Raw genomic sequence first — 576,716 nt, 5'->3', positions numbered from 1 at the left:
AAAAGAATTCAAGACAAAAAATTCATGGAACACAATCTTTCTACAATTCTGGAAGCATCTAGAGAAAATATCTTGTTTTTCTAATTTTCTGCAATCTAGGAAGATGTCCAACAGGAGATGAAAAAAGTTAGGACTTGAACTGGCATTTTCTCCTACCATACTGGCTATCTGCTTGAGTCCTTAATGGTTAAATTTATGGGACTACCTTTTTGACTACTTCCCCACAATGAAGTCTTAGATAATATAATAAGATTCAATCAACTATTGTCATCATTCATTTAACAAATATTGTTTAAGTAAATTAACTTGGGAACCTCAAAATGAATCAGATAGGAATTTGCCAACAAGGAGATAAAACTGAACAAAAATGATAAATCACAGTATAAAAATAATGAATAGGCTGGGCATGGTGGCTCATGCCTGTAATGCCAGCACTTTGGGAGGCCAAGGCAGGTGGATTACTTACACCCAGGAGCTCAAGACCAGCCTGGGCAATATGGCAAAACCCAGTCTCTACAAAAAAAAAAAATACAAAAAATTAACCAGGCGTGGTGGCATGCATCTGTAGTCCCAGCTACTTGGTAAGCTGAAGTGGGTGAATCACCTGAGCCCAAAGGGTCAAGGCTGCAGTGAGCTGTGATCATGCCACTGCACTCTAGCCTGGATGACAGAGTGAGACCCTATCTCAAAAAACAAATTAATATATTAGGTATAATAGAATAAGTGACAAGCAAAATTTAAATTTTCATATATAAAAATATGGTGAAATAGATTTGTAGAAAAATCTAGTACAGAACATAAAAATAATGGATAAAATATAATAAACATTTCTCAAAGTCATGGTTAACTGTGACATAAAATAAAGGGAAAATATTGCCCCAAAGTGACATGAAATTGAGATTAGAGAATATGTCAAGGCTAGGGCTGACATATTCTTTGAGAGTACCTGCACATTTGAGTGGGGCTACAGGCTGTATTCAGAAGATATGGGTGAAGAGAGAATTAGTAAACTGAAAGACAGATATGAGCTATAACCCAGAGGTCAGCTACACACAAAGAGATGGAAACTATACAAGTAAGAGACATGGCAACTAGAGTAGAAGAGTCAACAATCACATAATGAGAATTTTAGAAGGAGAAAAGAGAAAAAATGGGGGAAAGACAGCATTCAAAGACATAATGACTGTATTAGTCTGTTCACACACTGCTCTAAAAAATACCTGAGACTGGGTAATTTATAAAGAAAAGAGGTTTAATTGGCTCACAGTTCCACAGGCTATGAGGAAGCATGATGCTGGCATCTGCTCACCTTCTGGGAAGACCTCAGGAAACTTTCAATCATGGCAGAAGGCAAAGGGGGAAGAAGGTATGTCTTACATGGCTGGTGCAAGAGAGTGGGACAAGGAAGGTGCTACACACTTTTAAACAATCAAATCTTGGGAGAACTCTATCATGAGAACAGCACTGGGGGAATGGTATTAAACCATTAGAAACCACCTTCATGATCCAATCACCTCCCACCATGCCCCATCTCCAACATTGAGGATTACAATTAAATATGAGATTTGAGTGGGAAGACAGATCCAAACCATATCATTTTACCCCTTACCCCTTCTCCTCACATTGCAAAATACAATAATGCCTTCCCAACAGTCCCCCAAAGTCTTAACTCATTTCAGTATTAGCTCAAAAGTCCAAATTCCAAAGTCTCATCTGAGACAAGGCTAGTCCCTTCTGCCTATGAGCCTGTAAAATCAACAACAAGTTGTTTACTTCCAAGATACAGTGGGGATATAGACATTGGGTAAATACTCCCATTCCAAGAGAGAGACACCAGCCAAAAGAAAGGGGCTACAGGTCCCATGCAAGTCAGAAACCCAGCAGGGAAGTCATTAAATCTTAAAGCTCCAAAGTGATCTCCTTTGATTTCATGTCTCACATCCAGGGCACACCAGAACAAGGGGTGGGCTCCTGAAGCCTTGGGAAGCTCTGCCCCTGAAGCTTTGCAGGGTACAGCACCCACAGCTGCTTTCACAGGCTGGCCTTGAGTGACTGCAGCTTTTCCAGACACATGGTACAAGCCATTGGTGGATCTACCATTCCTGAACCTGGGGAATGTTGGCCGTCTTCCCACAGCTCCACTACACAGTGTCCCTGTGGGGACTCTGTGTGGGGGCTCCAACCCTACATTTCCCCTGCACACTGCCCTAGAAGAGGTTCTCCATGAGGGCTCTGCCCCTGCAGCAGGGTTCTACCTGGATATCCAGGCTTTTCCATATATCCTCTGAAATCTAGGCAGAGGCTATCAAGCCTCAACTCTTACACTCTGTGCACTCACAAGCTTAACACCACGTGAAAGTCACCAAAGTTTATGGCTTGCATTCTCTGAAGCAGTGGCCCAAACTGTATCTGGGCCTCTTTGAGCCACAACTGGAGTTGGAGTGGCTGGGATGCAAGCAATAGTGTCCTGAGGTTGTACAGGCAGCAGCACCCTGGCCCTGGACCATAAAAACCATTCTTTCCTCCTAGGTCTCTAGGCCTGTGATGGGAGGGGCTGCTATGAAAGTTTCTAAAGTGGTTTAGAGGCCTTTTCCCTATTGTCTTGGCTATTAAGATTTGGCTCCTCTTTATTTATGCAAATTTCCATAGCCAGCTTGAATTCATTCCCAGAAAATGGGTTTTTCTATTCTACCTCATGACTAGACTGCAAATTTCCCAAACTTTTATGTTCTACTTCTCTTTTAAATATATGTTTCAATTTCAGGTCATTTCTTTGCTCATACATATGATTATAGGATGTTCAAAGCAGCCAGGCCACATCTTGAGTGCTTTGCTGCTTAGAAATTTACTCTGCCAGCTTTCTGATGGGCAGTTGGCTTCATCCCTGGGATGCAAGGCTGGTTCAACATATGCAAATTAATAAATGTAATCCATCGTATAAACAGAACCAAAGACAAAAACCATATGATTATCTCAATAGATGCAGAAAAGGCCTTCAACAAAATTCAACAGCCCTTCATGCTAAAAACTCAATAAATTAGGTTTTGATGGGACGTGTCTCAAATAATAAGAGCTATATATGACAAACCCACAGCCAATATCATACTGAATGGGCAAAAACTGGAAGCATTCCCTTTGAAATCTGGCACAAGACAGGGATGCCCTCTCTCACCACTCCTATACAACATAGTGTTGGAAGTTCTGGCCAGGGCAATCAGGCAGGAGAAAGAAATAAAGAGTACCAATTAGGAAAAGAGGAAGTCAAATTGTCCCTGTTTGCAGATGACATGATTGTATATTTAGAGAACCCCATCATCTCAGCCCAAAATCTCCTTAAACTGATAAACAACTTCAGCAAAGTCTCAGGATACAAAATCAATGTGCAAAAATCACAAGCATTCCTATACATCAATAACAGACAGAGAGCCAAATCATGAGTGAACTTCCATTCACAATTGCTTCAAAGAGAATAAAATACCTAGGATTCCAACTTACAAGGGATGTGAAGGACCTCTTCAAGGAGAATTACAAACCACTGCTCAATGAAATAAAAGACAACACAAACAAAATGGAAGAACATTCCATGCTCATGGATAGGAAGAATCAATATTGTGAAAATGGCCATACTGCCCAAGGTAATTTATAGATTCAATGCCATCCCCATCAAGCTACCAATGACCTTCACAGAATTGGAAAAAAACTACTTTAAAGTTCACATGAACCAAAAAAGAGCCCACATTGCCAAGACAATCCTAAGCCTAAAGAACAAAGCTGGAGGCATCACACTACCTGACTTCAAACTATACTACAAGGCTACAGTAACCAAAACAGCATGGTACTGGTACCAAAACAGAGATATAGACCAATGGAACAGAACAGAGGCCTCAGAAATAGCACCACACATCTACAACCATCTGATCTTTGACAAACCTGACAAAAATAAGAAATGGGGAAAGGATTCCCTATTTAATAAATGGTGCTGGGAAAACTGGCTAGCCATATGTAGAAAGCTAAAGCTGGATCCCTTCCCTACACCTTACACAAAAACTAATTCAAGATGGATTAAAGACTTAAATGTTAGACCCCAAACCACAAAAACTCTAGAAGAAAACCTAGGCAATACCATTCAGGACATAGGCATGGGCAAGGACTTCATGTCTAAAACACCAAAAGCAATGGCAAGAAAAGCCAAAATTGACAAATGGGATCTAATTAAACTAAAGAGCTTCTGCACAGCAAAAGAAACTACCATCAGAGTGAACAGGCAGCCTACAGAATGAAGAAAATTTTTGTAGTCTACCCATCTGACAAAGGTCTAATATCCAGAATCTACAAAGAACTTAAACAAATTTACAAGAAAAAATCAAACAACCCCATCAAAAAGTGGGCAAAGGGTATGAACAGACAATTCTCAAAAGAAGACATTTACGGCCGGGCACGGTGGCTCAAGCTTGTAATCCCAGCACTTTGGGAGGCCGAGACGGGCAGATCACGAGGTCAGGAGATCGAGACCATCCTGGCTAACACGGTGAAACCCCGTCTCTACTAAAAAAAATACAAAAAACTAGCTGGGCAAGGTGGCGGGCACCTATAGTCCCAGCTACACGGGAGGCTGAGGCAGGAGAATGGCGTAAACCTGGGAGGCGGAGCTTGCAGTGAGCTGAGATGCGGCCACTGCACTCCAGCCCGGGGGGCCGAGCCAGACTCCGTCTCAAAAAAAAAAAAGATGACATTTATGCAGCCAACAGACACATGAAATAATGTTCATCATCACTGGCCATCAGAGAAATGCAAATCAAAACCTCAATGAGCTACCATCTCACACCAGTTAGAATGTCAGTCATTAAAAAGTCAGGAAACAACAGGTGCTGGAGAGGATGTGGAGAAATAGGAACACTTTTACACTGTTGGTGGGACTGTAAACTAGTTCAACCATTGTGGAGGACAGTGTGGCAGTTCCTCAAGGATCTAGAACTAGAAATACCATTTGACCCAGCCATCCCATTACTGGGTATATACCCAAAGGATATAAATCATGCTGCTATAAAGACACATGCACATGTATGTTTATCACGGCACTATTCACGATAGCAAAGACTTGGAACCAACCCAAATGTCCATCAATGATAGACTGGATTAAGAAAATGTGGCACATATATACCATGGAATACTATGCAGCCATAAAAAAGGATGAGTTCATGTCCTTCGTAGGGACATGGAAGAAGCTGGAAACCACCATTCTGAGCAAACTGTCACAAGGACAGAAAAACCAAACACCACATGTTCTCATTCAAAGGTGGGAACTGAACAATGAGAACACTTGGACACAGGATGGGGAACATCTCACACTGGGGCTTGTTGTGGGGTAGGGGGAGGGGGTAGGGATAGCATTAGGAGATATACCTAATGTAAATGATGAGTTAATGGGTGCAGCACACCAACGTGGCACATGTATACATATGTAACAAACCTGCACGTTGTGCATATGTACCCTAGAACTTAAAGTATAATAATAATAAAAAAGGAGGCCGGGCACGGTGGCTTAAGCCTGTAATCCCAGCACTCTGGGAGGCCGAGACGGGTGGATCACGATGTCAGGAGATCGAGACCATCCTGGCTAACACGGCGAAACCCCATCTCTACTAAAAAAAAAAATACAAAAAACTAGCTAGGCGAGGTGGCGGGCGCCTGTAGTCCCAGCTACTTGCGAGGCTGAGGCAGGAGAATGGCATAAACCCCGGAGGCGGAGCTTGCAGTGAGCTGAGATCCGGCCACTGCACTCCAGCCTGGGCGACAAAGTGAGACTCTGTCTCAAAAAATAATAATAATAATAAAGGAAAAAACATTTTAAAAAAGAAATTTATTCTGCCAGATACACTAAATCATCACTCTCAAGTTCAAAATTCCAGATTCCTAGAACAGGGGCACAAAGCAGTCAACCTCTTTGCTAGCACATAATAAAAATGAGCTTTGCCCCAATTCCCAGTAAGTTCCTCATTTCCATTTGAGAACTCCTCAGCCTGGACTTCATTGTCCATATCACTATCAGCAGTTTGGCCAAAACAATTTATCAAGTTTTTAGGAAGCTCCAAATTTTCCCTTATCTTCCTGTCTTCTTCTGAGCCCTCCACACTCTTTTAACCTCTGCCCATTACCCAGTTCCAAAATCGCTTCCACATTTTCAGATATCTTTATATCAGTGTCCCACTCCTCAGTACCAGTTATCTGCATTAGTCCATTCTCACACTGCTATAAAGAAATACCCGAGACTAGGTAATTTATAAAGAGGTTTAATTGGCTCCCAGTTCTGCAGGTTGTTAGGAAGCATAATGCTGGCATCTGCTCAACTCCTGGGGAGGCCTCAGGAAACTTGATTATGGTGGAAGGCAGGCACATCTTTCATGGCCAGAGCAGGAGAGGCAGTGGGGAAGGTGCTACACACTTTTAAACAACCAGATCTCACTCATGAGAACTCTATCATGAGAACAGCACTAGGGGGATGGTGCTAAACTATTAGAAACCACCTTCATGATCCAATCACCTCCCACCAGGCCTCACCTCCATCATTGGGAATTACAGTTGAACATGGGACTTGAGTAGGACACAGATCTAAACCATATCAATGACTAGAAACTTTTGAGACTCAATGAAAGATACCTATGCTTAGGTTCAGGAAACCTAATGGATACATATATTCAGATTTACAATTTATTATGTTTTTTAAACCTTGGAATTGGTATCTTTCATCAGATCTGGAAAATTGTGTGTGTGTGTGTGTGTGTGTGTGTGTGTGTGTGTATGTTAAAAGGTTTTCAAAGAAGGCAGAGAGAAAGAGGGCAGGAAGAGGGAGAGAGAGATTAATTACCAAGGAAGTACAATTAGACTGTCAGCTGACTTCTCAACAATAAAGTCAAATGACAATAAAAATATATTCAAAATGCTGAGAAAAAAATAAAATTAAAAAATAACTGTTGACCTTGAAATGTTATCCAGTAAGAGATACTTTTAAAACAATAGAAAATAAAGACATTTTCAATAAACAAAAAGTGAGTTAAAATACCAATAGCACTTTACGAAAGGAATGACTAAAAGATGTGCCTTAGAAAGGAGGGAAGGCTCTGAGAAGATCTAATGTGACAAAAAGGAATACTGAGCAAGTAAAATGGCAAACTTGTGGTAAACAAATGTTAACTGTATAAAATGGAAATAATAAAGTATAATTTGAGAGTGAAAAATGATCCAGATAGAGTTAAATTCTAGATACCAAAAGCATATAAATTAGAAGGACTACAATTGAAGTTAATATATTCTAAGGCAGACATTCTCATACTCTAATATGCATACAAGTTACCAGGGGATCTTGATAAAATGTAGATCCTGAGTCAGTAGGGCTACGGTGGAAACTGTCTATCTCTATAAACTTCCCAGATACATATGACTCAAATTTTGACTATCAAGGTACTAAGATCCTTGTATTAGTGAAGAGTAGAGTTACAAGATTGTTAAATTCATACTTTGTTAGCATATATGTATGTTAAAATAAACACAATAAACACTAAAAGATTAAAATACTATACAGTCCCAAACTAATGGAGAAAAAAATAATGCATTTAAAAAAAAACACAAAGATCTCAATCGATCCAAAACAAAGAAGAAGACAGGGAGTCAGGAAGGAAAGGAGGAAGGAAAGGAGGAAGGAAAGGAGAAGAGAAAAAAGAAAACAAAGAGGAAAATGGGGGAAGGAAGGAAGAGGGAGGGAGAACAGAAATAAGAAAAGGAAGGAATGGCCAGATAAATAGAAAACAAAATTAGGTGGTAGAAAAATTCTAAACATACCAGCAAAAACCGTCAATGCACATGAAATAAACTTTCTCTTGAAGGGTAGAGATTTTTAGGACAATAAAACAATCCAAGAATAGTTTTTTTTTTTAATATTACTTTTTGACAAGATATACACTTGAAATAAAAACATTGAAAATAGAAAGAGGGGAACTATATGCCAGGCAGCTATGGAGCTCCCCAAATGGCAAAGGGATCTATTAATAACAAACAAAATGGATTTAAAGCAAGAACATTTTGAAACGCAAAGATGATCACTATACGATTCTCCCTGAAAGTTGTAGAATTTTAACTTGCAGCAACTCAATAATATCGTTTTACACTATATGAAGAAAAAAGTAATAATATATAAGAATATCATGATGATTCCATCATCATGATATGGAGATTTAAACCCCTTTTCTCAGTAGTCAATAGATGAAGCGAACACAATAAATCAGAAAGTGTGGTAGTCACTTGTGTTATTCACAAAAATTACTCCTTCATAGTACATGACAGGAAAATACTTTTCTCCCTCTTGAAGTCAGATGGGGCTTTTGTGGCCATACGATTTGCTTTGGCCAATGAAATATGAGCAGAAAGTATATGTGCTACTTCCAGAGAAAAGCATGTAGTGACTGGGGTGAGATTGCAGAAGTCTTTTCCCTGTTGAAAGCAAAGAATGGGATCCTCTGTCAGGCTGGTTCCTCAATAAAGACAATATTGAACAGGAGCCAAAAATAAACTTTAATTGTGAGTTTGTGTGTTACTGCTGCATAACCTAACCCATTCTCACTATTACAGTAAGGAGAGAGATTAACTGACACAACTAAAAAGATAAATCTAGTGAATATAGTATTTAGGACACCACATTCAACAACTGGAAAACAGACATGCTACATAAGTAGACATAAACCATTTTTAAAAATTAAATATATTCTAGATCACAAAGCAATCCCAAAATTTTGCAGTTTCAGTATTGTACAGCCCACATATATACATGATAAAATTAGAAATCAACAAGATAATTCTATTTTGAAAAAAATGTCTTAACACATCATATGTCAAAGAATATGTAATGAAATTTGGGGGATGGGAAGCATAGAACTAAATTATAATAAAAATACTCCTTAATAAAACCCTTTGGATGCAGCTAAAATGATACCTAGAAAAGCTCATTTTAAAATTATATTTAAATATGTAAAAAAGAAGACACAGTTAAAATTAGTGAGATAAGAATGGGGGAGGGGAAGCACAAAACTAAATTATAATAAAAATACTCCTTAACCCTTTGGATGCAGCTAAAATGATATTTAGAAAACCTCATTATTTTAAAAGTATCTTTATGCAGAAAATACACAGTTAAAATTAATGAGACAAAAAATGGCAATAGAATAAACCTAAAGAAAGTAGAAAGAAAAATATAACAAACAGAATTTAATGTAATAGAAACTATACAGCAAAGAAAGTCAAAAGTTGGCTTTTTAAAAGACTAATAAAAATAGGCAAACTTAACAAAACTGATCTTTTCAAATAAATGGCAGAAATAAAATGGAAACAACCACTGATACTGCATTGAATAAAAAAATACTTTGAACAGCTGTACACACACAAATTTGAAAACTTAGTGAGCAAAAATATACATTATCAAAAAGAAGATAAAGAAGAAAAAGTCAGAATAATTCCATAGCCATTAAAGAAATTTGTGAGTTCTCAAAACATCTTGACTTATGCAAACTATATAATTTCATTAATGTCAAGTTTATAAACAGGCAAAACTAAAAATATCTGGTGTTCAAACTCAGGTTACTTCAAACTATGAGTGAGGAAGGACTGACTGTAAGAGGGTATGGCACGGCAATTCTCTGGTGCTGGCAGCATTTGGATTCTCCATCTGGGTGCTAAAGGGGTGTGTTCAATTTATAATAATTCACTGAATGCTAAACTTTTCTGGATATATGTGATACTTCAGTAAAATGAGCAAAAGCAAAATCTTTACAAAAATAAAGAATCAGGCCCACATTATTTTAGAGGAGAATCCTACCAATACTCAAGAAGCCGAAAAATACCAAGGCAGGAGAATGGCGTGAACCCGGTAGTTTTTTTTTTTTTTGATACGGAGTCTCGCTCTGTTGCCCAGGTTGGAGTGCAATGGCTGGATCTCGGCTCACTGCAAGCTCTGCCTCCCAGGTTCACGCCATTCTCCTGCCTCAGCCTCCCGAGCAGCTGGAACTACAGGCGACCGCCAGCACGCCCGGCTAATTTTTTTGCATTTTTAGTAGAGACAGGGTTTCACCATGTTAGCCAGGATGGTCTTGATCTCCTGACCTGGTGATCCGCCCACCTCCCAAAGTGCTGGAATTACAGATGTGAGCCACTGGGTGTGGCCGATAATTTCCATCTCATACCAGCTTTTCAGTGAGTAGGAAATGGCCTACTCTCCTAAAATATTTTGTGTGGTGAGGAAAGCCTTAATACCAACACGAGACAGAACAGTACAAAAAAGAAAAATTACATGGTGATCTGACCTGCGAAAATAAAGTAAAAATATCCTCAACGAAAACATTAGAAAAACTGATTGTTGAATTTAAAAAGAGAAAATGAATCATGACTAGGTGGGGGTGTATTCTAAGAATGCAAAGTTGAGTCAACATTAGAAAATGTATTAAAGTAATTCAACCTATTAATGGACTAAAGGTGGGGGAAAACCTTGAATAATTATCTCAAAACGAGCAGAAGTAACCATTGATGAAATTCAACCACAGAAGATAAATTTCTTCGCTAACTAGGAATAGCAGGGAACTTTCTTAAACTGCTCAAGACTAGCTAAAAACAGAGAGAGAACAAGAGAAGAAAAGATAACAAAAATCCCTGCCACAAATATATTTCTCAATGATGAAATGTTGAAAACATCAGTGCCTTTAAAATCAGGAACAAGGCAAAGGTTCACTATTACTACATTTATGCTACTTTTATGCAACTTAGTGCCCCAGTAAGTAGTAAAGCAAAATATGCACACACACATACACACTGTAAAAGGGTTAGAAAGAAAACAATTATTTACAGATGATGTAATTGTTTGCACAGAAAATTCAAAATAATCTATAAGATATTATTGGAATAAAAGAATTTATGTTGGTTGCCACACATAAGATTAATTCAGAAATCGATTTCATTTTCATATACAGATACCAGCAGTTAGAAATTGCAACTATAAAAGTAAAGATACTATTTATAGTAACAACAAAAATATAAGAAATTCAGAAAAATCCAACAGAAATTTTGGAAGGAGTATATGTAGAAAAATATAAAACTGTATGAAAAGACATTAAAGAACTCCTAAATAGAGCCGTACTATCCTCATTAATTGGGAAGTTCAACATTTTTAGAGTTGATGTATATTCACAAATTGAACTAAAGATTCAATGCATTCTTTTTTTTTTTTTTTTTTTTTGAGACGGAGTCTTGCTCTGTCACCCAGGCTGGAGTGCTGTGGCCGGATCTCAGCTCACTGCAAGCTCCGCCTCCCGGGTTCCCGCCATTCTCCTGCCTCAGCCTCCGGAGTAGCTGGGACTACAGGCGCCCGCCACCTCGCCCGGCTAGTTTTTTTGTATTTTTTAGTAGAGACGGGGTTTCACCGTGTTCGCCAGGATGGTCTCGATCTCCTGACCTCGTGATCCGCCCGTCTCGGCCTCCCAAAGTGCTGGGATTACAGGCTTGAGCCACCGCGCCCGGCCCCACAATGCATTTTTTTAATCAGAATTCTAGCAACACTTTTCACGGTACCTGACTAGCTAATTGTTAAGCCATTGAAGTGCAAGATGTGACTGGGCATGCTGACTCATGCCTGTAATCCCAACATTTTGGGAGGCTGAGGTGGGAGGATCACTTCAGGCCAGTTCAAGACCAGCCTGGTCAACAAAGCGAAACCTCATTTTCACAAAAAAAATTTAAAAATTAACCAGATGTGGTGGTGCATGCCTGTAATCTCAGCTATTTGGGAGGTTGAGGCAGGAGGATTACTGGAGCCCAGAAATTCAAGTCTGCAGTAAGCTATGACTGTACCACTGTACCCCAGCCTAGGTGACAGAGCGAGACCCAGTCTCTGAAAAAAGAAAAAGAAAAGAAATGCAAGGTGTTCTTGGAGAAAAACTAAGTAGTTGGATTTGCTCTATCATGGGTCAGGGCTGATTATAATCCATAACTTATACTGAGTAAAATAATGAAGCACTAGCTCTTGGATAAGCAAATTGATCAATAGAATAGATAGTTTAGAAAGACACATGCATTTATCTAAAACAAATACATACACAAAGTTGGCATGGTAGCTTGGCAAGGAAAAGATAGGTTAATTAGTAAACAGTTAACAGTTGTTAATTCATAAAGAAAATAAGTGAAAACAGAGACCTACTTCAGACCACTAATGGATTAAGTACCTAAATGTGTAAGGTAAAAGTCTGACTTTTAGAGTCTGACTTTTAGAAGAAAGTGTGGAAGAATCTCTTTTGAACTTTGGATATGGAAAGATTTCTCAAACAGGATACAAAAAAAAAAGAAAGCCACAAACACTAACAGAACAAAAAACCATTCAGTTACTTAAAATTTACAATTTCTGTTAAAGTACCTCCTCATGAAAATAAAAAGCCAAAATGTAGAAAAGGAAGACAGTTCCGCCATACATAATGAACAAACAATTAGTATCCAGGACACACAAAGAATTACCACAAATCAGTAAGAAGACAATTCAGTAGGAAAAAAATAGCAGAAGACCATGAACAGGCATTTCACAGAAGAAAAAAGTATTGGTAGCCTTTAAACATACAAAAAGATGCTCAATCCCATTACTAATCAAACGAACACAAATTAAAATTATACCATCTCACACCTATCAAAACACCAATAATTAAAAAGTCAAATAATACAAGTTTTGGTAAAGACGTGGAGCAACGGGAATACTCATCAAGAACTGGTGGGAGCATAAATCAGAACAACCACTTGGGAAAAGCAATTTGAATTCACTTAGTAAAATTCAATAACCCCATCCCCTAGGACCTGAAAATCCAACTTTTACTTACATAACTGTTAGCCATAGCTCTCAACTCCGGCAACACCAAAGACTCACAGCACCCCATCCTGCAAGATCATGACGTAATTGTCTTGGGTAGGGCTCAAACCCTAGGTTTGGTTAAAATCTCTCCAGGTGATTCTAATGTGCATCATGATCACCTGGAGAGCTTATTAAAACCCAGATCCCGGGTCCCATCCACAGAGATTCTGACTCAGTAATCTAATGGAGGTTAAGCTCCTTGTCAAGGACTACAAATGAAGAACCAATACCCTAAGAGAAATCATTGCACGTGTGCATGAGGAGACATGAGTAAAAACGTTTATCAGTATAAATAGGAAATGTTCATCAAAAGAAGAATAGATCAATAAATTGTGTAATATCCAAGCAATAAAATATAGTAGAAAAATTTACACAAGTGTTCATGACATATAATAAGTGCTCCATAAATGTTAGCCCTTTCAACAGTTTACTCCCGCTTCTGTAGTACCTTGCACTGTTTCTGATGCTAGTGCCCTACTCAATTACGGGTAAATGAAAGCATATTTTAGTGAGCTGATAATACCTTGTGCATTACAATGGCAGTCAGAAGTAAGTTCAGTCTTATATCATCGTGAATTCATGGGAAAAACTTGAGATGTCTGCCACCATCAGCAAGGGCTTTGATTCAAATATCACAATCTAATCCAAACCAGTCAGCCATTAGTGGGGTTACCATCATTTGTCTGCCTTTTTATAAACACATTCATGTAACAAATAACCATTGAAACTTACTCTGTGTTCATCACTGTTTGAGGCCCTGTGGATACAGCAGAAAACAAGGTAGACTGCATTCCAAAAGTGGATCCAGTAACAAACAAGAAAAATACAGGACTGTGAAAAGTACTACATAGATAATGAAATGGAATGATTTGGTGGAGTGATACTGCTTGGCTTCTTTAAAGGGAGTGGACAAGGAAGGCCTATCAGTAGAGGTGATTTTCAAATTCACAACACCTTTTAAAGGTCATCATCGTTCTAATGCCAAAACCTGGCGAAGACACAATAAATAAAGAAAACTTCAGACCAATATCCCTGATGAACATAGATGCAAAAATCCTCAACAAAATACTAGCAACTGGAATCCGGCAGCACATCAAAAAGTTAATCCACCAGGTTCAAATTTCTGAGATGCAAGATTGGTTCAACAGATACAAATCAATAAACATGATTCATCACATAACAGAACTAAAAACAAACACCACGTGATCATCTCACCAGATGCAGAACAGGCTTCTGATAAAATTGAACACCCCCCTTCATGTTAAAAACCCTCAACAAACTAGGCATCAAAAGTACATACCTCAAAATACTAACAGCCATCTATGACAAACCCACAGCCAACATTACACTGAATGGACAAAACCTAGAAGCATTCCCCTTGAAAACCAGAAAAAATCAAGGATGTCCACTCTCACCACTCTTATTTAACATAGTACTGGAAGTCCTAGCCAGAGCAATCAGGCAAGAGAAAGAAATAAAAGGCATCCAAATAGGAAAACTATCTCTCTTCACAGATGATATAACATTATACCTAGAAAACCCCACAGTATCTGACCAAATGTTCCAAGATCTCATAACCAACTTCAGCAAAGTTTTAAGACACAGAATCAATGTACAAAAATCAGTAGCATTTCTATACACCAATAATGTCCAAGTTGAGAGCCAAATCAAGAATGCAATCCTATTCACAATAGCCACAAAAAGAATAAAATATTTAAGAATACAGCTAACCAGGGAGGTGAAAGATCTCTACAATGAGAATTGTAAAACACTGCTAAAAGAAATCAGAGACGACACAAACAAATGGGAAAATATTCCATGCTCGTGGATAGGAAGAATCAATATTGTAAAAAATGGTCATACTACCCAGAGCTATTTACAGATTCAATACTATTTTCATCAAACTAATGATGAAATTTTTCACAGAATTAGGAAGAAAATATATAAAATTCATTTGGAAGCAAAAAGGAGCCCAACTAGCCAAAGCCATCCTAAGCAGAAAGAACAAAGCTGGAGGCATCATATTACCTGACTCCAAACGGTACTACAATGCTACAGTAACTAAAACAGCATGGTGCTGGTACAAAAACAGACACATAGACCAATGGAGCAGAATAGAGAACACAGAAATTATGCTGTACACTATAACCATCTGATTTTTGACAAAGCTGACAGAAACAAGCAAAGGGAAAAGGACTCTCCATTCAATAAATGCTGCTGGAATAACTGGCTAGACATATGCAGAAGACTGAAACTGTACCCCTTCCTTTTACCATATACAAAAATCAACACAAGATGAATTAAAGGCTTAAATGTAAAACCTAAAACTATGAAGATCCTAGAAGAAAATGTGGGAAATACCATTCTGGACATTGTCCCAGGCAAAAACTTCATGACAAAGACTCCAAAAGTAATAGCAACAAAAATAAAAATTGACTAGTGGGACCTAATTAAACTAAAGAGCTTCTGCACAGCAAAAGTAGCTATCAACAGAGTAAACAGACAACCTACAGAATGGGAGAATGTATTTGCAAATTGTGCCTCTGACAAAGGACTAATATCTGGAATTTGTAAGAAACTCAAATCAACAAGCAAAAAAAAAAACAAAAAACAAAAAAACCCATTTAAAAAGAGGGTACAAAGGACATGAACATACTTCTCAAAAAAAGACATACACACAGCCAACAAGCATATGAAGAAATGCTCAGTATCAGTAAGCATTAGGGAAATGCAAATCAAAACCACAATGAAAAACCATCTCACACCAGCCACAATGGCTATTACCCAAAAGTCAAAAAATAACAGAGGTTGATGAGGTTGCAGAGAAAAGGAAACACGTAACACTGCTAGGGGGAATGTAAATCAGTTCAGCCACTGTGGCAAACCATCTGAAGATTTCTCAAAGAACTTAAAACAGAACTACCATTTGACCTAGCAATCCCATTACTGGGTACATACCTGAAGAAATATAAATGGTTCCACCACAAAGACACATGCATGCGTATGTTCGTCCTGGCACTATTCACAATAGAAAAGTCATAGAATTAATCTAAATGCCCACTAACAGTAGACTGGATCAAGAAAATGTGGTACATATACACCACGGAATACTAGGCAGCTATAGAAAATGAGATCATGTCCTTTGTAGCAACATGGATGCAGCTGGAGGCCATTGTCCTAAGCGAATTAATGCAGGAACAGAAAACCAAATAGCACATGTTCTCACTGAGAAGTGGGAGCTAACCATTGAGTATACATGGACACAAAGAGAACAATAGACACTGGGGCCTGTCTGAAGGTGGAGGGTGGCAGGAGGGTGAGGATTGTAAAACTACCCATCGGGTACTATGCTGATTACCTATAGGTGATGAATAATCTGTACACCAAACTCCCACAATGAACAATGTACCCATGTAACAAACCTGTACATGTACCCCTTGAACCTAAAATAAAAATTGGAAAGAAAAAAATAATCAAGACTGTCTGTTCTAAGGAACTATTTTCAAGAGTGACTGAGGTATGACCACCATGCCTGTGCTCTTAAAATGTCCCCACTGAGTTAAATTTTTTCTAATATTTATCTGATCTTTACTTGCAAAGCTATAATCCAAGATAGCACACTTACACTTGTAGTGTGTATTGCGGCAAACACTGTGATATTAAATTGCATGTCTCACATCTGGCAGCAGCAGTAAAAATATGTTATTATATCAAACTCATATGTAGCATTGAAATTCACGAGGCTCTGTTCTAACTGCTTCACATATGAGACCTCTGTTAATCTTCTCTAACCCTATGGCATAAGTATCATTATTCCCAGTTTATATATATGGAAAACTGAGGCATGGAGAAGTGACCTGTTTGACAGAGACAGAAAGATACCAACCGATGACTTTTCAGAGGTTATATCTGAGTGAACAAATTTCAAAGACACAATTATTATTCCTTATATATTGAAAGAACTCTAATTCCAAGGAACGAAAGTTCTGTTAATAAAGTGTTCACACAATCCTCACGATATCCCCAGTAAAGACCGAGGGAGTGGGGAAGGGGAGAAAGGGGGTCAAGAGGCTTATGTTAGAGGGAACAAAACAGGTTAAGCAAGTGGCTTCCTCATTGTGAACAGTAAATCAGAACTAAAAAGGCAGATACAGTTTTTGGTATTATATTCTGCAAGCAAAAGGCAATACTTTGAGAAACATGGGTATCTTAGCTCAGGTTGTTCTAACAAAATACCATAGACTTTGTGTCTTATCAACGAAAGAAATGTATTTTTCATCGTTCTAGAAAAGAGACATCCTACATCAGGGTGCCAGCATGATCATGTTCTGGAGGGTCCTCTTCCGAGTTGCAGACTGTTGACTTCTCTTGTATCCTCACGTGGCAGAAAGAGGGTGAGAAAGCTTTCTGGAGTCTCTTTCATCAAGACACTAATCCCATTATGAGGGTTTCACCTTCATGACCTAATTACCTCCCAAGAAACCCCACTTCCTAATATCCTCATACTTGGAATTAGAATTTCAAAATGTGGATTTTGGACGGGGGGGACCCTAACATTCAGTCCATTGTAGTGGGTAAGGTGGGAAAAGGGGAGACATGAAAATGTAAGTGGATCATGGACCCTGCATTTCATGTGTCTTGCTCCAAGCCTTGAACCATGTTTGGTGGTATGTCTTAGTGATACATGTTGCCAGCACCATGTTGTTTTATATAAAATAATTTAAAATTAGTAGCATAGTGCCAAGCATACAGCAAACATTCGATAAATGTTAACTGCCCTTCATGCCCTCACCATCAAATGAAACTGTAACTATTTCCCTTCTAATATCATTGGGATGCTTTAAGTATTATTGCCACATTCAGGGCCATGCTGTATTCTGAGTCTAGCCCTGAGTCAAAAGACACAATGAATTATGACAAAGGTGGGTGTATTCCAGAGATGTGAGATAAGAAAATAATATGAAAATAATATTATTCTAACCTTACTCTATTATTCAGCCCCAATTCCCCCACACTTTGTGAACCTTTTTGTGAGTACAATCCTAAGGCAGTTAAAATGCAACTATATACAAGTTCATCAATTCCAGATGTAAAGTCAACAGCAATTCAAGTGATGACCACAGCAGTAACCTAGAGAACTACAGTCTCGAGGTATCAGGTAAAGGTGGCTTGCAACATTTTCACTAAATTGAAGGGTTGGGAAGGAACTAAATGGCGGCTCGGCTCTTTGGGAAACTGCCCTTGGATTGGATTCAAGGTTGCCTCTAGATTTATTTTCCAAAAAGAAAGCTCTGTTTCTCTTTTGAAAGGAACATGGGGAGGGGCTAAGAATTGGGGAGGGCAGCAGGAGAGATAAGTCCAGCTTGATAATGCAGGTTTTTATCCCCATGTTCTGTTCTCTGTGGCCCCTGCAATGCCAAAACACAGGCTTAAAAACACTCTCGTGAAATGTCAAAGTTTTATTATTGTACAAATCCATCTGAGAATTTGAGACCGCTTCTAAGTTTCTATTGTCCTATCGGAATTGACTAATGCATGGCCAGCTTGGTAGGCGTTTTACAGCTCCCACTCAGCAAGCCTTGGCAAGTTCTTGGAAGAAGAAGGGAAAATGAGGAGGAGGGGATGTCCTGTTGGTTTCTGAGGTACTGGGTTTCTTGCTGTGTGAACTTTCTTAAGTTATCTTACTTCTCTGAATCTGTTTTCTCATCTGTGAAAGAAGGATAATGATACCTTGAATAGGACTTTGAAGTATGTGTGAGGATTAGAGATATTCACTGTAAAAATGTATCTAGTTCTCAGCAGGGAAGTTGGAGTTCTATAAATGGTAGCTGCAATAATAATTGTTATTAATATTTTAAATAAGCAATCTAGCACTGAACCTGATGACTGCTAAGGTTCAACATACATTAACCCTTAACCTTTCCATCAACCAGGCTACATTTGAGAATCCAAGGACTTTAATATATGCCTGAAATACAACCATAAACTGTTTAGATTCTATTCATTTTTATGCAAAAATTTATATCATTCACAAATAATGGCTTTTTGTTCTTTATTCCTAATCCTTATAATACCTTTTATTATTTTTTTCTTGCTTTAGAATTTGCATAAAGGCAGTGATATCCGGCATTTTTGTCTTATTCTGTATCCTAAACAGTATTTTTTAACATTTTGCCATTAAGTATCATGTTTGCTGATGGTCTTTTTTAGCTGCTCTCAAACAGGCTCAGGAAATTTGGATTCTTAGGTAGCTACAAATCTTTATCATGAATGGTTGTTAGACTTTATAGGTACTTTTCCTGTATTTATCAAGATAACCATACTTTTGTTCACATTAAGATAGTGAATGACACTAATATATTTTCTAACATTAACTCACCTTGCATTTTGGAAAATATCCAACTTGATCATAATTTATATTTTGTTAATATATTGTGGATTCACTTTGCTAACATTTTCATTTAGCGTTTTTATATTTGTCCATAAGCAAAACAAACTGCTATGTAATTTCCTTTTTTGTCTGTCCTAATCTGGTTTTGACAGCAAATTTTTACCCACATCATGAAATAAGGTGGGAGTATTTCCTCTTTTTTATTACCTGAAAGTTTGAAATTACCTGTCCCTTAAATGGTTGGTAGAGCTCACCTCTAAGACTAGTGGGGTTGATGTTTTCACTGTAGGAAGACTTTAAATAATTAGTTCAATTCCTTTAAAAGTTACAGTATTATTCAGACTTTTTCTCTCTTCTTTAGTCAGTTTTAGTATCATATTTTAAAAATCTATGTGTATATATTTCATCCAGTTTTTTCCTAATTTGATGGTATATAGGTATACAAAGTATTATTTTAATAAATGCAGAATGTGTGGTTATAGTTCCTTTTCATTTCATTTACTCCCTCTATTCTCCCTTCATCATTTCTTTCAAAAAGTTTTTCAATTCCATTAAACGTTTTGAAAGGTACAGTCTTTGTCTCCTGCACTAGCAGAAACACATTTGTTCATCATGGTATCCCCAGCACCTAGAAATATGCTTGGCGTGTTGTAGACACTCAGTACGTGCTTTTTGGACTTAAAAGGCAGGGGAGATGGAGGCGGTCTTTAGCCACATAAGAAAGAAGTAGCTAAAGACCAAGCATTAACTAATGTCCATAGCAAAAATACACATGTCTACTAAATGCATAGTTCTTTCCAGAAGAAAAAGTAAATAATAGCTTAAGATAGGATATCCTTTGTTTATAACAATATTCAATATTTGCCTACTTCTGATTCCCTAGAAGGAAATACAGATCTTGAAAGATTTCACACATAATAATTTCCTTACAATTTCTAGTGGTTTTCATAAAGTGAACTTTATTTTCAACAACACATGATAGGCTCTGGCATTAGAAACAAGGGAGATCATAGATTTGCCAACTTTTCTTCGCTACTGTAGACTTCAGTCAATATTTGATCTTATGACATCGAGTGCTGATCCATCACTATTGTTTGTATTCTAATCTGATGTTGCTGATATGCTGGAAATAAAGGGGCCTTAGAAATGCAGAGCAACAGAGGAAATGTTGAAAGGACAATGAGCCTTGCTCATGTTGCTTCATGTAGTCCTTCGGATACTGGGTTGTGAAATAGAGAAGTGTGGGCCACTCTTTTTGTTTTCAGGAAGAACTCTCTAGTGATCAGCAATTCCAATCTCTGCTCTCAAATCAAATTTAAGAAGGAGGAAGAGAAGAGAACTGCAGTTTTCTGCACTTATCCCTCTGCACACTTTATATATTCAGTAGGAGTTTTTGGGTGCCATTTGAGCTAGCTGAGAATCAGATTGCTGCCTGGCTCCGTAACTGTAAACAGGGACACTTTGAAGATTAGATTGGGTATGTTGGCCCAAGCACGTACTTTGTAAATTCTAACAAAATCCTTGTATCCGATCACAACTTAAAAATATCTCCCAAAGTGAAACGCCAAGTACAAATCCCAGGTAAATGACGGTCCTAAGGAACAGATGTCAGGACATCAGATGTGAACTTAAAGGATCCATCTAAAGACTACCCCTGGCGACCCAAGGGAGCCACGGTGAGGCAGCCAAACGTGAGCATTGAGATGAGGGAAATAGGCCCGAAGCAGCCTGCTGGTGCTCTGAGCCTGGAGGAGGAGGGTGACCGCAATCCCTGGGGGAAGCCCTGACTTCATGCAGCTCAGGTCAGATGTGGAGTGCAAGGAAAACATGCGTGGGTTGTGGGTGGTAGAAGGACACACTAGAGGAGAAAGTATAATGTCCTGAAAAGATCTGAAGATTGAGTATGTGTTTCAGTATACTAGAAAAGATCGTTTTAAAAATCACAAGTGCTAAATTACAAGCACTTGTTTCAATTTGGTGCTAAATTACAAGCACTTGCTTAAATTTGGCATGGGATACATGAGCGTTTGCATATTTATTAGCACAACTACACAACAGTGCCCAGTGTATAATAGGTGCTCAATTAGTATGTTTATTTTTTATTTATGTTTTTGAGATGGAATCTTGCTCTATCACCTGGGCTGGAGTGCAGTGGCCGATCTTGGCTTACTGCAACCTCCACCTCCCAGGTTCAAGTGATTCTCCTGCTTCAGCCTCCAAGTAGCTGGGATTACAGGTGCGCACCATAATGCCCAGCTAATTTTTGTATTTTTAGCAGAGATGGGGTTTCACCATGTTGGCCAGGCTGGTCTCAAACTCCTGACCTCAAGTGATCCACCTGCCTCGGCCTCCCAAAGTGCTAGGATTACAGGCGTGAACCACCATGCCTGGCTTCAGTTAGTATTTTTAGAAGGATGTATAGTATAAAGAGCACTGGCTTGAGAGTCAGGAGACCTGGATTCTAATACTGACTCTATCATTAACTGTGTAACCTCAGGAAAAACACTGACATTCTTTAGGTCTCAAAGTTTTCCTCTATAAAGCAGAAGATAAATTGAATGGTCGTAAGATCACTTCCTATGTGCCTATGTCTATATCTCTATCAGTGCTACAAGAAGGCCAGGTCCCTGCACTACAGTAAGAATATTCTCCTGAGAAATCACTGAGCAGAATCACAAAGGCAGGGAAGTCATGTGACTTTCAGTGATTGGCAACTACAGGTAGTCTGATGTGGCTGGAGAACCAGGTTATGGAAAGATCATACAGGTGAGGACAATGGCAGGCCTGAAAATAATCACTGAAGGGGTAAGGAGTGAACACCAGATTCATCAAATCACCAAAATAATTTGAGTCCATCTAAGACAAATGACGTCTGTAATTTGTCAATGGGGATATCATCATATATTTTTATAGAGCAGTGGATTTTGAACTTTATTCCACATCAGAATCACTTGGGTAAATTTTTTTTTAGTAACGGTGTCTGGGTCCCATCACCAGAGACTCTAATTCAGTAGAACTGGAGGAGAACGTTTGTATGGTGCTTCACAGGTTATGAACATTTCAACGATACCCTTTGATCCTTACAGCTAACAGAAAGGGGTCAGAGTGCAATTATCACCATTTCACATACAAGAAAACTGAGGCTCAAAGAAATGGCATCCATCCAAAAGGTAGGTGGCAGAAATGAGACTGCACCAACGTTCTGAGCCCAGGTCCAGTGCTTTTCCACCATGGCTCACTTAGGCTCGACTATGCCTAAACCAAAAACAGGGGTTTGAGGTGAAAACAATTTATTGCCCAACTCAAACAATAGAACAGAGAAGCACCATTTAAGGTTAGCAAAAGGACAAATTGAAGCACAATGAAAAAGCACTTCTTGGAATATAGTTAAGACATTCATGGACCTATTAACCCAAAGATGTAGTAGATGATCATCCATGGTTCAAATGAGGTTTCAGTAAATTCATAGATGAAGGATCCATTCTCTTTACTATTTGAGAACACCACCATGTCATCTCATGCATGTGTCTGAGACCAGATACCAGACTGCATATATTATGTTGCTAATTGTCTACAAGTTATGGTCAGGTATACTCAGAGCTTATAGTCTCACCTTCCTCATCCTTCTAGTGAAAATTTAGTTATCTGTGCCCTCAGAAAAGAGAAACAGCACAGACAAGTGAAACAACTAAACCAGCTACAAAATATGGAGATGTGGTGATGGTGCCGTTACTGCAAAGACTCTGGACCCCTTGTGTGACATCAGACAAGCTAGTTATTACGTGGTTAATATCGGGAAGGAAACTTATACTTATCAGATGCCTACAGTGTGGTAGCCCCATCATGTGCAGGGCACTTTATATACAGCACCACATTTAGTTCCCATGGGAATTTCCGAAGGCCAGTGTGGTAATTACCTCCTTTTCACAGGTGAGGAAAATCAGGTTCACAGAGGTTAAAATGCCCAAAACTATAGAGCTCCGCATAGTACAATGAAGATATGTCTGTCTCCAAAGTTTCCACTATTTAATGTTTCTTATAGCCTACCACAAGGTGTGAAAACCTGGTGCAATGTAATAATGTAATAAATGACTAAGTGAAAAGACTTTGCCATTATGAGATGGCCTCTGTATCTGGAGAGCTGCATATCAGCGGCTTCAGCAGCAGCTTCTGGGAGCAGAACTGTGAAGCTCATATCATTAGCAGCAGCATCTGGCACACAATCAAGAAGACAGGGCACCTGACCTACAGGACTGGGATGCCTCTGATCCTTTGGCTGGCATGTTCCCCACGAGCTGGAGTGTTTCCCCTAATGTGAGAAACCCTGCCTCACTTAGTCACCCTGATATTGCACAACAGATATGGCATTTCCAAAGCATGGCACGCTAACTGTCAAAAATAAATAAATAAATAACAAGAGCAAGAATGGGTGCAGCCAGAAGGTTGTTAACTAATCAAATCTTCACTGCCTTTTACAAAAGCCAGAGCTCATAGAAGCTGCTGCCTTCAATTTTACAGGATTCTAAGCCCTAAGGAAACAGCATTACACATACCGTCCTTAAATACACACCCAATTGAGACATACAAAGTTGGTGTGGAGGACTGGGTGCCCTCACTTTAACACTGAGAAACTGCCAGGAGATGTACAGCTTAGCTAGTACCAATTAGGGCTGATCCAACACCCCAAATACAGTAGGCATTTAAAGCATTAAATCACACAGAAACTACCACCTCATCTCCAGCTTAGACTGTTGAAGTAGCCCCATTCCTGCTATCCCTTCATTCTTTACCACCTTTCAACCCACTTTCCACCAGCAGCCAGCCCTTCTTTTTGAAACACAGGTCTATGTTGTGCCACAACTCAAAAACATCTGTGGTTTCCTGATGTTCTAATAATAAAGTTAAAACTCATGACCAGCTGCCCCCATCAGCCTCATCTCACTCCACTCTCCTTTGCACCTACTAAGCTCTACTTTGTCCTTCTTTTAGGTCCCTCACCTAAAACCTGTGTGCATCGGGACCCTATCACATGTCATGTCCTTGCCAGAATAACAATATTCCTCCCCATCCCCACCCCGCCATCTTAGCTCATTTCTTTTCACTCACCATATTTCTGTCTAAATGTCAGTTTTGCAGAATTATGAAATGCTGTGAATACATTGTCTCCTATTATATTTTCTCATGGGACTCACTGTTTCACCTTTAAGACAATTGCAATTAAAATGTAATAAGTATTCAGATCTCTGTTAATGTCTGTTTTTCCTACTAGAATGTAAAAAATGACCATCTTATTCATTGCTCTATTCCTGTTTTGTACATTAAATTGTTCAGTCAATACTCGTTGAGCAAATAAGAATGGATAAACATGGTTAACCTTTCTCTGAAAAACGTTTTTTAAAATTCTAAAAATCTAGAGAGAATTCAAAATAAGTTTCCTGCTGGACTGACAGCTTATCCCTACATGTCAAATTTTCACTCCCAGGCACAGAACGACCTGTTGCAATGAGTAGATACTCCCGTCTGCTATCAGATGCCAGCCTAGTGTCACAGTATCTTATCTGCAAGATGACTCACATCTCATCTGCAAGATAACCTACAATCTGGGTTATATGTATCTGCAGCACCTCATCTGCAGGATAACCCACAATCTGGATTATAAGGACAGAACTCATCTCCTCAGGAAAAGATACCAAATAATAAGAAATAAATTGCTTGCCTTGCATAAAAAGAGGCATTCAATAAATGTTGTATTATAATCTGAGAATTGAACAAGGCCTATGAAAAAGTCCTGCATTTACGCCTAAAAGTTTAGTTCATGACTTCAAATATTGAAACCCACTTTTTACAAAGTAGTGTATGTCTTTGACTTTTAAAAAGTACATTTTACATGTTGGTTGAGAAACTATAATGATCTTAGTTAGAATCTACCTCTAACCTCCCAAATCAAAACCAAACCAAACCAAAATAAAACAGCACTCTGAGAGGTTTAAGCTGTATATAATGAAGCAAAAGTTTCTGTCTGTGCTCCAGGAATCTGGAGTCCCAGAGAAGGTGTGGACATTGTTGGAAATTGGCTTCTAGCCCACAGATCTCTGCTCTGTCCATGTACCAGTGATAACCACAGCCATAGTCTGCAGATACACCATTGTAGTGCAATGATAGAGGGATAGCACTTAAAAATGAAAACGGCAATTAAGAGCATATTTACCATTTTCTTAATATATATCCCACAAGTGTGCAGAAGAGTTTGCCAGATGCTAAAACAACAACATAAAATGATAGCGGGGAAATGCAAATAAAGGACAAGCCCCGAAAAGCATTGAGACAGTAAGGAAGCTGAGTAAATAAGAAACACCAGTGTCTGTATTTTTATTATTTTCTAATACCTAGTAATGTGAAGTGCAGATGAGATATGGAAAAATAAGCTTAGTGTTGTGGCAGTTTTAGGGACAGAATATACACAAGAAATTACTTAAAATATTAAGGGAAAGAAAGATAAAATGCACACACACATATGCACATGCCACAGAGAACAAACAGGCAAGTCAGTGATAGCTCACACCTGTATATAAACCCTTTCCTGCTCAAGCCACATCAGACTCCCTCATCCTACCCACAGAGCAACCAATCCTGAGTGTCCACTGCTCCAGAGGTATGGTTGGGAACCCGCTTTGTGAGTTTTCACAGACGCATCATCCTTGCATGGCACCAGCTGACTTGGTGTCTGATGCAGCTGTCAGCGACCCACCAAAATGACAATATAATACCTCAATGTTAAGGACCAGAGGAGTACTGATCAAAAATGACTTGACTTTTCTCTCTCTCTTTCTCTAAGGATACACACATCGGAAAACCTGAAGAGTCCCTGTGCTTTTCCTGGAATTATATAACCAACTACAGTTTCAGAATACATCAAAGCAAGTTCTTATCAAATACCTTATCTCCGGGTTTGTCTTCCACATAAAATATGAGTCACAATCAGGATCAAACGATTGAAGTAAACTTTGTCCACACTGCAGTTTGCTCCTGCAGGACTGTGCTTCATATCTCCTCTAAGTCCAAATCCAAGTAGGTCTCTTGGGTTAGGCCATGGACAGTCCTGAGTTTACTTTGGAGGTCACCCCACAGTACCTGTGTACATCCAGAAAGACGTGGAAAAAGAGAATCAAGAGTGGAAACTGGGATCATCGTCATCCCCCTGGAGGTTAGTAAGAAATCAGGTAATTGGAGAAACTTGGATCTTATTATTAGGAAAGCCTGTGTTATCACTCCACTATACTAGCAGCTGGTTGCTGCCCAAATTACTGATGGAATCACCTGTCATTCTATTTCCACCATTAGGGTTTAACACTTTTGAGTTTTAATGTTTTTTTCAGTCTTAAAGATACCCATAAAAATGCATTTTGTCCTAGGAGGGACCACACCTCATAGCTTCATTCAATGTTTAACTGAAACCTGGAAAGGTCTGATACTGAGATAAGGAGATGAAGAAACAAATTGTGTTTACTTCTAATTTTTTCTCATAGTTGTGGTCAAAATTATGCCACTATTCATTGTGAGACCTTGGGTGGATTGCTTAATTGCATCAAGCTCAATCTGGCTGTCTTTCAAAAACAGAGATTTCAATCTCTTGCCAATATCACAAGATCATAAAATCTGCTCACTGTGTACATATAGCTACCAGATGTAATTAAAGAAAATATAAAACATGGTATTTCCCTTAATGTTTGAAAGTAATTTAGCAAGGGGCATGGTCAGCATCTAGGTGCCATAAAAAATGTAATGAAAGGCAGCTGCTTATATTTACAGCAGAAGAGATGAGTGTGAGTTGGAGAAGAAAATGCTCTTCATATATCATTTTAATTATTTCAATGTTACAAGGTAACAAATGAATGTATTCTTATAAACATCAAGCATATGAGACAATGCAGCATGGTTAATATGTGCAGAGTCAGGCAGTCTTGTAGTCAAATTTCAGCACCAATCCCTGGGCCATGGGACCTGGGGCAAGCTGGTTGGCTCTGCAGCTCAGCGTCTGTACCTGTCAAATGGGGAATACAGCAGCTTTTGGCATAGGTGCCCCACAATTAGCAGAAACGCCACTAAAAATGGAATGTGTTGATCTTCTGAGAGTGTAACAATGGCAGCTGAAAGAGGAAGGAAACGGTCTCAAATGCAGCTCCTATATGGACCCGTTCTTTCAGCCTCTATTCAGTCACTCCCTATGTGAGAGGAATCAAGCTAGAGTCCGAGAGCTCATCTTTAAGGAAAGGAGCAAGACTTGCATACAGAATAGCTTGTGATGAGTTCAAAGCCAGGGAAGAAGGTGTCAAGGCTACTTCTCAGAAGGCATGGACCAACAGTTGAGCCTTGAGTGGTGGACAAAAGTTGACCAGGGAGTCACAGAGACGAAATCCATTCTAAGCACAGGGAAGGGCCGGTACAAAGGAAATGTGAACGGAGTGTGGCAGCTGGCATGTCTTCTCACTTCTGAGTCTAGGACTGAGTGCATTACCTGAAACACTCAGATCTGGTGCTCAGTAATGTGTGTGATTGAGAGGAAGGAGAGGAAAGCTGTTCCAGGTGTCAGAGTGAGAAGAAGGATCACAGAATGAAGAAGCCTGAGATGAATACATAAGGAGCAGAGGCATGAGATGAGGAAAATAATCGAGACCAGCACTGGCCATGGCATAGCAGGTTGCATGGAGGAAGTCCAGAGACTCTTCCACGATCCTTTAGCCACTAGCTGCTAGCATGGCCTTCAGTAAGTCATCTTGATATTTCTTAATTCCAGTGCTCTCTTCTCTAAAATACGAAAGCTAAACCTGTAGAGCTCTGAGATCTCTTTCAGTTCTGTTCAGTTTTAAAAGCATTTGCTAACTTTCTACTCAGTGCTGGGCACCATGCTAGACACCAGGGATCCAAAGACAAGTAATATATTGTCCTGGTTATTCTCCGCTTGCTGCTCCCACATGTCAAATCCATTCTCATCCCTTCTCCAGGAGCCCAAGTGCCCTGTATCAGCCAGGCATTCTTGCCTTTTGGTCATCTATTCCACTCATGCAATGGGAGGCAACTGTGAGAAGCTGGAAATAGCAACAGAGAGAGGTTGGGGCATTTCCCTTCCTATTTCCTCCTTACTCCATCTCCGAGGCTGGCTATGATGATCACAGCCTCTTTCCACAGGTACTGCTCCTGCCCAGCAGCCCATTTTCTGTGGCTCCAGGCCTCTCTGAGATTCAGTAACACCATTTTCCCCACTTACTCCTCCAGACCCACATGTGCCAATGACTGCTCACTTTGCTAGTGTCTGACTACCTCAACTTCCTTTAAACCTGCACTAAAGCATTCTGCATAGTCTTCATTAAAATTTCTTCTGTTCAACCATGTGAGCAAATTCTATTTGTGGCAGGCCCCTAATTGATTCAGAGTTTAAAGTGCGATAGGTGGGAAGGCAGAACTATCAATATTGCATTTTTCCAATATAAAATATCATAAGAAAACCAAGAAGGGAGCAACGCTGGAAGGCTGAAGAAGAGAGGTTCCACAGGGAGTGTCTGTGGAAAGAGAGTTCGAAGATAGGGGTGGAAGAATTGATGATGGACACAGGGATGAAAGAATGGAACCAGAGAGAGTTTATTGTTATTGTTGCTACTGCAGCTATTACTGTTACATTAAAAACAATTTTCAAGATGTACAACCCAAAGAGAAATAAAATCTGTTATACCAGAATAAAGAGTAGCACGTAATTGTGTATGAATGATGGGACAATAAGCATAATTTGAGAAGAGGTATAATTTCAGCTGTGAATGTGAACATGGGTTGACTTTTGCTGTTTTAAGTAGATTGATCATTTTCAGTGTTATCAACTAAGTGTGCAAATTCAGCAATTGAAAATGCATGCAAGCTCTGTACAAAAGACAAATTCTTTACATATAATAAAAAGTCAACTGGGAAGCCAAAATTGACAAAATCAGCAACTTCTATATCAAAATCAATGAAATTCGTTCTTAACCTCTCTAATACTTAACATTGTGATTCCACAGGCTGGGGCAGCTCCTAGCTTTCTCCGCTGCCACTTGTGCTGTCATCGAGAACATGATAGCTTCCTTTGTGGTCTTTGAAGGGCAGATGTTTCACTCCCCTCCCTTGATATCACCCAAATTATGAGCAGAGTAAGAAGATGGACATTGCGTCACAGAACCAATGATAGCAATCTAACACGCAAGGAGAGCCAGCAATGTGGAAGTTCAGGCCGTTAGTTTGCGTCATATTGGAGTGTTCAGTTCCAAGACCTGGAGGCCCTATGACCTTTTCTCATAGGACAGAATAGAGAATCATTATCATAAATCCAGTCACGAAAGCAAAATCACAAGTCAATGAAGAATAGAGACATCAAAACCCTCTGATTTTAGATCTTACACAGTTATCTCATCACTCTGACCCTCAGCTTCTTCATCCATAAACCAAGGTTAATAATACTTCATGAGCTTATTGAGAGGATTCAATGAAATCATGTAGGTACAAGGCCTTAGTCTGGGGTGTGCCATGCAATTGGCCTGCAATATGGAGACCATAGCTCTGCTGGTATCACTCCAATGTACTGGGCTCAGACAAGCTCTTCGAGGCCTACATTAGGTTAGGCCCAAGGGTTTTGAGATGGTCCAACATTATCCTCGTCTTTTTCAATCCAGAAAACCTTCAGGTATCTTCAGCTCTCAGAGGGCTTCAAGCAGTATTTTCAGGGCACCATAAAGTCACAACTGCTCCAGAAGCACCTCCTAACCAGCCGGGCAAGTAAACAACCTCCTCCCTTTTTTAACTCGAAAGTTCCATTATTTGAGTCATTCCATTGTTTGAGCTCCATTATTTGAGGCTCCCACAGCTGGATAAGTAACGGCCAGGCATCTTACACCTTTTCTGTTCTCTAGCTATCTCTCTCTCTCTCTCTCTCTCTCTCTCTCTCACACACACACACACACACACACACACACACACACATGCACAAGCATGTGCTCAGAAACCTGGACACACACATACACAAGCCAGCTACCTGTTTGTACCAGAAATGACCAAATTGTACTGACTCAACCACAAATTCCATTTTCTGCAGCCACGGTTGGGCCCTTGATGTTGCTAACCCCTTCACCCCAACCTGGTCTCGGCACCTGACTAAGCAGCTAACTCACTGCTAGCAGATGGTCACAATTCTCACCACAACGCTGTGACCAAATCCACACGGGGTACTGTCTCAATTCTCTCCTCCTCCACTTCGAGTTCGGGGAGCCCCCACCCCTGCCTAGAGCTTTTTTGTGCCCTTGCCTAGCAGAAAGTAGGCACCTAGGAGAAGGAGAGCCACAGGGCAGGGAGAAGAAAAAGAAAACTTCTCCAGGCTCAGAAAGGAAAGTTCTAGAGCATTAACAGGAAGTTAAACTGAGGAACTGACATTTTAATAGTTACGTTAAACTTAACTTATAATCGTTTCAAGTTAAACTTGAACTGCCATTGTAATAAGCTTAATGAATTGGTCACTCAAAGATATCTGCAGATTTAAAATCTTTGTTGCCCAAAACAGAAATGGAAAAAGTACTGAGAACTTGAGAAATCTAAGGGAGTCACTTTTGGGAATAGGATCTTTTATCAGTGACATCCATCCTCTTCCCATTATGGGGTTACCTCCCCATGAGGTTGACCTTACCATATGAAGAGTATTCGTAGAGGGGGTTTTAAAATCCATCATCTTCTAGCTGATGTTAAAAATTATAAAATTACCTGATTGAAATTTAAAAGCCATGTATATTATAGCCACAATTCTTTGAGTCTAACACCATCTTTGAGTCATTTATTTGTTCTTAACAGCAGCAATGGCCTGGCATATGATAGGTACTCAAGATACGTTCCTTAAATAAATGAGTGATCTGGCAGAGGAAAAGCTAAGCCATGCCCAGGTGCTTGGAGACCCTCAGCCTCCTCCCTTGAGCTATGTTTGCCATGAAGATCCAGTAACCTCTAAGCAAACAATTCTAAATGAGCACATGTAAGCTGTGTCTTGTGCTAGATAGGGAATCATACCCTTCCCAAAGTTGCCTAGGAAAAAGCAGAGACTCCAAGCAAGGTGTGAGGTCCCAGGCTGCTGAACTAAGCCTACTATTCTCATGATGATAAGGGCAGCTGAGGTTTCTCTGCTGTGGGGAATAGCAAACTCTCTGAAATATCTAATATCAAAACCATATGCCTTTAAGGTGAATAGTCATGGACACATTCTCCTCTGGAAGAAAAAAGAAAAAAGTTGTACTAAAACTAAAGTCCCAGCTGATTTCCGAGACACTCAGCAATGAACAAATTATTACCAGGCCAGCCTTCCAGGCTAGAGGTTCTGACTCTACTCCCTCAGGACCCTCTCCCAAATGGAAACTAACTTATTTTAAAATGTCTGTGTTCCCAGTCAATTCAGGCAGACATTTTAAGGAGACTTTAGACACTATGCATTATGATATGAATAAAAAGTTAACCACATCTGCATGCAAAGCGGTAAGAGATATTAACTCCAATAGGGCGAATGTGTGCTTTTCCCCACTTCTTTCAACTCCAAGAATCTGAAAAAACAGAAAAGGTTATTCTGATCTTTTGTCTTCAGAGATTAACAATAGGACAACAGGAATAATATTATTCTCTTATGATAAAAGCAGAAGCTTGTTGGCAACTTCTTTTGAATTCTTACTGCCAACCACAGCACTGGTGTTAAATTTAAAAAATGGCTCATGACACTTGTGTCAAAGAACACAATTTCAACAAATTGAGTTTTAAAGATCGAATTGGCTTTTACTAGTGATTCATGAACTAGGCAGCATCCAGTCTATGAAATAGACAGGGCTCCATCGGAGGTGGCAGAACTGTCAGTTTTTGTAAGGTAGCTTGAGCAGGTACAAGGCAACAGCCTAATGCAAAAACTTGGTTAACATCAGGTTACCTCAGGTTACTTTCCTTTATTTTTCTATAGGTTACTTTCCTTTATGGGTTAAAGCAGTGGAGACTGCCTTATCACGCTGGCTTAGGTTGACTGGGCTCCTTTTGATTGGTTGCTGTGAATCTCTTATTTTTTCAGAAAACTTTCCTGCTCAGGGATTTGGTTATAATCTCTCCTGATTTCTCCAAACAAGTGAACAGCTTAGGTTTCAGTTTAGTGACATGGAACCTTAGCTTGAGTGACTCCATTTTAATTGGTCTCCTGGAGCCTGGTTTAGGACCTCAGTCCAATCAATGGCCTCCCACGCATTTAACACTTGTTAAAGATGGTAATGCAAGCTTTATTCAAGGGGCAGGGGGCATGACTACAAGTATAGAAACCACCACAGTGGGGTCTTGCAGTAGGGGAAAGAGGCTGGCTCAACTCTGACTCCAACAAATATACGAGAGGATTTATCACCAAGGAGCAGGGTGGGCAGGGGGCAGTGGATAGAATTACGAACAGAAAATATCAAGGATAAGGGGGTTCTGGCTAAATCAACTTGATAGGATTATGGCCGAAGGCAGGTCAGGGTGATAAGACATCAAGGGATTCCAAGGGTGGATAATTTTTTCTAACCTGACTTAGGAGGATTGTTGCTCAAATGGGATTCTGTAAGGACAGAGGCGGAGTTCAAGGTCAATCAGAGGACTCAGAGGAGTCTGACTGAAGTTTTGGTCAAGTGAAAGTCTTTGTCACTGGTAATGTAGTAGATACCCAATAAATAATTGTTGATTGAACAAATCAACAATCTTCCCCAGATCCGCCGAACTAATTACTTCTCAAAACAACTTTGTGTGGCAGCACCTATCTATGGCAATGGTTAAATTCTCCCTCCCTTGGAGCTCATCCTGTATTCTATCAAGTCATTTCCTCACAGAATTCTTTCCATCACTGGTGTACTTTCTTAAAAGAGTGAGGAAATTAAAACTGGGAGAGAAGGTTCAAGGCCATGAGTCAGTCCAAAGGCAGAGTAGGGAATTCCACTAAGAACTTAAAGCACAAATCTACCTTCCTTTGCCATGAGGATGAGTCTGAAAGTGCTGGCTTGTTACTCCAGCTGCGACCCACACATTGCTACATAGTCATCCCTGTTATCGCAGCTCTTGGGAGTGGGAAGCCAACCGAGCAGTGGCAATGACAGTGACTCAGAGAACACATGAGTTCGGGTAGGCTCAAGGACCTCAAGAAACAAAATACTCAAAATCAATGTAATATGTAACACAGTAACCATTTTAACACCTTCCTAATCTCCTAGGGCCAAACTGGAGAATACTGACATTTGGGATTAGAAAAAGACACTGGATAGCTAATTTTAAGGACAATTCAAGCCCATAACTTCACAAGCATTCCTCAATGCTCAGGAAAAGAAAACATGACAAAGAAAAATTTTAAGTAGATATTTTCCAGTCCACTAAATTTTCTATTGCAAAATTGAACGTCCTTTTTAAGTCTTCCAGTAGCCTTTTAAATATTCGATGACAGGGATGTTGTCTTCAATTTTTTGTTTTTTGGTATCTCTCCTTGGCAACTAATACAGTTAGTGCCTCTTAAATTTTTCTGAGTGATTTCTCTAAAACTTAAAAGCTATTTTTAAACAGCAATATTCTTCCTCTACTTATGAATTTATTGAATATTTTTTGGCACCTACACTATGCAAATCATGGAACCAGGCACCATGGCACATGTATAAGAATAAGACAGCATCTGGTATGAAAATTAGAAGGGGAGTGCATTCATCATCGTCTATCCTAGAAAAGCAGAAACCATTTGTATTTCAAAATAAAAGAAACGTAATATATGGGAATTGATTACACATGTGTTACAAGAACAAGGAGCCCAGAAATAAACAAGAACAGGCACCACTGTCATCTCTAGGCAGGAAAACAGGAGACTGTGCTCCCAGAACCCAAGGGCAGGGACCACCATTAGAGGCTGGAACTGTCAGGTGCACGGTGGAGTCTCAAAAGAGATTCAGCTCCATTGACACAGCTTCCAAAAGGCAGAGGGGAGTGGGAGAAGACCCTGGTTTCTCATGCTAGCACCTGCCACTGTTACCACCCAGTACGAAACCAGTTGACACAAAAGTCTGGGCAGCTTAGCCCTAGGGTAGGCCCCTGTCATACAGAGCAAAGCAGGGAAAGGCCAGGGTTTGAGAGCAAGCAGGCCATACATAGAGAGCTTTGACAACTGTATAACAGCCAAATTCAAATTAGTGCTATCACAGTGAAAGTAAAATAAATATTCAATAACCTTATAATATTGCCTTAACTGAATTACAAACAACAACAACAACAAAATAATAATAACCTCATGACATTTGGAAAAAAGATATATCAATTACACTTAGAATGGCTGATGCTTTATGAAAGAGGCAGTGCTCTGGAAATTTGGAGAAAAATAATAGAATTTCAAAACCTAGAGGAGGAATAGAAAGGATTCTACTTGCAAAAGCAAAAACATGTAGACATTCTGGCATCATCTGATGGAACCATATTGAAGATGCACTGAAGTATGAAGTTAAGGAATGCACATTTTTCCTGGTGGATCACGAGTCACTGAAGATTTAGGACCCAAAATCTTCAGTGACAAAATCACAGCTGTGATTTAAGGATTCATCTGGCAGCAGCATATAAAATCCTTCGGGAATAAAGATGCCAGGTAAAAGGTAATAAAGTATTGAACCAAGGACGCATCCACGGAACTACATGGAGCGTTCTCGAATTGATTTAGTGTCATCCAGTTGGAGGCACTGTGCAAAGAACTAGAAATGGGAACCCTCCCATGACAGCTTGGAAAAGATGCCTCTGTTGTCTGCATACTTTGGGGTACCATATGAAAAGTGATGAAAGTTTAAAGCCTGGACATGGATAACATTACGCAGAGAGAAAGCCAGAAAAGAAATGTGTTTCAGCAAAGGCATGACCACAAAAGGAGAGGTGCTTAAGAAGAGAATAGGCGTGGTAGAGAAGGGAAAGACCCAGCAGAATATTGCATTTCAGTAGAGTTTCCAAAAAAAAAAAAAGTGAACAAGCAATTTTGTAAAAAGCAGAAAAGTCAAGGAGAATGAATATTGAAAAGGGGCGGTAAGACTTTTAACTATAGAGAAAATTTCAGGAAGCATCCAGAACTGAATTTGGAATCAAAACATCTGGGCTCAAGAGACATAAAATAATTTCTCCCTACACATTATCTCTCCTCCCTCATAACTTCACTACATATGTAGTTTGTTGCATCCTCTTTGGCTCGTCTCTTCAGCATAATCTTTCAGTTTCTACATCCACTGCTAATGCTTCCATACTCTTGATATTTCAAAAGCAAGTACATTGTCACGTCACGATGCCCACCAGAAGCCAGAGAGAGAGTAGGGTCACACCATATACAACTGGGCTAAAGACTTGTCCATTAGCATACATTTAGAAGGGACTATGGGCATCACAAGCATAGACTGACTTGTCAAGTTAGAGCTAAAATATAACTTCTATAGTTAAATACTCAGTAAAATTTAGTGAGCATTTGGTAATAGGCTCGATTAGCATAGTTTCAATTTTTTTCTAGCAACTGTATACCAAGCACTGAAAAAGAGAAAATGCAAAGAAGAATGTATAGAATAGCACATTTATAGACTAGTGTGTTGGCCTCTTCAGAAATCCAGCATTGTAGAGAAGATATCATCCACAATACTAAGTTTGAACCACTTAGGCTGTAATTCAAAACCCTACACAATTTGATAACAGCCTACTTCTCTAACATTATCTCTCTCTAGCCATTCAGTCAATAACTCAAATTCGTATAATTCAACAAACAAGCACTTACTCCATTCCAGGCATTGTGCCAATCATTACACTAAGCACCCACAAGCCAGGCTGCTCCCATCTAAACGTTACTACCCCTACTCCTTTACTGACCAGTCTCTTCTCAGCAGGAAAGCCTTTGCTCTTCTCTGTGCATATTGAAATTCCTCAATTATTGACAGCGTATTTGGGAGACAGGAGCAAGGCTGTGCAACCTGACTGCTTTGGATTTAAATCTAGCTCCACCATTAACCAGCTGTGTGACCTTGGGCAAGTTACTTAAGCGCTTCAATCTCCTATTCTGTCTTCCTTCGAGGAATGTGATGATTAAACACATATATAAAGCACTCAGAAGACTGTGTCAATGTATTTAAAACCATACCAGGAATGTAGTAACTGTTTAATAAATGTTAAAAAGTAGTAGTAGTTGTTGTTGTTGTAGTACTGTGATGCCCAGCTAAAGATGCACCTCCTTCATAATACCCCACACTCATAACTCTAACTCATGGTCCATACTCGCACGGTGCTTATCATATGCGTCTTTGCAGATGTTTTATATCTAATACATTTTTTGGAGGCAGACTATTATGCATTTTTTATTCTCTCAGCACACATAGCCATATGCACCACAGTGCGTAACGGTAATAGTAAACTGTGTGTGTGTTTGTGCATGCATGTGTACGTTAATTCAGTGGACCCTAAGGAAAACTCTATGGAAGATGGACAGTCATGGTTCTTCCATCACCAAGAAACATCAAAGTTTGGGGTCACCAAAATGAAGGAAAGTAGCTACAGAATCTTCTTTGCAATAGGCCTTTAATACTATGTATCTATTCTTCTTACCAGTCTGGATTCGTTTAGATTCATTTCTACTAGAGGGCAGGGAATGAACTAAGTAATTTGTAATTCTACCAGTTCATCCCTTCAGAACACCTCCAGATCATCACAACCCCCAATTTTGCTTTGTTAAATGCAGACTAGCTGGGAGCCAGCCCAGGACCCTGTATCACTGAAGTTAACCCACATGCATATTGCTGGGACCAGCTGGGACTGGCCTGTTTCTGGTGAGACAAAGAGCCAATAGACATGCCAAGAAGTGAACATAGCTGCTTCAGAGGTCATCGGTAAAGAATGTCAGGAGGAAATGTTTCAAGGCAGCAGAAATGCTTTTGCCCTCTTAGATGGTAGTTTCACAAGCCAATAGACAAATGACGAGCTGGAAATAGCACAAGACTAGTATTAGTGATAGTACTGGGAAATGGTTTTAGCCTGAAGCGGGACCACGTATCTTCCACCCCTTGCTGAGAGGAACCACTGCCTAAAACAGATAAGTTTCCCAACATGACTAACTTGAGTGACTATCTTTTTGCCGCTTTTCCCCTCATGCTGACCAGAAATGAGGCATCAATGAAAGTACACACTTAAGAAAGACCTGCTGTTCTGAGGTGCATTCTCCCTGGGACAAATTCTCTGGGGCAGAAGTAGACGCTACCCTCAGCTCAGTGGGCTCACCATTCTCTTCAGCCCCTTCTCCAGTCAGAACCAAGGGAACAGAACCAACACTCTGTTCACTCCTGAAATCTATGTTAACTCCAGTGCTGGATTATCAATAAAAATTAAAGTATAGAATTTGAGGAATTACATACTTTGCTTTTATAAATTGAACTGTGGCAAGATTTGCCCTGCAACATCATTGCATTCACTCATTTTCCTGTCTATATGTCACTGTTTCCCAAGTTTTATTCTACAGAATAGTTCCATAAATTATTAACAGAGAATCCCTGAAAAAAAAAAAAAGTTTCCAGGTAAAAAAAGTTTGGGAAACATGGTCATATGCTTCCTTGAATGGGAGAGAAAGGAGGAAAATGGCAACTGCAGTCCAGTCATTGCAGGAGCCCTGGGTTCACATAAGGTGGACACCACACACAGGCTAAGACCATCAGTGAAATGTGTCAGCAACCTTGAAGAAGGATGCTTCTTTTTGGTGACTTTGGGAGGCCTACAGGAACAACCCCAGCATTCCATATTAAAACGCATTTCCAATGTCATATGAAACAAGTCTAAAGACTCCCAATAAATTCTTAAAACTCTTATTTTCCAGGAAAATTCCAGAAATATGGATCTCTCTTAAAGACAATCTTGAAAGAAGGTTAAAAGTTGCCTGCAAGAGTCTTACAAAAAGCAGGAGCATATACACTGTGGATGATTCCAGACCGCCACCTACCTTCCTGTGGTTCTAACATATTAGCTCTATAAGCAAAAAGTCAGTCATTAAATCCACAGAGAATGTCCCTTTATTGATTCCAGAAGGGAACCTGAAATACAGGTTGAGTAATAACCTGAAGTACAAAGAATTTATTATCCAGAGCAAGTGCTGACTCTTCTGGATCATATTGGAACGTACTCCCTTCCTGCTTCCTCTTTAATTATCAGTTTTAATAAAAATCCAGTAGTTGGCCAAACTTCTCTGCTCAGGCAGGCCCAGAAATGCACAGAGGGGTAGAAGGAGAAGACAACTTTCACCCAAAGGGAACAATGCTCCATCACTCTGCTTCTTCTTCATACAGGAACATGATCTAATTTAACATCACAACTAAAATTCACCTCGATATTTATGTCCCTATGTGGTATCTGTGAGGCTAGCGGAAGGGCAGAGACTTTTAGGCCACAGACAGGAGACTATTGAGGGGGTTGTAGCTATCATGTCTGCAGACCTGCATTAATTCACTTTGTTAATTTAACCAGGTAACTGGGGCTGTGACTCAGAAGAGCCAAGTTAGAATCCTGGCTCTTCTACTAATCAGCTGTAACGAAGGGTGATTTCCTTCCCATCTTGGTGCTTCCATTTTCTAATATGTAAAATGAGGTGGCTTTTACAAGATGATCTTGTGGTCTCTTGTGGCTACACTTCTAGCCCCTAGACCGTGGCTCTATGCAAAGAGGAACCACATCTTTCTTGTTCTCTTGTAAGTCTAGCACCAAGTACAATTTCTAGAATACAACAGGCACTGAAATGGGTATTTTTAAGTGTAAGAACACTCAAATAAATAAAATGCTGAGTTCAACCCAAAATTTGCAGCTAGTTCATATAATGTAGGACAATGTCCCTCTTTTCCCCCATTTTTGTCTCCACTTCCTAGATGATACTCCAAATTGTCCCCTTACCAGATTTACTTAGCTGGTGCTTTAAGTTCTATTGTCACCTATCAGAGATAATACAAGTCATCTAACAGGACCTTTAGAAAAAACATATGAATAATACAATGTGTCAGACATACTCACTGATGACAACAGAAATCACTGTTGGAGAAGAGCATCAGGATAGATGGTGACTTGTGATTAGAGGTTCTGAAGGTGAAGAAACATTCTACAAAAAAAACTGGGTTGCTACACAGAGGTTCTCACCAAGATAAAAATAGGTAGTACTAGCCCAAAGAACATCGCAAAGGTCAGGCATTTGTTTCTATATCTCCAAAGTTCTCTTTCCAGTCTCCTTCCCAAATTCAACAAAAGACTCATCATTTACCATATTTGCATGTGTAAGTCTTTAATCTTGTATTGTGCAATTAAAGACATATGTCTAAGGAATTTCAGACAATAGAAAACAGATGGGGAGATTTCTGGCAGGAGAGTTCAGTGAAAGGCAGATAAATCTTCATACCCTTAACACCTCACTACACCTAAAACTGGTTTTAAACCAAAACTTCCTATACAAACTTTTCCTGTGCTTTGTGGTCTAGGGGTTGGAGTGCCGCAACAAGTGACAGAATGCTTACCTGAAAGGAACAAGGAGGTGCCTGGTCTATTTCTATCTTCCTCCTACTGCATGGCCAGGCTCAGGGTGCAGGGCTTGCTCTGACTGAGCCCTTTACCTTTCCTGGGCCACTATCCCAGAATAGGACAACCCAATTCCCTCAAAAAGGGTCATGGGCTTTCCTTGCAACATTATTCCTTAGGGAAGCTCAGCTTCTAAGGTTCCTAATCACCTAGCTCTCTAGGACTAAACCCAGTCTAGCATGGTGACTCTAGTTTTCTGCACGAGATCCATGGCCAACCCATAATCTAAAAAAACTGAAAGAATGTTTGAAATTATGCCTGCATCGTAATATTGGGCACGCTCCAACTGAGTAGAAGACCAGGCAGCTTGAAGCATTAGGGTGGAGTCCAAAAAGCCCAGCCCTGCTCAAGGAAAAGAAAGTCAAGATCAAGGACAAGAGAACCTTACTGGGAGTAAGATCTAGAATCTGAGTGTGATCCTACACGTGGTGATGATAACAAAGAAAAAGAACACAGCATTAGGGAAAGTTATTCATGATGAGACAAGTTATTAGTACCAGTGGACTAAATGACGGGAGAAAAATAGTTCTATTTTTTCCATAAAAGTAATACTAAATGTAACCATTGCAATACAAAATATAACCATACACCCATCAATGTATGGCCAAGCAAATACAACAGAAGTAATGTATAATTTAATGTGACCAAATTGTTAGTTTTATTAAATGACAATGCTAAGATGAACTGCTTATTCTTCTTAGCTTGTAATTTGTAGTTGTCAATTTGTTCCTAAAGTAATAGAAGACAACATTATTGAAAAATCTTGATATTATTTGGTTTGTTACTTCTCTCCAACCCCACATCCTTATCTCTAGGTATTATATGAAATATGTTATTCTAAATCCCTATTATTTTGTGACTTAAGATTACATTGCTATTTTGAACTGTTTGAGAGGTTTTGAGGGTTTTATAATTTCCACCGATATGGGCAGTACTGTATTTAAGAAAACGAGATTGTTGCCAGGTAAACTTGAGTATGAATATCACTTAAATATTCAAACTTGTGCTGTGAGGTATTACTTTACCTCTTTACATCTCAGTGTGCCTTTCTATAAAATGGGTATAATAATTGCTATGACTGAATATACCAACCAATGGTACTACATGAGGGTTGAGGCTCCCAGAGTCTCACAGTTGGGCAGCCCTTAGATTATCCAAGTGACCATCTAATCATGGTTGTAGAGATCATCTTTTCTTATGTAAAATTTTAAAAAATTAAATACCTTGGATGACAATGCTAAAAAAGAACAAATATATAACTGGGATATCGGATATGAGGACTGTTTAGAAGGAAAAAAATGTTTAAATCACTGAACCTACACTGGTCCAAACAAATGGAGATAAGTCCTATTTCTGAAGAACCTAGTCTACCTAGGAGTTCTTTGAATTTATACAAAGTTAAGCAGTGAGCTTATTGATGTAGACATGCTGTATCTTAAAGTTACTTTCTATTTTTTTCCAGCTCTATTTATTATCATAGCTAATGATTCCAATTCTTTCGGCAAAATTTAAGCCGAATAAACAAATCGTAAAGCGTCGATAGATCGTCATCGATCATCGGAAAAATGCAATCATCATCGGTATAATCAAATGGAATCAATCGTCGGTCGATATTGAAAAAATGCGGTCGTCGATCGATCAATTGATAGTGTCGATCTGTCGATCGTCAATCGTCAGTGATAAATTCGAAGAATCAATCGTCGATGAAGATCGTGTCGATCGTCGGAAAAATCGTCGATCGATCAATCATCCGTCGATCAATCCAGAAGTAAATCGATCGATCATCGTCAATCGAAAAATCGTCGTCGATCGTCGTCAGTAAAACAATCGTCGATCGATCAATCGTCCGTCCGGAAAAATGATAGATCGATCGTCGTCGATGAAAAATCCCGATAGTCGATCGATGTCGATCAATAGTCGAAAAACTGAATCGATCAATCGATCGATCAATCCCGGCGAAAAATCAATCGTCGATCGATCAATCGATCGATCGTCGATCATCAATCCCGTCGATCGATCGATCGATCGATCGATCAAATCCGTCGATCCGTCGATCAATCAAAAATCCCGTCGATCATCGATCAATCTAATCAATCGTCAATCGTCAATCAATCAATCGAATCGTCAATCCATCAATCGATGTCAATCGATCAATCCATCCGAAAAATCGATCAATAAATGCGATCGAAATGGAATCAATCACGTCAGTAAAGAAAAAGTAAAATAAATGCGTCGTCAATGCGATCGATCGTCGATCAGTGATCGATCAATCGTCAATGCGTCGTCGCCGTCAATCCGAAATGCATCGTCAATGCGATCAGTAAAGCAGAAATCCCATCGATCAATGGAAATCAGTAAAGAAAAAATGAAAAATGTCAATCGTCAATGCGATCACGTCAATGGTGACCAATGCGATCAATGCGATCATCCGAAAAATTAAATGTCGATCAGTAAATCAATCAGAAATCCAGAAAATCAATCGTCGATCAGTAAACAATGCGGCTCAATTGGATAGGATGCATAAGGTGGGAGGGTGGGTGGATAAGTAGGTAGGTACGTAGGTAGGTAGGTAGATAGAATGATATAAATATAGATAAAATGATATAAATATACACAAAATCTCAGGTAGTTTTAAGAACAACCTTTAACATGGTTACTATTAATTTTCCCTCATTTTGCATATGAAAATTAGGTTTCAAGAAGCTAAGAAATATGCCCCAAATCACAAAGCAAGTAAGATATTTCAAACAACAACAAACAAATACATTGTTACTTTTGCAAGACAGTGGGATGATAGTATCATGTATGTATGGACTATTATCCCTATAAATAAAACTTGAATCATTAATTCTCCTTTGAAACAAAACTAGGAATCTACTAACCTATCCCATGGCATAGGATATTCAGTAACATACCTGGAAGGAAAATAAAGAAAAGATCACTACAAGCAATAAAAACGCTAAATAATACTAGTAGGAATCATAATAACAACAATGATGATAGAAGAGTAATTAAGGGAAATAAAGAAGAGCCAGGATTTCCTTACATATTTGCAAGTGACGTTATGGAATCTCGAGATTTTTCCAGAAAAGATAGGTAAATGTGAAATAGAGATACTCAACTCCAATGAATGTTATCTAGAATACCTTAGTGAGATCTCACAGCCTACGCAAATGGAAAAGCCATGTTCTCTAATGTGTTTCTCAATTTTGGCAAGTATATGGATGTTTTATGGATATGGCCATCAAAAAGTCATTGTTAATATGAGCCTAGAATCCTGTGACTACAACAACTCTAGCAACAAATCTCCTTCAGAATAATCTCTCTCACTGGTTTATGGCAAGTGATTAGTTTATGACTGCTAAGTCCATCCTGATATGAGCTTAGAAGATGTTTTCCATATTGGTCTTGAAGAAACTCATACTTTCATCAGCAGGGGCTGGGCTAGGACCTGAAGCACCTCCAAGATTTTCCCAGTTTCACCAGATTCCAAGGTCTAATGACTCAATTACAACATGCTCAATAAATATTGACTACGTGCACATGATTTTCCTGTTGCTGTGTTCTCTGCAATGAGGAATGGCAATAAATGAAGACACAGTCCCCATCTGGAAGGAAATGGAATATCATGGATTTGGAGCCACGTGTTAATTATTGCTAAACTTCTCTGGAGTCCCTAGGTCAAGAGGACACTCCAAAGCCTCACAGTGTCCTGGAGCTGATATCACAGACAGTAACTACGATTCTCAAGCATCTTTTAGGCCCCAGTGCTCCAACCCCAATCACACAATCCATTTGCATTGGCTCCCATTCCAGTAGGTGCAGAGCTACCTCATTCAAGTTTTTCCCTGCAGATTTCTCTTTTCAAGATGGTTGATTTATCCAGAAGTACAATCTAGCTTTTCCTAGTAAACTATAGGGCAACTAGCATTGTTGCGCACTTCTGACTTGAAAGTGATAAAAGCGGAAAGGTACAACAGAATAACTGAATACCTCTTCTTGTATCCCAGCACCACTGGGTCTTCCTCAGCCTATTTCTGGACAGTTTAAATCTCAAGCAAAGGCTGTCTGTGCTCTGTGATACTCCAGGCTCACTTCTTCTCACAATCTTTAACTTGCTGCTCCCCTGCGCCTGGGGTGCTCCCCCCAAAAACGGCTGTGGCATTCCTTTCTGTACTGCATTCAGATGGCTGCTTAAATACCACCTTTTCAGAAATGCTCCTCTTGGCCACCCTATCTAAAAGATTAACATCTCACCATCACCCTGACTCCTCTATCTTATTTTTTTATCTTTCTAATCACCTGAAAAAAAATCTTTCTCTATTTTTGGTCTCCTCCCAGGTTACACTTGAATGTAACCTCCCTGGCAAGAGGAACTTTGTTTTCTGCAATTGCCCAGTTCCCCAGACCTAGGAAGCACTTCATCAAAACATATTTCGAGTTAAAACAAAAAAAGAAAAAAATGTGTGAGACAGACTTATTCGCTTTTGATTGCAGAGATCAATTGTCTGAGCAGGGAGGCAAACTTATCTTTAAGAGCTGACTCTACCTACCAGATTATTCAGGTGGTGTTTTCTTTTTGCCCTGGCATATTGTACCTTTCTACTCACTTCCAGGGCATATTTAGCCCAGAGCCTCAGGAAGGATTTGGAGAGGGCTTATTACAGGCTAAGATTTGGACCTATGCACATACCCAGACTCAAGATCAGACTTGTGTTAAAACCACAGACAGACACGGAGCAGCCATTGACTCTACCACAATCAAAGTTTGATCATAACATAGAAATGGGAGATTAACTAAGAGGAAACCAATTAGCCAGGACACTCAACCTCTTGGACCACAACTGATTTTGAAAGTTAAATGTTTGATGGAATCTTGCTTCCTCATTCTCAATGACCTAAAGCAGAGGCACAGGGAGGTGAAATGGTTTGCCCAACATCCCACAGTGTATCAGCAAAAGCGATGGGTTTGGAAACCACTAGGTTCCCATTTCCTGCCTATAACTACACTAAGAGTGAGAATCCTCAAGAGGCATGCAGAGTAAGCTCAAGCCCTGATGGTAAGGTAGGAGGAAGGAATCACACATGCGAACTCACACTTTCTCATTCTCTTTCTCTCTTTCTCTCACTCTCTCACACACACACACAAACGCACACACCCCACATACTACTGAAAAATGTGGGCATCATTAAGTTGCCCTTCCCAAGTTGTCTATAAAAGTGCATAAATACACAGTCTTCCCCTTGAAAATTTCCTGGATGAATGTGCTCTTTCCTCTATAAACTTGCTGAAGGTTTAGTTATTCCTCTTATCTTTGAGCATATCATTTCAGTTCTTGCCAGCCTGAAACTATCTCAAGGGAGCACTGAAAGGAGCTAAACCTCTTGCATTTCAACTTTCCATAATCCAAAGTCAACCCAGATTATTACAAGTTTCCTCACATCCTTCACTTCCCTCAGAGAGAACTATCTTTTGAGGAACTTAATTCACCTATGACAAATAAATGATCTGAAGTTTTATAACACTGTGTATCACCCCTCAAAGAGCAAGTTTAGGCTTTGAGCACTTCAACAATCAGAAAAATAACACAAACTAACAATAGATGGAAGAGACCTGGAAACAAGTGGCAAAGTCAGATTAATAATACAATTTCTACTATCTTCTTTTTGTCCTTTCTCTCACTAATCTCTTATTACTAGTTCTCCCTCAAAAATCTCCCCTCACCCTTTCAATATCTTCAAACTCCAATCTGATGCACAAAGCTAACAGCGTAACCTTTCAGCTGTTACTGGTGGACTCTGGACATCCAGTTAAAATCAGTACTCCTCACTGTGCTAGTTAAAGATCCTCACAATCTGGTCACACTCTACTGTGGTGGTCCCTAAGAGGAAGGAGAGGTGCATTGTGCCTGCATCCAGAGTACATTTTTGTCATGACTCCAGGTATGCTAGTGGTATTAGTGGTATCTAATGAATAAAGAGCAGAGATGCTGCTAAATATCCTACAATGCACGAGACATCCCCCTGCCACAAAGAATTGTTGAATCCAGCGTATCAGTACTGCTGAGGCTAAAGAATCCTGTTCTGCAGACTTCTCTCCACTGCTTTGTGGTTTCCGTTTTTTTCTTTTTCAATTGACTCTTTAATAGATGATTTGCAATGCCCTATACCTAGACATGGTTTATGTGTTCAAACCCTAGGACATCCTCCTTGACCCCCTTCACCTGGAAGCCTTAGACTTCTTTAGCTGTCTGACCCCTGCCTTTACTTTAAGGCCCATCTTCTCCTTGAAAGCTTCCTGGATGGATGTGTTCCTTGCTCCTTCTAGATTTACAGAATGCTTTGCTATTCCTCTCTTATGACATTTATCACCATTATCTGGAATTATGTACCATAGGCTCTAAGAAAGTAAAACTCTTGTTTGCTCAAGGCTATAGGAGTGGAATATAGCAAGTGCTAATGAATACTTGTTGATCAAATGAGGGTTTATCTATGCTGCAAACTCACCACTCTCCTATCAAAGTTCTCTAGAACTGGAAACATCTTTAGCTCTTCTCTGAATCTTGTATCACTTCTGCCTAGAAGGTGCTTAATGAACACTGCTTATATGTCTAAATATTTAAATGAATACACATAGAGTATAATAGAAATGTTAAATAAATATGTAAATACAAAAATAAATATATTACATATTATATAAATACACAAATAAGGCTTGGCCTGTAGGAATTCAAGTCCTGGGCAACAGTTCAGCCATCTCAATTTTCAATTACTTCTAAGAATCATGTCACAAGTATGTTCCAATGTCTGACAGTTCCTCATTTTTTAAAAAGAATGCCAAAATGAGCATTTAAATGTTAATTGCTCATCTGGAGAGCACATGAAACAGAAAACATGCAAAGACAGGATGTTTTGCTAGTTTTGCCTGAGTAGAAACAAATACACTGCCCTGAAACACTGATTTCAGCTTCTAGTGACACATCACAAACCTGTTGCAACACAAAGTGCAGGCTAAACATGACCAAATTATAATGACAATATTTAAGAATAGAGAGAGTTGAATGGGAGACAATGGTAAACTTGGGGCCCTAGTGGAAATTCAACTTTACAGCTAATTTTTATCTAATGTGCTGCAGTTTGTCAACATTTTCTTGTACCTATATTCAGTGAAGATGGGGCAGAGCCCCAATTGTGAGGAATAAGTCTATATATTTTAGGATAGCATTTCACAGTCCCTCATCTTTTTTACCAGACACACTGATTCCTTCCCTTTTATCTTTTCTCATAGGTTTTATTTTCTACTTTATTTTCATCCTTCCATATAATCCCTAATGTTTTCACCAATTGTATACATAAACAAACAGCATTTTAATTAGCACTCATCTTGCTAAGCCCATTACATGCATTATCTCATTTAATTCTTAGGAGAGCCCTAAAAGACTGGTATGATTATTATCCCATTTTCACATTAGGAAATTGAGGCTTGGAAAATTTAAGGAACTTGCCCCACGTCACACAGCTTAAATGACTCAGAAGTTTTGCAAGTTGTGAGTAGCCTCTGTGACAATTTTAAAATGTCTTTCAATTCATCAAGCTTCTAGTAAATATTTATTGGGCACCAGTAATGACTCAGGCTTTGTGATGGCTTTGGAGAGAAAGTAGAAAGCAATAAGGTATGTGGTCCTTCCTCTCAGGAAGCTGACAGCTACTGGACAAGGTAGATGTTAATCAAATTCTCATAATGACCATAAACGTACAAGCTGTTCCTTGATGCACAAGAAACAGAGGCTCTGAAAGTATTAGGAAAGGGTTGGGGGTGGTTGGGAATTAATGATTAATGCAGAATTGAGGGGACAGAAGATGGGAAACATCTCAAAGAATGAGCAGCGCCTGCAGAGGCCATGGCAGGAAGGAGCATGGCACAGTCAACAAACACAGAGGGACCTCGAGAGGGAGAACAGCGCAGGATGACGGCAGATGGGGCCAGATTGAGTTGGGTTCCCTAGACACAGACTCTGAGACAAGCATTGGATTCAAGTATAGTTTAATTAGCAGATGATTTCAGAGAACTCAGTGGGGGAGGAGGAAAGTGAGAGAAGAGAGGAGGACAGTAACAGTGGATTTCCACCCGAGCAACTGGGCCTCAATCCCTCTAGGACTTCTGAGATCCCATGTAAAACATACTTCAGAGTTGTCTCACTGAGGGACAAGAAAGGTGGGCCACTCATCCCCAAGCCCCAGGCTCAGGGGTGCTCCTGGAGACCTCAGTGTGCCTCCTGGGAGACAGCATGCCAGGGCAGGAGCTCTCTGCATGTGGGGGAACTGCCACACACATCGTGAGGCTGGCGCATGGTCAGCCTGTGCTACAGGCCTTAGGCAACTCCACCCTAAGAGTGATGGGGAGCTATGCAGCAACCCTACCTGGGGTGAGGCTGTATTCTGATCAGATATAGGTTTGGAACATTGCAATGTGGACAACAGATTGGAGGGAGGGAAGGGCGGATGTCAAGAGGCAGCTAAAAGTTACCACAGGCAAGACCAGCTGCATCATGTGTAAAGACCAGTGCAAAGCAAGATGAAAGCCCTGTTGTTCACAAAGCAGGAAAAAAAGTGCTTTTAAAGGTAGGAAAACATTAAGTTTTTTCCTTTCTCCTGTGCTAATGGGTCCTGTTGTTTTTAAATTGCTACTTAGTATTATGCTCTCTTGGGTACAGGAATACTCCTGGGGTGAGTGCAGATTCTCACTGGCACCCAGGAGGGAGTACCACCCTGTGACACGGCCCAGCTGCTCCAGGGCCAGCCACCAGCTTGAAGTCCCATGCCCCAGCTGGAAGTGGGGAAGTTGAGCCAGGTGTCTCCCCTTCCCGTGGGCCTGCCTCCCCAACCCACAGGAGAGGTGAACTCACAAAGAACTGTAACCTCCACATTAGAACATATATCTGGGATGTGCAAGAAGCACACCTCCGCTGAGTTATCTGCCAAATGTGCCATGGCATTGCCAGTCCCTGGCGGGGATGGTCATCACCATGTTCTGCCCCAAGAACCCACACCCAACTCCTCACACCTGTGGCCAGGTACCTGTCAGAGGCAGGAGGCGGCAGCAGCCATGGAGGTGGGCAAGAGGAGGTTAGATGTAGCCTGGGGCACCAGGAACCAGGGAGTGGGTAGCCAAGAACCCTCAAGGGAAGTGGAGAGACAGCAGGAGATGGAACAGTGTATGAGCCAAGGTACATGGTCCCATCACCCACCTCTTACAAAATATAAATTCAGAGATAAAATTGGCATTAAGCAGTGCAAGACAGCTCATGCAGAGCATAAGACCCCAAGTGGAGGGTCCTTTGGAGTAAGGGTCCCTGTACAACTGCACTGGTCACATGCTTATCACGTTGGTCATGGGTCCAGGACAGAGAGGATAGTAACTTGGTCTAGAGTCTAAGATATGAAGAAATAAACCAACTTGAAAAATGTTTTGGAGCTAAAACAACTTCGTATCATGGATTTGATAAGAATGGGTATGATGGAGCAAGATGGGGAAATACGGAAGGATGCCTGCGTGTGCATGGAGGCATGCTGCCAGGTGTCCCTTCAAGAAAGAGCTTGCTATTCGGCTGCAAGAAGTGCAGTTAGCTGATAAGCTCCAGCCATTAGCACCTTCAGGATCTGCTTCAGCTTTTGTGCTGAAGCTACACGTTCCCCAGGCAGCTCTTAGCCAATGACTGCACACAGCCGAGATATTAGGGCCCATTCCTTTCTATCTAAGGCGGGACTCCTGTCATCATTTTCTCTGGAGCTCCCTTTTGGGTTTCCCTAGATGTTGTCAGATCTGCATTATAGTTTGAGACTCCCGATTATTAGTCCGACTTCCTCCCCTTTTCCTTCCACAGGTATAATATTCACATGGATCTCTGAAGACATCCCCTGACCAATCCGGTGTTCTTCCCCTTTTATAGGCATATGCCTCCACTCCATAAACCTATAACTCCATCTCAGCATTTTCTTCCCAGGGAATCCAGCTGACACAGTGTCAAAGACATGTCCGAGTTATGTTTGGTGCATCTGCATGGACTCACTGGGGATACTAAGAAACAGCAGGTTTATTGTGCCTCAATTATATCACCTAGCATCTTCTTTGCAAAGCACTATGCTTGCTTCATTGGAGAATGTAGATTAAGATCACTGATCCTCAAGAAAGCTATAGTCTTGATGGGAAGATAAGGCTCAAGACAAATGAACAGATGGCTTTTCCAAAGACCTGAAGAGAATTCTTGGCAAGAGATAAAAACCTCCAGATGTCGAGGCAGACCACACCTCAAAGATGACACAGCAAGTTTTCTCTGCCAACCTAGACGTACCTTCTAGATTGTGTGTGTGTGTCTGTGTCTGTGCGTGTGTCTGATGAATTTGTGTAACTTCACAACTCTATGAAATGTTAACATTTCATAAACCACCAATAAACCTACCTTGACTTCCAGAAGAGTCTAAAACAGCCCTAACATTATGTCCAAGAGGTTGCTAAATCCGTATTTTCAATAGGTCCCCAGAGAGTGGGTATGAATTGGGCTTTGGTGTGGGCCTGCAAAACAAGGCTAGCTATCCTCCCTAAAGGCCCAAATGCCCTGCTCCACCAAGCCTGGCTGGGCTAATTTGGAAAGTTACTCATGAGGACTTGCCTGTGTGATCCAAGGATGACATCAAAGGATTGATGCTCCATCTGTCAGCTCTCACTTTTATCTATTTGCTCTTTATTTAAAGCAGCCATTTATAAACAGAGGCTTATGGAATTAATAAACTCCAAAAAAGATGATCATTCACTATATCTCTGCCAGGTGTTACAATAGAACAAAGAGAAGTGTTGAATCAAATGCCAAGCTTCGTAATACTTAAGTCAGAAAGCAGAGTTTTCCTGGAATGACCCCCACTTTGGACAGAACCCCTACTACACACTCATCCTATCACTGGCAATTCAGCAACAATGCATTTTCCATCTCATGGAGAGCCAGAATACTGCTGGAGAAGTGGGATGTACACTCAGCCTTTCTGCACATGGGGACCTGATCCAACCATCCGCACGTGACCACAGGTTCTCTGAGGAGTCATTCTGCATTGGCATTGAAACATTTCAAACATTTCAAACATTTCAGATCATGGGCGCTTCTTGGCAATGGTCCTTAGTAGTCAAAATAGGCAGATTAAAGAACTAGATAGCAGCAAATTGCCTTGCAGATTTTGTATAAACTACTCATAACAAAAGTGTTGGAGGGAAGAAATTTTCTTTACTTCTCTCCCCGGTGAATTGAGGGAGGTTCAGGGAGAAGCAAAGCTGCCTGTCCCTGGGTCTTCACTCTCACTTGTGTTTCCATCTGACAAACGAAGGCAAGTAGAGCAGACATGAAGGAGGGGTGCATGGGGTGGATGGATCCACGCCTAGAGAAATCTGAACCACAGGTGGACTAAAATGGACATATTATCAGAAGGCTATGAACCACGATCACACACAGAATTCTAGGGAATCTAAGTCTGTAGGATTGTATCTTTTTTCTCTCTTTCTTTGGCATGGCGTTGGAGTGTGCATTTATTTTATTTTTATTTATACTTTTTATTTTTCTGTAAGTTATTGGGGTACAGGTGATATTTGGTTACGTAAGTTGTTTAGTGGTGATTTGTAATACTTTGGTGCACCCATCACCTGAACAGTATACACAGCACCCCATTTGTAGTCTTTTATCCTTCGCCCCCTCCTACCCTTTACCCCAAATCCCCAAAGTCCATTGTATCATTCTTATGCCTTTGCGTCCTCATAGCTTGGCTCCCATGTATGTATCAGTGAGAAGATACGATGCTTGGTTTTCCATTCCTGAGTTACTTCACTTAGAATAGTCTCCAGTCTCACCCAGGTCACTGCAAATGCTGTTAATTCATAGCTTTTTATGGCTGTGTAGCATACCATTGTATGTATGTGAGTATATATATATACATATACCACCACAGCTATTCATATACACGTGTGTGTGTGTATATATATATATATATACACACACACCCCACAGTTTCTTTACTCATTGATTGATGGGCATTTGTTCCATGATTTTGCAATTATGAACTGTGCTACTATAAACATGTGTGTGCAAGTATCTTTTTCAAACATTGACTTCTTTTCTGGGTAGATATCCAGTAATGGGATTGTTGGATCAAATGGTAATTCTACTTTTCATTCTTTAAGGAATCTCCACACCATTTTCCATAGTGGCTGTACTAGTTTACACTCCCATCAGCAGTGTAGAAGTGTTCCCTTATGACCACATCCACGCCAACATCTACTGTTTTTTTAATTTTTTGATTATAGCCATTCTTGAAGGAGTAAAGAGTAAAGTGGTATCACATTGCGGTTTTGATTTGCATTTCCCTGATCATTAGTGATGTTGAGCTTTTTTTCATATGTTTGTTGGCCATTTGTAAATCTTTTGAGAATTGTCTATTTATGTCCTTAGCCCACTTTCTGATAGGATTTTTTTTTCACTGATTTCTGTTTGTTGTAGATTCTGAATATTAGTCCTTTGTCAGATGTATAGATTGTGAAGATTTTCTCCCACTTTATGGGTCATCTGTTGACTCTGCTGACTGTTCCTTTTGCTGTGCAAAAGCTCTTAGTTCAGTTAGGTCCCAGTTATTGATCTTTGCTTTTATTGCATTTGCTTTTGGGTTCTTGGTCATGAAATCCTTACCTAAGTCAATGTCTAGAAGGGTTTTTCCAATGTTATCTTCTAGAATTTTTATAGTTTCAAGTCATAGGTTTAAGTCCTTAATCCATCTTGAGTTGATTTTTCTATAAGGTAAGAGATGGGTTGTATCATTTTAAATCCCATTAGACTTTTTTCTCCAAACTTAACAAAAGGAAATAGGCATGTGGATTCAAAGTCTCTGCCTTGCTGTTTCTACCTTGCTGTGGTAGGTTAGTCTGATTCATGCAGGCATGACAGGCCCAGTCAGATGCTGCATATACAAATTCTACAGCTGAAAGGGGACAGCCCTGAGAATTCCAAAACTTCTTTTGCTAAGTGACAGCAAGGGCAAATCGTGCTGTGTAAGTCCCCGTTCCTCCTCCACAGATCCTCTCCCAACAGTAGGCCTGCATTCATAAACTTAGCCCTTTTCCATGAGACACAAGAGGAAAAGAATCAAGTCATTTGCTAGATAATTCTAAAAGTCACCGCAGCTATTCATAGGAAATCATCATGCCAAGAGGTGTAGGCAGACACTCATATGAGGTGAGGTGGAGTGTTGAGTGGGAAGATGGCACACTCAATAGTTCAGCTAAAAAACACCATCATGATCATCAACCCCATGCCTTCCTTATAGAGATGAATATATTGAACCCCATAGATGTGATGGGACCTGCCCAACGTTAGTGGCAGGGCCCCTGCCAGGGCCTGGGTGTCCTAATCCCAGTCCTGCTGTTTCCATTTCTGGTGCTGATGGTCCTGTGACAGCTGCTGCTGGACTCTGACTGACAGGAGACACGGTGGGAATGGCTGCTTTAAGGACCACATCACGGAGTCCTTATTTTCATCATCCTCCATGACTAGTGTCAAATAATTCTTCTTTGGAAATCACTTTCTAATACCAAACTCAGGGGCATCCTGGACAAAAAGCCAACTCAGTGCACTATGGCAACACACAGCAGGAGAAGAGGAGAAACACTTACCTGTTAAGACACGCAATGCCTAGCAGTGACAGCAGAAGAGAACTGAAAAAAGTTTCTTTCTTCAGTTCAGCAAATATTTACCAAGTGCCAAAATGCCCAAAGTGGTGCACTAGGCACTGTATGTGTGGGATGGGATGGGCTGGGGAGACATCGCCAATGAATTCATAAGGGTCTCATCCTCAGGGAACTCACCGTCTGATATGGGGCACAGACATTCTCTCCAATGACTAGGACAATCATGGCGTGGAAGGTACTCAAATTGAATCAAAAAAGACCAAAGCAACCCAGAGCTCACTTTTATGTCTTACACCAGCCAGCCCACAAGAGGAAGTGAATTCCAAACACAAAGATATGTATAAATGGTATGGCATGGGAATTGCTGGTGTTCTTTGTTTTCCCTGACTGTTTGGCATAGAATTGGGTTTCTTTGAGTTTGTTCATTCCTGACTGTAAATAGCATCTGTCAACCACATGCCTTTTAGGATCATCAGTGACAGACCTCTAGCATCAGGCTCGAGTGCGTGTGGCTGTGGCAGCATCTTCCAGTCCTCTGGGCTCCACCTCTCTGCTCTGCCCATTCTAGTCACTCTCTATGGCTGGTGCCAAATGGTTCCCGTCGCTTGGCAACAGGCAGCCTGCAGAGATCCGGGTTTCATGTGTGAGGCTGAACTAGGGACCACCCTGAATCATCTAGGGAGAGAACACAAGCAGGGAGGTACTGCCCCTCACCCCAGCTTTCCTGTGGTTAACCAAACCCCTAGCTGTGTTTCAGCAACTAGCAACACCCGCTGCATATGTCATCACAGCTGCACACGTGCCGCCGCCTTTACAAAGGCACGGAATCTGCAGCATACTTTCTGGGAAATGCTGTCTGAAGGTCCTGAACCACTGACGCTTGCCCTCCAACTCGAATTGTGTAAGAAGTATTAGGCATTTTAGAAGCTCATGCAGAGACTCTGGGCTTTCTCATAAGCAACCACAAGCAGAAAATCTACCTGCTCAGGATCTCTTCTAAGTCAAGGATGCCATAATTCCAACCAATTTCTGCTTTGGCCAAAGAGTATCTCAACTGCATGCTGGCAAGAGCCTCAGCACAGCTACCCATCTTCATTTTCAAAACGTAGGTGCATCAGCTCAGAAGAATAGGGTCCTGGAGACCCAGGAGAGAAAAGACAGATCCTCTGAATGTCAGAATAGGACCTCCTTTTTCCCTGTCCTTGTGCTGTTAGCCTGACTCTCTGAGCCCCAGCTCCAAGAGCAGCCCTGGGGTTGTAGAGGTGCAGGGCTTCTAGATAAGGAGCCAGAACAGGCAGTAGTCCCCTCTGTGTCATCTGTCATTACAGAATGTCCTAACCTAGCACCTCTAGGGGGGCAGCCCAGCAGAGCCAGCAACAGCCCAAGACTGCTGCCTCTTTCTGGGCCACTCATGGTTTCAAGGTGTCCCAGATTTTAAGAGGCTGAATTTTCTTTATGCTTCCTGAGTGCTTCTATCTCTCCATATGCATTTACTGCAGTAATATTTATTCAACAAATATTTATTCATATCTACCATGTTCTGGGCACTAGAACAATGCCTGGAACTGTTGCTGGAACTGTTACAGTGCCTGGAACTTATTACTTTGAATATTATTTATTCAACAAATATTATATAACTCCTTCTAGGGCTTACATTCTAATGGGGTGCACACGATAAACAAATAATAAGTGATAGTAAAATAAAACAAATAATCACATATGAAGAGGTCCTCTGTGCAGGATGTGAGGACCAACAATGTTTGAGCACCAGCTCTGACATAGAGTGTGTAGAACCCTTATTCGCTCATGCAGTCCTCGGAGAAATCCTCTTAGGAGGTACTATTAAGCTTCACCCGACAAACAGGAAAACTGAAGTTCAGGCCACACACCAAAAAAATGGTAGAACGCAAATTTGAACCTGGGTCTGACCCCAAGATCCATTATCCTTCCACTTCACTATCTCTCCCCCTGCAGTAAGAAGTCAAGAGACAAGGAGATGGGAGACCAGGACTTTCAGCCTTTCAACCTCATGCAAGAGTGTCCTCTGAGCCTCGACTGCTCAGCTGGAGCACATGTTCTTAAACATTCAGGAGTGCGCCCAGTTGAGAAAGGTGTTGTAGGATGTTAGGTCTCGGCACAAGGAACCCAAACCTTCAGGGGCTCTCCTCTACATTATGCTCCCATTTTTCTCCCAAAATATGGATCTCCACCCACCCTAGACATAGAACTGGAGATAAGTTCCAGTCTCATCCCTTTGCAGATCTTAGGGGTACCTATCAAATTCCCACCACTGGGTGAAAATCAGGAGCTTCTTTATAGGACCTGAGTTGCCCTCCTACAGGATCCTTCCTAGAGGGGGAAAAAAAAAAAAATCTTGTCCTTCTAATACTGCTGTCTTCCAAAATATGTGAGGATACCATGGTGCATCATACCTGACACCCTGCATTGGTTGGGTTATTATTTATCCTAGAAGCTTGGGTTCTCAGAGCCCTGGCTTATTTAAGCAACAAAGTCCCTCACAGCCCACAGGTGAGGAAGTGAGTGTAACAAACAGCTCATTGGACCTAAAATCAAAACACCTGTCAAATCCCAGTTCTGCCACTTACCAGTTATACGATCCTGAGCCAGAGACTTAATTTCTTTGAGCCTCAAATTCCTTTCTGTAAAATAAACAGCTGTGTGACTTACCTCACAAGGATCATTGTAAAACAAAAGAAGACCTACATACGATTCTGTGTTGAAAGAACTCAGTACATAATCATGTATTTTAAAAATTAGATGTGGCTTTAATTTTTAAAATTTTCTCATTAAATTTGACAGCAAAATATGTATGTTACTTAGCTACTAATTTAAACCTTGCTTATGTCTCTTATTTCCGGGAAGAAACAAAAAACACCAGCAAGGTTATCCCACTGCTGATTCCTGAGGGGAGGCCCCTCAAGGGCACATAAGGTGACAACTTGTCCACCGTGGACAACAGCCACCCAGAGATGCCAGGGAAGAATAGACGGAACTCTCCTCTTTAATGTCCAACTTTCCACATAATTTGTAATCTGTTGTTTAAACTCTCAATCCTCATGGTGATACCATAGGCTCAACTTTCCAACATACTGAGGTTGAAAGAGTTAAAAAAAAAAAAAAAAAAAAAAACTACAACCAGGAAAGTTAGCTTTAATAATCTCCATTCCAGACATTTTATTCCACTTGAAAGGGATAATATTTACCCCCCAAAACCTAAAGGGTGACTGTTTTGTGCATGAGGTGTGGGGTATAGAGATTAGTGTGAGAGGGAGGAAAGTGTTAAAATAGAAAGAGGCAGAGAGGAAATGAAATAACCTTCCTACTGCTTATCCTTGAGTGCTTTCAAGAGCCTGTCTGGGGCCAGCAGCCCCAGGAAACACCAAGGCTGTTTCTTGCCTTCACCTTTGGGCTGTTTTTTATTGCTGTTCATTAAGAAAATCTTTTCCATCAGCCTTATCATCCTTTTCTTGGCTCTTGGTCAGATTGAGTCAGACCTGGAACATTTACTTTCACAAAGACTAACCAGTCTTTTGTCTAGACACAGATGTCTTCCACCAAAGCTTGCTGATCAGGGTCATGGAAAAGGCTGGTAAACACGTAGACCCTTTTGTGTGACTGAACACTGTGGGCAGAGGAATGAGGATGAGGGAAATGAAGAAAATGGGGGGAGCTAGGAATATGTGGACAGCATATGAAGGTGGGCAACTGAAAGCACTGTGAACTCTCTTTGTTTGAAAAGTGTAAGAGGACTAGTTTGTAGTATCCCTAAAAAGGTTTGCAAATCAAGAGTGGAACTGGGTTTCAAAGGCCCCAGGACCTTTGCTTGTCCTGTTGCCTCTGCCTGGACCACTTTCTGTCCTTCCTCTCTACTTCCTCTTCCCGGGCCAACTTTGATTCCCTCTCCAAGTCTTTTGCTAACAGCCACTTCCTCAGGAAAGCTTTCCCCAACCCCTGCGGCTAGGGCAGGTTGCCCCATTATCCACTCTCATCACACCCTGCACTTTGCCAGCACAGCTCTCATCAGTGCTATAATTAAATGATGATGTGTGCACGGCTATTTGGACAATGACTACCCATATTCATTAGTCGTTGGGCATTTTGTAAATTATCTTATAATTGAGCTAATTGTAATCTTTAAGCAGTAATATTACACAACAAAAATAATGTGTATAATTATTATTAAACTAATAACGTCTCTCTGGCTAGATATTAAACTCCTTGAGGTCAGGGACTGCTTGGACCTGTATGTAATTGGGTGCCCAGTGCCTGATACTGTGCCTAACACATAGGTGGAGGTCAAAATATATGCTGAATAAGTCAATGCATGATTTTGTCCATAAGGGCAATAAAGGGGAAAATGTAAGGGGAAAAGCATCCAGAGAATAGTTCCCACTGGTTTAGGCTGGACAAGCAATGTACCAATGTCTCAGGTTGCCCCAGAGTCCCTAGTATGAAGTTATTCCGTACATCATTCGCCATCCTGAGCACACAGACCCTCTGAAGTCTTATTCCACTGTTGCCTTTAAGAGCAAAGAAAAAAGAAACTTGGAAGCCAGCTCCCTGGATGTACTATATATTTATCTTTTGAAAACAAAAAGTAGTCTTTGGTCATTTCAGAGAAATTTTAAATTCATGGTAATTTGAAAAAGAATTTATTGTTTAAGAAAAATATTTTGGCCAGGCACAGTGGCTCATGCCTATAATTCCAGCACTTTAGGAGGCCAAGGCATGAGGATCATTTGAGACCAGGAGTTCAACACTAGCCTGGACAACATAGTGAGACCCCCATTTCTACAAAAAAGAAGAAGAAAATTATCTAGACATGGTGGTACATGCCTGAGGATTGCTTGAGCCCAGGTTGAGGTTGCAGTGAGTTGAGGAAAACAAACATCTCATTCCTCATTCTAAAACCACAGGGACACTTTACTACAAAAGTATGATTGCACCACTGCACTCCAGCCTGGGCCACAGGAAAAAGAAAAAGAAAAGAAAAAAGAATATTTTCAAGTAGCGAATTAGACTATGTTTTGGAAGTCTGATTCATCCTTCATGCTTCATGTAGTGTATGTTATGTTGCACTAGCCATCTTTCCAGGAAGTTCCATCACTAAATAAATGAAATTGAGCATGTCTCTGCGTAGGTTTGGTCCTTCAGAGGTATTGTGGATTCTACAAAAGTAGAGACAGTCTCATGCCTATCTTTTGTAAGTCCAGGACACCATGGTGTCTTGGGCACAGAATAAACACTGATGAGATAAATAGGTGCACCAAGTCAAGAGGTCCTTGAAAGATCTCCCATTAAACCTGTGGTATCCCCCTATTAGTCTACCTCACAGAACATGATTCTTAGGGGAAAGTTTCACAAAATGACTCTCAGGGTCTCCCTCTCTGTAGACTCCTAACTTATTGCAGCCTGGTTTCTCCTGGCCTTCATCCCGTGATGTGTACCAGCTCAGTGTGTCTCCTTCCTGCTCTCTCCTGCTCAGCCCTCTCCCAATCCTCCCTCTATCTTTTTTATCTTCAAAGGAGTCACACAAGGAGCACATCTCCCTCCAGGCAGTATTCTCTGCCAGTCTTTTCAGATGACTGTATTTTCCCGGTCACAAAACGTCCCCAATGTCCAACATCTTCTTGAGTAGGCATCTACATAAAGAAAGCAAGTCATTTCATGTGTACATTTCCATTAATAGATTGTCAGGATCAGCACTCCGGGGATCTTTTACAAGCTCGGTGGAAGTATTTGATAGCATCCTACATTAAAATATACTTTTTTTAAAAGTCTGTTAATTTAGTCAACATTCTTAGCCTATACATCAATGTCAAAGCAATGGAACAGCCAAGATCCTTGAGCACTGGTGGCCTTAATGTGCTGCTAGTGTGATGGTGATATTCTTAAATTTGTAATATGTCTTCACTCAATGGTAGCTTGATTTCTTTTGAATGAGCTTATTTATTTTAAGACCTGGGTCTGTGGTCTGCACTGTTAATTTTGCTTTCATGTATAAAAAGAAAGCTGAGACAGCACAGGCCAGTGTCTATAATCATTTGAAGTTATAGTCCAAAGGTCAAGAATTATGGAAGGAATTTTAAAGAAAATCCATAAATTTGGGCAAATAGGGGCCAGATACAATGAATAAAGTTCTCTCAGAATACCACTGTTGCTTTTTTGAGCAAACATAAGTACACCTACCTCAGAAAACTGGCTTCTTGTGAATTAAGCTAGCAAGTCATCGGCCACTCAACACAGTGGCCGATGACTTGCTAGCTACAACACTGTGCTCCGAAAGACTGAGAACGAAGATGAAAAGAAAGCATGCCACTCTGTTAATAGTGTATGGTAAGAGGAGCTGTCAGCATTGCAGCATTAGGAAGAGGGATTAGTCTTTCCATTATTCAACACAACTCATCTTTTTCATGCCAACAATGTGTTCAGTACTGTGGAAAACACCCAAAGAGTCTGTCCTCAAGTATGATCACGTTGAATGTTCAAAGGGAACTGGCAAAGTTCCTAAAACCTGGCCTCTTGCCTCTAGAGGACATTGTGTGTGGTATCGTTTCTCACACCCTACAAGTAAGGAAGGTCAAAAGAGAACAGGTGGGCCTCTTACATAGCTGACCTTCAAGGTCCATTCTGTAGGCCTCACCTCATCATCAGGAGTAGGTACTGTCCTTCACTCTTGTTCTGTGTCCAGCAGCCAGGCACCACCCAGCTAAACCCGACCACATGCTCAGTTTCTCCATCAGCTCAGTCTCCCAACTGATTCCTAGGATGAATGAATGTACAGATGAAAGGTCTAAAGAGCCTGGTGCATGAGAGGTCTCAGCAAAGGTGAATTTGCCTTCCCTGCCTTCAGTACTTCCAGGAGGCAGTCTCTCTGCCCTCCCTCAGCTGGACATGCAGCCTCAGATGCTGAGTCTTGACTTCCCTTCCTCAGGGGAGCTGCTATAGAGCGATAGGCTAGCTTGCCTTTCTTCTGCATCCCACACAAGCAGAGGAGCCAATAGACAGGCATGGAGGAAGTTGGGGAAGAGCAGGAAACATCACTTGTGCACTTTCACCAGACACTGGCATGGCCGTTTTGTAGATATTAATGCATTTAATCTTCAGAAGGATCAGAAGCAGGGTGTTCTGCACATGAAGAGACTGAGATTTAGAGAAATCAAATAAGGTTTTAAAGTTCACACAGCCAGAATGTAAGGGAGGATTTTAGCCTAAGACTTTCTGATTTCAAGGTCTTTGTTTTCACCCATGAAATTTCCTGAGAAAATAATACTAAGGCTCAGAAGACTTCTAACCTGGCTTCCAAACTCAAGAGACCTGGAAAAGAACCAAATTGGAAGAACACCATGGTTGTTGATTCAAAATTTCTCCCAGGCATTCTGACTGGCCACCAACATGTCACCACAAACGTCGAGGCTCCAGAAACTAATTTGATATTCCAAAAGAAAACATTGCCTTAAAAATATGCTAGTGACACAAAGACAAAATAAAAATAAATCTATTTTTCTGTGCATATTTTAAGTAAAGCCTCTTTTCCTTTAGCATTCAGTGTATATGCCCGTGTGTGTATGAAAGGGAGAATGAGAGCAAGAGAGAGAGTTGAGAGGGACTTTAAAATGTCAACATTCTTGGTAGTGTTGGGAACCCAAACACAACAGTCTTAGGTCAGTGCCTGAGAACTAGTAAGGCAAACCAACTAGACAATAACCATAAACATGGTCCCTTTTAAAATTGATGTTGCTCGTGTCTCTGGGAGAATAGAAAACAAAGTCAAACAAAAACTATGGCTTGGCAACACTTCCAACTTTCAAGAGGGTTAAACAAACAAGAGTTTGGGTCAGAGAAAGCAATGGTCATTTTCAGAGATTTGGGATCAGCAAGACACATTTTGAAATATTTTGACAGAGCTCGGGAAGGACTGGTAGCTTCCAAATAAAGTAGTAAAAGATCATTTACCTTGCCCCAGTTAATTCTGTAGGAACAGAAACATTAAAAAAAAAAATTCTTCTTCTTTATTGGTTAACAAAAAAGCCAACTATCAGAGGTAAGCAGCTAGAGTTTGAAGTAAGAGTCTTGTGCCTCTGCTCAAAAGATGCCACTGATTAGCCTCCCGTGTCGATAGGGCGGGTCCCTGCTGAGTGGGCTGATCCCCCAAGATCAGATCAGAGAGCATCGTCTTACCAGGGCCTGAGACTCAGGGCCACAGAGGGGCCATTGAGAAGCTGTCCAAAGGCAACTTATGTTCCCTCATGGACTTGGCAAGCTCCAAAGGTCACATCTCAGCTTGACCTAAGACTACAGCTTCCTCCATGAACTTTAATTCCCCTTTCCTTGACTCCCTCCCACCACAGACTGCAAACAGCCCAGTTCAGTCTCCCACATCAAAGAATTCCTTTTATTAAAGCAGCAAGGCTATTCCTTTGGGTCCCTCTACCATATATGGCTTAGGAGAGGAAAGGCGGGAAGGAAAGTGCCTCGAATATTTGCTGTGTTAACTTTCAAAGGGCACCCTGTTTGCAGAGGGGTTATCTTGTGTCCACACGCTTTGTTTTCCCTGGGCCTGAAACAGGAGTTTGATGAAGTGAGCCTGGATCCCTTTGACTACCATAGAGATGCTTTTCTGAGGGCACCTGTGACAAATTAATTTTTTTAAGAAAAAACCATGTGCTTCCAGGTCACATGTGAAAGAAAGAGGATACCTGGAAAAGTCTTAACCGTTTTGGATGGAATGAGGGACCAAAGTTGCATATGTTCTTTTTAGCTACTGATAAATAACAGCGGAGGAAACCACCGGGGTTATTCTACATTGGGATGCTGATCTATGCAAACGATTTCAAACCAAAAACAGGAGCCTCCTTTCTCTAAGGAAGCTCTTGGATTTCCCATTCTTTTTCCTCTCCAGTCTATATGGCATGAGCACATAGAAAGTATTCAATGAAGACTTGTTGAATTTAAAGGAATTAAAATCAAAGCATGGGCACAGGTTTCCAAGAGGAAAATAAACATCTCGTTCCTCATTCCAAAACCACAGGGACACTTTACTACAAAAGTACCTCAGAAGCACGTACATAAATCCTCCATTACATGGCATGGTTGTCTGTTTTGCTAAATTGTTCATGGGTGTGCCTCTTTCCTGTCAGGATTTCCTACATGTAAAAGAAAGCACAAAAATTCCCAATCATCTCTGGTTCTTCCCTTGTGAGGAAAAGGTCCTAGAAATAATCCTTGATTTCCCACTTTGGAAGGCGTATACTAAAATTTTAACTATGAAAGCAAAGAAGACACACACAAATCACTGAACCCTTTTCTATCCTCAGTATCTTCTGGGTGACTCTTGGAAGTAACATTAAAGATAAAAAACATCTAGATCTGAAAATTCATGTTTGTTGTCTTCAGTCAATCTACTTTCCTCCAAAATATTTCCAAAACATCTAGGAGCCTAGACGCCTGACCCAAGTTTCTGCCTTTCCCTTGCTGGTTTATCAACGAGTGTTTATATCATGCCGTCAGTGTGAGGAGTTGGGCTGTCAGAGACAGCTCTTCTAATTTGCAAATAGTAAGACAGTCGCTGTCCAAGCAAAGAGCCAAACAAAATGCTCACATATTTTAAAGAAGATTATTGATGCAATTGTCAAAATACTTCTGACTCAAGACAAGCAGAGTATTTTTTTCAAAACCATTTAAATTACCTTGTATACAACTTCCTTAAAAAGTGAATAATTTAAAAGGGCCCTAAATCAGGGGTCAGCAAACTACGGTCCACAGGCCAAATCCAGTCTGCTACCTGTTTTTGTAAACAAAGTTTCACTAGGATATAGTCTATGACGGCTTTCACTCTACAATGGCAGAACTGAATATTTGCAACAGAGACTATACTGCCCATACAAGGCCTAAAGCATTGACTAGCTGGCTGTTGAGTTTCCCAACCCCTGCCCTAAATTATTTCACAGGCTTATTTTCAAACAAGTGGTCTCTAATTGTTTATCTCTACCTAATACATCTCATCCCAGGAAAGTATCCAAAATCGCAATTTCTCTTTATAGAAACAGAGAGAACACTTGATCTTCATACTCAAGGAAAATAGTTTCTTGCCAATTCTAAAATCAACACACAGAACATAGTTTTTCTTTAAGTTCTGGGATAACAAAACGTGCAGTTTTGCTACATAGGTATACATGTGCCATGGTGGTTTGCTGCATCTATCAACCCGTCATCTAGGTTTTAAGCCCCGTATGTATTAGGTATTTGTCATAATGCTCACCTTCCCCTTGCCTCCCATCCCAACAGGCCCCAGTGTGTGATGTTCCCCTGTGTCCATGTATTCCCATTGTTCAATTCCCACTTATAAGTGAGAACATGTTATGTCTGGCATTCTGTTCCTGTGTTAGTTTGCTGAGAATGATGGCTTCCAGCTTCATCAATGTCTCTGAAAAGGACATTATCTCATTCTTTTTTATGGCTGCATAGTTTTCCATGGTGTATATGTGCCACATTTTCTTTAGTCTATTGTTGAGCGTTTGGGTTGGTTCCAAGTATTTGCTATTGTAAATAGTGCTGCAGTAAACATATGTATGCATGTGTCTTTATAGCAGAATGATTTATAGTCCTTTGGGTATATACCCAGTAATGAGATTGCTTGGTCAAATGGTACTTCTGGTACTGCGGGTCAAATGGTATTTCTGGTTCTAGGTCCTTGAGGAATCGCCACACTGTCTTCCACAATGGTTGAACTAGTTTACACTCCCACCAACAGTGTAAAAGTGTACAGAACACAGTTTTAAAGGACAGCTATATTTCTCAAAATGTTTGCTCAGAAAGGAGAGTGAGCTTTCTCCTGCTAATATATGCTATGTTGGATAAGACTTGGAGGGAGCTCAGAATCAGAAAACTTACAAGGAAAGTCTATCAATGTAAAGTGTGAAAGGGGTCACTGGACACAGGTGTGCTTAGGTGACAAAGTGTCTGAAGCAGCAGAGTGAAGCCAGACAACTGCCTTCACTGATTCCCTTTGGCAGAACAGGAGCTGCTGCACCACTCATACGTCACATCTCATAGGCACTTTCATCAGGATCAAGATGAACTCTGGAACAGATCCCAAACCCCAGAGATTAAGCATAAACAGGGCTGATATGGAAGCCCTCCGTGGCAAGACCCAGGCCCCTTCCATCTTATTGTTCTGGCATCTTTAGTTTGTTGCCCTCTTTCACATGGCCCAAGAAGGCCCCAGCATGTCTGCACTCAGTTCAGAGGGACAGGAGGGGTGGGGCAGGGAAGAGGCAGCACAGGCCAGAACTGAGTCACTTGGGGATGAGGAGCTGCAAGAGAGGCTGACAAATGTCGTCTTTTATTGTAGGAAGCCGTGGGCCCAGATAAAATTCAAGCATCTGGTGCTTGAAGGACTGGTACCAGGAGACAACTAGCATCCTCTACTACAATGAAGAAATATTGCCTCAGGATGAATGAGTCTAACGTATCATTTCTTGAGAAAAGATGTGAACTGGGAGAAGAAATAACGAATTCTCTAAGGGGAAAATGAAGGCACCATCATCTTTGGAGAAAATATCCAAAAAAGAGGTGAATGAGCCAGCAACAGACTTCCCCAAACTTCTCCTGGGACCAACACTACCTGATACAGTTTTGGGTTTGTTTGTTTTGTTTTGTTTTTTCCAAAATTCATATAGTCCCTAGTCTGGTTCCAGATCAAAGTGCATGACGTTCCTACTAAACTTCAGATTGTGTCTGGCATGGGCTACCAGCCACCATGTGATGTCCTGCTGTGCATCTGTGACACAGAAGTGCCAGCGCAAGGCAGAATAACCAGGAAGCTCACTTCCAAAGCCATTCACACGGGGTGAGAGCACAGTGCTGCCTCAGCCAAAGCTCGGACAGCTCTACCCAGTCTGCAAATCAGAAACGACAGGAAAGAGGTGGGCAGACCTGTTCCCCCCACACCCAGGATTCACCAAACCTGTGCCAGATGAAACAAAAACAAAAGGAAAAATGAATTCAGACACCTGTGGCAAAGAAAAAGGTACAGGCTGACCCCACATTCCATTTATTTCAGGCTTCCTCCAAGCCACTGCTTGTCATTTTGAAGGTTTACTTGTCAAACTGCACATAGTCCATTTCTCAGCCATACCAAAAAGAGAAAAGAAAAAAAACAGGACCCAAAAATGAAATCCATCTTTGCCAAAGGGAGTTGCACCGTCCTGTGTAGCAGCAGGCACAGGTGCTGCTGGTCCAATCCAAGTATGGGAGAGAAAGAAATTTGTTATCCAGCTTTTCCACATTGTGCCACTGACGGGGAGACCCTTTTCATATTTCCTGTGAGGAGATCCCTCAAGTGGGGAAAGAAGGAAGGTGCGGTTAAGTTTTCCTCTGCCCAGGTGACAAACGCACCTGGCCCTGTCACGCTGGCTTCCCGAGTGGGTGCTGCACATTCTGAGAAGGAGAGATGTGACTACATGAATCTCAATGCCCCCTGCAGCTCTCCAAGCTGCTAAGCCCAGAGAGATGGTCGAGGAGGAGAACTGCACCTATCACCCAGCACCTGTGGAGTAGCCAGAACCAAGGCCAGCCCTTGATGAAATCTTGGAGTTTTCTTTTAATTGTCTCAAGTTTACTTTCAGTGTCCTTTGCCCTCCGTTTTGCACCCTTCTCTGAGGAATCCCAGACTGCTTATCCACCACCTCGCCCACGCAACTCTTATCAGTACTGTCTGAGTCTAGACTTCCCTCAACATCCTCCGTTATGAAAATGCACGTGCTGTGCCTTTCATGTTACTGAAGAAAAACGGTCTGTGTTAGAAAGATGATGATAAAAACACTTCCCTGAATAACTCTTGAGTCACAGAGGAAATCAAATTTGCAGTTTAAGAGTTTTTAGAGGGGGAAAAAAAGGGACATTTACGAAACTGTATATCAAAATGCATAGTCTGCAACCAAAATTTATTTAGAAAAAAGTTGCGATTTTATACGTGCCTTAAATATTGAACTAAAAAGAATTGAAATAAGCTGAGCAGAAAAATAGAAGAAAAATATTAATGAATAACTTTGAGAAAGAGAAGATACATAACTATAACTAAAAAATTAATATTACAAGGCAATAATGCATATAATTCTACGTTATTTAAATTCTACACATTTTAAAGTATTAGAAAATTTTCTAGAACATTTAAATGGACAAAATGACTGACTGAGATAGAAACATTAATATTTTAAATGAAATTGGAGGAAAAAAAGTTTAAAATAATATGATAAATAATTACCAGGCTAGATGGTATGTAATTCCTACGCTTTTGAGATTATTTCAGAGAATTTGGAAAGATGGCAAGGTTTTTATTAATCTTAAAAAGTTAGAAGAAGCCTGATATTCAAAACTTGGCAAAGTCAACACACACATACACATCACATCACACAGACAGGCCACCTACTATACACACCATTAATATAATGTATAATATATAGAGATCATAAATATGTCTTTCAATGTGATCAATCTAAGTATTAAAAGAATAATTCAAAATGGTTAAGTAAGTTTTACTCCAAGGATACACAGATCTTTCAGTGTTAGGAATTCTATTTGTATAATTCATTAGTAGGTCAAAGGAAAACAGATGACCAGCTCAACAAATGCCTAACGGACATTTCACAAAACATAACTTTCATTTCTCCATTTTAAAAAATTAGGCTGGGCATGGTGGCTCACTCCTGTAATCCCAGGACTTTGGGAGGCCGAGGTGGGTGGATCACTTGAGGTCAGGAGTTCCACACCAGCCTGGCCAACATGGTGAAATCCTGTCTCTACTAAAAATACAAAAAAAAAAAAAAAAAAAAAAAGAGCTGGGTGTGGTGGTGTACACCTGTAATCCCAGCTGCCCAGGAGGCTGAGGCAGGAGAATTCCTTGAACCCCACCGGCGGAGGTTGCAGTGAGCCAAGATCATGCCTCTGCACTCCAACCTGGGTGATGGAGTGAGGCTCTGTCTTAAAAAAAAAAAAAAAAATTATAGTGAAGTTGGAAAAAGACATTTCTTAAAATGATAGTCTATCTACTGAAAACCAACAAGCTAAAATAGTTGAGGCACTCCCATCAAAGTCTCACATTAGACAATGATGCCTGCCACCACACCTATTATCATACATTGTTTCAGAAGCTCTATTATATATTGCTAGAAAATAAAAATTGTCAAATGAGATATTAATATTGGAAAGAAGATAAAAGTAACATTCTCCGCAGAAGATTGGATTATTCATCTGGAAAATTTATGAGAATCAACTAAAAGACCATTAGAATGAATACAATTTCGTGACAGAGGCCGGTTAGAAAATAAAACGCAATATCTCCTCAACACACTTGCAATAACAAATTTAAAAATCAGACAGAAAAATCCATTTAAAAAGTAATAAAGAGAAGCTAGCTAAGAATAAACTCAACAAGAAATGTAAAATACCTATTTTTTATTAAAAAAGAAACTGTAAATAACTGAAGGAAATAAAAGAAGAATTGAACTCATGCATAAACGCTCAATACTCAAGATGAAAAAATACCGAAAGCATGCCATTATTAATAAACTGAACAATAAATATTACACAAGTCCATCCAAACCCCAACAAGCTGCTGTTTTTGTTACTGTTTCAGTTTTGTTTCGGTTTGGTTTTTTCAGATGGAGTTTCGCTCTTGTTGCCCAGGCTGGAGTGCAATGGTGCTGTCTCTGCTCACTGCAACCTCCGCCTCCTGGGTTCAAGCGATTCTTCTGCATCAGCCTCTCTAGTATTTGGGATTACAGGCACCTGCCACCATGCCCAGCTAATTTTTGTATTTTTAGTACAGATGGGGTTTCACCGTGCTGGTCAGGCTGGTCTCAAACTCCTGACTTTAGGTGATCTGCCCGCCTCAGCCTGCCAAAGTGCTGGGATTACAGGCATGAGCCACCACGCCCCACCTATTGTTTTGAATTGTTCTTTGCTGTGGCTATTAAATTTTTAAAAATGAATATGATATTCATAGTGAAAAATATATATGAAGTAACCATAAAAATTATGAAAAAAGACATATAATGAGGGAGGACTTACACATGCCACGACCTATAATTGGAATGTTAAAACGATGTGTTGCTGGTGCAGGCTGTAAGGCATATACAATTGTTTATGATATTTTTATTCCCAAGTAAGTCCCATTCTTTTAAGGGAAATAGATATAAAAATGAAAAAGCTTGATAAAGTACATATTAGTTATAATATTAAATAAAAATATGAACATGAAGTGCTGTAGGGTTGCAGGAAGGGGCTCCCCACTCTGCCTGTGAAACACATAAGCTGGTATATGAAGCCAGAGTGGGGCTCTCTGGGGGAGAAAGGTGGCAGGGCTCATCCAAGCTTAGGGAGGGTCTGAGGATGTGTGGCTTTCAAGAGAGAGCCATGGGACTGTTGAGTTTGGCACCCATTGGGGAACCCTGCAGGCTAGGAAGCTGGCATGGGAATCTGCTGCCAGACTGGGGAGGGATTTGAATGTCTTTGGAATGCAGTCACCCAGGGATCTAAAAGATTTCTTTCTGAGCAAATTTAGGTGCCCAGGAGCCATGTTCAGAAGTTGTGATTTGCTTCACCATTGGTTTAGGGTCACAGTCAGGGTTGAAAGCCACTGTTGTAGGTTATGGGGAGCTTCTGAAGCAAAGAGTTTATGTGATTTAGGCTACTCTGGCAGCTGCATGGAACTATCCTGGGGGAAAGGACCATTGAAACAATGGAGGAAATTAAGACCCAGAGAGAAGAATACACCTGCCTAGGCTGGCACCATGACCCACCTGTAGCATGGGTCTCCGAACTCCCAACTCAGTGTCCTTCACTCTGCTGGATGGAATTTCTAAATGCTAGCAGGCTGTGGGCTAAGGTATGTGAGACCCAGCCAGCAACAATTACATGCTGACCTGACAGGACAGACTCTGACCACCTCTCACTGCAAAATAATCTTCAGGAATTAAGGGTGAGCCCTTTTTATGAGGACAAATGTTGAAGAATACAGAGAAGGTTAGCATGAAGGCACTGCAGATCCTACTCAGAAATCACATATTTACAAAGCAGCAGGAGGAACGATTCCTCAAAGTGACATGAAGACTTTATCTATTTTCATAGCATGAATGGGCAAGATGGATATGAATCTCTAAATCTGCTTTCTTCTTCCCTTTCCCAAAAGGCCTGGGTCACTGAAGTAAAGAGTACGTGTGTGTGTGTGTGTGTGTGTGTGTGTGTGTGTGAGAGAGAATTCTGTGTACCTTTGAGATTCCTTATGAGATTAGAAAAGAAGTCCTTCAGAAATCCAGAAGCCTCAGTTATCCTGCGTCTCCAACCTATACCCACAAATGACAAAGGAGTTGTGACCACCAAAATCTATCCTATTCAGTATTTGATTTCATACTAACTATGCAGGACCTGAGGAAGATTTCACAATATTCAGAACATGGTATTTTGTCACTTGCTCTTAAATTTCTATCAGATGAGTCAGAAATATTTTCCTAAAAATTATTTCATTGCTGATAAACTTGACATCATTCCCCTTATCTAAACCCCACATTATAGCATTAACTATAGGGAAGCCGTAACTAATATCATTGTTTTGGAAGGGCAGGAAAAAAAGAAAGGACAAGAATGGAGAGAGGAAGGAAGGAAGAATGCAGGAAGCAGGAAGGAGAAAACAGGCTGCCTCTTGACATTTTCCCCTTAATGTGCAATATTTGAGAACTAAGTATTTTCCAAAATGATATTGATGACAATAGACAAGGCCAGAGTAGATAGGAAGCCAGTAATCCCAAGGTGATCCTAGATCTAGATGCAAATTCTGTCTTCTAGGATCAGACTCTCATCTCAGAGTGGTGATCAATAATCCCACCATGAGGATACGTGGTTGGTGCTAACCTGGATCTGGAAAAAAAAATGAAACATCAACTATCCCTTGAATTCTCTTATCTGGGAGTCTAGAACTATACTATCATGACAACAGCATGTCCATAATAACTTTAAAGCCTAAAAGTACAGGGTACAAAGGGTTCTAAATATTCAACAACATGGGAAGTGTAGGATAAAATCAAACTCAACCAAGGCTCTGTTACCCCTACCTACCCTAGTGGGAGTCCCCAGTTTCCCTCACTCCCTTCCCCGGTGCTCTCCAAGGCCTGAAATTATCACTTATTCTTCTACACATGGCCAGCCACAGATGGGATGCAACCAAGACAATCTTTAGGGCAATTAATACAATTGAAGGAAACTTACTGAGTAATGTCCTCCTGTTTTTTAAAATCACTTCAAAAGGCAGAACACTCATCATGCCTGTGCACATTTTTCACATTCCCCCATATTTAGAGTCACCCTGACTGCCCCACATTGCTGCCTGCTCTTCAATGTGGCTTTTAATGATACAGTGTTATGTTCATGAGCACGAAGAAACATCTGGGTGCCAATTCTGCCTTCACCACTTGCTAGTGTGCAATCTAGAATAAGTTAAACTTTCTGCACATCGTTTCTCATTTAGACAATGAGAATTCTTACCACATACGATGATTTTCAACGATTAAATAAGATCATACACGTGATACACCTTAGCACCTGGCATCTGGTGCCTGTTATGAATATATGTCAATGGTTTTCAAATTCCAGTTGACATAAGAATCACCTATAGTTTGATGAAATACAAATTCCCAGGTCTCAAGCCCTCTGATTCATTTGATACAAGACTCTTCTTGCATCTTCCAGGAATATTCATTTACAGAAACAATGACATATGTCCAGGTGGTCTGGAGATTACCTTCTGAAAAACCCTCCTACCAGTGCTGCTACCTATACAAATACTTCTCTGATGGCCTGGAGTGGCAACAGGTGGGCATGTCAGCCCCTCAAAAGCCCTAGGAGAACTCTTAATCTGAAAGTATTCCTATTAAGGAAGTCCAGATTCCAATTTTCAGAAGAGGTGAAAAGGTAAGAGCCCAGCAACTTTTGAGATCTTTTCCCCAAGGCCGTCAGTGACAGCCAGGGAAAGGGTGCCAGTTTCATCCTCTTATCTCCATTTATTTAGTGAAGTTATTTTGCTCCGTTGCTACCAGGAGCCCAGCTTAATCCCAATCTGCCCATTATGTTGACATTTCACATCTCAGTGGAGAGGACGTTTACTGCTTTCCCAGTGGACACTGGGAAACAGAGCACTGTTTCCAGCTCCGGACACGCATTCCAACAGGAGCGTCAGACTCTATTTTACAGAGCCTGCTGCTGGGGGAGATGGCAGAGCATGTGCATTTCATCGTTGAGATTTGGTTTTTCTCACACTCTCTCTCAAGAATTACAGAGCTGCACAGTGCTTTCTGCTTGGAATGCTCCCAATTGCAAAGTCCTTACCAAAAGGGAACGAGAAAAAGATCTGGTAAAAAGAATCCAGGAACAAACATTCATAATGATGATACAGAAAAGTAGATTCCAACAAGCTGGGACCCAGGGAAAAGTAGCATTACCTGGGATGGGAGAGCCTGTAAACAGCTTCTTCGTGTACTGAAAAGTCCCTAAGCTGTGGTCCCTTAGACTCCTCAGCAGACTGGAAAAATGCTGCCTCCCTGGGGCTCTCTGAGGGATGGAATTGATTCAAATTCCTGCTGTTTTCTGGTCTTAGCTGTGGTAGAAATGGCCCCAAACCCAGCTTCCTGGCAGAATTTTATTTGTCTTATCTAATTTCCTCAGTAGTTGAACAACCAAGAAATCCTGTCCTGGCATCACCTGCAAGGGTGACTTTAGTGATGATCCTTCATGTCCTCACATTGGCCTTTGGTTAATCCATCTATCAACCAAGCAAATCATGAAGTAGCTCACCAAAGCACATTAGAACTCAAACACTCACAAAATTATGCAGAGAGAGAGTAGAACTGAAGATTTTTAAAAATCGTGTTCTTCTTTCGTTAGTCCATATTTTCATATTTATAGACCTGATAATGTTTTGCTTAATATTTTAAAATTTTAAAAATTACTTTAAATGAGGTAGCATTAAAAATAAAAATTTTAATTAAAAACTTTAACTTAAGATTCTGTAATAACAAACTAAAGATTAAATTTTTCTTTTTAAAAAATGAGGTAGCATGGCACAAAGATTAAAAACATAACACACTTTAGAAGTATGGGTTCAGTTACACCTGTTTCTGCTGCGACTAGCTGAGCATTTTGGAACAAGTTATTTAATCACTTTAAACTACCCTTTCCTCATCTATAAAATGAAGATAATATTAGTACCTATGTAATATGGTTTTTGTGAGGAATAATGCAATCAGTGTGAAGTACTTATACAGATGCTCAATAAATTGCACACTGGTTTTATTATTGGTAACATGGCCTCTATGTATAGATACACCACCTGTCAAGTAAACACTTAACTTGTAGTCCCAAAAGTAGAATGATTTATCTGGCATACCCATGTCACAACACACATACTCATGCATTCTCACTGAGTCCCCTTGCTATGACAGCACACATCTGTAAGAAGGTTAAAGAGGTGGGACATGAGATCTACGGAGGTAGTTGTATCTCATGAGCCTATGCAAGAATTGAACCCATAACCCTGTGCTCATTAGCACCTCTTGCCATCGGGCAGGAGTCAGACAGACATTATGAGCACTAGTTATCTGAAATCTGTGACTGTGGAGATGGGTTCTATGACTTTGCATCCCTGGAAATCTGGATTTAGGAAGGATCTCAGACACTTTAAGCAATTAGCAACTTTATCAATGACAGAGATTACGCACACACACCAGAAAGTTTAATAGAAGTATTGCAGGGACTCTCTTGATCACATACATCTCACTAGAGAGTTGGCTGCACTCTCACCTAAGGAGGAATTCTCCCATCACTCTTCAATGGGCAACAATTGACAATCGTTGTCATGGTGAGCAACTGTAACTGATGACAGTATGTTACAGTAGAAAAATATGATTATCTTGATCTAAATAAAACCAGTAAGAAAATCAAATCTTATTTTGTTTCTAGCGCGTGCACACACACACACACACATACACACACACACACACACAGGGCTCTACAGACCTTTGCATCACACCAGCATCTTTGATGCCCTCTCCCCAAGAATAACAAGGGGTCTCAGGCTTACAAGATGCAACTGTCTCAAAAGATCTCATGGCCAATTTCTGTAACCTTCTTACAGATGGGTGCTGTCATAGCAAGGGGTTCAATGAAAATGTGTGAGTATGTGTGTTGGGGGATGAGTATGCCAGATAAATCATTTTACTTTTGGGACTACAAGCTTTTGAATGTTTACTTGACAGATTTTGTGTCTTTATACATAAAGAGGGCAGATTACCACTTTTTCTGATCACAAGTCAGGTCTTCTGCCATGTGGTATCTCCTACTTTTCTTCCACTTCTCTCATACCCAGCCTCTACCTGCATGGTTCCTGAATATCACTTTCTCCTCTGTGGTTTCTATTGAGCACTGCAGCCACCTCCTTGGAGGACCACCTATGCAGGGACCAATATATTGAAATTCTCAAGTTTTCCAACCAGTATCCTCTGGTGTCCTCAGTCCACAAAAGCCACACCGTGTTCCACACAGACATGAGATCCACACCTCTTTTGTGGACAATCCTTGCCCAGCTGAAGACTAACACAATACCGTTGTGTAAGGTTGGCTTACAGAGAGTTGAATGAAAGACTCCATTTTCACCATCTGTCTCATTCTCCTGGGGCTAAGGCAGTACTCCATGAAAGGTTGGGCAAGAAAAAAAGCCAAGTACTATACAGTGTAAACAATTCAAAAGCCTTCTCCTCCCCTCTGAAAGCCAAAGATGCATGCTCTTTCACTAGATCAAGCATATCTGATTTCCTCTCCCCTTAGGATGAGTTGTCTCCTAGCAGCCTCATCAAGCATTCACGCAAATACATTCCTTGCAGACTTTGTCTCACCAGGAGTCCTCACCTGTCTTCCAGAAATGAACACTGCTTAAAATCAAACTGGGACCTCCCCATGCACAAACATACAAATAAACTTTTCCAGCTCCTTTGCTTCCCAACTGATTTCTCAAACTCTGAATATGAACACCATAAATGAAAAGAACAGATATTCACTATCCCCAAAGCCCATCATTTTAAAGGTGTAAACTAGTAAATAAAGGGCTGGGGATTTAGAATATGGTTTCTCAATGAAGTGTTGAATATAAAGCTGCTATGATACAAAACTGTGCCTTACTACTCACCCTGCCTTTGGCAGGGGCACTGCCCTGACCTCCGTGTCTTAACCCAGCAGTGGCCTGGCCCTCAACACCTTTCAAAACATACCTTAGATTCAACTCCCACAGGCCCCAAACTCCTAAACTAGCCAGTTCCTCTCTCATTGTGAGAGGGAACTGATGAAATAATCCTCTCAGCTTCCATTGTTACCTTTAAACAGAGTACTCTAGAGTAACAACTTAACCTAAAGATCCTTTGGATGAGGTTCCATGCAGGGGATGGTGCAAGGCTAGATCAGGGAGGGATGGCTTTTCCCAGAGGCCCACCAACCTCCACATTATGACGGCAGAGCCCTGTCCTATTATTTTGATTTCTTCCTTCTTACGCCCAGCAGCCTTTTAAGAGAAAGTGAACAAAAAAATCACCAAAACAAGCATTCGGTTGTTTGGTTTTACTTTTGGTGGTTTTAATTTCAACTGGTACTCTTATGTATCCCATGTTCCTGGCCCTTGTCATTTTTCCTATGCCAGGCACAACTTGAATAATTCTGATATTTGAATGAACTCTCCAGCAAGTCCAGAGCTGTGGAGCTTTGGCCCTTCTTTCTCTCCTGCATCCAGTACTTTCACTCGGATGGTCATTATATAAATAGGAAAATATTTAGCTCTGGTTTCCTGGAATCTTCGTGTAACCAGATCTGCAGGTGTGTGGAAGATCAAGGCCTTTGTGTGAGTCCACATAAACATATGCTCCAAAGAAAGAAACTAAACCTCCCTCTCATTGACCCTAGAGCCAGGACTTTTTTCCCTTCACTAGGCAAAACCCTTCACACTTGTCACAAAAGGTTTCCTGAACCTTGCAGAGGGAGTCTCACACCAGCATGTGCTGACCCACCACTGAGCCAAGCATCACGGCTGAAGAGAATGCTCATCTTTGAGATAACTTACAAAGACCAAAAAAGTACTGATTTTATAAGAAGATAATCCTCATTAATGTATTTTTTCTTTTTCTTTTTCAACAGCCAAGTGTACATGTATAGTATCTAATAGCAATTCTCAGCCAGTCTCCCCCCCAACACACACAGAGCTTTCTGGAATATTTTAATCATATAACCAGAAAATGTGTACTTCCATTTCACTGACCTTTGTCAAGAATTCATGTAAAAATGGTACTTAACTTCTGTGAAACAATAACTCGATTCAGTGTGGGGTTAGAGGTATAGATTTCTAAGCTTCTGGGCTATTGTGAGGTTTAGATGACTCTAAGTCTTCTAATCATTTGTTTCATCAAATTATTTTCTCAAAGTCTACAAGGGTCATACTAGACCAAACCTAAAAGTTTCTTCTAAATTTCTAAACAAGACTTGAGAGGAAATTTGAACTCACAGCTCCAGCCAATACCTTCCTTCTGCCCTTCAGTCTTCATTGCATTCTTCTAACATAGTAGCTCAGATTCCATTTGTCTGTGAATGGCAGAAAACCAAAAATAGCAGTGTCTAAAATAATATAAAAGTTGACTTATGTCTCTGTGTAAGAGGTTCAAGACTGGCCTGGTTCTTCACAAAACCAGAGCTCTAGGTCCCTTTTAGCTCACTGCCCCACAGCCTTGGCTTCATGATCCAAGATGGCAGCTGTTACACTTCAGGCAACAGGTGAGAGACAAAGGGCATCTCATGTTGTCTCTTAAGAATTTCACCAGGACCGTTCATGTGACATTGCTGCTTAAAATCCCAGTGAACAAAACTTTGTTCCCTGGCCAAACCTAGATATGAGAGAGTCTAGGAAATGGTATCACCATTCTGGAGATTATAGGTCCAGTCAAAAGTCAGAGGCTCTCTCATCATGGAAAAAGGAGAGAATAGATATTAGAGGATTTCTGGCAATCTCTTTCACATGACCAGCTATTCTCATACATTTTCAAATCACAGTGAATTTTGAATTAAGAGATGAGGCTGGCTGAAAGGCCAGCAGTAGATCAGAGCAGCAGGTGGCAGACTGTGCTGAGAAAGAGAATGAGCTGAAAGAGAAAAACAAACAGAGCTGAATGCAAGGGCATGAGTGAAGAAAAGAAGCTGATAGTGAATTTAAGAATTATTGAGAACCTAACGAGACATCAAACCCTAAATCCACAGTATTAAAATGTTGATAACAATTCAGAAAATGCCAAATAAATCAATGGAACAGAACAGAACCCAGGAATAGTACCAGGTCTATGTATGAAGAAGGATGGCTTATCTAACAATAGTTTGATGACAAATGGCTATCCATGTGGAAAGAAATAGATTTGGATCACTTTCTGTCTTAGCTTGGGTATTTTAGAAACAGTACCTGAAGCAAGGCTTAAGTGCTAGTATTTGTTACAAGGTGCAACTCCAGGAAAGGGTAAGGGAAGAGAGGTGAGATAAGGAAGGATGAAAGGCCAACATGAGGCAATGGATACTGAGACGGCCACTGCTTTATGAAGAGACACAGCTGGTCACACAGCCAGGCAGGACATCCACAAACCCACTACATAAAAAACAGTGCCTCTGATCAGCCCATTGGAAGAACACATGGAGGGAGAGTTTATCTTCTGACTTCCTCCTCTCTGCTCTTACCCATGGGAGTTAACCCTCCTCGCTTCTGGGTTGTGTCCCCGGCCAAGCCTACAACTTCTGGGGATACCAGTTATACTCCTTTCCTAGTCTGGGAGTGAAGGAGAAGCCAGAGACTCAGGCTCCAAATGCGAGCCTCGAAGACGGTACAAACACTGCCATGACAGCTGAGGTGGGGAGTGGCTGGGGTCCCAGAGACTGGTGAGGCTGAGAGAATACGCGAAGCCCAGGAGCTACATTCAATACACCGCCTCACATTTTACACAGAAACAAATATCAAATGAATTCAATATACAAATATAAAAACAGTAAGAGCCAAGTAAAAGTAGGAAAAAATGTTTATAGATAATCTTGTGAAGAAATAGGCTTTCCTAAGTATAACTCAAATCTGAGATCATTTGGGATAATAAAAAAGGCAAGCTTGGCAGATTTGACTAAAACTGGAAAAAGGGACCTACATACACATAAAAGTAAAATATCAAATGGACAACATAGGTATTTGCAGCACAAAGAAACAGATAAAATATAAATATCAGTAAGCTCTAAGGAACTTCTACAAATCAATAAGAAAAACTAAGTGGAAAAGTAATGTGCCTAGACAGCAGACAGTTACCCCAAGATGACAACAGTCTAACCATCTAGTTTAAATAGATCCACAAGATAATCCTTTTCATAGTGGCCAAACTCCTAAAGGAAACTCAGATGGAAGAAATGCAAGCAAGCAAAGAGAAATAGTGTAAATACTCCACTGGATTTGATTACTTTATAGCGTGAGAACCAGATTTCCAAAGTTCCACTGAATGAACTGAAAAATTGCCCCGCAAGGTTTCATTTCTGCAGCCTTCACATAAGCTAAAATCCCAGAAGGTTACATCTATTCCAAGATAACTAGGCTTCATTGAATGTGTCTGTGTATAGCAAACTCCACCCAGATTGAATTCTGACACATTCATAGCAACAGCCATTTTGCCTGGGCACCCTGACTTCACATAATTCTGTACTGTTGATTTATATTGCTTCCCATAAAAAAATGTAGTTTTTTTCCACCATAATAGGACAACATTAAGCTATAGCAAAATAATGCCTTACATTTTATTGGCACTTTCTCAAAGCATTATCTATTACTTAATGTGATCATCACAAGAACATTAATAGGAGAGTAGGATTTTTTTTAAATATTCATTTGGCAGAGGAGGTTTTTAAAACACAGATTATGTAAAGGACACACCGCACATCAAAGAGTCAATTACTGGCAAATCCAGAACTAAATTCTAGGTGCCCACTAGCTTCCAATCTTCGGTGTCTTACATCAGATTTCACAGTGTCTACTGAGCAAGGTGTAAGTAACACGATTCTACAAGCAGGGCAATGGGTTGTTTTCAAAATATATACCTTTAAGTATTCATAATGGAGTTTGGCAGCTTCAGAAAAACTAAGTTGTTTATATTCAGCTGTCTCTTAATAGCAAGAGCTAACTGTCCACATGCAGTCAGAGACGTTAGAATTTTTATTGAATGCCAAAGAACCCATCCCTTATTTAAATATCTTGAAATTGAGCCAGTAAATGTCTTCTGGTTATTAATTTCCATAGTCATATTCCCTTTAGTCCAGAAACTGGGGAAGGAAGAGGAGGAAAAATCCCTTTTCTCCTCCCAGGGCAGGATTACTAGTATCCACTATTGAGAAATCCATCTTCAGAACAGAAATATCCATCATTCAATGCTGATTGAGCAACAAAGTGTGAAGGGCCTTTTGCCAAGCCCCAGGCACCAGACACTGTAGAATCTCTTAGTGAGATTCTAAATTCACCCGGGGTAGATATGATTGTCTTCCAATTTTGGCCATGATTGATAAAAGGGAAAAATCAGTGGAAAAGTCAGAAACGTGAAGAGAATTTGACACTTCTGAAAGCTATTAGTTTGGGTTTGGTTTCTATTGGAAGTAAAAGTCAAAATCTCAAGTAAAATTTTACTTGGCTTATATCTTATCTATATTTTAGTTGGTCTACACCCAATAGTTTCTAGATCAAATTAATGATGACCAAGAAAATTTCCATTTAGGTTTTCACTCAACTATAAAGGGAACTAAAACAGAGCAGGGATTTTTGTCTGGTTTCTTGACTGAATTTTCCCAAGTGCCTTGAACACTGCCTGCCATGCAAGTGTTCAACAAAAAGTTTAATAAGTAAGGAAAATCTGTGGCAGGATATTTCTTTCTAATGTCACTTGGACCTTGAGTGAACAAAAGACTGAACCTCCAGTATGCTCGCATTTTTTCAGAATGTAGTTACACTTTTGTGAATTTGGGGTTATTGCCTGAGCAAAACTCTCCATTTGGAGAAAGAGGATGAAATCTCTTGAACTGAGCCAGATGTCTCTGATATTTTCTTGACCTTTGATTTGTTAAGATTTTGAAACAGGCCGGGCGCGGTGGCTCACACCTGTAATCCCAGCACTTTGGGAGGCTGAGGTGGGCGGATCACGAGGTCAGGAGATCGAGACCATCCTGGCTAACACAGTGAAACCCCGTCTCTACTAAAAATACAAAAAAAGGCTTTGAAACATCTCATGCTTATTATTTTATATGAAAGTTTTAAGGTTTGCCTTCACTTTTTAACTAGGTCCAGTTTAAGAACAAAACACAGGTTACTTTTATTTTTGAGATGGAGTCTCGCTTTTGTCTCCCGGGCTGGAGTGCAGTAGCACAATATCGGATCACTGCAACCTCCGCCTCCTGGGTTCTAGCAATTCTCCTGCCTCAGCCTCCCAAGATGGGAAAATAAAAATAGAAATCTATTGGAAGAACACAAGATAGCCTAGAAAATTTAAGGGAAAATTGAAGAATGGATTCAGAAGGAAAGGAAATTAAGGTATTTCTGGGGATCTAGGGAACAAAAGCAATGGATAGCATTGCAGGGTACATCTGCTTGGGAAAAAGCCACAGTGGTCAATCTGTTCAGTATTGGAATTCCAGACAGAAAGGCTAAGGAAGTGTGAGGAACTTGGACAGAATCCCACCAGTACTGTAAACAATGGAGAAACATTGTGTACTTTGCAAACAGAGTGAGGCAGACAGGGAATAACACATATCCCAAAGTGGGTGACTATTACCAGCCTATTGGAAAATGGACCCTGAACAGGCAAGAACAGGTGTCCCTTACAACAGTGACTCCACAAGTACATGACCTGCAATTAGAAAAGCAAATTCCATCCTGGACAGAACATATAGCTGCCCTTCATGAAGGTGAGCACTGGTAACAGATCCAAATAGCAACTGGGAAAGTCTTTAGGAAACCAAATTAAAACAGTCCATTCAGCAGAATGTATACACAATTTGTTAAAATTGGTGTTGCATCAGGGACATGTCCCCTGCTCTGTGAAATGCAAGAGCTCTGAAATGTAAAGGCAAGGCACCCTATGTAAACAGAGACTTCATTTTACAAACGAAATTGTCAACAGAAGCAGATTCATATATTTCCCCATTACGGGCTTTTACTGGTACTTCATGTCTTTGGTGTTAATCAAAATACAGGAAGTCCCTGCTTTGCACGACAGCACAGGCCATAGAAATGACTGTGCAAGATGAAACCACGTAAAGTGATCTGAATAATCAATGAGGAAAATTATAATTATTCCACAGCCTTTAAAAAATGTCGTCAAAGCATAAAAAACCACTCCTGTTGGTTATATATATGTAAATGAAAACATAAAATATTTATTTAGTACACTACTTAAATATTAGAAATAATGAGAATTGAAATATTTTATTTCTTTGTAAAAAAATGTTACCAACAGTAGTTTGAACAGGACTTGCCTTCTTTTTCTCATAGTACAATTAAGGAGTGAGCATCACTTCTATGCCTTGGCAAAGTGTCATGCTTCTTTCTAAATTTGGGTTAGTTTCCAACATTTTATCCTTTGTGCTTTCAATGTTGTGAAATATCTCCAAGAGTTCCTTTAATGTGAAGTGATTTCTTTTGACCATCACTTCCTCTGGGACATTTTCATCTTTTGCGTCACAGCCACTCTCCTCCTTTACGTGCCTAAGTCCATCTTTACTAAGTTTGTGAGTGTCTTGTTTAGAGTGTCAGCAGCGAGGTCACCAATTCCACAGTCAGCTATTTCTTCTAATTCCATTGACAGTTGATTCAAATTTTACATTCATCATTATCAAATTTTGTTCTTTGCTTTATTTTTATCTTTAGTGGCCAACTCCTATTTTCTAACATTCATTTTTATAAAATGTCACATGAATTTATTACTAGTGGCAAGGAGTTAACAGATTGGTGACGGATCATGAAGGGCATCTGTCATTGAGGTAGTGATTTCTGTTCTGCAGAGGCAGCAGCAAAGTCGTCTTCACGCAATCACTCATGGTTAATATACCATGGTAACCGAAATTTGAACCATGCTCTTAGGGACTGGCGTTATTGAAGCAAATTGTGGTAACTGAAATTCACACATATCAGAACTGTGCAAAGTGAGAGCTGCCTGTACCATGAAATATTCTGCTAGAAGCCTTTTAATGGGCCCTGACACCTCTTATGACTTCTTTATTGCCCTATTTTTGGGAAATTCTTAGATAGGAACACAAACATGTCTTATCAATATTTGCTTATAACTGTAACAGAGAGTAGCTGATATTTGATCACTGACTGCCTTGGAACTATCGAATAAATCTCATGTTTTACCCTCTGCCAAACAAGTTAGATTTTGGGACATCAATTTATTCTATCTGCAATGAAGCAAGATCATCTTTAGCTTCTGTCTATAAGGTTAGAACCAGTGAAACACTCCTCACCATTCGAGACCCAACTCAAATGTCACCTTCTCAATGAGCCTTTCCTACACCCATCAGTTAGCCACACATCTTGAACAAAGATTCTTCTTGTTCACCTTTATGTCCTTTGTACCCAGCACAGTGCCTAGTCCATAGGAGATGCACAAATATTTCTTGAGTAATGATAAATAATTTATCTCAAACTTTTGTAAAAAGTGTCTTTTTCTGGTCAATAATGGGATGCTTCCCGGCATGAGATTGTAACTAAAAGGCCCAAAAGGAATAGTAGCCAAGAGACCCAGTTTGATGGCCTAGCATTTACATCCAAGAGTACAAGAATCTAGTTCCAAATTCTGGAGGGCCATCTTGGGTGTGATGGTCAGGACAGACTGGGGAAAGCCCCACTGAGTGGGTGTACGATCTGCATATAAATTTTGCTGACTCACGCTGGCTTCGGGGTTTGCAGTCCTCTCAATCCGTAATGGATAACACATAGGGGAAGAGAGTTATGAAAAAACAGTCATATGGTTCAGTGTATAGATCTGAGGAAAATACCTTTTAAATGAAATTGAGCCAAACATCTGTCTCTGTTTGCAAAGTGCACAATGTACTGTATGGACTAATCGAACTTTATAGCTCTCCTGTGTGATCTTGTACATTCCTAAAAACATGTTCCTCCCAGAGCTGTCACTTGTTGGAAATGTGTCACTGACCAGTCAGTGTTTTCTATACCACACATAATGAAATGTAAGTATCACACAAAGTCCATTTGGCCGAGCTCACAGGAAAGCATGAAACATACATTCCACATTATGCCTTTCTCTCACAAACACCTACACACATGTACCACACAAAAATCAGAAACAAAGGCAAGAAGGTATTTGGCTCATTAGGCAAGTTACACAACACTCATTCCATTAAATTAATTCTTTTATCTGCAAATTCCCACAAATACTTAGTAAACTTCACCTGATGAAGGGGATTATTGTCATTTTACAGAAAACAAAGAAGTAAGGGTTTGTCCAATTGCACAATGGAAATCAGAAAAACCCAGCCCTCCTGAACCAGAAGTTCACACAGTTGTAAAAGCTATACAAGAGGACCGTAAGAGGCTGCATTACATCTTTGTATGTGTTGTCACCACATAGTCAAGCTCCCCAGAGTCAGGAGTCATGTGGATGTGTGTGTGTATACATTCAGGCACGTGCATGAAGATGTAAGACGAGGTAGACACTCCCACATGGAGATTATAGCTTCAGCAAAGCATGAAGAAGGTATTGCGTGCATAATGAGTGTGAGAGGCAGATATAGTCAGCAAGCCAAAGTGTGACATGATGGGAGAGTGGCAGAATTTAAATCCCGGCAAAGTCAACTACTATTTGTGAAGAGTTTCAAATGTTTCATCTCAAGAATAAAGTCTAGAGATAATCGGACCTACATCTCCAGATTTTGAAGGTGAAGTTATGTGAAGGCATTGCTTCTTATTTGAAGAAGCACTGTTCTGTTGTAATAGAGCAAGCATGCACTCTGGAGTTTTGTTGGTGGTGGTGGCGGTGGCAGTGGTGGGAGTGGTTTGGTTTTTTGGTTTTTTCTGGCAGAGACTATAGTTCTGATCTGGCAGGCCCAGTGAGAACTTTGCAATACGTATGGCAACAAGAATTCTTACCTAATCATGTTTTGAATATTATAAATCAGTAGTCCTTAAGGGCTTAATATATTCTTAGTAAAGCAGCCCTGAGACAAAGAGTTCTTGGTGTGTAACACTTGACAGTAAGTTCAGAAAAAAGGATTTGCATCTATGTATTAACCATCAGGAAGATTGGCTCACACTTGGACTCTACTTCAAGCTACAGAGGCAAGGGCTCCATCAACAGACTCCCAGAAACCACCCAACAGGACTTCCATCCTCACAGCTCTGAAGATATGAGAGTGGTGGTGACCAGCTGTCCACGCAGGGACTTGAGGCCCAGCTGAGAAGAGAAGGCCTTGACCTGGCCACTGGACACTCAGTTTACATTTCATCCTGTTTGCCCAGAGCCTGATCACATTCTGCCTCATATCCATGTTGCACTCTTCACGGTTTACCTCTAGAATCTTTCAGAAGGGATGGACTGTGCCCCACAAGCTCACTGCTCTGCACACACCAGGCACAAAGTGGGTGTGTGAATAGAAGGAAAGCCACCGAGAATCTTTTCTTTGTAAGAAGTAAGAATTGTAATGCTCAGTGTGCCTTAAGAAACAAACTGAGGTCTTTCTATGAATGGGAGGAAACAACGCTCCTCAGAATTTTTTACATGTTTTGATATACATCTACATAGTGAAATCATTACTATTGTGAAATGAATTAACATGCCTATTGTCCCATATAGTTACCTTTTTTGTGATACCTAAAATCTATTCTCTTAGCAAATTTCCAGTGCTAACTATACTATACAATACTAACTATAGCCCTCGTGCTGTACTTTAGCTCTCTAGACTTCTTTATCCTACATAACTGCAGCTTCATATACTGTAACCTACATCTCCCCATCCCCCTCCCTGCTGCCCATGGTAACCACTATTCTACTTTTTCTATACATTCAGCTTTTCTGGGGTCTCATCTGTAAGTGCAGTCACACAGTATTTTTATATCTGTTTCTGGCCAATTTCACTTGGCATAATGTCCTCCAGGTTCATCCATGTTGTTCCAAATGACAGAATCTCCTTATTTTTTAAGGCTGAATAATATTTGTGTGTTTGTGTATGTGTGTGTATAATCACAATTTTTTTAACTTTTATTTTAGGTTCAGGGGTACATGTTCAGGTCTGTTGTATAGGTAAATTGTAAGTCACAAGGGTTTGATGTACAGATTATTTTGACCCCAGGTAATAAGCATAGCACGTGTCAGGCAGTTTATTGATTCTCATCCTCCTCCCTTCATGCACCCTCAAGTAGGCCCTGGTGTCTGCTGTTCCCCTCTTTGTGTCCTGGTGTACTCAATGTTTAGGTTCACTTATAAGTGAAAACACATGATATTTGGTTTTCTGTTCCAGTGTCAGTTTGCTTAGGATTAAGACCTCCAACTCCACCCACATTTGTTCAGAGGACATGTTCTCATTCCTTTTTATGGCTGCATAGTGTTCCACAGTATGTATGTGCCATGTTTTCTTTATTCGGTCTACTGTTGATGGGCAGCAAGATTCCACATTTTTGCTGTTGTGAATAGTGCTGCAATGAACACACACATGCATTTGTCTTTATGGTAGAATGATTTCTATTCCTTTGGGTATATGCCCAATAATGGAATTGCTGGGTCCAATGGTATTCTGCGTTGAGTTCTTTGAGAAATTACCAAACTGCTTTCCACAGTGGCTAAAACTAGTTTACATTTCCACCAGCAGTGTATACGTGTTCCCTTTTTCCCCACAACCTCACCAGCATATTTTTTGACTTTTTAATAATAGGGAACCTGACTGGTGTGAGATGCTACCTCATTGTGGTTTTGCTTTGAATTTCTCTAATGATTAATGATACTGAACATTTTCTCATGCGCTTGTTGGCCATGTGTATATCTTCTTTTGAAAAGCATCTGTTCATGTCCTTTGCCCACTTTCTAATGGGGTTGTTTTTGGCTTAAGTTCCTTATAGTCTCTGGATATTACACCTCGCATTCTGTAGGTTGTCTGTTTACTCTACTGATAGTTCCTTTTGCTCTGCAGAAACTCTTTAGTTTAATTAGGTCGCATTTGACAATTTTTGTTTTCACTGCAATTGTTTTTGGCTTCTTTGTTATGACATTTTTGTCAGGTCCTATATCCAGAACAGTATTTCCTAGGTTATCTTCCAGGATTTTTACTTTTACATTTTACATTTAAACCTTTAATCCATATTCAGTTGATTTTTCTATATTTTTGTATAAACCAGTTTTAATCCTCTGCACATGGCTAGCGAGTTATCCCAGCACCATTTATTGAATAGGGAGTTCTTTCCCTGTTGCTTGTTGTTGTCAACTTTGTAGAAGATCAAATAGTTGTGGGAGTGCAGCGTTATTTCTAGGCTCTCAATCCTGTTCCATTGATCTATGTGTCTGTTTTTGTACCAGTACCATGCTGTTTTGGTTAACTGTAGCCTTTTATTACAGTATAAACTTGGGTAACATGATACTTCTGGCGTTGTTCTTTTTGCTTAGGACTGCGTTGCCTATTCAAGGTCTCTGGCTCCATACAAATTTTAAAATAGCTTTTTTCTAATTCTGTAAAGAATGTCACTGGTAGTTTGATAGGAAGAGTATTGAATCTATAAATTTCTTACAGCCGTATGGCCATTTTAACAATATTGATTCCTCCTATCCATGAGCATGGGACGTTTTTCCATTTGTTTTTGTCATCTCTGATTTCTTTCAGCAGTGTTTTATAATTCTTGTAGAGATCTTTCACCTCCCTGGTTAGCTGTATTCGTAGATATTTTATTCTATTTTATTACTAATTATTACAGTTGAATGTGGAATTATTATGTCATCTAACTGTTTTAGTCTGTTCAGGTTGTCATAACAGAATAACACAGACAGGATGGCTTATAAACAACAGAAATTTATTTCTTACAGTCTGAAATCTGGGAGGTCCAAGGTCAAGACACTGGCAGATTAGGTGTCTGGTAAGGACTCACTTTCTGGTTCATATAGGGCCATCTGCTCACTGTGTCCTCACGTGACCAAAGGATTGAGGGATCTCTCTAAGATCTCTTTGCTAATCCCATTCATGAGGGCTCCACCCTCACAACCTAATCATCTCCCAAAGGCCCCATCTCCAAATACTATCACACTGGGGATTAGGATTTCAACATATGAATTTGGGTGGGGAGGAATGTAAACCCTCAGTCCATAGCACTAATTGCCAATATCAAACAAGCTCTCATTTTATTCAGCTTGTTTTTGAGTCAATTCATTTTAATGAAAAGTTCATCTGTATTGTCAAAAACTCACCAAAGTGCAATTTGTTATGCTATAGCCATGGAGACAACCCGAAAATAATACAGGGAGTAAAGGCCACATCACTGCCTCTCTGAAGTACAGAGCTAATGATGACTACAGTGGCCATACTGACCCTAATAGCACTGATGATGTGCTGGGCACCCTTCTAAGCCACGAATTATTGCTACATCCATCTCATTGGCTTCAAAGCCAAAGGAGGTTCCTTGATAACCTGTGAATACCTGTCTTAGAATTTTGCGGCTTCTCATGTGGGGGAAGGGGTGGCTGCGGGTGCACTGTGTATAGGATGGTGATCCAAGCATAGGCTCTGGGTCCAAATGGCCTAGGTTTCACCATGTGACCAAAGCCAAGGCACTTAGCACCATCTCTAAAAAGTACCAAGCTGGGGTTCATGTGAGGATTAAATCCAAATTTAAATGATTAAAGAGCTTAAAACAAGCCCTGGCACGTAGTAAGTGTTCAGTAAACCTTAACTATGATGATCATGATGAGTACATCAATGTTCAGGTCCCTTTCACTAGGTACTTCTGCCTAATTAATCTTCCTCAGACCCAGCACACCATGGAACTGTGATGGAAGTGTGGAAACAGAGATGAAGGATCACTCATACCCCTATGCTGAGCAAGTCATTGTAAAAGAAACGTCCTTTTTTCTGGCTTGTTAGTTCCCTTATAACACACAAAGGAAAGAGAGCTTGAAGACAGATGCAGAGGTTAAAAACACTCAGGCCTACAAAGGGTGTCTCTCTCTCTCTCTCACACACACACACACACCCTGTCTCTTCCTCTCATAAACCACCACTAGTTCACTCCCTCATTCCTACATCCATATCCAGAGAGCCTGCAGCCCTCCATACAAGACAGGGATTTCCAGACTCTAGTCCTTAAGCTTGGTCAGGAAACAAATTGAGGTCCTGCCTCTGCCCAAATTTTGCCAAACCCAAAATCGAATGAGTAGACGCAGCTCCTAAGAATAAAGGGATAACAGGGGCTCTCATTATCGTCCAACGCTCTGCTGGAAAGAGCTACAGTGATCTCACTAGTTACCTTAAGAAGCATGCCGCTGCACTATGGTGGACATTGCATTTTCTGGAGACGCCACTTACCCCTGTGTTGGCCCTATGTAAGGAACGGCTATTCCTCTTGTGAGTGTGGCTTTGCTCTCAACCTGTTCCCAATGCACACTGGCTGAGGATGACTCTCCTGACATCTCAGATGTTTGCACAGTGTTGGGGGGAGGAATGCGTTCATTCTCAGTTCATTCTACCTCATCTCTGATTCTCACAAAAACTGTATGTCCCTGAGGAGGAAACAAAGGCATAGAGAAGGTAAGTGACCCCATTAAGGTTACACAGCCTGTTGTAACCCAGATAAGCTAAACCTTTTGTTCTCTCCACCATGTTTACTGCCTGCCTGATATTGAGGATAAAAGCAGAATTCATCAACTCTTACATAAATGCATAAAGACTGCTGCTATAAAGCCTGGTTGCTCCAAAGAGTTGGCTTCCCTTGACGGATACAGCCTTTACTTACTGAATTGCTAGCAGAGAAGACAGACATGAAGAGTCCAAGCTTTAGAAGTCATCCAGCAGCTGTTTGGATCTCTTGGCCAAATACCAAGAAGCCTGGCCTGCATAATTCTCTCTCAAAGAGGCAACACCAAAATACTTGTCCCCAACTTCATTCTGAAGACTAATTTGTCAACTTCAACACAACAGCTCTTTCCCAAGACTTATCCCTAATTCCTGGTTTCATGAGTCAAAACTTTGGGCTCCTGCACCCTGAAGAGAGCCTTGTTCTTCCCACTGTCTTCCCACGGGTTGGGCTAAGGCCAGTGGAACATGCAGTAGCCAGTGGAACATCCCTAGTGACCTTGAGCTCCTTGTCTTGGCTCTGAAATAAACTCTGCTCTACTTTCTTCTTTCCTGTTTGATTTCTTTAGAATTTATTTTTAAAATATACATGCAGCAAAATTAGCTCTTTTTAGTGTACAGTTGTGTTTTGGAAAATGCCTAGAGACAGGTAGCCACCACCACAATCAGGATACGGAACATTCCCTTCACCCCTAAAAAGCTCCCTCATGATTCCCCCTTGTAGTCAAACCCTCCCCTCACTCTGAAGCCCTGCCAACCACCAGTTCTCTGTTTCCACAATTTTGCCTGCTCTAGAATGTCATGTACATGGAATTGTACAGTATGAAGTTTGAGTCCGGTTGCTTTCATGTGACACAAAGCAGTAGAGATTCATCCAAGCCATTTTGCATATGACTAGTTCATCTTTTTTATTGCAGAATAGTATGCTATGTATGACAGTACCACAGTTTCTTTATCCATTCTCAAGTTATAGAACATGTGGGTGGTTTTGCATCTGGAGGTGATTATTAAAAAAGCTTCTGTAAACATTTGCATACAAGTATAATGTAAATCTGTTTTTATTTCTTTTGGACAAACAGGATTGGGATTGATAGGTCATATAGTCGGTATACATTTAATTTTATAAGAAACCACCTGTTTTTTCAAAGTGGCTGCATAATTTTGCATTTCTACCAGGAATATATGAGAGTTCTGGTTGCTCCACATCCTCACCACTTCTTGGTATTGTCAGAAATTTTTTTCTCTTTTGTCTTCTAGCCTTTCCCTGAGACGAGCCACAATCATGAAGCTGCCTATCCAAAGATACTCCTGTGGAAGGGGTGGGACTCCATAGACCCACAGGAAGGCTGTAGGCTTGGCAAGCTCATGGCAGATCAGAGGGTCAGGAACATTAGAGCTGTCTGTCTAGCCTCAGCCAAAAAGAGCCATGACCCACCATGAGTCATGAAAGAAAATGTCTAGGTTTGAAACTTTCTAAAAATACGAAGTTAGGAATATTACCTTATACATCCTTATATTTCCCTATGCCTAATCCCATGTCTACACTTACAGCTGAAAGAATGCCTTCACTTTGTTCTCTTGGATTTCATATATTTTCCAGATCATGAGGAAAGCCCCACATCTAGGAAATGCATAAATTGACTATTTCAACTGCAGGGATGGTCCCTAGTGCCAAGGTATATTCTATGTGCAGCTGGAGCCAAGGTTGAAAGGCCCAGAATGATAAGACACAGTCTAAAATAGCAACTCTAAACTTTTGGAAAAGTCATTAACCCCTTTGAGAATCTTGAAGAAGCCCTGGACTCTCTCGCCAGAAAAAAAAAAAATAAGAAATAATATACCAAAAAAAAAAAAAAGTTACATTCATCCATAGACCACTACTAGTACCCAGAAGGAGCCATGCTTATAATAGGCAGGTGGTCATTTCTGTGAATATCTTGCTCTTTCATGGGGAGGAGAGGGACCTGGGGACTGCTTCTAGTGAGACCAAGGAGATACTTGTACCAGTACGCTAAGACTGTCATAACAAAGTACCACAGCCTAGGTGGCTTAAACAACAGAAATTTATTTTCTCACAATTCTGGAGGCTAGACGTCCAAGATGAAGGTATTATAGTTTGTTTTGTCTGAGGCCTCTCTCCTTGGCTTGTAGATGCCATCTTCCTCCAGTATCTACACACTGTCTCCCCTCTGTGTGTCTCTGGGTCCCAATTTCCTCTTCCTACAAGAACATCGGTCCTATTGAATAAGGGCCTACTCATATGACCTCATTTTACTGTAATTACCTCTCCCAGCCCTCATCTCCAAATACAGTTACATTCTGAGGTACTGGAGGTTAAGACTTTTAGGATTCCAACATGTGAATCTGATGCAGGAGGGCAGGCACAAGTCAGCCCATAATATCAATCCTTGCAGTTTCTTAGAAGACTAAAGCTGTAGAACTCAAGACTTCAAAAATTCTAACAATCCCACCACTGAATATATATCCAAAGGAAACGAAGTTAGTATGTCAGAGATATCTATACTTCCATGTTCATTGTAGCACTATTCACAATAGCTAAGACATGGAATCAACCCAAGCGCCCATCAGCAGATGAATGGATAAAGAAAATGTGCAACAGGTACAGACTGGAATACTATTTAGCCTTAAAAAGGAAGGAAATCCTGTCATATCATAGATTCACCTGCAGAACATTAAGTAGTGAAATAAGTCAAGCACAGAAAGACAAATATCACAGATCTCACCTAAATGTGGAATCTTAAAAAAAAAAAAAAAAAAAAAAGGTCAAATTCACAGAAAAGGAGAGAAAAGTTGTGGTTACCACAAGATTGGTTTCAGGGGATTAAGAGATGCTGGCCAACGGATATAAAATTTTTGTTAGACAGGAGAAAGTTCAAGAGATCTGTTGTACATCAATGTTGACAACAGCTAATAACTTATTGTGTACTTGAAAATTGCTTAGATTTTCAGTGCTCTCACCACAAAAAGAAAGGATAAGTATGTAAGGTGAGGCATATGTAAAATAGCTTGATTTAGCCATTCTACCATGTGTACATAGATCAAAACATCATGTTGTACACCATAAATATATACAACTTTTACTTGTCAATTTGAAAAGTTAAACTAGAAGATGTGTGAAGTTTGTCTAATAAACACAGATAGTGTTTATAATGTATAGGCACTCTTCTTAGGCGCTTTATAATAACCCTTTAATTCTCATTTTTTAAAAACTATGAATTAGGCACTATTATTTTCCCCCTTTTAAAGATGACAAAACAGAGTAAGGGGGCCAAGATTAGGACCCGAGCTCCCTGCCCCCAAGAGCTCATCTTCATATTCAGTACTCTGAACTGCCTCTCCCTAAGCAGTATGTTCTTCTATGCTGCCTTTCTTGACAAGGAAAAGGGAAGAACTAAACAACCATCCAAGCTATCTATTCAATGCAGATTCAAAAAACATCACTAGGAGATTCGAACATAGTTTTTCAGTGCAATTTTTTTCCTTTCCAACTACTTGTAACCTTGCTAATTGCTTAACCTTCCTAAAATGTCTTACTCAAAACCAGTGTCTCCCTATAGATCAAATCTAAACCCTGCAGGCTGGTTTTCAGGCTTCTACCTTACCTTCCTTCCCTTTCACTATCTGTATCAGACATCTATTGCTGTGTAACAAATTATCCCCAAAATTTGGCAGCCTAAAAAACAAACATTTATTTTCTCCCAGTTTTTCTGAGATTCAGCAATCAGGGAGCAGCTTAGCTGGACGGTTCTGAGGGCTGCAGTCATCTGAAGGCTTGACTGAGGCTGGAGGATCTGCTTCCAAAATGACTCACTCAAATGGATAATGGCAAGAGGTCTCTATCCCTTCCCTCATGGCCCCCTTTATAGGCTGCTTAAGTATCCTCACAATGTGATAGCTGAAGCTCACTTCTCTAGAAGCTTACTTCTCTAGATCAGAGAGAGAGAGAACAAGAGAGAGAGAAAGCAAACGGGACCAAAGACACAACACCTTTTTATGACCTAGTCTCTGAATCATATATTATCTCTTCCATCCTACTCACTAGAAGTAAATCATTATGTCAGCCCTCATTTAAAGAGAAAGGAACTAAGCTCCACCTCTTGAAAGGAGCAGTATTGAAGAACTTGTGGATATGGCTCTTTTTAAAACCACCACACCATCTAACCTCATTTCCCACAAGTACCCCAATATGCACAGCAGCAAAACCATGTTGACATAGAAATGAGCACCGGTTCAGGAGACCTGATTCTATGCCTGTGACCTTGGGGACTGCACTGCACCTACCTGGTGTTTAGTCTTCTCCTGGAGGGTGAGGGGTTGGTTTGGAGGGTCTAGAAGCTTTTCCCTCTGACTCCTGTGGTCTGTAGCTCTAAGAGGGCTGGGAACTGGTTTGTTTTGGCCTCTCCTCATTGGCTACACCCAAAACTCCCTTCTAGCTGTGGCTTGGAGGGCCTACTCCAACTGTTTCTTCTTTCACTCATCTCTTTCTCTTCAAAATCCCAACCAACTCAGGTCATGTGAACCTCGAGTCAACAAATCCTTGTTTGTAAGTGTTAAACAGCCTTGCCTTCCTTTTCCCCGTGGCTAACCTGTGCAGATTTTGTCTCCTCATGAGCCGCACAAAGACACTGCAGGCTGGAGCTACTTTTCCCAACTCTTTTATGCCTGCCCATGTTTTCAGTGAACAGAATCCAGAGAAATTATTTGCTAAATGATATTAGGGTCAACTACTCTGTCCATCAGGGTTCCTCTGAACAGAGGAACTCGAACCCTCAGCTCTGTGTCCATGCAGTCAGCATTCTCAAGGGAAGAGATCATCTTCACTTAACTGCCAATGACAAGGGGCTTAGTTTCTAATTTTTAATCTTTTCCAAATGTCTTGTTAAAATCAAACCATAAACTAAAGAAATCCCTCCCCAGATTAGGAAACCAAATGGCAAATGTAGCCATTTGGCATGAAACTATCAAACATTTTCAGCACATGTACATCCCAACCCACTGAATGAGACAGCCTGTGTCACAGGCCAAGAGGCCGCAGTCCCACACATATCTCTGCAACTGCATTCGGAAGCCCTGACCTTGGGCCACTGCTCAGGCCTCCATCCTCACAGACGCTCTGAAGCGGCAGCTGGAAGGGTCAGGCCCAGTCATGCTCTGGATGGGCCATGTCTCTGCAATGCAGCTTTCAGAGCCACCTCCAGGCCTGGCTCAGTTTTAGGGCCACAGGAGCCTCGTTCTCTCTGCTCCAGAATCTGTCTTCAGAGTAAAGCCTGAACTTTAAACTGGGCTTTGTTAGGGAAGCAGCAGAAATAAACCTCGAATGAAAGAAGAAACAGGTCCTCTGAGGAGAATCTCAAATCATTAATCCTGGGGAAATGAGGCTAGAAAATGATTCCAGGAATATTAAGAATCCTAGGCTTATTCAAAAGTTCTTTATTTCATAGTAGAAAAAGATGCTGTTCAGGCGAAATTCTAAACTCTCTACTTTCCTTCCCTCATCTGATTCTCGTCTCCTTCCCTGGGCCTGGGCCTCTGTGTGTCCTGGTCCCAGGTCCTCGCTTCCCATCTGCTCTTTCCTACCTTCTTTGGAAGGACTAAAGGGCCTGGCCTACATAGAAACACTGAATTCAAATGGTGACCCTAAAGCTAAGATCCTTCATAACCTGAAGGATTGAATGACAACAGTGGCATTTCCAACACCAAAACAGGGTGTTGGAAACACCTGTTTCCAACAGGCCAGACATTTGGTTCAGAAAGCCACCTTTACTCCTAACTCTACCCTCCTGTTCCTGCTCCCAGAGCCCCCCTGCTGGGGGATGTGACCCACAACAGCCCCCTCCCCAGCCTGGTCCCTAAGAAATGCACATGGCACAGGTCAGCAGGCCAACTGGCCATCCCAATCAGGGAGCAAACCAGAGGCTTAAACTAGAGCAGGGATTTCTAACCTGGAGTGCCAGACCTCATGGGATCCATGGATGGAATTGAGGAGGGCTACAAACCTGGTTGAAAAAAATATCTAGGCCTGGTGCGATGGCTCATGCCTGTAATCCCAGCACTTTGGGAGGCCGAGGTGGGCGCATCACCTGAGGTCAGGAATTCAACACCAGCTTGGCCTACATGGTGAAACCCCGTCTCTACTAAAAATACAAAAATTAGCCAGGCGTGGTGGTGTGTACCTGTAGTCCTAGCTACTTGGGAGGCAGAGGCAGGAAAATCACTTGAACCTAGGAGGCTGAGGCAGGAGAATCGCTTGAAGCTAGAAGGCGGAGGCTGCAGTTAGCCGAGGTCACACCACTGCACTCCAGCCTAGGCAACAGAGTGAGACTCTGTCTCAAAATAATAATATCTATTACACCTTTTTCCTCACTAATGTCTACCTGAAATTTAACATTTCTCTTTCCATGATGAGCGTAGGCAGTGCACCCTAGTAGTATTAATAGTCCTTGTGACTTTATCACCAATGAAAATCATAGGTATTTTCACATTACATTACAGTTGCCACAGAAATTTCCAGACATCATGTTTCTGTATCATTATTTTGAAGTTAGAACAGTTACAAGATGCACTGAAAGATCTTGCTATTTTATACATTAATGAAGAGGTACTTATATTACCATATTACAATTTTTAATTTCAACAACTGTATTTCAATAAAATTATCCTTTGCAATGCTATGTATGTTACTTTAATGTTTTTAAAAATCTTTCTAAGTAGGGCACTATAGACCTCTCCAACATCAGAGAGTCCACAGCACAAAGAAGATTAAGAACCTTTCAATTACAGGTATATATGGATTTACTTATCTCCTGACCTTCACCACTGGACCACTTAATCCCCACTGGTAGAGTCAAATCTACCTTAAACATGTACCAAAGGAAAGAAGAGAAGTTCAAGAGTTCATCAGTGCAGCACAAGTTGATCTTGTTGCAAGTTCCGTTTTTGCCTTGAATTATGGATTTCCTGTAACTGGATTGCTGCCTGCTCCCACAGTTCCTCTGTGACTCAGACCTTGCCTTGTACCCCAGCCACTAGGCCCCTTCTCTGAGAAACCTAAAAGTCCTCCCATAAGTTCACATTGCCAAGGTTTCTAGCTCAATGAATTGGGAGATGTTTGTGTTGACCCTGTTTTCTTCTACAGAAAGCCCTAATGTTGAATGGCTGCCAGGAGACAGTTCATGAGACACTACAGGTTGAATTATACATAAAATGAGAGCAGTCCCTTCCTGTGCAAAACCCCAATCTCCATTCCATCAGGAAGAATTTTCAAGTTGATCATATTTGCAGGAGCACTGGTCTTCACCACATTTAGTCCAAGGCTCCCAAAGGCACTGGAGTTGTGTGCAGTAGAGGAGCTAATGAGCTGCCATGTCTTCTTTCTCTAAGTTTGCTTGAGAAATGGATTACTGTAAATCCTACAGGGCAAGACTAGAAGAGCTGTAAAATGACCTCATTCTTTTTTAAATGTGAATGTGGCCCTGAATGATGAAGGCTGAGAAAATTACAAAATCAACCATAAGCATACCACAGAAGAAAAGGAAACTAAATAACTCCGTGACCAGATAAACAATCTGGAACTTAAAACAACAAAAAGAGTTGTCCACCAAGGAAAAGCTCTTGCTTTCCATATATGAAGATTTTCTTCTGAGGAACCACCAGTTTGGAAGAGCTTATCTATAAAAATACTAAGGTTTCTTCTCACCACCATTTTATTAAAGCTGTGAAGAGCCTTGAAGAAATATGGGGCCTGGATGAAGGCAAAGGGAGACTATTCAAGCATAATGCTTATCACAAGACCTATTCAAGTCACAAAGAAGGCTTCTCAGACCTTAAGTCCTCCCTGATTCCCTCTCCAGATGCCGCACTGTCACCAGATGAATGTATTCTGGTATTGAGTATTGAGAAATAAGAAAGTATGCATTAGTTTTATTTACTTCACTGTTTAAGAAAAAAACAAAAAAAAAAAAAAAAAGGCTCACATCACTTTATAATAGAAATGGCTCTCAGTTCTTTCCTATAGAGCCCATACAGATTTTAAGACTTCAAGCCATGCTAACATTTGAAACCTGGGAGTTACTACAGAGTTACTTGATTCATTTCCATGGGCATGCTAAAATAAGGCAATATAGAATTAGAACACACCGTTCTAGATATTTTGGACTTACATGAGGTCCCTCCTTAGCTCCCAGTTCCTCAGTCATGCTGATCCTACAAAGAAACCATTTCTAAATTCATCTTTAAACAACATGCTTTCATATACTATTGAAATGAGGTTTGGACTCCTCAGAGTAGTATATTTCCTTGGTTTCCATCTTCTCCACAGGGGATACTTACATGGAAACCAAATTGTTTCCCCCAGAGATAGCCCCTTTTCTTTTGTCTAAGTGCCACACTGTTGAATATGGCTGGGGTAGCAAACACTAATTGTAGTGAACCATAGTAATGAATTAACCCTTTATCCTCAAGAGTTTCCAGGAAATAAACATGAATTCAGCCATGAAAAAAAAGAAATATAAAAGTCAATTAAATTTCAATAGCTTCCAAATAATAAAATATATGTTTAAGAACTCACAGACATCTCAAGCTCAGCATGTCCAGAGTGAATTTACTCTTTCCCCTAAGCCTGCTCCTCTCCTTGTACCTAACATGATGACTCACACCTGTAATCCCAGTGACTCAAGAGGCTGAGGTAAGAGGATACCTTGGGTTCTCCTGAATTTAGAAAATAAATAGATTAAGGAAAAGAAGGAAATAACTCTAAATCTGCTCTCCCGTGTGACCTTATAGCTCCTGCCCTATCTTTTCACCCTCACAAGCTCATCTACTGGTTCACCTCCCACTCACTCATCAGCCCACTGGCATCTGACCTCTATCACTACTACTTCACCTAAAGCACCACTGCCAAGATGCATATGGCCCCCTTATGTAGGGTCCACAGGAGACTTCAGTCAGTGTCCTACTGGATCTCTATCCTGCATTACACACACGTCCTTGAAACCCTGTCTTCTCCGCTATCCAGCACTCCACATCTCCCCATTCTTCTCCTCCTTCTCTGGTTGTTTCTTCTGTCTCCTCCAGCTGTTTCTCTCCCCTTGCCCAGCTTTGAGGTGCTGCATTCCTCAGAGATCTTGTTCCACTTCTCACTCATCTCTTGGTGGGTGAATCACATGATGTAAATTACCAACTCTATGTTGGTAACTTGCAAATCTATATTTACAGGTTTGGCATTTCTGCAGTTTCAAGTCTGAATATCCAACTATGTAGTCAACCTCTCTACTTGATTTCACAGACATCTCAAGCTCAGCATGTCCAGAGTGAATTTATTCTTTCCCCTAAGCCTGCTCCTCTCCTTGTACTGCCTGTCCTTCTATGCTCCTCAGTAAATGGCACCACCATATAACCAGTTGGTCAAAATAGAAAAATTGACACCATCCTTGTCTTCTTTCTGTTCTTCAGTCTATCTAGCCAATATATTACCAGGTCCTACTGATTCTATCTGTTAAATAATATTTTTGATCCGTCACTTCTTTCTATTCCCCTGCCAAAGTGAGACCACCACCATCTCCACTGATTCATGGCAATGAACTCCAAATCTCCTCCCAGTGTCCAGACTTAAGGCCCTCCAACCATTCTCTACATTGCCACCAGACTGATCTTTCAGAAATGAATTGCTGACCTTCCCCTACATAAACACACTCTAAACCCTTCATATATAGCCAAGGACAATGGCCCAAAGCTGTAATCCCAGCACTTGGAGAGGCTGAGATAGAAGGATTGCTTGAGGCCAGGAGTTCAAGACAAGCCTAGGCAACATAGCAAGACCCCATCTTGACCAGAAAAAAATATTTTAATTAGGCAGGCATGGCAGTGTACACCTATAGTCTTAGCTTTGAGAGGCCAAGACAGGAGGATCCCTTGAATCCAGCAGGTTGAGGCTCCAGTAAGCTATGATCATGTCACTGCCTTCCAGCCTGAGTGGCAGAGCAAGATCCTGTCTTAAAAAAAAAAAAAATCTTTCATATCTTCCCCATTGCTAGAAGCTCAACACATCAATAGCTAAAAGAAGTTACAAGGCAAATTTACAAAGTTTGTGCCAGGTGGGATTTGTTTGTTTTTGTTTTCAACATATTGCTTGGGTTCCATTTTATGATTATGAGACATCAAGCCTTTTACTAATGTGCTAAGAAGCTGGTGACCAATGTTTTGTCATAGATCTTTTTTAAGGGAAAGGACAATATATTTTCTCACTACGCCAAAGAAAATCTGTCATAAACTCTATTCAGAAACAACATGAATACTACAGTAATAGGGAAATAGTCCAAGAGTTGGAGGAAAAGTATTTCTCTCCCAGACCTCTAAAACTAAGATTCAGAATTATTTCTGTCTTCAGATCTTAGACATTAGTGAGAGTAAGAAGCAATGTCTCTTAACTGTGCATGCTGCCAGCTGATGGCTGAAAAGGAAAAGCTTTAGGACTGTCCCTGTGGGTATCATCAGAGAACTCAATTCAGACATTCCCAGACAGCGTGCAAGCATGGAGGTTTGAGGACTAGCTCACACGCATGTGGTCTTGGACCAACCTCAGAAGCAAATTATTTATCAAAGTAAAGCACATTAGGATGACTATAGTTAACAATAATTTACTGTATATTTCAAAAGAACTGAAAGAATTAGAATGTTTCCAACACAAAGAAATGATGTTTGATGTGAAGGATATCCCAATGACCTTGACTTGATCATTACATGTTGTATGCTTGTATCAAAATATCACATGTACCCCATAAATATGTACAACTATTACGTATCCATAATGACTACAAATTAAAAAAAAAAATCTAAAGAAAGGAATCTTCAGCTATCTCAAAATCAAGGAACAAAAAGAAAAGCCGAGGTTTTCAAGAATGTATGCACACATGAGGTGTGTATGCGCCTGTGTGTGATTTATTGAGGGCTAAAAAGAGAGCTGGTATTCCCTCCATATACAATAAACTTATAACCACTCTCACCTCTAAACTAGGAACAACACTACACAACACACACACACCACTCATATATTCCTACAAAATGTACTGAGTCCATCTATTTACTTAACACTTAGCTTACATTAATGATATCTAATCCTCACAACTACATTGCAAGGTACACACTATTTTCTCTACCTTACAGAAGATGAAACTGAGTCCCTGAAGGCCTAAGGTCCTGCAACATGTAAGAAAAGGAAGCTAGAATTGGAACCCTGGTGTGTTCAATTCTGAAACCAGCCCTTCTTCCACTACACCTTCCTCAAAAGGCCTTCTAAGCCATCACTCTCCTAGTACTGGTTACAAGAAATGTCAGTGGGAGTGGTTGTTTTACGATAAACCACTCTGATAAAAAAAGGCTCCAACGATTATTTTTGAGATGTCAGAGCTGAAAATGTACAGATTTCACAGGACGAGGAACCTGCCAAGTGGTGATTGCACAACCAAAGCACTGCAAGGAACCGAGGAAGCCAAATGTGTGTTGGAAAAATCACAGATGTCATCTGGGAATGTTCAGAGCCTTGGGCTTTCATGCTGAGACAGACTCGCTTCCACCGGAACCTCAGCCTTTTAAGGCTAAATCGAGGCCATGACTTCCTCAGCTGAATCAACCTGACACTGTTCCCTGAGCTCACTGGGATCCTATTGGCAGAGCGTCAGCCCCGTCATGGAAAGAATGTCCCCGCCAGGGAGGACTGGGTTAGTCCCCATCCTGAACTGGATCATAAACACCTACCTTGTCATAAAGCTGCTGTGAGTCTTGCAATGGGAAGATGGGGGAGGCAGCACACTGGGGTCAGGAGCGGAGATACTTAGGCTCCCCAGAGAAATTAGTCACAAGTCTTATCCCTTCATCTCCATTTACAGCCATTTATTTGGGAGCAACATGCTTTAAATGAGTGATAAACAGTGTCTCCGCACAGCCCCCACCCCAGCATGTGTTCTGAAGTTCACAGGAAGGCTTCTCCTCCTTTGCTTTGGGGCCTGCAGGCTGCCTGCTAACAGCTGGGTCTTCCCATGAACAAATTAGACAGTCAATGTTGCAGGATGAAGAGGACTTCAGGGAACAGAATCTGCCGTTTATTTGACTTGCTTCGTTAGACACAGCACCGTCATACCAAAAAAGAAGGAACTCAGCGGACATCAGCTACACAAGAAGAACCTTTTGGTTCTGAGAATTCACATTCACCAGGGATTAAGAAATATTAAAAAGGCATGAACCTGTGAAGTTGAACACACAAGAATGCTTTCGAAAATGGAATGTTCACACAGTTGCCAAGTGACGTTCCTTCTAAGTATTGATTACTCTCTACAGATTATGGAAAATATTTGTCTGAGCTGTTATTTCAACTGCTCCATTCTCAGCTAGCGAGGAGAGTAAGCTGTAGCGAGGCGTGTGTTCAGAACTTTCTCCCAGAGGTAAATGACTCATGCATGACTTTTAAGGTGCTAGGAGAGGTAAGGAAACTTTTATAAAGATCCCAGTGGCCTTCTGAGAGGAACGAGATGGCAAGTGTTTAGTGGAAAGTCATCAGGATACATTTAGGTGACCCCAACCAGGGCCCAAGACAAGAAGGAACTACTGGCTTCTTTAAAACAACAATAACAACCATAGCATCATGGGTAGAAAGAGACTGGACTAGTGGGCAGGCCCGTACACCAAGACGGACCTCTGAGAATGAGTAGTAAGTGGTTCTGATTCTCTGAGGCCATAACTATCAGGACTGGTACTGACCCAGCCCTACTGGACACAAGCTTGTTCCCTAGAGAAGGGAGATGTAGGGGAACCAAATGCAACACAGACCAACTTTTGAAAGCTGCATTCTTGGGTCAGGAAATAGGGAAGAGCTACTGTGGCTAGGGGGCTGCTGAGAAAAGGTGCTCTACTAACCCTCCCCCTCCGTTGCCATGAAAGGTTAACCCATTTAATTTGCATTTTCCTGAGTAAGAGGCTTGACACCAGCTCTCCCACTTGGCAGTCTGGTACTGCATTGTAAAGCAACCAGCTTCAGGGATGCTTTTGGCATCTTCTAGTTTCATGGAGTATGGTAGCCATGAAAATATGCCACACAGACCTCCTCCTATAGAAGGTAGAATTGATCCAGGGTCCAACTGCTGTATTTTAAGTCTGTTGCTGTGTTTGTAACTTGACCTCATTTTCCAAGGGCTGCTGCTGGCCAATGATGTGGTATTGTGAGGGGACCCCCTCCTCTGAGAAGCAGGGCTCCTTTGTTAGCTGACTTTGGCACATGGACTCCCTAGTGGCTTTGCTGGAGCTTCCTTCCACTGAGGGGCAGTCTAGTGTTCTAGGCTTCCACCCAGTCTTCTTTCAGTCCCCCTTCACTCAGGATCAGGATCACACTGTCATCTGACTGCTAGCCTGGCCTTCTCCACCCCTCTTGCCGTGTCATTCCACACAGGCATTTGCCCTAATAAACTCCTGGAACATTTACTATTATCTCGGTATCTGCTTTGGAGGACCCTAACATAAGGAGGAATGGTTGAACTATGTCTGCTGGGGCAAAGTGGAAGAGGCTCAGATTATTCCCTAGATTTCTTAAGATTATCATAAGTGTGGAAGCCAGAGAGCACTGTAGAGGAGTTCAAGTTGATTAATTGCATCTGTGAGATATATATATATATATATTCATTCCACTATACAGGTCTAGGCCAGAAAGGAGATACCAAGTGAAAGGCCTACTCCCATAGCAGGAGGAAAAATGGGAGCAGATAACACATGCCTGGAAACAGGCTAATGTTGTCTTGGCCATGGTGACCTCCTAGATGCAATGGGCATCCATTCACAGTATCCCCTGTGTGACCTACAAGCACTGCTTGATTTCTGTATGTGGTGAGAGTTGAGGAATTTCCTCCAGATCCCGTTGGCTGGACCCTACACTTCCAGAGGCCTGAAAAGTTCTCTAGATGCTGCTGCATTGACCACTAGTCCTTGGGCCTTGCACATTCTGCCTGGCTCAACGAGGAGTAGAATGAGATCGTTCTTCTAGAGAGAAAGGCAATCTCAGAGATTTTCACTTTCCACCCAGTGCCCCATTTACATATAACTGATAACATAAATTTTAATCCATCAAGTATTCATCATGGGCAAAGCATTTTACATTCATTCATTTCATTCATCCGTTTACTCATTCAACTCATTTATTGAGCTTCTACTACATGCCAGCACTCCCCGAGGAGCTATACACAGAGCAGCAAACAAGGCTAAAACACACTAGCTCTTATGAAGTTCATATTCTAGTGGGGAAGAGAAAGAGAAAAAAAAAGCACATAGATATATAAGTTTTGGGTAATAATATAAACTGTAAAGAAAACTAAAGCAGCAGAGTAAGGTGCTAGGAAGTTATAGGCAAACAGGGAGAGTCTATTTTATGAAGAGTAGGCAGAGAAAGCCCTTCTGAGGAAGCGTACTAGCAGAGATCTAAAGGGATTGAGGAGTTCACTGTGTAATAGTCGAAGCTGTCAACAGTGCATTTAATCTCCTTTAATCCACATAACAAACCCATGAAGAAGAAGGCATCGTCCTGCTATTATGGAAGAACTTGAAAATCAGAAAGTTTAGATATTCAACTGGATCTCAAGCAGAAACTCATGTTGTTAACCATTATGCCTTTGCCATCATGGTGGATTCCACAATTTTCCCACCTTCTAAAATCAAAGAGAAAACCTGGGTTCTGTTTTTGCTGACACCCTTTGTGGCCTTTCCAATTTAATTGTTGGGGTGTAGAGGAGCCACCTAACAGGTGACAAAGAGCTAGCTGTGCTAGAAAAGCTCTTTTCCCCCTTTCCCACCCACAACACACACCTACACCTAAGACTGCCTGACCTCCACCAACGCCTACGGGCTTCCTCTGAAGCAATGCAAGCCCCTCTGCCTCTCCTCTTCAGGAGGCTGGCACTGCCTGGGGGCCTTAATTCCTGAGTAGTGTATGCTGGGACCAAGACCTTGAAGAGGTCCTGTTTCTTCCAAGGGTATTCGCTGTATAAACGGGCAAGAAAATGTTCAGGCAGAACAAATAGTGTAGTCTTGCTTGGGCTTATCCACGGAAACTTATGAAGCTGTCAGCAATATGTGTGAAAATAACAACCTGATTAAAGCTTATAATGGAAAGTAGCTTCCACGATTATGGAACATGAACTCAAAAATAACTGCTGAGTGCTCTTAGTTTTACAAAGTTTTTAAACAGCCCTTGACACACAGTAAGCCCTCAAAATGAAAGCAATTATTATTGCAATCATCAATAATAATTATCACTATCATAACTCCCTTTCCTATCCCAAAATACTGGTGGTTAGGGTAAGAGGGTGACAATAGGGACCTCAGGAAGTTGTATATTTCCCTGTAATGGTTAACTAGCCTGGACAGAGGTCCCGGCGGGGAAGCTCTAAAACCAGCCTTCAGCAAGAAAATGTATGACTCACTAAGCCCATAGATATTTATGTTGTTCCTGCTGCAAAAATGTCCATTTCTCCTGGGTAATAACTAAGTCCCATAAATAGATTCTAAGCTTCTACCAGTTCACCAAAAATAAACTAGTAGGACATGCAGACATGACACTAGCTCTATTGCATCATATGATTTTTGTCTTCTTCCCATCACCTGCTTTATTTGAGGCCCAGGCAATATTAAAAGATCCAAGCCTCTGCACCCATGGTTTCCGGAGCCCTGAGTCCTCTTACTCTGTTACCGATAACGTTGGGGATTGATTTTTTGTTTGTTTTTTTTCTGAGCAGACATTTTGTTTCACTAGTATCATTTCTGCCATGTGATTTAAATGTGTTTCACTGAATTTGGTGATAACTGTATGGTTGTCTTCAGGATGGCAAACATTTTTGCATAACAGTCATCTAAACTAAGAGCTCACATAACTCCCTGAGGACAGAGATATTCCTGATTAAATCAGTCCCTAGAGAATTCCAACAGCAATAGGGTTTGGAAATCATATTTCTACTCATTTTTCCATTCAACCCATGGGGCAATTTTTTATATACAAGTTGGAATTTACATCTGATAAGGATTTGATATACCTTCCTTTTCTTCCCTATTCCCCAGCGCTGATAGTCCACTACATGATCAAGTTCAAAGCCTAAGAAATATTGAACATTTCCATACACGAATGTGGGTACTATGTTTAATTTGAGAATGGCCAGCTGTCCTTGAAGTCTCAATCTCTTTGGAGTCTATCAGCTCTGAGAGAAGTTTGAGGAGGCGCAACACCCTCCCCTGCAAATCAGTCTACTCCTCCCGCTTCTATCCTGATGGGTTTGTATTGACCAAGTCTTCTCAGGTATATATTATGTGCTTGATAAGGGATTACGGAAGAGCCAGGCATTGATCAAAAATCCTCCTAGAGTTTAAAAGATGGGATATATATATAGCAGGCAAAATAGTGGTTTATCAGGCAGCTACAATAAACTGTTATATTTTCAGATTGTGCTTTGTTTGTTGGACTGCACTGTATTTTCCCTCTTTTGTGAAAAGGTAAATAACCTAGACATGCAGGAATTAACTTGTTAACAAGGAACAAGAGAAGAAATCCACACAAAGCAACCAGGTCAGAGACCTCAAGACCCTTTCCTCTTCATGTTCTCCCACCATTCTCATTAACCCGAACTGCAGTGTTTTCCTTTCTCCTGGCCCTAAGGTCCAGTGTTTCTGACCTTGTCTTAGAAATCCCTTCTCAGCCCACAACCTCAGTTAAGAGTCATAATCTCTCATGGTTGGCAGGGAGAGTAAAGGTGATGTAGTTCAAGTCCTCACCTCCCAGTACCAGAAGTCGCTCTTCAGTATCTTTGACCAAAGTCATGTACATCTTTCCAAGTCCTTCTATGATAGAAGTGCTGAGCACCACCAATTAATAGGAACGCCCTCCTTGGTTGAGTCAAATCTCCCTCTCAGAAAGTTTCATCCATTTGCCATCATCCTGCCTTCTCTTCTCCTTTCTGCACTTCTTGCTTCCACTACCTGAACTCACGCACTGCATTCCCACCAAACTCCCACTGTTCAGTGTAGAGACTACAGATGTGTGATGCATTAGCATCTTGGTTTGTACCCTCTGGAGGCTCTCTGAGTTCTCAATATCTGTCTTATGTGATGCCTATGGCTGGGGACAAGATTCTGGATATGGTCTTTCAGTGCAGAGTACAATGGGACTATTTTCTATCATGATCGGGACAATACCACTTGTCTATATCTATAGCCCAGGAAAAGATTAATGTTTACTAGCTTATTTGCAAGGCTAACAGATGTTGGGATAATGGCCATTTTTCACAAGAATTCTTAACAAGAAAACTCTCCCCATGTATTGATGGCTGTTTACTCACAATGGTTTATGTTTCCATGACAGTGTTATACCTTTTAAGGGAACAATTAAGAGTTAAAAAAAAAAAAAAAAAAAAAAAAAAAAAAAAAAAAACTATAATAAGACTCTATAATGACAAAGTTCACTGTGTATTTTTTATCATTTCTGCTACATGTAATAGTATGTAGTATTTGTTCTTAGGAGCTTTCTAAAACATGGCCTTAACTTTTGGTTTTGGTTTCCACTCCCAGGTATAGTTCTTGGCTGTATGAGGATCTGTAAGGCACCAGATGTGAAAGGAAGAAAGATGGATGTGGAAGGAAGTCACTGCCCAGAGAATCAGGAGACCTGGATTCTAATCTCAGCTCTGCCATTAACTAGCGGTGAGACTCAAGGATAACTAGTTAATCATTTTGATAACTCATTTTTTACTTTTTAAAATGAGGAACCAAGTTTAGACAATGAGCTCAGCTCTTCACCAATGATAAAGTGTCTGGGACATGTTTCCATTCAAGCAATGCTCTTCCTTCTTGGTGAGCCAGTGAGAACCCCATGATGGAGCCAGTGTAGTAGTGCCCAGTAGGCAGGGAGATGAAGAGCCCTGGAATCCCCTTTAATCAATGGCCCTTAGCTCAGAGAGCATTTCTGCACCAGGCTGGAGGGAAGAAGCCCTTCTCTCAGGTGCTTGCTGAAGCCTGCTATTTAAAACAGATGGCGCACACAGGCAGTCCATTCCCACAACCCTTCCACTTTCTAAGCACTTTGCATATATTAAAACCTTTTCTTACCTCTCAGTTCCAATTTGGTACTCAAGTCCATGTGAACACTAGAGCCATTAACCCAAAACTTTTCATTGCTGCTGCTTCTCGTACTAAAAAACAATCTTTATTTTTCTTATCACTTAAGAGTATACACATTAATTGTTAATACATATACATAAAAAATGAAGATATGCTGTTAACACCCCATTCAGACATAATGAGATTTTGGTGTCTATTATTTCAGAATTGTGTGTGTGTGTGTGCACACGTGCATGTAACACATGCATGTACATTGTTAAAATTAAGCCACATTGTGATGTTTTGTGGTCTGCTTTTTCAGTTAGTAATATGTCATGACCACTTTGCCATCCTATTACATAGTCAATTCTATGAATCATCCATGATGGTTTTAACTGGGCCTGTGTTGTTGGACATTGCAGCTGCTTTTCTAGAGGCTGCTCTTGGATTGGTCACTGCACCTCTTTGTTTGCCTTACAGATTCTGACAGGTTTGCACATTATGATCACAGAAGCCCAATGTTAGAACTGAAAGAGGGTCTACCTTACAGATCACCTTGTTGAAATCCTCCTTTTTCTCTTTTTCAGTCTATACTTTATCCAAGAAAAAATAAATCCTTTCCAAACATTTTCAAAGGTAATAGAAATGCAAAGACCATTGTTTGCTTGATAGAAATGAAAAATATTTTTTGAAGTGTTTACTCAGAGAGACCATAAGATTTGATGAAAATGCTACTGAACAAGAGAACCTGAATCAGTAATTTGAGAGCAACGTATGCTTCTAAACTATTGGCGTGACATATATACTATTGATTAATGCACAATTATTTGGCCAGTTCTAACTACCGTCATCCTCAAAACCTAAACCAATATGCCCCCATCCTTGCTTTTCTTCTCCTTTCTTTCCTTTGGTTTGCTTTGCTTTGCTTTCTTAGTTCAACTGAATTACCCTATTCCCTTATTTCTAGAGCTAGAGATTTGGGCATGTGAATTAATTATTTAAGTTGTTTGAATACAGTATTTTACTTCCATTAACATAACTCTACAAAAATAAAAACAAAGGAAGTACTTAAAAATTTTTAAATAGACTTTATACTTATTAAACAATTCTATGTTTCTGTTAATAAACATTGCACAGTGGTTACAAGGTAGGTACAGGAATTACAAAATGTACAAAATCCTGCAACCCCTCTTTTTGCACAGATGAAACTATGGCTCAAAAGGGAATAAGAGATCAAGGCAAGGATGTACATCTCGTAGGTGGATGTGCAGACTAGAACCTGTATCACAGTCAATCATATCCAGTGCTTTCCCCGCTACTTTTACATACACGTATCCTTAAATTTGATCCTCTTCTAGTTTAGTCTAAACTCTTTACTTTGTAACTTCCAAACCTAAAAGGCAAAGCAGACATTGACAATCTTAATCCCTTTGTCAGGTCATTTGGTTTCTTGGTTTCGTAACAGACTGTCCTCTTTCCTGCCCTGCTAATGGGGAGACTTTTTTTGTTTTTTGTTTTTGTTTTCTGTTTTTCTTAATAAGTGAGGCCAAGTGCTGTGTGTAACTGTGAGGTGGGCAAAATTAGGATTCCTGAATCACTTCACTTTTGTCGCTTTTCTCTTGGGAGGACGGTTAACATTGCAGATGAGCATAGTTAAAATTGCTTTTACTAGCCTTTAAGGCGTTTCATAAATGAATTCATACTTAGATGTCATTGATCAACATAAATAGTATATCAGAGATGAAAGGCATCCGAGAGATGACCAAATCAAGTTCTCCACTACTCAAAGGAGAAAAGCATCCAGAAAAGGGATGAGACATATTCAACTAGTGATGGAAATAGAAGAGGGTAGTATATTTTCTGCCTCTTAATTCCTCATTTTTTACACTAAACCTAACTACTAGGTATATGACTAGGAAGATATGTGAGGTAAGGAGCAGAGGGCTTGGGGGAATAAGGACACTCCAAACTCATCATGTAGTCATCCTCCTCCAAGCTCTGAGAGCTTCTCTCACATGTTAATTCAAAGGCAGTAACAGAAGAACTAATGCTCCTGAAGATTTCTCAATTTGATCATCTGCAAAGTGGAGTGAACCTTTGCAGAGTCCTTCTGAAGAAGGCTGATCTGGGACTACACTAGGTTATATTCATTTGCTGTCGCTCAGCAATAAAAAGTAAGTGCAACAATATAAATGAATCTTAAAAACATAATATGGAAAGAAAGCAGATAGACACAAAAGAATACCTCCTGTATGGTTTCATTATTATAAAACCTAGAACAGACAAATGAATATACTATGATTTTAAAAAGATCATTATGATCAGAAAGCAGTTACCTGTTACAGGAAGGAGATAGGGATTGACTGGAAAGGGACATGAGAAAACTGTATGAAATATCATATATGGTTTATATCTTGTTTTGGGGGGTGAATACATAGCTGTGTATAATTGTCAATAGTCCCTGAACTGAGCACTTAAAATCTCTGCATTTTATTGTATGTAAATTTAATTTTTAAAATTATTAAGAGAAAAGTAAAAGAATAGAAAAAGATATACCATGAAAACAGCAATCATACAGAGTTGGGGCAGCTGTAGTAATATTAGATAAAATAGACTGTAAGACAAAAACTTACCAGAGATGAAGAGGGACATTTTGAAGTGATGACAATTTATTCCATAAGGAAGATGTAAAAGTGTAACAAGTATATATGCACCTAATAACAAAATCCTAAAATACATAAAGCAACAACTGACAAAATTGAAGGGACAGATAGACAATTCAACAATAATAGTTGAGGACGGGAACACCCCACTTCCAATAATAAATAGAAAAACTGGCAGAAAACCAACAGATACAGAGACTTGAAAAACATTGTAAACCAAGTAGAACCAACACATGTCTATAGAAAATTCCACCCAACAACAGCAGAAAATACATTCTTCTGAAGTGCAAATGGAACATTCTACAGAAATAGATGATGTGCGAGGCCATAAAATAAGCCACAATAGATTTTAAAAGACTAAAATCATGTAAATTAGGCTCTATGCCCACAGAGTTAGAAATCAATGACTAAAAGAAATGTGGGGAATATGCAGATATGTGGACATTAAGCAACACATTCATAAATAACAAACAGGTCAAGGGAAACAACAGCACAAGGAAAGTTAGAAGGAACTTGAGATGAATGAAAATAAAAATACAGCATACTAAAAACCATGGAACGAAGTTAAAGCAGCATTAGAACTAAATTTATAGCAATAAATGCTTATTTCTTTAAAAAAAATCTCAAGAATCTAACCTTTCAATTTATGAAACTAGAAAAGAACAAATGAAACTGAAAGCAACCAAAAAGGAGAAAATAAACATTTCAGTAGGAATAAATGAAATAAAGAATAAAAATACATAAAACGAAAGTTGGTTCTTGAACAAAACTGACAAATCTTTAGTGAAACTTTAGCGAAAAAGAGGGAGGATTCAAATTACTAACATCAGGCAAGAAAGAAGGAACTTGACTATGGACTTTAAAGAAAAAAAGAGGTCAAGGCGGATAAAATGTAAAAAAAAAAAAAAAAAAACACTATTGCTAACAAATTAAATAAACTGTATGATATGGACAAATCCCTAGAAAGACACAAATTATTGAAACTAACTCAAGAAATAGAAAATCTAAATAGGCCTATAACGGGTAAAAAGATTGAGTTAGTAAATAAAAACTTCCCACAAAAATTCAGGCCTAGATGGCTTCCACTGGTAAATTCTGCCAAATATTTAAAGAATAATTAATACCAATTGTTTATAAACGCTTTTAGAAAATAGAACCAAGGGGAACTCATTCTATGAGTCCACTATTACCCTGATACCAAAGCCAGACAAAAGCATCATGAGAAAAAGAAAACTGCACACATTTATGCATCCCTATCCTTTATGAATATACATGCAAAACTCCAAGATGAATCCTGAAACAAATAAAAAAGTATACCACAACTAAGAAAGATTTCTTCCAAGTATTCAAGATTGGATAAACTCCAACACTCTTTCATGATTAAACAAAAAAAGAAAGAAGAAGAAAACACTTAACAAACTAGGAACAAAAAGTAACTTCCTCAACCTATCAGAAACTTACAACTAAGATCATACTAAATTGTAAAGAATCAAATGGTCTTCCTTCATTCTCAGACGTCAAAATATTCTATGTAGAAAATTCCAAGGTATCAACAACAACAACAACAAAAAGCTATTACAACTAATAAATGGGTTCATCAAGTTTGCTGGATACAAGATCAGTATAGAAAAATCAATTGTATTTCTATATACTAACAATGAAAAACCAAAATAAAATTAAGAAAACTATTTATAGTTAACATCAAAAGGAATAAAATTTTTAGGAATAAACTTAACAATATAAGTATAAAATGTATATGCTAAAAACTACAAAACACTGTTGAGTGATATTGAAAATTGAAATAATGGAAAAATACACCATGTTTATTAATTGGAGGATTTAATATCATTAAGATGGTAATACTTCCCATATTAATGTACAAACAATGCAATTCTTAACAAAAATCTGCTGGTATTTTCACAGAAATTCACAAGGTGACCCTAACATGCATATAAAAATGCAAGGGATCCAGAATCACTATAACAATCTTGAAGAAGAATAAAGTTGATGGATTCACACTTCCCAATTCCACAACGTACTACAAAGCGACAGTGATCATAACGGTATGGTACTGGTATAAGGATAAACATATTAATCAACAGAATAGAATTAAGAGTCCAGTAAATCCTCACATTTATGTTCAATTGATTTTCAGTAAATAGGCAAGACAATTCAATAGGTAAAGAATAATCTTTAATAAATAGTGCTGGACAACTGAATACCACATGCAAAAGAATGAATTTCCACCCCGACTTCACAATATCACAAATTAACTCAAAGTGTATTATAGATCTAAATGTAAGGGCTAAATTACAAAACTCATCTCAAAAAAACTACAAAATTCAATCTTTATGATCTTGGATTAGGGAATGACTCTGCAGATTAGATACCTAAAGCACAGGTGATAAAAGATGACTAGGTTGGACTTCATCAAAATTAAAAATTTTTCTGCTTCAGAGGATATTAAGTAAAAAGATAACTTACAGATTGAGAGAAAAATTTTGAAAATTGTATATTTAATAAGGAACTTACACACAAAATATATACAGAATTCTTACAACTCAATAAAGACAAACAGCCCATTTTTTTCCATGAGCAAATGACTTAAATAGAAATTTCTCCAAAGACGACATATGAATGGCCAATCAATAAGCACTTGAAAAGATGTCAATATCAATAGCTATCAGGGAAATGCAAATCAAAATCACAAAGAAACCAAGGCAGAGTGCCAGATGCTCCATACCTTGAGCAGGTTGGAGGAAACTTGAAAGATCAGATGGCATTTTTAATGTAATCTACAAGTCATTCTTCAAACGATTTGATGATTACCTGAATATATACAATAAAAGTTGGAAATATTCATGGATAATATAAAATTGATATAAAAAGGCCTAGAGAGAATGCAATGTCAAGATATATGTCATCAATTCCTGTACACTACAGTTAAATTTTGTTCTGAGTTTTCTGGTGCCAAGAAAATAGGAAGGGAGTGGGCAATACAGTAAGATACAAAGAAAGTTTTTATTTCATGACACTTAATTCTAAAAGAATAGTCAGATGATATGAAGTCAATTTCTACAGATGTGGTCTCTGTCCTCCAAGAGCTCATAACTCAGAGAAAAACAAATATGCAAATGATTAAAATCAGTGAGGTAATTGCTATGAAGGACATATGTACAAGCTATACTGGAGGCATAAAAGAGAGAGTTGCCATTCAGATGTGGTGGAGTCATGCCCTGATGTGGTAACATATGAGATAGGTTGGGTAGGAAGGTAAGGCCAGTAGAGGGTGGGAGAATATTCCATGCTTCTGCAGAGATTAAAATTACCTAAGATGTTTGATAAACTGTAAGTGGTCTGATATGGCTGTGGTACTGGGTGTGAAGCTAAAATTAATGATAGCTGAGGGTGGCAGAAAAGCTGGGATCCTGCCATGTATAGCCTTTCATGTCATGCCAAGGACTTTGGACTTTAACCTGTAGGCAAGGGGAACCATTGATTGGCAAGCCCTGAGTAGAGAGTCTAGGCCTTATAATAGGAAGTTAGTTTCCAGAGATAACCTAAAGAATTCCTGCCTTTGGGTTTAATTCCAAAGGGTAGTAATCCACAATCTAGCAATTCATAACAGTGATTTGTATTGGAATTACTCTCCATATTGGAAGATACGGTTAATCCGGGATTATAGGATGTGTAAGCTCAAAGTAATTTCTATTGTAACTAGTATAGCTTTCTATTCAGCCCATGACATTCCTACCTGGTTCCAGTTCTTGCAATTCAAAGAGATCAAGTCAATGTCAGTGTTAACGTGTGGGTATGAAAATGTCAAGTACCCACGTATGAATTGGAACTGGGCTCACTGAAGAGAACATGTAATTGGACTGGGAATAAATGCATCCAACTATTATACTTGTGTGTGTACACATACACATTAGATATACTGATATAGATAGATGCCAGGTGTGCTGGTCACTTTGCAAATCTCATCACACTTTATCTTCATGACAATTCAGAAAGGTAAGTATTAATCCCACTTCACAGATCAAGGCTATTTTTACTTACAGAAGTTAACAGTGCTCTCTCACTGGCTGGATTGGCATGGATGCCTATTTTTCATATTATTTCTAATCCTCACCACTGAAAGCATTGGAATGACACTCCATGTATTTTTATCAGAGAAATAAGACAGACTATTCTCCTTAAATGGCAGATGTGATATCTCAAGCACAAAAGCTCGGGTGACTCACTCAACAAGTCCATAACAACTGTAGGACAGGAGCATTTCCTGACACTTGACCCTGTATTCCTTCTACTTAGTCATTTTTTTCTCATGTAAATACAAAGTCATACATTTGTGGGGGATCATATTGGCTTTGTTCCTTTTCCCATCTAGTTACCACAATAGACCCTTTCACTCTCCCCAGTGACACCATTCAACCTCTACATAACCCTACAACAAATACCCACTTCACTACCAAAGCACATGGCCAGACCTGTGGTCTTTTCCTTTAAGGTTATATAGAATAATATTATTTCTCCATCAATTAACTCTGATTGGAATCATGATTATCACTAGTTTTATTCTTCAGGCTTGATAGAGTGCCAGCTGTGTCCAACAAATTTAACAACAGTGGCTTCCAGCCAAGTGCAACTGAGGTTTTTATAAGAATAGATACTTCGTGTATTCTAATGACAAAAGCACATAAATGAGGACAAATATTCTGTCTGTGGCAGAGAGAAAATACTCTTGACTTTGAAGAGGTTCAAAGGCTCACACACAGACAAAACTGAGTGCTCTGTCATGCTATCTGGACAAGGGACTTCCCCAGGGGGCTGGCATCCTGGCCTTAGAAAGATGTCTGGGCCGTCATCACTGAGGCCTTTGAAACCTTGCACAAGAAACCCCCAGGGGTGTCTCTCCAGCCCGCTCCCCTGGAACTTCTCAGGTACCCATGACACAGCCAGATAACCAGCCAGTTGTCACCTACCATCTAGGACAGTCTCTTACTCCTACCTGTCTACGCATGCTCACTAAACTTGCCTTGCAGCAGAAGTATCAATGACTCTTTATTAAAATAGACAGGAAAAACAATAGTGTCTCATCTCACACCCACACTAGGAAAATGTCCTCTGTCTTCCTCTCTCCCTTCTGGGCCCAGTCCCTCGAAGTCATCTCAGAGCTGCTGCCAGCAGCGTGTAAAATGCGAATCTGACTTTTTGACCCACCTGATTAAAAACTGAAGTTGGAGCACCTCTGGCAGCAGATTGAAGTCCAAACCCCTTCTAACAGCATTCAAGGGCCTTCACAACCTGATTTCAACAATATCCTGAACAGTTTTCCCACACACTGGAGCCCTGGCCTTTCCGGGTAACTCACTGCCCCCTGAAGATGGTGCACATTTTCATTATATGTGATTTGTGTTACTATTCAATTTATCTAGAATACATCCCCTACCTCACCTCACTCACCTGACAAACTCCCAATCATTCTTTGAGAACCAGCTAAAATGTTCTCACCCCTCTAATGCTTTCCCTGACCATCCCAGGCCAAATTAACCAGTTCCTTCCTCTGTGACTGTCTATTGCACTTATACTGATTTTCCCAGCTCAACAGATGACAGAGCCAAGACTCAAACCCTGGTCTTCTGACTCCAAAGTCTTTACTTAACCCCTTGCCTACTATGCAATATTACCAATGGAATCATGCTTCAATTCTGAATCCCGAGTGGCAGGCCAGTTGTGGGTAGTCAGTAAACATACAGTGAACGAATGAATGAACGACAACCTGAAGAAACCTTCTACTATCCCCACCCCCTGCACGAGAGACAGAGACAGACAGAGAGAGAGAGACAGACAGACAGACAGACAGACAGACAGAATTTATTCTTCAAACTGGAATTTGTAAAGGCAGCCTTGTTTCCCAGATGCATCCAACTCATCAGGTACTATATGAATTCTGTAACCATGCCCCAATTTTGGTATACTGCAACTATGCATCATGTAATCATGTAGGTGCTCCAGTGATGCTTATCATGCTCATTTGGCCATGGATAAAGGAGAAAAGAGAGAGAAGTTCCCTTTCAGCTCCTAACACACCTCTTAATACAGCCTCTAAGCCTTTGAGTCCTCCAGGAGCTAGCAGCCAAGTCCAAACTGAAAGCATCACATGTTGTTTTGGAGAAAGAAGCCAGGGTGTCCACAGTAATATAAATACAGAGACAGATAGGACAAGCAGGCCCTATGGAGAGAGGCCAAGCCTGAGAAAGTCAAAGGGCTTTGAGCTCTGAATCTACGCTCTGTCACAGAAAAAAAAAAAGAAGATAAAAGAGAAAGAAAAAATAAACTTCATTTTTCCTTTTCACAAAAAAGTCTCTTCTAGAAGCAGCAAATAAAATCTCCCCAACTCACTGGGTGCTGAGTAGAGTGTTAAGACACTAGCCCCTGAAGGAAGAATGAATAAGCAATTCAAAGTGGGCTTTTCTGCCCTAGGCTGAATCTGAAATCATCCATTTTGCCAGCAGTATTCTGTCTGCCAACCTACCTGCAAAGAAAGGGGCCATTTAAACTTCACATCCACCCGAGATGGCTGTTGTACAAAACACACACTCACGGGCTCCCCTCAAAGCCTGGTAAGGAAGAAGGAAGAAGGAAAAAGCAAAGGAAATATTCTGGCAGCTTCTAGACTTCAGGAATTCCATAAGCAAAGCCACTGCCAACATCTATTTGACAGGATGTATAGAGAGTTCATAAAGTAAGTGTTTACAGAAATTCCAAAATGTTTTCAACTATCTCATGGTTTTTGAAGGTCACTGGAATCTAGTCTACTGGAGAATGCTATTGTAGAGTCTTTGGCTATTGTTACTCATACCTTCATGTATGAAATGACCACTCCTAAAAACCACGAATTAGAAGGCTGATTTGTTTAAAGCAATACTGTTGTCCACGATGGAAGAAGGATGCTAACCCACAGAGAGAATGATGCTGCCTGTGGAACAGTCAGAGCTGGCTTTTATGGAACCTATTGTCACTTCGATTATACACTGTCTAGGACAGGACTGAGGTCCACATAACACCAAGCATACCACAAATACGTAAGTTCGCTGTTGAGTTTGTTTCTTTTCATTGTTTAAGAAAAAAGAATGCTGGTGCTTGACTTGTTCTTTCACACGCAGAACACACTACACATCAGAGATGTGCTGACAACTTTTTTTTTTTTAATGTAACAAGAAAAAGTGGCATACAGGGAAACAGAGGTCAAATGAATCATTAAGGTAGCCTAAAGGAAAATTGTGTCCACTGCTCTAGTATCACAACCCCAATAAGAACTGCAGACATTTGCCCTCTTGAGTTTCTCAGGTTGGTAGGCAGAAATTACATTATTTTCCTGAATATTCCTACTGTAAACTAGTCATGGTACTTCCTGCTGGGGGTGCAAAGATGAATAAGAAATGCCACCAGGCGCGGTGGCTCAAGCCTGTAATCCCTGCACTTTGGGAGGCCGAGACGGGCAGATCACGAGGTCAGGAGATCGAGACCATCCTGGCTAACACAGTGAAACCCCATCTCTACTAAAAAATACAAAAAACTAGCCGGGCGTGGTGGTGGGCGCCTGTAGTCCTAGCTACTCAGGAGGCTGAGGCAAGAGAATAGCATAAACCAGGGAGGTGGAGCTTGCAGTGAGCTGAGATCCAGTCACTGCACTCCAGCCTGGGCAACAGAGTGAGACTCCATCTCAAAAAAAAAAAAAAAAGAAATGCCTTCTAATCTTAAGGGATTCGTTAGGTAAAGTTCATCCAGGTGACCAGCTACTCCCCTCATTTTGGCCCCAAGGATTCCTGCCTTCTGTGCATTTTTCTCCACCCTTACATGACTTGATCTGGCATCACCTTGTTAATGCTTCCTTGGATCTATAAACCTGACCTCTCCCAAGAGGGTTTGCATAAATCCAAACACCTACAGAGGTAGATGTCTTTCCATTGCTTCAAGCATGAACTGAGTCAGGCACCTTCCTTTGTCCGACTTCCACCCATCCAAATGGGCTTCCTTCCCAGCAGCTCCCTCCCTGCCATACCAGCTCCACTCTTCCAGTCTCCTACTTTTTACTCCTACTTCTCCTTCAGCCTTTTATTTCTATCCTGTTGCCAAGTCCTAGCATCTGTCCCGTCAGCGATTTTTAGGTCTATTTCAACCTAAATCAATGCCTTATTAATTCAAAAAGAAGAAATTGGCCTCTTTGCCCCTTCCAACTCCTTTTTGCATAACTTTGCAAACTATGATTTTCTAAAAGCATTCATCATTATTTTCCTATTTATGAAACTTGATGGATCTCTCTTTTGTCTGTCTTGTCAAACATACACTCTTTCAAAATCCTCTATGGCCTAACCTTTCTCTGGCTATACAATGGTATTTCAACCAATCCCTATCATCCCAGTCTATTCCAGTAAGGCTCTTACCATCTCAATGCCTTTGTTCAAACTGTCCTCCACCTCACCAAATCACAGACATTGTCCAGGAACATGATTCATTTAGTCAAGTATTCAGCAAGCATCCACGGGATAAGAATAAGATACACTATTCTGGACAGCAGGACACAACAGAGAGCACGACAGGCCCATTTCTTGCCCTCAGGAGGCTTACATCTAGTGCTGCAACAATTAGATCACCTCCCAAGAAAAACTTTGATCCTTTCCTCATGCTTTATATTTTGAAAACCTTGGTAGATGAAAAGTTTCTTTTAAAAAAAGAAAAACATTTTTAACAAGCAAAAGCAATTAAAGTAATGTATTTAAATTTAATGTAAAGTATGTAAATTGAATGAATATTTATGTAAATATGCATGTAAATTTAAAACATTTTCTAATCTGGTTGGAAAAGGATTTCCAAAAATAGGTAACATAAAAGAAACAATAGAATGTTAAACTTCCTTATAGCATCATCACCCCTCCCCCAGGAAGCTTTATAAAACAAAATTATTTTTAAAATTCACCCATTACGGAATTTTCCCTCTTTGAATATCCATGGTCCTTTGTCCAGTGCTTAGTTACCCTCTTGTTTTGTGTATGATCGCTTATTGCCCTGTGGACACATAGGCTCTAAATAGAGACACACAGCTTGACTCTGTGCTTCTTGTGTAGCCCTGACAATAATAAAGCAGCGAGTGAGCTTCACAAATATGTCACAGTGGATATTATGCTCACACTTAAAAACAGACCTGTATAATTTAAAACTCAACCTCAGTACTCCAAAAACCCAGTATGGCAGGCTTGAACTTCAACATCCATCAACATTTTCAACTAGAAGAAAATCAGATGCTGTTGAGCCCTCTCTTCAGCCTTTCCTGCCTACAGCCAAGAGGACAGGCAAAAAGAACGCGGTAAAAAAGCAAAGGGCAATTCACATATGAAGTAGATTACAGAGTCCTTTGTTTCTACCTCTAATTTTTATCATGCGGGCCTCAAATAAACTTGTCACCAGACGTCATGTGGACTCTTGGACCTAAAACCTCCAGAAGTTTTTGACATGACTCTTAGTTTCTGACACAACTATTTTTAGTGAAATAACATTGCTTCTGCTTCTGTGACATTTCCCAGAACAACAGTTAATCTGAAATCAGACAGAGGGAATTTTATTTTGATCTAAACTTTCGCTCAATGAGAGAGTCAGGGAAAGCCATATCCTGTGTGTTCAAGTCCCATAATAAAAGCTGTGTGATTTAAATGGAGTCAGGTCACACTCTGTTCTTCTTTGGGACGGCAGCTCACCTAGATTGGAAAATAGGGACCAAAAAAGATAAACTGGCTTGGTCCCTAACTGCTAATGTGATCTCTAGGAACTGAAAAACCACATGACCCACCCTAACTGAAGCAGAAGATTACAAAAAGTAGGTCTCACCTTAACCATTGCCTCCGTTTCTGATCCTTTCCCAAAGCTACCGAGTGCATTCTGGAAGGGCCACTTAAACCCTCTAAGCGAAAGTCAAAATAGAATGGAAAATTCTGGGAACTCTGACTACGCAACACCTTGTTGTCATTCAAATTCTCTTTTAAAAAAAAAAAAATGTATTGCTGCTGTTTAGTCATTTGTATACCTGTACTGTTACAACTAGCATGTCTGTCCACTGTTGAATAAGCCATAGCGCAAACAGTCTCAAACACCTCACCGACAGTCCAAAATGTTCATCGTGTGGCTTAACACATGTTAACTACAACCTGGAGATATAGTTCCAATATCAGTATAATTAAATAGTAAAATAATTATGCTGTCTTTCCCCAGTCACGTCTGCACTGTTGTTTCTAAATGTATCCACAGGTTGCCAGTAATGATGTCTCTGGTGATCTGGCTCAGAAGGCTGAGCTGAGCTGATGAGTGATCACTTAGAAATACTGAATCAGGCAATGGAAACTCTGAATCGGTGGGCTCTGGAGAAGGAACTGAGGGTGAGGTGACTCAGGGCCAGCGGGCTATTACGGACTATGGACAAGCTGAAGGCATGGGAAGCCTGACCAGTAGAAACAGGAAAATGAACTTGGTGCACAGAGAAAAGCAGGGACGTCATGAATGAAAGACCACGGACCCTCTGTTCTAGTCCATGGGGCCAGGCTGTATTCCACTGCCTACTCCTGGATTACCCAAACAATGCTTTGTGTCCTTATTACAAATCCACCTTTCCATGGACAACAATAAGTGTGTCTCTGTCTTCAAACCTGAGAACTAAAACCAAAAAACGTCACTTATGATGCTGTGGAAGAGACTTCTACCCCTTTGTACGCATGGAGATGTTTCCCAAATCTACACGATGACAGAAGTAACTTGCTGCGTTAAAACATACAGATTGCCAGGCTCCTTCTCTGTAGATTGAGTCCAAAGTTCTGACTTAGGCCCCGAGAAGATATTTGTATTCTTACATTCAGGCAAGTTTGGGCCACACTCATTGAAGTGAATTCTGAGATCCTTTCAATTGCAGAGTCAACAAATACAAACTAATCATTCCTCCACACATAGCAGTAGTTTAAGTGCACAGATGTAGAATCAAAGACATAGTTCTTGTCCTCAAAAAATAAAAGAAAGCTTTTTTCTGGAATACACTAGACTAGGCCAATCAATGTGTTTAGAAACTGAGGAACAAAGCTGAAATATGTGTGCATGTGTGTGCGTGTTGATCTAATTTTAGAGATTAGCACTCAAAAAACATTTGAACTATGTCTGCGTTATGTATCATTGAATCCTTATAACCTGTAAACATATGGGCTCTACCTCCCCAATATACAGAGCTGAACATTACATAGTTCATGTTATAGGGAGGGGTATAGTCTATTTGAAAAAGACCAAGAAAACATTGCAAATATGATCAGAAAAAGCATTTGAAAGTGAAGATTCCATGACAGTAGTGCAGAGCTTAATTAATTAGCTAATTAATTAATGTGAACTCTGCAAAGTTGCTATGAAAATACTAAATTTGAATTTCAGAGACAGTGTGACCCAAATTTACAAGAAATGCCTTATGGGATTTTGGAGGAATAGACATAAGTCTCAGGTTGATTGCTTTGCCTCAGCTTCTAGTTCTCATAAAAACTATAAATAATTCCATGATTTCTCCTTAGAGAGCTCTTTCTCTCTTCTGACACTAACTTAACCTCCTACTTAGAAGATAAACCTTCAGCCCCCAGAAACCCAGAGACAGACGATGCTCCAACACAAGTAAGAGCTTACTACTTGAGTCAGAGAGATATAGGCTTAAATCCATCAGTTCTTTAGTCCTATTAATTGTGTGACTGACCTTGGTGGGCAAGGTCCATTTCCTCTGAGTGTCAGTTTTTTAATCTATAAAATGAGATTAAAACCAGCTACCTCTTAGAAGTACTGTGAGAATCAAATCGGATAATATATGGACAGCACTTAACACAGCATCTGGCACATAATCAAACCTTAATAAATGGTGTCTATATGCACATTTAGAAGATTGTTCTGGAAGGGCCCGTGGTGATCAATCAACCCAACCCTTGCATTGTGCAGATGAAGCAGCTGAGGCACTAGGACAATCAATTGCCAACTACACAGATGGGCAGGATCTGGGAAAGAGCCCAGTCTTGGGCTGTCCAGTGAGTGTTCTAAAACAACCATTCAATTATATTTGTTTGATACCACCTTAACTCCAACAGAAAGTGAATTATAATTACATTCTTTTAAGGTATTCCCTGGAAATTGATTAAAGGTTGTCACATTTTTGCAGGAACCGTTTTCCAGAGTATTCTCAGCTTTACATGTTGGGAATAGGACTGCAGATAAGTTCTCTGTGAAAACCTTTGCTTTTGGTAAATTAAATCTGCTTTTAAAAACCAGGCTAAAAATAACATTTAAATTCAGGTGACAGGAGAGAGAATTGACTTGGTGGTGGGGTTGGTAGTTACTTGAGTCAATGTGGTCAGAGGAGAGCTTACTAGAAAAGTGACGCTTGGGCTGAGGTCTTCATGGTGTGAAGGAAGCAGCCAAGCAAACACATGGGTTGACGGAAGTGTGAGCGCAAAGTCTCTGAGGTTAGAAGAGCATGGTGTACTCCACGAATTGGAAAGTATTTCAATATGACCAGATGATACCAGAAAACAGAGCAAAGTGGTTGGCAGGTGTGGTCCAATGCCACTATAATGTATGAAAACAGTTTGACATAGTGGCCACACGTATCTATGTTGAATAAACAACAGCTATCATTAAGTATACCTTTGGAGGGCTAAGCCAGTGTTTCTAAATCAGACACTACTCCCAGCAGACAATAGGCCCTCAATAAAGGGTAGTTGTTACTAGACAATAAAAGTAATTAGTGTAAAAATTTTAACACAGTGCTTGGCACATAGTAAGCATTCAAAAGCACTTTTTTTAAAAGGCAAAGTATCATTATTAATATAATTATGTAAGACATTAATGTAGCAAAGGTTTAACAGATATTTATACATTCGTTCAATGGAAAAGCAAACACTCAACATAGTATCCAGCAGACGGAGCAGCGGAAAATCTAAGCATTATCTGGCCTATCTCTAACAATTATTGAGTGTTTCTATAGTGGTAAGAAGATTTTTTTTTTGTAAAAACAGCAGCTACTATCTAATGAGGAATTATGAGCAGTAAGACCAGAATATGACCTGAATATAGTGTGAATGAAGTTTGTGCTTTTTATTTCATGCTAATGGCCAAATCTAACATTTCTCTTTTTTTAATTTTTAGAATTTTCATTGAGAGTTTTTTGATACGAATTTATGGGATACATGCGAAATTGTTACATGTATATAATGTGTAGTGATCAAGACAGGGTATTTAGGGCATTCATCTCCCAAGTACAACACATTTTTGTTTAACTATAGTAGTCACCCTACTCTGTTATTAAACATCTAATTTATTCCTTCTATCTCGCCATATGTTTATACCCTTCAACCCACTTCTCTTCATCCTCCCCCAACCCCTCACACCCACCCTTCCTGGTATCTGTTCTCTATCTTTCCACTCTCAACCCCCAGGTGACCAGAATTTTTACTAAGAATGTGATGTTTTTCTTTTTGCTCCTGGCTTATTCCACTTAATGACCTCCAGTTCCATCCAAGTTGATGAAAATAACATGGTTTCATTAGTCATCCACCCTTCATTTTTTATTAATTGGGAAACATTGCTGGCAAATCACTACACTGAACCCCATTCGTCAAGACACGCCTCAGCTAAGCTCAGACAAAGAGGAACACGGGGAGGGAAACTATGGCTAGTGAAATAGCCACGAAGTGCTACCCCATGATCCCTGCCACCTCTCTTAATGTTCGCAACTTTTGAAGGCAGGTATTATTGCCACGTGTTATACCTGAGGAAGCCAGCACCCAAAGACATGAAATAACTTGCCTGGAATCACACGATTAGTAGGTGACAGGGCAAGAATTTGAGACTGAGCCTTTTGTCTGCTCCAGGTCAGCACCCTGAAAGCCAATCACAGGCTGTGGCACACAGAGGCTTCTAAGGCACCAGCCTCCTATTTCTCACCCAGGAGCCCGGCTGCCAGAGACAACACAGCAAGAGAGAAAGCTTGCTCCTTCTGGTGCCATCAAAAGACAAATCCAGCACATTTTCAAATTCCATGCTGCATGGTGACAACATTTTCATGACCTTAGCCCTATAGTATTTCAAGGACTCCCCTTCCTCTGCAGAAAACAGATACTGAACTTCCAAATGCCTCCCTCAAGAGGAAAATAAACCTCTTGCTCTCGTTTCTTCCAAAAGAAGCTCCATTTCTTTTGGGAGAAAAGAATCAATCTCTTCCATCAAAAGAATGGATTTAACCCATATCCTTTGTCTTTTTCAGGTTTTCTTTTGCTTAGACTTTCTCCCAAGCAAAAGCCACAGAACATGCTCTCCCCAAGGTACTCTCAAGGTGTCCTAAACACTACTTCTTCTCCAGCTGGGCTGGAGGTAGCTCCATCCAGCAGACCCTGCCCCGGCAGAGGTAAGCCAGAGATCTCTCACCTAATGAAAGGATAATCCAGCAGCTCCTACAACATCACTTGAGTCTGGATGGAGAGAAGACAGGAAACACAGGATTCCAAAATTATAGCATGAGGCTTTTATTCCAAAGTCCCCCTCACAGGCATGGATGCCTATTTGGGTAGACATGGTGGTCATCAGAGAAGAGTCAGAAAGCTCAGACCCCTTGGGGGCGGGAAAAGCAAAGAGACACAATAAGCCTGGCAAGACCTTGTGTCTCAGCCTAGAATATTTTCTTTTCACTCGGTCTCATGAACAGATTTAGAAACACCATTTGCAGCTCTCCTGCAAGGTTTCTCAAAGGTCCTTGGAGTTGTCTGGGGACAAAAATGCCAATTTTATATATAAAGAAACTGAAGCCAATAAGAAGGTGACTAGCTGAGGGATTTTTGGAAATGTCTTTGGGAAACTGGGAAAGAACCTATATTGGTCTCCACATCATTTTCCCTGAAGTCAGGAACTTGGATGAGCAGCTCAGGACTGCCACCTAAGCTTCAGTTTACTCACCTGTAAAATAAAGCTACTGATAATACCTACCTCACAAGGATATTGTTAGGATTAAATGAGACGACCTTGGTAAAAGGGTGTGGCAGTCAGGATCCCATCTGGAGACAGAAAGCACACAGCAATATGAACTCAAAAGGTTTATCACAAAGAACTATTAATGGGAAGTTAGCTAAGAAAAGGGAATTTAAAAAGAGCTCTAAAGAATACCCTAGATCTGAGGGAAAGAACCCAAGAAACAAATTTGGAAGGGGAGACCCTGCTCCCTAGGCTGGGATTCAGACCTCCTGGAAGAGGGCATGACTGCAGCACATGGATGGCAGGGAAACTGTCGGCCAGAACGGGTCAGCAGGCAGCAGGGCAGCAAAGCACAAGAAGGAAACCTCGCCTCCTGCTGAGAGGCTGCCTGTCAGGGAACCACACACCTGCACTGGCAAGCTGGGATGAGCACCAGCGGGGGTCCATGCATTGCTGGCCACTGCACGCCTCGGGAGCAAGCCAAAAGCAGCACATCAGAACCAGAGAGACGGTGCCCCAGGGTCTCTCCAATGCTCTGCCAGCTGGCAGTGGAGAAATGTTCCAATATGACAAGCAAGGCCACGAACACTGGATTTGGAGCTGAGCAGTAATAAGCTGATAACTGGCACACTGGCCTCATTATCACACATCCCCTATAGAGTCATATTGCCAGAGGATGTGGGCAGTGGGGATGCAGCGTGAGTGCAACTGCTATCTACCTAAACTCTGAATTGGGCTTATCTTCCAAACTTGCAGATGGGCACACACAGTTCGGGAAACAGCATTGAGTGCTACTAGAAAGCTGTGACCTCCTGCTCTACACTCCAGGATCTGTGAGGCTCTCTCTCTGCTAAGCTGTACACTCAGGGAAAGCCTCCACAACCATTTGAGTCACTAGTTGTTCTTTCATAGGACCCACCCAAATCCAGAGCTGTGTAAGTAACATTGATCATAGACACGGGAGAGCACTGGCAAAAACAAAAATAAAAATAAAATAAATCAGCTAGAATGCAATCTACTTCTGACCCCCATCTTCCTACCCAAGAGTCTCTTGTAGCCACTGTGGATAGCACAGGAAGAGGAGGAGGGGCAACTTGGCACCATCATTCCTGAACACAAGGCAATAGACACTGACTTGCCTTGCAACTAGGGGGATTTGAATCAGTCCTAAAGAAAAATGTCCACAATTGGGTGAGAATCACACTGGGTTTGGTAACACCTGCAAAAAGCTGCAAAGCCTTCTTTTTAAAAGAAGATGCTTTCTGATGACCCCAGCCTCATCCAGCTTGTGAGTAGGAGTTTGGCTGGGATCACTGCTTGAGGTACTTTCCTGCTGCCAGCTCCTACGAGGAGGTCACAATGTGTGCCATAGCTCAGGATAAAACAGAAAGAGGGGCTGTGGAGGGAAGACCTCTGAGGGCCTCATTTCCCTTCCCGGCATGTGCCAAGGACAGTCCCCCCCCCCCTCCCCCCACCGCAGCAGCCCCAGGGGTCCTTAGCGGGAAGCTGTTTCAGGCCACACGGGAGACAGCAATAACCCACCATTGTTGGATAAACAGTCCAGGACAAAATAACTGAGAAATGATGACATTCTGAAATAAAGCAGCAGTTCTTGTGTCCAGGAATTTCTCTTTGAGGAAGAAAACAAGGGGCCTCCTACTTGGCTGTGTGACTGGCAGGGGAGAAAGAGCATATTTCAGCTCAGTATGTATAGCTGTGCTCCAGGCTGAGCTGGGCTGCAACAGTTTTTCCATCTACATTTTTGAGGAGCTTCCAATTTCTTCTGAATAAACATTTTCCAAATAATCCTGCCTGAAAACTGTCCCTCATCAACTTAGGACATGCTTTTCTTTCTCAAGGTGATGCTACCAGGGAGCTGCCAAGACCCGTAGTACCCAACTAGCCTGGAAGAACTTGTCTGAGAACTTTGGTGGAGCTTTTCAGAATCACAAGGCTCTAGAACAAGGTGGGGTGGATCTCCCAGAGCTTGTACCTTGTACTTAAAAAATGAACGCTCCAACCGGCTTATTTTCCAAACGAGGCATCCAGGGCTCAACATGGTAATGAACTTGTCTGAGAACACACTGTCAGCTAACAGTAAGTAGTGAATGTGACATTTCTCTCTCCCTTACCTTGCCCTGGGACTTCCTCCAACCCCATATTCCAGATACCTTAAAGTATCCAGAGATGAGTGTCCAGATAATCTTAGTTTTTTTGTATGTCTGTTCTGAGTCCAACCAGTCATGAAAAATGACTTCAGTTGAATAGGACCCCGCAGGAGTAGCAGTTAAGGCTATGGCTAGATTTAGGGCAAGGGCTAGGGTTTGAGCTAGGATGGCGTTTAGGAGAATAATCCAAAAATAAAGTAGCATCCTCCCTAAATGTATCTCAGTTTCCATTTTCATCTGATCTGTCCTAGGTTCTTGGATATTAATAATATGAACCAAATTAGCAGATAGACACATAAACTGACCAGTTTTAGAAGCGAAAGTATATAGTTTGGTTACTCTACAGTATCATGGTACTAAAACCACTGTGTATCTATTATCAATTACTATGTAACGAACTACCCCCAACGTGCTTAAAATGCAACCATTTTATTGCATAAACGTCTTGAAGGTTAGGAATTTGGGCCACGCTCAACAGGAACAGCTCATCTGTGTTGCACATGGTGTTGGCTGAGGCAACTCAGCTGGGGCTGAAGAATCTAAGAAGGTCTCACTCGCACGCCTGGGCCTTGGCGCTGGCTGTTAACTGAGCGCCTCTCTCTCCACGTGGCCTCCGCCTCCAGCAGAATTGCCTGGACTTCTGTACATGATGGTCGGGATCCAAGAGGGAAAGTGGAGGATGCAAGGCCTCTTTAAGGTCTGGGCATGGAAGCCCCAGAACCTCACTTCCATCACATTCTATTGGACAAATCAAGTCCCAAGACCAGCTGGAATCAATGTGGGGAGAGAGGCTCTACCACTTAACAGGAGAACAGCAAAGTTATGTTGCAAGGGTTATGGACACAGAGAGGGAAAACTTTGGAGCAGACCAGGGAAGACTTTGGAGTGGACCAATTTTTATCATTGTCTCCATAATGCTTGTCAAAGGGAAGGATAGTCTGATATAACAGGGAAAGAAGAGGAACCTGGTGTGGTGAGAGATCTGGGTCTACTCCCTGCCCTTTGCTATCAAGCCTCAGGCAAGTCACCTCCGGAGCTCCCTATAATAGCATAGGAACTTTCTTCTAATATAGGGATATGGTGGCTTAGCTGGAAAGAACAAATAAGATACATAAAATAAAAGCACATTGAAAACTGTGGGCTTTAGTGCAATTCTAAAAATGTTTAATCTATATATTAACACTATTACCGTATTTATACCTTTCCTCTAACAAGCATTCAAGGCAAATGGTGGCTGGCTGGCAGAGGGGCATTAGATAGTCTTGAAAAGAGCTGTCCTGTCCCCAATCTGAGGCTACAAACCCAGCTTCACACTTTCTAACATGGTGAATCCCTCACCTTTCCTGACTTTCAGTGTCTTCATCGGTAAAATTACATTTTTGTGAGGAATAGCGTATTTGTAACTTTGATTTTTATAAAGATTATCCCAACATTCCCCCACACAATCAATACTAAAATTATTTTAATCACCACTGTTGTTCAAACGTTCAGATTGTGACTGAAAAATCTGAAACTCACAACTTGAACAGTCGAAATTCCTAGAAAAGTACCAGTTTAACCTCTGCAAGAACGGCTCTTTAGACTTAGATTTTATTTGTGAAACAAAACCAAAACTAGAACCTTTTGTGATTGGCAGTGTGAGAAGTTCCATCTCAAGCAGTTGCCACCTCCCTTTGGCCTTGGGCTGCAGGGTCACCACTGCGGCCAGGGAGTTGTCCTCTTTGGGCCTACGAGTTGGGCAGGGACACAGACACCATGCTTTATAGAACTTATCCCACCCCAGGAGCTGGTCTTCCCGCCAGCGCCCAGCACTCACAGGGGCCACAGAATCATATCTAGGTATTTAAGCCCAGGTCTGGCAACTCAGGAAAGATGAAATGGAGAATTCTGCCCCCACCCACCACTCCACAAATGCTTGACCTGGGTGTAGCTGCTCTGCTGTGCTTTGGTGCAGTTTGCTGATATTCAGTCAGGTTGAAGCAGTCTTCCCAGTTCACACTGTGCTCAAATCCCGCCCCTCCTCCAGCCCCGTTCTCTCTTGCCACTGCTTGGACCTGGCCTCAGGGCTCATGACCAGCACTGGACTTGGCTGCTCACACAAATTGGTGTGGACAGCCCTGAGGATCGGGGTCCTGGGAAAGGGAAAGAGGGCGAGGAGATGACTAATGAAAAAGGAGGGCTCCTGATATGCTTGGCGTCCTCCAGCCAAGCACAGCCTAATCCTGAACGGAACTGAGGGGATGGACTCTTGAGACAAAGCAGGCCCCAGATGTAGGCAGTTTTTCTCCTGATCTATACTTGAGGATTCTTTAGAAAGCTCACTTTGAAGTTGAGCAGTAGAAAGCCAGAAACTATCACAGTTTCTGAAAAGAGCAATAGGAGCGTGTAATTGATACTTTCATTTAAGCTGTGATGAGTTAATGTTAAGTTATCCAGCCTGGGCGTACAATCACCTGGGGAGTTTTTTTGTTTAACTTCATGCCTAGACTTAATCAGTTTAATTGGTCTGGAGTGTTAAGTACTGCAGGTGACTCTGATAGGCATCAGGACTGCGAGTTCTAAGAGAGAGTGAGCCTAGAGCCAAGAGTCTCAAATCTCAGCATGCCTTAGAATCACGTGCAGGAGCTGGCTGGAGCACAGATCGCTGAGCCCTACCCTCTGAATTTCTGATTCAGTAGATTTGTGGTAGTGCCGAGAATCTGTGTTTCTGACAAGTTCCCAGGTGATGCTGATTGATGCTGATCAGAACCCACACGAGAGCCAGAAAACAACTTCATGCTGCCAGGTGGAGGCTTTGAGTTCTGGCCTGGGGGTTATAGCAGTGCTAATGAGGGCAGCAGATATATCTGAGGCATTTTAGAGGCAGGACACGTGGCTCTCCAGGTATTGGTTTGCACGGTTAGTCAGCAATGGCAGCTGGTGTGAGAATAGGCTTGCTGATGTGGCTTTGAGCCTCATCTGCACAGAGACAGAACATTTTGGAGATGGTGTATGTCTCTGTTTTGATTTCATACAGCTAGAGGTCAGATTTCTTTGCCTTGCATTCCAAACTACTATTGAGTAGAATTCTTAATATAAATCAATGCCATCCAAATGGTGAACTCAATTTACAATGCTTTGGGAACATTTGCCACTCTTTTCTAAAAACACATTCTGAGTTTTTCCAGATCTGGGTGAAACTTGCCTCCCATTTGCAAACTTTCATCCTATGTTATTCAGCCCGCTTAAGTTTCTCTTGCCAGTGTCCAAACTCAAAAGGAGACTACAGAGTATCATCTCTGAAAGAAACAGGTCAGCATCAAGGTACCTTTTCATGTGAATTGTGAAGAATTCCAGTAAAAGCACACAGTAGGAGAAGCTGGCTCATGTCCTCACAAGTATACGGTTCTTGCTGAGATAAGCCATGACTAGGGAATTCCTATTTGGGAAAAAGAATGTTCCTTTGAGGCAATTTAGCTACTCCTTCCTCAGAGAAAGTCTAAGTTAAGTAACCACCCTCGAGAAGGTAATATAAATAAGATAGTAAAAGCATTAGCTTTATCCAGTACAGGGCCCTTACAAGTCCAATCCAGTTAGCACATGTTTAAGGCAAGCAAAAATTTTCAATAATGAGTCATGATGATTTAACAAGATAGAGTGTCATTCAGCCAGCCATTTGGGTCACACAGTGACACCAGATAGGTGATAGAGGGGTGGGGAAAGACAGCTCTGGAGCCTACCTGGCAAAAAATCCACACAGATAAGAGGCTGTATTAGTCCGTTCTCACACTACTATAAAGAACTGCCCAAGACCGGGCAATTTATAAGGCAAAAAGGTTTAACCGACTCACAGTTCCGCATGGCTGGGGAGTTCTCAGGATACTTACAATCATGGTAGAAGGCAAAGGGGAAGCAAGACACCTTCTTCACAAGGCAGCAGGAGCAAGTAATGCAAGCAGGGGAAATGCCAGATACTTGAAAAACCATGAGATCTCGTGAGAACTCCCTCATTATCACGAGAACAGCACAGGGGAAACTGCTCCCATGATCACTTCCCTCCCTCAACAGGTGGGGATTATAATTCGAGATGAGATTTGAGTGGGGACACAGAGCCAAGCCATTATCAGAGAGAAATGGGGCACATTCCCCAGGCTGGCCTACTCGACTGCTTTCAAACATACTGGCAATGAGCTGAGAAAGCCCTGAGCATAGGACCTTAAGAATATGTCTCTCATTGTCAACATTCTTGCTTCGTGGGGTCCAAATGGCAAGCAGGCGTGGCTCCCCAAAAGAGCCAGGTTTGGGGTGCTCTGATTGTGGGTGCTTTCATTCATTCACTCATTAGTTCATTCTACAGACATCACTTTACTGCCCATTACATGCCAGGCCCTGTCTAGGCAGGGGTGTGACAGAGACAAGTTAAATGTCAGTGGTTCTTGTCCTCAGGGAAGTCAGAGTCCAGAAACCAGAAGAGATGACTGACCATTTGGTGGGCCTGCAATAAAGGCAGATCGTCTGCATTAACAGCTGAAAAAGTGCCACTAGGTTTATCAAAACGGAAGTTTAAAAATAAATACATAAAAGGTTGGCCCCTCGGTCTGGGGAGTAGACATCAACCTATTGTCAGCAGGCAAGAATGAAGAAAAATCAGCTAATTTTGCTTTTTGATTGCCCAAATTAAATATAAGTGGGAAAAAAAACTTGCCACAAAAGCATCTAAAAATCTTGCATTCAAAAAATAGTCTGTAATTAATTAGACCACGGTCCCCCCAGAAATTGATTGTACTAAATAACGAAACATGGCTGTCATGGTCTCAATTCAGAAAAGTAGGCCTGGTGCAGGAGAAAACTGTGAGCTCAGGGAAGTGGGCAGAGAACTTCAAGTAATCAGTAATTGCTAATATTTCCTGGGGGTTTACTATGTACCTGGTACTATTCTAAGCAGTATTCTACATCGTAACTCATTAATCTTCACAACTACCATATAAAATGGTACTGCTACCAGCCTCATTTTACAGAGGAAGAAACAGGCACAGAATGGCTAAGTAACATGCTGATGGTCACACAGTTCATGGCAGAGCTGTGGACTGAACTGAGTCTGTGCAAAGGGCCCTGGTAGCCTGGCTTTCCCTGTAGCTCCAAAGGGGGACGTCTGTGATTTTGGCAGCATAAACTGGTGATGTAGCAGGAATTTTAGACCAGAAAGCCTGAACTTGGATCCTGATCCTACCACTCAGTGGTGTGTGATTTTGGTAAGTTATTTAACTTCTCGAGTCACTGTGTCCTCATTTGTCAAAAAGTACTAGCAATCACTTTTAAGATTGTCGTGAGGATTAAATGAGATAAAAATGAAATCTACATGGAATTCCTTGCCTCAGAGAGAGCAGTTTTCCCTGACTATGATGTTCATTCCATACCTGTGAGTTTCAATTACAGTTCATCCAAGAAGTCACACGTTATCCAGAGATGCTTCAAAGCTGTGACGATTCGCAAATTAGCATGTCTGATTCATCTGCATCCCATGGTAAAAGCCAGTTTCCTAATTTTCCAGACCTTCTGTTCAACTCAGAATGATTTACTTTAAAATACCAGAAAGTGTAGTCATTAATTTAACCAAGGAGATTAGCAGCTGGTATCACTACAATTCTAGAGAAATTTGAAGAGCTCTGGATTGTATAAGATGACTGAGCCCTCTTATTAGCAACAGAAGTCTCATCCTAGTCCAAACAATGACCAAATACCATGGAAGTGAAAAAGGGTTCACGAGGAACTGATATTGTATGCATAGGTGCATTCACAGTAGAAAAAGGTGTTAGCATTTTCACAGAACTTTAGGACTGGGAACAACTACACAGAAGTCCTAAAAATCACCTAATGCAAATACCCTCCTAATGTTTGCAGTGGTTAGATGAAATGTGAGCTGAGAATTCTTCAACTTAATATTCTATGATTCTTTAATAAAAGCATATTGATTTCTTGTAAACATCTTCAGTGCTCATTTCTACACCCTGCTGTATGCTTGGTGCTCAGTCAGTATCAAACTGATGAATTCTGAGACTTTCCTAACAGACTACAGGTAATTAAGTTGGTTCTATATAGTTCAAAGTATTAAGACTCTACAATAATACTCAAAATCAATGTGTGCCTTTTACTGGAGAGAAGGTATACAATTTTCATTGCCTCCCCATGGGGTCTGTAAACAGACCCCCAAAAATACATATATTAAAAACCAGGTTTCTATAGATAGACTGGCCAAACTGCGAGTGCAGGCCCCCTTTTAGAATCAGCATATAATGCTTATGTGGAAAATAAACTCCAATGTATTTGCAAATAATAAACTTCACCTGCCTAGTGCAGAAAAATTTGGAGCTTACTACTGAGTTGGGAACACAAATGAGCAGCATACACACACCAACATGAAATACAAGGTTCGGCTACATATCTCTTGGCTCTTGTATTTCTAACATGAATATTCATAGCTTATTCTTTGATTGCTCTTCCATTTATTCAGAGCACACTATTTTATACCTAACTACAGGGATATTAAATATCAGAAAAACAATATAATAAAGAGATAACGGATTTTGTGTCAGACACACCTGGGATCAAATTCGAATTCACATATTATTACCTATATGCCTTGGACAAGTCATTTAGCATCCCTGAGCTTCAGCGTCCTCACCTGGAAAGTACAGGTATTAATGCCAACCACATAGGGTTTCTCTGAGGACAAATGAAATAATGTACAGAACATACCTAAAACATTGCCAAGGAGGTAGTAGACACTCTATAAATACTTGTTGAAATGAAGCTAGGAAAGAATGTTCCTATCTTATGGAAAACCACTGAAAGCAGATTAAGGCCTACAAAGATTATTCAGCAACAACTACAATGATATTTTTGTCTTGAAGTCTGCGGGGAAGGATTTCAACAGATACCACAGTCTCATGGGTGATACAGACATCCATTCATTCATTCAAAGCTATTCACTGAATGTCACTATAGGCCAGCAATACGATGAGGAATAGACAAACATTAATGACCGTATAAATAAATGTAAGAATGAAACTGACAAGGGCTCAAAAGAAAGATTCTTGACACAAGAGTCTATAATATGGAGGAGTCACAGGGGCATGGAGATAGGGACACTTGGCCTGAGACCTGAATGACGAGTTAGTGGATTCCAGTAAGAAAAGTGGGGAGGAAGAGAATTCCTGGCTGGTGATTTCAGTCATGATGGAGAGGAGATAAGGCAGTGGCTAGAGATAAGCAGTCAAGTTCGAGTATTAGCATTATTGTTACTGGAAGTTTTGAATGAAATACCAAAGCAACAGATAGAACATTCCAAACAGAAGGCAAATGATCAAAGGAGGTGTTCTTAAACCAGTTGCATAACCTTTTTATAATTCTTCACCTGTCGTCAGACTCTAAACAGGTCAGGGGTTATTGGAGATGTGGTGTTTTGGAGAGAGCTGTTGGTATGCTATGCGCCCTACCCCACTCTATGGGAGAAAGTATGGGAGGCTTCCTTTCTGTAGGTTTGTTCATCACCTCAAACCTACAGAAAGGAGTTTCCCAAAGAAACTTGAAAAGCTTCATCTGAGTCCCCCTAGTGTTCAGGGAATAGTGAGGACTGGTGTTTAACCCAGCTGGGTTGTTTGACCAGATGCTCTGATTGGACAGCGAATGTATGGTTGTTGCTGCAGTGAGGTCAGCCTCTGCTCAAGAGAAGATCCGGAGAGGCAGAGTCCAGACTAGACTAGGGCTCCAATATTGAGCCACCTCTCTCAGAAGGAAGCTGAAGACACCAACTGAGCCCCCTCGGATTGCAGAAGCCTTACTAGCCACTCTAGCCTCGAGTGACCATCCATTCTGCACTTCTCTCTAGAATCAGAAAAGGGCAAAAAACAACAGCATTTCATCAATACCATCTAAAGCCACTTTGAACATTCATGAGGTTAAAATTGCGGCAAAACAGTTACCCAAGGGCAAAAAGATAGGACTATGATGGTATGGATAGAGATATTAGAGATATTTAAAGTTCTCATTTTTGCTGTTTTTTTTTTTTTTTTTTGTAATGTTGTGGCGGCTGTTTTTGTTTGTTTGCTTTTTGAACAGCTACCAGGACAAGGAGTTTTGTTTATTAGCACAGTTTATTTGTACATAGGATGAAGCCAAAGGGAATTACAATGGCAGGAGACAGGGAATACTCCACAGCAGGGAAAACCCAAAAATTACCCTTGCTTTTGTGACTTGAAGTTGCATACCACCTATGTCATTGGGAAATTATGTCTGCATCTCAAGAACAGCTCATATGTGATCTCCTCACCGTTATGATGATGATGTAGCATTAATTCAGCATTTACCATGTGCCAATCATCGTATGAGGCCTTGGTATATGGCTTCTTAAAAATCGTTGTCAGGTCAAGGACAACTCTTCTCCTTCCTACCTTTCTTCTCAGCACCACTTTTGTTTGATGCCACACTTGTGACGTTTGGAACTAACAGAGGTCCTGCCTTCAAAGAAAAAGCTCTCCCGGCTCCTCTTCAGAGAAGGCCATTCTCACACAGGGCTCACCTGTGAGGCTGCGGGACCAAGAGCTCCCTGAGTCCACAAACCAGACCTGCCTCTGCGGCCACTCCTGTTGGGGTTGTGGGTTACTTGTTGCGCTGTGTTTTGGTGCAGATTTGAAGGCATATTTTTATATAAACATTTTCTCAAAAGTCCAAATTTGGTATCAGGTTTTATATATAGGTCACCATAATTTGTATTATGTCCCCTCATTCAAGGAAGGTGTCTGTGAAACTTGTTAATAAAACCAGAAAGAAATGTTTTTTAAAAAGTGCTGTGGTTGTTGTCATTGCAAAGCAGTACCAGTATTCAAAGGCCAGATTTGCCAGATTTTACAGTTCATGCTCTTAAACACAAGACCATTTAGGTTCCAGAGTCATATTCCTGAACAGTTTACACATTGGGTTAAAATTTATGAGCAAGTTTCCCCCCAAAAGCCCTTCATTCACACACACACACACACACACACACACACACACACACAGCACTACACACCACTGACCCTCACTCTTTCTCCCTACCCAGGGAGACAATTCAACGCCATCATCACATTGCTCAGAGAGCCCAGCCTGGCTCTAACAGTGGGATGCTTCCTACTGCCCTCTGACGTCTCCTGTCTCTTTCACAGACTCCTCCCTTTGTCCAGCCCATGAGTGTGTTCGGTTCTTGGAATTCCATCTCTGGCCCAGTCTTCTTCCTACCCTACATGCTTTCCTCCCTACCCTTAGCTTCCACCCACACGCAACTCTTTGCTCAAACCACCCCCATCCAAGACTCCCGGCAAGATCTTTCTCCTGATCTCAGGTTCTGTAACTACAGCTGCTTCCTTCCGTGTGACCACCTCAGCCTATCCACTGGATTGTGAGGTCCTCAAAGATGAGAACCACACCTCACTCAGCTTTATGCATCCTGTATTTCATACATTTTTAAATATAATATATAAATATGTAAGTGAATGAATAAGTGGGTTCAATTACTGTGTTTCATGAAAAACAAATTAAGGTAAAAAGAGAAAGAAAAACTTGAAAAGGAGAAGCCATATGTAGCTTTGTCTTCTCACTTGAGACAGGATGTGCTAGAAAATAACCAAAAAAACAGTGGATTCCACGAGATAGAACAGGTGTGCTAGACAGTGGCGTGGGCAAGTATGCTTGCCAAATACTAGATTTTAAAAATAATTAAGCAGGACATTTTGATCCTCTAATATACATTACTACAATTCAAATATTTTATAATATATATATAAAAAATCTGGCATCACTTAACAACAGGGATACCTTCTGAGAAATGTGTCATTAGGTGATTTTGTCCTGTGTGAACATCAGATTGTACTTACACAAACCTAGATGATAGAGCCTACTACACACCTAGGCTAGATGGTGTAGCCTATTGCTCCTAGACTACAGACCTGCTCTGCATGTTACTGTATTGAATACCGTAGGCAACTGTAGCACAATGGTAAGCATTTGTGTATCTAAACATATCTAAACATAGAGAAACTACAGTAAAAATAAGATATCATAATCTTATGGGACCACTGTGGCATATACAGCCCATCATTGATGAAAATGTAGTTATGGGCCATGTGACTATATTTTACATTTTTCAGCACTTGTTAAATGTATTTGATTACATTTCTGTTTGGGTTTGTTTGTTTGTTTAGTACACATTAATTGTTCTGCAGACTGAGATTCTATAGTTAACCAATTGGGAGAAATAGACCCTAGAATACAGGATCCTTGATTAGTCACTGCTCATAAGAAAATAACTTTTAAAACAACAACAACAACAAAAATCCTTCAAGATGGACACAATGGTTGTATTTGGAGCTTTTAACCTTTTCTAAGAACAAATCAGTGGATCTATGCAGACACAAAAGAGTCTGAGGCTTGGCCTCCTGTGAACCACACCCCAAAGGGTGGAGGATCTGGACATGGCCACACTTCAGGTCACTTGGGTTTTTTATCCCTCAGGCTACCACCGGCAACTCACTTGCTGTGATGAATACCGCTTTCTTCCTGCAGCCACAAGTCAGTGACATTTCGGTCATGAAACCCACATGCACTGGCTCTAAACTGCAGCGCCTCTCTGGGGTCTGGGGGTGGAGGGCGACTCCTCATTCTCCAGCAGCTGCAGGAAGCGCTGGGTGACATCACCTCCCCTTAAGCCAAGAAGGTCAGGCCCAGAGCAGCCATCTTTGGATAGAAAACACACAAATAATCCACCTCTTTCCACCCCGGAGAATGAGCTCACAACTGCGGGGGGTCCAGCTCTATGTGCGTGCCAGGTGATGTCAGGGTGAATGTCCTGGCATTCTGACACTCTGCAGGTGCTTCATTCATGGACACCCCCTAGTTCACACCAGATGGCAGCGTGGGAGAGGGACATCAGCTCTAGACCTTCCCTCACTTCAAGTTATAAGCCTTTGGGGGACTGACTCGCCCATTTTCTTGGACTGTGTTACACGAAAGTGGGTCCAATCATAATGGGATAGATACTGGGGTAGGGTGGGGATGGAGAAGGGCTTCTCTAGAGGTTTCTGTACAAATAAAATTCCTGGCAATAGGCTCTTACTTCTATCATCAACTGCTATTCTCTGGGTCATGGAAAATCCTGCATTGTTGGTCACACAGGGGGATGGAGTGGAAAAGTGGAAAGAGAACTGATTGGCTCTCGGCAAGGTGAACAGAGTTATAATAGAATGGGAGAAGCCCACACAACAAGTTGGACAACCCGACACCTAACATGGGCTTCCCTATTCCGGACTTTGCTTTGTCCAAAGCCAAGTGGCAGAGAGAGTTCAAAATTACCCTGCATTTTGATTCCATGAAAAACAAAATTTTTTGTTGTTGTTCAATTGCTGATACACTTGGCCTGACTATACCCTGCTTTCTCATCACAAATAGGAAATGGGCTTGAATGTAAGTAGTGTGTTTCTTTGAATCCCTCAAAAGAAAAGGTTCTAGTTTGACACCCACATTTAAATTGCCTGTAACTTCCTCATTGGAATCTTTGAAGGCCAAGGTATTTCTGTGTCAGGAGGTGACTGTTGATCTGCCTGACAGATGACGTGTCAGGGACACTCACATGGTTACCCTAGAAAGATGTACCCTTAAAAGGAAGAAGTCCCGTCAAGCATTGACTCTAGCATTTAATCTAATGCCAGAAGCAGACTGAGGTGGCTGTTTAAGGAAGGAAAGGAGACAAGGAAGACAGGAGGGAGGGAAAGCAGGAGAAACGGAAAGAAGAAATGGAGAGATGGTATGGGGAAAGGGAAAAGAAAGGAAGGGAAGCAGGGAGAGAGGAAGAGATGGAAGGAAGGAGGAAAGAGGGGAAGAAAACTTGAGCTAGTGAGGAGCCCATTGGATTCCGTAAATAAATCACAGAAACAATGAAGTCTGGTTCTTCTGAAAAGGGTTCCCACTTTCCCCAACTTCATCCTGGTTCAACCAGCCTCAAGACTGAGGAGAATCAGGCAGCCGGCAGGGGCTTCAGCCTGCAGTCCCAATGGGCGGTGAGTCATGGGCTGCGCTGCAAGTGGGCTGCTCTGAGGGAGCCCTGGAGGGCCGGCCGTGGGCGTTCAGACCATTCCTGCTGCTGGTCAGGAATGTTCAGGAAGTTGGTTCACTCCAAGGTCATTCTCTTTAGGATTTAATGAACAAGCCTCACAAAAATGAAGGGGACCCAAGGTTTGAATCCTGAAGCCCCAAACAATATGCCAGTCAGTTTATTTTTCCTCTTGGGACTTAGCTCGTCCTTCAGGAAACTGCAGAGAAGAGTGACCTCGTCGTGAAGGTTCCTGCCCGTAAGAGACACAGTCCTTTCATGGCACACAGATGCCTCTGGCAAGGCAGAGGAAAATGCTTCAACTTCAACAAAAGAGGCATCTCTACCTTCTGTCAACAGCTGGCTCCTAGCAGAACTGGGAAGGTCCAGGGACAAGAATCTGAATCCCTCGTCCTCAGCCTACTGAGACCAACAGCGCCTTTGCCTGTCAGCACCCATCAATCACAGCCCTCCAGAAGCTCATCCTCGATGCAGTTGTCCCTAAGCAGTTCAGCCCCATGGCCTTTTCTTGGGAGGACTCCAGGCTTTCCCTACACTTCTGTCATTACCAAGCTAAACAAAACAGCTCCACTCCTGGAATTCATCCAGCTGCCGACTTGTGAGGGCGCATGAGCAGCTGTTGTTCCAGTGGAGACAGGAGGGCATGGGCTTTAGAGTCAGACAGCCAGGGCTCAAATTCCAGTTCTGCAATTACTTGCTGGTGACCTTGGGAAAGTAACTTAACCTCTCCGAGACTCAACTTTCCTATGCTAGAAGTCATTATAATAATAGTAGGGTCGTTATAAGGATTGCATGTGTCATCTCACTGAGAGCAGAGAAACTATCTTATTTACTAGTGTTTAACCCACAGAAAGCATGGAGTAAATATTTATTGAATACATGCAAAATGCTTCACACAGTGTTTAGCACATAGACGACTGCAATGAATGGATAGTATTATCTTCCTTCTCTTTATTTTCTGCCTCTCTCAATGCTTCCCATGGAGGAGCTTATTTTGACCCTTGTGTCAGTCAGGGTCCCAGCAGGAAACAGATGTTGTGTTCCAAATGGGGAGATCTTCATGAAGGAGCCATCTGCAGGGGTGACTGAGGGAACCAATAGGGAGAGTTAAGCAGTCCAGAAGTAGCCACAGCAGAAAGGTGCCAACTGTCCTCTCCCTGGAGGGTCAAGCAGGGAGCTGCTACCAGAGCCCTAAGTGAGAGAGCTATAGCTGAGAGGCCAGCTGCAGAGGATCCAAACCCTTTAGGGAACAGCAGAGCAGGGAGGGAGAAGGGGGAATTAACACCCCAGCCTTCCTCTCCTCCCACTCTATGATCTCTTGCTGGTGCCTCCCAATGGCCAAGCCCAATATCCGCTGATGAGACCCTTGTAAATCAGCTTCCACAGAGCAGCCTGGAGAAGGGTAGGCTGGATCTAGCGGTGCAAATGGAGAAAATCTAGCACAGCCATTAAATCTCCAAGGATTTATGTGAATAGTCTTCTTTCCTCATCTACATAGGTTCTTCAGCAGATTTACACTAAGAAAGACAGTATCTTCTCAAAAAAGCTGAGATCACCAGGAGACTTTAGATTCAAAGATGATGTGAACTGAAATTTCACCTTGTATTTCTTCCTGTTGGGGGAATCTAAACAACTGGAGCACAGCTGTTCTATGGAGCTGGTTCCACAGCTGTATCACACCCTTGCTGCCCTTTCTCATACTACAAATTTCTACATGGAAAATCTAGAAATTGATATATTTCCATGCCTTGAAAACAATAAAAGGTGAATCCAGGCATGAATAACCTATAGGTAACTTTTTATGTTTGCAATATGTGGGTATTTTTAAATACATAATAATTAAAATCTACTGACATTTTCCTAACATCTTTGTGTTGCGTATTGTGTTTGTAACAAGAGATTCTAGGCTTGAAGAGCTAAATAAGTTCACTGCTAAAGTGCTGGCATATCTGTGGCAGGGGATAAGTTGGATAGCAATCGGAAGCCAGCTCTGCAGATGCCCCCCCGGTCTTTGAAGGGTGGCATTCACTTTCCCAACACTGCGCAGGTTGGGTGGACATCCTGCTAACTGGCATTCAGCCCCACTGCTCAACAGCTGCCAAGAGGCCCAATGCCTTCACTGGATGTGGAACTCAGTGCTGGTATCTGAACACTAGCCCTCTAGAGGGTCAGTTTCATCTGTTAAGTATACGCAAAAATGCATAAAGCAAGATGATAACCATGTTAAAATGAAAGCATACTCACAGTGAGGCATGGTTAGTTCTTTGTGGACTCTGCTTCAATCTAGTTACCTGGCCCTAAGAAAACAGCAGTATTTAGAAATGGATAGAAGCAATGAAGGTGATGATGAGGACAGCCAAGAATTTTGCAGCATTTCTTTTGTTCTAGACACTACACTAACTGACTCACATAGGTTAATTCAACCCCATGGCCCCCCTACCCTGCCTCGCAAATAAGCATATGTTGTAGATTTTCCTTTAGAGATGAGGAGCACAAAACCAAGTGATATTAAGTTACTTGCCTAAGATAACAAAGCTGATGAGTGGAAGAGCTGGGATTGAAAATCAAGCAATCTAACTCCAGATTGTACTTTTAACCACCAGATGATTCTGCCTCTGATTATGTTCCTTAAATATTCAGAGAGAGAGAAAAAAAAATTGGAAGAACATGTATTTTTCAACTTAAAAGCAGCTTGCTTCAGACAGTGACATAACACATGAATGTTTCTCTCTACTTTCTACTTTTTTGCTCTTTATTTTATTTAGGAGTCAATATATTAATTTCGTAAAGGAAAATGTAAACCTCATGTCAAAAACCTATTGGAGGAATCTGGTTCTGTTATGAAAGTATGAGTCCCCTGTAGCCTAGCCCTCTTGCAGATGACAAATGCGAACCCTATACAGAATAGAAGCCAAGAATAGGCCAACATGTATATAGGCAATCGATTTTCAATGAAGGTGCCAAGGCAATTTAATGAGGAAAGACTAGCCTTTCCAACAAATGCTACCAAATCAATTACCTATCCATAAATGAATAAATGAATAGTGACCCCCAACTCTCATCATATACAAAAAGTAATTTGAAATGGATCACACACTTCCATGCAAAATATAAAATTACAAAACTTCTAAAAAAGTTAAAGGAGAACCATTTTGTAAACTTGGAGTGGGCAAACTTTTCTTAGGAAGAAAATAAAAATAATGGAGCATTTATTAGAAATGTTGTTTGCTCAATGCTACTTCATCACAAACACTTTCATTCTCTGAAAAATACCATTAAGAAAACATACAGGCAAGTCACTGCCTAGGAGAAAACATCCAAAGGACTTGTAACCAAAATGTATACAGAACTCTTACAACTCAATAATTACTTACAATTATTGAACTAGACAAACTCTTACAATTCAATACTTACTTACAATTATTGAATTAGACAAACAACCTATCTTCTTTAATGGGCAATGAAAGGTGAATAGACACTTCAAAAGAGTATCTATCAAGGGCTAAAATCATATATAAAGACGTTTGAAATCATGGGTCATCAGGGAAATGTAAGTGAAAACCACAGTGAAATGTCACTCCACATCTACCAGAAAGATTTAAATTAAAAAGACCGACCATCCTGAGCATTGGCAATGATGCAGAGCAAACAGAACTCTCATACACTACTGGTGGAAAGAGCAAATGATACAAATTTTTTGGAAAAGAGTTTTGCAGATTCTAGAGCTAAACATAAACCTACCATGCAATGTTTGGAATGACCCAGGAATTCTACACCAAGTAAATAAAAACATATGTTCACATAAAGACTCATACATGAATATTCATAGCCGCTTTACCTGTAATAGACAAAAACTGGAAACAACCTAAGTGTCCATCAACAGGTGATTAGATAAACAAATTGTGATATATCTGTACAATAGTACTCAGAAACAAAACAGAGCAAACTGGTGATACAGTATGGATGAATCTCAAAATCATTATTTTGAGTAAATGAAGACAAAAATCCCCCTCAAAATAGAATACATATTGTATTATTCCATTTATGTATGTATATAAAATTCTAAAAAATGCAAACTAGTATATGGTGGCAAAGAGTAGATCATTTGTTGCCTGGAAATGAAGGTGGAGGGAAAGATGGATTACAAAGAGGCATGAGGGATCTTTTCAGAAAAATGGAAACATTTGTTATATTGGTTATAGTGATGGTTTCATGAGCATATACATTCATCATAGCTCATCAAATTGAATGCTTTGAATATATGAAGTTTGTTGTATATCTTCAAAGTTGCTTTCAAAAATATCTTTTCTGCTGAGATCCTTGTCCTAGGAACTAGACAGCAGCTGTAGCCTCAGCACCCAGCACCCTAGTTTGCTCTTCCCCATAAAGCAACCATTGGGTTTATCATGGCCGTTCTGACTCACCATTCTGGGAAGACCCCTTTTCCTTCTTTGTCTTACAACCCTTCGACTTTCATCTGTATAGCCCTTTGATTGTTTTTCAAAGCTTTTACTGCACTGTAGTCATATGAATGCATTTAACTTACAAGAATTCAAGTATACACACACAAGGCAATGAAGAAAAGCAATTATAGCATGTACAAGAAAGAGAATCAATGTACACAGTGTGGGTGGTTCCACCTGCCATTTCATCCCAAGAGTTTGAGAAGGGTGATGTGACTGCCTTTCCTCCAGCTGGTTCCACTGTTCCTATGTCTCCTATGTCATTTTAGGAGAATCTCATCACGTGAAGTAAAATTCTACTGGTCGTTTGTTTGTTTATTTGTTTGTTTTGAGACAGGGTGTCACTCTGTTACCCAGGCTGGAGAGTAGTAGCACAATCATATCTCACTGTAACCTCACACTCCTGGGCTCAAGTAATCCTCCCACCTGAGCCTCCCTAGTAGCTAGGACTATAGGTGCACACCATCAAACCTGGTTTCTACTGTTTAAAAGACATCTTTTTTGGTACAACAGAGCCTCTAAATGCAAACCGAGGGCTTCATCTGTTGTTGTGGTTGTTGTTCACTTTTTGGATTTTTTTTCTTACCTTTGCTGATAATTGCATTTCATAATCACATCAACTTTAAGTTGTGTTGAATTTGTGTTGCTCTCAGTTACATTAAATCCTACTTTTTGATAAACCATTTTATTTATTAAGTTTGTTGCATGAGTGATGAAACAATGAACACAGGAGCAAGAAAAGAAAGCAACATGGGTGAAACTTAGGTTCAGTTTTATTTCCAGTTTAACCATGCTTTCTTAAATGGAAATGCTAATATATCCCGTTTTCAAATTTTAGGTTCAGGGGTACAGGTGCAGGTTTGCTCTATAGGTAATTGTGTGTCAAAAGGATTTTAGTGTACACACTATTTCATTACCCAGGTAATAAGCATAGCACCCAGTAGTTTTCCAGTGCTTCATTTTATACTCAACTGAAGAAACTATGATCTGTCCAGAAATGGAAAAATGTTGATTGTATTGGACTTATTAGGAAAAAGAATATTCGTCTCCTACGTGGAATCTTACAATTCATGAGGATAATTTTACTATACTTGATTTGCATCATAGGTGATGATTTTAGAACCCCCATGTAAGATCAAATTTACTGTATCTTTTGGGGTTTTCAGAATAGCCCCATAAAGTGGCCGGGGAAAATATTATCCACACTTGACAGAAGAGGAAACAGGGCCTCAGGGAGATTGTGACTTGCTAGTTACACAGCTAATAAGGGACATCCTCCTTTCCAGAACCCAGGTCTTCAGACCGCAAGTCTAGTATTCCGTGAATCATATCACCACCTCCACATGTTGCCATTTTGCTTATCAGACAAAGGCATTACTATGGCCTGGATTTGCCCTGAGTCCCAAGGAGGATTCTCACAGTGAAGATAACTTATTTTCACAATGGAAGCCGAAACTGCTGCTAATAATTTTTGGCTCTTTCTTCTCTAAAAAGGAAAATATGTTAAACCAAATGTGGCAGTCTTGTGACTCTTACCCACTAATCATAATCAAAATTTACTTTAATTGACAACCAAGCTGTCAGTTATCCAAGCTTTCAGAAGAACGGATACAGATAAGGCTAAATTATGAAGATATATTCCACAAACTCAGAGGAGCCAGCATCCCAGAGAGAGTCTCCATTCAGCCCAGAGGCAAGGGAGTACACATCTAAACCACCATGAGCTAGGCACTCCCCAGCCATCTGTATACACTCTGTCATCTTTACAACTGCAGCCTTTAACAAGGGCTGGGAGATTTCAACTAAAACAGACAGAATGAACTTTCTTCTAGGGATCTTAGAACATTTTGCATGGATAGGTGGAGGATTTGAAGAAAATGACCTCTAAGGATAACTACTGCCTTTCTAAAGGTCTAAAACCAAACTGTCCCCAGTTCATTAACCAACATGTTTGTTGCCACTAGAAATCATTTTTCAAAGAGTGGTAAAGATGACAGGGACTCTAGTCACTGCCCAAAACCCGACGGACAGGGTCTCAGCACTAAACCAATTAAAACTTAACAAGTGTCACTGTCCCAGGTATGACAGCTAGGATAGAAGTCATTCTATGTCTGGCCCAGACAGGAGGCTAAGGGACTGGTTACTGTGGGCAGTTAGGAGGCATACACTTGAGGGAAGAGGAAGTTATGCTTTCTATAGGGACATATTTCCTATCCTTAATGAGTTTCCCTCCTATAAGAAGACACACAAGTTTAGGATGACAAATTTACACATATAACTTTACAAATTTGGTAGCAATCTCCATTACCCTGGCTGAGGCGGAAGGGTCAACCTAAGCTGCCATGTTTCGGGTACCAATGTTTGTGCTCACTCTTTCTCTCACTAAACTCAGTTGCAGCATAGAGGAAGGCTCCAAGAATCAGGGAAGATCAGGGATCCTGAGCTCTCATAGGGCCGTCAGAAATGTGATGAGTGACTGTTAAGAGGGATGCACAGCACAGATGCTAATGTCTTTTGTTTGGTTGTATATGCATTTCAGAGTGAGAAGTGAAGCCCAGTCACATTATAATCTGGGCAGTTTAGGTTCTTGTTTACAACCCTCATCCAATAGGCACCAGCTGGGGGCTTGGTATGTGGATTTTGTTTAGTTGCATTGTTATCTTTTTATATCAGAGGAATCCTTCTGCCTATTACCCCAATTTCCTCCCTTCTGGTCCAGTAGCAAACCAGGACCATAACAGACAGGTTCCTAATGCTCTGCAGATGAAGAAATGTCAGGAAAATAAACACATTTGCTCCCTTCTGTTGCATTCCTTTCCTTAAGGGAGGAAACTAAGAGAAGATGACTTAAAACTAAACACAGAGATTTTCCAACAACACTTATCTTGCCAGCTCCTGCCGAGATCACTAGCTTTAAAAGTGCTCTTCGGGCCTGAGTTCAGGATGGCGCTTAAGCAACTCTGCCTCTGCACAGAGCTGCCATTGCATTTCTTCAGCTATTTTCCACTTGCCTGAAAGAAGCACCCACTTGCCTGGGCCAGGAAGGAGGAGCACAGAGAAACATAGAGTAGAACTGTTTCTTCCTCAAAATACCTTCCCCAGAGCATAGTCTACTTGTCTACTTGATGTCTCACGGAGCAACGGAGGCAGAAGTTTGGGGATGATTCTCTGAACAGGGGTGATTTGTACCAGGTTTGAATCACTGGAAGCCATACCCTTAGAAAGGGTAATCAAAGAAGGTTCAACACCAAGAACTGCAGACACTGGCAGAAGTCATTCAGGGCAGAGTCATGTTGACAAACACATTGTTTTCTCCAAAGTGTAAAGCACTCAGTATATAGATGGAGAAGGTGAGGCACAAATACAGCCCAGTGACTTTCCAAGGTGTTCATGATGGTGTCGGTCCTAGAGCCAAGACAAGACTATGTGCCTTCTATACTACCAGAACACACTAACTCTTGAGCATCATGTCCCAGAAACAAATCGAGTGGGGGAAATATTCTATTCTGGAATACCAGGGTATCTTGGTATTCCAGAGGAAAACTATTTATGATCCACTTTCATGATCTGTTTTTAGGGATTTGTCATTTACTAAGGCAGGAATTTTAATCCTTTTCCCTGCTCGGGGGGGGGGGAATATCAGAATGAAGCTCTAGATAGAGAATGAGTCTATCCTACCAATAGCAGTTTCAACCCAACACAGCTTTTTCAGTCTCCATTTGTCCTCACCTGGAAAATCAGCTGGTGAATGTGGCAGTCAGGGCCTCCCGGGTATAGAAGAGTTGCTGGGTCAAATACTTCCATCATGCTTCATTATACCCTAGTTAAGAGTTGACTTCTTCCACTTGTCTGGGTCTGAACTAGACTGACTTGCGACTGATGGAGGATGAGAGCCAGGCAGGGGTCTCTCTGCAGCACCTCCTACCAGCCACCCAGCAGCAGGGTTCCTACCCAGGTGTCCACCTGTCACCACTGGGCAGGGGTGATGAGCACACAGTTGCCCCTTCCATGGCAGCATTGTTCTTGGTCTAACTTTCATCTCTCTGCTATCTCACAATGCTCTTCTAAAATAAGGTGTATTGGGCAGCATTATCAAATAAAGGCTGGCAACAAAACTCACGCATTGTCAATGTGTGCTTCTTCAATTTAATTTAGATCTCTAATGTCTTGAGGTTTTAAAAAAGATATTTTAATTTTTTTGTGACTCAAGTTGCATTTGGATTGTGAAGACACTCTTTTCAAGTTCGTACCAGAAGTAAGTTATTTCTGAGTCCCTAAATAGATGCACAAGAGCCCCCAAATACCTGGGGACTGTGGTCTCCCTTGAAAAACTCACTGTAGCATGGCCTGAGTGCTTAGAATTTGTCTCATAAGAAAATTCCTTCATTTGATGAAATGATTTAAATGTGACTATGGTCTCAATGGTCTGGGGGAAAGGCCACTTACAAATTCTCTTTATGAGAGACGTGAGTTTACTATTCTACCTGTGAAGGAACAGCCTCTCTTGATGGGTTTAAGAATAGTTTTTTAGCAAAATATCTTCTGTTCCAAAGTCAAAATCATTTAAATGGGTTCAAAATTCAGCTCTACATCTGTTTCTAATGCCTGAATGAAAAGATGTTTTTTTAGTTCACGGGTCAGTGGGTGTACAGCTTGAATGCTAAGTCAGGAAGTAAGAAACTTGATTATTAGAGAGATGGATATCCAAATATTTAATATTTTTAATCAACACTTACACATGATTGGAAGTAAGATATGGACTTGCAGTCTCATTTCAGAGCCAACGCATCTAACCATCCCCTGCTCATACACTCATCGCACATTAGGTTTCACTGTAAAAGTTAGTACCCATCCCTGTTTACTCTTCTTTTTTTTATTTTATTTTTATTTATTTATTTATTTTTTTGAGACAGTCTTACCCTGTCGCCCAGGCTGGAGTGCAATAGGACAATATTGGCTCACTGCAACCTCCGCCTCCCAGGTTCAAGCAATTTGCCTGCCTCAGCCTCCCGAGTATCTGGGATTACAGGCATGCACCACCATGCCCGGCTAATTTTTTGTATTTTTACTACAGAGTTTCACCGTGTTGGCCAGGCTGGTCTCAAACACCTGACCTCAGCTGATTCACCCACTCTGGCCTGTTTACTCTTTCTTATCGAAGAGACTAGTATTTCAGAATCTTTATCAACAATAAGAAAGTGTTGTGCTCTGATATTTACAGACCTGTGCTAGACTCTGGGAGGCTGAAAGACACAGGCTTGAGGGCGGAAAGAGGTGAAGAGACACAGCCCTAAGGGTCTTAGTTTATAGAACAGCTACCCAAACACACGACATGCAATGTAGGGCAACCAGAGCCAAGAGCACACAAGAGGCTCAGGCAGAGCTCCTCTGCAGAGGGCCGAGACTCCTGGCCCGTTTGCTGGAGGATACCTGCATCCTTAAAGAAGGGAGAGGCAGGGACACAGGACAGCATTGCAGAGAAGACGCACGGTGGGCTGGTAGTTTGATGGTTTGAACAAAGGCAGTGGTTGGCAAGTGCACACAGGATTGAGGAAATAAGCACTTCACTTAAGGAGGATGAGAGAATTCGTAAAGGACAGACTGGGAGGTGAAGGCAAAGAAGCAAGTGAAGGCACAGATGGCAGAGGTCATAAAGCCAGGCTTGTGTGCGCCAAGTGTCAACCCGGTGCCCCTTTATTAAACTTCCATCTACCTTCTGTCAGTGTTAACTTAGGAAATCCCGGTGCAGTGTTTCATTTCTTTTTTTTGTTGTTTTTGGTTTTAGGGGGCTGGATTTTTACTCCCGACAGGCTGTACCTTCAGGTCTACACCATTTGAACTTGATACGATCAGCAATTAGGAAAAATAGGGGAGATGAGAGGAATTCCATGGCCTTAATCACATGATAAAGCAGCAACATAATTCCCGAACAGGTAAATTTAAGAATAGTAATTGAACACTTTTCTCGACCACCTGAAACACAGATTCCTTTCTGGCTGTATTTTAAGTTGGTGTTTTTAATGATTCGATTTTTAACCAATTGCTTCATTCTGATTCTGAGAGAAATACCTAATGGACAAGGCCGCTGCCTTTTCAGTGTAAAAAATAACTTGCTTCTATTCCCATAGCACTTGCTAATTCGCAAAATGCCTCACTGTGTGTCCCATTTGATCAGCACTACCATCTCCCAGGGCAGGTAGGGACAGAAGTATTATCATTATCCCCATTTTACGGGTGAGATAGTTGAGCTTCAGATAGATCCTGTGACTTGCCCCAGGTCACCTGGCTTGAGTCAGACTTGGGTCCCAACCCTCCGTACCTATGAGGACTGCGTAAGGTCTTCATCAAGATCCCACTTTTTCTCTACCTAGCTGATTGCTTAAGATTTTTTCTCAAATTTCTTCAAACTTTAAAGAGCTTTTTGATCTTCTGCAAACCACTTTTTAGACCATATCTACCCTAAGGAAGAAAACTTTACACCTTATTCTCTGTGGCTACCAACTGATCAGAGGTAATGTTACTACTCAAAGCATTGCTTTTTAATCTTCCATAACACCCCTAGAATATAGGAATTGATGTCCAGATTTCACAGGTGTGAAATGAGGTGCATTGTTGGTCAGGGTTCTCTAAAGGGACAGAACTAATAGGAGATATATATATATATATACACACACACACACACACACACACACACTCTACTATATATATACTATAGTATATATATAGTAGTTTATTAAATATTAACTCACATGGTCACAAGTCCCACAATAGGCCATCTGCAAGCTGAGTAGCAAGGAGAGCCAGTTCGAGTCCCAAACCTGAAGAACTTGGAGTCAGATGTTCGAGGGCTGGAAGGATCCAGGATGGGAGAAAGATGTAGGCTGGGAGGCTAGGCCAGTCTAGCTTTTTCATGTTTCTCTACTGGCTTTATATTCTAGCCAGGTGTGCCGGCCGCTGATTAGAAGGTGCCCACCCAGATTAAGGGTGGGTCTGCCTTCCCCAGCCCAATGACTCAAATGTTAATTTCCTTTGGCACCACCCTCACAGACACGCCCAGGATCAATACTTTGCATCCTTCAATCCAATCAAGTTGACACTCAAGATTAACCATCACAGGTATAGAGCAATAAAGTGATTTGATTTGACCAAGCTCACTTAGCTCATACTTGACAGAGTAGAAATCCCAAAGCCCTCAACCACACTAGCAGAAAAATGCCCAAACGGAGGTGGGAAGTTGTAAAGCAGTGATTCTCCGGCAGGATTTCTGGCTCCCCTGCATCAGAATCACAGAGGACTCCCGTTAAACTTCAGATTCCTTTTCCGAAATGTGTCAAGCTGAAACACACACCAGAGAATCTCCACTTTTTCAGATCCTCAGAAGATTTTTACCAACACCAAAAGCTAGGAAATACTGACAGGAGGCATGGCCAAGAGAATGGTATAGCTCAACCCCAGCAATACAGGGCAAATATAATGGAAGGAGGGAAGGATGGAGGGAGGGAGGGCCAGGTGGTGGAGGACACTGAATGAGGTTGGATTGGAGATAACAGGAAAGGGACTAGAGGAAAGGACTTGAGGTGTCCCAGAAGCCAGAGTATTTTCATGTATTAGGAAGGGACTAGCTTTGGTAGAAGAAAAAGATCACTAAATTAAGAAGATACTGGCCTTTCAATCAACAAACCCAGCTGCCTCATCATATTTCTCCTGGAAAGGAAGGAGGCCTGACTTGGGAGGCAGATCTAGATCTGTTTCCAACTCTGCCTCTAACTCCTCTGTGACTCTGAGCTAATCACTTGACATCTTGGAACCTCAGTTCAAGTTCAGCATCAGTAAAATCTCGCCCTGGCTGGGGAAGGTTGGGTGGGGGAGCAGAACGATTGCTAATATGTCATGCAACGCCAAATTTTCAGGAGTTTCCACCCTCTCCTTCTTTAAGCTCATCTCTATCCAACGTCTTTAGTGTTGCCTTCTCCAGCAAGACTCGGCAGGAAGGTTTGGAAGGCTCTGAAGCCACAGAAGTGTTGTGAACAGAAGCAACTTAAGCCCAGGCCACAGTGGAAGGAGCCAGGCTCCAGCAGAATGATGGTCAGGTGTGGCTGCACAGTTGCGACCTCTGAGGGCACCCAGCATCTGGCAGTCATCCTCAGGGAGAGATTTCCAAAGTCTTTATTCGTTTTGTTGTTTGTTCGTTTGTTTGTTTGTTTAAGACAAGGCCTCTCTCTGTCACCCAGGCTGGGATACAGTGGCATGATCATAGCTCACTGTGGCCTCAAACTCTTGGGCTCAAGAAATCCTCCCACCTCAGCCTCCCAAGCAGAAATCCACCCACCACCTTGGCCTCCCAAAGTGCTGAGATTACAGGTGTGAACCACCACACCCATCTGCCAAAGTCCATATTTGAAAGCTGTCCAGCCCAGGATTTCTGTTAAGAGACACGTTCTGAGCTCCAGGAACGGCGGATGTGCTCTTTGGACTTAACAGTGGCCAACTGGAAGCATTCCGACTTTGAGAAAAACTTAAGCACCTGTTATAAAAGTCTAGTGTATGTCACACTATCACAATATCCTTTCTGTGGGCTATGGAAAGCTGGAGGAGCATTGTTTCAGACACGGGGGCAAACAGAGGACTGGGGCTTGTGGTTCTGCCATCCCGGTTTGGAAATGGGAGAGGTCTAATCTGATCAAGGCAGAATCTGGATTAAGTAGAAATATATTCAGAGCCAAGACAACAATCAATAATATTCTTTATGGAGAGACCTGGAACTACATCCTCCATGAAATGGAAGAGTAATGCTCCTTCCAGCCCTCCTAAATTATTTGTTTAACATATAGGAAAGGTATTAATCTCTAGCCACTCACACCCCTCAAAACTTCTAGGGGTAGGTTTTATTATACAGTATTGAGAACACCCAGTTCTGCTAGGAGAGCTGAATATTAGAATTTGGAGGATGACTTTACTCAGGGTTTAAAAGAAAAAAAGCAGGGACAATTCCTCCTACACAGTTGACCCTCAAACAACAGGGGTTTGAACCATGCAGGTCCACTTACACATGGATGTTTTCTCAATGAAAGTTACACCGAGTCTGCCTGCCTCTCCTGCCTCCCCTTCCACTTCCTCTACCTTGTCCTCCTCTGCCAACCCTGAGACAGCAGATCAACCTCGCCCCCTTTCTCCTGTTCCTCGTTCTACTCACTGTGAGGACAAGATGAAGACCTAATGAATAGTAAACATATTTTCTCTTCTTTATAATTTTCCTAATAATATTTTCCTTTCTCTGGCTTACTTTATTATAACAATACAGTATGTATTACATATAACATACAAAATACGTGCTAATCAGCTATTTATAGTAGGATATTAGTAGTTAAGTTTTGGGAGAGTCAAAAGTTATACTCAGGTTTTTTACTGAGCTGGGGGTCAGCACCCCAACACCTATGTTGGAGGGTCAAGGGTCAACTGTATTAGTTCACTAGAGCTGTCATAATAAAGTACCACAATTTGGGTAGTTTAAGCAACAGAAATTAGTTGTCTCAGTTCAGGAGGCAAAAAGTCCAAAATCAAGGTATCCAGAGAGTTGAATTTTTTCTGAGGACTGTGAGGAAAGGATCCATTGTAGACCATTCTCCTTGGCTAGCAGATGGTTGTCTTCTTCCTGCATCTTCATGTCATCTTTCTTTCTTTCTTTTTCTTTTTTTTTTTTTTTTTTTTTTTTGTTGTTGTTGTTGTTGTTGTTGTTGTTGTTGTTGAGACAGAGTCCTGCTCTGTTGCCCAGGCTGGAGAGAAATGGCAAGATTTTGGCTCGCTGCAGCCTCTACCTCCCAGGTTCAAGTGATTCTCCTGCCTCATCCTCCTGAGTAGCTGGGATTACAGGTGCATGCCACCATGCCCAGCTAATTTTTGTATTTTTAGTAGAGATGGGGTTTCACCATGTTGGCCAGGCTGGTCTCAAACTCCTGAGTCATCTTTCTTGTATGTGTGTCTCTGCATCTGAAATTTCTCCCTTTTATCCCTTTTTATAAGGACACCAGTCACAGTGAATTATAACCCATTCCAAGAGTTTCATTTTAATTTGGTTGCCACTGTGAATACCCTACCTCCAAATAGGGTCACATTCTGAGGTACCAGAGGTTAGGACTCCAACATATCTTTTTTGAGGAGAATGCAATTAAACCTGTAACATCTCCCTTTCCACAAAATCTAGTTCCATGGTTCTAAAGGAGGGAAAGAGCATCAGAATTAATACCTTCTCATGAATAAGGCACACTGGGGGCACTAGGAGAAGGGATTCAGTCAGAGAGACAGGCTCTAGAAATCCAGCCAAGAAGAAGGTCCTGTGTAACTTTTACATTTTCTTTGCACATCCAATTAGAAATGAGAAAATGGGAAGACTCTGAGTTCTTCAGCAAATGGCCAGATTATGAGTCCATTGACTGGGTAATTTATAAAGAATGAGATTTATTTCTCACACTTTCAGAGGCTAGAAAGTCCAAGATCAAGGTGCCAGTAGGTCTGGGGTATGGTAAGAGCCCAGTCTCTGCTTCCAAGGTGGGGCCTTGAATGTTGCAATCTCCAGAGAGGAAGAACTCTTTCCTCACATGGCAGAACGGCAGAAGAGGGCAAACCCACTTTTCCAAGCCCTTTTTATAGAATCGTTAATCCATTCATGAGATGGAGCCCTCATGACCTAAACACTTCACATTCGGCCCCACCTCTCAACACACTTGCATTGGAGATGAGGTTTTAACCTGTGAATCTTGGAGAGAACACAGACATTCACACCATATCGTAGATTAATGGACTTATCCATAGATGGCCCTCAAATGCTAGAAGGGCTCTGCATAGAAACCCAGGGACCAGACCCATCTATGGTCTGGCTACAGAGAACAGAAAGAACACAGGGGTCAATACAAGCCTGCTTGCATCCATCTGTGGCCCCTCCCCACCCAAATAAGGCCCTACAACCACCTTTTGGAGAGGAGAAAAAACAGAGATAGGAGCCTGAAATGTTGAGAATTTACCCCAAGGAGATGTTTCCACAAAGGTAACTATTTTAAACTGAAAGACACTTTCAAACCAAAAGAGTGAGTCTAAGATGCTTTAATCGGCAAGTTGAAAAACTAGAAACATGTTTTCTTTTCTACCCATCTGGGGGAGGGTACTGGAGCAAGATTAGCTCCATTATGGAAAATAAAATTTACATTTTCTTTGCACATCCAATTAGTAATATAAAATTGTCAGCCCTTGTTCCCACTACACAGGGAAATGGAGTTACAGAGACCAAGTGAGAGGACATTTTGGGGAACATTTAAAAATCTAAACCCTGAACAGAGGTAGATATGAAATCAAGAATGAGGTGAACACTAATGGGAACATCTGCACAGATGTTAGACTGGGTTTCAATATACCTGAGTAGATACCTTTACTCTGACCCAAACCTACCTTACATAAAATCTCAACTATGTGGCCATGACCATACTGGCCATTTTCCCTACCTCATCTGTATTAGTCAGGGTACTCTACAGGGACAGAACTGATAGGATAGATGTATATATAAAGTGGAGTTTATTAAGGAGTATTGACTCACATGATCACAAGGTGAAGTCCCACAACAGTCCATCTGCAAGCTAAGAAGCAAGGAAGCCAGTCCAAGTCCCAAAACCTCAAAAGTAGGGAAGCCAACAGTGCAGTCTTCAGTTTGTGGCCAAAGGCCCAAGAGTCCCTGGCAAGCCACTGGTGTAAATTCAAGAGTACAAAAGCTGAAGAACTTGGAGTACGATATTTGAGGGCAGCAAGCATCCAGCACGGGAGAAAGTTGAAGGCCGGAAGACTCAGTAAGTCTACTCTTCCATTTTTCTTCTGCCTCCCTTATTCTAGCTGTTCTGGCAGCTAATTAGATGGTACTCACCCAGACTGAAGGTGGGTCGGCCACTCCCAGTCCACTGACTCAAATCTTCATCTCCTTTGGCAACACCCTCACAGACACACTTAGGAATAATACTTTGCATCCTTCAATCCAATCAAGTTGACACTCAGTATTAACCATCACATCATCCCTTTCACAAGTGCTTTCCTGTGAAACCCCAAGCCCATCTTGCTCTTCCTCCTGTACTCTCCTCCTGCCTCCCAACCTGCCTCTGGATTTTAACCATTCTCCAATGTCTTAGTTCATTTTGTGTTGCTATAAAGGAATACCTTAGGCTGGATAAATTATAAAGAAAAAAGGTTCATTTGGCTCAAGATTTAGAGGACTGAAAAGTTCAAGCTTGGGTGTCTGCATCTGGCGAGAGTCTCAGGCCGCTTCCACTTGTGGTGGAGGGTGAAGGGGAGCTAGCATGTGCAGGGGTCACATGGCGAGAGAGGAGGACAGAGGGAGGGAGGAGGTGCCAGGCTCTTTTTAACAACCAGCACTCATCGAAACTAATGGTGAGAATTTACTCACCTTCAGGGAAGACGCCAATCTAATCATCTGCCGCCATAACCCCAATACCTCCCATTACCCCACCTCAACACTGGGGATCAAATTTCAATATGAGGCTTGATGGGGACAAACAAATCAAACCATAGTACCCCTTAATCTGTGCACTCCCTCTTTTACAGCACAAGCCTAATGCATGCAAAACAACCACATATCAAAAGCATTCTCCAAATGACCCTCTTTCATCGTGAAAGGGAGCTTGCTGTTAGCACAAGAGCCAAGCAAGCAACAGCTTTTGGGGAAGTGATAACATCAGGATCTGATAGTGGAGCCCAAGCCAAATCTCAGCAGAGAGCCCCAGGACCTGCAAGGACTGTGCATGAGACTTGGCACTGGTATCCTCAAGCCACAGAACCATTTCTGGAAAAGCAAATGGAAGGGCAAGGGAGCCAGAACAGCAGTGAGGCAGTGAGGACCCTGAGCTTAGCCCACAAGAGCACTCCCCTCCAAGGCAGCACAACAAGTAAGCACAGGCTTTCCACCTCCTTCAGGCCAAATGTTTCTCTCCCCATTCTAGCTGAGGGCTGAAATATCCCTTAACTAGTTCGGTGAGTGTGTTGTTGGTTACAGCTTCTCTCTATATTTCTACAGCCCCTACCTCTCATATCCACCTGCTCCAGGGCACACAGCCCCTTCCCTGCAGACTGAGGTCCTGCTGCTGGGCTCTGAGTGGAAAAGACTTTAGCATTTTTAGCAACCTGCTACTCAAATCTCAAATTGTGGGCCCTACACCAGCAGCTTCAGCATCACCTGGTTGCTTGTTAGAAATACAGGCTCCATTGCAGACCCACTGAATCCAAATCTGCATTTCAACAAGACCCCAGACAATTGTGAGACAGAGTCAAGTTTGAGATACACTTCGTTTTCAAACTGGGTGTAAATGGAATCACCTGGGGAGTTTTTAAAAATATTGATGCTTACCTCCCACCTCCCAAAATTCTGATCTAACTGACACAGGGTGAGATCAAAGGATTACGGGTTTTAAAAGCTCCTCAGATGATTCAACTGGGGAGCATAGCTTGAGAACCAATGCTTCACTTCTCTACCACTTGGATCTTCTATCTGTTCATTGATTCTCTTTCCAGTTATTGAACAAAGCAAATTATAAGCTTTCTTTTTCTACTTAATTTTATTTTTAACTTTTATTTTAGATTTAGGGGGTACATGTTTGTTACCTGGATATACTGCATAACGTTGAGGTTTGGGGTATTAATGATCCCATCACCCAGGTAATGCGCATAGTACCCAATAGTTTTTCAACCCTTGCCCCCGGCCTTCTTCCCCACTCTAGTAGTCCCCAGTGTTCCCCTAATTGCGTCCGTGTGTACTCAATGTTTAGCTCCCACTTAGAACATGAGGTATTTGGTTTTCTGTTCTTGTGTTTATTTGCTTAGGATAATGGCCTCCAGCTGCATCCATGTTGCTGGAAAGGACGTGATTGTGTTCTTTTTTATGGCCTTGTAGTGGTTCATGGTGTATATGCACCACATTTTCTTCATCCATTGCATCGTTGATGGACATCTAGGTTGATTCCACATCTTTGTTATTGTGAAGAGTGTTGCAATGAACATATGAGTGCATGTGTCTTTTCAATAGAACTTTCTTTACCTTTTGGATATACACCCAGTAATAAGATTGCTGGGTCGAATGGTTAACATTCTGTTCTTAATAAACCAAGTTATAAAAAGATTTTAAATCAAAGCTTGGTGCTGCTAATTCTAATGAGTCCAGAGCTTATATTTTTTATCTTCCATGGAGGTAGGAGGTCTGTAGAAAGTGGTGGCAGACACAGGCCCAGCCCAGGAACTGACAGCTTTTCAACCACATCCTGGTTTCCCCTCCGAGGGTAGAGCAAGGGCTTGTCCTTTAGTATCTGGACAGAAGGAGAATTCTAGGGGCAGAGCAGGCAGTTGACTAGCCTGAAGGGTGTATTGGGCTCCTGGTTAAAAATCGATAACTCCCCAATGGAGGAGCTAAGCTCCGTCCCTTTTTTTAGGTCAAGCCTAGTAGTGATGAACTTCAGATGAACATCCTCAACACCAGCAAGCTCTAGTTACCTGAGCATTAGCCCAACCTGGTCCCCCTCCAAGAATGACAGTACCAACTGGCAAGAGGCTGGGATCCCAAGGAAGCTGGCAAAAGGGGCTCTGCTTACATCAAAATAAAGTCCTGCCAGTCACAGTGGCTCAAGCCTGTAATCCCAGCACTTTGGGAGGCCAAGGCAGGCGGATCACCTGAGGTTGGAAGTTCAAGACCAGCCTGACCAACATGGAGAAACCCCGTCTCTACTAAAAACACAAAAAAAGTAGCCGGATGTGGTGGTGGGCACCTATAATCCCAGCTACTCAGGAGGCTGAGGCAAGAGAATCACTTGAACCTGGGAGGTGGAGGTTGCGATGAGCTGAGATCGTGCCATTGCGCTCCAGCCTCGGCAACAACAGGGAAACTCCGTCTCAAAAAAAAAAAAAAAAGTCCAAGAAGGAGGGTGGGAAGCCTCAGTCCAGAGTCTTTGCTGAACGTGAGCCCTTTATTGGGCCACAGGGTACCTCTCATTTCTCAAAGAATAGGCTGCCTGTCTAGGGCCTTCCCAGATTTTTGGACCCAAGTAGGCTTAATCTTCTATATGGAAAATTGGCTTATATTATAATCTGAGTAGTTTTATTTATTTATTGTAAAGAAAATTTGCCCCAAAATGGGTGTCTGAAGGAAATGAAGGAAATAGGAGATCTGTCCCCCAGCAATCTTTTTTAAAAGAACAGGTTCTCATCCACCAGGTACACTTGGGAGGAAGAAAGGGGGCAATGCCTCAGAGCGGTTGTATGACCTTCAGTGAGTCATCTCCCAGATCTGAGCCTCAGCTTCCCAATATGTAAAATAGGGGGACTCAGTTTCAATTATCTGTAAGGGGCACCTTCCTATTTAAACCGTGTGTGGTCCTACCTAAAGGCTGAGGCTTTAATTTTAGACACTTGCAATAACCGTTACAATCCCAAAATTTGGTGACATAGTTCCTCCTGATTGGAACTTGGTCCATATGTCCATCAACTAAGGCATGTGTAGAAAATTCCCAAGAGGATGTTAGGGGAGATAATACAGGCAGGACGGGGTATCATCAGCCCTGACTGGAGGTTGCTGATGCTCCTGTTTTGTTCCACTTCATGGAGCCACAGAGACGAATGAATCTTTAGAGCCCAGGCCAATCAAGCTTTCACCACCACCTCTCCACCAAAATATGCCCTTCCCAAGGTCACCAACAACTTCACATTGTTAAAAAAGTGGCAGAGCTTACCCTTAGCTGACTACATCTCTCAGCAACATTCCTCACTGTTGACCCCTCCAGCGTCCTTGAAATATTATCTTCCTCTGGCTTCCAGGACACCCCACATGCCTCATTTTGCACCTACTTCTCTGACCACTCCTTCCTGGTCTCCTTTGTTCGTTTCTTCCCACCTCCCCAAATACTTAGTGTTACAGTGCCCCTGGTCTTTAGACCTCTTCTCTTTTCTCTCTGTATCTACTCCCCCTGGTGATCTCACCCATCTCATGGCTTTAAAACCACTAATGATTTCCAACATTACATCTCCAGCCCTGACCTCTCCCTGCTACAGCACGTCAAGTGAGCCTCAACTGACCAGAGATGTTTGAGATAAAGGAGCTTGTATTCCCAGGGCAAGAGAGGGAAAAATCACCTTGAGGCTAGTCAGTTTTTATAGCTTCCTTTGTAGAGGAGAGTGAGTACTTACTGCTTACTAGACAAGCAGCATGTTTTTCAAAAGTCAAAAGGAAGCTTATGAGGAACAAGGTAATACTCTCTAGATGGCTGGTCTTGTCTTAGGCACATTCATTAATTCATTTTGTGCACAGAAATAATATGTCCATGAACCTGGGGGAACCACTCTTTTGAGAGACCTTGTCCTCGGAGTTCCTCTGACTCAATATTAGGAGCAAGATAGAGTAAGACACCTATTCTTTCATGTATGCCATATGTATGAATGAATGAAACAAAGGCATAGTTCTGCATTGGTTAAAAAAAACAAAAAGCCCACTAAAAGGCAATGGTATATATTCAGGAATCATATTTTGAAGACCAACTATATCCAAGACTCACAGCAGGTTTTGCATGCCACTGATGCATCTGCATGACCTTCCCAAGGCTATTTGTCACAGCGGCCCCAAAATCCTGGCCTCTATGGGCCTAAGTGTTCTGGAGTAAATAGGCCAGGCCAGCACCCCTGAGAAGCAGGGGCTCACCCCATCCTAAGCCACCTTCCCAGTCTCTGAGCAACCTCAGCATCAGTGGCCCTCTGACCCCATCAGCCTGTGTGTCCCTACTTGTCTGAACACATACAATTTTCTTTCTTTTAATTGGCAGATTTTGGAAAACAAGTACATAAGTGAACACAGAGCAAAGTGTTTAGTCTGGGAGCTATTTCTCGGAAGTCTCTTTTGAGAAAGAGTTTCTAGCCCTTCCCCACTTTCATGAGATTAGAGAGATAGGAACAGGTACATGGACGGAGGGGTCCACACACTGGAAAACTTTTTTGGATCTGATAACCACCCTAATGAAGCCCCAAAGCTATCACCTTTGGATGGGTTTCTCAAACATGGAATTCTACCAGGATTTCTGTCAACAGGCCTCCTAATCCCCTCTCGCCTGCCAAGCCACATGCTACACAAAAGTGAAGAACAAGAAAGGCATTGAGACACGTGTTCTATCCAGCCAGGGGATGCGCAACGTCTGCCCACGCAGGCTGCATTATTATCAGCAGGAACTGACAGAGGGGTCTGTTCTCCCCTCTCCAGGCAGTGGAGGTGCGCTTCCCGCCTCTGACCTGTGGCTCAGCCCGGTCTCAGCAGAAATCCCAGGGGAGGTTCCGGCCTTGCTCGCATCCTGCTTCCTGTGCTAAGATCTGGTCGGAATGAAAGATGGTAAAAGGTCTTTTATATTGAGAAGGCCTTTACAAAGCTTGCCTTTACTATTTTATAATCTCTACATTTTATTGTCCTTTTAAAATCACAGAAGTAAGTAGAAACGTGACGAGGCGCTGCTTTATTTATTTGCTCTCCCATTCAACAACTGGGCTGCTGCATTACCAGTTCCCCCTACTCTTTGATTCAGAAGTGGACGCTAGAAATTCTTCCCACCTGTGATTGAAGCTGCAAAAACTTCAACCTGTTTTCAGTTACCCTGTTGTACCTCACAAGATTCCATCCTCTTTTCAGTGGAAAGAAAGCCATGGCCGAGGCAGTGCAGGTCTAGTGTGGTTCTCAGACTCTCTGGGAGCAGCTGGCACACATTCAAGAACAGGGAGTTCCTGAAGGGTGGCTGAGGACAGATCATGGGACCGGAGGTGAGAGGCGCCCCAAAGGGTTGGAGCCCTCCTTACAGGCATGAGCAGTGGGGTCTGATGCACCACGGTGAGGGCATTCAGCAGCCAGGTCCTGAGTAGCTGAAACACAGGATACACAGAGGGCAATGTCTTAGAGCCACACCAACTGGGTAGGACTAAACAGATGGTCATTCAAGCCTTTAGGGTGTATCAGCAATCCATCAGAAAACTTGTTAAAAGGCAGATTCTAGGCTCAGCCCTAGATTCGGATCCAGCAGGCCTGGATGAAGACCAGGCAGGAATCTGCATTTTTCCAGTTTTTCCAGCTGATTCTAATGTAGATGGACTCCGGATTGCCATTTGAGAGACACTGATGTAGAACAAGGTCAGTTAGACTGGAGATATTAGCCAAGGTAATTTCGAAAAAGAATGTACTTGCCCAAAGTCCTGAGGACAAATTTAAGGTCAGAGGCTAGAGAAATGAATATGAACACACTCACAGCTTAAAGGTTAGGTTGGGAGGCCCAAAGGAAGCACAGATTCAAAGGCACGAGGGAGTCATTGTGGTGAACAAGGCTCAGAGAAGCTTCTGGAAGCCCATGATCTGGCAGATGACACACACGATAGTATGGCAGATGGCACATACCAGGTAAACCCTAAATGCATAAGGTTTGTATTACTTATAGGAAAACAAGACATGAGCCTAAGCAAGAGGCCTGGCCCCTCCAAATCTACAGTTAACGGGCAGAGTCCTTTAGAAGCATGGGTCCATTAGGGAATTTTACCTTGCCTCAACAGAAACTATGGTAAGCGTAGGTGTTGCAAGGAAGCCATAGTTCAATTGCTCTACATCTATTATCCCAGCAAGGATAATGCTAGTTCTACACAGCTCTATTGTCAAAGAGCTTATGCTATAATCATAAAGCACTTTAGAAAAATTGTCTAGTTAAGTAAGCCCAAATACTGGATAATATTGAAGCAGTTGACTGCAATCTACAGTACAAAGTGGGTCCTGTGCAGCCAGAAGAAAGCTCATAGAGTAGGCAGAGGGTTGGGACTAAGTGATTTAAAGCCCTCATGATTCTTTCTGCATGGCCCCTTTTTCCAGCAGGCCTGACCATGTTCTATGCAATTCACACCATCTGAAAATACACTGCAGCTCCCCGTTCCCCTCCCAGTGTTAGTTCTCACCTTGCAGCTTTTGGGACCCACATTCAGCTTCTTGCCCTGTTCCTATTCTCATCTTCTGATATGCCATCTTCCCTGGTAAGGTTTTGCCATGCCCTTGAACATGACATTAGATACGACTCCAGTTTTGACTCTTACTACACTCTCTCTCCCCACTCATGGCACAGTGATGATTTGCAAACTCCCTCCAGCCACCTTGGATATATCACGCTCCCTGATCCAACCTGGCCCCTGACCCTTGCATCCTTGTACCTTGGTATGGCCTCCACGGGCAGCAGCTCCATGGGAATTTTCCAGTCCCAGAGAATTCATGCACTCATGAAGGGAAAGAACAAATGGGGTGAGTATGAAGGCAGAAAGGAGAGATGGAAGATAAGGAGCAACAGTCAGACAGGAGAACCCACATTTTGAGATCAACGGTAATGTCTTCCCTCTCAATCAAGATACTTCCTAATCTCAAGTACTCTATTTGGAAGGGAGAGATCCGTAGTTTCTGGGCTCAAATAAAGGTAATCTTTGGCTTGAAGCACTAGGCAAGCACAGCCTTCTACATCTTGATGGAAACTCATGGGAAGGTGGAGGCTGAAGCACAAATGACATGTAAAGGAAAGTCTGGTGAGATTGAGCATTAGTGGAAGAACTTCGGTGGTCTGATCTTCATCTGAGCCAGGTTCCTGGAGGCATGTTCTTGCTAAGCTTCATCTGTGGCCCCAAAGCCTTTGGGGATTCAGAATCAATGAATACTCTGCAGTCTGGTCTCCACATGACCCCCAACTTGCTTAGGCTCATCACATGTTACATGGAACATGATTCCTTTGAGTCATTGCGGTGAACAAAAGGACCAAAAGGAATCATGTTCCATGTAAGAACCCATCTTCTGAACACCCCACTGCACTCTCACTGGTAGAAGACAAATCTGATGCGCTAGGGAGTTACACAGTTTATTTCTTCTCATTTCAAGCTCTCTATTTCTCAGACACACATGCACAGGTGCACACACACACAAGTGCTTGTGCACACACATACACACAGAGAGGACTTTGAACTGCCTAAGGGCAAGAATAATTCCATATTCATGTTCCACAATGCCTGGAGAAAGCTTTTCACACATAGGTCTTCAAAAAATCCCACTAACGAGCAGGATTCATAATAGTAAAGTAAATGATGCTGCTACAGATCTGAGCTGTGGGAGGATCCACGAAGACTGCCAGGTATGAATATCTTCAGGGTCTGTCTCATAGGGATGCAGTCCCACAGATGTCCATAAGCCCCTTACCTCACAGCCTCAAATTAATCAAGCAAAGAGACTAACAGAAACTTGTCAAGTCTTGTATCTCCCTAATTTTACCTTATGCTAAGTTTCTGTAATAGAGAGAAGCTATGGCTGGTCAGCAGTCACCAGCCATAATCCAGCCCTTGGAGGCTTGGAGATCTATAGCCTAGATTGAAGAGTGTGGCAATGGCTAGGAAAGTAAGGATAGGTAAGAATTATCTATTGTATCTACTCTATAAAATTGTAGAAAAGCCACTCTTCACTTTCCCAAGAACCTCTCATTGATAAAGATTTGCAGAAAGTGTCTGTGTGGGGTCCCCGTTGTTTCTTTTATGTTTCCTGAGTCGCCCACAGCTGTTTCCCTCCTTATAATCATCTCATTATCATTGGATGGCAGCAGAGACTTCATGAGAAAGCTGATGGGGCTATGGCCCTGCCTCCTTTGCACGAGAATGAGAGGTTTCAGGAGACCTTTTTCATAAGGGCTTGTCCAGGATTTGGGCCAGTCCCACAGGATTCCAGATTCTTGAAGTTTGGCTGAAAACCTTGTGGGAAGAGAAAACCCTCTAAGCAGGAGAAAGCCAACATATATTAAAATGTTCTTGTCTTCCCAGATAGGTTGTGTTTTGTGAATAGGGCGACATGTTATTTCTCCCAGGAAAAGAAAAAACAAAACTGATTCAAAATGTGCTGAGGTAAAAAGAGTTGTAGAAGCAAATTAATCTTCAGATTTCCTAACTTTTTGTGTCCCATAAATAATCTGTGGCCTTGTCCCAGAGAGAAAAGTGTCTGCTATTTTGGCAAACTAGGTATCTCAGAGAGAGAGAACAGAATTGCCCTGTCTTGAGGAAAGACCACAAGGGCAAACATAAATGAAAAGAACAAAGACTCTGTATTGTTGAGCTGAATGGCCACCCAAATATCCCAAAGAATGAACTTTAACTTTCTCAACAGAAAGGCAACCACAAGAAGTCTGGCGGCTTATGGAGAAAGTTCCTTTGTGAATATGTGGCCTTTACAGTGCTTCATCTTTACACAGAATTAACTCCGGGCCTGAAAGATGTGTGCCTTTTCCTGGTTTGTTTTAATGGCAGACTCAGAACACCGGGTACAGTTTTGCTTCTGTCTTTAAAGTTGTCCTTGCTTTGCCCTCCAAGGCCTGTAGCCAGTCAAGCATTTTTGGCGAGACAGAAACACTCTCTAATCCCAAGAATGCCCAGGAACCAACAGACATAGGTGGTTCCTAAGCTTATTTCCTGTGTTCAGATTCAAGAGTGGAATCCCAGTTTGGCCTGGCTACAGAGGCTGGAAGGTAGAAAAGGTGAAAAATTCTCTAAAATGTTTCCAGGTTTTCTATTTACTGGATAGGCAACAAACCAATAGCTGTTTGGAGGAGCTAGCTGGCTGGCAGCAATTTTCCAAGAATTTCCAAATAGCAGTACGTGGCCTAAGAAAGGGAGGTACCAGGAAAGGAGAAAGAAGGGAGCAAAGTAAAAAATGATTTATTGGTGCCCTTAGCAATATAAAGTTGAAGTGGACAGCGCAGCCAAAAGTATCTTGCTACTGCAGTAGGGAAATTAGCCAAGGGTGGTGTCAATTAGACATACAAGGGGTGGTAATTTCATTTGAGAAGCCAACTCTAGGCAAAGGGTATGGGTGCTGAGCAATTGCCCCAGCAGCCTGCCAAGGTATGTGCTATTTGTTTTCATCAGGACTGTGGATAGGGGTGTGTGTGCGTGAGAGAGAGAGAGACAGATAAAGTAGGTCATCCTATCGAAAGAGAAGGTGAAAGGGTTGAGGAAGGCCTCTCTTCTCTCTGATTTATTGTAGAGCAGGAAGAGTCACTGTCTGCAATATACAAAATAAGGAAAACAGGAAGTCAAACTTTCAAGAAGGCAAAGGGAAATCAAAACCAGAGATAGGACAAGGATGAATGAAAACACCTGGCATAGAAGTGAAATGAGAAAAAAGGAAATTTTGCTTTCTCAGAAATACACAATTGGTCTGAGCCTCATTCTTTGGAAGTTAAGTCCAGTCCTTCTGAAAAAGATGTGTAAACCACTGAAGAGGAACCATGATGATAATTCACCCCTTGCAGGCTGTGGGAGAGGAGGTTTGGAAGACAGGTGGGAAGTTGGCTCTCTGAATGCTGTAGACAATGAGGAGGTACATTGTCCTTTGAGAGGTGATAAGGAGGCAGCCATCATTTAGTAAAGTACTATTGTCCCCTAATGATAGATGTGCTTAGGTATTTCTATACCAATGGTTGTAACGAAAAGAGTATAAACTTAAGTCAAACAGACACAACTTTTCTTTGTGTATACAACAGGAATAGTACTTATTACCTCAATCTTGGCTACAGAGTTAGAATGAAATGGCACCTGGAACATAACAGATGTTCTTTAGATTTAATTTATTCTCTTTTCCTCTTCATGCCGAGATAAAAGAGTACCAGAAGAAGAAGTTTGAGACACATTCTCTAGAGACAAAAAATGTAAATGGCATAAGATAATCAGTGGCTTTACCCACTGATTCTTGCAATGAAAAGTTGGGTGTAATGGAAAAGAAAGGAAGGGATGAGAAACAAAGGACAGTGGACAAATGGAATTCAAAACCAGTTGTGTATTTCTGGTTCTGGATCTCAGACACTAAATGTACAGCCTCTAGTTAAGAGTGGACCATCTCTCACAATGCCTGGAGACCAAATGAACTAATCCAGAAGTTTTAACTAATGTGAAGGAAATACCAGATAAAACAATGAAGAGAAGCTATAAAGAATAAGAGATGTGGCAAGAAATATAAAGTTGGAAAGGTGATCAGTGAACCACATGAAGAAATAACTAAAAATCAGGCACAAACAATATTAATTAACTCAGATCTCTATGTTCCAATGTCAGAGCATGGACAACAAAAAACAAGATTCCAACACTGAATGGAAAATCTGATCTCAAAAGCTTCACCAGTGGCCAGGTGCAGTGACTCACACCTGTAATCCCAACACTTTAGGAGGCCGGGACTGGCAGATCTGGCCTGAGGTCAGATGTTCCAGACTAGCCTGGCCAGCATGCTGAAACCCCATCTCTGCTAAAAATACAAAAATTAGCCAGACGTGGTGGTCCACACCTGTAGTCCCAGCTACTCGGGAGGTTGAGGCACAAGAATTACTTGAACCTGAGTGGTGGGGCTGCAGTGAGCTGAGATCATGCCACTGTACTCCAGCCTGGCCAACTGAGTAAGACTGTCTCAAAAATAAATAAATAAATAACCAGAACTTCTTGGAATGGAGCTCAACATTGAAATACTGCAAACATGCTGAGAAGGGAAGACAAAGTAGTTATAGACCTAAATAATGCTCTGTGTTGCTGATGGCATTACTCACAAACTGTAGGCACAGATATAAAATGGTACACATTTCATGGAGGGTAATTGAAAATATGTAGTGAGTGTTGTGAGGTGCCATCAGACTCTTCCTTCAGAATCAAGGAGCCATTCTCCTAGTTGCAAGAGGATAGCCTGCTGCATTGGTTTCTGATAGCTACTGTTACAAATAGTACCACAAATTTCATGGCTTATGTTTTAGGCAAATGCTAAAACTGTTTTAAACAAATGTACTATCTTATAGTTCTAGGCATCAGAAGTCTGAAACGGGTCTTGTGTGACTAGAATCAAGATGTTGGTAGGGCTGCATTCCTTTCTGGAGGTTCTTGGGAAGAATCTACTTTGTTTCTGTTGGAGTTTTCTGGGATTTTTTTTTTACCTTCTTTTTCTTTTGTCTTTTCCAGTCTTTAGAGGCTGCCTGCCTTCCTTGGCTCATGGCCCCATTCCATCTTCAAAGTTGAGTCTTTCTTATATTACATTATTGACACCCTCTCCCTTCTGCTTTCCTTTTTATAAGGATCCTTGTAATTACACTGGACCTACCTGGATAATCCAGTATAATATCTACATCTTAATTTCATCTGCAACCTTCATTATTCTTTGCCATGTAATCTAACATATTCATAGATTCAGGAATTAGGATATAGACATCTTTGAGGGCTGTTATTCTACCCACCATGTCTGACAGCCACTCACAGCTGAGTCTCTCCCCAGGAGTTATCTTCGGTTGAAAGCAGCTGCCTCAGGCAAGGTTATGCTCCACAGGAAAAACTGGCATCCAATGACTGGCTGATTGAAGACCCAAAGGCCCAGCCCCTCCAATGCCTCAGTATGGAACATTCCTCACTAGCCATCCCAGCTCCAGGGTCCCCTTGAATCAACTGAAGCCATTGCTGCAATGTATTCCAAAATTCAGCTTTTTTTCATGACTAGCCTTGTTTTTTTAGGTCTCACCAAGTTGTTGTTCTCAAGAGCTCTCTCCAGTATCTTCCAGGTAACAAATCTCTGTCTCAAAGTGTTTCATGGGAAACCCAACCTAAGGCAGTGGATGTCAGGAATGGTCAGAGGAAGCCGACTCTAAAATAGAACTTAGGAGATGGGCACCTGCCAGCCCATTAACAATGAGGACCCCATCACTAGTGAAAACTGAAGTATGTATGGCCCTCATATGTTATACTGCTATGTTAAAATATTCCTTGATACAAGTGGAAGGAAATGCACCAAAAGATGCAATATCTTTGACATTTGAGCCATTCTGGGGAAACTGGGATTGCAGATGCTGAGTATTATCTATATACTGGGAAAAAAGAAGGGAAATCTGGGAAAGGTGAGTTGATCAATTGTCTATTGAAATCAAATTGTGATAGCCAGAGGACTTCCTTGTCAGCACTAAAACGTGACTCTCATCTTGTCTAGTTTGAAAGCAGAAAAATCTGAGAATCAAGTCAAGGACTTAATTATAAGTGTAGTACAACTCAAAAAAAGGTAGAATTCTCAATCCTAGCAAATCTTGAAACTCCAGATCCCCTCAGAACCATTTGCTCCTATAGAAGTGATGCACTCCTCTTCAAGTAAAGACCCCTTAGTTGAAGACAACACAGGGTTCTCTGCCTGTAAAACAATATGTCTTCCCTTGGGATTTAGCTCACATCTACCCTCCTGCCCACTAGAGTCAGCTGCAATAGAAGCTGGCCAGGAAAGTGCTGAGTCAGCTAGGAAAAGAAAGCGCCCATACCCCAAAGGGGCTGTAGGTCCCAGCCAAAATGTGCCAGCAGAGGTAAGTAAACTGTAAACGGGACTAAAGTCTGAGAAGCCTGGATCAAGGGTAGTAGAATACAAATTTGAATAAGGGAGAGATTGTTGCTGTGAAGATACTCTCCTACAATACAGGGTTCAACTCTGGTAGACACCCAGGCAGATGGTGGTTAACGTTCTGCTAGCACAGCCCTTGGAAACTACCATATTCTACCATAATAAATTATAAAAGAAGAAACCAAAAGGCTCGAAGGGGTGGGCATAAAATGTAGAGATAAAATGGAAGCTGGAAAACCTACCAGCAGATGATGTTCTAAGACATATCAGAAAGACATTGTGCTCACCAGAATGATGAGAGATGTAACGGGAGCACAGCAGCAACAGCATCAAGAAACTCAGTGGTGCCTGTCCTCTGTAGGCCAAGCTGATTATAAAAATTAAAAAGTGGTAATCCCTTACCCAGTTTCCAGGACTAAACCAGTTTTCAGATCTTCCAGTGTTTGACTGAAGGAGAGACCAGGTACCCAGAAAGAACAGCTCTGCAGTGCCACAGCAAGGGTGTAAGGTAATGACTGCCTCAGTTTTTGCCTAAAGGACCTATAGCCATTTACTCAAGTAACTCTAAACTGAGGAAAAGGGAATATCCTGACACTTTGAGGTTGATGGAGGCTGGGTCAAGAATAACATGGATATCTAGGGAACTGAAGCATCATCATCCTTCCCTTGTTAGAGGGCATAAAGGGGGCAGATAATAGAGCTGAGCAAGTTGGACCAATGAATCTTACAGTTGTTTTTTTCAAAAGACAAACAAAATTGACAAAACTTTGGTTATATTAACCAAGGAAAAAAGAAAGGACTCAAAAAAAATAAAATTACAAATGAAAAGAGGTATAAGAGGTATTAAAACTGATACCACAGAAGTACAAAGGATCACAACAGACTACGATGAACAATTACACACCAGCAAATTGGATAATCAAGAAAAAATGAATACATTCCTGGAAATATACAACCTGCAAAGACTGACTCAAGAAGAAATAGAAAATCTAAACAGACCAATAACAAGTAAGGAGATTGAATCGATAATCGAAAACCTCCCAACAAAGAAAATCCTAGAACCAGATGGCATTAATGGTGAACCCAACCAAGCATTTAAGTAATTAACATCAATCCTTCTCAAATTCTTCCAAAAACATGAAGAGAAGGAAACACTTCCAAATTCATTTTAATGAGGTCAGCATTATACCAATATCAAAGCCAGTTAAGGACACTACAGCAAGATAAAATTACAGGTCGATATTCCTAATGAGCGTAGACACAAAAATTCTCAACACTAGCAAACCAAATTCGATAGCACACTAAAAGGATTTTATGCCATAACCAAGTGGGATAATTCCTGGAATGCAAGGATGGTTTAACATATGCAAATCAGTAAGTGGGATACACTACATTAACAGGATGAAGATTTATGACCATCTCAATAGATGTTTTAAAAAAAGCATTCAACAAAACTCAACATTGTTTTATAATAAGAACTCTAAACGAGTTGGGTACAGAAGAAATATACCTCATCATAATAAAGCTATATATATCAAGCCCACAGTTAATATTATACTCAATGATGAATAATCAGGAGCAAGATAAGGGCACCCACTCCCACCACTGCCAATATTATTGAAACTTATAGCCAAAGCAATTAGGCAAGAAAAAAAAATAAATTGTCTCTGTTTGCAGATGATGTAATCTTACACATTTGGCCAGAAAAACATTAGAACTAATAAGCAAATTCAGTAAAGTTGCAGAAAACAAAATCAGCGCATAAAAATCAGTGTGTTTCTATATAACAACAAAGTATCAGAAAAAGAAATAAAGAAAAAATGCTATTTACAATAGTGTCAAAAACAATAAAGTACTTATGAATAAATTTAATTAAGGAGAGATAAAAGATTTGTACACTGTACATAAACTGTAAGGAATTGATGAAACAAACGAAAGAAGACATAAATAAATAGGAAGGTATCCCGTGTTCATGGATTTTTTAAAATTAATATTATTAAAATGTCTATACTACCCAAAATAATCTACTGATTCAATGCCATTCCAATCCAAATTCTTAGGGCATTACTCAAAGAAATAGGAAAAACAATCCTGAAATTTGTATGGAACCACAAACGACCCCCAAAAGCCAAAGCACTCTTGAGAAAGAACAAAGCTGGAGGCATTACATGTCCTGATTTCTAATCATATTACAAAGCTATAGTAATCAAAAGAGTATAGAACTAACATTAAAACAGACACATAGACAAATGAAACAGGATAGAGAGCCCAGAAATAAACCCACACATATAGGGTAAACTAATACTTGACAAGGGTACCAAGATGCACAATGGGGAAAGAATAATCATTTTCATACACAGTGTTGGAAAAACTGGATATCCACATGCAAAAGAATGAAACTGGACCTCTGTCTTATAGCACTAAAAAACAAACAAACAAAAAATCCCTCAAAATCAAAAACACAAATATAAGATCTGAAACCATAAACTCCTACAGGAAAACATAGAAAAAACTTCCTTGACATTGGCTTCACAATTACTTTTTTGATATGACACCAAAAACACAGGAAACAAAAGCAAAAACAAATAAATAGGACTACATCAAGCTAAAAAGTTTCTGCATGACAAAAGAATCAGCAAAATGAAAAGACACCTGTAGAATGGGATAAATATTGGCAAACCATGTATCTGTTAGGGTGTTCACTTCCAAAATATATAAGGAACTCATACAACTCAATAACAAATAATTATTATTATTTAACTAAAATTAAATTAAATTTCACTTTATTAAATTAATAACCCAAGTAATTTTAATTTATTAAATTAATAGCCTAATTAAAATAGTCAAAAGACCTGAACACTTTTCTAAATTCATAAAAATGTCCAACAGGTTCATAGACAGGTGTTCAACATTGCTAACCATCAGGCAAATGCAAATCAAAACTACAATAAGATATCACCATATACCTGTTTGTAGGACTATTATCAATAAGACAAGAGATAAGTGTTGGTAAGGATGTAGAGAAAAGAGAAAAGTTGTGTACCCTTGGTAGAATGTAAATTGGCACAGACATTATGGAAAACAGTATGGTGTTGCCTCAAAAAATTAAAAAAAGAACTACTATATGACCCACCAATCCCACTTCTGTGTCTATATATCCAAAGGAAATAATATCAATTTCTCAAAGAGATATCTGCACTCTTGTGTTCACTGCAGCGTTATTCATAATGGCCAAGACATGGAAACAACTTAACTGCCTGTCAACAAATGAATAAAGAAAATGTGGTGTACGTGTAGGGAAATATTATTCAGTCATAAAATTGGAGAACATCTTACTATTTGTGACAACATGGATGAACTGGGAGGGCATTATGCTAACTGAAATAAGCTAGAAAAATGAAGACAAATACTGTATTATCTCACATATGGAATCTAAAAAAGTCACACTCACCGAAACAGAAAGTTGAATGATGGTTGCCAGGGGCTGGAGGTTAGGGGAAATAATAGTATGTTGGTCAAAGGATACAAACTTTCAAATACAAGATGAATAAGCTCTGAGAATCTAATGTACAGCATGGTGGCTGTATTTAATAATACTGTATTGTGTATTTGCAATTTGCTAAGAATAGACTTTGTGTTCTCACCACAAAAACAAAAGTGGTAACTCTCTGAGGTGAAGGATATGTTAACTAATGTAATTGTGATCATCCTTCCTTTACAATAAATACTTATATCAAATAATCATGTTGTACATCTTAAATAGATACAATTTTATTTGGCAATTATATGTCAATACAAGTGGTGGGGGAAAAACAAAAAAAATTGCATGAGCTAATGACCCAAGTCCTCATGTCATTTACCACTGTTGCACCAGCTATGGCTATATGGGGACCACTTATTTCAGTTGATAGAGGAGGGGAAAAGCCAAGCTTTGTTCAAAACAGATGGGCCAGTTTGATATAGGAATACAAACCAGAAGAAAGTCTTTAGTGTTCTCAGTCCCACTCATGAGTGACCCTAAAAGACAGCAGTGAGGGGACATCCTCCCAATGGACTTTAGGTGATGCACCTGGCCACCCACTTTGTGTAGAAAGTGGCTCAAGGTAAAATATATCTAAACTCATGGGCAATTGTAAATGGGTTGGCTGGTTGCTCAGTGGCCTGGAAGGAGAAAGACTGAAAGATGAGGAATAAGGAGGTCTGGGGAAGAGGAATACGGAAGTGGACATGGAGTGCAAAGAGCTTCATGAAGATCTTTGTATACCATGTTAACGCCCACCATGGAAGAGGCACTTTCTATCAAATGGACAGACTGATTTGGCCAGGTGATGTCAGACAGCCTTTCTCATTAATCACCCCAGTGCTGGCACAGCAGGCATATGAACAGAGTAATCATGGTGGCAGGCATGGAAGCTGTGCAAGGCAGCTTTCAAAATAGCTGATCTAGTTTCTGCTGCTGCTGAATGTCCAGACTACCAGGAACACAGATTACTGCCAAGCCCCTGACAAAGAACAATTCTTCAAAGAGTCCAATAGGCCGCATGGTGGCACAGCAATTACATTAAACCTCTTTCTCCATGGAAGGGTCAGCAATTCATCTTGAAGGAAATCAACACATACTTAGGATACAGGTTTGCCCTTCCTGCCCATAGATCCTCAGCCAGCACCATTATCTAAGGACTTGCTTCATGCACAATTCACTAACACAGGAGCCCACAGAATGTCGTGTTGTACCCAGAAACTCACTTTAGAACAAAAGAGGTACAACAAGGAGCACAGGGCCATGGTGTCCACTGGTCCTGTCACTTTCTGTCCCATCCAGAAGCTGCTGACTTTATAGGGTAAATGAACACCCTTTTGAAGGTATTGCTCAAGTACCACATTCAAGATAATGCTTAAGGTGGAGTGCTTAAGCATCCTGCATTCTCCAGGATGCAGTGTCCACTCTTAAAAATAAGTGACTATTATACGCTACTGTGTATAGATTACATGGTTCAGGGTGGAAATAGGGCTAGTCCCTCTTACCATCTCACTTAATAACCTACCCGAGGAATTCATCTCTTCCATCCCCACAACTCTGAGCTCTGCAGCTCTAGAGAGTCTGGTCCCAAGAACAGAAACACTTATACCGGGGACACTACAAGAATCTCATTAAACTTTAAGGTATTGCTCTTGGCACTTCATGTTTCTTGTGCCAAAATGTCAACAGGCAAAAAAAAGGCATCACAATTTTGCCAGTGGTAATTGATCAGGAGAAGGTTGAGCTATTGTTACACAAGGGTGAGAGAAAAGACCATCTGGCTCCCAGAAGGACCTCTTGGGCATCTCTTGTTAATGCCCTAGCCAATTGTAATGGTAAGTGGATAAAAGTAGCAGTCATGGCTTGAGAAGGGCATGATGACTCAGATCCTTCATGTATGAAGGTTTGGGTCACCTACCAGGTAAGCCACCTGGAGCAGAGCTTTCAGCCAAGGGGGAGGAAACTGTACACTGGGTAGTAAAGAAGAGATTTGATGAGTGTCAGTTCTGTCCCCAAGAATAGCTACATTGTTGAGAGCTACAGTTTGTCCCATTAAGCTCCCTCTTTTACATTTCCCTAGGAAAAGAAACAAACCAGAGTTCTAGAGGAGCTCTTCCCAGATAGGGTGATTTTTAAAAATAAGAAATATGTGGTCCAAGAGTTGAAAAGGGTAACTGAAATAGACACTTTGATGCACCACAAGCTTCCCCCCTTCAGTTCTGAGGACTCATTCCCCCAGCTGCCAGATGTGTTATCTGCTGACAGCTAGCTGTTGAGTCTTTCTTTTGGAATTGCCCTTGGCCAAAGGGAGATGCCTCACCCAAGGTCATGACCTCTCCCTGGAGACAACCTGCATCCAATGAGAGGTCAATGCCAGAGCACAAAAGCTCAGCCCCCTTGCCTCAGCTTGGGACAACTCACAAGAGACCTCCAAACTCCAGAGCTCCTCAGGATCAGCTGAGGCCATTGTTGCAATACATCATAGTTCATCTTCTTCCTTTGCCCAGTCCTTTTCCTCACTCTCTCAAGGGAGTTGAGGGCACTCCTTTAAAAAATTCCCACACAGAGACTCTCTGTCTCTGAGTCTATTTCCTTGGAACATGATCTAAGACATAGTATATATCAAAAATCCCTGAAAATATTCATCCACTTTAGCCCTATACACTCATACCTAAGATAGTATAAAGAAATGAGAGATTAAATCACAGTTTTGAGTTTGCTGTTGTAACATTATATTTTTAAAACCATAAAGAACCTAAATGTTCAAAAAGAAAGAAATTGCTAACATAATGGCATAGAATTCTTTACAGCCATTACAATTCATATTTTTGAAGAATACAGTGACATAGGAAAATGTTCACAATATAATTTTAAGTGAAAACAGCAGGATACAGAACTACAATATTATAAATGGTTTGCAAACATATTACTGAAAGAACTACCACCTTAAAGAGAAATTCAAAGACCCCAGTAGTAAATATATTTTTAAAATCTAAGGAGATCGTCAAATTTTGTTTAAGTGAGTAAAATTTGATCTCATAGCCAGACCTAGTTTTAGGTAAAATAAAGATAGTAAATTCTCTAGCACTAGATATTTGAAGAAGAGCTAAATGACACTTGGCTAGCTATAGAGTGGAATTAAGCATGAATTTAAAATGTTTAAGGTACCATTTTGCCCTCTGGAATTCCATTCTGCAGTGGGTGTCTTAGAGATGTGTGGTTTTGGTCGGCTTGCCTCTGCTTTCCCTTGGCTGGCTTGGCTTTGGTTGATTTTTCTTAGTTAACAACTTAACTCTTGAAGACATCTGACTTCTTTGGCTAACTTTGACAATTTGGTGAGAAAGAATTTGTTTGATCATCTCCACCTCAAAACCCTTTATCACAAGCATAGAGGAAAAGAATTCAAAAAAAAGAAACTCATGTAAGATGATACTACCAAGTATCTCTAGGCAATAGGAAGGAGTAACCCAGACCCACCACTAAGGGAAGGGGAGTGCTTTTAGAAAATAAGATTGTGGCCGGGCGCAGTGGCTCACACCTGTTATCCCAGCACTTTGGGAGGCCGAGGCACGCGGATCACGAGGTCAGGAGATGGATAACATCCTGGCGAACACAGTGAAATCCCGTCTCTACTAAAAATACAAAAAAATTAGCTGGGGGAGGTGGCGGGCGCCTGTAGTCCCAGCTTCTCGGGAGGTTGAGGCAGGAGAATGGTGTGAACCCGGGAGGCGGTGGAGCTTGCAGTGAGCTGAGATCGCGCCACTGCACTTCAGCCTGGGCCACAGAGCAAGACTCTGTCTCAAAAAGAAAAAAAAACAAGAAAGAAAAGAAAAGAAAAGAAGATTGTATACTGAGACAAACTAATTGTGATGTTGTTATGTCACATCTTTAAATAATCCCAGGTGCACGTTCTCTCACTTTCATCAGAGTCCAACCACACCAAAGCAGGTCAAAGAATCTCACTCCTTTCCACCAACCAAGCCGCTTAACATTTTCTAGACCTGAATACAAACCAAACACTCTCATTTTCCCAATTTATTACTCCCACCCAAGATATTTCAAACACCTGAAATTGATTATTTGAAGGCTTAAAGGAGTGAAATTTAGGATTAAAGACATTCCTTCCCCAACCACTGCTCCACACTCACATGGCAACTTGGCCCATGCTATAGACAGTGGAGATGACATTTAAGCTCATGCAGAGATGAGCCCTGTCTTTGTGTTCTTTGTGGCCTTTCCTTCAATGAAGAGTGTCAGTCCCTGTCTGTCCCTGCCCTGCCCCTTCTAACCACAGATGTCCTAGCCTGGCCATGGATGTGGAGTTCCTCGGAGCAAATGGAGCCCATGATTTTGTGTTCTCAGGAGGTCATCAAGGTGTGCTGATAGCTTTGTTTTCCCTTTTCACCTCGTTTTTCTCTAATATGTGATTAAAATGCAGGGCTATCCCAAGAGGAGTTGGCTAGAGAATTAAAAAACGAACAAACAAACAAAACAAAGAGACCCTAAAATGACTTCATGGTTAAAAGAAAAACCTAACAGTGAAAAAATAAAGGCATTATAATGAACTCTTCTCCATACTGTCTAGAGCACTGGGGAAATCTCTTTGATGTAGAACCACTGATTGAAGAAAAGCTCATGTGAAACCAGAGCACTTGGGTTTATCCAACAAATATTTTTAAAGCACTTGCTATGTATCAGGCACTGTACTAGATGCTGAATATACGTAGACCTAGACACTGCCCTCATGGAAATTATACTCCAGCAGCTCAGATTTATCAGAAGATTGTCCCACAACACTGGATAGACTGCACAACAATATCAGGCACAGTAGTGACATATGCTTACCCATCCCTTACATGTTCCCAGGAGTACTAAAAAAGGGAAATACCAGCCAGAAATATCCTGTGAAAAGATTACCTGGAACAACTCAAGAAAATCTGCCCAGGTGCATCTGTTTACCTCTCCTCCTCTGCCAAGCGGGAGAACAACATTGAATTGGAGAACACATATGTCAATAACTCCGAAGAGGGGCTAGTATCTCAGCTTTAGCACCAGCACCCTGGGTGCTACTACAGTTCTGGGCAAAACTGCAAAGCAGCCAAAGTTGGTCTTGCAACCATCCCAACTTTAGCCCATTATCAATCTCCCAGACATCACATGCACATAGCCTACCCTAAATCTGCCCCAAATCCTTCAATCTGCCTAGACATGCCTCTAGACTAGTGTCTGGTTTAAAATGTAAATGAGGTTCAACCTTACCAGGGATGCCTCAACATCCCCTGGCAGACCATCTACCCAGACAGGAAGAGGTGCTGTAATGGAGCAAGCATGGGTTTGGGGCCAGAAAGACCTGGTTTTCTACCCCAGTTTCACTACTTACTATTTTGTGACCACAGGCAAGTTACTTAACCTTGATTAAGCCTCAATGTTCTTGGCCACAAAATGCAGATAATAATGCCTGCGCAAATATATTTCGGGAAAATTAAATACAAACAAGTTCTTCATTGCTTATCCTATCCTTCCTCATCTCGTAAGGGGAACCAATAAAGCTCAGCAAAAACACAATAAAGACATTGATTTTATTTATTTATAGGCATTGGCAGAAACCCCATCATGAATAGGGAGCACCTTCGGTAGTCTGCTGCAATTGATTGCCTTCACTGGGAGATGTGAGGAGCTTCCTGGTGCAATGTGAAGAAATCCAGGGGATCGCCTGGGCAGGACCCAGGCCTCTAGGCAAAATGTGTGGAACAAGCCATGGGTTCTATAATCCTCCTAAGAAAGAGCATGAAGAGCAAAGTGCATTCTTAATTATTTCAAAGAGCTCTGGGTTCTAAATAATCTGTCTTGGAAATAATGAAGAGAAGAAAGACAAAACTTGGCTTTATTTACAGAGGTGACGTTACGGGGATTCACCATCTATTATTACCTGGCAATACCTTAGGGCTGGCCTCCACCACTGCTTTTTATGCAAAGTACATGTAAAGTCTGTCATTCAAGGCCCTAACCCACATCTAACCTGGACTCCCCCCACTCTCTCTCAGGCATTCTGGGCTAAGTTAGAACTCAGCTGTGTCTTCCCTATACTAGCAACAGCCTTCTGCTTCCCTGCTCTTCTCTCCACCTACCAAGCACTCCTTTCATGTTTTCCCATCAACCTTCTCCACATAGCCAAGCTCCTGCTCAAATGGACCGTCTCCATCAGGCAGAGGTAACAGAAGCTAGAACCCAGGCTCAGGGTCCATAGACCAGGCCCCGGGACCTGCTGGGGCCAGTCAGGATGGTGGTCTGGATACCACAGACCTGGGACTCAGTCCATAATGTGGCTGTCAACCAGGGTGCCCTTAAAATTAACTCAGGAGCTTTTAGAAACACATAGACACTCATATTGCCACCCTAAACCTTCTAAATCAGTTTTCTTTAGGGGGTGAGAGAGGGACCTGGGCATCTGAATTTTTTAAAGACTCCACCCTGATTCTAATGCGTGGCCTTAGCTGAAAACCATGGCTCACAGGTAGGAACTCTTCTATAAAAAGGAAACTAGATACTATGGCATGACTTCAAAGACTCTATAAATAGAGCTGATGGAAAAGGATACAAAAAGCAGTAGTTGGACAACCTGAACATTCACAAATCAAAGGGGCCAGGTAATAAGTAGTTCGGGGTATTCAAAGATCTGAGTAAGAAACCAGTGAAAAGTTTCATTATTTCTCACAACTTACTGGGGAGCAGATGGGTAGAGGGGAGTGGAAACTGAAAATGTCTAGACATTTGTTCTGAAACTAACCAGCACCTGTAAATCTGTAATTAGCAAAGTAAGGATAGTTGTGGCTAAAAATGTAGTTTGTAAATGTATCAAGGACATTGGAATGTCTCAAGCAATAAGCAAAAAGGCTTTCTTAAGGACAAAAAAATCCAAAATAACATGATATCTTGTTTTGGAAAGGGTAAACACATGAGAAGACAAAAGAAACACAGCAGATGCTGTGTTTGGGGCTTGAGTTGCAGCATTTCATACAACAGCTCATGAAATTTTAATTGCTAACATTTAAAGGTTCAAATTGGCAGGGAGAGCAAGTCACATGGGTTGAACACTAACAAAAGATTACGAAGGAAAGGTGAGGCTCTGTGGCACATCTCCAGCAAGAAGAGGTGCTTAGCAGGGTGCCCTGAGGTCAGCGCTTGCTCACTCCAGATTGGATTCTGCATTCTAATTAACCATGTGCAAGAGAGAACAAAAGACCCCTGAAAGATGCCAGAAGAAGGCTTGCAAAGGGGGATGAGGGCAACCCCCAGAGAGAAGAGCAAAATGAGACAGGTGAGCCCACAAGGCTTAATCTATAGGCAAAAACAGCAGATAGCTGAGACTACTTATAAAAAGGCAAACTAGCTAATTGGAGGAAAATCCACAAGAACCCCTTATATTTTAGAAACAAAAGGACACAGACCACAAAAATGTCTCAACTATCAACATAGGTAAGAGTGGCCAGCACCCTGGCGAGGAGGTCAGGCTGTACAGGAAGCAGCCAACCCACCTTCAGATCAGGATCAGCAGAGGCATCGCCAAGACAAAGCACATTCAGAATACTCATTAATAGCTATCGATGGTTTCTCTCTAGAAAAAAACAAAATGAAATGCTATAGGGAAGGTCTATTAACCAAATAATCTACTTGAAGGTCTTTTTACCCAACTGCTATCATGATTTGGTTTCTCTTTCTAATTTCAGGTAAAGTTCACACTGCTGTCATAATTTGATCAGCATGTGCAAACAGCCAAAACCAGAAACACATCCATACCTCTACAGCAGCCTAATCTAAGAAGAAAAAGGGGAGGTTGGGTTGGTGGCAAAGGGAGAAAGGAATTTTCATTCCCTGTATCTGCCCCTGGGCTAATAACAGCCACCATGAGCTGAGTGCCCGATATGGGTCTAGCCCTGTATGAGACGCATCATTCATATTGCTCGCTTTAACTGCAATGGCAGAGTTGTGAGGCAGTTGTTAGACTTATGACTTGGAGAAACTGAGCAACTTCCATCCACATCTAGCCAGTGCAATTGCCTGGATTTGAACTTGTGTCCCTCGGACTTCTCAGTCTATGCTATTTCCCTGCATTGCTCAATCACCCCCTGTTCTCTTTAAGAGGGTTTTCTCCCCAGTTCCCCCAGCTCCCCACTGCCCTCTACTCTGCTTCTGTGCCTCGACAGCCTTGAGAGCATCATTGGACAGCCTTGGCATACAGACCCTTTCACTGGGGCCTGGCCAATAAGCAAGCTTTTCTTTTATACAGAAATGTTCGTGGCAGTCTCCACCTATCTCACTGTCCCTCTAGCTCCCTGTGGAGTCAGGAAGGGCAAAGATCCCCTTCTTCTGGGAGTGATCCTACTCCTTGGAAATGCTTCACATAGAATTCTGTGGTTTCCAACTACTGGTGAGTCAATCTCTGGCCCCCTGGATTAAGAATCAGGTAGAAGGAATTGAAAAGGAGCTCTATGGCCAGCAGACATTTAAAAGGCCATAGAGAAAAACTCAGGACCCCTTGAAAAGGGCAGATAGCAGAGCAGCTAGGAGTGCCCCTGCTAGAGCTAGAGTGTGATGAGGGTGTAAATCCTGGCCCCAGCATGTTCTATGTGCACTTGGGCAACCCGCCTAACCTCGCCCAGCCTTCGTTTTCACATCAGCAAAATAGTGAGCAACAGGGTAAAGCACTTAGTAATGCTCAGTGGATGGTAGAGAAACCGAACCAGAGCAGAGGCAAAGATTCCAGGAGCCTCAGGATGCACTTTCAAATCTCTAGATGAAGAACTTTCATATACTTAATCTCCCTTGTTCACTTATCCAGGGACTAGTCCTTGCTTCTCTTGTCTTGTGTAGACTAAGGTACCTCTGAAGTTGTTCTTGCAACCATTTCCCCTAAGTAGATGAGAGATAACAAACAATCTAAACATGCACTGAAGCTGGGTGGCTGCAAGCAATGGACTTCTTTGAGTGGGAACAAAAAGGGAAGGAGCTGTGGGGTGGGGAAGAAGGAGAAATGACCATAAAATTGGATTCCAAAGCATTCAATATGAACATTTCCAGCAATAACAGATGCTTTTTGGCTACTTTAGATAAGACTTCTATGATTTAGACCTCTGGGCAAACTGAGAAGCTGTTGGATGTTGAAAAATTAAATCTAAACACCGAATGCCTGAACCCAAGCAGAAAAACAAGCCCAAACAAGCCTGCCGGCCCCACTACCCATCACATCTCCCCATGCCTCGAACACCCACTACTTAGGCCAGCTGCCACTGCTGCTGCTGCCAAAACACAAGGTGGGTGGGACCTGAGCAGTGTTCGACCATCAAGGAAAGAACTGGATGAGGGTCCTGCTTACTCAGTGGGCAGGTTCCACGTGGAAGGGTTTCCTGCCACACATAGGCTCAAGCATGAGAAGTGGCAAAGGCAGGGAACAATTCAGGGGTTTCCAAGGGAGAGAATACAGTCACAGGTTCTTAGTTGCTGTTTCTGGTTGGGCCAGTAAAGCCCCTTCCTCGTCCCTCTTTTCCATTTATCACTAGAGAGAGAAACTAAAAACCACGGCTTCACGCTGCTAAAAGCCTAAAACAAAATAAAAAGAACAACAAAATAAGGTGGGTTGGACAAGCCAACTAAATGATTGTATACACTATTTTGCTATAGTTACTGCCCCCAAAGGCAGCTCTGGATGCCATTTTTGGATTTCTCACGATTTTTCAATATGTAGAACATAGTAGATTCTCACACAATATCTGCAGAATGAAAAAGTAAAAGTGTGCATTCAAAGGGATGACTGGGTCACTGTAGTCTACCCCAGAGAAGACAGGGAAAATGCATTTTGCTGAGGCACACAGTGATGAGAGGCATCCCACAAGGTAGAAAGAGAACCAGACTCGGCATCCAGCCTCTAAATGAGTATGTAAAAGAATTTCCCAAGGCTCTTGTTAAAAACACAGATCCTGGTCAGGTGTGGTGGCTCATGCCTGTAATTCCAGCACTTTGGGAGGCCGAGGCGGGCGGATCATCTGAGGTCAGGAGTTTGAGACTAGCCTGGCCAACATGATGAAATCCTGTCTGTACTAAAAATACAAAATTAGCCAGGCATGGTGGCGCGTGCCTATAATCCCAGCCACTAGGGAGGCTGAGGCAGGGGAATCACTTGAACCCGGGAGGCGGAGCTTGCAGTGAGCCGAGATGGCGCCATTACACTCCAGCCTGGGTAACAAGAGTGAAACTCCATCTCAAAAAAACAAAACAAAGCAAAACAAAACAACGCAGATCCTAAGGCCTCCCTCTCCAGGAACTGAAATTCTGGAGTGGGGCCCAGGAATTTGCTTTCCTAACAAGCTCCTGGGATGGTTTTGATCCAGGTGGCCTGTGGTTAACGTTTTCAGGAACAACTGTTCTAAGTCCCACTTAATGGTTGCCTTACCTTGAGCTTCAAAGATGATCAACATGCTGGCCATATTTTCCCCCAAGGGGGTCTCTTTAGCCTCTTAAATACTAATGGATACCAGCAGCCTCCAAGACCTACGTGCCATGTTATGTTCTGGAGGAGATGACAGGCAAACCCACTCATCAACAACGGGCTTATTTGTAAGAGAAGTTCCCAGTGGGGCCAGTGGTAAGAAAGGGGGAGTAGCAATGTCTGAACCAGTCTATGCCCCACTAAAATTTCTATCACATGAAGTAAGAGCCTTCTGCATAAAAGCATGTGTCCCTTGGAGAGAACATTCCTGGAAAACATAGAGGTTTTCACTGCTTAGTTTTAGAAAGGGGACAGGGTCAATCCCCCCATTACTATGAAATATGGGTAAACTGAGAGCATAGTATGCTGCAAAGCATCATAAAAATAATTTTACATTGTTACCGACTTGATTCTAATGGTGAGTTTTTAGGAGGAACAAAATAATAAAAGACATTTTTCTGAGTGCTCCAACAGAAGGAGAGAGAACTGTCTTCAGAGTTGAGAGGCATCCACCGCAAAGCTGACTGATCCCAACAGGGGTGCATTCTTGGAAGCCCAAGTCCAAGACACACAAAACTCTGAGTTCCGGAAACAGCCCCTCTCTGGAGAAGGAACCAGGTGTGTGAGTGAAGAAACTAAACACAGGACTGAGGAGGGACTATTAATAGCAAGCTTAGCTCCCAACCTAAAGCCAATGAAGTGGAATGCAATCTGCACCCTGTATCTAGACCAAGGAACCAGGAAGACAGTGCCATGCCCTCACCCATGCTGGACGCAGTCTGTCAGCCTCAGGCTCAGCCCTCTGCAGCAAGCTGATGCCCAGCCTTCTTCCAAACCAAGACTCTCTTCTATTTTGTTCTACAAGTGTTTGTTGAGTGCCTACTGTATACTCTTGGAAGTGTGAAGAAATGATCCTACCTGCCTAGCAGTGTGTATTCCTGTCATTCCAGACCAGTTTCCAATCTCGTTTGAGATCATAAGACACCCGTCAAGTCGCCTGCAGAATGTTAAACAACAATAAATGATGAGAAATTCAAATTACAAGATCTAGAAGCACAAGATACGCATAAATGGGTTGTAGCTCAAAACTTTCCTTTTAAATTCATAGTTTAGAGCTCAGAACACATTTTCCAAAGGGACAGTGCTGTAAATAGTCATCAGGTGTGTAGTCAAAACCTAATAAATTCACAATATAGCTAAAATTATACACATGTGCCATAAAAACAAGGAAAACATTTCTGCTACATTATTATAATTACATTTAAAATAACTCAAAAATATTTTTGAGCAGTTATCCTTAGTGATGACATCCTTGGGAAATAATGTTTAATTAGAATTTAATGAAAGATTTCTGGAGAAAGTATGAGGAAACTGGACTCACAGGGACTTTAGATTTTTATCTCACATTCTTTAAAAATCTTTTCTCTTTGTAAACATATTACATGCTTTTGTGGAAATTTTGGCAAATACATTAAAATTTTAAATACAGATATAAAAAATAAAATTTAATATGAAATAAAAAATTAAAAGTTAATATGTATTTCTGTCCAAGATTTTTTAATTCTAAATATATATGCATGCATTTTTTACTTGAAAAATAATTTACAAATATTTTTGTAATCTACTTTTTCACTTTTCTATTATCAAATTATTTTATCACAGTCTTCTCAATATTAAATATTAGCTTTCTTCTTAATCCTTGCCAAATTGCTCAATTAAAAATTATCTCTCGTTTAATTTTTATTTATTTGATTACTATTGAAATTGGTCTTTACTCTTCTCCAATTTAATGACTACTTGTATTTTATCTATACGTAATCATAATTAATTATCTTTTGCGTCTTTTACCTACTTTTCTGCTGGGCTGCTTATAGTTTTCTTGAGTTGAAAAGATTGTGAATATATAATAATATCTCCTTGATTATTTACACATTGTAAATATTTTCATCGTTGGTCATTTAATTTTTATCTGGTTCATGGTGTTAACACGCAGAAATTTTAAGCTTTATACAGTCAAATCTATCCAGTTTTTCCCTTTTAGTTTATCCCTATGTTTTTAAATACTGAAATTATTTCCCCGGATGATCCAAGTTTATTTGTGCTTACATGATGAAAAGGTCAAATCTATACAGATAGAAATACATCGACAGGCCTTGCCTCTACCCCTACCGTCTGCACCTCATTTGTCCTCATCCCCTGTAGGGAACCAATTTGATTTGTGTCCCACTGATCCTTCTAATGCATCTTTTTGCAAACTTTAAACCAATTATCTAGTTGATCTTTCTGGAATTGGTACATGGTATTGCATTTTGAAAAAGTTGTTTTTTCCATTAGATTTTCTAATTGTTTTCAGTTGATATCAAAGAAAACTGTTGATTTCTGAACCTTTATTTTGCCTACATTCATCTTGTTGATCTAGTAATTTTTTAGTTGATTGTCTCGGGTTTTTAGATGGACAATGATATCATTTTTATGATTCACGTTGATAATTTTGTCTTCTACTTCCAAATAATATGTTATTATTAGAGTTCTTGTTTTATTTCATCTAAATAAGCCACCATTTTACTTTGTGATGGCTTTATAATTAGCACTATTTATAATTTTTAATCATAATTGTTATCTATCTTTTCTAGTTCTTAAAGGGCATGGCCGTGCCACATCTGCAGTTGCTGTTATCATTTATGTTAGTTAGGATGGGCTAAACTATGTTGCCTTTAGTAAAACAACCCTAAAATTTCAAAAGCTTGGGACAATGAAAACTTATTTATCACTTAAGCTACAAGTTAATTACGGGCCCTGGAAAGGTCAGGTCAGGTCACCTAGATTCAGGCCCATTCCACCAGAGCTTATACAATCAAAGGCTGTCATTTACTGTGACTGAAGCTAGAGGAAGGAAAGCTGGAAAACTTTGCCCTGGCTTTTACAGGTTTCTGTCCGGAAGTGACACTCAACATCTCCAATCACATTTTACTGGCCAAATCAAGTCACTTAGCCGTGTTCCAAAAAGGCACAGAAATTCATTCCTATCACTTGCCTAAAAGAACAACTGGGAAATACGGGTGGACAGAGCTAATAAGTTACCGTATCACTAAAGCACACACATTCGTTATGTACAGACGAGATTCCTTCACTGTTGGTGATAGGTTTTCAATATGTCTTGGATTTTTGGAGGGGACAGAGTGATCTAAACTAGTTGCACAGATTCACTAGATGATTGTTAAATGTACTCTCATCCAATAATACTCACCTTTTGTAAAGATTAGAGTCAACTCAAAGATTAAATTTTTTAAATGCATGAGTTGTTAAGAGCTTTTACTTAATTCTTCTCTTCCCCTTGGAAAGCATAAATTAACTAAATTTTAGTGTGATTACTAGTGGCTGAATTCCAGATTTAGATTTATAATCACGTACAGCATAGCTAATAATTTAATTGTAAGTGTAAACAAGTCCTAAGAGGCCAATGGTTCATCGTCAAATCTTACCCATTTCACAAAATTTGGGTAATCTATGGTCTAGAAAAGACACTGTTCTTTATAACATTGAATAATAACAAAATGGCCATATATTCAATAAATAGTAAGTAATTACTAAATAATTCAACCTGGTAAATCATTTTCAAAGGTGTCAACAGTCAAAGGTATCATTCAATCTTTCCTCATGTGAGATGTATTGCATTTCTTATATGTGATGGTTAATTTTAGGTGTTAACCTGACCGGATTAATGGATAATCAGGTGCCTGGTAAAATCGTATTTCTGAGTATGTCTGCGAGGGTGTTTCTGAGAGATTAGCATTTGAATCAGAGGACTGAGTGAGGAAGATCACCCTCACCAAGATGGGTGAGCATCATCCAATCCATCAAAGGCCAAAGTAGAACAAAAAGGCACAGGAAGGGTGAATTTGCTGTCCTGGATCTGGGACATCCACCTTCTTCTGCCCGCAGACATCAGAACTCTGGGCTCTGGGGCTTTTGGACTGAGGGACTTACACCAGTGTCCCCCACCCTGCAGATTCTTAAGCTGTTAACCTCGGACTGAGAATTATACCATCATCTCCCCCGGTTTTCAGGCCTTTAGACTCGGACTGAATTATACCTTTAGCTTCCCTGGTTCTCCAGCTTCCAGCTGGAATATCATGGAACTTCCCTGCCTCCAGAATAACGTGAGTCAAAGCTCCCATACACCCCTCAGAGAGAAAGAGAAATTCTATTGGTTCTGCTTCTCTGGAGAACCCTGTTTAATACATTACACAAGGCAACTCTTTACTGTGAAGAAAATAGAGTCGTTCGATCCTCACCAGCCCAAACAGAACAGGCTCTTCTGCCATGGTCTCCATCAGACCCTTGTTGGCAGGCCTGGGGCATGAAATCACATAAAGTGGACTCTGGATAGAGAAGGTTGGGAACCAGTGCACTGGTCTGCAGTGTGCAATAAGCTCACTCATGTGCCCCTATATCTCCATTTTCTACCTCTCTGTAATGAGAACATGAGGAATTGCTTTTAATACACAGATTAGCATTTGGGCCATTCATAGAAACACACAACAATCCCGTCAACAGTATTATACTTGGTGTGCTATAGTTGTACCTCCTCTAAACCTACAAATAAGCAATAGATCATCTTAGCCAGGGGCTTGGTCTGTGTGCTTTTTCTAAATGTATCAAAATAAAGAAGTTGTTTCTTCTTTTCTCTGCTCCATAATCAATATACAACACCAAGCTTCATTCATGTATTGTTTGAGCTAGGCCATAGTATGGCCACGTCCTAGAACTTACTTTCTGGCTTCCGATATCCATAGTAAATAGCCAAAATATGTACTCAATACATCAATTTTTTAAACCAGTCAATTTAAGATAAGAAATATCCCAAATGGGTTTTTGGCATTTTGAGATAAAAATCAATTGATTGAGGCCGGGCACAGTGGCTCACATCTGTAATCCCAGCACTATGGGGGACCGACAGGGGCGGATCACAAGGTCAGGAGATCGAGACCATCCTGGCTAACGTGGTAAAGCCCCATCTCTACTACAAAATACAAAAAATTAGCCGGGCATGGTGGCGGGTGCCTGTAGGACCAGCTACTCGGGAGGCTGAGGCAGGGGAATGGTGTGAACCCGGCAAGCAGAGCTTGCAGTGAGCTGAGATCGCGCCACCGCACTCCAGCCTGGGCAACAGAGCAAGACTCCATCTCGAAAAATAAAATAAAATAAATTGATTGAAAGTCTTGTTCTTTAAGATTGAATTATTTTACATTACAGAGCTCTGAGTAAACACTAAATAAATTCATAATTGGTTTGATTGACATCATTTATCCACAGTCCATAAACCAAAGTTATCCATCCTCATTGATGAATAGCATTTGAAAACTATCATCAATTTAGTTGCTTAGAAATGCCAAGATGCCACCTTAGACGAGGAAGGCCTCTGGCAAAAGACATTCATATGCTGCTTAATGACTTTGGCCAACCATGGACTCATAAGATTATAATACTGTATTTTATTGTATCTTTTCTAAGATTAGGTATATTTAGCTACAAAAATACTTACCATTGTGTTACAGTTTCCTACAATATTCAGTACAGTAACATGCTGTACTGGTTTGTAGCTGAGGAACAACAGGCTATCCCATATAGCCTAGGCATGTAATAGCCTATACCATCTAGGTTCGTGTAAGTTCACTCTGTGATGTTCACACAAAGATGAAATCGCCTAAGGACGCATTTCTCAAAACATATCTGGACTGTAGGAGAACAACAATCTGATTATCAGATCTTCAAAACATGGGCAGCCTGACAAGATTCAGCGTTTAACTGATAAGCATGTAATTTGCAATTTCCTAACCCTGGAAGTTGTCGAGATAATGTTAGAATAGTCCCTTATAGAACTAATAGACTCTTCCAAGAAGTAGATATCGCTTTGCGAATTCAGTCCTATCATGAGACTTCTGAGTTGGGATCTTGGAATCTTGTTAGCCTCAGAATCCTAAATTTATAATAAAGATGCATAGATGCATAGTGAGTAGCATTTGGAAGATGCCCTTAATTCTGAGTTCTCCAGTTTATCTTAATCTTTTTAAATGAACTCCTCTAATCTTCAACCTGGCTTCTGCCTGTGCAAAAGTCAATATATGAGTTAGTTACTATTCCCCGGTGAAAGACGGTAACATTTTAGGAGTGATACTTTATGTATATTTAGCATTTGTCATCCCTAAACTTCAGTTATAGAAATTCTCTCATGAATCCCCAAAACATGTCAGTGAACTATGAGTCTGTAAACATACAATCATAGCACTTAATATCTTATTAGCTACACAGAAAAATAAGGTATATTATATCACTTGCTCCTTAAGAGATTTAACTACCGACATTAAAATCTCCAGCGGAAATTCTCCTTGGAATTGAGGATATATAGTAGTAGTGGTAAAAAAAAAAAAAAAAATTAATATCTGTTGAGAACTCACCATAGCCCTGGCATTCTGCTAAATATTGGATATCCTTTTCTCATTTAAACCTCACTGCTATCCTATGAAGTAGAAATTATTATTACCCCTATCTTACCAGAAGCAAATTGAGTCAAGAGAGTAGCTGTTTTACCCAAAATCATCAGCAGGAATGTTGCCACACAATGGCCTCACTGCCCAAGGTACACAGAAGTCAGTACTATGGCACCAGCTTTTGAGAAAAGAAAGGGCTTTATTGCAAGTCAACTGGCAAGGAGACAGGAGCCAACACTTAAATCTGTCTTCCTGAACTGGGGTTTGAGAGCAGGTTTTCCAGGCAAACAGCAACAATGCAAGGGACAGGAAAATGAAACAAGGCACGATCTGATTGGATCATGCAAAGAAGTGACGCCAGGTCTTTGGCTAAGTCCATACTGCAGCAAAACAGGGTACCCCTTGCTTCTTAATTTGGCCCTTGTTCCTTGGTCTGAGCACTTGGGTTCCACACATGGTTGACTTTTTTATTCCAGCTGGCTCCAGGGTCCTGAATCAGGCACCCTTAGTTCATTTAGGTAAGCTCAGGTAATGTGACCGGCAACCTGGGGGTCCATTGCACTGAAGAACAGCTAATCATTTTGTTACTGACAATGTTGAATTGGTTCTGCCATTACGGAATGACAAATTAGGAACTGCAGTGATCTACATGAGGTGTTGGTATTTTGGGCTAGGTCATAACAGTGGAAATAGAAATGAGTGGATCTGGGGTCACTTTGCAGGCAACAGCAGCTGCTGATAGACTGAGTGTAGCGGGTGGAGAAGCAGCAGTAATCAGGGTGGCTACTAGGATTCTGCTTGAGTAGCTGCCCTGATGGCATTTATGTATATGAGAAAAGTAGGCTGATGTGTGTTCCCAAGAGGAGAATAAAACACATTGTGGTCACGATCTACAAATTAAACATATAATTATACACACAGACACATGTATCTACACATATTTAAAACATGGTCCTAGAGGAGGCTGTTTTTTCTCTTGCTGTTTTTCATACTGTCCTGTCATGGGAGACCCACAATTAGGACTTTGAAGTCAGCTGTTTGCTTGGGGTTTTGCTAATGCTTCGGTGTATCAAAGTAAGGCACACACTGCTGAGAAATCTGGCATGGAAACATGGTTAAATGCCACCCTACCCCCCATGGTTTATATAAGCCTTAGCTACAGCACTGTCTAGAAACGGCTATTCTTTGTCTTTCCTTTGGAACACATTTCTCACTTGAAATGCAACCACTCTTTGCCAGCTCAGGATTTTCCTAACACTAACTGGGTGCCCATCTTCAAGGACAATTCCAAAGGCGTGCCCATGTCTTTGGAACAATGAAGAGGGTTTCCTTCATTGTTTTTCTTGTCTTGTCTGCATCCAGAAATTTCTGGTTTGTGCCATTTTAATTTTATATACTTTTACTTTATTTCATTTGAATTTTAGAAAATAATGAGTATTTAAGAGAATAAGTATTTGAATTTAAACAACTAGGAGTAGGATTACTGCATGTAGAGCCTGGGATTGCCATTTGAAATCATTAAGCAGCCTGAAACCAACCTTTCCAGCATGCCTGCAGGGACGTCTTCCCGGGTTCTGATATATCACACATTGTGTGACTCCCAAGCAAACTCTTGGCCACTCAAAGAAAAACCACCGAATCAAAGGAGATGGTATATGTATGAGTCATTTCACCAATTACATATTTCACATAGATTTAACACTATGTCTTGCTGAGCTCAATTTGACTGCATGTTTGAATAGTGAAAGATATTGCGTGAAGAAAAAAAGGAGCAAATCTAATCACAGGCACAAATACCCTTCTAGAACCACGCTTTAGATAAGAGTGACCCATAGAACAACAGTTCCTTGGGATACTAACAGGTATTCTCTCTTTTTTTTTTTTGAAAATTTTATTTCTTTTTTAAAAATTGTTATGGGCACATAGTAGGTGTATATATTTATGGAGTACATGAGATGTTTTGAAACAGGTATGCAATATGAAATAAGCACGCCATGGCAACTGGGTTATCCATCCCCTCAAGCATTTATCCTTTGAGTTGCAAACAATTCAATTACACTCCTTACGTTATTTAAAAATGTACAGTTAAGTTATTGACTATATTCACCCTATTCATTCTTTCTATTTTGTGTACCCATTAACCATTTCCACCCATTCCCAGCCCCCAACTTAGCAGTGTATTCTGAAAGGGGAAAAAAAATGATCTGTGGTCATGTGGGTAATGCTAGATTAAGTAAATTTGAACAGGCTCCTTTACTATAGACTTCTCTAGATCTTTTTGTTGTTGATGTTGTTTTTGGTTTTTTGTCTGTCTTTTGTTTTGTTTTTGTTGTCCTTCTTGTTGTTGTTGTTTTGAGATGGAGTCTTGCTCTGTTACCCAGGCTGGAGTGCAGTGGTGCAATCTCGGCTCACTGCAACTTCCACCTCCCAGGTTCAAGTGATTCTCCTGCCTCAGCCTCCCGAGTAGCTGGGATTACAGGTGCACACCACCATGCCTGGCTAATTTTTGTATTCTCAGTAGAGGTGGCGTTTCACCATGTTGGCCAGGCTGTTCTCAAACTCCTCAGGTGATTCACCTGCTTTGGCCTTCCAAAGTGCTGGGATAACAGGAATGAGCTACCGTGCCCAGCCGACTTCTCTAGATATTTAACGTGATGCTAATAGGCTCTGTATCTCCAAGAAAGGAGAGAGGGCATTTAACTGTTTCCCAAATTCCTTTAATCACAGAAACCTATTTTTGAGAATGTTTTGTGGCACATATTTTGAGAATCTCAATTCCAAAGGAAAGAAAAAAATAAGGGCTTAATTGAAAGGACAACCTCATTTAAAAGTTGACATAGAGGCCATTATTTGGGTCACAGAAAACTAAGGCCTGAGATTTGTCATGGAGTTCATGTCCCCATTTGGTCACTAATATAGAGACTTGTCATTGTAACGGCTGCTCAGCACCTGTGAACACCTGCCATGAACTGACCCAAACCAGTGTGGCCACACATGAGGCGAGGCATGCCTGTTATCGCACTACCAAAGAAGGAAACCAAGTCTTAAACCAATTTTTTGCTCCATACACAGACATTTACTTTACAATCGCTCATTAATATTTCATACAACATGTTCAGTAAGCTCAAAGAAGTCCCATTTTCTGTCCTTTTAGGGGCTCTCAGCACCACCTTGACTGAAACATTTCCTCAAGGCAGACATGGCAACATGCCTGAGGCAGGATTCTGGAAGGTTCCTAGGCCATGCTGGACAATTTGGAATTCTCCAGCTAAGTGGGTGGACATAGGGCCAGTTAGCAATCAAGTCTCAGGCACTATCCCTAAGAAAAAGGCTGCAGTCCTTGCTGGAACCTTATACCCTCTTCATTAAAAACAGGGAAGGGCTCTAATCTTTTAGCCAATCAAGGTAGCTGTATTAGTTTGTGAAGGACCGCAGGCTGGGTAACTTAAACAATAGAAATTTATTTTCCCAGAGTGCTGGAGGCTGGAATGCCAAGATCCAGATGTTGGCAGGGTTGGTTTCTCCTGAGGCCTCTCCCCTTGTTTTGCAGATGCTCATCTTCTCACTGTGTCCTCACATGGCCTTTTCTCTGTACATGCACATCCCTGGTGTCCCTGAGTGTCCAAATCCCCTCATCTTATAAGGACTTCAGTCAGATTGGATTAGGGCCACAAGAACGGCCTCATTTTAAGATAATCACCTCTTCAAAGATCCTGTCTTTAAATATAGTCACATTCTGAGGTACTGGGGCTTAGGGCTTAAACATATGAATCGGTAGGAGGGACACAATTCAGTGCATACCAGTATCCTAAATATTGATTTTTTTTATCAAAATGATATCCCATATCTAATGTTCATTTTCCTAATTATGTCACTAGTTTCCACAGTGAAGACTCCTTTCAGATATTCACTATGCTAACTAGCAAAGTCTCATACACTTCTCTTTTTTTTCAATATAATTTCAACTTTCCTTTTAGATGTGGGGGTTCATGTGCAGGTTTGTTACATGGGTATATTGTGTGACACTGAGGTTTGGGGTATGAATGAATCCATCACTGAGATACGGGAGCATAGTACCCAATAGGTAGTTTTTCGGCCCCTTACTCCCCTCCTTCTCTTCCCCCTCTAGTAGTACTCAGTGCCTATTGTTGCCGTCTCTATGCCCATGTATACCAAATGTTTAGCTCCCATTTATAAGTGAGAATATGTGGTATTTGGCTTTCTGTTCCTGCATTAATTCACTTAGAATATCAGCCTCCAGCTGCATTCATGTTGCTGTGAAGGACATGATTTTGTTCTTTTTTATGGCTGCATAGTATTCTATGGTATATGTGTGCCACATGTTCTTTATCCAGTCCACCACTGATGGGCACCTAGATTGGTTCCATGTCCTTGCTATTGTCTCACTCACTTCCTTACATCACTAGCTCCATAATCAGTCAGGTGCAAGGGCATCTGATTGACTGAGCCTAATAGCAAGGGAGGCTGGTGAAGTACGTTTTTGGCTTTTACCCTGGGAGGAAAGGACTCATATAATTGGGCTCTATTTTGCAGTATCTGTATTTCTTTGCATGTTTCAGCACAGACAGTGTGATAGTATCTGTATGCCAGCTTCAACACTAAGGGCAGCCAAATGTCTTAATAGAGAATGTATATTAGAGGGTTGCTTATGTAGCAACACTCAGAAGATTTCAATAAATGTTCCATTTATACCTGTAAACTGAGTAGTGTCCTCATAGGAGCAGCCTTGGGTGGGGTTTGGCCATATGTCATTATTTCAACTGGTTCTCTGTCTGCTGGAGATTCTGTGTTACCTCACAGATAATTATTGTAATAAATCCCTTTTCTGCTTAAACTAGCCAGAATTCATTTCTTTGCAGCCAACACACCTGATACAGTTACCAATCCTTAGATTTTCAGAAAGCATGTACAAGATATGTTATGGTATAGTGATCTCCTCTCTCATAAAACCAGGGAATCACAGGTTGACCAGTTGACCTGCCTAATTTAGACATCTCTATACCTACAGCAGGAGAATTACAGTCATATCATGTTGGAACTAGAAGGGACGGTAGCAATCATCTAATACAGATGAAGAAATAGTCCTAGAGAGAAAAGATTGCTCCAGACCACATCCATTTTTATCCCTACCCCGAAAAGGATGTTTTAAAATAACCCCTGGAACAATTCTCAGCCTGGGGACTATTTTTATTTAGGTTTAATAACTAAACCCATTAATGTCAGCCTGGAAGATGAATACAATAGGTGGTCCTAGTTGTTGGGGTTGTAATTCAGGAGAGAACAATTTTCCATTTCTGTTTAAACCCATAACCCAAGATGGCAGAGACGATGTCAGGAAAAAGCAGCACGGCCAGGTCTTCATCACAGACACGCTGGAGCCCAGGTGGCCTCGCAGAGCGACCTATCTATCCCCCAGCCTCGGCAATGAGTCACGACAGGCTCAGTTCCGCATGTTTTTCTCTGTTGCAGACTATACAGTTCAGCTAGGCTTTAGGTCGGCATCTTTTTTTTTTTTTTTTTTTTTTTTGAGACGGAGTCTCGCTCTGTGGCCCAGGCTGGAGTGCAGTGGCCCGATCTCAGCTCACTACAAGCTCCACCTCCTGGGTTCACGCCATTCTCCGGCCTCAGCCTCCCAAGTAGCTGTGACTACAGGTGCCCGCCACCACACCCAGCTAGTTTTTTGTATTTTTTAGTAGAGACGGGGTTTCACCGTGTTAGCCAGGATGGTCTCGATCTCCTGACCTCGTGATCCGCCCGTCTCGGCCTCCCAAAGTACCGGGATTACAGGCTTGAGCCACCGCGCCCGGCCTACGTCGGCATCTTTTTAGGGTGCTGCAGCAGCCTCTCTGGTTGGGGTATGGAGAGGGCAACCAGATCTCCCAGCCTAACCAGACCAGGCTAGACAGGAGAGAGGCACTGCTGTTTGGTTGTGGGTGACATCCGGGGTAATTCACTGTTCTGTGTTTGCCAGCCGGTCATATCTATGGTTGTAGGTTTGTTGTGTTGTTGTTATTGTTGTTTTCCTGTGAGTTTTGTGTGTGTGTTCAAACCTAAACTGTTCGAAGAAAATGCATGTTGTTCTCGTCCCTCGACCAAGCATGGTTTCTCGATTAGATGCATTTTCACAGAGAATTAGTCTTAAAACCCCTGTGAGCTTAAAAATAGATTAAGAACTATTTCTTAAGCTCCCTTTCTTTGGAATTTAAAGTGTTTTTTGAGTGGAGTATTTTTGGGTGGTGGAGGAGAGGAAGTTTAGCATAATTAAGCAGATCAAGAAAAAAAGAAAATCATTTAACTATTTCTTATATGATCCTCAGGCTTTGAGGTTTACTCATGTAAATAAAGCTCATCATGCATATTCATTCATTCATTCCTATACTCCTTCATTCACAAAAGACTGTGTATCTATCAGGTTCAAGGCACTGTGCTAAAAGAAATATACAGGAAGAAGCCTGGAGCATTTAAGAGCGGGATGTTGACAAACACACACATTGAAGGTACCATGATTTGAGCTTCTGACATTTGGACTAATTAAAGCTGAGGAAATTGGCATCTATTTGGCAAAACAGCCAACAAGGAAGACACCAGGCAGAACAACCCACAGAAAATTTCATCGGCCAGGAAATCACAATTCATGCTCCCCTTCCAAACAGAAAGTTAATTACTGGCTTTGGTGGATTGCATTCCTGGCTCTGCAGTATTATCTTAACACAGAAGGCAAGAGAAGGCAAGAAGGGGCTGAAAGAGCCATCCTTCCAAAATATACTTGGGAGAATTAAAACACAGATGTTCTTCTCCAGGGCCCTTGTGACTGGTCAGATCCTCTTGCCCAGATCCTAAGAGGGCTTAGCAGAAACAAAAATGGTGGTTGTGAATGTGAACATTATTAATTGGTCTTTCTTCTGTATCCAAAAGTCTAAGCCTTTCTGAATGGAGTCTTTCAAGACTCAGCTCAGACACTACCTTTTCAAGGAAACCTTTTGTGACCTCTCTGCCCCCAACCCCACACACACAATCACTCCAGCTAGACCATAGATCTTGCTTAGCATTCCCACACATCTGCATTACCTCTCATGGTCCAGCCTCATTATCAGCATCCCTCATGAGCCTGGTGGACACTTGGGGTATCTTTGGCACATTATAGGCCCTTCATAAATGATTTCTGAAGGACTGTAATACATAGTTTATACAATTTTCAGCATATGAATTTAAGGGAAAACATAAAAGAAAAATACCCACAGTGTACATTTAAATAATAATAATACATAAAGGAAAGTTCACATATTTAAACAGAAAAAGACTGACTTACACTAGAAGAGAAATAATGACCTATCCCACATGCTATATGTAACACCATACATTTTCCAAATTGCTAAAAGAGATATAGTTTGCCTAAAGTTAACTCCCAACTCTACCCACTAAAGGTGGGGGGTCCGTTTATTTTTAACAGTGAGGAGCATTTCAGAATAGAATGTTCTCACACACACACACACACACACTGAAGGCACACAATTTGAGCTACTGAAACCTTGAACTCGTTAAAGCTTTAGTTGTTGGAATGCATACTCCTAACTTTGCAAGATTATTATACTTAGAGAACATCTGAGATTGCAGTCAAACAAAACTTAGGTTCATCTGAAAAATTAATTAGTGTACATAATTATTCTGCCACATAATAACAAGGCATCAGATGTAAGCAATTCATGTATATTATTTTAATAATTCGCACAACTAAGTTACTTTCCTTTTCCACCTCTGGCTTAATTTATTCTCTAATATGTGTACAAGTGCCTGGTCTACTGTGTTCCCCACACCATGGATTATTAATGCCAACCACACACACGCACATAAGCACAGACAGCAAAAGATTAAAATCCTGTGCACCCTGTTTCGCCTGCCTCTTCACACCCCTGCCTCTGCTATGGCCCCGGGCGGTGCTCCCCAGTACTCCCACGCTCTCTGCCTCTTCATTCTCTCTCTTTTCCCCTACCTCCAGGGGAGGACTCACATTGGATGGGACTGAAACATATACCATTTAGGGTTTCTTATTTTCAAAAAAAATATTAAATTATTAATTCTACTGGGCGCGGTGGCCCACACCTGTAATCCCAGCACTTTGGGAGGCCAAGGCAGGTGGATCATAAGGTCAGGAGTTCAAGATCAGCCTGGACAACATGGTGAAACCCCGTCTCTACTAAAAATACAAAAAAAATAGCCAAGTATGGTGGCACATGCCTGTAATCCCAGCTACTCAGGAGGCTGGGGCAGGAGAATTCCTTGAACCCGGGAGGCGGAGGTTGCAGTAAGCTGAGATTGCACCACTGCACTCCAGCCTGGGTGACAAAGCAAGACTCCATCTCAAAAAAAAAAATTAAAAATTAGGTAGAAATAAATATTTATTTAAAATGAGAAGTCTCATCAAACTAAAATACAAAGTAACAAATATCACAAAATCTAAGGGAAAAACAAATCTCGAAATAAACGTATTAGATAGTTCTTTCTGTAGCACTGGTCCACGGACTGACTGCCTTCTGACTATGCCATGTATATTTCAACCTTTGTCTCTCCTCCATGACCCACATGCATCCAGGGGCACCCACTGCCGGTTAACATGACCATCATGATACGACCTCTAGCACTGCATCTTCAGGTCAGGACAGCACGTGGGCAACAGGAAGATGAATGGAAGCCATTCCAACACAAGGAGGGCTAGCCATTACCTCACACAGTGACTGCGAACCACACAGATATATCTTCACACCCTGCCCCCTCAGCTAGATCCAAAAATCGCCTGTAGTCACTCTAACTCTCTAACAGAGCAGTGTGACTGAGGCAAGTTAACATGGAAAAGTCAGAGGACGTAAGTAGTTGTAGCTAACACGTCTTACTTGTGCAAATGTTGCCAAACATGACCACACGAACGCATCACTAGGGCTTCTCTGGGGCCTGGGAAGGAACCCAGGCATGTAAGGGACCCTGACACCTAAGCCTCATCAGCTTCTTGGTAATCCCACCTCTGCCTTCCTCCCACACATCTTCCCATGGATTCCGGTCCCCAGGCTTCTACGTCCAGCAAGGCAATGAGGCTCAAGGCACTGAGCACCATGCCTTAGGGCAGGATGGACAAACTGGCAAAGGCACCAGGAAGAATAAATCACACAGATGCCCTCTGCCTTCAAGTCTTGGGACAAAGAGGGATGGAGGGAGGGGTTAGAGTTCTGAGCAAAGCCGGGACTTTGAACTCAAGCAAGTGGACACCAGCTCATTGAATAACCATGAGCTAAGTGCTTCACATGGATTACTGCTTCATCCTCACTACCACCCTAAGGAAAAGGAGAGAGGGAAGGAGAAAAGAAAGAAAAAGAGGACGGAGAAAGGTGAGAGAAAGGGTGATGATGAGAAGGAGGAGGAGGAAGGAGAATATGGAGAAGAAGAATGTGAAAAAGAAGAAGGAAGAGAGGAAGAAGAGGGGCAGGAGGAGGAGAATAAGAACGGGAAGGAAGAGACACAGAGGAAGAAGAGAAAGAAGAGAAAGCGATCAAGTGAAAGAGAAAAAGGGAAGGGGAAGGAAAAGAGCTAAGAAGAAAAGGTAAGCTGACAGAGAGAGATAAAAGAAAAAAGAGAAAGTTGACCCGTGAACTCCTCTTCCCTAGGAAGCAGGAGGGTTTATCTTTGGTGTTATAATAAAATTAAAAGCTTTTTTTCAGACTATACACTCATCCTCTTAAATTAGAAAGAGTGACAATTTCTTTTGGCTCAGTTCTGCAAAATGCAAGTTGTCATGATCTCACTCTTAAAAAAAGGAAAAAGGGAAAAAGCAACCGCCCAAGAGATGGCTATCACTTCAAGCGAATGCCCCGTGGGCCAGCCATTTGGTTGCTGTCCATGTTTTCCAGTGGCATGTGAGCCTTTCACCCAGACTGCAATCCGATGCCAAGCTCCATGTCATGTTCAATCTTCAAAATCTTTTGTACAATTCTAACACTTTCCAGGAAGAGCTGATTTTCTTTATGTTTGCTTGTCTTTTAACTGACTGACACTCATAATTTTCTTCCAAGGAAAAAGGAATAGCAGAAAACTTGAAAATATCACTTAATCTGTACTGCACATGTTAAGACTATTTAGAAAAGTTGAAAAATTATAATTCACAAATGGGTGACTTGAAGCACCAGTTGAACCTCAGAAAAATTAAATTCTTTAGGAGGAATGCCTTTAATTAGAATCAGAGGCAGACTCTTCGTCATGGAAGTCCTGGAAACTCCATTATTTCACAGATTTGCAGACTCATAGACTTCCTTATTTATTGTCAGAAACTTCTGGAGGTCTCTCAATGAATCTCCAAGTTACTGGGTGAGACCACACCTAGCCCAGGATTCCAGATGAGCTGCCTAGTCCATATTACTGGTGAAGACACCCAGGGAACATTTCACAACCTATCTCAGCAGCATTCCAATGTGTTATAATCCTTGCTTTTAGGAAATCCTTCATTATTTCCAAAGATACTGCTACTGCTCTACAGCCTTTGTGAAAACAAGATCAAAACCTTTACAATTTAAAAAAAAAAAAAAAAGAAAGAAAAGAATTAAGGAACATTCTCTCTCTCTCTTTTTTTTTTTTTTTTTTTTTTTTTGAGATGGAGTCCCACTCTGTAGCCCGGACTGGAATGCAATGGCATGATCTCAGCTCTCTGCAGCCTCCGCCTTCCAGGTTCAAGTGATTCTTATACTCAGCCTCCTGAGTAGCTGGGATTACAGGCACCCACCATCATGCCTGGCTAGTTTTTGTATTTTTAGTAGAGACAGGGTTTCACCATGTTGGCCAGCCTAGTCTCAAACTCCTGACTTCAAGTGATCCTCCTGCCTTGGCCTCCCAAAGTGCTGGGATTACAGGTGTGAGCCATTGCGCCCAGCCCACATTCTCTTCTTCTGCAAACTAACATGTCTATATCTTTTTCAGTCCTTTAATGATGTGTGTGGACCCTGTACATAACAACATGCACTCTGGGCCCCTCCGTTGTGGGCCAAACAACTAAACACCTCACTCTGGTTGGTGCCAGCCAGATGAAGTATTATTCCACAGTGCCTAGAAACCTGGGAGGCCAGATTGCTTCCAGTTCTATAAAACCTGTTTGAGAATTAAAACAGATGCTCCATCATGTCCTAGGCTGGGTAAATGTGAAGGAACAGTGTAATTCTATGGCAACTGACAACCCCAATGGTAAGCTGAACACAGCACTGCCCCCAGGAGCAACAGCAAGTGTTTGAGGAGGCTCAAAAGAGAGTTGGGGAACTAGGGGGGTTAGGGCTGCATGTGATGGGGGAGAAGAGGGTGTGGGATAACATGGGTTGGCCTTGGTTGATAGGCGATGTCCAGTTTCTGCTGCCTCTGTCTCTCCTTCCGCCTCCTTACCTCACTCTTGAGCCCCCCACCTTTCTCTCTCTCACTATCTGAAACACGTACCCTGCTCTTAATTGGGAAACTAGTAAACATTTCTGCTGATTTTTAATCCTGAAACATCGTTGAGACCTTATGGAATGAGTCTCAAGGAGCAGAACCATATGAAGGGAAGGACTGTGGGTTGGCATTCGGCACACCTGTGCTGTCTTCTGGACTCCCACCACCAACAGTCTCCAGGACCTGTTTCAAGTTGCTTCACCTCTTTGAACCGACTTCATCTATTAACTGAGTGGTTGAACCAGATGGCTCTTTTTAGCTTAAAAATTCTGTGATTTCATTTGTGGAGGAATTTCAAGCACTGGTAGACAGAGAAGAAACTGAGAGGCAAGAGGTATGGTTTAGACTCATCAAATTAAATCAAAGGTGACTTTCCAGTCCCCCCCAACCCCGATCTGTAAGGCTGCCTTTGGGCGTGTGGCCTTCCTGAAAGATGGCAAACACTTGAAAAAGTTGCCACACTGAAACCCAAACCAGAGCATATATAGGATGTCCGATAAGGTGGCATTTTTTACTAAGATGATAAAGGATAAACATTGGCGGAGTCAGAGAGGCTGCTCCCAAATACAGACCTCCCCACTAGCAACACTGCATTAGCCTGCACCTATCTTCCAAAGTATGAAAAACACTTTTGCCAAAGATGGCTTGTGGGGGTTTATCATTATTACATGCTAAGAGCCTGTTCTCCATGTCCTCACTTTCCTACCTTGCTCTTCTTCCCCATTTCCATCTTTCAGCCCAGTGTGAGACCTTACCATCTCCTTTTCCCATCTTCTTTCCTCCATACCCTTGGCTTCCTAGCAGGTCAATGTCCCTGCCCCTTCACTAGAATCCATCCATCCTGGTTATTATTTTCTTTGTGAACCTGCTGGACTACATCTGAAAGTTACCCAAAAGAAGGATACAAAGACACAACAAAATCAGAAATAATGCTCACCCTCACCAGCCTGCAGTGAAGAGTGTGTGGAACTAGGGTGGCTGCAGGCAAAGAGACAGGGAGAACGGCTGCCTCATGCCATGGGCAGGACAGTAAACAGTGCAAATTTTCTGGAAAGCATCTTAGTAATATAGGTGAAGAGCCTTTACAATGTGTTTATCCTATGATCTATCCTTATTTCTTTTATTCTAAAGAAATAAGAAGAGGTTTAAGCAAAGTATGAGTGAAAAGGCAATCCAAACAGAGGAAAAGGGGCTGTTACGATGTCTATGGTTCTCAGAAATAGAAAACAACAACTCGGCTTAAATAATAAGCACATAACCAGAGAAATCTAGAAGTAGGATGCCCTTAAGGGTTGAGAGATTCAGCAGCTCAAAAATGTGACCTGACATACGAGTTCTTTCCATGCTTTTGCTCTTCCTTCTCCAGCTGGTTTCACACTAAACTTAGCTCCCCAGTGGCCAGTAGCACCAAACAGCACTTATCGGCATTCTTGTTGGTATCCAAAAGAGATGGAGAAAGCCTGATTTCACATGGCTCTTCCTTAAAAGCAACAAAGGACTTTTCCCAGAAGCCTTCCACAAACCTCTGATTGGCCAGAACTGGATCACGTGCCAATTCCTAAATCAGTCACTGGCAGGGAAGTGGGGAGAAGGGGAGGAGGTGTTTACCCTTAACCAATATGCCTACTCCTGCCCACTGAGATCAATTCCATAAAAGTATTGCTTCAGTTCTTTGAAGACGGGTACAATGTTTGTGAGTCACTCACCACCTTTACCCCAAGAGCTAAAGGATAACTGAGTAAAATGGTAGAGCTGGTTAGGGAAATGGTGAGTAGTCCCATCCTTCTGTGACATAATTGACTTGTACCTAAAGAGATTTGGAAATTTAAACATAAGAACTCTCTCTTCCAAAGCCCAAGGCTTTGGGCACTTCAAATCTAGTCCTTGCCCAGGCGTGGTGGCTCACACCTGTAATCTCAGCAATTTGGGAAGCCAAGGAGGGTGGATCACCTGAGGTCATGAGTTTGAGACCAGCCTGGCCAACATGGCGAAACTCCATCTCTACTAAAAAAATACAAAAACTAGCTGGGGGTGGTGGCACATGCCTGTAATCCCAGCTACTCAGGAGGCTGAGGCAGGAAAATCGCTTGAACCCAGGAGGCAGAGGTTGCAGTGAGCTGAGATTGCACCACTGCACTCCAGCCTGGGAGACAGAGCAAGACTCCATCACAAAAAAAAAAGAAAAAAGAAAAAAAAAATCTGCTCATTACAAGTAAAAAGATAAAAGCTGATTTTTAAAAACTAAATAATAAGGAGTGTGAGGTGATAAGTTATATGATAGAGATAATGTATGCTTTAAAACTTTACAGAAAGAAGAAACCACATAGCATAAAGCAGATGGAAAACACCTCATGGAGAAGGGAGAGCTTGAATTGGTGTTTGACTGAAGGACAAGAAAAAGCTGTTGTAACTTCCCTCGGGCTCTGACCTCAGACGCAGTTACAGTAAAGCAACTTAGAACCATGATCTAGGGAACATATTCAGAGAGAAATGAATTTATGATGCCTTCAATTTGAAGATGCTATGATTTTAGACTATTCTAGAATACAATGATTTTTGGTTGCTTCGCACTTGTAAGAAATGTTCCACTACTGAAAACTGGCAATGCTTAAAAAATTCCTACACAAAAATCACAGCCCACCTTGCTGGTCTTTGCTAAATAAACGAAATATTTTTTTCTCAATTATGTTGCTCTCCTTAATTACATGCAATTTTAAAACTAGCTGTAACTGACAGTCCTTTCCTCATATTTACTGGCAATGTATTTAGGTCAATCCCACCTCCAATTAGAGAAACCTAGAAAAAGGAAATCCTACGGTGAAATGCCATATGCCTTACAATTTTCAGTAATCCTCAAGGATGACAACTTGGCAAAAAAGAGAACTGGACCAGCTCCCTGAAAGGTCCATCACTTCAGCCCATGTTAATTGATTGCCTTAAAATCACAGGGCTTCCAGGTTGTAGAGACACACTCAAAACAGACTACTGCCCTCACATTAAAGGGGATAGGTTTTCTTTTCCTTTTTCCCATCCCTGCTTCTCTCAAAGCTGCACAGAGGCATATGAGGTTTCTGGGGAGTATTTGCAGCACATGTTGGCTGGCAAGAATTTGGGTGAATTCCTGTTAAGGTGCACAGACACCCCCTCTTCTATGACCTTTCCTTTCCACCCAGAACAACTGGAGTATTATGAAAAGACGAAGGGCTTTGTGTTTGAGATAAGCAGCTCCTATACCTGTCAGCTTTCTCTAATAAGAGAGCTCTTTCCTGCCACCATATAGGTCTTATTGGTAAAGCATGATGAAGTTTGGAAACTGTTTTCCTTGTTTTGTTGAAAGAAGCCAAGTTCCAAGAAATCTCCAGAGGCATTCCTCCAACCCCTCAGCCATGGCCATGGCAGCATGAATCCTGAAGGGGCAGTGAGTGCTGGCTTCTACTCTCTCCGCACAGCTAAGCCTAGGGGAGATAATCTTTTCATACAAGATGCATCCTGCTTTTGTGGGCCTCTTGCAGCCCTCAAGCCCTCATCTGATCTGTACACAATGATCAAGTGGGCCAGAGGAACCCAAAGCCATCAGCTGCCCATCCCTCCAAGAACTGTCTCTGTCCAATATCATGGAGCAAGTGGAAAGAAGAAGAAAAAAAACGCAATCACTTTTCAAAGAGCAAGGTGAATGCTGTAGAAGGAGAAGGAAGGCGAGAGAGAGGGATGGGTGCCAACTCCAGAATCTTTAGATCTGCTTGGATGAATCATTACCTATGATTTGCGGGACAAGAATCCAATTTTACTCATCAACCAACAGAAACTTTTCTTACGGCCTCCCAACATCTAAAATCCAACAAACAAACATGTGCCTTAGCAACACACCGGTCATCTTTTAAAGGCTCTTGATATGCATGTTGAGTAATTAGCAAACACTCTTTCCGTAATACACACACACACACACACACACACACACACACACACACACACACACCATCTTGTCATACAACACTCCCACGCAAGAAAAGCGAAATTGCTCTTTGATGAATGTAAACCCTTGGCTGTTTGCAGCAGTCGGGAGTTCTGCCAGGTTTAACTGCTAAGATGGGAGGTGAACCCCAGGGGTTTCCCCTGGCTGTGCTGAGATCCTTATTTGGTCAAGCTTCTACCTATGCCCTGGCCCCGGAGCCAGCCCGATAGCGCTGGACCACGGCACAGGGAGCGAGGCTGCTGACGTCCCATCCCGAAGACATGAATGGAATTCCAGGCAGCTGGAGTCATGCTGGCTTGGGACAGTGGCTTGGAGACCAGACTTCAATGACAGAAGCACTAGGCAGCGGCACTCATGGCAAGGCGTGCACCCACAGAAATGTAACCCACACCTCGGTTTCAGGAGCCGAAAAATGAAAAGAACGTTTAGGGAGGAAAGAGGGAAATACAATAATAGGCAGAGAGTAATTTATTACTCTATGGGTCTGTTCTGTAAATAGTTGAAGACTCTGGAGCCAGATGGTTCTGCAAATTCTCCAAACAGGAGTCACGTTAAGAGGCACGAGTGGGCACAAAAACTGTTTTTCAAGACACAATTTCAATTTGGCTTGAGGAAACTGGATACGAGTAAGGTTCCTTAAAATTCGAGTAGAAAGCAGCTGTCCTCCCCGGGCCCCTTGATGAGAATACGCACACCGCCCCCAAGCGGCCGGCCGAGGGAGCGCCGCGGCAGCGGGAGAGGCGCCTCTGTGGGCCCCCGGCAGCCGCCGCAGGAAAGCGCCCGAAGGCAGCGAAGGCGAGCGCCGCGCAACAACCCGCCGGCCCCGCCGACGCCGCGCTCACCTCCCGCGGGGGCGGGCGTGGGGCCAACTCAGGACAGGCGCTAGGGGGACGCGTGTCCTCACCCCACCGGGACGGTGGAAGAAGGTCAGCGAGGGCCCGAGGGGCAGCTATTTTAACGAATGGCTCTCTTGGGGTCCCCTGCGCCCCGTCGGCCCATTTTTCTTTTTACAAATCGGGCCCAGTCTCTAGTGTTCACCTTTCAGCCATCACCCAGGCATTCCGGGAGACCGGCTCGCCCGAAAGCCCCTGCCCCACCCCGCGGGCCCTCCTGGGTGGTCGCCCCAGCCCAGTCCCTGCTCGGGATGCTCGCTGATCACCCCGAGCCCGCGTGGCGCAAGAGCGCTAGCGCCTAACCCGTGCGCGCCAAGGCTGCGTGGGCGGGCAGCGACTTTTCTGAGAAGTTCCAGTGCTCCCAAGCCCCGACCCCCGCCCCCTTCACTTTCTAGCTGGAAAGTTGCGCGCCAGGCAGCGGGGGGCGGAGAGAGGAGCCCAGACTGGCCCCCCTCCCGCTTCCTGCCCGGCCGCCGCCCATTGGCCGGAGGAATCCCCAGGAATGCGAGCGCCCCTTTAAAAGCGCGCGGCTCCTCCGCCTTGCCAGCCACTGCGCCCGAGCTGGCCTGCGAGTTCAGGGCTCCTGCCTCTCTCCCGGCGCAACCTCTACTTCGGACGCACAGGCGGTCCCCGCGTCCCTCCAGCCCTCGCCGCCCTCTCCACCGCTCCCGGCCGCCGCGCTCCGGTCCACACAGGTAAGTCGCCCCCGGCGGCCGCCGAGGACCAAAGCTGCCGGGGACATCCACCTGGAGCGCTGAGGCTTCAGTCCCTCTGGTGGACCCCGGAACCTACACTCTCCCCGCTCTCCTGCCCCAGCCCGCCCCTCTCGGCCGCTGGAGGACTCTTCGGGACAAGGCTCCAGAGCCATCCTCTCCAGCCTTGGGGTTCACAAACCAACTGATCAGGACACCCCAAGATTTCTTTACTCTCTGAAGTCCTCCTTAAGCCTTTGTATCAGCACTCCAGGGAAGAGTCTGTACTTCCCCGTGCCCTCCCTGCAACTCCAAACTACACTCCTGAACTTGTTCACCTTCGACTTCCCAAAAGCCCCCAAATTGTTGGTCTTGCGCCCCCCACACTTTAAAACCAGCATCTTTTTCCTCCACGTCTCTCTTTCCCTCTCTCTCTCTCACTCTCTCTCTCTCTCTCATGCTCTCTAGAAAGTAATCCTGTTGTCCTTCATTTCAGCAAACGCGGGGTCAAAGAGGAATGGTCCCGGCCCTGTCCCCATGCCCAGCCCGGTTTCTGCCCACCCTCCCTGCCTAACTGATCTCTGACCTTGGGCTCTTGTGCTTCCTGCTGTAGGATCCCTGCTGGGCACCAACAGCTCCACCATGGGGCTGGCCTGGGGACTAGGCGTCCTGTTCCTGTTGCATGTGTGTGGCACCAACCGCATTCCAGGTGAGTTTGTGTGGCACCTTTAGGGGAAGGAGGGACGAAGAAGAGGGGCTGGCTACCCCAGGTGTGCCCCTTCACATGCTGTCCTCTCCCAGCTCCTTTGCTCTTGAGCCTGACTGGACATCAGGACGCAGCTTCACTCTGATCCCGGTGTTTATTCAGCTCTTTCAGTGGCTGCCAGGAGTTTTCACCCCAGCCCTTTGTCTCCACCCCTAAGGACTCAGCCCCCTACCGCTGGTCCCAGCCTCCAAAGCTCACCATGTGTTCTCTCCTGCCTAACAGAGTCTGGGGGAGACAACAGCGTGTTTGACATCTTTGAACTCACCGGGGCTGCCCGCAAGGGGTCTGGGCGCCGACTGGTGAAGGGTCCTGACCCTTCCAGCCCAGCTTTCCGCATCGAGGATGCCAACCTGATCCCCCCTGTGCCTGATGACAAGTTCCAAGACCTGGTGGATGCTGTGCGGGCCGAGAAGGGTTTCCTCCTTCTGGCCTCCCTGAGGCAGATGAAGAAGACCCGGGGCACGCTGCTGGCCCTGGAGCGGAAAGACCACTCTGGCCAGGTCTTCAGCGTGGTGTCCAACGGCAAGGCGGGCACCCTGGACCTCAGCCTGACCGTCCAAGGAAAGCAGCACGTGGTGTCTGTGGAAGAAGCTCTCCTGGCAACCGGCCAGTGGAAGAGCATCACCCTGTTTGTGCAGGAAGACAGGGCCCAGCTGTACATCGACTGTGAAAAGATGGAGAATGCCGAGCTGGACGTCCCCATCCAAAGCGTCTTCACCAGAGACCTGGCCAGCATCGCCAGACTCCGCATCGCAAAGGGGGGCGTCAATGACAATTTCCAGGTGAGGCTTCTTCTCTGAGCCCTGCTCCGTGGGATCATCTGCTAGACAGGTGACCTGCCAGGAGGGCTACAGGAAATCCTGTCTGTGAACTAAAGCAGCAGTTCTCAGATTTTAGGCAGCATGAGCATCACCTGGAGGGCTTGTGAAAGCTCACGCCGCGGCACCCCAGCCCCAGAGTTTGGGATTCTGTAAAACGGCAACTCTAATAAGTACCAGGTGATGCTGATGCTGGTAGTCTGGGAAGCACACTGTGAAAACTACTCAAGGAAACAAGAAATGGTTTTCCTTTAGCAATCAGCCTGTTCAAGCCTTAGATACTCCCTAGGCTCTTAAGAAAATAGCTTATTTCAAATGCATGCCCCCAATTTTAATGTTGTTTGAAATGGATACTTTCTATGGGCAGAATCAGTACCACTTTGCTATTGGATTCCTCATGGGGACGCAGCTGGTCTCACATAAAAGGTTAAAATAGCAGTTAGTTGTTGCTGTTACAGCTTCATCTGCGCCTTAACTTCTAGATCTTTGCAAGGGTGGCTTTGAACTCCCACATTTAACTCTTTGACACTGGAAAGTGTCATTATATCCTCTGGGCTTAGGATCAGATTCCATTTCCTGTGTACCCAAGTAGGCTGATAACTGAATTCTTTGTAAAATACTCAAGACTTGGCAGAAGTCACAATTAAGATTTTGAAGTTTTTGGCAATTTATGTTGCTGTGTTATTTTGACATAGTGATCTTCAGACAGCTCTTTGAAGCTTTCAGAACATCTATTGTATGCTTTTCCTAGCATAGAGACAGTCCTTCCCAACCCCATCCCCACCCCCCTCAGCTTTCTACAAGTAATGTGTATCCTCTGCCCACAGGGGGTGCTGCAGAATGTGAGGTTTGTCTTTGGAACCACACCAGAAGACATCCTCAGGAACAAAGGCTGCTCCAGCTGTGAGTACCCCTCTATTTTTAGAGCACATAGGGAAATCGGGGGGGAAATTCCACCAAAAACAAGCTGAGGAATTTAGCAATAGTGGCTGTACATAAATTACCCCCAGTAAAATCATTAAGAGGCATACAAAAGTGACCTCAAGGGGTATCATACACACACCCATGTATACACACATGTGCGCATACACGCCACCCCTCCACGTGCATCCTTCACAGCAAATGAAATGTCTTCTACCACTAACAGCTCAAGAGGCTGGTTGGTAAGAGTCTCTCTTTGAAGTTTTCGTTTTGTTTCTTGCCAGCTACCAGTGTCCTCCTCACCCTTGACAACAACGTGGTGAATGGTTCCAGCCCTGCCATCCGCACTAACTACATTGGCCACAAGACAAAGGACCTGCAAGCCATCTGCGGCATCTCCTGTGATGAGCTGTCCAGCATGGTCCTGGAACTCAGGGGCCTGCGCACCATTGTGACCACGCTGCAGGACAGCATCCGCAAAGTGGTCAGTGGCCTCTGCACCCAGCCCGTTAGCATGAACCCTGGCAGGTTTATCACAGATGGCCCCAAATGACTGAAAATGAGGGTGGACACTAATGATATTCTCTCCCATTTAGACTGAAGAGAACAAAGAGTTGGCCAATGAGCTGAGGCGGCCTCCCCTGTGCTATCACAACGGAGTTCAGTACAGAAATAATGAGGAATGGACTGTTGATAGCTGCACCGAGTGTCGCTGTCAGGTAAGTAGTCTTCACCAACCAGAATAAGAGTTGACAGCTTTTGTTTGAACCTGCATCTTTGGGGAAATACCCACATCGCCACTGAGATTCTTTTTATGTTCCATGGCCTGATACCAAAGTGTTTTTTTCTTTTTCTTTAAGATGCAATTATGGCATCTATAAATTATTCTTTAAACTCTCAGATGGTTTATCAAAGTATTAATTACACCCCAGGCTAAGTATCTAAGAGAATGAATCTACTAAGACATCTGAATAATTTACCTACCTTAGTTCAAAGACTAAGTGTTGAATGTCAAGTAAATAAAACCTGGTTGGAACATTCATTTTTTTTTCCCCAACCCCGATTTATATTCAGTTTTGGCATAGGTTCTCTTGGTAGACTAGCAATTGCTTTTCAAATCACTTAGCCTGACACTGTTAGGATGTTACTGTCTACTTGGCTCAGATGGCACTGCCAGTTGTGTGTTATTCACTCTAGCATTCCCCCATGCCAGTGGCCAGTGAGTTTGGAAGTTCACCTGGCTTATCTATTAATAGCAAAGTATTTGAATTTGCTTAAATACAAATCACAGATGACTGGCTTTGGGAACCAACTTCATTAAATTCCCGTTCTTTCCCAATATAGAGACAGGTCACAGATCTATAGATGAGAAAAAAAAAATGCTTGTAGATCTTCCTTCCTCCCCACAAACACATAGTATAAAAATGTAAAAGTCCTGGCTGAATTTCCTGAGTTTGATTTCAGACATAGATTTGGCCCATGATGTTGGTTGGTTCCTCTGCTATACATTCTTCGTACTGTAACTGCCACCCTTGACTAAGTAGCAATTAAAAAGAACTTTCCAAGCAATGGAGTGACACGTCAACTAGCCCTAGAACTGTCTCTACGATAGTGGTGGTTGCAAATATTGACAGACAGATCTTCTATGAAAATCGTTCCACTAGAGCATTGGCAGCCCTGACCACGTTTTGGCTTGTAAAGGAAATGTTACAGGATGTAGACTTCTGAACGCAACATGCTCAGCAGCCTGTTCCCCTCTCACTCTCTTGCCCTGCAGAACTCAGTTACCATCTGCAAAAAGGTGTCCTGTCCCATCATGCCCTGCTCCAATGCCACAGTTCCCGATGGAGAATGCTGTCCTCGCTGTTGGCGTAAGTTCCTCAAATGGCGTAACTATTCTTCAGTGACTAGATCAGTTCTACATACATCCTAGAGAGCCGAGCACAACACTGGAGCCCCACCCCCATCTCCGTCATGCTTTCATTCAGTTTCTGGCTGCAGCAGCTGCTTAACTGACAGCTTAACTGCTGTACACAGCCCAAAACTCCATTATCAGTACATCATAATTACCCCATCTGGATTGCAGTAATGGCAGTGAAGATCTTGGTATAGCTCATTCTTTCCAATTTTTTGCTTTGAGGAAAAGAGATGAAGACGTGGCAGCAACCGCTCTAAGTTGACTGCTTTTAGAATTTGACCGTAGTGGCACAGAGTTAAGAAAAATCTGCTCACCAGAGATACTGACAGGCTTATTGTGTGAGCTGCCCTGATGGGGCCTGGAAGTTCTGCCCCTTTTATCTGTAGGGATAAGAGGGCCTGAGAGAGTAACAGCAATTTGAGCTCCAGAGCACCAAAAGAAATAAGGCATGGTATTGTTCCATGGCACCTTATCCCTGGCTTTTGTTACCAGTAAAATTAATGACTTTGCTGAGACAATATTTAATGTAGCAGGTCCAAGTTATAAAAGTGATTCATCACAACTGAGATGAGGAAGAAAACAGAAAAACAGCACGTGCCCTTCACACACACACACACACACACACACACACACACACACACCCTTGTCACAGCTCAGAATAACCAGTTCCATCCAGGGATCATATTCGCGATACTGGCACTGTAATGATCGTTTTTACATCTATTTTCTGTTCCGCATTCACTTGAGATGTGCGTTAAAAGGAACAAAGCTAGCTGGAGGTAGCAAAGTTCTGAACTTGAATCAGGGATTACTAAGAAAACTTACAAATAATGTCCAAAGAAAATAAGTCCTTTGTCTTCTGTGGGATACAGCTAGATGTGATTGTAGCCGTGGTGCCTGGGCAGATGGTAAACAAACATGCTGTCCTCTTATGACCGTATGTGCAGAGAAGGCCCCAAATGCTTGGGTGAGAGGAACAACAAACTGACTAACTCATGGCCGAGTTGGAGCCAGAGCCAACAACAGCTCGGCTGCCTTCAAACTCATCTGTCAAACACATGGTGTATGGCTCCCCTGACAGAAACGGCTCCTATAGGCTTCCTCAGACTCACGCATTCCTGGAAGGCTGAGACTGGAAATGCCTACCCAGATATCTTAAGTCAGTAGAGGAAAACTCATTTGCATTGCTGAGAGGAGAAAGGAAAAGCAATGACTAGGAGAGCATACACTGTGGGAAGGCTCAGCTGTACTGAGCCAGGCAGAGCATCCGATTACCCCACTGCTGTACACATCATGACCTGGGGTAAATCCCTCGGCCGCTGGCCTAAGAAGTATGTTGCTTTTCATCCTGTATAACTGCAACTTTGTGCCGGCTCATATCGTGTTCTAGAGAGTTCATGTACAGCACGGTGACCGTAGTTAATAATACTGGATTGTACGCTTAAAATTTGCTAAGAGAGTAGATCTTAAGTCATCAAAAAAAAGTAACTGTAAGATGATGGAGGTGTGTTAACTAGCTTGACAGTGGTAATCACAATATATGTGTGTATCAAAACAACATATTATACACCTTAAATGTCTATTGTCTTTGTCAGTGACACCTCAGTAAAGCCAAAAAGAAAGAAATGTATTGCTTTTCACCCTCTGGCAAGTGGAGGGCCCTGAACAGAGCCCTCTGAAGAACAGCTTGTCCTAACCATCATGTACCTGATGAACCTCTGTTTCCCCTGCAGCCAGCGACTCTGCGGACGATGGCTGGTCTCCATGGTCTGAGTGGACCTCCTGTTCTACGAGCTGTGGCAACGGAATTCAGCAGCGCGGCCGCTCCTGTGATAGCCTCAACAACCGATGTGAGGGCTCCTCGGTCCAGACACGCACCTGCCACATTCAGGAGTGCGACAAGAGATGTGAGCATCTTGGCCTCTTAGGGACATGGAGAACTGACCCGTCCTTGTTGTCATCACCGAGGGCAGTTCCACAGCATGGACATTAAGAACACGGGTTCTAGGATCTCTGGATCCCGATCCCACTGCTTCGCTGTGCACACCTGAGCACAGCTTACCCTCTCTGAGGCTGTTTCCTCATTTGCAACTTGGAGATAATAATAGTTCTTGATAAGTTTATCTTGAGCATTTTCTTTAGCTACTGCATGTAAAGCAGTTAACATTGAGTTTGGTTCATGGTAAGCACCCTGTAAATGTTAGGATATTAACAGCAACCCATAAAAACAGCTCACTTATCCGTTCTCTGGTAGAAAACGTTCCATGTTGACATTTGGGCCTGTGGCCAGGAGCCAATTTCTGCCGTACACTGGGTTTAGTTGCCATTGACCATTTCCTGGAAATAACGTGTGTGCTCCTGATGAGGGATTCTGTTTGGTTATCTCTAAGCCAAAACCATTTGTGACCATCAACTTTGTACTTTAGTTAAACAGGATGGTGGCTGGAGCCACTGGTCCCCGTGGTCATCTTGTTCTGTGACTTGTGGTGACGGTGTGATCACAAGGATCCGGCTCTGCAACTCTCCCAGCCCCCAGATGAACGGGAAACCCTGTGAAGGCGAAGCACGGGAGACCAAAGCCTGCAAGAAAGACGCCTGCCCCAGTAAGTGTGAGCTCAGCTGCAAGGTTGAGCATGGGCAGCAGCTCCGCCCAGCTGGTTGCCTGGCATCTGCAGCCTGCAGTTCAGTGGGTCATAGAGCAGGAAGGTTACCTACTAGAGAAACAAACAGAAGCAAAGTCCTGCATGCTCAGCAACTTCTTTTAATGAAAAACAAACTCACCCCCTTCCCCAGCATTCTTTCCGTGTGTCAGAGGAGCAGAGGTTTCTTGAACGGGCTTAGGAGAGCCTATGACAAGGGAGGGATTTGAAAGTTGATCTTAATTGTTGCCTGTGGTTCATTTTCTTCCAGTCAATGGAGGCTGGGGTCCTTGGTCACCATGGGACATCTGTTCTGTCACCTGTGGAGGAGGGGTACAGAAACGTAGCCGGCTCTGCAACAACCCCACACCCCAGTTTGGAGGCAAGGACTGCATTGGTGACGTGACAGAAAACCAGATCTGCAACAAGCAGGACTGTCCAATTGGTGAGCCACGCAGCCCAGGATGAAAGGACCTAGGAGCTTTGCTATTTTACTGAATGCTGCAGTCAGCATTCGAGGAGATTCCAGCTTGGTTAGTCCTGAGTGATCTGATTCTAAGATGCAGATGGACTAACATAATCCCAACAAGTTATCAGTTCCCCATACCCTATAATATCTTACACTGTGTTAAGTGCTCAGCATGGCAGTACGGCAGCTTAGACTAACCATTTACTGTGCCTGTCTCTCTCTCCTTGTCTCAGATGGATGCCTGTCCAATCCCTGCTTTGCCGGTGTGAAGTGTACTAGCTACCCTGATGGCAGCTGGAAATGTGGTGCTTGTCCCCCTGGTTACAGTGGAAATGGCATCCAGTGCACAGATGTTGATGAGGTGAGGAACTGATGCACTCTGAGTTTCTGGATCTAGGAAAGCAGCTAACCTGTGCAGTCGCTTCCTTATGGCAGTGACTTCCGAACACGAAGCACGCTCTTATTTCCTCCATAGTGCAAAGAAGTGCCTGATGCCTGCTTCAACCACAACGGAGAGCACAGGTGTAAGAATACGGACCCCGGCTACAACTGCCTGCCCTGCCCCCCACGCTTCACCGGCTCACAGCCCTTTGGCCAGGGCGTCGAATATGCCACAGCCAACAAACAGGTACAGTCAACTAGACGAGTAAACCAGAGGAGAGGAGAGCTGTCCTTGACCAAAACAACTAGGAGAGGGAGGAATGTAATTTCATACCATTCACGAAAAAAAAAAAAAGGGCGAGGAGATGAATGTATGGTCTAGTTTTAGAAATGTGACTAGAAAATCCATGGTAAATCCTGCAGGGGAAAAATAGTCTACCATATTTAACAATGCTGCTGTGGAATAAGTTGTGAGCAGATGGACTTGTAAACGCCTAGGTGCTGAGCAAATTCAAGAAAGAGAAACATAAAGCAAAGTTTGCCTACAGCCTCAGGGAGAATGGGGAGGAACAGAGGTAATTACCCACACTCTTCCAAATGGAGCCTCTGTCTGCTCAGAGATGACAGGGATCTGGACTGTTGTTTCCATGAAATCTGGGGATCCTCGAAAGCTCTGGGTAACAGCAGGATGGTGTGCCCTTAGGTGTGCAAGCCCCGTAACCCCTGCACGGATGGAACCCACGACTGCAACAAGAACGCCAAGTGCAACTACCTGGGCCACTACAGCGACCCCATGTACCGCTGCGAGTGCAAGCCCGGCTACGCTGGCAATGGCATCATCTGCGGGGAGGACACAGACCTGGATGGCTGGCCCAATGAGGACCTGGTGTGCGTGGCCAATGCGACTTACCACTGCAAAAAGGTACAGCCAGGTCCCTTGTGTGCCTCTGGAAAGAGGGCCCACCACCTTATCAAAACACAGGCTGAGGAATTTTAAATACTTAAAGTCTGGACATGAAACTAAAAGATTAAATCTCCCAAAGGTAGAGGGGCACTAATTCCTATGAAAATTAATACCACTTGGTGCCAAAAACATGAACAGGCTCTTTTGGGCACCTGTGTTCCACAGTCAACTCTTCTGTCCAAAGCAAAGTTCAGTACTCTATCCAAACACCAGCAAAACATGACTTGTGTTCACAACATCTATAAAGCCTAGAGCATTTACACAAATTCTGTATGTATATCCCCCAAGAAAAGTTTTACTTTCTTGTCTTCCCATAAAAAAACATATACTGTTACTGAGCCGAATTCTGTTCTTTTTCTATTTGGAATTCCAGGTATACTCCTCGTGCATGAGCTGAGCATGAGGAAGGCAACTGAAGCAGTGATATATGTCTTCTCTTTCCTAGGATAATTGCCCCAACCTCCCCAACTCAGGCCAGGAAGACTATGACAAGGATGGAATTGGTGATGCCTGTGATGATGACGATGACAATGATAAAATTCCAGATGACAGGGTAAAAACAGTTTTCCATCCCATTTTCATCTTTTTAATTCAGCAACAGCCTGAAGCACTTCAGGATTCAAGGAAATTACATGGCTATAGCAAAAAATATACCAAATCAATACACAGGATAATTAGCAATTATTCATTGTGTTCCAGTAGTTTAAGGATGTAGATGTTGCCAAGAAAATTTTTAAATGAGGGTTTTGTTTTGCATCAGAACTGTTTTTCTCTGCACTTGAGAAATTATAATGCATAAACAAATGTCACTTTGTTCCCTAGATTCATTTCAAATGTCACATCGAAATGACAGTAAAATTGACTTTGGGCACACTACGAACTGAGATGATGGGATTATATTCTACATCTCACTAACTTCTAACCTAAAATGGGGATCCATTTTTTAACTATGTCCTTTTAACTTCTGTAGTGATGATTTTACACTGAGTACTCAATTAGCCTATCCACAAAGTAGAAAGTAATTATTGCCGATTTTCGCAGCTTTAGACATATTATGCACATGGTTTGAGGCTTGAGCTCTTTTCAGGGACAACACTGTTAAGTGCTCCATTTCTTCTCTTTGCAGGACAACTGTCCGTTCCATTACAACCCAGCTCAGTATGACTATGACAGAGATGATGTGGGAGACCGCTGTGACAACTGTCCCTACAACCACAACCCAGATCAGGCAGACACAGACAGCAATGGGGAAGGAGACGCCTGTGCTGCAGACATTGACGGGGACGGTAAGGTGCTGCCTGATCAGTGGGCCCGCGGGAGACAGGGACATGACACCGCTTTCCAAACTTACTTCTGTCTAGTCCTGGCTATTAGTATGCACTTTGGTGGACATATCCAAGGCTGGAGAGCCCAGCTCTTATTTGTCCCTTGTTCTCTTCAGGTATCCTCAATGAACGGGACAACTGCCAGTACGTCTACAATGTGGACCAGAGAGACACTGACATGGATGGGGTTGGAGATCAGTGTGACAACTGCCCCTTGGAACACAATCCAGATCAGGTAGGTGGACTCTTTTCAGAGTCTTTCAGTAAACTGTTGGAATAGTCCTTTCATGGCCTTTGAAAAATGAGCTTAACGAAGTTCAAACATTGTCATGACCGTGGCTCCCTGGGTTCTCATAGCCAAGTGGAATATGTTCATGTAAATAATTTGCCTGATGTGAGCTCCTTGCACAGAGTCTCACAGATCTTTAGCATGAAGATCTCGTAACTTCAGCCTTACCTTCTGTAAGAAGGGCTACTGGACTTGCTCTGCATGGTCTACCATTGTTAAGATAAATTATACAAAGTAGGGATTTGTGACTGACAACTGTACAATAATATTAATCATATAGAATACTAAGAGATGGGAAAATAAATGTGCACAAGCAAAATAACCATGTTCGTGGCTAATGATGTAATCTAGCTCTAAGAAAATCATCAAACTAAGGATATGTCCAAAACTTGGAGAAACCCCATTTCTTTGTCATTCTTCAAAAGTTTCTGGCATTACGAACGTTCTTTACCTATGCTAAGGGGTGCTACACATCAACATTACACAGAACAGGCTCTCTGTCTGAAAGTATTTCTTTCTTGTGTAACTGCCCATCATTTTCTAAGGATAAAATTTAAGGCTTTTTTCCCCCTAAAATGAATTGTTCTGGAAGCTTAGAAACCAGCTTTTTTTAATGGTAAATTTTTATAAGATTAAAGAAATGAGGAAATCCAGCTTCTCCCTCCTAAGATTTGTTCCTGTGAAGTCTTGTCAAACATAAAACAATAGGATGAATGGCTCTGGGGCCATCAAAAGCTTGAATGATCTGGGTTAGCTTTGCTGATCAGATGGCATTGATAATCATTTATTTTGAGTTTGAAACTTACCATAAATTAAATTTCAATATCATGTAACCTCACTGGATGAGTTTTTTATTCCTCAGATAAAAATAAATTTTACAACAAAATTCAAGCATGATGTAAAAATCTTATAAGCAAAGACCATAAATACTGGCAAGAAGAATTCCAGTGTGTATATAAACAGTCCCTAAGCATCCCATGCATACTGAATAAAATACTCTGAGAAAAACTATTTTGGAAAAATTTAGAGTTTGACTTCACCTGAGCCTACAGGTGACAATCCTTATAGATACTAGGTGTATAAAATCAAATGCCTAAAAGAAAAAGCCAAAGTAATTTATCCCTGTCATTCACGCTACCCAGACAGTATACAACGCAGAGACCATCTTTTGCCATCTTTTCAGGACTTAGAGAAATTGACATGTCAACAGTTTTACAACTGAAACCTTCTAAGGAAATTCTCTGTTGAAGTATCCAGAGAATTTCATTTAACATTAAACATTTAACAGTTAACAGTTAACATTTCATTTCATCTTTAAAAATTAAATAACTCTATTTGATTTTATTTAGAAAGTTTTATATTTAAAACATTTTTAAATTATCCCTTCTCAGGTTTTTGTAAGAAAACAAGGACAAAGGAAAAAAACGTTTAAAATGTAATGGCTACTATTGCTATCTTTCTGCAGGAGTATATAAATAGACATGAAACCCCACTGGCTATATCAAACAATGAAGAATTTTCCCTGTGGTGGGGGCATAAGTTATCTTTAACATGAATGGTTTATAATGCAATTTACCCTCCATTTACACCCCTCTTTCAGCTGGACTCTGACTCAGACCGCATTGGAGATACCTGTGACAACAATCAGGATATTGATGAAGATGGCCACCAGAACAATCTGGACAACTGTCCCTATGTGCCCAATGCCAACCAGGCTGACCATGACAAAGATGGCAAGGGAGATGCCTGTGACCACGATGATGACAACGATGGCATTCCTGATGACAGGGACAACTGCAGACTCGTGCCCAATCCCGACCAGAAGGACTCTGACGGTGAGTCAGGGGAGCCATTTCTAAGAGAGGGACTGCTGGCACGGCTGTGTAGATTGAGGAAATGAAAACAAGGCTCAAAGCATTTGAGAGGATGAAGGGACCAAATGCCAACTTAGACAAGATAGTGACATTTCTGACACCAGTAACAATAATAGCACTTCAGAATTTTGCTGAACTCTTGCTTTTTTGACCTCAGGTGATGGTCGAGGTGATGCTTGCAAAGATGATTTTGACCATGACAATGTGCCAGACATTGATGACATCTGTCCTGAGAATGTTGACATCAGTGAGACCGATTTCCGCCGATTCCAGATGATTCCTCTGGATCCCAAAGGGACATCCCAAAATGACCCTAACTGGGTTGTACGCCATCAGGGCAAAGAACTCGTCCAGACTGTCAACTGTGACCCTGGACTCGCTGTAGGTGAGTAGTGAGTTTTTAGATCAAGAGGCTGATGCATACATGGGGAAAAACAAATAGAAAACCTGGCAGTTGTACCTATCCCTGCGGGTGCTGAGGATGTCTGGGAACATGATGGAGAACCTTCTGAAGGCTGCAGGTTTTAACCTGGCTCTGGGCTCATGTTCCAGGTTATGACGAGTTTAATGCTGTGGACTTCAGTGGCACCTTCTTCATCAACACCGAAAGGGACGATGACTATGCTGGATTTGTCTTTGGCTACCAGTCCAGCAGCCGCTTCTATGTTGTGATGTGGAAGCAAGTCACCCAGTCCTACTGGGACACCAACCCCACGAGGGCTCAGGGATACTCAGGCCTTTCTGTGAAAGTTGTGAACTCTACCACGGGGCCTGGCGAGCACCTGCGGAATGCCCTGTGGCACACAGGAAACACCCCTGGCCAGGTAAGAAGCAAAGCCCTACAGCAGAGAGAGAGCTGATGGGTGCCTGACTAGCGATGGGGACACTGTGCTTTGACCAAGACTCCAACCAGGGAGTCTTAGAAAGTTCCCAGCATCACCAGCTGCAGCACTGAGCTCTGCTTTGTGAAAACATAACAGTGTTGAAAAGGGAGCTTGACCAAGAATTGCCCCGCAGATCCTAAGGTGCCTTCAGCCTTTTCAAACAAAAACCTCCTTCCCTCCTCTCTGTCTGCTTTATGTGTGCGCTCAGTGGCACACAACAAATGTGAGAGGGCTTGGAACAATTCCCCATTGCAGCCCTCTAACTTAGATCAGCTCGGTACCTTTCAAGCGTTGTTTCTGATGGAATGAAACAGAAATCTTTACCTGAAGGAGCTGTGTTTCAACCTTTCCTTTTCCTTTTCCTTCAGGTGCGCACCCTGTGGCATGACCCTCGTCACATAGGCTGGAAAGATTTCACCGCCTACAGATGGCGTCTCAGCCACAGGCCAAAGACGGGTTTCATTAGGTATGATCATACTGATTCAATTTCACTTAAAGTCACACTAATGGACAAAAAGACAAAAAGTATGAAATAGCATTGTCACTAAACAAGACTTTTTTTCCCTGCAGAGTGGTGATGTATGAAGGGAAGAAAATCATGGCTGACTCAGGACCCATCTATGATAAAACCTATGCTGGTGGTAGACTAGGGTTGTTTGTCTTCTCTCAAGAAATGGTGTTCTTCTCCGACCTGAAATACGAATGTAGAGGTAAGAGCAACATCACCATGAATGTGCACTGGACATCTCTATTGCAGACTAATACCAAGGATGACAGTTATGGGGGAGTCCAATGTAAAGACTGTTTTGGAGACAGGGTTATTTCTATTTTGCTTGTGAGGACACAAGGACAAAAATGGAATAATGCCTAGGCACTGTGGCTTATGAGTTCCTGAGTCCTTAGTTACAATATTAGTTTGCTTAGCAGTTTCTGTGCTGCTCATACACAGTGCAAAGGTAGGCTGCAGAAAAGCTCCTATACAATTTGGACTTCATTAATAATACTGTTCTTTACAATTATGTATTTATATATCTTACTGCTTGGTGTTTTATTCATGCCATCAGAGCACAAGTTAGAATTCCCAACTTTTCCCTGTATATAAAGAAGGGAGAGGAATGTTGCTTTCATATTGGCATGTTAAATTAATGTTTACTATTAAACTTAGCTTTTTTTTTCCTTCATTCTTTTTTACTCAGTGATTACTTAAGCTTGCTGAGTCCAACACTGGCTCTACCACAAAATAAGCACTTAATATATATTTACTGGGCCAAGGCCAGATACTGAAAAGATCAATCAGAGTAGAGAAAGATGGTTGATTTTACACACACACAAAAAAAATCTAAATTATTAATGTAATTTTTGAGTCTGAATTTTTAAAATAAGACTCCCTAAACTTTTACCATTGAAAGCCTTGGAAAGCATAATATACGTTCTGGAAGGTTCATGCCATGTTGGTCACCTAGCATCAATGTCAGCTCATAAAATTAAATGCTAATATGCTTGAACAATCTTAAATTAGGCTTTTGTCATTAGAAAAGTAGAGCTATTCCTATGTGGTTTAACTTATTAACTGATACTAAGATGTCTGTGCTTTTATGAATTAGTTTTCATTTGTATATTTATTTATATTTGTTTATTTTAACAGATCCCTAATCATCAAACTGTTGATTGAAAGACTGATGATAAACCAATGCTGGTATTGCACCTTCTGGAACTATGGGCTTGAGAAAACCCCCAGGATCACTTCTCCTTGCCTTCCTTTTTTTCTCTGCTTGCATCAGTGTGGACTCCTAGAACATGCGACCTGCCTCAAGAAAATGCAGTTTTCGAAAACAGACTCAGCGTGCAGCCTCTAATGAATAAGACATCTTCCAAGCATATAAACAATTGCTTTGGTTTCCTTTTGAAAAAGCATCTACTTGCTTCCGTTGGGAAGGTGCCCATTCCACTCTGCCTGTGTCACAGAGCAGGGTGCTATTGTGAGGCCACCTCTGAGCAGTGGACTCAAAAGCATTTTCAGGCATGTCAGAGAAGGGAGGACTCACTAGACTTAGCAAACAAAACCACCCTGACATCCTCCTTCAGGAACACGGGGAGCAGAGGCCAAAGCACTAAGGGGAGGGCGCATACCTGAGACGATTGTATGAAGAAAATATGGAGGAACTGTTACATGTTCGGTACTAAGTCATTTTCAGGGGATTGAAAGACTATTGCTGGATTTCATGATGCTGACTGGTGTTAGCTGATTAACCCATGTAAATAGACACTTAAATAGAAGCAGGAAAGGGAGAGAAAGACTGGCTTCTGGACTTCCTCCCTGATCCCCACCCCTTACTTGTCACCTGCAGTGGCCAGAATTAGGGAATCCGAATCAAACCAGTGTAAGGCAGTGCTGGCTGCCATTGCCTGGTCACATTGAAATTGGTGGTTTCATTCTGGATGTAGCTTATGCAGATGTAGCAGGAAAATAGGAAAATCTACCATCTCAGTGAGCACCAGCTGCCTCCCAAAGGAGGGGCAGCCACGCTTGTATTTTAATGGTTACAAAGGCACAAAATTATTGTCAACCTAACTAAAACATTCCTTTTCTCTTTTTTCCTGAATTATCATGGAGTTTTCTAATTCTCTCTTTTGGAGTGTAGATTTTTTTTAAAATGCTTTACGATGTAAAATATTTATTTTTTACTTATTCTGGAAGATCTGGCTGAAGGATTATTCAAGGAACAGGAAGAAGCGTAAAGACTATCCATGTCATCTTTGTTGAGAGTCTTCGTGACTGTAAGATTGTAAATACAGATTATTTATTAACTCTGTTCTGCCTGGAATTTAGGCTTCATATGGAAAGTGTTTGACAGCAAGTAGTTGATATTTATCAGCAAATCTCTTGCAAGAACAGCACAAGGAAAATCAGCCTAATGAGCTGCTCTGCCCCTTGTGCCCAGAGTGGATGTTCTGGGATTCTTTTTTCTTTGTTTTATCTTTTCAAGTGGAATTAGTTGGTTATCCATTTGCAAATGTTTTAAATTGCAAAGAAAGCCATGAGGTCTTCAATCCTGTTTTACCCCATCCCTTGTGCCTATTTCCAGGGAGAAGGAAAGCATATACACTTTTTTCTTTGATTTTTCCAAAAGAGAAAAAAATGACAAAGGTGAAACTTACATACAAATATTACCTCATTTGTTGTGTGACTGAGTAAAGAATTTTTGGATCAAGCAGAAAGAGTTTAAGTGTCTAACAAACTTAAAGCTACTGTAGTACCTAAAAAGTCAATGTTGTACATAGTATAAAAACTCCGCAGAGAAGTATTCCCAATAAGGAAATAGCATTGAAATGTTAAATACAATTTCTGAAAGTTATGTGTTTTTTTTTTCTATCATCTTGTATACCATTGCTTTATTTTTATAAATTATTTTCTCATTGCCATTGGAATAGAGATCTCAGATTGTGTAGATATGCTATTTAAATAATTTATCAGGAAATACTGCCTGTAGCGTTACTATTTCTATTTTTATATAATGTTTGCACACTGAATTGAAGAATTGTTGGTTTTTTCCTTTTTTTTTTTTGATTTTTTTTTTTTTTTTTTTTTTGCTTTTGACCTCCCCCTATTTTTACTATTTGCCAATACCTTTTTCTAGGAATGTGCTTTTTTTGTACACATTTTTATCCATTTTACATTCTAAAGCAGTGTAAGTTGTATATTACTGTTTCTTATGTACAAGGAACAACAATAAATCATATGGAAATTTATATTTATACTTACTGTATCCATGCTTATTTGTTCTCTACTGGCTTTATGTCATGAGGTATATAGGTAAATACCATTCATAAATCAATATAGCATATACAAAAAAATTACAGTAAATCATAGCAGCATTCACAGTTCGTATGTGCTTTAGAAAGACTGAGTTGCTCAGGCCTAGGCTTAGAATTTGCTGGGTTTGTGGAATAAAAGAACAAAATGATACATTAGCCTGCCATATCAGAAACATATAAAAGAGAAATTATCCCTAAGTCAAGGGCCCCATAAGAATAAAATTTCATATTAATGTCATTAGATGTTACTGAATCCTTTTCAAAGTGCAGTATGAAAACAAAGGGAAAAACACTGAAGCACACACAACTCTTGCAGTGACATTTTCTGACCCAGGAATGATGCACTGGGTGGGCAACACGATTGTATGTTGTGGAGACACTTCGGAAGTAAATGTGAACAAGGGAGGAGCTGTCCTTGCAAAGTTGAGCCAAGCATTACAGCTACCACCTTTTGAAGAAGGAATAATAAGTTTAATCAGAAAAGATGACTAAAAAATGTAAAATCTGGAAGGACTGCATAAATGCGTGTGTGTCTAAATACAAATTATCGTGTGAAGAAAAGGCCCAACTGTACCAGTAAGCAGACCTTGACTTTTGGATGGGCCCATCATGAATGTGGAGTACTGACTAATTTCTAGTCTTAATGAAAACAGATCAAAGAAGACATTTTATGAGTAGGTTAAAGGTCTGGCTTTGAGGTCTGTTAAACACTAGAAAGGACTGGCTGGGTGAGAGAAAATCTTCCTTGTTGATTTTTCACTCTCCTTCTATAAATATTCATCTTTCTGAGTAGCAATGATCACATATAAATGGAAACTGCCAAATCATTTTATAGTACCAAGGTGAAGAAGCAAGAACTAGAAAGTATTGATAATTGCTGTGGAGTTAGGAAAACTGATATAAAGGAAATAATTCTTTGAAATGGCAAAGAATTAAATAGCATCATTCATTCTCAGACGAGTTCAACGTGTGAAGTGCTAGGAGATCATTCTAATTCATTCTTGGACAGTGAAGCAAAACTGATTGAAAATACCAAAATAAGACAGAAAATGCGACTGGAAAGAGGAGCTTTTCTTTCAGGCATGTTCCAGCTGCACCCTAGGGCTGACCTTCAAATAATCAGGTTGTACTGAAATAAAGGACTTGTTAAAAATTAAAATTATGTCATTAAGATGATAGCTTTTTTCCTCCTCCAACAGTTTATTGTCATGTGTTGTGGGAGAGCTAACTTGAAGAGCAATAAACTCTAGGTCTTATAGGAATGTACAATAAAGGTGGTGCCAGTAGTTTTTTTTCTAAAGAGTCACATGTAGAAAAGCCTCCAATTTCATTCCTTAAATTAATTAGCCCTCTCTGTCTTCTATAATTTTCTTCTTTTTATTTTTGACACAAAGTCTCGCTCTGTCACCCAGGCTGGAGTGCAGTGGCACAATCTCAGCTCACTGCAACCTCTGCCTCCCAGATTCAAGCAATTCTCCTGCCTCAGCCTGCCAAGCAGCTAGGACGACGGGCACGCACCACCATACCCGGCTAATTTTGAATTTTTAGTAGAGATGGGGTTTCACCTTGTTCTGGTCAAACACTAAGCCCTAAAGGGAAATCCAAAATAAAAACATTTATTTTTAATAAGAACACTTTCTATCTAAATCAGGGTGACTTTAAAAAAAAAAAAAATCCAGAAGCTTCGTGTTGAATTATATTACAGATTTAGTTACCAGTCCTTGTTAGAGTTACTTCCGTTGACATGCTATGGAATGGTCTCACTTCTTTTATGGCAGAATTCATTACTTAAAACACTCTATTTTCTTCTCCCTTACCTATATAACAGAAAGGCTCACTATGTCCCAAATATCATCGGCAGAAGCAAACTATGAAGTCATAAGCCCTTTGCAGTGCAAGTCTAGAAATAATTTTACTCTGTGTTTCTTTCTCTCTCCCCCTTCCCTCCCTTTCTTCCTCCCTTCCCTCCACTCCCCTCCCTCCCTCCTCTCTCTGGTCTCTCTCTCTCTCTCTCTCTCTCTCTCTCTCTCTCTCTCTCTCTCTCTCGCTCTCGCTCTCTCTCTCTCTCATACATACAAACATCAAATACCAGAAAAGCATAGATTTAGAAAGCTGAACTCCTCTGAAAGGCTGACGGACAGCACTGGCCCCTCTCTGTCCCACAACAAATTCTCACCCATATCACTTTTGCCCTCTGATTCTTCCCACCCAAACCCTAAAACACAGAGTGCACCTCATTTCATTCCTTTGAGAATCTAAAATCATGACTTTTAACTTACACTTCCATCCCACAGCAAAACTCTTGGCATCAAGATAAGTTGTATGTAGCACACTGACATCAGCATGAACAATTGCTATTTTAAATGAACAAATAGTAAACTGAAATAGTGTCTGGAAAAAGAAACTGCCTATCAATACCTCTGAAAATAGCAGCTATAGAATTCCTCATTTTAAAAAGTCAAGGAACTTCCATATAAGCAATCATTAATGTTATTCACTATCAGTGGATGAACATGTGCCAGCAAAAATAATGTTATGTATACATTACTCCACATTTTATTAAAGGCAGCACAATAGCCTGCTCATTTTATTGATTCAGAAATAAACTGGACTTCCAATTCTAATGCCAACTCATCTTATGGAATGTCAACATAACACTTTCTCCTGAGTCTAAGTTACTGACTTGTAACTAAACTATCTTTCTTAAAATAGTACTGCAGACTTTCTTTTAAGTAGCTCATTTTTATCTGATGCAATCTAAAAGGCCCAAACTCTGAAAGAAAATAAGAAACTACTGTTGACTATTATTAACAAAGTAATATATCAAATAATTCAGTCAAACTCCTACTTAAGAAACGTGTCATCACCAATAAGATAGTAAAGGCTCTTCTGACATTGCTTTGTTGCGGCAAATTCATTTCATCTTATGGCAGGTTGTATCAATTTCACAGGCATGACACAGGTGGGAAGAAGGAAAAGCATGGCCACAGCAAAAATTCCCAGTGACCACCATGATCTGTCTGAATCCCAGTAGAGGCGAAACATACAAAATTGAATACAGGACAATCACAGCACTTCAACAAGTTTTACCCTGACAAGTATACATTAAAATGTCAGTTTTTATAATGAATCCTCACATTGTAAGATTGCAAAAATTTATAAACAATGGTCCCAGAAATTTTAATGAGCAAAAACCCTTGAACAATTACACTCCAAGTCTCGAAAGTGTCAAGGAAATATAATCCACAAAGAGTGACTCCAAATGTCAAAATCAGTAAAGAATAGTCTCTACAATGCATTCATTGAATTCAAATAATTCAATCAAAAATGTAATTTAACTTAATTACCAACTTTCTTAAAAGCACACCCAGCAAGTCCTTGATTAGGGTTCTTTACATTCTTCTGCTGCATCTTTAGTCTCCTGCTCATCTGCACATAAAAACAATAACCACAGTTATCAGAGATTCACAAATGTATGCATAATTAAGAAAAATAACTCAGCCTGTAAAATATTAAATCCTTTTACACATGAGGCAATATCACACTCTCATTTAATCGTTATTGAATAGTCACCACAAGCTGCAGAGAGTTTACAAGAAAAATAGAAAGATCAGGGCGCCTACTCTCATTGAGCTTACAGCTCGGGGAGAACACTACAGGTTTCGGAGCTAAAATGACTATGGATGTGGAGACACACACAGAGGTTAATATTTCGCTTTCTACTAAGTTTCTGGGAAGTAGAGTGAGACCAAAAGTAAACGTTATATGCAGAATAGATAAGAACTGATCGCCTTTCATTTCTTAAAGTGAGAAAAAAAGAATTGTGACATTAACAGAAACGGAATGGAAATATTTTTCTACCCTTGGTGAGAAGGTTATCAGAAAATGCAGAATTGACAATAGAACTAAATTTTTAAAAGACAAAAAAGAAACAGGAGAAACTAGAAACTTCATGCACGACTGGTAGGAATGGAAAACGGTGCAGCAGCTTTAAAAACAGTCTGGTAGTTCCTGAGAAGGTTACCAGAGACCTGGCAATTCCACTTCTAGGTATATGTCCAAGAGAAATGAAAGCATACATCCACACAAAAACTTGTACACAAGTGTTCACATCAACATTGGATGTAATAGCCAAAAAGTGGAAACAACCCAAATGTCCATCAGATGATGAATGGATAAGAAAATGTGATATATCCATATAATTGAGACTTATTCAACAATGGAAAAGAGTGGAGTATGGATACATGCTACAACATGGATGAATCTTGAAGACATTATGCTAAGTGTAAGAAGCCTGTCACAAAAGGCCATATACCATATGACTCCATTTATATGAAATGTTCAGACTACGCAAATTCACAGAAAGACTGGCGATTGCCTAGGGCTGGGGTTGGGGAAAAATGGGAAGTGATTACTAATACCTACAATGTTGCATTATGGGGGGTGAAAAAAATATAAAATTGATAGTGGTGATGGAGGTACAACTCTGTAAATATACTACAAACCATTGAATTGTACACTTTTAATTGGATGAATTGTAGGAAGCTGGTGAACAGTGGCTCCCAAAAACCCACATCCTCATCCCTGTAACTTGTGAAAGGGGTCTTTCTAGATGCAATTAAATTAAGCATCTTGAGATAAGAAGATCATCCTGGATTCTCTGGGTGGGCCCTATATTCAATAAGAAGTGTTGTTATACAAAAAAGACAGAGGGAGATTAACACACACAGATGGAGGGAGGCAATGTGAAGAGGGAGGCAGAGACTGGAGTGACGTGGCCACGAAGCCAGGAATGCCCATAGCCAGGAGAAGCTGGAAGAAGCACGTAAGTGTTCTAGCGTTCTCTCCTAGGACCTCCAGGTGGTGTGTGGCCTTGGTGACACTTTGATTTCAAAATTCCGGCCTCCCAAACTGTGACAGAATACATTTCTGTCGTGGTAATTTGTTGTGACAACCATAGGAAACTAATACAAATACATAAATTATATCTCAATAAAGCTGTTATTAAAAGAAGACTCAACCTTGTAATTAAGGGCAGATGACTTACAGTTTCATAGCAAAGTGATAAATGTAGTGATACTGTCAACACAAGGAGAAATATTAAACAGCCGAGGTAGAGGGAGATGGGATGAATGAAAAGTAGATCACAATATCTCATAATAATTCCACACCTTCGTAAGTGCTATTCTCACTATGCAGTATTCTCCTTTTTGCACACCCAGCATATAACCACTCATCCTTGGAGGCTCAGCTTAAACGCCACTCCCATCCCTCTGTAGTGTTGTCTATGTACTTTGTTCTAAAGCTCTTACTATGCTTGTCCCACCCTACTGTAATTATCTGTTTTAAGCATCTTTAGGCACTTAAAATTTTTCATCAATAGACCTAGACTGAATAATAAAATTTTCCATCAATAGACCTAGAACAATGGTCCTCAATTGGGGGAAATTCTGCCCCCAAAGAACTTTTTTTGCAATTTCTGGGGAGATTTTTGTTTGTCATAACTGCAGAGGTCACTACTGACATCAAGTGAGTAAAAGCCAGGGATTCCATTAAATACCCTACAGTGCACCAGACAGCCCTTCAAATGTCCAGCTAAAAGTGCTAACAGTGCTGAGGCTGAAAAACTCTTGGAACTTAGAAAAGCATCTAATACACAGTAGAAACTCATGAAGTGTTTGTTGGGTAGATCGATGAATGAATGAATGGTAGATGGATGAAGAATGAATATCATGGGGCCCTGGGGTTTTAAAGCATGGCTGCCCATCAGAATCACCCAGACCCTGTTCTCAGAAACTGACTTAAACGACCGCTGCCAGAACCCACCTCTAGAAATTGATTTAACTAATCTGGGATGGAACCGAGGTGCTAATCTGTTTTAAATCTCACCAGGTGGTCCTAACATGCAGCCAGAGGTAAGAGGCAGCGCCAGCTAAGGAACAGACTCAGTATAGCTTAAATGACAGACCGGCTCCCGGCAGATGCAAGTAGAGAGACTGGACAATCAAAAGTATGCAAAGCACAGATAGTTCCATACTGGCTATATGTGTCTCCAAATAAAATACTAATGAGGAAAGAGTAGAGAACTCAAAGGAGGGCCCCAGGGCAAGCTTGCTCTAAGAGGAAGGTTGTCCAAAAGAATGACAATATGGATGGTTGGAGAGATCATGAGACAATGTGGATACAGCAGTATCTTCATTAAAAAGAAATTTAAGAAGAAAAAAGCAGAGATTCAGCAGACGGGAAAGAAGATACTTTCTGTACATTATTTTCACCGCCACCATCTATTTTTGATCATCCTAAAGTAGAAGTAAGTAGTAAACCATTTAGTCCAGAGCTTCTCACTCTTTAACATGCACACAAATCACCTGCTGGGGTATCTTAAAATTCAGGCTCTGCTTCAGTAGGTCTGCAGTGGGCCTGGGACTCTACTTTTCTTTTTGTTGTTGTTGCCCAGGCTGGAGTGCAATGGCATGATCTCAGTTCACTGCAACCTCCACCTCCCAAGTTCAAGCGATTCTCCTGCCTCAGCCTCCCGAGTAGCTGGGATTATAGGCATGCGCCACCACACTCGGCTAATTTTGTATTTTTAGTAGAGACGGGGTTTCTTCATGTTGGTCAGGCTGGTCTCGAACTCCCGGCCTCTGGTGATCTGCCCGTTTGGGCCTCCCAAAGTGCTGGGATAACAGGCGTGAGCCACAGTGCCTGGCTGAGACTCTACATTTCTAACAAGCTTCCAGCTGATGCTGACACCACTAGTCCATAGATCTAGTTTACAGTCACAATAGCGGATCTTCAGTAACTTTTTACTTTACCCAATCTGAATGAAGCGACAGAATCAAAAGTTTCCAATAATTGATAAAGTGATAAGGACATTACAATTAAATATCAAAACTCTCAAGCATGCCTTTGTTCATTTCATACTGCTAAACAAAATGATAAAGAAAATGATCAATAGCAAATATTTATATGAAAAGTCTACCTTAAGAAGAATTAAAAAAAATTAGTTGAAAGTAAATTGAAAATGTAAATTAATCAAATATAAACTTACTATACAGTAAGGTTTTATATTAAAAAATGCATTAACACTAGAAATTTCTAATACGGCATCTCTGATATCTTGGCCAAATAAACTCCTGAAGAGGGTTGGTTTGACCACACAAAGGGAGGTTAAGTCACTAAGGGCATTGAAGAAGCAATGTGTAGCCTTGGAAAAGTAATTTAAGAAATAATAACTATTAGGTTTGAAGGCACACCCTGTTTGAGACAATCGGAAAACTATTAAGGCAATGATGAGTTAAGGACTTCCCTAAGAGCTATCCAAAGTATTTTTAATGGAAAAAAAATCAGCTAATAGGGTCACTGTTTCTAGAATCTCACTGCTCTCCTGCAAACCAGTAAGACTACATTATAATGAAGAAAATTTTCTGAAACGATCTAGTTCCCTTGAAACTGTTCAGGTGGTATGACTAAGGACATACACCAACACATACCCCCTTCAAACCACTGCAACACCCTTACCAAAAGTCAATCCGCCGGCAACCAGGCCTCATCTAGCAAGTTACAACCAATAGGCAAAATTGCAACCTCAAATATATTCAGATTATATAGTTGTCATTATTAGTAAAACTTTTTTTTTAATCTGAGGATCCCAATAAGATAACATAATTAGCTATCTTTCATCTAAACTGGAATCTATAGTTCTCAAGTGTTCACAGTACAATCCTGTCACTAGCATTAATTTAGCAGCCTGGACATTCCAACCCAGGAACTCTGATTTCAGCAAGTCTGGATAGGTCCTTGGACACAGCTAGAAAACAAACAAGCAGAAAACTCCCCAGATGATCTTGATCCTCACTGTGGTTAGGAATAATGCTCTGTGGTTTGTAACAGTGCTTCTCAAACTTTATAGCCGGGAAGTCTCACCAGGGATCTTATTAAAATGAAAATTCTCATGCCTCAGGTTGTGGGTGGGCCCTTAGGGGCCCTGCATTTCTAACAAGCTTCCAGTGGTGGTCGGGCTGCACTACAAGCAGAGGAGACTTACAACATGGAATGGAAACTCAGTGTCTCCAAAGGACCAAGCCCATGAAGTAGAGAGGGCTGGGTGGGGGCTGTGTCCTCTTGGAGAATACACATGCCTTCTAAGGGGAGCATCTGCTACTCAGCTCCCATGGGTGGTGGTAGAACTTGCTGATTTGTCAGAAATGTCAGAGATCCAGGCTTTTATGGAAAAATCTCATGACAATGTTAAATGCCATGTAAGCCAACCAAGTCCAGTCACAGAGCTAATGATTTTATGTGAATGTTCTCATTTGATCCTCATTACAACCCTCCAGGGTATTAAGCCATCTTATATTATAGATAAGGAAATCAAGGTGTAGAGCAGAGAGAGAGAAATTAAGTAACCTGCCTAAGATCTCCATCTAGCAGCAGAGCAAGGATTCAAACCCAGGTCTTCCCTACCCAGAACCACTGTTCCTAACCACTAGGCCACACCCCACTGGTGGGTGGTAGGCCACCCTCCCTCTGCTAATCTAGGTTCTAGCTTGGGATTCTGCTACTTACTTGGACTCCCTTAGTTTGGTCCTTTGAGTAACTAATTTGCTCTTTGGTTTTATGTTCACAGTTTCAATTTAGAGTGACCAACCATTCCAGTTTGCTAGAGACTGAGGATTTCCTGGGACATGGAACATTAAATGGTAAAACCATGACACTTCTGAGCAATCCAAGACAGCTGGTCACTCCAGTTTTCATTCAGAGGTATTATTTAAAAAAAGAAAACAAAACTTATATGACTCTTACTGCATTTACTATAGACTTTTAAACTGACACATAATTGTACATATCTATACAGTACACAGTGATATTTTAATACATACAATGTCTAGGGGTCAAATCAGGTAAATTGCATACCCATCATCTCATTTATCATTTCTTTGTGTTAAGAACATTCAAAATCCTCTCTTCTAGCTGATATCTGAAAATACATATTATTGTTGACTACAGTCACCATATAGTGCTATAGAATATTAGAACTTATTATTTCTCCTATATAGCTGTAATTTTGTATCCTTTAACCAGTAACTCCCTATCCCTTCCTCCCTGCTAACTTCTAGAATTTTTCAAGAATACTGTTCACTCAACAGGTCCTATGAGAAATTCCACTTTGTTTTTCTTAAATAATTAGTGCAGTTCTGTCCCTGTTTTTTACTGCACAACTGATTTTGTGTCGCTTTTTGCCCTATTTTACTATGTTTGTTATTTGCTAATACCATGTTCATCTTTATTTTATGAATTTCTGTTAATAATTAGCTCAAATGCTCAGTAGCAAGGGAGAATACTATACAAGCACCAATGGCTTTTGCTTTGATTACCTAGAAAGCAACTCAGTACAAGATAATTTGATTAAATACCACACTAACCCACAGACCTGATGCTTTTTGCTTCGGAAGTGCCAGTATATTCAGGATTGTCTCTGAGGTTAAGTGTGACCTGAGAACACTTACTCCCCACTCTCCTCATGCTCCCGTAAGGAGGAACTTGCATGGGAAGCATCCTGGCCTCACTTCACACTCTCCACACTGTCTGCAGAAAGCTAAGTTTGGGGGATGAAATGGCATGCTCAGCTCAGCTCCTGCCTCCTCAGGAGTCAGCACCCAACTCCCACCTGACCCTGCTCCCCAGAGCTCCATGCTTTGCTCTTCCATCCCATTGGTTTCACATGGACAGGTTTCCACAGATGACACCTGAGGTTTTCCATCTCTGATCTCTGCCAGTGACTGGTTGGGTACGTTTATTTTAAAGGCATAGCATTAGAAGCCTGTCTGGCTGCCCACCTGGATCATGATAATCCTCTACATTTCATCAGCAATAAAGCAAACCTCCTTGATCGCCATTTGTCAGAATCTCTCTCTCTCTCTCTCTGGTTCTGACCCGAGTGCAGAAGAGAAGAGTACTATTTATTGATCCCCTAAAACCCCAGTAACTAGTGAGTACAATGCTGAATTTACTGAAGCTTGTATTCAGAAATTCAAATAATAATGGTTACCATGAAGCTTAAAGCACAAATACTGATAATGTGTTTCACACTGAAAACTTTTAATACAACTGATAAGCAAATCCTTATTTTTCAATACCACCATTTAAATTGGTCTTCAAGGTCACTGAGATTGGTTCTCGTTTTGAAGCCTTATCTGACTCTGCCTTTTAGAAGCAGAATTGAAATAGCTGGAACAGACCTCAGCACATCAAGGAAAAGACAACTACATATCAGTAATACTTGCTATTGAAAGAGAAAACAATAAATGGCTTTACTTATTTTCTTCCTCTCTGCTTCCAGAAATCTAATCAGAATCACACTGTTGTGTATCTATTTGCCGAGGAGGTAGAACAGAAATGTAACACCCGAACACGCAGCAACTCCTCATTAGTTACCTCTTCAAAGGGCTTTTTGTCAAGAAAACTGACACCAGCATTCAGTTTTGATGCACACTTTTGTAGACAGCACATAATGTACAATTTAGTATTTTAGAAAAAAATTGATCAGCAAGTTATTTTAATAATTATAAATAATGAGGTTAGTAAAACTCCAACTTCAGATATTCTAACATGCTCAAAGTAATAATGTAGGATCTATTCCTTAGAGCTTATTATGTAATAAACAGAAAGTAAAATATGGTTCACATATTCACACCTATGACATCTTAATCCTCCATACTCATAGGGTTAATTGTTATAATTGCATATTAAGATTATCTGGTATAATCAGAGCCATGTTCTATGTCTCCATAGCTTCTTTCCATTAAGTCACATTAAGTTCCAATTCATTGCATCTTGTCATGCTCTACCCAGTGACAGGTATGCATCAGTGTGACTCATGTTCACATAAAAAGAAAGTCATATTTTAGCAAATTACTGTTCTAAACCCCCCTACATATGGACTCCATGGGAATGAGATCCCATACACAAGAAACCATTGCATTCCATTTAGTAAGTTTGATTACAGAAGTCAGAGGAGATTCAGATACTTTCTCTCTAATAAAAACCCTTTACCTGAAAAGAAGGACAATATACTGCAATTTCAGAGTAGAACAAAGTTTTCATAGTTCATTTATTAAATGAAGATCTTTGGTGTGGAGAAAGCAAGCCACACCCATCTAACTGAATTGCATTTGTAAGTGAACTCTGCTGCTAGATAAAAACATTATAGCTGGAAGTTCCAGTCAGCAAGATGGCACAATGGGAGTTGCTCAGCTCCCACACCCCCAACAAAAATGCAACCAACAACTAACTATTTACAGACAAGAATATCTTCATTAATACTCCCGAACTCCTTGAACTTGAAAGGCTGGGACACCCCCTTGGACCACATAACTGCAAAAAAGCCTCATTCAAGGGGTAAGTGGAATAGAGGAATGGTTTCACTTTAATCACATCGCCACTCCCCCCAAAGCCTGCCACATCTCAAGCTAGCACAGTACCACACACAGAGGACTCCCCTGGGCCCACAGTTTCTACAGTGGGAAAAGAGAGTTAGAGGCAAACATTCAGCTTCCCCAACACTCTGGAACACTGAGCAGGAAGCCCACTCATTATTATCTCCCAGGAAACACGGGCAGTGCAGGCAGGGCTAGACCACCTAGGATCAGCCAGAAATAAAGAACAAAAGTGAGACTCACAGAAGCAAGCACATGGATCTTGGCAGTGGCTCTGCATTCTAGCCAATGGAGGCACTCCACCAGAGAAACTAGCCAACAGCATTAGCATTATCCTGCAGGAAGTACAGTCAACTGATCTGCCAGGCTTCATTCCCTAGCCAGCTTCCCCACCTAGCTCTGGTGCTCCTTAAGCCTTCCCCAGGCCAGGCAGCAAGGGCAGGTCAGTGATTACCTAAGGAGGGTAGCAACTCGCCCCACCCAACCCCAGCAGCCAACTAGCCTAACCCTACCAAGCCTTCATGTTCTGCTTAAGGCTTCCCAGGCTGGGAGGCAAGTGCAGGCCAATGAATGAATATCTGTGGAGGAAATTACCTGGCCTCACCCAACCCCAGCAGCTGCATGGTGACCCCACAAAAACTCAGTGCTTTGCTTAAGCACTGAGTGCTTAAGTGCCATGCATTTCTCTAGATCATAGCCTGGCCCATCCTGAATGGCTGAGCAGAACCACAGAAACCTCGCCCAGTCTCTGAGCCCAGCACACAGCCCTGCCCAGCTATAGATTAAAAACAGCAGTACTTCCCAGCCAGGGAAAACAACATGCAACCCTGTGCAATCAGAGGCTATCACAGAGCCCAGTTAGTAGCTCCACCTAACTGTGGAGTCCAGCTAGTGATCTGTCTTATCAGACCACAGAGCACAGCCAGAAGTTCCACTCAACCTCAAAGCACAGGCAGCAGGCTGGCCCAACAGCAACCAACAGCAAGGTCTACCTGTCTGGGGTTGCTACCAGCCAGCCCATCCATAATCAAATGCTAAACTAACTAGTGAAGCTCTACCACTGTGAAAGAAAACCTTCAAGGCCAAAAAAGGTGGCCATTTCTTCAAATGTGTAGACATCAAGGTTTAGAAAGAATCAGGGAAATGTGACACAACAAAAAGAAACTAATAAAGCTCCAATAATGGACCCTGAAGAAAATGGAGATCTATGAAAAAAGAATGAAGAAAGCCTACATAAATTATGGGACACCATCAAGAGAACTAACTTTCTTCTAATATAATTCTAAGAAAGATATGATGAAGAAAAAGGCCCAGAAAATATATTTAAGAAAATATGGCTGAAAGTTTCCAAAATTTGTAGAAATATGACAACATTCAGGTATAGAAAGCTCAGAGATCTCCAATTAAATTCAAGCCAAAGATGGGTGCACCAAGACAAATTATAATCAAACTACTGAAAAACAAAGATGGCTGGGCACAGTGGTTCACACCTGTAATCCCAGCACTTTGGGAGGCTGAGGCAAGCAGATCACGAGGTCAGGAGTTCAAGACCAGCCTGGCCAATATGCTGAAACCCCATCTCTACTAAAAATACAAAAATTTGCTGTCATGGTGGCGCACACCTGTAGTCTCAGCTACCCAGGAGGCTGAGGCAGGAGAATCGCTTGAACCCAAGAGGCTGCAGTGAACCGAGATCATGCCACTGCACTCCAGTCTGGGTGACAAAACAAGACTCTGCCTCAAAATTAAATTAAATTAAATTAAAATAACAAAACAAAGACAAAAAATCCTGAAAGTGGTAAGAGATCAGAAATGTATCACATTCAAGGGAGTCCCAAAACAGCAATCAGTAGATTTCTCAGCAGAATCCCTGCAAGCCATAAAAGAGTGGGATAATATAGTCAAAGTGCAGAAGGAAAACAAAACTGGCAACCAAGAATATGTCACTCAGCAAAGCTATTCCTCAGAAATAAGGGATAAATAAAAACTTTCCCAGACAAAAACTAAGGAAGTTTATCACCACTAGGCCTGCCTTACAGGAAATGCTAAAGGGAGCTAAAGTGAAATAAAAGGCTCCTAATTGATACATAAAACTTATAAAAGCAAAAAGCACTAAATGGTATAAGTAAGACATAGTCATATTCAGAATAATACTGTAAGGATGATATGTAAAGGAATTTTCTCTATATTATGAGAGTTAAAAAACAAAACTATTAAAAACAAATGCAGCTATAATAAATTGTTAAAGGAATCCAAATTACAAAAAGATGTAAAATTTGGGGGGAGGAAGTTAAAGTATTGAGATTTTATATGCAATAAAAGTTAAGTTGTTATCACCTTAAAACAGCCTGTTATAATAATATTTTTTGGTCTTTTTTTTTATTATTATTATTTTTTAAAGAGATGGAGTCTTGCTATATTGCCCAGACAGGACTCAAACTCCTGGGCCAAAGTGATTCTCCCACTTCACGCTTCCAAGTAGATGGGGCTACAGGTACGTACAACCATGCCCAGCCAGTACAAGATGTTTTATGTAAACCTGATGGTAAACACAAACAAAAACCTATAATAGTTGCACAAAAAATAAAAGGAAAAGATTCAAAGCATACCACCACAGAAAATTATCAAACCACAAAGGAAAGTAGCAAGAGAGGAAGAAAAAACATATCTACAAAACAAACAGAAACAAATTACAAAATGGCAGTAGCAAGTCCTTACCTATCAGCAATTACCTTGAATGTAAATGGATTAAAGTCGCCAGTCAAAACACATAGGGTGGCTGAATGAGTTTTAAAAAAATAAAATAAAAGGCCAACTATATGCTATCTATGAGAGACTCACTTTACTAGTAAGGAAATACATAGACAAAGTGAAGGGATAGAAAAGTTATTCCATGCAAATGGAAACCAAAAGAGAGCAAGGGTAGCTATACTTATATCAGACAAAATAGACTTTAAGTCAAAAGCTACACAAAGAGACAAAGAAGGTCACTATATAATGATAAAGGGGTCATTTCATTAAGAGGACATAATTGTAAACATATACACATCCAACATTGGAACACCTAAATATAAAAAGCAATTGTTACATGATCTGAGAGATAGACTGCAATAGTATATGAGTAGAGGACCTCAATACCCGACTTTCAATGATGAACAGATCATCTAGATAGAAAATCAACAAGAAAACATTGAACTTGAATTATACTTTAAATCAAATGAACCTCACAGTCATATACAAAACTTCACATCCTACAGCAAGAAAATACACATTCCTCTCAAGCACACATGGGACATTCTCCAGGATTGGCCACAAAACAAGTCTTAACAAATTTAAGAGGATTTTAATCATATCAAGTATTTTTTCTGATCACAATGGCATAAAACTAGAAATCAATAACAAGAAATCTTGGAAAATTCACAAATATGTGGAAATTAAACAATATGCTCCTAAACAAACAATAGGTCAGAGGGGAAAAAAAGGATATCAAACTATATTTTGAGACAAACAAAAATGGAAACACAACATATCAAAATTAATGGGATGCTGACAAAAGCAGTTCTAAGTGGGAAATACATAACAATAAATGCCTATTATCAAAAAAGAAAAAATCTCAAATAAACAATCTAATGTTAAACCTCAAAAAACTAGAAAAAGAACCAACTAAGTCCAAAGTTAGCAGAAGAAAGAAAATAACAAATATTAGAGCCAAAACAAATGAAATAGAGACTAGAAACAATAGAAAAAAAATCAACAAAACTAAGAGTTCGCTTTTTGAAAAGATAAACAAAATTGACAAACCCTTAGCTAGACTAACTAGGAAAAGAAAGAGAGAAAACTCAAATAAATAAAATCCTCTGAACTCATCATATCATCATGTAATGGGAAGATAATCATTATGACCATACTTTTGTCTCATGATAGTTTTAGCTTATACAAAAAGTATTAATATAAATGACCAAAAATAAAGAAATGCTTAAATTATGATACATCAATAGGATACATTTGCAGCCATTATAATGAATGATTTAGAAGAATATTTAGTAACAAAATGTTCAAAATATAAAAGAAAAAATAGAAGAATATACTGTAAGAAGAATATGAAGACAATTTAAAATATACAACTAGAAAAAAGATGAACGTTAATATTAGCAGTGAATAGGTCTGGACAATGATTTTATCTTCTACACTTTTCTGTATGTTTCAAATATCCCTCAACAAATTTACATTTGTTGTGCTATTAGAAAGCAATAACAACTACTTTTTAAAGTCTTAAAGCTAAAAACTTCTGCTTATTTAAAACAAAACAAAAATGAAATGAAAGAGGAGACATTACAACTGATAGCAAATAAATACAAAGGGTAATTAGAAACTACTATGTAAAATTATATGCCAACATATAATAACCTAGATATTATATTGGATAACCTAGAAGTGAACAGATTCCTAGACACATATATCCTATCAAGACTGAATCATAAAGAAGTAGAAAATCTGAACAGACCACTAATGAGCAAGGAGGTTGACTCAGTAATAAAAAGCCTCCTATCAAAAAAAGGCCCAGGGCCAGATGGCTTCACTACTGAATTCTACGAAACATTTGAAGAAGAACTAATACCAGTGCTTCTCAAACTCTTCCAAAAAATTGAAGTGGAAGAAAGCCTTCTGAACTCATTTTACAAGGCCAGCATTACCCTAATACCAAAGCCAGACAAGAATACTACAAGAAAAATAAAAAAATTATGCCCAATATCCCTGATAAACACAGATGTGGAAATCCTCAACAAAATACTAGCAAATCGAATTCAAAAGCAATTAAAAGAATCACTCACATGATCAAGTGGGCTTTATCCCTAGTATGCAAGGATGGTTCAACATATGCAAATTAATAAGTGGGATATACCACATTAATAAAATGAATAAAAACCATATGATAATCTCAATAGATGCAGAAAAAGCATTTGACAAAATTCAACACCATTTCATGATAAAAATTCTCAACAGATTAGGTACAGAGGTAATGTACCTCAACATAATAAAGGCCATGTAAGATAAATCTGTAACTAACATCATACTCAACAGTGAAAAGTGAAAAGCTTCTCCACAAGGATGCCCACTCCGACCACTTTTTTTGCAACATAGTGCTTAATGTCCTGGCCAGAGTTAGGCAAGAAAAACAAACAAAAGGCATCCTAATAGGAAATAAAATCAACATACAAAAATCAAGAGCATTTCTATACATTAAGAACAAACTATCCAAATAGGATATTAAGAAAACAATCCCATTAACAATTGTCTCTAATAAAAAAGAAATACTTAGGAGTAAATTTAACCAAGGAGTTGAAAGAACTATATATTGACAACTATAGAACACTGATGAAAGTAAAGAAAATGCAAATCAATTAAAAGATGTTCCATGTTCCCAGCCTAGCCAACATGGTGAAACACCATTTCTACTAAAGATAGAAAAAAAATAGCCAAGCGTGGTGACGCACACCCGTAATTTTGGCTGCTCGGGAAGCTGAGGCAGGAGAATTGCTTGAACCTGGGAGGTGGAGGTTGCAGTGAGCCAAGATCATGCCATTGCACTCCAGCCTGGGTGACAGGGTGAGACTCTGTCTCAAAAAAAAAAGATGTACCATATTCATGAATTGAAAGAATTAATAGTTAAAATGCTCACACTATCCAAAGTCATCTATAGATTTAATACAAAATTCCAATGTCATTTTCATAGAAAAAAACAATCCTTAAGTCTGCATGGAACCACAATAGACCCTGAATAGCCAAAGCAATCTTGAGCAAAAAGAACAAAGCTGGAGGTATCACATACCCTCCAGCTGAAATATATACTTTGAAATATATATTTATTTATATATATATTTTTAAATATGTATGTTATATTAAAATATATATTTTAAAATATATATATTTTAAATATATAACATATATATTTCAAAGTATAACACAATTATAATTGCAACAACATGGTACTGGCATAAAAACAGATACTTCAGTCAACAGAACAAGACAGAAAGCCCAGAAATAAACTCATGCATTTATGGTCAATTGATTTTTGACAAAGATGCCAAGAACGCATAATGGGGAAAGGTGTTGGGAAAACTGAATATCCATATGCAGAATAATATAATTTGATCCTTATCTCACTCCATGTATAAAAATCAAATCAAAATGAATTAAAGATATAAATATAAGACCCAAATATAAGACCCAAAACTATAAAACTACTAGAATAAAACACAGGGGAAATGCTCCATGATATTGGTCCAAGTAGTGATTTTTTTTAATATGACCTTGAAGATACAGGCAAAAATAGACAAATGGGATTATATCAATGAACAAAGTAAAGAGACAATGTGTGAAGTAGGAGAAAATTTTCAAACTGCACATCTGATAAGGGGTTAATATCCAAACTATATAAGGAACTCAACTCAATAGCAAAAAAAAAAAACACACACACAATTTAAAAAATAGGCAAAAGACCTGAATAGACATTTCCCAAAAGAAGACATAAAAATGGCAAACAGGTTCATGAAAAAATACTTAACATCACCAATCATTAAGAAAATGTAAATTAAAACCAAAATGAGATGCTACCTCACACCTGTTAGAACAGCTATTATCAAAAGATGAAAGAGGCCGAGCGTGGTGGCTTATGCCTGTAATCCCAGTACTTTGTGAGGCCAAGGCAGGTGGATCATTTGAGGTCAGGGGTTCCAGACGAGATTGGCCAACGTGATGAGACCCCATCTCTACTAAAAATACAAAAATTTGCTGGGCGTGGTGGCACATGCCTGTAATCCCAGCTACTCAGGAGGCTGAGGCAGGAGAATTGCTCAAACCGAGGAGGTGGAGCTTGCAGTGAGCCAAGGTTGTGCCATCACACACTGCACTCCAGCCTGGGTGACAGAGAGAGACTCCGTCTCAAAAAAAAAAAAAAGATGAAAGATAAGTTTTGGCAAAGCTGTGGACAAAAAGGAACCCTGACACTGCTGGCAGAAATGTAATCAGTATAGTCATTATGGAAAACTGTTGGAGGCTCCTCAAAAAACTAAAAATAGGACTATCATATGATCTAGTAATTCCACTGCTGGGTATATGTCCAAAGGAACTGAAATCAATATGTCAGAGAGATACCTGCACTGCCGTATTCATTGCAGCATTACTCACAATAGCCAAGACATGGAATCAACCTAAGTGTCCATGAATGGATGAATGGATAAAGAAAATGTGGTATATAAACACAATGGAATAATATTTAGCCTTACGGAAAAAAAAAGACAGATTCTTTAATTCCTGACAACACTGATGAGCCTGGAAAACATTATGCTAAGTGGAAACCAAGCACAGAAAGACAAACACTGCATGATCTCACTTATATGCAGAATCTTAAAAAGTCAAACTCATGGAAGTGGAGAGCAGAATGGAAGTTACCAGTGGCTAGGGGATGAAAACGGGGAAAAAGGGAACAGAGAGTTGTTGGCTAAGGGGTACCAAGTTTCACTTAGGAAGAATAAATTTTGAGATGAATTGCACAGTAGGGCAACTACAGTCACTAATCACATATTATATGTTTCAAAATAAGAGTAAATTTCAAGTGTTTTACCACAAAAAAATGGTAAGTGAGGTGATAGATATGTAAATTAGCTTGATTTACTCATCTCACATTGTTTATATACATCAAATCATCACACTTTACCCCCAAAATTTATATAATTATGATGCCAATTTTAAAAAAATTTTTTTTAATTACAGCTTGTGAAATTTCATGTAAGAAACAAAAAATCCAAATCTTTATATAGAATATGCGACTTACATAATTCTTAAGCAACATTACCTACTTTCATTGGTAATGTAAAGAATAAATGTGAACCATATTTTCAGTATTTTATTCGAAAACTGGTTATACATTTAAATTCTTTTATGTCGGGGGGGCGCCCAAGATGGCCAAATAGGAAAAGCTCCAGCCTCCAGCTCCCAGCGTGAGCAACACAGAAGACAGGTGATTTCTTCTGTACAAGGTTCATCTCACTGGGGCATGTCGGACAGTCCGTGCTGGTCAGTGGGTGCAGCCCGACCAGCAAGAGCTGAAGCAGGGCAAGGCATCGCCTCACCTGGGAAGCACAACGGGGAAGGGAATTCCTTTTCCTAGCCAAGGGAAAATGAGACACACAACACCTGGAAAATCGGGTAACTCCCACCTTAATACTGTGCTTTACCAAGGGTCTTAGCAAACGGCACACCAGGAGATTATATCCCACACCTGGCCCAGAGGGTCCCACGCCCACGGAGCCTCCCTCATTGCTAGCACAGCAGTCTGAGATCTAACTTCAAGGCGGCAGCAAGGCTGGGGGAGGGGCACCCACCATTGCTGAGACTTAAGTACGTAAACAAAGCCACCAGGAAGCTCGAATTGGGTGGAGCCCACCGCAGCTCAAGGAGGCCTGCCTGCCTCTGTAGACTCCACCTCTGGGGACAGGGCATAGCTAAACAAAAAGCAGCAGATACCTCTGCAGATGTAAATGTCCCTGTCTGACAGCTTTGAAGAGAGCAGTGGGTCTCCCAGCACGGATGTTGAGATCTGAGAATGGACAGACTGCCTGCTCAAGTGGGTCCTTGATCCCTGAGTATCCTAACTGGGTGATACCCCCCACTAGGTGCAGACCGACACCTCATAATTCACACAGCTGGGTACACCTCTGAGACAAAGCTTCCAGAGCAAGAATCAGACAGCAACACTTGCTGTTCAGCAATATTCTATCTTCTGCAGCCTCCGCTGCTGATACCCAGGCAAACAGGGTCTGGAGTGGACCTCAATCAAACTCTGCAGCTGAGGGTCCTGACTGTTAGAAGGAAAACTAACAAACAGAAAGGACACCCACACCAAAACCCAATCAGTACGTCACCATCATCAAAGACCAAAGGCAGATAAAACCACAAAGATGAGGAAAAAGCAGTGCAGAAAAGCTGGAAATTCAAAAAATTAGAGCGCATCTCCCCCTCCAAAGGAACACAGCTCATCGCCAGCAACGGAACAAAGCTGGATGGACAATGACTTTGATGAGTTGAGAGAAGAAGGCTTCAGTCAATCAACTTTCTCAGAGCTAAAGGCGGAACTACGTACCCAGTGCAAAGAAACTAAAAACCTTGAAAAAAGAATGGATGAATGGATAACTAGAATAATCAATGCAGAGAAGACCATAAAAGAACTGATAAAGACGAAAACCATGACACAAGAACTATGTGACAAATGCACAAGGTTCAGTAACCGACTCGATCAACTGGAAGAAAGAGTATCAGTGATTGAAGATCAAATGAATGAAATGAAGCAAGAGAGAGAAGTGTAGAGAAAAAAGAGTAAAAAGAAATGAACAAAGCCTCCAAGAAATATGGGATTATGTGACAAGCCCAAATCTACGTCTGATTGGTGAGCCTGAAAGTGATGGAGAAAATGGAACCAAGTTGGAAAACACTCTGCAGGATATCATCCAGGAGAACTTCCCCAACCTAGTAAAGCAGGCCAACATTCAAATTCAGGAAATACAGAGAATGCCATAAGGATACACCTTGAGAAGAGCAACTCCAAGACACATAATTGTCAGATTCACCAAAGTTGAAATGAGGGAAAAAATGTTAAGGGCAGCCAGAAAGAAAGGTCGGGTTACCCACAAAGGGAAGCCCATCAGACTAACAGCAGATCTCTCAGCAGAAACTCTACAAGCCAGAAGAGAGTGGGGGCCAATATTCAACATTCTTAAAGAAAAGAATTTTCAATCCAGAATTTCATATCCAGCCAAACTAAGTTTCATAAGTGATGGAGAAATAAAATCCTTTACAGACAAGCAAATGCTTAGAGATTTTGTCACCACCAGGCCTGCCCTACAAGAGATCCTGAAGGAAGCACTCAACATGGAAAGAAACAACCGGTACCACCCATTGCAAAAACATGCCAAAATGTAAAGACCATCAATGCTAGGAAGAAACTGCATCAACTAACGAGCAAAATAACCAGCTAATATCATAATGACAGGATCAAGTTCACACACAACAATATTAACCTTAAATGTAAATGGACTAAATGGTCCAATTAAAAGACACAGACTGGCAAATTGGATAAAGAGTCAAGACTCATCAGTTTGCTGTATTCAGGAGACCCATCTCACATGCAGAGACACACATAGGCTCAAAATAAAGGGATGGAGGAAGATCTACCAAGCAAATGGAAAACAAAAAAAAGCAGGGGTTGCAATCCTAGTCTCTGATAAAACAGACTTTAAACCATCAAAGATCAAAAGAGACAAAGAAGGCCATTACATAATGGTGAAGGGATCAATTCATCAGGAAGAGCTAACTATCCTAAATATATATGCACCCAATGCAGGAACACCCAGATTCATAAAGCAAGTCCTTAGAGACTTACGAAGAAACTTAGACTCCCATACAATAATAATGGCAGACTTTAACACCCCACTGTCAACATTAGACAGATCAACGAGACAGAAAGTTAACAAGGATATCCAGGAATTGAACTCAACTCTGCACCAAGCAGACCTAATAGATATCTACAGAACTCTCAAATCAACAGAATATACATTCTTCTCAGCACCACATCACACTTATTCCAAAATTGACCACATAGTTGGAAGTAAAGCACTCCTCAGCAAATGTAAAAGTACAGAAATTATAACAAACTGTCTCTCAGACCACAGTGCAATCAAACTAGAACTCAGGACTAAGAAACTCAATCAAAACCGCTCAACTAAATGGAAACTGAATAACCTGCTCCTGAATGACTACTGGGTACATAATGAAATGAAGGCAGAAATAAAGATGTTCTTTGAAACCAATGAGAACAAGGATATGACATACCAGAATCTCTGGGACACATTTAAAGCAGTGTGTAGAGGAAAATTTATAGCACTAAATGCCCACAAGAGAAAGCAGGAAAGATCTAAAATGGACACCCTAACATCACAATTAAAAGAACTAGAGAAGAGCAAGAGCTTAAAAGCAAGAGCAAACACATTCAAAAGCTAGCAGAAGGCAAGAAATAACTAAGATCAGAGCAGAACTGAAGGAGAGAGACAAAAAACCCTCCAAAATATCAATGAATCTAGGAGTTGGTTTTTTGAAAAGACCAACAAAATTGACAGACTGCTAGCAAGACTAATAAAGAAGAAAAGAGAGAAGAATCAAATAGATACAATAAAAAATGATAAAGGGGATATCACCACCAACCCCACAGAAATACAAACTGCCATCAGAGAACACTATAAACACCTCTATGCAAATAAACTAGAAAACCTAGAAGAAATGGATAATTTCCTGGACACTTACACTCTCCCAAGACTAAACCAGGAAGAAGTTGAATCCCTGAATAGACCAATAGCAGGCTCTGAAATTGAGGCAATATTTAATAGCCTATCAACCAAAAAAAGTCCAGGACCAGACAGATTCACAGCCAAATTCTACCAGAGGTACAAGGAGGAGCTGATACCATTCCTTCTGACTCTATTCCAATCAATAGAAAAAGAGGGAATCCTCCCTAACTCATTTTATGAGGCCAACATCATCCTGATACAAAAGCCTGGTAGAGACACACACACAAAAAAAGAGCATTTTAGACCAATATCCCTGATGAACATTGATGCAAAAATCCTCAATAAAATACTGGCAAACCGAATCCAGCAGCACATCAAAAAGCTTATCCACCATGATCAAGTAGGCTTCATCCCTGGGATGCAAGGCTGGTTCAACATATGCAAATCAATAAACGTAATCCAGCATATAAACAGAACCAAAGACAAAAACCACATGATTATGTCAATAGATGCAGAAAAGGCCTTTGACAAAATTCAACAGCCCTTCATGCTAAAAACGCTCAATAAATTCGGTATTGATGGAACGTATCTCAAAATAATAAGAGCTATTTATGACAAACCCACAGCCAATATCATACTGAATGGGCAAAAATTGGAAGCATTCCCTTTGAAAACTGGCACAAGGCAGGGATGTCTTCTCTCACCATTCCTATTCAACATAGTTTGGAAGTTCTGGCTACGGCAATCAGGCAAGAGAAAGAAATAAAGGGTATTCAATTAGGAAAAGAAGAAGTCAAATTGTCCCTGTTTGCAGATGACATGACTGTATATTTAGAAAACCCCATAGTCTCTGCCCAAAATCTCCTTAAGCTGATAAGAAACTTCAGCAAAGTCTCAGGATACAAAATTAATGTGCAAAAATCACAAGCATTCTTATACACCAGTAACAGACAAACAGAGAGCCAAATCATGAATGAACTTCCATTCACAATTGCTTCAAAGAGAATAAAATACCTAGGAATCCAACTTACAAGGGATGTAAAGGACCTCTTCAAGGAGAACTATAAACCACTGCTCAGTGAAATAAAAGAGGACACAAACAAATGGAAGAACATACCATGCTCATGGATAGGAAGAATCAATATCGTGAAAATGGCCACACTGCCCAAGGTAATTTATAGATTCAATGCCACCCCCATTAAGCTACCAATGACTTTCTTCACAGAATTGGAAAAAACTGCTTTAAAGTTCATATGGAACCAAAAAAGACCCCACATTGCCAAGACAATCCTAAGCCAAAAGAACAAAGCTGGAGGCATCACGCTACCTGACTTTAAACTATACTACAAGGCTACAGTAACCAAAACAGCATGGTACTGGTACCAAAACAGAGATATAGACCAATGGAACAGAACAGAGCCCTCAAAAATAATACTACACATCTACAGCCATCTGATCTTTGACAAACCTGACAAAAACAAGAAATGGGGAAAGGATTCCCTATTTAATAAACGGTGCTGGGAAAATTGGCTAGCCATAAGTAGAAAGCTGAAACTGGATCCTTTCCCTACTCCTTATATGAAAATTATATGATTTCATAAGACCATTGGGAAATAGGTTTTATGTTTGCATGCTCTTACTGATGCTACCTGTGACTTACAGACATACCTTCTTATCCTACTCTAATTTAAACAATAATACCTTTATATTGAGGTGCTTTTGAGACTTATTTAGCAAAACACATGTTCGCCAAGCCTCACCTGCTTTTGTTTTCTCTGGAGAATTGAGTTTCAGATGTTGGTCTTCTGATGAAAGGCTCACAGTGATACCATACAGTGGATCATCCAAGAAGGAGGGCCTTTTCAGTCTCCCAATGCCAAGAGTCTTTGACATAAAATAGTCTTTTGTGTCACTAATAATATCATTCTTGGAAAATTGAAGGCATTTCATATTCTCTACTTCAGTGACAAGAGCTTCTGACATGTGATGTCCAGTCAAAGCTTTAGTGAGATAGTAGCCTTTAGAAGCCTCACGTTCTGCACTCTCAAGCATATCTGCATCTTCTGCCTCAGTTTTCCGGACCTTTGTTCCTGATTCATTTAGTAATTTAGAGATGATGGACCTGGAAAGCTGGGGGAACATAGGTATTACATCCTCAATGTCTTCATTTTCTCTTTCTGAAGAAAGTTTAATGATGGATTTTTGTTTAACTATGCATTCATCCAGAAGACACTTTAACTGTTCTTCAGAGAGACGCGATGTGGACTGTAACTGATGAAATAAACCAAAAGTTTACATAGTCAATTGACTGAGTAAACACATATATTTTTGGGAGGCATCCAGTTATACAATATAAATGCAAGTAACCCCTTATACAACATATAAAAATAGAAAAATAATTCTGTATAAAGTATCCAAAACTGTAGGGGAAATGTCATAATCCTGGCAAAATCTTTGGGTGGTGTTTCTCTGACCCCACCCATCCCTCAGCATGAACCCCACCACCACCCAATTCCTTAACTGGAGAAAAAATTGGCATACAAGGCAGACTACCCCTACCCCTGGGGATTCAGCCCTCCCTTGTCTGTCCACAACTCTCAGTGGACAATACTGCTGAAGACAGAAAAGGAAGGGTGAAGGGTGGTGCATCCTGAGATGTGTCATTGCTTCAAAGCTACAGGTCTAGGCAGAGGCCAGGGGCATTCCAGAGGCGGTGCATTTGGGGAGAATGATTTGATCATACATATTTAATCTCTGCTTGTAAAGGTTACCAGGGCTGAGTGTTTCAACCAAGACTGTAAATATTTAAAAACATTTTTTTTCTTCCAGCAATATTCTCAGGAAGTAAATTTTAAAAAACGAGATGAAAGTAGACAGCCATGTTCTACAAGACTTCAGCTGAATAGCATGACATTTGAGTTGCATCAATCTCAAAAAGGAATGACATTAAAATATAGTGAAACACACTGAAAAAAAAAGTGTCTACTTCCCAAAAAATCTGTCTTCCATGGTTTACATGTGGATTATCTAGGAAAAGACTAATCCTCCTTTACAGGGGGATGAATTATCTGAGAACAAGAAGTTCCATAAGAAAACTTAATCATGAATTTCAATGACTTTAACTTCTACTTCAGCAAAGTAAAATAACGCTATTGGCCTACTCTGAAAGTACACAGTAAAAAAATAACTAAATATTCTGCATATGTAAAGTACTGAAATAAAAAGCTATTATTGAAACTAGTATAGTTAATTCTCCACTATTACGTAAAGCTTCTAATACAACTAATAAATACTAGTATGTAAAACAATTTTGTGCCATGTTTAAAAAATATTGTTTAAAATTATATTTAACTTACCTATATTAAAACTAGTTTTTATAGCAGCAAGTGTCACTATGAGCATGAGGATAATAAGAAATTGTCTGGGAATATATTCTTAGTAATTGTTTGGAATTCAAAATTCAGGTGACTGATCCTAAGGTTAATATATATGTCAAGAAATAAGATTAGAATTATATATTAGCAAATTCTACTTTTAGTCACTAGGCATTTCAGGCATCCAGATATAGTACTTTATCCATCTTTATCCAGAATCAGGAGCATTCTCTTCACTCTACTATATAAACCTAGTCAAGGAGAAAATGAAGGAAGTCCTTCTATGACATTAGATACCTAAAACACACTTTCAAACTTGGCTTATGTGAAATTACTTATAATGTGTAGACAATTCCCTAGGATTTAGAAAGAGCCCGCTGAGTGTCATCCTTACCAAACATCCTCATCAAAGCCTTATTATGATGTAATTTTTAGACACTAGAAAAAAATCAGTCCATATTAGAGCAGGAGGAGGTCTCTAGGGAAAAAAGGGTAGGAGGGAGGATTGGTAGATTATCCAATATGCTTAACCATTTCCAAAAGTAATATTGATATGATAGATGTTTGGCAGTTCTGATGATATATTTGGCTAAATACACAGAAAATGAAGCAAAAGGAAAATCAAAGCAATTGTGAACTCTGGGGAAAACAAAAAGTTTTACCAAAAAAAAAGGAAAAGCGGTGACATATACACAGAAAATTAGGCAGAAGAAACTAAGATAATTATTAAAGTCTAGGACAAACAAAAAGTTACATGAGAAAGGATGCCATAGGCTAATAATTGCTTCTGATGTGAACAATATTTACACAGTCAATGATAATATAAATACTGATGACTAAAATAATCAAAAATTGTGACTTAACTATTTTGGGGAAATGTGAGGAGAAACAAGGGGTGTTTGCACTTTATTAGTTAAATTATTGCCTACCATTATAGCAACCCAATACATAATGTCTAAAACTAATCAATTAAGAAAGTAAGTCATTAATAAATAATATAGAGGTAAAATTCAGAAAAACATAAAAGATTTAAAAGTAGTTAACTGGGAAAATATCAAGGGGTAGGGAAGGCTGAGGCAAGGGATTGCCATTTTTATTTAAAACATTTTAACACAACTTTTTCTTTATTACTGTAACAAAAGTTAAAATTAAATATAAAAATAAAAGTAATTTAAATGTATTTTTTTTTTTGAGATGGAGTCTTGTTCTGTCACCCAGGCTGGAGTACAGTGGCTCAATCGTGGCTCACTGCAACCTCTGCTTCCTGGGTTCAAGCGAGTCTCGCATCTCAGCCTCCCCAGTAGCTGGGATTACAGGCACCCACCACCACACCTGGCATACATAAATATAAATATGTGTATTTATTTATTTATTTATTTATTTATTTATTTTTATTTTTAGTGGAGACAGAGTTTTAGCATATTGGTCAGGCTGGTCTTGAACTCCTGACCTCAGGTAATCCATCCACCTCGGCCTCCCAAATTGTTAAGATTATAGGTGTAAGCCACCATGCCCAGCCCAAATTTTTTAATAAAAATGCACTTAGAAATAAAATTTAGAATATTTAAATGAAATTCCCAAGTGATAGTATGTTTGGACATCAGAAGCTGACCCATGTTTCATGGAGCCAGAAATTTATATAATCTTGGAGCAAGAGAAGGGCATTTCTTAAAAAAAAGAAAAAAAATACAAAATTACAAATTCAAAATTAGGTACAAAAGTGAGTTTCTTTTATTTTAGTATGTGAAAAAGATCACAACAAATTACTAGGATCTTGGGGAGGGCTGAGTCGATTTCTTACAGTATCTCTTTAGGTCATTGACCAGACATGCTTACAGAAATGTTTGCTGATTGCAAACTGGCTTCCTCCTTCCCACCCCAAAGCTCCTATAAGTGAGAGGCCCTGAGCTGAATCTTTATTGGCTTCATGGTAAATTGCTTCTGGGTACTATGGGATAAAACACTACACATTACAGCTTGTGTGTACACAGAAATAAGCTGGACTACAATTACCCTGATCCTCCTGGGGGAAGCAGCTGGATAGGAAAGAAAACACGGAAGACTAGAACCTGGGCTTCCGTCCAAGCTTTGCTGCCTTGAGCATGTCACCTGAGTTCTCAGGGGCCCATCTCCTTTATCTGTAAAATAAGGAACTTTAGAAGATAATCTCTACATTAAATTCTAACTCTAACATTGCTTTTTATGAATAACTACTCTAAAAATAAAAATAAATTTTAAAATAAACTTTTCTACTGACGTTACAGTGTAGCCTGGGTAGAGACGTGAAAACAAAATAATAGCAAGAAGAGAACTTTTATTTATTCAGCTCCTTCACAATATCAATCCTGAACTCTTATAAAATAACTAAACATTCTCTGGCCTCAAAATATAAGTAAAAGCAAATGAAACACATTACGCCCTCAAATTAATTTAATGACAGTGCTTCTGGGTGGCGATACAGACTGGAAACTTCAGCACGACCCATCTTTCCCATCTTTTGATTCCCAGCAGAGTCTTGCCCGCAGTCAAAGCTCAGTAAATGACTATCATGAGAACTGAATGATTAGAGTGCTTAAACCGTTCTTTAAGGTATTATATTAATATAATTTATTTACAAATACTGAACTGAAGTAAACTAGGGCTCCATCACAAACATCCCCAACTACCTTCAATAGTTAAGGAATCATCTAACCCACAGCCTTTTTCCAGATTGCTCTCAAAAATTCTGAGCTAATAAGCACCATGACTGAACCACTCACTGTGCAGGCACTGTCAAGTAACCATCTGTTCAAGTATTCACCTCAAAATATTCATCTTTCATGCCAGCTCTAATTTCCCAGTATTCCATAAACAAGTTATTATTCATACTATTCCTATCCTTCATAAAACTCAACATAGTGCATCTCAGTCTTCATTTTTCCAGGCCAGAACCCAACCTCTTCTCACTCTGTATATGAAAGCCCCTCTCTTCCCACCTTCATTTTAGTAGCTCTTTAATGAATCTTCTTTCTTGTTTCAGCCAATACACACACATTTCATGGTAAAAGAGTAAATCTATTGGATTTTCATCGGGAAAAGAATAGAATACACATGCGGTGTTAGTTCTGCTGCATCCTGCTGATCTGGTTGGGCCACTAGGTTATGTCTTACAGAATAATAAGAAGTAGGCAGCATTCACTAAGCAGACCAGACTCTGCACTAGGCATATTACATGTATTGATTCCTTTAATCTTTGCAACAAACCTACGAGGTAGATACTATTGTTATTTCCACTTTGTAGATGAAGAAACTGAGGCACCAAGAAATTAAGTAACCTCTCCAAGGTCATATAGCTTCTAAATGGTGGACTTGAAATTTGAATCCAGCTAGTCTGGGTCCAGAGTCTAAGTGTCTAGCCACGTGGCTACACTACCACTCGCTGTAAATGAGTTCTCCCTCTACCACCCTCCAAGTGTCCTTTTCCCAACTGCTGCTCATTTTTCTGTCCATTCTATCAGATATAGAAACTTTTTTACTTAACTTGGGACTTTATTTCCCAGATTAGCTTTTGTATGTATGTTTTATGCAAATGTATACAGTGTATGTTTTATGCAAACGTACATAGTGCCCTCTCTTTGAGCTCATTAAAAAAAAAAAAAAAACCCAGCCACAGCTCCATTCCCAGGATGCCCACTGTTTACACATCTCCACCCAGATAAATGCCAGTTTGGTGTAGAAGCTAAATTTGATGAGGAATGCAACTTGTAATTGCTGGAGATGGAACACAGACTGTGGATTATCTCACTCTCATCCCTGCCCCACCTCCTATGCTATATATCCGGAGTTTCTCCAGCCATAAAAATCTCCAGTTAATTGGGCAATGGATTTTGTTGACAAGGCAATCAAGATTATGTCCCTGATGCAGATAATCAGAAAGTCTACCCATTATAAACCAGCAGAAGCAATCTTGTCCTTTGATGTAAGCTTACTTCGGGTGTTTTTTATTTCCCCCAAACAGCATTCCTGAAGACCCACCCTACGAAACCAATACCATTATCACAAGTGAGAAAAGGGTGGAAAACTAGAATGTTCTAAATGATTAACAAGGAAAATATGGATGTACACAGATTTTAATGACATCGAGTTCTACTTCCAAAGAAGCAACTAAAAAACATTCCACCGTTTGCTTAATGACGAAGATATAAGTTTATAGCTCTCTGTTGCAACCACTGCTGGCAACACCTCAGTAGTAGTTTATTTTAGTCAAGGATTTTTGGCTACAAGGAACAGAAACCCTTATGTCAAAAACAAGAGGTGGTAGGGTTGAGGTTTGCTGTAAGATCAAAGAAGTCATTTCATGGACAACAAGAAGCAGGAAGTAAGAGTATAGACTGGCCTTTCGGAGTCTAGAGCTGAGAAGCCACCAGGAACCAAAGTCATGTGCCCCGTCTGTCTTTCTTGGTCCATGTCATCTCTTAACTCACTGCCTGCCTGATGCATCCTCCTCTCTGCAAACCCGCTTTCTCTGCTTATTAATAGTTTCTGCTTTTTCACAACCTCAGCTTGCCTATGTATTATGAACTGACTCCATAAGAGTACCACACCCACCAACAACTGACTATGTCCTTTAGCTCTCTGTATTCTTTTGCTTAAATTTTCAAGCAAGATAACCTGGTTGGTCACTGGCCAGGTTGATGGACTGCCTGTGTCAGGTTCAAGAGTCCACCACTGGTCCAAATATCTGAACTGAGGGTCACATGGCAGAAACACAACCATCCAAGCCCAAGGTTTTGGCAGGGCTGCGGGTAAGGTGATTTCCCAAACAAGAAGGTATCAACAGAGCAGGGATTCCAAAATAAACCTATCACATATTTGAACTACAATCACTATGAAGTAAGTAACCATCAGAAAGAACCTGCCACTTAATCTAGTTCTATAGTCAACTAAAGCTTTAATGATCAAAGTGTTTCCAAACTTCACCATTCTCATTAAATCTGGGTACTCACTGAAGAGTTATTTGAGATGTAAATGTAGAACTAGTTGTCAGAAAATATCTACCTGTGCATAGAAAAATAAAGGCACTCCAATTAGGCTACAGAATAGCACTATCGAGTCTGAATGCTCCCAATAGGCTCACATCACTTGCTATAGCTCTTTTGGATTAAACACATCTAAATATCAATGGAGAAAAATAATTTTATTTTCATTTTAATGTCTGTATCAACGGTGCTAAGGATTCATAGGAGAAAAGGGCTTATTCTTCCTTCCTCTCCTAGCTCCTTCCCTCCCTATTCCATTCTCCCACCTTCCTTTCTTACACTGGGGCTACCCCAATCATATAAAGGCAAGTCCAGCAGGTAGACTGCTCTTAGGAGGCCATACCAAGGACAAAGGGTCCTGGGGGCCAGGGACAATCTGGCGTATTTTTCACCAGAATAGTCAGAGGCTGTCTGGCCAGAAGAGAATCTGAACTCTAGTCAAAAAGGAAGCAAATATCATTGCCAGAGAAACTATGTAAACCACCATCAAGAGTGAGGGTTGAGGCAAGGCTGTAAACAGGAAAGTGAGTCAGCCCCCAGGTCAGCAGCCAGGAGGCTTAGTGGACAGAATAATACTGAGTGTGAAGTAGGTCAAGGCAAACAGCTCTGAAGCGAGGTCATGAACGCTGTGGTGGTGTGGGAAGCCCTTTTTATGTGGGGCCTGGCATGGCAAAGTCACTGTGCCGAATCAGACCCCACCCATGCCTAGGCTACCCATCTTCCCCAAACAGCTGGGTGAGGCAGGGCTTGCCTTATGGGTTTGCCTGGTTGAGAGGCTGTTGTGGCCCTGGGCAGTCTGTGATGGCTCTTATTGTGTGGCCCAGGTGCCCAGGCTTCAAGGATCCAGGCTTTCTGTTTCTATGTACCAGAATGAGAGAGGTGGGCTGCCAGCGAGACCCCTGTGTGTAAATTAGGGATGAGCATGGATCGAGGGAGCTAGAAGCTAGAGGTAGGATTCTCAAGTCCTATTATTTGAAAAAGGGCTAGAAACGTGGCTTGCTGGGGACATAAGCAGAAGCGTGTGGAGGTGCTTGGCAGGAGAGCCAGACTGTGCTTTCTAACAGGGTGACTGTGCTTTCTAACTGTGCTTTCTAACAGGGTGACTGGTGAAAAGGGACTCTTATGTTTTCATTTTGTGGGACAATTATCATTTGAGGATTGCCAACAGTAGCTGTTTTCTAGCAGTAGAGACAGCAAGTCCACTTGGATCAGATGCCCTTTGTTCTGAGCAAGTTGCCGGAATGGCCCTGTTATCACATGTCTATCACTTCCTTTTCTGAAACAAGTCTGGGGCCCAGCTCTATCTACAGCTGGAGGGGGCCTGGCACCCCTGCCCCGAACTCCCAGCTAAAAAAGCCTGGCCAGGAGATGAGGTGCACAGATTTGCATAAAGAGCCTAAAAAGAGGCCCCTGATTGAGTAGTTCTCATGGTCCAAGGGAACTGGAATCTCCTCCACCCCCTACCCCAGGATGTAGATCCAGTCTGTTACTTTACAGCAGCAAGCTCCCACTGCTTTGCAAGACTGTTTATTGGCCATTATTAGTTATGAGTATCATTTGCATGGGTGAAGGCCTTCTGTACTCTGTTTGATGATGCCTATTTTTACTGTGTAGAGATAAGTTGGGTCAAGGAAGGTTGTGATGGGGTCAGCAGTCAAGAAGGCCATTAGCTATTTAAATACCCGAACCTCCAATGGATCCAGATTAACCCTCACCCTCTTGCAGGAAATCAGCTGATAGATGAGTCACATTGGAGAAATCTGGTATAAATGAAACCTAAAGAACTTATGTATGCCCACAGGGGTCTCTAGAACTTTAAATACTTTCCTTGATATCATCTAAACTTCACAACTGTAGAGAAGGTATCCTCAGAACTCTGTCTCTGGGATCTTCAACACGTATCTTCTGTGTTGGGCTGGCCTGAAGATGGAGGTTCTGTGGTCTGTAAAGAATCTTCCCAAACAGGGTTTAAGGTCAGGTCAGGGGAGTGTATCTAACACCCTCCACCTTGTACTGGTGCTGAAACAAGGTGGAGATGTGGCATGGACTGGAAGGTAATACCTGGCCTCGCACGGCCTGCGCATAGGTCAGTGATATGGTTTGGCTCTGTGTCCCCACCCAAATCTTATCTCAAATTGTAATCCTCATGTGTTGAGGGAGGGATCTAGTGGGAGGTGGTTGGAACACAGGGGCAGTTTCCCCCACGCTGTTCTTGTGAGTGAGAAAGTTCTCATGAGATCTGATGGTTTTAAAAGTGACAGTTTCCCCTGTGTGCTCTCTCTCTTGCCTGCTGCCATGTAAGATGTGCCTTGCTTCCCCTCTGCCTTCTGCCATGATCCTAAGTTTCCTAAGGCCTTCCCAGCCATTCGGAACTGGGAGTCAATTAAACATCTTTTCTTTACAAATTACCCCGTCTCAGGTAGTATTTTTACGCAGTGTGAAAATAGATGAATACAGTCAGACAAGGCTTCAGGTTCTGACTACCAGTACTTCTGCTTTCCAGAGACATGGGCCCTTAATACATGATAAGTGCGAAGATCACCAGCAGCTCCTCTGCCTCGTATTGTGAGAAGCATCTCACTAGTGTAGTACTATCTGGACCCTGCTCCCTCACCCCAATCAGAGAGAACACTCAGCTAGTCCCCACCCATATAAGAGAGACCACTCAAAAAGATGTTCAACCCCCGGGAACTGGAAAACCGAGTATTTCCTTACATGGCCAAGAAGTTTCTCAGCAGCATACACGAGTCAAACAGCCAAGCTTCACTGACATTACACTGCTCAACATGACTGGATTCAGATTACCCATCACCCAGACCTGTGCACTTGCCTGCTGCTGGGCTGAGCAGATCTAACATGGCCTGTGCTGCTCTCACAGGTGTAGACCTGGATGTCACTTCTGATACCACTGCCATGGCCCCTCAAGTCACCCATGGGCACATCAAGCCCCTCTTGGCTCCTTCCCAGGATTTCTTGTCTATTGCTGATGAGGTGTGAGTTGCTAATAAGGTGTGGGATGATCAGCTGGCCACTTCTAGGCTTGTAAAAACCACAAGCGCAAGATAATTCATGCCCCTTGGGGCAGACTTTGACCAAGGGGAGAGGGTAGGCAGTGAGGGAGTTACTTTCCCCCTGGAAGGACTCCCTGAAATGCAGTCACCCACATGGCATTTCTCTGAATATGTCCCACAAGATCAAACAGTCAGCTGTACTTGCTAGCAAGCAGTAGTCAGGTCAGTGACACAGCTCTTATACTTACTCGCTTTCTTTGCTTCACTTCTCTTGTTCCCCACTTCTGCTTCTCTGGTGATGCTTTCGCTAATGAAGCGGCAGCATATACACTTTTGCCTCAGGCCCCGCTGCTCCACACGAAGACATTCGCGATAAGCAACAGCTTCCAAGTCACGGCTGGGCAGGACTCTGAAGGGGGCAACTCGAACCAAACAGAGTGGGCCTGGAAGCACAGGGTCAGCAGCTCCAACCAGCCTCTGCAGACTGTCAACAACGCTCACATGCTGGCGCTGGCTGGGTGCAGGTTCAGGGTGATGGCCAGTACTGTCAACGCCATAGGAGATAGGAGGCAAAGTGATGCTTCAGAATCCTTGGGGCTCATGGCTTAATAGCTGGTTTCTACTGGCGAAGCTGGGACCAGAGCAGCAAAGTACTGTCCAAGAAGACAAAGTCAAAGGAGAAAAATCCTTTGGAGGCCTAGAATTTGCCCAGGGCAGCCAGAGGCAGCACCACTAGAGGGAGAATATGAATTGGAGCCCGGGGGAGAAAGCCAAAGTCATGGCTTAGGTTGGAGTGTCGAGATAAACAGAAAGAATGACAAGTATGGGGTATAAAAGAGGTCACGGCATGTTGTTCAGTGCCAAGGCATGTCCACTGCAAAGACGTAGGAGGCCTGCTTTCATTCTGGACGGGCAGAGTGTAAGACCAGGCCAGGGGGCTAAAAGGAGTGAGGCAGGAGAAGACCCTAAAAGCCACCGAGGAATCAAAATGACGTGCAAGGTGAGCTATGCACGTGTGACATTCCTTCACATGTTAGACACATCCCCAGCTTCCTCGTGGCATTTTCTACTCCATTTGGGAAAGCCTCTCAAGTTAAGTGTTCCTTAAGCTTACACACTCTCTCTCTGAAAGCAACAGAAAGCCCCAGAGGGAGAGGAAATACCCTTACCAACAGCAGAGAGTAGCGGGGAGAGGCTGACATTTCTCAGTTTAGACTCCAGCGCTCTCACTCCCCAGCTGTTTGGTATTGGGCAAATGACTTAACCTTTCAAAGTCTCAGATTTCTAATCAGTAGAGTAGAAATACTAACAACTAGCTGACTCCAAACAACTGGTTGGGAGGAACACTAACAAGTAACAATTTGCAATAGTATTAAATACCTGCGTGAAGCTGCAAGGACCATGCCTGATGCAGACGAGGCAGGAGTTCGATCGATGCTGGAACACCAATAGCAAATCTCAGCTTCCGTCTGGAAGCTGGCAGCAGCAGCAGCAGCAGCCAGATGGCCTCTCAGCAGCTGTACGCTGAAGCCTGTACTTTCCAAGTTCAACTGGCCCCTACTTTTGAAGATCTCTCTCAGATACCAGGAACGGAGCTTTATGGACAATCTCACAACTAACAATTCACAAGGAGTAAGCCGTCATGTGTACTCTTGTAGATTCATGGGGCCGTGGAGGGGGCGCTACAGAGGCTGTGAGATGCTGGGAGAGGGCACCCAAGAGGGAAAGGTTGGCATGTGATTCTCTATCATTGCCATCGGAAGGTTTATACTTCAAGGCTGACACTAATAAGTCTTCAGCATCAGAAAGTACTGTATGTGGTAACCACAAAGTAACCAGAAAGGAGCTGGCTTCTAGATACTTTTACATTTGGTTAAAATAAGCCCCGTCAGGGCGCCACGTGAGTCTTGTAAAGCGCAGGGCTGAAGTTAAGCCAGGTTCATCCCATGCTCCACGAACAGGGGCACGTGCCCCATTAGTCAGTTTTTCTCTTGTTCGTTAGGCTGCCCCTCAGCCCTCTCCACCTGTGCATACCCTCTTCAGGAAGCAAACTCTGTTTCAAACGTTTACTCATTTCCTGTTGCCCTCACATCAAATCCTGAGGTGCGCTTCCTCACTACTGTCCCTGAGTCTAAGCAATCTAGGTCAATGTACAACTCTCTCAAGGAACAAACACATTTTACAGGAGCCTTGTTGAATCAGCATGACTTAACCTGAAGAGGTGATTCTACGAATGGAATCCAAGCCCCACAGCTGGATGGTAGAAAGATATTTGAAAGATACCACTTTGAGCACCCTCAAATCAGGCCACACTGGGCAAAGTTAGGCCTCGTCTCGTTCTACAAATGGTCAGTCCTGACAAATTTCATCAGATCTCATTTTCCTCTTGGCTATAAATCTAGTGCGATACAGTTAACTGCACATTTAACTTGTTAACCACAGAGAGCTTTCCCTGGTCACAAACGGGTGACTTGCAGCATTTCCCAGGGTTGAGCAAGTGCTCCTGAAGCTCTGCCCTGTCTAGACACGTATCTGAAATATCTAATTACCCCTGTACATTCTGCAGAGCACACAAAGTCCAACGTCATTACATAAACATAAAGCTCCATATTAATATATTTGCTCAGTGAACTGTCCTTTTACATTTGCCAATCTGAACGTGAAATCACGCTGCTCCTGAGAATAAGGATAATATATTGTGAATAAGAAGTTCCAAGTTGTGCTCTGATCCAAATTATGAAAGTTAAATTATCTAGACAGCAAACCAAAAAAAAGCTGTGTAGCGAACTGAATCCAAATTCAGAAGAATCTAAATAGCCTGATGCATGGCCTCTCTTAAATGATGCATTTAAATAGCTTCCCTTTCACACGGAGCAAGAGGCTTTAAGAGAGAGATGAATCATCCACCTCCCTCCCTGTCAGCGGGTCCCACATTAGGTGGGTGTCCAGACCAGCCCAGGTCATTAGTCAGCACTGGGGGCGGGGCATGGAGTGAACAGGACTGATAGCCCTGGACTATCTACTATGCACCAGGAGTTTCCATATACAGTATTTATTCCATTTACCTCTTCCAACTACCTAGTGGGGAAAATTGGAAAATCATTCTCCACATTGAACAAATAAGGAAACTAAGCCTCAGAGAAATTGAATAGTCCAGGACCCAGAACTAATTTAAAAAATGAAGCCAGACTATAAAGTTAGAGCCTCTTCATACTAATTGCGTTCAGACAGATGCTTACAAGAGTTGGTTAAACTCCTTTTTCAAGGGGGAGCACCTGGCAGCAGCATGGTACCATAACACGCCCCCTCCACACTCTATCCGGCATCTGAAAATGTGATACCACAGAGCAGCCTCGTAAGGGGAGCCCCTTTCGACTCATAAATCTGAGGCAAATGTATAAATAAGCCCTCACCAGTGGGTGGCGGCTGCCCTCTGTGTCTCCCACACCTGGGGCATCAGGCTGTGCCATCCCAGTACCCTCTGCATCTACTTTCCCTGCTGGATGTAAGTTCCTCGGGCTGGGACCAGGTCCTCCTCATCTCTGTGTTCCCATACCTAGCACAGAGCCTTGGTACAAGATGCACATGTGGCAAAACTTCGTTGACAACATGACACTTTCTTTGGGTGCTCCTCCACCCTCTGCAGTGACATCGCACCCCTAAAAACTCAGTGCTCTTAGTCTGTCCCCTTACTGACCAGTGGTCCTACGCCATGGCCCATCCTAGGCCCAACTCTTCTTCTCTCCCCTATGTGTTGTTCCCTTCAGAGCCTGCACTCCCCACATGACTTTGGATGACAATGGTTTAATCAATTAATGAACCTTTGTTTATGATTTGGGCACAGCAGATAGCAATGCTTTAACTCCTGAAGAGCTCCTTAATGCGAGAAACCTCAGATCCCAGCACGGGAAGACAGACAGACAAACTGGTTGAAAGGAAGGGTGCTGAAGGTATTCTCCATTTCACCCTGTACAGGCAATGATTCACCCCACCTATGGGCAGAGGCGAAGTACCTCTTCCCAGACTTCATGTCCACTCACCATGGAAAAAATGCTTCAGATTTGCAAAGATTCCCAAGCGCAAGAAAAAGCCTGCATTCTGGGCCTGTTGCTGTGAGAGTCACTACAAGTCTGACATAGAGGTTTAATTTGGTCTGCTGTGAAAATAGAACTGAGTAATAATCACAGTCTTTGATTGTGGTTAGGTTTAATTATAGAAACTTACTCAAGTACATATATATTAATAGAAAGCCTCACAAACATGGCAGAAAACCATTTCTATTCATACGTATTTACAGGGAAAGCTCTCCTTATTTACTTTATTAGTAAATAAATATTTTGAATCAGTAAACCAAAAGACAGGCCCCACCTTTCATGTGAACATTTTCTAATCATGTCATGTCAGTATTTTCTCCTTTGATTTCCAATGAGCTGGCACAAGCTCTGGCCTCTGCACTAGATGGTGGCGCTGAGTCACTTATTTATAATGGAATTATGGATCATATAAAGACTGATAAGTACAACAGATGTTCAATGTGGTGGTTGTTGGAAATGTTGCCTAATTAAATATGCTAAAATATTTTGGCTGAAAAAATTTTTTAAATCTTCTAATTTTTATACCTTCCGATTTTCTTTGTTGTTGTTGAGACAGGGTCCAGCTTTGTCACCCAGGCTGGAGTGCAGTGGCTCAGTCTTGGCTCACTACAACCTCCGCCCGCTGGGCTCAAGCTATTCTCCCACCTAGCCTCCCAAGTAGCTGGGACTACAGATACACACCACCATGCCCAGCTAATTTTTTAATTTTTTTGTAGAGATGGGGTTTTGCCATGTTGCCCAAGCTGGTCTTGAACTCCTGAGCTCAAGCAATCCTCCCACCTCAGCCTCGCAAAGTGCTGGGATTTTAGGCGTGAGCCACCACGCCTGGCAACTTCTGATTTTGTAATACAGAAATAACTGTCTTGGCCAGGCGTGGTGGCTCACGCCTGTAATCCCAGCACTTTGGGAGGCCAAGGAGGGCGGATCATGAGGTCATGAGATCAAGACCATCCTGGTCAACATGGTGAAACCCTGTGTCTACTAAAAATACAAAAATTAGTTGGGCGTGGTGGTGCATGCCTGTAATCCCAGCTACTCAGGAGGCTGAGGTGGGAGAATCACTTGAACCAGAAAGTCAGAGGTTGCAGTGAGCGAAGATCGGCCACTACACTCCAACCTGGTGAGAGAGTGAGACTCTGTCTCAAAAAAAATAAATAAATAACTGTCTTTGGAAGTCAGACAAAATAATAAACAGTTTTCATTTCCTTTTCATCTAATTTCAAATTAATGTCTTAACTTCAAGTAGGCAGGGCAAAAACACAATTTCTCTCAAATCAGGTAATAAGAATTAATTGAAGGGTAATAGGCCAAAATACAAGGAGCACAAAAATGAAAACACAGACATGTGGATTCAGAATTGTGCTTCCCTTTGCTAGATAAAAATTTCACTCCTATAATTATCATTTTTAATGTCCAAAATCTTCCCCACATAGGCTATACTTTTTTTTGTTTTGTTTTGAGATGGAATCTCGCTATCGCCAGGCTGGAGTACAGTGGCGTGATCTCGGCTCACTACAACCTCCACCTCCTGGGTTCAACCATTCTCCTGCCTCAGCCTGCCAGGTAGCTGGGACTATAGGCACACACCACTGCGCCCAGCTAATTTTTGTATTTTTAGTAGAGACAGGGTTTCACCATGGTGGCCAGGATGGTCTTGATCTCCTGATCTCGCGATCTGCCTGCCTCAGCCTCCCAAACTGCTGGGATTACAGGTGTGAGCCACTGCGCTCGGCCTGGCTATACTTTTTAAATGTTCAAACAATTAATTAACTTAATCTAGTTTTTTTTAATTCGTAAAATGCATTACTTAACTGAATTCACCAGTTAATTAAGCCAAGTGACTTCTTCATGACTGACCTGTTAAAATCAATTTTTGTATTTATAAATTACCATGTACCTATTAATACATAGTATAATTACTGTATTATAACTTCTACATTAAAACTTGCAATATGAACTGTGAGGCCAGTGGAGAGAAAAATCTTTAGACATAGCTAATTGAATAAATATATAAATTTGAAGATTCATTAGGGATTTAAACATTCTGTTTCAAAACTGAAGCCACCACATACTATTAATCTAATTTACTTCAACCTACAGTTCATATTTAAGTGCCATATATTAAAATGTTGTAATAGATGCTGATTATATCATCTTCATGTAAACTGAAACACCAGACTTTGCTGCCATACATACTGGACAACAGGTGAAAAAACTCCAACAGCAGAGTAAACCAACAACATTCCTAAAAGATCAAAAGATTCTCACAGCCTCCAAATTTGCAGATACGGAAACTTACATATAGGCCCTCAGTTCTTCCACAAGCTCCACCACCCATCTACCAGCACCTGTACCAAGTGCCCCACCATCCCTCATGTCACTAGACAGACTCCCTGTGCTCCTCTTGATGGCTGGCCCCTCTGCCTGAACACTAGAGACCACCTCGTCTTGCCTACTCAAGGTCATTGCTGTGGCAATCTCCCCACTCTCTTTTGCATTACCACTTTCCCCCTCTCTACTGGATTTTTCCCATGAGCATACAAAAAGCTGCTATTCTCCAATATTAAGGAAAAGCCCTCTTTTGATCCTGTTTCTCTCTCTATCCACCACTGCATTTCTCTTACTTTCTTTACAATAAAATTTCTTAAAATAGGTCTTACTATCACCAAATCCCTCTCCTTCTATTGTCTCTTAAACTCAACCCCAACAGGGTTTAGTCCACCATTCCGTTAAAACTGCTCTTGTCTATGGCAACAATGCCTTGCACATTTCTACAGCAGCAGTTAATTCTCAGTCTCCATCTTACCAGACCTCTCAGCAGTGTATAGCACAGCTGAACACTCTTCACCTGGCAACACCTGGATAGAGCATATTATACATTTCATAAATCAGCCCTATTTGTCAATGTAACTTTCTACTTTGATTTATCCAGCAATTTCATTTTTTGGCCAAGAACTGTAACTTTCTCAAACCATATTCCCCTTTCTTCATTGTCATCCACACACTAGCATGTGACCTGTTTTGAGCTACTTCTCAGAACAAAATAAAGTATCTAAAACACAGTGATCATTACTGTGAAAATGGTGAGAATGAAGCTTCACTGTCATGCGGATGCCATGTCTCCTTCCCACCTAGTACATGTGCATCTTACACCAAGACATCAGTGGTGCCTGATGTATCTTACTCCCAGGATCCTATGAGCATGATGTCACAATATATCAGACTAACATGGTACCCTGTGTGACAACTTTGCAGACAAAATGGTAACATAGAGCCAAAAAGAAGATAGAAGCCTAAAAGTAAGGCAGTGAAGTTATTCTGCTGCCCCTATGAGGTACAAGCAAACTGTTTATTCTCTGCTTATGTGCCTTTAGTAAAAAAGCATTTGGGGTGGGCGTGGTGGCTCACGCCTGTAATCCTAGCACTTTGGGAAGCCGAGGCAGGCGGATCACAAGGTCAGAAGGTCCAGACCATCCTGGCCAACACGGTGAGACCCCCCTCTCTACTAAAAATACAAAAATTACTTGGGCATGGTGGTGCATGCCTGTAATCCCAGCTACTCAGGAGGCTGAGGCAGAAGAATTGCTTGAACCAGGGAATCGGAGGTTGCAGTGAGCTGAGATCACGCCACTGCACTCCAGCCTGGCGACAGAGAGAGACTCTGTCTCAAAAAAAAAAAAAAAAAAAGCATTCGCCAGATAGATAAATGCATACCAAAGATCAAGGTATATGTTGAGTTGCTAGAGACTGTATCCTGAACAGGATACATGTTTCAGTAATCTCTGTAAGGTCTCCATATTTCCATTTCCCCAGTTACTCTAGTAAGTACACTCAGGTCTCTTTCAAACGGCCCGATCTAGCAAGTTCTTGACCTTGGTTCCATGTAAGGGATGCTGGGCTTATGAACTGACCTGTCTGGGAATAATCGGATGAGGGGCAATGATTTCCTATTGTAACAGCTTAAATCAAGCCTCCGTTTGCCAGAAGACCCAGAGATTTTTGGTTGTAAAAATCAGGTGGCATAGCTAAGCACCTACCCATTTCAGTCACAGGAATCCCATTATCAATAGCCATTCCCAAAGATGCCTGGTCATCCTGATTAAATACCCATCCTGCTGCCCATTATGGAAGCCATGCTGCCTACCTACCTTGCCTTCTGATGGTAAGGTGCTGCTGCTTAAGCTCTATTACCCCAGGATCCTAATATCCCTAGTAAGACCAGGGAGTCCCATTTCAACGGTACCATACTTCACAAGCATCAGAGGTCTACAGAGACCAGCCAAATTTTTTTTTCCAGTGAGGCCAGTTGTATCTGTTAGGCTCTTGTTGAAGAGCATCTCATCAGGACCCTCTCAAGGAAAACAGTTGGAATACAGATCTCCATAGCCATGATATATCCCCTCCAACAATCCTATCTCCCTAAGTGCTTGGACTGCTTGCTCTCATAGTAGCACATGACAGAATTTCTAGCAGCTCATTGGTACCACAGTCCAAGTTTTGGTCAACCAGTCAAGAAAACATAAACAGATCAATGCCATCTATTTATGCTAGTACACTGAATTCAGAACCTCTGTGAAGTGCTCTTATAGCAATAAATTCAACCCATCTAAAGTGGTATTTTTCTCTATTTGACCTAAAACTTTCAAAATCCATTATTATACATATTCCCCCAGAATATTTTTCAGTATCAGTTGGGAAAGTCTTGCAACTGTTTAGCACCATAAGCTATCACCTCCTACCTTTGACTTTGTCATTGGTGTTTTGAGGTATTCTGGGATCTATGTTTAGTTATACATCTGGGAGTAGGGCAGAGGGAGAACTGACCTGCCTTTGTAATGCAACTCCTTCAGAGAGCAGAAAACTCCATCAAGACACGAATAGCCTCATCAGAGAAGGCCACAGGGCTGCTCCAACTGGCAAGGGTGGCTTGATGGACTTTAGGGATTCAGGGTGCCCTGAATTCACCAAATCCTACCATATCCCCTGTTCTAGTTCTCAGAGTCCCACTCTTTCTCTAAATACCCAAACCAGATACCAAAATAAGGGATCTAGCTGTGAATTCAAATGACATCCTTAGTTGACAACGTGCATTACTGCATTTGGCTTTTGGTTTTTTAACCCTGAATGACAAAAGAGATTCTTTTAGTGTGCTCATAGAAAGTCCCTATTTTTCAAGCCATCCTTAGGTAAGAAAATTTAGGAATTTGAGCTTATATTCCCTTTCTTTAAGCTGTCTGCCACCATTACATGCAGCCATCATACCAGCCCAGTTTTTCAAGTCCTCATTCCTATGCAATTGTTGCATGGAAATTCCTACTTGGTTCCCAAAACGTTTTCTTTCAATTAGCAACTCATTCTAGAAGTTCACAGATGATTTATTTGCTAATTTTCCACCAAATGTTATGAGGTGTCAGTCTTATCGCTTATGCAGCTGGATTTTTCACTACCTTCAGCTCCAACTAACCCAGACAAACAATCCCAGCTTCCCCCAATTTTTCTGTGGTTCTATTTCCCAGAACCATTCCTGGTTTCAAACTCCCTATTAATCTGGGTTCTTACTTGCAAATAACAGAAGTAGCAAAACTAAGACCGGCTGCTTTAAGCAGAAATTGAATTAATTGAAACGATGGTGGATATTCACACATAATCACTGAGAAGGCTATGGAAGGTACTGGAAAACAATCAGGAACAACAAACAGTAGGCTACCCAATCACAACCAAAATCATGCCATAGAATTTAAGGCTGCTCCTTCCACTGGACCACTCGGTCAGCTAGCTGAGCTAACTACACCAACATCAGGGGCAGAGACAGGATGCGACTGCTGGAACTGCCACCACTGCCACTTCAGTAAACTGATGTTTCTATCATCACTGCACACTGAGTGGACCATCACCCATTCTCTGTGGTCTGTCCATTAGTACAGAGTGGGTATGCCTGATAGGCTAGGTCTAGCACATGTCCTGTAGCCAAGGTGGCTGGGATACTGAATAGTGGTACTTCCTAGATTCAATGATGAGAGGCAAGCTCTGAATCCTGCCAAGATTCACAAACTGGGGAACTTCCCAAACAAAGGAAGAGAAATCATATGTAAGGCAACCAGGAAAAAAAAAAGACAAATACCCACTGTAGTATCTTCTTTGTATTTGGGGGAAGCATCATTACAGAAAAAGAAGATGGATTTTTATGTAAGCCAAAGTTGGAAAACTTTCATGCTAAGGGAAAAACAGAATATTGCACAAGTTTCATTTATTTGTAGGTGTTTTGCATCTATGGCAGTTAAGAATATTTTATAGTGAATAAAAAGAAAGCAAGTAAAGAGAAAAGACTCCCTTGAGTTTCACCATACAAATTAGAGAATCTGGAAATAATACTCTTGATCCCTCATTCTTTTTTCTGCCCTCAACAAGGCTGATTCAGAAAAAGTATTTATAATATCTGTTAGTATTTCCCAAGAATATTTTAAAATTCTGGGCCGGGTGCGGTGGCTCAAGCCTGTAATCCCAGCACTTTGGGAGGCCGAGACGGGCGGATCACGAGGTCAGGAGATCGAGACCATCCTGGCTAAACGGTGAAACCCCGTCTCTACTAAAAAATACAAAAAACTAGCCGGGCGAGGTCACGGGCGCCTGTGGTCCCAGCAACTCGGGAGGCTGAGACAGGAGAATGGCGTAAACCCGGTAGGCGGAGCTTGCAGTGAGCTGAGATCCGGCCACTGCACTCCAGCCTGGGCGACAGAGCGAGCCTCTGTCTCAAAAAAAAAAAATAAATAAATAATAAATAAAATTCTACAAGGACCTACAAGAGAACATTTGCTACCAATTAGAATGGATTTGAGCATCAAAGAACAGAAAAATTATTATAATAACCTGATTTCACACATCCCATTAAGCATGTTTAGAGTACATTACAGCAAAGCATGTTAAAGCAATCTGCCCTCCAAAAAGTGCAACTGAGAGGAGAACCAATGGAACAACACTGGAGAACCAGAAATTTAATTCTAGGAGAATGACAGGAAATATGTGAGTGTCCAAAGGAATTAGTGAGTACTCAGTGACTTCAGACACTTTGCCATTGGTGAGGAGCAGGGAGGTTCTTTCTCCTTGTTTAAAAAAAAAAAAAAAAAAAGGATCTGGAAGCTGTAGAAATACACAGTGATTTCTCACCTTAAGCAGGTATGCAGTCTTCTCTCTTGCTACAATCTTCAGAGTATTATATAAGCATTTTATTGATCCATTTGTTAACATTTGGATATACGCATTCATTTCACCATATGTGTTTCGACAACAAACATCGAGAAGACAAATGACTTAACAAAATGTGCTTAGATGGGCCATAAGGAGGAGTGAAAAAGAAGAAAGGGGAAAAGTAGGTAGTAACAAGGAGGCAAAGAGGGAACCAAAGAGACTATGCTATTTTCCTATTTCGTGCACATGTGGGTGCGTGTGTGTGTGTGTGTGTATGTGTGTGTGCATGGGGGCGGGGGTTGCCTAGCAAATTTGCTCCATTTCAATAGAAACTTTAAACTTCAAAATTCCTTTTTTTCTGATTTCTAAGTATAACAGCTAATATTTAAGATCCAGTGCTTTATATTAAGAAAAATATAAAGGTATACATTTAGATTTGAAATGCAGTCTATGAAATCAGAGGTGTATTATGAAACCAGAAGTAATATTGAAAACAATAAAGGAAAACAAAGAGAAAAAAAGAGCAAATGGCTTTTACATAAAGGTTAAAAATTTACTGAATTCTCTTGGTTCCCAACTAACACCAAAGACCAAAGTTCACCATTTTGCTTTTTTCTGAGGCTACAGATACAATGGTCATTGCCAAAGCTAGAAGGCCTGTCGGGGGTCCAGAGGAATTTAAGAGAAATGACTCTGAGCACTGGAGGTGATGAAGTAGAAACAGCATTTCCTTGTTCCTCTGACTACCTTCTTTTCCAAGTGTTTTTAACGTGGCTCTTGTAGGTCTGCTTTGCGAGCCCTTGCCAGCAAGTGAAAAGCAATCTAGGAAACCACAAGCTTGGTCTGTCATTGAAACAAACAATTTTAGTTAAAGGCGATAAAAGCAGTAACAACAAAAATGGATTCGAAGTTGGTATACAAAACTCTACAATTATGTTTCTTTAAAAGGCTACAGTCAGGAACTACATACAATATATTTTGTATAGGAACTTTGCAACACAAGTGAATGTGCCAGGGTTTCTCATGAGTCCCGTGACTCTCAGAAACCTTCTGTCTTCCAAATAGTTCTTTTGAGTCTACCCTAAAGTATACAGCAGCATATGGAGAACATTTTTACTGTCTGAAATCACAGATGCAAACAAGAACATACTGTACAGGGTTGAGTATTCAATAGCACACTCTGAATACCCAAAAATGTACAACAGGGAAGAACGGGGACTATTTTTTCATACAAATTCTTAACAATCTGTGAAAGGAAAAAAATAAAAGCCCATAAATAAGCAGAGTAACGTAATTTAGTTATAAAATTTTAGTCATTTCAAATTCATCTCAAAACAACAAATATAGTATTTTATTCCCACTAGACTGTAAGTCTCATTTGTACAAGGGCCAAACTTGTCTTTGCATTATTGCAATCCTAGCACCTAACAGGGTACCCAGCAAAGAGAAGATGCTCAGTAAATATCTGTTGATTAAACAAATAAATACTGAATGTGTAAAACAATGATTAAATGAATACTTGTGTTAACCCCATGTATGTACATAACATCCACTAAAACCTGCTTAGGACCCAAATAATGTCAATTAACAAGGAGAGGTTGAAAGATGAGAAAAGAGGAGAGATGAAAGCATAAAATAGGCAAAGAGAGAATTATCACTTAATCTCTGGAAATTCCTCTAAGCAGTTATCCATTGTTCGTGACACCTTGAAAATTCTCATCCTTAACCTATTAGAATTTCTTCAGCGGGAATAGCCACAGCAGCCTCCGGAGAGATCATTTTTTCTAGGCATAATTAATGGTCTCCTCCTTGCTCCATTATCCTAATAACATTCAGTGAGGTCTCATCTGCCTGCATTACGTTTGGGCCCTGTGGTAACGTCATAGAATCAGAAAGCCTTACATACAAACCATCTAATTCAACCTCCTTACTTCACTGATGAGGAATTTCCCAGAGGTTCTGAGTGCCTTGCCCCAGTTGGCAGCAGACAGAAAACTTCCTCTGTTCTGCAGAGTTCTGGAGTACGTGATAAAAGAAAAACTTCAGCTGAATTAAATTTAAAGGAGTTTAATTGAGCAATGAATAATTCACGAATCGGGCAGCCCCCAGAATCACAGCAGATTCACAAAGACTCCAGTGCAGCCACGTGGTAGAAGAAGATTTATAGACAAAAAAAAAAAAAAAACAAAAAGGAAATGACATACAGAAATTGGAAGGAAGGTACAGAACAGCCGGTTGGTTACAGGTCAGTGTATATGCCTTATTTGAACATAGTTTGAACACTGAGCAGTGTATGAAAGGTTGAAGTCTGGCCGCTGGGATTGGCCAAGGTTTAGCTGTTGTTACAGGTGCATACTACTAAGTTAGGTTTTCATCTTGTCTGCCTATTAAGCTAGGTTACAGTTCATCACAAGCACTGAAATATAGAAGTACAGAGTCCTTCTCAGGCCATATTTAGTTTGCTTTAACATACGGCAAAGAATACTAAATTATACATCCCCAAAGGCTCATGGCCAGAAACGATTTGTTACTCAATATAAAGATCTATTAGACACCTGGAAATCTTTGGAGACAAAGATGCTTCAAATAGCCACAGAAGGGAATTCATAAGGAAGGTAACACATTACAAATGCAAAATTTTTCTATGCCGAATTCAAACTGAAAAAAAAAGTTGTTTTAAATCCTATCATTCTCCAGAGAGAGGAAAGCAAGAATTGTTCTCTACAGCATCTGAGATGTGTTATCAGCATATCACCCACCATACAGCACAAAAGCAAAGTTCAGGCCCTCATTTTAGAAGCAACATGGGTGGCTGGTGACTGTTAATTTCACCAATGGGTAAACACACACGACTTCCCTGGATGCCTGTCATTTGCCTCTCATCGCATAGTAACCAGCTGTATAAGTAAGTAAAAAAATCCTCGAAACTGTTTATTGGCTATAATTGACAGGGTTTATGGTATTTGAAAGCAAATAAGCACTATGACAAATACAATAAAATATGATGCATAAAAATGATGTAAAACCGACTTGGTGTTCTATCTGACTTTCCAATGAAAGTCATTTTCCTGGTTTACCTGATGAAATGTTTCAGAGGTTCATTGAATGAACTGAGTCATAGTTTCAAGTCTCTGGTTGCCACTTTACCATTTACATGATTTAAGGCCAAACTCTGCTCTCCTTCCTATGTCATAACAAGACTGCACAAGACTATAATGCAAGCCTTACCACCCGTATCCTAAAGCTTTGCACCAACCAGCAAATGTAAAAACGGAAAACACCAGAGCTCTAAACAGATTACCCAGCTGCTGTGTAAATTTACAGCCATCTATAAGCCTTCGTAATATTAGTGATATTTATAAAATTATTGAGCAGTCCTTGATTATAGTGTATTATAGAAATGCAAATTGCAGTCACAAGAATAGGATGTGGGTTGGGACTCTTGAAATCAACCTTCATTTTTGACCTGACATTTGATATTTTGCCTCCAATTTGAATGTTCTACTTGTCAGAGTTAATGAAACTGAAATGAGTCACAGATACTATCTATGACTCACATTATTATAATATCACAATTATATAATACTGCAAGTATTCATGGTACAAAAAAAGAATGCCATAGGACAAAAGAACTTCCCTGTAGATCCAGTCATCACAATGAATAAAGCCCTAAGCATGCTTGCTAATTTTAATGGGACAGGAGAGTCTTAATGCAACTTTCCCCTCTCCCACCCCTATTTTTTATTTAATTATTTTTAACCTGCTTCTGGTCCAAGAAACCATTTCCTAGCCTGGAGTGCTAGGCATTTACTAATGGCCTTTCCAGCAGGGCTGACATACATGAGTGGCTGCCTCCAGCTCACTCACAGACTTGGGGGCGGCTCTTAGCAGCCCGTTTCTACCTGAGGGTCTTAGTATTTAACTGAATTCTTTAGTGACAGGGAACTGCAGAATAAAGAATGCTGCATGGGGTAGGAATGCACACACGTGTTTTCGGCTGCTTCATATGCTGGCCTGCTGTGACTCAGCTTGCAAGATCAAAGTTATAAAGTCATTTTTCATTTCTTGGGGGAAAATGTCTCAGTCAAAGTAAGAAAACCTGAAACCTTTTTTCAAGGAAGATATGAAACAAACTTTCAAAGTTTTTTTGTGGTTGTTTTGTTTGTTTTGGTAAGTAGTGGTCAGTATCACGAGATGACATCCATTAAGCTCCACTAGTGACTCTAAAATTATATATGAGTTGATTCCTATGGTAAAGTGTATAAACTCAGTGGTTATTGTCATTGTGTTCATCCACTTTCATTGAGCATGTCTCTAAAACAATGTTGTACTATACTTTTTTCCTAGGAGTTTTAGAGAGAAAATAAAATTCCTCTAACGGAGACAGTTTGACACAATTGTTCAGTCCTCGAAGCAGTTCATTATTAGGCGGTAGCCACACATTTGAATCAATAAATTCATATTCAGACTCTGCCTTCAGAGAAAATCCTGTGGCATTATAATTAATCCTTCGCACCTGAGGTTAAAAATGTGGCAGAATAATAGCATCATTTTTAGGCATTGGCAGAGCAGAATTGAGTTCAATAAAAAGTAGGAAAGATAAAAGGAAAAAAAGGAAGATCCAACATATGAAGTGGCTGCTATTTTATTTCATCATTGATTATATGTATAGGAAAATATTTAAAAGATGAGTAGACAACAATGAAATGATGTATCACAAGAAGTTTGTTTCCTTCTTACAGGTTTCAAAACTGAAATTGTTAGAGAAAATGAAAAATGAGTTTTTAAGTGTTGAGAGTCATTCTAGAAAATGTTTGTGCACACAAAGCCTGACTAGACCTATTCCAGATGATGTTCTTATCTGTAGCTGCCCAGCGAGGTTAATGTGGGCATCGCCAAATCCTGAGGTACCTAAAAGGAGTTGTCAGAGAAAAGTTAATATAAAAATAAAAGATGGAGAAACAAACAAGATAGACTGTTTTCTGATCAGAAATAAGCCTGCCAACTACCCATTAGAGACTGCTTAATACTTGCGAGGCTCAAACTGCCTGAATTTATTCTGGAGCTTCTAGATATATCTGGGGAAATTGAGACAATGTACTTCTTTCTTTTTGTAAAAAAAAAAACAAAAAAAAACAAAAAAAACAAAAAACAAAAAAACCCGTAGGTGTTACCCAAACGAGTAGGAACATCAAGTCTGGTCTTTGTTTCTGAGGTTGCCTGCAAGCTGCTACATCCTTAACAAAAGTGCTTTTGCAGTTTACTCTTCAGCATATTATTTCATAAGCAAGGTAATCAAAATGAATCTCAGCTTCAAAACTTAGTATCAATCACATTTTTCAACCTTCCAGTTTAGTTTTGGTATGACTGGAAAATTCTGCAATGCTAAGGAAGTGTGCCAACCATAAATTAAAATAACATCTGAATGTACCCTACATAGTTTAGAAGCCTACAAAGGTTTATAGGTTTATGAGGTTTATGAGTAACAAACCTTGGTGACAGTAATTTTCCTTAGCTGAAACTATCCCCTGAAACAGTCTGTGAGACACCCAGTTACACTTTGAGATTTCTCATCAGGCTTTGAGTATTTAAAAAACTCAATTTCTGAAATTTCGCCTATATACTCGATCCCTCCAAACACACTTCCCTCCTGGAATGTCATGCTCCTCACAGCTGAACGCCTGCGACTGTCCCGAACACTTCCCCTCGCTACAGGAAAATGCATTAACCTCCAGCCAGCCGGCTGAGTGTGCCATGTCCGTATCAATTAGGCTTGAGCATTTAAAACGGCTGTTCCTAAGGTGATTAATGACTGCAAATGAGAAGACCTTTCGTTTCCCAGGGACAGGTCACCCCAGACCCTGTATTATCGCCACCAGTCAAGGCGTCCTGCTGAACCAGGCTGCCATGCATCCCCTTTCCAGCCCATTTATCAGTCAAACCTGCCAGGATGATTCTTTTCAGGTGTGCATCTGTGACACGAGGGGAGAGACCTTTGTTTTAATTGCCCATGATTTGCTTTATGGTCTCCAAGAACTCATGAGAACTTTTGCCAAAGTAGTTTCCAATTCAGAAGCTGGGACAAATGAGCACCTCCACCAGGGATGAGGAGCAGTATCTAGATACACAGTGTTCAAAAGCACTTTTCGGCACTGAGATTTCCAGGCAAGTACTGAAAAGAAACTCAGCCACGAGGATTTTTTGAATTTGTAACTAAAGGTAAACCTGTTTTATAGTTGGCTTCTCATTGTTCAGGAAACTCCTTTTCAAGGCCAACTGTCATCAAAGGTTGAGAAAAAATGATTTAATTCAAGTTTTCAAATTGCTCATGTAAAATGGTACCATCCCATTTCTCATCCAGGTATAAGTGAGCTGAACAATTAGCAGGCAGTTATAGTCAAAAGAAACTTTTCAGAACAAAGCTGTCATTAAGAGATACTAAAAACATTTCTCCAAAGAAGACATAACAATGGCCAACAGCTACGTGAAAAAGTGCTCAAAATCACTAATTATTAGGGAAATGCAAATCCAAACCACAATGAGATATCACCTCATGCCTGTTAGTATAACTGTTATCAAAAAGACAAGAGATAACAAGTCTTGATGAGGGTATGGAGAAAAGAGACCCTTTCTACATTCTTGGTGGGAATGCAGATTGGTACAGGCATTGTGGAAAACAGTATGAAGGATCTTAAAGGAATTAAAAATAGAACTACTGATGCAGTGGCTGCTGCCATCATGTCAGCTGCAGCAGGGAAGCTGGCTGGCGCTGCACACCCCATGGAGCCGGTGGGAGCCCTGCCTCTTCTGAGTTGCTCCCTGTGCCGCTGCAGCCGCCCAGACTGCAGCTACAGACCCAGGCCTCCTGCTCTAGGGAGCAAGCAGGAGACCTGCCCTCCTGGGTGGGGCTACAGGCCACCCAAACTGCAGCTGTGGATCCAAGCCGCCCTCGTGCTCTTGAGGGAGCCAGGAACAGTCAGGATCTGCCCTCCTGGGTGCAGCTGGAGCCACCGCACTGGCGGCTGCAGATCTGGGCCTCCCAGTTGGGAAACAGGAAAGAGCCTGGGACAAGCGGGAGTCCTGCCTCTTCCGAGTTGGCCGGGCGGGAGCTCCCTGGTGCAGCTGCGGCCGCCCTCCCAAGTGCAGGACTGGGGCATCTCTGCAGCGGGCACCCTAGGGCACCCCAGGAAGGTTCCCTCCCCCTGTCCCTGAAGGCTCAGGGGTGTCTGCTCCCACTACCTGGCCTCTCTCCGCTCCCGGCCTCTGGCCGAGCCCCAGGGCCATGAATGGCAGCGGGAGGCAGAGTCTGGGGCGGAAGAGGGCAGGGTCCCCAGTAAGGCCCCACTTTCAGGCCATCCCTGGCCTGAAGACTGGGGGCCAGGCTGCCAGTCCTGTGAACCGGAGTGGAGACTCATGGTGCCTCTTTGGCCTGCCCACGGACCAGGTGGCATGAACTCTGTCCCCTCTGAGGTCCATAAACGCCCTGTACTCAGCCAGAGCAGGGCAGAGGATGGCTAAGGATGAAGAGGGCAGAGAGACTGGGACCAGATCACAAGCTGCAGAGAAGAGTACCCTATCTGCTGATAGCTGGAGACGACGGGAAGACCAGCTGCAGAGAGGAGTGCCCTCTCTGCTGAGAGCTGCAGAGATGACCTGCCAGTAGAGAGGAGCTACCCACTCCTCTGAGCTGTTCTAACACTAAATAAAACTCTGCTTCTTCACCCTCCACTTGTCTGTGTACCTCATTCTTCCTGGATGCAGGAAAGAACTCGGGCAAAGGCACTGCAGCCACAGAGGTTTCCCGCCAGAAAAATCGACACCTGAGAGATCTCCTAACACTACTGAGTTGGGCCAGGTGGCTCATGCCTGTAATCCCAGCACTCTGAGAAGCTGAGGCAGGAGGATTGCTAGAGGCCAGGAGTTTGAGACGGGCCTGGGTAACACAGTGAGACCTCATCTCTACAAAAAATTAAAAAGAAAAAAGGCTGCATTTGGTGATGTGTGCCTGTAGTCTCAGCTACCCTGGAGACTGAGATGGGAGGATTACTTGAGCCCAGGAGTTTGAGCTTTATTTACAGTGAGCTATGATTGCACCACTGCATTCCAGCATTGAATACAGAGTGACACTGTGACACACTGTCTCTTAAATTAAAAAAAAAAAAAGACTGACGGAAATGAAATCACCACGTAACTTCATAGAGGTACCACATTTTCTTGTTCATTGCAGCATCATTCACAATAGTCAAGATATTGAAACAACTGAAATGTCTGTTGATGGATGAATGGATACATAAACTGATACACACATACACACAAATATTATTTAGCCTTAAAAAAGGAGATCCTGCCATTTGACACATGAATGAACATGGATGACATTATCCTAAGTGAAATAAACCAGACGCAGAAAGAAAAATACTGCATTATTTCATTTATATATGGAATCTAAAAAAAACAAACAACAAAGAAAGTTGAATACACGAAGATAGAATAAAGTGGTAAAGTGGTTGTTACCAGGGGTGATAGAATAAAGTAGTTGTTACCAGGGATGCGGTGAGACTGGTAGGAAATGAAGAGATGTAGGTAAAAGGATACAAAGTTGCAGACATGGAAGATGAACAAGACTAGAAATCTAACATACAACATGAGGACTATAGTTAGTAATACTGTCTTTTATTTGGGACTTTTGCAAAAAGAGTAGACTTTATGTGTTCTTTCCACACATATACAAAGAGGTAACTATGTGAAATGAATGTGTTAATTTGCTTGACTATAATCACCATTTCACAATGTATATCAAAACATCGTGTTGTATACGTTACAACCAGTATACCTTACAACCAATAAAAAATAAAGTGGGCTTTTTGTGTGTGTGTGGTCAAAAAAAGACATACAAAAACAAAAGCCCTATGGATGCATCATCTGGGGTTTATTCCACATTACAAGTGTGACTTTGCCTTCTGTTAGGGCTCGGGTATCCACCTCTGTCCCTTCTGGCCAAACCTATACCCAGAAGAGACTTGTGCTACCCCTTTCCACATCTTTTCTACCCCATGACATCACTGGTATGTTACTCAGATTTTGGTGTTTTCTAACAGTCTCAGGACAGGAAAATAATTTACAACTTGAGAACAGCCATTCAAAAAATTATCACTTACAGAATGAAAATACGCATGTACCATGAACGGGAGAGGGGAGGCATTAAAAAAAAAGACTTCTTAAGGTCGATTTGCCAAAAGATCTATGTTTAAATGTTCTAACAAAATCTACTGCATAAGGACATATAGATATTAAATTGGTATATTGGAAAAAATACTGAATGACATGGAATGTCTGAAATCTAAAAACAAATTAATATCACTATGCTTTGCCCTTTAATCAAAAGTAAGAAGTTAGTCACTGGTATTTAATGCACACAAGAATCTAGTACAAAATTGCTACAAAAAAATAAAATAAAATAAACAAGAAAGAAAAACAAGAGAAACTTGAGATTATACTGGCAGCTTGAAATTTTCTAGAAAATTTTAATTTTAGTCTCTACCTTAATATAAGACATTTGCCAAATGTCCATAGAATTGAAGGTTTTGTACTACTCACTAACAATATATACTGTTTGCTTAACTTGGGTTTGATGTAGACCAGTGGTTCCACAAACTAGATCATAACCTTAGAAGGTGAGACATACGCAGCATAAGTTCGTAAAAGCTCTCCAGGTGATTCTCATCTGCCATGGTTGGGAACCACTGATGCAGACCAATGCTTTCCAAGACCCTACCTTGTTAGGAAAAGAAAAGACACGTATAGCAGTGACGAACCCAGGAATAACTCAGAAGAAGTAAGTTAAGCAGATTTTTTTAAATTATAGTGATGTAAATAAGATACTAATATTTGTGCACAAAAGTAAAGGTAGGTTGGAAATGGTGAAAAGTGTGATGTAATCAGTGGTTTGGGGCCTATCAGGGAGACTTCTTGGGAAAGTCTTAATTATAAACTGAATTGTAAAGGTCAAGAGTCAGTAAATCACAGAATAAAGAGGCAGACATTTTTAAGATGACCCCTTCAAATAATCTGAGCATTCAAGCCACCAAGTAATAATGGCTATAATTATCACGTGTTTTATCTCTATTTTGTAGTATTTAAAAAGGAAAGCTATTTCAGACTGGGATTTCTTGTGCAAAGTTTTTTTTTTTTTTGGGGGGGTTTTCGTAACTTATGAAAAATATTTCACCCAAAAAGGAACGGAATTCTTTGTCCAGCCTAAGAGTGAGTGGAAGAGAACGAAGCAGAGCAAACAGAAACAACCGATAGCTCAAAAGCTGAATACCGTAAGCACCTACACATTTGACCGAACACGATTTCAGTCTTCTTTAAGAGGAATGAGGAATGACTTAAGAGTCTTAAGAGTTTTCAGCTGGAATAAGATGTATAGGGATAAATTATGTTTATTCACATAAACTGTTTTGCAATATGAAAACACCAAAAACACCTGTAAAGCCAGTGTGGCTCCCACTCCAGGAACTCTAGCTGGTAATGTTTCCTGACAGAGTAATTCATCCTAAATTTCACATCCTGCAAGCATAAGGGTCAAATATATTTTAGTAATAAAGACATAAGTTTCTGAGTAGAAATGCTGAAAGTTTTCAATCTCCAAGAACATTTGTCCCACCTATTCTGATAATACTTTACTATCCCTTTTTGTTAAGATATCAGAAATTACTGAGATGGAATTTAATCTAGCTTACTTCTTACATTTAAAAAGATCTCTTGTTTTTGCATTTATCTAGGCACATATAAAAATCAGTATAGCCGGGCATGGTGACTCACACCTGTAATCCCAGCACTTTGCAAGGCCGAAGGGGGTAGATCACAAGGTCAGAAGATTGAGACCATCCTGGCTAACACAGTGAAACCCGGTCTCTACTAAAAATTCAAAAAACTTAGCCAGGTGTGATGGTGGGCGCCTGCAGTCCGAGCTACTCGGGAGGCTGAGGCAGGAGAATCGCGTGAACCTGGGAGTAAATAAAGCTTGCCATGAGCCAAGATCACGCCACTGCACTCCAGCCTGGGCGACAGAGCAAGACTCCATCTCAAAAAAAAAATTTTTTTTTTTTTAATCAGTATGTGACCTACTTTCTACCCAGGCAGAGGTTAGCATCATTTTCTAAGGCTCCTCACTCTTCACTGTATTTTGGTATTTTCCATCCCTGCCTGACTCCACACCACTCTCAGGCTATTCTTCCCACTTTTTCTACTGTGCCATCCTCTGCCCAGGAACCAACAAAGCGTTCCCTTTCGGATCAAGTCCTGAATACTCAGCTTGACCCTCTCTAATCAGATGAATCTGCCTCTTCAACTTTATTTCCACGTTCCCCAACCTTTTCATTCTAATTAAGCCAATATCCCGATTGCCTTCCACAGAAATCATGTTTTCACTCACATACTTATTCAGTAAACACTTACTGAGCACCAGCTGAGCATCAGGCCTCGTGCTCATTTCTGGCCCCACACTTTTGTTCATGCTGGTCTGGCTCAAACGCCAAGTCCCCCCCACCAAAGCTCTCTTCAGCTGTGCTGACCCACCACTCAGCGTCCTTATCCTCGGGACTCCCCACATCGGCACTCGCAACCTGAACTCACACAGCACTCTTCTAGAATACTTTCAGACATTCTATTTCAAATAAATCAGGAAACTCTGGTTCAAACTCAGTTGGACAGGTTTCTCTACTATGGAATTCTCAGAGGCTTTAATAAGCTACCATGAGTTTTGAAGTCCTCAGAGGGTTATATAATATTCAGTATTTCACAAAATTCCTAGGCCATGAAAATTTTACAGCATAATTGCTGAAATCCCAGGACAATCTTATTTGGGAAATGTTGCCTACTATTATTTAAAATTGGTACCACATGATTTATCACTTAATTACATTGCTGGCTATATGGTATTATCCTGTTACTTCTCTGTCCTTCTTTCTATACATCTTTGTCCTTTTCAAATATCCAAAATATTAAGTCCTCCCGTATGACTAAAAGTAAAGGAGTAAACCAAAAAATACTGTCTCAGCCCTTGGGGAAAGTTTTCTAATATCTGTATTTATTTACCTCCCTGCCTTAGTAAGCAGTACAATGAATGGATCTTTGGTGGCTGAGACAGGTTGAAACAGCAAAAAGACAACAGCACCACTTTTGAACATGACTTTATGTAGACCACCTCCCTGGCCTCAGTGTGTCCTCATCTGAACAACAAGGGACTTCCCAGTGCTGACAGTCTATCGTACAGCATCTCAGTGTTGTGATTCTTAAATGAGTATTCACTGTACAATCCTATAAAGCTAAGAGCTAAACAATCAGATATCACCCCCAGAACATTCTTCGGAAGTCTTCGTGCTCTGCTTTCTTACTAATATAATAATAGCTTGTTTTCTTATGATTTGCCTCCTTTGAATATTAACAATTCCTATTGATTTAGGTTTCTTGTCATTTGGCTTTGAGTTAACAAAGGCTTTACTTGACAGGGACTCGGCAATCACAGCAACAGCCACACTTGCAGTGTTCCTTTGTTTACCAAGTGCAGTCAGTAACTGGCCAGACGGAGTCCTAGAGGGCACGGGCCACGGAGAGAGGAAGTCGTCTGACGGGAGGGTGGGCATGAACCTATGGGCATGAACCCAAGAAAAACAACAGTCATGTGTCTCCATATCTAGTTATACTTCAGGTTCTAGTGGATAAACAACCAACCAACCAATTTGTTTTATAATGTAGGGTTTCCTAAGTTAACAAATCTTAAATTTCTTAAGTTTCCAGAGCCCGCTGGAAAAAGATCATCACAATTCTAAGATTCTGGAAATGATGAATGTCAAAACAATCTCTATTCCATTATTCCAATAAATTTCTTGACATTGATGTGATTTTCACACAACGTTTAATGTAAAATGACAAGCAACTCAAATTTCCATATTTTTCTTTTAACCATCTATAAAAAATAGATAAATATGGCATCTGGTCCAAGCTCTGATGAATGAAAAGTGCATTATTTCCTCCACACAGCAGGTGTGTGACTTTGGGTAAGTTAACTTCTCTAAGCCTCAGTTTTCTCATCTGTAAAATGGGGTTTATTTCATAGAGTTGTCCTGGGTATTTGAAAAATAATGTATTCAAAACACTTAACACATCATTGTTGTGATTGTTATTGCTTTTTGGGTTATGGGTGTTGTTTATTATTATTGTTTGACTAGTGTTACTGTTATAAAAAGGATAGTTAGAAAGGATTCTATTAAACCTCTGCAGATTACCTCACTTTGATTTGAAAGCCAATTCTTTCTGCACTGTCCTAAGTCAACCTATACAAATTGTTAGATACAAGTTGGAAAAGCCCAGAAAATCATGTGGTCTCTTTTGCCTTTAGTAGATTCCTCCTTTCAACGACTACATATCTATCTCCCCCAATTCACATCATCAAAGAGAGCTTAATACAATTAAATGGGGAAAGAAGTCAAGACGAAATTAGACAAAGCCACATTAAAGCAGTCAGCTCAATTCTTGACACACAGATTGGAGGACAAACAAAGGGGTGAGTGGAATAGATGTTTTCCTTCCCAGGCAGGAGGCATGAGTTGCACTCCCATAAATGTCAATAACCAGCTGTGTGGCTCTAAGTGGGTTGAGAAACTATTAGAAGAGATGACCTCCATAGTTCCCTTCCAGCTCAGCTCAGAGCCCACACTGTAGCTTTCTGTAAAGTTAAGTCTGAAGTGGAGGATAGGGCTAAATATTACCATTTTAAAAAAGAATGCTAGTGCTATTCAAGAATGAAGTTTAATTCTCAGTCCTTTGGAATAAAACTTCAACTCGTTTACTTAGATAAATGCTTTCCAGTACATTTATTAAGACAGCAAGAAGTGATGTTTTGATTAAAAGTTAATTCTAAACATTTGCTACATTCAGAGCAGTACTTTGTTAGTTATATATTTTGAACTTGCATCTGTATGTATAGAAGCAAGTTCAACTTATATATATAGGACTAAGAGCTGTTAAAATAAAAATTTGTTGTGGATTTTGCACATTTCGGGTGATTAATCAAAAGATTTCATCTACCTAAACTTTTCTTTCCTTTTTTTTTTTTTTTTTCTTAATCTTGGATCCTACTTATCTAGCAGGCTTCCTTTCTACTGGATATAATTTCAATAACTTCAAAAGCAAACACAAAGTAATCTTATCTGTGAAATTTCTCAAACACTTTTTTCTAAGTCTTTGTTATTTCATTTGTTATACGCAAACCTAGATGGTGTAGCCTACTATACACCTAGGCTATACGATATAACCTACTACTCCTGGGCTACAAACCCGTACACCATGTTACTGCATTGATTACTGTAGGCAATTATAACAAAATGGTAAATATTTGTGTATCTAAACACAGAAAAGGTACAGTCAAAACATTTTTTTAAATGGTATGCAGGCTGGATACAGTGGCTCATGCCTGTAATCCCAGCACTTTGGGAGGTTGAGGTGGGTGGACCGCTTGAGCTCATGAGTTTGAGATCAGCCTAAGCAACATGGCAAAACTCTGTCTCTACAAAAAATACAAAAATTACCCACGCATGGTGGTGTGTGCCTGTACTCCCAGCTACTTGAGAGGCTGAGGTGGAAGGATGGCTTGAGCCAGGGAGGCAGAGGTTATAGTGAGTGGAGATCATGCCACCAGACCGTAGCCTATGTGACAGAACCAGGCTTTGTCGCAAAAAAACACCTCAAAAACAAAAAATGGTATGCCTGAGTACTGGTTAGGGCACTTACCATGAATGGAGCTTGCGCTTGGTGAGTGGTGAGTGGAAGTCAAGGCCCAGGACATTACTATATACTAATGTATGTTTTATAAACACTGTACACTTAGGCCACACTAAATTTACTTTTTAAATATTTCTTTCTTCAATAGTGAATTAACCTTAGCTTACCATAACATTTTTACCTTCTAAACTTTTAAATTTTTTAAAACTTTACTGTCTTGGTAATAGCATTTAGTTTAAAACACAAACACATTAGCTGTACAGAAATACCTTCTTTCTTTATATCCTAATTCAATAAACTTTTTTCCATTTGATATGGTTTAGCTCTGTGTCCCTGCCCAAATTTCATCTTGTAGCTCCCATAATTCCCACCTGTTGTGGGAGGGACCTGGTGGGAGATAATTCCCACCTCTTGTGGGAAGGACCTGGTGGGAGATAATTGAATCATGGGGTCAGGTCTTTCCCATGCTGTTATCATGACAGCGAATGAGTCTCACGAGATCTGATAGTTTTAAAAGGGGGAATTTCCTTGCACGAGCCCTCTCGCTTTGCCTGCTGCCATCCACGTAAGATGGGACTTGCTCCTCCTTGCCTTCCGCCATGATTATGAGGCTTCCCCAGCCGTGTGGAACTGTAAGTCCAATTAAACCTCTTTCTGTTGTAAATTGCCCAGTCTCGGGTATGTCTTTATCAGCAGTGTGAAAACAGACTAATACACTATTTTTAAATTTTTTTTACTTTTAAATTATTTTGTTAAAAACTAAATAGAAACACACACATTAGCCTAGGCCTACATATGGTCAGGATCATAAATATCACTGTCTTCCACTCCACATCTTGTCCCACTGGAAGGTCTTCAGGGGAAGTAACAGGCCTGGAGCTGTCATCTCCTATGACAACAATGTCTTCTTCTGGAATTCTTCCTGAAGGACCTGCTCGAGGTTGCTTTGCAGTTAATTTATTTTTTTAATAAGTAAAAGACTCTAATGATTAAAAGTATAGTATAGTAAATACATAGAGCAGTAATATAGTCATTTATTATCACTATCAAGCACATACTATGCATAATTGTATGTGCCATACCTTTATACGAATGGCAGCATAGTACACCAGCTTCACCACAAACATATGAGTAACCTGTTGTGCTATGATATTACAACAGCTACCTAGTCACTAGGTGATAGGAACTTTTCATCTCCATTATAATCTTATGGGACCACCATCGTATATGCAGTGCATCAGTGACCAAAACATCGTTATGTGATACATGTGTACTAAATGTTTGAAATACTGCAACTCAGCAGAAATTTTAAATGGATCATTTATAGACAAACTGCTAGACCCCTTTGAGAGACAATAAATCCAATTCGGTCTGCCCAGGCAGAGCAAAGACAACCCCTTCAGAAGTTTTAAGAGGAAGCAAGAGCATATATTCCCTCAGATATAACACGTATGTCCATTTGTCAGCAGTTGCAGGGACTACTGGCTGGGTGGAGCTAGTTCACAAGGACAACCGCATCAGTCAGGGAGACCTGTGACCAGTGACTCTCATGTGCTCATGGACTAAATGGGAAACAAAATTCCCCGACCCCAAGTATGGTAAATGATGAATGGCAAGAAAAAAACTGGCTTATCTTCTGATCATGTAAATTCCTTTCCTTTAAAGGGAGATTTGTGTGCCCAGAGGCTTAAAGGCAAATCATGAAATCACATGTCTTCTGGAAAAAGACACACCAGCTGATAAAAAGATGGTTTCTCCAATAATCAGTGAAAAACATCAAAACATTTATAATTATGTGCTATTGCTTAAGCTGGCATTCTCTATTTCTCATCACTTTCATCGACCAAAGTATATTAGGGTATGGAAGTTGATAAAACTTAGAGAAAAATCCCAAGGAAATTCCATGTCTTTTGTGTTCCCTCAAACTGAAGTTTTCCCAGTACCTTTTTTCTCCTTATTGGCAATGGTGAGAAGGAATACTATATGAAAAGAGAATTTCAAACCTATCGTAGACTTTGTTATATGAAAACATTCCCTTCTGGAAAAGAAATGTAAACTTATAGGGATTTCTTAAGGGTCTTCATGGATAGACACCATCCCCCTCCTCCAGTAGCTGTTAGCTTTTATGTACAAAGGTACTGAACTAGAGACCTATTATATCAAAAGGACATTTTCATCCTAGAATATTTTTCAGAAAAACAAGCCTCAAAATGTAACTCTTCTGTGCAGATGCAATCACCCAATCAATTCTTCTGCTGATCCAACATTCTAGTAAGACTGACAATCCATTCATTCATTCATTCATTCAGCGAACATTTATTGAATGCCCACTACAAAGTTCAGTGTTGTAATCACTGAGGTTCTGAAAATCATGGCTCCAAAACTCAAAACCTGTGAAACCTTGGATAAGTTTATTAAACCCTCAAGTTTCAATATCCTTATTTAAAATCCTAGTTGCTGGTATGCAACTACTTTTTATGAACCAACCTAGAGAAACTCCATCCTCATTCAGATGCTCTACTGGGAGGAAGGCGTGTGGGTCAACCTAGAGGAAGACTATGATATATTTTGAAAAGATCTTAGGATAGGACACAGAATCTCAGGCAGGTTTCTCTGGATCTTTCCACTGTTCCAAGAAAAAGGATCACTCACCAAGGCACTAAATGCAACTATTTCTGTTGCATATAGACAAAGAAAATTAATAAATGTAACATGATTAAAATATGTGTTCGGGAAGAATTCAATATAGAATCACATAACTAGAATGGGAACTATCGATTAGATGAGGCTGAAAGGGCAGCTGTGCGTATTTCAAAGGGCTCTGAATGCCAGATGAAAACATCTGTACACAGAGGAGGGGAAGACATGAATAGGTTTGAACCCTAAAAAGATGTTTGTCGGTACCAAGCAGAGTGGACTGGGGTAGGGGAGTGAGTGGAGGCTGGGAAGCCAATTAAGTTTGTGGTCACAGTTCAGACAAGAATGCAAGGAAGAAAAAGGCTTCAATAGCATAATGCTTTAATACTATGCTTCTCAGCCTTGAGTATTCCATAGGCCATTTGTAAACAACTTACAAAGTTAAGTTATTGTTATCATAGTGTTACTTAAAGGTATACAATATTCTTTATACCTACAGCGCCAATGAAAGTACAATCAAAACGAAGTTACAAACCTAGGTAATCTTGTTCTAAATCTTGTTCTCTTTCTGGCTTTTTGACACCTCTAGGACTTCCAACCTTCTTCCTGTAAAACTAACGATTGTCTGAGAGTGTGGCACTTGAAAGCAAAAGACCTGGGTTCAAACTCTGACTCTGCCTCTTACTAGCTGGAGACTTAGGGAAATTGTTTGTACCAATATAAGCCTCAATTTCTTCATCTATAAAGTCAGCAGAATAACTTACCCCATACAGTTTTTGTGAGTATCAAAAGAGTTATGTGGAAAGCACTCTGTTACCCATGAGTTCTCACTGACACAATCTTGGGGACTTGCATTAATATACAAAAGACAACAGAAATTTGCTAAAGGAAGTGACATTTTTTGGAAATGTTCTGAACTATTAATATTTTAAAAGAGAAAAATCAAAAAATGTTTATAAGAACAAGGCAATCATTTTTTCTTAACTACTCAAACTCAGAGGATCATGTGTGCCTCCATTTCACGCCATCATGTGCAGAGGAGAAAAAGGAGACAGGTTGAGGGCCCGTGTGTGTTGCTGACAAAGGCAAACTGAGCCCAGGCCTTGTGGCTCCCAGATCTGTTCGCTACAAATTTCATTGATAATGCTTATAGCCAGCCAAAACAGCATCTTCTGTGGAAAGCAGCACCTGGGACCCTTCCACAAACTCTCTGCGATGTGCTAAGACAGGTCTCAAAGACTAGGCATTTCCCAGGGAAGATGGAGGACACCACACCTCAGGACCTTTGCTACACTCTGAGACAAGGCTCACTCTCCATATGAGAGAGCTCACTTAAGTGGAGAGAGGGGAGCAGTAATCCAGCTCAGGATCAATAGAAAGAATCAACTCAGTCTTCCTATGTAGATCTATTTCATACCAAAGACCTCATGTCTTCAACTTGGAAAGAAGTTCAAAGAAAATATCAGGGACAAGATTACACAATTTACAAAGTGACTTCGCACACATCATATTTGATCCACATGGTCAACACGTTCAATTGATATTATGACCCAAAAATACTCTCCAACCAAAACAACATGTTTATTTCTATTGTCTTCATCTTCAGCAAAAAATTTTAATCTATTTTTCTATTTCTTCTGTTCTTGGAGAAAAACTTGGCACACCTTTAAAGCAGTAATCAACTTCCCATTTTTGAGGAGGCTTAAATAATGTTTATAAAAATAGCAAATAAAATATTACTCCACCATTCCTCCTTCTTGAAAATAATATGGTACAGTACCAAATTCCATTCATTCTTTCACTTGTTCATAAAACAAACACATTGGTAGCACCCAAGATATGCCACCATTGTGTTATCCTGGAGGACATGAAAATGAAAACCACCAAAGTCTCTACCTTCTGATCATAAAATCAGTATTAATAAAAATCATAGCGAGCAGATGTGGACTGAAGAGTATAAGACCAGGTCAAAAATCATGAATTTGGGGTAAAAAGAAAGTTACTGAAGACTGGGATGACTGTACAAATACACAGGAAAGAAGTCTTCAACAAAAAAATTCTAAAAATGCCTCAAGGTTTGGGACATCCATTTGAGAACAGTATACATAGTAGGGCCAGTGAGGGATGGTCAATACAAAAACGCTGTGACACTAACTTAATTTGCAACTTAACAAGAGTATTAACTGTGTACTTTTAATATAAAATAAAATGGGTGACTACATTTCCACAATTTTTAATAATCTGTGTTTTTTAGCTTATCCTTTAAAAAATGAGGAACCTATTAACATTAGTTTTCAGGTTACCATTTTAGGCAATTAAATATGAATAATCAATGCAAATTAACCAATATTATATAAGGAAATCTGATTTATCTTTCAGCCTAAGCAGACAGGATTTTTTTTTTTTTTTAAATGGAGTCTCGCTGTCACCTAGGCTGGAGTGTCGTGGTGCGATCTCAGCTCACTGCAGTCGCCTCCCAGGTTCAAGTAATTCTCCTGCCTCAGCCTCCTGAGTAGCTGGGATTACAGGTGCCAGCTACCACGCCCAGTTAATTTTTGTATTTTTAGCAGAGATGGGTTTTCACCATTTTGGCCAGGCTAGTCTCGAACTTCTGATCTCAGGTGATCCGCCCGCCTCAGCCTCCCAAAGTGCTGGGATTTCAGGTGTGAGTCACTGCACCTGGCCTAAGCAGACATGATAATCTATTTATTTAATAAAGATAACTTAAGTTTGCCTAAATTCTCTATAATTACAAAATAAGAAGTTACATTAAAATCAGATTTTTAGGATAGATATAGCAATACGTAGCTCATCCCAAATGATCTAATTCCAAAATCTTGCATATATTTGACTGCTTCCTATTTAGAAGCTGTATTAAAAGTCAAGGGATTGGCTGGGTGCGGTGGCTCATGCCTGTAATCCCAGCACTTTAGGAGGCCGAGGCGGGTGGATTCCAAAGTCAGGAGATCGAGACCATCCTGGCTAACATGGTGAAACCCCGTCTCTACTAAAAATACAAAAAATTAGCCAGGCATGGTGGCGGGCACCTGTAGTCCCAGCTACTTGGGAGGCTGAGGCAGGAGAATGGCGTGAACCCGGGAGGCGGAGCTTGCAGTGAGCCCAGATCGCATCACTGCACTCCAGTCTGGGCAACGGAGCAACACTCTGTCTCAAAAAAAAGAAAAAAAGAAAGAAAAAAAAAAGTCAATGGATTCTTCAAAAAGCAAAACATCAAGTTGCCATATGACCCAGAAATTCCACTCCTAAGTATACACCCAAGATAACTAAAAACACGTCCACATGAAAATTAGTATACCAGTGTTCACAGCAGCATTACCCATAATCGCCAAAAAGTGGAAACAATCCAAACATCCAAGTGACTACTGAGTAAACAAAATGTGGTACATCCATACTGTGAAATATTATTTGGCAATAAAAAGGAATGAAGTACTAATACATGCTACAAAATTGATGAACTTTGAAAACATTACGCAAAGTGAAAGAAACTAAACACCAAAGACCACATATTGTATAATTCCATGGATATGAAATGGCCAGGCTATGAAAATCCACAGACACAGAAAACTCAGTGGTTATGCCATGAAATGGGGAGTGACAGCTAATGATTATAAGGTTTCTCTTGAGGGTAAAAAAATTATTCCAGTATTTGATAGTGGTGAAGGATGCCCCCTCTGTGAGTACAATAAATACCACTAAATTGCACACTTTTTAAAAAGTGAACTTCACTGTATTTGAGATATCTCAATAAAGCTGTTATTTGTTTAAAAAAAAAAAAAAAAAAAAAAAAGCAATGGCTTTTCAAATGCTTCCTGGACTTCCTTGGCCTCTTTTTGCCCCCTTTTTATTTGTGACTGGCTAATTTCCTCATATATAATAAATAAAAATAATTACAGGAATAAATATGAAAGCTTTATCAGTATGTATAAGACTATAACATGTCCATTCTGGAATTTTTACTGCAATTTTGCTTCTAAAATTGGAATGTAATAATGTAGAAAACCCAGTGTTGTTATGGGTACTGTTATGATAGCAGGAATTTAATCATAATTCTGAAATGTTTTCTAAATATGCAGTATCTCTAAGTCGAAGGATCATTTCGAAATATGAAATAAACACAAGACTTAGTGTGACTTCTTTTTTACTTCTATCCCTCTACCCCATCCTCACAAAACCTGTACCCATCTATGGGAAAACAGAAAAATGGCCAACCTCCAACTAACTCCAAAGGCAAGAATGACCAGCACGCCCTAGGATTGAGAGAGGAAAGAGAGAAGGAGGGGCCTATATTTCTGCCTTGACAACGTAGTAAGTAAAAAGTAGCACACTGCTTGCCCATAGTTTCAACCAGTGGATTAGCAGCCCCACCTCCTAGGTGAGGCTAGAGAGGGTGAAGAAAGGGGCAACATGTCCTTGAGTTCTGTCCCCATGGCTAGAGAGAGAAAGAACAACCTCCTCCCAGACAGAAGCACTCAGTAAATGCAGGCACCTCTTATATATTCTCTACCCCACAGGACATTCCAATAGGGCTCAAGAAAGGTTAGTTGAATTGAATTCATCAGAAAAGGGTAGGGGGAGGAGAGATCACTGAGTATTTATGATGTTGCAATAGTTTTAATTGAATATAAGTCAATGGATCAATTCCTTGATTATAAATCTTACAATTAGATTTCTTCAATCAGCAAGTAAATTTTGGCAGATTTCAGTAAAATTAATGTACTTTCTAGCCTAAATGAAAAATGGCTGATAAAAGTCCAAAAGATAAAGTACACAAGTAACAACTTACTGGGTTAAAACAAAAGATTATTTAGAGTAACATTTTATTTATTTAGAATAAGAAAACTGGAAATTAGTATTATCTAAATTTTTAATATCTGCATGCTGAATTTTAGTGAATTTTCTTATGTGAAGTACACACCTTAATCTTAAAGCAATAATTGGCTGGGCATGGTGGCTCACACCTGTGATTTTCCCAGCACTTTGGGAGGTTGAGGCAGGCAGATTACCTGAGGTCAGGAGTTCAAGATCAGCCTGGTCAAAATGGTGAAACCTCATCTCTACTAAAAATACAAAAATTAATTGGGCATGGTGGCACACACCTGTAATCCAAGCTAATCAGGAGGCTGAGGCAGAAGAATCACTTGAACCCAAGGATGGAGGTTGCGTGAGCCAAGATCACGCCACGACACTCCAGCCCAGGCAACAGAGAGAGACTGCGTCTCCAATAAATAAATAAATTAATTAATTAAATGCAATAATAAGAAAATTAACCATCTGAACAGCTTTTGACTTCTCTAGTGGAAAAACACACTAGATTGTTGGTATGCAAACTAGGGACTTTAAAACATTAAGGAGCTAAATATTTCCCTGGCAATTTTTTCTCCCATTTATTTTCTTAACGAACTCTATTTCAATATATAGAACAGGGTTAACTTCTACTTAAGTCACATCCAAATGATGAGGTGGCTTTCTGTATACAGTAGACCTGGATAGATAATTGGGAAGCAGAGCATCTGCTACAAATTTTGACTCATCTGAGCCTAGTTTAGCTAATGTAAAAAATTTACCACTTAAATCAATCCCAGATTATTTTGTACAATCTTACTACTTGGATCATTTTTTATACTAGGACCTAATAACATGATTACCTTGAGAAAAAATATGAATTATATGAAAATTAGAAAATAATTCCAAATGGATTTGGCTCGTTCACCTTGAATTCAAAGATGACCATATATATATTTTTTTTTTTTTTTTTTTTTTTTGAGACGGAGTCTCGCGCTGTGTCACCCAGGCTGGAGTGCAGTGGCGCGATCTCGGCTCACTGCAAGCTCCGCCTCCCAGGTTCACGCCATTCTCCTGCCTCAGCTACTCCGAGTAGCTGAGGCACTACAATGGCGCCCGCCACCACGCCCGGCTAGTTTTTTGTATTTTTAGTAGAGACGGGGTTTCACCATGTTAGCCCGGATGGTCTCGATCTCCTGACCTCGTGATCCACCCGCCTCGGTGGACAGTATGGGTGGAAATTCATTTTGCCCAAAGTGCTGAAAATATGACAATCTAGACTTAAAGCACTATGGCTTTGGTTATAGATTCCAGAACTAATTAACTTTATTACCTTATTCTTTCCCTCAAGTCATACACCAGAGTAAAATTGCCTCTGTAAGAAGATACAGCTTCCTAAGTACACAATTTTGGGGTCATATCAAGCAGAGTTCTGCCCAGCTGGAAGTCACCCTCTTTTTCCACTAAGACTGCATGGTTTTAACATTACTTGAGGATATAAAAATATTTATGTAATCAGCCATTCAGGAGCCTACTCTCCTGCATTCCATTAACACCTTCTAATACAGCATAAACATTGTAAAGGTTATATTCTTGGACAGACCAGAATGTCTTTGAGAAATTATTAGATCACCCCCAGAAGAGTACTATAACGCAAATGAATGAGTCACAGGACTAACTAGAAGCAGGGCAGTATCTTCAGAAATATAGTTGACTACAACATTAAAAGATTTCTTTTCTAATGTTCAACTGCTTTTACATCTCTTTCTGGCTAAAGTGGGAGTGGGTGAAAGGGCTGTGAGGAGGGGAGGAAGATCGTTATACAAAGGCACTCAAGCAAAAAACTAGGCAAGTTGTATTATTTTAAAATATTAATTAATAAAGTTATACTAGTTAGCAGGAGTCTAGATGTGCCATACCTAAAATAAACGTAATCAAGCCTCTCAAAATTATAAAGTTTTAAAGCTTATCTACAAGTGTAAAGTTTAAGGAAGTTGAAAACCCAGCATCTAGAAGGGTTCTTTAGAAGAGTTCTTTTATAGTTCCATTATCTACCCAAAAAAGGAGGAGGAAAGGTTTAGCACGTAAGATGTTTTGAAGTAACAGACGTTCTGGAAATTAAGGATATGTAGTCACAGGCCCTGCAACTCTCAATTAATTTGCACAATGTTGCTCAATGAAAAATAATGAGGTGGATACATTAATCAGCAGTGAGGTCTTCTCCAGCCTTCCACACTCAACAGTACTCAACAGTACTGAGAAATCAAATCGACTTCCTTCTGCCTCAGTTAGATAGGGATGATTATCTTACTATCCAACACTAGACTGTAAGGTTAAGAAAAACCCACTAAGTCATTGAAAAAAAAAAAAGTATTACAATTAATGCTTTGTATTAACTTTAAAAGAAAGTCCATTAATTTGGTAACAGAACGCAAGTGTGAATCCTATTAAATAGCACTCAGGATAGGCAAACAATTCACTGCTGATTGCATATACAAACGAATATGATGTCATAAAATAAGACACCATAAATCAAAACACAGCTAAAGCATTACTGCCTCATATATTCTATGCATTTTCTCACTGGCAAAAAAACTAGCAAAAACCCAAAATGACATGTTTAAAGCTTGCTAAACTCAAACCTTGCTAAACTCAAACTAGCTTTCTTGTTTAAAATCTTCTTCTGAAAAAATTAGTTCTGCCCAAAATAAAAAGATTCATAAGGCACAAAATAAAAAATCCCTTACTGGTCTATTGTTGTTTATTATTGTTATCTATTATTGTTGTTTTCAAATCCTCTAACTACCATATAATAGTGACAAAATTTAATTCGACTTCTTCCTACTTGAAAATGAGTAGAGGACATTACTAAACACACTGACGCTTGTGTATATGTTTTCAAAAAAACCTACAGATTCACCAACAGTGAATTGCTAAGTATACCACAAATAATTGATATCACAAGGGAAGAAATTTACTCCCCAGAGAACATAAGATATAAATATAAATAAGTATATAAATCTTAATTGTATCTAAACAGATACAAATAACCTCTATATCTGTCTATGTGTATTCAAATCTACGGTAAATATATCCAACTCAATACCCAGTCCAATTTAACTCTTACATGGAGTAAAGGGAAGGTAATGAAAATTCCCTTAGACCTCTATGGTAGCTGCAGTTGTATTCAAATCAAAACAATAGGAACTGTACTTGGCACACTCATAATACAGCCTTATAATATAAGGTTAGGAACGAAAATGGACTAAACCATTTTCATTGAAGGTAACTTGGGCAGAAGTAACAATGTGCAACGTATTGAGAAAAATAAGGTGTGAAACAAAAGGGGTTGCAGAATTAATTTCCAGGATAAAATACTGTCCAAGGGGAGATAAAAAAGGAAATAGACAAAAGTCTCAAAGGGATAACTAGGTTTTTAAAATGTTTCTTACAGGCATTATTCAGTGATACTATGCTCTATTTAAACTCGACTTCATCGGCAAGAAAAGAATTTCATGCAGATAGATATTGTGCAATGGAATGTAACAAAGCATTGTTCAAAGGTATTGTTTATTAATTTCTGTCACTGATTTTGGATCCATTCCTAATGGTAACTAAAAGCTTTTTGAATTGAAAACATTAAAGGACTGTTAAAAGAAACAAATGCAGAGAGCAGTACAGCCGGCAGCATAACGGGCCAGGGTGGGTGGGGGAAGGGTCTTCACATTTAGACAGCACTGGCAAGAAAGCAGGGTTTTTTTAATACTCCTAAAATTATTTTAGTCTTCAAAAACTAAAAATATTCTGCAATAGCTGTTTCACCTAAGGTAATTAATTCCAGTTAGAAAAGCAACTAATGAATTGATAAGTCAATTGAAAAGTGAGTGAGTCATATTTTTAATGTCAAATTGCAAAATTCTTTATGCTTGAAAAGAATTAGAATTAAGAAATCTGTTAAAATTTTGACTAAATGAGCACATTTTAAAGGGTTTTTAAAAGAAAAATTTAAGCTCCCTCAGACGTATGTAAAATTGGTCAAGAATCCATCCATTCATCAAATGTATTTGCAGCCAATCAAAAGCTCAGTCCTTTAGGACTACAGCAAAATCCAGCAATCAACCTGTAGCATAGGAGATGAATATTCATAAAGAAAAATCACATAAGCAAGCAGATTTATTTTATTTCAGATTCATTATCACTACCCCAAATGGACAAGTAAAGCTGCTATATTTCTCATAAGTGTGCACTCCTGTTTCAGACAGCTATTTCATACCTGCTCTTCTCTCCTTCAGCCACCCCAACACATACTCCTGACCCCAACCTCGGACAATGACCCTAGATTTCATTGGAAAAACAAAACCCTTTAGGTAAGAGCTTGCCCAAGCCCCGCCATCAAGTTACAAACCTTGGAGCATCCATTTCCAGTGTCCCTTTGTCCCTCCTATTACCAGGGAGAGGTGTCCCTCCCTCCAAACAACACTAAGCCCCACCCCCGCCACATGTGCTTGTTGACCTTCCTCAAAGCACAGAAGACCCATCCTAGGGGAAAGGGGATGACTGGAAATGATCTCCCTCTCTCTAACTGTAAAAATACTACCTAATTTTTTAATGTAGCTATTTCTTCCCACTAGAATAGAAGCTCCATGAGAGCACAGACATCATGTTGTTTACCCGGCTCCCTAACATATGCAAGGGTGTCCATTTTTGGAGCTGTGCAATAAAAATTCCTTAAATATTTGTTGCAAGTCACACCTTCTATTAAGCCTTCCCCTTCTCCCACCACTCCCACTGAAAGCTTCATTCATTAGCATGATCCCAGCTACATCCAGGGAAAATTAATCACTACATCTTTTGGGCTCCTGTAACATTTGAATCCCTCCCACAGCACAGACGAGACATTTTCACACACATTCTTCCTTACTCTGATTCTCATTCCACACTATAAAACAAGGTACTTAAGAGGAAAGACTGCCTTATTTATTGGTTATTAGATCCTAAATCAATGCCTGAATGAGCTCAAAAGCGTTTCTTTAACTATACTGAGGAGAAAGTCCAAACTACTTTATGAATTGATTTCTAACTCATCCCCTACTTTTTCAAAAGAAATATGTAAGATAAAATACCTATTTAATAAATAACAAAATACTACTTTTCTTTATTTGCAGAAGTTATTTAGTCATGAAGTAGACACGCAGGGTACCACTTAACACTAATTTAATGGAAAGATATCTAAGTTTGTCATGAGAAAACGGAAAATGGTTTTTCCCTAAGGTCACAGACTAAGGCAGTGGCAAAGTCAATTAACTACTCTTTATCTTACCAACACCAAAAAGAGCTTTCCTTTCCCACCAACCCACATCCATAGATTTCAAGATTTTTACTATGGATATTCGATAATTTTGTCTACTAGTAAAAAAAGAGTAAAGTTTTAATTAATTATACTGAATAAAAGTGCAGGGGTGGGTGGAGCTATTAAAAGAACAAACAGGTTTTCTTCTGAGCCATACCACAGAGAGCTAAACAAAAGCCACTTTAAAAAAAACTCCCTCAGAGTACAAGAGCTGCTTTTCTCTGTAGATTCTTACAAGATAATGATTAAGCAAGAAAAACACCAAATTTCCTTTTTTTCTTGGATTCTTATTTTCCCAGAGAGATTATATTCACAACGTGGAAAATGAAACTGTTAGAAGAATCTCACTTATTAACTCCAGTAAACTTAAAAACTAAATAAAATACTGCATCAGCAATTTGGAGCCTCTGGTTAATAATAAAGGGTATAAACAGTAAAGCAAGAAACTCTGCGTTAATCAACTATGTCAATCTGTCATTCTGTGTTTCCTTAAAGTGAAAATGGTGAACTATGCTGAAAAACAAAATAAGATAAACCTCTGTGTGTGACTAAAACTCTAGCCAGCTGAGTTTCTGGCTAGCATATATGGCAGAATGGCATATTCAAGACTTGGAAAGACTAACATTATCTGTAAGTCTGCAATTTACAAGAAGTAGTTTTAACAGTGACACGAAAAAGATAAGAAAAGGTTCCAAATAAAGTTATTCTTATGATTTCAATATTGTTATTTTCATGAATGATTATGAACTATTTTTTCATCCATTCGTTCTGGCACTCATTTATAGGAAGTACTAGAATGTCACAGAGGTAATAATTAAACTCCCAATTGTTTAAACTTTTTCAAAGTGAAAATAAATATTCATAGGTAAGCTTCATAAAGTAAATAGTTTCAAAATAAAACAGAATGACAAAACAACCAGTTAAATCACAATATTAAAGTGAATGAACCCAAATTTTTAAATTTTTCAAACTATATAGAGTCCCTCATTTTCCACTGCTCCACGTCTAAGTGTTCTCATGTTTTCTTAGAGGCAGCACTGAACTTCAGAGTCAATCACGTCCAATTTTTAGGATGCCTTTGGAATTGAAGTCTTAAGACCACAACTAACAAAAAGCGAGTACTTTGCTCCTTCACAGCAGGATGCAGATTCCTTTTTCTAAGCAGAATTCCAGACATTCCATGAGTTTCCTATAAAAATCGATGTCCATTTTAAAGTAGGCCAGCCTGAACTCATAGCAGCATAAAACAGCCAAGAAGCACACTTATTACTGGGAGCTTTACATCTGCTCCTGTAAGCAAACTCTAGAGATTTCCATTCTTCAGCTCCACCCTAAATCTGCCTCTCAGCTCTTCTTTACTATCACAAGACAGTGGGTGCTGTGAAAAGATGGCCTAGTGATTCAAGGAAAAACCATCGATTAGGAGAGCTCTGAGGACAAACAAGATGAGTGCTTGACTTTCCCTTCCCCCTCCCAATAAACTGCCTCTTTAAAAAACAGATATTATATTTAAAGGTTATCACTTCTCATAACTCAATGACTTAAGAAAATAATTTTTTTAATAAATCAAAAGTACCATGATTTTTTTTTTAACATGACACAAGAGCATACACTAAAATATCATGAAGAGTACAAAGCTTAAAGAGTTTAAGTGTAGACATCAGAGTAAAGGCCTGGGTCTTAGTCTCTGGTAGCACATGTAGAGCTTAAGTGGGATTTACACCGGTCTCTGTCTATCCTTAGATGCCCCCAGGAGTGAGATGGAAAGCATAGGCTGGTCAGAAGAGGATTGTGTGACCCTTTTAAGCTCTTTATTCAAAACGATTTATCAGATCCCTACTCTGTGTCAGGACTGTGCTTGGCAACTGTAAGCTGAAACAGACCCAGTCACTGCCCTTGTGGAGCTGCAGCTTGCTGAGGGAAACAGACAGTCACACAAAGGAACACATTATTACCTCCCGTGAGCAGTTCTTGGAGGCAGTCTCAGGGGAGAGTGAGGGAGAGAAACCCAATCTATTCCAGGGATCAGGGAATGCTTTCCCAAAGGGAGTAATGTTTACACCAAGTAGAAGTTAACCAGGCATAAAAGGAAAGGGAAAGGACATTCCAAAACTAGAAATCAATGTAAGCAAAGGCCTGAAGCAAGAGGGGCAAAGCCTGTCAGAGGAATTAGTGAGTTTGAAAAGGCAGGTGTTGAGGGTTAGGGTCTAGTAATGTAACTAGTGAGAGTTGAGGCTGGTGGGTGCTGGGCAACAGTTCATGCCTAGTCTTTCAGGCTTTATTAAAGTCCCAAGAAGCAGAGAATAACATGACCAGAATTTCTGTAGAGTGAAAAATGGAGTTGAAAATAAACCTACAGCAGACAGGAGGAAAACAGCGGCTGGCCTATTGCAGTAAACCTAGGATAATAATGGTAGCCTAAACCAAGAGGGTAGCAATGGAAAAGAGAGAAGTAGGCCATTTTTAATGATCTCAGATACAGTGCTTTTGATGATCTTCTAATAAACTATATCATTAAATTTCAAAAAAAAAAAAAAAAAAAAAAAAAAACCTGGCCCGTAATAAGCATTCCATGAATATTTGTTGATCCAGTTAATCTTTTTCATTCCATGCTTCTTCCTCACCTTTTTCATGAAGTCCCCTCCCCATGTCTGTCTGGAGTGAACCCACATTGCAGAAGCAATTTCTCCAGAACAAAAATCTGTCAATTCATATTTTAATAGGTCAACACTAAAGGAATAAGAGGATACAAAGGAAAAATACTAGGGAGGAAAATTCTCTCTGTCTTCAAGTTCAAATTTGCATTTCTCTAACTAGCATTTTGCAGCTTGACTTCTTTTGGGTATTTAAGAAAATTAGCCTGTATTGTGTTTCCTGCTATGAACACCAGGTGCCATACTATGTTTCATCTACACTATGTAAATGACATGCCAACTTCATTCCTTTTATTGCCAGATCAGCTCCCTAGAGGTCAGAGTGACCGTGTCACTTGTCTGGTCACAGAGCCAGGGAGAACATGAACGGGGAGGTCAGGTCAGTTGGAATCTAAACCCAGCCTTTTCTTGTTTGCTTACTACACTAGTTGTCAAGTATCTACCATTCCTTCCCCTCACTTTTTCTTTTTTTTTTTTTTTTTTTTTTTTTTTGAGACGGAGTCTAGCTCTGTCGCCCAGGCTGGAGTGCAGTGGCCAGATCTCAGCTCACTGCAAGCTCCGCCTCCCGGGTTTACACCATTCTCCTGGCTCAGCCTCCCGAGTAGCTGGGACTACAGGCGCCTGCCACCTCGCCCGGCTAGTTTTTTGTATTTTTTTAGTAGAGACGGGGTTTCACCGTGTTAACCAGGATGGTCTCGATCTCCTGACCTTGTGATCCGCCCGTCTCGGCCTCCCAAAGTGCTGGGATTACAGGCTTGAGCCACCGCGCCCGGCCTCACTTTTTCTTTACATACATTGGCTGGCCACCCATTTAAAAATAAATAGGTACACTGCAGCATGATGTTAGTTTGCTGAAAGCTAGGAATAAGACACAGGTTATTCTTTCTAGTGTGGCCCAGAATTAACCATTAAGATCTTAAGCAAAGTATTCTGCTTTCATTTTTTCACTGGTCAGATGAAGACAATGATATAAGTATATGAATTATGAGTATTGTTGTTAATAATGAGAGTTCGAAGCAGTAGACACAGAGAGGTGCCACTCCATGCCCTCCAAGAAAGGCCTTTGTGCCCAGCTGTGGGGTGGGTAGTCAGCAGACAGCCTTCAGGAGACAGCAACCTTAGGGCCAGCCCCAGCTGCAGAGTGCTGCTTGCCTGAGATCTCCCACTTTTCAAGGTGGCCCGTATTCAGTACCTGAACAAGGGTGATAGAAGGACTGTCCACTTCGGCCTACACAGTCTGCCGCTGACTAGAAACCCTTGCTGTATTCACAAGGCTTGCCAGGCCTGCATGGCAGGACAGCTCCTCTCTCTACCCAAAACTGCTTCCTCCCCCTTCCCTTTAGAAGTAATGACTCCTAATACACATCCTGTACCCCGAATTCTATCTTGGCAGTGCTTCTAAAGAACCAAAACCATGACACTGTACTTTCTTACTTTGGAGATATTAACTAGGTCATCATAAAACTTAATTACATATTTGAAGTGCCAAGAACAGGCCTGTTGAGTAACTTGAAGTTGTTCTATTATTTAACAGAAATATATCTTTATTTCATATTTTAAACAAATCAAGTCCTAATTGATAGGTTTTTTTTAAAATCTCAATTTAATTATATGCCAAGTTTGAACATTCAAGTTTCTATCCCAAATAACTTTGGAAGAAAGTTATGAGGCTAAAAATAAAAGGATAAAACTAAATTGGGATATCTAATATAATTAGAGTGTCACTTCAGTGACAACAAATACATTTCAGTCTAGTTTTTAATGTGTTACACAAAGCTGGTTCTATAAGTGCTTGGCATCAATAAATTAACAACCAGCATTTTTGCCAGCAAAGTCAGCAGCATGCACATAAAACCAACAAGGGATATTAGGCCCACTGCCAAAGCTTTATACAACTAGTGTCACTTAATTTAGTTCTCATATCAGAGTGGAATCGTGCTCGTTCTGGAAAAGTATTTCTTCCAACCCTCCTGGAAATTGAAAATTAACATATTTCTCTGCTTGCTTATAGCCAACACTACAATTTTACTTTTATCTAAATCTGGAGGTAATGTTTAAAGACTGGAATTTTAAGCTATCCAAGTGAGGATAATTTTTAAAACATTACATGGATAGCGGTGATAAGAAGTGAAATGGTCATTCTAAACCCCTAAAAATAATATGACCACTGAATTAGATATGCATAGAGCCCAAAAGGTCCTTTCATTCAATGTCCAACACGTATTCATTCAGATATTATTTAGTGAGCACCAATTATGTGCCAGTCAATGTTCGGGTAGGCAGAGCTATTCCGATAGTGGTTATCTTGCTTGCTGAACAGAAACAGGAATGCAGGAAACAAACTCTGCCAAAAGATCCCTGCACTTAAGAAATGGCAAAAAATATACTCCTACATATTAAAAATAAATGAAAAGAACCATATATTAGATCAAACTAAAGATTCATGATTATTTTCTCTTTTTTCTTTTTCATTTTGTTTTTAGAGACAGTCTCATCCGTAGCCCAGACTGGAGTGCAATGGTGCGATCATAGCTCACTGCAGCCTCAATATTATTTTCTTAATGGTATCCAAAAGAATACTGAAAAAAGGTCAGCCTGGAATACTGAAACCTACTTATTTCATAGACCGAAACAGCTGGCAGCTTTTGGTCAACTGCTGTCTTACTAAGGCTGCCAAATGGAAAGCCCAATAGGGCTGCCATGTTCTACTGCATGTCATTCAAATGTTACCAGTCACTTAAAATTCATTGTAAATACTGAGTGTTTAGGAATGCCACAGAAATTCTGGAGAGTCACAAACTTCTAAATGTGTCATAAGCACGTACGCAACATTTTCATAAGCAAAATCTGAGAAGTATGATATTATTTTTCATTTTAGAATTCAGTCATATTCTTCACTAAATTCAAAACCAAACCAAATACATACCACTCAGGTCAAAGGGAGGCTGAAAAAATAACACTTGACAAACTGACAGAAAAATGTTACCTCCTGCAGAGAAACAGAGGTGTTAAAACAAATCAGGTTGATTCTTGTTTTTATTAATGTTTAATCATTTACAGGACATACTTCATTTGCAAAGAAAATACTTGTTCATCAAGTTGAAAGATGAATGATAATCGCTTTTTGAGCATTTTATATTAACTGGATTAAGGTAGGGAACTAGCAAAAGGGCAAAAGGCAAAATTTAACAATTCTTCCTAAAATTTACTTGTCACTTTTTTGGTATGCTATAGAAGAAAAAGAATTATTTTTTTCACATTTTCCATCACTCCCAAAGAATTAAACAGAAAATTTTATTATTTCATCCTTTAGTTCATTATGATGAATTAAATACTTGATAAAAGGAGAAAAGTAAACTATCTTTTCATGTTGATTTTTTTTTCCAAAAAACCAACTGTGTGGAATGAGGGAATCAGAGACTAATTATATAAAGACTATGTTAATGTTTAATTTGGTTATATTTTAAAGAACCTGAAGGCTCCTGCAGACTGTTTTCATTCTGTGCTACTACCCCACTCCTGGGCGCAACCACCAAATTTTAGTGCCACCGTCATAAATGCCAAGGGAGTAAGTTTATTTTTCCCAAGGTTCAACAGAGATCTCTTGTGCTTAGTCTGAGGGCAGTGGAGTCCTGCATTAATGCATATTTTTATTAAGCTCTCACTTTAGTTCAGCATGCAACAGATATTTTCCAAGGTTTCCATAAACCTTCTAGTTTTCTGACTTAAAAACCCAAAATACAGTCATGAAGTCCATGTATCTAAATATTCCTGCTCCAAAGTGAATAATGCAAGAATCTCTCCAAGTTATCATTCTCAGCATTAAATCATTTTAGAGTTAATTTTCAGTGCAAAATGACCAAATAGCCCCCAAAGTTTCCAGAACCTCTTGCCTCAGCAGGGAGTTAGCCTTCCCAAAGAGCACAGAGAATCCAACTAGAGTCACCTACCCGCCAGGTCCCACCAGATACAGGTTCTACATACTTTCCTGCGTCCAGAAAATAGGAAGAGATAAAGACCTGCGGGAAATAGCATTTGCATAAGCAGTGGTTATGACTGTGAGTTTTGGAGTCAGGGAGACCAGCGACTACCTTCTGGTTTTGCCAATTACTAATTGTATGACACTGGGCTATTTGCTGACTCTGTCCAAGCTCAGCTTCCCTATGTCAAGAAGAAGGTGTCGAGATGAGGATCTACTTTAGGGAATTCGGTGAGAATCCAGGGTAGGGCATGCTGAGGGTAGGGCATTCAGCACAGCGGCTGCCACAGCAGTTCTCCACGAAGAGGCGACTGCTGTGATTAGTGTTGTTCCCAACATTGTGATGAGCCCAAACACCTCCATCTGTCAGCTGCGCTTAGAAAGAGCTTGGCTGTGAGCAACACAATTGCCTGTCCCTCCCTTCTCTCCAGGAATAGAACAGACGAGACAGAACAGTCAGTAGTTGCAAACGAAGAGGTAAGAATATTTTGGCACTGTGGTTCTTTTTAACACTTAGGAATTGAAGCGATTGGTACCTTGAGTGCACTCAAGGGAAAATCAGATCAGTGGCTTGAAAGTGCATCCAGCATATACATGGAGATGCAAAAATTAATTATACATGATGGCGATATAATAATAAAAATAGTAATAAAGATACACTTGAACACAACAACCTCAGAGAAAATATCATACAGATTTTTCAGATAACCCAGAGTAGTTATTAAAATTTCTGAAGACCCCATAGCTGGTAAGGAGAAGAGCCAAAATTAGAATCTGAGTCTGTTTCATTCCAAATGTTCATAATCACTGTAATCTGTTCCAAGTGTCCTCCCAACAAGCTACAGGCCTCATACAAAACCACTACATGATGGAATGAGGTGGATGAGATGGGGTAGGATGGAAACTCGTGGTATGCTCAATATAGAACTATGTGGCCTAAAAAGCCAGAAGAAATGGTCAGGCCTTCTACAGAACATTCTGCACAAAGTGTCAATCTAAAATGAGGGCCATTAATCATCTGGTAATATTAAGATCAAACAACTGAGACCATAGGATAATCACAAAACTTGTCAGTCCTAGAATGTACGGACTCTAACGCATATGTCAGTCACGACATCAAGTCTCACAACCAAAAACTGCCCAAACGGTTTCTGAAAAACAGAAACTTTAAGAATAACAATGGGCCGGGCACGGTGGCTCAAACCTGCAATCCCAGCACTTTGGGAGGCCGAGTCGTGATTATAGGCGTGATACCATGTGAATTTTAAAATCACCTTCTCAAGTTCCATGAACAACCCATGTAAGATTTTGATTAGAATTGTACTTAATTTTTGCATCAATTTGGAAAGAATGTCATCTTTATGATATTAGGTCTTCCTAATTATGATTCTGGTATATCTCTCGATTTACTTGGTCATTTTTAAATGTCTCCTAATACAGTCTTTAAAATTCCCCAGTTTCACTGTTGCATCTCTTTTTAAAAAATATTTATTCCTAATTACTTGATACTTTTTGGTGCTATTAAAGTCATATCTTTAAATTATGTATTCTAGCTATTTATTGCTAGGGTGTAGATATGTGATTTTTTTTTTTTTTTTTTTTTTTTTGAGACAGAGTCTCGCTCTGTCACCCAGGCTGGAGTGCAGTGGCCGGATCTCAACTCACTGCAAACTCCACCTCCTGGGTTCAAGCGATTCTCCTGCCTTAGCCTCCCAAGTAGCTGGGATTACAGGTGCCTGACACCACACCCAGCTAATTTTTGTATTTTTATTAGAGATGAGGTTTCACTGTGTTAGCCAGGCTGGTTTCAAACTCCTGACCTCAGGTGATCCACCCATCTTAGCCTCCCAGAGTACTGGGATTAAAGGCATGAGCCACCGCTCTTGGCCTGTGATTAGTCTTTGTACATTCATCTTGTATCTAGCCATCTTGCTGAATTCTCCTTTTTAAAAATAATAACTTAGTGGTAGATTCTATTGAACTTTCTTTGTATACAGTCATAGTTGACATTTTTATGTCCTCTTTTCCATTCCTTTTGCCTTTTTTTCTTGTACTGTTTGGAACTCTATGATTATGTTAACAAGTGATGATAATAGGCATTCTTTTCTAATTCTTGAGTTTGAAGGCTGTGCTTTTAATGTTTTCCCATTAAGTGTGAAGCTTGTTATAGATTTTTTAAAAATTGGCTGGGTGCCATGGCTCACACCTGTAATCCCAGCACTTTGGGAGGCCGAGGCGGGCAGATCACGAGGTCAGGAGATTGAGACCATCCTGGCAAACACAGTGAAACCCCGTCTCTACTAAAAATACAAAAAATTAGCCGGACATGTTGGCGGATGCCTGTAGTCCTAGCTACTCAGGAGGCTGAGGCAGGGGAATGGCCTGAACTCAGGAGGCGGAGCTTGCAGTGAGCCGAGATCGCGCCACTGCACTCCAGCCTGGGCAACAGAGCGAGACTCCGTCTCAAAAAAAAAAAAAAAAAAAAAAATTCACATGGTAAAATACTTCTGAAAAAGAAAAGCAAGGAGGGGGCCTGCACCCTAGCAGATATCAGCATTTCTTACAAGGCTAAGACAATCTAACTCTGGACAAGGAGAGACATACTGACCTATGGAGTAGAAGAGGGTCCAGAAAAAAAACAAAAATCCCACACATATGCATAACTTTAATATATGACAGAGATGGTGAGTTTGTGTGATAAAAATGAAAACTGAACCTCCATTTTACATTATACAAAAATTAACTCCAGATGGATTACAGACTTAAAATACCAGAAGCATATCTTTAAAATGTTTAGTGGAAAATATGTTTTAAGGACTTCTTTCTGAATCTGATAAAGAAGTATTTTTTTAAAGACACAAAAGTACCCATTATAAAACAAGATACAGTAAATTTGACTCTTAAAAACAAGGACATGTGATCATCAAAACTCATCTTATAAAAAATGAAAAAAAGCTACAAACTGGGAGAGGATAGCTCCCATCTGTATAATCACCAAAAGATTAGAATCAAGAATATATAAAGAACTTCTATAACAAGAAAAACTCAAGACAATTCAAAAAAAAAAAAACTGGGCAAAATACATGAATAGGCTTTTAAAAAAAAAAGGGGGGGGCGGAATATATTAGGTATAAGTATTTGAATGAATATTTGACCTCATTAGTGATCAGGGACATGCACATCAATTATAAACTCACATAATTGGCAAAAATGTTTAAGTCTGATAGTAGCCTGTGTTTCAAGAGAATATGGATGAACAAGATTTCTTAAATATTGCTGGTAGGAATATAAACCGGTACAACTACTTTGGAAGCATTATTGCATTATCTTATAACATTCAGATGCTCTATAACCCAGCAACACCGCTCCTCTGTGGAAACTAGAGAAAATTTTTGTACATGTATAGCAGATAACACGTACAAGAATGTTTATCACAGTAGCATTCATAACAAAAATCTGAAAATAACCCAAATGTCTATTTGAGAAAATGCAGAAATAAATGTAGGTACATTCTCACTATGGAATATTACACAGTCCTAAAAAAGGGTGCACTACTGCATACAAAAATATAGATAGATCTTGGCAGCATAATACAGACTGAAAAATTAACTCCTGAAAGATGATCAATACCAAGATACTCTTTTATCAAATATAAACTTCAGTATAAAATGTAAGGCTATATTAAACCAGAAATCAATTTAACAATCAAATTGAAATCCCTACCTCAATAAAAACTTATCTTAAAAGTACAAACTTGCAGAATTTCCATGGTGTCATATGCAGTCTACTTCATTTATTTCATGGGATAAAGTTCTGCATTTCATCAAGATGAAATGAAATGCAAATGGATAAAATCAAAAGTGTACAGTAGTAGATGTTACACCCTCTCTCATTACTTATCAGGAACAGTTTGCCTGCTCACTTAAGAATGAATATCCTAGCACTTTGGGAGGCCAAGGTAGGTAGATTGCCTGAGCTCAGGAGTTCGAGACCAGCCTGGGCAACACGGTGAAACCCCGTCTCTACTAAAAATACTAAATAAATAAATAAATAAATAAATAAATAAATAAATAAATAAAATAAAATAAAATAAAATTAGCTGGGCATGGTGGCGGGCACCTGTAGTCCCAGCTTCTCGGGAGACTGAGGCAGGAGAATTGCTTGAACCCAGAAGGTGAAGGTTGCAGTGAGCCAAAACCGTGCCACTGCACTCCAGCCTAGGTGACAGAGTGAGACTCCGTCTCCACAAAAAAAAAAAAAAAAAAAGAATGAGTATCATACATCATACACTCAGTTATAAAGAGTCTTGAGAAACTAGTGGACCAGAAAAATATTAGGTGTATTATCCTGAAAAAGCACACTCTGGAAAACAGCTCAGTCACAGTACAGTACAGTGTCCATCTGTGACCATTTTTGAGTGAATGAGGAAGGTCATACATTTGCTTAAAGATAATTTTTGAGCCCAGTAAGGAAACCTCTTTAGCTCCTAAATTAGAAACCAGAGAAGCCTGACAGCCTTCACATGTGGGAAACCTATTGAGCAGTGAATAGAATAATTATTCCTGAGGGCTGTGTGTTCTGTATATAGGAACGCACGACACTCAGTACTCCACGAAAGGCACATTTGCCTTCCCAACCCTCAGAATATACTAAAAATGTGTTTTTTCCCCTCCTAAATGTCATTAGCATATTCTGATAATAAACAATTGTCTTTAATAGCCAGATATTTAATATAGTAGTTATACATATATAGAGATGCAGCCGTTCGGCCTATTGTCCTGAAAACTGGAAAAATCTGCTCCTCCTGTCCTAAATATTAAGGAAGTACATAGCAGATACTGGAGAATCTGTAAATTAAATATAATAGGATTACCATGAGTTTTCACTGCTATAGGTATTTAGATTCCATTCTTACATGACTTATCCACACTGATAAAGAATACACATAAAATTAAGGTCTTTTCTGCCTTTGATAAAGAACAAAATACTGGTAAGATAGTTTTAAACAATATGAGTTGAGTTCTCAATTAACTGCTGCAAGTGTCAGAGTAGTGTTCTATTTGTGAGTGGCAGAAAGTATCAAGACACTAGGAGAGGGCAGTTAAGAAGGCCCCCATAAAACTGTGGAAATGAGAATATGGTACAAAGGTAGACAAATTCCTTGTTACAGAAATAAGGATATCGAAATGAATTAGGTTTTTTAGATCAATAATGTCAAAAACTATTAAGTATGTGATTCATTAAATGCAATAGCCAAAGTAAAAATATTTTTCTTTTCAGAAAAGTATTCCATTATTTACTAATTTCAAAAGAACAAACATACACATTCCAAAACCACTTGCATGTGTTGACAATGTCGGTGACATATAAATTAATATGAGGTTTCTGGAGACAATGGGCTTGAGCTTCACCATATATGTGTCTGTCCACCCAACTCGGTGGTGAGTTAAGAACAGGGACTGTCTTATTCATTGTTGTATCCCAAGCGTGTGATTCAATTTTGGTGGTTAGAAAATATTTTTTGACTGAATGAATGAACTTGGTATTATATACCAAGTGCTTTTAAAATTATTTTCACACCCCTTTAACACAGTATTTCTACCCCCTAGGAATTTATTTGAAGGAAGTAACCAGAGACACAAAGACACATATACAGGATGTTTGTTACAGTATTATATCTAATAGCACAAAATCTAAATGTTCAATCACAGAGAAATGATAAAATGTCATAAATCACACAAGGAACTAGGCAGTTATTTTAAAGTGTGTTTATGACTGGGCGCAGTGGCCCAGCACTTTGGGAGGCCGAAGCAGGTGGATCAAGAGGTCAAGAGATCGAGACCATCCTAGCCAACATGGTGAAACCCCTCTCTACTAAAAATACAAAAACTGGCTGGGCGTGGTGGTGCATGCCTGTAATCCCAGCTACTCGGGGTGCTGAGGAGGAGAATCACTTGAACCAGGGAGTTTGAGGTTGCAATGAGCCAAGATTGCACCGCTGCACTCCAGCCTGGTGACAGAGCGAGAATCTGTCTCAAAAAAAAAGTGTGTTTACAAAGTATAATTATTGACAAGGAAAATTTTCATAATGCAACATAATATGTCCAGTATATTTAATACATATATATACACCTAGATTCTAATGTATTATATACATATGCATGAGTATATTTATATCTATAGAAAAACAACTTGTGAAATACACCAAATTGTTAACACACTTTGCTAATAAATATAACTTAGTTGATATACCTTAACATTTACAAAAGTAAACTAAACTTATACTTAAAATGAAATATAAATAATTTTAGTTAATAAACATACTCCATTTCCATGTGTGCTCTATCTAGAAACTACCCAACAACCACAAAAAAGCATTTGATATTTAGTCTTATAATTCAAAAATGAGACCTTCATAAGGAAAAGGAAAATACGCAAATATGGTTTAAACACCACAAGAGCAACTCCACCAAAATGAGCACATACTTTAAAAATAGTCATGCAAGTAAAATATCTCATTGGAAAGGTAAATATTAGTGAATATTTTATTGGAAATATAAAAACATTCATATTTAGAGTAATGTAATAGGGAAACATACCTTACAAAAATATTCTCAAATATTTTAGAATAATATACACTAGAAAACAAATACAGTTGTTTCCAAATTTTACTTTCTAAAAATAAAATCCTACTACTAATTCTTAACAAGGGTATGGTATTTTCCTTTTTTAATGCTGTTTTATGTTATCACTCCCTAAAGTCAATAACTGTATCAGAATTCTGGGCTCATCTGATGAAAACATTCCATCCCTATTGAAAAACAATCTGAAATCACATAGCCTGAGTCTGCTTCCCTGTGTACTCCATACAAACCAAACCACAGAAGTTACTAAAATTAAACAGTGGAGAATTGATTCACTGATAGGCCAGCAAAAGGATTTTAGGTTTTTTTAATTCTTTGGGCATTGTTTTGTTATTGTCATTATCTTTTTTTCTTTAATCCAGGGAAAGTCTCTACCACAAAGGTCTCAAAGCAGAGTTTAAAAGCAAGAATGGATCTTGTCTGGGTGTTCAGCTATCCATATGCACAGGCTCATTCTTCAGCAGAATTTACTAAACTCTTTAGCGTCTTTGAATCAGTTTTTATCTTTGTTAATTAAAACAAGCTAAATTGCCTTTTCTGAAATCTTAGGAAGTTCTGTTCTCAGATAACCTACATTAAACTTTTAAGAAAGATGGAGAATGGTTCAGAATAATTATTACAGTAGCCAAGAAGTCCAGAAATGCTAATGGCTAAGGAACAAGGAACCCTAAATATCTTAAAATCTAGCTTTAGGAGCCAAAGAGATCAGGACAAATACTGCAAGGCCTTGTACATTTGTCTGACCTGTTGCCCTGGCAAAATGACAGGGGAAGAGAATTAATACCCAAATTCTGGTCATAGGCTCAGCTACTACTCAGCTGAGACAACCTTGGAATGTAACTTAAAACTAAGAGTTCTGGGCCAGGCATGGTGGCTCATGCCTGTCATCTCAGCATTTTGGGAGGCTGAGGTGGGAAGATCGTTTGAGCCAAGGAGCTTGAGGTTACAGTGAACTATGATCAGGCCACTGCACTCTGGCCTGGGCAACAGAATGAAACCCTGTGTCTGAAAACAAAATCAAACCAAAAACAAAAATCCTCATGTAAAGATAACCCGATCAAACAGGAGAATTTACTACTATATGCAAGAATATGGCAGTTACTGACAGGAATATTTATGCTAAAGCATTTTAATGATTATTCAATGCCAAAAAAGTGTGAATTGATTAAGGGGGGGAAAACAACATTATCACAAACAACGTCATCATACGCATCTCCCTAGCTACATAATTTTCCACTTGTCACAGACACAAATTTTAACATTACTATTTGAAACAGCCACAAGGTACCAAATATATTATTTACAGATTATAAGCCTTCAGCTTTTTCAGGTCTGAAACTTAGCATTCATCTGAATGTTTATAATCATGTAACTGAAGTCTATATACAACATTAATCTGAAGTAGTGAACTCTTGAGCAAGCTCCCACAGTACTTAACTAATTTCAGGAATGAAAGTGCACCTCTTAAAACATGCAGTGATAGAACTGGGGAAATGCAAAGAATAGGCCTGAAATTCTAGTCTATGGGGAGATCTTAAAGCATAGCGAGACTCTGTCTCAAAAAAAATAAAAAGTAATGTAAGAAAAAAAGATTCTATTAATAAACATCTAGCAATCACTATCTCAAAAACTAATAAAAGATGAGAATATAAACAAGTTTACAAAAGTATCTGATAAATGCATAGATAATAGAGCAGGAACCAGTTTTTAAAGAAAATGTATTTATTCAGAGCATCTGACAGACAATGCTATAGATGGGGTGGCAGGGACTGTGAGCTGCCTCCCAGTGTCTGTTCTCTTTTGACATGGTATCATAATTTCTAGTTGCCCATACAGTCACTTAACTCAAGACTCATTTCCCAGCCTCCCTTGCTGCTGGGTATGGTCATATGACTAAGATTTGGCCAATGGGATGTGAGTATACATATTACACACAACTTCTGTCATGATCTTTGCCCTGGTTAGAATCTGATTGAAATGGTCAGAGCCATCTTAGGCCATGAAATAGCAGATACATGAGCATCAAGGTATAAGGAGCCTGGGTCCTTGGTAACTGAAGAACCACAGTCAGGCCTGGACCTTCATTCTAGCCATGTAGATAGTAGGTAAATAAATATCTATCTTGTTTGCACCATGATTACTTGGGTTTTCTCTATAAATAACAATTATTAGTCAAAATAATACAATAGCTAACATTTATTTGGCATTTACTACATACCAGACACTGTGTTAAGTGCTTTATATAAACTCTCTCATTTGCTCAAGACAGTAACAATTTCAAGCAATTATTCCTATCTTTTCTTCATAAGGAGAAAAGATAACTTTCTCAGAGTCATTCAGCTCCTAGGGTCTGAACATAGGCCTATCTGATGCCAATGCCATGGTCAGGCTGCGAGCCACAACCACATACACGATAAATTCCATTTGCCTGGGATGGAGAGCAGCCACGATTCCCTCCTACAAAGCATTCCAAGAACGTTGAGTTTTATGTCCCCCAGATATAACTGGCATATCTTCAGGACTGTGAAGAATGAAAAAAAAATCACATCACAGCACAGAAATGAAGAAAGAGTTATATAGCAAGATTCACAGAGGAAAAAGAAAATCATTCCTACTGCCACTCCAATACAGTGCAACTTAAAAGTCACGCCATAAAGCTATACACCAAAAGGTTTATAGTTTTTTGGCTTTGGGTTTTTGTTTGTTGTTGTTGTTGTTGTTAGCAGGAGGAGATTATGGAGGACCTTTACTTTCTACATTACATATTTTTATAAGGTTTGAAATTTTTATAATCATCCAGTATTACTTTTATCATCTAAAAAGACAATAAGGATTTTTTAAAATATGTCATAATGGGTATCAGAAATTTTCCTGCTTGGAATTTTATTATTTACGAGAATGCAATTGTAAGTTATAATAAAAAGTGTCAAAGTGCTAGAGAAATGTAATTATAGAGATAAAATAATAAAGGAAATATATCAGTTTCAAAATCAGTATCAAAATCTATTTCCAACCATATTATTCCAATAAGGATTTAAAGCAGCTTATAACAACAACTACAGTACAACACAGGAGGAGAGTTAAGTGAAAAAAATTGAAAGCAAAGAGGAAAGTAAAGGTGAAAGAAATAAGATGAAAATGATTCCAGATGTACAGCGTGCAAAACACATGGGCTAAGGTTCTGTAGCCTTTGTTACAGATTCGCTGAAATATTTTTTCTAAGCTTCCTAGCAGACAAGGCAAAAAGGAGCTCAGAGTGTCCATCAGATAAAAGGAAGTGAATGGTTCAGAAGGAAGCACAACTGATTTTGGCACCAGGACCTACTGAGATGCTTTCTCTAATGAGTCCACAGAATGAAGGTGCTTTTTCACAAAATGAATTGTGTATCCAAACACAAACAGGATTTTTTTTTAATGTTGGGGCCCAGTTGCAAGTATAAAAGTTTAATAATTTAGGAGCCAAAATTTAACTGAAAGCTGAAAGGCATGCATATTATATAGAAATGCAAATAAAATGGTCTCAATATAGTTCCTGGACAAGCTTCCAACCACCTTCTCCTTTATATAAATGATATATTGTAATTTACTTTCCATAATTCACTTCCTTTGCAGATACTAATATCTTAAATATTACTGACCATTTTTAAATATGCAGCACTAAAATCATTATGGTCTGACACTTTTATATGCTTATAAAACACATTTTATTCTAACTGTTTTTATTAGAAGAAATGTGGCCTGCTGCAAACCAAAACCTACATATTTTACTTTGAAAAAAAAAAACCCCGCTGGAAATATAAAACCCCACACATTTGCTTTTAACACTGCTTGGGAACTAAGACCCATCAGGTGTACTTGACTGTGTTTTCACAGAAAAGCAGCACTGTCAGTGCAGGCACAGCCCATGGCACTCTCACTGCTCCCCAGGAAGGGGTGAGGGGTGATTGTGCAAGCTGGGGCACACCAGATGAGGGCTCCCTTTCACAGGGATCTCTGGACCATTGTGTCTCTAGACTTAAGAATACAGAAAACAAAATTCCTTGGAATTTAGCCTCTGAGGAGGCAGGCAAATTATGTTAACCACAAGCAAACATCTACATTACTCTCTGGTTAGTTTCCATTACCTTCTAAAATAAATTGCAATTTAAAATCAGATCTTATAAGACTACATATAACAAGACACCCATATGTTTTCTTTTCTTGCCTCATGAAATGACAAAAATTGCAAGAACTATTATTTAATACCATTTAAATTTTAATACTCAAATCACACGTGTTTATATTTAAATAAATGTTTGTTTCTTAAAATACAATTTATTCCCAGACACTCTTGCTATAAATTAAAACACAAATGGAAGACGAGGATGCCCAGAAATGATTCCAGCTGATGGAAGTTCCTGGTCCAGTACAGAAAAAGAAAGAGAATAATAATAAACATAAGTTAAAAGAAGAGTAGAAGCAAAATGCACTGGCAGTAAAGGCATGCTGGCACCAGGTGGGTTCTTGGAAAACAGGTCAGCAGAAGTTAACAGGGTGGTCACTAGCCCAATGACCAACTGTTTCCAAAACTGGTCCAAACACAAGCCTACTTGTTCTCTGCTGGCTGGTCCCTTACTAGAGATTTCCAGCTGGAACTTCAAAACTTGATATAAACCATGACCAAGTGGGCTTTGTCATGGGAATGCAAGATTGGTTGGGTATTCAAAAGACCACTGATGTAACCCACCAGATTAGCAGATGAAATGGAGAAAAAGTCATCATCAATCAATGCAGAAAAGCATTTGTCAAAATTCAACATACATTCATGATTAAAAAAAAAAAACTCTCAGCAAATTAGGAATAGAAGGGACCTTCTTCATTCTGGTAACACCTACGTCTAACATAATACTTAATGGTGAAAGATTGACTGCTTTCCCCCAAGACCAGAAACAAGGCAAAAATGTCCACTCCCACCACACCTACTTGACATTGTACTAAAAGTTCTAGCCAATGCAAGAAAAAAAATCAAGGACAAGAAATAAAAGGCATGCAGATTTAAAATAAAGTTGTTCTTATTCACAGACAACATGACTGGCTATGGAGAAAATCCCGAGGAATCAAGGGGAAAACAATTTCTAGAACTAGTAAGTGATTTTAGCAAGTTCACAGGATAAAGTTCAACACCAAAATTAACCATTTTTCTATATATACTCTTCTTGTATACACAGAAACCAAAACAAAAAACACACATATTAGAAACTATGAAAAAATACTACTTATGGTGTTACAATTTATACTTAAGTACAGGTCTCAAAAAGCACATACAGGATCTATAAGCTGAAGATGACAAAATGCTGCTGGAAGAAATGAAAGAAGACTAAATAAATAGAGAGGCATACCATTTTGATGAATTGGACGATTCGACATAATAAAGCTATCCGTTCTCACCAAACTGATCTATAAACTGATGCAATCCCAATCAAAATCCCAGCATGATTTCCTGTAGGTACAGACAAGCTGATTCTAAAATTTATATGAAAAGACAGAAGAACTAGAATAACCAGAACAATTTTGATAAAGGAAAAATGAGGTTGGAAAAATCATATGAGCTGATTTTAAAATTTAATATAAAGCTACAGCAATGAAGACAGTGTGGTACTGGCAAAGGAACAGACACATGTGTGTCTGAAATTTTTCATCATAAACGGTTGTTAAAAATAAAATTTAAAATAAACCAAATATGAGGAATCTGGAAAGGTCACTGAGGCACATGGGGAACATTATTAAAAGGCTGGAGAACAGACACTACAGCTGTGATTCTTGCCTGTCTCATTCACTCACTCAAACTCAATGCTTGGCATAGAGCACACAGTCCATAAATAGCTGCTCAATGAATAAAAAGTGAATGATGCACCAAGGGAAAGCTTACTCTTTGTCCTTAACCTACAGAAGGAAATAGCACCAAGAATCATAATGGATTGATCTCCTTAATTGAAAACCAAATAGAGAAGGCTGGTTTAAAAGTAAATTTTATTTTAGAATGTCAAATTCCAGATCTAGCCCCTATTCCCTCTCTTCCAAAATACCCCAGCCTACACTGGTTTCTCTTTTATGAACTCCTCTAGTAGGTGGCCTTAACATTTCTTAATCAAATACAGCGTTGGACTGCACTCTTGTGTGTGGTGCCTGGGCTTTACCATGTCGTTAGGATGGAAATAGCTGACATGTATTGATGGAGTTCCCGCCATATATCCTGGCACTGTTCTAAGTGCTTTCCACTCAACCCTACAAAGCAAGTTATTAGTATCCCCTCCCCCAGATGAAGAAACTGGGGCATAGAGGGTCAAATAACTTCTCCAAGGTCACATTGCTAGTCCGGGGCAGAGCAAGGACTCAAACACAGGCAATTTGGCTCCATACTTGCCTCGGTACTGCCTCTTCTGAGGACCCTGAGAACCCAGACTCCTACAAATCACACTATTTTGTGTATTTTTCTCAGCAGTGTCCACCTAGGACAATGATGGGTATGCAGCACACACTTTAAAATCTAAATGGCTGGTGTGCTATCTGGGCTGTATTTGCAAATTCCAAGAGCATCTTTAGGGAAAGTTTTTAGCTGAAGTCTGTGTTGTTCTGAAGAACCCTCCTGAACTTTCTATAATGTTTTAGTTAATTCCACCATGAGGATTTCCATGACAAAAAAAAAAATTGTTCATGTGTGATAAAGATAAGATGTTAGTACTCACCAGATGTTGTTTTTAATGTAAATATTGCCCAAAATAGATACCAAAACAACACTAGCAAAGTAAAAATCCTCCTGGGGAAAATTATATCTCAGTGAAAGTACTTTCCTATAAATCCCCCTGCCACTCCCAACAAACACACATAGAAAGCCTTTGATGGCAAAGGAAATCTCAAAGATGTCTTGCACTGAGAAGATAAAATATACAACGCCCTCCAGGAATTCTGGTCCTTCTTAAGATCTCTATCACTAATTGTTTTGGAAAACCTCAATACGAGTATTTCTTTCAATTCTGGGTTACATGTGGTTTAAGGGTAAAGAAAAGAAATGACTGTAGTCAGTCATCCACAGTCATCTCTCTAATGAGGTGTGTGCTTACTGAACATATCTCATCTGAAAACAAATTTTTTTTATAAAAGATGAGTTTTTCCATTGATCTTTTTTCTTCTACAGCATTCTACTAAAGAGAGATTAATCCTAAAACAACAAGAAAGGCCTTTAATGAAAGCTCACCACAGCTGGCCAGCACCCAGGCTTTAGCTGTGTCCCACGATACACTCCAGACGTTCTGCATGTTCTCTGTATGTTACATGTCAGACCATTCCAATGGAATGAGAAACTATGACTATACTATAATTTTTACATTTAACCCAAGTTTTTGCTGACATAATTAGCTAAAAATAGCAAAAAGGGTAACAAGAGCTGTTCAGTTAACAAAACTAATCTCAAATAACAAATTTGGAGGAGGATAATTTCAGTGACCACAAAGTAAAAGTAAAAACTTTATCCTATCAAGGACAACAATATGCTAACCGAATTCACCACCTATAAGGGGATTCTCTAGGAAACCCACCACCGGTATCCAATTTCCACTGGCAAGAAAGAGAACACAGACGAGATCATGCGACCACTAGGTGGCACCTTCACACTGCTTCATCTCAAAACCTTATTTCCACCTCTACTATGGCCTTCCCAAAGTATTAGCAGTATAAAATTCAAAACACAGGTGCCTCACTTTAACAAAAACTAAATAAATAAATTAGAAAATATATTTTTAATTAAAAACTTTTCCCATTAACTTCTACATATAATGCTTTGGTATATAATCACAGAAGAATATCTCACCAAACTGTCAATATAAATTGGTATTCTGACTTTATCGCCCCTTGGCAATGCATTGTTCTAATATTACAATGTAGAACTGAGATAAATTTGTTTTTATTCTTTTTATCACAAATATCTTCTAAATGTACATAACAGGAGTCTATTCTGCCCCTTCCCATAGAAGGCGGTTATTTGAGAATGACGTCTTCCATACAAAGTGCCACTGTCTTCAAAATGCTTTGACAAAGGCCATTAACTGAACTAAACTTCTTTACTTATAAATAAACACAAAAGGACTCACCAAAATGACTTTAGAGACTGCTCATCTTATGGAACTTGGTCTGGTATAGTAGCTTCAACTGTATGTGTAACTGAATTAAAACAATTGTAAAAGCCCTGTGAGCAAAGGCTGTGCCTAACTGAAAAAACAAATGGCGGGCTCTAATATTTCTCGAGTCCCAGCCTATGATGGCAAGTGTCAAGTAATCCTGCAGACTGGGTAGAATGTATACCATTTCTTCATACTTTTCACATAAATACACTGAGGTTTTAGAAGATTTTTTAAAACAGGTCTAGATTATGACCTTGTAGGATCAACAAACAATTAGCAAATTTCCCAAGACCTGGGTGACATTATTAGATTCAAAGGGAAAGTCTGAGTAATGGGCATTTTGCTTATTTGGAATTATGTTTTATGTTTTGTTTGTTGTTGGCAGGGGCATGGGGCAGACAGTTCTGCCAACTTGTCTGTATCTATTTGCAAAATACCACCCCTGTTTCAGGTAGCTACAAATGGCAGGGTCCCAAGTAAACTTTTTTTTTTTTTTTTTTTGAGACGGAGTCTCGCTCTGTCGCCCAGGCTGGAGTGCAGTGGCGCGATCTCGGCTCACTGCAAGCTCCACCTCCCGGGTTCACGCCATTCTCCCGCCTCAGCCTCCAAGTAGCTGGGACTACAGGCGCCCGCCACCACGCCCGGCTAGTTTTTTGTATTTTTAGTAGAGACGGGGTTTCACCATGTTAGCCAGGATGGTCTCGATCTCCTGACCTCGTGATCCACCCGCCTCGGCCTCCCAAAGTGCTGGGATTACAGGCTTGAGCCACCGCGCCCGGCCCAAGTAAACTTTTTAAATGTGCGGTTTCTCCTTGGCAACCTCAATCTCTCCTTTTCTTTCTCTCCAGTCTGTGTCCTTCCCTGCTTTGTAGCCTCTCACTCAATAACACTCTTGCTTTTGACACCCCCAATGCCCTTTCACCTTTCTTTCTTTCCTTTATTTTTTTTACTTTTTTTTTTTTTTTTTTCTGAGATGAAGTTTTGCTCTCCTTGCCCAGGCTGGAGCACAATGGCACGATCTTGGCTCACTGCAACCTCCGCCTCCTGGGTTCAAGCAATTCTGCCTCAGCCTCCCAAGTAGCTGGGATTACAGGCATGCATCACCACACCCAACTAACTTTATATTTTTAGTAGAGACGGGGTTTCACCATGTTGGCCAGGCTGGTCTCGAACTCCCGCCCTCAGGTGATCCACCCACCTCAGCCTCCCAAAGTGCTGGAATTACAGGTGTGAGCCACTGCACCCGGCTTTCACCTTTCTAAATTGACTGAGGCAAGGGTCTAGAATCAGCCATTTCCATTCTAAGATAAACATGCCAGTCACTTGCAGAGTTGGTCCCTACCTCCCATGTGGTTCCCTGGCACTTCATATCCGCCTCTTTTTCAGACCTGAATACCTCACATTGTAACTCTCTGTCTACATGAGGGCCTCCTCTCCCAAGCTAAAAGTTTGTCAAGAAAGAAGACCAGGTCTTAATCTGTATGCCCAAAACCTACCTATGGTGTTTGTAAACAGTAAGCCCTTAATCAATGCTTGTTTAATGAATGTATCCTCTTGCCTTGCCTGATTTACATCTTAAGCCTCTTCTTTAATTGTGGAAAGGCTTTACCTCTACCTAACAAAGGAGTTCTTAATTTTAGAGTTCAAGAACACGTTTTTATGTACATCTATATGAGCATTTTTCCAGTAAAGAGGTTCACAGCCTTAATGAGGTTCTTAAAGGAATCTCTAACTCCCAAAATTTGGAACCAAACCAAGTTAAAGAACTTCAAGCACTAGGAATCAGAAGAGAGAAGTATTATTAGGCTAAGGGGCCTGCCAAGCATCATGGGACTATATTGGTAGGAAGCTACGAACTCTGCTTATAGGTAATGTCTCTGAATACAAAATAGAAGTAGACAGACTAGTCTCTGCTGAGAAATCAGACCAGTCAATGCAATCATATGCATTCACAAAACACATACCTAAAAGAAGCCACAACTTCAGGGCCATGATAATGATCAGAATACAGATGTTCCTCAACTTACAATGGGCTTACATCCTGATAAACCCATTGTAACAGTAAGCCAAAAATCCATTTATTTAATCACCTAACCTACTGAATATCATAGTTTAGTCCAGCCTACCTTAAACATGCTCAGAACACTTATATTAGCCTACAGTTGGGGAAAATCATCTAACACAAAGCCTATTTTATAATAAAGTGTTGAATATCTCATGTAATTTCTTGAATGCTGTACCTAAAGTGAACAAAAGAATGTTGGTATAGGTATTCGAGTATGGTTTCTACTGAATGCATATGGCTTTTGCACCATCATAAAGTTGAAAAATCATTAAATTGAACATCATAAGTCAGGGACCATCTGTACTATGATTTCTAGAAAGTCACAAACTTTTAAAACTGAGTAGCAAAGGTATAGGACTGCAGAGAAAAATATTATTTTTATTCCAGATTCTAAGTCCTGTGCAGAAGCACAGCTCTGTTTCCATGTTGAGTGTTCAAATACATACATGCCTATGCCCTTTAAAACCCTACTTCATGTGGCTCTGACCCAGCACCCAATCCCTTTGCCTAACACCTGTGGGTGAGGTAGTGTCCTTCTCCAGTTTTGTGCCTGCTAAGTAGAGCCCACCACTGGAAAAATTTTCATAGGTTAAATTTTAGTGAATTACTAAGAACAATTTAAAAATGGGAAGTGTATTTTCTAGAGGTCTGTTTCACCAAGAATTTTCAGTGGCGTTAACTAGTTTGGATGAGTTATTTGACATATGAAGATGTCAGTTAGACACATCCCAGGCCTCTCTGACCTGGACTCTCTGACTGACCAATTATAAATCAGGGGTTCCCATGATCCACTCTTCAGGTTCAACAACTAGAATGACTCCCAGAACTCCGGAAAATAGTTAACTTACTATTACTGCTTTACTATAAAAGACACTACTGAGGAACAGCCAAACAGAAGAGATGCATAGGGAAATGTACGTGGAAGGAACACAGAATGTCATTGTCCTCTCTGTGCACACCACCCTCCCAGCACCTCTACATGTATACCAACCCAAAAGCTCTCCACAACCCATGATTTAGGGGTGTTTATGAAAGCTTCATTATATAGGCATGATTGATTAATTCTTTGGTCATTGGTGATGAGCTTAATCTCCAGACCCTCTCCCCTCCCTGGACATCTAGGGTGGACTGAAAATTCCAACCTTCTAATCACGCTTTGGTCTTTCCAGTGACCAGCCTTCATCCTGAAACTATCTAGGAGCCTTGAGTCACCAGTCATCTCATTAGCAAACAAGACACTCTTTTCCCTCCAGAGAGTCCAAGGGTTTTAGAAAGTCTCGTGTCAGGAAACGAAGACCAAGACCAACTATTATAACAAAAGTTGCTCCTATCACCCCTCTCACTCAGGATATTACAAAGGTTTTAGGAGCTGTGTGCCAGGAACTGGGGACAAAGACTAAATATATCTTTCTTATTATATCACAATATCATACATACTTAATCCAATTACTATATTTATAATAATAGTTAACATTAGTTATCTAAATGCCTACACAAACAGCATAAATCACTGAAGCCTTCAAAAGGAAAAAGCAGCAAATGCAGAACCATTTGAGTCCATTACCATTTTACTTCTACCTTTCTTCTTCTGATGTGAGTTTTCTTGAATCATTCATTTCTCATGCTGAAAATCACTCATTCAAAACCAGCCTTTTAGGAAGAAGGCCAGTACCCATGTATTAGGCTTCCATGTTGGGATTCAGATGATATGGAGTGGAGTTTTTCTACCATAAAAGAGAGGATATTTGAATAAGCCTTTAAGAACGAGAAAGTGAAAAACAGGGAAGAATAACATGTGCAAAGACTCAGTGGCATAAAGAAGGTTTGTATGTTAGGGAACAGCAAGTCGTTCACAGTGGTGGGCACGCTGGGTGGACTGGGAGCTACGGCGAGCGATGAGGCTGAAAAGCGTACAGCCGGCCAGGAAATCTGGATTCATCTTAAAGGTTACAGGGCCATTATAGAATGTTAATCAGGGAAGTGCCATATCATATTTGCATTCTGGAAAGATCACTCTTGCAGCAGTGTGGAAATGGACTGGAGAGACTAGCTGCAGAAGGATTAGTTAATGTGGTAAGACAGAGATAAAGGATTTGAAAGACATTACGGAGGAAGAATACACTGATATGACTCCCTTCATAACTGTGGGGTAAAAATATAGTCCAATCTCTTCTTTTCCCAATTCATTGGTTTTGAGACCCCATTAGTCTATGTTATTAGCAGCAATTCCAGTATCTCCCTCCTGAAGCTGCTCCCCAGCCCTACCCCAAATTGTTGAAAAATGTTGAGGTCTGTCCTGATTCCAAATGCCATGTCAAAACAGAATAGAAAGCCTGATCAGTCCAAGACGAGTCCACACTTCTAGGTGCTGCAGCCCCTGGTAAAACCACAGAGTTGTTACTTTTGTCCATTGCTGCCACAAACCCTGGTGTTCCAGATCCCTGCAAAAATGACAGTGATGCCTCACACTTGGGATCCCAGGGAACTGCAGCTTTACCTTAACTCACACACACTGTCAAGGGATCAATGCTGTGCCAGAAACCCAGGCTCAGCCACGAGCCCTCCCTCATGAGCCTAGAAAGACCCTAATGTTAGCCAGTTCAACCTTCTCCTTTCTCCATAGTGAGTTTCCCTTTGGGCCCCTTGGAGTCCTTTCTTTCCAAGGGACCTCTGCTGGAGCAACATCAATCCATGAGAGAGGTTCAAGTAAAATTGAGCCAAAAAAGAGAAAGGGGTTACAGTTGGACTCCCTTTCCTCCAGGACGTTCCTTGGCCCCTATACAGGCAGTCAGCACTGTGAGACTTTGTCTCGCCAACATTTCCTGTCACTCTTCTCCCAGAATCATGGTTACTCATTTGCATTATATTTGCATAATTAATAAGGTTAAGTCCCATCTTTAGGGAAGGGTGACTTTCCATGTCCACCTAAAGAGCAAGTGCCTAGACATTCCTCACAATTTAGAAAAGAAAAGAAAAAAAGAAGTGAAGTGTCTGTCTTTGGTGACTAGGTAGATGGGGATGCAGCTGCCCCCGCTCTGAGTGCCACAACAGGGCAGCGGCCCCGGATGACAGCTGCCCCACTGCAAGACTTGGCCAGTGACTGCAGCCTCTTGTGAAAGAAGAAGCGGTGTGCCAGCAAGCACCATTCATCAAATGGAGCACAGCAGATTTCAGCCCCTTCTTTCCCTCAGCCAGTCACCTCTGGACAGTGCACAGTGACCCAGTGGGCCTGCCTGAAACTGCTAAGGCGGAATGTTCTTCAAGAAGTTAGGCTCCGGGATGAGTCTGTGACCTCAGCAAATTAAAGTCCTTTCCAAAGAGTCTCATCTATTAAAGTAGCGAGATCCTGCTAAGATAAAGATGGCAGAAGGGGATTCTTTGACGGGTACACTCCTTTTCATGGGGCTGGAGGAAGTACTGGACTGAAAGTGAAGTCTCTCAACTAATTTGACTCTTTCCTAGCTCGGAAGAGAATTATCTGTGAATTCTCTCACCCTCTCTGAAGTGCCAGTTACCGGGGGGCAGTCATCAGTCTATCTTCTTTATACTTCTTTCAAGAGGCTTAAAGCCCTGTGAGGGGATGGATAGATAGATAGATACATACATAGATAGACAGATAGATAGATAGATAGATAGATAGATAGATAGATAGATAGATAGATAGTGAGTAATAGGTATATAGACAGATAATTTTAAAAGCTAGACTAGCAATTACTTGCCAAAAAGAAAAAACAATTTCCTCTTTTTGTGCTGTCAGTAAAATGTAAAATTTTACGGAATGCCCGCAAGGGATTCTCTTTAAGTGCTGCAAAACGATTATTTTCCACAAAGTCTAAAAAAAAGAAAAAATTGAAATGCTGATAGGAAAAGATCATCTTACTAGGTGCTTTGTAACGTAGAGGGAACTCCAGTCAACAGGCAGAGTGAGGTGGAAGGAAAGAGCCCCCAGAGGGAGATGAGACTTGTACTCCACGCCAGCTGCACTGCCGACTGTGTGGCCTTCAGTGACCGCCTCACAGGCCTCCTTCAGTCACCCACCTGGAGGGCGACTTAAATACCAAACAGAATAGTTTATGTGTGAAATGCTTTGCAACTATAAACGATTATTCACCCGCATTATAATTATGTTTCTACAAATTGTGCTTGTCAGTTCACATCCCAAAAGGACCTAAGCATTAGACATCATTTTACAAATTTTAAAAGGTCATTATGAAGTTCTGAAATACACTCTGGCTGAAGAAAATACACTTTAGGAAAAAAACGAACACATCATCCACGTCTTCAGTCCTACATCCTAAATAAACAGTTTAATCCCATCACATAACACAGCAAAGCCTGTTATCCGATAAAAGGAGAGTACTAAACCCTCAATTTAAGGACTAGTTACAACTGATTAAAGTAAGGATACTTATAATTTAGTGTGTAAGAATGTATGCTGAAATATAATTAGTGCCTATGAATTAAAGCAGGATGGATTAGGCTAATTCCTGGAATGCTATTAGAGAGAAGACCCTAGGTTTAAAAAAAAAGAAAGAAAAGAAAAGAAGAAAAAAGAATGATCTTTGTGTTTGCACAGCAGCTAAGCCGCTTAATGTCCCTCTAATGGATGTGAATGGGAAGAAAGGGAGAAGGGGAGTGGAACCCTCTCCGTGGCGTCAGCCCACGCTATGCCTGCCTGGCACTGCAGCCCTGGAAACCTGGGTACAAGGCAGAAGGGGCTGATTGCATGCCCTCCGCTCACTTCCCAGCTTCATTTATATGGTAATTAGCGCTCTGCTGCCAGAAGGGAGAGCATCTGCCAAAAGTAAAGTCCTCACAATAACAAAACTGACATTAGCTGTGATGCCGTCAAAGTGCTGACTAAGAAATTTCTTTTATCTCCTTTTGAAGCCATAAAGTGCATTCATGTTATTACTAGCCGGGAGTTTTTAACAGTCTTGCACTGACAGCAATTATTTAACACACGCACAAAACAATAGAGTTTCACACCACGTAATAAACCTTTGAGCTCCGTGACTTCCAATGCTCTCACTGGCTAGATTTTATGGTCTGGTAGCTCCTGAACAGTCAAGTATACAAGCCACAAAAACAGTATAAAAGTGATTTGAAGCAACCACTTTTTGTGCCCTTGCAGATTTATTTAATGACTGAGGCACACTCCATGATCATGGGCCAATTAAAAGATGTGTCTGCCCACCTTATTCGCTGTGCTTAACTGCTACTAAGTCTCTGCGAAGGAATCAAGCTGAACCCATGGTTGTTGAACTGTCCCTACATCTAATTTTTCCAAAACCTCAGCCAGAGTAAGATTTAAGTATTTTAGCAATCTATTTAAGGTGCACTATATTATTACCTTTCTCAGTAAAATAATTCATTCAAATATTGTATTTTAATATCAACTCTGCTGAGGCCCAAAATAGAACACCAAATACGAAGGAGAAGAAAATCAAGAAAACTGCTTTCGGGAATCATCTAACTGAGGAGTTGTAATCAAATAACGGTGACAGAGGCTGTATGTGTTTAAAGAACTCTCCTGGAAGTCAGATGTGGGTTATGGACAAGTCACCAAAGCCCTATGTCTGGTGTCCTTATCTGTAACAATAGAGGTAGTGATAGCTATGCCACCTGCCTCCAAGGTTTTCACGAAGATGAAACAAAAACTGCAGGAATGTAGAAGAATAGATTGTAAATATTTTCATCACAAAAAAAATAAGGAGCTGAAGTGATGGATATATATTAATTAGCTTGATTTAATCTTTCTACAATGTATATACACATCAAAAGTCCACATTGTACCCTACAAATATATTCAACTATTATTTGTCAAATAAATTTAAAAACTGCAGAAACAAGCACTTTGCAAACTATGATGCATTATATAAATAAAGGAACAATTATTCTCTGCAAATGATACCAACTGATTTATTTTATTTTATTTTTTTGTCACTCTAATTCAAGGATTTTAGTATGTAACCATCATAGCCATGGAGACCTTGAAATCTAATTGCATTTACTAATTTACTATGAGTTATCACTAGGAATTCCCTAATTCAGTATCAAGAATATAGAAATCAGAATATCAAAGTTTTAAGAATTATGAAATTTGTTTAAAGGGAACATATGGTTTAAAATAGATGGCTAAAACCAGCAAGCATTATAAAACAATTTTTAAACTTTTAAAAGACTCAACTTTTAAAAGACTCAAATTACATATGCAAAATCCTCAGTCACTATGTAAGTTCATGACTTTATACATATTTATGTGCAAAGTTTGAACTATATTATGACTCATTTTTGGCTGGTCATGGTGGCTCACACCTATAATCCCAGCACTTTGGGAGGTGAAGGCAGGTGGATCACTTGAGGTAAGGAGTTTGGGACCAGCCTGGCCAACATGGGGAACACTGTCTCTACTAAAAATACAAAAATCAGCCAGGTGTGGTGGTGGGTGCCTCTAATCTCAGAAACACTTAAACCTGGGAGGTGGAGGTTGCAGTGAGCCGAGATCACGCCACTGCACTCCAGCCAGTGAGACTCCATCTTAAAAAAAAAAAAAGATATATATATATATAAAATGACTCATTTTTAAAGGCATTTTTGGTCAACTAGTTTTATGTATTAAAAACATACTTAATGTAAGTCAGGTACTATAGAAAGGTCATAATCAATCACATAGTCTCTTTCTGAGCCCATTTATCTGCCTGTACATCTGTAATAGAGATGTGCTGTCAGTGGCGTTTACATTTTCCCAGCAAACAGAATCATAGAACAACAGGGTTTTAGAGCTCTGTCTTGCTTTTACGTCGGTTGTACTTCCCTAACATTTGCATATGCCAGGATTTCACCTATTTTCTTAAATTGCATGCAATAGCCATGCCATGCCCACCATTTTGAAAAGGTACTAGCTGCCCACCTGGGGTTAGTTCTTGACCTCTACATCAAGATACACTTCTGGTCATTGCCTTTGGTGTATCACTGCCTTTGGTGTTCTCTGCCAGCCGGCCCTCCATGGCTGCTAATCCCCATCCATACCCTGTGACGCCCAATACCCAACTGTTTCTCTTCTGCTTGTCTCACTCTGCTCCTTCTCTCTGAATGGTAACTCAAGCTCTGCCTCTAACGCTTTCTTGCCAAAGTATTTTACATACTTTACCCCTCAAAGCCTTTAAATTATTGTTTATGTACTCCCACGAGTTATATTTATTTGTCTTGTGTCCCCTACTTAATTTTAAATTCTTATAGACACACATTTAATGTTGCTATTTTTCACAAATTTAACATTACCATATTACTTTCATATGCAGAAGTATGACAATGGGTAGACTTCCCAAACTATGCAAATTCCTGCTTTTTAACAGACATTTAAATCAAAATACACTGTTAGGATTGTGTATGGGACTGACTATGGGACATTGTTTGAGTTGTTAGGAAAATTTTCTGAAGGATAATCTTAGGCTATTGATGTTGATCATGTGTGTCTGCACACAATGTAGAGATAGGATAAATAAAAATTAAAACAGTGAGTTTACTACTTCATAGCTAACATTCAATTCAAATATTAAAAGTAGACTCACTCAAGAAAAAAATTACATTCTTCTATGTTTTTAATTGTCACTGCTTATCTAAACCTTAGATACTAAGCAATGAAGCTAAGAAGAGATTAGCAGCAAACTTCAAAGGTAATAGCAGGCACTTAAGCAAGAATATAATTACATGGTGATTTCATTGACATTACTTACTCAAAATACACTCTAGAGATGATGCAGGGCTTATACATGAAAGTATATAAATGCTTTTGATGGATTACTTCAACAAACAAAAAGCAGGTTGCAATACCCAGCACATATTTCTCACAAATGACTCCATATGAAAATCAGATAGAAAAACAGCAGCACCTCACAAAACTTTTCAATATTGTAGAACAGTAAATAAAATTAACACTTTAGAGGTAGTTAAATCTGTAATATATGTGACAAAGAGCATATGTTTTAAATATATAAAGACAGCTTTCCAATACAAAACGAAAAGAATACCTTAATAAAATACATAAATGAACAAAGACACAAATGGTCAATGCACCGAAGAAGAAACACAAACTGCCAATAAACAATCGAAAATATGTCCAAATTTGCTAGTAACCAAAACAAAATAAATTAAAGCAACTATATCATTTTTAAACCCTGAGACTGGCAAAAAAAAGAATACTACCACTGTAGGTATAGCACTCTGGAATATTCTTAGTGCAAGAATAAATTACACATCCTCACTGGAGGACAATTTGGCAACACACAGCCAAACCCTACACACACACTCTCAGCAATTCCACTTAAGAATACATCCTAAGACAATGATTAAACAAATGCTCACTCCGTCATGGTTTATAATAATAATATTGGACATTACTAGAAATGAACAGAGAGGCCTCATTCAATAGACACACTCACATAGTACCATAATGCATTTATTGTTAAGTAAAAAGCAGGCTATAAAACCTATGTAGAATATGATCCTGGTTTGTAAAAAGACAAAAAGGGAAGGAAGGGGAGGAGAGGGAAGGAGACTGAAGAAGAGAGGAAAGGAGGAGGGGGAAGGGGTGTGTGTGTGTGTTGGGATGGGGGGAAGTGAGCATTTGGGGTACATGTGGATAGGGAAAACGTCAGACAGGATAATGACCAAGGGTTAACTATGCTTGCATGCATAATTTTTCTTTTCTTCTTTATATTTTTCTAGATTGCCTGAATGTCCCCAAAAGCTATTTTCACTATGAAAATAAATTTCAACTATAATCACATTTGCATAACCACTTTGTAATTAAAGAGAAATCTTTCAACAAATTCTCCATCCTTATCAGAGGCAGTCAGCAATTATTTCTAGTTGGGCACAAGAGAACCCTTCACATTCACAAAGTGTGTTTCTAGGTATACCAAACAAAAACAAAAACAAACTAAAACTTGCTGTGTATCCACACAGACTCTTTAAAAATATTCTCTAGTACTTTCCAGAGGGAAGCGCCTCAATGGAGGCAGAGCCTGAAACCTTATTCCGTGTATTTGATACTGGTTGGCCAGTAAGAATGTGAAGAGTTAAAAACCCTTCCAGAATACTTCATGCATGCAATGAACTGGGATAAATAATAATTGCAGGCAGATACTACTTAGCACAGGGCCTGGTGGCTAGACAGGTTCTCTCCTTTCCAGTCGGAGGCCTCTGCCGCAAACATGCTCCGCCAGAGCCAAGCTTGATCCCTCTCTTTGTATTTATTGGAACTGGAGCTACTGGAGCAACACTGTATCTCTTGCGTCTGGCATTGTTCAATCCAGATGTTTGTTGGGACAGAAATAACCCAGAGCCCTGGAACAAACTGGGTCCCAATGATCAATACAAGTTCTACTCAGTGAATGTGGATTACAGCAAACTGAAGAAGGAACGTCCAGATTTCTAAATGAAATGTTTCACTATAACGCTGCTTTAGAATGAAGGTCTTCCAGAAGCCACATCCGCACAATTTTCCACTTAACCAGGAAATATTTCTCCTCTAAATGCATGAAATCATGTTGGAGATCCCTATTGTAATCTCTATTGGAGATTACACTGATTAATAAATAACTGAAACTTGAAAAAAAAGTAATAATAATAATAATTGCATTAGCAAATAGTGCCCAAAGAAAGATTTCTGAAATATTCTAACTTCAGGAATCAAATACAAGCTGAGGTGACATCAAGCTCAGCAGCTATAAGAATGAAGTCAGACATTCTGCCCTGTGCTCCCCACATTTGTCTTCTCTCATCACTTCCAATTTAAGGAAGGAAAAGCCTGTAACAGAAAAATGATAAAACAAGAAAATTTCCATCATTTGAGATAGACATTGTGAATAATTCTACAAAGACACACTTCTCCTACTTCTCAATATGTCCAAGAGGTGAAATTGAGCATATTCTTTATTTTCCAAGATTACACATATGGTTTCAGTAAGTCTTTTGTTTCAATTTTCATTTCTTGGCCCTCATTTTTTAGACCAAATCTAACAACCCATGTCAGACTCACTTTAAAAACACACAGCTAGACACTACTATGGGACCTCTCTCTTCATTATTTTTAGACTCTCCTAGAATCCTACTAATGCCTGTTTCTTCTACACCCCTAGAAAATTAGAATGTTGGGGAAATGTTTACTTTTTAAAAAAAAAATAAACCAATGTATCTGAGTACTACATAAATCACCTTTTTCTTCTCTGAAACTGCTCTGTTAATAGCCACTAACCACATGGGGCAATGGAGACCTTGAATGGTGGCTGAGTCCAAATCAAGATGTGTTATAAGTGTACAAAACACACTGGATTTCATATATATATATATAATATACAATTAATAATGTTTAAATTAAATACATGTCAAAATGATATTTGAATATAGTGAGTTAAATACAATCTCACCTGCTTCTTTTTACCTTTTTGATGTGACTAGCAGAAGATATAAAATTACTTATGTGGTTGCATTGTGTTTCTGTTGGACAGTGCTGGTCTGGAATGCTACTTCATCTTGTCGAGATTCTTATTGCCATTTCTGTAACTCTGCAAATACTCAGTATTCTCTTTCAATAATAGGTCTTCATCAGTGGCATAACGCAAGAGGTTTGCTCCCTCCACCACAATCAGTAAAACACCTGCCACTAGTTACTCCTTTTCCCCAAAATTAAAGTCTATGCTTACTGGAAGCTGATCTGAGCATTCCGCACTCCTCATGATCAGTGTTTTCCCCAGGGCTGCTCTGCCCCTTTGGGCCACATACACGTGAGCAGTGGAGCGGCATTATAGTTTGCCAATGCTGGTGGATGGTATAACTTTCAGTTTGGGGTTCAAACTCGCTTCCCACAGGGCAGACACACTAAAGTGTCACCACAATTCCCTCGCAAAACTCATTCATTCCCTGAATTCTCCCAGTGCACCAGAAGGAATGCTATCCATTTTATATACCCGCCCAAAAGTGGGCTACTGTGTCAGTTAGGATTGCTTTCGTAAAAGAAACCCAGCGACACGCCTGGCATAACCAAGGTCGGTTTATTTTTCCAACTTAAGAAATTGGTCAGAGGTAAACAGGTAAGAGGTGATGCAATAACTTTATGACGGGACAACTGCCCCAGCCTCCTCTCTTTCTGACCTGCCCTTGTGGTCTCAAGACGCCTCCTGAAGGTTCAGGCAGTGTTTCTATGCTCCCACCAAGAAGGGAAAAGATGAAGGGCGAAAGGCATATGTCAGCTGTTTTTCCTTTTATCAAGAGACTTCTGCCTGTATCTGACTGGCCAGAACTAACTTACATGGTCACCCTAGTTACAAGGGAGTCTGGGATAGTATTTTTAACTAGAATTTTATCAGTAAGGAAAAACAGCAAATGGATTTGGGGTAGGCAGTTGTTAATGTGTACCCTAGTTTTATTTTCACAAATATTGTTGCAATTTTGTTAGAGATAGGAATAAATGCCTAGAGATATGGGGATTAAAGAAAAATACAACAAAATTCACAATCTTAATGTTGGACACAAAAGTTGGGAGAATGGAAACTTTGAGAATATAATATCTATTATGTAGATCATTTCATTTTATTGAACTTCCAGTTTTTTGAATAGTTCTTGTAACAACTCTCACCATGTATCTTCGTTGATAGTAAAAGTACAATCAACCTGCCAATAATATCTTTTCTAAAAGTTTAGTTCATATTAAACAGCTGCTCAGAAAACTTCATCCACCAGTCACAGCCTGCTATTCAATATGGCCTCATTCTACTTTTATAATTTTATTTTCTTCTATTGCCTTTCATCCAGAGTGGATGAAAGCAGACCTCCAATGTGAAAAGGAGTTTCTTCCTGAGTCGTCTGCAAAATTCCACACTCCTGTCACCCATCTGATCCAATACCAAATTCAGCATTCCACTCAAATTTCTGAAGCATTGTTGTCGTTAATAAGAATCGCTGTCTGCTTTTCAATCACTACCACTAGATTTTTTTTTAAAGACACAGAAACATACCTTCAGTAGTTCACAAGTATTAAGGCCCACACCATGCCAAGCTGAGAATGGGAGAGCTGCACCAGCTGAGGATGCCAGGCCCTCCGCTGGGAGCACTCACTCACTCACTCACCAAGTGACTTACTCCCAAACAAGAGCCCTGCAGAAAGCCTGATTCAAGTTCTCGGTTCAGCAAAATTCAAGTTTCTAAGATGTCATGTATCTTTATGGCATTGGCAAAAAGTCAGACCTTTCTATGATTAATTCATAAACGTTACTGATCATTCTGTTCCCTATAATGATCCAAGCTTTCCAAAAGCTGGCCCTTTTCCACAGTGTCTTCTTTCTGTAACACCCACCTCCATCTATACCAAATGAAACCCGGCTCATTCCTCAAGGCTCAATTCAGATTTCACATTTTCCACAAAGCCTTTCCAAATCGCTCTGCTGTAACTGTTCTCTGTTTTGATCAAATATAGCACTTGATTTCTATTTCTCTCATGTCATTTGTTTTATTTCTGCCTTATATTTGTCGACTAGTCCCAGCCTCTCCCACTAGACCAAAAGCTTGACTCTATATTCTTAGCAGAGCATTTTATTTATTTGTTTGCACTGAATTAAATCTGGATTGTTTTTTCTATGTGACAGACAAAAGTAATTGTGCAACATCATTGACCACAATATTTTTTAAAGTCTGGTCACAAATTATGACTGTCAAAATAGTAATCAGCCCATTGCTTTCCATTTTGAGCTCCAGAGAAAATTATTACAAATATATGAAGAGATGTCCTATGGCCTTGAGGAGGGAGGAAAGATTGCCCACCAGTGTCTATACAAGGCTTTCACTACTCCACTATGCAGCCCATAGGTCCCCATATATATTTAGCACAGAATCCAGTTACACAAAGATTCTTGAGCATGTGCAAAGGATGAATAGATTTCCTGAACCCAAAAGTTGGGACACAGAATTTTTGTGCCATTCCAGTTTCCATTTAAAATACAGCTTTCATTGGATGCAGTGGCTCACTCATGTAATCCCAGCACTTTGGTAGGCCGAGGTAGGCAGACTGCTTGAGCCCACGAGTTCGAGATCAACCTGGGCAACATAGTGAGACCTCACCTCTACAAAAAACACAAAAATTAGCTGGGCATGGTGATGCAGGCCTGTAGTCCCAGCTATTCAGGGGGCTGAGGTGGGAAAACCACTTGAGCCCAGGGGGCAGGGGTTGTGGTGAGCCAAGACTGCACCACTGCACTCCAGCCTGGGTGACAGAGTGAGACCCCATCTTAAAAAAAATTTTTTTAATGGATCAAGGAGCACACTTCTTTAGTAAATCTGGTATGTGTTCCAAACTGTTCAATGTAAAAACTTGGGGTAAGATAAGAGTTAACATTTTAAGGAATAAAGAGCAGAAGCTAAGAAGGGCAATAAGAAGGGCAAAAAAAGTTTGAAAAAAATCCATCTTACTGGCAAAAAAATAATAGTAATATATTCCTGCATATGTAGGTTGTGTGTAATTATAATCTATCTCTTTTTCTTCCTTCTGCCCTAAGTCTCAGAGGCTAATGTGCTGTTTTACAAAAACTGTTTAACAACTTTTCTCTGACTGGTTTGAAAAACTGTTGTTGTTCTCACTGGAGGGATGGTGCAAAGCTTTAACAAAGCTATAGAATGATGAAGGGAAAATAGATGTAAGTGCCAGGATCCTGTTTAAAGGATCAAGGAAGGTCTAACTCCAAGAATGTCCACTTAACATTATATTTTCATTTCTATGAATTCTATCTGGTTTCATTTCAAATCTTTGTCATATTCTCAAAGCTCATTTTCTTTCTTTAAATATATTAAACAGACACATTTTACATTCTGAAACAGACCACTCCAAACTCTGCAGTCTACGTGGAACTGACTCTACAGCATGTTTTTTCAATTAACCACTGCTCATGGTAGTTTCTTTCTTTATGCGTTGGGGGTCGGGGGAGTCCTCTATCATGGATTCATGGCCCTTAAATTTTATTTGTGAGAATTTATTAAGGTCTAGATTTAAATTATTGTGTTCTTCCAGAGAGATTTCCCTTTCCTTCTACCAGGAGCTAGGATTACTCCAATCTAAGACCATTTTCAACTGAACATTCAACTTGGCCCCATGGGTGGTATGAACTCAAACCCAAAGCCTACCTTCATGCAGGGTTATCATTAGTAATTCTCATGGGGGTCTTTTCTTTTCCATTCCACCCACAACCAAAGCAGAGACAGCTACACATGTCCCCACCAATCCCTCTCCAGAGCAGATTCTTCTTCGTTTTTCCACTCGGAAGAACCATTTGGTGTGCTGACTCTATGTGGGAGCTCTGCCTTGACCTCTACCCTGTCTTGGGCTCTGTTTCCTGTGCTCCCTCTACACATGCCTGGTTAAACCCACACTTCAGGCCTTCAGAGGTCAACAGATACCATGGGGACCAATGTTTGTTCCAGTGGCCACCTACCCCTCCTAACACATAGTGTCTTGTCATTCCTACCCTCCAAGGAATTCCCTTACACATTTCTGCCAGCTCAGCCATGCTTTTAAAACTACTTTTTAAAAAATATATTTTATCTAGCATGCTCAGGCTTGCTTTCCCAAGCAGGGTCTCTCTTAACATCTAGTCTGCCATACAGCTAGAACTAGAACTCTCCCATCCAGAGATCTGCATAGGGGCTGGAAACAGTTCCATGTGGCATGTTACTACCCTGTGTCAACATCCAAATAATAGGCTTCATTTTAACCTCTAAAATCAGTATAATGTTTATGTACACATTTTTCTTTTACCTCAATGCTATACTGCTTAAATACGGTGTGTGTGCATCATATATTATAATTTTTACAATAATTATTTTATATAATTATACTTAATAATCATATTCACATTTGTTTATTTCTTGAAGCATGTACCTGTCCTTGTTCCATGTAATCACACCTACAGCACATGGCCGCTACCAATGAACTTTAAAAACTAATTCAGAAAGCAAATGGTAAGTTATGTTAAAACCTAGCTAGTCTTATTACCTATTTCTAGAGCCTCTGCTCAACAATAAGAATTTAAGGAAAAATAAGCAGTATTATAAAACAAAGTTACTATCATAATTGTCCTTTTTTTTAAGATGGAGTTTCACTCTTATTGCCCAGGCTGGAGTGCAAAGGCGCTACTTCTGCTCACTGCAACCTCTGCCTCCCGGGTTCAAACAGTTCTCCTGCCTCACCCTCCCGAGTAGCTAGGATTACAGGCATGCACCACCACCCCTGGTTAATTTTGTATTTTTAGTAGTGATGAGGTTTTGCCATGTTGGTCAGGCTGGTCTCAAACTCCCAACCTCAGGTGATCTGCCCACCTCAGCCTCCCAAAGTGCTGGGATTACAGGCGTGAGCCACCGTGCCCAGCCCATAATTGTCATTTTTAAGGTGCCTCTCAAGATATGGCACGTTATTATTCAGAAACAGCACAATACCTACACCTTCTATAACATATCATCTGCATTATCATAACACATGTGAAAAACCATAATCCAGAACCAAACATCTTTAATAATTTTTAAAATGTTTACAGTATAGGTAGAATACAAAGTTTATTTATAACCTCTCTCATTCCAAAATGAGTTTGAAACTGAAACCTACTAATATATTTTACAAATTGATTTAAAAGGATAGTTGGAACAAAGTAAGTTCATGAAAAAATATCCAACTATCCTTAACATCTTCATCTCAAACATTAGGACAAATACCTAATCCATGCAGGGCTTAAAACCTAGACGACGGGTTGACAGGTGCAGCAAACCACCATGGCACATGTATACCTGTGTAACAAACCTGCACGTTCTGCACATGTATCCCAGAACTTAAAGTAAAATTTAAAAATAAATAAATAAATAAAAACATTTTCCTGTCGAAGAACTCCAGCTAATTATGTTTCAAATTTCTCATAAATTATATTGATCTATGAAGTCAATAACTTTTAAAAGGTTACTGGGTCATTTATTCATTGCAGGATAATTCATGAACATCAGCCATGTAACTTTAACTGTTCTACATTCTCAACTATTAAATGATGATATTCCATTGCAAGGAGTTTTGTTAAGATTTCTGCATTAAATGATGTAGAAATATATAAGTGCTTCTGAAAATTTTATGTTCTACTTGCTTGTTTCAAAACGGGCCTATGATTAAGAGAACACATTTTTTAACGTTTCTCTGTTAATGTACAAATCTCACTCTCCAAAGTTTAAAACCAAATGTTTTGCATCATTATTACACACACCTGCCACCACCTACAGAAAGAACAAAAGTTGTATACTCTAAATACCAACTGTATGTGGCAGTGTTATTATTTTATCCACATTTCTAAAACCTGTTACAAGTGAAAAAAAGATTAAAATAATTTCTGCAGTTATAAACAGTGACACCAAAGTATAACTATTTTTCCAATTCAGACTTTCATTAATGTATGAACACCAAAGCACACTATCTGGTCTTCCTGTTTAACCACAAACATGTCAGGTCTGTTTGGAGTAGTGCTGAATTTGGAAAAGATGAATATCCGGTTGGTAATAGCTTAAAGGTTTTAGAATAAAGCCTACATTTGTGGGTGGCCACAAATCTTAGCTGAAAATTGGCTGAACTATACAGATGTGACTTAGAGAGGTTGGATTTATTGAAATGTTCACAGGTTGAGGTGTCAGAAGAGCTGGGCTTCGATTATTTCTGAAAAATCATTTAGCTGCTCAAGACTTTGGTTTCTAATCCATGGAACTGCCCCACATGACCTCTAAGCCCCTTTGGCTCTCACATTGGAGAATTCTGAATCTATAGCATGTGTAACAATTGAAGGTAGACTTCCCGACCCATTCTTTAAGCAGAAGGAGCACTCCAGTCTTCTGACTGGGGTTCATATATGCTTATATCAGGTTAAATGACAAGAGCATGTCGAAAGAAGAATCAGAATGTGAGGATTTATCATCCTTTGTGAGCCACATTCTTATCCTCAGTGCTCAGCAACAGGGCTTAGAGTGCTAACATTTTGATGCAATAATGACAATGCAGTTCACCAAACAAGGCCAAGCTCAGTGGTTTCCAGGAAACTGAAAAGAGAAAGAATGCGGATAGAAATAGTAGAGACTTCAAATGATGGAGTAAATGAATGAAGTTCAAACTGAGAATCAAAAAGAGACACAAAAAAGACCTAAAAAGTGTGGTCAAAGCATTTGGAATGACTAGAACTAGAGAAAGTTTTTCCTAACAATACTAACAAAACATCTTTGAGAGTATTTTATCATTAGTGGGATCAATGGGATAAGGTCAGATTGATGATTTTTTATTTAAAATGCAAAAACTTTTAAAATGGAATTCTTTTGATTTGTGAAAGACAGGATCATTATGCAACTTCATCAAAGGTATTTTTACCTAACTCTAGAAGTCAAAAATGTTCTTTATTTTTTTAAAAAAAAACAAAAAATCTTTATTGTCACAATGGAACACTCACACCTCTGAAAAATGAGACAAATAATGAATTATTGTTGCTATTCATTTAAATTATTCAAAAAGTCCATCATTATGTTAATGGATTAAAATATCCTTAAATAAAAAAATGATATAATAAAATTGCCTCAATTATGGCTCCCCTTTCTTTAGAAATAAAGGCAATTTAATAGAAAGTGGAAAGTATCTAATAAAGGTAAGTTATAGCACATATTCTATTTCCCTTCAGGTGGTTGTTAGTATATATGCGCCAATATATGAATATACATATATAACATAGTTGATAAAATCTATCTTAAATGTTTATTTGTATGTTTTGTATCATATATTTTCAATTAGAAGTCCTATATTAGCCTGGTGCGGTGGCTCACGCCTGTAATCCCAGCACTTTGGGAGGCCAACGCAAGCAGATCACTTGAGGTCAGGAGTTCGAGACCAGCCTGGCCAACATGGCAAAACCTCATCTCTACTAAAAATACAAAAATTAGCCGGGTGTGGTGGCACGTGCCTATAGTCCCCGCTACTCAGGAGGCTAAGGAAGGCGAATCGCTTGAACCTGGGAGGCAGAGGTTGCAGTGAGCCGAGATCACGCCATTGCACTCCAGCCTAGGCAACAGAGCGAGACTCGGCTCAAAAAAAAAAAAAAAAAAAGTCTTCTATTGACAAAGTCCAGGTCCTTGTCATTTTTATCATCCTACCATAGTATTAAATGGGTTAATATTATATAAGTTGCTTTGACATTCCCTTCTTTGAGAACATTTATTTCCTGGGGCTTTTTTGTTTGTTTGGTTCATTGGTTGGTTTCCTTGGGCATTATTACTTTGAAAATATTCCTAAAAGTAGAATTATACAGCTCAAAAATATGAATCATATTATAGCTGTTGTTATATTCATTGACCAATTGTTTTCCAGGAGAAAAAATAAACCATTCAAAAAGCTACCAATAATGTCCAAATATCACTGTCCCAATCTTTACACCAGTCTTACTGACACATAATGATATCATATTTGTCATTCTTTTGGCTGGCCTAACAGGTGTATATAGTTCCTACAAGTTGTCTGAACATGAATTTTAATTGCTGGTAAGGCTGAATATTATTCCTTGTGATGACTCACTCTATTTTTCTAAATATATAAAAACCATTTACTGAGATACAATAAGCAATGATCTCTTGTACACATAGATGCTTTCCACATTTTTAAACATTAATTTATTTCTGTATAGACACAACACATGTATATTACAGAAGTCTGAGATATAAAGAAAAGCACAATAATAATATAAAAATCACCCATAATCCCAACACACTTTTCCCTTTAAATAGTGTGTGTTACAAAAAGTTAATTTCCTTTCTTTGCCTCCCCATCCATCCCAATCCCTGCTAAAAGTAACTGCTGGTAAGCATTTGGTATACGTATATTGTTCCAGGATTTTCCTATGACTCTTTTTATTAAAATGGTATCACACTGATCACTATCTTCTGCAACAGGCTCTTTTTCCTTAATGCTCAATCACAGACATCTTTTCAAGACACATAGACTTACCTCATTCTTTTGATAGGCAGATGGTATTCTAGTCTGTGTCAGTACAATAAGTTATAACACTGGGTTAAAGCAAGGCAAAAGGGTCCCAGCTGATATCTGAGGTATACATATTACATTTTTTCAGTTATGGTCTCATAGGTAACCATAACCAGTTCCCTTGCCCCCATAGGTATCTGCCACCAGTTCCTTTGCCACCTTGATCTTCCATTGCAATCACCCAACCTCTCCTCACCCTTGCCTCAACTCATCACCCCTCATCTCCAGCTTTGGTGGACTCCTGAGAGCTGTCAGAGAAACCCTTCAGCCTTGCTGGCTGGCTCCATTTCACAGCAGGGTTTCCAACCTCCCCTGGGCTACCTGACTGTTTACCATTGCTTTTATCTTATTTTCACTGGCTCTATTCCAGTCCCTTCCTACCCTTCTTCAATCCCCACTCTACCCTCCCACTCTGACCATATGGAGAGGTCGCTAATTTACAGGGTAAGTAGAGAACATTCAAACATGGCCTCTCACACCTTCTCTTCATCTCTCAGCCTGCCTTTCGTGGCCCACCCTTCCTTTCTTTCATCCTGAATAAGGAAAAGGGTACCCTGGTTCTTCTCCAAGGCTTACCCCTCCGTCTTCAATGTTGCCCTCCATAAGACGTCCTTCCCCCCTGGAAACAAGCTTATGTAAATGTCATATTAATTATGTTAATAATAAAAATAGCAAAACAAATGTATATCACACTTAAAATGTCCAGACCCTGTTCTAAGTACCTTACATATACTAATTTAAACTTCATAACAGCCCTATGAGGTGAGTGTTACAGTAATTGTAATTATCTCCATTCTACAGATTAACGAACTGAAGCACAGAGGGCTCAGGGGACCCGCCAAGGTCACACAGCTACTAAGTGCACAGTTGAGATTCAAACCCCAAGCAGTCTGACCTTTAACCACCATGCCCCCTATAAAAAGCTTATATACTAGGACCGGGGAAGTGATTTAGGGCAGAGTGGGGTTAGAAGACTGGATGGGCAGAGAAGCCTGCAGAGCACCCAAACCAACAGAAAACTACTCTCTTCTTTGTCTGGTTTGAAGTACCAGAGACAGACATCACTTGTATGGCAAATGATGGAGAGACTGTCTGTGGGGGCTGTCTTATGGTGCCTATTCTATGAAAACAGATACTCCCATTATCTCTTCATTCGAACATCTCAAATTGTCTCCATACAAGTAACCTGGTGGAAAAACTCCTATCCACAGCTAAAGCCACTACACCTAACCCCATGGGAACCAACTAGGCAAGCGGCAGGTGGCTCAGCACAAACTCCCTGACATGTGAAAAGAGCTCAAACGCAGCTCCTCCACCTATTCACCACCTACAGGCTGCCTGCTTGGGCCTGAGACACTCACCTAAACCATCCAGGCACCCCATGATACTTCAACACTCTCTACCCAGCCAGTGTCACTCCAGTCTAGTTTGAATACTTAGTCCCAGATAGACCATTTCCAATGAGATAATTCTAACTTTCTTCCTCAATATTTACCAGAAATATGTCTCTTTTTGGCTTCCCAATCACCATGCATTTTCCTCCTCCACTATAAAGAATCAAATTAATATTTAACATGTCAGCCCTTTAAATCTCTTTGGGAAGTGACCATCTGTGATTTTTCTACCAAACCATTCCCCTTCCCTCCTACCCCAACAAACACATACAAAACACACATGCACTAGTCTCTTCTTTGCTGGGCTAAATAAATACATGTAGCCCCATTAACGATCCTTCATATGACCTGGTTTTACATCTCTTCCTCATCTTGGTCACTCTAATATCTACAGATGATCCATTTTGCTTACTTCTCTCTTAATGTGTCCCAGAGCAGCTGTATGACACGGCTAACTCACGCTAAGGAAATCCTACAGATGTGCTTCACACATGCTGCTTCCAGCACCCACGGCTCATCCTTCCTCCACTCTCAGAGCGGCTTTTCAAGGCCCCTGATGCCTACTGAGTTTCATATTAAGTGTGTGAGCTTCAACCTCATTTCATTGTCTACTTTCCCTAGCTCCTAATAGCTAAATCCACTGATGCCAACAACACTACCACCTCCTACGGACTAAATCAAATCCCACTTCCTCAACCAGTCTTGACCAAGACAAATGTGCATCAGCAGCCTCAGCCTAACCCTGAAACACAGAATTAAGCTGCTTTTCCAGCCTTTACTGACAAATCAATCCTGGATGCAGGCGTTTCCAGTACCCCCTAGGGCTCCTATACTGCCCCTTAGCTCACTCTTTCTTCTCCCATCCCTAAAACAGGATATGGGTTTGATCCTTAGATCACCAATTCAATGGCCACAGATTACGTCTTCCATCAGTAATCCTGAAAGGATGTTCCATTGCAGGAGGCCGAATAAGGCAAAACTGCAAAGTTGGCCATTTCCTATCATTCAGAAACCACATTCTCTGGTTGGAGGGCAGTAGACTAATTTTGTATATAGAAAAGACAATCTCGCATTCTCCTAAAAAGTGTTACTAAACTTCCAAAAGTAACTTTCAATAGAAGATGTAATCCAATTAATACCAAATATTTAGGAAACACACAAACTAGTTTTAGATACTATATATTAAAAATAACATCACTTCTTATTAAAAGTAAGTGTGCCAACAATCTCCGGCAAAAGAACAGAGGTCATCTTGCACTACTCTCTTGACTTTAAAGCAATGAAATGAAGTCTCTCAGACAGTGGTCCCCAGCCTTTTTGGCAATAGGGGGAGGGGTGGAGGAGGGGTATGGTTTTTGGATGAAACTGTCCCACCTCAGATGATCAGGCATTAGATTTTCACAAGGAATGTGCAACCTAGACCTCTGGCGTGTGCAGTTCACAATAGGACTCGTGCTCCTATGAGAATCTAATGCCACTGATCTGACAGGAGGCAGAGCTCAGGTAAAGCAAGAGATGGGGAGTAGCTATAAACACAAATGAAGCCACCCTCACCTGCTGCTCACCACCTGCTGAGCGGCCCTGTACCTGGTCCTTGGTCCAGGGGTGGGGGACCCCTGCTCTGAGAAACTATGTAATTTATTCAAAGTCACAGAGCAGGCTATAAACAAAACTGAAACAAGGACTCAGGTCTCCAGATTCCCGGTCGAAATAGTATCTAGCCATCTATGAGGTACAGTGCGTTTTCAGAGTTTGAAACACACAGTATCTTCCCCTCAACAGGTCACATGGTACACAATGTGAATCCACAATTATGAACTCAGTTAGGAATCTACAGTTATGAATCTACACTAAGCAATGAAAACATAAAACAGGGCCAGACGTGGTGGCTCAGGCCTGTAATCCCAGCCCTCTGGGAGGCCAAGGTGGGCAGATTGCTTGAGCTCAGGAGTGACAGATCAGTCTGGGAAACAAGGTAAACCCCTGCCTCTCCTAAATATAAAAAAATTAGCTGGTCATGGTGGCACACACCTGTAGCCCCAGCTACTCAGGAGGTTGAGGTGGGAGGATTACCTGCACTCCAACTTGGGCAACGGAAGTGATATTCTCAGAAAAAAATAAAAATAAAAAAAAAATAAAACAGTACAGATCAACATTTGTGGGCCTTTATCATGCAGATAACAGCCTCTGAAAGTGTTAACTGTAAAAGACAAAACTACGAAAATAAAATTTGTATAGGGGAACCCAAACATTTCACTCATGAATATTACTGATTATAACAAGTTTATCACACTTTAATTAACAAAAAAACAACATTAATCATGAAAAGAAAAGCAAGTCCCAGAAAGGCAGTAATAGCATAGTTGTTAAATGCTAACCATTTGAATCCTATCTCCTCCACTTACTAGCCATGTAACCTTAAGGAATTAGTCAACCTCTCCTTCGCTCCATTTCTTCATCTACAAAATGAGGACCGGTATTTACCTCATGGAGCAGCTGTGATGATTAAACACTTTAGTATCTGTAAAATACTTGGGACAGTGCCTGGCTCATAGTTGGTATTCAATAACTGCTCTTATCTACTCATGTATTATTCTTTTCCACTTGGATAACAACCAACTCTTGACATTTATTATATCCCTTTAAGTGTAGCCAAACTTCATAAGGCAGTGGAATGACATATGCTTTCTTAAAGGATCCTGGTTTTGAGCCAAAAATTAAATAATGGTAGAGACGTGGTAGAAAAGAACAGGTACATGTTCAAGGTATGTGATAAATGGCCAGTGTCTTAAGTCTGTCTGGGCAACAAAATAATGGTATTTTGGGTGGTTTATAAACAACAGAAACTTATTTCTCACAGTTCTAGAAGCTGGGAAGTCCAAGATCAAAGAGCTGGCAGGTTTGGTGCCTAGTAAAGGCCCATTTCCTTGTTGATAGGGGTGACTTCTCACTACATCCTCACATGGTAAAAGGGGCAAATGAGTTCCCTTGGGCCTCTTTTATAAAGGCACTAATTTCACTCACAAGGGTTTCACTGACATGACCTAATCACTTCCCCAAATTCTCCACCTCCTAATCCCATCACCTTGGGGATTAGGGTTTCAAAAGGAATTCTGGGGGGACACAAACCTCCAGACCACAGCAGTCAAAAATCAGGAGAATGGATCATGGGGAGTGACAGGCTTAGCCCACCTTGGATTGGCAGATATGGGGTGAGAGGAAGTACCAACAGTTTTCAAAACCAATCAAACCACAAACATTTCATTTACAACATCGAATTTACAATGTACCATCATTACCACTACAATGAATGGCCAAGAGCCCCCTTACACTTCCCTACCATTCCTACTTTTTTTTTTTTTTTTTGAGACAGAGTCTTACTCTGTTGCCCAGGCTGGAGTGCAGTTGTGCAATCTCGGGCTCACTGCAACCTCCACCTCCCGGGTTCAAGCACTTCTCCTGCCTCAGCCTCCCAAGTAACTGGGACTACAGGTGCACGCCGCCACACCCATCTAATTTTTTTTGGATTTTAGCAGAGACGGGGTTTCACCTTGTTACCCAGGCTGGTCGCGAACTCCTGAGTTCAGGCAATCCGCCCACCTCGGCCTCCCAAAGTGCTGGGATTACAGGAGTGAGCCACTGCCCCCGGCCCATTCCTACTTCTTCTACTTCATCCCATCAACAGAATCAGGGAAATCTCTCTGAAAATGGAAACAGAGGTCTCCCTGAAATACAACACCCATGAGATTCTCCATGAAAAGCAAATAAAAATGCGCTCTAAAAGAAGCACCATGTATTCCTTCCCTTTAGATCTGCTGCCTAACTCTCATGAGGTGACCCTGATCTCCATCAGCCTCTGTGTCAGTGCTGCTATCTGTGGCCTGCGGGCAGTGAGGGCAGTTCAGCTGGGCTTGACCATTAAGGTGTGACGACGGGATTGTGACACACACTCAGGGGCTCTGAAGGGGAGCATATTTTAAAATCACTCACCTGATGTTTACTCCACAGTGCAGTATATTAAATGGAATAATGACAGAGGGAGTGACTGGAAACAAGAAATCCTACAAAAACCAGGTTATAAGTGGCTAACGCATGAGGTGACAACACTGAGAGAAGGGTAATAAAAGTAGGGACAGAAAAAAAAAGACTTTGAGTCATAAGAAACTCAGGAAGGATATGGCAACAAATTAGTCACATTGTTTAAAACTCAAAGAGGCTTGAAGATCACCCAAGATGACAGAATTTAGCAGGAAACCAAAAGGGGTTACTGCAGGTAATTACCACAAGACCACAGTCACAAGCTCAGCCTTGACATGTTTAATTTTAGGGAAAATCCAGGTATCCAGCTAAAAACATGCTGTAGGTAGCTGGAAAATCATAATACGATAGAGCATTTCTAACAGGTTCAGAGTATCAACCAGCTCACAACTGGGTTGCTCTAAGAGTTTTCACTCATCAGTAATGACATGTCTTCATGTTGAGCAAGAAAAACATGAAGTAGGCCAAGAAAGACTTGGAATGCATTAAAATTCATTAATTACTAATAATATATTAGTAATTACAAACAAAAAGTGAGAGAATTTAAGCTATAAGTTCAAAACAGAAGATGATTTTAGGGAGAACTACCAAATTTTTCCACAAAAAAATGAGTATTTGTGTCACTGTCAGAATATTAGGATTAAGGATAATTATTCTGACTTCAGATAGTATCTTACACACTATCCGAAGTATCTTACACACTATCTGAAGTCAGAATATGCTTTATGTTATTTAAATTAATGTTTTATATTATATAAATTGCTTAAATTCAGAATAATATCAAAGTCCTATGAATTATATGTTTAGCTTTTATTCACATTGTGACTGACAAATTCACATGGCTGATTTAACACATGAGAAGAGTCATAAAATAGTCAAAAGAGACTGAAACCTTTTTTGGTACAAGTTTTGGTTATACCATCTTTAAATAAGAGAGATGGTCAGGTGTGGTGGCCCACACCTGGAATCCTAGCACTTTGGGAGGCTGAATGGGGCAGGTCACTTGAGCCCAGGAGTTCGAGACCAGCCTGGGCAACATAGAGAGACCCCAACTCTATTTTTGTCTAAAAAAAAAGTTAATTTAAAAAAAAGAAAGACTTACCACATTTTCCTTCATCATTCTCAGCTTTTCATCAATCTCTCTCAGCCGAATACGCAGATCCCGTTGCTCTTTGGTGTTCCTGAGTACCTTTTCTCCTGGAGTTACTTCCATATTTTTTTCACCATCAAGGTCAGGTTCCTAATTAAGAAAAAAAAAAAAAAACATCATTTCCAGGCTGGATATGTGCTGTCACATACCAACCTCAAAGCAACTGAGCCTTGAGGGTTAGCTTTGCTTTTCAAACAATATTTCTTCCCTTCAAAACAATATTTTATAATGCTTTAAAGTCTTTCCATTTTAGGAGGTAAAGGTCCAATTGTACATACAAAAAGCAGGAAAGGAACCCAATTTTTATTGCATACAATTCTACTTAGCAAATTATTAAAAGAGTGTGTCAATTTCAAAAGTGATTATTTTATATTTGGCTTCATTTCTCACTTCTGGTAGCTTTCAATCTCTAGAAGCATCCTGATATGGTTTGGCTCTGTGTCCCTACCAAATCTCATGTCAAATTGTAATCCCCAGCGTTGGAGGTGGCGCCTGGTGGGAGGTGACTGGGTCATGGGGGTGGAGTTCTCATGAATGGATTAGCACCATACCCTCAGTGCTGTTTTCGTGATTGTGAGTGAGTGAGTTACCACGAGGTCTGGTTGTTTAGAAGTGTGTATCACCTCCCTCTTCTCTCTCTCTTCCTCTTGCTCTGGCCATGTAAGACGTGCCTGCTTCCCCTTCACCTACTGCCATGATTGTAAGTTTCCTGAGGCTTCCCCAAAAGCAGAAGCTGCTATGCCTCTTGTACAGCCTGCAGAACCGTGAGCCAATTAAACCTCTTTTCTTTATAAATTATTCATTCTCAGGTATTTCTTTATAGCAGTGAGAGAACAGTCTAATACACATCTAGAGGCTGAATTATTATCAGAAATATTTTTTAAAGGAAATCTAATGTTAGGGAGGAGTTTGGAAAAAATGGTATCAAGGTCTCTTTGCAATGCTAAGCAGTCAGCATTTTATAAACTTTTATGAAGACACACCTGCTATGAAGTAGGACACATGGTAATCTGAAAAGCACCCTGGATTTCATTTTTAAATTGAAATTACTTTAATAATCTACAACTAGGATTTTTTCTAAATCTTAGGGCAAGCAGAGAGAAGGAACAAAAAGAAATAAATTATAAGTTGGACTTAACAACATTTTTAAATGTTGCTTAATCAAAGCCACCATTGAGAAAATGAATAAACCACTGACTGAGATACAATGATCATAACACACATATCTGACAGAGGACTTGTATCCAGAACATATAAGGAACTCCTACAACTTGATAATAAAAATAATCAAATAGACAATAACAATCAATCAAATGACAATCAAATTCTATAAAGACTTGCACAGATACTTCATAAAAGCTGTGTGCATGACAAATAAGAACATGAAAACCTCCTCCACATCATTAGTCATTGGGGAAATTCAATTAAACCACAACGAGACACTACTACATAACCACTAGCATGGCCCAGATGAAAAACTGAACACCAAATGCTGGAAATGTGTGAAACAAGAGGGACTCTCTTACATTGTTTGCAGGACTATACAATGGTACAACCACTTTGAAAAACAGGCCATTTCTTTTTTTTTTTTTTTTTTTTGAGATGGAGTCTCGCTGTGTTGCCAGGCTGGAGTGTAGTGGCACAATCCCCACTCACTGCAACCTCTGCCTCCTGGGTTCAAGAGATTCTCCTTCCTCAGCCTCCTGAGTAACTGAGATTACAAGCATGCGCCACCATGCCCGGCTAAGTTTTGTATTTTTAGTAGAGACAGGGTTTCACCATGTTGGCCAGGATGGTCTCGATCTCTTGACCTTGTGATCCACCCGCCTTGGCCTCTCAAAGTGCTGGGATTACAATTGTGAGCCACCATGCCAAAACAGGCCATTTCTTAAAAAGTTAAATGTTTGTCGATCCTGTGACCCAAAAATTCAACTCCTATGAATTTATCAAAGAGAAGTTAAAATATGTAACTATAGCCTTGTACACAAATGTTCATGGCAGCTAAAAACTGAAAGCAACCCAGGTGTCCATCAATAGAAGTATGATAAACTCTGGTGAGTACCTGCCACAGCTGGGACCATCAGGGCGTTTCTCCTGGAGCTCCATCTTCCGGTTAGGTTTAGTCAAAGTAAGGGGAGGAGTTCTAGGAGAGTAGAGGAGAGAAGGAGAGACAGCTTGGGGTATTTTTCCCCTTCCTCCCATACTTTTGCATCACAGTTTGGGCAGTGATGTATCCCTGAGATGTGCTGAGTTTTCTTAGATTCAACTGCATGTTCATGCTCAAAGACTAACAGAGGACACACTTAGAGCCACTCTACTCAGAAGGATATAAAACAGGAAACACAGCAGGGCAGTATCAGGTATCCCTTTTCAATGGGAGTGTTTGCTACAGTCCATGCCAAAACAATATAGGTATAAAGAGCAAAACAGCTATAAGCTGCCTGTCTTAAAATCCGCCTATCCTACAGGAGCCATTATGTCTTGAAATGCCCCCACAGGCACACTGAGTCCAGGGACCCAGCAAGAAATGTGCCCAGCCACAAGAATCACTGCAGTGAGAGATGCCCAAAATATGGCTTCTCCATCAGGTCTTTATAATTCTCCCAATCCAGGGATCATTTTAAGCATAAGCAAAGTTGCCTCCTAACGTATTCGGCATTCCAACTTTTCTCAGACTGCCAAGGAAACAGAGTTAGGAAACTAACTACAGCTCAAATGCTCGTGCTGAGGGGGCTGGCGTTGGCTAACCCTTTGCTCATGTCCTCTATTATTACAACTTCAGATGGCCAGTTCTTCTCCCCCAGCTCCAGCTCTTGCTGAGCTCCCACACACTTTTTCTTCCCCCTGTCCACTGTGGCTAGTCTCTTGGTGTCCCAACATCCACTGTTAGCTCCTTTAAAGCTATATAAATAGTCCCTTCATATAATTATCTTCAAAATACAAGCTAGGTATTCCTTTTGTTTCTTGTCAAAAACTCTAACTGATATATAGAGTGTGTGTGTGAGTGTGTGTGTGTGTAGAGAGAAATAGACTGGAAGGAAATTTAACAATAATTAACTTGGTAAAAATCCTGATTATTTAATCTTATTTTTCTTGTTTTTGTAGTTCCTGAATTTCCTACAATAAACATGTATCAATTTCATAAGCAGACAGACCTTTTTTTTTTTGAGACACGGTCTTATTCTGCCAGCCAGGCTGGAGTGCAGTGGCGCAGTCACGTCTCACTGCAGCCTCGTCCTCCCAGGCTCAAGCGATCCTCTCACCTCAGCCTCTCAAGTGGCTGGGACTACAGGCGCACACCACCTTGCCTGGCTGATTTTTTGTGTATGAAGAAGGAATGGATGTCACTATGTTGCCCAGCCTGATTTTGAACTCCTGGGCTCAAGGGATCCTCCTGCCTCAGCCTCTCAAAGTGCTGGGATTACAGACGTGAGCCACTGATTTTTTATTTTTAACAAATTTTTCTACCAAGGCCATTTTTGTTCTGTTCTGACAACGTGACTCTCCATACCTGAGAGGTATAGACCCGAAGGCTGGATTCTAGCTTCAGTTCTGCTGGAACAATCAGCTGTGTACTTTTAAGGAAGTCACCTCCTCTTTCTGGGTCTCAATTACTTCTGAGAAAGTTATTTCCCCTTCTAATAGCTTATGAGTCTGTAAGTCTCTACAATTAGACCCAAAGGATATACAACAGCTTTCTTCAGTCATGGCCTCCAATAGCATAACCGTATAGTTCAAATATTTGAAAAATATTGTATGATGAAAGCAGAGGCCAAGAGGGGGCAAGGAAAGGTAGCCACTGATGCTGACAGAAATTGCCCAGCTGCAAACTCAAAAAGCTCTGTGGTGCCAGGAAAGATCCTTTTCTCACAACAAAGTGCCAACCAGGACTGTCTGTCCTTGTAATCATCAGGAAGTATCTTGATTTCTCATAGTAGAAATGTTTAATCAGATTCTCTGACCGACATATCATTTCTGGGTTTCTGAGTCATACAGGAATGCTTTTATGGAGAATTCAATAAAAGCTGTACTCGATATGCCACAAGAAGGGAACTGTCCCTGAGGCCAAGATCAATAGATACTTGTTGATTTGACTAATTGGTTGCCAAGAGATTCTGAGTTTATCCTTAGAAAAAGTATGTGTGGTGTTGAGTAGGCCAAAAGGGATCTTTGAAGCAAAATAAACTCATTTTCAAAAGTCAAAAACAGAGGAAATTACCCACAGCTTCATAAGTTATTCGATATGCAAATAAAGCATGCGTTAAGGATTGGGAAAATACAAACCTGTCTAAATAAAGCCAGTTTGGCCTATGTTTTCAAGCTAATGCTATACATTTCCATAGGCTCCTGCTATTTCCTGTCATCAGATGGATTGTGTGCCTGGCAGTACCAAAAGTAGAGAAAAAGATATTTCAGGCAGATTGTTTTTATCACCTTGGAATAATGCCATAAAATGAAGGAAACCTTGACTACATCAGAAGCTTAACAGAGGGAAGCAAAGAAATATAAGCTTCACAGTAATCTGTAAAATGGAGGTGGCAAGGGTAGTTTCCCAGATTTAACTGGAGATCTAACAGATTGGCACTGGAGGTAAAGAGCTCTGAAGTAACTTCTTGTTTGTTCCTCAAACCCATAAATCCATGCTCCTGTGGCTTCTATGGGTTTTGGAAACGAACAGATGGTCAATAAGATTTCTGTGCCTGTAACTAGCATACATTTAAAAAATCCTAAATTCCTGCCCTCAACCAACACTTTAAGTACATCTGGGGTCAAGTGGAGTCCATGGCCATTACTGGAACTATACAAATCCCTGGACCCAATAATAAAACATCTTTCAGAATTACATGTCAAATAATGGTCTGTATTTCCTCAACTTCAGCTAATATTGAGACAGGAAGAGACCAAAAAAAAATTAATTGTTGCTGTCAGCAATAATAGCATGATCTTGGCAAGAAAGGAGATCAATATAAACTACAATTTTCCTCAATCAAATGATTGCTAATTTTTTCTGGAGCTTACCAAATTGTGTACAACTGAATCAATATTTTAAGAATAAGAAAATAAATCAAATTAAGGAGGACCTTTATATTCAATTAAACTAGTTAGTTTAAGAACACAGTGATGCCGCCTGTCAAGGAGAGCCATTTCTGAGGCCCTCCCCAATCAGAAAAAAAAATCTAATGGTGAACTGGAATTCTAGATTTAGTAAAACTGATTTCATGAGAGATGAATAAACTGTACTTGTATATAAGAGCCAAATGGAATAGAAGTTATTATTGAATCCAGTTGCTAAGGATTTAAGAAACTGAATGCTTACATAACTCCTATATCTTAGATATTTCTGGAGAGAACTGGAATCTAATACATCTACAAATAAGAGGTATGGTAACTAAATTATAGAACATCACTCAGTTTTATGGTGGGATTTACAATACATGGAAAGAACGAACTGATTTGTTGAGGGTTAGGAGATGGATACAGAAAAGTATGCACAGTTAAACCACAGATCTTAAGAAAAAATTGCTTCAATTAGTTCTCTTGCTAAGACAAAATGAAAATAAAAAGCAGATGTAAAAACTGCAACCACATATTATTCACATTACAGAAAGAGCAGTAATATGCCATTCTTTCTTTTGATTGTGACCACATGCTTTGTTTTATGCTAAGGAAATCAGATGCGTAAAAGCCAAATGCCGCTTTTAAAACACTGCCATAAAGTTAAGTGCTGGGCCAGAGCATCTATATGAGAACATCACAATCAGCGAGCCCATAAAGAGAAGAAGACTTCTTATCTGCCCTTTTCACAAAGACCAACACCTCCTTCATCTCTGAGCCACATTCCTAGAGTTCCTCAAACTATTCTAACTCAACCACATTGACCCAACCACATTTATCATCTTAAATCTATGTGGATACCAACTTACTACCTTATAGTTACCATACACAGATAAGTCAGAAAGTCTATGTTTCAGCTTGTTCAGAAAACTGTTTTCTTGACCAACAAAGATAAATCTTCAAAGGAATTTTTAAAATATCATGCCTTCATCAAATAACCCTTCCTTTCCCCGTGCTCCCACAGCATACACTTTCCGTACTTTTCATCTGATCAGTGCCCATCTGGTGGTGGTTCCTGTTTCACTGCACAGTCACTCCACAACTTGTTCTATGCTTACATCACATCCTCTGGTATCCTACAAGCTACCTTGAGGTCAGAGATCAAGCTTCATACTAGTCTGGACACTACATCAGCCACTACAGTATCTCCTACGAAATAAGCAGGCATTCAAAAATGTACTGATGATCTCTGCAAAGGCTTGACAAGCAACATAAATGCGTGAAGTGGGCCTCAGGGCCTGCCATGCAATATAGAGTGGTGGATACTGCAGCAAACTGGAGAATCTGTGCCCCATAGAAAGAGCAGTTGCTGTTCAGCTCAATCCAGTAATTGCCAAGCAAGAATTTAGGTCTAATGCTGACATATTTTCTAATTTGAATTTTTCAAGAGAGAACTAGAAATTTGGATTTTTATAGGAATTCACCTAATTTTTTAAATGTTGACTAAGAAAAATCTTTAAAAACTTTGTAAGCAAAAGGAGACCCATCTGGGAGACTAATTTCTCCTGTAGGTCAGGAGTTCCTGACCCCCAGACCATGGACGGCTCTGGTAGGTGGCTTGTTAGAAATCGGGCCCCAGAGCAGGAGGTCAGTGGCAGGCACAAGTAAAGCTTCATCTGTATTTGCAGCCACTCCCCTCACTCACCTCACCACCTGAGCTCTGCCTCCTGTTAGATCAGCAGCGGCATCAGATTCTCACAGTAGTGTGAACCCTATCATGAACTGCACATGCAAGGGATCTAGGCTGCACACTCCTTATGAGAATCTAATACCTGATGATCTGTCACTGTTTCCCATCACCCCTGGATGGAACCATCTAGTCGCAGGAAAACAAGCTCAGAGCTCCCACTGAGTCTACATTATGGTAAGTTGTATAATTATTTTGTTATATATTACAATGTAATAAAAATAGAAATAAAGTACACAATAAATGTAACATGTTTAAATCATCCCGAACCCATCCCTCTCCCTGGGTCCGTGGAAGAACTGTCTTCCATGAAACCAGTCCCTGATGCCAAAATGGTTGGGGACCGCTGCTGTAGGCCACCAGTTTTCAGCCTCGTAATACACAATGGTGGTCTTCTTCTGTGTCTCTGGTCCCTCTGCCTCCTTCCCTAGTTCCTCTTCCTCCTCCTGCCCCTCACTTATGGAAATAGACTTTCTGGATATTCCTTGGATGTGCTCTCTCCCTCTCCTCTGAACCACCACAGCACTTTACTTATAGCCTTCTATGAGCCTGGGCACGGTGGCTCACGCCTGTAATCCCAGCATTTTGGGAGGCTGAGGCAGGTGAATCTCTTGAGGCCAGGAGTTCAAGACCAGCCTAGGCAACACAGTGAGACCACATGTCTACAAAAAAAAAAAAAAAAATAGCTGGTGTGATGGCGTGCACCTGTAGTTCCAGCTTCTGGGGAGGGTGAGGTTGGAGGATCACTTGGGCCCGGGAGGTGAAGGCTGCAGCAAGCCATGATTGCACCACTGTACTTCCAGTCTGGGTGACAGAGCGAGACCTTATCTCTTGAAGAAAAAAAAGCTTTCTATGGCACTTGCCTGTGCTGTCTTGTCCACAGTTTTCTACATATACTCAATACCTCCCGTAAAGAAATACATTCTTTATGTCACTTATAATAATATAATTCGCTGAGTTCTGTGTCACTGTGCTAAACACTTTATGTATATTAACTCAGCTACTCTTTACAAGAACCCTAAAGAATATTACTGTTATTTTATAAACAAGGAAAACGAGGTTTAGAGAGCTTCTAATTAGTGCCCAAGTCCACAGAACTAGTAAATGTTAGAGCCAAATTTGAGGTGAGATTTTTTAAATTATACTTTAAGTTCTAGGGTACAGGTGCACAACATGCAGATTTGTTACATATGCATACATGTGCAGATAATTTCCATCTTTTTTTTTCTTTTTTTTTTTCTTTTTTTGGGATGGAGTCTTGCTCTGTCGCTCAGGCTGGAGCACAGTGGCGCAATCTCGGCTCACTGCAAGCTCTGCCTCCCAGGTTCACGCCATTCTGCTGCCTCAGCCTCCCGAGTACCTGGAACTATAGGCGCCCGCCACCACACCTGGCTAATTTTCTTTTGTATTTTTAGTAGAGACGGGGTTTAACCATGTTAGCCAGGATGCTCTTGATCTCCTGACCTCGTGATTCGCCCACCTCAGCCTCCCTAAGTGCTGGGATTACAGGCGTGAGCCACTGTGCCCAGGCTGAAGTGAGACTTTCTGATTCCAAAGTATTTTATTTGCCTGATTCACCGTTAAGTTCTCTACAATTCCTTATATCCAGGAGCACTCAGTACGTGTTGAATCAGTTGTTCAAAAACAGAAATTTATATTCCACTTAAAAGAAATTCTTAAGGAGGACGTAGAAAAATTACTGGTGAATTAATGGTTTGCAGAAGAGTTAAAGTGAATATGAACTATGAATATTTGTGGATTAGCAATTGATTGGAACTCATTCATCAACTACACAGATACACAGGGTTTATTCAAGATACAGTGTACTTATACAAAAAGTAGTCCAATCCAAAAATAATATCCCTAAAATACTTTGCCATGTTAGCATTTTTGCTTTGAAAATTCAATGTGCAATGCTGGTTTTAGTTAGAAATGAAGAAATGCCAAAGGGAAATTGAACAAAAGCTCAAAAGATATTCTTTTTTCTTTTACATGCGAAAAGCATAAATTATTTCTTTTTAACAACTACGTTACATTTTTGTTTCTACATCCAATGGGAATCCCAAAATGTTGTTTTCCCTTTTCTTTCCAAATATATGTTGTTTCACATAAAAACACATAATCTCAGTATGTAACAAAAATGTAATGTACTGGTTTTCCCTTTCATTATTTTTAAAATATCTTATCTGAACCATAAATGTGAACTCTGAAAATGTGATTTTGTTGATGATGAGAAAATGGGACCATATTCATGCTTTTTATTTGAAATCCTAATGGCCCAACAAAGCTCTGAATTCTCTGTCTCTTTCAAGAAGAGGAGGAAACAAGGGTCACCAGGTCATTCCCGTGCTATATTTTTGCCAAAAGTGCACCTTTTGGATGGCTCTATCAGTGCCTTGGACTTCACAGACTTCACTTCATTTGACAGTCATGAAAAACACATTTTCTATATTTAAGACCATAGTTCAGCTCTGAGATTTCAGCTACCCTTGAAATCTAATAAGAACAACAACAAAAATAAACTGAAACATGAAAAGAACAAAGAGTATCTCTGAAACATTTTATTATTCTATGTAGGGTTCCTCCTTTTTGAAAAATAGAATTCAGTAACATAAATAAACTAGCCTAACTCATGTCAAATTCCTGAGATATGGCCAGGCACGGTGGCTCACGCCTGTAATCCCAGCACTTTGGGAGGCCAAGGCGGGTGGATCACGAGGTCAGGAGACAGAGACCATCCTGACCAACATGGTGAAACCCCATCTCTACTAAAAATACAAAAATTAGCCAGGCGTGGTGGCAGGCGCCTGTAGTCCCAGCTACTCGGGAGGCTGAGGCAGGAGAATCGCTTGAACCTGGGACGTGGAGGTTGCAGTGAGCTGAGATTGCACCACTGCACTCCAGCCTGGTGACAGAGCAAGACTCCATCTTAAAATAAAATAAAATAAAATAAAATAAAATAAAATAAAAAACAAAGTCCTGGGATACATTCAAGTGAGGACAAAGATTCCAATTATCTCTGTTTTCCAAGAATTTTCATCCCACTGCAGAATTTCAAATCGATAGTGGGAACAACAGCACCACTACTGCAGTTTAAAGGATCAGAAGCAGCTGTTCTGTCCTTTAGAAATACAACCAGTTACAAAACTGTTTCCTTGGAACACCTTCCTACTGCTCCTTTCCCCTCAGGTTGCTTCAACTGGCATGAAGCTAGATCCCTAACCTTCAACTGACAGCTTAGAGAAGGTGCTTACTATAAATCAGGAGGATTACCTATAGGCTACTGATATTTAAATCTTTGGATGTTCCACAAAGATCACAGCCATCTACGATTGTAGAGAAAATGATCTGGTGAAAACTTTCACAAAGCTGCTACAGAGTTATTAATCTCTTACGCAATCAGAAATTTTCTCCTCAGTCTACCACCCAAACCAAACCAGATTCCATGAAGTACTAAAATATAGGGGTGGGGGAGAAATTTACTTTTCTGATATGCCACTCCTTCTACCAGATTTTTTTTTTTTTTTTTTTTTTTTTTTTTTTTGACAGGGAATCTCATTGTGTTGCCCAGGCTGGAGCACAGTGGCACAATCTCAACTCACTGTAACCTCCCGCCTCCCGGGTTCAAGTGATTCTCCTGCCTCAGTCTCTCGAGTAGCTGGGAGTACAGGCATGCACCACCACACCCAGCTAATTTTTGTATTTTTAGTAGAGATGGGGTTTCATCATGTTGCATGTTGGCCAGGCTGGTCTTGAACTCCTGACCTCAAGTGATCCACCCACCTTGGCCTCCCAAAGCACTGGGATTACAGGCGTGAGCCACCACATCTGCTTTGTAAAAGAATATTTGAGGGAACTACTGAGAGAAGAAACAATTCATTTTAAAACTCTCATAGGAGAGAAGTCAATATAATGAGCTTCACTGCTTGATGTTAAATTAAAGGAGCGAAAAGAATGTGGTGGAGTAAAGGGCCAGTGGCTGCCACTGCTAACACCTAGTGCCACAGGAATAAAGAAAAATAAGGCTCTCAAAGGACTCATGAGTGCCATATCAGCTTTCTTCCCTCCCCTCACTCTTGATCATGATCGAGATTTAGCTTAAATCATACAGATACAATAATATTAAAATAAGTATTTCCTCAGTGACCCCATCCCAGAAAATTACCCAAATGAAAGAAAAGTGAGTAGAAAGTGGAAGTAATCGAAGGAATATACACACTGTTAGGAAACTATGATCCCTGGAAAAAGCAACTGGCTAACAACCAGATTGTAAAATTATGTGAACTAGCTTTAGCACACGTTAACTTAAACAGTCTACGGGTTCTTCAAATACCTGATTATTCTGATTTTCAAGTCTTGGAGAAAAGCTGGAAATTGCTGGGGAGGCTGCAGAGAGTTCCTGGAGTTTTATATCAATTTCAGCAAGCTGCTGATGCTGGGTGACTGCCAGTGCATATCCTTTTACTGGGACCACCCAGCCAGACTGATCACCCTAAGAGGAAACAAGGGTCACAGGTCATTCCCAGGCTATATTTTTGCCAAAATATACCTTTCAGGTGGCTACAACAATGCCCAGGACTTCACACAAACACACACACACACACACACACACACGCACAAACACACACAGACAAACAGAATTAACATTGGGTTAGTAAAAGAATAATATGAAATAGTTTCTGGTTTTGTTATCTGCCAGCCTGCATAAAGTATCTCCTAATATTTTGATGGGGGTTTCCCCTGTGGAACAAATCTCTTAGTTTCACAGTCTGGTTCTCATGACATTCTCATTTATCTACATTCAAAAAATGTTTTGTGACATGTTAAGTAGGAAGAAATCAGGTTTACCCTGTAATGGGATGTGGCATTTTCAAACTCTGTTCCTTAAAATTAACACAGGGTCTATAAAATCAGTTGCTTGGGTTTCAAAAACTTAATTGATCATCTTTCATTCAACTAATATTTGTTCCATATTAACTCATAAAACCCATTCATTACATTCATTCAAAAATCTCATACTAAACGCCTACTGAACACATATATTATGCTAGGCACTGGTGATTCGATATGAATATCACAAGGTTCTGCCCTCGAGGAGTTCTCAATTTCTTGGCAGCAACAATTTTAACAAGGTGTGAAGAGTGCTGGTAAGCCCTGGGCACCATGGGAACCAGAGAGGATCAACTAACCTCTGTGGGCAGGAAAGGGCTGGAGAAAACAGGACCTTAATCAAGAAAACACCATGATCAGGTCTGTATTTTAAAACTGGAACTACTGAGAGCAAGAGTAGAGGCAGAAAGCCCAGTTAAGAAGCAATAGTTATAATCTAGAACAAAAGTGCTGAATGACTGAACTAAGGAATGTTTTCTGGGAACACAGAACAGAATCCAGAGATATATAGGAAGTAGAATTTACAGAACCTGGAGGTAATTTTGTGGAAAAGTACAGGGAGACATAAAGATCAAGGATAAAGAACAAGTTCCTCAAGACACGGATGCCCACTGTCACCACTCCTATTCAACATAATACTGGAAGTCCTAATCAGAGTAATCAAGAAAGAGAAAAAAATAAAAGGCATTCAAATAGAAAGAGAAGAAGTTCAACTATCTCTGTTTGCAGACAACATGATTCTATACCTAAAAACCCACAGTCTCTGACCAAAAGCTCCTATATTTGACAAACAACGTCAGCAAGGTTTCAGGATACAAAATCAATGTGTCAAAACCAACAACATTTCTATACACCAACAACATCCAAGCTGAGAGCCAAATAAAGAACGCAATTCCATTCACAAGAGCCATAAAAAGAACAAAATACCTAGGAATACAGCCAATCAGGGAGGGGAAAGACCTCTACAATGAGAATTAAAAAGCACTGCTCAAAGAAACCAGAGAGGACACAAACAAGTGGAAAAATATTCCATGCTCATGGATAGGAAGAATCAGTATTGCTAAAATGGCCATACTCCCCAAAGCAATTTACAGATTCAATGCTATTCTAAAAACCACCAATGATCTTTTTAACAAAATTAGAAAAAGCTATTTTAAAATTCATATGAAACCAAAAAAGAGCCTGGATAGCCAAGCCAATCCTAGGCAAAAAGAACAAAGGACGCATCACATTACCTGACTTCAAACTATATGACAAGGCTACAGTCACCAAGACAGCATAGTACTAGTACAAAAACAGACACAGAGACCAATGAAACAGAAGAGAAAGCCCAGAAATAAAACCACACACATACAACCATCCGATCTTCAACAAAGTTGACAAAAACAAACAATGGGGAAAAGGACTCCCTGTTCAATAAACGCTGCTGGCATAACTGGCTAGCCATACGCAGAATATTGAAACCAGAATTCTTCCTTACACCATATACAAAAATTAAGTAAAACCTAAATCTATAAAACCCTTGGAAGATAACCTAGGAAATACCATTGTGGACATAATCCCCATCAAGGATTTCATAATGAAGATGCCAAAAGCAATTGCAACAAAAACAAAAATTGACAAATAGGACCTAATTAAAGAGCTTCTGCACAGCAAAAGAAACTATCAATAGAGAAAACACAATTACAGAATGGGAGAAAATATTTGCAAACTATGCATTCAACAAAGGTCTAATATCCAGAATCTATAAGCAACTTAAGCAAATTAATAAGCAAAGAACAAATAACCCGATTAAAAAGTAAGCAAAAGACACAAACAGACAATTTTCTAAAGAAGACACATACATAGCCAACAAGCATATGAAAAAAATGCTCAACATCACTAATCATTTGAAAAATGCAAATCAAACCACAATGAGATACCATCTCACACCAGTCAGAAAGACCATTACTAAAAAGTCAAAAAAATCACAGATACTGGCAAAGCTACAGAGAAAAACACCTATACGCTGCTGGTAGGAATGTAAATCAGTTCAGCTATTGTGGAAAGCAGTGTGGCAATTTCTCAAAGAACTTAAAACACAAGTACCATTCAACCCAGCAATCTCATTAATGGGTATATACCCAAAGGAATATAAATCATTCTACCATAAAGACACATGCATGCAGGCCAGGTGCAGTGGCTCATGCCTATAATTCCAGCACTTTGGGAGGCTAAGGCAGGTGTATGGCTTGCGCCCAGGAGTTCAATACCAGCCTGAGCAACATGACAAAACCTCATCTTTACAAAAAAATTTTTAAAATTAGCCAGATGTGGTGATATGCACCTGTAGTCCCAGATACTCAGGAGGCTGAGGTGGGAGGATCACTTGAGCCTGGGAGGTCGAAGTTGCAGTGAGCCATGACAACAGCACTGTACTCCAACCTGTAAAACCATGTCCCAAGGGTGGGGGGGTGGGGGAAGGCACATGCATGCATATGTTCATCGCAGCACTATTCACAAAAATCAACCTAAATGCCTTTCAATAGACTGGATAGAGAAAATTTGGGACATACACACCATGGAATACTATGCAGCCATAAAAAAGAATGAGATAACGTCCTTTGCAGCAACACAGATGCAACTGAAGGCCATAATCCTAAACAAAATAACACAGGAATGAAAACCCAAATACTGCACGTTCTCACTTATAAGTGGGAGCCAAACATTGAGTACACATGGACACAAAGAAGGGAACAACAGATACTGAGGCCTACTTGAGGACAGAGGGTGGTAGGAGGGAGTGGATCAAAAAACTATCTATTGGATACTATTCTTATTACCAGGATGATGAAATAATCTGTACACCAGAGTCCTGTGACATCCAATTTATCTACAGAACAAACCTGCATGTGTACCCCTGAAGCTAAAATAAAAGTATTTTATTTGTTTAAAATAAACAACTTAAAAAATAATAAACTTTGTTACGGCCTTACCAAAAAAAAAAAAAAAAAAAGAACAAGTTCCTGATTTTGTGAAGTCGGTGATGGTGGTCACGTTATCCAAACTAGGGATTATATAGATGCAGTAGGTTTGAAGAGAAAGCTAATGAATTGTTTGGGAGCTTTTGAAACTGGCAGACATCCCCCTACGATATCCACAGATTATGTTAGGCAGTTAAATACTTTTATGTGAAATTCAAGATAGAGACTTGGGATTGAAATAAATACACTTGACTTACCCACATATCTACAGTGGTTCAAACTCTGGGGGCTGTGAGAATGGATAAGGTCATAAAGGGAAGCATTAGTGCAAAAAGAGGACAGAAGCATCATGAAGAATATTTGGAATAACGTGGCAAGTAGAGGGCAAAGAAACTTATTTCATACATTTTGATTTCAAGATGCTAATACCAGGAATTAAGCCCTAGGTGATAATCAGAGGCATTACAGGTAAAAACTTTATGCAGCAAGACTTTTACATTTTTATCCTCTTGACCCTGGCATTCACAGTCCCTGTTTCAGTGAAATCAAACAGTGTGTGGGTCTTGGCAGGGAAGGATCACGACAAGACACTCCTCTCCACTCTCTGACATCAAGACAAACAGATGACCTAGATTCGACTAATCGAAAGCAAACACCCCGAACCTTGAGGGACAGAAGCAAAGCTGCAGGGAAATGATTAATGGAGACAGTGATGGTAGCAGCAATGAGCATCTCTTGGAGAACAAACGTCTGGTGGAGCCAGGGGCAGCCAGCCCCTAACCAGGCTGTTCCTAAAGCCATGTCTATGGCTGCCTGGACATCTGCCTGGTGTACAAACCTGGTTCCCCAAACTTCCCATTGAGTCTATGGACTACTCACAACTCCCAATAAATTCATTTTGTGTTGCTTTAGCCAAAGTCCATCTTTGTTACTTGCAACCCAGAACAATGACTGATAAAAAATTTATTGCCATGCTATTTATAATAAAACATCTAAAAATAGGGGGAAAGTGGGTAGATTGTAGTATATCAATATAAGGATTATGATATAGTCATGAATGTTCTTAAATACACTTGTAAGTTGGTATAAAGAAATTGAGCCTCAGTGAGGTTCAGGTAGCTAAAGGCACACAACTCTAATAAACTGACAGAAGTCCAGGTTCTGACTTAAATTCCATTGCTTTCCATTGAAAATAAACATGAACAGCTTAAAAAAAAAAGAAACTTATGCATAATTTTTAAAATATATTACCTAATTACTCACAAACTCTAGTAATTTTTCCTAAATAAAGATGATGTTAATACCATATAGCCCAAATGATAAATAACAAAGAATCACAGAAAAGTAAAGCTATGAAATCGATGATGAAATAGTGGCTAATAGATTTTAAATTCTTGTCTGAATGGGATTATTTTCAAATGACGCTGAAGTTAAAAGAGCATGTCAGATTAAATTCAACAGAAATGTAAAGGTTTCATGCACTACACCATTACAGAAATAATATATGTAAGAGGTAGTAAATGGCATCCTTTTTTTCTATGTGTCTAGCGCCTCTATACACCCTTGCTATGTGTGGGGAACTTCTAGCTTTTAGGAATCTTACCTTTCCAAGATAGAACAGAAAATGCTCTTCACCAGCATCCTTTACAGCTAGGGTTCATGCAGGTAACTAAGGGTCCACACTACCAGACTCCCCGACTCAGTACTACTAGATGTGAGTGACCTGAGATCTGATCCAAACCCATTTCACTGGTGAGGGTGGTAGTAGAGACAGCTTAGGGGGTGCCATTCATTGCAAGTGTGAGTTCCCAACACCGATGAAAATATTTTTTAAATTCTAAATAAGTATCCTAGAGCAGTAGTCCCCAACAATTTTGGCACCAGGGACAGGTTTCTTGGAAGACAATTATTCCATGGACTGGGGGGCGCGGGGTTAGAAAGGATGGTTTCAGGATGAAATTGTTCCACCTCAGATCATCGGGCATTAGATTCTCAAAAAGAGCAGACAACCTAGATCCCATCCATGTGCAGTTCACAATAGGGTTCGTGCTCCTGTGAGAATCTAATGCTGAGGCTGATGTGACAGGGGGCTCAGCTCAGGTGGTAATGCTCCCTAGCATACCACTCATCCCCTCCTGCTGTGCAGCCCAGTTCCTAACAGGCCATGGGACCAACAGGTACCAGTCCCCTGTCCTAGAGAGATTCAAGAGAAGGTTACATCCATAAAATTATGCATGACGGCTGGGCACGGTGCCTCGCGCCTATAATCCCAGCACTTTGGGAGGCCAAGGTGGGCGGATCACCTGAGGTCAGGAGTTCAAGACCAGCCTGGCCAACATGGTGAAACCCTGTCTCTACTAAAAATACAAAATTAGTATAGTGCAGTGGCAGGCACCTGTAAACCCAGCTACTTGGGAGGCTGAGGCAGGAAAATCACTTGAACCTGGGAGGCAGAGCTTGCAGTGAGCTGAGATCGTGCCATTGCACTCCAGCCTGGGCAACAAGAGTGAAACTCCATCTCAAAAAAAAAAAAAATTATGCATGCCAGTAAAAAGAACAACCAGAGAACAAGAATTCAGGGGGAATTAAAACATAATTATCACTTTAGTCACTTTCTTTAAGTTGTGCATTTATTTGTCAAAGATGAGATTGTGGGGCACTTCATAAAGGAAAGGACACATTTGAAAACACAGAGATTTAAAAGAACACAGAGAATTTGAGGAATAGCAAGAAGTTTGGTATGATTTGAGAATATAGTAAATAGGTTCCTTCTTCAAAGTTTTCCTAAACTTTTCCTGCTGCACTGCTTCTTCCTCTGAATTTCTATTCTAACATTTGCCACCATCTACCTGACTCTAGAATTTCTATGTTCACCTCCCACATCAGATAAGAGGACTTGCAGAAAGAACGCTCAGTAAATATTAGTGTAAATACACACATATATACACACACACTTTTTTTTTTTTTTTTTTTGAGACGGAGTCTCACTCTGTTGCCCAGGCTGGAGTGCAGTGGCACAATCTTGGCTCACTGCAACTTCCACCTCCCAGGTTCAAGCGATTCTCCTGCCTCAGTCTCCTAAGTAGCTGGGATTACAGGCGTGCGCCACCACACCTGGCTAATTATTGTATTTTTAGTAGAGATGGGGTTTCACCATATTGGCCAGAGTGGTCTCAAACTCCTAGCCCCAAGTGATCGTCCCGCCTTGGCCTCCCAAAGTGCTGAGATTACATGTGTGAATCACCATGCTGGGTCTAAAAACAATCGTCTTTAAAAATCTCAAAAGAGAGCTGCGTGGCTAAACAGCAGAATAGACATGGTTGAAACCCAACTTAGAAAACTGTATAATGACCTTATATGTACAAAATGGCAAAAAAGGTTAACATTATGAGAAAGATGTTATAAGACCGGAAGAGAGATCCAAGAGGTCCTATAGCCATCTGTGGCAGACACTGTCTACTGACTGACATGATCCCCATTTCTACCTCTACTACAAAAAAAGAGAAAGCCATATACCTGACTCCCCCTTCTCACTTGCAGCAACATACTGAACAAATGGCTATGTGTACAGCTTGGCCGGTGAGATGCAGGTAGAAGTCCTGGGGACACCATTCCATCCCCAGTGAAAAAGCAAAGCCTCAGAGGAGAGTCTCTTTGCTCTTTATCCTTCCTTCCTCCTGTCTGCCTGGAAGATGGACACACTGCCTACAGATGCAGCGGCAATCTCGCAAACCTAAAGACAAAATCCACAAAGGAACGCAGAACCCGAGGACAGAAAAACATGAGCTGCTCACCCCTGCATTTCTTGTTACCCCATTTACAGGTATCCCAAAAGGAGAAAAAAGAGATGATGGAAAGGAAGAAATAAAAAACATAAACTTCTGAGCTGAAGGAAGATTTAAACCTTCAGATAGAAAGAGCCTACAAGGGCCGGGCGCGGTGGCTCAAGCCTGTAATCCCAGCACTTTGGGAGGCCGAGACGGGCGGATCACGAGGTCAGGAGATTGAGACCATCCTGGCTAACACGGTGAAACCCTGTCTCTACTAGAAAATACAAAAAACTAGCCGGGCGAGGTGGCGGGCGCCTGTAGTCCCAGCTACTCGGGAGGCTGAGGAGGAGAATGGCGTGAACCCGGGAGGCGGAGCTTGTAGTGAGCGGAGATCCGGCCACTGCACTCGAGCCTGGGCGACAGAGCGAGACTCCGTCTCAAAAAAAAAAAAAAGAAAGAGCCTACAAGGTACCAAGCAGGAACTGAAATGTTTTTAAAGACACACACAAATACAATCTGATAAAATTGTGAGCTCCAAAATAAGGGGAAAATTCTACATGCTTCAATAAACAAAGGATTTTGCATGCAGAATTTAGTTATCTGCTAAGCTAACATTCAAATGAGGAAAAAATAAATATTTGAATACACAAACACTCAAAAATTATCCACACTCCACTATTTCTTGGTGCAAAATTTTTCAAAAAAGTTCCAGAAAAATAATTCAAGGAATGACTTATACAAATAAATGATTTGTTGAGTCCAAACACACAGTTAATGGTGCGGCTAAAAATTTTGGCTAACTTTTGTTGAGAGAGATTCCTAACATACAAGAAGCATACTATTTTTAAAGGTTAAGATTAAAATGCGTAATATTCCAGAACTAAAATTCCAGATGATTTCAATATATCCTGGAGGAAAGAAAATGAAACACAAGGGAAATAAAAGTACACCAAAGATCCAATCTTGTTAAAATATGAAATTTTAGAAACTAATTATGGAAATTGAAAAGAAAATATGAATTGTAATATATTTTTAAAACTTGAAGGTTAACAGTACCAGATCAGAAATAGGATATTAAGTTTCCAAACCACAAGGGAATAGGGAGATAAACAAAAACAAATATGATAAATAAAATATAAAGTTTGATGTCAGGAAAAGATTCAAAAAGTATGTGGTCATAATGATTATGAGTAAATTAAATATCCTCATATTGATAATAACAAAAGATAAAGGATGACGAAACAAAGATAAAGACACAAAAGCAACAGCAAAAGCCCAGCTACACAGTACCTGTAGAAGATCAAAAACTAAAATGACAGACATGACTTTAAAATAGAAAGACGACATAAACACTAACAAAAATAATGTGCAAAAGGCAGTATTATTAACAAAAAGTCATTATGAAAGCATTCCTAGAATGTATAAAGAAAAGCTATCGCCATAGTTCGATATGCAGTGAGACCATGGGTAGCAGTACTGAACTTCACAATTAATAACAAAACCAGAATGAAACCCAGATCCCTTAATTCTTACTGGTATCTAAGCTTTTGTTAATAAAGCAGACACATTACAGTTATGTGTCACTTAATGACAGGGATATATGTTCTAAGACAGGTATCACTAGGCAATTCTGTCATTGTGCAGAAATCACTGGGTGTCCTTCCCAAACCTAGACGGTAGAGTGTACTACACACCTGGGCCACATCGTAAAGCCTATTGCTCCTGGGCTATAAACCTGTGCAGCATGTTTTGTAGTTACTGTGTTGTAGGTGATTGTAACACAATGGGAAGTATTTGTGAATCTAAACATATTAAAACATAGAAAAGGTACAGTAAAAATATGGTATAAAAATATTTTTAATGGCACCCCTGTATAGGGCACTTAACCATAACTGGAGCTTGCAGGACTGCACGCTGCTCTGGTGAGTCAGTGCTTCAGTGGTGAGTGAATGTGAACGCCTAGGGCATTACTGGCTGCTACTGTAGACTTTATAAACACTGTACATTTAGGCAACACTAAATTTATTTTAAAATATCTTTATTTAATAATAAATGAATTTTAGTTTACTGTAACTTTTTTACTTTTAAAACTTTTAAATTTGTTTAACTTTTTCACTCTCTTATAATAACACTTAGCTTAAAATACAAACACAGTATACAGCTGTAGAGAAATATTTTCTTTCTTTATAAGTTTTTCCTATTTTAAAATTTTCTTTTTTTATTTTTAAGATTTTGTGAAAAACTAAGACACAAATCCACATACTAGCCTAGGCCTACACAGGGTCAGGATCATCAATATCTTGTCCCACTGGAAGGTCTTTAGGGCAGTAACACGCATGGAGCTGTCATCTCCTATGATAACAACGCCTGCTTCTGAAATTCCTCCTGAAGGACCTGCCTGAAGCTGTTTTACAATTCACTCTTTTATAATAAGTACAAGGAGCACCCTCTAAAATATAGAGCTACAGTGTCACTAGGTGACAGGAATTTTTCAGCTCCATTATTATCTTATGGGACCACTGCCATATAAGAATGTTGACCAAAACATCATTATGTGGCACATGACCATACCATGAATCAGCGAAGCTAAAATATCTCAGAATTATGTGGGCATTTAGCAGTTTCCCTCACCCACCCATTTCCCCTACTGCATCAGCCCCAGGCATAGCAACACCTTCACCTGCTCCTAGACACAGCTCCCGCTGGGACCTCACCATCTCAGCAAGGACTATTTAGAAGATTATTATCTGTGATATTCTGTAGATATGTGTTTGGTTTTTGGTGGAAGGGAGGGATATTTTGTTTGCCCACGCAGAACTTTTTTAAATAGGAGCAGTTGTGAACATGTTACAAGTTTAATATTTCCCACAAAAAAAAATCTGAATTTCTAGCTTTCCTTGAAAAATTGGAGGATCCAGGCAGGCCTGGCCTGAGATTTCCATGCAGCAGCCACCAGCAGACAGACTGTTAGCTCCCGCTGGATGGGCACGCCCTCCCCTGTGGGCCACAGGCATCACTGCACACGCACTGCTTTTGGACCTACAGCAAAAAAACTACGCTCTGAATCTCTGTGTCCCTAGATGTGGAAACGAAGACAAGGATTCTTGTTCAAGTGATTCACTGGGAGAGTGCCTTTGGGACCAGGGAAGTGAGGAAAACAGCTGAGGGCAAGGGCACAGGGCCAAGCGAGGATGTGGTCTCAGCTGAAGACCAGCTTCAGTCTGATCCCTGGGAAAGCTCTGGAGGACACAATGCCCCACAGAGCTAATCTCACCTTTAGATAAAGGGCCCGGGGTGAGGAGGGAGTGATATCCTGGGCTGTTTGGCTCAGGGATATTCTCCGGCGAAGGGGACAGCTGTGTACCCTTAGCACAGGGCTGGGGCATGGATGCACAGACAGGTGTCAGGGAAAGGGGATATGGGCAGGGTGCCAGCAGCATTCAATCCATCATGTCCTTATTAAATGCAGGGGAATACAAGATATACAAAAGAGCTAAGTGCTTCAAGGAACATAGGAGAGTGTATTTCTTCATGGAAGCAAAGAATATTTCTCAAGTTTAATATGTAAACAAGTGCAAACAGTGGCACAGCACTCTTTAGGTGACCTTCCCGGACCCTATAAATACCTGCATTTGCCCCACCCCACCCCCATTACATGCTGTTCCCCTCTTTCAGTGTAGTCTGTCCCCACCCAGACTTATCACCATAAGCAGGCCCTCCTGTCAACCCCAGGACTCTCCAGGGAAGTGGCTGCTCAAAGTTAACTGGGCAGGAACAGGACGGAATTCTTTAGGATTACTGAAGACTACACTGAAACACCACAAAACCAGTTTAGGGACAGTAAGAAAAGGAGACAGAAAAACACATTCATATGTCATCAGTAATAAGTACATCACATCACAGGCAGAAGTTATTTTGATAACCAATGTGTAAACACTCTTAGAATGACATTAAATAATCCTCTGAAAGTCAATAAAGAATTGACCAAGAATAAATTTGAAAACTTCAATAAAAATAATTGTACAAAACAGGATTTAAAAAATTAACTTGTATGTTAAGTTCAGAGGTACATGTGCAGGTTTGTTACACAGGTAAATTTGTGTCATGGGGGTTGTGCAGATTATTTTTTTACCCAGGTATTAAGCCTAATACTCATTAGTTATTTGTCCTGATCCTCTCCCTCCTCCCAGCCTCTACTCTCCAACAGGCCCCAGTGTGTGTCACTCCCCTCTATGAGTCCATGTGTTCTCATCATTTAGTTCCCACTTAAAAGTGAGAACATGCGGTATTTTGTTATCTGTTCTGTGTTAGTAAAACAGGATTTTTTTTAAGTCAGAGAATAATGTCTCAGAATCTGAAAAATTATTGTAAATTTGTGCTACTGGGTCAATAATATGATTTTTTAAAATCAAAATTAGGAAGTGTAGAGTTCTCTATCAGAGTTTACGTACCTCAGAACTGGAGAGCCCGGAATCTTTCTCATCCAAGTCCTTCAAAAGCTCAACCAGCCTTTTCTTCTCTCTCTCAATCATAACCACTGGGTTTCTTGATTCCTTGGCCAACTACAGAATTTATTAATGGAAATATTATATAATCAAAGAAACTCATAGTTCAGGAAAATAAAAATGGAACCTGAGACTTCTACACTACAGATACAAAAACAGAAAATTTGCAAGATTAGGCATTTTATATTTGCTAGGTAATTTTATTTTACGCAAAAATTTTTGTATACGGCCATTCTCTAATATCCAAAGATATCCCTATAAGTAGGCCTTCCTGTTAACCATTCCAACAGACATTTTATTAAAAAATAATATGAGCAGTTTTCAAACTTCTCTATCATAGATAAAAAAATATAAATGCAAAAACATCCTTGCTGAGACATTTGGAAGAAATCTTCTTGCCACTTTCTTTGGGGTACTGGTCCACTAAATGAAAGTGCTTTTAAATTTCAAGACTATCATATGAGGAATTTAAATATTCAGTTACTATTAAAAAGGGGAAAGAGAAATCTACGGTAGACCTGCTGTGTCAGCAAGCACCTGGATAAGGGGGGAACTCTACTGCTCTAGGAAAATTGAGCAGTAAATCAACATACAACGGGCCAATGCAAAGAACGAGACAGATCGAGATGGAGAAGGTTTCCTGAAGAAGATCATATGAACGTGGAGCACAAAAGTCGAGCGTCCCAGAGGCCAGTCCTGGCAGTGGCAGGCTGTCCCACAAATCCAGTCTGCCTGGAAATGATCTGCCAATTATGGGGAAAGCATTAGGCTTGAAATGTAAAAAATTACTTAACTCTCTCTTGTCAATACTCCACACTTGCCCATGCAGTTTTCTAGTGACGCTGTTCAAGGGCTGTGCAGAGCTTCTGTCCTCCTCACTATATTTCTTGTTGCAAATTAATTAATTCGCAAACCCAGCAACCCCTGTGCCCTTGTTTAGTGTAAGTCTGCCTTAAAGACAAACCAAGTCAGGTTGCAAGGCCTGTAAGACCAAAGATGGGTGCTTGAAGCGGAAGCTAATCAAGGCCAGTGACCAGCTGCCGGGAGGTTCAGCAAAGAGGCAGACAACCAGTTGGCTTCTCCAGCCCAGCTGCTGCCAGGAGCATTTTCCATTCAAAGTTGTAAATGTACTAGCTATAAAATCAGTCTTATTACTTAAAAAAAACGATTTTACCAATACGCAATTTAAAGTCTGAGAAACATTGTCCAAAGCTATTATCTAAATAAATGTTTTGCAAATTGCAGGAAACAGACTATTTCTGGATAGTGAAATAAATGATAGATGCACCTAGCAGTTTTAAAAGGAGATAGGATAGGATAGGATGTAATGGGTTGAACATAGAAATAATGAAGTACTGGTTTATAAAAAGTTTTCTTTTATTATATCTACTAATTCAATCATTTATACATTTATGATGGTTGAAAAAATATTTCAAGACACTGAACTGAAAAAACCATTGCCATTTTTTCAGCTCATTTAGCCCCAAATTCTCGCTTCTGAATTTCTAAGTACATACCTCAATGTTTCTCTTAATAAAATCCTGGTTGTGTTTACCCCTGAGCTCAATCTTTTCTGTATTTGAGAAAGGTTTCTTTCCTGCTTTGATCAATGACTCATTTCTTTCCACATCACAGGTAAAATCTAATATTAAGAAAGTTCAAAAATTTTTCGTAATTAAAAGTGTCAATTATGCTAAAAGCCCACTTTAAGCATATATTAAAATATATAAGAAATAAAACACACACAGAAGAACTAACTTCTACATTCCAGATCCCTCATATATAATGGAGATCTATTCTTAAAAAGATAAATGTGCTACTGTAACTTCAAATGAAGTTCTCATAAAACTTGTGTAATTCATTATCACATATCAAACTTCTTCCTGTTGATTCCATGAGAATGATGGGAAATATCAATAGAACTTCAAGACAGACATGAGACGAAGAAATTGCTGATGTTAGGGAGACTTTAAAATACATATTTTATTGCAGTCTTGACACAAAACAAAAATTTCCCTAAAGACTAGGTCATCCCTGCTATTCTATTAATTTGCCATCACTCCTTCTGAACAGTGCATTTTGTTTAGCCTGTCTTTTGAGCAAGGTCTGGGAATTAGTGTCCCATGTCCTGGCTCCCATCCATACAAACCCCTAGCGCCCATTTCAGTTGGCCAATTTTCCTCAACCATTCAGAAGAGGCTTGAGTCAATGTCTGAGATATTCAGACACTGAGTGCTCAAAATAAGAATAAGAAAAATACTTGTGGATTCATATTCCCCTTTATAAAATATCTCATTTTCTCTGTGTCACATTAAAATATTTTAAAACAAGATCATGTGAGCCCTTAATCAAAGCTCTGAAAATATGCACGAAGAAGGAACGTCTCCTTAAGCACATGCAGTTCACCCTACAAAACAGGATGCATTTCCACATTAAAGTCCACAAAAGAAAAAAACACCAGTCACAAGCTCAATCCAGACAAAGTTTACAGAAACGTTAATTTTGTTTTCTAAGGGAGGTTACCTGAACAAAAAGGATGAAGTGAGCTAGTCAATTGGTGTGTTTATAGCTAGTTATCAAAAAGTCAATACAGATGTAACCATTTAAAAATTTTTGATGAAAATAGCTGGAAAGAACGAGGGAAAGAGTAAGATCTCTTGATTAAAATTGTTTTCAAACAAAAGTAGCTTTGAGTAAAAAAAAATTTTACTCAAATTTAACTTACATAAGCTTATAGGCAAATAAACCTACGCTTTAAACCTGGGGTTTTATTTTTTAACAATCACATAATTATCTTTTAAATCAACTACCAATAGTTAAAGTATGAGTTCCTTTTTTGGTGATTGGCCTAATAGATACAAGATATAACACTTCTTTCCATAATTCAAGTTGTATACTGTCTTTTAAGTTGAAATATGAGGTTTGTTTATTCATTCAGCTGAAGTTTCATATACTCGTAAGCAATACAACATTTAAAAAATACAAATTGAACACAGCCATGTTTATATTTATCATAGAGCTTCTTTAAAATACGTTTCTAATAAATAGCAGGGGAAACACATTGGGTTATCTGGCCAGAACTGTCTTCACTGTAAATGTCCTCTTCTCCTCTCCAGTCTGGCAGTGATATAGCTGCCATGTTCCCAGAATGACCCCAAACCTTGCTGGGTTGGACAAGTTGGTTGAGCCAGGCGTAGGCCCCTGACCCAGCTGGATCACTCAGGCTCTTCTCTAGGATTGCAGAATTGAGCCAACCTCTGAATGACTAACCACAGCATATGCTCTTGGGAACCAAAGAAAGCTGCCTCCCACCAAAATCCTTTTCACAGGTTTGTTTCTGCTGAAGCCAGGTTCTTATTACTTGCAGCCAGCTTTTAAAAAAACTCTTTATTATTATACAAAATGTCAAGCATCCAAAGTAGAATGGTATAACAGATTCTCAGCAATTAGCTGCAACAATGACCAGTCTTGTGTCATCTTGAACCCTACTTGCTTCCACTTACCTTTGGATTAAATTACATGAACTTATTTCATTTATGAATATTTCTGTATACAGCTAGTATTCCCTTGTGAAAATATGTATGATCACACAAATTAAAACATACCTTTACTGAGTTTCTGCATCTGCTTTTCATATTCTTCTGGAGGGATCTGAGTATGAAACACGGAGGAAAAGTTGTCTTCATTCTCATGAGAAGGACCTGTTGATTTAAAAAATCATCTGTTCAATGCTCACAAAATAAATTAAGAAGTTGTCTACAAAGTTGTTTTTAAAAGATAACATTTAATATTCTCTCCAGTATTCCTCAATCCCCTCCAGACATACAAATTTCTTAAGACAATGTCAATGTCACCTCCAAGTAGAAATGACAATCATCTTTGTATAGAGGAGCCAATGAAACAAACTATAGGAGCTAAGATAGTTAAACAGCATTTCCCTGGAACTTAAGCACAAAAAAAAACGTGTAACAGTGTGCTAAAATATCACATTAACTCTCCAGAGACAATGCACCCAAATCTTGATGCTCATAATACAGAGAATATGCACACTGAGTAAATATAATTGTGATTTTCTTTAGGTCCTCAGGGTGGAGACTTCAAATATGTGATCAGTCATTAAGATGAAAGCATGTGAAAGATAACTTGGGAGACTCTTAGCAATTAACTTTCTTCTTTTCTAATGTATTTTCTTGGCACCTCCATAAAGAAAATAGGACATTGTGTTTTTCAACTTCTTTGTTTCAATGTAGTTTATTTTTAAGATCTCCTACTAGCTAATTTGGACACTGTATATTTGCAAGATGCTGCTAACATAAACATTTTATTACAAGTGTGTCTCTATACCCTGACGTGAGAGAATCTGCTACGTTGTGGCACAGAAATGGTTCTGCCTCAGAAAACATGGGAAGTCTTGAGGATATTACAGGATCCACCACCTCTCCCAGAAAGCAAATCAAGTTCAGACACCCCCTATGAGCTGATACAGACAAAGAAAGCAGGCAGAAGATACATTTACCCTCAACACACAACCACCAAATTCAAAACGCAAAACTTCTGCTATAAACACTAATTCATCAACACCAATTCCCTAATTTGGAGTTCATAATAATGAATTAGGAACTGGGGTTGACATTATACTGTTAGTCTTTGTACAATCTTTGATGAGTTAATCAAGCAAATTTGTGGTGTAAGCCTGGGGAGAGAGGGGTAAACTACTTAGAAAACAAAAAGGTTTAAAATTGTTTTTGAACTTTCATTTTTTTCGTGCAACCACTATTAAGAGATCTTCAATATTCATTAAAATCAGTTTAAGTTACATTTACATCATAGTCCTGAAGTGGTAATACATTTATTTTCTATCCCATAATTCCTTTAGGATAACCATTTCACTCAATTTTATACTAAAACACCTGTAAAGACATAAAAGTATGAAAATTTACAATACTGCAAACCCTCACAGGTGATCAGCGACTATCTGAGGCCAGTGTCACGCAGGTGGTAAGAAGAAGGTGAAATTACTCTTGTGACCCTGTGGCTCTTTGCCCATCATCCCAGTGGTATTCACTGCCTCAGAGAGAGGTGGGTACTACCTACAACAAGGGTGCCATCGATCAGCTTTGAGTTTAAAAGACAAGAGTTTAAAAGTTGGGCATTCAGTTGCAAGAGGCTAACCCTTGAGGGGAAAAAAAATTTCTGAATTCCAAAAGTCTCCCTTTAGAAAGTTCTTCCTTCTTTTTCAGAAATAACGTAGAAGAAATTATGGAATTAACCATTTAGTAGCCATCATAATAATTGACTCAGGTAAGTATCGTCAATGAACGATAAAACTAGTGGGTGACAGTTTGAGGAATAATAGGATAATAGCCTCAAAGCATCTCTCTCCCCACAAGATAATGTATTAATTACCAAAGGAAAAATAGTAACTTTACCATGGAGAAACCTGGTAGACACCATTTTCATCTAAAGTTAACATTGTGAGTGTCGGGACCATCACCATCACGCATTTCCTGATCTGATCCATTGAGAAGGACACTATCACTTCTGTGGGATTCCTGCCAAAAACACATAACCTGAACCTAACCGAGCAGAAACCAACCAACCCAAACTAGAGGACATGGTGCAAAATAATAGGCCTACTATCTTCCAAAATGTCTATGTCATAAAACACAGAGACTAAAAGGTATGACGGGAATTATAATGCATAGCCTGAGATTTTTCTTCTGCTAGAAAGGATATTCATGGGACAATTGGCAAAATCTCAATAAAGCCTATTGATAATTGCATAACAATCATTTCCTGATTTATATGTATAATCGTGCATGTATGTGTGTATATGTGTGTCCTTGTGTGGAGAGGGAGAGAGAAAAGAGAATGTGGTAAAATTTCATCATTTGGAGACTCTGGATAAAGAGTGTTTGAGAATCCTTTGTACTTTTCTTCTGACTTCAAATTTGAAGTTACATCAAAATTAAAAGTTAATAAGAAAATTTTTAAAATTCCTCTCTTCACCACAAACATTCATGTGAGAAGGAAACAAAAAAAAATCTCCCTTTAGAGATCATGAGCCAAAAGTTTGATGATTGAGCACAGTTTTTCATGTGAGTCCTGAAAGAGGACGACTGCAGGATGCGATTTAAATTGCTTACTGCCACCCATGGAAGAAATTAAAACCCATCCCAAATAAGGATCTGGAGGACCTAGAAGACTGCAGAGGGGATGAGTTTAGAGCAGACACAAGTGATACAGGTATTAAGCTGCTCCCCGGCACAGCCCCTGGAGGTGAAATCCTGGAGGTGCATAGAGAACCTGAAGAGGACGGAGAAGCCCAGAGCAGAGTGAGCTCTGCCTCACTGTACACCTGGAACTGAAGGGAGACCCCGCACACAGGAACACAGTGCTCTCCATCCACCCACGACAGCTGCAGAGAAGCAAAGGCAGTGTGGCATGCTTACAGGGAGACAGGGGCTGAAGTCATCTGTCTCTCTCTCCCCCATCCCCCAGTCACAGACACACACACACACACACACACACACACACACAGTTCCCCATGGTTGGCTGGCCTGTGGCTTGAAGGAGACCAGAAGCCCTCACACGCCCCTGTGAAGACGACTGGGGTCGCGATGAGGGGGTGGCACACAGCCTCCCACCAGAGAGGATGTGGCAGGGACCACATAGAACATCAGCATCTGCTGGCAGATGGCAAAGGCTAAATGGGACCAGCTACAAGTCAGCGGACGCCCCAGCTGGCTTCCCATATCCACAGACCAAGCGGGACAGGATGCCTCTGAGAGAACAGCAAGGACCAGATGCACGCGCCACCCCCCACCACCCCCAGGCCATGATGCTACACAAGCGTCCTCCCGAACCCAGACACCACCCTGAGAAAAGGCAGGGAGAAACAGAAAGGGAAAAAGGGCCTCATTTCTGAATACTGAACTGTACAATTTTTAGATGTCCTACACAAGTATAATAAATCCTCTCTTAACATCATCTGTAGATTCTTGGAAACTGTGACTTTAAGCAAAACGACATATAACAAAACCAATTTTACCACAGTCTTATAAATATAAATAAGAATTAAGTTTCTATGGCACATTTCTGGTCACAAAAACATTATTAAACTTCTAAATAAAGACCAAAACACTTCTAATATTAAACACTGACATAAATGTGGGCTATAAGTATATTTAAGAAAAATTAATAAAAATAAATAAGGTAATTATTTACCAGCTTATTCCAATTCAGAGTCTCGGGTGGCCAGAGTCTCTCTTGGCAGCTCAGAGTTCCAGGCAGGAACGCACCCTGGACAGGATGCCATGGCAAGGTGCACTCAGACGCACCCACACTCACTCACAGTGGAACCACGTAGATAACCTAACATGCGTATCTGTGAGATGGAGAGGAAACCGGAGTGTCTGCAGAAAACCCAGGCAGACAGGGGGAAGACAAACAAACTCCATACAGACAGTGGCCCTAGCTGGGAATCCTTTTTTTTGTTTCTCATCGATGTTATGATAAAATGACATTGAGCCCAGCGTGGTGGCTCACACCTGTAATCCTGGCACTTTGGGAGGCCGAGAGGAATCTCTTGAGCCCAGGAGTTTAAGACCAGCCTGGGCAAGATGGCAAGACCCCATCTCTACAGAAAATTTAAACATTAGCTGGGCATGGTGGCATGCACCTGTAGTCTGTTACTCAGGAGGCTGAGGTGGGAGGATCCCTTGAGCCCAGGAATTCAAGGTGGCAGTGAGCAGTGATCATGCCACTGCACTCCAGCCTGGGCAACAAAATGAGATCCTGTCTCTAAAAATAAAAATTAAAAAAATTAAAAATAAAAAAACACGATGTTGAATGAAATGATGTCATTCGAGGACCTACTGTTATCAGCGGCCATGCAACCTTTGCGTACTGAAACAGCGCAGGGGCAGACTTAGATCTAGATGGAAGGCAGCCCCTTGACTCAGAGATAAAAGGAAAAAATCACCCAGAAACCAGAGTCCCCATCTCCTTGAGCAACAACACTGTTTCTTGAGGCAGTTCAAATGCGTTACTCAACTGCCGTCAGACTTCTTTCTGCATCTCTTCAGAGGCTGCAACTCTTAGAAAACAACTGCACAGAAAGGAGGCAGATACGAGCAATAAAGATGTACTCCTGCAAGCAAATCCTCACAGTGGAGACAGAGGTGTGATGCTAAGAGCCCTGAAAGGCTTGTCCCCAGAACTACATCAGTTATAGGTATCAAATCCGAACCAGCACAGCAGAGCCTCAGTAGTGAATGTCCGCTAGACACTCAAAACTGAAATGGCAGCTGGGCACAGCAACCTAAGCTGCAACCAGTGATTTAAAATCACAATTTTACCAGCATCCAGATGGACCACGAGCAGACTCAAGGCAGATGTGCCTTTTTGCTCTGTTGGCAAATGGCAGGTGTGGATGGATTTTACCTCACTGGAGGATGAGAAGACACAGAAGGAAAAACATGAAAAACAAATGAAACAGCAGCCTGGTCATCAATGGGACAGCAGACATTTTGAAAATACTTATACAAATCATACAATTTCTAAAAACATTTTGGCATCCTCAATACATCAAAATACATGACATTTGTGAAATTAGAGGAGTAAGTCACAGGAAAGAACTGATGAATGTAAAAAGACAAGAGGATGGGATTATAAAAATAAAGGGGGAAGAAGGGGGGAACTGAGTGAAATGAGGGCTTGTAAGAAAACCAATGTGAGAGTGTATCTTTTAATAGGCTAGTTTAAAAGAGTACACTCATTGCCTCACCTAACATGTACATCACTAGACATAACAGTGATTTTCCTGTTAGACCCTAATGGTTTTCCTGTTTGGACTTCTCTCCTTCCCCCCTTCCAATCTTCCATTCTTGCTTTCTTCCTTCCTCTTTCCTCCCTCCCTCCCTTTCTTCCTTTCTTTTAATGCTCATTTTCTTGTCTTTTATTTTTCCTTTCTCCTTTATAAACCATAATCCTAACTATACTACAATTTGGAAAGTTTGCACTTTAATTTGAAGTCTAAGTTATATAAACATATTTTTTCTATATTAAGAAAGTCAAGAACAAAAAAATGGTTTTCTGCCCCTCCTCTAAAGTAACACAGGGAATTCAGAATTGTTTTACTTACCCTCACCTTTTTCTCCCACTTTTCAGCCTCTGTTAATATAATCTGGACTTTTAGGCCTACCTATTGTTATTCTTATCTTCTAGTGTAGAGTAATTCTTGGATTTATAAACATACATTTCTTTCTGTTCACCTCTGTGTTTGGCTGATTATAATGCTCACAGATAATTCCTTTATATAGCAACTTCTCTAATCCTGGATTGTACATTGTGACTCATTTGCTGGTTGCCTAGAGTGTGTTTTCAAGTATATTTATTCCAAAGACAATATTAGCAGTGAATTATCCACACAACCATATCTAAGAATGTCTTTCTGCTGTCTTCACGCCACAGTAACAGAGGCAATATGTAATCCCTAGTTACTATATTTTTCCTTTATTGCAAGAAAGAAATCTGAATTCAGCTTCCATTTTTATAGGTAAAATAAGATTATTCTAATTTGCGCCTGGATGCTTGTAAGATTTCTTCGGGCCTTCCCACGGTTCAGAATTCTTGCGTGTGTATATATGGGTATTGGCCTTTTATCATTAATAGTGCATATATAATATTTTTTAAATCACAAGTTTCCTTTGATCATTGTTTCTGTAACAGTTATACTGGTTTACTTTCTCAGAAATTTCTATAATTTTTAGCTGGAATTCCTATTCCCTATCTCCACACTTATCATTTACTTCATCATTTCTTCAACTATTTATCCCTTCGTGTTGTGGAGCATCGTTCACTGCCTTGATTCTCCTGCGGTCTTAATTGTGCTCGTTACTCTGATAGGTACATTTTTCCTATCTTTCCATGTAATCCTTTCTCATCTTAGCTTCTTTTTTAAATCATCCTCTTGTCATTTCATGTTAGTATACTCTTTCTTCAAGGTCGTCTTTTTTGGTTTCACAAATAATATGCATTTTCTACTGTATTGAAGGAGTACAATCAGTTTTCAGAAACTAATAAAAGCATAATTATATTGAAAGACCTTAACAGAACTCTCTAAGATGAATGCAAATCAAGTAGACAAGTAATATGGACATTTTGCATATTTCAAAATTTGTTCTACACAGAGAGAAATAGTCCTTCTTTTCAAGTGCCCATGGAACACTTATAAAAGTTAATCATATATTAGGTGAATTTTCACTGGCGGTATTAATCATATTACAGGCAAAACAATTCTTTGTGTGGAGTTCCCTTATGCAAGTCCTGACCTTTAGCAAACTTGGCCCCCGGCATAGTGGCATAAATTCCAGTAATTCCCTCATTCTCCCCTGCAGCACATCCTTACGACAGCCAAAAATGCACACATCCAAATGTCTCCTACAATGAGAACCTCTCTACTAGACTATAAAGATTTCAACAAATTCAAAATATCCAAAAACAGTTCTAAGAGGGAAGTTTATAGCAATAAATGCCTACATTATAAAAGAAGAAAGATCTCAAATAAGTAGCCTGACATTATGCTTCAAGGAACTGGAAAAATAACAAACTAAACCCAAAGTTAGCAGAAGGAAGAAAATAATAAAGATCAGAACAGAAATAAATCAAATAGAGGATAGAAAAGCCACCAGGAAGGGGAAATCAATAAAGCTAAGAGTTGTTTTTTTGAAAAATCAAACAAAATCAACAAAAGTTAGACTGAGAAAAAACAGAAGACTCAAATATCTAAAATCAGAAATGAAAACAAAAAAATTACAACAGACACCTAAGAAATAAAAAGTATCAAAAGGGACTATTATGAATAATTATGTGTCAACAAATTTCATAACCTAGAGAAAATGGATAAATTCCTAGAAAAATATAAACTACCAATATTGAATCAGGAAGAAACAGAAAGCCTGAACAGATCTACAATAAACACAGAGATTGAAGTAGTAATTAAAAACCTCCCCACAAAGCAAACCCCAGGACCAGATGGTTTCATGGCTGAATTCCACCAAACTCTCAAAGAAGAATTAATACCAATACTTCTTAAACTCTTCCAAAAAAAAAAAAAACAGCTAGAGGGGATACTTTCTAACACATTTTATGAGGCCAGTATCACCTTGATACCTGAGCCACACGAAGACTCTACACAAAAAAGAAAATTACAGGCCAGGAATCTCTGATGAACATTGATGTAAACATCCTCTATAAAATATTACCAAACCAAATTCACAATATATCAAAAAGACTACACACCATGATCAAGTGGGATTTATTCCTGGCAGGTAAGGGTGGTTTAACGTATGTAAATCAATCAATGTGATACATAAATAACATTAACAGACTGAAAGACAAAAACCACATGATCATTTCAATTGATGCAGAAAAAGCATTTGACAAAGTTCAGCATCCTTTCTTGATAAAAACTCTCAAGAGTTTAGGTATAGAAGAAAATTTCCTCAACATAATAAAGGCCATTTATAAAAAGTTCACAGTTAACATCATAATCAATGGGGAAAAACGGAAAGCTTTTCCTCTAAGATCTAGTACAAGGTAGGGATGCCCACTCTCACCACTTCTATTCAGCATAGTACTGGAAGCACCAGCAAGAGCAATCTGACAAGAAAAAGAAATAATAAGCATCCAAATCAGAAAGGAAGAAGCAAAATTATCTGTACTTGCAGATGACATGATTTTGTATGTAGAAAACCTCAAAGATTCCACCAAAAAAAAACCTATTAGAAGTAATAAATAAATTCAGAAAAGTTGTAAAGTACAAAATCAACATATAAAAACCCGTGGCATTTCTATACACAAACAAGCTAGCCTAAAAAAGTCAAGAAAACAATCTCATTTATGATAGCATCAAAAAAATCAAATGAAGTGCTTAGGAATAAATTAAACCAAGGAGGTAAAAGACCTGGACACTAAAAACCATAAAACATTGGTGAAAGAGATTCAAGAGGACACAAATAAATGGAAGGATATTCCATGCTCATGGATCAAAAAATTTAGTATTGTGATAAAGTCCACACTACCCAAAGCAACCGCCATCAAAATCTCAACAATATTTTTCACAGAAATAGAAATCCTAAACTTCATATGGAACCACAAAAGACCCCAAATGGCCAAACCAATTCTGAAAAAGAAAAACTAAAGTTGAAGGCATCACACAGAAAGGTAATCAAATTAGTATTAGCAATGTAATCAAAACAGTATAATACTGGCATAAAAACAGACACACAGACCAGCAGAACAGAATACAAATCCCAGAAATAAATCCAAACATATATAGTCAATTAAGTTTTAACAAGGGCCCAAGAAGACGCAAGGGGGAAAAGGTAGTCTCTTCAATAAACAGGTGCTGGGAAAACTGGAATTCCACATCCAAAAGAATGAAATTGGACTCTTATCTTACACCATACACAAAAATCAACTCAAAATGAATAAAAGACCTAAGCATAAAATCTGAAACTATAAAACTCCTAGAAGAAATCATAGAAGGAAAGTGCCTTAACATCGCCCTGGGCAATGATTCTTGGGTATCACACCAAAAGTTCAGAATAAAAGAGCAAAAATAAATAAATGGGACTACATCAAACTAAGAAAGTTCTGCATAGCAAAGGAAACAATCAATAAAAGAAAAAAACCTACAGATTGGGAAAAACATTTGCAAATCACATATCTGATAAGGTGTTAATATTCAAAATTTATAAAGAACTCATACAACTCAATAGCAAGAAAATATAGCCTGATTAAAAATGGGCAAGGTGAATAGATACTTTTTCAAAGAAAATATAAAAATGACCAACAATATGAAAAGGTGCTCAACATCACTAATCATCAGGGAAATGTAAATCAACACTACTGTGAGATAACACCTTGTTAGGAAAGCTATTATAAAAAAGACAGGAGATAACAAATTATTGGTGAGGATGTGGAGAAGAGGGAACCCTTGTATACTGTTTGAGGGAATATAGATTGGTGGAGCCATTATGAAAAACAGTATGAAGATTTCTAAAGAAATTAAAAATAGAAAGAATTACCATACGACCCAGCAATTCCTCTTCTGGGTATATACCCAAAGAAAATGAAATCACCACCTCATAAAGACATCTGCACACCCATGTTTATTGCACCATCATTCACAATAGCCAAGATATGGAAACAAACCAGGTGGCCATTGGCAGATGAATGGATAAAGCAACTGTAACACACACACACACACACACACACACACACACACACACACACAAAGGAATATTATTCAGCCTTAAAAAAGGAGGACCTGCCATTTGCCACAACATGGGTAGACCTGGAGGACATAATACTACGTGAAATAAGGCAGACACAGAAAAAAAAATACTGTATGATCTCACTTATATGTGGAATTCAAAAAAAAAGGAAAAAGTCAAATATACAGAGAAAGGAAATAAAACAATGATTACCTGGGGAGGGAACACTGGGAGGAAATGGGAAAATGTAGGTCAAAGGATAAAAAGTAGCAGATATGTAGGACTAACAAGTCTAAAGATCTAATGTACAGCTCAAGGACTATAATTGATAATAGTGTATTACATTCAGGAATTTTGCTAAATGAGTAGATTACAGCTGCTCTTCCCATGATGGGGGGTTGAGGAGAGGAAATGGGTAACTATGTGAGGTGACTGATACGTTAATTTGTTTCACTATAGTAAACATTTTACTACATATATTTATAGATATACATATATGTATCTCATATCATGTTGTATACCTTAAATATACACAGTAAAATTTATTTTTAAAAATATCAAAACCATGACAATATTATGAGACTTTATATTCATTTTTAAAATATAGGACTTATACAAAATTCTGGAGAAGAAAAGAAAGTCATCATCATTTTCTAAGTAACTATTAGATCAATGAGGAAATAAAAACATGGTAACGTCTTGTGGAAAATAATGAAAATGATGATACCACATACAGGAGTATGCTATAGAGATAAAGCTATGTTCAGAAACAAATTCATAGCAATGATGCTTTCATCATTTTTTTAATTTTTATTTGTATTTTAGATTTCGGGGGTACACTACAGGCTTGTTACAAGGGTATACTGCATGACGCTGAGGTTTGGATTTTTATTGATCCCATCACCCAGATAGTAAACATAGTACTCAATAGAAAGTTTTTCAACCCTTGCCCCATCTCTCCTTCCCTCCTTATGGAGTCCCTGGCATCTACTGTTCCCATGTTTACGTCCATGGGTACCCAGGGTTTAGCTCCCACTTGTAAGTGAGAACATGCAATGTCTAGTTTTGTTTCTGTGTTAATTCACTTAGGATAATGGCCTCCAGCTGCATCCATGTTGCCACAAAGGACACGATTTTGTTCTTTTTTATGGCTGCATAGTATTCCATGGTATATATAAACCACATTTTCTTTATCAAATCCACCATTGATGGGCATCTAGGTTGGTTCCACATCTTTACTATTATGAATAGTGCTGTGATGAACATATGTGTGCAGGTGTCTTTTTGGTAGAACAATTTATTTCCCTTTGGGTATACACCCAGGAATGGGATTGCTGGGTTGAATGGTAGTTATATTTTTAGTTATTTGAGAAATCTCAAAACTGCTTTCCACAATGGCTGAACTAATTTACATTTCCACCAGCAGTGTACAAACATTTCCTTTACTCTGCAGCCTCACCAATGCCTGTTATTTTTTCACTTTTTAATACTAGTCATTCTGACTTGTGTGAGATGGTATCTCATTGTGGTTTTTCTTTGCAATTCTCTGATGATTAGTGGTGTTAAGCCTTTTTTCATACACTTGTATTCTTTTGAGAAGTGTCTCTTCATGTCGTTTGCCCACTTTTTAATGGGGTTATTTGGTTTTTGTTTGTTCAATTCCTTATAGATTTTGCATAATAGTCCTTGGTTGGAGGCACAGTTTGCAAATACCTTCTCCCATTTTATAGGTTGTCTGTTTATTGTATTGATATTTTCTTTTGCCGCACAGAAGTTAGTTTAATTAGGTTCCAATTGTCAATTTTTGTTTTTGTTGCAATTGCTTTTGAGAATGCAGTCATAAAATCTTTGCCTAGGCCAATATCCAGAAGAGTATTTCCTAGGTTTTCTTCTAGAATTTTTACAGTTTGGGGTCTTACATTTAAATCTTTAATCTATCTTCAGTTGATTTCTGTACATGGTAAGAGGTAGAGGTCCAGTTTTATCCCTCTTCCTATGGCTAGCCAGTTTTCCCAGCACCACTCCTTAAGCAGGGCTGCAAATAGCAATTTCTTTCCAAAGAGTACAGTGTGGAAAAGAAGGGGGAAATACGGTAACTTTACAGTGGAAAAATCTTACAAATATTTCCTCAGCCAGGTGATCAGAGTTAACATGAATAGCAGTGTTAATAATATGATGTAATGAAAATGACCCTGTAACTCCATGGTTTTCCTCCCCGAAACACACACTCTCAAGTCTAATCATGAGGAAAGCATGAGGTAAATTCCAACTGCTGGACATTCTACAAAATACCTGACCAGTACTACTCAAAACTGTCAAGGTCATCAAAAATAAGAAAAGTCTGAGAAAGTGTCACAGCCAACAGTAGATTGAGGAGGCATGAGGGCTAAATGGAATGTGGCATCCTGGATGGGATTGTGGAACAAAAAATGGACATTAAGTAAAAGTTAAGGAAATGTGAATGTACCAAAATTGTTCACTAATTGAAACAAATGAACCATACAAATGCAAGATGTTCATAATAAGGGAAACTAAGGGTAGGCGTAGGGGAAATCTCTGCACCATATTCATAATTTTTCTGTGAATGTAAAACTGTGCCCAAATAAAAAGTTTAGAAAAAACTTCCAGATTAAAAAGATTGAGGAAAACATGAACCAAATTAGAGATAAAGAGAAGGTACAAACAATATGAAAAAGAATTATTATTTAAAATACTATCTGAGATTGTATATTAGTACATTTTTAAATCTTCGTGAAGTGGATACTTTAAAATCTTAGTGACATGGATGCACTGCCAGAATTGACTCCAGAATAGCTAGTAACCTGAAATAGAATAGTAAATATGACAGCAGCTGAGAAAAGAGTTAGAGAATTGCCTCCAAGAAATTATCTGAACCAGATGGTTTTTCCAGTGAAATCTTTCAAATTTTAAGGGAACAGATAATCCCTGTGTTATATAAACTGTTGCAAATCATAGAAATAAGTGAGCAGCCACCCCCATTCATTTTATGAAGTTCACACAGCCTGACAAAGCAAACATACATACATCTACTCTCCACCCCCAACTACACCCCCTATACCATAACAAACATTTCACACACCTGTGTGTGCACACGCAAATACAACTAACCTGGCTTATAAATATGGATGCAAAAAATCTGAATAAATTCATCCCTTTAAATCTGGTACTAAATTAAAAGGATAATCTTCCATAACTAAGAAGGGTTGGTGCAGGAATAAAAGACTCATTTAGCATTTAAAGCTATTAATTTTAAAACATATATATATTTATATATGTTTATATATATTTAAATATATATTGAAATGCATTCAATAAATTTCAACACTTAGTTCTTATAGTTCTCAGCATAGGAATAACTGTTAAAAAGGACACAAACATTAACATTATTTCCTGATGATATGTTCACAAACTAAAACAAGGTAAACAAGTAAAAATAATTAGAATTAATAATATAATTTAGTTAAATGTACAAATAGAAAATAAATTATAAATGTGTAAAAAGTCACTATGTCATTAATAACCCTTTATAAATATGATGGGCTAAACACCAATCAGGGTAATAATAAAAAGATATATAAGACCTATGCATAGCTAATAGATGTATGAAACCTGCAGAAATTCCTTGACATATAAACGATAATATAAGAGACACATACCGTGTCCCTGTTGATGCAGTACTGTCTAGTAATCACAGGAATACTAATAATAACTCAATTTGTTGAGCACTTACTACATGCTCTAGAAGTCAGCTACCATGTTGTGAGGACACGCACGCATCCTATGGAAGAGTTCGTGTAGTAAGAAACTAAGGTCTCCAGCCCACAGGTAGCAAGAAACTGAGGTCTGCAAACAACCATGTGAGTGAGCTTGGAAGCCAATTCTCCAACTCCAGTAAAGCTTTCAAATGGCTGTAGCCCTGGCAACCATTTGACACAAGGGATCCTGAGTCAGAACCACCCAGCTAAGATGCTCCCAGATTCCTGGCCCACAGAAACTGTGAGATTATAAATGTTTGTTGGCTTAGGTTGCCATGTTTTAGGGGTAATTTGTTACACAGCACTAGATAACCAGTACAATGATCTTGCAAGAAAATAATGACACCATGGAGGCAAGACTGAAAGCTGTTTGAATAGTCTGATAGAGAAATGCTGAGATCAAACCATTTAATAATGGGGGTTTAAAAAAAAAAACCCGGTCAGATACAGATAGGGCAGAAAAAATACTCATTGGGGGAACTCAGGGAAGAAGTGTAAAGGAACAATGAGGGAGGAACTCAGGCTGGCTCTTGAGTTTCCAGTTTAGAAGACTAGGTGGGTGATGAAACCATTAACCAAAGCAGAGAAAACATATAAAAGAAGGAATAGGTTTCAACAATAGGGAGGAAGAAGGAAAGAAAAAGAAGAAAACCAGCAGGGAATAATAAATCCAGTAAAAAATGTACTATGCTATGAGAGGTCATTGTCTCAGATTCTTTAAAGATGTCAAGTACAATCAAAACTGGAGGTATGCCATTAGATTTCGAATTTAGGAGGACCACTGATGAAGCAGCTTCCATAGTGTGACAGTAGAAAATACAGACATGGAAAAGTTAAGAAGTAAATGGAAGTTGACCAGGTAGCACCAAGAGATGTGGACTATTCTCTCAACAAGTCTGACCTTTAAGGAGAAGAGGGAAACTGAGTGGTGTCTGTTTTAGAGTAAGGTTCAAAAAAAATGAGGAAAAAGGCTTATTTGTATGTTTTGCTGGTCATTCACTGGTTCAGCGGCTTTTCGATTCTGTTTTAGGACTAGAAGAGTTAAACATGGTAAGTTGAAGGAAAAGAGCCAGAGAGATTGAAGCCTTTTTCCTCGTTTTTTTAAACCTTACTCTAAAAAAGCTCCAGATGAAAAATGGAATGGCTGACAAACCAACAGCCAGTGAAAGCGATGGGATGTTACTGATTCTGGCCTCAGAGAATAAGAGTACCTTCCCTTCATGTAAACTTAGAGGGAAGAGGCAGGGGATGGATGAGCATAGTCAGGATGAAGCTTAGAAACAGAAGGAAAGAATCTGACGGGATTCCTACCCTGTAGATTCATTTTCTCTGGGAAGGAAGACCAAACAACACAGTGAAGGAAGGTCTCGCAGAAGATGGGAGACGAAGCAGTTAGTAACAGTTTGGAATCACCATTTTGGAGAATGCAACAGAGATTGCTAAGCAATGCTGAGACTCCAACGAAACCAAAAACCAAAATCCTTACCTGTGTCAGTCAGCACAGTTATGTGATTTCCTCCCTCTGTCCTCTGCATATCAGAGTAGAAAGAGACTACCAAATTTTCTTTGAGTATTTAACCAAGCATCCAAAAGCAGAAGTATCACATATATGAATCTCACAGAAAAGGCACCTAGAAAGAAGTATTCTCAAATTTTAAAAAGCCTAATTGGTTACGATGTTTATGTTTTGTGTTTATATGCATTTATATATTTGGAGCTGGAAACACGAGAGAAAAATGTGACAAAGACAAAAAGAATAACCTCTATCAAAAGCAGACAGTAAGCAACCCTGTCACTAGATGTATTTGTCTCAAAGAATATTGAATTCTACCTGTATTCATTAGATAAACGATAGAAACTAAGGGAAAACTCCTGGCGATGTAAAGAGTTTTGATTTTTGCAACATGCCTCTAAGAAAACCCAAAAGTGACCCCTCAGTAATGGGATGGGACAGACTTTTAAAATATTTCAGAGATCTCTAGCAAGTACAATATTGTTTACTTCAAAATCCCAGTAAAGTTGAGGTTAATATGTCTGGATTATAAGGTTCAAATGTGATATAAATCAATTTAATGTTGTTTTCAACTTTTTCTTGGAGTCAAGGCCTCTTTTGTGTTTAGTACCTATAAATAAAAGTAAATGCACTATCCAAACACAGTTATTTTTTTCATTTATTTGCTGTTGCTTATTGGTGATGCTACAAGCGAACTGGGATGGTTTTTGTGTTTTGGAAGCTGAAAACAGGTTGGAAATTGTCATTCAGCCATCAGCCCAAAGTCCTTAAAGTTAATTGTTTGTTTGTTTGTTTGTTTCTTGGAGATAGGGTTTCACACAGTCACAAACGCTGCAGAGCAATGGCATGACTACAGTCTCAAACTCCTGGGCTCAAGCAATCCTCCCACCTCAGCCTCCTGATGCTTGGCTAATTTTTAAATATTTTGTACAGACAAGGTCTCGCTATCTTGCCCAGGCTGCTCTCAAACTCCTGGCTTCAGGCAATCCTCCTGACTCCACTTCTGAAAGCACTAGGATTACACCCATGAACCACCACACCCAACCTGAAGCTAACTCTTAAATAAGAGGATAAAACTGACTAGAAAAGAAAAATACCCATCCTAAGACTTTCTCCCTTCGTTTAAAGAGAAAAAATGAAAAGAAAGTATGTTTGGGTATGTTGGTAGATACGCTGAAATAGGTCTGGCTTTAATAATGTGGTCATGCTTAAAATGATTCTGAACATAGCTTTCAAGTCCCTTGCAGCTCCAGCTTTCATATCATTAAGTCCACTTAATTTCCATGTTAGAATATCAGGACTAATCTCACATTACAGGAATTGTCTACAGGGCCTACAGCAGTCACGTGACTCCAGAAATACAATGTGAGCTCTACAGGTTTAAGCCAAATATATAATCCAGGAGCTTCAAATTTTTTAAAAGTGCTTTAAGGCTTTTTAAAGTACTTATTGTAACTAGATGCTGCCACCTACTGGCAATTTACAAGTGCCTTAAACTGTGCTGGTAACAAAAAATTATCATAGAGGGAAAAAAGGCAAAATTTTCCTGTTTTCCTAATAACACTTCTAAAAATATTTTATTTAGAAATTTATGACTATATATGATTGATTAAAGTATTTTTAAATTTTTATACATTTCTCATTAAAACAGTAGCTGAGATCCAATGAGTAATGGGAAATTCATCTCAGTGTAGAACAGATATAAGTAGTTTCATACCACCTTATGATAGTGCCTATGTTGAAATAGCAGGAATATGAGACTTTCAAAAAATCCATGGCATGAGGTCAAACTGGACTCTTGTGTTTCTAATTATTTCTTTCATACTTGCAGTGAAAATATTCTACTAATAACAACAAATTTAAGCTGATTATTCCAAAAGTTTCCTCTTTTAGAATAAGGTAATAGTTATGTAGTCCAAAAAAAATTAATGTAATTAGGTTAATAATGCAGCCTAAAGTAAAATGCTAACTACTTTTTTAAGATTAAAAAAAAAAAACAGATATGTATCGCAGTAAGTGACTCCAAAACGTATGTCTATGAAGTAAACAGCAAGCAGGAAATTTCATTAAGGAATTTGGCTTTTCTGTAAAAGAACAATCATCAAAAAGAGATTCTAATTAAATCTGAAGAAGCCAGTAATACAATAATGTTACCTCTTTATTTTGGTGAACCGGTCAACTGTGAACTAATTAAGATAGTCAGTAGCAAGAGTGAAGGGAAACAGACATCTGGTTCACCTAACAGTATCTTGTATTCCCTTTTCCTTTAACATTGACCCTGCTTTTGAGCATCTTACCTGTTTTGTACACACTGCCAATACATAATAACCAAGAAGTCAGAATCTAAAATCTGACGCTTTAATAATGTCATCATGTTTAAAACAATGATTCTCCCAACATAGCTTTCGAGCCCCTTGTAGGTCCAGCTTTCATATCATTAAGTCCACTTAATTTCCATGTTAGAACATCAGGACTAATCTAACATTATGGGAAGTGTCTAAAGGGCCTGCAGCCGTCACGTGACTCCAGAAATACAATGTGAACCTAGATTGAAGCCAAATATACATGCCAGGAGCTTTAAAAATTAAACATATTGTATAGTTTTGATTTGGTTTTGAAAAAAGGGCAACTGAAAACAAATGTCTTGCCTTCCAGGACCAAAAGTTCACTGGGTAGTGAACTCTGTGACTGAAAAGGTTAATGTTAAAAGGCCACCACAGATCCACTTACAGAGTGGCCTGTCTTACACTGCTTGCTCCAGAGTCAACCACAAGCAGGTGTGGTCTTTCAGAAAAGCCCTATCCACTAGAAAAATCAGTATTTGACTCCTGGTTTCCAAACTATAGATGCTGAGATACTATGACATCCAGAATCTCATTCCTGACACTGTCCATGTTTTTGTTTTTGTTTTTGCTTTTGGGAATAAGGGGTGTAGTCTTATTTCTAGGAAGGTGTAGAATTCCTGATAAACATTGAAGGAAATACATTAGTAAGTTGTACTTTTCCAAACAGGCTACGTTCATATACTGGTCTTTAGACATTTAAATAAATTAAAAAGCAGTTCATAAGCTATAGCTTTAGAGGTGCTCTTGCACTATCTTTTTTAAAAAATAATGTAGTTGCTAAACTCAGAAAAAAACAGATTTGAGAAAAACATGTTATTCCAAAATACTGCCCTAATAAAATGTATTACAAAGACACAATAATCAAAATAGAGTGGTATTAACATCAGCACAGACAGAAATTTTAACGGAATAAAATAGAAAACCTTGAAACAAACCCAGTTCGTACATGATAAAGTTAGCACTTCAAATAAGTGGGGAAATGATGGATTATCTAATAACAGGTCTTGGAATAGCTGGTTAGCAAATTGGGGGAAAAAACTAAATCAACTATCTACCTCATATCTAATACCAAAATAAATTTCATGTGGGTTAATATTTAAATTTTTTCATTAAATTATAACTGATGAAAGGAAAATATATATTTTTATATAATCTTGAGACATAAAAGGCCTTTAAAAGCAGAGTACCAATGAATGATAACATAAAATAAATGACTAGAGCAAGAAATTTAAAAAATTAAATTTAAATTAAAAAAAAAGAAAAATGTTTTGGTATTTGTGACAAAGAATTAATATCCTTAATATTTAAAAACGTCTTTCAAATCAATAAAGTATGCCTCACTTTATAAAAGAGCCTAAGACATGACTAGGTAACTCACAACTTGGCTAAACAAAAGAAATATATAACCTCCCTGATAATCAGAGAAATACAAATTATTGTGATTCCACTTTTAAAAAAAAAGCTTAAAAATAACTACAAAATCCATTGTTGTTGGCATAGAAAACAACATTCAGATACAATGTGGTAAGAATCTAACTTGATTTCAATAAGTCAATGTGAATAAAAATCTTGTGAAAGTTCAACCCTGGACTAAGTATTTCTCTTATAGGAATGTATTCCAAAGTATACCCATTTTCTATAGCTGCCCTAACAAATTACCACAAACTTGGTGGCTTCAAACAACAGAATTTTATTCTCTCACAGTTCTAGAGGCCAGAAATCCAGAATCAAGGTGTCAACAGTGCCACATTCCCTCCAGAGGTTCTAGAGGAGATTCTGTTCCTCCCTCTTCCGGCATCTGGTGGTTGCCAGCAGGCTTGAGGCTGCATCGCTCCAATCTCTGCCTCCGTCTCTGCAGCACCTTTTCCTCTTCCTTATCTACCTCTTCTCCCCCCATCTCTTTCTGATAAGGCTACCTATGATGGAATTTAGGGCCCATCTCAATATTCCAGGACTTAATCACATCTGCAAAGACCCTTTTTCCAAATAAGGTAACATTTACAGGCTCTAGAGATTGGACATAGAAATCTCTTGGGGATTGAGGTGAATTTTTTTCAGCGTACCACAGAAGGTAATCGTTGCAATAATTGACTAACGGTGTCACTGCAACATTATGTGCAATTTTAAAAACTGAAAACCTAAAGGAATAATCTAAATGTTCAATAGAAGGGTATTAGTTAAACAAATAATGGCACATCCATCTAATGAATTAATGTATAATCATTAAAAGTAATGCTGACGTACATTGTTCCAGTTATCTATTGTTGCATTAAAAAATCACCCCAAATCTAGTGGCATACGGTAATAATTATTTCAGGCAATAATACTTATTGATGCTGAAATTAGTAGGTGAAAGCTGGAGAAGAAACAGGATATTTGCATAGTCTTAAAGTATCTCCCCCAAGATATGTATTAATTGTAAAATTAAAAAATAGTAATTTTACAGTGGAGAAAACCAGCAGACACCATCTTAACAAAGCTATCAAGGTGAAACATTACCAATAACGATATATAACAGCATCAGGTACACCAAGTGTGATCGACTGAGAAGGGCACATAACTTCCAGAGCATGCTTGCCAAAATTCATAACTTTCATCTAATCATGAGAAAACATCACATAAACCACAACTGAAGGATATTTCACAAAACAGCTGACCAATACTCTCCAAAAGGGTCAACATCACGACAGACAAGGAAACACTGAGGAACTATCACAGAGTGGAGGAGATTAAGGAGACATGACAACAAAATGTAACATGGGATCTTGGATTGGATACTAGTAAGTAAAAAGGACATTAGTGGGAAACCTGGTAAATTTTTAAGAAAGTCTATACTTTAATTAATGGTATTACACCAATGTTGATTTCTGAGTTTCGATCACTATGGTTATGTAAGATTAGGAGAAGCTGGGGGGAAGGGTATACGGAATTCTGTACTACTTATGCAAATTTCCCATAAATTTAAAATTATTTCAAAATAAAAAGTAAAAACCAAAACTTAATGGCATACAACAAATACGCAGAAAATGCTCAACCTCACTAATCATTCAGGAAATATAAATTAACCATGATGAAATATCATCTCACTCCTGTCAGAATGGCTATCACCAAAAACACAAGAGATAAAGTGTTGGTGTGGATGTGGATTAAAGGAAACCCTTGCATTCTGTTGGTAGGAATGTAAATTACTACAGCCATTATGGAAAAGTGTATGGAGGATTCTCAAAAAACAAAAAATAGAATTACCATATGATCCAGAAATCCCACTTCTGGGCATTTACCCAAAAGCTTTGGAATTCGTTTGTCAAAGAGATGTCTGCTCTTCCATGCTCACTGCAGCACTACTCACAATAGCCAAGTTACAGAATAACCTAAGTATCCACCAACAGATGAATGGATAAAGAAAATGTGGTATATATACACCATGGAGTACTTTTCAGTCTTTCAAAAGAAGGAAATTCTATCATCTGCAACAACATGAATAGAATTAGAGAACATTATGCCAAGCATAAACCAGACACAAAAAGACAAATATTACATGTTCCCATTTATATGTGGAATCCAAAACAATTGTACTCAGAGAAGCAGAGTAGAATGGTGGTTACCAGAAGCTGGAGGATGGGAAAATGAGAAAATAATGGCCAAAGGGTACAAAGTCTCAGACAGGAGGAATAAGAGTTTTTCTTTGAGATCTATTACATGGCATGGTGAATGGCATCAATAATGATGTATTGTACATGTCAAAATTGCTAAGAGACTAAATTTCAAATGGTCTCACCATAAAAGATGTTAAGTATTTGAGGTGATGGATAGGCTAATTAGCTCGATTTAATTATTCTATATTGTATTCATAAATCATAATATCACTTTGTACCCCATAAATATAAATTGTCAATTTACAATAAAAAATTTTTTAAGTTAATGGCATAAAACAGTGAACATTTTATTATGCTCTTGTTTCTGTGGGTCAGGAATTTGATGGACACAGCAGGAACAATTTATCTCTGCTCCACTCTGAATGGGGCCTCAGATGGCTGGGTAGCTCCCTTTGGCTGGAGATGTTTGGAGTAGGTCAGGGGGCCATATATCTAGCCTTGGTTATTCTCTGCATTGTGTTTGGTGGAGCTGAAATGTCCAAGCTTGCTCCTTTATTCAGTGTCTGCATTGAAACTGTTGAATAGTCAGTGTATCGGTTTCCTAGGGCTGCTATAACAATTTACCACAGGCTGGGTGGCTGCAAACAACGGAAATGTATTCCCTACAGTTCTAGAAGCTAGATATCTGAAATCAAGGTGTCAGCAGAGCATTCCTTCTGAATTGTTCCTTGCATCTTCCTAGCTTCTTTTGGGTTCCAGCAATCCTTGCATTCCTTGGCTTGTGGCTACATCCCTCTATCTTCACACAGCCTTCTTCCCTGTGTCTCTATGTCTCTTTGTGTCCTCTCCTCTTTTTTGAAGGCCCATGCTAATCCAATAAGACTTCATCTTAACTAAGTCTCTGCAAAGACCCTATTTCCAAAAAAAGACACATTCCAAGGTTCCAAGTGGACATGAATTTGAGAGAGACATTACCAAAATCATGATAGCCAGGAACTGGCTACAGTCGTCTTCTCTCTGCATAGCCCCTCCATATGGCTTGCCTGGGGCCTCTCACAGCATGGCAACCTTGGGCAGCCTGACCTCTTACATAGTGGCTGGCTTTCCTCTGAGTGAGCATTCGACGAGAAGCAGAAACTGCCTGTCTTCTTAAAGACAAGGCCTGGAAATGGCATAGTGTCATTTTTGCTGTAATATATCAATCAAAGTTGTTCCAGGCTAGCCAAGACTGAAATGGGAGGGAGAAAAGGACTCCATCTCTAAATGAGGAGGAGAATGAACACAAATAAAGAGAAGGAAGTAATGACAGCTGTTTGGAAACAAACGACCACACACATCTATTACTGACAGCTAAAGGTGCTCCAGAAATACAAATTAGTCGGGAAAAGGTTACAAAATACCATATACATATATAATTTGATCCTATTTTTCTTCTCAAAATATATATATGGATATTTGCATTAAACACATCTCGAAAGGTAAATAGTAAACTAAAATAGTGGTTATCTCCACAAGTTGAGAATTTAGCTGATAGTAATATTTTTGTTTAACCAATGTTTTCTTACATAGATTACACGTGTTACTTCTGTAACAAAACAGAAGATGCAAAAAGTAAATGATCGATGAATTTAATATAGGCCAGACTAGTATTTTTTGATGTTTCAACTAGGATATATAAAAATACAAAATGTTTCTAATCCCTAAAATTTTCACCATCATATAAATGGGTTAAAGGTTACATGACTCCATAATATTTCTGTTTTCAAAAAAGAAGATTCACAAATAAACATAGAAACAAACGAGAAAGGTAGAAATAAATGTGCAGAATTGGTTCATCTCAGGACTGTGAGAGACCAGGAAATAAGACACATCAGTCACAGATTTTAACAAAAGGCGTTCCACAGGCTCGTAAGCAGTTAGGGAATTGTATGCAGAAAGTGGGATCTACAGACACCTAAAAGAGACAGGAAGTAAAGGCAATGACACACTTCTGTCTGTTTCCCAGTTTGTCCCTGCCCTGTCCCCCTTACTGTCAAGCAGACACAAACACTTAAAGACACCGAAACATATCTAAGCTTGGAGTAGTTTCATATAATCCTACCTAATGTGATCAATTATTTCCTTAAAGAACAGTCAAACTCACAAAGAACAGGACAGAAAAACTGGATTGGGAATTTTACTGTAATCCAAACATTCTATGACTCAGATAAAAACAAAGCTGAATGACATCTCCATCTACTCACCAACAGTTTCTTCAGACGCAGCAGTCAGAGATAAAAATTTTTTTGTATTTTCCATCTCCTCTTTACTTTGCCAAGCTTCATTATATTTTGCAGACTAATGAAAGAAAAATTTAAATTTAAACATAGGAAAAGAAGGCAACTATAATCATTGATTTTTTAAATTCCAACACAGCTCCCAGTCACATACATACAAACGAGAAGTCTCAGGCTTTTTTTCTTTTTTTTTTTTTTTCTTTTGAAGAAATCTGTAAATGTTCTCTGTTCTCACAAAATTCTGTCAACGGATATTCCCAGATAGAGTCAGAGTATATACCTATCATTATATGATAATTACCTTGCTTAAAGTATCATAAGTTTCTGCTTGATATTTTTATAATTAGTGAGTAACCTAAAGATACACCATCAAATTAAAAAATTTCAGACATTTCAAGATTGTTACTCTATTTTATTATGTTTCCATTTATAATTCTTGCTTCAAAGGAAATAAAAACTTGAAGATTCAATAGGAAAAAGTGATAGGCTAACTTTTTCTGCTAAAATTTCCAGAAATGATTTATCTAGTTTAAAGCATTGCATTGTGGATGTTCCTTTCTTTCAATCCCAGTGGACTTCCTGGGAACCTCATAAAAATGTATTTTTAATTACTACATTTTTAATTCATATTATTGTCTAGGAAACTTTCCCAGAAGTCAGTCAACTGTTCAAGGAGGGCTTTTCAAAAACAACCAATCTCTTATTACACACGGTTCCTTACCTTAAAGGCACTTTGCTTTGAGGGTCAAAATTCAAGTATGAGTCAGTGGCTATACACCAAGTCAATGCCAACATCTAGTCAACTTCAAGCCCTCAATATTATAGAGAATAAGAGGTCCAAGGCAGCCAAGGAAAGTTACGGAGCACCAGGAATTTGTTGAGATAGAAGCAAATGAAGTATGGTCCTAGACCTCAAGCACTTTACAGCTTCCCAAAGATCTTGACCAGCATAGGAAACAGTCAACTCCCCAAAACTTGTTTGTCACAAAGGTTTACCCAACTAATGAAGCTAACCAGAGGGTTAAACTGTGTCTATTTATCTCCAAACTATAAGGCTGCTGAAGAGAAAGCAGACATACGTACTTGATGAAAGCAGCTATTACACCTCTTCCTATTCCAGAGATGGAGGGGCCCAGCACTTTACCAGCCTGCTGCTGGTAAGAGACGTGGTACCCTGGGCCTGTCCCTGGGGAGATGAACACGCCAGTGCAGTGCTTGAAATCTGAATGCCACAGACCAAGTTTTCTTCTCAGGTTCCAGAAAAATATCACCCCTATAACTCCTTCATATACATACATATACATATCACTGCCACCACCTCCACAAAATAAAGCAATAAAGGCAGGCCACAGTAACACCATGGTCCATGATTTTCTTACTCAACTTATAGAGGAAATTCTTTTTTTCTATATATATAGAAAATATATATTATATATGTACATAAAAAAAATATATATATATATATATATATATATATATTTTTTTTTTTTTTTTTTAGTGCCTCGCTCTGTCAGCCAGGCTGGAGTGCAGTGACATGATCATAGCTCACTGCACAGCCTTGAACTCTTGGGCTCAAGCAATCCTCCCACCTCAGCCTCCTGAGTAGCCAGGGCGACAAGCACGCACTACCATGCCTGGCTAATTTTTTAATTTTTTTTACACATGGGGTCTCTTTATGTTGTTCAGGCTGGTCTCAAACTCCCAACCTCAAGCGATCCTCCTGCCTCGGCCTCCCTAAGTGCTGAGATTACAGGCGTGAGCCACCATGCCCAGCCAGGAGAATTTGTTTCTTACATGTCAGCATAAGGTTAGAGAATTCTTACCTTAATTTCTTCCCACAGCTTTATTCTCATTTCTAGACCTTGCTTCTTAATTTCTTTTTCTCTGCGTTGTTTCTTTGCCAATATTTTATCAAGTTTTTTCATCTTCTGAATAGCATCTTGAAGTTGAGAATCTAATTCTTCTAATTTGTGTTCATCTATATTGTGTGGAAAGTAAAAATAAGTCTGAAGTATAGTAAAATTATAAAGTTTTGTTTCGTTCTTACAATTTGTTCTTTCATTCAACAAATATTTATGGCTTATAGTAATAACTACTATACTGGTACCATGTATCTCGATTTACAAGGTGCTTTCACATGTATTTGTTTATATAATTACCTAACAACCCTATGAAATAGACAGTTATCTCTATTTTACAGTTGAGATAACTGGGTCCTTTCAAATAGGTAACAAATTATAGCACTGGACTCAGAAGTGATTCTCATGATTTTAAATCCCAAATTCTTTCTCCTTCATTCTGTTACACTTTCTATGTTCATGACTAAGAAACAGAAAATAAAGAATAAGACAAGAATCCTGTCCTAAAGCTGCTTCAGTCTAACTGAAAGAGAAGGCGTGTACACAAATGGCTACAGTAAAAAGCCGTATGTCTTCAGTGACACAAAGTGGCTGCAACACATAGAAAGAAGAAAAACTCAAACAAGTACTCCATGTAGCTTGTATCTTTTTTCTGTGCTGCTTCCTTCATTCTAATTTCTTGAAGTACCTAAAAAGGTTCTTGAATTGTAGATAATTAGATAATCCATAGTAACTTATTTGAAATTAAGGACACTTTAGAACTTCTGTCATTAACTTATGATTAATGATAATAATAACTAACATTTATAGAGTTACCTGATAGGCACAGTTTTAAGTGCTTTATTTTTAAGCATTATATCATTTAATGCTCATATTAACCCTCTGAGGTGGTATAATCACTGTTCTCATTTTACAAATTAGTAAACTGAAGCTATTTTGTAACTGAGTTACACGTATGTCCAAGGTCATATAACAGGTAAATGCCAGTCAGATTCCACCCAAATCTGTCTGACTGCAGAGCCAAAGCTCTTCGCCTCTTAGCCACAGATGATATTCTCTCTTTTTAAATCTGATGAAAGCTGATAATCCAGCAATGAATGAGCATGAATGCTCAAACAGTAAGTCTCAGCCACCCCAGGATAGATCATTAGAAGTGGCATATTGTGCTAAGTAAGGCCAAATTTATCAACTTTTGAAAACCCAAAGAGTTCAGTGATGTTTCCCTATAATGGACATCACTTCTTCTTCTTTTTTTTTTTTTTTTTTTTTTTTTTGAGAGACAGGATCTCATTCTGTCAGGCTGAAGTGTGGTGGCATGATCATAGCTCACTGCAACCTCGAACTCCTGGGCTCAAGCAATTCTCCCACATCAGCTTCTGAATAGCCAGAGCCAAGACTACAGGCACATGCCAACATACTTGGCTAATTAAAAAGAAAAAAAAAAATTTGTAGAGATGGGGGTCTCACTATGCTGCCCAGGCTGGTTTTAAACTCCTGGGCTTAAGTGATACTCCTGCCTGGGCCTCCCAAATGCTGGGATTACAGGTACGAGCTACTGCTCTTAACTTCCTAATTTCCTTCTAAAGGAAAAAAAGAAAGAGGAAAGCAACTTATCCAAAAAGAATACTGATACTATTAAGAAGGAGGTTCCTGGAATCTTATTGCTTATGTACTTCAAAAGCAACACCTTCTAGTTCTCATTCCCAACTGCCAATCCTAGCATTCTCAGGCTCTGTCAACATAGGTAGTCTATATAGCAGGCATTTTGAAGTAACCCATTCAGTACTAAAACCATATAAACAAATCCAATGTAAACTGTGTCAACAGCTAACCTCAATTATAATATCTTAGATACGGGAAGGGGACAGGGAAGTGCTGGGTAGAAAAAGGTAGGGTCCCTGGTGAGGGCTCTACCCTTGGGCCTGTACCCATGGACCTAAATGAGAACAGGCACTCCTATTTTCACGCCCAAATATTGCATTTTCCAAGACCGCTCTGGCCCACCATGCCCCCATCCTGTGCCCCTATAAACCCGAGACCTTTAGCATACACGACACAAGTGGCTGAGGAATAGAGGAACACACCAGCAGACACCGGCAAACCAGTGACTGCGGAACGATGCAGATGCCAAGGGGAGTTCAGTCAGAGGCAGCTGGAGAAGAGTTCAACCACCGGGCAGCCCGACTCCAGGGGAAGACCACCTTCCCACTCCATCCTCCTTCCAGCTCCCCATCCATCTCACTGACAGCTACCTCTACCACTCAACAAAACCTTGCACTCATCCTCCAAGCCAACATGTGATTCGATTTTTCCAGTATACCAGAGCAAGAACCCAGGATACAAAAAGTCCTCTGCCCCTGTGATAAGGCAGAGGGTCTAACAACTGATTAACACAAGCCGCCGGCAGACAGCAAAGCTGAAAAAGCACACTGTAACACTCCCACTTGGGCTTTGGGAGTTGTAAACATTCACCCTTAGATGCTACTGTGGGGGCAGAGCCCAAAAGCACTCCCCAAGGCCTCTGCACCCCCCTCTAGGCGTTTGAGCAGCAAGGCACTGAAGAAGTGAGCCGCACCCCTGTCACACATCATGCAAGGGGGATAAGGGAACTCTCCCATTTCACTTCGTTTCCTGAAAACCATAATCCTGAGTCACCTGACCTAACAGTGAGAGCTGATCTCATCCCAAACATACTCTAAATCACAGCTCTCAAACTTTTTCTCAGCTCCCCTTTACAGCCTTAAAAATTATTGAGAACCCAGCGGGGCACGGTGGCTCACGCCTGTAATCCCAGCACTTTGGGGGCCAGGGTGGGCGGATCATGAGGTCAGGAGATCAGATCATGCTGGCTAACACAGTGAAACCCCGTCTCTACTAAAAATACAAAAAAAATTAGCCAAGCGTGGTGGCAGGCACCTGTAGTCCCAGCTACTTGGGAGACTGAGGCAGGAGAATGGCATGAACCCAGGAGGCAGAGCTTGCAGTGAGCTGAGATCACACCACTGCACTATAGCCTGGGCGAAAGAGTGAGACTCCGTCTCAAAAAAAAAAAAAAAAAAAATTATTGAGAACCCATAGTAACTTTTCTTATGTGGGTTATAGCTATTGATAATGAACATATTAGAAATCAACACTGAAAAGTACTGTAAATATTTACTTATTAATTCACTTTCAAAAATAAAAAAACATGCTATTACTAATTATGTTAACATAAGTATCACATTTTATGACAAATAACTATATTGTCAAAAAATTAGTGAGAAGAGTGGTATTGTTCAAATTTGCAATATCTGGATGAAGGGAACACAGCTGGATTCTCATATTCTCATAGGAAGACAGTCATTCTATTGTAATCTGTTGTTTTGGCTAAAGTATATGCAGAAAATTTGGCCTCACACAGATATATGGTTAAAAAAGGAAGAAGAAACTTAATAGCCTATTCAGATAATTGGATAGTCTTCTTTGATACTACACCAAAACTTAACAGGGGTGGTTTCTTACAGGTTAACTGTTAAGTGAAGTCTGTAATCAAATCAGTGAGCTTTACGTATTTGTTCCATTAAAATCCCTGAATCTGTATTTCATGTTGAATGGATCTTTTATCCTACATTGATCATTTGGAAAACAGTGGTTAACTAAATTATGCAGACCTTCAACCTGTTAACACATTTCATTACACAAAGGCATCAGTTAATATTGCCACCAGTTTTTATAAGAAAATTCTAAGTATTGGAAAGCTATCAACCTCACAGTGACATATGCAGTTTTCCAAAACTGTAATTTTCACTCGAAAGCTCAAGTTTTACCATTGGCAACAAATACTGTCAGTAGTTATCCTCGAAGTAACATGTTTATTTTCTTAAAAAGAAGTCTACCAAATACCCATCTGAATGATAATTGTCAGTCATTCTTTCAAGTAAAAATGGTGTTCCATTACAAAAGTGGCCAGTTCAGCTCTCAACTCCAACCATCACAAAAGTACTTTTCTTCAACACAACCTTCAAACTTTGGCATACAGCATAATTGCTTTATGTATACTTCCCATTTTGCCCCACAGGATGTTAAGAAGATGCATATTTAAGGGTAAAAATTTCATAAAATTGATAGTTTTTACTGATTCATAGCCAGTGACACTGGCTATTTCTTTTTCCTGTCAGTGCCTGGTTGCAAAGAATACAATGACTACTAGTGCATTTTGGTGCCATTGTCCAGATTCATGATAAAGCACCAGGAATTTTGCTCACCATTCCTTTTATACCATCAGTACAAATGTCAGTATGGTGAACACAAAGGCAAACAGCATCTCAGTATTACTATGAAAACAGCTTTCACCTTGCAGAGCCCCTGCAAGGGTCTCAGGGACACCATCTCCCACCATATCCCCATGGCTCTGCAGACCACTTTTTGAGAAACACTATTCTAATTCAATCTGACTAGAATTAATTTATCACTATAAAAAACGTCATTTTTTAAAAATCCAAATGTTATTGGGTGGGACTATCCCCACAAATTATAGCATATATTTTATTTTACAATTTTAGTCATCAAAAAATCAATAAATTGCATCATAAAATGCAGAAATACTCCCTACTTGATTAATGTATAATGACCCAATATTTTATTAAATAACATATTTTGTTATATTTCTAATACAGGTATATTTAAGGGCTCTTAATATTGTTATAAATAAAAAGTGGTGATTACTTGCTCACAAATAGTGTATGTCTTTTTTGGTTTATTATTTCTACTCAGTTGACAAAAACACAGGTAATACTAACACCTTCAATATGACATTTGTAATTATCATTAACATTTGTAATTATCATTAGCCAATCACCTAGTGATTATCCTACCTGAACACTCAGGGATTATCTGATGTTGAACCAAATCCAGATCTTCATCTGACCCCTCTTCAGCCAATTTTATTTTCTCAGAGCAGCTTTCACGCTTATCATCATTACTAGTTCTTCTGTTCTCTGTATTACTGCTTTCGGAGTGGTCCTCTTTACCAGAGTTCAAGTTGCTTGCAGTATCAACCTAAAAATAATTTCCAAAAAACAGTTTCTGAAAACACTGTATTTTTTAAAACTTTACATTTCTAGAATGTTTTGACACTAATGGAAGCAGATGGAGAATGTACATAAATGCAATACACTAGCATTAAAGTATTCTAGAAATATAACACTCTAATTAAACATAATTTAACTACACAATTCCATGTAATAACATTTGCACCATTCTCCAGCAATCCTTAGCAATAATGGAGAAGAGTCTACATCAGTCCTGAAGGGAACTGCTATCTGCCGGGCTCTGGGATAAGGCACACCGGGCCTGCTCCTTGAGCTTACACTGGGATGGGCAGTTAAAGGTCTAATACGACAGCCACTTGCCACATGTGGCTACAGAACGGTTGAAAAGTGGTTAGTCTGAGTTGAGATGTGCTTTCTAGTGACAGTCTCCTAATCAGAACCCTGTGCTTTGGTCATTTCTTTATTTCTATGATATTCACAGTTTTTCTATTTCATCTTAGTATCCCTTTACATTTTAGCAAAGTTCATTTTGAAAACACCACTTGACACAGTTGTGTTTTCCTAAGAGAACAGAAAAGGACCTCCGTGGCCAGGTGAGGGAAAAGCAGGGATCAGAGACCCTGGGGTTGGTAAACTGTGATGAAAATCACTTCAGAAGTTAACACAGCCCCAGAGAGAGAGACAAGGCCTCCGAGAGAGAATCAGCCCCTTCTCAAAGGAGTACCTTTCCCTTCTCAACAGACAGAATGTCTCCTCCAGCCCATCTGCTCTAAGCCCTCGGTAGGTTTTGTGTTCTCTCTGCACCACATGCTCAACCATCCACCACAATCTGCAGTCCCCTCATGAATCCCCAGGTTGGAACACGGGCAGTGCTGAGAATGAAACTGCCAGGAATGCAGGCCTGCATGGGTATGTCCCTGCCTCAGCCAGGACATAAACCCAGCAGAACTGAGCTGACTCGGTGGTAATAATCACAGCCATCATTTATGGAAGAATTACTATCAGCCATGGCCTGCCTCATTCACTCCTCACAATGACCCTATGGTGTAGGTTTCACTGCCATGAATTAACAGAGCAGAAAACAGACCTAGCCGAAAATGAAACTAGTGAAGGCCCCATTTATAAATAAGCAAAATAGTGTTTACTTTATGTAATCTGGGAGGTGGTTAAACAGGGTTCCCTAATCAAAAACATATTTCTGCCAAAGGCAGAAAAAGCCTGGAATTCCACAATATCCAGTTAATCCTTAAGGCCTTCTGTCCTGTGAAAATGCTAACATTTCTGGGAAAAGCTGCACAAGTTCTGTCCATCATTTATATTGGTATAAATGAACTTAGCAGACCTTCCTCTGAGGCTGGGTTTCACATGGGCGAATAAAGAATACACAAAAGGGAACTAGATGGATAGTATACTTCAGGGTACCCCAAGACCTTTCACACCCATCATCTCATATGATCCTAACTCAGAAAGAGCAGAAGGTAATGAGGCACAAAGGTGAAGCTGGAGAACTAAGCAAATTTCACAAATATTCCCATAGTTTCCCACCCTACTAGCTACCAACTGTCTTCCCCATCCCATTGCCCACTGGCCTCTCTATTCCTAACCCCCTTGCTCTTCTGTCCTGTGGTCTATATGTATGATTTTTCTCTCTTCCTCATTCTTAACACCACATCCCACCTCTATATATATGTGTGGGTGTGTGTGTGTGTATATATATATATCTTTTGGACAGGGTCTCACTCTGTTGCCAAGGCTGGAGTGCAGTGGCGTGATCACGGCTCACTGCAGCCTCAACCTCCTGGGCTCAAGCAATCCTCCCACCTCAGCCTCCCCAACTAGCTGGGACCACAGGTGCATGACACCACACCCAGCTAATTTTTGTATTTTTTAATAGAAATGGGGTTTCACCACATTGCCTAGGCTGGTCTCAAACTCCTGGGCTCAAGCAATCCACCCTCCTTGGCCTCCCAAAGTGCTGAGATTACAGGCGTGAGCCACCGTGCCCAATCTATTTTTATTCTTTGAGATAGAGTCTCGCTCTGTTGACCAGGCTGGAGTGCAGTGTTGTGATCTCAGCTCACTGCAGCCTCCACCTCCCGGATTCAAGCAATTCTCCTGCCTCAGCCTCCCAAGTAGCTGGGATTACAGGCGCCCACCACCACACCCGGCTAATTTTTGTATTTTTAGTAGAGACGGGGCTTCACCATGTTGGCCAGGCTGGTCTCGAACTCCTGGGCTCAAGCAATCCTCCCACCTCGGCCTCCCACAGTGCTGGGGTTACAGACGTGAGCCACCGCGCCCAGCCCCACCTCCATTTTTCATGGCTCCACGTCCCCTACTCCATACCTTTACCTTAATCGCAGGAAACACAAATGCCTCATGAAACCCCTTCCTAATATTTAGATTCCTACTTGAAACCCATGGGATTTTTACACAAATTACAACCACTGGCTCTTTAAAAAAAAAATTAATAAGCAACAACAAGCCAAAATTTTTAGAATGAGAAATATATTATCACTAAACACATGTCACTAAAACACTAATATTTTAAGCTCATTTTCTGCTGTGAAAAAAAATATTCAGTAAGAATTTAATAAAAGACAAATCTGAGCAATAAAACTAACCAACACACCAAGATTTATTATTCAAACAATATGTAAGGTTTTCTAGACATTGAATGATTTGCAATCAGCAGTCAGCATACAATATATTTGTAGCTTTCTTCCCCAATCTAAGGCGAACCTTGCTGATTTTCTATGAACTTGATTAACACAAATCACAACTTTGAAAACTCTGCTTTCAATATAATTGTCAAAGTTCAGACTGGCTAATAAATATTCTAGAGTTTAACCTGTAGCTTAGCAGGTTGAAATAAAATCTGAGTTTACGTGATCACTGATATTCTGGTTTTAATAAGTCTTGAATGAAGTAATATTAATCTGTGTATTAAAACATGTATAAGTATTAATATCATGAAGTTGCTACTTAAAAAAAATTGTCACCCAGAAATAAATAAGCAGGAATACTAATTCTATGCTATTCTAAAATTTGCAATCTGGACAACCTAGTGAGACCCCGTCTCTATTTAAAATTTTTTAAAAAACAAATTAGCCACGTGTATTAACATGCATGAATATCAAATGTACTATGTATGCTAGGATATAAAAGCCAGTGTGAAAAGCTACATACGTATGATTCCATTTATACAACCTTCTGGAAAAGGAAAAAAAAAGGGACAGAGAATAGGCCACTAATGTTAAGGGATTAAGAGTGACATTGGATTATTTACAAAGTAAAAGAATGAAAAAATGTTCTGAGGGATGATGGAACAAACTGTTCTATATCTTGACTGTAATGGTAGTTATATCACTCAATCTGCTTGCCAAAACTGTACACCAAAAAGTGAATTTTATTGTATGTGAATTTTTTAACCAATAACTAAAAGTTAATAGATCAATTGAGATACAATATTAATACATCAGAAGATTTAATATCACAAAGTTAGAAATTCTCCCCAAATTAATCTGTAAAGTGAAAGCAATTTCAATCAAAACCCCAACCGGATTTTTCAGAACTTAAAAAACTGATCTAAAGTACATATAGTCCAGGCGCGGTGGCCTCACGCCTATAATCTCAGCACTCTGGGAGGCTGAGGCATGTGGATCGCCTGAGGTCAGGAGTTCAAGACTAGCCTGGCCAACATGGTGAAATCCCATATCTACCAAAAATAGAAAAATTAAGTGGGTCTATTGGTTTGTGCCTGTAGCCCCAGCTATTCAGGAGGCCGAGACAGGAAAATCACTTGAACCCAGGAGGCAGAGGTTGCAGTGAGCCTAGATCACACCATTGTATTCCGGCCTGGGCAAAATAGTGAGACTCAAAAAAAAAAAAAAAAAAATACATATAGAAGAGCAAAAAGCCAAGGATAGTTAAGACAGTCCTGAAAAAAAAATAATATGGAAAAGCCACTATCAGATATCAGTAATTATTACAAAGCTGTAAGAGTTAACACACCATATAGTAGTGATACAGGACTAGATGAAACAAAACTGCATTTTGTACAAAGTCACTTACAGCTAGGGTTCTGGACATATGTTAGGATAATCTGATTAGATGAACCTGCACAAGATTTAGAAAGCACATGTGAGGTAGAAGCATCTTCCTAAGTTTCTGATAGGAAGCTGGCAGAAAAATATCAAAGGCAGCCATCTCTGCATGTCTAGTCACCAGCTTTGTGGTTCTGAGGGACTTGGGGCAGTGGCGGAAGCAGCAGCAGCAACTTTCTGATCTCTGGATTACAGCTCTGGTGGCGTGACCTAAGAACCCATAATCCAGGGGAAGCCCCCTCCCTCAACTCCCTTTCTTGCTGGTCGTCTGTTGACTTTGAGGTCTTCTGTTGATTTCGAGGAACTAAACTCTTCTTTGCAGTGGGGGAGGTGGAGGGGGAACACAGTCTCACTTTGTCACCTAGGCTGCAGTGCAGTGGCACAATCGTAGCTCACTGCAGCCTTCAACTCCTGAAATCAAGCTATCCTCTTGCCTCAGCCTCCCGAGTAGCTGGGAATACAGGCATGTGCCACCATGTCCCGCTAATTTTTTTAATTTTTTGTAGAGTTAGGGTCTCGTAATGTTGCCCAGGCTTTAACTCTTATATTCAATCCCTTTCTGCTTGAAATACCTAGAGTGCTACTCCTGAACCACATCATGACAGACAAAACTCTAAGAGTTCCATAATGGAGAAGCTAGTCTACAGATTAAAAAAAGAGTATGAATTCATTAACTTGCAAAAATTTTTTTCATTATAATGTTCAAATTATTCATTTCCTAACACCTTAAAAGAAATAAATGAGAAAACTAATGCTTTAAATAAAAAAAAATCAAGTCTAGATATTTTAAGGGAAAAAAAAGGGACAGCTAAAGAAAAAAAAAAAAAGGTCACAGCCAGATAATACCTAATAGGGTTTGGCTCTGTGTCCCCACCCAAATCTCATGTCGAATTGTAATTCCCAGTGTTGGAGGAGGGGCCTGGTGGTAGGCGACTGAATCATTGCTGTTATTGTGATAGCGTTCTCAGGAAATTTGGTTGTTTGAAAGTGTATAGCACCTCCTCCTTCACTTTCTCTCTCTCCTCTGCTCCAGCCATGTAGGATGTGCCAGCTTCCCCTTCACCTTCAGCCATGATTGTAAGTTTCCTGAGGCCTCCCCAGCCATGCTTCCTATACAGCCTGTGGAACCACGCAAACCTCCTTTCTTTATACACTACTCCGTCGCAGGTAGTTATTTTACAGCAATGTGAGAAAGGACTAATACAATATACCTACCAAATATACATCACATGACCTTTACTAAACCATTTTTTTAAAATACTGAACCTTTTTAAGTAAGTGTTTTTAGTCAAAGTCAATGGTGGCATATTAGATGTTAGAATACAAAACTTCCTTATAAAGAAAAAAAGAGTCAATGCACAAGTTTTAACAAAGTACAATGTAGAGAAATAAACTACACTCCAAAAAAAGAAAAGAAAAAAAGGAAAGCGGGAGGGAGGGGAGGAGCAGAGGGAGGAGAGAGAGAGAGGGAAGGAATGGAGTAGAGTTTTTCTCATATTAATCTAGATTAAACCCAAGAAATCTGCAAGTGCTCCCCGAACACACTGTCTAAGAAGAAAATTTAAAATGGGATGTTAAAACCACCTTAGTTTCATCAACTGCTGAGAAGTTAGGGGAAGGAGTTTAAATCTTTTCTAAACAGTAAATTACCTTGCAGGATGCTGGTTCTGTTGAGAGCACCTCCAAAGACGCATTTGAACTTCTGCTCCCAGGGCGTATTCTTGAATTTGAAGCTGGTTTTGAAATTCCATCTAGGTTTCCCTTTATAATATCCATTGAAATCCTGGGACAACAAATAAAATATTTAATACCAAGCAACTTGGATATTTAAATCTTTCATTAGTTAGTGTTAATATCCAATTACTCAGAGGCTTTGTTTTAAAGATTATGTTGCTACTGAAGTCACACTTAAGGGCTCCCCAGCTTCACCAAAAGACATCTTGTGTACACGGATTGTTAAATCTTATGCCACAGTATACATAAAATATACTGCCCAGGATGTTAGATACTGAATATGGCTAAAAGAGAATGCAGAAGTGAATGCCATCTCGGTTGCTTCCTGGGCCTCCAGGAAAAAACACTTCCTGTGTCCCTGGTCTTCCCCGAGGGAACATTCAGGGGCACTGCTGTCTCTCAAGCAAGATCCACTTCATCTTAGTGATTGCTAAGTCCCTCCTGCTACTTTATTTTTTGAAAATGAGTCTCACCCTGTCACCCAGGCTGGATGGGGACAGTGGCGCAATCTTGGCTCCCCGCAACCTCTGCCGCCCAGGTTCAAGCAATTCTCCCTACCTCAGCCTCCCAAGTAGCTGGGATTATAGGAGCCCGCCACCACACCCAGCTTGTGTGTGTGTGTGTGTGTTTGTGTGTGTGTGTGTGTGTGTGTGTGTAAGTAGAGACAGGTGACCTCATGTGATCTGCCGCCTCGGCCTCCCAAAGTCCCCTTGCTACTTTCTTTCAGTTTTGCCTTCATTTTTGTAGCCTTGCCCACTCTAGCTCAGCCTTCTTCCCTCTCAGCTCTGATTTCTTCTCTCCCCTGTGGTGCTGCATTTTCATGGAGTACCTAAGCACTGCTCTCATTTTATCAACTCTCTCCTTCTAAAACCCATAATTCTATTTCTACCCTCTGAAGCAAGAGAACAAAATCTATTTCCCTCATTAGAGGACAGATTTTCATTATCTGGCTACACATTACCAATCTATTTAACTATTTTTCATGTGATATTATCCACAGGCCTCTCACCACCCTGGCTGTTCTATATCTAGTGCTATTTCCGGAAGCAGGAAATACTAGGAGGGGTGGCATAAGCTAGAGACACAGTGAGCGATGCTGCACATTGATCCTTCCAAACCGTGTGGCCTACCAAGACCATTCCAGCTCTGTCCTGTGACACTGGGGCAACACGCATGCTGAGTCAAACGAGAAGAGAGAGAGAATTCCAGCTTTTGCCCTCTCATACTCGGCTTTGCATGTGAATGGGTGCCTTCCAACAAATCCTTTCCTAAATTCCTACCAATTATACACTCAACCATAACAGAATGAAAAAGGCAATTGCTTCTACCCAACAATGTTCTTTTCTTATCCTATGAAATGACTCATCTTTCTTCTGCTTGTTGAACAGCAGAGGTAGGGTCCAGAGAAGCTGTGGACACAGGAGAAAGCACAAATACAAACAACCTGAGGCTTCACCTAGGTACACAGAGCGATGTTATGGCTTGGCTTCCAACTATTCAATGTGCCAAAGCTTATGCTTAAGAGACCAGGAGGTCAGCTCTTCCCATCTCAGCAAATGAAAAAGGCATTGATCTCAACATTATTCAAACTCTGCAAAAGGGTTTGGGCTCACTCAGGAAAGCACTGACATTATTATTGTGGGATGATGAATCACCCTGGCCCCTCACATCACAACCAAAAAGCATAAGTCACCAAAAGGCCAAATGTCTTGTAAACGCCCTAAGCAGCCTGTCAAGGGAGACTTATTGCTGCTTGCAGAGGGAGCAATGAGATGCAAGCATGCGCAGAGCCGCATAATACATGTCAATAAAGGCAGAGGCACAAGGAACCAACAATGACCTGGATCAGCTAAAGGGCTCCACAAATCTTTCATTCTGCTTTAGAAATAGGTCTGTTCTATTAGGTTCACTCCTGAAAATAATAAATTAAATAAAATGCAGTTCCTGAGGTAGGTGGGGATGCAGTAACAGACTATCTTATGAATTTGGCCATCTAGAAAAAGGTATGGATAAAGGGTATTAAAATTGGATCTTACAGATGTATTTAAGCATTTGGAAAGAAATTGTAACTGCCACATAGAAATTCCAGAAGAAAAATAAAGCCCTGTACAAGAAAAAAAGCAATCAAACAATATGTAAATAGTTATAATTATGTAAGCATTGAATGTTGACTTAACCAAATATTATGCCTTAATTATACTGAGCGTACGCAAGAAGGAGTGCACAAAAGGAAGCGAGTAGTAACAGAAATGTAATCTGTTATCATAGGAAATCAAAGAGACTGTCCAGAAATTGATAAAGCCAAACAATAGTTAAATATAATACTTTAATGAAAGTAAAAACTAATTTTATAAGTAATAAAAAATATGAAATCTCCAACAGACTGGAAGGAACATAAATTTATAAACATAAAGATAAATTTCATAATCATAGAATTAATGACTTAGTAAGCATGACACTAAGAGCATAAATCAAAAAGGGAAATAACAGATGTGGCTACATAATAATTAATGCTCTTGAGTCTCAAACATGAAAAAGAACTCTTAAGTGAAATTAAAAGGAACCTGAGAAACTGGGGAAAATAAATGCAACATAGATGACATACAAAAGTTTAATACATTCACATATTTATAGAGCTCTTACCAATCAGTAAGAAAAAAAAATTCTAATAGAAAACTGGGTAAAGATTTTAAAATGAAATGCACATATCAAAAAAACAGAGAAAGACATACAAATTGTCGACAATCCCACTTTAAAAAGTCCAATTTCTCTAATTAAAGGAATATACACAAGGGGACCTGAAAGATGATGACACATCAAGGAAGTAAGAGTAGTGGGTTCTGGATTGGTGGGCTCCTGGATGTTCTTGTACCCTTGCTTATCTTATTTTCTGTTTTGCTATTAACTATATCTTGTATTTATAACTAAAGAATTCATTTATTATAGAAAGATCTCTAGAATGTACTAGAAGGTATTTGAAAATAAATTAAAAATCACCCAATGGCCCACCAACCTGAGCTAAACATTATTGGTACATCTCTTTCCCATTTTTACTCTACGTGTTTTTCAACAAAATTGGACTAACGTGTTTCTCGCCACTACATAATGAGCATTTTCTTATGACATTAAAACACTTCAAAATAGAATCGTATTTACTTCACGATACTTGATTGAATAGACAGATTAGATATATGACCAGATCCTAAATTGTAACAAGTGCCAACTTTTTGTAATATTCATTTCAAATAAGATTAATTTAAAGTTTTTCATACAGGCTTGTGAGAAATGCAATCAACATAGATGAATTAAAGCCAACATGGAGACATATGGCTGCTATAATTTGGTATTTTGAGATGAATAAAAGAATCAAAAGAAAATGAATCCTCCTCTGTTGACTCATTATGAATAGCAAGCCTTTAAAGAGTAGGACTAATTTATTTTCATTATTTTTATGTCTAAAAATTATTTATGTATGGTCAATTTTTTTCCTTTATATATTTGTGTATTGTGTAAGGAATACTTGCCCATGCAGAAAAACATCAAATAATACAGGTGAACATAAAAAATGTTTTAAGTCAAAATTCAGCTTACCCCAAGAATTAGTGTTAATAGAGACTTGCAAGTCTCACTTTTTTAGGCATATGCAAACCTTCTATCCTTTATACCCACCGACTCCTCCCCAATGCAAACACATGCAAACGGCATGGTGCTTTGCAACTTGCTTTTTCACAAATAACAATCTATTTCATATATTTTTCTATATCACCATTTATAGATATACGTCATGCTTTCAAACAACAGCATAATATCCCATACGTGTAGCACTTTTTTAATCAGTTAACTTTGGTGGTATATAGAATATTTGCTATTAAAAGCAATTCTAAAACTTGCTCAAGATGTATCACAGATCTAAAGTAAAACTTAACACTACAAAATTTTCTTTTTGTCATTGCTGTTGTTATTGTATCTGTAGTAAAGACGGGGTTTCACCATGTTGGCCAGGCTGGCCTCGAACCCCTGACCTCAAGTGATCTGCCTGCCTCAGCCTCTCAAACTGCTGGGATTATAGGGGTGAGCCACCAGGCCCGGCCAAAACCATAAAATTTCTAAAAAATACATGTGACTGTGGGTTAGGCAAAAATTTCTTACATACAACATCAAAGGCATGATTCATAAAAGAAAATATTGATAAATTGGAAGGCATCAAAATGTAAAACTTGTACTCTTCAAAAGATGTTAAGACAAGGAAAACAAAACCCAAAGACTAGGAGTCTTTGGGTATCTGACACATATCTAACAAAGGACGCATATCATGAATATATAAACAAGTATCAAGACTCACTAACAAGAAAACAAAGGATTTGGACACACACATCACCCAAGATGATGTATGGATGTCAAAAGAGCACATGAAGAGATGTTCATCATTATTACTTCTCAAAAAAACGAAATAAAAATCACAATGAGACACCACTACACACCTATTTAAATGACAAAAATTAATTTTTTAGAAAACTGACAATACCAAGTGCTGACAAAGTTGGAAGCAACTTTAACACTCATACTGCCAGTGACAATGCAAAATCATCACTCTTCAAAACTGCTTGGCAGTTTCTTACAGATAAACATATACTTACCATATGACTCCACAATCTCATTCATATTTACCCAGGAAACGAAAACATATTCATTCACACACACACACACACACACACACACACACACACAAACTATACATGCATATTTATACCAGTTTCATTAATAACAGCCAACAACTGGAAAGAACCCATCCGAATGTGCCTCAAGTAGGAAATGGATAAAAACACGTAGGAAATGCATAAATATACGACTGTACATCCATACAATGGACTATTGTGTCCAGAATTGGTTCCAGAATTGGTTCCTTCCGGTGGGTTCTTGGTCTCCCTGATTTCAAGAATGAAGCCACGGACCCTTGCCGTGAGTGTTACAGTTCTTAAAGATGTGTGTCCTGAGTTTGTTCCTTCAGCTGTTCAGATGTGTCCAGAGTTTTTCCTCCCGGTGGGTTCGTGGTCTCACTGGCTTTGGGAGTGAAGCTGCAGACCTCCGTGGTGACTGTTACAGCTCATAAAAGCAGTGCGGACCCAAAGAGTGAGCAGCCACAAGATTTACTGCAAAGAGTGAAAGAACAAACCCCCCACAAAGTGAAAAGGGACCCCAGCACGTTGCCGCTGCTGGTTCCAGTGGCCAGCTTTTATTCCCTTATTTGGCCCCACCCACATCCTGCTGATTGGTCCATTTTACAGAGAGCTGATTGGTCCATTTTACAGAGCACTGATTAGTTCATTTTACAGAGAGCTGATTGGTCCGTTTTTAGAGAGTGCTGATTGGTGTGTTTACAAACCTTTAGCTAGACATAGAGTGCTGATTGGTGCATTTTTACAGAGTGCTGATTGGTGCATTTACAATCCTTTAGCTAGACACAGAGCACTGATTGGTGTGTTTACAATCCTTTAGCTAGACAGAAAAGTTCTCCAAGTCCCCAACCAACCCAGAAGCCCAGCCGGCTTCATCTCTCACTATTAGCAACATAAAGGAACAAACAACAGATACACAGAACATGAATGAATAGCAACTGCATGATGCTAAGCTGAAAGAAACCTGATTCAAAAGGCCACAGGGTGTTTGCTTCCATCAATATGACAGTCTGGAATGGGCAAAATTACAGGAACAAAAAACTAAGTGGTTGCCAGCAATAGGGTTAGGGAAGGGGTTAACTACAAAGAGCACTAGGGAATTTGGGGTTCATGACGAAACTTCCATATTCTGATTGTAGTGGCTGGTAATTACATAACTGTATGCATTTGTCAAAACTCATAGAACTTTAGATTAAATGGGTGAGGCTTGCCATAAGTTATACCTCAATTGTAAGTTAATATCTTTGTGCCAATATTTCTTTAGCTATGGTCATACATCCATAAAATAAATTAGAATTGCTGAGTCAAAGAACAATTATGTTTCAAATTTTGGTAGTTCGCCAAATTGTACTCCAAAACGGCTGCACCAAATTACACTACTTCCCCAACAGTGGACTGGGGCCCATCTGATTATGTCAAAGTTGTTTCATCTTCTCCAGTCTGAGAGGTGTAAAAGGTATCTGTGAATTTGGTTTACATTTCTTCACGAGAAAAGTTGAGTCTCTAATCAATTGTTTGCTGTTTGCATCTTTTTATTTTACCTGTGAAATGCCTATTTGCATCCTTTGCCGTTTACGGTCTAGTTTAAATGGCTGGTGATCAGTTATAGATCTTGGTGGGAAGATCTAGATCTCGGGAAAGTGGAAGCCTTGGTTGGTTACAGGTCCTAATGTTAGGTGATTCCTGGAGAAACAGCCTCCGCGGAGGCAGAAGCCCTTGGGGCCCCGCCCCCAATAAGCCCGCCCCCGCCCTCTCATTGGCCATGTCCGCTCTCACTGACAGTCCATCTACGAGCCAAGCGGCCCGATGCACCTCCACCCCGCCCACTCCTCGGCGCACCGCCCCGCGACCGAGCTCCGCCCCCGTCTGCGCGGCCCCTCACCTTCCCGCCGGGCCTCCTCGAGGAACTGGCCGCCGGCAGTCAGAGCGCAGACGGCCGCAGAAGCGCGCCGCCGACACTCGCCGAGCCAGCCACTTCCCCACAGAGAAGAGGGATCTCTCCCGCCACCTCAGCCTCTCTAGTGGTGGAAGAAGCCGCCAGTTCAAAGCCCTCCTGCCTGTAGCACCGCTGTTTCTCTGGCAACTAGATGCGCGACGCTTCCGGTCTCGCGATAGGGGAAAGGGCCGTACCATCCGGAAATGGGACGGGGGCCGGCTGCTGCTGGAGGCCAGCGAGCTGGATGGCGCGGCTGTGTCCCTCCGTCTTCGCGGCCGATCGTGGGGGTGGGGAGCGATTTGTTCGTCTTTAGGTTGGATTCGGAACGGGGACGTCTGAATGCTTGTGTATCTCTGTCCCTCAGGTTGCTGTGATGCCTTACAGGTCAGCTATTCTCTCCGAGCAGTTTCCCCCTCCGCAAAATGGGAACAATAATAATTCTCTTCTCACAAGACTTGTGCAGCTCAAAAAGACCATGTATGTGAAGCTCTAGTAAATTTGGGGTGCTATGGAAATTTTAAAAGTATTAGTTTTGCACAGATTTGGCTACAGTCAAAAAGTTATAATTGCTTGTTGCACCTTCTTTCATTTCGCAGTTTCTCTAATTCTCAGTGCACGAAAATTATTTCCCTACGTCCACAAACTGATTTTCCTCACCTCCAGTGCCATCAGATTTCTCCTGCTTCCCAGCACGTTACCGTTTACAGAGCATTTTCACATTCATGGCTCCTTTGTCCTCATTGTTTTAACTGGATAAGATGTGGTTTTTTTCAGCGAAGCAAATAGTCACAGGTTGAGTTGCCGAAAGAACACAGCTGCGGTCTAGGCCAGTGCTGGATATTAAAAACCTGGCTATAAATGTCATGCCTATGCTCCTGAATCCTGCATCTTATCACCAGCCCAGACTTCCCTGAACTCCAGACTCCTTTACCTAACTGCCTATTTGACATATCCACTTAGATGTGTAAACATCTCAAACTTAACACAGGAAAAAAGAACTTCTCCAGAGTCCCCCACCCACTCTATCCATCTCAGCAAATGGTAATTTCATCCTGTCATGCCTAAACCAAAAACCTTGGAGTTGTCCTCAATTCCTCTTCCTCTCACACTTTACAAATCAATTCGTTCTGTCAGCTCAGCATTCAAAATATATCCAGAATCCAAACACTCGTCACAAGTTCAGTGCTTCCATTCAGGTCCATGCAGACATCATCTCTGAATGATAAGGCTTTCTGTTGGCTCTCTGACCTCCACTCCTACCTACTGCTTCCCCCTAGTAAACCTGGTTCCAGCCTCACTGTCCTCATTGTTAGTGTTTCTGTGCAGGGATTTCTTCCCAGCATTTCTCAGGGAATTTATGTGGCTTTCCAAATCTCAAAAGAAAAAAAGTTGCAAAATGAAGAAAATAGGAGAAAGTATCCTAATTCTCCCGTGAGAATTAAAACTTAGCAGCCAACCTAGGGATGTTACTGAAGAAATTCACCAATGTCAAGTTGAAAACCAGCCCAGGAAATGCCGAGTTCGAGGCTGGGGTCATCATTTTCAGGAACCAGGACAAGAGCACTTGGGAGAGACATGGCTACAGTCTCATCAGTCAGTCTTGCTTGTAGTTGGTGCTATGTAAGTATATGTTCCTGGCCCTGTGTGCTGCTGGCAGTGAGTCATTCTTGCAAATAAAATATAAATAGGTTGATACTCATTGTATACTTTATACAAATTCTATGAGCAGTGTTCAAAAAAGTAACAAGTTTTGGATTTAAAGTAAATCCTTAAATTGGCAGTTTCCAATCCATGAGTCTGGGTAGTACAGTTAACCCTGCTAGGAGATCTATTATTTGAATACTACTCAATAATGTTCTCTGTGTTCTCCAGTATTTGAATATTTGCCATAAACTCCAGTTCTTGTAAACACTTCTAGATTTAATAGTTCTCATTTTTTAAACAAAGGCTTCAGATACTCATAATAATAAGTAAAGAATATGAAGAAGGTAGGGAATATTTTGAGAATCAGATTTTGAGAACAGCTGGTAATTCTGATTGCCTGTTTCTGCATCCCACAGAGCAGTATCTGTCAGGAATTTGGTAACACTTGTTCCTCCAATCCAAATAACCACACACATACACCTACACACACACCAGCCTGAAATACAGTTTCCCAGCTATCCACGTGGTTTGCTCCTCTCTTTGCTCAGGCATCTGCTTCCTCAGGAAGGCCTTTCCCAACCACCCTATATAAAATAATTATCCCCATCTCCACGCTGCCTACGCTCTGTCCCCTCGACCCTGCTTTATTTTTTTACGAAGAAGAGAGACGACATTATTTGGATTTTGATACTAAACAGTTAGGTCATCTTAGGTAAATACATAAGCTTTTGTGGGCCAGTTTCTTCATTTGAAAAATGAAGTTGGACTAGTTTTGCAGTGCTTAACTGCACTGCACGTTACAATCACCTGGGGAGATTTCATCAAATATTGAACCAGGGATGTACCTGAGATCAAATGAATCTAGGACTTCTCAACTTTAATGTGCAGACAAATGACCAAGGAATCTTGTTTAAAATGCTGCTTCAAAAAAAAAAAAAAATTGCTGATTCAGTATCAGGTGAGACCGGAGACTAACAGGCTCCTATATGATGCCAGTGCTCCGAGCCCACCAACCACTGTTTACTGAGGGGCAAGACGAGATCATTGCCAAGTGCCTGCACAATTCTCATACGCCATAAACGAAGGCCATTCTTTCCAGTTTTTAATTTGGTGACTAATAGTGTCCACTAAGAAAACAATACCGTCCCAATTTCTTGCGGCGGGGGGAGGTTAACTGAGAAAAAGCAGACCTGTGATTAGTGCACATGATTACTACTGTTTTCTTTTTTTAACTGTTGCTTTTAAAATACAGGCAACAGAAGATGCATAGAAAGCCAGTGAAAATAAAATTCAGGTTCCATGTACACTTGCATCTCTTCACGGTTTGTAACCTTTCCAGACTAAGTCCCTATTGACTAGATTTTGCATAAAACTGTTTATCTCATTTTGAATTGTTTTCTGTCTCTGTGTCACTCTCACATTGTTTGTTTACCTCCTGATGCTTCCGTTTTGTAAACCGCTGAGAGGCTGTGTGTGCCTTAAGGGCCAGCTTTAATAAACTGCATTTGTTGTGTATTTGCTTTTAATTTCCCCAAATACTTCTGTGTCAGCTATTGCAGGTGACACCCTCAAAACAACATTGGGATATAAGTCCGCGAGCACCACGTGTCTATACTGTGTGTTCTGCAGTTCCACTTTCAAAAACCGCAAACACATCCTGGAAAGTGTTGTGCCTTTCAAAGTCATTCATAAAATTTTTTTCTAGAGTCAAGATATTTTAAGCTAAAATCTCCCTGGTCTCATTCCAGGTTGGTGACAGATGGCAGTGGCAGTGTTAGTTTCAGAGTTTGTTTTTGTTCGCAGTCTCTCCCTACTCTTGACATCCTCCTTCTGAGTGGAGTCAGATTTGAATGAATGAAAGCAAGCAAGAGCATTGTTTGCCATCTGGGCACCAACTACCTTCAGCCTTGTTGCCCCAGTTTCCCTTTTCTCACCATCAACTTCAACCAAATGTAACAATGTGGTAGGAGAGGGATCTCATTAAGCCTCATATCGTAGATGCTACACACTGGATTTTGTGTAGAATAGCCATTTCTACTGGAGAGCAGATAATAGTGTTTGCCACTGGACAGTTCCCATCTCCTGTGAATCTATGCTTAGTGTTACTAAAAAATTACATTTACAAAGTGTTTCAGACTTGCCTTCGAAGCATCATTTCACTTCATTCTTACCATTCTGAGTCGGCACTAGTATTACCTGGATTTAGAGTTGAGAAGCAGAGCACCTAAAGGGTAATTGTCCCAAGGTCATTGGGAAACTAACTGGCACTGGGATTCCAACCTAGGTTCCAAAACCTGCCCTCTTGATCTCCTCATGGGTCTGAATTCAAGAAGAGGAGATATTTGTGTCCACTAGATGGTGCTGATTGTCCTCTTTAAGAAAAAAAAAAAAAATCGGTAGCCACTTTCAGAAACAAGTTCATTTGGATTTTAGGTGTAATTCAAGAAACCACTGAACTGAAGTATCTTGTATGTTTGAACTGTGCTTGGATGCGTCTTTAAATAGCCACCCAAATAGGAAAAGTGAAAATTTGATCTCAAAAAAAATGCATTTTTTAAAACGTTAGTACATATAAATAATATCTAAAAACCATGGTGACTTAGAGACACTGAAAGTTCTCACACATCTGTATTTACATTCAATCAGTAGACTTAAAAAGAGGTACCTGTTTTATTGCATTTACCCCTTTTATACCAACTGTACTCTCTCCAGCACTTCCCAATCCTGCTTGGGCACAGTGCCATCCATGCCAGCAAGGGTCATGAACAGGGAAGTAAATAAACCCTGAAAAAGCAACAATCAGGTTCCGGAACAGGTAACCCTTTTTTTTTTTTTTCTTTGAGATAAGGTCACAGTCTGTCGCCCAGGCTGGAGTGCAGTAGCACAATGATCATGGCTCACTGCAGCCTCAACTTCCCAGGCTCAAGCAATCTCCCACCTCAGCCTCCTCAGCCGCCTCAGTAGCTGGGACTACAGGCACGCACCACCACACTCAGATGAATTTTTTTTTTTTTTAAGAGGTGAAGTCTCCGTATGTTGCCCAGGCTTAATGCTATTTTTATTGAAAGTAAAATACATGTTAAGCATATGTTTAGTGTGTGCTTAGTACCTTATTTGAGTACATTTTTTAGAGCTTAAAAGCTGTGAAATAAACCCAATTCGAATGGGTTGTCGGACTTTGTTGTTCAGAAGGATCAGTTCAGGTGTGATTTAAAATATTGATTCTAGTTCCTATTACATGATTCAGTGGGTCTGGAACACAGACCAGGAATCTGCATTTTTAACAAGTCCTTTGGTTCTTGTGGTACAGATGAACCCCTGACTTCAAGTTAATGTTTTAGAGGGTCAATACTGGCGAGGACATTGCTCCCGGAGGCACCGTGGAGCCTCCCGCAGCTGTTCTACACGGAGGCTGTAAACAGTGACATCCAGCACTTGCTTTGCAAACAGCAGGCTAGACCCTGAAAAACGCTCTCCCTGTAGAACTCTTTCCCTCTCTCCCTCCCGGTCTGCTGTGGAGTGCTCCGCAGAATTAGCTGCTGGTCAGTGGATGTCTCCATTTTTTAGAAGATTACAATTTCTCAATGCCTATTGGTCCAAAAACAGAACGATGACTCTAGGTTTGCTTTCAGTAAAGAAGTTCGGTCACGCATTGTCATATAACTCTATTTAACTGGCTCGAGCGATCCACATGTCAACACAGGGGGCCAAAAACTTCCAGGACGTTGTGAAATTGTGTAAAAATCAGTGCGCGCGCACACACACGCACACACAGCAGTGCCGCTACGTGTTTCTGGCCTAGAGGGTTGTTTTTAAAGATAGTAAAGTAAATCAGTGAAAACGAAGGTATGTTATAATACCCGGAGTCATTTGCAGGGGGAGGGTATCATGTCAACTCGGCCCTAAAGCAATCGGCTCTGCCAAGTGAGTCATTCTCACCAGAAAGGGAAAAAAATCGGTTTCTCTTCTTTTCTGAGGAAATTCCCTCAAAGTAACAGACTGCTGAACTTTCTCATGATCTTACTGGCTCCAAAGTTTGGTCACCTGCAGCAACTCTGTACCTGCAAAGATTTAAAGAGTTGGCAGACACTTCCCAAGGCCAGCTGCAGTTTCAGTTGCCAGATGCCCACCGAGATTAGTATTCTACTCCTGACATCTCGCCCCTGTCAGCTGGGTGGATGTGACACTGCTTGCGGATCATGGCTGAAATTTCACTGCAACTATCAATCCTGGGCTGAAACCAACAGTATCTGAACATTGCCCATGCATTGGGTTTCATGCTTCATGTTTTCAACCTACCAGTAAGCTTGTCTCTGAGGCTAAAATCTAACTTCACTATTGATCTTGGTGTCTCTGATCCCACAGGGGTTCGTTCGTTTGTTGTTTTAAATTGGATCTCCTGATCCATGTACTTGCTTGAGGTGAGCAGGTCTGTGCAAACCTACCCCCAAAGGCCGAGGAAGCTGAGAGGCCAATGAAAGAAGCTGACAAGTCCATTTTCTCAGAAAGAAACATTCAGTAGGGGGCTTACAAAGAGAAGCCGTGTCTCTGGTAGCCAGAGAGACAGTGGATCCCCGCACCTGCCCTCCAGAAAGCATCCTTTATATAGCAAGATTTTAGGGAAAGATGTGCAGCCAGTCATGCCTCAGGCCTTCTTGCAAAACTCATGACCCCTGGGGTGGTTAGATAAGCATCTCTGTGGGGGTTATCTATGCTACAGGAACACACTGGTCGTCTTGCTATGCAACAGGCTGTTTTCCTACAATACTAAAACTTCATATAAGTTATGTAAGCCTTCATTATTATGTAAACCTTTGTACATATTTTAACAAAAAGTAAAGGAAGCTAAAACAATTAAGATGCCGTATTAGAAACACATTCAAACCAAATATTTAGGGTGTTAAGCAGCAATGTACGGAAATGATTTTTCTCAGAGTTAACATCTCAGAGATGAAGAAATAAGAAGGAAACCACCACAGGGGTTTGTTCATCAGTCAAGGGTCAGGCTGCCACAATGTTTAAGCCTCATCCTGGCATTCTTAGCTTCTCACTTTTTTTTTTTCTTTTTTTTTTTTTTTGAGACACAGTCTCACTCTGTCGCCCAGGCTGCAGTGCAGTGGCCGGATCTCAGCTCACTGTAAGCTCTGCCTCCCGGGTTCACGCCATTCTCCTGCCTCAGCGTCCCGAGTAGCTGGGACTACAGGCACCCGCCACCTTGCCCGGCTAGTTTTTTGTATTTTTTAGTAGAGATGGGGTTTCACCGGGTTAGCCAGGATGGTCTCGATCTCCTGACCTCGTGATCCACCCATCTCGGCCTCCCAAAGTGCTGGGATTGCAGGCTTGAGCCACCACGCTCGGCCTCACTTTATTTCTTACACGATCTTTTTCTTAGCTCAAATTCAAAGTAATGTTCCCTATCTGAACATACAGTGTTTATTATACTAGGAACTGGTCATCATTTTGATGACTATTGGTTTTCTTGTTGATATTTTTAAAATATGATCATCCAAACTCCTTTCTTATTAAAAGCTGGCTTATTTTCCCCTCATTTTGCCATAATAGGCAAACTAGAATTTATGTTTTAATTTTGTTGAAAAATTGTTGTTTTATATTTTTGTAATTCATCACTGACACACATTTTGAAATACACATCTCTGGATTTTCTTTTTTTTTTTTTTTTTTTTCTGAGACAGAGTCTTGCTCTGCTGTTCAGGCTGGAGGGCAGTGGCGCTATCTTGGCTCACTGCAATCTCTGCCTCCCAGGTTCAAGCAATTCTCCTTCCTCCGCCTCCCAAGTAGCTGGGATTACAGGCGCACGCCACCACGCCCGGCTAATTTTTGTATTTTTAGTAGAGATGGGGTTTCACCATGTTGGCCAGGCTGGTCTCGAACTCCTGACCTCAGGTGATCCACTCACCTCGACCTCCCAAAGTGCTGAGATTACAGGTGTGAGCCACCACACCACACCCAGCCACATCTCTGGATTTTCTGTGCTGTCTTTGCCAAGAACAGTGTGGCCTGGGCCCAGTCTCTTAACCTCTTTCCACCTCAGTTTCTTCGTCTACTAAATAAGAGGTCGATAAAGGTTTCTACCACTACTTCCAGCTCTGAGACCCTGTGATCTTCTGATTTAAGCAGTCTCTGCTCTCTTTGGAAAGGACCTGCTCATGTATCTCAGCCTGGACTGAAACAGCATTCATACCAATGTAAAAGCCGTCTGCTCAGCGTGCATGGCAGCAAGAATTGCTTGTTTAGAAACATCTGGGTAATGGTAACAGCCATCTGTCTTGTCCCTGCAATTGTCGAACAAAGAATTAAGCACAGCAAAACCACAAGAGAAGTGCCCTATTTTTATAGAACGATGCAATAGAACAGGTTCAGAATTGGTTTAGGTTTTATGAGAGTTGCATGTATCCCACCTCTGTTATGGAAGGGCAAGCCTCTTCACCTCTCCAGACTTCAGTTTACCAGCCTATCTGTCAAACAATGGGAAGATAACTCTCTAGCACTCTTCCTTATTTTGTTGAAACAGAGAAACTTGAGACAATGGGAAGATAACTCTCTAGCACTCTTCCTTATTTTGTTGAAACAGAGAAACTTGAGACACTATACTGAATTTTTCATTGCACTTGTTAATAAAATGAGTACTTTTATGTCAAATTACAGCAACCATCCAATCCATGCTGGAGAATGAAAGAAAAGCAGATGAATTATCAGGTTCAATTCATATCTGGTGTGCATTAAATGTTCATCTATCTTGTATTGCTTGCTACAGATGATGGTATTTTTGTGAAAATTGCCAACACATTTTTTAAATGAATCTGGAGATCATTACCTGGACCCAAATTTGTGAGAATTTTGTATTCGGGTGGATACCTGCATCCATGCATTCAATTTCCTATCATTCATTGGTCACTTTTTCTGAGTTAAATCCTCTATTGGAGGCCAGGCATGGTGGCTCAGGCCTGTAATTAGAGCACTTTGGGAGGCCAAGGTGGATCGGATCACGAGGTCAGGAGATTGAGACCATCCTGGCGAACACAGTGAAACCCCGTCTCTACTAAAAATACAAAAAAAATCAGCTGGGCGTGGTGGTGGTCGCCTATAGTTCCAGCTACTCAGGAGGCTGAGGCAGGAGAATGGCATGAACCCGGGAGGTGGAGCTTGCAGTGAGCCGAGATCACGCCACTGCACTCCAGCCTGGGTGACAAAGCGAGACTCCGTCTCAAAAAAAAAAAATCGTAAGTTCTGCAAAAAACCAAATACCACATGTTCTCACTTGTAAGTGGGAGCTAAATGATGAGAACACACAGACACAGAAGGGAACAACACACACTGGGGCCTATTGGAGGGTGGAGGGTGGAGGAGGGAGAAAAGCAGAAAATATAACCAATGTATATGAGGCTTAATACCTGGGTGATGAAATACTCCGTACAACCAACCCCTGCAACACACATTTACCTACGTAACAAACTGCACATCCTGCACATGTGCCCCTGAACTTAAAAGTTAAAAAAATAAAAAATTTAAAAAGAATCATAAGTTCTGATCCATAGTCGGACAAAGCTCTTAATTTCCTGGACCTCAATTTCTTTATATTAAATTACAGAGGTGGTATATGACTAGGCTAAGATTTTCCAAATTCAAAATGTTATCACTATATAAAGTAAATGAGAATTTTATGGAGAAAGAAAGCTTTTGAATTTAAGAAAGACTTGTCATTCATCAAAAGAAATCATTGAGAGAGCAGGGACGGTATCTTGAACACTTTATATTCCATTACAATAGCGTGTATTAAATGCAATAATATTTACTGTTATGAATAAATGAATCTTGTTAATGTTTCATATCCTTACAGGGAAGAGTATCAAGTGACTCTCAGGAATGTGGGCAAGGGGTGAAAGTGATTCACCCAGGAGTTCAAGACCAGCCTGAGCAACAAAGCAAGACCCTATCTCTACAAAAAAATTCTTTAAAATTACCCCTTGAACCCAGGGAGTTTGAGGTTGCAGTGAGCTATGATGGTGCCACTGCACTCCAGCCTTGGTGACAGAGTGAGGCCCTCTGAAGGAACCTTTGAATGTCCTTTTAAGGCCATATAACATCTTCTTATATCTCTCCAAGGAGATTAAGAATGGATTTTTTTTTAAGTTTTCTTCTTTTTATATATCCTGTTTTTCCTCCAAATTTCTTTTTTCTTGTGTGTTTGTTTTGGCATCTGCCTGTATGTTAGATACTGTCCTCAGAGGACTGGTCATCCTTGGCTGTCTGCTCATGTTTAAAAGTCTCAAAAAAGCGAAGATATGGACATGGAGGATGCAAGACATAAGATGATGCCTCTGAGTGCTCTCCGCAGAGCGACCTCAGTCTTGGCATTCCTTCAAGAGTATCTTAACATTTATTTTAAACTGAATGCCTCTACAACAAAACAGGGGAAATCATGAGGCAGAAGAAGTAAATTGGGAAAATAACATTGAGCAAAACAGCTGCCAAGCATCAAGGATTTTCATCTAGTCCCCAGTATGGTTTAATGATATGTGCCAAGTGGGTATTCAAAAAATAGTCATGATAATAATAGATGATAATGATCATCAGTACTTTAGAGGGTGCTTTGGAAGAATTGGGCTTTAATGCTTTCTGTACTGTTTTTAGCTCTGTCTCTAACTTGCTTCATCTCTTAGGGCTAATGACGTGGCCATCTGTGTCTCTAGTTTCCCCATCTGCAAAAAAGAGATTGTATCATTTCCTACAGAAAGCCTGTGGACTGTGTTTAATATCCTCCAGTGAAACATCGTATCTAAATATAAAGCAGGCAATAAGAAGCCAAATGTTACCAAGGGAATAAACTCTAAGACAGAGTATTATAAATTAAAATTAATTAAGAACTTCTAAGTAATATTCTACTGACCTTTGGTTGATGCGAAGGTACTTATATTGCATACACTTTAGATTTTTTAAAAGTAGATGAGAACATAAATTATAAATAAATAAACAAATCCTAGGATGCTTTGACTCATTAAACTCAGTATCTTAGACATATTAATCCAAAATATTTTGTGGGTTCTAAATTAATTTCTAAAGCAAACCAGCATTACTTAAATTAAATCTATATAACAAAGTAGCAATAATTCTTAAAAACACTGTAAAAATACACAAAAGAAGAAAGAAGAAATCCTTCTTTTTGGCTATAGAAGATATGGGGAGAAAAGTAGAATTCAGAGTAGCCCATGATTGCCTAGTTCGTATAGCCAAGCCAAAGGTACTATCTGAGTACATCTGACATGATTTGAGCACATCAGCAAAAGCCATTGGTTTCTCTGACCCTGACAGCCTAAATTGCCTTATTTTCTAAATTTCCTCTAATGATGTATATAGTTTCTCCTTTTTTCTTTTGTTTAGTCTGATGGTGCCTTGCAAAATTCAGAAGCCTTTTAAAGTTAACTTGTATTCTTATCAAAATAATACATGTAGACTCTTTTAAAATATAACTGAAAGACTTAACAAAACAAACAAACAATTACAGTCCCAGAGATAAGGACCTGCAATAATTTTAGCTGCCTCTTCTGGCAGTCATCACACATCCCGATATTTCTGAATAACTCACATTCTACTCTGTTTCGCATCACACATTTTGAGCATAATTTGATTGCCTCCTGTCATGGTAGATGAGGATATCGCTCTCTTGTGCAATACTTCCAATCCTTAGGAAAGTAAAGTCCCGACTGGAAGGGCGTTAGGAATGGAGTGTGGGGAGAAGATCTGGAAGTGCAGGCTGGTGGGGAAGCTGACTAAGGAGAGGCAGCTGGCCCAGCAGTGTGGCACCAACAGCAGATCTAGCTGGGGCTCTAATTACTTCTCAAACAGCCGTCAACCTCTCCAACCTGAGCTTTCATTTCGAAGGTACTTAGAGAAGCCAGTACCTTAGCTAAGAACTATCATTGACAGACAAAAAAACAAACAAACAAACAAAAAAACCTCTAGCGTGAAAAGTAGACATTAAGACAAACCCATAGAGAAGAATTATCCTTAATATCCTCAGTGAGATAGTAGGAAATGTTTCCTGCCCTTAAAAATGAAGATCCAAAGAACACACACACAAAAAAAAAAAAAAAGAAAGGAAAAAAAGCTCTTGGGAAATTCTTAACTCTGCTGCCCAATCAGTTACCACCATCCATCTTCTTTCCAGCTTCTAAAATGTGTTGCGGTTATAGACTCACCTGGAACCATAGAGCGCTTTGTCTTCTCTCCTATTCCTTGCATCCTTCTGGATTTATGACATTTCTTTTTAACCCCTTACATGGGGTTTTAGTGGCATTTCAGGAGGAAATAGAATTGGATATGTATAAACAATCAGCCATTTCTTATCAGGAACCACACATGGTTCCTTTGCCGGGTTTTCTTCATTAAGTTAACATAAAACTTCAGATACAACATAAAAAGGCAGGAAAACAATGAATTTATCTGAGAAGATTATTTTATTGAGATTGTACCCCAAACAGGAGCAATTTCTGATGTGTTCATCTTTGTAAATAATAAATTAGCTCACATATCAAGTATGATGAGGGTGCTTTCTGCAGAAAATAGCAAAACTTTGACTCAAACTTGCGTGTACAACATGAAATTTATTGTCTCACATTAACTGGAAGTTCAAAGGTAGAGACATGTGACTTAGCAGCTCAGTGACATCATCAAGTACATGTTGCCCTATCCGTACTGTGCTGTCCTCTTTGTCATCTTCATTCCAAGGCTGGCTCCCCTCACTGTCGTCATGATTTACTGTAGAGTCTGAACCTAGAAGTGGTGAACAATCCATGGAAGCTTCCTTTCTTGTTCCTTAACTGCTGCCCAGGGAGATCCTAACACTCTATAGGCACTTTGAGATATGAAAGAGTCTGGTCCAGTTGTAACGTTCAGGATGATGCCTAATGTAATGCTCTTCCTCTCCCCCAACTCAGGCTTGATCTGTAGCCCAAGGAACTCACCATGAGTGGATGAGAATCCTCTCCTCCTATAGCTTGATGTTTCCTCTTGCAGTTCTCCCTTCTGCCTCCACGGAGGTAGGAGGAAGGATGGGCAAAAGGAGGAAACACCTTCTCCTTGAATGGTGCAGCCATTGTTCTCTCATTGGTACTTTGGGGGGGAATCGCCAGAGGTGTGGCATGTGGCCCTCATTGTACACGTCCCTGGTGCCAGACACAGTACTGGACTGACCACTTTCAACCCCACTCAGCATCCAGCCGCAGCCTCCTCCAAGTCTGGCCAGCTTTCAAGTCGAGTTTCTATGGTGTCTCCTTGACATTGAGAAAAATCACCCATTCTCACCATGCCACAGGGTGGGTGTGCAGGATGCCCTCCCTGTTTACTCTGTCATCTCTCTCCAGTTCCTTTCTCACACCTCCAAATTCAGAGGGCAGATCAGCAAGTCCATCCTGAAGCAGATACCCAACTGGGGAAAAGCAGCCAGGCTTGCATTTTTCCCTCGAGCAGATGTCTCATGACCTAGACAACTCTCTTTAAATTTCTTCTGTTTTCTCCATAAATAACCTGGGTTTGCATGGAGGACAGAGGTAAGGGTTAGGGAGATGGTCCCACCCTCCTCAAATCACCTCAAACTTTTGTCTAACCCAGAGTGTCTCAACCTTAGCACTGCTGATATTTTGGACCAGACAATTCTTTGTTGTGAGGGCCGTCCTCTGCATTAGAGGGCATTTGACAGCATTCCTGACCTTTATCCAGTAGATGCCTGGAGCATGCCCCACTTCTTGACAATTATGACCGAAACTTCACTGGCTTAACCCCAAGAGTCCCCTCTGTTCTCCTAAAACCTGGTTTTTGAGACACAAAAACTAGGAAGAGATTCAAAGGATATCTGCTTTTCCTTGAGGCAGTGAAAGCCTCATCCCCTACCCTGAGGCAATGCATGTGAATGAGAGGGGCCAGGCAAAGGCAGAAGAGAAGTTAGATGCACAGGGAATATGGTTAATACAGCAAGAGCATCATGCCGTGTGTTCTATTTTCTCACCTGTTGCCTTACAATGTATACCACGTGTTTATTCTAGTAACTCCTCTGTGTGTATATTACATTTTTTATATGGACTGCAATGAATACACATATAAAAAGAAATTTGAGGGAGGCAGAAAGCCTTCATCACTAAGTTCTGATCGAAATAGCTGATAAAAGAATTATTCTTCAAGCCCAACACACATGCCTGGAACTGTGTTTCTCAGTATTGAACTTCCCCTCCAACTTTGGAACTTACACTCCTAGTGAATTAAAAGGAGGCTTGGGTGTTTGAAGAAGGAGATGGATCAAAGGCCTTGCATTTGATGCCTTTTAACTCTGCAGGAGTCATTCCAAGGAAATCAATAAGAGCCAGCAATAACTCCACTGAAAGCAAATCTTTCATCACTCCTACACGACAGAGACCGCGCCCCTGCTCCAGGTGCTGTATCTCTTATGTATTCATTCACCATTCACTCATTTCAATCTGGCAATAAGAACCCCTGAATCCCCAGGACATGAAGTGCTATAGAGGTTCGCATAAACAATGCTGGAGATCAGAGTTTCATTTCCATACAGGTTTCCAGACCTTTATTCTACTGATCAACTAACGGATACCTTTCGCACAAATGTGGGGGAGACGGGTTGAAACTGAGGCTAAGAAAAAGGGAGCTGTTTTATCTTCTGAAACCTCATGTATGGGGAATCTAAGCTCATTTCCATTTATTTTATACGTCTTGCACAAAAACGCTTTTGATGCTGCCCTGGGCATTGATACTTATTTCAATTCCTATTTTATTCACAGATTCCCAGGTTATTTACCATGACTCATTTCTCTTTTGGTTACAGAGCTCTAATGTGGCACATTAGTTGGGATATGAATCTGCGACATACTTACAACTATTTGGGGAAAGTGCATCGCTATGCTATGGTATTACTGACATTGTATGTTGAGACATTGGTAGACTACACCATGAAAGCATTAACCCTTTCCCTCCACCAAAACTCCGCCCGTAATAAACTTTTTCCCTTGTGCATCTCTGATCCGACCTGTAGCAACAGCTGCATGTGCGCAGAACCACCTCACCTCTGGCGCAGGTCTGCCAAGAGCTCAGCAGCACCCAGCTGGGATGCAGCAGTGGCTTTTCTCCTCAGATGAATCAGACCGGTGCTTGAACTCCAGATGTTCACTTAGCCCACCAACTAACTTGCAGTTTCTTTCCTACAGCTGGGGCCACTTCGGATTTGTATATCTGTCGTTCGATACCCTGTGTACTCCGCTCTGCTCTTACTTCGAAACAGTCATTGAGTGCATTCGTATTCAGATATGGCCTACAGGTTAGTGGCCAAGGTGAACCTTCTTTGAACATCCTATTTTTTTTCAACTGGGAATTGTCTAGTTAAGAAATACTCTGGCTTACACAGTTATTTTTTCTTTAGGGAATCTAATAGTCCCTTGGCATTGTGTATTACCCCAAAGTATCATCATTATGAATATGAATTACTGTTAGAATAACTGGGGAAAAGACCTGTAGTTTTCCAAGAATATTCCACATAAGCTGCCTAGCCACTTTATTTTTTTTATGTACTGTGTAAGTGCTAACACTGATACAGCTGTACTCTGTGCCAGGCATTGTGTTGAACAGATTATCTCATGTAATCCTAACAGGCGCTCCTTGCCTCACTCGGACTCCCTGAAAACAGAGCTTGAGACGAGGGCTTTGTGCAGGTAGGATGTTTGGGAGGTGATCCCTGAGGGTGTGAACGAGGGCTGCAGAAAGCGAGTCGGAGAAGGAGAAAGCAGAGGCAATAGAAGGCTGCGCTATTGAAGCACCATGGTGGGCCACTGGGACTTAACTCTGTGTCAGTGACCTCTTGAGAACTGGACAGAGGCCTCCCACAATTGTCCAGCAGGACAGGAAGCAGGGGCATTTATCCAGTGGTTCCCATGCCCCACAGGCCAAGGATTTTTCCCAGACACAGCGAGCCCTGCTTGCAGGGAAGTGAGTAGATGCCGCCAGCAACAGCCCACTGTGGACACAGCTAAAGTCATAGGTGAAATATGTGAGTAGGGGCAACAGAAGCTTCTGACACAATTATTATCCTCCCATTTTACAGAAAGGGAACTGAGGTACCTGGAGGGGACTTCATCCTCCCAAGGTCACAAGGCTAGTCAGTGTGGGGCCAGGATTTAAACATAGACCATCTGACCTCAAAGCTCATGGCCCTAACTGTTGTGCTCCTGACCCCGCTCCGGCACAGGAGGGGTGATGATGGCTGCACTCCAGGCTTCCCTTGTGTGGCTCCACCTAGAGATCTGGGTGTCCATCGCCAAAATCTGGAACCCATCTTGGTGATATTTTTTCAAATGCTGCATTTCCTCCTTAGGGAATTTATTTTCTTTTAGTTGCAACAACACAAGAAAATGCTACTGAAATGCCACATCTGCATTCATGAGAAAAAAAAAAAATGAGTATCTTTCATCTGAGACCATGTAGGAAGAGACAGGTTCCAGCAGTATATCACTTGAGGGAGATAAAAAGGGAGAAAATATAGCTCATACAACTTTTCTTGATTTCAGAAACTGCTTTTCATTTTTTTATTAAAATGTTATTCTTCAAAGAGTATAGAAATACACCTGGCAATGACCTGTTAGAAGTCAGCCATCTGCTTCCAACATACATAAGAAACATACCCAACCAGATTCTGCCTCATCAAAATTTATTAAGTTGTACATATACAGTATATTATCAGAACAACACCAAAGTGGCTACACTTGACAGATTCTCCTAAAGTGGACACAATTTTCCTAGAGATTATTATTCCCCTTGATAAAAGTTGTAATGATTGTGAAAGTTTTGAAAGATAAGCTTGAAGGGCCACAGCGCTCACTATCAGGGCAAGGAGCTATAGATGCCATGCACACAGGGCCCGGGAGGCAGTGGAGTCGTGGGAGGGTGTGGCAGCCCCGTTTCTGCTGTGAGCAAACAGTGCTATGAGGAGACCAACACAAAGAGGAAGGTGCTTCCTCTCCAGGGGCAGGGTCTTTGGGTTAACGTTCAGGAAACACAAGACACCACACCCAAGAGAAGGAAGGAAAACAAAACTCCCTACAGGGTCTAGGCTCCCTCCAAGAGACAGGGCCAGTGTGGTCAAAAGAGGGGACGAATGGAGATGCGGAAGTTTGCTGATGAGGACACCCACTTCCCTTCAAGCTTGCTCAAGGCACCAGACTAGCTCCCCTAAGTACCAAGAGCAAGAACAAAACACCCTAGAGAAAAGGGCAGAGCTGGCACTTGGTTTGTCCTCACTAACAGGGAAGTGTTATCGGCGGTTCTAATTCAACCCGGTGAAATCCACCCCAGAGGGGTCCCAAATTGCTTGTGAGGCTGATGAGTTGAGGACACTGCCCTCCCTCTTCTACCCACTCTGGCTCCTACAAAGACAGGGAAGGAGGAAGTGAAGAGCTTATCTGGGCCAGATGCTGCCGTGGCACTCGACAATGACTATTTCTCCCTGTTCTGTTCCTCCTCTGTGTCCAAAATTAAGAGAGAACCACAGTTGTACAAACAGACTAAAAAGGAGACTGGCCATACCTGAGTTCTGGAGTCTTCCTCGGAAGGAAACCATCTTTCTCAGATTCTTGCCAACCTTTTGGGCAGAATCACCTTTCCAAATCAGGTCTTTTCAGTTTGATGTTTCCAAAGAACCCAGCTTACACTAACTCTCCATTTAAAAAATACCTTTTAATTCCAAAAGTTTGCAGAAGATGATTTTTTCAATACACTTGACTCATACTGGTTGTTACATAGCACCTTTCATGCGAGATCATAGCGAAGAGAAAAAAACTACAGCGCTAGAGGCATCTCTCAGGCATCTCCCCCTGTAAGCTTCTCTCTCATTTGTTGAGAAAACACAATTTAAGGTGAAACACATAGTGAAGACTTTTCAGTGTTTTCCAACCACCACTGACCCTGACTGGAGGGGCAGGTGGATCTCTCTGAGGCGTTGGTGGTGCCAAGGGAAAATCAGAATTATCAAGGACGAAATATCTCCCTTACTCCTGGCCACATCTATTGTCATGTCTACCATAGGTGTGGAATCGTCATTCCCTCACCTACATCCCAATGAAAGGGAAGAAGGGTATCAGGAGAAACAGTTGAGTCATATGACTTGGGCTTCCAGAGAAATGGTGTAAGATGTCAAATCGCTATCTTCTCAATAGAAAATGTTTGACATGTTTAAGTTAATCAAACAGGCATTTTCTCTGGGGCCACCCTGCTCCATCATGATCTTGGAATTCCCTTAGATAAATGCCCCTGCTCCCTGGGAGCTCTGAAAGTCTTCTCTCCGTGTGTTCTCTGCGGAGCCCAGGGAAGCGAGGCATCCCCAGAAAGTGTACACGGAATACCCGCCTCAAGACCCGTTCGAAACTGCCCAGCTCTTGTCCCCACAGAGAATAATGTGGACTTCACTAAGGACACGGACCACTGAGATGGATATGTATACTCCCTCAATAAAGAGGACACTGGATTTTATGTAGATTTCCCTATCATTCAAAAGCATCTGGCCCATATTGCAGGAATCAACTCATACTGAGTTGCAAGGAGATCATACAATCATATGGCCACAGTATTCCCACACTCTGGTGGGATATGGAAGCTCCCCATTGCTTCCAAGACCATCCTTGCTAGGAATCCACCTTTGGAAAAATGCTCACTTTATTGTTCCTGCTCATCTTCCGCTCCACCCTGCCAACTTTGGGCACCTTTGTCTGGATCAGCTCTTCTGGGGTGTTACCCAAGGGGGGAAGCAGCCGCTTCTTGCTGTTTCGGGTCTCTGAGAGCCACTGAGGAGGCAACTCAAAAGGCCCAAAGCCAAACTGCAGGGAATACTTATCAGGGAAGGTTTCAGGTTCCACAGGGGCTGCTGGTGCCACCTGGGATATAGAGTCCACTGTGCCCAAGGGTGGGGCAGAGGGCACAAACTGTGGCCCCTGCTCTCCCTCCAGGCAGGTGCTAAATATCTCCTTGGCCTGGAAGTCAGCTGAGCCAATGTACTTGGCCTCACTCTCTTCCTCATCCTCTGTGGGCTTAAAGATCTGCTGCTGCCCAATGTGGAACATCTCCAGGAGCTGGCTGCCTGAGCGTATGCTGGGTTCCAGGCTGGCCTCAGCCACGCCGCTCCCTGTACTGACCACATTACGGCGACTGTACCGGTGGTGTAGTTGTACCAGGGTCCCTATCAAGCACTTGCGGACAGATTTGTTCACAGTAAGAAAGAGAACAGGGTTTGCCAGCAGGGAGACTTTGGGGAGCCAAATGGCAGTGAGCAGCAAGAAGACGGAAGTGTCGGGGACATTGAGCACGGTCTGGTAGACGACCAGAGTGGCATAGGGCACGCTACACAAGATGAAGACCATCACCATGGAGAGCAGGGTGGCGTGCAGCTCGGCCTCCCGCTGGGAGGCATAGGGAATAGAGATGGTGTTCTGTGGGGTCCGGAGCGCTGCTATGATGACCTTCTTCTTCTGGCTGGCACTCAGGGCCCGTCGGATCAGTATCAAGAAGAGGAACACCACCGCCACAGGCACAATGACCGTGGTGATGTTATACACCAGAACGTACACGAGGTGGCCCAAGGAGTTGCTCCAGACTTCCGTGCAGGTGGACGTGGCATAGATGTCGGCCACATTGGTTACTGCAAACACAGGGACACTGGCCACCACTGCATGGGCCCAGATGTACATCACCAGTTCACGTGACTTGGCATCAGATATTTTCCTCTCCAGTGGATAGAGGACTGAGTAGTACCTGCAAGATACACAAACAAAATTAATTCCACAGAAGACACTTTTAAAATTAGGGGAATCTATATCACCAAAAGCAAGTGAGAGGGAAGAAAGGTCAAGTTCTTTTATTCAGCCTAAGATAAAGAAACACTGAGGGAATCCCAGAAGCCAGACCTTAAGTTTTGAGGACTTTGCAAGTACAATAAGCAGCGTCACTAGACGAAAAAACAGAAACCTTTCCAAAGCAGCAGAGGAAAGCCCTGTCCTCACCAGGCGTTACAGGAAAACAAGGAAACAATTTCAATTCATAGCTAGCTTTATCATTGTTGCTACCAGGATGAAATCTCAAAGAGTGCTCTCAATATAAAAGATTTCTCCATCTGCTATAAAGATATCTACTTTTCAATTTGAGGGTAAAGGGTAATTGGTAAAAAATTTTACATGGGCTAAAGAAGCTTTAGGGCAATCTTCAAAGCTACCAACAGAAATCAGTTTGTCTGCACACATATCTAAAGCAGACCACGCCACAGTCCAGATATCATTAGCAATTACAGCTGTTCAGGGCAGAAGAACCCAGGATGAAGAATGGACTCTGACAAGGTCCTTTCACAAAAATTAATTCAGCTGACAAGAGTTATGCCTGCTCAACAGTCATTGCTCCCACGATAATCACTCAGTAACCCTCAGGGCAATTAATAGGTCTAAAATGCCTGCACAATTAGATTTTTGTTAAAATCAGATGAGACATTGGTTTTCCTTCCAACCATTAACTTGATCGTCTGTAACCACCTAAACAGAATTCCAAAAGCACGCTGTTTCAGTATCACCAGAGATTTGAGGGAACCGAGTAACTCTTTGGACCCTAGAACCACATCTGTAGTAAAAGGGCTGCTACTAGCCCTCAGAGATATGGTCAGTTTCTTCACATTAGTTTGGCCATATCTGTGCAGTCAGTTAATGCTAGGGTTGACCTTACAACCTTAGTGACACCCATTCACTTATAGGGCAAGTAAGCAGGCAAGCCTTCCAATAACACGTACTTCTTTTTTTTTTTTTTTTGAGATAGAGTCTCACTCTGTCGCACAGGCTGGAGTGCAGTAGTGCAATCTAGGCTCATTGCAACCTTCGCCTCCTGGGTTCAAGCCATTCTCCTACTTCAGTCTCTCAAGCAGCTGGAAGTACAGACATGCACTACCATGCCTGGCTAATTTTTATATTTTTAGTAGAGACGGAGTTTCACCATGTCGGCCCAGTCTGGTCTCGAACTCCTGACCTCAGTTGATCCACCTGCCTCGGCCTCCCAAAGTGGTTGGATTACAGACGTGAGTCACTGTGCCCAGCCTCCTGTAACAGGTACTTCTGAGCACCACCTATGCACCAGGTCCTGTGCCTGGCACTGGGTTATAAGAATGAAAAGACACAGGAATGTCTCTGAACCCAGTGGGGACAAAGATACACACACTAACAATTACGAACAAGGAGATGACAGCTCTACTAGCCGCAGGCACAAAGGAGGTACAGGTAGCGCCTAAAGCCACCTGGGAAAATAGCAAGAGAAGGAGACACTGCAGTGGAGTCTGGCAGGGGGACCAGCAGAAGGGGAACATTCCAGGCTGAGAGAGATGGGATGCAAACACAATAGTGACCACGGACAATCGGGGAAGGAGGGAGCATGGTAAGATGTGTTCTAGATTTCTTTCTGGGAGGAGGGAAAAAGAGAAAGAAGTACCTAAGTGATGCATGCTTTCACATTTTTTCTCTGAATATAGGTAGTTTTCTAAGGATGACTCAGTAAATACGTGATGGCCCCACCCCTACACATGAATACATGCTTAGGAGTTCACTGGCTCTGACTGCCATTTGCTCACTGACATGTAACAAACCCAGGCTTCCATTAATTTCCAATCCTGTTATGTGTTGGGAAGCAGATTGCAACATAAGCACACGGGCTCACTATAAATAATGTTCTTACTGTGTACACCTCTAAACGATGATGCAAGAAGTGTAGATGACCTCCCGATTAACCTGCTGACTTAGTGCCATGAAACAAATAGTTATGAAGGAAGTGAGAGAAAAGACTGTCTACTCTTCTTCAGGTGTACATGCAGATGCTTGCGAGTAATTTGCATCTGTGAATAACAAAATAGGAATTTACCAGCCCTGTTTTCCTACTAAAAGGACTTGTTTTACTTTTTAAAATTATGGTAAAATTACAGTAGCTTTTCTGCTGGAAAGAAAATGAGAATTTCTTACTGTTTTTGTATTTCTTTGTTTAAGACCAAGGCCCCAGAAATAACCCACAGGGATTATTGCACTGCTTCCAGGCATAACAGCAAACTGTTCAGAATAACGTATTCTCCTTCTTGTTGAGTCTTATTTAAAAAAAGAAAACCTTTCAGGATTCACAGCAGCATTACTCACAATATCCAAAAAGTAGAAACAACCTAAATATCCACCAACTAGTAAATGGAGAAACAGATTCGGTATACTCCTAAAATCGAATGAGTATATTATTTGGCCATGAAAATGAATGAAGTACTGATAAATTCTATAACACGAACTTTGAAAACATGCTGAGTGAAAGAAGCCAGACACAAAAGAACACACATTGTACGATTCCACTTACATGTAATGTCCAATAACGTAAACATACAGAAAAAGAAAGTAGACTCATGGCTGCTATGGTCTGCGCACAAGGAGTGACTGTAAGTAAATGGGCACAAGTTTCTTCGTGAGTTAATGGAAATATGTTAAAATTATATGGTGACGGTGGCTGTACAACTCTATAAATATATTAAAATTCATTGACTTGTATACTTTAAATAGGTGAATTTTATCATATGTAAATTATATCTCAGTCCAGAATATCAAACTGAAGACTTACGACTTTACCAGAACAGGTACTACCGGGGGAATTCAGCAGGACACTGAACACAAAATGGTTCGACATAAAAGGCATTAGCGTACCCAACAGAAGCGCTCCTTGAGCTGACTTCACTCTTATATTCAAGTCCTGTGCAATGGCACTTTCCAGATATTCAAAAAGCAATGGAAGAGACATGCAACGTCACCATAAAGCAGGTGTGGCAAATTGGCATCTCAGGGCATACATTCATCTTGCTAAAGGCATTTGGATGACCTACATAATACTTTTTGAAAAAATATAAATTGCCAACATTTTAAATTATGGAATTCTAGATTTTTTTATTCCTCTTCTGAAAGAATAGAAAAGTCCTGCCCACTGAATCTAGATTCCTACAAAGCAATTATTAGCTGCAATTGCTGAGCGGCTGATCCCCATGAACGGAAATGTGGACACACTCTTCACAGGCCACAACTGCAACCTGGCCTGTTATGGCTTGACTTGTCACCTGCCTTGTTTGGCTCCATGGATGGTGAGATTCCAGTCCCTTTTAAAGAGCTGCAGCTGCTCCTGGCAAGATTTGATGGTAACATGATTGCAGAAATATATCTAAGGAAGAATGTGCCATCAGAAGGGAAGCCTGAGAAAGAGAGGCAAATATTGGTGCAGCCCATCCTAACACAGGCCATAAATAATTCGCTTAACTCTTTCTACTGCTCTGGAATCTGAGGCTCAGAAAGTTTAAGCAACTTTACCCAAAGCCACTCAGCTAGAAACCTATGTAGGCAGGACTCAAAGTCAGGCTTCTATTTCAACATCCATTCTCTTAACCACAACGGCAATGACTTCTCCCAGTATGCTGGGGGCTTCATGTAACTCTGTGTCCCTCCATGCAGACAGCATCAGGCAGCTGAAGAAATCAGGGTCCCTGGCCTGAGAGGCTGAAATGACTCTACAGGTGAGTTATACAATCAATACCCTCACAGGTCATTAAGGTATTATGTTTTGAATGGACAAAGAGTTCTAAATTTTCACATTAATCTAAAATGTAGTTAAATTTTAACATAGGGCATAAAATCAGAATAACCAACACTTTCCCTTCAGCAATGTTTCCTCTCTGTTAATCTTGAAATCAAAAGTACTCATGGATGTAAAATACTTTTCAATTTTTGCTTGCTTACTTAATTCAATTCTCTAGAATATATTATCTAAACTGTATTCATGAAGCACTAGCTAGAAAAGAAAAAGGCAGGAATTTGCTGATTATGAGATCTTTACACAATTTTGATAAAATTGATCAAATTATGTAGAATTGCAGTAACTGAGAGGTAAGGTTCACTTCCAAATGAACATCCTTTTAAAGAGGATGTGAAGAGAAAGCAATCACCACTGCAATATGAAGCCTTGGAAATCAATCCTCCAGAGGAATTCTGGTGTTACCTGGCCAGATCCAACTGGACCATCTAATCATTTGTTAAATAACCTCTGAATCATTCCCTTGTTCTTTCAGAGATGTTCCATACTGCATCAAAAAGCCCTCATTGCAGAGTTACCGATCAGATGAAAAATCTACTGCAAATTACAACACAAATACCACCAACTGCAACCAAGCTGAAGTGACACCGTGATCTAGCAGCCCCGCCCCAGCACCCTCGCCATGGAACTCCCACCCCCAGGTCTTCTCTCAATGGTTCTGTTTTCCCTGGCTGTTGCTAAGTCAACCTGTCCTTTGTGAGGCATCTGTTTTGGACATTTATTCTCTTTCTGTTCATCACAAGCAGACTAAAAAGCAGTACACAGAACACTGACTACTCATTTGCCTCATGTTGCTAATTTTTTAATACAACTCAAAAGAAAGTTAGCTCCTGGCTACCTGATCTTACCTGTCCAAAGCAATAGCAGGGAAGCTGAGGATGGTCACAGAACAGAAGACTTTGTGCAAAAATTTGACGACCTTGCAGAAGAGCATGGTGTAGATCCACCAGCAACAGTGAGGACTGGTGCTGAGGACGATGTCGAAGGGCACACAGACCAGGCTGGCACAAATCCCCGAGCAGGCCAGGTTTTTAATGAACCTGTTGGTGACAGATTTGAACACGGTTGTGCGGCAAGTTGACCATAACACCATGAAGTTTCCTGGCCAGATATGAAAGAAAATAAAATAATTTAAATAAAAATTTAAAAACCATAAAAAGGAAAAAAATACAGGTTAAAAAATGTAAAAAAAAAAAAAAAAAAAACACATTTGAGAGTTGATTTCAAAAGATTTAATTTAAATCCTATTACAATTAAAATTTAACATATTATATGATATATTATGTCAATTAGGTGATATTATTAAATCACTTACATATCAATAAGTCTAGAAAAAATTTTAGTGGTGAGATTCTCTATTTACTTTTGGGCAAAACAGTATTATAACAATAGCTTAGTCTCATCAGCATATAAACAATTTGTTAGTTATTACTTAATCCCAGGCAGTCTGCTCTTATCACGTTTTCCAATGACCTCCACGTTGCCAAACTCTGCAATAGAAATACAGTGCAAGCCACACATGTCATCTTAAATTTCTGGTAGCCACGTTTTAAAATAGTAAACAGAAGCAGGTGAAATTTTAATATTTTTTATTCAACCCAAAAGATCCTAAATATTTCAACATATAATGATAATGATTACTTTAAAATTAATATTTTGCATTCTTGTTTTTATACTAAGTCTTCAAAATCCAGTGTGCATTTTATTTTACACTGACAGCACATCTCAGTTTGCACTAGTCACCTTTCAATAGCCACAGGCAGCTCGTGACCACCATACTGGACAGCACCATTCTAGACTTCAGCAGCGGCGATGCAACCAACCATCTCTCTTTGAGCATTGTCCTCTGCGGCTTCCACAGGCCTACAACCTCCTGGCTTTCCTTCCACCCTCCCACTTCCGCCTATCCTTGGCTGCTGCAAGTCTACTCTTACCAGGTTTTGCAGAAGAGCATGGTACAGCTCCGCCCCCTCTATCCTCTCTCAGTAGCCTCTCCCTACGTTAGACTACCCATTCTGGTAATTTTCCATCAAAATGCTAATGACTTCCAAATTCAGGTCCTAAAGTAGGCGTTTCCTCTCAGCTGTAGACTCCTTTTTCCAGATAAACTTCTGATACCCCTCTCAATCCCCACCATGTTCCTCAAGGGACTCTGATGCCTACTCTGATGCCTACTGCCTAATCTCATACCTTCCTTCCCCTGGCTTGCTGGGCTCCTGCCACTCCAGCTTTTGATCCATTCCTGAAACACCTCAGGGCTAATCCTGCCTCAGTGCCTTTGTACATGTTTTTTTAATACTGCTTGGGATGTTGTTCATATGGCTGATTACTTTAAATCCCAGTCTTGGTTTAAATGCTGCCTTGTCAGAAAAGCCTTCTCTAACCATCATTTTATTTTAAACACTAACTGCTCCTGCCTCCATTATGCTCCATTATCATATCCCATTGCATCTTTCATAGTTCTCATCACAATTATTCATTTGTTGACTTGCTATCTCTCCATTTCATAAAGAAAAACTGTATCAATCTTGTTCACTGTTATAACTCCATGCCTAGCTCAGTATCTGGCACAGAGTAGGCATTCGATAAATATTTGCTGAAGAAATGAATTTGTAAAATAAGCAGACACACAGTAATCAAAAGTCCCTGTGGTAAGAGAACGTCTTTTGTAGTATGTATGTCATGTAAAGATACTCTAAGTCAGCAAGCAGTTCCCAAATCTCGCCATACATCGGAATGACTGTACCAGATATAAGTGCATAAATATGGCACTGGGAACCTGCAACTGTAACGAGCACGTTGGTCCAGCTGGCCCCCAGACTACAGTTGCTTTTAAACCACTTTTAGACAGAGTCCACAGCCTCATGCCCAGACTCTCACAGGGAACCAGGCCTCAGGTGTGCAGGCCTGCCTGCCGAGGGGTTATATTAGCATTTACATGCTCATGAATGAGGAAAGTTGTTTTCATGCTGTTATTTCTTTAAAACCAGAGACTGCTATAATCACATTTTATTTCCATCTATTTATATGCCTCTAGGCAGCATCCAGAGCCTAATCTCTTCTGCTATTAACAACCTGAGGCTAAAGAATCCTGTGTTCTTTCCATTCTCTAAACCTCTCCTCTCGTTCTCTCTCCTCATTTAAAACTGACTCATTTGGTTCGAAGAACCTGAATTGGACCAATATGTCAGGAGAGAAGCACCCATACCCAATACCCAATTGGCTATGCATTTAAAAATAAATGTGTGTGTGTGTGTGCTTGTGTGTGCACGTGCATGCCCACACAGCAACACAGCAAAATAACTATATGATTATTTAACCTCATTAGCACTTCAGATTCTCCTTTGTTTTACAAGGCATACCAAGTAAGGATAATTCAGTATATATTTAAGTAACAAAAGTTTCAACCTCCATATACTTTTTATTTTAGAGGTCACATTGTAAGTCACCTAATCTCCCCTAGAAATGATCTAAGTTCTGGAACCATTCCAATTGCTTATGTATTCCCATTATACTTTCTAATGTCGAATTCCATGACAATACCCAATGACGTAGCTATGGACACAGCAACACAATTAGGATATACTCACAGCCCACACAACCAAAAAGGAAATAAGAGGTAGAGAGTGGTGACATTGGTACAAGTCTGCCCTCCCTGGGACTGCTGTAACTCTGTCATTCCTCAAGAAAAATAACTAATGGATACTAGGCTTAAGACTTGAGTGATGAAATAATCTGTACAACAAACCCCCATGACACATGTGTACCTATGTAACAAACCTGCACATCCTGCACATGTAGCCCTGAACTTAAAATAAAAGTTAAAAAATGCAAATTAAGATTTCTCTTTCTGTAATATACATAATAGTCAAAGAGAGTGGATTTGGAAGCCAAAACATGTGAATTCACCACAACTCTGACAAACCGTGCTTGATTGATAATGAAGAATCTTTTTCCAACTAAATTTTGCCTCTGCAAAATTTTAGCTTTGGCTGTCCTTTTCAACTGGTTTATTGGCTTTGCATCTTTGAGAGCAACAATTCTGGCCTTTTAAAGAGACTAGCAACTAAAATGAAAAAGATACTCCAAAAGAGCATTGGGAAACCGTGTGCATCTGAGAATCCTCCTGGCAAAAAAGACATATTACCCCTTTGAAAACTACCAGCTTCCCCAGACTTAAAGCAGTAAAAGATCCATGGCCATGCTTTTACAGAAAGATAACACACCACCCAGAATATTCTAAAAACTAGAACTTGAAAAAAGCTAATGCAAACTGGAGGTGATATTAAATTACAAGGAAAAGTCTATGACAGACTGTGCCAAGAGGGAGGCCAAAGTGGATCCACAAGGGTCAGAAAGCCTACAAAGGAACTTTTACACTCAGTATACACCTTGTGATGCAAGAGGGAAGTTTAAACGAGTAACAGTAACCCCATAATAGAAGAAACAACCAGCCGACAACTACTTTGTGTTACTGGATTTTTTTAATGCCTTCTTTGCTTCAGTTTGCAGTCCAAAATGAAACCAAGAAGAGTCTCTTGGGTTAAAAGAACTGTGTGAAGGGCATATTAGGAAAGGCTTTTAATTAATATGCCAGGTAACAACAGGAATGACTTTTAACCTAACTTTGCATTTATATATAAATTAGCTTTCTTATATAGAACATACAGTTGGCTCTTGCTTTTTATTATTATTATTTTTTATTACACTTTAAGTTCTAAGGTACATGTGCACAACCTGCAGGTTTGTTACATATGTATACATGTGCCATGTTGGTGTGCTGCACCCATTAACTAGTCATTTACATTAGGTATATCTCCTAATGCTGTCCCTCCCCTCCTCCCCCCACCCCATGACAGGCCCTGGTGTGTGATGTTCCCCACCCTGTGTCCAAGTGATCTCATTGTTCAGTTCCCACCTATGAGGACATGTGGTGTTTGGTTTTCTGTCCTTGCGATAGTTTGCTCAGAATGATAGTTTCCAGCTTCATCTATGTCCCTACAAAGGACATGAACTCATCCTTTTTTATGGCTGCATAGTATTCCATGGTGTACATGTGCCACATTTTCTTATTCCAGTCTATCATTGATGGACATTTGGGTTGGTTCCAGGTCTTTGCTATTGTGAATAGGGCCGCAATAAACATACATGTGCATGTGTCTTTATAGCAGCATGATTTATAATCCTTTGGGTATATACCCAGTAATGGGATGGCTGAGTCAAATAGTATTTCTAGTTCTAGATCCTTGAGGAATCGCCACACTGTCTTCCACAATGGTTGAACTAGTTTACAGTCCCACCAACAGTGTAAAAGTGTTCCTATTTCTCCACATCCTCTCCAGCACCTGCTGTTTCCTGGCTTTTTAATGATTGCCATTCTAACTGGTGTGAGATGGTATCTCATTGTGGTTTTGATTTGCATTTCTCTGACAGTGAGTGATGATGAGCATTTTTTCATGTGTCTGTTGGCTGCATAAATGTCTTCTTTTGAAAAGTGTCTGTTCATATCCTTTGCCCACTTTTTGATGGGGTTGTTTGTTTTTATCTTGTAAATTTATTTGAGTTCTTTATAGATTCTGGATATTAGCCCTTTGTCAGATGGGTAGATTGCAAAAATTTTCTCCCATTCTGTAGGTTGCCTGCTCACTCTGATGGTAGTTTCTTTTGCTGTGCAGAAGCTCTTTAGTTTAATTAGATCCCATTTGTCAATTTTGGCTTTTGTTGCCATTGCTTTTGGTGCTTTAGTCACGAAGTCCTTGCCCATGCCTATGTCCTGAATGGTACTGCCTAGGATTTCTTCAAGGGTTTTTATAGTTTTAGGTCTAACATTTAAGTCTTTAATCCATCTTGAATTAATTTTTGTATAAGGTGTAAGGAAGGGATCTAGTTTCAGCTCTCTACATATGGCTAGCCAGTTTTCCCAGCACTATTTATTAAATAGGGAATCCTTTCCCCATTTCTTGTTTTTGTCAGGTTTGTCAAAGATCAGATGATTGTAGATGTGTGGTATTATTTCTGAGGCCTCTGTTCTGTTCCATTGGTCTATATCTCGGTTTTGGTACCAGCACCATGCTGTTTTGGTTACTGTAGCCTTGTATAGTTTGAAGTCAGGTAGCGTGATGTCTCCAGCTTTGTTCTTTTGGCTTACGATTGTCTTGGCAATGTGGGCTCTTTTATGGTTCCATATGAACTTTAAAGTAGTTTTTCCAATTCTGTGAAGAAAGTCATTGGTAGCTTGATGGGCATGAATTTGAATCTATAAATGACCTTGGGCAGTATGGCCATTTTCACGATATTGATTCTTCCTATCCATGAGCATGAAATGTTCTTCCATTTGTTTGTGTCGTCTTTTATTTCATTGAGCAGTGGTTTGTAGTTCTCCTTGAAGAGGTCCTTTACATCCCTTGTAAGTTGGGATCCTAGGTATTTTATTCTCTCTGAAGCAATTGTGAATGGGAGTTCACTCATGATTTGGCTCTCTGTTCCTGGTGTATAGGAATGCTTGTGATTTTGCACATTGATTTTGTATCCTGAGACTTTGCTGAAGTTGCTTATTAGCTTAAGGAGATTTTGGGCTGAGATGATGGGGTTTTCCAAATATACAATCATGTCATCTGCAAACAGGGACAATTTGACTTCCTCTTTTCCTAACTGAATACCTTTATTTCTTTCTTCTGCCTGATTGCCCTGGCCAGAACTTCCAACACTATGTTGCATAGGAGTGGTGAGAGAGGGCATCCCTGTCTTGTGCCAGATTTCAAAGGGAATGCTTCCAGTTTTTGCCTATTCAGTGTGATATTGGCTGTGAGTTTGTCATAAATAGCTCCTATTATTTTGAGGTATGTCCCATCAATATGTAATTTATTGACAGTTTTTAGCATGAAAGCTGTTGAATTTTGTTGAAGGCCTTTTTCTGCATCTATTGAGATAATCATGTGGTTTTTGTCTTCAGTTCTGTTTACATGCTGGATTACATTTATTGATTTGCGTATGTTGAACCAGCCTTGCATCCCAGGGATGAAGCCCACTTGATCATAATGGATAAGCTTTTTGTATCACATCTGTTCTTTTTTCCTTTTTATCTTTCTGACTTAGGATTACAGGTTGAGTACCCCTTATCCAAAATGCATGGAATCAGAAGCGTTTCAAATTTCAAACTTTTTCAGATTTTGGAATATTTGCATTATATTTTCCAGTTGAGTATCTCAAATCCAAAAATCCAAAATCCAAAATGCTTCAATGAGCATTTCATTTGAGCATCATGTTGGTGCTCAAAAAGTTTCGGATTTTGGGCTGGGCGTAGTGGCTCACGCCTGTAATCCCAGCACTTTGGGAGACCAAGGTAGGCGGATCACGAGGTCAAGAGATTGAGACCATCCTGTCCAACATGATGAAACCCCGTCTCTACTAAAAATATAAAAATTAGCTAGGCGTGGTGGCATGTGCCTGTAGTCCCAGCTACTCGTGAGGCTGAGGCAGGAGAATCACTTGAACCTGGGAAGCAGAGGTTGCAGTGAGCCAAGATTGCGCCACTGCACTCCAGCCTGGTGATAGAGTGAGACTCCATTTCACAAAAAAAAAAAAAAATTCAGATTTTGGAGCATTTCAGTTTTGTATTTTCAGATTTAGGATGCTCACAGTGTGACTAAATTTTTTTTATGATTCCATTTTATCTCCACTGTTCGCTTATTATTTATACTTCTTTTAAATTGTTTTAGTGGTTGCCCTATATTTACAACATACATCATGAATTATCGTCTACATTCAAATACTGTTATACTGCTTTACATGTAATATAAGAATCTTATAACAGCATTGTAATGGTTAATACTGAATGTGAACTTGACTGGGTTGAAGGATGCAAAGTGCTGGTTTTGGTGTGTCTGTGGGGGTGCTGCCAACAGAGATTCACATTTGAGTCAGTGGACTGGGAAAGGTAGACCCACCCTCAATCTGGGTGGGCACAATCTAATCAGCTGCCAGCATGGTAAGAATAAAAGCAAGCAGAAAAACGTGGAACAACCAGACTGGCTAAGTCTTCTGGCCTCCATCTTTCTCCTGTGCTGGATGCTTCCTGCCCTCAAATATCAGAATCCACGTTCTTCAGCTTTTGGACTCTTGGACTTACACCAGTGATTTGCCAGGGGCTCTTGGACCTTTGGCTACAGACTGAAGGTTGCACTACTGGCTTCCCTACTTTTGAGGTTTTGGGACTTGAACTGGCTTCCTGGCTCCTCAGCTTAACAGACAGCCTATTGTGGGACTTCACTTTGTGACTGCGTGAGTCAATTCTTCTAATAAACTCACCTTCATATATATATCTATCCTATTAGTTCTGTCCCACTAGAGAACCCTGACTAATACAAGTATATTCCTAACTCCTCTCTTCTAAGCTTTTTTTTTTTTTTTTTTTTTTTGAGACGGGGTCTTGCTCTGTTGCCTAGTCTGGACTGCAGTGGCATGATCACAGCTGACTGCAACCTCTGCTACCCACAGGCTCAAGTGATCCTCCTGCCTCAGCCTCCCAAGTGGCTGGGACTGCAGGTGCACACCACCATGCCTGGCTAATTTTTGTAGAGACAGGGTCTTACTATGTTGCCCAGGCTTGTCTTGAACTCCTGGGCTTAAGTGATCGGCCTGCCTCAGCTCCCAAAATGCTGGAATTACAGGCATGAGCCACCGTGCCTGGGCCTCTTCTCAGCTTCTTGAACTGATCTGACAATCTCTGTCTTTTAATTGGTATATTTAGAATACTTACATTTTTATTGTCATATATTTTATTTTTATATAAACTGTAATTCAATATACATTGCTACAATTTCTTCTGTCAGCAGTCATTTAACGTTTAGAGTAATTAAAAATAAGAAAAAGTCTTTTATAGTTACTTCCATTTCAATCATTTCTGGAGATCTTGATTTCTTTGTGTAGATAGAAGTTTCTGTCTGGTTTCATATTCCTTCCACCTAAGGAATGTCCCTGAGCATTTCTTGTAGTACAGGTCTGCTAGTAATGAATTTCCTCTCTTTTGGTTGTCTGAAAAATGTCTTTCTTTTTTCTTCATTTTTGAAAGAGTATTTTTGCTGAGGATAATATTCTAAGTTGAGAGGGTTTCTTCCCCCAGCAGTTGAAAGATGTCACTCCATTGTCTTCTGGATTGCAGTTCCTGATAATAAGTTTCCTGACTCTTACCTTTGCTTCTCTGTGTATAATGTGTCTTTTTTTTTCTCTACCTTCCTCCAAGATTTTCTCTTTGGTTTACAGCAGTTTAAATATCATGTGTCTAGGTAGTTAAATATGATGTGTCTAGGGGTGTGTGTGTGTGCGCGTGCACGCACACGTTGGTTAGGATTATGGTTTGATGTCTTTTATCATCATTTAATGGCTACATAAAGGCAACAGTGCTTTCATGGTCATGCCCTAATTCATGTTGTCTATTGTATATTGATGGTTTTTTTAAACTGTTTCCAATATTTCATTATTATACAACGCTGAGATCAACATCCTTATATGTATAATCTTTGGGAATTGAACTGAATACTTACTAGGGATAAATTACTAGAAGCAGAATTTCTGGGTTAAACAGTTTGCACACTGTTAATATATATTACCAAAGGACTCTCCACAAATGGTATGTGAGAAAGTTGGTTTCCCCAAATGCTCACTAAAAGTTCTGCAGCCTCACTAAAATGTTTGCAACTGTGCATGTTTCCTCTATCCTAGGATTTATGTCTTTCTAGTTCTAGAAAATTTTCATCCATTGCCTCTTTGAATTTTATCCTACCTCTTTCTCTTTATTCTCTTTTTCTGGATTTCTTATTAGACTTACGTTAGACTTCATTCTATTGATTATATCTTAACCACTCATTCTTATTTTCCACCAATTCATCCTCTTCTGAAAACTCGATGATACTTCTCAAGTTTACCTTCCATTTTTAATCCATTCTCAATTCATCTGGAAGTAATCATATCATCCCCCCCTTTTTTTTTTTTTTTTTTTTTTTGACACGGAGTCTGGCTCTATCGCCCAGGCTGGAGTGCTGTGGCCGGATCTCAGCTCACTGCAAGCTCCGCCTCCCGGGTTTACGCCATTCTCCTGCCTCAGCCTCCCAGTAGCTGGGACTACAGGCGCCCGCCACCTCGCCAGGCTAGTTTTTTGTATTTTTTAGTAGAGACGGGGTTTCACCGGGTTAGCCAGGATGGTCTCGATCTCCTGACATTGTGATCCACCCGTCTCGGCCTCCCAAAGTGCTGGGATTACAGGCTTGAGCCACCGCGCCCGGCCTCATCCCCTCTTTTATTTAAAATTTGTGTTTGCATCTACTTCAATTGGCCTATTCTTTATTCCCAGTATTCAATTTACTATGGCTTCCATTCCTTCGTTAATCTGTAATCATTTTTAAATGCTTATGTTTTCTTTCAGATTATCCGTTGTATCTAGTTCTAGAAGGATTAATTTTGCCATCTGTTGGGTCGGCTTGCTGTCCTTTCTGGTTTTTCTCAGATGGTTCCTAACATTCAATTATGAGCTCACAGTTTGTGGGGGTTGTTTTTCTGTGGGAGGTTATACTGCCTGGCTATAGAAGTGTTCTAAGTGGCTGGCCAAGCATACATTAGTACTTTGTTGCACTTTTGTGAGCAAATAAAAGACAAGATGGTTGACAGATCATTCTGAGAAAGGTTAAGTTTGTAGCAAAATTTTTATCCTAGGGAGATGCAGGATATTTTAATAACTAAGGACACAGATCCTGAAACCCAACTCCCAGACTCAGTACCAAGCTCTGTCACTTACCAGCTATGTGATTATGGGTAAATTAACTTCTCTTGCTTCAGTGTCATCATCTATAATGTGAACGTAATAACAAAGTCTATGTGCAAGAGGCATTGTGAGGGCTAAATTAGTCAATACCGTAATATATGTACAGTGCTTAGAACTGCTTCTTGTGAATAGTATGTGCTGTTTAAATGTTATACACTACTGTTACTATTATTTACATGAAGGTTTCAGAGGGAACCAAGAAAAGGTCTGAAAGAGAGAAAAAGAGAGAGGTTTGGCCAGAGGAAAAGGAACATGGAGTTGTGTGTAGAGGAGACAGAAGGGGACAGCTCAGAAGGGAGATCAAGGGCCTTGGGAAGCAGCTAGGAATGTGACATGGTAGGACTGACTGGCCCCAGCTTCCAAATGGGACACTGAGGTCTCCCAAGGGAGAATCACCCAGGTTTGCCCTGTGAAGGCCCCTTGAGTGGTGCTCCTCGGGCAGAATCATATCAGATTGTCTCATGTGGTCAGAACGGGTGCCCCGGGACCATGGAGTTTGGGCGACTATGGCAAACTCAGTGCTCTTCTTCAGACCTGTAGACATAACTTGCCTCTCTCCTCCTTGCTGTCATCTGGATTCAGTGGCTTCACAAAAGCCTTTCTTTCTCTCTAGCAGAGAGGGCAGGAACCACTGTGAGGCCTGCTTTTCCAAGAATGTCCAACCTTGACTCAAAGCAAACATGAAACATCTCAGATTAAGGATATCCCTTCTCCAGATAGGTCCTGCTTCTAGTATCTATGAAGTCTACTATAAAACATTCAATATACCCCACAGATGATGTAAATTAATACAGCCATTATAATAAACACCAGGGAGGTTCCTCAAAAAAGTAACAAGAGAACTATCATATGATTCAGCAATCCCACTACTGGGTATATATCCAAAGGAAATGAAATCAGTATCTTAAAGAGATATCTGCACTCCCATGCCCATTGCAGCATCGTTGCCGATCACCAAGATATGGAATCAACCTAACTGTCTGTCAAAGGATGAATGGATAAATGGACGAATGGTATATATACACAACAGAATACTGCAGCCTTAAGAAAAGGAGGAAACCCTGTCATTTGCAATAACACAGATGAACCTGGAGGAGATTATATTATGTGAAATAAGCTAGGAACAGAAAGACAAAGACCACATGATCACATTTACATGTGAATTCTAAAACAGCCGGAATTATAGAAGCAGAGTGTAGAATGCACTGCCAGTAGGACGAAGCATTGGGGAGATACTGGTCAAAGGACACAAACTTTCTGTTAGGAGAAATAAGTTCAAGAGGTCTACTGTACAACATGGTGACTACAGTAAGCAATATATTATACACTTAAAACTGCTTTAAAATGTAGATTTTAAGTGTTCTCAGCACAAATAAAAATGTGAGATAATGCACATGTCAATTACCTTGATTTAGCTACTCCACATTGTATACATATTTCAAAATACATGTTGTATAACACAGATATATACCATTTTTGTCAATGAAAAATATTTTTAAAAAGCAACAACAAAATAAAATGCCTCACAGAATTCTTGCAGCAGCACACAAACACGATACGCCTTAATAGAATGCCAATATGAATTAAAAACCACACAAGGTTACAAAAATCAAAAAAGATATCAATGACCTTGGCATTGTTTCATTAAGAAAAAGTAAAAATCTCAAAGTAATGATAACTGGCTGACAGTGTTTTAAACTCACTTTAGCTAGACAGCTTGAAACAGCCATGAGATTATTTCATCATTATGAAAAGAGTTTTCTAAAAGGTTATCTGACCAAGGATATATTACAAATAATAAAACAATGATTCTAACTATACTTGGTTACTTGTTTAATAAAAAACAACAACTAGCCAGGTGTGGTGGCTCACACCTGTAATCCCAGCACTTTGGGAAGCCAAGGCAGGAGGATTGCTTGAGGCCAGGAGTTCAAGACCCACGTGGTCAACATAGCAAGACCTCATCTCTACAAAAAATAAAAATAAAAAATAAGAGAGCTTAGCCTGGTGTGGTGGCATGCACCTGTAGTCCCAGCCTCTTAGGAGGCAGAGGCAGTAGGATCACCTGAGCCCAGGGGTTGGAGGCTACAGTGAGCTATGATCCCACCACTGGACTTCAGCCTTGATAAGAGAGCAGGATCCTGCCTCAAAAAAAAAAAAGCTTTGAAAAATATTAATCAGTCCAAGACATGTCCCCAATAGGTAGCCAGCAAGTACCCTTGTGCATTTAGGCTCACAGGATGAGCAACTAAAATTTTTAACCAAGACGGAAAAAAACTACTCCGTTTTTTGCCACCATAACTAGAAATCAGTGAAAGCATTCCTGAATATCTGAGGGCATTGCTCTATTTTTTTAAGTATAATTCAAATGTAGTTTCATGATGACACTTACTTTTGAAAACAGTTGGTTATGTGTTCATTATTTGTAAATAAATAAATATTGCCAGAGAATATTCATTATTTGTGAGATTAACAAATTAAATCCATATTAAAGAATAGTAGAGGTACAAAAGTAACTTGATTGATTTCACTAAAGGCATTCAATGGTTCCATTAAAAAAAAAAAACTGCCATTAAAAAAAAAAAAACAAGTTTAGACTTCTCAACATCATACAACACCCTTTAAGATATAACCCCTGGTTACCCGCACACCTACTAACTAACGTTGCAGCATTGTGATGGAATGGGATAATCCTGGAAATTTAAAGGTCAAATTCATGTTTTTCTCTGAGTCCCTAAAGCTGCTACCCAAGCAAAACCTCCAAAGAGAATGAGAAAGAGTAAGAGAGACAGCGAGGGAAAGACAAGATAGGAATACAGAACTCCTCAGTGCAGAGAAGTCAAATGATACCTGGAGAGTTCAAAACAAGGGACTGTGAAGCTCTGTGGACCAGGAAGTATGATGGAGGGTGGGGAACCAACATTAAACAACTGAGTTTCACAGTTCACACTTCCAAAGCAAATAGTTATAAAAAGTTCTAAATAGCTCTAAAAAGGATTCTATCTTATTTTGATTTTTAACAATGTTGTTCTTGAAACTACTTAGATACATTTTCCAAGTGACCAGAGAGTCAGTGCTGACTGGGTGATAAGAAATTTTTTGATTTCGGGATTTTTGCTACTGGTAGAAGAATTATGGCCAAAGAATGTAGGGGAAAATCAGCTTGCAGCCATAGGGCTATGCCTGGCGGTGTTCAGTACAATTTGCTCTACCTCCCAGTCTATAAAGGTTTGAGCCTCTTCCTCACTAAAGAAGTGTCAGTTTGCTATAACTTATGATTAAACTAATACCTGCCCAACTCAGTTTAAGCTGATTGCTATTGGCATGAGAAAATCATGTTATTTTGGCTACAATTCATTTGATTCCAGAGGATTTTTTCTGAAATAATGCAGAAAGTTCAAACTAAGCAGGAGTTGAATTCACAGGAAGAAGCTATGTAGTAAGTTCATTAAAAGTCATGGTGAATATTAAACAATTACTTTGAATGAAAAGCATCTTAAGAAATATATATTCCCACTCTAACCATGGATGGTTTCTTCTCAGAATACTTGTTCTCAAAGAAGAATGCAGATAAAATATTAGCAAGATTCACTTTTGTAACTCTATATTACAAAATATATATATAAAGAGACTCCTACAACAGCCTCATCCAGTCAGCTCCTGTGAGGCCACACAATGGATTTTAGGTGAGTCTATAATAAATGCACATATCTTTTAGCAAGAATGGTATCCCAAAGGGTAAGGCAAACTGTATAGCATGATCAAAACAGTTTACTATTTCAGCAACCACAGTCAAGTCTGCCCCATCCTTGGGGCTCTCTCATGGAATTCACAAAGCCCCTGAAATTAGTCATTCATGTCTTTCAACACACAGCAAGACAGATACAGAGACATAAAGTAAGAAGAAAAATACAGTCAGAATCTGAATTGTTAACTCTTCTCCTTATATTTTCAGTGACTTGAATATTTTCCATATAAATCAACTGGAAAACTTTCATGGCTTCACAAGATACCTTCTCTCTGGTCGCTCACATTAGGTCTATTAACCTCCTTGAGAAGTACATTATTCTCTGAAAAGCAAGAGTCTTGAAATGATGGACCCCACCTTAGCTGTGGCAGTGTTGAAACCCTTTAATAGCAACAGGTTCCACTTCCCTACTTCCCTTTCCATAGGTATATGGAGAAAACTTCCAGGGAAAAGAAGGAAAAGTTTTACCTACTTCTACCCATTGTTAAGCATCCCTTTGGATAGCCATCCGAACACGCCACACTTGATGGAGTGGACGTGAAACAGTTCATTACCTTAAATATCTACCACACAGGCCATCTTACTAAGAGGTTCTTGCCCATATCAAATTACTCATGCAATCTTTAAAGCCTGGGAAAGCAGGGTCTGTATCTTCTGCACCGTTCATCTTGCACTTAGGCTTCCTGGGTTATTTCTCCCCTTGCATATTGTAAGATTATGAAGCCTGAAAAGAACCTTATCTGAAAACTCTGTCAACCCTCATTAGCAACAGACATGGTTTTATATCTAGGGGTTGCTTCATAAAGACCTAAATAGATGAATACATTAAAACTTGAAGTTTAATATAACAATGGAATCATCATTTTTTTCCTGTGTACTCACTTTTATAAGTATACCTACTGACGATAACTACCTTCAACCAACAAGCTGAATGTTTACTATCTTCCCATTGCCAACACACAGTGTCAGAGCTGCTTAGAGAGATGTATTCAACAATGATACATCACGCTACACTGTAATTAGTCTAGTGAACGTTCAGGGAATACTCATGCACTCTATTCTACTTCCTCTGTTCCAGTAACTATAATTATGCAGTCCGAAAGGAAAAATTATGTTGGCAATATTTCCAAAGACCCCAAGGGTAAGATAATTAGAGGACTAAGAAAGGAAAGTGAGCCTGATCCTGCTTCAGTCCACTGGGACCTAGCATAGCTGATGTGAACTGGATAAATAAGATTTTGGAAATGAGAGCTTCTTACTCCTTACGATCTGACACAATCTGACAATGACATTAATTAAAAGCTGAAAATGTCATTCATTTTTCTATAGCTGAATTTAGGAGGCAAGGCAGGAGAAAAAGGAGAGGCCTAAGGGGAAGGAACTAGAAATGGCATTCCAAGTCTTCTAACAGATTTTGGGACACTCTCCCACTACTGAGGAGGTTCAGTTTCTCTAGAGCAGACCTCCTGTGTGTCCTTCACCACTCTCTCCTCTCCCTGCAAGGAAGGAGAAGGCCAGCAGGAGAGGAGTGTTTGTGCAGTGAGGAGCTGTGAGAGCCAGAATAGCAGATGGGGCAAGAGCTGGGGGTAGCCAGATCCACGATGAGGCCGGAGATAGCTGGCCAAGACATGGAAGGCTCTGGAAGGAAGTGATGGATCTGAAGGTCACAGCAAGGTCAAGAATAGAACACTTAACCTTGCTCTGACCTGAAAGGATGAGTTATAGCACACAGGCCATGAGAGCCAGCCAGCTCAATAAAAGAATGGAATAAATGCTCAAACAGAATGCTGGGAGCCAAGAGCTCTGTAGGAAGGAGGGAGAGGGGCAAAGTAAACAAAATAACAGATTGGCACATTGGTAACATGGAAGGAGCTTGATAACTAAGACACTCTGGTCTAGACCCAGAATATCTATGATTCTAGACCCAGAATAATATCTATAATAATATATATAATTCTAGCAGAATTATCTATGATTGTTTTTGAGGTAAGAACTAAACTGGCAAAGCATATGTAAGGGCCTTGCAGATGTAACATGATTTTGGAAGTACTTGTCTGTAATGAAGTGCATGTGGGTGGGCAGAAACAACACCTTTTGGAAAGCAAATCCTAATACTTGCTTTTCTCTCTTTTCTTCTTCAGCCCTCCCTCAAGTAAACATGGAGAGAGTGGAAGAGAAGAGGGCAGAAATAGAGAGCAAAACAATAGGGAGACTTATTTCAGTTCCATTTCTCTCCCCATGCTAAGAGCTATTTTGTATGTGTATTTCCCAGTGACTTTAAGCAACGGAGACTTTCTGTGCCTGAATCTTCATTAGTCACGTTGCTGAGAACTGGACAAAGGTTTCTTTGCTTTGTAACATTTTCTAAGCATCCAAGATTCATGATGGTGATGGCCACAGTGACACAGATACGCAGAGGATAATTCGCCTAACATTTTAGCATTCCATGAATAATCAGTTTCCAATTCCTGCATTTTCACTCTAATATTAGTTGATTTGAATAACATTGAGTTATTTACCACATAATTTTCCTGCTGGTTCAAAAAATGCAATTTCGAAAATGCTATTAGCCTGTTTAAAGCAGTAAGATCAGTGAGGAGATATCACCTCTTATTTTCTCATTATGAAACAAAACACAGGGGAAAGAATTTTCTATCCTGGGAAAGATCGATTTTCTACTTTCTAAGTTTGTAAAATACTGGCTTTCATGGTGCAATCAATATCACTGACTCAATGTGGATGAAGCAAATAAGATAAAATACAAAATCTGTTCATTTTCATTAAGCCACAGTTTCCATTAGTCTTGCCCTTGGTGTTATTCTTGTAAAGGTTTAAGTATGCAAATACCACGGCTGAAGTCTGATCACTGGATAATAAATATTAGCCAATAAATTTTAATATTACCCTAACTAAGGAAACAAAAGTGAGCATATATGCAAAGATCAGTGACATGCTGCAACTCTTTATTTTTCCAGTAAAGAACTCTGAAATTTTTTAATAGGGGTAAGAATGCAATCTACAACACCAAATAGATTTTATATACTCATATATGGATGGAAGGAGCCTCGAAAAGTTATCTACACCTTCCTTGTTTCCAGATAAGATTATGTAAGTCTTATGTAACAGAAAGAACAGCTATTTTTGCTAACTTAAGAGTTAAGAGTTAAGAGTTCTGGCAAAAGCAAATATCGTAAGCCCCTCTTCATCAGCCTCTGAGATGGTCAATGATCTTCACATCCCTGTGTGGGCCTCTCCCATAGTCAATGATGTCGACTTGTATGAACAATAGGACATGACAGAAATGTCTGTGAGATTTCCAAGGCTAGGTCATAAAAGACATTGCCACTTCTGTCCTCATCTCTTTTGAATCACTTGCTCTGGGGAAGGCCAACTGACATGTCTTGAGGAAACCCAAGCAGTCCTATGAAGAGGCTCATGTGGTAAGGAACTGGGGCTTCCTGCCAACAGCCATGTGAATGCACCAACTTGGAAGTAGATCCTCCAGCCCCACTCATGCCTTCAGGTGGCCACGGTTCTGGCCAACATCTTGATGCAATCTTATGAGAGACCTTGACCCAGAAATACCCAGCTAAGCTGTTCCTAAATTCCTGATCTACAGAAATTATGAGAGATAATAACTGTTGCTTTAAGCTGCTATGTGTGGAGGTCTACCACTTAGACACTTTGCATAGACTCTTACTTCTTTCATCTTCAGAATGAAAATGATAAAATTTACCTTTTAGAGCTGTTGTATTAAATGAGATATACAAAAAGTGCCAAACACTGCCTTACTCATTACGTGTTAAATATAATATCACATAAGCATTATTATGTGTGAACTTTATTTTGCTGATCATGTAACTATAAATTAGTGAGACTTATTTCTAAGTCACAAAAGGCATCACAGTAGTCACTGAGCAACCACAAAATAATGTTTTTTCAGAGTGTCAGATTTTACTTACCCTTCCTTTGAGACAAAAAATTTTTAAAAATCACATAAACTTTAAGCTCTTTTGACTCTTGAGAGTAAATCTCCTTTTTATTGTCTGACTTTCTAAGAAATGTAAAGAACACCAAAACCCAACCAATTAATAGTCCTTAAAATAATTTTATCAGCTTAACTTCTTTCCATCAGTAAAATTAATGAAATCAGAAAATGTAGCTCCTTGACTGTCCAACAGTGATTTTCCCTGATAAGTAGCTGTCAGAAAGACCACAAAAGCCATAGTCAAGGCACAGCAGTCACTAATACTGAGGGCTAGGCCTATGGGATGACAGTGAGGACTCAAGGATGGTAGCATTTACCTTTACCCTATGGGATGACCTTAACCGGATTATTCAAAGACCTTGCTTGGTCTGTTCCCAGTTGGACATTAGAAACTTCCAACAACACTTATGTCCAGAGTATGCTCTTCTGGTTTCCCTGCTACTACTTTGGCCATTTCTCAGTATTTTTTGCTAGCTTCGTCTTCCTTCATCAGGCCCCAGTCTTGACCCTTCTCATGCTATCCTCTTCTTTAAACTATTTTAGGTGAAATTTTAATAGCTTCCATGTATATTGCTCGACTTTACCTCTTATCTGAGCTATAGACCCAAATATATATAAGCCAACCAGATATCCATACGCCCACCTGACTTCTTTATTTTGGATTCTCACAAGCATCTTGGACTTAACATGTCCAACCTAAGCACTTGACCTTTCCCAAAACTCCTCCTCCACCAATATTATCCATCTCAGAAAAATGGCATCTCCATCCCCCTGGTTGCTCATGTTAGAAACATGGGAATCCTTGCTACCTTCTTATCACTCAGCCCCACATCCAATGTGATATTTAGTCCTGTCAACTCTACCTACAGAATGAATGCATAGTGCAGCTGCTTCTCTCTATACCCACCAGCACCACTCTGGCCTGTCACCCTTCACCTCCACTGCTGCAGCTCCTCACTGGTCTCCCCACACTGCTCCTCCAGCCCATCTAACGCACTCTCCACACCACAACCAGACCAACCATTTTAACAGCAATTAGGAACATCACTCCCCTTCTTGAAAGTTCCATTGCCTTCCCATTGTTTGTAAAGGCAAAACCCAAAAGTCTAGCCTGCCCACCACTACACTGTGAGAATTAGGAAAGCTGTCCCTTCCTGTTCCTTGTAATAGATGACAAGTCTATGACTTTGAATGTGAATGGCGTGCCCTAGACTACTGCTATCCTACAGACAAGGGAGAGTAGCAGCCCCATGGGCCTTCACTTGAATCCCTAAAACTTCAAAGCTCTCCTCTGCCTGGGGGGCTGATATGGTTTGGATGCATGTCCCCTCCAAATCTCATGTTGAAATGTGACCTTCATTGTTAGAAGTGGTTCCTAGTAGGAGATGTTTGAGTCATGGGGGTGGATCCCCATGGTAATGAGTGCCATCCCCATGGTAATGAGTGAGTTCTCACTCTGGTGGTTCACGCAAGAATTGGTTGTTTGAAAGAGCCTGGCACTTGCTTCTCTCTCTCTTGCTCTGTGTCTTGCCATGTGACATGCTGGCTGGCTCCCCTTCACCTTCTGCCATGATGGCAAGCTTCCTGAGGCCCTTGCCAGAAGCAGATGCTGGCACAATGCTTCATACAGCCTGCAGAACTGTGAGCCAAATAAACCTCTTTTCTTTATAAATTACCTAGTCTGAGGTATTATTTTACAGTAATGCAAACTGAGTAACAAAGGAGGCTTCCCAGACTCCCAAACAATCGTTCCTCCTGTCCTCTACCTCATCCTCACTAAGTTGACCTCACTTCTCAGGTCTTCTTACAAGAAACCATCCATCACCACCAGAACCACCAATCCAAATCAGGCCTTCCTGGCATCAGTTCTCATCATACTGATTACTTCTTGTTTGTAGCACTTATTATACTGAGGATTAGTCAACTATCTGCGCCACTCTCCACTAAACTGTAAGCTTTATGAAGGTAGGGCTCTCATCAGGTATTTTACCACTATAGTTCCAATGTCTAGAACAGTATCTGGTAATCATGAATATTAAACATGCATTTGTTAACTGGAAAAAAATGAAAAAGCAAATGAACATTGGGAAGCATATTTCTACTAGCTCCATGCTTACTAGTTATGTAGAATCCTACTTGGATTCCAAGTTTGAAGGGAGCCCAGAAATAAGATGTTGAGCTACATATCCACAAGCTCAACATTTCATCCTTCTACCTCTCTGCTTTTTCACAATAAAAATAGTTTTAGTTTCTTCCTGAATTTTTTTAAACTAACACATGTTTACTGTTATAATGGTTCAGGCTGGATGTGGTGGCTCATGCCTGTAATCCCAGCACTTTGGGAGGCCAAGGTGGGAGGATCTCTTGGGTCCAGGAATTTGAGACCAGCCTAGGCAACATAGGGAGACCCTGTCTCTATACAAAATAAAGAAAAATTATCCAGGTGTGGTGGCACATGCCTATAGTCCCAGTTACTTGAGAGGCTGAGATAGGAGGATCACTTGAGCCCAGGAGGTCAGGGCTACAGTGAGCCGCAATCACTGCACTCCAGCCTGGGCAACAGAGTAAGAGTCTGTTTCAAAAAAAGAAAAAAGGTTTAGAAAAGTATAGGAAGAAAGAAAAATTACCTGAAATCCCACCATCTTAAGAAAAGCATGGTAAATATTCTGGTCATCACATTTTCGTACATGTCTTTGTGAATATATACACTTACATACTTAATTTTATGTAAGTGGCCTATCATTTACACAGCATTTACATGCTGTTCTTTGTGGACACCATCTTCTTATATTTATATACTATTAAAATACCTTTCTCCATTCTCATTATTTCATCACACATAAGCATTTACATTATATTTACAGACATATGGTATTATTATTTATTTTGTAAAAGTATAATTTTATTTTATATATATGCATTACATAATGGGAAAAATCTCCCTATTCCATGGTATGAATATATCACAATTTATTCAGTCTTTGTCCTACAAATGGGCACTTGCTTTGTTCATGGGTTTTTGCCATTATAAACAAAATCATTGTTTTATACATAAGCTTATTTTCTGGTGTTTTTCTATCTGTGATATTGATTTCTCATTTTCACCAGCAATATTTATAGAGGCTTTTCCCAAAAAATTCCTGCCTGCAGCAGGTGCTATCACACCTCACTGATTTTTGCCAATCGGTGGGTGAGACCCTTGACGGAGACCCAGACGGAGTAGTCCTGTGGCCAGTACCCAGTGCTTCATGGATGAGGCATCATTTTTAGGGCATATGCTTTTCCAAATGCATTACTATAACATTTCTGAAAAGTAATCCAGCCGGTTCAGGTTTGGATGGTTCTCTGAGTCCACCATAAGTGCAGCAACAGGTCTAAGTAAGTCAAGCAGGTCCTCTTACCTCAGAGCCCTGTCTCTCAGATCATACTCACTGCTGTTATGGGGGAAGAACCCCTAACAGGGTGTGAGCATGCATTGCTCTGGGATGCCTATTTCATAGCATGCAGGATGAGAAGGACAGTGTGGCAGGAGAGGGAAACAAAACGAAGCTTATGCCTTAGAGGAAAGCTTCAATCCACAACAAACAAATCCCCAAGAGATATGCCATCTGGGCAAGCTGGAGCAGGGCAGCAGATGAGGGAATTGACAGTGAAGGCTAGAAGTAGAAATGGAAAATCACTTCTAGAAAAACCCATTCACAACTCAGCAAAGCACACTGAAAAGGGGTCCACCTCTGGAACAAGGTTGAGAGGTTTCCAACTGGAGTAAAGACAGGACTCCAGGGGTGCTTAAAAGTCACAAAAACCTCAGGAAAGGGGGACCACAGAGAAATATGGATAGCTGAGTAGAAGGTCCTCCCCACCTACAGGGGGCTTCTGCAGGTTCTGCAGTGTGCAGGGCGCAGCAAGGTGACCACTGCAGAGCTGGGCAAAGCCACAATGCCCCTAGGAACTGTGAACACACTAGCTATTCTTTCCTCTACATTCCTGTAACCTTTTCAAATGCCAAATGTCATTTGCTTGAAACCCATCTTTTGATTATTTTAAATTCATACAGCACACATCAGCTCCTATGATTAAAATCCATCCTGCTCATTGAAGCTGCTTCTTCAGCTCTTGCCTGGAGAAAACAGAAGCCAAAAGGGGCCTGAAAACAGTCCCAAAGATGCCGTCAGGGTCAGCCTCCAAGGAAGAACCCTGACCACTGACACAGTATATCCTAACGGAATGGGAAAAACGCAAACTAAAACCAAAAGGCGAACCTACTTTCCACCATTGCTTGGCAGAATAACAATAACAATAATATGATCGAGTATTAAAGGGTATGAAGATATAAGCATCCTTATATGTTTTGGGTGGTGTCAACTGAAGAATGATGAGGTTCATAAATCTGGAAAGGGGAGCTTTATTTCTCACAAAGGGTTGAAGCCTTCAGGGTGCCATTTTGACAGGCTGGAGGCTATGCTAAAAACAGATACTTCAAGGGAGGGGAAAAAAGGAACAGAAATTTATACTAAATGATGTGCTCAAATATACATATTCAACAAGCTATAGGAGGAGCATGAAGATATACGAAAGGAGACATGTACGCACATGCAGTTGAGCTTCACGCTCCTTCATGGGTCTCATGTGACAAAAATAGCAGCATTAGCATGATCTGAGTGTGGAGTTTTCAGCCCTCTGCTGTTAAAAGGTGAAGCAGAGGACACGTAGGCCTTTACTGTGCCCTCTCCAGACTGGCCAGAGCCACTTCATGGTCAGTGGTCTCTTAGCAGGCAAAAAAGGAGGGGCAGCATGAGGTGGTTAGTTGATATCAGTGTGGAGTCTTTTGAAAGGGTTAGTTTCTGTTCAGCCCTTAGAGAAGAAACTCTAATAGAAATTAACGAAGGAGGGGGCATAATGAAGCATGCCCCATCTTCTTCTATTCCACTGTGCAGCCAAGTAGTCAGTCAGTTTTCAAGGTTACTCTTGGGTCCCCTTGGCCAAAGAAGGTCCATTCAGTCAGCTGAGGGGCTTAGAATTTTATTTTTATTTTACAGTGGACAGGTAGATTGCTACAGATACCTGAAAAGTAGCTTGGCAGTATCTATTAAATTGGTGCAATTGTGGTTTTTGCCATTACTTTTAATGGAAAAAAACACGATCACTTTTGCACCAATCTAATACTAAATGCATGTACTTTGCACAATCCTACTTTTGTAAAACTATCCTACAAATAAAAGAATCAATGTATAAAGCTGTGTGTTCAAATGTGTTGTCGAAGGATTGTTGACAGTGACTCCCAAATGAAAACAATCTGAATGTCCCTCATTAGGATAAATTGTGGCATGTCCCTATGGGGACATAGAGAAATATGTGGAAGGCTACATCCCAGGCTGTCAACATGGATTATCTCAACTGAAGTGGTATTGGGAGATGGTATAATAAATGTGTGACTTAATTTGTTTATGAAATAAACAACTATCCACCCCTGGCTAGCCGGGTATGATGCTGAAAATGTCATCTTTAGGGATTAATTTTTCTATTTCTAAAAGTCAGTTGTTAAAATACAAATATTCCTGAAGTTGTTTTTCAGCCCTTAACACCCAGAGGTGTTAAGGGAGAGAAAATGTTGTGGTTGCTTTCCAGCCCTGAAAGCAAGTTGACAGAAGCATCCTTAACTAGGACAGGTAAGTGTCTGTGTAGGAAAGGCGGGAGGAAAGGCCTCCAGCTCATGGCCTGACTGACATGCATCCCGTTGACACCAACATCTTGTCGAGGAAGGAGAACCAAAGGACAGGAAAAGACACGTGTGGAGGGGCTGATGGGGCACATCCATTGCCTGCTGCCTGAGGCCAGTGCTACTTAGGATGCCGCTCAGGTTTCCTTCCTGGTTCTTTGGGGATTAGCACAAGCACTGAGCTGGCCCTCTGCCAGCTGGAGGGGCAGCCAACAGGGATTGCCAAGGGGTCAAAGAATCAGCATCACTGGCTGAGAGAGCAGCTTTACCAGCAGGGATCAAAGGTGCCAGACATGGTTTCATGCAATTCACTCAGGGAGCAGAACAAGTAATCAGAAAAGTGTGATTTTCCTCTGCTCCAATACAATAAAAAAGCCTGCCCTTGTTTAAAGTACCAAGAGAATCAATAAGGGTTTCAGAAGACATCGACATGCCTCACAGGCAAAGCCCTGGAAACAAACTACTGCTTTCACCACAACGTGAACTTCAGGGCAGATGCTCTTTGGCTTGAATAAGTTTACAGTACAGCAAAACTGCCCTCCCCATCACAGTGCACGTGGACCTATCTGTCCAGGCTGGAGTAGCTGGAATGGAAGCAGATTTAGGGTGCTAATATTAGAAAGAATGATACTACTAGCCAGAATTTAGTGAATACTTATTGTCTAAGTATGTGTATCATGGGATATTTGCAAGAACTCAGTCATTCAATCCCATTTTACAAATAAGGAAATTGAGGCACTGAAAGGTTAAGTAATTGCCCAAGGTTCTAGAAATCAGAAGCAGTGGAGCTGGAATTCAGACCAAAGCAGCTGAACTCCAGAGCCTGGGATGTGATCACTACATCACACTGCCTTCTCATGAAGAGACAACACCTGACAACGCAACCCCCAACACTGAGAACAAAGACCAAAGATGTGTCACTGGAAGCCATTTGGACCCGGGCATCAGAATGGATCAGGGAAAAAACTTGGTGAAAGTAAGGAAGCCATGAGGTCATAAAGAATGCCAAAGTTCCATCGGGGCAATGTGTGTGCAGGACGCAAGGAGCTTACAATGCTCTGGGGTCAAATCTAGGAAAGTACTGTAGAATGAGGTTGCAGGATCTACAGGGAAAAGCAAGTCATCTCAGGAACAAAGGGTGGGCGTGCAGACACACCCAGAAAGGACTTGAGGCCATTAGCGCTTAACAGACTATGGTTTAAAATTCAAGTGGAAATAGCTAAACCACATCTATATGATCTAATTTGTTTTTGACTACTTTCTCTGTTATAAAACACTGATGTTTATTGCTTTCACTTTATTGGTACTGTTGCCACCCATCTGAAAGCCTGGTTATCTGGCTTTACAGCTCCAATGTGAAGATTTTAAATTGCACCCTCAAGGCCAACATTCACCCATTCCTCAGTCCCTGTCTCTCCTTTCCGAGATGGGAAATGGGAGGAAGCCTCTCCCAAATAGGATAGCTGCTGCCTCTGAGTTGGCATGAGTACAACAGTTTCTTTCTCTTAGTTGTTCTACTACCTAAAGCTGCAAGGTACATACAAGGATGGGTAATAAGTGTTAATTGGAGAGTATATTTTATCTTCTCTGTCTAGAACAACTCAAATAACTTTGTATATTCTTAATACCAGTACTGTTATAATTATATAATCTGATTTATATAAACATATATATATACACACACATTCCCAGTTAGATACATAAATCTGAATAATTCATAGAATTCAAATCACCATGTGTGTTCTGCATCATAAGACAACTAGTATGAAGAAAATCCTGGGGAGGGGGGAAGGATAGCATTAGGAGATATACCTAATGTAAATGACAAGTTAATGGGTGCAGCACACCAACATGGCACAAGTATACATATGTAACAAACCTGCATGTTGTGCACATGTACCCTAGAACTTAAAGTATAATAATAATAATAATAAATTCAATATATGTTATTAATTTGATTTAAAAAAAGAAAATCCTAAGGCAGTGCTGAGAACATATTATCAGTATTTGCTCATTTTTGGCTGAGATGGGCGGATCACGAGGTCAGGAGATCGAGACCATCCTGGCTAACACGGTGAAACCCCGTCTCTACTAAAAAAATACAAAAAACTAGCCGGGCGAGGTGGCGGGCACCTGTAGTCCCAGCTACTCGGGAGGCTGAGGCAGGAGAATGGCGTAAACCCGGGAGGCGGAGCTTGCAGTGAGCTGAGATCCAGCCACTGCACTCCAGCCTGGGCGACAGAGTGAGACTCCGCCTCAAAAAAAAAAAAAAAAAGTTACAAACTACCATTCTTTGACATTGAACAATCAATTAACTGTTCAAAAGATAATAGCAAAAATAGTTTACTTATTCAACAAACATTTATTAATTTATTAGAACGCAAGGCTCTGAGCTAAGTACCAGGTTTACAAAAACAAACAAGACAAAATCTCAAGGAGCTGACAAATGAGTTTGAGAGATAGATAAGTAGTTACTGAACAAATGATGGAGGAATAATATATGGGAAGAAGAAGGAGGACCCAATGGGCTGGAGTGGGAAGTGGAGCACCACAATAGGATACACTTGATCTGAGTCTTGGATGGAGGCCCAGGCAGACAAGAGGGAGAGACAGGAACAGATGAGGGAGCACCCTGGGCATGCAGGCAGGTTGCACAGCATGAATATGGCAATAGCAAGGAGTTTAGTGAGGCCAGAGGCTAGAATCACTTTGAAGAAAAAAGTGAGAGTCAGCCAATGAGTTGCCAATTAAAGTGACTCCACTCTGTGTGCTAAATGTTAATAGCTACAACTCTGCAAAATAGAAACAGCAAAAATGTCCACAAATGACATGAGATTTCAACTTTAACGCTCTATTTTCTTAATTCTAAAATACCTCATTGATTTAAATAACACTTGATTGTAAAACATAACCCAATTCAAGAAATGTCAGAATATGAAAGGATGAAGGAAATAAGTCAATAACAACTGCAAGAAGGCCTCATCCAGGAGAAAATAAACAGAGACTCTTACGTAAAAGTGGACTTCTGCTTTGCCCCAGAGTCAATGTCAGTATAAGCAAAAGCCTCCACTACATTCCATGTTTAGTTTTCAAGCACTTCAAGATCAAAGAGCATTATCTTTGAAAGTTTGAAATTGATTAAGCTAACTTAGAGTCATTAAAAATGGAAACAGTTCTTTTCAGCTTAAGGTTGGAATGGGGGAACCTTTCAGAGACCACTGAAGCATGCGTTAACTTGGTTCTTAGGTACTTGAGCATACAATGGAAAATTGGAGTTGCCTTGGTTTCTACAACTGCCAAACCTCAGCAGATGAAGAATCTTCTGCCAATCTCTCTGCATCTCCTACATTGATTCCTCCTTCATGTCTGTTTCCTCAAAAGATGTTCCTATCCCTAACCTTCTTTTCTTCTCACACCACACAGTCTTCCCAGGTAATCTCAGCCACACCACAGCTTCAGCTAAATTGACCTGGTACCGACGTCCACATGTGTCTGTCCAGCCAAGAAGTCTCTCCTTAATTTCAAACTTGTGTCAAACAACCCATTTCCCCATGGATGTCTCACAGACACCTCAAAGTCAACAAGGTTAAAACTAAATCCATTGTTGCTTTCCTACCTGCCCCCAAATGATCCTGCTCCAGGGCTCTCTACATCCATAAAATGTCCCTCCTTCCACTCAATGGCCCAAAACAGATATCTAGGATTTTCTCAAGCGACTTTTGCTCTTAAACTCACACATCCAAAAAAATACTGTAGATTTTATTATCTCCCCTAAAACCTTTCAATCTGCAAACTCTTCTCTGCCTTACCACCACAGTTCTGCTTTCAATCCTGGTCATTTCTTGATTGCATCACTCCAGTGGCCCAATATCTCTCAGCCACTAGTCCTCTATCTCCTTCCATCAGCCTTCAGTATCCATCCTCCACTGGATCCTCAGAATGTTTCCTAAAATACAGAATTGATCAGGATGCCACCTGGCTTTATATCCATCATTGACTTCCCTTATCACTCTCAGTATTTTATCCCAAATCCCTGGTGCATGGTACACAAGGCTCTTCATGAACTGTCCCAGAATTGGTCCTGCTCCCTCTAACATTACACACATGCACATGCGCACACACACACACACACCCCATGCTCCAGTGCAATGAAGAGGGCAAAGGATCTGAATAGACATTTCTCCAAAGAAGATATACAAATGGCCAATAAGCACATGAAAAGAGGCTCAGCATCATTAGCCATCAGAGAAATGCAAATCAAAACCACAATGTTAAACCACTTCACACCCACTAGGATAGCTACAATAAAAAAGACAGATAATAACAAGTGCTGGTGAGCATGTGGAGAAATTGGAACCCTCATAGACTGCTGGTGGGAAGGCAAAATGGGGCAGCCGCTTTAGGAAATGTTCTGACAGTTCCTCAAAAGATTAAACATAGAGTTCCCATATGATTCAATATATTTGTTTCCTATTGCTGCTGTAACAAATTACTGCAAACTCTCTGATGAAAACAACACAAAATTACTACATTACAGTTCTGGTGGTCAAAAGTCCAAAGTGATTCTCTAAAGGCTATAATCAAGTCTCAGCAGGTCTATGTTCCTTCTGGAGGTTCTAGGGGAAAATTCATTACCTTGCTTCTTCCAGCTTCTAGAGCAAGGGTGTCCAATATTTTCACTTCCCTGGGCCAGACTGGAAGAAAAATTGTCTTGGGCCACACATAAAACATGCTAATGCTAATGATAGCTGATGAGCTAAACACACACAAACACACACACACACACAAATCTTATAATGTCTCAAGAAAGTTTACGAATTTGTGTTGGGCCACATTCAAAGCCATCCTTGGCTACATGCGGCTCACGGGCCATGGGTTAGGCAAGTTTGTTTTAGAGGGTGTCCCCGTTCCTTGGCTTGTGGTTCCTTCCACCTTCAAAACCAACAATGGCTGGTCAAGTATTAATTACAGTGCATTAAGTGCATTACTCTGGCTCTTTCTGCCTCTATCTGCTGTCTTTTAAAGACCCTTTGGATTACACTAAGGGCCTACTCAGATGATCTAGAATAATCTATTTTAAGGTGAGTTGATTAGCAGCTTAATTTCATCTGCACACTTCATTTCATGTCCATTTACCATGAGACTTAACATATTCACGGGTTCCAAGGATTAGGAAATGAACATCTTTGGGAGACGGTGGGGTTGGGAGTATTATTCTGCTGCCTCCCACACACACAGCAATTCCACTCCCAAGTATATATATCCAAGAGAAAGGAAAACATGTCCACATAGAAACTTCTACAAAAATGTTTATAGCAGCCATATTCATAATAGCTAAAGAGCGGAAACAACTCAAATGTTCATCAAGAGATGAATGGACAATGAAAATATGGTATAATCATACAATGAAATATTAAAAGGAATAAAAAAGAATGATGTGCTGATACATACTACAACATGGATGAACCTCAAAAATATCATGCTAAATAAAAAAGTCAGTAACAAAAGGTCACATATTGTACAATTCCATTTGTATATGTCCAGGATAGGCAAATCCTTAGAAACAGAGGGTAGATTCATGATTGCTTAGAGCTGAGGGCAAAGGGAATTAGGGGGACAGGCGGATGCTCATGAGAAGACAGTGTCTTTCTGGAGTTATGAAAACATTTGAAAATGATTTGGTAATGGTTGTACAACTTTGTAAATATGCTAAAAACCAGTGAATCATACAACAAAAAGGAGTGATTTGTATGGTAAGTGAATTACGTCTCAATAAAGCTGTTATTTCTAAAAAATGACTCAGTACATTTTAGAAGATATGAGCACAAAACTGAGGAAAGTCCTAATATTTATTTAATTACATTTCCCTTGAAGGTTTTTTTTAGTGACTGTTTTGCTGGGATTGTAGTCTCCCAAATAAGTCAAAGAATAAAGACAGCTGGCACAGAGATGAGTCTGGCACCTCCGACAGTGGCACCAATTTCATGCACCAGAGAAAGCCGACATTGCTCCCCTATTGAGATGTGCCTCCTGCTCCCCAGGAAGCATGAAACAGGGCAGCAATTAAACACAAGAAGTGTTTTGCTTTGGTGACATTCTGTCTTTTTCTTTCTCACACACATGTACACACACACAGAGAAAGTCCATTTTCTATTAATTCTCCCCAGATATTATAAACGCATTCTCTCTGTTCCCTCCTTTCACAGTTCAGCAAATAGTTTACTCATTTTGCTAAGAGCAAACTTGTTGTAATCCCTAATAACAAATCACAGGCATAATTAGAACCCAAACCTAGCACGGAAAAATCTCTTATGAAGAAAAAGAATCCAGTTATGAATATTTTCAATTTAAGAAGTTTTAAATCCACTGATTGACAAAAGCTATAAAATTAATGCAAATTAAAAATATTACATTACATGAAGATTTATTATGAGAAAGAAGCCAATCAATTATTCTCCATTTTCAGAGAGTTGGACAAGACAAAACAGAAACAGATTATACCAAAGATACTTTTTCAAAAATAAAAAGGAATATTTTAAGGATGAGCAAGCCCTATAATAAGCTTCCAAGAAGGGTTATGAAATCACCCTAAAGAGTCATTATAGATTAAGATTGGATTTGGGTAAACTTAAGATTAGATTTGGGTAAAGATTTGTCATTATATCACTTAAGATTAGATTTGGGTAAAGTGTCCATTAACAGATGAATGGATAAAGAAAATGTGCTACATATACAAAATGGAATACTATTTAGCCACTAATAAAGAACGAGATCCTATCATTTTCAACAACATGTATGGGACTGGAAGTCATTACGTTAAGTGAAATAAGTCAAGCACAGAAAAACAGACTTCACATGTTCTCACTTATTTGTGGGAGCTAAAAATTAAAACAATTGAACTCATGGAGATAGACAGTAGAATGATGGTTAGCAGAGGCTGGTTAGGGCAGTGTGGGGCTGAGGAAAAGTGGGGATAATTAATAGGTTCAAAAAATAGAATAAGATCTAGTAATTGATAGACAATAGGGTGATTATAATCAACAATAATTTATTGTACATTTTAAAACAGCAAAAAAGAGTAATATTGGAATGTTTGTAACACAAAGAAAGGATACATGCTTCAGGTGATGTATACCTCTTACCCTAAAGTGATTATTACACATTATATGCCTATATCAAAATATCTTTTTTTTTTTTTTTCAGACAGAGTTTCACTCTTGTTGCCCAGGCTAGAGTGCAATGGCATGATCTCGGCTCACCACAACCTCCGCCTCCTGGGTTCAAGCGATTATCCTGCCTCAGCCTCCCGAGTAGCTGGGATTACAGGCGTGTACCATCATGCTCAGCTAATTTTTGTATTTTTTTTAGTAGAGATTGGGTTTCTCCATGTTGGTCTGGCAGGTCTCAAACTCCTGACTTCAGGTGATCCACCTGCCTTGGCCTCCCAAAGTGCTGGGATTACAGGAGTGAGCCACTGTGCCCAGCCTTATCAAAATATCTTGTAGCCCAAAATATATACCTACTATGTACTCACAACAAATAAAAGTTTAAAATTTTATTAAAAAAACAAAAAGCAAAAGGATTCGATTTTGCTAAACATAAAATAACAGCTTAAGGAAGACAAAGAAGTTTTTCTGTCTCTCATAAAAATCCAAGAGACAGTCCAGGACTGGTTGTAGGAGCTCTATCCCACAAAATTCTCAGCATCTTTCTAGCTCATTATTCCACCATCCCAAATACTGGGACCCCATTCTCAGAGTCTAAGGTGGAAACTAGAACTCCAGTAAAATATCTGTATTTCAGGAATTAGGGTGGAAAGGGGATGAAGAAGCTGGAGAAAGGACAGTATCACCTGTCTTTAAGGAAAACTGCAGGAAACTCTTATGTGACACTCTGCATCAGTCATGTGATCATACTGGTTACCATGGAGCCTGTCTTCATTCTGGAAAACGATATATCCATCTAAAAACAGAGTTTCAGGCCTGGCACAGTGGTTCATGCCTGTAATCCCCAGCACTTTGGGAGGCCCACAAGGGCAGATGACTTGAGGCCAGGAGTTCGAGAACAGCCTGGTCAGCATGGCAAAACCCAGTCTCTAATAAAACTACAAAAATTATCCAGGCAGGGTGGCACATGCCTGTAATCCCAGCTACTCAGGAGGCTGAGGCACAAGAATTGCTTAAACCTGGGAGGCAGAGGTTGCAGTGAGCCAAGATCGTGCCACAGCACTCTAGCCTGGGCAACAGAGTGAGACCTGTCTCAAAACAAACAAACAAACAAATAAATACATAGAAAAAGAGGGTTTCTATTGTTCTGGAAAAAGTGGGAAAGGATACTAGAAAACATAGCAGGGTCTTGGCCACTGCCATCAACACTGATATTGTTTGGAAGTCTGTCTCCTCCAAATCTCATGTTGCAATGTGATTCCTACTGTTAGAAGTGGGACCTGGTAGAAGGTGTTTGGGTCATGGGGGCAGATCTCTCATAAATGGCTTGGTACCTTCCCCTGTGGTAATGAGTTCATGTGATATCTGATTGCTTAAAAGAGCCTGGCACCTCTGCCTCCCTCTCTCTCCTGCTTCCTCTCTTGCCATGTGACATGCCTGCTCCTTTTTTTGCCTTCCTGCATGAGTGGAAGCTTCCTGCTGCCCTCACCAGAAGCAGATGATGGCACCATGCTTCTTGTACAGCCCGCAGAACCATGAGCCAAATAAATCTCTTTTCTTTATAAATTACCCAGTCTCAGGTATTCCTTTCTAGCAACATAAATAGACCAACAAAAACACCCACCTCCTTAATGTAGGCAAACTCTTCAGAAGGTACTTCTTCTTTATAAAATTTATAAAGAGACTGAGAGAGACTTCTAGGGGGACAGGGCTATAAAGTTAATATAAATTTGTTCTAAGAGAAGGAGAAAGGGAAAACCCTTTACTCAGGGTCCCCTTTAGTTTGTTAACCAACAAAATTCGTTCTGCAAATGTCCCCATTCTTTGAGTCAAGCACAGTACTTGGCACATGGAGATGCTTACTGAATGTTTATCAACGAGCAACTGGATTCGTGGCAAATAACAATAAGAAAGTGTTACATTCAACTACATCAATGCATTCTAGACATTTTTCTGATCCTATAGCTAGGGACATCTGACTAAACCCAGAAGTCATCATACACAGAGGGTAATCAACTGAAGGTGCCAAAGAGGTAAAGTCAATTCTTTAAAAAATGTTGAAGTCTATTCAAACTGATAACAAGTTGAGGTATCAGTCTAGAGAAGGACTGTCACAATATCCACTGCCTATCGGGGGGCCTGTCTCTAATCTCTCCTAAGCTTTTCCATTTTCGCCAGTCATCTTTTAAAGACCAGAATCCTCCAATGCCTCTTCTCTACTCACAGGATAAAATCTCAATTCCTTTGCACAGTGCTGTAAGTGCCTGACCAGCAGTCCCGAGATTCTCTCTGTCCACTGCCTACCATGATTGCAGGTTGGATTCTAGCTTCCTGGATCACCTCTCACTCCCTGAGTGTGCCATTTACTCCAACTCCTTTATGTCCTTACCTGATCACTTTCTTTTGTGTAGGAATTCCCTTGCCTCTTGTATATACATGGAAAATCCTATTCAAGCTTTAAGGATCCATTTCCAATATCACCTTCTCCATGAAGACCTCTTTGATTCCACAGATTTCATGCAAATTTAATCTTCTGTTTCTCCATTATACTTTGTTTACATTAATTAACACAGCACTTAGCACAGTAGTGGTGATACTAGCAGTGGTAACAGTAGTAGTAGTAACAGCTAACATTTATTGAGCAATAATTACAAGCCAGGCATCTTACAAACATTAACTCATTTAATCTCAGCTATAACCTTATGAGCTAAGGCCCTCATAAGGTATAAGACTAACTCCTCCAAAAGCTCATGAACTCTTCAAGGATAAGAACAGTATTTATCTTTGTCTTTTCATCACCAGAGTACAACACAGTGCTTGGCTCATGGTAGCTGATTAATACGTGCTTGTTCTGGCCAATCATGGTGGCTCAGGCCTGTAATCCCAGCACTTGGGTGGCTGAGGCAGAAGGATGGTTTGAGGCCAGTAGTTCGAGACCAGCCTGGTAACGTACCAAGATCCCATCTCCATTAATTAAAAAAAAAGAAAAAGTCTAAAGGTACCAGCTGCTGTAATAATTTTTAAAATGTTCTCACTCATTGAGTGAGTAATGACTCATAACAAAATTCGGCTGTCATATATTCATTAAGTTTCTGCATTCTGAATATTTTTATTTATGGACAAATATGCTGGGTTTTTCAATAAAGCAACAATTTAAATGTAGGATACTCTAAAGAATTAAATCTATAAAGCCAACAAACGAATCTCTAAGGAATCTGACCTTTCCCACTTCATCTTCTGATGCTCCCTCAAAATAAATGCCCCATTTGCTTAAATCAAACGTAGGTAAAACTTAAAACATTCCATTGTATTTTGCTGCTCAGCCTTCATCTTATTATTTGTAGACTAAAGGAAGAAAAAATAACATTTTCAAAGTTTTTAATTCTAAGATGACTTGCTAATTCTTAGTCTAAAGAAAGAAAACACTTTTTCTTCAGCTAAAGAAGTGATTATTGTTAATAAAATGTGAAGTTTTACATTAATAGCCCATGAGGGTTCAATATATGCAAATCAATAAACATAATCCATCATAGAAACAGAACCAAAGACAAAAACCACATGATTATCTCAATAGATGCAGAAAAGGCCTTCGACAAAATTCAACAGCCCTTCATGCTAAAAACTCTCAATAAATTAGGTATTGATGGGACATATCTCAAAATAATAAGAGCTATTTATGACAAACCCACAGTCAGTATCATACCGAATGGGCAAAAACTGGAAGCATTCCCTTTGAAATTTGACACAAGACAGGGACGCCCTCTCTCACCATTCCTATGCAACGTAGTCTTGGAAGTTCTGGCCAGGGCAATCAGGTAGGAGAAAGAAATAAAGGGTATTCAATTAGGAAAAGAGGAAGTCAAATTGTCCCTGTTTGCAGATGACATGATTGTATATTTAGAAAACCCCATCGTCTCTGCCCAAAATCTCCCCTTAAGCTGATAAGCAACTTCAGCAAAGTCTCAGGATACAAAATCAATGTGCAAAATCACAAGCATTCCTATACACCAAGAACAGACAGAGAGCCAAATCATGAGTGAACTCCCATTCACAATTGCTTCAAAGAGAATAAAATACCTAGGATTCCAACTTAACAAGGGATGTGAAGGATCTCTTCAAGGAGAACTACAAACCACTGCTCAATGAAATAAAAGACGACACAAACAAATGGAAGAACATTCCATGCTCATGGATAGGAAGAATCAATATCGTGAAAGTGGCCATACTGCCCAAGGTCATTTATAGATTCAAATTCATCCCCATCAAGCTACCAATGACTTTCTTCACAGAATTGGAAAAAACTACTTTAAAATTCATATGGAACCATAAAAGAGCCCGCATTGCCAAGACAATCCTAAGCCAAAAGAACAAAGCTGGAGGCATCACACTACCTGACTTCAAACTATAGTACAAGGCTACAGTGATCAAAACAGCATGGTACTGGTACCAAAACAGAGATATAGACCAATGGAACAGAACAGAGCCCTCAGAAATAATACCACACATCTATAACCATCTGATCTTTGACAAACCTGACAAAAACAAGAAATGGGGAAAGGATTCCCTATTTAATAAATGGTGCTGGGAAAACTGGCTAGCCATATGTAGAAAGCTGAAACTGGATCCCTTCCTTACACCTTATACAAAAATTAATTGAAGACAGATTAAAGACTTAAACGTTAGACCCCAAACCACAAAAACACTAGAAGAAAACCTAGGCAATACCACTCAGGACACAGGAATGGGCAAGGACAAGGACTTCATGACTAAAGCACCAAAAGCAATGGCAACAAAAGCCAAAATTGACAAATGGGATCTAATTAAACTAAAGAGCTTCTGCACAGCAAAAGAAACTACCATCAGAGTGAACAGGCAACCTACAGAATGGGAGAAAATTTTTACAATCTACCCATCTGACAAAGGGCTAATATCCAGAATCTACAAAGAACTTAAACAAATTTACAAGAAAAAATCATACAACCCCATCAAAAAGTGGGCAAAGGATATGAACAGACACTTCTAAAAAGAAGACATTTATGCAGACAACATGAAAAAATGTTCATCATCCCTGGCCATCAGAGACATGCAAATCAAAACCACAATGAGATACCATCTCACACCAGTTAGAATGGCAATCATTAAAAAGTTGGGAAACAACAGGTGCTGGAGAGGATGTGGAGAAATAGGAATGCTTTTACACTACTAGTTCAACCATTGTGGAAGACAGTGTGGCGATTCCTCAAGGATATGGAATTAGAAATACTGCTTGACCCAGCCATCCCATTACTGGGTATGTGTATGTATATGTGTGTGTATATATATACATACATACATATATATATATACATACATACATATATATATATCCAAAGGATTATAAATCATGCTGCTATAAAGACACATGTACACGTATGTTTATTGCAGCACTATTCACAATAGCAAAGACTTGGAACCAACCCAAATGTCCATCAATGATAGACTGGATTAAGAAAATGTGGCACATATACACCATGGAATACTATGCAGCCATAAAAGAGGATGAGTTCATGTCCTTTGCAGGGACATGGATGAAGCTGGAAACCATCATTCTCAGCAAACTATCGCAAGGACAGAAAACCAAACGCCGCATGTTCTCACTCATTGGTGGGAATTGAACAATGAGAACACTTGGACACAAGGTAGGGAACATCACACACTAGGGCCTGTTGTGGGGTGGGGAGAGGGGGGAGGGATATCATTAGGAGATACACCTAATGTAAATGACGAGTTAATGGGTGCAGCACACCAACATGGCACATGTACACATATGTAACAAACCTGTACGTTGTGCACATGTACCCTAGAACTTAAAGTATAATAATATAAAAAGGGTAGTAAGACAGACATATTTGACATTTTTGATGTAAGACCCAAGCCAATTGTAACTTTAAATACAGATCTAACCACTTCAGATTTTAAATAAGGAATTTGACTTAAAATAATACAGAAATAAAACCACAGAAAAAAAATTTAAAAACATAGCATGTGTCCCATCATTTAACGTGTGGTAATACATTTAATGTGTGGTAATACATTTTTGTTGATCTGAATTTGAGGCAGGTATTATTAGTTGCCCCCCGAGAAAACAGAAAAAGAAAGCCATATGATTTGCACATGATCACATAGTAATTAATGGAACCTGAACTTGACTCCAGATCCTCTGGCTTAACTACCTGTTGTTTCCCCAACTCTCTGCTGCCCTGGGTCCTCATGCAGCTGTCCTTAAAACCTCATTTTACCCAACTACCACTTAGCCCTGAAAGGAACTGCAGTTGATCATTTAACACTTATACCTAGACTGTGAATATGGCTGTAATTATTAAGGATGAATCTTGCTAGTTAGCTGTCCCTTGCCCATTAAGGCTTGACAATGGTCATAATAATGACCAATACATATTGATCATGTCTAGGCGTGAGGCTCTACGCTGAGCATTTCACATACACTTCTTTATAAGTTGAATTGTGTCCCCACCCCCACCCACCCCAAAAAATACATTGAAGTCCTATCTCCGAATGTGGCTTGGAAATAGGGTCTTTGCAGAGAGAATCAAGTAATAATGAGATGATTAGAGTGGGCCCTAATCCAATTTGACTGGCGTCCTTATAAAAAGGGGAAATTTGTCCACAGAGACAGACACACACACAGGGAAGATGATAGGAAGACCCACAGGAAGAAGGCCTTGTGAAGACAGGATTAGAGTGATGCATCTATAAGCTGAGGAATGCCAGAGATTGCCAGCAAACCACCAGAAGTGAGGAATAGGCAAGGCAGGGTTCCCCCACAGGTTTCAGGGACGGCGTGGTCCTGCCAACATTGATTTTAGACTTCTCGCCTACAGAACTGTAAGATAATAAATTTATGTTGTGTTAAGACACCCAGTTTATGGTACTTTGATATAGCAGCCCAGGAAACTAACATAACTTCTGATCATTTTGACCAAATGATAGGTTTAGGAGGCTACCTGACCAAATGTGGCTTACTTATAAATGTTGGCAGACATATTACAATGGCTTTTTTGTCTCCAACATATAGTCAGTAGTTATAATCCTACATACATGGTAGTTTTGCAACTTAATACATTAAGATTAAAGCTCTCAGTAGGGATCTCAGTTGGAGACTACACTGAACCCACTGAGGGGACCGGGCCCCTTTTGAGCTCATCTCACTAATGTCGAGTGCTACAGTCTGAATGTCTCTGTCCCCCTCTCCCAAAAATTCATATGTTGAAAGCTAATCCCCAGTTTATTAGTCTATTCTCACACTACTATAAAGAACTACCTGAGACTGGGTAATTTATAAAGAAAAGAGGTGTAATTGACACACAGTTCCTCAGGCTGTACAGGAGGCATGGCTGGGGAGGCCTCAGGAAACTTACAATCATGGTAGAAGGTAAAGGGGAAGCCAGCACATTTTATAGGATAGGAGCAAGAGGAAGAGAGAGTGAAGTAGGGAATGCTGCACACTCTTTCAGACAATCAGATCTTGGGAGAACTCTGTCACAAGACAGCATTAGGGGGATGGTGCTAAACCATTAGAAACCACCCCATGATCCAATCACCTCCCAGCAGGCCCCTCCTCCAACACTGGGATTATAATTCAACATAAGATTTGGATGGGGACACAGAGCCAAACCACAGAACTCAGTATGAAGGTATTTGGAGGTGGGGCCTTTGGAAGGTGACTAGGTCATTTAGGCAGAGCCCCATGAATGGGATTAGTACCCTTATAAGAAGAAGCCCAAAAGGGGTCCCTTACCCTTTCCACCATAAGAGACACAGTGAAAAGACATTCTGGTCATCTATGAAGCAGGACATGGGCTCTCATCAGATACTGATTCTGCCAATGCCTTGATCTTAGACTTTCTCGCCTCTAGAACTATGAGAAATAAATTTCTGTTGTTTACAAGCCACCTAGTTTATGGTATTTTGTTATAGCAGCCTGAATGGACTCATACAGTGAGGTAGGCCCACCAAAAGTCTGTACAAGGGACTGAGGGAGAACTTGCTCTAGAGGAAGGAAAGCCAGGCATGACAGGACTTGCCTAGGACAGGCTTCAGATTCTGAATACAGAAAGCCATCACCCTGTGGGTTTCATCCCCAGCTCAGCAACTTCTTGGAATCATACTCAAAGAGAAGGGCCTGTCACCAACAACACTAAAAGCAGCACTGGGTTCACACTATTAAAAAAGCGGGGGTGGGGAGAGTTTTCTTTTGTACTTTGTACGTGAGTACTGGGCAGGAGGGAAGAGCCATGGTGGCCAGCAGACATGGAATGATAGCCTGCTATTTGAAGCAGAAGAGGAAATAAGAGTGGCTGTCACATGGGCATCTAGACTTTTGAGAGCATGTGTACCATGCAAGTCCTAGAAATACTTGTAGTGTATTGTAGGAGAAGAATCTGAAGAGGCTGATGTCCTCCAAGTAGGGCACAAAAGATAGTACGAAATGGTCTCAATCATATGTATTTAAAAGGTAACTTATAATCAAGAAAAGATCATTATTTTTACTATCCTGCAGACCTAGTATCTAGCCACTCACACTCCATACACACGATAATGAAAACTGCTATCGACTGACGCATACCCTTCAAAAGAGGCCCAGATCAGTCCCAGTTACAATAACTTAAAGAGCTACTCCCAGAATCGCGTTTTGCAAGTGAGCCCACATCTGGAGCTTGAACATGCCAGTTGATTGACAGATCAACAGTACTCTCTGCCAGTGTAAGAGATTATTACACAGGCATAGCCATGCCTGAGGTAGGAAAGAAAGCCAAATTCCCAGCTAAGATGTCATCTGGGTTTATAATACAATAAATTTCTCTCTAGAATAGATATTATTTTAGAATTCTAGACATTTGATGGTAGCAGGTGCACTTAACAGGGAAAAATGCTGACTTCAACAAAATATAGCTTAAAGATCTCGTGGGAATTTATCCCACTTTCAGAATGCAGGCAACAAGTGCTATCTTCTTTTCTATGTGATTTTGACTCACTTCCCTCATTTAATTTCCTCTTCAGTCCTAGGGGAGGCCTATAAAGCTTAGAGAAAAATCTGTTAAACTGCTATGACAATATTATTTGTCACTTTCCACCCAAGTTCTCTCTCTACTACTACAGGTAGAAAGAACAGCCTTTGTAAAGCGTCAAGAGGATTGCTACTAGCGTTCTAAATCTCACCCAAACCTTAATGTCACACAATTAGCAGAATAATATAAAATAAAACTCTTCAAAGTCCCAAATATTTTTCTCCATGTCCCTTTCAACAAAAAATAAAATCAGATACAAAATTCCCCTGATATCCTCTGGACATCACCACAAGAACAGTGGTCCTCAAATGTCAGGATTCATGAATATTACATGGGGTGCTTGTAAAAATGTAGTTTCCTGGTCCCCACCCCAAACATGCTGATTCATAATCTAAGGGGGTTTGGCCTAGGAATCTGTATTTAATATGCTCCCAGGTGATCTTGAAAAAGGTAGTTTCCAACCACACACCTAGAATACTGCTGTAAAACATGTATTTATCCTCAATTACATTATATAGCTGTCAGTTTAGCTATTTATCTACCCCAGAATCCAAACCACAGTTAGACAGTGCTCCATGGTTCTCACCACAGTCACAGGATCAGCCAAGGGGACCCCTGTTCTGAGGACCTAATGGGAGCCCCCAACCCCATCTGCCCCCACTGCCTAGTGAAAAAAAAAAAAAAAAAAAAGATCAGATGAGAATTTGGGACAAGAACCTATTGGCTACACAAATCCAGGCCCTATAAGTGCCCATACTTTTCCTGGGTTTGCTGCCTTACAGAGGACACATTCTAACAAGGCCTCAACAGTACAAGGCTTTGTAGAATCGAACCTGGGCAGCCCAACCCTGGTTGTGAACCACTTAAATGTCCTCTCAACCTCTTCCCTCCTGACATCCAACCAGAAAACGTACTGAGGTGACTCTCAGACTCTCCTAGCGTGACCAACCATCCTGGTTTGTCCAGGACTGGGAAAGTTAGTAGGATGTAGGACTTTCAAGGATGAAAATAAGAAAATCTAGGGCGAACCAAGATAAAATGGTCCCCTACTCCCAATTCTAACAGTATCTCAAGAGTCACCTCCTCAGAGCATAGGTGTTACCAGCACCACGGAGGCAACACCGTGGGGGAGTTCAGACAGAGGTGGCAGGGCTTGGCCAGGCAAAAGGCTCTCAGAGGAGGAAGAATTCTGGCCAGGACACCACTCACTGAGAGGCTAGTCCTACCTAGGGCAGGCCCAGCCAGGTTCAGGCCCATAAGGTTGGGTTTGAAAACAGAAAACTCAGAGTCCTTGAGGGGTACCTTTAAACCAAGAGCTCACAGAGATCAATTCACATGAAGTCCTTGCTCTCATATAAATCTCAGTCTCCAGAATCTAAAGCAGAATTGCAAATAAGCAATTGAGTTTTCCATTCAAGGAATTTAAACTCACTTTATCTACTAGATAAGGTCTAGAAAATAGAGGAAAACTAAAGAGTTAACAAATAAAGAGGCCGGGCGCGGTGGCTCACGCCTATAATCCCAGCACTTTGGGAGGCCGAGGCGGGCGGATCACGAGGTCAGGAGATCGAGACCATCCTGGCTAACACAGTGAAACCCCGTCTCTACTAAAAATGCAAAAAATTAGCCGGGCGAGGCGGCGGGCGCCTGTAGTCCCAGCTACTCGGGAGGCTGAGGCAGGAGAATGGCGTGAACCCGGGAGGCGGAGCTTGCAGTGAGCCGAGATTGCGCCACTGCACTCCAGCCTGGGCGACTAAGTGAGACTCTGTCTCAAAAAAAAAAAAAAAAAAAAAAACAAATAAAGAAAAGAACTTCAGATAGTGATAAGAAGAGACAAAGAAAAGGAGGGACAGTACTACTGGATAACCTTAAATGGCTCTTAAGTACTATGGCTGTCCACTGGAATCCCCTTTAAAGCTTTAAAAACATTGATGCCTGGGCCACACTCAGAGGCTTGGATTTAATTTAGTCTGGGGTGAAAATGGGCTTTGGGATCCATTAAGACTGCCCTGGTGATTCCGACATATAAGCCAAGGGTGAAAACCCCGCCGCAAGTGGGAAGCGCAGGTCTGTCTGAGGAGACGTTTGAGTTGAGACCTTAGTAAGCAGGAGAGAGCTGGGCAAAGAGTATATCAGAAAGTGCAAGCCCTGAAGCAGAAATGAGCTTGGTGTTCTAGAAACAGAAACAACGTAAGCTCTAGAGAGCAGGGACTTTGTGCCTACAACCTAAGGCCTAGACCAGTACCTGAAACATAATAGAGTCTTAATGTATTTTTGTTGAGAGCGTTAATTTTAAAAAGTCCAGTGTACCTGAAGCAAAGTGAGAAAACAGGAGAAAAGCATAAGGCAAAGGATAGAAAACAAGTTATGACAAGGTTGTGCCCTGTGGGCCACAGATGAGCTTTTACTCTCAGTATAATCAAAGCCACTGGAGGGTTTCAAACAGGAGAGCAACATTTTGCTTTTTAAAAACATCGTTCTAGACTTCTACATCTGTGAAAATGGAGTAGATATACTTTTCCCTATTTGTCCCACTAAGGTACCATTTAAAACTCTGGGCATTATATACAACAAACATGAGAAGATTCTGAAAGTAGAGATGAAACCACCTTTGCAAAGGTTATGACAGCAAGAGAAGTCTAGCATGACTGACTCCATCTTGCTTCCAGCCTCACAGGCTAGCTATCCTCACTCATTCCTGGGCAAAGGCCAAGCTAACCATGAGAGGAATTTCATTTATAGTTTAACTTTGAAGAAAGGATGGTAATAGGCATCAGTAGAGGCCTAGCAGAGAGCTAGAACTGCCACCGCTACCCAGCTCCTCTTCCATATCAACAGAGGCCAGATGGGGAACCTGAACATCGATCCTCAATTGACACTAACAAAGCATCCCCTATCATGGTGGTATCACAAAACACCAACTAAAACTCAATACAATAAAAACTAATACAAAGAAAAAAACTTTTGAAAATAGTAAGCACAAGAGAAATGACATCTTACCAATAAGGGACAAGCAACTAGAATGAGAGTAGATTTCTCACCAGAAATCATGCAGGTCAGGAAGAAGTGACACAACATTTTTCATATGCTGAAAGAAAATTTTCAAACCAGAATTGCATATCCAGTGAAAATATTCTTCAGGAGTGAAGGAGAAGCAGACCTACCCTAAAAGAAAGGGTTTTTCAAAAAGTCTCTTAGAAAGAAAATTATAAAAGGAGGGATACTGGGATATCAGAAAAAAAAAAGAAAGACAATAGAAATAGTAAAATTATCAAAAAATATAATTTTTTCTCCTCAAGTTTTCTAAATTACATTTAATAATTGAAGCAAAAAATTATAACACTGTCTAATGTGGTTCTAAATGCAGATAGAAGAAATAATTACAACTTAAAAACTGGAAAGGGTAAAGGGACATAAAGAGAGAAAAAGTTTCTATACCAAGAACTGGTAAAGCAATGGCACCAGCAGACTGTGATAAGTTCCATGTATTTAATAGATTGCCTAGAGCAACCACTAAGAAATAAATATAGGGGGTGCATTAAAAAACAACAATGAATTCTTAAGAAAAAGTTCAACTAACTCACAGGAAATCAGGAAAGATAAATAAAAAACAGAGAGAATAAACAGAAAACAAAAAATAAAATAGCAGACTTAAGCCCTAATATATCAATAATCACATTAAATGCAAATGGTCCAAATACAGCAATTAAAAGAAAGAGACTGACAGAGCGGATCAAGAAATATGACCCAACTACACACTATCTCCAAGAGACTCACTTCAAATATAATGTTATACACAGGTTGAAAGTAAAAGGATGGAAATAGATGTATCATGCAAACATAAAGAAGTCATGAGGCTGGGCACAATGGCTCACACCTATAACCCCAGCACTTTGGGAGGCCAAGGAAGGCCTCACTTAAGGTCAGGAGTTCAAGACCAGCCTAACATGGTGGAACCCCATCTCTATAAAAATACAAAAATTAGCCAGGCATGGAAGCATGTGCCTGTAATCCCAGCTACTTGGGAGACTGAGGCATGAGAATTGCTTGAACCTGGGATGTGGAGGTTGCAGTGAACCAAGATCACCCCACTGCACTCCAGCCTGGGTGACAAGGCAAGACTCTGTCTCAAAAAAAGAAGGCATGCTTATCTTAATATCAGATAAAATAGATGTATTAGTCCATTCTCACACTGCTATAAAGAACTACTCGAGACTGGATAATTTTTAAAGAAAGAGGTTCAATCAGTTCACAGCCCTGCAGGCTGTACAGGTTTCTGCTTCCGGGAAGGTCTCAGGAAACTTATAATCATGACGAAGGGTGAAGGGGAGGTGGGCACATCTTTACACAGCCAGCGGGAGAAAAAGTAAAGGGGGAGGTGCTACACACTTTCAAACAACCAGATCTCATGAGAACTCTATCACAAGACAGCACATGGGAGATGGTGCTAAACCATTAGAAACTACCTTCATGATTCAATCACCTCCCACCAGGCCCTTCTTCCAACACTGGGGATTACAATTCGACATGAGATTTGGATGAGAACACAGACTCAAACCATATCAAAAAAACTTTGGAAGAAAGAAAATTACCAGATACACAGAGAGGAATATATAGTGATAAAAGGGTCAATCAAATAAGAAGATATAGTAATCCTAAATGTATATGCATCAAACAACAAAATGTGTGATGCAAAAGCTTAGAATTAAAAGCAGAATTAGATAAACCCACAGTTATAGTGGGAGATGTCAACCCACCCCTCTTTCAGCAACTGATAAAACTAGACAGAAAATCTGCAGGGAAAGAGAAGAATTCCATAACACCATCAAGCAACAATATCTAATTGACATTTATAGAACATACCACCCAGCAACAGGAGAATACACATTATTTTCAAATGCTCACAGGATATATATCAAGATAAACTATATCTGTGGCCATAAAATAATCCAATAAATTTTTAAAAATTGAAATCATACAAAGTGTGTCCTCCAACCACAATGGAATCAAACTAGAAATTAGTAAAAGAAAGACAACAGAAAAATCTTCAAGTATTTGAAAGCTAAACAACGTATTTCTATATTATTCATGGGCTGAAAAGGTGTTTCAACATAAATCAAAGAATATGTTGAACTTAACAAAAATGAAAATATGTATGACGTATCAAAATTTGTGGGACATAGCTAAAGCAGTGTTGAGAGAGAAATTTACACTACTAAAAGCTTATAATTAGGAAGGACAAAATGTCTCAGATAAGCTCCCAACTCAAAAACCTAAAAAAAGCAAAGCAAAAAATAAAAGAAAACCTAAAAAAAGAAAAGAAAGCAGAAAAGAGGAAATATTAAGGAGTAGAAATCAATGAAATTTAAATCAGAAAAACAATAGATAAAAATCAAGGAAATAAAGAACTGGTCCTTTGAAAAGATCAATGAAATTGATAGACCCCCTAGCGAGATTGACAAAACAAAGAGAGAGAAGACACAAGCTACTAGTGTCAGGAACAAAATGGGATAGCTATATGGATCCTGCGGACATCAACAGTATAATAAGGAAATAACCATACACACATAAATTTGACTATTCCTTGAAAAACATAAGCTACCACAGCTCACACAATACGAAACAGATCATTTGAACAATCCTGTCACTACTAAGAAAACTTAATATGTTAAAACACTTCCCCAAAAAGAAATCTCCAGGTCCAGACAGTGTCACTGGTGAATTCTACCAAACGTTTAAAGAAGAATTAACACCAATTCCACATACTCTCTTCTAAAAAACAGAAGAGAAAGGAACACATCATTTTATTAAGCTAGTATAACCCTGATACCAAAATCAAAGAAAGTACAAAAAAAGAGTACAGACCAATATCCCTCATGAATAGATACACAAAAAGTCTTAACAAAAGATTAGCAAATAGAATTCAACAATACTTTAAAATAATTATACACCATTCCCAAGCCTGCTTTCAACACTTGAAAATCAATCAACATAATCTACTCTATTAACACTAAAGAAGAAAATCACAATTAAGTCAATGAAGAAAAAGCACATGACAAATTTTAACACCTATTCATACAAAAACTCAGAAAAATGGGAATAGAGGGAAACTTCCTAAACGTGATAAACATTTACAGAACACTGACAGCTAACATTATATGGTCAGGCATCACTTAATGACAGATATTCATTCTGAGAAAGGTGTCAGTAGGTAATTTCATCACTGTGTAACATTACAGAGTATACTTACACAAACCTAGATGGCACAGTCTACTACACACCTAGGCTATATGATACAGCCTATTGCTTCTAGGCTACAAACCTGTACAGGATGTCACTGTACTGAACACTGAAGGCAATTGTAAATATTTGCATATCTAAACATGGAGAAGATATGGTAAAAATATGGTATAAAAGATGTTTAAAATGGTACACTTGTATGGGGCACTTACCATGAATGGAGTTTGCAGGACTAGAAGTTTCTCTGGGTGAGTCACTGGGTAAGTGGTGAGTGAATGTGAAGGCCTAAGACATGATGCTTACTGTAGACTTTACAAACATCATATACTTAGGCTACACTAAATTTGTTTTAAAAACAAAGTGAGTGATTGCGCTACGACATTACAATGGCTACAGTGTCACTAGGGGTTAAGAATTTTTCAGCTATAATCTGAAGGGGCCACCATCATATATGCGGTCCATCGCTGACTGAAACTTTGCTAAGCACATGACTGTACATGATGGTGAAAGACTGAATGCTTTCTCCCCAGGACTGGGAACAATTCAAGGAAATCCATTGTCAATACCCTTTTTCAAAATAATGCTAGAAGTTCTACATACATATGGTATGATTCTCTCCACATAACATTCTTGAAAAGACAAAAATCATAGAAATGGAGAACAGATTGGTGGTTGCTAGGGGTTAAGGAGAGGGTTAAAGAGAGCGTAGTGTGGAAGGGAAGTAGGTGTGGTGATAAAAGGGCAACAGAGGGCTCCTTGTGGTGATGGAAACGTCTGTGTCTTGACCTATCAATGTCAATATCCTGGCTGTGATATTGTACTACAATAATGCAAGATGTTACCATCGGAGGACATTGGGTTAACAGTACCTGGGATCTGTATATTATTTCTTACATCTGCATGTCAATCTACAGTTAGCTCAAAATAGAATGTTTAATTTAGAAACAAAAAAATCACCCTGTCAGCTGTGGGGAGAATGAATGATTAAACAAACAAACAAAAAAAACAATAGTGGCAAAAGAAAGACCTATTAGGAAAACACAAAGTTATCCAGGCAAGAGATGACCATGCTAGAACTAACATGCTAGAAGTTGAAACAAGGAGAAGTAGATAGATATGGGACATACAGAGAGGCAGAATCAACAATATTTGTTGATAAATTAGCTATGAAGAATGAAAGAAAAAGTCGAAAATGACTTCAAGGTTTCTTACTTGAACAACTAGACAGATAATGCCATCATTTAGTGAGATAAGGACAATTCTGTTCTACAGAAACATTTGAGATTTAAGATTTAAAACATTTGAGATTGTTACAATTGCCCCTACACATGAAGAGCTTTCAAGGTTTAACACAAGCTACAGTACTTTGAATAAAATCTATGAAGAAAACATAAGCCTAAAAAGTCCAAAAATAAGAAAGTACTGCTGAGTCACAAATTCTCAATTCCATCATTTTTTCAAGAATTTTAATACCAGAGCAAGATGGGGTTCCTTACCCTGAATTGTAAACAAACTGTCTACTTAAAATATTTTTTTCCACTTGAACTGATGTTCTCATGTAGGTGTTTTCTTCCTGAGGCTAGACAAGGATGCTTCACCTAGTTAGACATAATTGGATGACCTTAGAAAACTTATTTCCCCTGAAACACGTGATGAGGGTCTGCAGCTTAAATGAACACATCCAGGACTCAGTCTTTTCTTTTAAGGCAATGCTTGGTTCTCATCCATTACCATCAACTCTTGTTTTCCTCACAAATGCGAGTCAGTGGGCTGCAGCCCCTGGTTGTCATAGCAACTGCAATTTCACGCACCAAAATGGTTTTCTCAGAACACAGACTTCGAGTAGCACTTTGTTCCCAACATACATTTTAGCACATGAAGAATTTGGTGCCATTTCCAGTCATCTCTTTTGTCTGAGATATGTTTTGCTTATATAATGTCACAGTGACTAAAGACCAAGACCAAAAAAAGATTTCCAGCTTTGTACCTTAATTAGACCTTTGATTGTAAGTGCTTCCTTGGCTGCTATCGGCTCCTGAACAGTCTGCTTTGGGTATTGTATCCCAAGAATATCATAAAGACAGGTCATCAGGTTCAGCCTACAAGGCAACAATAATCTACTGAAATACCCTGAAGGAAAGGTCCTACATATCCCTTTCTTTCATGCTGTTATTCTTCTAGTCTAGTGCTTCCTGCTGGCCAAGAAAAGAAAAAAAGAGAATGATGAATTTTCTCAATTGTAATATTATGAGAAATAGGGAAAAAATCATGAAGGCAGTGGTTTGTCGTTTGAGGGGTTTCCAAATGGCCTTAGAGTGCACCTACACTACTCCCTCTATCTCATCCATGGCAAACACTGAAAATCTACAACAGCCCTCTTTCCCTCTGAGCCCAGTATAAAACCTCAGAATCTTTCTCAAGACAACATTCCAGACACGGGCAATTTGCCATCTGGGGGCTAGAATCTTCGCTAGTGTTTCAAAATGTCAAGTTCAGCACTCTGTTTAACTGTAGGAGTCAAAAACTAATCCTTACACAGAGCTAAGATTTTGCAAAACAATCTGAAAACTAGTCTGAATAACTCATTTGCAAAGTGAACTAGTCCACACTCATCAACTCAGGCAGTTAAAATATGTGTTAATGCAAAGTCACAGAGGAATCCCAGATGGGTCTCTTAGCCTTTCGCTCTTGCCGGAACACTGACTGTATTCTTAGCCTAACCAGCTATGCCACAAGTATATACTATATCAGACATTTTTAAGTGTCAGATTTTTAAAGTATGTATGAATATCAGCTCAAAACTATCATTACTAACAGAAAAGCAACTTAGAGTACATATTTAAATATAAGCCCATTAGGAACACAGTTTATGTGTCTTACTTACCATTATATCCACAATGTCTAGAGTAATATTTGGCACATAATAGGCACTCAAAAAGTACTTGTTACCTTCACACCCATTAGGATAACTATTATTAAAAAATATACAAACAGAAAATAACAAGGTAAGGATGTGAAGAAACTGGAACTCTTGTGCACTCTTGATGACAATGTAAAATAGTATTGCTGCTATGGAAAACAGTATAGAGGTTCCTCAAAAAAATTAAAAAATAGAACCATTATATGATCCAGCAATCTAATTTTTGGGTACATATACAAAAGAACTGAAATCTGAATCTTGAAGAGATATTTGCACACTCACGGTCATTGCAGCATTATTCATAATAGCCAAGAGGTGGAAGCAACCTAAATGTCCATCAATAGATGAATGGATAAAGAAAACATGATATAGACATACAGTGGAAAGTTATTCAGCCTTAAGAAGAAAAGAAATTCTGACATATACTAAAACAGATGAACCTTGAGGACATTACACCAAGTGAAATCAGCCAGTCACAAAAAGACAAATGTGATTCCACTTATACGAGGTATCTAAAGTAGTCAAATTCATAGACACCGAAAGTAGATTGGTGGTTTCCAGGAGCTGGGGGAAGGAGGAAAAGAGGAGTTGTTGTTTAATGGATGTACAGTTGCAGTTTTGCAAGATGAAAAGTTCTGGAGATTAGTTGTACAACAATGTGCATACAGTTAACACTACTGAGCTATACACTTGAAATGGTTAAGATGGTAACTTTTATGTTATATTTTAACACAATTTTTAAAAATACCTATTAAATCAATGAATTGAAAGATTTCTTTCTCCTCTAGAATAGTGGCTCTCAATCAGAAGTGATTTTGTGCCCCAGGGAACATTTGGCAATGTAAGGAGACATTTTTGGTTGTCATAGCTGGGAGTAGGAGTGCTACTGGCATCTAGAAGATGGAGGCCAGGGATGCTATTAAACATCCTACAAAGCACAAGACATTCCCAAACAACAAAAAATTATCTGGTCTCACAATGTTAATAGTGTCAGGTTGATAAATCCTGCTCAAGAGTTTTCTGTTCAATAAGAGTATGTATATAAAATGCATAGCTCAGAGCCTTAATGTTAGCCTTATAATAATCATCATCATAATTATTATTATTTAACTCTAGGTTAAGACTGAGAAGTTTTTATTTCCTTAACTTGTATTTGACACAGTAAACTGAGGTCAAGTTGCCTACAAAATGAGTCTACTATACATCCTTCCACTTCCATCAGGAAACTATTGAGGGAAAGGGAGAGAGAGTCTGTAATACATTCAAAAGTCTCATGCTTCTGGCTAACTCAATCTCAGAGCACTGCCCAGATCAAGATTTTCCTGAGTTGCTCAGAAAAGCAGACAATAAGGATCCCCAGACAATAAGGTTCTCCCAAGGCAATCAGGACCTGTGATGTAAACTCTAGACCAAAAGAAAATCTCAGATGTCCTCTCACTCTAGTGTCTCTTTCCAAAGATTAGACCATTTGTTTGAGGTTTGAACCAGTTCCTTTAGATGATCATACAACCAAAATGGTGTCCAGGGTCTCTCTAATACTATATCATAAGGAGTGGAAATTTCCTTGAACTCCTTACCTTTATGGTATAGAAAACTCCAAAGTATTACCTAAGACTTCTATGAATCATGTCCTATGAATTTAGAATCTCAGGGCCTGTAGCCATTTGTGCTCACTCTATCGTGTTCCCTGACATAGTCTTAGTTTCTCTTTATTGATCTCCATTAAAACAAAAAAAAATAATAACAAAAATCTAGCCACACCAAGAGTTCTGAGATTTGGGGTTACTTCTCTGAAATCTTCGTAGGGAGCATAGAAATCAGTCACATAGAGGAAGACTCAACAGTGTCTCCTGTTGTGGTCATTCTCCCCTCTCCCTCCTTGGTTCCCCTCCCACTCAGAAGTAAATCAAGCCAGGCACACTGGCTCATACCTGTAATCCTAACACCTTGGGAGCCTGCGGTGGGAGGATCACTTGAGGCCAATAGTTCAAGACCAGCTTGAGAAACACGGTAAGACATCCCCCCACCACACCCCTAGTCTCTAAAAAAATAATAATTAGCCAGGTGTGGTGGTGCACACCTGTGATCCCAGCTACTTGGGAGGTTGAGGTGAGAGAATCACCTGAGTCAAGGAGTTCAAGGCTGCAGTGAGCTATGATCATGCCGCTGCACTCCAGCCTGGGTAACAGTGTGACACCCTGTCTCAAAAAAAATAAATAAACAAATAAATAAATAATTCATTCCCTTCCTTGGAAATATTGAAACTTGTCCCAAAGGGTCTTATTATGCCAACTCATCAAAGAACTCTCTTAACAAAGATGGATCTTTCCCAGAAGGAATTTTCATAGTACCTGCTAAGAGAATACTATTTTCTCCATGTTTTACAATGACAAAGTATATCGCCAATGGTATTTTAAAATCCTTCCTCCAAAACTATGCATGAAGAACCTTCCAATAAAGAAGCCACATTCCCCATTTTACTCTTCCCCCAATTTCGTCTCCTGTGTCCCAACTACAGTGAAGGCACGAGGAATTCAAATAAGCCTGGTCCTATTTCTTGTCAATGCACAGCCCACCTAAAATGCTACACTACGTTTAGGAATAATTGCAGAGATTAGAGATCATGTATTTCCCAAGCACCTCCTGCCACTAGCGTACAGAGGCGTGATTTCAGTTCCAGCAAGAAGACACCTGTGTGACCTGTGTGAAGGGCTTGAGTGGCAAGAAAGGGCAGCACCTGTGGGAAGAGTGGCGCCTCTGATGAGCACAGCAGCAGGAGCTTTGGTTCTGGCAAGCAGCTGTGGCAGAATTTCTGGCATCCAAGCCCCAACATCATAAAGGCCACTAGAATAGTGTGGCTGGGGATTTTCTGGGCTGCACTGCCTTTGGTTGAATTGTTTCTGTTTGTAACTCAGTTGAGTTCTGTGGCCATCTCTAAGATTCTGTAAGTTGCGAAATATCCTCTAACAAAATACCCATCAGCTGAGCAAAGTGGATTCTGCTGTTTGCAACCAAAAACTCTAATCAAAGACAGTTAAGTTTGGGGAGGGGATAGCTGGATTGTCCTGGAAATTAACAGCAATAACACAGTAACACTTACTAAACTTACTAAGTTCTAACCATCTTACATATGTAAATTCACCTTACATATGTAAATACTCAGAACAACCATAAGAGTAGATATCATTATTCACTACATTTTAAGATGCCAAAAGAAATCCAGAAATATCACTTGACCAGTATCACCCAGCTAGTAAGTGAAGGAGACAAGATTCAAACCCAGGCAATTGATTCCAGAACCATGCTCATAACTACTGCAGTATGCCATCTCTCTGGTCAACAACTGGGTCTGGAATTAAAGGGTCTGGAATTAAAGTTCTTCAAAACATACTGTGCAGGGCAAACAAAGCACATTCTCTGACAATCGTATCTAAAATAGCCACACACCTTTACCCTATGCTGCTTTGTTTTCTTCACAGCACTCACTACTTTCTTCAATTATGTCATTTTATTGCTTACTGTCTATCCCTCATATGAATATAATCTTTAGATGGTACATGAGTAATCTATTGTTGCATAACAAATTACATCAAAACTTGGCAGCTTCAAACAACAAATATGTAGGATGGGGGAGTCAGGAATACAAGAATAGCTGGGCTGGTGGTCTGGCTCAGGGTCTCTCAGGAGGCTATGGTCAAGCTACGGTGAAGGGCTGCAGTCATCTGAAGGTTAACAGGGGCTGGAGGATGCTGTGTTCACCCACAGGGCTGTTGGCAAGACGTCTCAGTTCCTGCCAGGTGAATCTTTTCACAGGGCTGTCTGAACACATGGCAGCTGACTTCTCCCAGAGAGACTGATCCAAGAGAAGACAAGAAAATAATGCCACAATGTCTTTTAAGACCTAGTCTCCAAGTCACATACTGCCTCATTCTATTGATTAGAAGTGAGTCACTAAGTCTAATCACACTCAGTGAGATGAATACATTGGGGATGGGTGGATTGGAAGCAATTTTGGAGACTGGCTACCAAACATGGACTATGACTTGTTCATTGTTATATCTGCAATATCTAGTACACAGCAGGTGTTCCATATGTATTTATTGAGTTTGCAGAAGATTCCAGTACACATTATATATTTATTGGTTGAGTTTGGAGGAGATTCCGGTGCACAGTAGGCATTCCACGTGTCTTCACTGGTTGAGTTTGGGGAAGATTCCAGTGCACAGTAGGCATTCCATATATATTTATTGGTTGAGTTTGGGGGAAGCTGTGTCACTGTATACAGCTCACATAGATGTGAAATAAGCAGCACATGCAAGTAAGCAAAGCCATGGGTGTGTATGAGATCATCCAGAGAAAGGTAAGATAAAAAGGAGCAGTGGACAAAATCTTCATGAATGTCAAAGTCCATGAATGTTCAGAGAAGGAATTTAGGTTGGCTTCTTGTTCTGGCAGCAGGGCAAAGTCAGTAACCCAAACCTTACTTCCCCCTGCCCCAAATACAAACATACACAAATGACACATTAAAAATAATAATGCTGAATCACTGAGCCTGAAAGAAAAAAAAAAAACGGAAGCCTTAAAAACGAAATTCAGTTGGGCACAGTGGCTCACGCCTGCAATCCCAGCACTTTGGGAGGCTGAGGACTGTTTGAGCCCAGAAGTTACAGACCAACCTGGGCAATACAGCAAAACCTATAAAAAATACAAAAATTAGTGGGGTGTGGTGGTGCATGTCTGTAGACCCAGCTACTCAGAAAGGTGAGGTGAGAGGATCACTTGAGCCAGGGAGGTCCAGGTTGCAGTGAGCCGTGATTGTACCACTGCATGCCAGTCTGGGTGACAAGGCAAGACCCTGTCTCAAAAAAGAAAAAAAAAGGAAACTCGAAGCCAGTACTGAAATCTCCAGCTCTACAGAGGCCATAAGACCTGGGGGCCGAGTTTTCATGCTCATGCAGAGGAAGGGCAAACCTGGGAGCTGGAAATGAGACACCTGGATGAAGCTATGACCCAAACAAGGTTGACCTATCTGAAAAGGGAACTAGAAAAACGGTGCTTACTGACAGAAAAAAAGAAGCAAGCACGAAGACAGAAGGTCTGGGTAGGAAGATAGATTCTCCTGTTAGAAATAAAACCCAATATTGCACTAAGCATAATATGGGAATCCCAAATCAAGAAATTAAATATAAAATTTAGTCCTGAATGAGTAGAATCCCTGAGGCTTTGGCAGAAATGAATACAAAACTGCTCTAGGAAACACTGCAACTCAGAATGCACTAAATCCCTAGAGAAAAAAAATACCACTGAAGGGCTGCACACAGCAGCTCATGCCTATAATTTCAGCACTGTGGGAGGCCAAGGAGGGAGAATCACTTGAGGCCAGGAATTTGAGACCAGCCTGGGCAACATGACGAGACTTTGTTTTCACAAATCAAAAAAATCAGCTGGGTGTGGTGGTGCACACATGTAGTCCCAGCTACTTGGGAAGCTGAAGAGGGAGGATCACTGGGGCCCAGGAGGTCAAGACTGCAGTGAGCAGTGATCACACCACTGTACTCCAGCTCAGGTGACAGAGTGAGACCTTGTCTAAAAAAAAAAAAAAAAAAAGGATAACTCATGATTAAAAACAAAATACAATTTTTTTGAGATGGAGTGTCACCCTGTTGCCCAGGCTGGAGTGCAGTGGTGTGATCTTGGCTGACTGTAGCCTCCACCTCTCAGGTTCAGGAGACTCTCCTGCCTCAGACTCCTGAGTAGCTGGGATTATAGGCACACGCCACCATGTCCAGCTCATTTTTATATTTTTAGTAGTGACAGGGTTTCACCATGTTGGCCAGGCTGATCTTGAATTCCTGACCTCAGGTGGTCTGCCCACCTGGGCCTCCTAAAACACTGGGATTACAGGTGTGAGCCACCACACCTGGCCACAAAATACAAATTTTGTGAGAAAACAAATCATCATGAGAATCAGCAGACACAAGGAATGTGAAAACTGGCACCCAAAACTAGGAGAGAAAAATCTTTTAAAAGATTATAAGATGAGTATGTTTAAAATGATCAAAGATGTTTAAGAAGGAATAGAATCGTAACATAGGAATGAACACTGAAAAAGGTATATCTGAGGAAAAAGTAACATGTATGTATATATGTTATACATATATCCAGAATATATAAAGAATTCCTAACAACACAACAACAAAAATAACCTGATTAAAATATAGGAAAAGGACTTGCATAAAAATTTCTCCAAAGAGGATATACAAATGGCTAACAAGCATATAAAAAGATGTCCAACATCACTAATCATCAGAGAACTGCAAATCAAAACCACAATGAGCTATCACTTCATGTCCATTAGGATGGCCACTGTGGGAAAAAAAAAAAAAGTATTTGGCAGGATGCAGAGAAACTGGAACCTTTGTGCACTGCTGGTGGGAATGTAAAATTGTGAAAGCTGCTGTGGAAAACAGTATGAAGATTTCTCAAAAAATTAAAAGTAGAGCTACCATAGGATCTAGCAATCCCACAACATGGATCAACCTTGAAGATATTATACCAAGTAAAATCAGCCAGTCACACAAAGGCAAATACTGTATGATCCCACTTATATGAGGTATCTAAAGTAGTCAAATTCGTAAAGACAGAAAGCAGAAGGGTAGTTAACAGAGGCTGGGGCGAGGGAGAAAAGGGGAGTTGTTTAATGGGTGTAGAGTTTCAGTTTCGCCAGATGAAGAGTTCTGGAGACTGGCTGTACAACAATGTGCACATAATTAACACTACTGAACTACACACTTAAAAATGGTTAAGATGGTAAATATGTGGCATGTGTTTTTTTGCCACGATAAAAAAGGCCTAAATCCCCCCAAAAAAGCCATTATTACTTCTTCAAATTACAGAAATTATTAAAACTCAACATATAGGCCACTTGTATTAATTCCTTGGCCCTCAGATTTCAAGGTGATAATCTACTGAAAACAATACTAGAGTAATAAAAAGTCTATGCATATGAATGAATTAACAATGGCGTGAATACATGCTTTTCATTAGTGGATGAGAGGATGGGCAATGCAAAGAATGTAGACAGAGGATTTTTTTTTTTTTTTTTTTTCTGAGACAGAGTCTGGCTCTGTCGCCCAGGCTGGAGTGCAGCGGCACGATCTCCACTCACTGCAAGCTCCGCAGCCTCCCAGGTTCACGCCGTTCTCCTGCCTCAGCCTCCCGAGAAGCTGAGACTACAGGCGCCCGCCACCACGCCCGGCTAATTTTTTTGTAGTTTTAGTAGAGACGAGGTTTCACCGTGTTCACCAGGATGGTCTCAATTTCCTGACCTCGTGATCCGCCCGCCTCGGCCTCCCAAAGTGCTGGGATTACAGGCGTGAGCCACTGCGCCCGGCGACAGAGGATTTTTAAATAAATGCTTCAAGTCCCGGTAAAGGCAGGGGTTCAGGCTGATGAGCTTTAGGCTATCCTTGGCCAAGAAACAGCTTCTCCACCAGCATCGATGCTGGGAAACAGCACATTCCTCCTCTGCCCAGGGTACTGGAAGGGTGTACCCTATGTGCATTCTCCATGTCCCCTTTAAAGGAGAACAGAAGCAAGGCTGACTGCTTCCAGTTTCTAGGGGAGTTCAATGGCCTTCTTGCATCACACACAGTGGCAATGGCAAATATTCCCAATCATGTATTTTGTCCTCCAGATTCTACTCCGTCTGTTAGCTGTAATTTTAGAGTGTCTGTTGAGAAAATGCCTTAGTTTATAATTATTTTTAAGTCATTGACTATCCATCCCGTGATTGGCTAAATCAGGGAAATAAAAGAGACCTGAAGGCTCATAATACAGGCTTACCCTAGTATGTATAGGAGAAGCTAACTTAGACCTGCTCGCCGATGAGGATTTTAGGCTGACACTACTCCGAGTCATGAAGAGCCTGATTGACTTTGCTCTTCTGTGAGTACTTACATTCTGGTTTTTACAACTTTCCCAATATTGATACCGTACCTGAAAATGAAACGTAAGTTCCATTCTCAATTAATATGGTGCTGGGCACCATGGAATGCCCACTCACTGGCTCCATTTGGGAAGGTGGTATCAGCTGGAAAGGCTACAAGAATTAGCATCAATTACTCTGAAGAAGAGAAACACTACTAATGGAGGTTCTGAGATAGTACTGACTGCAAGCGCTCTGTTCATACCACCAATAAATCCCTTAAATGTCCTAAGAGTCCAATATCTCACCAAGCTGACTGACTAAACAATCTAGAGTCAACAAGCTCTAGATGGAAAGCCTCCAAACACCCTACTTATCTAAGGAAAAAAGCCACACAATATGACCACTAGCCAAGTCTATCAACCATGACATAATATAACCATGGCAGATCTTTTTAGGAACTACTTTACTTATAATATGCAGAGTGTCTGAAATAATTTAATTATAAAACTATATTTTAGCCCGGGCATGGTGGCTCACACCTGTAATCCCAGCACTTTCGGAGGCCAAGGCTGGCAGATCACAAAGTCAAGAGATCGAGACCACCCTGGCCAACATGGTGAAACCCCATCTCCACTAAAAATACAAAAATTAGCTGGGTGTGGTGGCACGCACTTGTGGTCCCAGCTACTTGGGAGGCTGAAGCAGGAGAATCACTTGAACCCGGGAGGCGGACGTTGCATTGCGCCAAGATTGCGCCACTGCACTCCAGCCTGGTGACAGAGCGAGACTCCATCTCAAAAAACAAAAAAAAAACAACCTATATTTTAGTGTCAATGTGTCTAAGAAATTGTATCTTTAACCCAGCTTTGCAAGATAAATCTTTCTTTTTTGTTCAGGATTTGTGACAATCTCCATTTAATATTCTGTACTCTTTAAGAGTGACATAAACAGTGTGCCCAGCAGGAAATCTGACATCAGTTCACATCAAAGAGACATCAGCTGGCTGCCAGCTGGAAAGTTTCTAGTATTTCGATTCAGAACTTTCTCATCAAAATGTTAAAGGTCTATTTTACAAAGGAAGCAGTAGCTGCATAGCAAATCTTAAGATGACTTTTCCAGGTCTTTAGAATCAATGTTGAATTATCAGCCCAATTGAATCCTGTGCCTTTTAACAAGATGACATACCCAAGTACCATGGCTGGGTCCCTCTCTGTTCCAGGTTATTGTGTAGGACCCTTTTCTCCTCCGGAGCCCTTTAGAAACTGCCATTCTAGTAGTTGCCTGACTAGAACTACTGACTCTCTTGGCTTAGCCCCCATTTCTGGCCCTGCCTTTGCCCTTGGAGTCAGAATCCACTTCTCCTGGTTCCACTCTCAGTGTTTGGTTGTTTAAACTTAAATTTTTACTGGTACAATCTAAAAACAGAATTATCAAAAGTTTATGTTTTATTCTGAGCAGTAAGGTATAGGGAATAGAAAAAGAAAAGAAAAACGTGTATTACGAGTAATTTTGCTAAAAATGTAAAAAGCTCAAGCTTACCTATAAGAATAAAAGGTAAGAACTTTTAAACATGATATCCTACCTGATGAAATAAGTGATGATATTCTCCCCATCAGGAAAAGCAGGCTCTTTGATGCATTTGTTGGCATGTGAGCTGGTTCATGTAAATAAAAACTACAGAGGTGAAAATCAGACAGATTCTAAGAATCTTTTCCAAAAGTCAGTAGACCACTACAGTTAGTTTCAGGTCACACATTTGCAACAATTCTATAAATATAGTCATGTGCCAAATAAGCATGTTTTGGTCAATGACAGACTGAATATACAATAGTGGTCCCATAAGATTATAATAGAGCTAAAAAAAGACTGTCACCTAGTGGTCTAGTGACATCACAGCCATCTTAAAGTCACAGCACAGTGCATTATTCATGTGTTTGTGGTGATGCAGGTGTGAACGAACCTGCACTGACATTCATATAGAAGTACAGCGCATACAATTATGCACAGTATATAATGCTTGATAATGAAAATAAACTACTATGGTACTTTTTGCTTATGTATTTACCATATTACACCTCTAATCTTTATTTTAGAGTGTATCGCTTCTACTTATATTTAAAAAAAAAAAAAAAAGTTTACTCTAAAATAACTGCAGGCAGGTTCTATAAGAAGTATTCCAGAAGAAGGCACTATTGTCTTGGAGATGACAGCTCCACGCCTGTTATTGCCCCTGAAGACCTTCCTATGGGACAAGATGTGGTGGTAGAAGAGAGTGATACTGATGATCTTGATTCTGTGTAGGCCTAGCTAATGTGTGTGTTTATGTCTTAGTTTTTAACAAAAAGTTTAAAAGTTTAAAAAAACAAAAACTTTTTAAATAGAAAAAAGCTAAAGAATAATGATATAAAGAAAGAAATTGTACAGCTATACAATGTGTTTTAAGCTAAGTGTTATTACAACAGAGTCCAAAAGCATTAAAGCATTTAAAATTTATAAGATTAAAAAGCCACAGTAAGCTAAGGTTAATTTATTAATTTATTATTAAAAGAACATTTCAAAAATAAATTTAGCGTAGCCTAAGTGTACAGTGTTTATAAAGTCTATAGTAATGTAGAGTAATGTCCTAGACCTTCACACTCACCAAGTCACCCAGAGAAATGTCCAGTCCTGCAAGCTCCATTCATGTTAAGTATCCTATACAAGTGTACCATTTTTTATCTTTTATACTGTAGTTTCACTCTACCTTTTTTATGTTTAGATATGTTTAGATACATAAATGCTTAACCACTGTGTAATAATCTAGCCTCGGTATGTAGCAGGCTATACCATCTAGGTTTTGTAAGTACACTCTATGGTGTTAACACAGTAATGAAATCGCCTAATGACACATTTATCCAAATGTATCCCCATCGTTAAGCAAAGCATGACTATGTAATGAATATAAGGCTTGTATATTACTGAGTGTAAGATGGCCACTGCAGTCTGGTGTTGAGAATATGGGCTCACATCATAGTTCAAATATTTTTTCCCTTGAATAATTTCTGAACTCTCAGAAAATAAGCACGTATACAAAACAACCCCTACTAAGCTGAAAAGTGTGGTAAATATGTGACCCTATGTCACATAGGGTGGTTTCCTACCAGATGCTGCCTGATTTGACCCCCTTTCTTACCGCTCGGTACTCAGATCCCCAACTCCTGACCAGCAACGATCAGAAGACCAGCAATGGAATAAGGCTCAGATGAACTAACAAATCTTTGTTTCACCTATTCTTTTTTTAAGATTGAAAGTTGAACAGATCATTAAACTGTCACCACATCAAAAGGGCTGTATCAGAATAGAGAACCCAGAAATAAAGCCATACATTTACAGCCAACTGATCTTTGACAAAATTGACAAGACTATGCACTGGGGAAAGGATATCCTTTTCAACAAATGGTGCTGGGAAAATTGGATTGGCATATGCAGAAGAATGAAACTGGACTCCCATCACAAAAATCAACTCAAGATGAATTAAAGACTTAAACTTAAGACCTAAAAACTATAAAAATACTAGAAGAAAACCTAGGAAATGGGAAGAGATTGTGAGGACAGACAACATAAAAGAGGAAACCTAGGAAAAACTCTTCCGGACATTGGTCTAGACAAAGAATTCATGACTAAGACCTCAAAAATACAGGCAACAGAAACAAAAATAGACAAATGGGACTGAATCCAACTAAAAAAGCTTCTGCACAGCAAAATAAATCATCAACAGAGTGAACAAACAACCTGCAGAATGGGAAAAAATATTTGCAAACTATGCATCTGACAGGGGACTAATATCCAGAATTTACAAGGAACTCAAACAGCGCAACAAAAAAATCCCAACAATCCCATTAAAAAGCGACCAAAAAGCATGATAGACATTTTTCAAAAGAAGACATATAAATGGCCAGCAGGCATGTGAAAAACAAAAATGCTCAACATCGCTAATCATCAGAGAAATGCAAATTAAAACAACAATAAGATATCACCTTACACCAGTCAGAATGGCTATTATTAAAAAGAAAAAAATAATAACAAATGTTGGCAAGGATGTAGAGAAAAGGAAACTCTTACACACTACTGATGGGAATTTAAATGAGCACAACCTCTATGGAAAATATATGAAAATTTCTCAAAGAATTAAAAATAGAACTATCATTTGATCCAGCAATCCCACTACTAGGTATCTACCCAAAGGAAAATAGATCCTTTTATCAAAAAGATACCTGTACCCATAAGTTTGTCACAGCACTATCCACAATAGCAAAGATATGGAATCAACCTAAGTATCCATTAACAGATAACTGAATAAAGAAAATGTTACATATATACACAACGGAATATTATTCAACCATAAAATACAATGAAATTATGTCTTTTGCAGCAACATGGATGGAACTGGAGATCATTATCTTAAGTGAAACAAATCAGACACAAAATGACAAATACCATATGTTCTTCCTTATAAGTGGGAGTTTAATAATGTGTACACATGGAGGTAGAGCATGGAATGACAGACAATGGAGACCCAGAAGGGTGAGGAGGTGGAAGGAGGATGGATGATAAAAAATTATTTAATGGGTACAATGTACGTTATTTGGATTACGGATACCCTAAAAGCCCTGACTTTACCACTATGTGATCTATGCATGTAACAAAATTACAATTGTACCCCATAAATTTATACCAAAAAAGGACTATATCAAAGTGCCATCTTCCACCAATTGCTTTAAACCCTATGGAAAAAATATCTAACAAATTTACATATGCATTGGCAACATCTAACAAAATTACATATGCATTTTCCCTTTGACCCAGCAATACCACTTCTATGAACCCATCTAGAAGATACACTTTCACAAATATAAAACAATATATGAAATAGTTATTCATTGTAGCACTAGTTGTAATAGTGAAAGACTGGAAACAAAACAGATATCCACCGAGAGGGAACCAGTTAAATAAATTATGTACACACAGTGGAGTTCTGTTAATCATAAAAAGGGATGAGCAAGATCTCTGTGAGTACATATGAAAGGATTTCTTCCAAGATATATTATTAAGTGAAAAAGAAAAGTGTAGAAAAGAATATATGGTATGCTATTTTTTGTATAAGAAAAAGTGGAAAAGAAGAATATATATACTACATGTTTTCTTATTTTTGCAAAAGAAATACCAGAAATATAAATTTTAAAATGTATGAAAAATGGATATCTATAAGGGGTGAGATGGATGCTGTGGAAAGAACAGGCTGGACTTTTCTAAGTATCCCTCTTAATATACTTCTCCATTTTGAACAAGGTAAATGTTTAACATATTTAATAAATTGCATTAAACTAAAATGGGGAAAAACAAACCCTGTGATTGAACAAAACAGAAACAAGTAAATGTAATTGTGTCTCATATTAGTAACATAATCACACAAAGAAAGAATAATTTCAAGAAACTTTTGAACACTGTACATCCTTGTAAATATATATTCTAAGGACAAAACAGTAAGAAATAGCAAACTTCACTACTAGGATTACTGTCAGTAGCAATTTTGAAACTAATTTAAGTATATTATAGGATTTTTAAGTGAGTATGTTAATTTTTAAGAACCAAGATATTCTAAGAGAAAAATATATGTATAAAACTACCAACTCAGAAATGTGGTAATTCTTACTTTGAAAAACATTTTTCAAAAACGTAAGCATCATGCAAAACACCTGTGTAACAAACCTGTATGTGTATCCACGAATCTAAAATAAAAGTTGAATTTTTAAAATGTACTATTTTAAATGATACCATAAATGTGTGAAGAAATAAATCATTGAAACATATGAGGAAGGTGGACTGTCCAGAAGTCAGATTGGAAAGCATACAAAGGGGGAGCGAGGTGGAGTGGGCAGTGGTGCCCGTGTTCTAAAACTGAGGGAAAAAGAGGGAGCAGCAGGATCAGGCAAGGGACAGACAGAAGGAAAGAATGGAAACCTGAGGTGTGGGCAGGCATCCAGAGAGGAGAAAGAGAATTCATACGAGGTATAATCAACATGTGGAACAGAGTCATGAGGAGTCCAGAATCCAAGTGAAAGATTAATTTCACTTGGAAATTGGTTCTTACTCTGAGAGTAGAGAGGAAAGTGGCAGGTGATGTCCTGAGATGAAGCTATAAAGTGCAGAATGAATCTGCAGGGGTTCGTGCCAGCTGATGCCAATCAGACCCATAATACATGGGCTACATGTCTAGTGGGGCCAAGGCCAACTGATTCTACCACCATCATGCTGTGTCCAGTTTAAGGACTCTGCTAGAAGGTGCAATGGGCCCACAGAAAAGGGGCACTGGACTCAAACTAGGGGTTCAGATTCCAAATGTGAAGGATGAGAATGAGTTAGGCAGAGAAGGATGGGAGAGGAGACAGCAGACACACAGACAGGGACATCAGGAAATGCACAGCTGGCCAGGAAATGCCAAGGTCATGGCTGGCAGGAGGGGAGGGGAGGGGCAAGCCAGCTGGGAAACACCTCAGAGGCCCCAGGGTTTGAACCTCACCCTGGAGGCTACTCAGGGCCAAGGGAGGATTTTAGGTGGCTGAGTGAAATCAGCAGATGTGGGGTGGGGAGGATTTTAGAATTGGAGGAGCAAGAGACAGGAGGGACAGAAATCTACTTAGCACCTCTCCACAAGACGTGAGTAAACAGCGGAGAAAGAGCAGATCCTGGAGACATATTTATGAGGTCAAACTGACAGGAGAGAAAAGAGGAAAAGGGTGAAGTGAGGAGTGGACACAAGGCTAAGGCAGAGTGGGGCCTGGAGTATCCCGACCACCATCTAGATGGCTCAGGACCATCTATGATGAGTGATGTGAACTACAGCATCTCTGCTCAAGGTTTTGGAATGGGAGACAGTTTGAGTGGCTGGAGGGCAAGATTTTACATGAGCTTTGAAGTCTCTTCCAATGTTTACATTATTACCTGGATTCCAGCTATTTACTCAGGCTGATCCAACCAAAGCCTAAGCCATGATGCCACCCATTAAGACAATAAATGACATCTTACTAGAGAAGTGGGATGGGGCTGGAAGGACCTTCTACCATCATTATGAGATAGCTAAGTCCAAAGGGCACCGGGAATGAATGAACTGAGGTTTACACTGGTGCAAGGAGAAAGCAGGAGCAGGAAGCTAGCAGCAGAACAAAAGTCTGGGATCACAAACAGCCACCCACCAATGGGTTTCTCCAGGCTCTTGGAGTCCTTGTCACATTTTTGACAAAAGTGACTGATGGTCAGGAGCAATGTGATTGGTGATGTGATCAGAATACAGGCTGCAGAGTGGTTTTTCTCAACAAAGACAGTCCATAAACCAGCCTAAGAACAAGCAGGCCCCCATGCTGACTGTGAGTATCAGGCAGCTTCTAAACGAAGGCAGGGCAGAAGGGGGATCTTCCGATTTTAGTAAGACATACAAATGAGATATGATGTAGTTATTAGCAACTTGGGCACATCTTCCCTGGAACTGGCACATGGCTAACCATGGTATCTAGGTCAGTCAAAAAGGTCACTCAAAGACAAAGCAATGCTTTATGCATACAGTCATTTTTAAAACTACTTTTCCAAAACGCTTGCTGTGGGGTTGTTTATTGGACTTTTAAGAATGCTCAGGATAAGGACTTTAAGAGAGACATCTTTAATTAGTGCTAACGTTAGCCCATTAACCCAGCAGTTACAATGAAATGTGGGCATAGACCTAAATCTCAGTAACCATCAGCTTGCCAGTCCTTGTGCAGGGGCTACCTGGACAGTCTTGTGCCCATACAAAAGGGCAGGAGCCAGGCCAGTGTCTGTCCTCTGCAGACACTTGATATTCACCTGAATGACCTGTCCGATGAGGTAACAGATCTGGCTTCATAAGAGTCTGAGGTCACTGGAAATGGGCTTGCTAGTGAAGTAAGAATTCCCCCAAATACAGCCTGGGCAACAAGAGCAAAACTCTTGTCTAAAAAAAAAAAAATTCCCCCAAATAAGTGCTTAGTCCTACAGAACATTTTCTGAGACATCTAAGTTTCCAAAAGTACTGTGTATACACTCCCCTCTGCATTCTGTTCAAGCGGCAGCACTGTCCTTCATCCCCACAACTGCCTTTTTTTTTTTTAAAGAACCCTGTGGTGAGCTTTTTATTTTGCTATTTTACGGTCCATCATTTTTCTTTAAAAAGGACTCTATCATGGGTATTTTGGAAAATACTTAGGTTTGGTGAAATAAAAAATACTCTACATCTTTTCCTCCATCAAACTATTTTAAAAGAAGGCAGAGATTCTTGGATCTGGAGTCCCAGACACAGCAGCTGAAGCCACACAAGGCGGCAGCAAGCTGCTCATGACATCACTGCCGAGCTGTGGAGAAGAAACAGCTTTGTCACGATGCCGAACTCGGGCAGGTGTCTCAGCTCCCAGAGGTGCAGCCCTGAGCCATCAATCTTCCCAGACAAGAGCCACTTGTCACAAGCTGTTTACAGAGCACATCTATGAGGCCAAACTGTACTTCTCCATTCCTTAATTTTTTCTTCTCTCTTCTCCTCATCTTCATTTCCTCACCTTTTGCTCCCTTTTTAATCCCTTCGTTCTTTTGTTTCTCTCAATTATTTATTATTATTTTATTATTTATTTTGAACTCTTGTTCAAAGGCCTACTGCCTCTTTGCAATAGTCCAATATTAATCCTTTACCCCAATCACATGTGATCCTTAGAAATATTCCCCATCTTGTTTGACCTCTTCCAACTCTATCCCCAAATAGTCTCAGTGCATATTTTTTTTTAAATGTAGACATCATAGATGTGAGGTGGTGGTGTCCCATTAGTATATCTAGAAGTAAACACAGTTATTAAAGGGTAGTTTCTTAGGACTGCTAAAAAACAAGTTAACCACAAATTTCATGGCTTAAAACAACACACATTTATTCTTTTACAGTTCTGGAGGCCAGAAGTCCAAAATCAGTTTCACTGAGCTAAAGTCAAGGCGTCAGCAGAGCCAGTTCCTTTGGCAGCTCTAGGGGAGAATCTGTTTCCTTGCTGTTCTGCTTCTAAAGGCTGCTCATGATCCCTTCCTTGTGTCATTCCAACCTCCTGCCCCCATTGTCACATCTCCTCCTTCTGTAGTCAAATCTCCCTCCCTGTGCCTCGCTCTCATAAGAACATTTGTGATGACATTAAAGGCCCACCCGGATAATCCAGGAAAATCTCCCATCTCAAGATCCTTTATTTGATCACATCTGCAAAATCCCTTTTGCCACATAAGGTAATAGCCACAGGTTCCAGGAATTAGGACACGGATATCTCGGGAGCCTACTACAGGGGAGCTATAGCAACTTCATCATTTCTATTCCCTTCAAGAGAGCAGCAAAAGGGAATGACATCATTTAAGGGATAACCACGAATCTCTTCCTATTAGAAGAAAATGATAAACTCCAGTACTTTATTGATAACATATTATTTGTGATATCTTACAACGTATCTCTACTTATCAGTGTGTCATAACACCAAAACCAGAAAACTAACAAAATGGATCATTGGTGTGGGAGGCATAATTCTAAATTGAGCCCCCCAGATTCCCAAACCCTGGTCTACATACCCTGTATAATCCTCTCCTGTTGAGTGTGGGTGGGACCTGCAAGTATGATGGGATGCCACTCCCTTGATTGCACTGCATAATATACGAGACTGTCAGAGCCCACTGACTGAGATTCTCCTGCTGACTTTGAAGTGAGGTGACATGCTGTGAGAGGGCCCTCTCACTACAAACTGAGGATGGGTTTCTAGGAGCTTAGAGTCCCAGGTAACAGCCAGCAATAAAATGGGGACTCCATCCTAGAATTGCAAGAAATTGAATGCTGCCAACAACTTGAATGGGCTTGGAAGAGGACCTCAGCTAAGATAGCCTCAGATAAGATCGCAGCCCCCACTGACACCTTCATTTCAGCCTGGTGAGACCCTGAGCAGAGGACTCAGTTTACCCATGACAGAATCCTGGCCCACAGTAACTGACATAATACATTGTGTTGTTTTAAGTCACTAACTGTTAAGCATAATAGAAAACTAATACAGTTGGCAAGCGCAGAATTTAAACAGGAATTACAAGGACAGACTTTGGGAGGGTCGATAAACTATCTGAAATTATGTGAAAATTTTAGAATACATGTGCATTTAACCAAGGAATGGGTTCATAACTTGCATCATATCCTCAACAGGCCAGTGGCCCAAAACAGATGAAGAACACTAAATTGGGGTCTAATGGAGCAGTCAAAAAATAATCTTTTGAGGTTCCAATCTGACATGATATCAAAGAGTAAGAGAGTTCCATAAAGAAAAAGTGGAGACTAATAAACCATTCTTTGTTAATATCCTTCCATCTCTTATCACCTAGGGCAAGGTAGAGAGTGGAGATGTAGGAGTACATTTCATTGCACAGTATTTCTGTAGAGAGAAATATAGTACTTCCTCCATCCCTCAGGGCAGGATTCACTGCCTTTAACAGAACTAGTACACAACAGACAGTGCTCACCACATGGTAAAGTTGCCTTCCTCGATTGTCACCTTGACCTCATCTTCATGGTCCCTTTCCTAACACTCTACTGTAGTTCCTCACTGTTCTATGGCTAAAGGCTTTAAAGCCCTTTCCCAAGCTTCCCTGAATAAACTAAGTCCTCACTCTTCATCTCAAGAGTGTCTGCACAAACTTTTCCACCCCTGCAGGTGACCAATGACTGACGGAGTGATACCTTTCTATTACTTGATTTCTTAGCAACCAAAAAAGTCAACCTGCCTGGGAACCTAACGAATCAGGATTTGAATTCAAAGCACATACATTCATCTAATGTCAACACCATGCTATGTACTGATCCCTACTGAGTGACCTAAAAGCTAAAATGGGAAGACTTTCATAAATAAACCCTGAATTAGCAAATTAGATTGCTTTTTAATGGGAAAGGGATAATGAGGCCAATTTTATCCAATTCAGCATTTGTTTTCTGAGCACTTACAAATATGCAACCCACTGAGTTAGGCTCTGTAGAAAATACAGAGATTCCTAAAACAAGTTCCTTACATTCCCAAGGTTAGAATACACTGGTGGCAGTGGCATGAAAATAACTCAGTAAAACTCTTTTAAGGCAAGAAGAAATAAGTTATATAATAGAGATACAAACAACATTGTAGGAGAAAAGAGGAGGTATGAAGTCTGACATGGTGGGCCTTGAAGAATGAACAGGTGAGGGAGGGCATTTGGGATGTTCATTCCAAACTGAAGCAGGATGAAGTTAACGACGGAGAGAAAACTAAACATACATAATGTGTGCAGAGAAGCTGGGGAGTATGAGGAGGAGTACAGGCTGACAACTGAGTACAACAGGACATGAGGCTGGACACAACAGGACATCCCTTGCAAGATGAGACCCAATTATAAGAGATCAAAATAGACCAACTTTATCCTCTACGTAATGAGATACCAGGAAAGGACTTCATTGTGTTGTTGTTGCTGCTGCTAGTGTATTAGAGCGTGTATTAGTGTGTTCTTGCAGTGCTGTAAAGAAATATCTGAGACTGGGTAATTTACAAGAAAAGAGGTTTAATTGACTCACAGTTCTGCAGGCTGTACAGGAAGCATAATGTCAGCATCTGCTTCTGGGAGTGCAGGCACATAGTATGATGAAAGCAAGAGAGAGAGTTGGGTGGGAGGTGCCACACGTACCTTTAAAAGACCAGATCTCACAAGAACTCACTCACTTATCACAAAGATAGCACCAACCCATGAGGGATCTGCTCCCATGACCCAAACACCGCCCACCAAGCCTCACCTCCAGCACTGGGGATTACAATTCCACATGAGATTTGGGTGGGGACAAATATCCAAAATATCTGTGTGTGTGTGTGTGTGTGTGATCATGAGAGTAATAGAGTCCAAACAGTGCTGTAAGAAAATAACTTAGGTAGCAATAGGAGAAATGGCTTGTAGAAGCTAAAGATCAGAGAAATGAAAAACAGTTAAGAGTCCCTTCGAAAAATACAGATGCTGATAGCTAACGTGTTTTAAACATTAAGCACTATACTTGTATTGTCTTATCTGATCTTCAAGACAACCCTCACAAATTAGGTACTATAACTAACCACATTTTCTGCCTGAGAAAACAGAGGCTTAGAGAAAAGTTAAGCAGCTCTCCCAAAGTCATAAAGCTAGTGGGTGGAAGGAACAGATTCTTAAATCAAGTTTGACTCCAAAGCCCAAATTTTCACTACACTGTTTCTCAGATAACAAGGTCTGGACTAGAGCAGTGGCAGGTGATAATGGGAAACATTTCAGGGGCAGAATCAATTTGAGAATGAGAAAGAGGAAGACAGAGAAATCAAATGTAACTGAAAGATTTCTGGCCCAGTTGTATGCAGGCGGGGATACCACAGGCCAAGATGACAGCATAGAATCAAAAACTCCAACACCGGCTGCAGCAAATGAAGAGCTACTAAATCTGTGAATTTCATGGGTGACCTAAGCTCATACACTAGCACCTCATTCTATGAGAAGTTAACCAGCCATGGGCTGGTTTTTCTTATTAATATATATTCAATAGAAGGTGAAGTAACTTCCTAGTAGACCAACGAAGTGGAAGGCATTGACACCTATCTATGGGCACCCTGCACCCTCACCATCATCACAAGTCAGCCCCCACAATTGCCAACTGATCATTTGCCTTTCATCTTATTCTATTCTTGTCCCCCTTTTGGTCACTCTATTCATTCACTACATCTTTATCACCAAGCAGAAAAGTACAAAGGCAGATGGTGAAATTCAAGCTGATAAAAATCTGCCCCTGTTAAATGTTTCTGATGAAAGATTTTCAAGGGCAGGTATTAAAATTACTGCACAAAAAAGGAAATCTATGAAATAAACTAGCCATGCTTTCCCCAAAACCTAATGACATGAAGAACTCAACATGTATTATATAAAGGTTAGGTATCGAGAAGATGTCTGTAAGTCTCAAGTGACTTATGTAAGTCTGCAGTCTCTGTAATGAGTTTCCACCAAATAGGTAGGTGACACTTCAGAGTTGCAACACCAGTCATCTTCCTCTTCTTTTTATTGATCTTCCTTAGATTTGGGCATCTCTTTCCAAAACTGACCTGTAGCGTGGTAAGTAACAACTCCCCTCAATAGTCACTCCCCAAGAGTTGACAACCCCTCAGGGGTTATGTCAGATGCTTACCAATGACATCTCACATGGATGATTTGCTGATGGGAACCATCATAAAGCCTGCGATACCATCCATTTTCACCAGACCAAACCTTCTCCTCATCTTCTCCTAATATTAGCCTAATTGGCATCCTTTTTTTATATTGACAGACCTTTTTGCAGTAACAAACTCCAAAGTTCTTCCTTCTCTTCAATCACATTTCTTTCATCTTGCTATGTATTGTTAGCTGCATTGGGACAGTGGTTTACATGTGTTACATGGTCTGCAGTTTGTCATTCAGAAACATTCTGGTGTCAAGTGATTCTTCTCTTGCATACTTAGGGAAGTCATCATTGTTGCTTCACCTTTTATCATCTTTATTTTCTTAAAAGTCGGTAAGACTTGGAGTATTAGAATGTTTCTTATTATCATAGCTTTCCATACACCTTACATGAGGTTAATAATGTCATAAAACCCTTAAACATTAACTGCAATTCTGGCTGGGCGTGGTGGCTCACGTGTGTAATCCCAGCACTTTGGGGGGCCGAGGCAGGTGGATCATCTGAGGTCGGGAGTTCGAGACCAGCCTGACCAACATGGAGAACTCCTGTCTCTACTAAAAATACAAAATTAGCTGGGCATAGTGGCACATACCTGTAATCCCAGCTACTTGGGAGGCTGAGGTATGAGAATCACTTGAACCTGGGAGGCGGGAGTTGAGGTGAACCAAGATGGCACCATTGCACTGCAGCCTGGGCAACAAGAGTGAAACTCCATCTCAAAAACAAAAACAAACAAACAAAAAATTAACTGCAATTCCAGCAAATATGAGTCTTCCACAGACCAACAACAGAAAATGGCGCCCAGTACACAACCAATACCGCCATCTGTTGGTGCCAGGCCAAGTTGACTCACTTTTGTTTGGAATAGTGGCTTTGTTTCTACCTGTCAAAATTAATAGTTTCAAAATTCCTAAATATGGGAGCCACTATCTCGCTTTTTAAGCCTGATAAAAGCAAAAACCAACCGTTTCTAAAAATGTCTTAGATTATCATGACAATACAAATTTGAATTTCTATTGTTCCTTTGACTACAAAGAAATAACTTGTTTGGTAAGGTGTTTTCAGAGAAATATTTGTCTTTGCAGAATCTACACTAGATGGACAAATATTTTCAATATCACTCTTGAAGCTGACACTTTAAAGCATTCCTGGAGAACTGCATATGTTCTCACATACAAGCAAAGTTGACTCATTTGTAAATATTGGGCTTTTCAATGTTATCTATTTATAGACAACAGGCAGTATTAGGAAGCCCAACGGATCAAGAGTCAGCAAACAGATTTTTATCCAATCTACCACTCAGTTCCATGAGCTTGGTCAAATCCTGACTCGCAATTTCTTCATGTAGGAAATGAGGTTTTAATGCCGATCCTCCTTACCTAATGGGTATGTTGAGAAAAGTGAATAACATATGTGAAAATGTTTTTAAAACTATGAAGTATGATAAAAATTTAAAATACTCCCTTTATCATCTTGCTTAACTCAAAGTCACATACACAAACCACCATCTGTCATCATCTGACTTATTTGGTATGTATTTTTTTGCAGATATTTTGGAATCTATTCTATATTCCTCCCAATGTTTAACATATATATATGAGTTTAAACATATGCATATGTTTAATTTAAATTAATTAAATATACATATATTTATATATTTAACCTGAGTGTGGTGGTATGCACCTGTAGTCCCAGCTATACAGGAGGCTAAGGTGGGAGGATAACTAGAGTCCAGGAGTTTGAGACTGCAGTGAGCCACGATCCTGCCACTGCATTCCACTCTGGGTGATCCAGCCTGGGTGACAGAGCGAGACCCTGATTCAAGAAATACATATATAAGAAGAAGAAAGAAGAAAGAAGATGGAAGAAGAAGAAGAAGAGGAAGAGGAAGAAAAGAATTGAGCAGAAGAATAAAAATAAGTGCCTCAGCTTCATAAACATAACTTCTTTCATGGTCCTACTAACGTATATTTAAAATTGATAGTAAACGTGAAATAAATAACAGATGCTATACTTAAGAGCGAATTTCAGGAACCTCTTTTTCCTTTGAACTTAAATCCATTGCTACTACCCTCTTGTGCACAGTGAATTAAGGCCTAATAAAATGGGATTTAAACACACCTTCTCTCTCATCTTCTTGCATACAAGATCAGTATGAGCTGAATTCTCAAAGTGGTGTTCTACCAGTTGTTCCAGTGTAAGGGGTATAATGTTAATGATGTTGATGTTGATGTTAATGTTTATAATTTAATTTCTATTGCTGTTATTATGGAATGGCCTATCCAGTATCTCATGAAAACTATCATTTTTCTTAGCTTATTTTCTGGTAGTAAATTTTTGTAGTGGGAATGTGGCGAAACCCCCTCTCTATCGAAAAAATACAAAAATTAGCTGGGCGTGGTGGCATACACCTGTAGTCCCACTTGGGGGTAGGAGGATGACTTGAGCCCAGGAGGCTGAGGTTGCAGTAAGCTGAGATCCCACCTGTACTCCAGAGCCAGACTCTGTTACAAAAAGAGAGAAACAGAGAGAGAGAGAATGAATGAAAGAGAACAGGTGATCTACAGTATCTTCTGTTCCTTCAACGTGGTCTTAGAATCAGGGGGAAAAAATAAGGTTACCTCTTCAACTCATAAATAGAACCTTCTTTACTAGTTCCAGAGCTTGGCTGCCTAATCTGTTCAATTTTGTTTTATCCTATTTTTCTTAATAAAGCAATTAAAAGTCTCATAAGAAAACCCAATTACTGAGTCTAGCAGCTCTGAAAACACCTAAAAAATCCATGTTGGTCCTCAGTGCTATTTATATCCTCCCTTCTTTCATTCTTTAGTTTGCTGTCTCATCAGGCTTTGGAAGATCTCTTTTATCAAAGTTAGTGTTGCCAGAAAACATAAAAACAAGATGGAGGACAAAGCTAAGAGAAGAATAAGTTTCTCCTCTCCCCCAACCCCAGCCACACTGATACGTTCAAGCGAACATCCCCGAACACACTCATTTGCAGTTATATTCACCCCAAATTCCCCCAAATCCAAAGGTAGGCAAACAGAAAAGATGTTCCATCAAATGTGAGCAAATACTTCTCTAGGCATTTTATTGCCCTGTATTAAATTAGCATCCACCTATGAACTAGGTTGCAGATGCATTAAGCCCAGGTCTCCTGGCTCCTAACTATGTGCTCTTCTTCTTTTTCTTTTTTTTTTTTTTTTTTTTTTTTTTTTTTGAGACAGCGCCTTGCTCTGTTGCCTAGGCTGGAGTGCAATGAGGGATCTCGGTTCACTGCAACCTCCACCTCCCAGGTTCAGGCAATTCTCCTGCCTCAGAATCCCAAGTAGCTGGGACTACAGGCACACACCACCACACTTGGCTAATTTTTGTATTTTTTTGGTGGAGATGGAGTTTCACAATATTAGCCAGGCTGGTCTCAAACTCCTAACCTCACCGCCTCAGCCTCCCACAATGCTGAGATTACAAGAATGAGCCACCGCACACGGCCCCAACTCCATGCTCTTTCCATTACTCATGCAGTATTTCCTGACAGAGATGTTCAAAACAATGACACAGCCACATTTTCCTTCACTATAAGCACTTCTTTCTTCCCAGCTTTACTGAGGTATAACTGAAAATAAAAACTATATATATTCAAGGTATACAACATGATGTTTTGATATACATGTACATTATGATTACCACATTCAAGCTAATTAACACATCCATCACCTCCCATAGTTATCTTTGTGTGTGTGCATGTGTGCGTGTGTGTGTGTGTGTTGAGAACATTTAAGATCTCCCTTGGCAAATTTCAAGTGTACAATACAGTATTACTAACAATAGTCACCACACTGTACCTCAGATATCCAGAACATATTAATCCTGTACAACCGAATCTTTTTACCCTTTGACCAACATCTCCCCATTTCTCCCACCCCCTGACAGCCATCATTCTACCCTCTGCTTCCATGAGTTCAATGTTTTTAGATTCCACATGTAAGTGAGATCATACAGTATTATCTTTTTGTGGCTGGCTTATTACACTTAGCACAATGTCCTCCAGGATCACCCATGCTGTTGCAAATAACAAGACTTCTTTCTTGTGACCAGATAATATTCGTGTGTGTTTGTGTGTGTGTGCGTATCACATTTTCTTTATCCATTCATCTGTCGACAGACACAGGTTGATTCTATATCTTGACTATTGTGAACAATGCTGCAATGAATATAGGAATGCAGTATCTCTTTGAGATACTGATTTTATTTCCTTCGGATACGTGCCCAGAAGTGGGACTGCTGGATCATATGGTAGCTCTGTTTTTAGTTTTCTTAAAAACCTCTATACACCCTTTTCCACATGGTTGTTCCAATTAATTTACATTCATACCAGTGTACAAGGGTTCCTGCCTTTAGTTGTAAAACCACTTTAAAGCTCTTTGGATACTAAAGCTCACTATTATTCTAAAGAAGAGAATAAAACAAAAAGTAAATGACCAGAGTGACAGTCAGGGAGAGTTGGCTGGCCAAAAGGCCAACACTGAAGAAACCCTATGCATTTAGGCACTGAGGATATGGTCCTTCCTGAACATCATAGATGGGGTAAGACGAGAGTAGGCATTGCTGGATGTATGTGTATGTGGCTGGGCCTGAAGGGTGGTACACCTCGGTGAAGATTACCAAGGGGTTACTGAGTGCTGTGATAATACCACAATAGTACCATAAGTGCCACATTTAATGGAACAAAACTAGAGAATAAATGGGATCAACTGTCATTTTAGAGACTATTGGGCCTACCCCTCACTTAAAAATAAGGAAAGTGAGGCCTTAAAAGTTCAAGTGATTTGCCCAAGTCCATAAAGTAGGTTAGAGGCAAAGCTAGGACTAAAACCCTGTTTCATAACTCCCTGTCCAGTACTAAAACCTTGACCAATGACGGTGTTGCTGCTTGGAAGCTCACTTAACCTCCTTCTGTAATGTTGGAAGAATATGGTCCCAGGAGCCACACAGCCTTGACCGGAACAGGTCAGTGGTCATCAGCTGATATTTAGATGCCTGTGGGAAACCTAAAGCAACTTCATCCCAAAGGTCTATTGAAATGTTTAGGCCAGTTAATCCCATCACACTTCACATCCTTGTCATATGTCCAAAACTGTACTCTCACACCCTCCTACCCATGATGTTCAGAGCTTCCCCTCCTTGACCGTACTCCCCTTTCCTCTCCAACCTCTTACTGGACCCTCTGCAACTTGTTGCATGATAGGACTAACACTTGGCAACATCCTGCCTACCTCACAGACCTTGGCCTTAACCAAAACGCAATGGACCACTTCCCCACTGGATGCTGTGCAGTCTCCTGGGCACCCTACCTCAAGGTTGGGAATAAGGTCATCCTATTCCTCACTCACTCCCCATTTGTACGTCTAACACACTGCCCTTCTATATTTAATCTAAAACTCTGACTCCTTTAACTCCTGTCATCTGGTTACAACTCTTTCTACTCCCTCTTTGTTTCTGTAACCTATCAGCCTCCGGGTAACTCCTTCTCATTTGCTAAAGATTTTAGTACCTGACTCATAGCCTCTGTCCCACCCAGGCCTTGCCATTATTTAGGATAAGTTCAAAGTCCTATATGGGTGACAAGACTCACAATTCCTATGCTTATCAACTCCAATGAACTTAAACTTCTCTTTACTCATGCACATAGTAAACACCTTCAACCTTCTCAAGACGCAGAACTTCTCTGGCTAGGAAATCTTAAACTCTTGGTACAATGGCTTCAAAGGGAGAAATTCACTCTCTACTTTCTCACGTTCCACTCACTTCCAAAAATACAGCAATGGGCCCCCGCCACTCTTTTGAAACAGTTCTCTCTCAAAGTCATCATGCATTCCTCTGCATCCAGTGGACACTGTCTGGTCTCTCCCTGCTGGGTCGGATGCTATCGATCACTCCCTCCCGGAAACCCTCTGCTCCCTTTGCTTCTGAGGCACTTCACTACCACAGCTCTCCTGCCACCTCTTTGACCATTTATTTACTACCTGCTGTCTCCTATATGACACTCCTCTTCTCCAGCCTGCTTGTTAAAATGCCCACTCAACATCAGGCGAACTCATCTACTCTCATGGTTTGAGCTACCACCCATTTTGATGACTTCCATACTTATACCCTCCAGCAGCTTTAGATTCTTAGATCTAATTGGGTATTTCACAGGTACCTTAAATTCAATTTGTACCAAACTTAATACTTAATGCTTTATCTCCTATATACCCTATTCTCCTAAACTCCTATATATACCCTCCAGCAGCTTTAGATTCTTAGATCTAATTGGGTATTTCACAGGTACCTTAAATTCAATTTGTACCAAACTTAATACTTAATGCTTTATCTCCTATATACCCTGCTTCTCCTAAACTCAATCTCTCTGTCTCTCTGTCTCTCTCTCTCTCTCTGTCTTTCTCTGTCTCTTTCTCTCCCTCTCACTTGCTCTTTCCCCTCCACCCCCTCAGAAGCCCAATATAGAGAACTAAGCATCATCCTTCGCTCTGTCTTAACCCAACCTTCACCCCTGGTCAATCACCAAGTCCTGAAACTTTTATCTCCTTTACTTCTTGAATGTGTCACAAACTCTTTAACCCTGTTGCCATGCCCTTGCCTAAGCCCTCATTATATCTTACCTAGAAATCAGGACAGCCTCATAGTCTCCCTACTTCTGGGTTTACCTCCATCATCTCCAACCTTCACCCAGCCCACAGAATTCTCTTGCTAAAACATAAACCTGTCCTTATCACTGCCCTGTTTAAAACCACTCCATGGCTTCTTGAGGCCTAGAAGACAAACTCAAAGCTTCCTAACCAGCCAGTTCAGTCTTGTGGGATCTAGTTTCTGCCCACCCCTCCAGCCTCACTTTTCACCTTATAATGTATGCTCCCACAACCCTGTCTATGATCTCCAAGTACCATGCTGTGCCTCCAAGTACCATGCTGTGCTCTCACTGGCCTGTCTCCAGCACGCACTTAGCATAATGAATTATAACTTAGTTTATATTTGTGTCTTCCCCAACAGACTATAAACTGGGTCCCTGGGGAAGCAACTGAATCTTAGTCATCTTTATATCGCCAGCATTTAATAAAGTGGTTGGCATATATTTAGCATTCAATTAATGCTGATGAATGAATGGATACATTTAGAAACTTCCTATTAAAAGGCATGACTGTCTACCTACTACCTACTATGTCACTAAAGGACCTAACAGTATAGAGTTCTCAGGCAATCAGTCAGTCAAGTGTCCAGTGGGGATTTGGCTGTTTGGGAGAAATTGTTTTATTCCCATATACCTTATACTTGAATGCAAACTGATTAGGATTTTTCACAGCAATCCAGTTATGTTCTTAATCATCACACTCACCACAATCCTAAAAGCAGTACTGGGTGCAGCTGGCCCCTTTTTACATAGTTTAACATCTTTGTGTGTTACTGTCTGTTAATAAAAATTACATTTCTCACTATTACTAATGTGTTGTATTTTATCCTTAGCTCACACAAATGAATGGATGGTTCAAAAGTGCTCATTTACAGCATAAACACAGTAATGAATATAGGAACAAAAATCCCAGACCTCATAATCGTGTTTTAAACACAAACAGTGAATCTCACTCTAGTACAAGTAGAGAATGTGAATATGCAACTGGGATGGTTTCTCACAAGTGAAGTTGGTCCCAGCAACTGCCAAGGAATATATTGGACAATTATTCCATTTGCCAATGTGTTTCTGTCACAAACCCTTATCAAAGAGCAGATTGAAGCATCAAAGATTTCATAATATTTTCAAACTACATTTCAAAATGTGCACAGCAACCTCCCTATTAAACTTTCTGAATTGTTCCAAAACAAGTACAAAATAACGCTTTCTGGTATTAAATTCACTCATTTTGTCACTAAGGGCATTACTCAAAGTTACATTCCTGACACAAAACAAATAAAGATTATTCTATTTCTAAGAAACCAATAAAACTAGCCACAAGGTTAATGACAAATCACATGCTCAGAAGAAAATTTGACTATGCAAGTATTGGCAAAATTATTGATGGCTCTATCAAACATCACATATCAATGGCATGTAATGTGGAAGAATTACAACCACATATGTACACTAGCATGTATTTTGCCTTGTAGTTAAGTAAAACCAATGATATGCCTATGCATACCAACTAGCATATTAGTGGAACCTATTTGAGGGAGAAGTACTTAAAAACTCTCGGCTCTATGTGTTACCAATAACCCAATCTACAGAAGAGACTTTTCATTAGTTAACATTTATTTTGTAAGCAATAACACAAATCAGAAAAGGTGCATTAGGATCAGTGCTGATAGAATAACCAGCTATGTCTGCAGCAAGGAAGGTGTGATACAAATAAGAGCGTGACCTTTATGCCAAAACACCCACTTCTTTATTCACCAAAACAGATGACACACAACAATATGGATCCTAATCTTAATGTGGTGTTGTAGAAAATAGTTTCAAGTGTGACTATAATCAGATCTGAGTATATGTTTTCTCAGCATGTTCTGCAAAGAAATGGGCAGAGGGCATGAGACTGATTGTTCCCCCAGAAGCACTGTGGTTGTCATCAAGGGTGCTCATGTAGACTTGAAATGATGAATGAGACTGGAACATTCCTGTTCCACACAGATAATGTCAGGAAGGAGCAGTTCCATAGCTTCAAGTGGCAAATGTCGGCAATGCAGTTAGTATCTGGAAATTCCTGATCCTCTCATCCAGAACCCAAACATGGTTTATGTTGAACACTGAGAGTAAGTATAGAGCTTCTTTGAGAAGACTGAACAGTGAGTTTGAAGATGTGCTTACAGACTTGTAGACTTCGTACCTGAAGAAGCCCTGACTCTGATTTTCGGGTGGAAATCTTGCCATCATTTCTAGACAGTTTCAATCTGAATTATCCAAACTTCCCAAACTGATGGAGCCATCACACATTTACTGCCATTCCTGACAGGCTCTAATTACAAAGAAGTATTTTCTGTTTTGGTAAAATAATGAAGAAGGAAAAAACACTAGATGAGGAACTCATCATATAGCTAAATATTAGATATTTTACTTCAGAATTATAGTATCTTTCACTGATATGAGAAACATTTACTATTAATTTTCAAACATGCTTTTTAAAAAAAAAAACTTCATTGAGGTGTGAGTGACATGAAAAAAAGCTATACATATTTAATGTACACAATTCAAACAGTTTGGAGTATGCACTTACGAAACCATTACCACCATGAAGGAAAGATATAAATATATCCATCACCTCCCAAAGTTTCCTCCTATCTCATTTGTCAAACAAGCTTTTCATTATTAAAATTTTTTTACTTTTTAAAAATTTACCTCAAATTATGGTCTACTTGTACATAAAGCACTGTCTAAGTGGTCTGCAGCTGCTCAAAGTCTGAGAAACATCACGATGGCACATAAACAAACACTACAATATTCTGTGTGGTCTTTGGACAATTTTCTTCTTCATAGGCCTAAAGGTCCTGGAATGTTCACCATGTAATTATTTTCCTTTCTCACCATAAGCAAACTGAATCAGCAATCTATTATTTTCTATTTTTCTTACATATAACAAGAACCAGAAGATATATGCATAGCAATAAAAAAGAACATTGTGTGATTACAAAATTCCTATGATAAATATTTATTCAGAAATATGGTTATTTGCTGATTAATGAATGTATTCAAGAAAGCCTGCTCAGTGGAACTGCCTCAAATAAGGTAACAGATTTATGGATGGATGTGATCCTGGACCAACGTCTCTGCCCCAGAAGAGGAAAAATAAAAGAACTCCAAACATCTCTCAGAAGCAATGACCAGGTTGTGCTCACAGAGCTTACCTGTGGATTGTAGGCAAACCCCTCTGGGCCCACTCCCTTCAAACAAGGGGTCACACTAACTTGCTGGCTTCTGATCCCTCTGACTTTTGACATAATCCTCCTTCAGCAAAGGGCTGCAGACAGAGCAGGTAAGACCCAATTGCTGTTAGGCACTGCCTTACATGGACCAATATTTGGCAAGTTTCTGCATTATAATTTCCAACAAAATAAGCCTTGCAGACATGGGAATCTCTCTGTATCTAAAATTTCCACCTCTATATAATAAGTTACACTGTCCATTGGAATATAATATGATTAAACACACCTTGTATAAGGACCACCTAACTAGCAGTTTTCTAAGTTTATGTATCAGATTTATGTATCAGAAATCCAACTACAATGGCTTAATTGATAAAGGTTGTTTTTCTCACGTAACCCACATTCCAGAAGAGGGCTGGGGCAGCTGCTCAAAGAAGTCATTATGGCAAGAACCTCGACTTCACATTTCCTCCCTGCCATACTTCCCACGTGGTTTGTGTCCTCATAGTTGCAAGATGGTTATTCTATCTCTAGGTGTTGTATCCAGGCAGAATGTATCCTTAGGTGTTGTATACCAGGCAGAAGCGGGAAAGGGTCAAGGTCAAGGGCAAAAGACATGCCCCAGCTTTTCATTTTTCCCAGGAAAAATAGCATTTCAGAGCTCCACCCAGAAAACTTCCACTCACAACCCTCTGGTCATACCTGGTGACACAGCCACCCCCAGCTGCACAGCAGTCTGGAAGGTATTTTTATCTGGGCACATTGTTGCCCTAAACAAAAGCAGGGTCCTTTAAATAAGGAACAATAAAAGCATGGATACTGAGTAGGCAAGGAGCAGAGGTTGCCACACGATAAGGGACATTTTAAGTTTTTGCTCAAGTTCTACAAGTCAAAAACCATTGCCTTAAACCTCAAACTGTCTACTAACTTCAGTTTTTTTCCCTTCAAGAAATAGCTCTAAGTTCCCAATCGTTTGTCATCAAACTTACTCTTCACAGTTGACTTATGTTACCCATGTTTCCCCAAAAGGATTGACCACACACTCTATTATAGAAAACTACTTTAGCAACAATCTCAAAGAGCATTTGAAAAGAAGACATAAAGATACACCAGCTCCTCAGCAACCTCTGAGGCGATCAAGCTAACCCTCTAGCATTGCTCTGTTCAACAGAATGTTTTTCCTGCTAATTACACGGTAAGAAATATATCTGTGCCCTTTATAAAGCCAGGATGGCCTTCAAAGCAAATCAGGGAGTAAGAAGGAAAAATGGAAATGCAAAATAAAAACAAATCCATCCCCCACCTCCTTGCTCTACCCCATTAACTGAATCACCTGGAGGTTTCCAAAGTAAATTAGAGACAAATCTTCCAATTAATTAAGTGTAGCACAATTATCACAGGACTTGATAATTACAACACACCTGCTCTCACAGGCACTGAGGGTAGTCGCTTGGTCCAGATTGCTTCAGCCATGCACTGTACCTCTCCCAAAAAGTAATGTAGAACAAGACACTAGACAGTTTCTCCAAGTCTCACACTGAATAGAAAACTCAATGCAATTTCCCTGCTTTCACAAGGGAACACTAAATAATGTGTCTTTAGAAATGGAAATATTAGGCCAGGCACCGTGGCTCACGCCTGTAATCCCAACACTTTGGGGGGCCAAGGTGGGTGGATCACCTGAGGTCAGGAGACAAGCCTGACCAACATGGAGAAGCCTCATCTCTCATAAAAACACAAAATTAGCCAGGCATGGTGGTGGGCGCCTGTAATCCCAGCTACTCGGGAGGCTGGGACAGGAGAATCACTTGAACCCGGAAGGATGAGGTTGCGGTGAGCTGAGATCGCGCCATTGCACTCCAGCCTGGGCGACAAGAGAGAAACTCTGTCTCAAGAAAAAAAAAAAAAAAGAAAGAAAGAAAAAAGAAACGGGAATATTAGACTTTGTCTGCCAAGAACTGTGAGACTCAGCACAGAATTTTACGGGTATACTTCCCTGCTGCTGAGTGTCAGCGCTAAGAAGGAAAGAACGCCCACCTAGAAGCAGCACGACCTGGGGACTTGTTGCAGCCCCGACATGCTTGCACAAGTCACTTCATCCCCACCCCCACCTTGATTTTCACATCTATACAATTACAGCATTGGACCAAGTTAAGATATCTGTGTTGTTTTTCCCTCAACAGTGGGCCAAATGGTCTGACACATCTAAGTGTGGAGCCTGAATGATTTCAAAAATTTTAATGAGTTGAGAGAATCCACACTTGGCACACAAATACTAATTAGAGTGACAGAGCATGAGTCAAAGGCACAAAAAGTGCTTACTCATACTGATCATCTCTTTGTCAATTATTATGCAAATGTTCAGGTTCCATAATATAACATTAGGAGAATTAAACTTTAACAGCTGAAAATGAAATGACTGTAATTAATTATGTTCACCTTCAACTGGAATGACAGACCTGGACCTGCTAATAGCAAGGTGTCACAGAATGGTGATCCTTAAGAAGGGGCTTTGTCCTTTCTCACCTACCAGATTGTGTGGGCATCCTAATTCCTAATTCAAATAGAAAAATTATGCTACCAACCTTTCCCAGGCTTAACTCCAGCATCAAGCAGTCTGCATTTGTTCCAACGGGCCACAGGTTGGGACTCCAAGGGAACACGAGTTTATTTCCTCTCTAATATTCTATGAATCTAAACCAGTGATTCTCAAACTTTAATGTACCTATGAATTACCTGAGAAGCTCATTAAAAATGCAAATTCCTAAGCCTCACTCCAGAGGCTGTGGTTCAGCAGACTGGGAGTGCATCCCAGGAATGGGTGTTTTTAACAAGCGCAGGAAGGTGGTTCTGATGCAGGTAATCCAAAACCCATACTTGGAAACACACTGACGACTCCAAAGCGGTTGGGTCCTAGAAGCAGAAAAAGGCTGGGGTTTTCTTTATTTGGTTAAAAACAGCAGAGTCAAGAGTTAAATTCCAAGCCAGCATAGTGCATATGTAAGTCCTTGCTAATGAGGAAGATTTAGGTGGCTTAGGCATAAATGGAACGATGCATATCTCCAGATAAACACAAAGAGGTGAATGGTCCACCACCCACATTTGCTGGAATGCCGCTGTGTAAAACAGCAGCATCATTCATCCAACAGGTGAGAAACAGCAGGGGCAAATGAATCATTCATCCAACAGGTGAAAAACAGCAAGGGCAGAGGCTCTGCAGAGTCACGCAAACCTGACCAGGATTTACGCAGCATCCAACAGTTAATTTAAATTTTTAAAAAGTTTGTCTCCTTCCTGCTTTTACTTATCTAAAGCTTCTGGAATTTCCTGAGGACCTATTTTCCTAGAAGAAAATCTCACCCCCTCAAATCATACCACCTATTAGTAAGCCTGGCACAATGATTTTCAAGCAGCAAGATTCAAAGTTCTTCACTGAGAATCCTAAATCCTCTTCCAGAGGAGTATGTTGAAGGGTAGGTGAATATGCCAACCCAAAATATGCCACTTTGGCATAAGGATTCTTTTGAGTTGAAGGCAACGGGGAAGATGCAGATATAAAAGAAGCTCTCTGACATCCCCCTAATCTGCAAAGGAGTCTAGGAAGAACAAAGGCTGATCACCAGCCTGGAGAGGGCACCAGAGGAATTAATCCACATGACAAACTTTCTAACTTAGCTTTATCTACCAGGAGTTTCCCATGTATTTTATTTGTTTCCCCAGAGTTTGCCACCCGGAGAGACTCAAGGTCCTTTCCCTTTCTGCAGTCATTTCTATAAATAATTATTGTTCTTTGTTGAAGATGCTGTAAAGCCAGAGTACTAAGCCACCTCTTTGAGATGTACTCACTTCTCTGGTATCTCCCATATACATATAACACACATGTGTTAACTTCTTGCTTTTCTCTTGTTGGTTTTTTTTGGGGGGGTGAAGGGAATCTGTTTTTTATTTGTTTGTTTGTTTGTTTGTTTTGAGACCTCACCCTGTTGCTCAGGCTGGAGTGCAGCGACGTGATCATAGCTCTCTCTATCCTTGAACTCCTGGGCTCAAGCAATCCTCTCACCTCAGCCCCCCAAGCAGCTAGGACTACAGGCACAGACCATCACACTTGGCTAAGGCTCTCGCTCTGTCACCCAAGCTGTAGTGCCATGCTGTGATCATAACTCATCATAACCTCGAACTCCTGGCCTCAACTGACCCACCTGCCTTAGACTCCCAAAGTGCTGGGATTACACGTTTGAGCCACCTTGCCCAGCTTACTTTTCCCTTCTTCATCTACCTTTTGTTACAAGGGTCCCAGCTGAGAATTCAGAAAGGTAAAGAGAACTTTTTTTTCTTCCCCTCCAATGTGTAAATCATCTTTCTCTCCAGAGTTCTACCATCAGAGTAGCCTCATCAACCCCTTTCCTACCCATCTTGAGGATATGAACCTTCCCGATTCTTAGACACAATTTCAGTTTCCAGAAGCTTATCCACTCCATAAGCTTCTAGCTGTCATAACTTTTAATGAGACAGGTAAGGGTTTGCAACAGTCACCTCCTCTGGGTTAGGTAGGGGACTGGAACTCCCAGCAAGACTCTTATCATCCCTGCTCTCCAACTTTCCCCCTTGAGGCACCTGCTATTTGCAAAGGAGTCCATCCAGGAAGGACAAAGGCTGATCACCAGAGATGAAGTTAGAACCTTATCAGCCTGGAAAGCGCATCAGAGGAATCTACACAACAAACTTTCTAACAAAGCTTTATCTACCATGAGTTTCCCATGTAAGACAAGCCAATGCTCCTGACATTGTAAAGTTTAGGTCTCTGTGACTCCAACATGGAGACAATTCAGAGAGCAATTCTACCTCCTCCTCCATAATCCCTGCTTTACATCTAGGAAAACTGAAATGGGCCCATGCTATTTTCTTCATTTAATAAATTAAAGTGTTGGCCAGCCACGATGGCTCAAGCCTGTAATCCCAACACTTTGGGAGGCTGAGGCGGGTGGATCACCTGAGGTTGGGAGTTCAAGACCAGCCTGACTAACATGGAGAAACCTAGTCTCTACTAAAAATATAAAATTAGCCGGGTGTGGTGGCGCACACCTATACTCCCAGCTACTCAGGGCGCTGAGGAAGGAGAATCACTTGAATCCAGGAGGCAGAGGTTGCAGTGAGCTGAGATTGTGCCATTGCACTCCAGCCTGGGCAATAAGAATGAAACTCCATCTCAGAAATAAAATAAAATAAAATAAAGCATTAAAGTGTTATGGGACCTTGACTCTAACTATCTAAAATATGAGAATGCTAGGGTCCCAAGGAGGTGAAATTGGAAGTCTGTGAATACCTTCACTGGGACGCAAGCTCCTTGGAGGCGAGGACTTTGTCTGGTTCCCTACTATATCCCTAGTACCTAGAGCAATGCTTGGCACATAGCAGGTGCTTAGTAAATATTTGTAGAATGAATGTATGGACAAATGAAAACACAGGGAAAAGCTAGTCTCAGCATCTTCATAGCCTCTCTAAGGGCCAGACCTAAGGCACATCCCCTCAATCCTCCATGTACCCAATGCCTATTGCAGAGGTGTTCTAGAGCATATGTCCATTTCTCTGCCCAACTCCACTTCAGTGAGGTCACACTGGGAGTTTGAATGATGATATTTTCATCATGGCCAATTTCAAAATGATGAAAATTTCAGTCATCATTTTCAATATGATGATACGAAAATATCACTATGCCTGGCTTTTTTTAGAGCCTATGAAAATCACAAACCACTACAAATTTGGGTTTTCTTAAAGAGAGTCTGATGTTAAACATTTACCAACACACCACTGCCCTTAAGACTTACAATGTCTCTTTTCTGTGAACATAAAGGCAGGAAAAAATTAAGCTCAACAAGCGTCAACTTATTTTGTAAAAATACCTATTCACGCTAAGTTTCTAATTTGAGTTTTTTGCAGGTCACTATAGAAGAGATTGCACTGAAAACTGAAGGAACTCCTCTGTGAGGACGTTTCCCATTTGCCAAAAGTTACAGTTCATGAAACTTAACAGACCAAGGACAAAGGTCTCAAAACAGAGGTGAATGGAAAGCTGAGGAGATAAGCCTTAGGCTCAGACCACTGGGAGACTATGGAGATGGAGAGAGTGGCCCTTTGGAATTGAGTAGTATAGAATCATATACTTTGATTTTGACTGTAAATTATACTTTTTATTTTATTTTTAAACAGGTTTGTAGCATTTATTATGTGCCAGGCTCTAGTCTATTTGCTTAGCAAATATTCATTCATTCTAGCTACAAACACCACACACACACAAGTGTTCACTATCACCCAAATGAACCCTTGCTGACTCCTATCCTTTTCCCATGACAAAACAGAAAAATAAATCTTCTCACCACCAGAGCCCAGTTAATGGCTCTGGACCTGGTAACGGTAAGAACCTGAGCTGGAGCTGAGGTCCACCAGACTATGGATGAGTTGGGCTTGACTAGGCTTCCATAAGGCCATATACTAAATTTGGTACCCTGGTATATATCCCTTCAAATTTATAACTGTGGTGTTTAATGGAATTAGACAGAACCCAAGGAGGAGGTAGCAGTGTTGCCTTGGACCTCCTTTTTGAAGAGGCAGAGAAGTCCAGATGAGCAAAACCTCTTAAATCTTTTGAGCTATGTAACAATGATGATAATAAAGATAAAACAAACTACATGCTGGTTTCATTTATGCTTTTAGATATTACATCACTGGTAAGAAATTATCTTTCAGACACAGAACTCAGTATTGACAATAAATAACAAAAACTTCAAGTCTATTTGCTAAGCAAATAGACTGGAGCCTAGCACATAATAAATGCCACAAACCTGTTTAAAAATAAAATAAAAAGTATAATTTACAGTCAAAATCAAAGTATATGATTCTATACTACTCAATTCCAAAGGGCCGCTCTCAAGAGATGCTCTTGACAGGAGCATCTGCTCATGACATTTTTGATTTTGTTTTTGTTAAAGATGAGTTCTTGCTCTGTCACCCAGGCTAGAGTGCAGTGGTGCAGTAGCTCACTGCAGCCTCTAATTCTAGGCTCAAGCGATCCTCTCATTTCAGCCTTCCAAGGAGCTGAGACTACAGGTGCACACCACCATGCCCGACTTTTTTCAGAGACATGGTCTCACTATGTTTCCCAGTCTGAGTCTCAAACTCCTGGCCTCAAGTGATCCTGCTTCAGCCTCCCAAAGCACTCAGATTGCAGGCATGTGCCACCATGCCTGGCATGTTCATGCTATTTTAGAGCCAAAACAGATGAACACCAGAATGAGACTAAAATACAGTACTGAGTGGTGGCACATACCTGTACCACCAGCTACTTGTTGGGGAGGCTGAGGTTGGAGGACCACTTAAGCCCAGGAGTTGGAGACCATAGTGAGATATGATTGCACCACTGCACTCCAGCCTGGATGACAGAGAAAGACCTTGTCTCTAAAAAAACAAAATTAAAATTAAAAAATGACACTAGTACTCCAGGTAGAAATTCTAAAACAAAGAGAAAACAATATTCTACTTGATTGATTGAAGCTATCAAGACAGACCAACTTGAATTTTGTTCTGAAGCAACTTGAATTTTGGGATTCAAGCACATAAAGCCATTATTTACTTTTATTTCCAATCTATAATCTATATGCTTCTACTTTATCTGAAAATCAATTAAAATAATTATTGAGTACATATGTGTTAGCACTGTGCCAGGTGCTATAGGGAAAAAGAAAGTATAAAGCATCCCACCCTTAGAATAAGACTTACTTAGATGAAGAAAGGAGACCTTCCCTGCAGGGGTGACAGCACAAAGAGAGAAAAAAAGTAAGATTCAAGCTTAGGGAGAGCAATTTCTTACTCTCAGAAATTATCTTGTCTATCAAAGGTAGAGCCAAGCAGAAAAACTTAAACCAAATACAGTAGGCATGGGAAGCCAGTGATTAGGTAATATGACTCAATAAACTGAAGTTAGAGATGATAGCAGTGGATGTGGAGGAAGGAGGGATTATGAGTTTCTGTTTGAACTTAGTGTTTGCCACTGTAAAGTGTTGAACTGTGTCCTCACAAAAAGATAAGTTCATGTAATAACCCCTCCTCTTCCTCACCCTCTCCCCCGGCCAGCTGCGAATATGACCTTTTTTAGAAACAGTCTTTGCAGATGTAGTAATCAAGATGAGGTCACATTGCATTAGGGTTCCTTAAAGAAGAGAGAACACCCAGAGGCAGAAGAAACATATGGAAGAGGCCCCTGTGACCACAGAGGCAGGGACTGGAGTGATGTAGCTACAAGCCAAGGAAGGCCAAGGATGCAGGCAGCCGCCAAAAGCTAGGACCGAGGCATGAACAGACTCTCCCTCAGAGCCTTCAGAAGGAACCAGCCCTGCCGACAGCTTGATTTCAGACTCCTGAACTGTGAGAAAATACATTTCTGTTGTTTTAAGCCATTTGGTTTGCAGGAGTTTGTTACAGCAGTCTTAGGAAACTAACACAGCCAAGCTCTATGCTGTAGAATAGGTAGAAATGAGAAAAATAAGATACAAAGTTCCATTACTTCTCGATTTAGTTATTAAAATTACCATATCATTTTATGCCTTCTTTTAAGGTGGCTCACAGCCCTCAAATAATTTTAATTAGCACTGACAATTTGGGATATTGAGAATATTGATCTCTGACTCTCTTGCTTCTCCCATCAGCCAATAAACATGTGACTGAAACACACATTGAATTCAAGCAGTTGCGCAATGTAAGATTTGATACTATATTAAAACCAGTATAAATACAATGGCCTATTGGTAAAACTATAAACGATCAAAGCCTTTCTGAAAAACTTTCCAGTATTAAAAGCTTCAATAGCAAATATTTAAAATATTCAAACAAAACTCTTCCTAGAAAACTACCCCATTGAAAAAGATACTTAAATTTTTGTAATTCAAAGAGATTCTTCACAACAATACTTTTAGAATTTTTTATGTTATTATTATTTTTTTAGAGACAAGGTCTCGTTTTGTTGTCCAGGCTGGAGTGCAGTGGCATGATCATAGCTCACTGCAGCCTCGAACCTCTGGGTTCAAGTAATCCTCCCACCTCAGCCTCCTGAGTAGCTAGGACTATAGACATACATATGCCACCACGCCCGGCTAGTGTTTTCATTTTTTTGTAGAGACAGGGTCTCACTAAGTTGCCGAGACTGGTCTTAAATTCCTGGCCTCAAGCCATCATCCTGCCTCAGCCTGTGCTGGGATTAAAGGCGTGAGCTAACCCAACTGGCCTTCATGACAACACTGTTTATAATGGTCCAACCAAGAAACATCTTCAATGTCAAAAAATGTAAGAATGGTTACATGGTTACATAATTGAATCTCATAGAAATGTATAAAACCATACTTTCAAAGAATGTTAATTCATGAGCATTTTATCTTATTGTTACATGAATATTCTTTTCTTCTTTGTAACTTTCAATGTTCTCTAAATTCTCTACTATTTTATAATTAGTAAAAAGTTACTTTTAAAATAATCAAAGCTGGCTCAACACAAAACACAATCAAGGGGCAGAATCAGGACTTAAACTCAGAGCTGGCTGATTCCAAATCCCTTTGATCCACTACCCCACAAATGTCTTAGGCAAAGTCCCAGGAACATCATCCTCAAAAGAGGAATAAGCCAGGCATGGTGGCACCTGCCTATAATCTCAGCTACTCCACAGGCTGAAGCCAGAGGATCCAAATTTGAATCTAGACTGGGCAACATGGCAAGATCCTGTCTCTATAAAGAGAGAGAAAGGAATAGATTTGACTGACCAAGTACTTTCTACAAAATAAACTATTATGACTATGAGCTTTCACAATTTAAAACATTGCCTCTATCTCTGGTTGTGGTTTCTTCGTTTTCAGGTACAACCTATATAAAAGGCAGAGTTCAGTCTGGAAAAATGCATTATGCTGAAAGGCAACACAAACCAAGAGAGTCATGACCCAGAGACAGACTGCCCAGGAAATCAGCAATGTGAAAAGAGGCCAGAGCTCCCACTCCAAGCATGTCAGCTAGAAAATAACTCATCAACAGTTCCATGACCCTGAGGAAAACGAAATTATATCTGTGCTATATCCTTAATGAAGCCAGCAATTCTGATTCTCTTTTGCATGCCTTTCTCTATAATAGTGACAGGAATCTAGGACACCACATGATACAGCAGACACAAAACCACACTATAAAAAAATTGTTCCTGAAAGCAAGGGCAATCCTTTCATTTAATTATTTCACGCAACATATAGTCAGTCTATACACATTTACACAACACTTATTGTATGCAAGGGATTAAGACTTATCTCTCAAACACACACATTAAGGCCACTTTGCAAATGAAGTTTTAAGTCTATGAGTGCCTCACCCCCCACATTTCACCATCCCTTCTGCTATCTGCAAGTGCCATTGCAACAATGCAGCTGATAGCAAATTGCACTCGCTGCCTGAGAGATCATGAGAAACATCCAAATTTTATGTTTAAAAAATTATTTGGCCATAGCCTAGTTTCTTTTGGACTTAATTCAATTTATCTCAGGTCCTGAGCCTCTATAGCTTGAATAATCAGCTAATAATCCATCAAGGCCTCAGTGTCTGCATGTTTTCTGGCAGCTCTCCATCTCTATTCCCTATTATTGTTGAGAAAACCCAATTGGCGTAGTGATTTGCATGAGGCCACTCTCTTAGCCAGCAAGTGACCCTATCTGTCACTGCTCCCAAGGGTGACCAATGCAAGAAGTTGTCAAAATTCTGAGTTATCATCTGAAAACCTTACTATTCATCACTGTCCCTGGGAACCACATTAGTGAAAATATTCTCATCTGATAAAACTTATTATCTTTATTTTATTGCTTCATTTTCACGAAACCATAATGTCAGTGGATATTGTATAGATCAAGTAGAGTAACTCACACAATGATAAAGTAATTAAAAATATTCTTCTTCACATACAGAGTGATGATTAAGTCTTCCCCCTTTTTTTTCAAACAAGATTTACAGTGACTTTGCCAAGTGACTTGGTATCCTTAAAACCCTTCAGTAAGATTGACCACTACCATGTCAAGATAATACCTCCTTAAAATAATTCTACAGTTAGATGCACCCCAGAGAGGGAAAACACAGGTGTCCTTCCTTTCAATTGTTCTTGAATTATACAAATAATACATATAAGCAAAGAAAGGAACTTAGGTTCCTAAGCAAACACAGAGAGTGAAAGGAACAGCTGAAGAATGAGAGGAGATAGCCAGGTGAACAAAGCAGAGAAGAGCTTTTATGGACAGAGGAAGAGCAAAAGCTAAGGCAAGAAGACTGGAAAGAGAATAATGTACCCTAGGAGCCAAGCATAATTTGGAACTCCTGGAGCGTAAAGAGACGAGCTAGGGAGGGAAACAGGAGCCATGTAGGGGATGTCACTACAAGAAACTAGAGGGAATGAGGAGCCAGGGCAGGGTTTCAAAGAGGAAAGAGACATGATCAGAGTTGTTGATTGTGGAGTAACTGGGGAGGGCTAAAATGGAAGTATAAAATTTAAGGCTGCTCTTCCAAGAAGTATAATTGTGAAAGGAAGAAGAAAGAAAGCACTATGTGGGTGGGAGAGAAGGGGTCAAGGAGCAAGAGACCTTTAAGATGAAAGAATAAAGGACATAACTGTTGGAGGATAAGGACACTGGTGAGTTTGTAAGTGTGAGAATAAGAAAGGGAGAGCACTACCCACTAGAGACCTCCTTCCTGTTCTAGAGGGGCACTCAAAGCTGATCTCCTACCTAAAACACCAAGTCTTCTAGTCCCTAGCTACTCAAAGTATAGCCTGTGGACCAGCAGCATCAACATCAGCTAGACATCTGCAGGAAATACAGAATCCTAGACTCCATCGTAGACCTCCTGGGCATGCTCTACCTTACCTCCATTGTGTAGTAGTAGCTTACCCTTGGTAATCAGGACCAATCACACCAGCCAGTCCGGCAACCCCCTGCTTTGCCTGTTGACTGAGAGGCATGAGCCCAAAGGGACTGGATGACAGTCTCAGCTTCCAGTTCAAGGGAATCACTGTCCTTCCCTTTGGAACTAAGTCTCTAAGCATGGAAAACAACAATTTTCCTAGTGGATCACTAGGAGTGACAGTAAAGGGAGCCACTCTTGTTCCTACCCCTTGATTCCTGGACCTGTATTGTGTAACAAGATTCCTAGCAGATTCATTTACACATTGAAGTATGAGAAGTTCCAGATCAACTCTGAAGAACTTTAAGGAATTACAGATAATAAGAAAGGAACCAGAAGCCTGGAGACAAGGAAAGGGGGAACCAGAAAAATATAGCAAAATTCATATTGGTCAACCTAATGCTAGAATGAATAACAGGAAGGCAAGAAGTAGTCACTAGGAGCCAGCATGGATACACTAGAATAAATCATGTAGATGTAGATTCTCCTTATTTTCTTACATCAATAAGCCTAAACGATGCAGTAGACATAGCATATCTGGCTTTTGGTAATGTATCTGACAAAATGTATTAAAGTCTTGACAAGGTGTTATCAGGATAAGGAAATATGGGCTGGGTGATAGTTCTATTGAATGTATTCACAACTGGCTTAATGATCATTCCAAAATGGTTTTGACTAGTAAATTAAAATCAACCTAGATTCTAACAGGTCTCCAATGGCAAGATTTCCAATCTTCTCTTCCTGACCATGAAACTCTTTTTTAAAAATTATAATTTAGATGAAATACAAGATACAAAGGTAGTATCACTTACAGCAATAACGTTAAATAATATAATCATGTTCTCCCCCACCAAAAAAATTAACAAGTTGATACAAAAAATTAAAACATTTTGGTTAAATTTAGATAAATTAAAATAAAATCTAGATAAATTTAAAGGATAAAATCTAGGTAAATTTAAATGATGAAGATAAAGTGCTAATCTTGGCTCCTAAAGACTTGAGGATGGTAGTAGAGGTTAATTTCAATTAGTCAACATATGGAAGTTAACATGAAGGATAATATGTGAATTCAGTGAAACCTACATTCTTCAACCGCAACAACATAACACTCACGTTAAAATTACAAGTTGGCCATGGAGATTTCATGTAGCCTTTGCATTCATGCCTTGAAACAGTACACAAATTAAAGATGTCTGATATTAACAATAAGAATGCCTAATAAAGAGACCAAATGGAAGTACAGTTACTTTTAAAGCTGCCCACGTACTCCCCTGTTGTCCATATTCTAACAAGAGATTTGCATGCTAAATCAGTCACAATTATCCCCAAAGCCAAACAGCCCTCAATCGGCCCTTCTGATCACCCACTTGCCTCCTCTGTTCTCTTTTGTGCCCAGCTGAAACAACCTTTGACCACCGTTGCAGAAGAAGGCAGAACACAGCATGACGGAAATGGCTGAAGGGGAGAGGAGCCCGCAACATGAGGAGTGGCAGATGGCGAGTCCCCTGACACGGTGCACATGGTCTCATGTTTTCACTTCTATCTCAGTGAAAGTTTTGTGAATTTTTAAAAAACTGCCAAGAACAGAATTAGAACAGAAGTAGAAAAAAAGAAAGCTTCAGACAGTTCTATCATGTTTCTGACAGCCAAGTATTCCAGCTGATCCTCCATAGTGAGATATCAGGTTGTGAGGCAGAGAACAAGCGCCTGAAGAGAATGGGAAGTGGTCACCTAACCCCAACACTACCTTTATATTACAAAAGGCAAATAGAACTCCCCTCTTGCCTTTTTGAATAAATAATTTAGTTATTATTTATAGGATATGGAATGATACGGAAATGGTTGGCAGAAGCAGAACCAGGAAATTCAATGATCTTTCCCTTTATATTAATACCCAACACTACCTTTATATTAATAACAAGATGTACCCAAAATGCAAATAGAACTCCCTTCCTGCCTTTTTAAATAAATAATTTAATTATTATGTATAGCATATGGAATGATATGGAAATGGTTGGCAGAAGCAGAACTAGGAAATTCAATGATCTTAGGTATAAAATTTTGAGGAAAGTTTCTATAAGTCAGATTAGGGAAGGGGCCCTCCCTATTCATATCAAAGTCTCTATATTTTTCCATTTTACCTTCACCCCTTAAGTAACACTAGTTATTAAAAGATGGGTAGGACTGGTACCAATAACCCCAAATTAAATTTCTACTTCTTCTCTGTCCCAACCATTCTCTTTGCAAGAATAAGCTGGCTTTGGGCAATGCTATTACTCCCCTACGAACAACAAAAACGTCTTCTAATGACCTCAGCACTTACCCTAAACAGCTTTCTCCCTTCCCATCTCTCCTGGCACTATAACCTGGGAGTATCCCTGATGCTCATCTGTCATCTCCACCGACACTAAGAAGTTGTTCAGGCATCCCTTAGATCAATGTTAAAGTGTGAAGCACCTGCATCAAGGTCACCTAGCATGTTCATTAAAAATATAGACTCCAGGCCTGGCACGGCGGCTCAAACCTGTAATCCCAGCACTTTGAGAGGCCAAGGAAGGCGGATCATTTGAGGTCAGGAGTTTAAGACCAACCTGGCCAATATGGTGAAACCCTGTTTCTACTAAAAATAAAAATAAATAAAATAAATAGCCGGACGTGGTGATGCATGTCTGTAATCCTAGCTACTTGGGAAGCTGAGGTGGGGGGATCGCTTGAACCCAGGAGGCAGAGGTTGTAGTAAGCCGAGATTGTGCCACTGCACTCCAGCCTGGGCAACAGAGTGAGACTCTGTCTCAAAGAAAAAAAAAAAAAAAGACTCCAAGACCCCATGTCAAACCCACTAAAGCAGAATTTCTGTTGGTAAAACTCAACAATTTGCATTTTAACAAGTGATTTTTATGCACACGAGGTTGAAGAATCTCTGCCTTGCAAGTACAATCACAAAAGAGGCAAGGAGATTTACCAGCACTCAACCCACCATTCGACAGCAAGGCCAGGCTAGAATTTACCCTTCCCAAGCACCTAGTGTGATCCTTACCTGCTAGAGCCCATTGATTTGTTATTAACAAGGAAAATGATTTGGCACTCTTCAGGGAAAAGTTCCATCCAATCTTAAGAATAATAGCATCCTGCAGAGAAATAGGCAGTTAGCTCTCTAGTCCCTAATCCTGCCTTTCATGTGGCAGAGGCAGAAAGCTTCATCTTAAGTCTTCTCTGGTCATTTGTAGATTCATTGCTGCTAAAGACTTGCAACCTTGGGAGCAGGCCACAGAAACAACAGGACAAATACAAAAGGTGCTATTCTCATCAATCAATGAAAGGGTCTGGAAGCTGAGATTTGATTATTTTGTCTCTGCTGGAGTCTCGCTTGAATTCTGTGTTCCTGGAAATTGAATTAACACTCAGGTTGACTTCAGAGAGTTATTCTTTCCTTTCTAGTTAGCAGCCTCTGAAAGTGTTTCTTGCCCTAAGAAACTGCATAGGAAGCCCCAACAAAAAGTAGTTGTTAATAAAGGTGCAAATGAGCACGTAAGGGGATGCCCAGGGAACCAGGGAGTAAATATCACATATTCTACACAAGGCAGAGAAGTCCTCAAAAATTCTTGCTCAGAAAATACAAAGTCACTCCTAATACAAGGCACTCTCTCAATTAAAGATGATCCCAACCTATGATAGTTCCACTTTCAATTTTTCAACTTTACTATGGTGCAAAAGCAATATATTTTCAGCACCGTATTTAATAAACTACATGGGGTATTCAACACTTCATTATAAAATGGGCCTTGTGTGAGATGATTTTGTCCAACTGTTGGCTAATGTAAGTGTTCTGAGCTCATTTAAAGTAGTCTAGGCTAAGCTATGATGTTTGGCAGTTTCGGTGTATTAAATGCATTTTCAGCTTATGATACTTTCAACTTACAGTGGATTTATTGGGACACCTCATCATAAGTCAAGGAGCATCTGTACTTTATTTGAAACAAATAACAAATTACTTTATTTGGAACTTTGTTTGGAGAAGGCACGACGACCTGAAATTATCTCTGTCCATGCTACTTTGGGCTTCCTGTCGAGGTCATCTGATGCAGTAAGTTTTAAAAAGAAGCAAATTATTCATCATTCCTGGGTGTGTGAGTTCACAACTGCAAGTTTGATAAGTTCTCTTTAAAAACCATACGTTATTACGTCATGGCATTTGTGAATGGAAACCAGACAAACAAGGAGAAGAAAGAAAAACAGTCCTAAAAAAATCAGACTGGTTACCTGTGGCTTAGTATCCTATTTTCACTGGCTATATCCTATGTGAGTTTTTTTAAGTATGGCATCTTACTCACAGAGGTTGAAGTAATGACGATGGGCCTCCAAAAAACTGTATGAGACGGCTCCGAACTGCTTCTAGCCAAAGCAGATGCTGATGTTGAAGAGGTATGTGGAGACTTTGAACGAAACTGCATCATGAATTTTAAGTAGGGGGAAAAAAAAACACTTCTAAATTAACATAGTGTCCGGTCATTGTGTTACAGGAAAGGGGTCCAATCCAGACCCCAAGAGAGGGTTCTTGGATCTCGTGCAAGGAAGAATTCAGGGCGAATCCATAGGGTAAAGTGAAAGCAAGTTTCTTAGGAAAGTAAAGGAATAAAAGAACGGCTACTCCACAGACAGAGGAGTCCCAAGGGCTGCTGGTTGCCCATTTTTATGGTTATTTCTTGATGATATGCTAAACAAGGGGTGTGTTATTCATGCCTTCCCTTTTTAGACCACATATGGTAACTTCCTAATGTTGCCATGGCATTTGTAAACTGTCATGGCACTGGTGGGAGTGTAGCAGTGAATACGACCAGTGGTCACTCTCATTGTCATCTTGGTTTTGGTGGGTTTTGGCTGGCTTCTTTACTGCAACCTGTTATATCGGCAAGGTCTTTATGACCTGTATCTTGTGCTGACCTCCCATCTCATCCTGTAAGTTAGAATTCCTAAACTGTCTGGGAATGCAGCCCGGCAGGTTTCAGCCTTATTTTACCCAGCTTCTGTTCAAGATGGAGTTGCTCTGGTTCACACGCTTTTGATAATTGGAATCAGAAAATTCTACCAAGGCATCAAGATATAATAGATATAAAGCAAGGTATCAGATCAAGATGTAAATGTTTCAAAAGTGTAGTCAAGAGGTATAAGACTCAAACCTTCACCAACCTGGAGGATATAATGGAATAGACAGCTGTGGGTGCATGTGAGTCCTACTTGCCCAGGAAGGAAGGGTGGGGGTGCCCATCAAAGCCCTCAGGCCTGGTTAGGGGTTTTCAACAAGCCCATGCAGACACCTGATTTGTGTCCCCTGCAGTTGGGGTTCACTGTGAATTTGTGATTGTTTTCTGTCTGAGAAGCCTAAAGAGCAAGAGATGGGCTAATAAGCTGTTCAAAGAGGCTACAGTGGGCAGCCTGCACTCCCCAAACTTATGGGGGCAAAGAATGCATGTGTCCCCAGGCTGCTTCTGGCCATACTTTTGACCTAAGACATCTCCAAAGCCTCCAAAAGCTGTAAGGACATCCCACACACATTATGCTGCCTGGTTTAAAATGCTGCCTGTCTTATCTCATAGGCTTATTCTTACTTAAATCAGGTGAAACCTTCTGCCCCTGTGGATTTCCTATCAAGAGACCTGTTGTCCTTCCAGATATCTGGCTTTTGTAAGCACCACTTTAGCTCACTGGGCATGGCCATGTGTGTTTGAATCCTGGCTATGGATGAGATTCATGTTTATTTTCACAAGGGCCCTAAGTCTCATGCAAATCAAAATACTGATTATTTAGTTAATCATCCTATTTAATTGTCCCAAAACATTTCATTCAATCAATCACTATGTATTGAGCACCGACTATGCACCCGGCACTGTTCTAGATGTTGGGGACACAGCAGTGCACGAAACGAAGTCCCAGTTCTCAAGGTGCTGCATTCTAATGGAGCAGGGGAGAACGCTACACAAACAAGATGATTTCTGGGGTTATAACTGCTACAGAGGGAATAAACAGAGTGGTGTGACAGAAGTGATGGGGGAAGACCCGTTAGAGGTGACATTTGAGCTGCAATTTAAAGGATGGGTACAAGCCAGCCATGAGTAGTGTCTAGGAAAGAACATTCTAAGGCAGAGAGAACAACAAAGTCAATGGTCTTTGCAAGTATTGAGCTTGATGTGTTAAAGAAGTGTAAAAAGAGTTTAGAGGTTGTGCAGGATCTCTCTGCTTTGCTCCTCTCCACCTTTCACCTCTTGCTCGGTGCCTTCTGCCTTTGCATTGTCTATTTAACTTGACAGTGCCCATGTGATCGAGCCCAGACTCTCATCTGCATTTGGATGCCTGGGCTTAGTGCTAACAAAGGTCCCACTCACCCCTCCAAGCCCTGAGCTTGGATCAGCTGAGGACACTCAATTCACCCCCACAGGAGAGTTCTGTTTTCACAGTCCTGAGAGCTGGCCACTAGCCGTCTAAACCAGAAAACATGAAGCAGCTCATTTTCCCAACCACACACCTGCCATATGTCCAGTATTTCATCCATACCCCATAACTGACTGTAGCAAGGGCTGTGTTTCCAGAACTGACCCTTAGCCCTCCCTGCCTGCTGACTTCCCCCGAAGCTCTTAAAACATTCAGGAAAACTGAAGCCGGTTTATGACCTAGAGGCTATTGAGTTCATCATCTTCTGGGTGGCTACATCAAACAGTGCCCATATTTCCCTTTTCTAACACAGCTAGATTTTTTTTTTCTTGCCACTAGGTTTTTATGTTAATTAACTATCAGAAACTATTTATCTATAAAAAGCTGTTGATTAAAAATAGATGTTTAGGCCAGGAGTGGGGGTGTATGCCTGTAATCCCAGCTACTCAGGAGGCTGAGACAGGAGAATCGCTCAAACCCGGGAGGTGGAGGTTGCAGTGAGCCAAGATCATGTCACTGCACTCCGGTCTAGGTGAAAGAGTGAGACCCTGTCTCAAAAACAAAAAACAAAACAAAATTTTAAAATAGACGTTTAAATAAGAGAGAAAAAGAATCACAGGCTGTGTGCTGATTTGGGACAGTTGCCACAGTATTTCCTGGTTCAATAAAATCTCCCCTGGACCTCTGCCTCTGCACATCCATGAACCTTTGCCAATCCCGCAGCTTCCAACCTTCTTTACGTGCCTGGGCTCTTGGAGCCTAAGCGTGACTTTCTCCTTCCAACTTCTTCCACTGCCAGACTTTATGATCCTCCTCAGTGTAAGCATCTCTTCAGCGGCCAGGCCATCCCTAGCTCCTGCTCAATTCTCCAGGCTCTGGATTGCAGCTGCTCTTCTGGGCATCTGATTTCCATTGCATCAGGCCCTGCAGGGCTGTGAGAATGTGCTATTAAATGAGTCACTAACCCCCTGAACTTGTTCATGCAAATGTAGGATATGAATCGTACATCTGACTTATCTGCCAACAGCGCAAAAATACTGTATGTTATCAGTCAGGATATTTGTGTGACAGAAACCCAACTCAAACAAGTTTAAGCAATAAAGGAGATTTTTTGTTGTTGTTGTTCATGTAATTGGAAAATGCAGGGGGCAGAATTAGACTCAGGCCCTCCAGGGATACAAACAATATCTCTCTGTCCTCATTCTCTCCTAAGCAGACAGATACTCCTGGCTTCCATTATCCCTGCTTAGCACTCCTGTGGAAAAAGATGGTGCCTTTAGCAATATCTCTATATCAAGGATGCTGATTGATTTGATTGATCAAGCTTTGATCCTATGACCATTCTTGGTCTAATCCTCATGGACAGGGAAATAGGATACTGGGATCAGTAAAGCCTGAATCATGTGCTCACCCTCGTATCCCAGCGTGGGAGTGGGGCTATACAGAGTACTGTGAGGGGAAGTCATATTTTAAAAAAACACACACACAAAGCAGAAAGTGGCAGATATCGTATTCTAGTTCACTCAATATTCCCTATGTAATCTTTCAACCACCTGCTACCTTCTGCTACAAAGGCTGGAAAGCTTAAAACACTACTTTGCAGACAGGCTTGCAGTGAGGGTGCAGGCTTATGATCCAGGTTCTGCCCAACAGATGTTCCCAAGGAAAGTGGATATGATTAAAGTGGGGTAGGGGCTGGATGCAGAGCCATCAGATTCTTTCTGTAAGGACGGGGAGATGAGGGATGCCTCTGGTTCTTCTGGACCAGCTGTGTCCTAGGGTTATGTGCCTAATCCCTCACATAATAGGTGGTACATGGCAACAGCTTCATGGTTTCTGCCAGAACAGTGAAATGACTGTACATATTTCTTGACTGTGTCCCTGGCTCCGTGGCATCTAAGCTTGGTTCCCAGACCCTCTCATAAATTCTACAAGCAACATAATCTTTGTAATAAATTTCTTTCTTCATAAACTGGCTAGTTTGATACGGAAGTAAAACTAATGCCTTGCCCTGCCGCATTATGCAAGTGTGTGCACATTACACCCCACAGCCAGAAGAAAAACAAAACAAAGCACTTACAGCCGGAACCCCTTCCCTCTCCCAAAACAAAGACTTACTTTAAAAAAAACTAAGGCCATTCTATCTAGTTCTGGTTCTCAAAATAAATGAAATCTTGAGCCTTTTCTGTAAGCTACTGTTTTCCGATAAAAACAACTTTGTCGTTTCACAAAGTTATTGCTCTTTTAATGCTGATATCTGAAGGGATGATACAATCTTTGAGGTTATAACACTCATGAAATAACTAGCTTTTTTTTACAACCAAAATAACTGTAAATTTGGTAATCTTGAGGTTTTCTTTTAATTACCTGCTGTATATTTCATTTGGCAAGCCAGTCCTTTTAAAGCCTGAACTCCCTTGCAATCCATCTTCACAAGGAAACATTTTTCTTTAAATGCTTTTATAGCTGTGTCTTCTTTTGACAGGAGGATCTGTTGTCTGCAACTAAGAACGCTGATGAATACAGGAAGGGAATGTCACCAGTGGAAGTGCATGTGTTGTGGGAGAGCAATATTGTTAGGAGGAAAGGATGTGCTGAGAAAATAAAAACAGAAAACGTCCCCTACATTGTTTCACAAGGTTATTATGATGACTAAATGAAATAATGTGGTATATGTTGTAAACTATAAATGTGTAAATCTAAGGCTAATGCAATACTCTTGGTTGGGAGTTACCACATTGAAGATAAGTCAAAGGTACCTAATTACACAGAAAGCATTTGTATCAATTGGTAAAAACTTCTGCCGGGCATGGTGGCTCATGCCTGTAATCCCAGCACTTTGGGAGGCCGAAGCTGGTGGATCATGTGAGGTCAGTAGTTTAAGACCAACCTGACCAACATGGTAAAACTCCCATCTCTACTTAAAATACAAAATTAGCTGGGCCTGGTGGGGCTGAGGCAGGAGAATCACTTGAACTTGGGAAGGGGAGGTTGCAGTGAGCCGAGATCACGCCACTGTACTCCAGCCTGGGCAACAAGAGCAAACTGCATCTCAAAAAGAAAAACACAAAACAAAACTTCATGATCACAGGCAAGCAACAGGCAGAAACAACAGGACAAAGACAGGAAGAAGTTTATACTGCACATCAAATTCAGCACAGTGACTAGCTCTAGAATAGACAAGATAGAAAAGGTTGAGGAGAGGCACAGGGAAGATTCAACTGTACCTGCAACATTTTATTTTTATAAAACAGCCGGACGCAGTGGCTCACACCTGTAATCCCAGCACTTTGGGAGGCCAAGGCAGATGGATCACCTGAGGTCAGTAGTTCGAGACCAGCCTGGCCAACATGGTGAAACCCCATCTCTACTAAAAATACAAAAATTAGCCAATGGTGGCATGTACCTGTAATCCCAGCTACTCAGGAGACTGAGGCAGGTGAATCATTTGAATCCAGGAGGTGGAGGTTGCAGTGAGTCAAGATCATACCACTGCACTCCAGTCTGAGCAAGAGTAAGACTCTGTATCAATAAAATATGAAAGAAACATGACAAAATGTTAACACTGTTATTTCTGAGTGGTAGATTTTTAATAATGTGTTAATTTTTTTCTGTATTTTTTTAAACTCTGCAAAAGAAAAAAAGTGGGTAAATCAGAGAGACTGGACAGGTTTCATGCTTTGCCCCTAACTCTGGTAATTTTGCCCCTAGCGAGGAACTTTAATCAGAAAAGAAAATAAAAAACAAAAAACAAACTATTCCAAAACTAAACTATTCCAAAATAAACCATTGTTACAAACTTATTTAGCGCCAACATACCTAAACACTTGTGGCTTAATCTGAAAGTTTTTTAGTATCTCATTTATGGTGAAGCAAGTTTTCAGTACAGACCAGAAAGAACTGTTTCCTATAATTCTTCCGAATGAAATGTGGCCACTGATCAAAATATCGCTCAGGTCAGTTTGAAGGCACTTCTCTGGAAATTGCTTGCAAATGCAAAAACAAATGAAAACAATAGTAACAACAACAAATTTCCACCTTGAGCAGGGGCATTCAAAAGTTTTCAGTAAGAGAAGCCATGAAGAAACGTCTCCATATATGCTGCAGGGGGAGGATGCTTTGTAAAAACACTGATACAGTGATAACTGAGAAGGTTCAGGGCTATATGCTTCGCTTATTGAGTTTTGGTCATGCCTTACAGTATGTTAAGGGAGGTTTTATTTATACTTAGTTTCCTTCTGTCAATAATCCCTAGCTTCATGATACAATTTTAGTAGAATCAAACTTAAAAGATCCATCCAACCCATTTCTCTCTCTTACCTGTCAAATATATGAAATGTTCAAGTCATCCTTTTTGCTTAAGATACCTTCTTAAAAAAAACCTTCAAAGATCACGATTTTAAAATACTTTAATATACTAACATCTGTTAACATCTGCATTTAACATGATTTATTTAGCTACCATGAAGGAATAGAATACAGATACCGCTAACTTTGGAAGAGAGAGGACAAGTCAGCACCTCAGAAGAAGGTCATTGGGCATCCACAATGAACAAGAAAACAAGAGGTTTCTGAGAAGAGACGCAATAAAAACTGAAAATGAGTTGATTTTTTTTTAAGATAAAGTTTTCTTATTTTTTACTTTGCCTAGGGTAAATCCTTCCTACAAAATTTTGCCTAGAGCCACTCCTACCTTCCAGGCTAGGCAAAAATGCCTCTATGTTTTTGTGCTATATGACTGATAACAATTTTCCACCCAGCTAATGTGGTAACTCTCTGACAATAAAACTTTTCATGGCTAGGTGAAGTGGCTCACACCTGTAATCCCAGAACTTTGGGAGGCTGAGGTGAGTGGATCACTTGAGCCCAGGAATTCTGGACCAGCCTGAGGACCATGGTGAAATCCCATCTCTACCAACAAAAAAAATTAGCCAGGTGTGGTGGAGTGCGCCTATACTCCCAGCTAGTTGGAGGCTGAGGGAGAAGGATCACCTGAGCCTGAGAGGTTGAGGCTGCAATGAGCCGTGATGACACCACTTCACTCCAGCCTGGGTGACAGAGTGACACCCTGTCTCAAAAAAAAGAAAGAAAAAAACAAACTTTCACAACAGTTTCCAGTCACTACAGAATCTAAATGGTTTATTCAGATAAGTGACATATGCAGAAACTGGCAAACTCTAGGGACAAAAGACTTTGAGACTTGGACACCCCAGAGGAAAACACAGCTATGTTTCTATGTTCCCATTTTGAGACAAATTTCCTCCTAGTCTACAAAATGTCACCAAATAAAACAAAAGTATATTCATGGCAGAACCAGGGGTATTTGGAGCTGTCTGGCAGTTCCTAAAAAGAATAGAGTTACCATATGATATAGCAATTTCACTCCTAGGTATATACTCAAGAGAACTGAAACATATGTCCACATAAAAACTCGTACGTAAATATTCAGAGCAGGATTAGGCAGGAAGTGCCAGGAAGGCAGGAAGGACACGAAGGTCAATCGAAGGCATGGATAGGCAAGGAAGGTAAGGAGAGACATACAATGGAGTGGTGGTTGCCTAGGACTCAAACTATTGAGGGGAAAAAGGCAGTGCCACTACCGAAGGATACATAGTTTCTTCATGGGATGATAAAAATCTTCTGGAATTCAATAGTCCAGATAGTAGTGTGTACTGATCTTTGTGAACGGGTATGCTATAGAAACCGATTGTAGTTGGCCACGCACGGTGGCTCACGCCTGTAATCCCAGCACTTTGGGAGGCCGAGGCGGGTGGATCACGAGGTCAGGAGATCAAGACCATCCTGGCGAACACAGTGAAACCCCGTCTCTACTAAAAATGCAAAAAAATTAGCCAGGCGTGGTGGTGGGCACCTGTAGTCCCAGCTACTTGGGAGGCTGAGGCAGGAGAATGGCGCAAACCCAGGAGGCGGAGCTTGCAGTGAGCCCAGATCACACCACAGCACTCCAGCCCGGGAGACAGAGCGAGACTCCATCTCGAAAAAAAAAAAAAAAACACCATTGAGTTGTACTCTTTAATTGGATGGATTCTATATTGTATGAATTTTATCTCAATAAAGCTTTTTTTTAAAATTTTCACCACAGAATGTAATTTCCAAGAAGAATTCTATCATATAGACATATAGAAATAAAAGACAAAGTAAGGCAATTTGATTCAATACATTAAGCTAGTAACTATTGATCCCACCACCTCCTGCCTCCTCAGGCATCAATTCAGGATATCTTATTCTTTCTTTTTTTTTTTTTTTTTTTTTTGAGAAGGAGTCTCACTCTGTCACCCAGGCTGGAGTACAGTGGCATGATCTCTGCTCACTGCAACCTCTGCCTCCTGCGTTCAAGCCATTCTCCTGCTTCAGCCTCCTGAATAGCTGAGATTATAGGCACCTACCACCATGCCCAGCTAATTTTTGTATTTTTTACTAGAGACAGGGTTTCACCATGTTGGCTAGGCTGGTCTCGAACACTTCAAGTGATCAACCCGCCTTGGCCTCCCAAAGTGCTGGGATTACAGGCATGAGCCACCACACCTGGCCCAGGATACCTTATTCTTAATGTAGTCTGCTAGGTTTTTAGGAATACAAAAGACAGAAACTCCATGTAGAGGTAAGGCTGTTGATATTATTATTGGCTGTAAGTACTGTTAACTAAAAATGATCCTGAGTAATTATAAATTATAAGCACAAACTAGTATTATAGTATTAACACATCTTCTATCAAACATTTAACTAAGGAACTCCAAGAATTATCTAGGTATTATCTGGTTAATTTCAAACACTATCAAAAGCACAAGTATACTTCTCTATCAAACAAGTACCATGAACCTTCCTGGTACCCCATATGATTTTGCTCAAAGACTAAGCAAGCATGAGCAAAACTAGTGTCTATCCAACAGATCTGCTGAACAGATTTAACAAGTCGATTTCCCACCTTTCCCTTCAAATGAATACTTCAATAACCACCTCATGGAATCAAGCCACAGGCAAGGTGGATCTTTACTTAGGGTCATCAATTTCACATGCTCACTATAGACCATTCATAAGTGTATTAGTCTGCTTCAGCTGCTATAACAAAATGCCAAAAGCTGGGTGGCTTTAAAAATAGACATTTATTTCAGCTCTAGAGGTCAGGAAGTCTGAGATCAGAGTGCCAACATGGTCGGGTTCTGGAGAGGGCCCTCTTCCTGGTTTGCAAACAGCTGCCTTCTGCCATATCCTCACATGGTACAAAGAAAAAGAGGGCAAGCTCTCTGGTTCCTTCTTATAATGTTACTAATCCCATCTTGAGAACTCTATCCTCATGACCTCATCTAAACCTAATTACTTCCCAAAGGTACTACATCCTAATAACATTGGGGGTTAGGGCTTCAACATATGAATCTGAGGGGGAATATAAACATTCAGTCTATAAAGGAAAGGGAATATAGCTTAAGAATAAGAACCATACATTTGGCAGTCTAGCCAGACAAAGGGAAGCTGATTTCTCTATTTTAAAAATGTTAAAAATCAGCCCGACACAGTGGCTCACTCCTGTAATCCCAGAACTTTGGGAGGGTGAGGCAGATGGATCACCTGAGGTCAGGAGTTCAAGACCAGCCTGGCCAACTTGGTGAAACCCCATCTCTACTAAAAACACAAAAAAATTAGCTGAGCATTGTGGCAGGCACCTGTAATCCCAGCTACTTGGGAGGCTGAGGCAGGGAGAATTGCTTGAACCCAGGAGGTAGAGGTTGCAGTGAGTCGAGATTGTGCCACTGCACTCCAGCCTGGGCGACAGAGCGAGATGCTGTCTCAAAAAAAAAAAAAGTAAAAAATACATTGCAATGTAGGATACATACTTGTGGGTTATTACCCACCATGTTAATTTTCTTTAAATAAAAGCAAATTCATTTATAAAAATCTGTTATACCTCCGATAATGATTGGCACAGATGACAGGCAACTTCCAGTTGGAAGTTCCTGTCTTCCAATTTCCAGTTAAATTGGAAACGGTGATTCCAGATCTTTTGGAGTCTTTGATTTCACACTTTTGACTACTAAAAGTGATTGGTGCCACTGAAGAGGAATCTAAATTATTTTACTCTATTTCAGTATCTACAACATACCCTAAAGATATGCCAAGATGTTATAAAGAAGGCTGAGAAACACTAGTTTATGCAAACCCCCAAAATACATATTATTTGAATAATATTATGTACAAGTCTTGCGTTCATTTTCAACACAGCAAATAATGTATCTTCCGGTTGGAATATTACAATTATTCCAAGTTCTTAGGGATTTTTCCTAATACAAGACACTAAAATAGTTTTCAAAAAGAGGTACAAGACACCAGTAGTACAAATGAATTATTTTCACATAATAATGGGACTCTGGAAATCTCAATAAAAAGAAGTCTATTTAGAGAATATAAGTATATTTAAATTTGTTTAAAGAGGGAAAAAAAACTAATTTGTCTATGTTTGGGGGCAGAAGAAATAAGTAAACTAAAGTAAGTTACTTAATCAGTTATTTATCCAGGTACTATTCCATCCTCCCACAATTTACTTTTCAATCATACAGATTCCTTTTCTTTTATTCCTAATCTATGATTTTTCTCTATTTGGAGGCTTTATGAAATGTGCTTCCCAAGTTTACTTGCCTTGCATCTGACTGCACATGGCTTTGAAACTTAAGCTCTGAGCCTCAACAGACATTATCAGAATTCTAATGTACACAGACGCGCTTGAATGGGACAAGTCCTTAGAGAACAATGAATCAAGAATACCACTAAGTAGGCAGGGCGCCGTGGCTCACGCCTGTAATCCCAGCACTTTGGGAGGCTGACGCGGGTGGATCAACTGAGCTCAGGAGCTGGAGACCAGCCTGACCAACATGGTGAAACCCCATCTCTACTAAAAATACAAAAACTTAGCCAGGCATGGTGGCAGGCACCTGTAATCCCAGCTACTCGGGAGGCTGAGGCAGGAGAATCACATGAAGCCAGGAGGCGGAGGATGCAGCGAGCTGAGCTGAGATTCTGCCATTGCACTCCAGCCTGGGCAACAAGAGCGAAACTCCGTCTCAAAAAATAAAATAAAATAAAATAAATAAGTAACAAGTATATAGTATATCATAATGTTGTGATTCAGCTGAACTTTTTTTTTCCTTTTGGAGATGGAGTCTCACTCTGTTGCCCAGGCTGGAGTACAGTGGCAAAATCTCGACTCACTGCAACCTCCATCTCCTGGGTTCTAGCAATTCTCCTGCCTCAGCTTCCTGAGCGGCTAGGATTACAGGTGCATGCCACCACACGCGGCTAATCTTTGTATTTTTAATAGAGTTGGGATTTCATCATGTTGGCCAGGCTGGTCTCAAACTCCTGATCTCAAGTGATCCACCAGCCTCGGCCTCCCAAAGTGTTTCGATTACAGGTATGAGCCACCACGCCCAGCCCAGCTAAACTTTTAAGGAAACCAGACATACTGTCCAGATTTATGGGGTTTTTTCTGCATATAAAAAGGAGCAAATTTAATTCTCTTTTAGGAGAGTCCATGTAATGTTGAAGGGGTAACAGAAGACTCCCAGCTGGGCGCGGTGGCTCAGCCTGTAATCCCAGCACTTTGGGAGGCCAAGGCAGGTGATCACGAGGTCAGGAGTTCAAGATCAGCCTGGCCAACATGGTGAAACCCCGTCTCTACCAAAAATACAAAAATTGGCCAGACGTGGTGGTGGGTGCCTGTAATCCCAGCTACTCGGTGGGGCTGAGGCAGGAGAATCGCTTGAACCCAGGAGGCAGAGGCTGCAGTGAGCCAAGATCGTGCCATTGCACTCCAGCCTGGGCAACAAGAGTGAAACTCTGTCTTAAAAAAAAAAAAAAAAAAAAAAGACTCCTTAGCTTATCAGGCACCAAAGATCAAGAGGAAATCAGGTTGTCCTTTGGAGACATCTACTAAAGAAGGTTTTGCATGTCACTCACAAGTGCTATGTGGACAAAAGCTGAAATAAGGGCAGATTTATCTAGAAATTCCTGAATCGAATGCAACCTACAATAACGGAAAGGGCATGGGTAACAGAAGTAGCATTCATTAAATATTCACTATTTGCTATGTCTTTTACATACATGTCCTGTCTTCTATTTCAATAGTACTCAAATTTTTAGACTCAAACCATGAGAAAATTTCTCAGAATTTCTCCTCCCAACACCATCTTTCTTCAGAGTTAAAGTTATCCGTGGGGATAGAAAAAAACATATGTATGTATGTATGTATGTATATGTATATTGGGGGGAAATCTGCAGAAATAAAAATACAGTCACTTCTACTACCTCTCCAATAACCCACACTTTAAGTGTGACAATACTCAGAATTTAACTCCCAAAAACCTACAATGCATCATGAATACTGAAAGTATTTTGAACATAGGCTTTTGCTTTGCTAATGTGCATTTAACATCCCAGTCACAAAAGCACATCTTAAAACACACACACACCCCTAGATATAGCAATACTAATATCTACTCCTGAAAATATCCTCGTGACAAACAAATGGAAGAGAAATACTATGATAGAGTAGAATGGAATGATGACAATAATAGAAAGTATGAAGGGAAATTCCAAACATTTGAAATTCTTCTAAAAATAGTCTATTAAATGTCAGTTATCTTGGTTTCCATAGAAATTCACAAGTGTCTGCAAAAAGTAACCTATTCCTACTTTGAAACTTTACGACTGTTCTTGCCAATAACATCACATCCTTATAAACGCCACATTGGGGACACGGGAAAGGAAGCCACATATATCCAAGTGGTATGCAATATGTTCAGAAGACCTCAATAGAAATGAATATTGCTTGCATCATTTAATGTTTGAAGAGGAGCGATAAAGACTATTGTCATTTAAGAGTAGTGAGAAGTACAGGTAGTTCTCACGCTAGGAGGCTAATATGTTACTACTCACTCATTTCAATTCGTTGATCTTTTCTTCCCTGAACGACTATACCTAAATCTGGGATGTGTGTGTGTGTATTTTATCCTACCTTTATTCTGTACCTTAACACATAGATGGGGAAGTAGAGTGGGTTTTATTTTGTTGTTTTAAAATCATCTACAGGAGACATATAGCTTAACTTCACAGGGTTGTTTACCAGCAGGTCGCTGTTCTGAAGAAGCACGCCGTAAAACATGCACAGAATAAGGGTCTATCAAAATAATCGTATATATTATTATTTCGATATATATATGGAAAGATGGGATGGCAAAACATCTTTAACAGAATGGGTAACACTCCTTTCAATCATCAGTAACAAATTCCCACAGGATCTTTATTCCTCGCTATTTGTAAACAAGAGCTGAAGCCAGCCGGGCACCCAGGAGCGTTCCGCGAGGGCCATCTGAGGAGGGGGACCCCCGCCTGGATCCCGCTCCATCCTCGGGCCACGAGGAAGCCCTGTTGGAACTCTTCTGCTCCCGCGTGGAGGCTGGAGTCCACCGTCCCCGCTTAACTACACTGCAGCTACCCGGGATCCTGAAGCCTCCTCCAACTCTGCACTTTGCCAGGCACCCGAAACCCACCGTGGCTGGGCGGCCCTGCTCCCGGCTCTCCGAGCCTGTACCCTCGGGGAGGCCCGGGCCGGAGGCACCCCGCGGGAGGCTTACCGAGCAGCGAGCCTATGAAGATGACGACCTGCACGGTGGTGGTGAACTGGCGGTACAGCTGCGCCTCGCCGAACTCCCCGAGCGCGCTGCGGTTCACGCCAGCAGCCTCGGCGCCGGACGCGTTGTGCGGCTCGCTGGCGTTTGGAGAGATCCAGCTCCCGTTATGTCCCATGGCGAGGCTGGGACTCCGGCTCCGCGCTAGCGCCGCGCGGAGCCTCTCCTCCTCCGGGTGAGGAGGGACGCGCGGGCGCCTGGTGGAGTCCTGGAGGAGCCGGGGCAGCCGACGGGTCCCCTCACGTCTCCACATCGCCAACCCCGGCGCCCAGGAGGCGGGGAGGGAGGGAGGAGCGGCTGCGCCCCATGCCCACTCCCTCCTGGATCCCCGTCAGCAGCCACATGAAGGCAGCACGGTCAGAGCCCGCCGAGCGTCGTCCGTCCCTCCTCCAGGGTGGTCAGCGTGGCCCAGCCCACTCGGCAGGAATGGAAACACAGAAGGAGGCATTCGATGCTCAAGGAGGGCGCTCTCCGCTCCCGCTGCCTCCTTCAACCGCGGGTCCTCCGCCCCCCGAGGGCTAGGGCATCCCTCTCCAGTCCCCTCGGGCTGACGCACTGGGCCCCTCTCCTTAGCGGGAGGAGAACGTTTGGCCGAAGCTATTTTTCAGTCCTGCTGGCTTCGAGGCTGGATGGCGATGTGAAGCCAACGAAATGCCCACGCCGAGTGGCCGGAGCCACGAGGGGACCACCGAGTGCCCGACAGCGCCCATGGCTTGGGCGGAAAGCCCTGAGTGCCCACAGCAGCCTGGCCCTGCGCGCCCAGCCTCCCGACAAGACGCCCGTGCTGGGTCCTGCTTCCCAGCCCCTCACTGGGGGCTCCGACCTCCTGCCTCAGCACCGGCAGCGGGGACCCCGTTCCGCAGCGCCTTTTTGCCTCTGCATGGCTGGGCGCCCCCTTTCCTATCCCCCTTCGGGCCCTCGGCCGCTAGAACAGAGCTTGACAGCCAGGCGGGGAAGAGGGAGGACGCCCCCAGCGGGGCAGTGGCACCGTCTGCGCGGCTGCTAGACTCTTGGTGCGCGCCTGGGGCAGCCGGGGACGCGCGGCTGGCGATGATGGTCACGTGGCACTCGCGGCCCCGCCTCTCGCGCCCAGGCTGCCGCGGGGAGGGCGCCATCTTGGCCCCGCGGAGCGTGACTGTCTCGACTGGAAGCGTGGGTGGTCGGAGGATCCGTGACTGGCTGTCGTGGACACGCTCGCTACACCTCCCGGGGCTTCGCTCCATTTACTATTAACTGTCGTTACTCCTCTATATCTCGTCAGCAGGGGCTGCCTGCGGTCTTAGAATTACACGTCCCTGCCACCTGGGCAGGAAGCCCAGTCTCCCGGCCCCTCAGTCAGGCCTTGGGTGTAGCTAGAGTATTTAAGAAAAATGAAATATAGAAACTCAGTGCATGGTTTTCTGGGCCTTTTTATTGAATATCATTTGTAAAATGTACACAATATAACCCAGGCCTAGTGGATTCCAGGAGAGAAAAGGTTGGGAGCTGGGATAGTCAAGTAAACAAGAAGAAATAGTAAAGTAAGAGATGCCAAGTGGGAGAGGAAACTGTATGGATGCAGAGAGAGGATCTGGGGTAAAGAGAAAAAAGATGCATGGTCGACTTTATGGAAACTCATTTCTTTTTAATAAGTGAAGTACATGGTAGAAGACTTTGACATGTTGATTATGGGACTGGGACAAAGAACAGTAACTCAAAAATTGATTAAAATTACAGTTATTCCTTGGTTGCCCCAAGGATGGTCCTGGTATAATATGGCTATTTCCTTTTCACTGGTAACCCTTATTTACTCTTGAAAGGGTAAAAAAATCCGTGTCTTGTACATATTTGGAGTCTCCCAATACCTTCACATAGTAATCTATGTGAGAATTATTTTAAACATTTTGGAGACCAAAAAGGGGAGAGAGAAAAAGAATATTACTAATTACACTAATTGTATTTTTCCCCCAAGAACGCCATTACCAGCGGTTAACATTGGTTCCAAGAGTCCAAATATAGTTTTCAAGATGAAACCCTTTACACTATAATCATTAGAAACCAAAAATTATAACAATTCACCAACATCCAGCATACTCATTGAGGAAGGGTTGAAGAATGTGTGTAAATAGAGTTGCTTGATAACAGTTATAAAAATACTCCTTTACCTACCTTCACCCTCCGTCCCGAATTCAAAACTAGTAAGAGTTGGGATAAAGGTATAGAAAAGAATCAGTTTTGCAGGTGTAAAGAATGGAGAAAGCAAGAAACCACTCTCATGTTTTCATTCTGAGAAGATATCGCTAAATGCTCAACAACCCCTCAGTTGGTGTTAGGGTATATGGTTAGTAGAATCAAGAAATAACCCAATCAGCTGAGATCACCATGATTCTCAGACTTGAGAAAGGATTGCCTCTCAAAAATGAAGGGCTAAGGACAGGAACAGAGAGTAGCACAATTTTTAATAGTTGTGTGCTGTGTGAATTTTTTTTAAGGATGAGTCAGAAGATCTTAAAATTGGTGATGTCAAAGATTGGACACAATTTAAATATGTATTAAATGTCTATAGTAGTGTTTTTTATAACTGTCTGGTCATCTACCAGTGCACAACAAACTGTTACAAATTTAGTGGCTTAGAGCATGACTCCACAAATGTAGCTCAGAGTTGCTGCCTGGGTCTGGGATCTGAAGGCTTGTTCACTCACATGTCTGGCAGTGGATGTTGGCTATTGACTGGGAACTCAGCTGGAACATCTGTGTGTGGCCTCTCCATGTGGCTGTTTGGTTTCCTCACAGCCTGGCAGTTATGCTCCAAAAGTGAGCATGCCAAGAGAGACAAGAGTCCGAAGAGGACAAGGCAGAAGCTGCACTGATACTTTTTTCTCTCTCTCTCTTTTTAGGTTAGCCAAGTGAAGCAGTGGTAGTGGAGAAGGAACAAAGAAATCTGTAAAGTAGTTGTGATCAGTTAGTTGTAAACACCACTGCACTCAGACTCAGACGAGCTTGCACTGACTTTTATGACCTAATCTCAGAGGTTGTACAGTGTCACTGCCACTGTCCTCTACTTGTTGAAGCAGCTACAAACACACCATATTTAAGTAAAGGGGACACTAATTGGGAGGAGTGTTAGTCACATTATAAGAAGAGCATGTGGAATGAGAGATAGTAGAGATATTGCAGTCATTTAAGGAAAATATAACCTCCCATAATGTTAAGATATATTTTCCTTTTGTAAAAAAAAGAAAAAAAAATGTACCATTTCAGGCCGGGCGTGTTGGCTCACACCTGTAATCTTAGCATTTTGGGAGGCTGAGGCCGGTGGATCACCTGAGGTCAGGAATTGGAGACCAGCCTGGCCAACATGGCGAAACCTCGTCTCTGCTAAAAATACAAAAATTAGCCGGGTGTGGTGGCAGGCGCCTATAATCCCAGCTACTTGGAAGGCTGAGGCAGGAGAATCACTTGAACCCAGGGGCAGAGGTTGCAGTGAGCCAATATTGCCATTGCACTCCAGCCTGGGCAACAGAGTGAAACTCCATCTCAAAAAAACAAAACAAAAACTAAAACGTACGCTTTCAAATTTTTTTCTGAAATTAAACCTGAAAAGGTCAAAAAACACATAAATTACAGTCCATTTCAATTACTTACCATGTACAGGTATTGTCTAAGTCTATAGTAGTTCGGACTATAGTAGTTCAAAATACCTTACACAAGGCAGCTTATGAAAAACAGAAGTTTATTTCTCATAGTTCTGAAGGCTGGGAAGTCCGGGTTCAAGTTACTGGCAGATTCAGTGCCTGTTGAGGGACTGCTTTTGGTTCACAAATAGTGCGTTCTATCTGTCTCCTCATGTGGTAGAAGGGTGCCTTTTTTATTAGTACCTCTATTTATTTTATTTTATTTTCTAGAGACAGGGGTTTTACTGTGTTGCCCAGGCTAGCCTCAAACTCCGGGCTTGAGCAATCCTCCCACCTCAGCCTCCCAAGTAGTTGGGACTACAGGCACACATTAAAACACCTGGTTCCTATTAGTGCTTCTTTTTTTTATAAAGGCACTAATCTCTTCTATGGCACCAGAGCCGTCATGACCTAATTACCTCCCGAAGATCCCATCCCCTAATACCATCACATTGGTGATGAGGTTTCAATATATGAATTTGGGGGGCTGGGGACACAAACATTCACACCATAGTAGGTGTTACATTGATATGAGCTGGTAAGTGTTAACACCTGGCAGCAATCAGCTATACAGCCATAGGTGAAGGCAGGTGATTAGAATTACCGGCCAACACATTTATGTGCTAGCTAATTTTTATTCAAAACTTTCTGAAGCTACAACCAAAGTAGTTAATGGGAAATGGAGTAGAGTAAAAACTAGGCAATCTCTCACTCTAGATAATGCTGTTAAAAGTAATTTTTCCTCCCAGTCCTCTCCTGTAATGAATAGTATAAGAAGGTATCCTCCCAACCTACTGGCACCTTGTGTTTCCGAAGTTTTAGTTGTCATGATAGTTAATTTTATGTCCCAACTTGACTGGGTTAAGGGATGCCCAAATAGGTAGGAAAACATTATTTCCGGGTGTATCTGTGAGGGTGTTTCTAAGATAAGATTAACATTTGAATGGGTAGATTGAGTAAAGCAGACTATCCTGCCCCATGTGGGTGGGCGTTATCTGAATGGTTGAAGGCCAAATTAGAACAAAAAAGCTGAGTAGAGAGGATTCCCTCTGCCTGACTGCCTTCGAACTGGGACAGTGGCTGTTTCCTGCCTTTGGACTTGAACTGAAACATCAGCTCTTCCTGAGTCTTGAGCCTCCTGGCTTTTGAACTGAAACAACAGTAATGGCTCTCCTGGTTGTCAGGCCTTTCGACTTGGACTAGAACTACACCGTCAGTTCTCCTGGGTCTCCAGCTTGCCAACTGCAAATCTTTGGACTTGTCAGCCTCCAGCCTCCATAACTGCATGAACCAATTTTTTGTAATAAATCTCTTTCTCTATGTCTATTTATTCTATTGGTTCTGTTTCTCTGGAGAACCCTAATGCCATAGGTAATTTAAAAAAAAAAAAAAAAAAAAAAAAAAAAAAAAAAAAACCTCTTTCCTTCTCTATTTTTCTCTTATACTTTTGTGGTGTAGTGATAGGCAAAATCACATAGGTGCTAATAAGTACTTTTCCAACAAGTACTTAACCTTGTTTAGGTGATAATCACTTGTCTTACCTTTGTATTCAGAAGAATTCCCAATTCCAGCTTTCTTAGATATTTATTGAAGAGCAGGAGGAGGGCTGGGTGGAGGGAAGAAGAGATGGAATAGGATTTAGGATCATTGCAAAGACCGAGATAGTTGGGGAACGTAAAGGTTTTATGTGCCTTTCTTCTTCCTCCTCCCTCTGGCTCCCCATCACACACCCTCACATGCCCCGATGTGGCCTCTTACTAAACAGGGAGAGAAGAGAAGAGGTGGAGAAAACGAAGTATTTTGTGTTGGTAAGCCCAAGCAGCAGCATGCTGAGAAAAGAGGAGTTTTTATGGCCCTTGGCTACCCATCTGGAGTAAGTAGCTCTGTTTCCAATGGCTATGTCTATGCCAATGTAAAAAGACATGGATAATGCAGATTATTGTGTAGACATTACTAATATTCAACAGTATCTCATTTTCCTCTTCTTCCAGGCATACAGAAGACTATATTTCTCAGCTGCCTTTGCAGGTGGGCAGGGTCATGTGACTATTATGACTAATAAAATGTGAGCAAAAGGGACGAGTCACTTGTGGGCTGAGGCAGTGAAAAGTTGTTTGTGATTCTCAAATCTCTCTTCTGTTCTGCCATTGCAATTGTGGAAGGAGATTTATGTTGAAATGGAAGAGCCAAAAGATTGAAGTAGTCTATGTCTCAGTCACCATATGGGAGGGCAAATGCCGTGGAGAACTACCCAGACACACAAGTTTGTGTGAATAAGAAATAAAACTTTGTTGTATAAGCAATCATGATTTTTGGAGTTGCCTATTATCACAGCATAACCCAGCCTATCCTGGCAGACGTTTTTATGAAAATTGGGGCCTGCCTATTTAAGAGAGCACAGATTGTATTTCTGGGGAATGGAAGGTTTTAAGTCAGGACTTTAAAACTTTTCTGTGTATATTAGTAGTGGCAATAAGGATATCCTATGTCCTTATAAAATGAAAGTGGTAGCTGATAGTAGAGCCTCTGGGCATCTTTGATTTAAACTATTGGGCTTTTCACATCAAAAAAAGCATAATCGTCTCTGATAAACTTATGTTGTTGAAACAGTATTTTGGAGAGTACTTAAGCTTGGGGTAGATAATAACCCATTTGTCTTTTCTTGGAGATCGAGATTGTCTCTTTACACGGGTTTCTACTAACGCTTTCAAGATAAAGAACCTAATATGGAGAGATAAGGGAGTATGAATATCGATGTCAGTTGTACCTCTTGAATATTTTGTTGTTGTTGTTATTGGTTTTAATGGTTAAAATATCTTTTCTCACAATGAGGAAGAAAATAGAGAAGACAAAACAATGTAGCAGCATTGACGGTAAGAGGCCAAGGATAACCACCAGAAAGAGAAAAGAGAGAAAGAGGAAGAAAGGAAGAGAGATGGAGAGACAAGCTGATGTTGAAGTTAAACAAAATTCTGAAAAGGGCATTTTTTGAAAATGAGAGAGATGTGGGCTGAATGATAGAAAAGCCCTTTCCTGCTGAGGGGCCGGAGCTAGGGGCTCCTGGGTGTAGTGTGGGGGTGTCAGGCCCTGACATGGCCACTGGATAGAGGACAGCACCTGAAATGGGGGTGGGTGGTGGGGCTGGGACCCTGGGCCGTGGGCTGCATGCTCCAGAGCCCCAGGCTGCGGCTGACATCCTTTGAGTCTGGCACCAGGGCCTGGTTGAGGGTCCCCGGCAGTTCTCAGAGCTACAGAGGCAGGGGATCTTGATGTCTTCAATGAGGGAACTCGTAGTCACAGGTAATCTCCTCGTTGGTGCTGTTGCACTGCTTGAAGTAGATGACTATCTTCTCGAAGATAGAACCATTTAAGATAGAACCATTCCAACTGTGTTCAAGTCACACTGGGCAGGTACTTGACCTCTCTAAACTCAGTTTTCTCCTCTACTAGAGATAAAGATGCCTATTTTGCAAGGCTGTTTTGAGGACAACAAAATATTGAATCAATAAAAACCTCTGACAGTGTCTATATAAGATCAATTCCTGTTTGTTAATGTTTAAAGAAATCAAATATCACAAAGGGGAAAAGTCACCATCCAAGATTTTAAAACATTCTCTAAAATACAAGCTTTATATTTCAAAAATGAAAAAAAAAATTCACTTATTTTGCAATTAACAAGGGACAGAGTGGCTTTGGGGAAATTTTGACTTGAAGATTTAGAAGTCCAGAATTTAGCCTTTACATCATTGGGCTAAATATGTTTACTTTTTACGGTTCTTAGTTTTGGGCATGTTAAATTACCATCCAAAGCAATTATCTGTTTAAAAAACAATAAGACAGACCTTCATGTATTCCAAATTATCCCAATATGTGGATTGGCAAACAGTTTTCTACTGATACGAGTCTATGAATATATCTCCTAATGCAGTTTCCCAGGAAAATGGCATTAGAAGGTATATCAGGAGTTTCTAGTAGTCCTTGTACCTACAGACTTCCTATTAAATTAATCAAGAATATCTGGGATGTAATCCCAGCACTTTGGGAGGCTGAGACGGGCAGATCACAAGGTCAGGAGATCGAGACCTTCCTGGCTAACACGGTGAAACCCCGTCTCTACTAAAAAATACAAAAAACTAGCCGGGCGAGGTGGCGGGCGCCTGTGGTCCCAGCTACTCCGGAGGCTGAGGCAGGAGAATGGCGTAAACCCGGGAGGCGGAGCTTGCAGTGAGCTGAGATCCGGCCACTGCACTCCAGCCTGAGCGACAGAGCCAGACTCAGTCTCAAAAAAAAAAAAAAAGAATATCTGGGAAGGGGGAAGTTGAATATTCCTTCCCTCCCTCTCCAGGAAGCCTCAATAGTCACATACACACAGACACACACACACACATAGTGATCATAAAGCAAACAGACTAATTTTTAATTTTATTTCATTTTATTTGAGACAGAGTCTTGCTCTGTCACTCAGGCTGGAGTGCAGTGGTGCAATCACAGCTCATTGCAGCCTCGACCTCCTGGGCTTAAGCAATCCTCCCACTTCAGCCTCCCAAGTAACTGGTACTACAGGTGCATTCCACCATGCCTGGCTAATTTTTATAATTTTTGTAGAGACAAGTTTCTGCCATGCTGCCCAGGCTGGTCTGAAACTCCCGGGCTCAAGCAACCTACTTACCTTGGCCTCCCAGAGTGCTGGGACTATAGGTGTGAGAAACTGTGCCTGGCTCAGACTAATTTTTTTGAGACAGAGTCTTGCTCTGTTGCCCAGGCTGGAGTGCAGTGGTGCGATCTCAACTCACTGCAAGTTCCACCTCCTGGGTTCACACCATTCTCCCGCCTCAGCCTCCCAAGTAGCTGGGAATACAGGCGCCCGCCACCATGCCCAGTAATTTTTGCTTTTGTATTTTTAGTAGACACGGGGTTTCACTGTATTACCCATGATGGTCTCGATCTTCTGACCTCATGATCCGCCCGCCTTGGCCTCCCAAAGTGCTGGGATTACAGGCATGAGCCACCATGCCCAGCTAGCCAAGCCTAATTTTTAATAGCAAATATGTGAAACTAAAATATCCATGAGTATTATCACCTTCAAACGAGTCACCTTGGGAAGATATTTAGCTGCTGTAGATTATCATGGTTTCTCAGCACCTTTTTAGGACTTCTCTTTTATAATTAATTTTGGAAGCTGACACATTTTTTTCCTGTATCACTTATCATAATAAATATGTCCTTTAAGAATAAATTGGATTTATTTTAAAGAGCCAAAAGTTATCTAAGACCAATTCTAGTGAATTAAGTGATTAAGGTAGTAATATTCTTTAGTAAAAGGTGGAATATGGATATAAAATACTATGACTCATAGTCTGACTTGGAAGTAATGACACGGCTGTGGAATAAAGGTATATACCGATTCCAAAATTTAAAGGGCAAGACTCATTCGGGTACAGAAATATGTAAATGCACACAAACACCCACAAAGTAATGCAAAAGTCACTAACAATTTTTATTTCAGACTTTGTTGAGCAGCAGGAACAGTGTTGCCTGTCTGGTCCTGGCTGCCAAGTCACAGCATGCTGCAAGAACAAGTGCCTTTACCTCCCAGAAGGGGAGACAGGAGTTGGCTGGAAAAGTATTCAAAGAAGTAATGGCTGGAAACTTCCTATATTTGGCAAAAATAATAAGCCTAGAGATTCAAGAAATTAAGCAAATTCTAAACAGAATAAGCCCAATGAAATTTACAAGATATGTCATAGTCAAACTTCTGAAAACTCAGACATGGAAAACTATCTCAAGGGCTGGGCATGGTGGCTGACGCCTGTAATCCCAACACTTTGGGAGGCCAAGGTGGGCGGATTGCCTGAGCCCAGGAGTTATACCAGCCTGGGCAACATGGTGAAACCCTGTCTCTACTAAAATACAAAAAAAAAAAAAAAAATTAGCCGGACGGGGCGGCATGTGCCTGTTGTCTCAGCTGCTTGGGAGGCTGAGGCAGGAGAATTGTTTGAACCCGGGGGGTGGAGGTTGCAGTGAGCCGAGATCGCACCACTGCACTCCAGCCTGAACAGAGCAAGACTCAGTCTCAAAACAAAACAAAACAATAACAACAAAAAGCTATCTTGAAAGTAGCCAAAGAGGAGTGCTACATTACCTTCACTGGGAAAACAATGTGATTGATAACAGATTTCTCACTGAAACCATGTAGGTCAGAGAGAAATGGCACAATATTTGTCAAGTACTGAAAGAAAATAACTGTTGGCCCAGAATTCTATATTCAATGAAAATATCTTTCAAGAATGAAGGGGAAAGGGCTTGCAGTTTTAAAATTTGGGAAACTGTGATCGAAATCTGAGAGCTTCTCTTTGGAACGTCAAGGACAAGCAGCAAGACCAGGAGATGTAGTTTGGGGGAGCGAGGACATATAGGAGGATTAGAGACTCTTCTTTGGAGTACTGATCTAAAGGTTTAGGAAGTACTTGGATAATAAGGAAATGTTGGGGTGTCCTGATGAGTTGGTTTGTGAACCCCAAGTATACAAAGACATTCTTATAAGGCAGAATGTCTCAAGGACTTACAGGTTATCTCCCAGGAGCCAGTCAAGGGTCAATCTTTTCTTTTAAATATACAGAGTTTATACATCCCAAGCCTGCTTAGTTAACCCTGTATTGCACATACAGCAACCAAATGCAATGTGTGGACCTTGTCTGAATTTTGATTCAAACAAACCACTGTAAACAAAACAAAACAAAACAAAACAAAAAAAAGACCTTTTCTTTTTTCATGTAACAGTTTATTAAGGTATAATAGACATGTAACAAACACATTGCATATATTTAAATTGCACAGTTTGATAAGTTTTGATATATGCACAGACTTGTGAAATGATCACCACAATCAAAATAATGAATGTATACATACATCACTACCAAGAGTTTCTTCTTGTTCCTCTTTAATCCCTCCACCTGGCTCTTCTGTGTCCTCCCTATCCCCAGGCAACCACTTATCTTCTTTCTGTGACCAAATTTGTATTTTTCAGAATTTTATATAAATGGAATTATGTAGTATGTGCTCTACATCTGGCTTCTTTCACTCAGCATAATTATTTTGAGTTTGTCTATGTTGTTGCTACATCTATAATGTATTTCTTTTTATTGCTGAATAGTATTTCATTGTATTGATATACCTCAATTTGTTTATACCTCAGTATGTCCATCTTGTGTTGATGGGCATTTGGTTTGTTTCCAGTTTGGGATATTACAAATTAAGGTACTATGAATATTTACATATAAGTCATTGTATGGACATATGCTTTTGTTTCTCTTGCGTAAATGCCTGGGATAGAATTACTGTTTCATATAATAGGTATATGCTTAAGTTTTTAACTAAAATGGATGATAGGCCGAAAGGTAAAAATCTAACACTTTTTAGATGAAGACATAGAAGAAAACCTTTGTGGCCTTAGGATAGGTGAATATTTCTTAGATATGACTATAAAACATAATTCATATAAGAAAAATGACAAATTAAATGTTCTCTAAAGTAAGAAACATGCTCTTTGAAATACAGTTAAGAGAATGAAAAAGCAAGCTACAGACTGGATGAATATTTTTGCCTATCACATATCTGATAAAAGGCATGTCCGGCCTGGCGCAGTGGCTCACGCCTGTAATTCCAGCACTTTGGGAGGCCAAGGTAAGCGGATCATGAGGTCAGGAGTTCAAGACCAGCCTGGACAACATGGTGAAACCCTGTCTCTACTAAAAATAAAAAAATTAGCTGGGTGTGGTGGCATCTGCCTGTAATCCCAGCTACTCAGGAGGCTGAGGCAGGAGAACTGCTTGAACCTGGGAGGCAGAGGTTGCAGTGAGCGCAATCATGCCACTGCACTCCAGCCTGGGTGACAGAGCGAGATTCCATCTCAGGAAAAAAAAAAAAAAAAAGACATGTCCAGAATATAAAAATATTTCTCAAAAGTTAGTAAGAAAACAAAAACAAAATTTTTAAATGCACCAAAGATGTGAACAAAAACAGAAGACAGAAGATATATGAATGGAAAATAATCATGTGAAAAGATGCCCAACATCATTAATCATTAGGAAAATACAAGTTAAGACACACTGAGAAACTACTAAGCACCAATTACTATGTTTAAGATTAAAAACAATACAATACCAATTACTGGCAAAGAGGTGGAACAACTGAAACTCCCATAAACTGATGGGAATATAAAATGGTACAACCACTTTGGAAAACACTTTGATGGTTTCTTTTCATTTTTGTTTTGAAGTTTGACTTTAAAATAATTTCCAACTTACATAGAAGTTTCAAGAGTCATTCGAAGAGCTCTCATATATCCTTCACCTAAATTCTCCAATGTTCAACATTCCACATTTGATTTAGCATCATCTCTCTTCTTTTTCCTGAATCATTTGGGAGCTAACTGCATATTTAATACATCACTGCCCCCTTAATGCTGCATTGGAAATTTCCTAAGAAGGAAGACACTATTCTACATGTGTCAACATGTACAACAAAGTCAGAAAATCAACAATGGTATAATACTGCCATCTAAGCTACAGACTCCTTTCAAATTTTGCTGTTTGTTTTAATTATATCTTTTATAGCTCCAGCATCCAGTACAGACTCTAATTTTATACAATGGAAATATTTGAACATAGGTATTAAATGATGTTAAGAAATTGTTAATTTTTTTTAAGAGACAATGTCTTACTCTGTTGCCCAGATTGGAGCGCAGTGCTGCAGTCATAGCTCACTGCAGCCTTGGACTCCTAGGCTCAAGCCATCCTCCCACACAGCCTCCTGTGTAACTGGGACTACATGTCACCTTGTCCAGCTAATTTTTTATTTTATTTTTTGTAGAGATGGGGCCTCACTATGTTGCCTAGGCTGGTCTCAAACTCCTGGCCTCAAGTGATCCTCCACTTTGTGCTGGGATTACAGGTGTGAGCCACTGTACCTGGCCAAATGGTTACATGTTTAGGGCATAAGGTTAGTAGTATGTTATGTTGGTTCCTTTTCTAGTTAGAGATATATACTTAGGTATTTATATTTTTTAATTATATGATTGAGATTTAAAAAAACACTCCTGAGGGATAGAGAGAAGAGATGAAATAAGATTGACAAAATATCTATAGTTGTTGAAGCTGGATGATGAGTACAGAAGAGTTTATTTCTATGTATGTTTGACATTTTCATAAATATAGGTTTAAAAAATTTTTTTTAAAAAGACCAATAGAGAAATGGAATAATTTTAAGGATTAGAGTGCAATGGCCATATTTGCAATTTAGAAACATTACTCTGGCTGCAATAGGAAGAATAGCTTAATGTGGCACAAGAATGAAGACAGTGACTAATTAAAAGAGCTATTGAAGTAACCCAGGGAATTGGTGACAGTAGCCTGAACTAAGTTAGTGGCAGTGGGTTAGAGCGTAGTGGATGGACAGAAGAAGTGGTGACTATTTGGATGTGAGTTGAGAGAAAGGGAATTCAGAATCCCACTCAGTTGGGTGGTGCCATTTGCCTAGTCAGAGATCACTGGAGAAGGAACAGGTCTCCAGCAGAGGGAAGATGATGATTTAAATTGGCTTTGGGTCAAGCTAGTGCAGTTATCTGGCCAGAACTGAGTGGATAAATGGCAGCAAGGTATTTAAACAATCATTATTCAGTGAACAGTGGAGGAGTAAGCAAGGTAGACAGAAGAAACATGTCACTTAAACCTAACTTGGGTTAGTACAATAGGATTATTCTAAATGGATATGCAGCATTAGTAAGTTACTGAAGATGAAATGCAATAACACTGTCTGGGTAGACAGGTTATTTTATAAACTTGAAAAACGACGACTTGAGGCAGGATATAACACAAAGACTGCCTAAATTCACATTGAGTGAACTGGGAAGGGAACATAATTCTCTTCATGGGAAGGCAGCTCACAAAGATGCCTGAGTGGAAAGACAGTTTTCAGTGGAATTTTCAAGGTGGTACTGGATATCCCCAAAGCTGTGGAATGTAGGGACAGAGAACATACGTGGGGGTGTTGAATCTGTGGTTAAGAGAGTAAGTTTGGGGGTACTAAAGTGGAGGAAGGAGAGTGGGGGGCGGTCACAATTTTTACTCCCAGTAGTCTTGTTCTGAGGAGGTTCAAGGTGAAACTAGAAGTGACTTCAGAACTCATCGACGTCTGCCCTTTAAGAGTTTCCTGGCTGGGCGCGGTGGCTCATGCCCCTAATCTCAGCACTTTGGGAGGCCAAGGAGAGCGGATCACAAGGTCAGGAGATGGAGAACATCTTGGCCAACATGGTGAAACACCGTCTCTACGAAAAATACAAAAATTAGCCGGGCGTGGTGGCGCGCGCCTGTAGTCCCAGCTACTCTGGAGGCTGAGGCGGGAGAATCGCTTGAACCCGGGAGGCGGAGGCTGCAGTGAGCCGAGATCGCGCCACTTCACTCCCGACTGGGGAACAGGAGTCGAAACTCTGCCCAAAAAAAAAAGAGTGTCCCGCAGTAGTCATGCCAGGGTGGAGAAGTTCCAGCAAGCACTATACAATGTGGCGTTTTCATTCCTATCTGTGTGATTCATTTCTTAGTTTCGTGGAGTTCCTTTGCTCCCCTTCCCCCAGCAGGATGTGGGCAAAGCTGTCCTGCGGCCCTCTTCCTTCGCCTGGGCTTCTGGAGCCTCCGGAGCTGGCTCCCGACGCGCAGCTCCGCCCACGGCCCGTCCCCCGAGCCTGGCCCCGCCCGGCGGCGTCGAGCCCCGCCCACGAGTCCTTCTCCCGCGCGGAGTCTCACCCGCAGCCAGTCCCCGGCGCGGAACCCCGCCCACGATCCCGTCCTAGCGCGGAGCCCCGCCCACGAGCCCGTTTCCAGCGCGGAGCCCCGCCCACAGCCTGTCCCCAGCGCGGAGCCCCGCCCCGCAGGCTGCCGGGGGCCCACCGCCGCCCCGGCAAGGCCGCCCCGCCTTGGGCGCAGCGCTGCCATGGCTGGGGGCCGTGGGGCCCCCGGGCGCGGCCGGGACGAGCCTCCGGAGAGCTACCCGCAACGACAGGACCACGAACTACAGGCCCTGGAGGCCATCTACGGCGCGGACTTCCAAGACCTGCGGCCGGACGCTTGCGGACCGGTAGGAACGTGGCTTGTCAGGCCCGGGCTGGTGTGCCCTGGCCTCCCCCGGCCCTGGGCCAAAGCCCAGACACTTCCAGATAGGACCGCCGCGTTAAGATCCTGCAGTCTTTCGTCCCTCAGGTTCCACCCATGCTCACTTTTAGTTCTTGCACCTGCAGCTGGTCTCCAGAACCCCACCTAGGCCGAATTCTTCCACAGCCCTTTCCCCACGATTTCCCCAGAGGAATTCCCCGGGATTCCTCTCTCTTACCTGACACTGCTTCTTATTCCTGCCTACATCCCGTAACATATCTGCCTCCTTCCAACCTTGTGCTTTTTCTCCCCTGAAAGCCCTCGCGGATGATACAACAGCACATTCATACGCACCCGTTGCTACTTTGTTCTGAGAACGCTTTTTGGGCGCTCCCACAGGCCTTAACGTCCTCAATCAGAATTCTCGTTTCATCCATGCATTCAGATCTGCACGCCGCATAATTCCCGCTGTACTCCCCAGGTATCCTCACTGTGTTTTCCGATACGGAGGAACTTTGCATACGTCTGCACCTTCCTCTAAGACATGTAGCTCAGAATGTAGCACACATTCATCTTCGCTGTAGTGGAGAGAGGGTTCTAGACTGAGTCTAGAGCAGGAGTGTCCAATCTTTTGGCTTCCCCAGGCCACAAAAAATACACTAACGATAGCTGATAATCTAAAAAAAAAAAAAAAAATCGCAAAAAACCCTCAATGTTTTAAAACAGTTGACGAATGTGTGTTGGGCCACATTCAACGCCATACAGGGCTGCATGCAGCCCATGGGCCTTGGGTTGAACCAGCTTGCTTCAGACTTTTTAAAATGGCATTTTGTTTAAAATATTATTTTGCCTTTAAAATATTATTTTGACTTTTTGTCTGGAAATTAAGGCACATTATAAATTTTTTATACTGACAGTTTTTTCCCCATCCTTGAAGAGTTGATCTACCAAACTGTTTCTGAATGTTATATTATCATTTAAAACATACTTCTAACTTCATCTGCTTTTTTTTTTTTTTGAGACAGGGTCTTGCTCTGTCACCCAGGCAGGAGTGCAGGAGCATGATCACGGCTCACTGCAGCCTATTCTCAAGCAGTCCTTCTGCCTCAGCCTGTCAAGTAGCTGGGACTACAGGCACATGCCACTACACCTGGTTAATTTTTTAAATTTTTTATAGAGACAGAGTCTTGCTCTGTTACCCGGGCTGGTATCAAGTTCCTGAGCTCATGCAATCCTCTCACCTTGGCCTCTGAAAGTGCTGGGATCACAGACGTGAGCCACCGCGCCTGGCCTCTTCATCTGCTTTTAACTCTGGCATTTCATAACATCTGCTTTATCTGCACATCCAGGATTTCCTCAAGAAATACCATCTGCTGGAACTATCAGGGCAAAATATTCTCCTTCAAACTCAGGGTTCTTCCTTCATGAAATTTGTTTTAGGCGTTAGGAATACAGCTGTGGGCAAAACAGACAAAAATCCTTGCCCTCAGGGAGCTTACTTTTCTAATGCTTAATATGAAGTTATTTGTAACCTGAAATAGTAAAAGTATAAATATTCCCCTTAACATGACAGAGAAGTTGGTGATTGGGCAGCTTCAATGTTCCCAAACATTGAGAATCAGGAAGTAGGCCCAACAGGCAGCCAAAATAGGTGTCTCGAAGTGTACACCAGACTCAACACAAAGTCCCTAAGGCTTCGTTCTGAACCAGTTTGTTTACTTTATACAAGCTTAATTGTCTGCTCCTAGGGCTGCAGAAAAATGGAAGAAAAAAAGCAACTTCTTTTAGGTCAGGATATTGGTAACCCCAAGAATTTATAGCTGGTGGCTTTCATAACAAGATGAAAGACTAGACAAACCAAAGCAAAAACTATAGAAGGCAGGCAGGAGAATTTAAATAGCTGTCTGTGGCCTGTTGTACACAGGGCAAATGGCCTCAACCATTCATAGGCCCGGCAGGCAAGTAATTGATGGTCTCAAGGATGAATCAGAGTTTAGTCATTCAACAAACACTTATTATCACCTGCAATTTGCCAGGGAAAAGTGATGCAGGTCCGAAATCCTTTATCCACAACTCTTTATTGAGAGGGAGTTTCTCTCTGTCACCCAGGCTGGAGTGCAGTGGTGCGATCTCAGCTCATTGCAACCTCCACCTCCCAGGTTCAAGCGATTCTTGTGCCTCAGCCTCCCAAGCAGCTGGGATTACAGGTGTCTGCCTCCACACTTGACTAATTTTTGTATTTTTAGTAGAGACAGAGTTTCATTATGTTGGCCAGGCTGGTCTCGAACTCCTGACCTCAAGTGATCCTCCCGCCTTGCCTCCCAAAATGCTGGGATTACAGGTGTGAGCCACCATGCCCAGCCTTTTATCCAAAACTCTTGAGACTTGATGGGTTTCAGAACTCAGAAGTGCTTCTGTTCACGTTTTTGTGTGCACATTACACACGTTACCTAATACCTTCGTCAGTGTCTGGGGCAGCATCGAAAATCAAACACAATGAAACGTAGAAATACTCAAATTTCACACTGAACAGATAAACACTATTACTAACCTCATGTTAGTTCAGGCTAAATTTACTGCCAATAAATTCAGGTTAGATTTTTTTTTCCAACTTCTTTTAGTGGGGATGTGTTGTAATATAAATTTCAGTTTAGTAGCGTATGTATATCATTTATAAATAACATTTTGAGGTGCATGCTAAAAACTTTTGCATTTGTAAAAAGTTTGGATACTGCCAGTTTAAAGTATCTATAATTTATAGATAGTTACAAATTGCTAACTTATTTTGGCTAGCTTTCCACAACAGCAAAAGGTCTGCTCATTTATAATTGGATAGCTTTTAGAAACATCCCTCCAAAAAACTTGCTTCAATCCCTGAATCCGCCAGTAGTGTATGGTGGTGTTTGTTTTCCTTTATCTTCAACAATACTATATGTGTTAGACTGTTTCATCCTTGCCAGGTAAAGGAAACATATCTCATTTTAATTTTTATTTATTTATAAATTATCTAGAACACCTTTGTTTACAAACCATTGATTTTTCTTTTCCTGTGAACTGCTCATGCTCTTTGGTTTACTCTTCCACCCTGTGGTCCATTTTCTTGTTTATTTGTAAGAACTAAATATCGTAAGAAAATTAGCATTTTGGGTCTATCATGCATATATTTTCTCCTAATCATATGCATTTATTTACGTAATTTATGTGATTTTTTAAATGTGAATAGAGTCAAAATGACTTATTTTTTTGTGTTATGGTCCCTGTGGGGTTTTTTTCCCCCCTCTGCTCCAATGTTACTAAAAACCAAATTCTTCAAAGTTTACTTTCAACTTGTTCATGACTTCGTTTTTAAATTTTCATCAAATAAAGATATAAGTAGTTTTTTTTTTTTAAGTTCTTCTTTCCATCGAAGCATGGGCCTAGGCCACCTCCCCGTGTGCATCCTTCCTCTTCCTGCTAAGCAGCTAGACAAATACAGGCAGTTGAATTTTTCATTGTGTTCCACTCGTTTGAAATGCCATTCCTACAAGCCCAATGCCTGGTAAAACAAACAAAAAACTTTCTAAAATTGTTATTGAATGAAATAATTCTCAAATGTATTTTGAGTCTCTTTTTTTCCTTGTCTGGAATGCTTGGTCTCTGGCTTATCTTAGCTTCAATGCTACATCCTGCTACCTCCTCAGATAGTTCTTCTTTGATAACCACATTTAATTACATACCCTCACACCCGAAGTCATTCGCTAAGGAGAGCACCACGTCATCTCTTCAACAGCACTCTCTAAACTTGCACTTACATGTTTATGATGTTTGTTTTCCCCCACCAGACTGAAGTTCCTTGAGAGCAGGAACCATATCCGTGTTCTCACCTCTGTGGACTAAGCACACTGCCTGACACAGAGTCAGTGCTTAACAAATGTGGGTGACGGATGTGTGATGGGTGAATGAGTGGATGCAAGGCCTGTGGACCAAAGAGTGCCTAACCCTGCTGGGACCACATTTGCAGAATTATGCTTTATGGAAAGACTCACACATTTATCAAGGATTATTATAAAGCCGTATAAGAAGTGATCTTATGAAATTTGTACACATAGTAGAAGAGAACAGTGTTTATTATATGGTACTCCTTGTAAGGTTCATGTTATAAATTTCTGTTAGCATTTAGTGTTGCTAAGTACTTTGCTTCCCTGAAATAATTTTTGGGTTTTCTCTTTTCTGATGATACCACGTTTCTCTTTTTGCCCCGCCTGCCAGGACATTCCGAGAAAAAAATCAAGGCTCAATCCTAGCAACTTAGGATGGCATAATAAAAGAGTGGCTTATGGGAGGAGACAGGGTTTGGAGTCAAGGCGGGTTTGAATCCCAGCTCTGTCCCTGTGTATCTGTGGGCAAGAATGTAAAACTCCCTGAACCTGAGCTTCTGTATCTGTAAAATGGAGATGGCACCTGCCTTGCAAAGTTGGTAAGGTGCCTGGGCCATGGGAGTGCTCAGCCATTATTTTTTCTCTCAAGACTCCCCTTTTTCATTATATACATAGAATATGAACTACTTCAAACCCACTTTGGAAAAAGGGTATATAAGTTGAAGAACAAGGGTATTTGGTGATTTGATGAAAAGCAGTTGATTGAAAACATGCAGTTCTGTCCTTGTCAAGGGTTTTCATTTGTTAATATCTCAGTATTCAGATCTCAATTAAAATCTCCTCTGCTCACAGAGGCCTTCCCTAACCCACCTGTCTGGATATCTTCTCTTTGCCCACCACTGTGTCCCTCTACTCTGCTTTGTTTTCTTTACAGCACTCATCACTATTTGAAATCACTTGTCTTCTAGTTTGTATCAGCTGGTTGGGACTGTGTCTGTCTAAATTTACCTCTGCACTCCCAGCTTCCCGGAGAGCACCCAGACATAATAACTCAGTAACATCTGAATGAATGGAAGCTGAGTGGAACATTTTGGTTCGTTCCTTAGATAACTTAAAAAAGGAAAATGCATTTTCTCTGGCTCAGGTTTTGTTTTTAAATCATGCTTTTGGAAAGTATGCCAGATTATCTATGTAAAATATAATTGCAAATATTTTTAAAGTAGAACTTTTGATCTAAAATGATCATTATCTTAATCATTAATGATTGGCTCTACAGCTATGAAAAAAAGTTTTTGTTTTTCCTCTTTTAGGTCAAAGAGCCCCCTGAAATCAATTTAGTTTTGTACCCCCAAGGCCTAACTGGTGAAGAAGTATATGTAAAAGTGGATTTGAGGGTTAAATGCCCACCTACCTATCCAGATGTGTGAGTACATTTATAAATAACTTTGACATGGTTTCAGTTTTCTGTTTTGACAACATAGAAACAGATTGAAATTAGTAGTGTTTTCTCCTTCCTGCTCCCATTCCACATAAAATTTCATTTCCTATATTTCAACAAAACTACATCAGCAATAGATGTTTTCATGAAACCTGTCTCATTTTAAGCCTGTTTGTAGCTATAGAATTGTCACTGCAGATACTAATATTTGCCCAGTGACTATTTTGCTTCCTTTGATGTGTTAACTTTTGTTTATTTATTTCCTCATAAGTTAGGAAGAGGAAAAATTTGGAAGAAAACGATAGAGGCATGGTGACTATTGAAAGCACTTACATAGTTAGAGTATGGTTGGTATTAGAAACTCAGCAAGTCTGTGCCTGAGATGACCTTTCGCTGCCTAGAGTGAGGGAGAGTATTTGGAGCTGTCCTTCCTCTCAGTGGGGCACTGCTGGCGAGTGTCCATCGTGCAGGGCTGTGCCATGCACTGCAGGATGCTTAGCATCCCTGGCCCCCACCTACCAATGCCACGAGTGTCCTCCAGGCATTGAAACAACCAAATAACCTGCATATTTCCAAATTCCCCCTGAAGGCGATGTCACCTCTGGTTGAGAACTTTTAGTTAGAGATGGGATTTCACTGTGTTAGCCAGGATGGTCTTGATCTCCTGCCCTCGTGATCCGCCTGCCTCGGCCTCCCAAAGTGCTGGGATTACAGGCGTGAGCCACTGCACCCAGCCAGCCATCAGCCCTTAAGTATGTATATTTGGTGTAATCTTTCCCCATACATCCCACATGCAAAGGCAGGTTGGCCTGGATGGCGTTAAGTAGTTTGAACTTACTGGATGGGGAACCAGTGAAGGTTTCTGAGAAGGAAAGGGACAAATAAAAGGAAACTCTGCTTTACACAGTGGGTGGTAAATTTACGGAATATTATCCTAAGAAGTGATAGGGAGGATATGAAAAGACAGGTAGGTCAAAATTGAGCTCCTTGAAGTCAGTAACCATTCTTAGCCCCCAAAACTGTACTGAGAGTATTATAGTAGGTATACTATACCTACTATAAAAATATTAATGAAGCATTAATGGAAAAAGATCATTAAAAATTTATGAAAGGAAATTAAGACAGTGCCTCTCTAGGTTTTTTTTTTCTCCTGACACCAAATACATTATGCCTTTTCTGATACCGTGTGGGTGTCCAATAGTTCAGTTCAATTCTGACATTATCTGTAGTTAGCATAGACCCCACAGATTAAGGACTCAGTTCCACAAGATTGCCTCCATTTCTGATGCTAGTTGCAAGTCCCAATACTTCTGACCATTTATAGCCAGTATTTATAACTGGCTATAAATTTGGGGGTTTCCACCGCCCCCTCCTAAGTTGCGATAATTGCTAGAATGCGTCACAGAACTCAGTTTCTGTGAGTTACATTTACCAGTTTGTCATAAAGGATACGGCTGCGGAATAGCCACATGGAAGAATTATGAAGGGTAAGGTGTGTGGGAAGAGGCACAGAGCTTCCATACCCTCTTCAGGCATGGCACCCTCCCAGCACCTCCCTGTGTTCTTCAACCAAGAATCTCCCTGAACCCTGTCGTTTAGGGGTTTTTACGGAGGTTTCATTATGTAGAGATGATTGATTAATTAAATCTTTGGCCACTGGTGATTGAACTTGATCTTCGGCCCTCTACTCCTCCCCAAAGATCTGGGATGGGACTGAAATTTCTCACCCTGTAATCAAGGCTTAGTTTTTCTGGTGACCAGTCCTGATCCTGAAGCTACCCAGGTACTGACCAGAGTTACCTCATGAGCCCTAACTCCAGTATGGTTGGAAGGGATTTGTTATGAAAAACATAAGATGCTCTTCTCGCCCCTGTTGCTCAGGAAATTCCAAGGGTGATAGGATCTCTGTGCCAGGAACAGGGATCAAGACCAAATATATAATTTTTTATTATACCATAGCCTCAAGAATTCAAAGTGTTTATTCTTGAAAAATCAAAATGAAGAAAAAGTTATATGTGCTATAATGTTATACATATATAAGTGCTAAAATATTAATTATAGCATTATTTGTGAAAGTAAAGCAATTGGAGGCAGTCTAAATGTCAAACACTAGAGCGAGGTTTTTTCATCTTGGCAATACTGACATGTGGGCAGTTGTTGTGGGGGCCGTCCTGGGCTTCGTGGGATATTTAGTAGCATCCCTGACCTCTGTCTGCTAGATGTTGGGAGTACATTTCTCCCCAGGTTGTGACAATCAAAAAAAGTCTCTAGATGTTGACAGATATCCCCTGGGGCCAAAATCACCCCTGGTTAAGAATCATGGCACTAGATAACTATTCAGGTAAATCTTAATGTGTCCACTTGATAAAAATATTATGGGATGATTGTTTTTAACATTGAAATGCTGATAAAAAGTTAAAAAGCAAGCATTATAATATCAGCTACATAAACTATGAATTATATGGCAAGGAAATAAAGAGAACATTAGAATTTTCTTTGAAGTTTAATTAGCATCATTGATGAATTTTTCACCATTCTGTTAATATTGCTGTATAATGATTACTTATTTTTTAAATTATGACAAAAAGCTTAATTTAGGGTAATATTCTTACCCTTTTGAATACAGTACAGGAAAACATTGCTTTTCTGCAGAATAGTCCTTGATACTACTGTGAAAGAGAGACTCCTGGGTTAGATTCTGGAATTCTGGAAATTTCAGCCCCATCCCAGACCTTTGGGGAGAAATTCTGGAAATTCTAAATTCTGGAAATTTCAGCCCCATCCCAGCTCTTTGGGGAGGGAGGAATCTAACCCTGGATTCCATACGTAGACTGAGGACTGTATGGTTGGTTTTTCTATTCTTTCCCTCATATAAACTACTTTCTGTCAAGTTTTATCTACAGAAATAGATAATGATCATAGCACCCTGTCATACTGAAGCATTGAGAGAACGCATAGATAAGTGCATACTCAAGACTTCACGGGGTGAAATGCCATGAATTACTCAGAAATGCTTGGTAAAAAGTGATGAGTCATCATCTCTTCAGTTAAAATTAAATAACTCCTATTTAATCTCAGAGAGTTGTTATTGGATATTTATTGGTTGGGAATGAAATGAAATCCGAGGGCTGATTGTGTAATTTCCTTGAGTTGAAAATGTTGACTTAGATGAGCTCTAGGCAGAGTTGCAGAGAGTGTACATGACTAGATGTATTTATACACAGGAAGTGAGCATTTCCACCTTGTTTCCATCAGAATGAGTGATTGGGATGCAGCAGTGTGTTGTGGGAATACTAGAGGGATCGCCAGGGCTCCGTCTCACCTAGTTATTCTTGTTCTGCTTTATGCTAGAGCACACCTGAGTGCAGAGCACTTGGCCTTGCCAGTGAGCTGTCAGAGCTAGGTTAATTCACATCGGCTGCAAGCTAGGGTAGAGAATTACCATACAGAGGAGCACATGGTTAAGTTACTAGGCTAGAGTCAGCCACAGAACTGGAATGATTTTGTTTGTTTGTTTGTTTTTTAAGCGAAGAACTCAGAGTTAGGGATCCAGGGCAAATCATAGGAAATAAATAGTAATTGATGTTGGGAAATTTCAATCGGATTGTAAAGCTGAAATTAGATACAGGGGTCAAGGAAGTCTGACAGCTCAGACAGAAGGCTTTGGCCAGCCCACTTCTTCCCTGTAGGATGCAGGTGACTCCACTGTGTCAACTGGAGTTACAGGGATATGTTGAAGTCCCTTTGAGATTAAGGACCTCAGGCCCAGAGTGCTTTCAGTTTAGCAAATATTGATGCAAACAGGCGATACTTTCTGGAGTAACTCTTTTTTTTTTTTTTTTTTTTTTTGCCTTTTCCAGAGTTCCTGCAATAGAGTTAAAAAATGCCAAAGGTCTATCAAATGAAAGTGTTAATTTGTTAAAATCTCGCCTAGAAGAACTGGCCAAGAAACACTGTGGGGAGGTAAGATTTGTTAAACTGGAATTAAGACAGTAAACTTCCCCATTGCACCTCAAATCCAATTTTGAGTAGCATGTTTTGTGTTTTATTGGTTCTACAAAAGGGAACATTGTGATTTTTATTTGTTTAATAGGATTAATGAAATGTGTAGTCTGTAGATGGTACTATTGATGCTGAAGAATGTTTCTGAAAACATTCAGAAACATGGGCCCCATCCCATGTCGGGGATGGTGGCTCACACTTGTAATTCCAGCACTTTGGGAGGCTGAGGTGGGAGGATCACTTGAGTCCAGAAGTTTGAGGCCAACCTGAGCAAAATGGCGAGCACTTGTCTCTAAAAAATTTACTGAGTGTGGTGGTGTATGCCGATAGTGCAAGCTACTCAGGAGGCTGAGGTGGGAGAATTGCATGAGCCCAGGAGTTTGAGGTTACAGTGATCTATGATCACACCCCTTCACTCCAGCCTGGGCCATAGAGCAAGATCCTGTCTCTTAAAAATAAAAAAAGAAGACTTTTTCTGAAAACAGTTGATGTGAACCCAGCCACACTTTTTGTACACTTTGGATCTGGCATCATGACTTGATCTTGACTTGAACCTTTTTGTTGGAAAAATGCGTCAGACAAGCAATTTCTGACTGCCTCTCCCCTTTGCATATCAGAGGAATTTGTTGTTTTCTTTCTCAATAATTAGCAACACACTCTACTCCTTCAATGTCTATCATATACCTGAGCATTTACACTGAGTTCAGTACTCATTCTTTTTTAATCTGCTGAACATTAGGATCTACATATGAGTTCTCTCTTGGGTGGCACAGCTCTCTCTGGAAGGCAAGACTAAGTGTCTTCTGGAGGCAGAGTATGGCTGTGCTTTCCTTAGGCCAGACCAGTTCCCTCGAAGTATAACACTTGTTTGCCTCACTTTTGTGTAAAATCACTCAGTGTTTTTACCTGGCAGCTCATGCTTAACCATCCCTTTATGTGAAAGCTGAGAAGAGGTGCCCTCGGCTTCCATGTCTGTTTCAGACTTTTATTAGAGATAACCACAGGTAACATTCACTTCACAGAAAGTAACTGGACAGATTTTTACTTGCTTTTCATAACACAATGAGTCATAGTACAATCCATGGACTGCCTTTTAGCTGTAAAAATTGTGTCCATTGAAGTTGCTGCTTCCAAGAACTTCAGTGATTGATGAGATATAGAAAGTGAGTGTAGAACAGCCTGGATTAAAAAACTAGGCCTTGGGAATGATTCCAAAGTTCTTTCTAGTATACGGGACTCCAGTGTCTAACTGAAAAATAATATGAAGTTATATGGAAAATTCAACTACAGAGAAACTTCTGGTTTCCTGGATTTTTGATTTGTGTTTAATTTTTTTTTTTTTTTTTTTTTTTTTTTTTTTTGAGAGACAAAGTCTCACCATCTTGCCCAGGCTGGTCCCAAACTCCTGGCTCAAGCAATCCTCCTACCTCAGCCTCCCAAAGTGCTAGGATTACAGGCCCAAGCCACCACACCCAGCCTGATTTAAATTTTTATTTTGAGATAATTACATATTTATATATATCTCTTACCCAGTTTGCCCCAACAGTAACAGTTTGCTGCACTGTAGTACAATGTCATAAGCAGGATATTGACATTGATACAATCAAGATACAGAATATTGTTCTCACCACAAGGATCTCTCATGTTGCCCTTCTGCAGCCACTCCCTAAACTCTACCCTCTCCACATCTGCATTGCTCCTTGGGTCCTAAGGCCCTAGCCAGTGTGCGTTCTACTCTTTACCTTTCAGGGTCATCTTACACTTGTTTTATTTGTAATGTCCGGGGTTTTTTAGTTGTATTTGGTAGAAGGAATAGGAAAAAGTAGGTATACTCCATCTTCCCAGAAGTGGAAGTCCTGATTTGTGATTTTTAATATTTACTATGTTCCCAGTAACTAGTAAGAGTCCCATGCCTTTCCTGTCTGTTCCACTACAGCTGCCTTTTGTGAAGGGAACATGTCCTGATTATTAAAAGAGGCAGAAACTGGTAAAGACGTAGTAGTTTTGTACACCAGTGTTTATAGCAGCGTTATTCACAAGAACGAAAAGGTGGAAACAACCCTGGGTCCACTGACAGGTGAATGGATAAACAAAATGTGGTATATACATATAAGGGAATATCATTCAACCTTAATAAGGAAGGAGGTTCTGACACGTGCTACGAAATGAATGAACCTTGAGGACATTGTGCTAAGTGAAAGAAGCTGGTAACAAAAAGGCAAACACTATATGCTTCCACTTACATGAGGTACCTTGAGTAGTCGAGTTCACAGAGGCAGAAAGTAGAACAGTGGTTGCTAGGAGCTATGGGGAGCAGAGAATGGAAAGTTATTTAATGAGTACAGTTTGAGAAGAAGAAACAGTTCTGGAAATGGATGATGGAGATGGTTGTACAACAATGTGAATGTACTTAATGCTACTGAACATATATTTAATGGTTAAAATAGTAAATATGCTGTGTACATTTTGCCACAATTTAAAAAACACAGGCGTACCTCTAATTGTGCTTTACTTTATTACATTTCACAGATTATTGTGTTTTTTACAAATGGAAGGTCTGTGGCAACCCTGCATTGAGCAAGTCTATCAGTGTCATTTTTCCAAACAGATGTGCTCACTTCATGTCTCGGTGTCACATTTTGGTAGTTTTCACAATGTTTCAACTTTTTCATTATTACTATATTTGTTTTGATGATCTGTTATCCATGACCTTTGATGTTACTATTGTAATTGTTTTGGGGCACCATAGACTCTGCCCATGTAGACAGCAAAGTTATTTGATCAATGTTGTGTGTGTTCTAACTACTGACCAGCCATTCCCCTCTCTCCCTCCCTCTCTTCTTGGGCCTCCCTATTCCCTGAGACACAGAAATATTGATATTAGCCCAATTAATAACCATACAATAGCCTTAAATGTTCAAATAAAAAGAAAAGTTGCATGTCTATCTTTAAATCAAAAGCTAGAAATGATGAGGTTTAATGAGGAACGCTGTTGAAAACCAAGATAGGCCAAAAGGCCTCTTACACTAAACAGTTAGCCAAGTTGTGAATGCGAAGGAAAAGTTCTTGAAGGAGAATAAAAGTGCTACTCAAGTGAACACATGAATGATAAGAAAGCAAAACAGCCTTATTGCTAATATGGAGAAAGTTTTAGTGGCCTGGAAAGAAGATTAAATTAGCCGCCACATTCCCTTATGCCAACGCATAATCCGGATCAAGGCCCTAACTGTCTTCAATACTGTGAATGCTGAGAAGAGATGAGGGAGCTGCAGAAGAAAAGTTGAAAGGTAGCAGAGCTTGGTTCCTGAGGTTTAAGGAAAGAAGCCATCTTCATAACATAAAAGTGCAAGGTGAAGCAGCATGTGGTCATGAAGAAGCTTCAGCAAGTTATCCAGAAGATCTAAGATAATTGATAAAGTTAGCTACAGATTTTCAGTGTAGATGAAACAGTCTTATATTGGAAGAAGATGCCATCTGGGATTTTCACAGCTAGAGAGGAGAAGTCAATGTGTGGCTCCAAAGCCTTATTAAAGGACAGACTGACTTTCTTGTTAGGAGCTAATACAGTTGCTGACTTTTCAAAAGTTGAGGCCAGTGCTCACTTACCATTCCAAAGTTCTAGGACCCTTAAGAATTTTGCTAAATCTCCTTTGTCTTTATAAATGGAAAGGCAAAGCCTGTATGATGGCACATCTGTTACAGCAGGGTTTACTGAGTATTTTAAGACCATTGTTGAGACCTACTGCCCTGAAGAAAAAAGATTCCCGTTAAAATATTATTGCTCATTGACAGCACACCTAGTCACCCAAGAACTCTGATGGAGATGTACAAGGAGATTATTGTTGTTTTCATGCCTGCTAACACAACATCCATTCTGCAGCCTGCGGATGAAGGAGTCATTTTGACTTTCAAGTGTTACTA

At 40.5% G+C, this 576,716-nt stretch overlaps 4 protein-coding genes, 1 long non-coding RNA gene and 1 pseudogene across 9 annotated transcripts in view; 3 read left to right on the top strand and 3 right to left on the bottom strand.

Annotated features, from left to right (window-relative positions):
- Window positions 1-139,578: 139,578 nt before the first annotated feature.
- Window positions 139,579-148,120, bottom strand: LOC103885756. The gene is made up of 2 exons (XR_649040.3): window positions 146,918-148,120; window positions 139,579-139,810 (listed from the first exon to the last, which is right to left on the bottom strand). It is a non-coding gene; the product is annotated as an uncharacterized LOC103885756 (long non-coding RNA).
- A 57,761-nt stretch (window positions 148,121-205,881) lies between these two features.
- On the top strand, window positions 205,882-223,177 carry THBS1 (thrombospondin 1). Its single transcript, XM_003900753.5, has 22 exons — window positions 205,882-206,174; window positions 206,785-206,880; window positions 207,160-207,719; window positions 208,583-208,658; window positions 208,961-209,160; window positions 209,273-209,395; window positions 210,454-210,547; window positions 212,328-212,501; window positions 213,021-213,197; window positions 213,505-213,678; window positions 213,936-214,063; window positions 214,178-214,330; window positions 214,787-215,005; window positions 215,493-215,600; window positions 216,174-216,333; window positions 216,489-216,607; window positions 218,262-218,496; window positions 218,693-218,920; window positions 219,088-219,359; window positions 219,788-219,885; window positions 219,990-220,129; window positions 221,065-223,177. The coding sequence occupies exons 2-22, from the start codon at window positions 206,814-206,816 to the stop codon at window positions 221,070-221,072; spliced, it is 3,513 nt and encodes a 1,170-aa protein (XP_003900802.2). The 5' UTR covers window positions 205,882-206,174; window positions 206,785-206,813; the 3' UTR covers window positions 221,073-223,177.
- Window positions 223,178-226,306: 3,129 nt separating this feature from the next.
- On the bottom strand, window positions 226,307-414,666 carry FSIP1 (fibrous sheath interacting protein 1). Of its 3 annotated transcripts, none has more exons than XM_021940414.2 (12): window positions 414,442-414,666; window positions 407,800-407,932; window positions 401,867-402,050; window positions 396,978-397,132; window positions 395,122-395,215; window positions 371,971-372,066; window positions 369,883-370,007; window positions 368,312-368,422; window positions 356,571-356,729; window positions 345,388-345,525; window positions 247,773-248,142; window positions 226,307-226,664 (listed from the first exon to the last, which is right to left on the bottom strand). In XM_021940414.2, the coding sequence occupies exons 2-12, from the start codon at window positions 407,923-407,925 to the stop codon at window positions 226,618-226,620; spliced, it is 1,605 nt and encodes a 534-aa protein (XP_021796106.2). In that variant the 5' UTR covers window positions 407,926-407,932; window positions 414,442-414,666; the 3' UTR covers window positions 226,307-226,617. The 3 variants fall into 3 exon arrangements, with proteins under 3 accessions (XP_021796106.2, XP_003900803.3, XP_017816001.2); XM_003900754.5 differs by having other exon boundaries at window positions 247,773-248,283; window positions 414,442-414,665; XM_017960512.3 differs by lacking the exon at window positions 247,773-248,142.
- Window positions 328,783-329,390, top strand: LOC108586625 (annotated as a pseudogene). Its single transcript, XR_002523666.2, has 2 exons — window positions 328,783-328,825; window positions 328,910-329,390. The product of XR_002523666.2 is annotated as a cytochrome c oxidase subunit NDUFA4 pseudogene (transcript).
- A 16,045-nt stretch (window positions 414,667-430,711) lies between the features above and the next one.
- On the bottom strand, window positions 430,712-549,706 carry GPR176 (G protein-coupled receptor 176). Its single transcript, XM_003900755.5, has 3 exons — window positions 548,648-549,706; window positions 438,678-438,930; window positions 430,712-433,953 (listed from the first exon to the last, which is right to left on the bottom strand). Exons 1-3 carry the CDS (start codon window positions 548,952-548,954, stop codon window positions 432,831-432,833), a joined length of 1,683 nt encoding a protein of 560 aa, XP_003900804.2. The 5' UTR covers window positions 548,955-549,706; the 3' UTR covers window positions 430,712-432,830.
- A 13,559-nt stretch (window positions 549,707-563,265) lies between these two features.
- EIF2AK4 (eukaryotic translation initiation factor 2 alpha kinase 4) overlaps window positions 563,266-576,716 on the top strand; it is a 113,264-nt gene continuing 99,813 nt past the window's right edge. The window contains exons 1-3 of one of the 2 annotated variants that reach the window (XM_021940415.2): window positions 563,266-563,484; window positions 568,666-568,778; window positions 572,654-572,756. In XM_021940415.2, coding sequence (XP_021796107.1) covers window positions 563,341-563,484; window positions 568,666-568,778; window positions 572,654-572,756 — 360 coding nt within the window. In that variant the 5' untranslated portion in view covers window positions 563,266-563,340. The remainder of the gene's footprint in view (window positions 563,485-568,665; window positions 568,779-572,653; window positions 572,757-576,716) is intronic. The other variant, XM_021940416.2, reaches the window with a different exon arrangement.

Source organism: Papio anubis, chromosome 7 (assembly GCF_008728515.1).
Source record: "Papio anubis isolate 15944 chromosome 7, Panubis1.0, whole genome shotgun sequence".
Taxonomy (NCBI): Eukaryota; Metazoa; Chordata; class Mammalia; order Primates; family Cercopithecidae; genus Papio; species Papio anubis.
The sequence above is the reverse complement of the archived record's forward strand: the minus strand, read 5'-3'. Positions and strand labels throughout refer to the sequence as shown.

What these genes read in the sequence shown, in the direction of transcription:
- FSIP1 (XM_003900754.5), bottom strand. Translation starts at nt 407,925, where the DNA reads ATGGATATTATAAAGGGAAACCTAGATGGAATTTCAAAACCAGCTTCA. An exon ending in GATAATCCCTGAGTGTTCAG is followed by an intron (nt 397,133 to 401,866) that starts GTAGGATAATCA and finishes CACACAATATAG; the next exon opens with ATGAACACAAATTAGAAGAA. An exon ending in GAATGATGAAGGAAAATGTG is followed by an intron (nt 248,284 to 345,387) that starts GTAAGTCTTTCT and finishes TTATTTCATCAG; the next exon opens with TTACAGTCCACATCGCGTCT.
- THBS1 (XM_003900753.5), top strand. Translation starts at nt 206,814, where the DNA reads ATGGGGCTGGCCTGGGGACTAGGCGTCCTGTTCCTGTTGCATGTGTGT. An exon ending in GAACAAAGGCTGCTCCAGCT is followed by an intron (nt 208,659 to 208,960) that starts GTGAGTACCCCT and finishes GTTTCTTGCCAG; the next exon opens with CTACCAGTGTCCTCCTCACC. An exon ending in AGTGCACAGATGTTGATGAG is followed by an intron (nt 214,064 to 214,177) that starts GTGAGGAACTGA and finishes TTTCCTCCATAG; the next exon opens with TGCAAAGAAGTGCCTGATGC.
- GPR176 (XM_003900755.5), bottom strand. Translation starts at nt 548,954, where the DNA reads ATGTGGAGACGTGAGGGGACCCGTCGGCTGCCCCGGCTCCTCCAGGAC. An exon ending in CTTCATAGGCTCGCTGCTCG is followed by an intron (nt 438,931 to 548,647) that starts GTAAGCCTCCCG and finishes ATATCTGGCCAG; the next exon opens with GAAACTTCATGGTGTTATGG. An exon ending in CCTGCTATTGCTTTGGACAG is followed by an intron (nt 433,954 to 438,677) that starts GTAAGATCAGGT and finishes TGTATCTTGCAG; the next exon opens with GTACTACTCAGTCCTCTATC.